Source organism: Pectinophora gossypiella, chromosome 2, assembly GCF_024362695.1.
Source record: "Pectinophora gossypiella chromosome 2, ilPecGoss1.1, whole genome shotgun sequence".
Taxonomy (NCBI): domain Eukaryota; kingdom Metazoa; phylum Arthropoda; class Insecta; order Lepidoptera; family Gelechiidae; genus Pectinophora; species Pectinophora gossypiella.
Genome location: NC_065405.1, coordinates 6715172 through 7277003, shown reverse-complemented (window position 1 = coordinate 7277003; position 561832 = coordinate 6715172). Strand labels below are relative to the sequence as shown.

The window sequence follows — 561832 nt, the reverse complement described above, 5'->3', positions numbered from 1 at the left end:
ACTTTTATTTACATTTTTATTTTATTTCGCTGGGCCATTCATATTTCACTCTTATTTAAATAAATATAAGTACAATAAATAACGTGTGATTTTTTCTCTCGAACAAAATAAAAATCAGCGCGCGTTGAAGTCTTTTCAATCAAAAAATTAACTTATAAAAATGAATAGGTCTGTATCGAAATGTGATTACTTATTGATCAAATTGGTATTTATGGTTTAAACGTTTTAATTTAACTAAATTGTTACTGACAATAAATTTATTTTATTATTATTATTTGTATGTCTTTTTCATACTTTTGGAAGGCGTGCGTGGGGCCGAAGCCAACACGTAGAGGCCCCTTAAGACAATTTAATCTAAATGTTGTGTGACACCAACCGACGATTATCCCTGTATGCACTATGGGAGTGCACCCAAAGACAATCCCCGGATCGTGTAGGACTATTGCAGATTATGGGAACAAAGGGAACTGGGCTATTGGGTTGGGGGTTAGTGGACCGGGATACTGGAGCTATGGGGACTATGGCGCCTGCTCTACCAATGTTATTACTATTATTATTATTAACTACTACGTGTAATTTTATAACATAATCCACCACAAACAAGGGGGAAAAATGCATTAGGTAGAAACTACAGAAATTAGAAAAGTGTATTATAAGTAGATATTTAATACATATCCGTTGACCTCGCGATAGCTTTTACCCTTAAAGTAGTACTTAGCCACTAACAGTGATAGGTAGTGCCTACGGGACAGTCATTATTTAATTGTGATAAATAGCCCGCAATTGACCGATATTGTTAAGAACACGAATAAACAACATAAAATTTATTGTTGTTTACACAGCTACAGTGAGTAAATGGAATGTTTTTTAATGCACTTTCGTTACTTGATATTTCAATTGGACTGATTCCAAAGTACATAAAAAAGGAATAAAAAATCAATTCCAGAAATCTTAGGAAGATTTTTACATTAATAAAAGTATTCTTGTTTTATTACAATTTGCCAAGATTTCATTCAAGTTCAAATTCAAAAATATATTTTTTCAGTAGGTAACATGGTATAACGAACGTCTCATCCACCTAAAACTACTGCAGCTTCTCACAACCTGTATAGCCGAGGAAAAGAAACTCCAAGAAAAACCTCGGCACAGGGCCCTAGACGTTCTTAAAAAAAAAAACATAAAATACTGTTATACAATTTAGTAATTTGGCTGCCTAATATCAGTTCCCAGACTCAATTTTGATTGTATAAAGGGTCACTCGGCTTTCAAATTTAAAAAAAATCTAAAGTTTTTTTCAGATAAATTAATTTCAAATGTGTATCATAAAATGTAAAAAAAGCGATCATATAAAATGCACTTTTTTACCTATTCTGCAGCATATATTTGATATAATGTACGAGTTACTAAAAAATATGCTTCTTCCCTTTTCATGAAGAAGCCGTTATAGTGCTGTTCGGAAAACGCGTGATTTATATCCTAGGGTCACGGGTTTGAATCCCGGCTCGAGCTCTGAACCGCTGAACTCGATTTTATGAGTGTATATTCGTGTTTAGTAACGTGATAACGTGGTTTCCAGGATTTGTGGTTGGTTTTGTGACTGGTTAATGGAAATAGGCTCGCCCTCTATTGTATGGGTGTGGGCGAGAAGTGGGTATATTGTATATTCTATACACCTCATATTCTACCCTACTTCTATTGGCTTATATAGTCATGAAAAAAGGGCCACTGTATAAAACATTTAGAAACAAAGAGCTACACGGACTTCGCGGACCTGGAAAAGATGTATGATCCTTGATGGACACCTCTACCTACCTCTTCTGGGATGCAGGCGTGATGCTTCGATATGTTATCACAAAATGTCCTTTCCAAAATGATGAACATATTTTCACTAATAACCTTATCACCATACGATTTAACATTCCATCTTGGAATGAATATCAGTAGCGGCTGCCTGCGGGTAGTCTTGTTGATGCCTTAAGGCTAGAGATGTCCTATTCTCCGGACTGCTACCTAAGTGGGAATGTTCCTGTGGTAAAAACTGTAACAGGAAAGATACTGGCTATTTTTTTTCAAATTGTTCTTTGTTATACTTTGATCCTATCTGCCTAAAGACTAGGTAATAAGGCTCTCTTTACACAACTTGTGGATCATTCTCGTGACCGACACATCACTGCTTATGAATCTGCTCACTCAGATTGGGATGCAGGTCACCTTATGAATTTTCTGGATTTCAGGTCACATTTTGTGTTGTTTCGGTGTGAGCTTATAAATAACGCTTGGCGTGGGCGCAATGGGCAGTAAGTGAAAATTTCTGTTGCGTTTTGATGATAAAGTCTAAATAAAATTTCTTTGTTCGAGTATTAAATAAATGCAGATAGAATCGAAAACTCCTATATTATGCTATTTTAGTCTCCCGTGTACTCAACGAACCCAGTAACTTTCATTTTCCAATTTGATTATATTTTTTACCCTCCAAAAACAGGGTATTAGTGAAAAAATTCCATTGAAATTTACTGTCTTTGGGCATACATTTATACAATACCTGTGTGTAAGTTTAGTTATTACTTAAAATATACATTTAATACTTACATCGTAATTTCACCTTGTGATACTGGCATACCGTCATTAAATCAAATAAATAAAATTGAACTCTTACAATAGAATATCGATAAGTGATATTGCCTCACTTTTCACTTACTTTTCCTTATTTATGGTTACCTAAACTGGTTTTTAAGGCTGAGGGGAAACCCATGCAGCATAATAAGTAAAACATACCATTATGCTCTTACCTGACCACTTTCTTAGAAGTCTTCGACCGACTCTACTACACCTACTCCTAAGTAGTTTTCCAAATACGCTGCGAATAAACTCTCATATTTATGTGTGTCTTATAGGAGTCACTTTATACTCATATAAATAGCACTATAACATTTCTGTATCGTTTGTCCTTTTTCATTTATAAATTTAAATGAACGCTTTTTTTTTTGACGTGACTTATTGTAGATTTGCCGCAGATGGCATTAACTACTTGGCCGGACAAATGGGGAGCGCTGAAGGCTCTCACCCGGTACAACGTTTAAGACAACAGGCCTGAGGATGCCCAGTTGGGCGCGAACCTCGGCTCAGGGCGTCGTCTGAGAGGAAAAATATTTGAAAGAATTAATCGACCCTAGTGGGTCGATAGCGATAAGCGCTGAATGAGGGAAATCGTCGACCACGCCGGCGGGGTCGGTATCGGGGACCTAAGTGAACGCTTTGTATTTAGAAGATATGAATACATGGGATTAACTGTCTGAGAACTGATATTAGGCAGCTAAATTACTCAATTGTATACCAATATTTTATGTTTATTTTTATTTATTTTTAAAGAACGTCTAGGGCCCTGTGCCGAGGTTTTTCTTGCAGCTTCTTTTCCCCGGCTATACAGGTTGTGAGAAGCTGCAGTAGTTTTAGGCGGATGAGACGTTCGTTATGAAAAAAATGACGATTCAAAGTGTAACTATGTTACCTACTGAATAAAGATATTTTTGAATTTGAGTTTGAATTTATCATAAATTAATATTATATAATTAATATTAAAAAAAAACAAAGCACATAATAACGGGTTCTTACCGCGCTTAAATGGGGATATGAGACTCCCGATATTTGGACACTGTTGCAAGTGCCATGATCACGGGATGACTGATGAGATTGGAGTGGAGTAGGTAGATCCATAATTTTCTACGGGCAGACATCTGTCTACCCTCTTTCTTTGCCGCTTGTTTATGTTTTTGATATCGAAATGTTCGGAACCATCTGAACTCGCACCAAACTCACTACGACAAACCGCACTCACTGTGTCCTCACGTTTTTTCACCACATTAGGCCGTTTCATACTTTTTACAATGCCTACTATGTTTATTATGTGCTTTAATTATGATAATAACCGCGTAAACTTAAAACAATGTGTAAAAAAACAGCTTGAAAGATTACTTGATTATTTAACATGATCGCTTTGGATATAACAAGGTTTGCAGGTTTTAGCGTTCGTGATAACCAAGAAACTTTTGACCCTTCGCAATCGACAGTCGATAGCGGGAAGTTGGAGTAATTGAGTTCGTAAATTAAGTTGCAGTTAAATTACTTCCTTGTTTAATTTACTGTACTGAAACTGCTTCCTATTAGTACGTAAGCGCAATGTTCATGAAAAACCCAATACCAATACACTACAAATTAAAAAAATAAAATATATCGTTCTTGTTTGTATTATAAAATATTTCACGGATTTTTGCGTCACACAGAAGAGTTGTGCTCTTTCTATTATTTCAATTTTTTCAGAAAATAAAATTAAAAATGCATGCGAGTGGGTATGAAATCATAGATGACAATAAAATTAATTGAATAACTACTACTCATTTGGGACATTAAGCGACGGAAATTCACGGAATAGAAGAAAGAGGTTGGAAAGAGGCTTCTATCTGTGGTAGCTTGTAATTAGCCTTTATTTATTATTAAGGTTTTGATTGTGTAAATAATGCTGTAAGCTCCCCGAATAAAATAAAAATAAAAAAAAAGGTCCTAACGAACATTTTGTATGAGAACCGCTGTCGCCGGCTCAACCTCACTCTCTTTTACTATATGTTAGTGACATGGTAACAAAAACTTTGAGCGATGATTTAGGCCATGATTCTTAGTTATTATCAAGTGGAATTTTCCATAGCAGAAGTATGGAACTGAAAATAATTAAAAAACACAAACATTTTCATGAGTTTTCCGACAGGAAATTCTACTTGATATCAACTCAGAATCATGGTCTGAATCATCCCCCTCACTTATATTAGTTATATTCGTTACGGTGTAACTAACATCCATACGTAATCTACCAGTACGTACTTGTACGGTCACTTACAGTGACATTGTAACGAATACTGAGGGGATGGTTCAGCTCATTATTCTGAGTTAATATCAAGTGGACTTTTCCATCGCTATTTTCCCTAAGTATTCGTTACGATGTCACTAACATCCTGTATATTTTATGTGATAGGCAGTAATTTTATTATTACTTATCGCAAAATACTATATACAAAAGTACTTTTTGATAAATAGCCGATTAAAGGTTTTTAGCCTTCCTGTGGTAATGAAGGATCTCCTTGCATGATAGTCGATATTTGACTTCTTTCCCTGAAGGGTATATAATTAACTTTTATGCATAAGATTACTGATATTAGCTTATCGCGCTCCCTTGGTCATTCCTTTCTTCTATTCCTTGCATTAAACTCTTCTTAACTCCTAACATACGTATGGAGATTCGTTTAGCTATTCATAGACTTCTTCTTTGGCGTACCGAATATTAAATGGTCTTTTTTTGTTTACGAATTCAGACGGTTGGTTTCAAAGATTTATGCATGCAAAGTTTGCAAAGTTACCGAAGAAGATGGATGAGGCGATTAATTTATTTGTAACTATTACACATAATATATTAGGACGTAATGCAATTGAAACTCATCCTTCTTAATTTAAAGAGGTACCTTTAAAATACATTGGTCGATTTATCACCATTATATAGGTATATTTTATTTTTTATTCATATCCTCCGAAAAGCTACTGGGATTTTAGGAAGTTGTTACATTGTTTGCCAGCTGAAAGGGTATTCATTACTGGCTCTAGGATTAAATTAGTTTCATGGACGGGATAAAATTAAATCTAGTTGGTGATACGTAAAACTGTTCTCATGGAGGTGCGATTAAAATGTGAACTGTACGGTCTTTATTACTTTCATTCGTTTGGTGAACCAACTGTTTATATTTTTATCGTTTATCTCAGTCCATAATTTTGATTAACTTTGAAATAAATTGTCCATTGTTTCTTGTTCTCGAATAAAATGGAAAGCCATAATATTATAATTCTATATCGCTAAATCGCGTGTTTTTTCTATCTATTTGTGTTTAGTTATGTTATTGGCACATATTGAATTTCACGCTTTTTTTTAACTCATGACTTGTCGAGGACGTCACAATTGTGTGCAGATACTATTTTCTATATGTTATATTTTATTGATAGATAACATCATGAAAATAGTGACTGATCATTTAATAATAATCAAGTCACGAATTCGTTGAAAAGGCAGACTTCAACGTATTTTATTTAATTTTCAGTTTTGAATATAGACTTAAAAAAGCTCTTCAGTGTTTTGTGTAGTGTAGGTTCTACAGGCATCAAATAAATACTTATTATAGATATGCACTTGCATATGGTGTAGACAGTCGTGTATTGTGTGTAAATCGCGTTTTGTCTCGTCCACTACGAAATTTTATAATAAGGCTTTGGATTCGCTTTGTTACTCGTAGGTACCTATCTGTTTTAGAAACAATAGCAGTGAAGGAATGCTGGTTCTAATATTATGATATACATATGTGTGTATTCCAATAATAGAAGTCTTTTAATTATTAAAAAAGCAAATGCTTATTGCTCTGGTAAGCCCTTGGCTTTTGGATTCTTTATGATTGAAGCGTTTTATCTTAAAATACTATTTATTCATTTTTTAACATTTTAGACCTATGATGTATTATTATGGAATGGAACCTTGTGACGTTCGATGCAATCCGTACCCATTCGTAGTAGGTAAATGTCCATTGCACGCGCATGCGTATCCTTTCACGTAAGGTACGTTAGTAAAATATAAAAAAAATATAATTGGTCATGTCATGACACTAAGAACTAGTAAAGGTGGTACAGCACGCTGACCTTTAAAGTAGTATAATTTTCATTATTTTTTCAACAGCAATGAGAAGGAGAGTTATGGCGAGTATGAACTCGGAACTCGTAATTTTCTCGGTTACCTAATGAGATATTGTTATAAAACCAAAGATGCCACTTATCTTAGCACTTAGTACAATAGGTATGATTACTAAAGTGCTGCTTGATGCTGTATTTAGTGTTCCTAAGTACGCAATATTCAATCAAAGTAACAGCCAAGTATATTTTGACTGGCTTATTGTTAGCACATAGTACCAAATACTTGATAAAGACACAGTCAGGAGCTATTACCATGGTGTTAGCATGTATGGTCTAATCGATAAATCTCGTATGCAGCCCAGGGATCGTCAATCGCCGTTTAGCAGACAACGACTACCTAACACATACTAATAAAGCTATAATATAATCGTAATACCGCTTGCAATAAATTACAATGGTTTATAGTAGATGCAGGTTCAAGGAGATATAAACGTCGGCAGTCGTTGCGAGTAAAATTTATTTCCATTCAATTAAATCAAAGGAACAATACAATCCATTGAATTACGTAAAAAAAAAACTTATAAATAAATAATTATTAAGTACGTTTATAAATTATTTTTAAATAGAAATACTGATGATTTATCCAGCAACGAATTCTATAAATAAAAGACTAGCATTTGAGGGATTCTCGTTTCTGTCTTAATTCTAACTTAAATTATAAATTATTTATATAATTATAAAGTACTATTGAGCCGCCGTAGGTCTCGACATGACCCAATAACCCATTATTATAAATAGTAGCCGGATCCGTCTGCTTAACGTGCTATCCGAAACACGGATCATATTTCTTTCGAATAATCTTATGATCACACCCTTCCCCCCGGTATCAACCATGGTTGATGAGGTCGATCGTTGATCTCACAACCCCCACGAGAGTAGAAGATTATATATATTTTTTAATAAATATTTAAATTAAAAAAAGAAAACGTAAAAATAATTAAGATAAGTAACGCCAACATAGTTATGCATTTGTTGGCATAAATGCGTGTTGTTTCTAAAGAAAGATTGCTCTAATTCGCTTCACCTATAATACTGTCATCTTAAACACTACTAAATGCAATTCTTCTTAGTTCTTTACCTAAACTTACATATACCGTAAATAGAAACCTAAGACATTGGAATATAAAGAAAATAGGCTAATTACCCCAGATAACTTTTTGAACTAGGATTAATGAGACGGCTTCATTTACAATAACATTTATAACTTGGCAAGATAAAATTGTAAATACAAGTTGAATACGAAAACATTGATAAAATAGTGACTTTCATATTATACTAGACGTAGACCTATATATTGCTATTAATGTGGAATGGAACTCTTCATATTATATCAAATAAGGCATTGAAGTATCAAATCTTACGACAAGGTTAATCCGTGGCTGCCGCCGAGCGGCAGATGAACGTGGTATAGATGTATATTATAATATATATACCTAGGTACTTATTATTTTACAAACGGAGAATTACTTTAAGATTCTTCGGTTTGGATCCCAGATAACTTTTGCTGTGCAGTTAAAAAGTAGCAATGAAGATCGTCTACGGACACTCATGCTTCTAATGGGACGTTTTTCTTTCTTTCTTCTATTTCAACATAGTCGGTGACCTCCCAATTCTGTTCTGGTTCGTCTTCAATATACGGGGGAAGCGCAGCTCTAGTCAGTGGCGTTCCGCCCTCGTCCAGGGAGAAGTAGCGGCGGATGGCTGCCGCCATGTCGGAGTCGTCAGGCGCCGAGCGCGCGCGCGCATTGAACGAACCGCTAATGTCCTCGCTGGGAAGCTCCCAAATGTGCCACTGCGCTGTCATCTTGAAATTCTGTGAAATAAACAGAAAGCAACATTAATAATGTAGCTATTTAGTAACAGGCAGGAACTTACGCTTTCATAATACTACTCATTAAGTATCATGCATACGCCGAGTTTCCTTTGACTAAAAATAATTCTGAATCTCTGGTTCGTTCATTACTCTACTCGTTATGCTATAACCTGTGTTTGTATGGATAGATATTTTATGTCTTGCACAACCGGCGCGAATTGTTCATTCTAATGGCAGCTTTTGTTCTGAAAGTGCTTATTCTTTATGACTTCATTTGACTGGTATCTAAGTATGACATAATAAAGTCTATTGTATATAATACCTGTTTATATGTTTTATGTTTGAAATGGGTCATAAATGATAGTATCACGTTTCAGGCTATAATTAAAGTAGGTGCAGGAACAGCATTATGCAAAGTGCAGTAATTTATACATCACAGTGGCAGTGAGCTAGCCGCAAACCTTGATAACTGTATAAATGTGATCCTCAGTGCCCTTGCTTCCATCCGTTATTGGAAACCATTTAAAAAAGACCCTTGAAAATGGCACCACATCCGGGGTTTTTTGAAATTCTTACACAGGTGTCAGAGCTCTAGTTAAAGTTGTACTTCATATGTGAGTACATTATAATGAGTAGGTACGTAGGACGAAGATAATACCTTCCACGCGTACGTTGTACAACGTACAGTAATTAGATGTGCATTATACCACGGTTGGTACGTTTAAATATGATAGATACCATTTACAAGTAACTTTTTTTTAAACATGGAAGTCGCTTGACACAAATTATAATATGTAGATAAGTGTAAGTATTTGGTTTACAGGTCCAGACAAAAACATCTTGTGATACGAGTGGACATGTTTATAATTCACATTATCAAGGCAAACATTTCTGCATACGTCAGGTCAAAAAGAAATTTACCATGGCATAGTTTAAACGTCCTGATAAACAGTGACAGATTAGCGACTAATTTACGGCAAATCGGCAAATATGACGCACAGACAGCCATAAAATGTGCCCCTGTGTTGATGACAAACAAACTAGACGAACTGTCTCATCAATAACTACGGAAACTTTATTGACAATAAATCATCAGCATCTATATTCATACGCATATTTTGGAAAATTATGTAATCTGTTGAGTAACGAAGCCACGCATACGTAAGCGCAAAACTTCGAAGCTGTTCAATATATTTCAGTTCTTTCAGGCTTTTTTTAGCTACGTGTTCTATGCTGCTATTGTATTCTAACGAATTAATTCCACCCTACAAACAAAAGTTATTTTTGCTTTTATTTATTAAATTACCTTCGGTGAAGTCGGTAGTGATGAAAATTTACAAAAATCTCCGTAGCCACAAATAAGAAAAAAAGGTAGGCCACTCTTAATATCTACTACTTCAGTCTCCTTGCAGTAAAGGGCGGAAAATGAAAAATGTCTGGAAATTGCAAACTATTTACTTATCTCGCAAACGATCTGATTTGGCAGAAATATGCAATTCACTTGGTTTAGTTTGTCTAAATCCCAAAGTACATACTAATGAGTAATGTTATTCGGCGAGTAGGCAGTCGATAAGATAAGAGCATGGTACATAAAGAGGCTGTTACGGAGGCGTCGTCCCGAGGTGTGCGATGTATCAGAGCACGTGACAATGACGCAGCGATGTTGACAAACAATGGCATTAAACCACACGTCTTTTGCTCACTGATATATGTTGCCATTGTACTCAAAGGGACAAACGACACTGGCGATTACAGATTGTGATGGTTTCTGAACAAATGCAGTACAATTATTTAGGAGCGCGACACAATCTCGTGGCTTAACGCTACTTATGCAAAGACCATGAAATTGGGTATTTGACTGGCTCAAAGATAAATCATAAAAAGCTAATCTAGAAATAGAAGCCAGTCTTAGATGATCAAAAATCAATCTCATTTTAATTTTCGACTTATTTTCGTTTTTTATATGTGAATTAGTAACATTAAGTACGACGTTTGAGCGCTTTTATTGATGACGTCCCTGGACAGTATTTCCATACAAACTCCGAAGAAAACTTTCTTTTTGACGTTTCGTAGAGTCTCATTTGACTAGGTTGTCAAGTAGCCTATTATTTAGTCATGTCTCACAAATGTACACGCTAATTAACTAATGGTAATGTCATTGAAATTTAATCATTAGTCAATTTACCTGATCCATGAAGGTAGCCCCTTAAAAATATGGTTGTTTCCGATGTGTAAGGTAAAGTAAATTAGCTACTAGTGTAGGAAGACCACACTGCTAAAAGTCGAGTATACAGTGTTTTCACAAGTATCTTTCTGACACACGCCAGTGTGATAGAGCCCTCATAGACATACGACAAAGACAATAATATTAATCTCGTTTATTTCGTAGTCTAAGTAGTGTAACTACTTTTCACGTGATTGTTGAATACCTTTATTATGTCCACGTATATTAATTTTTATTATGTTTTCAGTACCACTTTCAGTAAAACTAAGCTTATTTATATAATAATATTATTTTTATATTAGTTCTCAATTAAAATCTGTCTTTCTAAAATAACTAAATATAGTTAATGGGCTTTTTTATTTATAAAACAACCAATTGATGCGGCATAGGTATGTTAATTAAGCGTCTACATTTTGTGATTAGGTAAGTAGAGAGTCTTTACAGTATTTAAATGAAGACCTACTTGGTAAATGACATATTTATTTTATTTTAAGCTACTTAAATATATTAGAGATACCTAGAACTTTTCCTACAACAAAAGATACGAAAACAAATCAAAATAGCTGTTATGTAAGTATTAACTCTGTAAACCATCTATTTAAGTGATTACGTCTTTATAATATAAGGCTTAACTATTTCTCGGTAGATAAGGGCATTATGCAGCAAAGAAACCACACAGTCTTATTCTCTACCAACGTCACTGTAGAGGCTTTCAACATCTATTTGACAAACGTGTCTAAATATTAAACTCTACGTAGGTACCTACATCTTGCATCGTAAAACCAATAGATTAGTTTATTACTTTGTCTCCGTACCTTGTTTAGATTACGTTATATTTCAAGATGTTAGTTTATTGTATATACAGGGTGTTAGTGACATCGTAACGAAAACTTTGAGGGATGATTCAGACCATGACTCTGAGTAGATGTCAAGTGGAATTTTCGTCGCAAAAGTATGGAACTGAAAATAATTAAAAAAAAAGAAATTATATGTATGTATATACATATCGTATCGTATTGTATCGTGTCGTATGTTTATGTCCTTTGTTTATGTTGTTGTGCAATAAGTATTATTGATTGATTGAAATTTTCATGAATTTTCCGTCAGGAAATTCCATTTGATATCAACTCAGAAACGTGGTCTGAACCATCCCCCTCAGTATTCATTACGTTGTCACTAACACTCATACCTACTTGTATGGCTACCTGTATGTACTTGAACGTGGTGTAAGTAACATCGTAACGAATACTGAGAGGGATGATTCAGCTCATTATTCTGAGTTAATATCAAGTGGAATTTTCCAGCGCAAAAGTATCGAATTGATAATAATTAAAAAAAAACTAAAAAGGAACATTAATTTTGCGACGAAAAATTCCACTTGATATTTGGTCTGAATCATCCCCTTCAGTATTCGTTACGATGTCACTAACACCTGTATAGGTATGTAATGAATTACCATTTAGAAACAGTTTTAAGATATTGATTAAACAGAAACTTTGTAAAAAAAATTACTGAAATGTATTACAGTTCTTTTGTATTTGTTAAGAACGTCTAGTTCCCTAGTTCTCCAAGAAGAAGAAGTATGAATGCCACATGGCATGGTTTATATACAGGTTGTTAGTGACGAAATCCCACTTGATATCAACTCAGAATTATCGTCTGAATCATCCCCCCAGTATTCGTTACGGAGTCACTAACACCCATACGTACTTGTATGGCTACCTGTACGTACTTATAAACGGAAATGATGGAAAATTCCACTTGATATTAACTCAGAATCATGGTCTGAATTATCCCCTTAAGTATTCATTACGATGCCACTAACACTCTGTATACGTATACGTAAATATGTAATACAGTTAGGTGTCCTGCCACATAACACCTGATTTTACATAACATAGGCTCACAAGTATATTAATTAATCGGGCTTTTCAGAAGCTAGTATATCCATCGCAAAATATACTGAGTACGCACGCTTCACTGAGTTCTGTGTTTTTTTTTTAGAATTTACCAAATATTTAATATTTATAAACGTACTTACTTAAGTATCAAGTTTTTAGATATTTCCAAGACACTAATACTTAACAAAACCTATTTGTAATGTATTTTAAATAGGTTTGTGTCAGTTTATATAGGTTTATACTGCAGAACTATACTATTTTATTATCAATGCAAATAGTAGCAATCGTAGTAAATACCGGAAGTACTTTTGCATTATAAATTATATTAAATCTATTCTGCTTACAATCAAATATGATCGCATTATACAATGTAACGACCGGACAATTCTTTTGTCTAGGTAACAATTTATTTTATTACTATAGTGATGTGTGTGAAACGGTTGACAGAATGTGTATCAAACAATACAAAGCTAATAGTTATATTATTACTTCTGTATAAGGAAAATGCTTTGTGAAAATAATTAGATCTATGCATTAGCTAGTATTATTACAGTTTACAAATTTGATACTGGACTTTAAAAATAGGCAAATAATAATATAAAATCACACAAATAGTCGTACAGTAAATATACCTAATTCCTTATTTATCCTAAATAGTCTACATTTGCTGGTATATAGGGCGTAGGTGTAGCAATTACCTAGTGACATGATTAGCCATTGTTAAGGTGTAATATCGGTATAGACGCTTTTGGTTATTCATTCTAAAAGCTAGAATGAATAGGCATTTACCTACTCCACATAAGAACACATCGTCACTAAGTATCAGGTGAGATTGTGGTTAGATGATGGCCTATTTCTGTTAAAAAAATGCTGGTTTTCCGTAGCGGTTTGTTTTTTTTGCTGACTGTTTGAACTTATTTCAGAATTATGTATTTATCTAAATGCCCTTATTCGGTCTTTTTACATAACAAAGATCTCTACGACGATCATAAAAGCTAGAAAGCTGAATTCCAGAAAATCGCGCTTCCCTTCCTTCGCCTTCGTTATCGCCGGATAGCAACTCCTCCATACTCACTTGGATGGCCAGTGTTGTTTTGTGATTTATAAATATAAGGACCATGAGGAGCTCGGTGGCGCAGCGGTAAACGCGCTCGGTCTGCGATTGTTGAAGTTAAGTAACTTTCGCAAAGGCCGGTCATAGGATGGATGACCACAAAAAAAAGTTTTATCTCGAGCTCCTCCGTGCTTCGGAAGGCACGTTAAGCCGTTGGTCCCGGCTGCATTAGCAGTCGTTAATAACCATCAATCCGCACTGGGCCCGCGTGATGGTTTAAGGCCCGATCTCCCTATCCATCCATAGGGAAGGCCCGTGCCCCAGCAGTGGGGACGTTAATGGACTGATGATGATAAGGACCATGTTACCTCTGGCAAGCAGTGATGCTGTAGGCAGTAGTAGTCCTGCGAGCCGTCGTGGTGGCACCAGGTGCCGTCGGGGAAGTAGGGGTCGAGGCCGGCGTCGTTGAGCTCCACACGTGGCGCGTAGAAACCACCGCCCGATGCGCGCCGGCAGAAGATCGCGCACCCCATCCACATACGAGCTGCAAGAAAGCAGAAATGTATTACATACCTACACATATTTACGTAGACATGCTACGCCCGTATCCCTAATCTTCTTCTCCTGTCGTGTGGGTTGTGAGGTGGATTACCAACCTCATCAACCCTGGTGTCAGGGTTACTATTGCCGCCAAAGGCCTCTGCAATGACTCATGTAACGACTACGTACATACATCAGTAAGTAGTAACCGGAACCAACGGTTGACGTGCCTTCCGAAGCACGGATCGTTTTACATTCGGACAATGAGGTACCAACCTGTAATGTCCTAACCAAACTAGGGATCCCTAATGGGCAGAGCCAAAGGTCATCAATAAGACAATCCACAGTCACTACTGATATTCGTGTCAATAGATATGGTGGACCGTTCAGTGACAGACATGTTATCAACTCATCGCCCAAATAGATAACAGTTCATCATTTAATTTAACTGCTTGTCTGTTTATGATGAACAAGCCGTGAACGGCCAAAAACAAAAGAAAATCTAAAAACGGCAAACGGTAAATGTTTACTCTAAGGGACCACTCACGTCCCATTGATGTTAATACCTTATATATTAAATTATACTATACTACAATACTCGTTGAACAAAATATCTTTAGCCTAAGAGGCTAAGAGCCCCGACAGTATACAACTCTGCCGGTTAGCCACGCGATGTTGGTTTGGCAGTCTAATTAAAAGAAGGCAGAATAATATGAAATGATCGTATCAGGAAAACCAGCAGTTAAGTACACCTGTGTGACGACTTACTAGAGTCATGCGGTGCCTGCAGGCCGCCCCCTCGAGGGTCCAGCTCCGGTAGCATGGCGGCGTACTCGGCGCACTTCCTCGACGCCAGCTCGCTCGCACTCACGCGCCGCTTCTTGCCGCACACCTGGGAAACGATACGTCATCAGCTTCGTTAACACATGAGGAAATTTTACGATAATTGCATTTGACGTAGCTACGATAAACCGTTTTGCGGCGAGAGTGTCGAGTATTTCTATGCAACTTGGTGTGACAAACACTCAAGTTTCAAGAATAGTTCAACATTTTAGTTTTAAACTATTCTGGTTTCAAAATTTTGCTAACAAAGGTCTCGTCCACCAAATATGAAAGGACTCTGAGGAGGTACCCTGTAAAGTAGTTGCGTTAGAGTTTATTTTTCGACGTGATTATTACTTACGTTCGAATTTTTCTTATGAGCGGTTGAAAGTTTCACAAAATTGAAATAGACATAAGTTCATAATATAGTCAAAGGTACTTCCATCGCAAGATGAACTGAGTATCCACGCTAATAAAGCTCCAATTTACCTTAGTATCATCACACAGCACGACGTCATACGACGCGCCTTCACAGACAGCTGCTGCCGGGCAGGATCGTCTTCTTTCTCGGAATCCTCGAGCTCTTGAAGTACAGCCCGATCGACAGGTGCCCGAAGACCAGCCGCTCCAACCCCCATTACCGCTGCCATCAGTGTTACTGCCCCCAGTGTTACTATCCCCAGTAGAACCGCTCCCGCTCCCGGTCCCGCCAGACCCAGGCTTGGCAGCCCCCGGGGCCTGCGAGCTGACCTCAGGCCCCACTCCAGACGCGACGCACTCCCCACCTTGACACCACTGACAACGTGATTTATTAGTTGGATCCGTAGTACTCCTTTCTTTCTCAAACACTGATTGTTTTAGTTTCATGTATACAGGTGTTAGTGACATCGAAACGAATACTGAGGGCGATGATTCAGACCATGATTCTGAGTTAATATCAAGTGGAATTTTTCAGTCAGTTACACCCTGTCCAAGTACGTACAGGTAGCCATACAAATAGGTATGGGTGTTAGTGATACCGTAACGAATACTGAGCGGGATGGTTCAGACCCTGATTCTGAATTGATATCAAGTGGAATTTCCGGTCAGAAAATTCATGAAAATTTTTGATTTCTTAAGTTTCTGTTCCATACATTTGCGACGGACAATTCCACTTGATATCAACACAGAATCATGGTCTGAATCATCCCTCAAAGTTTTCGTAACGATGTCACTAACACCCTATATTATTATCATATTCTTCGTCACAATTTTTCCGAAGCTAAATTGTTTGTAATAATCGGTCGTAAACATAGAACAATCCTGGGGGATCGTCGGAAATTAGGCTGTTACAAAAATTTTCATTTTCGGCAAGGAATGTGGCAATTAGCTTAAGTACCTATTTAATCTTTGTAACCCACTCGAGACTTCAATGACAAAGCTAGCATTATGTACAGCTACAGACATTGCTATCGCGTGATGCAAGTAGTCTGACCAAACTATTTAACTGGCAAACGGTACGCTTCCGGTAAGTCCATTGTTGCCGGTTATAATCGGGTCACTAACATTTTGCTATTCTGAATTCCTTGACCACGTATAGTCTTAAATGTACGTATAGATGTGATGAACTGTATTATGACAGATTTCCTTATATGTTCTTAAATTATTTCAAAATGTAGAGTCTACTACATACTAGTGATATGCCGGATCGTTAAAAATGTATATCCGCGGATACGGATCTGAATACGGATATTTAGTGTAAAGATCCGCGGATACGGATACGGATCTTTATTTTCTTATTCGATATTATTCGATTGGTGTCGGCGCCCGCGACCTTGAAACGATAGTTGACGTCTTCGCTCGCCGCAACGTCAGGCAGGACACGTTTCATTGTTATAAAACTCAGCATAACGTTGGTGTAACTATTCCCATATTAAGTGTAAAACTAACCATGTGCTTGCCTCAGAGTGTGCTTGGCAGAGTGTATTTTGATTTCGCTTACAATTCTTTATTATAAATATATTAATTTTATTATATTAGAAGCAATAAACAACGTGTAGAACTGACCATATGGGTGCCGCAGGGCGTGCCGGGCAGCGCGGGCCCGGCGTAATAGAACCCGGCGCGGTGTGGCGAGCGGCACGCCAGCTGAGCGCAGTGCCCCGCCGTCGGGGCCCCAGGTGACGGCGCCGCGTCCGAGTCGCGCAGCAGAATCTGAAGTTTTAGAATACAGGGTTTCATGATATTTGTATAGTAAATCTGAAATTAGTTGCACCCGCTCCTATTGAGCTATCCTACAGTCAATATTTCTATTCTATCATTATAGAATCTGCATTGCGTTTGGTAAAGGATTTCTGCAATTAGTTGCATTATTTTCCGTATTCTTCTTCTTGTCATTTCGATGGCATTCAGATTTTTTCAGCCCAGTATTTTGGCACCCAGACAGAATTTTTATAAGTCATAAATGCTCAGAAGGACATGAAGGCCTTAAAGCAAATAATGTTTGCAGGCGAGGACAGAGGAAAGATGCTGAAAGCAAATACAGATTCTTCCTACAAAAATCCACCTTATCCGTTGTGTTTACAATTCCATAACTAAACATTCTGACCGTGCGAAAGTATTACGCGTTTCTATGGTATTAGGTAAAGGTTCGATCTTTCAACTTTAGAAGAGGAACTTAACGACTATTGCATTATACGGACCTCGCACTGTTTTTTAGCACCCCAGATGACCCCGGGTGCTCCTCCGAACCGCTCGTGGCGCAATTCCTCAGGAGTCTCATCGTCGCCGCCGTCCAGTAGACATGTCGCCCACCTGTAATGTCACGTGGCGCTTCCTCATCTTTACAGGTTTTAGTGTTATGGCACAGAATAGGATAGAGTAAAAAAGTAGTTAAATGTACCATGCAAGTGCTCGAATTGGAGAGGCTTGTAACCAAATCGTTTATAGTAAAATAACACGTTGTTTTTATTATAAACAGCCTATTTCCGTCCCACTGCTGGCATCAATTAAACGCAAAGGGTATGTGGAATAATGAAGTTGTTTGGGGCTAGTAGCCGGGAAAGTGACTCAGCCTGCAATGTCCTAATCGACCAAAGGATTTATAACTTTGTGGTATAATGGGAAAAGCTTACTGTAAGTCAGCCACGACTTTGGCGCTACACGTGGACCAGGTGGCTTCACCGTTGGTACCGCGAGAGGGAGACATGATGTAGCCGTCGCGCGCGCAAGCGTTACCGGTGCCGTCGTGGTGCATGCCCAAACTGAAATAAAAATTATCATAATCATGAAACGCTTGCAATGCTATACTGCATAGTCTTTCATGCATTTTGCAATGTAATTAAGAGATTCTTACTATTCTAACTATATTATATTATTCTTACTTTCACGTAAGCTCAAATAGAGCTTTTGAAACGACTTTTCTCCTTTTCAATATATTAATTAAGTGCGTTGCTTAAATATAGTAGTAACAGACTTGTGTCCAATTTCGTGTGCGAGGATGTAGACTGAAGTGAAGCCGGCTGAAGGGTAGGGTCGGCCGAGGACGTCTGTGGTGCCGAACTCTGAGACCACGCAGGCGTGTGCGGGCAGGCACACGCCGCCCACCGGCGCCAGGCCCATCGTCACGCCGTTGCGCCGACCACCCTCCTCCGAGTAGAAGTCCAGCCTGCAATAAACCGCCAGCCACGTAGTTGTCTCATGACATCATCATTTTATTATAAAAAAGAGAAAAAAAGTATCTTAGCGGGCTGGAAATTGCAAGTCATTGAAGTCGTCGTTAATGTTTTGAGACTGTTTGAATAGTTTTCCAATAGATCTAACGTCAAGTTTAGGATTTGATCACGATGAATCTTTTCCATATTTTAACTCTATAAATTTACTGAAAGGAACTAAAGTTTAAACGTGTATTGGACAGGCATTCAATTGTGCTACTAGAGCAGTTCAAACATCAGTATAATATATGTTGATTGACTCTGCCTGTTTTAAAAATTACTTGAAAATATTTATTTGCGCTGGCTTAAGCAAGTTGTAGGTACATTCTTAAACATAATAATAGTCGACTAACCCAGAGAGCAACAGCGCCATGTCCCAATGCTGCGGATCATCGTCGTCCTCCACGTTCAACGAGCGTTGGTACGCACAGAAGGAGTCGAGCAGGCGCCCGCGCTCTGCGTGCGGCGGCAGCGACGGCGGCTGAGCTCTTAGCAGCGTCAGCCGCACCAGGGAGAGCTGGATGTGGGTGCCCAGCGACGAGTGCTGATATAGAGCTTGCACCTGGAATGCAATGAGAGATACAGATAGAAGATTATGCATAATCGAAATGATGCCGCCAAAAACAAGCCGATGGTCTAAAACTGGCTTGTAGGAATTAATTCTTCGTTCTGCAGTGAATATCGTCCGAAACAAATCTTGTTAAGTAGTCAAGAAATACTTACGCCATTTATGTACGCAAGAAGCATGTCTCGCAAATCCGCTTCGTTATAATTGAGGAAGGGATAGAATATCTTGTAGGCGGCTTCGTCGAGAAACAGGGCGATCTCGATGGTGTAGCTGGCGGGGCCGAGTTTGGGCGGCCGTGGGAGGGAGAAGGGCGTGCGTGGACGCCGCGCACGGGGCCGCAGCGGGCGCGCGTCGTCCATGGGTGCAGGGGGCGGGGGCGCGCGCCGAATCACGTGTGCCGTGCGGTCGTCGCCATTGTCCGCGCGACCAGCGCCAAGCGGCAGCGGACGGACTTCGTAAGTGGAGTTGTCCATCACAATGAGGCCGTGCTGAAACATCATTAAAAAGGTTGGTCACAGGCGGTCTTTGTTTACCCCGGTGGGAAATAGGCGTGAATTTATGTATTGTAATCTATGTAATGTGTTAATATGGGTGCTCTCTTAGTAACCCTCAAGTTTTTCAGGAGTATATTTCCCTAAGACGAATACTTATTGTGTCAGTTTAACGGGAAAAAAATCTTGAACCCGCTATCTGGATCTTAAAAAAATTCAGTTGTCGTCTTTAGAAAACTATATATCTAGCTATACCTACATAAGGTACACAATTCGTTTTCATATTTACTTAAACTTGTTTATTCGATATCAGAACAATAAATACTTATTTAATATAGCTGATCCGAATGTTTCGCATAGTTTCAAAACACGCGCTTTATATTACAGTGCCTTACGAAAGTATGTTAGAAAAGAACGAATAAAATTATTTACTATTTTAAAAAAGCAGGTAAGGTGGTGAATGGTATATCAACTGGATATTATGGCCTATAATCAAGTTTATGTAAATATACTAACGAATTTCCGACCTATACAGATATAGAAATTTAATATATTATACAATTTCAATAAAAGGAAGCGGAGACACGGCCACGCAGTACCTATTGTATCGAAATTGTTAGGATCGGCGTGGCGCGTCGGCGGCCCGTCGAGGCATTGTATGAACGCACTACGCGTTACCGGTGCGCACATTCGTGTGGACAGCAAGACTCAGTTGGCGTGTTGGTAGCACATTCGTTGGTACAGCTTTCGTGATAGCTACGCGTGTGCGTAGCGCACGCCCCGAGGTTCCAAATGCTTATATTTGTCACATGGGTCTAGCAGATAAAGTGATAAAGCCTGTATAGGTCTCACTGCTAGGCACATAGGGCCTCCTCTCAATCAGCTGGAGGGGTATGGAGCATACTTCACCACGCTTCCCTACTGCGGGTTACTGGAGGTGTTTTACGGCTAGTATAGCCGGGACCTATAAATTACTTCTCGTTTCTATTTTTAGTTCGGAGACAAAATTAGCTGTTTTGAACTGAGAAGTGGGTAGTAGCGGCTACGTTCCCCAAAAAAATATAATATAGATGGCGCTGTACAGATTTTCCTTCGTTTTACCTTCTAATTTCATAGATAACAGATATAATTATTATGCATCTTTTATCATTGTTTGTTTTTATCATTCACCGACCCGCAGTGGAGCAGCGTGGTGGAGTATGCTCCATACCCCCTCCGGTTGATTGAGGTGAGGCCTGTGTCCAGCAGTGGGACGTATATAGTTGTTGGACGTATGTTTTTGGGTATAAATGATGACTCTTGTTATTACACCCAGGTACAACACCCTTCCACCCATTATTATTCTGATCAAAATGAAGAGGAGCAATATAGGTAGCAAATTCTATAACATATTATATGATCCTAATATCATTGTTGGGGAACGTAGCCTAGAAAGTCTCTCATTGCGATAGCAAGAAGTATTGGCTGGTAAAAGTCTGTTTTTTCGATATTAGTGAAATTTAAAACCACTTACAAGAGTATGGTCCCGGCAGGCGGAAAGCGCAGCGACGGCGCCCGGCCCCGCGTGCAGGAAGTGGCAGGAGGCGTCGGCCCCCGACAGCGGGGCTTCCTGACCGCGCTCCGACCATACCCGGAACTGCGGCGACACCAGCCTCCGGTTCGGTACTAGTTCTAGCTCAAAATTCCTGGAATTATTAAAGAAATTTAAGTAAATATGCATTAAGAGTTTAACCGCATTTATATACTAGTAGCTAACTCGTTATCGTAAGTAAATGAGGAGCGCTGAAATCGTATTATGATAATATTATACATAGTTCCGTAAGAACAAACAAAAAACAATATTATTTTGCAAAATACTACATATAAATTATCCAAAGTAATATATTTGTTCATAGACTGATTAAAATCTATTTCTGTAAACAGCGCAAGTTATGTTCTCACTCTGTTTTCCCCAAACAACGTTAATAAGCGTGATTCTTTATAATTCAATTTATTTTATAATAATTGGAATAAAGTTTTGTTTTCACTCACCGTCCAAAAGCGTCGAAGCTGTAATGTACGGGCACGTCTTGTTGCCGGTCGGCGGCCGACTGCGCCTCGCGCGGCAGCAGCGCCGGCAGGTACACCACCTGCACGTCCTCGCCGTCCGCCCGCGCTGACCCCGCCGACTCTGCCTCCGGCCCGCGAGGCTGTTCGTCCCACCAGCTCTGCAGGAACAGTTCCTGGATTTTAGAGGTAAGTAGGTGTAATATTTTTTTACAGCTTGAGATTGAAAACTGACGCGAATCAATCAATGCATTTTGATCTCACTAGTAGTCGGCGTTAGTGATTTTCTTTACGGAATTTTCACTCTCTGGCGCCGACGACATGAGATGAACTACCTTAGTTTCCTTCCGACAGTAGGCCTTCTTCTTATCGTGTGGGTTGTGAAGTGGAATACCAACCTCATCAACCCTGGTGTCAAGGTTATTACTGAGCCGCCAAAGGCCCCACAGACAGTAGGTAAGTAACGTGTATTGGTAGGTATTTAGTCCCATTTGTCCGACCAAGTAGTTAATGCCATCTGCGGCAAATCTACAATAAGTCACGTTAAAAAAAAGGTAGGTATTTAGCACGAGTATTAGCCGAGAATAAGAAAGTATTAGCTGAAAACAGTCTATCGATATCAACTGGATGTACATTTGAAGCATGTTTTAATTTAAAGAAGACTCACCAAAGTAGACACAACTTTGGTGAAAAAGACACTTGCTTCTTTATTTATAACCTTGAAGTTGCTGGACTACATATATATGGCAGCTATGTATAAAATATGTACATATAAATATAGTAAGTACATACCTTATGTCGCTGTAAACAACTACCTATACCTACCCGTATACAAAAAAATTGTTGGCAAACTCCGTCAATACCAATCGCATCTGCGAACCTGTCACTTTGTGATACGTATCTACTTATTTAATTATGTATTAATAAAGAGAAAAATAATGTCTCTAGGTACTTAATAGAATAAAATTTCTTCTCGTACATCTTTATTAGATATTTAATGCACCCTACTTTGTATTCATTACATGAGCGCTACTTGCTGCGTTCGTCTGACGCATTTCATTAGTTTCCTTTATAAGAGCTTTCCATCATCTCCGTAATACTTGCCCGTTTTTCTTTTGGGATCCACTTACTAAACCTGAAGCTATTGATAAGTCCTGATTTTTTACAGAAGCAGCTATTCATTTCAATCCGTAGAGACACACCAACAGTAAAAAAAAAAGGAAACTTGAAGGATGTGTACGCCTTTGCCTTTAGTTAGTATGGTTTGAAATGGTTCAGTAGTTGAGCTTTGGGCTCACGATCCGGAGGTACCGGGTTCGAATCCCGGTGGGAACATACCACTAAAATTACTTTGTGACCCCTAGTTTGGTTAAGACATTACATGCTGATCACCTGATTGTCCGAAAGTAAGATGATCCATGCTTCGGAAGGCACGTTAAGCCGTTAGTCCCGGTTGCTACTTAGTGATGTAGGTATGTAGTCGTTGCATGAGCCATGTTAGGGGCCTTTGGCGGCTCAGTAATAACCCTGACACCAGGGTTGATGAGGTTGGTCATCCACCTCACACAGAACCCACACGATAGATGACTTTAATATTGAATTTAGGTAAGTATAGAGATCTCTGCCCCGACTATGCGCAATCCAGAAAACTATTAGATTAGGCCCAATTAGATAATAACTAACCATTTTTATGAAACATGGAAGTATAAATAACTTTATTTAGAATACCTATAGTTATACTTATGACTTATTAAAATGACTATGTTTAACACAATTACAAAAATAATAAAATTAATCTTACGACATTCTATAAGCATTGAACGTCGTGGTTAGCAGATAGATAGGTAGTATTTTACCTACTACTGGCTAGTAATTAATTATATCCATCGGGATCATCTTATATTATTCACTATAAAAACATAGGTACTTAATAATTTCTTTAAAGAAGTCAGATTTAATTCAACACACTTAAAAACTAGCTTCCTTTCCTACACCTACTACTACTACTACTACTACAGCGCGCGTTGATGTCTTCTAAATGAAAAAAAAAAAGGTGTCCATTTTTAAGACGCCTAACTTAATCAACACCTCTTTATGTGGGTTTAACATACTAATGAAGGAAAGGTCAGTCGTGACAAACGCGATTTCTACAGTACCGAGAATATGATGGGTGCTGCGGCAGATCAAGTCATCTGAGAGTTGTACAATATAATCGATGTGGGTATCAGGGCCGCGACATATCGCCTGCTACTCATGCTCGCGGTGACTAACGAGGTCGCGGCGACAACGTGCCCGCCCAGTTAACGACCATGTGCGAATACCAACACTGCGTACTATCGCCACATCAGAAATTGTATAGAAAATATTATCAAAATAGAAATCTTTATTTGGTTATCCAACACACGAGCCTTACTTGGAACATAGACTCTATTTTTGAATGTGACTTAGATGGATATGCATATTAAAGCGATTTATTTAACGCGGAATTATTATATTATGTAGGTTTCAAAACAGTATTTTCAAATGATAGGTATTTTGGAGTAGGTATGCAAATCAGCCGGGGTGGCCAACGGTAGTAAAACATCTGGTTAACGCTTTCGCACTATTGACGCGCTGCGGAGCAATGTTCCCACACTCGTTTTTATCTCTCCAATTGTCGAATGCGCCTATATTAAACATCTTAATTAACCGTCGACAAATTGAATTCAATTCGGAGTAGTCTGAATAGATACAGTGACTATACATTATTCTCTCCAAATAAGTAAACAGTAGTCATGTAGGTATACCTACCTATAAAATACATGACGTAATGTTTTCCCATACATAGATTTCACGACGTTAAGCTTCATTCATTCCCTTTTACAGTCATAAATCTTATGATTGATGGTACCTGTCTAAGTAACAAAACCATCATTCAATAGGAGTTGTTTGTCGAGTTAATTTGTGAGTGTGCAAGTAGGTAGGTACGTATCGCTTTTTGGCAAGTCAGTCAAACTGATGGAGGTGAGTGAAACCGAAATCTATAACCACCACGTGAGTCAGCTGTAGGTTCGACATTAGCGGATGCGAGCGAAGTAAAGGGGAAAGTAAAACTATTTGTTTTTCCTTTTCAACGCGAGACAATGGAGTACAGTGAATTATCCACTCCCGACAAGTGCAGCGCAATAGCACTAAAAGTAATTACTTTAATTTTGGAATTCCATTGTGCAGTGTTACGTTTTTAGCTGATGGCGGATGATGAAAGTTACTCGCATCGATCTCAATTACGTCGCAGCCGGGCACGTCCCGCGCCGCCGCCGCCGCCGCGCCGCGCCGCGCCGGCCGTAATGTAATGGCGCCCGTGATTCATCCGATCAGCCGCCGATTGAAAAACTCTACGTGACGTTACCGCTTGTGTAACTCACTACGTGATCCAGTGCGGCAAACACCTAAACTCAATTTTATTATGTAATATAATTGCTAAAATAAAAACTTACGCCCGAATAACAGAATTCAGTGAAAGTCTCCGTAATATTAGGTTTTGGGAAGAAGTATGCAGCACGATGCAAAGTTATATAACAGTACGGTATTACCGGCTGGCACAATTGCCCGCTTCTCATTTTCCCATATACCACCAACTTAGGTATGGAGTTTCATTTATTTAAGTATTCTACTACTATTTTCCTTATTCGCGTAGGTTTTTGCCGTATTGCGAATGATGAGTAATTTCGTACATATCTACCTACCTAATGTAATATTTAGAGTATTATTCGAATGTAGTACGTTTCATGGACGACCAGAGAGGGCAAAAAAACTTAGCTAAACTTACACCGCCCTATTTGAGCGTCAAAAACGCACAATTCTAGGGGTCCTGTAGCTCTCCTGTTGGTACCAAAGTCGTCGTTAATGTGATGGTATTTTTAATTTGAATCATTATTACTTATGCCTTCATCATTCATGCAGTTGTTCCGAAATATTGGAAGTCTAGTGTTCTATGCAATTGACTAGGTTTAGGTTAACTAGGTTGGGAATGATTTTTGTTATTACGAACGTGCGAAAGGCGCCTATTGTGCTTATTTTTATTCGTATATATCCTTTGTATAAGTATGTCGTTGTGCAATACTTAGGGTGGTATTAATAAACGAATCTCAACTGAGACTGCCCTCAAGATCATGCTCAAGTCTCTGTTTTTATATGAGAACTGTCACATTGACACGATCTTGAGTGCAGTCTCGAAGCTGAGATTAGTTTATTAATACCGCCCTTAAAGTATTATTGATTGATTGTTTGGAAAATGCATTAGTCAACTACTGCTGAATTCCAACCTAGTCCTCATAATAATAGAATATGGAGCATTTGAATTTGAAAAGCTGTAAGTGGTCGTTGTGTTTCGTTTACAACACGCGTTGTTGTTATTGTTACCGCAGGTGGCGTTACCGGACGCTGTAAATATTGAGAATCCGTGTTTCACGTACCTACTTATACACCTATTAGATGTTTTGTTCAAAATTAATATAGTATAGAATCTAGATTAGGCTACCTCAACAATTATTGCAAAAAAATACGTATCAAAACACAATCCGACACAGGCATTATTATACCGCTTGAATTGAGGATCTCTTTATTTAAAACTTAGTATTTACTGCCATAATTACAACAGTGAATTATATTTTTACAATCACTGATTTACTTACATTTCATGATGGATGGCTTGAAAATTATATTTTAAGAATAGGATGAAATTACTATTTTATGAATGGATAGTGCACATAAATAAGTAATCATTTACAGTTCTAACAGACAGTTCCATAACATTTTTTTTTACATTTGATGTCATTATTAAATACTTAGGTAGACGAAAGAAAAAATGAAATTGAAATATTAAATATTCAAATGACTGATGAATAGGTAAATAAGTAGTATGCGGTGGAGCGGCCGCCCGCCCTCGTAGCTTACTTACAGGAAAGCGCGCGGGCGCCGCGGCCCGCAGCACGCACAACAGCGCCACCATCACGATGTCAAGCCGAGCCCCCATGGCTGCCCTCTGGCATCGCACCCCTGCGCCCTGCCTGCACTGACTGTATGCACCAAGACTTTGCAACACTTCTTTATAAACTCCGACTCGGAAAGGCATGCAGGTGCTTTGAATATCTCCCGCGCGATGCACCGACAACTGACAAGCGATCACCGACCCGATCGTTGCTGCGCTGCGATTAGAACGCGTACACTTATGCGGCGCCAGCTACCGAATAAGCATTGCGAGTATTTGCGAGCCCCCGAGTGAACACCTTTCGCACCTCGGAGAGAAAGTCGGAGGAAAGTGCAGAATTTGGCTGTCAAGACACCGCCCACACGCGTCCCCGGAGGAGCATTGTCGCGAGTCATCCATCACCCGGGCCGCGCCGCCAATCAAAACAAATGAACAGTATCGACTCCTTAGTGGTCCGCGGCCCGCCCGCCAGTTCAACGCGAACATGCATGTGTCTGCGTCCCACATTTGAACAAACATCGTGCGATGACATGATCTTTCTCATTAATTAACGATTTTTTTAAATAATCTACTTATATTCATAATCTGACAATTAGATTCGTCCGTATAAAACCTATGTGTAGTGTGCTTGCGATGTAGAGACAGACAATAATTAGTTCTCTACACTACGTATATATTTGCAGGCGTGTATTGTCACAATGTATGAATCTAATTAGGTATGTACGTATTTCGATTTAGGATAGGAACATTAAAGTAAGTATAGGTACTAGATGATCGAGGAAAATATATTTCATGACTGGGGTATGTTCCTAACAACATTCTTGTGTCAATGACTTTCATGCCCACTTTTTCCACAATCACACATAACACTTATGTCACTCCTATCTTAATGTGGAAGATAAGAGGAAAGCACAACAGTCTACTACCCGCATTTCTTTATCGAGTTTAATTACCAAGAGCTCGTTTGTATTGTCGTTTTAAGTACAACTCATCTAAAGCACGCGATGTCGCAAAACAAAGCGAAATACATACCCAGTAAACCAAATATCTGCCGATGGTATGTGGGTCACTTGCTAATCATAATAATTCTTTGCTTATAAGAAATGCGCCATACTTTCTGAGTGGCTCGATAACGGAATGAGATCCCTTCCGACATTTGCTTTCTTCGGGTTGCGGTTTCATGACTAATGTGTGCACTCGTTGTTTGAAATTTGTAAGGATGTTAACGTTTTGATAAATATAATTAGGCATCCAACCTAACGGCGTCGCTAACGGTAACTAATGTCCTTAAATAAGTCCTTCCGGGCGAATATTACTTTTACTCGCAAATTCAGAGATTTTATAGGTAGGCATACTTAAATATATACTTATGGTACTTAGAAAATATAAATCAAAGAACATGTAGATATCTTGCGACAAAAGTAGTATTTTTCGCTGTTGGCAATTTGTTTTGAATATATTTTTATACAAGATAGATATATTTGCATATTTTTGATGTGACTTATTGTATGTACTTTCATTTAGCGCAAATGACATTAACTACTGGCCGGACAAATGGGGAGCGCTGAGGGCTCTCACACGGATTTATCTATGAAAACGCACCACTACTACTTTATAACCTGATGCTTATTTTAATGATCTTTCCAATATGAATGGTATACCTACCTTAGTATAGATAATCATTCTATAACTACGTTAGGTATATGCTTTTGCCACGTATATCTAATTATTTTTTATTAATAAGTAGGTAGGTATAGGTACCTACCTTTTTAATTTGTCTACAGTGTAACCTAGTGCAGTGTTTAGTTAGGTTATGGTATGATAGGTAGGCTATCCTACCTATGCTCCCCTGCCGCCCATGTCCAAAGCATGAGTAGAGTAGTCTAGATCCAGTTAGAGAATCCTCATTATTATCCTACAAATCACATAGGTAATAACTTAATTATGAATAGAAAAGCAACTAAATGAATCATCATCTCCATAGCATTATCCTGTTTTTAACAAGGCCCGTTTACCTAACCTGAAGATTTGACAGGTCCGGCTTTTTATAGAAGCGACTGCCTGTTTGACCTTCCAACCCTCGAAGGGAAAACCAGCCCAATACAGGTTAGGCACATCACATACCTCGAAAAATTCATTTCTCGAGAATGAGGATTTCCTCACGATGTTTTCCTTCACCGCTGAGCTGAGCATGTGATAATCATCTATGATTCAAACATGAATTTGAAAACAAATTCGACAATCATTGGTTTAGGCCTGTGCTGGATTCGAACCTGCGACCTCAAAGTGAGAGGCAAGCGTTCTACCAACTGGGCTACCACGGCTCCAACTAAATGAATGCTACTTGGATATTCGTCGTCATAGCGGCAAGCGGCAGTAAGTTGCGAACATGGAATATTAATGAACGAAACACCTACCAGCCCTTCATTTTATAGCGAAGACTATATTCGCACACGGCCGCGGAGTTCCACGTCAAACTTGTCACAATTCTCTTTAACATTAATATTATAATTTATAATAATATATTTTGTAACTTACTAGTCTGAAAGTTATTTACTTCCCATCGTACGCACATGTTCGTGCCGTCGATATCGTGGTGATTCACTGCTGGAAAAAAAGAACAGTAAAGGACGGCGGAGCACGCGGGTGACGCGGAGCTCGAGTCATTGATCCCGGTACGTTCCTGGACGGTCGACGCCATGTCGGAGCTCGCGCCCAGCCCGCCGCCGACGGTCGCGCCGTTCGCGCTAGCCGCCTGTGTCGCGTGCGTCGCCGGCGCCGCTGCCCTCGCAGACTGCGCCGTACTGGCCGCGCTTCTCAAACGCTCGAGAACCGGTATTTCAATTCAATTATTTATTGAAGATGTCCCACCTACAATATACTAGCTTTTGACATAAGTCCTTACAGAAATGTTTTAATTACAGGCTTATATTCTATCATCATGCAACTGGCTATGACAGACATTATTCTCCTTGGCACTGTTATTGGACCAGAATTATGGTCACTAAACTCAAGGACATGGCAATTTGGAAACATTGCTTGCACTGCTCATCAAGGTTTGAGCGTCTTCACTACGACGTTAACCACTTATTTAGTTTCTGCAATGGCTCTACATACGCTTACTACGATTCGACTGGAAGAAAAATCAACAGACCGAAAAATAAAACGTAGTAGAGATGATGACGAGGAAATCAGATCATCACAACACAGTTTAGTAGCAAACAGTGATTCATCCACACCACCGCGAACCATGAACTTGGATTACCGCGTGGCCGATACCGGCATACCGGTTACTCTGCCGACTGTTTTTGTGTGGATTCTGGCGATTTCATTAAGCATACCGGAATTCGCACTAGCTACGACGGTCCATGCGGGGAAAAATGTTATTATATGCACTTTGGATTCCAGTCATCAATTCAATATGCACATAATGCTTGCTGCTTTCAATTTATTCTTACCTTTGTTTATTATGAGCTCAGCCGCTGTTCTCATAATTGTTAAATTATTTTCAAAGAGAAGACCGTCTGGGGTAGATAACAACGAATCGGTAGCGGCATTGAAGCTGTCGTTGTGGTTGATATCTGTGCACGTTATACTGTGCACCCCTCGCGCGGTTCTCACTGGCTATCGTGTTTATTCGACGTCAATTAGTGGATATGATTCCGCGCCGGACCTATATTTGCAGAGCAATACGATCACTGTTATAAACTTAGCGTTAAGTAGTGCTTATTTAAGTGCATCATTAATACGGCCCATTTTGTGTATTATTGTTATACAACCTCTAAAAGTATTTTTTTCCTTCGGTGCCAAAATTCCTGAAAATGTGTGACTATTTTATGTATAATATGATGATACTTAGATATGTAAAAACAAATAAAATTATAATATTAAATTAAGATAGATGAAACATTTGTGCCTAATATTAAAATAAGCACTTGTATGTAAAATGATACAATAGGTACCTATTTCTATTTTAGTAACTATTGGGCTACTTGTTCAGGAAATAAACCCTATTTTGCTTTTTATCTTTTTTTTTTTCAATAAATGGAATGCGGTACTTACCTAATATTGTGAAATATTTTGCCAATAATTTAAAAGTAAAAACACTATAAGTACATTTACCTATCCTATTAACTTTATTGCATAACGAAACAAACAAAATTATTATGTAACTTTCTTTTTTACTGTTATCTACAGGGTGTTAGTGACATCGTAACGAGTAGGTACTGAGGGGGATGATTCAGACCATGATTCTGAGTTAATATCAAGTAGAATTTTCCGTCGCAAAAGTATGGAAACAATAACTGAAAACAAAATTTAAAATGCGTTCAGTTGATTTATAATTCTAAGTAGGTAGGTATGCTAATAGAACTGATAACCCTCATCACTCCATACGGTTCATCATATCTTAGGACTTCTGAAAAGTAGTTGCAAGTTTCGTGGCAGAATTGCTTTTTAATATGAAAGGCTGATTGATTATTGTAGTCTTTTTAGCATAAAATAGATATCAAGATTTTTAACGCCCTTGAACTTCGGGTGAAATATTGGCGGTGGTTTATATCCGGCTCGAAGGACCAAAATGACATTTTAAAAATGGTAAGTACATTTTAGTTACCTACTTAAAATTTAACGTTAATTATTAAATGTAAAAAACAAGCTATTATTGATTGTGCAATAGGAAGTTTGTCTTTGACCTATAATAAATGTTAAGCTTCTGAGTGATGTGATGATTTCAGTGGGAATTGAGTACCCAATTACGTATCCTAGAGTCGCACTGGTTATTGAGACATTTGCTTCTATATGACCTAGAATAATAAAAAAACATAAGAGCGTGTTCAGATGCATGTCGACACATTGTCTTCTCTGAGGTGTCATTAAAATCAACGGATTTGGACGGTCTTTTACACACTGGGCTGATCCCGTCTCCCTATTCATTAACTTCGTATCAAGTGGCTGCAAGATGCCTTCAGACTACTTGTAGCTCTGCCCACCTCATTAGCAGTTACGAGGGTGAGTTTATGTATGTATTTGAGAGGATTGCTTTTCTATGATTCACACTAAGTAGGTGCTAGTCTCAAAAGTATTACTGGGAAAACTTACAGATGCATTCTTGTTTTCGGGGCTGCAGATGACCGACGAGGTCCCTCGGGATGTGACCAAATAGCTACTTTTTTAATACTTTCAGATTACTTTATAAACTGACAGGCGCTCCACATTTGACGGGAAACAAAGTAGAAATTAATGATACTTGAACATTCTTCCTTTGTTAGCTTATTACATATCATCTCTCGCACTCTAGTTGACATACCTATCGAGATCACATTGTCTAATGTATGTTTTCGGCAAGTAATGTATGTATACTAGGAACATCAATGACAAGGTGATCAACATGAAAATGCGATGTGATTCAATTATTAACTTGCAAATGGCCGCTCACCCCCGCTAGGAGCGACTAGCAGTTCAAATGGACTAATCGATAGTTGTGCGGCGTAGAAAAAACGCTATTAACTAATCCAAATTCCTTATAACCATTGACAAAATGCATGCTTGAAGTGGCGAAAAGTATGCATTCTGTTTAGAATTAATAATGATTCCGTCGATCCAGCTCGCAGATATTTTAGGAAAATATGAACCTACGATCATAGTGGCTGCATACATACTACTTGGATTAAAATGAATAGGGTGATTTGTGAGGGTTGAAGAGTTCAAGGGCAGGATGCTTCAACTATGTAGAGTATCAAGACTTTGTGTATCCCCGTCAAAACTACCGCTTTTCTTCAGATGGAAATTCTTTGATTTTTTTGTACGGAATGTGAAATGTTTTTCTGACTGAATTTTATATTTGCGATCTTGTAATGCAATTGGGCAAAGACCAAGTAAAACGTAGTGATTATATTCTTAGACTTTCAGTACAAAATAAGGTTAACCATTAAATTTAAATGCTCAGTTTTAGATAAACATCCTTTTGGGTTAATAGGTGGCGGTTTATTTAAATATTGATTCTAAAACTAAAAATTGTATTTAATACAAAAGTTTATTGGTGAAAACATGAAAAATATAATAGATTAATGGCTGATAAAATGCAGCAGAATGTTACAATATTTTGTCCATCACAAAAACTATTTCGCTAATAAATGCCTGAAAATTCAGAATGCTATTATTATTATTTAGTGATGGGCACAACAAAATGGTTAATGTCGACATTAGTTTTCCTTTGGTAATATTCAAAATTTAAGAGGACATCACAAAAACCACATATAAAGACACTAACAAGTTTTTTGTGCCCTAATTTAATACAGCCATTACTTACACAGATTGTGGGTTTTATTAATTCATGAATATCTAGATTGGGTCATTGGGCGAAATTAACAAATTTTAATTACCTAATTGCATAAATTTAAAACAACATTCATCATGATCTCCATTTCACTGCGGACATGCGGCGAAAGGAATGTTACTTCAGGGGCCGACCAGGCTGTTAATAAATCTAATTGAAAGGAAAACACTTTTAACTTAAGAAACCGTAATTTTAATAACTTAAGTTATAAATATTTATATTCATCAGGTCAGCTCGATATCTGTAATCCAGTGTAAATACAGAAATACAAAACCGTCAAAGATGACACATAACATTTAATTTTAGACGGAACGTGAAGGTCCGCTGCGAACGACATTTTTAACATTTTTTTACAAGCGACGGCTCGCAACAGCGGCAGGGGACGCGCGCCGCGCGGCGTTCTCGAATGTTACTCGTTTTCTTATAAAACACCGATGAGAACAAATGCGTGTGCTGGGGTGATGGCGGCGCGCGGTTAGTTGTCGCCGCCCTCCGCGGGCTCGTCGCCGTCGCCCTGCGTGTCCGACGTCCACAGCGTCAGGTTGTCTCGCAGCAGCTGCATGATCAGCGTCGAGTCCTTGTACGAATCCTCATTCAATGTGTCCAGTTCGGCGATCGCGTCATCGAACGCCTGCAAGCCACAACATCGCATTGTACAAGTGCCGTATGTTCATCAACTCAAATAAAAAAATTTCAAATTATTACTACTAAAGTTAAGACAAACACTCTTATACTGGCTGGATCGAAGATTAAAATGTTAATTACTTTTAAATGGCCATGCTAACGACACGATTAGTGAATTCAGTCAAAATTACTATTTTGAAACTACTCTCATTGCTCCATGCAACAGTTAAATGCGTAAGTGCATTTTCGTTCTGTAGTTAGTATGGATGACATTATGTTATGAAATTGATGTCGGCACACCGCATATCAACGTAACGTTGCAATTTCTATAAACCTGTTTAGCTAAGTGGCACGCTCGCGCAGGGGAGTTGATAATCTCATAATAAAAGACGGAAAAGTTGAGCGCGAGACCGAGCCGGATGGGGTGGGTTGGTTGCATTTTGGCCTTAGCAATGTCGAACGCCTCCTGGTAGGCCTTCTGCGAGTCCTCCACGACGGCTGGGGACAAGCGAGCACGTTAGTATCGAGCCTACACCAGCGCGCCGCGCGCCGCGACCTCGTGCCAGCCAGCAAAGAGATGTCTAACTGACACTAAATAATGACCTGTTTGGCGAGCTGACACGCTTTGTCTGGTGAATTTAATATCTCATAATAGAAGACGGAGAAATTTAATGCCAAGCCCAGTCTTATTGGATGTGTGGGCTGCATTTTCGCCTTGCTGATCTCGAAAGCGTCTTGGTAGGCTTTCTGTGAGTCCTCTACAACAGCTGTAATATGGAAGGACAGTTTAGAAAAATGAATGTTTTCTTTGTTAAAGTTAACCATCTCAGGCTAAGTCAATATAATTTTGTTCAGCAGACCAAAAACTTACAATTTCTGGTTTCTCCTGTGGCCACTTCTGCGAGGTACCTGTAGTAATCACCCTTCATTTTTAGGTAAAATACTTTACTTTCTGGATTACTAGCTTTAGGAATTAGGTGCTTGTCAAGTAAACCCTGAAAAAAATCGAAATAATCTTTGTGAATTGAAATAATTAACAAATTAAATGTAATAATGTTGTATACTACTTGTTCCTTCGCATTCATGAATAATAAAAGTGACTACTAGCAACCAAATAAGCTAATGTATGAAATAAACTGACGAAAAATATTTTATTCTAATTATATGACTGTTATTAATGTTATTATTGTAATAAATGTTCAATGCGACGTCTAATAAAAAGATAGGGCAATGAACGAAATCGGGATAGCAGCGCGCGCAGTGACGCGGCGCAATACGTCACCCCTCCCTCCCACCCCCGCGCGGAAAAGCCGCACCGCGCCCTGGAAGCTCTCAAATAATGTATTCACGTTACTACGTTATAACGCCCATGAACATATCAAGAAGGAAATGGCCACGAGAACTGGTTGCTTGCATCATCCGTCGAATTAGCGACGCGAAAATATTATGACGTCATACGCGTAGGATGGTGACAACCGACAGTAATCCTGCTTAATGCAGCGCAGAATATTTTTCATCAGTTTCAAAGATTGAAATTGAGATAATGTTAAAACTCAATTAAATTCAAATGAAAATCCCTATGTGAAAATTGTATTTTTTCAAGGATTCAAGTTTGACATGGAAACTTACCAGAACATCGTAGCAGATTTCTCTGAGCTCCTTTTCTACTTTTACCCTATATTCTTTTGCCATCTGTTGTTTTCTTTCCGAACCTTCGGTTTTCTGTTCAATGGAGGAGATAACACGCCATGACGATCGTCGGGCGCCCACCACATTTTTGTATGCAACGGAAAGCAGGTTCCTTTCCTCATTGCTGAGTTCGACGCCGGTTTCCGTCACTTCCTTCATCGCGGCCGCCATGTCGTCATATCGCTCAGCCTGCTCCGCGAGCTTGGCGCGCTGCACCAGTTCCTCTTTGTCGACCGACATCGTTGACGATGGGTGAGGACTATTTCACTGATGCCCCTGCAACGAAGTACGAATCACGCGTGAAATAAACGTCTCTCTTAGCGATGACGGGCCTATGCAAGATGGAGATTTTCAGAAAGACTAATCGTTAGGCGTCACTTTCGCTATGTTGCGAATCGCACTTGGGTAAATGAGTCATCACGTGACACGGCGCACCTTAAAAACGAGGCCTACAAGCGCACTGGCGCAATGTGGAAATCCAAAGTGGCTCTAAGCAGCCTTCACGCACAACGCGACATCGAATTAGCGTCCGCTCGGTTTGACAGCATCTCACAGACTCAAGGCACGCGCCGTCGCCGCGCCGCCCTGGCCACCGCCACTGCGCCACCGGTATTGATCCGCCGACGCGGGATAAACACTCCAGACGAAATACGACTAGCGCGACGCTTGCACACACCCCTCACCCTCATACACACCCCTCATGCACCGCGCCCGGCCGCCTGGCGCCTCACCTCATGCCGTACTACTACCCTTATCTATCTATTCTACTATAATCCTGTTGCTACGCAATCGAGATGCACTATGTTAAAGTTAGGTAGGAAGGTATATATAAAATTAATTGTATAAATACAACAAGAACAGTAAGAGTTACAACAAAGGTGGTGTTTTCTCTGAACAAGATCTACAATTCTGCATAGAAGCTCTAAGCACTGGACTGACTAGCACCTTACACAAACAATAACAAACCTGATAGGTAATTAATTAGGTAAGGTACCTATGAAATGAGTAGGTACACAGATAGCCATTTCATTGAGTTCTACTCACCAACATGTTGAGAGCCAATGGCTAAAATTGCTTTTGATCGATCCAAAAGAATAAAGTGCCACATATATTAAGCAAGGGGTCAAAGTAATCTTTATTATAATACTACTTGACACTATAATGTAGGTAGGTAGGTATATTAAAAAAAACCAAAGTTCACTTGTCCTGTGATTGGGATGGTGTATATAGGTACAGAAACTCACGCCTGTTTCCCACCAAAGTAGAGATTTTGGAACGGGATTAGGATGTTGTAACGGAACAAAGGGGCGCAGAACAGCAGTATGATGTTCTGTAATTACTTATGGTTATAGCAGTCCATTTAAAAATAATGGACAAGCATTCACATAAGTAGCTACATTAGCATTTGGTAAGTTGCCCAGACATAGTTCCTAGAGATAGGCTGACTAAATTCTGGTCTGAAATCAGCCATAGATAGGTAGATTAAAAAATAATACAATATGTAATAACCATAAATAACATCTTATAGCACAGTAAAAAAGTGGCATTTCTTTGGACTTAATAATGTCCACCAATTCTCAGGAATGGTCATGAGAATTATTAGTGCCACACCCTAATGATTGTTTTAATTTAACATTTGCTGTTATTACATTTTGATAGTTTGTAGCATTGTGAATAATTGATATGGGTTATTCTATTAATCATGTAGGTGTCCAAAATAATACCACATTTTTATTTTTTTACAAAATGACGAAGAGAAGCATATCTTAGATTATGTGTTTATAAACAGATTCATAAGACATTTCAAAGTTAGGAAATAGGTTTACCATAATCATTTTACATTGTGGTATTTTGTTCAACAAGCACTAGAAATTTCCAGAGTGTAGTTGCTTACTATGATCATCTAAGCATTTGTGTGCCTAACTCAATGTCACGCACGTGCCTATCGCGATGAAAGGCGTTGCACGTTGGGGCTACGCCACACCAACGCCAATGTACTATTTAACTACCTACCTCGACAAATTACACAACGGAAATTCTGTCATGATTCATAGCTAGAGTAGAGATCAATGAAAGAACAAAGACTAATTTGGAAGATTTTAAATTTTTACGTTACATTCACACATAGCAACTCCAATGACATTCTATCGTCCGTTATCGACCAAGATAACGGCGTGACTACGCACGGCAAAATTACGACGCACTAGTATGGTCGGTGGTTTTACGTAGAATTCGTCGAAAGCTCAATAAGCCCACGCATTTTAAACAGAGCCAAGTGAAATAAGCTTTAGTTGTACAATCTAGGAATAACTATAGTCAAGAAAACAACTGATTTGTAACAATCCCAAAATATAAAGCAGGAATGTACCTGGCATGTAAAAGAGCCCAAAAATGTAACTTACTGGATAGATTTCCTCGCAAGTGAAGACTATATTTTGGTAATCAAATTATTATACAATAATTTGGAGGAATGAACACAATTTTGATAACATTTATCTCAGATTACAAAAATTTGGAATGATGGCTAACCGCGCCGCGAATCGTGTCGCCGGTTCGGGCAAAATGGCTGCTGCAAGGGGCACTCCTAACTATGCGTCACAGTCACAGAGAATAAGACATCTATACTTGGACACTTTCAATAAACACAAAATTAAAACCACTGAATATAATTTTAATTCACTTACTTGTTGGAAGGGAAAAAAAGTAATTAAACTAGCAAATTGCTACACAATTTCAGTTTTTCTCTTGCTGTGAACGATACACTACACTGACGGCAGCGGGGCCAGAGGGGAAACAAAAAACGGAAGAGGGTTCTCATGTAAATCAGCCATCTTGATTTTCGTATTGAGTGACGGCAAAAGTGGAACTACGAGAAAAGAATTCACGGCATTCTCGAATCTCAGTATTAGTCTGTCCTGCTCTAATACTTGTAAAAAAAAGAGACAGAATACTATTTCAAAACGAATAGAAAATGAGAAGAGAAGCACTTTTGTTCAAGTAGTTATGACAGGAAATTCACAAATTACGCGCGTATTTCAAATGGTAAGCAATAACATTAATAGGTTGGAAACACGTCGTTATCGTGAGACCTCGATTTATATTAAAAATTTTTAGCTGTATTGGCAAATTAAACTACATACGGTCAAACAAAAAACTACGTAATGATATTCTCATTAACGTAACAAGATTAGAGTGACATATTTGACATCTCTTTCACACTAGGCCCTAAACTAATATCTCTGTCCTGTTATCATTTTAATAAGGGACTTTTCAGGCTACGTTGACCAAAAACAATATAAATGGCATTGTACAGCTTCGACGTTCTTGAGGAACGTAGCTTGGGAAGTTGGAAAGTTCCTCATTATATGACTCCTATGACTCTCTCTGATGGAACAAAAGAATTGATTCTACAATATCTATCTATATTATCGTTCGAGGACATGTTGTAGGTTGTTATAGTAAATTTTGTGAAAACAACAAAATGGCCTTCATTTATTTAAATGTACGAATTGTGTGTGGATCGTTTTTAATACAATGCTTAGGTACAGCTAGGGTACAGCATGATACTTGGTCCTTGGGGTTGCAGTTGGGTACTCGACGGACGTATGACATATTCCCCGTTGCCTATGCCTATACGCCAAACCAAAAACTTTTTGAATGTAAGTAGGGATGGCTTTTTGGCGGGAAACGGGAATGGGACAGTTTTGGGACAGTTGCTTTCTTCATTGAATAATCTAAATAATTATTACGAAGTGGTGTTTTGTGGTTAATGATCGCATTAAGTTAGTCGGAAGACATTCGCGAGTGTTATTATATCGGAGTATTCAATAAACAAAGTGTATCTGCCTATTTTCGCTTCGTGCCAGGAAGCCGCTTCATAACTCGAAAGTTTATGCGGACTTTTGAGTTAATTCGTTTGGGGTTCGGAGTAGGAGTCTACTCCGAGGGTGGGGGCTTAGGTTTCATCATCATCACCTTTCATCATTTCATTAATCATCAAGAAAAAAAATACGTAAAACATGGCTGTATGGGCATAGTTCCCTTTGCCTTACCCTTTGGGGAAAGGAAAACCTAAACAAAAAAAAAATGTAAGTAGGGATGTCAGATTTTTATTCATGCAATATTAATCGATTCCTCAATAATCGATTTAAATAATAGATTTTTGCGAAAAATCATTTTTTTTCTATTATTATATAAAATTCTACAAGTCTCCTATCTTTAAGTTAAACAATAACAAAATTTAAAATAATAATTGTCACAAATGTCCAGTCCCATTTTACATTTGACTATAAAATGAAATACTTAAAATGACAATTGAAAAAACCAAATGGTGACGGTACGGTTCTAAAAACAAAAATATAAAACAACTCTGAGATGCTACCAACAAACAAACAACTTACTAGTGTTGCCACAACCTGCAGAAAAGTTGTCCACTAGTTCTAGTCTGAAATTTCACAAAATTTAGGGAAATTTTGACAATTTTTTTTGAACATACTACCTACAGATGGCGCGGTTTTCATATAATCAATTTGTAAGTAATAATGAACTTATTCGAGTTTTTTCATGCAGCGTATATTTTTTTTGATATTTTTGAAAATAGATTTAATCGCGTAATTTATTTAATCGATTTGTTAAAAATCGAGTAATATGACATTGATTATAAAAATCGATTAAATGAAAAATCGATTATTTTTTAACATCCCTACGAGAGTGAATCAGCTGTCACTGTCACAAATGTGCGCGGTGCGTTGTGCGTTGATTCTGCGGGAAACTGTAATGCACGACCATGATAAAGCCCAACCGAGTATTGTACATCCAAATATTCCGTGACCATATGTACACGGATTATCATCGCGTACATTCCGTGGCTGCGAATTAACACCTTGGACAAAAGCGACACAAGGTGATAAAGCCCATCCAAATATTCCGTGTACACTTCCTCCTATTGGTCGATCGCGCTCGTCGCCTATTGGTTAATTGATCAATCTATTATTTGTGGTTGTGCTACGTTTACACGCAGTAGGAATGTACTCTATTAAGATATAGCGAGAGAAACGGTGTCAAACAGGCTTGTTAGTAACCTCGTTTGTTTTTTTATTCTATTTTTATACGTTTAAATAAATGTACGAACAAACGAAGAGCCGTTAACTTTTATCACAGTATGTTAGTATATCCTAATAAACAGTTTATAAAAAAAGTCTGGAGGTTTGAAAGTTGTTTTATCAAAATTTTGTCAGGACTTAAAAGTTTGTGGACAGGAGCCATGCTTACCAGCTGTTCACGTTTACAATAATACATAAACTCAGTCCCGTGCACAATCCTTTGTGGGGTAATTAAATTAGAACCATTTGTTATAAGACAATTTTTGATACAAATCTTAAGTCAGATATGGTTGCCCAATCCGTAAGCCAGGAAAATACCCGAGAAGACAGGCAATTGAAGATATTCTACATTTTTGTATAAATTGACCGGTAGATTAACAAGGATTGATTATGTAGATAATGGATTGGTTAACAAACCATTCCCTCATACTAGACTCTTTTTGTCAGAAAGAACCCAAAATCATAATTGCCCAGTCCATATGACCCAAAGTCAGGAATAACACAATTTCGCTGTCTATTTTTACAATATGCCAGTGCAGCGAAGACAAGCAACTGAAAATATTCTATATTATTTTTACAAGACTAATAAGGATTTTGTAAGGATTGGTTATGTGATAATAATAGATTGGTTAATAAACCATCACCCGACATGGGTTAAGTCTTGAAACCTGGCCATATAATATAATAAAAAATAAAATGAAAGTCCAGTCATTTCAGTAGGTAATTAAATTTACGCATTGGATACAGTTTATTTTAATATTTTATAATTACTTTTATAAGAGCATATTTATATATTTATACCACAGACCAAGTAGAGATGCTACGCACTAGACGGTAATGTTCCATAGTAAAAAAATTGCTCTGTGGAAACTGCTCTTATAGAACATGACAGCTCTTTTTTTAAATTGAATTATATGCCTTGGAAGTTAGTAGCTTTGGTTGGTAGCAATTTTAGCCTTTTTCAGCCTAAATCGCCTCCCCTTTTCACCCTATAAAATTTATTTATTTTCAATTGGAAGGGGAATTTGAATATGATGAGTAGTGCTATTTATTATTTTATTATGGGCAATTATTTTGATGTTGTTTCACTTTCCATATTTATCTACAGATAGAACACAAAAAAAAATAATTCCCTCAACAGAATGGACTAGGTATGGGTGTGGCGTTGTAGGATGTTTATTTGTTTCTGTCAATTTAGAGCTGTTGTGAGGTTATTATTATTTTTTTATTTTGTGTTTCTTATTTCAGATGCACCCATTTACTCCATTCCTCGACGCCCTAGATATAGAAAGCGGGTGATTGTCACGAAAAAAATCTGACATCAATTTGTGCAAGAATTTACTCTGATTACATTAGATCCAAAAAACAATCCATTAAAAAATAAAATAATAAATAGCACTACTCATCATATTCAAATTCCCCTTCCAATTGAAAATAAATAAATTTTATAGGGTGAAAAGGGGAGGCGATTTAGGCTGAAAAAGGCTAAAATTGCTACAAAGCTACTATTTTTTTATTTTGGTTTTCCCCGAAGGGTAAGGCAAAGGGAACTATGCCCATACAGCCATGTCAAATTGAAAAATAGATTAATGAAATGATGAAAGGTGATGATGATGAAACCTAAGCCCCCACCCTCGAAGTAGACTCCTACTCCGAACCCCAAACGAATTAACTCAAAAGTCCGGATAAACTTTCGAGTTATGAAACGGTTTCCTGGCACGAAGCGAAAATAGGCAGATACACTTTGTTTATTGAATACTCCGATATAATAACACTCGCGAATGTCTTCCGACTAACTTAATGCGACCATTAAACACCATTTCGTATTAATTATTTAGATTATTCAATGTAGAAAGCAGCCGTACCGTTTCCGTTCCCGCCAAAAAGCCATATAATGTGGTCGGTTTCAACAAATAAAGCTGAGGGCACTATTGGGCCTATATTTTGTCCTTGTCTAACATTATGATAATAAAAAATTGCCTAATGTAGCTACACGGTTAACTAATTAAAACGACGCATAGCAATGGAGTTTTGTGTCTATGATACTGACCCCTGATTGGCTGATAGAATAGGTGGCCGCCATCTTGGCTTCCAATTATTTGGATGTACATTACACGGATGGGCAATCCGTGTACGGACTGATAATTCGCAGCCAATATTTCCCGACCATGGATTGTACACGCACGTATTCCGTGTACATTGTTATGTACACGGATTATCAGGTCGTACATTACGTGGATGTACATTAACCGGACTCGATTCTGCTCTACTCACATGTCTTTATTTTCCACGTGTTCTTTAGTTAGAGGTTTCTACATATTTTCCGATAATTTTGAACCACTCAATTGTTGAATTAGTTATAAAGTCAGGGAATAAAAATGCCGAAATCAAAAAGAGACAAGAAAGGTAATATTTATCTTTATGTATAAGTTAACCTAATTGTAAAGCTAACATACATTTTCTTTAATTCATCTTTTGATTTTAGTTTCCCTCACAAAAAAAAATAAGAAAGGTCTTATTCTAAAACAGAAAACAATAGAGGATATCCGAAAATCTTTATCTAAATATGAACACATTTTTCTGTTTACTGTGGACAATATGCGCAATACGAAGTTGAAAGATTTGCGAAGTGAATGGAAGGACTCCAGATTTTTTTTTGGAAAAAACAAAGTTATGGCCGTAGCATTAGGCAGAACTAAAAGCGATGAAGTTGAAGACCAATTAAACCTTGTAAGAACACTCATTAATTGTTATTATTTATTCTTATTTTAATTTCACAGTTTAAAACTAGTGCCGCCCTTTGCATATGATAGATAAGTGTAAGAAAGAAATAGCTAGTGTTAGAACTGTCAAGTAAAGTTACGGTCTGCCAGAATCTGCACCATTATTCTACTTTACATTGCATAATAGTTGTTTAAAGATAATAAAATAAATATAATATAATAATAAATATTTCAGTTGTCAAAAAGATTGAAAGGCCAATGTGGATTGCTTATGACAAATAGAGATGTTCCTGATGTCTTAAAATGGTTTGAAGATTATGAAGATACGGAATTTGCACGGTCAGGATTCAAAGCAACTCGTGATGTAATACTACCACAAGGACCTCTTGAAGACTTTTCACATACAATAGAACCTCACCTCAGACGTCTTGGCCTTCCCACATCACTTGAACGAGGTGTAATACATCTAATTAAGGAGTACCAGGTAATACATTTTATCTAATTATAGTTGGTTAGTTTAAGCAATTAGTGTTTGTCAAGTGTCTTTTTTACATTGGACTGGAAACAAAACATACAACGACATAAACAGAATGCTTTCAGTAATAAGTAATTCCACATTTTCTAAATACATTGTGAAGGTCAAGGGCTTTTGTCCAGTCTCACTTGAAAGCCTATCTAGACATTGCTTGGTAATGTGTGTGCGTTATGTTTTAATTCATTCCAGGTATGCAAAGAAGGTGTTCCATTAACACCAGAACAAGCAAGTATATTAAAACTTCTTGGTATTCAAATGGCGAACTTCAAAGTGACGATGAAATGTCATTGGACAAAGGGTAAAGGTTTCCACAAGGATCAGGATGTGCAGAGTGATCAAGAAGATGGAAATGACAGTGAAGATGATGATAATGAAGCAATGGAAGAAGATGAAACATAGCTTATAAGATAGTTTAGTAATAAAATAAGTCTTAAACATGTGGTTTAAATTATATAAAAAGTGGCCAACAACCCGTTTAAACAGGAAATTCCAGATTTATTCCTTATACAAGTGATAATCCTAACATGCCATATCATTTGTGCCCTACCAAGTGGGGACCAGTTTTGTTGCAATAATGATTAACAATAATATATAGTGCCAAACCACATCAGTCATAATACTATGGAAATTCAATACTGTCACAACACTACTGTTGCACCAATGCTGGTGGGTGTTGGTGCTGCACTGGTTGTTAATAATTATGTTATGTGACTACTTAAGAAAATAATAAGAACTTTAAGAAAATAATACACAATAGTCAGCTATATTTAAAATTTTATTAAAATAATCACAGAGAATAAATAATTTTATAAAAAATACCAATTCTACTAAGGAAAACCAATAATCCATATTATATAAAACAAAATGTAATGAACTTAATTGATATTATTACAAAGGAATAATATTTCTCTAATTAATCTTTTAAAAATTTAATACAAAGTAACAATTACAGAAGCTGTGCTTCTGTTCAGTTCAATGAATGTCTATTTTAACACAAAGATAACTTAGCATAACATACCATTACGTAATCACAGTACAAAAATAAAGCATTGCTTCATCAGTCGACGACATCACAGCTTACACGATCGGCAAAACCAAAACTCAGACTCGAGACTTAAATCCACAAATACAAAACTTAAATCTAGCAGTTTTATCGTCCTTGCATCTATGGAACATGCAGTCTTATTACATCAAACATTATAATACGCTAACAACGACTACTACGTTCGCTCACGTGCTACTATTACAAAATAAACATATCAGCGTGCCTATGCGACGCGAAAAGAGCTTGGTAACTCACTTTCGTTTAGCAGTTTATCGAGGATTTCTAGGTCTAGGTCTTTTTAACAAACACATAAATCCTCAATGTAATAAATAATAGGTACACTTATAAAGTAGCTGCTAAAGCCATAATTGCGTGCAGTAGCATTGTAATCATTATTATTTGGTGAAAAATCGGTAGGCAAACTCGCTGCAAGACGACTAATTATATGCTAACTCCAATAATGTGAAAATTACGACATCAATTTTACCAATACATTTCCATCAATGTTTTTCTTAGATTATAAATTTTTGATTAGTAATTTAATTAGATTTCAACTAAGCACGTTTGGGTGCAGGTATTGTAGCGAAGCGTCAGCCTCTCGAGGCGCGAGGGTCGGCTCAGTGTTTAGGCGCTGGCAGCGCGGCCGATGGAAGTTCGACGAGTGGCAGCGGCTCGCGCCAGTACACTGTGTGCGAGTACTCGTCTGTGGGCTCGCACAGCGCCGGCGGGAACACCTGGTCCACCAGCACCGACATGTGCGAGTACCTGCGCACACCATAAACACAAATTTAACACCAAATACAATTTACTACTACATCCCTCTATAAATTTGAAAAATTCAACAATACAAACAGTTGTTGATGGCTGTTTGAATTGTGTAAGATACAGTAGCATTTTATTATAATAAATAGGTCGCAATCGAGTCAGATTGTGCGACTAGAAGTACAGATAGAAATAAGAAACTAATAGACTAACAACACAAATTGTTAGACTTGAGAAATCATACCAATATCGAAGGTGACGTTGATTGTATCACAAGTAAACCGTACGCAATCTCATTATAGCTATTTATAGCCGACACACAGTAGCACGTGTTATTAAATGATTATTGTTTTTGAAGCTTAGTCTGGACAGATATTATTATAATCAAAATAAGATAGCACCCAATACCGAGTAAAGAAATCCAACACCGCAAATGTTTTTTATGGGAAAAAACAATCACAATGGAAGAGTCATGGAACTAAACACAGAACTATGACAGTTACAAACATGATTGAAACGACAACAGTCGAAACAGATGACAAGTCGATGATTACAAGAAGTTATCGGTAGTCATTAGCTGTTATGAAATTACGCGGCTGCATTAGGTATGATATTAAAGAAAATTAGTTTTCCGCTGATGAATGATTGTGCAATTTCGAACTTAGCCAAGACAAATCATGCCATATGGCTTACCAGAAAGGTCACGTGCTCGTTAATTTTCTGTCACTATTTATGTATATTAAACCTAATTTGAGCTAGCTTTTATTATCACACTTTTGAAGTGGTGGGAAGAAATCATCGACACTGTCACTTTGCACGTGGTAACTGAAATAAAAATATAGTACCTTTAATACAGATGTTAGTACATAGCGTGACGAAGTCGAGTTAGAGAACATACAGAACCACCAAGCTATTTCAAATAAAGACCTTCCGAAAGAACTCTGTGGCTGCTTAGTAAGAAAGAATATAAGTAAAGATAATGAACACTTACGTTGATTGGAATGTCTGAGTCAGTTCATGTTTTAGTTCTCCTTTGTAGTTTATGGTGAATATTCTCACGATAGGAATGCCGACAGCTTGGTACGCGCATACATCCTGTTAATAACAAATATGACCTTTGGTTACTTTGCACTAGGAAAAAACATTGTCTTCTGTTCGAAACCTGCAATATATCTCATGAATTCGTTTAAACGATAAACATTGTGAGGGTAACATCTTTAACTGTACATCAAGTTTCTCCATCTACTACCGATGGAATACCGTGATGGAGGGGAGGTACGGGCCCAGTGATGGGTTGCTACTTACAAACATTCACGCCTATATTTTCCCAGAGTAGGCAACAATATACGTATGACTGTTCATTGCTTACATTAACTCTATTGCCATATCCGGCATAGAAGGGGTTGGAGCCGGCGGGGAAGAGTGCCTTGATGTCGGCGAGGCACTGTATTTTGAACTCCTCGGGCTTTTTCTCGATAACCTCGCGGTGGAAGGCGCGCAGTAGCGACGTGGGATTCAATAGTAGCGGCCCGTCCGGCAGGCACACCTCGCCCTGCTTGATCGAGCGTAGGTATTCGCGGGTCACCTGTGCCGGGAATTACAAGACCATAAATAACAAAGTTTTTTCAGAATTGGAATAATAGTAAGTGGAGTTCCGTGGTCTCTGCTTACCCCATGAAATAACCATGATCTTCTGTATGCGTGTAGAAGAATGAGCCTTCTAGAATGACGTATTGACCTTTGGGTAATCTGCGGTAACATCCAACGCAGACATGCGCACTTTATACCACAATGTTCTAAAGGTTATGACATGTTACATGACATAATTATGGACATGAAAAAAAGTAAGATAAGGCATTTGCTCGACTGTTTGTCTAGTGGACTACGGACAGCATGAAAGTCACCATTTTGATAAGATATTCGCAATAAAATCTTTTAAGTAAATACATTTGCTTTATCGAACATCCTCATTGAACGCAAACCGTCATAATGTCACGCCATTTTCGATTAGTTTATCTATAGATTTAGAAGTAATCCGTGTCGACACTTACCCTCGCTTGGCCGATAGCCCTCGCCGACAGATAAAGCAACTGGTATCCATTGTTCTTTATCTTAGTGAAGAGTTGCGCTACACCAGACTGCGCCCAATCCTTGCCCACCAGGGGGAAGATATGACCCAGGACATCCGACCTTAAAAATATATGGTTATAAATCTCTAAATCAGAACACACTACAATAAGAAACCCACAATAAGCAGGTGTCGATTCTGATAGCTAAAAACATAATTTGAGTTCTGAAATAGCTTTGTCTCGCTCTTTTACTTATTGTAAACGAAGGACGGCGGCACTAGTTTTAGAGTTGCCAGGCTAAAATAATAAGTTTGTGCCTACCGAAATCGGTGTCGTTGGGTTTTTAAACTAAACAGAAAAATAACTGTAGCAAGATATGTATGGTCCGATGGAATTTAAAACAGTATTGGTTACTGTTTTATAAGAATAATGTTCATCAATAAATAACCTACTTGGTGATAGTGCCGTCGATGTCTGAGATGACAATTTTATCATCATAACGCCAGCGGAACACGTTGCACTTGCACTTGGTGGTGCCCTGGTACGCCGTCGTCACGCTGAACACCATCTCGTTCATGCCCTCGCGCAGGTTCAAGTTTTTCTGCCAATTACAAAATTATCTTAGTAAAAAAAAACTTGCTTTTCAGAAAGACTGTCTTTTTTACGCTAGTCTGTCTGTTTTGAGACGCGTGACAATGAAACGAAAGTACTGCATTTATACATTTGCGAATACTCATATAATTATGTTTGTTTGAATGCAATTTCCCAATGAAATATGTTCACATTTCAGACATTTTTAAGAAAATACTTACAATTTGTTCAGAAGAGAGCCTCAGTGTTTTTCTAAAGGTGGAGTGTCTCCGTGAAGGTCTTGAAGGGTGAGCATCTTGGTCCGAATCAGAAGAACTGTGGTCATGTCTATCGCCTGGAAAACAATGAATTTAAATGAAATTCGATTGATAGGTAGTAAAGTAACGTAGTTGCACAAGCAATATAACTTACATCACACTTTTAATAATATTTTAGAGATATATTCGGTCGCGTTCCTATTGAATTATAATTTGGAATAAAACGTTCCTTTGTCAAAAGAGAGTCCTTATCATTATATTTCTAGTTTTTGGTGCTGGCAACTTCATAAAGCAACTCACCCTGGTCGCGAATAAGTTTTGGGCTACCGATCGCATCTATTTCCTCTTTGATTGTGTCTTGAAGCAGCGGCTCTATGATCTCATCCGCGCTGGTGATCTCCTGCGATTCTTCTACATTCTCGCTGGGCTGGGCGAGCGACTCCTCCGTCTTTGGCTCCGCAGCTAACTCTATTGGCGATAGACCTTCCTTGGGTGGAGAAGACGACTCTTTAGGTGGTTCTTCTTCCTTCGTAGGTGAAGATTCCGTGCTGCAAGTAAATTGTTTATTTACACATTGCCATATCTCAATTATTCTGTCTGACGTCTGCAGTCCGTATAACGCGAGAGTTTTGTAGGATATCATGGGAATACGGTAAGATGGATTAAGTCCTTAAAGAGTTTGGGTTTCAATTATCATCATTCCATATTTATTCACTGCAGTACTACGTCACGATTTAAGTTACGGTTAAGATTTTTTCATATTGTTTAATAGCTGAAATAATTTAGCAAGTGTAGAAAAATCCAAATAATGATTTTGGCAGTGGGCTGGGTGTATTAATAGTGGGACTGACCGCTTGGCTTCCGCGTTGGAGCGGCGCCAGCTCCACCACGAGTAGCCGCGGGGCTTGGCGTTGTCCGGCGGCCGCGTCTGCGACTCCGAGTGCTCCTTGTCCGACGAGCCCTTCTCTAACTCTTCTAGTACTCGCTGTAATACAAATATTCACGCGTTATACACTATGGGCTGTTACTTTGGCACACGAGCGACTGTATGTAGGTACGTCAATAAGCTACTTGACAACATAGTCAAATGAAATTTAACAATAAGTCGAAAAGTAAAATGTCTTGTTAAACTGGCTTCTATTTCTAGATTAGCATTGTATAATTTAGCTTTCAAATATCGGATTATGTTGACCATCTTCTAATGATCCATAAATATTGGTACAGTTTGGCAACTCTTAGAAACTTCCACTCCGCACCAGCAAGGTATGAGAGTGATAGTATAGTTACAGTGGGCAGCGGGCGGCGGTAGGCGAGCAGCGACAGCAGCAGCGGGCCGGCGCTGCGCCAGGGCAGCCAGCGGTCCCCGAGCCGCACCAGCAGCCGCCCGTCCGCTGCTAGGGCAGCGCCGCGTGCGCAGAACTCCTCATACTCCAACGCGCGCGATACCACCTCCTCGCGAGCGTATACGCCCACTTGACCCCTGATAAATACAAAAGTACATGTAGAGCGGTTAAGCGCTGTGTCCGATCCGAATCCGTGAAAACACGTTTCGAGATAGTCGTAGAACACTATTTGGGTACTTTACGCACTAGACCGATTCGCGATTTCTCTATATCCGTATTTTCCCAGATTCGAATCGGATGGAGTGCGGAACCTCTCTTATTAGTAAATAATATATCGATTAAGGTTTTGGTAATAAGTTTTCATAAATACAAAGTAAAACTTCTCACCTAAAACTGCAATGCCATGCAACACAAAACAAAGGTTAAAGTGAGATTTGATGGGGAAAAGGTACATCTAAGTTCTACTAGCCTGTATCACGGCTGAGTAAGCGTTAAGATCGATTGTGATGGAACTATATTGATTAACTTTTGATTTTACCTGCATCGATTGAATGTTGTCGTTTAGAAGTGTGAACGTTTTGAAACTATTTACGAGTCTAAATACGATAGAGGGAAATGTATTTGCAGTGAGCCACAGTATTTCTTTCACGCACTGTTACCTTCACGGCTTTTTATTCTGTAACATACACTGCTTTAAAAGTTTTCGATTCACTGATTTGGAAAATTAAATACGTTTTCAGATCCTCAGCGCACGCGCCCCTCGAGTGATGGAGTCGCGGGTGAATCATTGTTAAATCATAATGACTGTCTCTAACTACTTTGTCCCAATTTCCAGTTTGTTTTCCGTTATGCTCATGACCACGAATACATTTCCAATTGGGGTAGTCAGAGGTACATCCATCGCATGATGAACTGACCCACGTTTCACGTTATTGTTAAGACCACCGGGGTTCAAATAAAACTAATTTAGATGAGTTTATTATTAGCCACAATAACATTACTGATAATTCGAGTTTATTACCTAGGAAATGGAGTAGGTCATTTCGTTATATTAGACAGAGTTCTTTGGCGTTTTTCCTCTGAGATGCACAGAACCGATTTTTGAGGAAGGAAAGCGAACATCAAGTGTGGCCGGGGATGTCGACGACTTGTGGCTTGGCCTACATCGTTAAGTATTGCGGGCGCGGTATTACGAAGAAGATGTAACTTACTTGGCTAGCAGTTTGTCGTCGTCATCGGAGTCCAATGGCGGCGGCTCGAGGGACGCCGGCGACTGCGGCAGGGAGGGCCCGTTGCCTGACTCGTACTCCTCCTCCGTGGGGCCCGCGGCCGCGTGCGTCGGGGCAACGCCTCCTGAACATAACCGACCTTATAATAACACACAAAAATATATACTTTTTAAATAGCATCCATAGACCGTTTAGAGTAAAATTGGATGAACAGTCTACTGTCCTAATTGTTGTTATGGGTGAGAGAAAATCATGTTCTGTAAATTTATTATCAAGGAATCTCAAAAGTGGACTTCGTCAGAAATTACAGGTACAACGTGTACTAAGACAATATTGGTACAATTTCCAGTAGCAAGGGGACTGAGTGACATCATCGGGAGTCCAAAATGATGACGTCAAGATAAACAAGACAAAGACTCGGCCATAATGTCGCGACAACACAATGTTCGCAATTCAGGTCGAGTGGGGGCGACAAACTGGCATATTTCAGCACGGAACAATATTATTCATGAGATATTATTTATTAGTTCAAGAGTAAAGCCACTGAGTTGTATTTATCTCGGGTCATTGACCCCACCCAGACTAAGACAACATAACATTACGAACTAGGAAGGCGATTATATAGACGTTGTAAATTATTTCATGAGTGAAATTCCAGTTACGTTTAAATTGTCGCCACTCAAACTGACAGAAATTGTATGTCTACGTACAATAGTCACTCTAAAAATCATTCTAGAAGACGTGCACAATTTTACTTAAATTATATTATAGCAGAATAAACTTAGTGGTCATGAAAGGCAGCATGACCAAGTTGGGTAACAAGACAGTTTACTAACCGGAGCGGTATCGTTCGGTGTGATGTTTGGGGAAGTAGAGATCAGGGTCGACCTGCCCGCGGTCCAGGTCGTCAAGGTACACGCCCTCCACGGCGGCGCCGGCGTCCCGCGCCGACATGAAACGGAACATGCCGCTGAGCACACCGCGCCGCCCGGGTCGTTCCTCGTCCGAGCTCAGTGGCTCCGTGGGCGAAGCAGGCTCAGCGGGCGAAGCAGGCTCCGTGGGAGAAGCCCCGGACTCCCCCGCAGACTCCGCGGCGCGCACCGGCGGCTCCGGCAGCTCGCCCCAGCGCCACGACTGCGAGGACTTGTCCCCCACCACCGCGCGCGCGAGCTCCACCTCCGTGTCCGACACCACGGGCGTGCCGCCGCGAGAACCTCTGGCGAACACCAATATAAACCTCAGCAAATGAGAAACCCAATTCAATTATGTTTCTACAGCTTGTTGTCAAGAATAAGCAATATTATTGTACACAGTGTAAGCGTTCATGCCGCTCGTATCCGATTAGATTCATCGATTGATTGAAATGTAAATTCAGGCTTGTGTTTCTTAGACATTTTTCTGTCAATACGCCAGCATAAGAAATATTTATTTTTTTAATATAACACTGCTGCAATTCATCATAAGTACGATTCTCAAATATTTATGAAGCTACATCTATATAATAACAATCTATATAATACCTACAATGAGAAACGTACTTATGAGCTAGAGGCAGACGATCAAATAAGCGTACAATTAGATGTCTGCATTTATGTAAGTAAACGAACTAATAACAATTCAATTTTCAACGTTAATAAAACTATACAATTACATTATTATTGTGTGGTCAATACGGGCTATGTAAGCCTAAGAATTACAAGGAAACTGGATCTACTTGGCTGCTTATATTATGTGAAATTTACAATTAGAAAGGATATCCCCTGTGCGCTACACTCTAACGTATCTTACTATTAAAAAAGCGTGATTATAATACGTACAGTATAAGGTACATGGCTTGTGGTGTATTATGTTATTATCCGATGATTGTGAGTACTGCAAGCGAGGTGTAATGATTTAATGATTAGGGTTAATAGTTTACGCGTTTCTGGAGGCGGCGTGCACCTCGAACGCTGTGTCGGACAACGCCAGGGGGATGCGGTTGTCTCCGTTCAGCTTCAGGTTGGACATCTCTTCACTGTAACCACGCGACTCGCTCACACATACATACATCAAAATCGACCCTACATATGTGAAGATGCTATACTTATTCAAATAAAAAAGTTGCAAGATTTTTAATCACAATCGCGCGTTTAGACCGCTATAAATATAAAAGAGTAAATTCGAAATCGGTATCTAATCTAAAATGCAAACACATGCTTACATATACAATAGAAAGTCAAAGTGACTTACCTAAGTGCGGCGGTGTTTACTTCAGAGTCGCTAAAGAAGTTGATGTCTGTAGTGTTAGGAATAGGAACTTGCGTCGCCCTTTGCTCGGAACCCGCACGGTCCGACTGGCTGGAGATCGAACTGGTAGAAGATTTTCTCTGATGCTTCTTCTTAGAACTAACTTTCCGCGTCTTCTTCTTCTTCTTTCCGTTACCGTTATTTTTAATGTCATCTTGAGAAGGTGCCGCTTCTATTGGTCTAAAGTCGTTATGTGCACTAATCTTCTGCACTGTTTGACTAGCTTCACTCTCTCCTTCGCCTAATTGCGTCGCAGCAAAGGTCTTAGGCTTGGAGTCAGTCCAGTCCGTCTGCTCGTCCAGACCTTCCATCTCAAACAAAGCCTCGTGGTCATGTTCCTCATTCTTTGGTTTCTCTTGCTTCGGACTTTTTGTTAGTTTACTCAAGTCCGGTTTCTGCATTGTTTGTCCATCAGCAGTGTATCTGTAAGCATAAATTGACAGATATGAAATTAACGGCAAACACGCAAGCGATAAAAAGTACTGTCGAAAGGATTAGCTGCTTGAATTAATTGGTGTAGAATAAGTCAAGTGCAATCTGCGTAAACACAATTGTGAATGTAAATAATAAACATTCGCTTTCAAATGTTACACGCGAATGAAAATGCTTTAATTATTCCATGTAACCAACCATCGCTTTCCAATTGTTTCGTATTTTACAAGGCTGGGTTTCAAAATTTCAGGTGCTTGGTTTCATTATTTATATCATACATAACTGTGTGCGGTTGCTTAGTAATTAAATTGGTCCGGTCAGTTGTTTTATTGTTGTCTTAACAGAGACCAGTGAGTCATCCTTGCAATTATCGAACGGAGCTCTCGGGGTTTTTACCCTGCATCATGTCAATGTATTCGCGGAATACAATGGAATATGCATGTAAAAAACTGCTTTAAATAACTATATGTACTAATTTTCACAAATGCAACTACCTTAGTCTGTTAGCTTCGTGAAAAGAAAACAATTTACTGATAGGTAATCTTTGTTTTCCTTTACATCTTAATTGCAAATTGTCATGGTAATTATAAGGTGCGGTTATGTTGGAAAGTATGAATATTAATTACGTGAATGTAATCTTTATAATAATAATTCAGATAAGATTTTGACTATTGCGTTATAATTACTGCTTACGTATATCATATCATCGTCATAAGCAGGCATGTCTTCGTCATGTTTATGTCATCATGTGACTATTGATTGATTAGGTACATGCATGTTGTTACAATATCCTGTCTGGCGTAGATATTTAGCTGTGTACATTTCTTGGCTGTAAATGGATCTATCAATCAATAATTCTTTATTGCACAAAACTTTTTCTTGCTAAACAGCAATTTCTGCCAGACAACCTTATGGTGAAAGGAGATAAGATATACGTCATTAGTCATTACCTATATCAAATAAAGTGTGGTGTATTCTATATTCGTATCATTTATGTCTCCCGCAGTGAACATTCTAATTAAAATGGACTTATAATAAAGGTCGTAAATAACTCGTGCCTACTAGGTTTTTGCAATTATTATAGAAAACTACCGGCCGCCCGCGACTGCGTCTGTGTATACATCTTCATCAATTATACGTATATAGCCTGAGTTATTCTGATGGATAAGCTATATTTGCGCGAAAGAGGAACAAACATCCTTACAACATTTCGCAGTTTTGATGTAATGGCGATTACTCCACCGACAAGAGCGCAGCTCTTAAATAAAGAGAGAGCGAGAGAGAGAGAGAGAGAGAGAGAGAGAGAGAGAGACGTAAATAGGATAGTGATAGATAAATAGCTCACCTCCGCTTGGTGTAATCTGAGGCTTGTCCGTGGTCGGGCTCGACAGCTGAGAGCGAGTTCCTGCGCCGCGGCTCGTAGAGGTCCTCGAACCTCGCGGCGGGGATGGGCGAGGTGGCCAGGTGAGCTGCGCACTCCGCCTCATCCTCCCCCACTTCCTCTACGAAGAACGCCTCCCCTGACTCCCCCAGTTTCATGTGAATGTTCAGAGGCTCTCCATTCAATTCCAAGTCCACCTGATAATGGGAAATTAAACTATACATTATAATTATCATCATAATTGTAGTGCACTTTGGGCGTGACAAAAGGTATTCAAATACAGATATTATATGAACCACTCTTTAGGTAAATTCAAGTTTTTTTTGCCATCTCAGTGACTCTACAGGTAATAGATAAGGACATATCTACATATATATCGCGTAACTAGTTATAGATGCAGTGGACTTTGGACTCGGCAATATCCGTTATGAAGAAACATGGTATTATTTGTTTGTTATATTTACAAGGAGCGTTTAGGACTTCGTACCACGTAATATATAATAAATATGATAGTACAAAGTGCGGCTTCGCTATTTAAAGAAACAGACATGGCTGTACGTATCATTGCGGCTAATATATTATGAAATAGTTTTACAAAAACTTCACTGTTTTCGATAAAACAACACTTAATGTGTTTTATGGCGTTAAAGTACTAAAACGAGAATTATGATTAGAAAGCTAACAGAATATTCCTATTTGTATTCGACGTATATCCTATGATAACCTAATCTAACGTAGTTATGTATGATGTATCCCTGTAGATTATTATTGAAATTTATAATAGACTGTATTGTACACCAAACCGTATATTAATAATAGGTATTATTTACATTCGAAGTTTTATCGTAGATCTATCGAAGCAATGAAAGTATAAAACGACCTTTGACCACTTAACGAAACAATTACAAACAGGTGGCAGGCCGGATGGAAGCGAATATTTGTGCCAATTTTTTTTTTACATTACAAGTCTTGGGTGGAATCCTATCCCACTTTTGGCGTTATTCCAATTTACAGTGATTCAGACGTAGAACCCACGGTTGACGTTCAGCTTCAGTGTTTTGGCAGTGTTTGGTTTTTGCTGTAAAACCTAATTGGGTGTATGGAGAGGGGCGCTCCCAAGATGACGGATAGCTCTTAAAATAGCATGCCACTTCTGAGAACAAGCAGTGCCAAATGTATTTAAGAAATAGGTAGGTATGTGGACAATATGAAAGCGTATACTAGTAAATGTAGGCTATTTTAGGCTAGGCGACAAGATAATGCTAATATTTCGCGCTCTCCCTCCAGAATGTTCTCGTTACACGTGCCTCCGGCCTTCGAGAGCAGCGTCCGCCGCACGGTACACCGCCGCCGGCTCACGATCACATCATCACACATTCACCCGCCTGATAATACCAATTTATTTAATTGAATAACCTTTAAGTATTCACAAAGAAAACGTAATGGCGGCAAACGTAAAATTGTTGTCACCAAGCGATTCGACCTAAATTGACTAATTTTAACATCTATTGAAACAAGTGTGTTAGATGCCTTGCATTGTCGAATATTAACGTAGGTTTGTGAGTGTTATTTTAAAGTCTTATTTGTACAAATGTATACATACATACAATGCGTTTGCATTTAATTCGCGCTTGTATGTTTGTCATGATTCGTGACGTCACGTCTGCGCTAAGTGTTTATAACATGTTTATATCCAAGCTTTCCTTTGTATTTATGAACTCGATAAATTTTGTTATTTTATTCATTTCGCATGACAATGTATTGTTGTTTACATCGTCGGTGTTGCTAAGATATGTAATACAAAAACTATACGTATATTGAAAACGTTGATAAACAGTGATCTTAATATGGCGTTTTTCAAATGTTAAAGGTTTATTGGAACAAGGAAACCGGTTTTAGGTTACTATTATCACTTAGTGTTATTCAAATTATTACGTAAAAAACTGCCTTCTAATGACCATGACGTTATACTACCATAACTGCCTGTTACTATGTCCGATGGATATATAGATTGGTATATTATGTATGTGACTAATGTTCCTTGTTATCTGACCTTTGCGACGGAAAATGCCGCATGTTTTCCCTTGTACTTATATACCTACTTAGGTAAGCCTTATTTAGCCTTTACTCAACTCACGTAGTATTGGACAACGAGTCCTTCAACTTCTCGCTTCGTTTCATTCTCTTAATCCACATTCTTAATTAGATAAAGAAGATTTGATTAGACTCTCCCCGAGCAGTAACTTGTTTATGTTTATTTCGAGCGTTCAATTCAACTGGTTTTAACTAGAATAAGTACCTAAACAATATGCAACAGCCTCCGTGGTCTAGTGGTTAGAGCGTTAGGCTCACGATCTGGAGGTCCGGGTTCGATTCCCGATGGGGACATTGTCGAAATCACTTTGTGAGACTGTCCTTTGTTTATACATTGTTTTAAGTTTACGCGGTTATTATCATCCCGGTTCGGTCCCGCTTCGCGGTTTGTGGTCCTTTGTTTGGTAAGGACTTTTCAGCTGATTGTCCGAAAAAAGTAAGATGATTCCGTGCTTCGGAGGGCACGTTAAGCCGTTGGTCCCGACTATTAGCCGTATAAACACCTCCACCAACCCGCATTGGAGCAGCGTGGTGGAGTATGCTCCATACCCCCTCCGGTTGATTGAGGGGAGGCCTGTACCCAGCAGTGGGACGTATATAGGCTGTTTATGTATGTATGTACGATCTTTCATTTATACTTACTTAAAGGTGTAGGTACCTATGAGGCAAAAACTTGGCTATTTCAAAGCATGATGGTGCAACTTTTGAATGAAGTAATCTGGGAGTGGACACGCCTCGAAAGGTGAATATTTTATATAGTTTGCGAAGTGACTGTAACGTAACTTAAGATAACAAGCGACCCACACTGACAGAAGGCTGTGTATTCATCTGCACCTACTTACATGATGGACACCAATTACGCGTGCGTCAATGACATTTCATCTCATCTTAATGATAAGACAATTTAGTAAAACGCACGCGTTATTTTGAAATAATTTTATCAACAATCTTCATTGTACCTACCTACGTAGATACGCCGAAGAATTTTGATAAAATATCTGACTACCGGTAGGTTAGTAGTGCCGACTGGCGCGAAGAAAAGGTATACTACTTAAGGTAATAAATAGAGTCAGCACTTAAATGGGCCGTAAGTGTCCATTAACAAAATGGATTTACAATGTTTTATAAAATAATGTAAAACTTCCAATTCAATTTTTTTTTCCAATTTTATTTTTGCATTAAAAGGTAAATTGCAATATCTATAGGAATTTAAATATGAGTTGTTTGTTCTTATAGCGTTGCCATTAGAGGCATCTCATATAAACTTTCTTTCCAGGTTTATAAATCGATTCGCTTACTCTAATCTCGGCATAGTTTCTTATTTTTAAACTTCAGAGTAAATCATAATTAAAACACATAATAACGGGTTCTTACCGCGTTTAAATGGGGATATGAGACTCCCGATACGATGTGTTTTAATTATGATAATAACCGCGTAAACTTAAAACAATGTTCAGAGTAAATTCCTTATAGTACTAGTGAATACGTAGCACAAGTACAACATACCACTTTGAACCTGGATCGCAGCACGCCGAGCTTGCCGAAGCGCACGTGGAAGGGCGAGCAGGTGAAGCTACCGTCGGGCTGCTCCACCACCACCACGTCGATGGCGCCCGTCAGCGTCGCACCGTTGATCTCGTTGTAGAACTCGCGGAAGTTCGCGATGAACTTCCCGATGTAGTTCATAGAATACATGGCTGCGATTTCTTCTCACTCCTCGCACTAAATGTCACTATATCACACACAACGCTTTCTCAAAATAAACTACAATTACTCTAACACTACCCCATCTTGAGGGTCACTGAAACGCGACATACGATGTGTTCCTGCAACAAAACAAACAAAATTTCAGTAAATCTGTGACGAAGACACTTTTGGCACTCTGCCACTACAGACCAAAATCGGTGGAAATCTAGGTTCGATTCATGGTCGCGCTAGAAATGCAATTTGCTCCAAGATCAATAAGACTAGCAGGTTTATTACGATGAAGATTACCATAATAAAGATAGCAAAAAAATATAATATGAATTGAATACGCACGAGGAAAGTCACTGATTGGACAATGATACATACATCCGGCTGCCACGTGTAATCGACTTCACACCAAAATCACCTCTATCCGTCGCAGTGATAAGCGCAACGTGGTTGAGTAATCGCTTATTTATTAGTAGTATGTTTATGATGAAATGCATTACGTGAACATATTTAAATTTGGAATTACTTATAACAAACAGTTGAGAATCATGAAGAAGGAGAATCAAGACTGTCCTTCAATAATAAATAATAACGTATTAAGGTTTCTTTTTTAAATAAGGCTTGAAATGAATAAATTCCTTGTATGTTTCATAGGAAAGGATAAAGCGAGTAGGAATAGCGGTGATATCAGTTAATTTATTGGGTCGGTGCACTGCCAGGCACCAGGCGCAGGATGTTGCCCAACGTTGCATCGTCGAGATATAAATACTGGTGCAGGCACCGCGCAGGCAGTTTCCAATGAATTGAGAAACCGATGTACGTACTTAACCACCGCACACAAAACCACCGAGGTCACGCCGACTGACATCGCTGTACGCTTGTTGGACTCATCATTTCGCAAATGGTGTATGATTTATTGACAATGGAACGGCGAAAGTTGAACCCGGATAATGCCGATGTCGAAAAGACAATCATTTATATTTTTTTCATTCTCAAACAGGATGTCACTAGTTTTCTTTCGATAAGAATTACGGACATTTAATAAAGATAGTTGTACTAGCGCGTACTCATTACTACACGGCTGGTCAAGTGGGTACATAAGGAGGTAATAATAGCCGGCAAATTCATTCACCCCAGACGAGCGAGCCAGTTCGTAGACCATGACATTGGTGCGGACGAGATCGTTCGAAAGCACGCGGCATCAGCGTGCGTGACGAACTGTCGAGTGTCGGGGACTCTGTCCTCCTTAATGACTAATGCGTGTGAATAGCTGCCTAGATACAAATTGCAAACGCATTTCCAACCTAGGAACTGGAAATCAGCAGAATCACGAAAGCGGACGCGACTGATAAAGCAACAATACAGTGTTACAATTACTAAGTAGGTCCTTCTCTTATCAAAAACATCACTTAAAAGAAATTGTTTTTTTGTTTATCATCACATTCGTTATCTACTAGGTATGGTTCGTAAACATGTCTAGAGTAATGAAAAATAATTGGTATTATTTGACCTTATACGCAACATTCAAGCTTGTTTAGTTAACAAGATCAATTATTAAGATAATTAAACTGCATTGCAAGTTAACGGATGTTTGATCTACCTCTAGTTGTTTACAGTTATCATTATCATGTTGGTGTATTTTTAATGTATTTCTCCAGTAATATCCGATCACAGGGGGAACGATAGCAGGTGCCCATGGATGACGTGTGAAACCTGAATGTCAGCTGGTGCCAGCGTCTATTTTAAATTAGCAACATCCAAGGCTTCAGTCTAGCTTTTGCAAGGTTAATGACCTAGCTAAAGTGAATATTCCATGTATCAGAAAGGTGCTAACTAATAATAGTAATAATTGTATATTACAATATAAGTAGTACCTACTTGATTGTTTTGTAGTCGTGACATAGGAAAATTTCAGTACAAACAAAAACGATTATTTTTACCGACAACTATTATGACCAAGACCGGTAGGCATGAATAATTTTATTATGTTGCACTTTTATCGTGTTAAAATTGTTGGCCCATATTTTATTGGGTTGCGGCCAACCGCGACTATCACAATCAGCGTCAAAATAATCAGCACTGTCGTCTCTTTGAAAAGCAGTAAACTGGGAGTCAATTAGTATGTCTACATTATAATGTTATGAAATGGAAACCTTATCGATCTGTTCGTCACGTTGTCTCTATGTGGCGTGAGACTGCGTACGTAGGTACCTCAGCCCTGGATAACACGTGCGTGCAATGTAACTATAACTTACAGTACCTTAAAAACATGATAGTTGCATTGTGTTTACAAAACAACATACATATAAGTTACTAAATAAAACCACTATTACGATTGCATGACGCATCCCAATAAAATTCAAAATAAAAACTAAAAAAAATAACTATTTTGTCTTAAAAGTCTACTAGGGACAAACCTAATAAGTAAAATGAGATTTTTGTAAATGTGTAAATTAGTGATAGATGTACGATTATAAGTAAGTTTTATACTGTTATCGGCTTAACATAATCACAGGTGACGTCACAAATTATCCGATGTTTCACACGTGTAAAATAAAAACATTCAAAGCTGTGTTATTTAGGTTATTATTTTTTAGAGTAGTTTTCATGTTTTTAACGGTGAGACCACTTTCATTTGTGTTTGTTGGCCTGCGTAACTAAATGACTGATGAAAGTAAATGGCATATAGATAAACGAGATTGTTATTGAAATAAAAAGCGATTACTTGTTTGTAAACGAGTGTCTGTGCACGCGATTAGCTTACTTACATCGACAGTAAATGTATATATGTCTATTTTATGATAGGGTGAGGGCAACATATACCTACTTCTATCTACAGAGGTCACAATATCCTGCGTGTGAAGCTCCCGTGTATTTATATTTAGAAACATTTCATGTGCGTGACAAGACAACCAATAGGACCATTTGGTGTAATTTCCCTGTTTACTCAATAGGACGGGATTAATTCCCGAGCTATATAATTTTATTTACAGATAGAGCAAGAAATTTTCCTTCACAGTTTGATTTGATTGCCTTCGTAGAAGATTTCATTCCACCGCAATTATGAGTTGGAAAGTTACATGTGGTGTGTTCAAAAATTCAAGCGAGATAGGATGGTCTAGTGTCTATTCTGGATATGGAGTATACCATTATGAAGGGATTTGCATCAATAAATAGCTGCTAGGATTGTAAGATAAGCTTCAAAGTCGTTGTGGTTGTGGTAATAAGGCTGCATTGATTCAGTTCCACGTTACAGTGAGGAAACAGTCTTGCGCACGTCCAAGGTGAAGATCGTGTGGTGTCCGCGTAACGACCTACAATATCAGGCTGGAAACATGCTGTCCGGTGATTCACCGTCAATACAGAAAATGCCAACGTTAACCTAAACGTGATGTTTTAAAAACTTCACTTCGTTTTATTTCCTTAATTTTCTCTTTGTCGCGTTCGGTCGTTCCGTATACGTCACTCATTGTTCGAGCACTGAACTCCAACATGTATCTATAGTTTATTGAAAGACTTATGGTTTATGAATTAAATATTGTTATCAACAACATAGACGATATATTTATTGATAGATTTAAAAGGTATGCCTAGCTGAACTACATAAAAAACACGTTTTAGTTTATTTGTACCTATCTCTACAAAATGATAAAGTTGTTATGTTTATGTTGATTTTTATACATAAACAGCCTACCTATATAAGTCCCACTGTTGGACACACGCCGCCCCTCAATCAACCGGAGAGGGAATGGAGCATTCCACCACACTGCTCTAGTGCGTGTTGATGGAGGTTTTATTATAAAGTTTAAATAACTTTAACCTAAATAATATAGATATCATTCATGCTTAGTAATCAACTTACGCACCCAACCGGATAAAAAAGTGAAAACAAACAATGAAAACAATAAGGCAAAATTATACCTACTTCATATAAAAAGAAACACCCAAACCAAAACAGCAACAATATTCTGTTCAAGAACAGTAGATCAAAGTGCGATGTCATTGATAATTCTCATAGGAAACTATGAGCAAATGGACATACCAAAAACATACCTACTTGGTAGAAGTGTTATAAATAACAATTACAATTTAAAAAATGTGATTAGCATTACCTTTTTTATTATTGTATTGATACGATTAGATGCAGAAGAGAATCTTCTTTCGTCTTCAGAGAATTTCCAGTTGCACAAACGCTTGTCGACACAGTAAATTCTTTGTCAACAAGTAACCGGACGTGTAACAGCTGAGAATTCGCACACGATATAAAACACTGCGGTAAGACTTCGGCGCGTGAAGTACGCGTCGACTCTACCACTATACTGAACTGACTGACAGTTGTGTGGGCGAGTGCCGAGCGCGGGCTGACGCTGCGTGACGTCGCATCATGTAGATCGGCCGATATGCGGCGTACCTTGGTACATAAAACGGCCACATACCGCCATGTGCTCAGCGCTCGTCACGTCAGTCCGAGCCCACCCCGCGACCGCAGACCGGCCTATCGATCGCGCGGTGTGGCGTGATGCTGTCGCACCATGTTCTTGCGAAACTCACTTTTACCAATTATGCATTACTCCCGCCGAAAGTTAAAAAACGACATTCGAGTATGCGCTTACAGAGCCAGCACACTCTTCCTCGAGGCAGATTTTAAGCAAACGACGTTTGTGGTGGCCTCGATGTAACTATTTTATTCACTTGTAAAAGTGTGTCAATGTTGCTTGTGTAGATACCAATGAGGATTGGACCCAATTGAATGTAACAAATTTAGTCGATATAGTAAGACCCATAAAGCGTAGCCTGTGAGTAGCCTACGTATATTAAATTAACAGTGTTCAGTGTTTCCAAAAATCAGGAGAAGAGAAGGAAAGTTTGATAGAAGTAGAGATTTTATAGACAATGTTATTAAATACGAGCGTACGGCGAAACTGTAGTGGCATTTAGATAAACAACAGATATATGCGTAACAAACACAACCTGTAAGAGGAATTGGCACAGTGTCATACCTATACATATATTCGTCATTCAAGAGATACTTAGAAGTAAACAATAACACGACGTAGCTTATAAAATGTTGTTTTTCAATTATATCATTATTTACTTACATACACGTACCTAGATATAGCTATACAGTCTGCTAAACAAACAACGTATTTTCAGGGTACGGTATTCAAAGTGAAAATCTGTCTATTGCTATCACTCTACTGTTCGTCACGCACGGGTAGTGATGGGCAGGGAAAGAAAAAATTGGGTGGGAAAGATAAAATATCGGGAAAATATGGGAAAATAAAATAAACACCCGAAAAATTCCCGAATCATGGGAAAATATTTTTTATTTAATTATTTTTAATCTTATTATTATTTGTATGTCGTTTCCATGTCTCGGGTCGGGTCTGTCATGGAGTCCCGGACTTTTGGAAGGCGTGCGTGGGGCCGAAGCCAACACGTAGAGGCCCCTTAAGACAATTTACTCTAAATGTGTTGTGACACCAACCGGCGATTATCCCTGTATGCACTATGGGAGTGCACCCAAAGACAATCCCTGGTTCGCGTAGGACTATGGCAGATTATGGGAACAAAATTAACTGGGCTATTGGGTTGGGGGTTAGTGAACCGGGATACTGGGGCTATGGGGGACTATGGCGCCTGCTCGACCAATGTTAATAACAGAGATACATTGGGCAGGCGGTGACTCGTCACTCACTGGTTGGGCCACCTATCTAGCCGACGCGACTGGACGGCAAGGCAGCAACATAGTTGTGAGCATCTCAGGGTGTCAGGGTGTGCGGTTTCTGCGAGGCGGTTTACCCGCCTTACCAACTCGCGACTTATGCATCTTTCACTTCCACCCTGCGAGCGTATAGCTCTAACGCCCCACTCTGGCTGGCCAATGATGGCAAGCCAGAGGTGAGAGTCCTGCGGCCCCCGCTAAGGTCCACTCCGGCCAGCCAGTACTGTCACCTTCTTTGTTGCTCTTCTTTGGACTCTCTCTAGTAGTGCAATGTCCTTCCGATAGTAAAGTCTCCATATTTGAAACCCATGTTCTAACAGCGGTCTGACGTAAGTAAGTTTTGTAAAGCCTAAGAAACAATTCCGTATCTATATGATAAAAAGCTTTTCTAATTATGTATAAGAGGGAGTTATCCTTCTTAGTGATTCCAATAATGTGATCGTCCCACTTTAGATTATGTGTTATCGTTATGCCAAGGTCCTTTTGTTTTTTAACACACTCGAGAGGTTTTGAGTCAATGGTGTAACTCAACGTGGGGTGATTACTGCCAACATGCAACACAGTGCATTTGTCTACGTTTAATGTGATTAGCCAATCTCGGGTCCAAGCAATTACCCTATCAAGATCATCTTGGATTATATTATGGCTAATAAGTGGATTCCCCGTTATTGTCGTGTCATCTGCAAAGAGTGATATATCAGACATGATACCATGTTTAAGATCTGTAAGGTAGATACTGAATAACATAGGTCCTAACACCGATCCCTGCGGCACACCGCTGAGGACTTTTCTGGGAACAGAGTATGATTCTCCGATGCGCACAGAGAATGTGCGATTTGACAGGAAGTCCACTTCACGACATTGCCTCTGATTCCAAAGGGCTCTAATTTAGCAATCAATGGTGTGACAGGAACTTGATCAAAAGCTTTTTCATAGTCCAAGTAAATAATATCTGTAGGTATTCGTGCCTCCCAATTTCTTACACAAAACCATGTTGCTCCTCGATGATGACATTCTCTCGTGCCAAAAGCATCCTATATATCCTATAATATGTAGATATCTTTGCATGGAATTATTAAAATCGACCATTCCATTCAAAATATATTACAAAGGAGATCATCGGCTTTCCATACTTTGGCCGGCCCAAATTTGAAAGTGCCGGTCAGAGAAAAAAAATGTGTCAAACCTTTCGAATAGATTGTTCTGAACATTTTTTACTATGACACCAGACGTGTATGACCATTAGTTTGGCTTTAATTGGATTTTAAAAATCTCGACTTTTCATACATTTTGTAAAAAATAATATTATGTCCGTTGGGAAAAAGAGGTATACAGGCGTATTACAAAGGACCGTTAGAACATTTATTAGTATGGCGCCAAACTTCTATGACCATTATTTGGACTTTCAGTTTTGGTTAATATGTTAAAATGCCGGCCATCGAAAAAAATACGTCGAATCTGTCTAATAGTTGCTTCTCAATATTTTTTAATAACACCAAACATCTATGACCATTATTTTGACTTTTATTGGAATTTACGTTTTTGTTTAAATATGAAAAATGCCGACCAGCAAAAATATCATGTTGAGAGTATCGAGTAGATGTCTGTTAACATTTTTTTCTATAGCGCCAAACTTGTATAACCATTAGTTTGGCTTTTAGTCTATTTTAAAAATCTTGATTTCTTATTTATTTTGTATGAAAATAAAGTGCTTTGGGTAAAAAATGCGGTACGGCGGATTACAAAGGACCTTTAGAACATTTAATAATCTGGCGCAAAACATTTTTGACCGTTATCTTGACTTTTTATTCGTCTCTCTTTCCGTTTTGGTTCAAATGGGAAAATGTCAGCCAGCGAAACAAAAGTCAAATCTTTTGGTAAACGACTTGAACGACGTATTTTTACTATACTACCAAATGTCGACTTTGGCTTTTATTGGACTTTTAAAAAAAAACTTTTTTTTATACATTTTAACAATGACAACAAGCAGAGCTTTCCCAATGACTAGTTATTATTCAGATAAATACTTTGTGTTTTTGTTTTGTGTGTTGTTAGGTGAACTTCTATATTAATACTATCTGATTTTAGATATGACGTTGGCTGTAGTTTTTGCATTCGACTCAACGTTACGGCCTAAGTTTAGGTTGAATTATGGTATTGATTCACCTTGACCGTAAATGGTTACCACCCTCCAAAGATAAGCTTGCCATCTAGTGACGAAACTCGTATATTGGCATGACGTCTGAAGTATCTGTTAGGGAAAACAGGAGTCGGGTAGTTGTACTTTGCATGTATGCCTATTACAATGTCCTGGAGCTACTCGGTCGATAACATAGTAGGTACCTCTATCACCCCACTGTTTATTCCTTGTATACACTTTTCTTTAAAAAAAGTAGTTTCTTAAGCGTGTATCACCATCAGGTAAGGTAGTGGTCAAACGCAAACCTATTTTTCAAAAGACGACCACCATATTACGCCTTTAGCAAGATAGTTCCATTATCACTAGATAAAACTTTTTTTGATTTTTGGAAAATCGAATTAAGTTCAAAATATTGGTCATAGTCGTTTAATGCCATAGTAATAAACATTCTGACGATCTTTTAAATAACGCGTCGGTTATATTTTATTTTTATACAAAATGAATCAAAAATCAAGTTTTTTTTTAAATCCAACAAAAGCCAAACTAATTAATGGTCATACACGTTTTTGTCATAGTGAATAATGTTTACAGGTATCTTCTCGATAGCTTTGACATGTGTTTTTTGCTGACCGGCACTTTTCACACAGAAACTATAACGTAAAGTCCAACAAAAGTCAAAATAATGGTCATAGACGTTTGGTGCCCTAATAATAAATGGTCAAATGGATAAGTTCTAACGGGATATACAAATATTGTTTCATGGCCGGCACTTCACATTTTCACCAAAAATGTATGATAATTCCGTTTTTTTTTAATTCGAATAAAACCGAAAATATTGAACCTACAGCTTTGGTGCCATAGTAATAAATGCTCAGACGGATAAGTTCTAAGGATAATACCATTATTGTTACTTGGCCGGCACTTTACATTTTCACCAAAAATGTATGAAAAATACAGTTTTTTAAAATCGAATAAAACCGAAGATATTGACCCTACAGCTTTGGTGCCATAGTAATAAATGCTCATAAGGATAAGATCTAACGGAATATAGCAAAATTATTTTTTGGCCGGCACTTTGACTTCTGGGCCGAAATCCGATGATCTCCTTTAAGTTTTTTAAGAGTTCATACGACACTACGACAGAAGATAAATTGGGCATAAGTAGGCATACATTATATTTAAATGGTCTTTGTTGGAAATCCTTACTTTTAATACAAATATATGCGATAAAAAATATTTTCCCTTGAAATGGGAATTTTTCGGGTTTTTTCCCTCAGAATTGGGAAAATTCCCAAAACGCGGGAATTTTCCGGGTAAGAACCCAACACTACGCACGGGTGTCTTAACTCTTAAACGAATGAAGTTACTTATTTACTTGTGTTAGGTACGTAAAGCGTTTAACCAAGATTTACCCAGAACAAAACCCAAAATTGTATTAGAAATACCGATATCAGCGAAGCCCCATAGATGTAAAGGCAGTAGCATTTTTAAGCATAGTACATACCTACAGGGAATAAAGGAAAACGTATGTTTTGTTAAATATCTGTATAGCGCATTTTTATATTATGTAGGGCGCATTATTATATTATGTCATTTTTGATACGAAACCTTCCTTTGAGCTAGTCCGGAATTTGCTTCGCGTACGTATACCTGATCATAATTAGGTCGGTAATATTTAAAAAAAAAACAGTTGGGTATTGAAGTTACAGTAAGATTTCAAACAAAGAACACGATATTTATCTTGGAAAGAAGGATATATTATCGACATTTACCAGTATACCGACAAGGTGAATTCAAAACTTTTAACGTCCCCTTGAAGAAGACGTGATGTATCGAACAAAACGACACGCTTGGATTGGAACTGACAACTCTTTTATATTAAAGAAAAAACCTAACAAGGGTAACAAGCCCAGATCGTAGTCGCATTACTTTGAAGAGCACGTGAAGCTGTCGTTTCACTGTTGTCCAATAATTGTTGACTGACACTTCCCACCGTCTCTGCACTAAGGTGCACACAACTTTTAGCGAATTGCCTGTGATGTGTATCGAAGATCGTCATGTTAACTTTTTTCGTAGTTTATCTTGTTTTGCTATATACGTCCTAAGGTGACTCTGGGTCACCACTAGCCCATCGCTCTTGGCTCATTACGGCTTATATGACTCAGTTATTTTAGATAAGACTAGCGTGAAGCACCTTAGTAAACCCTGCGACTGTGAGGCAAACTTATACACCTTTCATACAAGAACAAAAATCTATTTAGTTTCAACAAACAATATTGCTTAAAATTATTCTCGACATTTGACCTATTGATTCAAATTTTCAAGGAAAATATGTCGAGATACAAGCCGCCTTATTTGTGTAAAGAATGGGTGTGTCATGACGTCGTGTTTACGATGTAGTTCGTCGTGGTGGGGCGACGCATGTGCTTGTTGCGTTTTATTTAACTCCGCAAGGCCACTCTTTAACTCTCCGAATTAAATAACAATGTACCTGCGGCCTATTTTCAACCATATGCATAGTTGTTTAAACACCAGAATGCTAGTCAACCCAGGATGTACGCGTGTGCGCAAAATATTGTTATCGTTCACATGACCTTCTTCACATTCTTATGCGATTGGATACCGGAAAACACAAACATGTTTTTGAATCCTATCAATTACTAATCACTAAGACAAAATGCGCAATTTTCATATTATATAACACTTATGCAAGACAGATAAGAAAACGCGAATTTAGTTAAAAACATGGGCATCATTGGGGGAAGTCAAACCGCCAGCGCCAGCTCACGAATCATGCAGCACACATATCGCGTGCGTTGCGATAAATGTGCCAAACAAACCCATTGGTTACGCATTACCTCGATTGGCTCAATTATTGCGTCGTGCGCGCTATGCGTTTGCCATGTTACAGCTGCTGGTTGAATGTCCAGCCAGAGGGATCAGGGAGAGAGGCTACAAGGAAAATGACGATAATTTACTTTCCAGTGAGTGAGATACATAAGTCGTAAGATAAGAAAAAAGAGCATTAGGTATTCTGAATGGTCGAAAAAATAAACAAATCACGACTGTGATTCATCATGGGGTAGGTAGAGCCACGAGTAGTTGGAATTAATCAGAAAACTTTAAAAGAATAAACTTATTTGCACTTGATAAACTAATCGCAACCTACGTTGATGTATGGTTCCTAAGTGAGGTTTTGATCGCATGAGATAGACTGGTAGGTACTGACCAGGTATTTTGAGAGACAACCTTATTGATGAATACTTGCTTTATGATATAAATAAAAATACCTGTGAACAGTTTTTACAAGGTTTATAGGTATACCTAATATAATATGCTAATAGAAAAAGGAGGGTCATTTCAGAAAATGGTTAGTCTGTCTGGCTATTTTCAACTTTATTGTTTTGAAATAAACAAGAATTACAATTTAGATCAGTCAATGAACACTGTAAGTATTATAGTTAGTTGTATTTCTGTAAATATTTTTATAATTTCATCAAAATAGATAGGATTCTTATAACAGTGAATAATTATATACTATGTTAGTAGCTATTAGTCCAAGCTTCTATCCCTAACACCTTCACTAACCCGCACTGGTAACTCCCCAGGTATGCCCCTTCTATACCTGGGGAGGGGAGGCCTGTGCCCAGCAGTGCAATTCATACAGGCTGATTATGTTATGTATTATTTTATATACTCCTTTTAACAGCCACTTGTTGCCAAGTTTTGGGCCGATACTATTTAGTTTGCCATCGACACGATATAAAGAACAGCCATTTATTTTATTTTTTTGTATCTATTCTACATTTATAATTATGTTATATTAAATAATCTTAAGAAATTGAGAAGTTTAGAAATTAAAAAGAACATAATTCACTGAAAATTAAATCTTCGAAAGGTTTATGTTTGTACCTATTATCCTTTACTTATCTATCAAATCAGTATGTAGTGAAAAATAAACCATGACCCAACATTGCTACTGAATTACCTACTTTAATTTTAATAGGTAACTTGTTTTCACTTCCATACTTTCGTAGCATTTTGTAGGGTTTTATGAAGGTTAAGTGTGATAACAAATAGGTAAGGTGCTATCATAATTTAGAATGTTAGAATACTACTGTAAGAATATGTTTGAAACACCACCACAACTTATCATTTTGGTGAAACAAAAAGCACAGGTGAAGTGTGGTTACTCAGTTCATCTTGTGTAGAATGTATGTCTAACTAGCCCAATTGGGAATACAGTCATGAGCTTATGTTACATTAACATTCCCCTCATACACAGTAGACTATCACTTTGATACATTTTCTATTTCTTTGTTCTAAGGAAGAATTTATCCTATTAGATCAGCCAACTTTCAAGTCCAAATTGAATTGTAATGATCAAAAATAAGACTAAGAACCACTAGAAAATGTTGTTATTAGATTATGTTTTTAGTATCATTAGAAATACGATAAATAGTCGTGAGAATACTACCTACCTTGGGTAACATCATCTGTATGGATGGAATCAATTAAAAGTATATCAACATATCTGGTACTCACTTGTTATGAAGCTTGTCCCCGTGCAGGTAATACAGACCAGCTATTTTAATGGAATAAATTGTTTTATGAAAAATATTTTATAAATCACAATTCAACAAACAAAAGTTGTTGTTTTTTCTATACGTCCAATTTGAACAGGCAAAGACTTGTCATATTACCCACTATACAGCCCTCAGAACAATAACTAAAGCATAGAAGGAAGGCTAAAATAAGAATTCAGAAACTATAAACCGGCTCTCTTCTAGCTTACGACACAAACTATGAGTGAGAAAAGGACAAATGATTCGCTCTTTGCTTCATTTTTTCCGAGGTTGTCACAAGTTGTCACAACATGAAATGTCATTTGGACCTATTGGACTCATTTTAACTCGGCCAAATACATAGTAACATACATAAGAAGATTTTACTTATATTTACCGAACTATTTGACACGGTCGCGTCAACTTTGTTTACGAGTGTCTTGTGTTCAGATTGTTTTAAGTGATAATTTAACAATATTTTTCCAAATAAATGGAAAGAAACTTTTATTTATATCAAATAATTGAGTGTCTCGAGTCTGTGACATTATGTCTTGTGTGGTTTGGGGCTGCAGCTCACATTCAGGAAGAAAAGAAAATAGACAACAACTTCTGTCGTTTCATCGGTAAGTTTTTTGTAATTTTCTAGTGAAATGTGAACTGCTGAACAATTTTAGGAAAGTAATATGTTTTGCTGAATAGATTTGTATAAAATATTTGAGATATCCATTATATTATACGTTTCATCGATGAATACGGAATTGATTTGAGGTTATGTTGATTGTCCATAGTGATGTACTAAAATTATCGATACTTTTAATTTTTAGATTTCCTGTAGACGATAACAAAGAGAAAGAATGAATAATTCGCATTAATAGACGAAATTGGATTCCAAATAAGTACAGCCGTATTTGTTAGAAACATTTTACTGCGGATTCATTTATGTGTGTTCCTAATTCGAAGTGGAGACGTCTTCGAGACGATGCTATTCCTACATTGAACATTATAGATCAGACAGATGAAATGGTAATTACGGCCGAGCACCACACACCCGAATTCTCGACGGCAAAAGGGATAAAATTGTGGGTCCGCGTTAAATTCCCATATTTCCCCAGTTTTTGGCTAGCGGCCCACTCGGCAGCCGGCCCTGCGGTTCGATTAGTACGGGGCGGGTGCGTTGCTGCAAACCTGCAAGCGCAGGTCGCGTCCCACTATAAAGCACGCCCCCTCTCCTAGGGTATGAGCGTGAGCCCATCGGGCCTCTTACCGTCTGTGCGGCTTAGACCCGGCGTTTCCAATTTGCACGGCACGTCGATCAACACCAGTGCACGGCGGATGACATCATAAATAAATTCGAATATTACAAAATACTTACCGATGAAACGATAACAGTTGGCTATTTTCTTTCCTTCCTGAATGTGAGCTGCAGCTCCAAACTAATATAAACCAGACAATGGTGCTAATTCCTGTAAATACCATCTAATTTTATTTTAGGTTATATCTGTCATTTTCTTATCCGCCGAAAAGGAAAGGGACGGGTAATCGACAAGCATAAAATTTATGGAACACACGTCAATTTTAAGCACAAATCTAAAACAACCGTCTAAAAATTCGCCCGGGTTATTCATTTATTTACTCATTCTTCCTAAAATTAAGAGCTGTCAATCATCCGTCCCTTTCCTTTTCGGCGGATAAGAAAATGACAGGTATAACTTAAAGTAAAATTAAGAGATGTCTGCAGGAATCGGGGCCATTATAATCCAAAAATGGTTAGATACTTACCTATCAGAGACAGAGTCTCCTTTCATCAAGAAGAAGATAATTGCGTCCTACAAAAAGAAATCTTGTAAAAAAAATTATCGACATTAATTGTAAATTTAATTTTATCGACATATTACTAAAGTGAAACCCAACACTAGGCAATGAAAAACTTGTGACAACCTACGAAATTACGAAACAATTTTTGTATATGCGTCTTTGTCTAACATTACGCCGGTTCCGTAAGATAAAGTAGAGCAGAATTATAGAGTTCTGTTGCTATTTTAGCCTTCCTTCTATGCTTTAGTTATTGTTCTGAGATACAGCCCTCAGAACAATAACATACAGCCTCTTACAAAGAAAAAAAAATAAGCTGTTTATTTTGGTTTTGCCCTGTTTACCTGTTTTCAATGATTAATTTAGATTTAATATTAGACTTATAAAAATCTGAGGTTCTAAAAATTCATTTATCTTTATGCTGACTATAATACAGACATTTCATACTAAAGTAAGCAAAAGTAAGTGACTATATAACGAACGTATGTTATAGGGTTGTTATAGGCTAATTAAAACACGCGATATACATACTCTGTCTGCCAAAAAGGCATATACGGACCTCAATAAAGTCCAAGTATAGACCTCAAGGGCATGTACAGTCTGGTCAGCAACATGGTATAAGAAGACCTTCTTCTTATTTTATATCATGGTCAACACTGTGGAGGCTAGTGTTGCACTATGGTGGTCAATATTCAGATAAACAGCCTATGACTCTACAAATAACGATCACAGTTCAGTAATAATAAGGTTGATTTTTTAAGTCGTGATTGAAAGATGGTATTATAACATCGTTCACGCTTCACACTCATAGTGCGCAAACCCAAACCACATAGAGTAGTAAGACGGGCTTGCAAGCTACTCCATACAAATAGTTCAATGACCACTTCGTATCCCCATCATCATTTGACGGACTCGTATCGGATAACAATGGGTGTAGTAAAGATAATTATTATACCTTATCACTAGGTGTCACTTATTCTGGCACTGACACCATAACGGATCGCGATCGGGACAGAATCGCTATTTACGGAGTAGTACGAAAACGACCGAACCGGCGTGCGTGTATGAAGCGATTGATGAATGTGGAGGAAGCAAGAGAAGTGTGTCAGGATCGAAGCAAATGGAATTCTATAGTCTCTGCTTACCCCGGTGGGAAATAGGCGTGAGTTTATGTATGTATGTGTACGAAAACGACCTAGGTCTCAGTCTCACTTGCAAGCAAACAAAAAGTTATAAATAAATAATGGAAAAGTAGAAAACATATCTTTAATATATATTATTCACATTATAAATCTATTTCAATTATCTTAACATACATGAAACTGAATATATATATTATATAGAGTATGGAGTCTATTAGACAGAGGGATATGGAAATAGCATATTATGTTGTGCTATGGCTGCGGATCTGATGCGCTCTCATTTGAGTCCACGGCGCCATTAGAGAGTGGTTCTGGGGTACCAGATTGTGTCCTTTCTGTTGAATTAGCATTTTGACATTTATTGCGAAGCTCAAACACCTGGGTAATGGCGTCTCGGAAGCACAGGAAATTGTAGTCAATTACACCTGAAACATCATAAGTAATTTGCAAAATGAGCTAGATTTGTTACATTATGTTTTTTTTAATGTCTGTATTCTACTGTGACTGTCTAGAATAAGCAGTGAATAAAAAATCGAATCTTATATAATTAATTATGAAGGAAAAGTTTACCAGCTATCTAATTATTTAATACACAGAAATATAATTGATATGAGAGTGTTTTTTAGTAATTGAGCAGAAATTACTTAAAAACACTACAATGGAATAAAGGAATACAAATATTATAAAACATTTTCTTAATATATACACTTCTCATCAAAAAAATCGAAACACTTCCGTTTTCATTGTTTCTGTCCGAATTTAACACAAAAAAGAATTCATACGATGAAAAAAAATACATAAATGTATAGCTGGCAGTTTGGCCATTACAGTAATAAGCGAAAATTCTAAATTCAAAATTAGAATTTCATTTGTTTATCTTATAAACGAAATGAATCACTGTTTTGAGACAAATGTGTGTTTAGGGTTGGAGTACATTTAGCGTTTAAAAACTAAAAATTGGCGCCTATCCTTAAACTTTTTGTTTTTTATTTCAATACTGTGACTTTGGGACGTCTGAAAAAAGGTTTTTTTTCTAAAACGTATGGATACTTCGCCCACAGAAGCCGCCCAAGTTGTGGCATTGCTGGATTCTGGCCTTAGTCAGCGTGTTGTGGCTGCAAGACTGCATCTAAGCCTGTCATCTGTTCATAGAGTCTATAAACGTTATCGGGAGACTGGTTTGTTCACGCGCCGTTCAGGATCTGGCAGGAATCGGGTCACTTCTGAGCGAGATGATCGATTTATTGTAACAACTTCTTTAAGAAATCGACGCCTTAACGCTTTTCAACTGCAGCAGCGGCTTCGTGTTGTACGAAGGGTGGCTGTAAGTGACTCTACAATTAGAAGAAGGTTGAAGGATCGTGGACTGGTACCGCATAAGCCAGCAAATGGGCCGAAATTAACTGCAGACCATCGAAGAGCGCGCCTTAACTTTGCACGTGAGCACCTAAATTGGTCATACCTACAGAACCGCCACCATAGCTGACCTTTTCTTCAATGCAGCATTGTGCATAGCGTTCTCCGTCTCTTCTGTAGACCTTGTTCCTTCCGTCGTTACCATACAGCATAATTTTACACTCATCAGAAAAGAGAACTTTGCTCCACTGTAGGTATGACCAATTTAGGTGCTCACGTGCAAAGTTAAGGCGCGCTCTTCGATGGTCTGCAGTTAATTTCGGCCCATTTGCTGGCTTATGCGGTACCAGTCCACGATCCTTCAACCTTCTTCTAATTGTAGAGTCACTTACAGCCACCCTTCGTACAACACGAAGCCGCTGCTGCAGTTGAAAAGCGTTAAGGCGTCGATTTCTTAAAGAAGTTGTTACAATAAATCGATCATCTCGCTCAGAAGTGACCCGATTCCTGCCAGATCCTGAACGGCGCGTGAACAAACCAGTCTCCCGATAACGTTTATAGACTCTATGAACAGATGACAGGCTTAGATGCAGTCTTGCAGCCACAACACGCTGACTAAGGCCAGAATCCAGCAATGCCACAACTTGGGCGGCTTCTGTGGGCGAAGTATCCATACGTTTTAGAAAAAAAACCTTTTTTCAGACGTCCCAAAGTCACAGTATTGAAATAAAAAACAAAAAGTTTAAGGATAGGCGCCAATTTTTAGTTTTTAAACGCTAAATGTACTCCAACCCTAAACACACATTTGTCTCAAAACAGTGATTCATTTCGTTTATAAGATAAACAAATGAAATTCTAATTTTGAATTTAGAATTTTCGCTTATTACTGTAATGGCCAAACTGCCAGCTATACATTTATGTATTTTTTTTCATCGTATGAATTCTTTTTTGTGTTAAATTCGGACAGAAACAATGAAAGCGGAAGTGTTTCGATTTTTTTGATGAGAAGTGTATTTTATTTATTTATTTTTACAGGCTATTAGTGATATCTTAAATCGTAACTGATAATGCAGGGGATGATTTAGCTCATGATTCTGTTTTTTTTTTGCTATGGATGGAATCACCCTCGAAGTTTTCATTACAACGTCACTAACATCTTGTATGTATTATATATTTTTATTTTAAACAGTATAAAATATTTATATTCCTTTACACATGATTCACTTCACTTTTCTGCATGTGCATCATATTTGAATCAAAGGGTTGTATTACCTTGTTTCTGGAAGTTCTCCTCACGTAATATGCAAACAAGAGCAAGGAATTTATTAACCTCTCGAAGATATAAGACAGTTCCATTGTTTAATTTTATGAGACTAGAGCTTTGGTTGTTGAATGTATTAACCTCGGTTTCATCAACCATTCTGAAACAGATAATGATTTTAAAACAAAAATGGTATTCTGTAACAAAATAATGCAAGATCTAATATATCTGCTGGACATCCAAATCCAATACAAGGAAGATCAGTTCATGACATTTTGCTATTTAGCATTCAACACTACAGGACTTAAAAACATAAGTTAACAAACAATGAAATATGAAAGTACAAAATTAATATAATAATGTACATACCCATAAATACAAGATATATCAATGACCACATCAATCATATCACAGCACAACTCATAACTCTGCATGTCTACAGGAGAGCTGTCTGTGGCTATATATATTTTGGACACAACATCAAATAAAAATGCCTTCTCTATGCCAGAATTCTGTAAACAGCAAGGGATAACATCATACATACATATACATATCAAGTACAGGTCAGAATTATTTATAAACAAAAGCAAAATAACTTACTGATATGAGTATATTCAAAAGATTTTCCAGTGTAGGGAGTTGAGGAATCAGCTTTTGTACAACTTTGCTGAATGCTTCAAATATAGAGTGGTCATAAATGGAAGTTAAATGGAATGATAGGTGAACATGCTCTAGGCCAGCTTCCGCCAAGTCTTCTGTAGCTCTATGGTGAATGTCTCTTTGAGACTCCATTTTATAATCATCATTGAGACCGTCAACCTAAAATCAAGTAATATTTTTAAATAATTTGTTTTGTATGTTTCTACTAAGAGCAGTCTTTATAAACTTACCTTATGAATGAATACTTCAAACTTTATATTACTGTTTACTCTGTAGGCTTTTGTTACAGTAAGTTGTAATTTCTCCAAAGCATCTTGATAATCATCCTGTAATTCATATAAAAAGAAATTAATATTATTGTAGGTATACTTTCACCAGTAGAAGTAATTGTGTGATCAGAATACATATATCTGAGATTGTTTTTTGTACTAGGATCTTAAATACTACCATTATGACAATTTCTTACTTAACAAGTTAAAGATGTGTTATATTCACCCTCCACCACCGTTACATATTATTATGAGTTACAGAAAGTGATTTGAATTCACAAATAGATATATTTAAAGTAAAATAAAATTACCTGAGCATCAATAACAAAAACCAAAGCTCCACATCCTCCAAATATGGTATCCGAGTCAAATGTTGGGTCAAAAAAGTCAATTTGTCCAGGAAAATCCCATATTTGGAACTGAACAAAACTGCTGTTATTTATATCATCCTTCACGATCTTGTTTGTTGATTCTAAGAATAGGGTTTCATTTGGAGACATCTTGTGAAACACAACTTTCTGAATTGATGACTTTCCAGATCTGAAATATAATAAAATACACATCTCAGTTGCTTATTGTATTACTAGTATTACATATTCTTAATAGGCAATATATTTACATTATTAATTGCGCAGTTATTAAAATATAAACAATTTAATTAGAAGAGTAAGATGTAAGTGAGTCCAATAGTCCAAATTGAATAAATTATTTCTATACATTTTTTCATGTGTTTTAACACCTGATTTGTGTTAATATCTTCACTGATATATGATAAAAAATATATATATATTTAGAATCTTACCTCCTGAGACCCATAAGGAGTATCCTAGGCTTGTGATCTTCTTGCAATGATGTGCTATCCCCATCCCCATTCTGTTCGAATGGTCCGTAGCTAAAATCTTTCGGGAAAGATCCCACGTAACAATTGGCCTCATCCTGATAACTCTATCAAACAAATTAATAATGAGTAAATAAGTTAGGGGAGGTACCTAAGACAAATAGTTGATTATCTTACCATAATGGAGTATGATTTAAACAAAACCAGAATTATATTCTTCAGCTCGATGTTACCTGAAACATTATAATAAAATGCAAAGGATTTAATCTAACAAAACGGAAAATTATATTTTCATTGTAATTGTGAAACTACACAAAAGACAGGACACATTCAAATGACATTAGTGACACTTGGGTGACAGTTGGCTATATATTTTTAATTAAGTTTACACTTTGGATACTCGAATTTTACACCAAGATGGCCATTACACGATCAATACATGTAAAATATTCTTTACTATCTTAATAACAAGATTAGTTCTCCGGGACTTAAAGAAAACCAGAAAACATCATATTTAGCTACAAACTTTTACAATTGCGCGTGCGAGTCGTGATTGTAAAGTAAGCACTAGAACACTGAGGACAAACTGAGGCTGTTATAAGAACTAAATAAAATTGGTTTATTTAACGCGGTTCTAATAGCGTTTAGAAGTTAGCACCTTCTTTTAGACAGTAGATACATATCAAAATGTTGCAGCAATTATGCTTATTAATTATGTTAATTATTATTGCTTAATAGCAATAATTAATATTTGGGAACAGTCTAAGAGCCAGCGGTCCATAAACCATCGTTATCGTTATAATAGTCTACCCAGTAATTAAGCATAGTGTACCAGTAATAACGTGATGCTTGGATTCGCTACTATGAGCAGACAATGTTTCAGCTTTTATAAAGTAACGAAAGTCATCCCCAGACCGGCTCTTCATAAGCTTTAGTTGATCTTGCATGTTCTAAAAGCCAGTAACTCGTGACGATGATGCCGTAGATAAAATAAAACTTTTTTTTTTATAAAATTAAGGGTCTATGTATTAATTCTAATAACAATTCATCACATCACATTTATCAATCTTAAGACCTTGTAATAAACTGACTACATCTGCCCACCTCATTGGATTTGGGGTCATGTCATCGGCGTATTTTTTAGTAGATAAGTATGAACAGTGATGTGCCATTCTCGGGCATTTTTCTTTTTCAAATTGTTCTCTCTTGTACTCTGGTCTTATTTGCTTAAAAGTTACGTAATAAAGCTCTTTTTACATAAGCTTAAGGGAACGTCCCAAAGTGGGAACATTCCCGGGAATGACACATTACTGGGTATGCATTTAAATACAATAATAATAATATAAAAGCAACAAATAAAAATATAAGTTATTAAAGCCTACCTTACAAAATAAAAATATTACATTAGACGAGTACCAATCATAGTACCTATAGGGTGTTTATAGATTTTTTATGTGTACAAGAACAAGGTTCTCTGGCTCTTATATCAGCAGTTGAGGGAAGGACCTGAAGCGGAGGTCGCAGCGGCCGAGATGTTGCGGCCACCAGCCGGTCCACACTGGCTGCGGCCGGCTGCGGTCGCAGGCGACGCTCGCGCTCCGTCTGCGAGCGGACCATGTGCTTCGCCATAGCCATATTGCGTTGTAGCTCAGCCATACTATCTGTTTTGGCTGGAAGTCTATCTAGATCAGTGGGCACTTCCCCTAACTCAGCGTTGTCTGTATCTACTATTTCTTGGTGATCTAATATCATTCCTAAATTCAGTTTTAAATTCGTCGAACCGTCCCGAAATAACAAATATATTGACGACTGGTCCAATACCCTCAGAGAAAAATGTTCATTTATCTTTACAGCCTTCATTTTGATTTTAAATGGTTTATATTTTTGTGATGATTTTTGACTTTTTTCTTTAATGAAGTTGTCAAATTCTATCGCAAGCATTTCTTCGTTTTCTTGTCGTATTCTGACGTCTTCGGGATCTCCAAGATTTATAATATCAGGATCTTTGTATGCCATGTGTGTATCAATCATTACTTGTTGCAGTACTGGAGGATCATTTAGGCTATGCCACTTCCAGTGAGTCATAGGGCCTAATTCTCTATCTAACACTACTCCCTCAGACTGATTGTATTTAAGCCTAGAAAAAGATAAAGGATGAAAATGATTAGTAAAATGTCAATAAGAAGGACGTGATGGATGCACGGCGCAAAAGTATTATTAGGTAGTGTCGGTACTTACTAGATAAATATAAACTGTTTTGGTTTCAGCCAATTTAGAAATAAAATAAAGGTAGGTCTGAAAACTTCTATATTTAATCATAGAGCAACACGATACTCCGGTGGACCGGAGGGGTGTTAGCTACTCCATAGCGTTATTTCTCAATACAACATTTTCTGCCACATTTTTTTGGGGTGAACTATTATTACAATAAGTCATTATCATTTAATTTAATATTTTTCTTTAAAAGTGCTTGTTCGCTATTGCTAACTAAAATAGCCACTTTTTGAGAAGCCACAAATCCTCACCTTATTTTACCAGCGTGATCGAATACGATGCCGTTTCCAAGATAGTCAAACATCCCTAAAACTGTAACTGGTCGGGAACGCCCTCTATCGTCAGGTTCTCCGCTACTGTACACCACAAATCTCTGTTGAGAATTGGGATCTAAAAGATAAACAATCAAATCAATGGACCGACTTAACTTACCAGATTATATTATGGGATAGCATAATAGGGCTCGCATACATACATTCTATGTTTTCTTTATTACATACATACATAAGATCACGCCTAATTCCCGTTGGGGTAAGCTGAAAACACGGAATTCCACTTACTACGATCCTGCCATACCATTATCATGTCTACCACGGTTTGGAGTATTCGTGACCTGACGTTTCTTTAAATAAGTACATTTTGGATTTGATCGCGATATGTACCTACACTTAAGCCTCCCTTCTCCAACTCTACCACTTACACCCGCATCATAAATTTTCCCAGAACAAATTTTGCTCATTGAAGCGCAATAAAATTGAATACAACCTTCAGCCTCGTAGTAATCCAGCGCCAGTTTACCGTTCCGGTAGTACCAGCGCCCCCGCCCTTCGTCATCAAAATCGGCCAACTTCTGGCCGCTGTCATATTTCATGAGACCCTTCTTCCTGTTGTGCTGGAACCAGTCGAACTCTGGTCGGGCTGGCCGCATACGGTACACGTTCATCTGAAATAAGTGAAGAAGACTACGAACTAAGACGAAAACGTTATAAGGTTATGTACTCATGGAGTACATAACTTACTAAACAAACAATTGCCTCTTTTAAAACATCTCAACTAGTTTTCTGGCACACGGTACTAAGTACAGTTCCTCCAGCTATAGCGCTCTGTACTGTAATGACCCTTTGAGCTCGGTTACTATTTGATTTTCAAAGTTTGGTATAACCAACGTAATATTACCTTACGAACTACTTTTTCAGTTGGCAGCATTGTCCATCCCTTATCAATAAAAGTACGATCTGACAATGCGTATCTCATTATTCCTGTGGAGTCTTCTTCCTGAAAGGCACGTAAGTACCTAAGTGATTAACTAGCGCAAAAGAACGAACGAATTAATTACATCGAGGTTCAATATTTAATAAAATAGGCTTGTGGATTATAGAAACTTCTTTAGTAGGTATGCATAAGTACCTAAGTACATATCTAGGACACATGTGAAAACGCAGATTATCTAGTAACTGCTTCTAGAGTTAGTTAATTATCGCAGAATAACATTATTTTTCTTACATTTAGGTTTTCTTTGTTATATTTATGAAATCCGCCATATATTTTAATATAACTTCGCTTATCCCGAGATTTATTCAGACATTCAATAGGTACCTAGGTCTAGTTGTTACGATAATAATGATATACTTATCATCGATTTTAAAAACTCCTGGAAACCAGCCTACCTAATTACGACCAAATGCCTCAACAGTCAACAGTAATAAAAAAAAACTAGTAGGTAACGGTGCAAAAACTAGCAACATGCAACGCAACGTATGGCAAGAAATCTGTGTCCGGATAATAAAGTGCAATAACGTGGATAAGTCATGTCATAAAAAAGAAAATCTTCGGCCAAGTAGCTAATGCCATCTGCGGCAAATCTACAATAGGTAAGTCACGTCGACAAAAAAAAAACAATCAAAGCACGTTATTCAATAAAAACATTTTCGTTCTGTCATATACGTATACACTTAGGTAGAGCGTTTTTTTCTAAGGATACGATATACAAGGCATGAATGAAACCTTACAGTAGGTACTTTACTTACATTTACAAAGATAAGTGCTTACTTAGGTAATGAGTAATGAAGTGAACGACTAATATTTTTTTTGTTTTAAGGATTGCGCAAATCTCGGTTCTAATGTATAACGATTGTTCGTTAGATACTTAAGTATAAAAAAGGCACGACTCATGTCAGTTTACAACAATACGTTTAAGAAAGCAGCTCAAGTGTCTAGCCTAGCTAATTATGGAAAAATAATAATTACTTAAGCCGTATGTTCGACAACGCTTTCGCTGTACCCTTCTAAAAAGTTGTCTAAAATAATTTAGAATACGTACTATCGTTGGTTTGGCTGGTTTGAACTGCGGTAGTTCGATTGGTGTATCTACCCCAGGTGCTATGGATAAAGTAAATTCAAATAACGCAGGTTCTACTTTTTCTGGTGGTTTAATTGGCATATCTGTTTTAGGACAAATCTCTTTACGCACAATTATTTCTTCTTCTTCACCACTTTCTTTCATCCTTAATAAACTTTCTTTATTTAAATCTATGTCTGACAGTGAAGGTTCTTCTGATATTTTTGATTTCCTCCTGCGTATTTTTTTAGGAATTACAGGCGGTAACGCTACAAGAGGTGCTGTTACAGGTAACGCTTTTGGTTCCCTTTTTACTTGAACTAGTTTTAGGATAAGATCATCATGGTCCGCCTTTACTGCTTTCACATCTTTTAAAGCCAAGTCTTTACGACTACGTTCTCGTTCTCTACGACCGGCATCATCGCCCTCTTTATGACTAGTATCACCACCTTTACGAATAGCATCACCATCCTTGCGGCTGGCAACAGCACCTTTCCGACTGGGATCTTTATCACCACCAGCGGTCAAACTTCGACGACTCGCTTGTTTAAGTTTTGAACCTTTAGACTGCAGTTCTTTCATTTTTTCTTTGGCATCTTTGAATGGCTTTTCCTCTCCGGGGGTCGTTCTCTTTTCAGCCTGCTCTTGAGCTTTTTTGTGCGTTTCTTCTTGCGCTTTCCGGCTTTTTGAATATCCCTCTTCTACTTTTGCTTGTCTATCAAGTTCTTTGCCTAACCGTTGCACATTCATATCTTTTACTTGTTTCTTATCTTTTTCACTTTCAGTTGCATCCCTATCTCTCCCTTTTCCATCCTTGTCTTTTCCTTTTGCTTTTAATAAATCTTCCTTTTTCAGCTTTTCCCTGTCATCGCTTGACATTTTCTCAATTTTCTTGCCAGTTTTGGGATCAATTTCATGTTTTTTTTCAATTTTCTTGCCTGTTTTTGGATCTATTTCGTGTTTATCGCCTGCAGTAGATTCCTTTTTTATTTTCTTGCCTGTTTTAGGATCTATTTCATATTTATCGCTTGCAGCAGATTCTTTTTTTATTTTCTTTCCTGTTTTGGGATCCGTCTCATAGGATGCATCGTCAACTCCAGACACTTTTTGTATTCTCTTTCCAGTTTTAGGATCTATTTTGTATTCATCGTCTGTTAAACTCTTTCCTGATTTTTCTGCTGTTTTCCTTTCTTTTTCCTTTAATAGGTCTTCCTCTTGCTTCTTTTTCTGGTCAGCCTCACTCTTAAGTCTAGAATGTGTATCTTTGAATAATGTAGTAGAACTTTTTCCTGAAACGTGCTCACCCTCGCCGGCCTTCTTGTGTTTTTGTGGGAAGAAGTATTTTAATTTTTTTTTGTAATCATCTTCATGTATATCCGAAAACGATGTGACTAAGGATTCTTGAGAATGATATTTCCGTGAAGGCGGCTTCACAGCAGAAGGAACTGGTTGTATTAAAGTAGAAGGCGTCCTGCCTGGAACCCGCTGACGCAGTACATCTTCATCAGCGTATGGTCTCTTTCCCTTTAATTGATCAAATTGTTCCAGATCATCATCGGTGTAATGTTTCACTTTATTTTTTAAATCAGCTTCCCACAATTTATGTACTTTTCCTAGAAATGCTTCCAGGCGTTTTCTCATAATTTCTTCGCGGTCCAACTTTTCTTTAGTAGCAGTAAATTTTTTTACAATTTTTTCGCATATATAACACATACCACGCGTGGTTTTCTTCATCCGGCAAAGGTCACATATCCCTCGCACATCATTTTTCTGAATGACCTGTACACTTTGCAGTAAGGCTTGTGCATGTGACATGATGTGTTCACAACGAGGACAATTAACTTTATTTCTTTCTAAAACAATGAGTTTTGAGTCAAAATATCAATGTAACCAATCATAGATATGACAATAAAACATAATGGAACTCTCTCTGCTCTCTGAGTATCTCCTTAACCTCGGTGGGAAATAGGCGTGAGCTTATGCAAGCACGCATCATAATTACACTTATTATTACTTACCTACTTTACACCTGGAGAAAAAGTACCTAATTAACTCACCAAATTCAGGAACGAAATCTGCAGAAGTTATTTCAACATCTTTGGTATTTTGCAGGATAAAAACTTCTTTTGCAGTTTCGCTTGTTGTCGGTAGTTGGCTAATATCTGCTTCAACTTTGCTTTCTCGTCTTGATTGTAAGCCATCCTTTAACATTATTATATTAATACAATTATTTAGGTAATCCGCCACTTGGTGATATTAACAGTAGATATCTACTACATTAATGTTTAGATATTTACGACTAATGACGGGCTGGGAATATATTAAGTACTTACTTACTGAATAAGTTTAAGTAAGAATCATTTATTATTAAAGGACGCCACATAAATTTAAAATAAAAATATTAGAACGGTGAAATGGTGGCGAAGTTCTATTGGAAATAAGTTGTGCCGTTTGTCTCTCTTCTTCATAAATAATTAACTGCGAACTTCGTTAAATTTTGCAGTATAATGCGACAACGCTGCTTGCGTAATGGGCACCAGATACCATTCAATTAATTACAAGGAGCTTAGTAAATATATGAATGGACGGAAAAATAATGGAATACATACGGAACCACTTTTCTCTGATAAACCTTTCTGTGAAACACGCGTGCCTGGCCCGGCGCTGCCAGGTCCAACATGACGATATATAACTAAGCCGATGTCCTTAAGCTCTGCTACTTTTTGGAAACCAGAGCATTCTTTACAGAATGTACAACATGGACAATTAAAACAATCCGCCCTGAAATTAAACACAAACATTGAAAATAAGTAGGTAGTATATTTGGATGCGGTTTAGAATCCTGCCTCCAGATTTTCTGTAGAATCTGAAGATAAATGGCAAGTGGTGAAACACGCTCTTACCATAATAATAATATTACATAAATACTACGTGGTCTCTAAATATTTAAACTCTTAGACATTTTCAAATGTATCGACAAAGTATAGTAATTCAATACCTAAAATAAAAAAACTTACTTATCTTCTGACACCATTTTTAAAGTCCGGAAATAAAGATAAAATATAATAAAATACAACAAAAATAATGTAAACACTTATAGAAAACAGGATCACGACGTCCAGCTTCAACAAAATAGAAATTGATTAAATAATTATACGATTACTGTTTTCAACTGTTGACAAGAAGGAATAAAAAATAAAAGTTTAAAAATGAAACCCGACTACGGAAAAAACATGCTCTAAAAAGTATGAAACAAGAAAATAGGTAGGTAATCTTCCGAATAGTGATGTTTGGCAGACAGCCATGGTCGTATGTCGTGCTAAGAAAACTTTTAGGACAGATTAGCATATGACCACGGCTATATCTTCTAAACATCACTATTCGGAAGAATTTCAGAAAAATATACGAATCGTAGGCCTAGACGTATGAAAATACTTTCAGGAGTTGAACCAACAATGCCAATTTGATACGTATAGGTCTACCAGCAACATGCTATGTTCGGCAGAAAGGCCGTTCGTTCACCTACGTTATATACTGCAAAAGGAAATAAATCTAAATTACCTGATCCTTAGTTGTTTGTTCGAGGGAAATTGACCGCTTCTTGAGTGACGGCGCGCGAGATGGTGTGCGCGTAGACACAGGCGTCACCGTGAGCGTGTCGCGAGGCTCCGTCGACATGGCTCTGAAAATAACATTTATTTGTTTACTTATTGCTTATTGAACACAGGACCACAGATTTATTTATTATTAATAATTATGACAGGACAGTATTATTATCACTATGCCTCTGAAAGATCCCATGTATACCACTTTATACCACCATAAATATGAAGATGATTGGAAACAGTAGAAATAAGGTGATGAATTATTACCGCCTAGCAGTGGCTTGTTGTCTTCGTTGGCGTTCAGCAATCCGTGAAGCACGTAGTTCGTCGGTAAGACGGCGTAGACGTGAAGCAGTATTTGCTGCCTCAATTCCCGCCGCTTCCGCTGACTCGGGCGTCGCTGAACGAGATCGCGACTTTGACGACTGAAATCATTTTAAAAAGTTACTATTGTAGCTCTGATAGCTATTTACTAGTATAAGCTATAGGTCTACCAGCATCTGATGGCATAAAAAAAGTAAAAAAAATATTGATTTTCCTATGGTAATATTAAACTGTCTCCTGTCATGTCGAAGTACATGTTTTGTCAACAATACTGAGATTTTCCAAAGATTCCTTGAAACTATTCTGAATTTCATAAGAATATCGAAAAAAACCACTTCGATCACAAGCAAGAAAGATTGTTTACATTGTTTATTGTAAAATTAGTGAAGAAGCAGTTGGAGATCAACCGCAATCTTCGATTTTAAATCGCGTCCAAAGTTGACCGGTAAGTAGGACTAACTAGTCTTAATACTTGAATATATTTTTCCTATATTATTAGTTACTAACCTGTGACCTGTTTATAGGAGTTCCTAGCACTACCATACGACGAATAATTGCTGAAGGTAGACCGAATGGAAGTGTATTTAGTGCACCCGGTAAAAAGAAGAGAGGTGGAAAGAAAACAAATAACCAGGAGAGTTTTGATTTGGAAATAGCATAATATAAGTGATCTTTTCATAAATATTTTGTTTTTTTTATATATACCTACCTACACTAGCTAGATTTTGCCCGCAGCTTCGCTAGCGACATCTATCGCTTCAAGCAACTGTTGGAATCTAGAGGTTTTTCAGAAATCCCGCAATTATTTTCCCGGGATAAAAAATAGCGTATGTTCCATTCCATTTATCTCCATACAAAATCTCAAGTCGATCCGTTGCTTAGTTTTGACGTGATGAGTGGATAAACAGACAAACTCACATTCAGGCGTTAGCGTTCACAAGACGACCGGGCGGACAATACTGGACACGACAGGGCAAAAAATAGAACGAAAGCAATACTGTATTGCATACAATAAGTACTTTATATAATGTCCATATTGTCCGTCAATAGGTAAAAAATAAAAAGTATCAAGACGTTTTCATCCAATTACCCGAGTGTTGCTTACTATAGAAATTTTATTTCCCCATTTGCCATCAGATTCTGGTACACCTATACTTTACCGATTTATGAATAAGGCTTTCATTACAGGGATAATGGTTATTTTTATAAAACAAGGTAAGACCGGCATGTCTTTGGTGACAGTGGTTGTAAACATTTCGTCATATTGTTTACCCGACTGCGGTGAAACAAAAGGAGGGTTATGCGCTTTGTATGTATGTATGTGTGTATACACGTTTGTTCCCTCCTAACCCCTACAGCACCCCTAAAGCACTTATCAGAGTTAAACAAATAAGGTGTCACTAAAAAGCGTCTTGATTGTCTGGTGGTAGACTCTGTGACGTACATATTACTTAATATATTAGGTATAAGTCAGTAATTTATAATGTGAACACACACAAATACAAAATATTAACAGAATGGAACACAAAATACTATCTCACTAGTCTTGCATAAAATACGCTCTGCTGTAGTAGTTGACAATATCTGGATTGAGGCAAGATCGGCATATGACGGACTTCCCTCTCTTAATGTAGACGGTCTTCCCAACTATTATATTTTCTAATTTAAAATTTCACACGGGTATAAATTCTAAATAAAAGCTATATTCTTGCATTATGTTTAACGAATACATTAATGGATCAATAAATAACCTAAGTGATCAGAAAAACTTCTGAAAATCCTCCGACTTGCCACTTATTTGATCAAAAATCCGCCACTGGCCACTGCATTATGAAGCGCGAAATGGTAAAAAAAATTGCAGGACCGATATTGTCCAAACTAATCATACTAGCGCCATCCACGGTTTTTAGTTCGGACTGGCTCTTTATGGAGTGTTTTATCGACAGAGACGTAAGGCGCTAGTTATTCAAATTTAGAAGTTATTGGCAATAGACGGTCTTTTAGCCCAGACGGTCTTCACCACATTGACTTAATTATCGAAATACAAGGAAATCCGCAAATAGAAGCTAGTTAATATGTACATATTTGAAAGGTGCAAATTAAGCCCTTTACCCAACATACTAACATTCGAAAAAAATCCTTTGGTCCTCAGTATAGGTCCTCTAAAGGGCGCCATACTGAATTTAGCGTGACGTCAAATAGCCTATAAGTAACAAAGATAACCGGATAATCAAGACGCTTCAAGTGACACCTTATTAGATGAATTCTGAGAGGTGGTGTAAAATAAAAAAAAACTCAAGCATGTGAATAATAACATAAGTATTTAATTATGAATACTAGACAATACGGGTGTTATAATACAGATTACTTGTAACAGCTTTACGTTTACATACACAATTTGCGCCGGATTTAGTTGTTTGTAACGGCGGCCGCAGCGGCCGTGACGTGGCGGCCACCAGCTGGTCCGCGCTGGCGACGGCAGGCGTAGGACGTAGCCACTGGTCGCGCTGCGTACGCCCGCGATCCAATTTCTGAGCATTAGCAAGGCTGAGATGCAACTGTGCCACGCTGTCAGTCTCAGCCGGGTACCGTACTACACTACTCGTAGCAATATTTCCCACTTCATCAATATTCGTATCTATAACTTCTCTATGATCCAGTACCATACCTAAGTTCAATTTTAGGTTTGTCGATCCGTCTTTGTATGTTAGATATATATTGGTCTGATCCGCTACTCTCAGTGAAAAGTATTTGTTGATCTTTAGTGCTTTCATTTTGATTTGATATGGTTTAAATGCGTTATTACTTCGCTTTACCGTATTGCTTCTTTCTTTAACGTAATTCTCAAATTCTATTGCTAACATATCTTCCTGGTCTGTCGCTATATACTCTTTGTCGTTCTCCATTTCCATTATTGCAGGATCTTTATATTTTCTCTTTGTATCAATCATGACTTGCCGCAGCTCAGGAGGATCGTTGAGAGAATGCCATTTCCAGTGTGTTACGGGGCCTATGCCTCGATCTAAGAGAATCCCTTCTGTTTGATTATACTTAAGTCTGAAATAGGTAATTACTTATAGTAGCTATTATTAATGGCAGAAATATTTCTTTAAGTATGTGCTTTATGGATTTTAAGATCTCAATATTTCGTCAAACTATCGATGCCTAGTTCCCTAGGCTGATATTTAATTTGCAAATAATGTAATGAGTAAGTAATGAGAAATTAAACGTTACTTCATCATCAGCCGTATGACGCCCACTGCTGGGCATAGGCCTCCTTGAGGGACCAAGGATCTCCACGACGATCGGTCCTGCGCTGCCCGCATCCAGCAGCTTACTTATGTTGTAAAAAAAAATCATCATTCACCGTATTTTCCCAGAGTGATCAAACACAACGCCGTTTCCTAAATAGTCGAATGTGGCTAGTATAGTAAGCGGCTGTGATCTGCCCCGAGCATCTGGCTCTCCACTACTGTGTACTACGTATCTTTGCTGAGCATTAAGTTCTGAAAAAAATATTACTTACATTTTATTTTTCCCCTTACCTAAACTTAATTGAATATTAAATCTAAATCTATTATTAGTTTGAGAACTGAAGACAAGGCTTAGGCTTAATTTGAACGTTTACATTAAGGATTAAATTACTGAAATCAATTATAAGATGTTCACGGACTCTTTCTCCACTCGCCACATTCATTTAAGTTGACATTTACGTAATACATAAAATAAAATATGCCATAATAATAGGTAAATTAAACTCGAGTTAAGGTTGACGCGCCCTCTTAGAATACTGATTTTGTGCTGAGTTTGAGGAAGGCCTTGAGGTGGTCTCGGTGTCCTCAACTGAGGACAGAGTCGAGTTCGGATGTGAGGTTGCTTCTGTATGGTCTCAGACCCTTGCCTGGCTTAGTTAAGGCGAATTGAAATAATAAGTGCTATCTTACAGTAAGCGATATTTGTCGAAAGGTCGAGCGATATGCATGGGTCGAACATTCGTCTCCGACTTAGGTCCCCGACGATGAATTACTTTGACAATGACAGATGAATAAAATAGAAAGAATTCTATTTTGTATATAATGAGGTTAACATTAGTAACAACACATTTATAAGTACATCAATGTATTTAGGTAAGAATATGTATTTCCTTATGAGAATGTCCAACTGTAGTCCGTTTACTGAATAGTTATAATGAACTGAAGCTAGCGATCTTGACAATATTCTTTGCAAATAGGGGGGTTAAAATGGCTACATCGAGTTATTAATTAAAAAAACAATTGCTATTTGATATTATTTTGCGCATATAAAAATAAATGCGTAATGTCAACGAAATGTCAAATAGCAATATTGTTTTTTAGATGATTTGCTTCGGTGTGGCCTCTTTAACCCCATTCTGTTGAAGTGTAAAATTTACCTTCAGCATTGTAGTAGTCGAGGGCCAGCCTGCCATTGCGGTAGTACCAGCGACCGCGGCCGTTATCGTCAAATTCTGCTAACTTATGACCGTCGTCGTATCGCATGAAGCCCTTCTTCTTATTGTGGGCGAACCAGTCGAACTCTGGTCGGGCAGGCCGCATGCGGTAAATGTTCATCTACATATGCATATTATTAAAAGATGTTTCAGGAGGTATTTTTTATTTTGCATTTGCTTTTAATAATTACATGAAAATTGCATTTGGTTTTGGTTTCATACAAGACCATTAACTCGGCCCCAAGGGAGACAGACAAAGTCATCTTCTCTCCTTCCGTTGGGGCAATTCCTGTTCGACGTGTCCTTGCCGCGGGGATGGGCTCCTCTTACTTGAGTAGGCCGGAGTGAGATGAGTTCGAATAGGGACGAAGACCTACGTGAAGACCTCAACGGTTACAGATGCAGGGATGGGAGCCATCGGTACAGTAATGCACGACGGTAGAGGCGAGTCACAGGGAGTGTAACCTGAAACCTGACAGAGGGCGGCAGTAACCTGTCAGTACTATTGAGAGTCGGAGAACAGGAGTCCTAGTGGGGCTTTGAAATAGACTACTCTGGGCGCCATTCCACTCGAATCAGACAGAGTACTGCGGGGTGGAAGGCAAGAGGGAAAGCACGGCCCTATTTTTCCCTAAAAAGTAGCATGGAGAGGGCTACATCGACAAGAGAGTGAATCTTAAATTCGTGATTTAGAAATTCATGAGACAGCTTCCAGAGATGATCCCATTATAGCGTTTATCTCCAAATTTATTTTATACAATGTGCAAGTTAATGTACCTTACGAACTACTTTTTCAGTAGGTAGCATAGTCCATCCTTTGTCTATAAATGTTCTATCAGATAATGCATATCGTATGATTCCTTTAGGAGGAAATGTTTCCTAAAAAATAAACAATATTAAAGCAACTATCTATGTAGTAACTACTATTCATAAAATAAATAAGCGAAGATTGAAGTAAGTAGTTTTTAAATCTACCTCGTCTGCTACATGGTGTTTCTTAGCTTCATAGTTGCTATCTATCTACGACCTGCCTATCTTGGTTTACACTTTAGGTTGCTTTTGTGCTCTAAGGGAAAATATCTTTTGGAACAATACACATTATTTCATAATTGTGGCGCATTGTTCGCGTGATTTTTTTAAAGCTATCGACAAAATTGTGGGTTTGTTAAGAATAGTCAACGCCTAAACTATGAAATAAACTATTTAAATATGGTCAATTGGTCAGCCTACGCTTAATATTATCTATCTGACTGCACTTTAAGAATTTTGAACTACTTATAGATGATTAAGCTGTCTCACAAAATGATGCCGTTCTGCAAAGTATTATAATAAAGCTTACTTCTTTCATTGACTTCGCTTTTGATGACTTTGATATAACTTGTTCTTCCAATTGGATCCCAGTAAGCTCATCTGGTGAAGCCTTTGCTTTGAAAATAGACTTAAAAACAAGGGGCACTAATCCCTTATCTTCTTCCATTTTGATAATGGGTATAGTTGCTCTATTAACTGGCAGGACTTCGTTGCCTATTATTACTTCAGGTTCGGTTAGTTCTTCCATTTCTTTAGCTAATTCTAGAAGTTCCAGTTCCAAATCTGAATGAGAGCAAATTAAACAAGTAGAAGTTTTTCCATGATCATGTTCGAAGTGTTTTAGGGCAATTAGGGATAAGATTGCGGCGGCGGTTGGGATATCTATTCCCTGTTGCTTACTAACACCTTGTTTTACACTAACTAATTTATGAATCAGGTGGTCAAGAGATGTTGCACGCAATCGAATTGATTTGAAAGGTAGTTCCACGTACTGTCCGTCAGATTTTGACACAATTGATGCTTTACGTATTTGTTCTGCCTTAATTGCTCCTGGTTTCACCATATCAGTTATTGATTTATAGGCCAATTTAATAGGTGTTTCTGTTTTAATGTCTTGAAATTTATTATGAACAAGTTGACGAACTTTATGTGTATATTCATCCTCCTCTTTCCTCAGTTTAAGTCCAACAGCCAATTCTTTCTGTTCTTTGCGGAGATAATTATCTAGAGCTTTTAAATCATATGCTTGCTTTTCTTTCAGCGCCTTTTTCGGTTTGGTGTCTTTGGATAGATCTATTTGACCTTCTTTTTTTTGACTTTTTAGTTCTGTTGCTGTTTCAAGTTTGGCCGCTTTATCACGCTTTTTCTGTAGCATATCCTCTTTTTCTTTTTTCCGTTTATCTTCTAATAAAGCTTTTTGTTTCTCAGCCTCTTGTTTTTCTAATACTTTTTTAACTTGAAGCAATTCTTTCTGTTTTTCTTCTTCTTTCAGTTTTTCTTGTCTCTCTAAGTACTCTTTCATCATTTTTTGTTGTTCTTCTTGTTCTGTCTCAGGATCTTGTAAATCTCTGCTATATTGAGTTCCATGGTCTGTTTTTCCTATTCCTTGTTCCTTAGACTTTCTTGCATTCATTTTGTCTGCCTTTATTTTTTCCTCTAGTGTTTTCGCTTCTTGCGTTTTCATTTCTTGTGATTTCTCTTCTTTTGTTTGCGCTTCTTTAATTTTGCCTTCTTCTGTTATATCTTCGATTATTTTTTCATCAACTGTTTTATGTTCTTTTATTTTACCTTCTTTTGTTTTTTCCTCTTTTGCGTTCTGTTCTCTAATTTTCTGTTCTTTTGACTTATCTTCTTTTGTTTTCTCGTCTCTCGTCTTCGCTTCTTTTTTGGCATCTTTCATCTCATCGCTCGTTTTATCTCCTCTTATTTTATCTTGTTTTAGTTTTACTTCCATTTGCGTTTCACGTCCTGGTAAGTTCTTTGCCTGTTCTTCTACTTCTTTTTTTGTTTTATTGATTTCTCGTTGTTCAGCTTTCATTTCATTTATACGTTTTTGTTGTTCCTGTCTCTTTAACTCTAATTCCTTTTCTTGTGCGCGTTGAAGTTCAACTTTGTGTTTATCAACAATCACTTCGTCTCCTTTATTTTTTTTTCTTTTCCTTCCTTCTTCTAGCGCTCTTTCAAACATTAATTTAGCTTCTTCTTCTTTTGAAAGTTCTTCTTTTTCTTTTTTCTTTCCTAGAGATTCCCGACGTTTCGCTTTTTCTCTCAGTCTCGATGGTAATTTATCTTTTATATCACCGAGCAATTCAGTCGAACTTATATGCCGAGCAAGATTCCTTTTAGATTTTTTGTAAAATTCGTATTTAAAAACCGATTTTACAACAGCGGGACGTGGACCTATACTTGATTGTTTTGAAGCCAGTGTTCTAACACTTTTTCGACTTAACTTCATTATTCCCGGAGCCGTTTTATTTTGAACAGATAATGTTGCATCATGAGCTGGCAAGTCTAATCTAGGTTTCTTTAAAGTGGCTTTGCTTTCTCTGAAACTCAATTTTCTCTCTTTTCTTTTTAAATCGATATGTTTACGTACAAATGATTTTGACACTAAATGTCGTTGGTATTGTTCGGTTGTTACAGTAGATGAAGATTTAGAAACAAATGGTGTCATTTTCGATTTCGGCTTTAGAACAGGTTGATGTTTTTCTGGTTGAAAATAATCTGGCGTAGATTTAAATTTCACTGTGTCTGTTTTGTGTACACTTGATCTAAGTTTTTTAATCTTCTGTAATGAAAAATCTTCACTTTTGTAAACATGTTGGTCTTCTGTATCAGGAAACCCACTTTTTTGTGGTCTTTGTGGGCTAGTCTTTTTACTTACTAATAATACAGGCTCTTCACGTACCGACAAAGTATCAAAAAAGTCTTTAGTGTGAGTTTTATGTTTTTTTCTTATTAAAAACATTGGTTCTATATCACGTTCAGGTCCCGCTGTAGATGTGCTTGCTATCTCTCGACCTAAGTCTGCTTCAGACGAAATTCGCGTAGTAATTAGTTTAGATTGTTTATCCCTAGTCGGCCAGTCAAATAGACTGGTAACAAGTCTGAGCTTTCCGGCGTGAATATCTTTTTTTGTTACTGTTCGAGGAGACAATTCGTCACGATCTGTTTGCATCCCTACACTAGCAACAAATTCACTACGATCTTGATTTCGGCCCGTGGCAAATTTGTCGAAATGTTGTCTCCTATAGATACCGGTGACGAACTCATCAAGATCTTGTCTAATGCCTGTATCGGGCGAAAATCTATTCAATTGTCTTTTCGTTTTGTAAAAAATATATGCATCGGTGGCCAAAGCATCGAGATCCTGTTGTATTCCAGTTCTGGGAGTAAATCTATCGACATGTGTTTTATAAACACCGGTACCTATTACATCATGATCCTTAATTATGCCAGTACCTGGGACAAATCTATCGAGGTATTTTTTGTAGGTGCCGGTCGTCAAGTCATCAAGTTCTTGTCTCGTACTGGTACCTACGGCAACCTTACCTGACCTTTTATGTGTAGTAGCAATGGTGGGTTCACCATGACCTTGTCGACCGCTAGTACCTGGGACATATTGGTCAAGTTGTCTTTTATAAACACCGCTGGCTAATTCACCTAGATCTTGCTTTTTGCCAGCGCCAACAATTTTTTCCTGATCACGTTTTTCGCTCAAAGTAATTTTTTCCACTTTTGAGGTCGCATATTTATGGAGATCTTTTTTAATACCCTTGCTAGTGGCTAATTCGTCCAGTCTATGAGTTTTGTCTATAAATTTTTCAAGTCTTTGTTTCATAGCGGGACTACCAGCAAATTGTGCCGCGATTTTTTGACATTCATAACAAGGACGGCGAGATCGAAGCATCGTCATGCAATGATGACATACACCTCTGATGGTCTTTTTATCCACGACATGGACTCCTTGTAATAGATTTTGTATATTTTTTGCTATATGTCGACACCGTAAACAGTTGATATTGTTAATATCTGAAAAAGAAAACATACTTAAATTAAGTACATAAGTTTGCTTTTAATTACAGTTGATGTAATATAATGTGATGTTACCAAACGCCGAAACGAAATCAGCTGGTACGATATTCGCGTCACTCGTATTATGTAAAATGAAAACATCCTTCTTAATATGACTGTCAGGTGGACCTGCAGTAGTACGGTCAGTCTGCAACCAAAAGTCGAACTTTTTGAATAAGTACTTAATAGTCGAACTTTCAACCCAACCTAAGTCCCTGAGCCTTTCTGAGTACGAGACCTGCAGAGTTTTACAACTGAATCGTATCCTCGTGCAATATCGTTATTTTGACGTAACTTTTGTACTTAGATTTGCCACATATGACATTAAACGCGGCAGGGAGCGCTGAGGGTTATCGAAAAAATGTAAATATCGAAAAAAATTGAAAGGTATTATTTTAAGTAAGGTTAGTAGTAAGTAAAAATAGAAAATATACTTTATTCCACCTAAATAAAAGAAAACAAAGGTACTTAAAGTAGTTTTCAAACTAATTATTTCACGCCAGTGAGTACCTACGCTACGATTATCGTAATGAGTACAATAAAAATCATGATTCGCAGCAGCACCTCTATTCCTTTGAACATAATATGTAGGTACATGTTCGTATTGCTATCGTCCTACGCGAGTATTACGTACGATTCGTGTAGGATACGATGCCTCTGCATGTGTCTGCTAGTTCGTGATTTAAACTGGGCACATAAAACATAACATTACTCACTTGTTCAGCAAATAACTATCTACTTCTAATTGAATCTTATGACTTAGATTTTATCTATTTGCTAAAACCTGTATTATAAATTCACGTACCTGATCATCAGAGGAATGTTTGTTGTGTAAATAAACATCAAGACCAACTTTTTTAAATTCCGCCACTTTTTTAAATTCTGGACAATCTTTGTAACATTTGCATTTAGCACAGTCATAGCATTCGGCCCTAGAATTTGCAATGATTTGTTAGGTACTTATTCTATATTTTTACCGAATATAACTGTACAACTTACTTATTGGCCACAGACCACATTGCTCCTTCACTACCTACTCCCACACACGTAACAGTAAGTGTAAGTTTATAAGTTACCTAATTAAGTAGGTAATTATAACATTTTACAATAAATAAGAAATGATTAAATAAAATCAAAATGTAAGAAGAAATTTCTAAAATGACGTTTCAGCACGAATATGAAGAATCAAACGAAATCGTTGACAGCATGAAGAATGAAGATTCAATGACCAGATAATGAACAGCGCCTCAGGTCCTCAGAGGTCTGTGTTGCTCTATGGCGCCTCAACCTCCAGCACACCCACAGACATTTAACACGTAAATGGCTGTGAGCACACCCTGGACCTGGACACTTCATATAAAAAATCCTGGTTTTAAAGACATTACACATTGACGTTATCGTACACGCGCATCTGTGTGTGGTGTGTGACGCTGACGCCATAGAGCAACACGGACCTATGTCTGACGCTGACGCCTATACGATCAAAGATTGAAACAGAAGTACCTAATACACACATAGAGCATGGATTTGGAGAAAATTCAGACATTTAATAATCTTAAAGTATGAAATAAAACACAACATAAACAGCCTATATTCGTCCCACTGCTGGGCACAGGCCTCCCCTTATGGAGCATACCTACTCTACCACGCTGCTCCAATGCGGGTTGTTGTTGGTGGTTTTTATGGTTAATAGCCGGGACCGGGGGCTTAACGTGGCCTCCGAAGCGCAGAATCATCTTACTTTTTCGGACAATCAGGTGATTCAGGCCTGAAAAGTCCTTACCAAACAAAGGTTTCACAAAGTAATTTCGACAATGTCCCCATCGGGAATCGAACCCGGACCTCCGGATCGTGAGCCTAACGCTGTAACCACTTAATTATAAATCGTAGAATAGGGCCGTAGGAATGACAGAATGAAAGATGATGGATAAAAGTGCGAGAGGCATAAATGCGAGAACTGGTATGATAATAGAGACTCGGAATGAAAGTGTAGCGCAGTGTAGGGCCCTATTGCGGGCAAACTAGATAATATTACATAGAAGCGTAAGATATGTCTGCCTTGATAAGGACCCTGCCTATCTTGTGCGGCAGGGGTACTAGGAATAAAAAAAAAAAAACGCTGTAACCACTAGAACTCGGAGGCTGTTAAAGTATGAAATATCTGTGAAAATCTCAAACAAAACAACAACATAAGCTATGAAGTAAGACCGAACAGTTTTCTGTTAGACCAACGAATTCTGCTTATATCTCAACTTTATTTCTTCTCTACAACCATTTTGTCTTTCGAGAATCATTTAACGAATCTGCTGAAAAACATATATCATAACGAGATAATAAGTAAGCCTCAATTATTTAAGCAGATTCTTTTCTATACTTAACCCAAGGGATGCTTCTTGACCGCATGGCGGTGGTTCTGCGGCTCAGATTTTCAGACACAATAGTTGAACAATGGTGTTTGGACTTTAAAAAGACCATAAATGAAGTAATTAGTGATTGCATTTGCATAGAAAGTAACTGAAATAAGAACCAATTTTGATAATATAGTTTTATTTATAAGTTTTATATGAGTCGTGTGTCGTAATACATATTCAGGGGCGGCTTCCGGTGTTTGTAACATTCCCGTGCGCTGGATGCAGGGGACAGAACATGAACCTGTGGCCGCGGGTGCGAGACGCCCGCGATCAGCCGGTCAACGCTAGCGACGGGTACCTGCGGGCGTAGCCGTCGCTCGCGCTCCGCGCACACGCGATCAAAATTCCTGGCGATTGCAAGTTTGCGCTGTATATCTGCTAAACTATCCGTCGCAGGCGGACGAAAATTTGTACTATGTACTTCACCTATTTCAGTTTTAACAGTATCCAATACTTCGTCTTGATCCAATACCATTCCCAAGTTTAGCTTTAAATGCGTTGTGCCATCTCTAAATATTAGATATATTGTTTTTTGATCTAAGATTCTTAGAGAGAATTGGTCGTTTATTTTTAAAGCTTTCATTTTTATTTGGTATGGCTGATATTGTGTGGATGATTGCATATCTGTTTCTTTTACTAAGTTCTGCAACTCGATTTCTAACATTTCCTCATTAATTGGTTTCTCTTTCTTCTCATCTTCGTGTCCAAGCGAGCGTATGCTCTTATCTTTGGGATACAAACTGGTGTCCATCATGACTTGTTGCAGGATTGGCGGATCGTTTAGCGAGTGCCATTTCCAATGTGACACGGGCCCTATTCCTCGATCGAGGACAATGCCTTCAGCCTGGTTATATTTGAGACTGAAACAGTATTAAATATTTTTGTCAAAAACATCTTCTGTAGACAGACCTTGACAAACTAAATTGTGATTTTTACCGTATTTTTCCACTGTGATCAAACACAATGCCGTTTCCAAGGTAATCGAACGTTGCTAACACAGTAATTGGATAGGAACGGCCTCTCTGATCTTTTTCACCGCTGCTGTAAATGACAAAACGTCGTTCAGCATTCATTTCTGTAAGTGAAAATTCAAGAATAATTAAGATAACCGACAATGAATGTTGTGGTAGATTCAACATGTAGGTACTTTGTCACACGGCCGTAGATAGATACGAACTTTTTCGAGTGCTGTATCTTTCCGAACAAAATGTAGAGCGATTAAGGCGCTCAGAGCCTAAATTACACAGAATTCTCTACAATATTAAACACCTTCAGCGCCATAATAGTCAAGTGCCAGCCTGCCGCTGCGGTAGTACCAGGTTCCGTGGCCGTTATCATTAATTTCTGCCAGTTTCTCGCCAGTGTCATAAGTCATGTAACCCTTGCTCTTGTTATGTTCAAACCAGTCGAATTCTGGGTTCACAGGCCGCATACGGTACACATTCATCTAATAAAATCATATAACGAAATAAGTAGTTATATAGGGTGTTAGTGACATCGTAACGAAAACTCTTGAGGGAAGATTCAGACCATGATTCTGAGTTGATATCAAATGGTATTTTCCGTCGCAAAAGTATGGAACTAAAAATAATTAAAAAACACTACAATTTTCATGAATGTTCCGATAGGAAATTCCACTTGATATTAACTCAGAATCACAGTCTGAATCATCCCCCTCAGTATTCCTTACGGAGTCACTAACACCCGTGCGTACTTGTATTTGGCTACCTGTACGGGGTGTAAGTGACATCGTAACGAATACCGAGGGTCATGATGCAGCTCGTTATTCGTTACGATGTCACTAACACTTTTTATATCTACTGTGTGAAGTAAAAATTTAAACTAGAGGTATATTCTATATAATAGATTCAATATTCTAGAGAAATTCAGTTACTACTTAATAAGAAGACAATCGGTATCAGTCGCTAGTTAGGGCGGGTAAGATAGTGAGTATTAGAACGAGACGGACATAGTCGCACGACCGTGGTACACCACTACAAAAGGAAAAAAAAACCCTGGAGAAACAAAAAGACATTTCTCTATGAAATATGATTTTGACTTTATTCTTTCTACAAACGTTAACGTATGTGGCCGCGCCGCGCTGCTGTCGCTTTCAATAGAAGGTGATGGAAGGCTGTAGCTGTGCTAAACCAAACGCTTGAAAAATATTACTCACTCGACGGATCACTTTTTCGACTGGAAGTACCGTCCAGCCGTTTTCAATGAACGTACGATCCGACAGAGCGTACCTCAATATGCCTTTCCCACCAATATAGGGTTCCTGAAATTATAATCAGTTAATTGTCGACATAATGTTCAAAGAAAGTAACTCGATTGTATTTATAATTTTAAGATTTGGAGCAACCCTACTCTGTTACTTTTGGCGGGCCACCTTAGTTCTGTTTTCATTTACTGAACGGTATTATCAAAAAGAAACTTGTCAAAGGTTAATTTTACAATATTATAAAAAAACCCTCTTTTTATAATTGGCTTTCTATAAGTTTCTTTTGACAGAACTTTTAAGGAGTTGTTCTCCACCGATTCCGACAAGGTTACAGAATAATAATGCCAGTTACAGAACACGAGCAAAGTTAAAGTTCGATATTTATATGCTGACTGCAAGCTATGCAAACATTATATTTAAAAAGCTGCTATGCGAGCTATGCGAAATGCGAGCTAAACCGAAAATAACTTAGCTCGCGGTCTGCACCGAAAAGCCTTATGCTTTCAGAACTTACTCCTGAACTATCATATGATATTCGTGGTTCGTTAGTTGCCATTTCCGTAATAATTAATATTAAATAAAGATATATAAAATTGTAAAAAAACTCAAAAATTGTAAAAAAATATAAAAGTTGTAAAATTGTAAAAAAATATTTCTAAATATACAAAATGTACTTGCAAAATGCACATACTGTCATAGTGACAAATGTCGAAAACTGAGTCACTTACTCCATAAGACTTATTTAAGGAGTTTTGTTACATTATAGTAAAAAATCAACAAGTAGTAATTAAATAATATGTAATACGTATATTTAATATGAGCATAGTGCATATTATTGCGATCATACTTATGCGATGCGACAAGATGACCTATGTCGACTATAAGCCCAATGCACAATATTCATATACAGGCGGCGGTACCGCGACTCGTTGATGTCTTTTGTATGAAGGAAGCCCTTATCGCTAGTAGTAAATTCATATTTGACAGATTGTGAAGTCGGAATGAGATAAAACTGACTAAAATAAAAATATACTATTACCGGTGCTTTTTTTTTACGGTTTTTTACTTCAGGTTTTTTCTCCACTGGTTCCAGGCTTTTAAATTCGAAAATGTGATCCTCTCCTTCGTCTGTTTGTTGTATATAATTGTTAGCTTGCTTTACTTTTAAACACTTTATGTATTTATTTAAAGCAGCTTTATTATTTCTTCCCTTTCTCCAACTATCAAGATCAAGTTCGACATCTGATGCATGACAAACAATACAATCTGATGCAAGACTTTTATGACTATGATCTCTGTGTTTTGAAACAATAGGTAAATGATTGATAATTCCAGCCAATAGGTTACTAACAATTTTCTTTTCTTTGTCTTGGTTCCGAAAAGAGTTTTGTCCTCGTAATACGGGTGTCTTCAGTTTCATGTCTTGACCAAGAGAATCTTTTAATATCTCAAGTTGTTGTAATTCTGCAACAGTAAATTGTTTTTCTCTTATTCTCTTTTTTTCTTTTTCGGAGTAATCGCCTTGTTTCTTAGTCCCTATTTCATTGAACAAGTCTGGTAATTCAAATATTGTGTTTGGTGGAAATCGTTTCTTTTTTCCGCCTTTCTCTTTAGTTGATACATCTTTATCTTTCTTATATTTTAACAATTTGGAGGTGTCCATATTCTCATCTCCATTAGCGTCATTTTTTTCTTTCTTCCCTTTTTTACCTTTCTTTGTAGTTTCTTTATTAACTTCACCGATACTTTCTTTTTGCCTAGATTTGTCACCAGCCTTCAAGTTTTTAACTTTATCACTTTTATGTCCTGGGAGTTCGGCAGAAATATTTCTTCCTTCTCTTTCAGATGGCTCTAGTGTGTTTTCGTCCCTCTTTGATATCTCTGAAACTTGTTTGCCGGCTTTAGTTACGTTATCTTTTTGTGGTAAATTTTGTACATCTTTACCTTTTACACTTTTATCTATTTCGTTATCTTTCACGCCTGACTTTGAAACTTTCCCGCCTTTATCGGACAAATCATTTACGCCTTGTTCTCTCTTTGTACCGCTTTTTCTTATTTCCTCATTGGTTCTTTTTTGTCCAAATTTGTCGTCTGTGTTCTGTCCCGTTTGCGCCATATTATTTTGTACCTTTTCAGCGTCCAGTTTACTTTCTTTAGCAAACATTTCTTGTATTTTATTTCTTGCTTTTGATTTCTCTTTTTTTAGGATTTGTTCGCTTTGACTTTTTCCTTTTATTTGATTATGTTTCTGTGATATTCCAGAAGGACCTTTTATTTTCTCTAGTGACCCTTTTTCTTCTGGCTGTCTTTTCATATTTCCTTTATCTTTATGAATGTTTCCTTTTCTTTCTCCATATGTTGTTTTGTCGTCGTTATCTTTATTACTTTTTCCTTTTTTTTCTTCAGATTTATCTCTCCTTTTTATATCTATTTGTATATCACTTTTATGTTTGATAACATTGTCTCCCTTTTCCTTGGAAGTTTGTTCAGATTTACCACTACTACGTAGTTTGGCATCAGACAATATTTTTGACGTTTGTTTTTCTTTTGATTCTGTTTCTCCTTTAACCAGTTTCTTTTTATTTTTTTCATCTATTTTCTTTTCTCCTTCAAAGGTTTCAGGTATATATTCCCCTTTATATTTTTTTGCCGTAAGTAATGAAGTATACTGAAATTGCTCATCTTCAGTTTTCTTTGCTTTTAATTTTAAATTATTATTCTCGTCTTCTTTGATCTTTTCAATCTTATAATTTTTTTCTTTTTCTTTGTTATCTTTATGTGATTTATCAAGCATATCTTTTACTAAAGCGGATGAGCTAACACGTTTCAAATCCGGAACCACTATTGATTTTTTGCTGCTTTTCGGGAACACAAATTCAAATTTCTTTTTTGTTTCAGGTTGTACAGGTTTTTTCAAAGAATCAACTAACAAGTCATCTGACCGATATTTTTTCATTTTAGAGTCAAATTCCAAGTCGTGTTCAAATCTAGATTTACTTAACTTGGACTCTAACTTTGAAGAGCGGTAATGAGGTGGAGCTGTTCTGGCTGATAGGTCGTCAGCGTACAACTGTCTAGTACAACTGGGATGAAGACATTTCGGATAGCAAAGATGTCCCATATCCAGAAAACTAATGGGTGGTGGTGAATGATCGCCTAGATAGTTTGCAGTGTCTTTACTCGATTTACGGTCCATAACAGTAATTACAGTTCGAGAATTAGGTGGAACTTTGTTTAAACATATGACTACGCGTTTATTAATTCTACACCTTTCTTGATCTTCTTTCTTTGCTGCGTTAAATCTCCGTAATATCTCTTGACATCGAGGACATTGTGTTTCAGGCCTAGATCTACAATGAGCACAAATACTTCTGGTATCTCTATTTTTAATGACCTGTATACTTTTTAATAATCTTTCTATGTGTTCTACGATGTTTTTGCAATGTTGACAGCTTATTTTATTTTGCTCTGCGGACAAAGTTCATAACAAAATTACCGTCACATACCTAAGCTAAAATTATGCTTTTTCTTTTTTTACTTCTATACATAGCTTACCAAATGCAAGAACAAAGTCTTCTGGCATTATATCTAAATTGCTAGAATTCTCTAAAACAAAATTTTCATCAGCCATGACATCCATCACAAGTGTAGTTTCTTGTGCCTGCAAAAATGCTTAGGTATAAGTAGGTATCATTAAGGCAGTCTAGACGGAGAGACGTGCTGGACAGTGTCTCACATCTAACGTACCGAGGTGCGAGGAAGAATGGAAAAAAAACAAAAATAGTAGTAAGTAACTTATAATATACGCTAATAATGCTCGCGCCCAACTGGGCACCCTCAGGCATGTTATCTAAAACGTTGTACCGGGTGAGAGCCTTCAGCGCTCCCCATTTGTCCGGCCAAGTAGTTAAAAAAAAGCCATCTGCGGCAAATCTACAATAAGTCACATAAAAAAAAGCTAATATGCTTTAGTAGAGATAGTGGCAAAGAAAGAGGAAGTTTGGTATTAAAATTTCTGACTCTGTAGCATACTGACATACATGACTCGATATTTCATCGCCAGCCCATTAACGTCCCCACTGCTGGGGCACGGGCCTTCCCTATGGATGGATAGGGAGATCGGGCCTTAAACTACCACACGGGCCTAGTGCGGATTGGTGGTTATTAACGACTGCTAATGCAGCCGGGACCAACGGCTTAACGTGCCTTCCGAAGCACGGAGGAGCTCGAGATGAAAACGAAAGTTGCTTAATTTCAACAATCGCAGACCGAGCGCGTTTACCGCTGCGCCACCGAGCTCCTCACTCGATATTTAGCTACGTTAAATTTTAATAGGTAGCAAAGTGTTTACTTCTACTTACATTTGTTTTACCTCCTATGTGTCGATAGATGGTAAGACCAACATCTTCCAAGGTTGTTATCTTCTGAAAATCTTGATTTGCCTTGTAATAGTTGCATGGGCATTTTAAATTTCTTTGACTGTAAGTTGAAAATGAAGCGTGAGAGCGAAACATGCAAAATGAATCATAATTTCCATCCGTAAACATCCGAGAAGGCTATTCTAGTCGCTACACAGCTAATGAGTCCTTGTAAGTTTAAGTACTTATACGTTTTCATTTGGAATATCACACTTAAGCCCACCCACTCGCTTATAGAGGTAGAAAACCGCATCTCTTGGATTTCAAATCTCGCTGATCGAATACCTATCAGTCAAGATTATTTATTTTTCGTACTTTTTTATATACCTACCTAATAACGGCCTCTGTGGTCCAGTGGTTGAGCATTGGACTCACTATCCGGTGGCCCCGGGTTCGAATCCCGGTGGGGTCATATCACAAAAATCACTTTGTGATCCCTAGTTTGGTTAGGACATTACAGGCTGATCACCTGATTGTCCGAAAGTAAGATGATCCGTGCTTCGGAACGCACGTTAAGCCGTTGGTCCCGGTTACTGATGTAAGTGAGTAATCGTTATATGAGCTCTGTCAGGGGCCTTTGGTGGCTCAATCATAACCCTGACACCAGGGTTGAGGCTGGTATTCTACCTCGCAACTCACACGATAAAAAGACATACCTAATTATTTATTTATTTTTCAGATAGGTATTGAAAGCGTCACACGCGTCGGCGTATCATGGAATAAAACAAGTGAGGGTTTTTGCCTACCTGTTGCGCTTTATTAGTGTAAATAACAAACAAATAACTTATCTACCGACTCTCACGTTCGTAATCCGTATCGGAGTAGGCAGAATTACAAGTCACACACAGACATCTTGCAGGTACCTACCTAATGTAAAAGTTCTTAGACGAATTATGATGACTTGAATCAACGGTGACTGCTTACTACCCTGTCTCTGATAACAAAACTTTACAACAGAACTAGTGGGACTAAAGGCGTCTTCCCTGTCTGCCTATTAGTAAATAATAGGATAATTAACATTAAAGTACTTACCCGTAGTCGATACCCATGTTTAAGTACCTATTATACAAAATTATAAAAATATACTCAATAAACAAATAACATTAACAAAATAAATAATAAAAATAAATATCAAACGCTAAACATTAATAACAAAAACCCGTAAATATAACTCAGCAAAAATGCTTTTAAAGCATAATAAATAGGTAAACATAAAACAATGCTTCAAAATCAAAATAATTAATGACAGTGAAAAAGCCACAAAGTTATGCTATGAAGTCCAAATAAGTAAATAATATGCGAAGAAGTTTGTAATAATCTTCTACCTAAGGTCACGCTATAGTAGAGCAACCCCACCGTAACCCACCGCAGCGACGCCTTGTATTATGTTTATTTCTAAAACGTAAGCTATAACCAGGCTAACTAACAATAAAATAAGTATAAAATGTTATTTGCAAATACCTAATCGTGTCAATTGCAATTTGCTTATGGCATTTCACAAAAATCTATTGGGTTTCGTACAGGGCTTCAAATGGGTCGTGTATCTCTCTCTCTCTCTTTTTATTTAAGAGCTGTGCTCTTGTCGGTGGAGTAATCGCCTTCATTACTCCATTACATAGGACGTGTAGAACCCATTCGTCGTGTATCTACTAAGTTCAAAATGAATTTTATATAATTCTGATGACGAAATAAAGACAAATTTAAAAGTAACGAAAAACATTTTCTTTATTATATATAACTTCAAGAAAAACGTAATAAGTCCAAGATTTTATCACGTTTTTCTATGAAGTCACAGTCTGCTATTCCATAGTTCTTCCATTTCGTGTTTTCACATTAAGTAAAAAGTAACTGATTTTGGAAATTACTAAGGTACTACAGATAAAAAAATAACGATACCCACGCCGTTACTTTTCATCCATGAATTCATGATACTTGGTAACGTTAACAAGGTCTGCCGGTCTGCTCCTGTAGTATGCAGCACACATATCGCGCGCGTTGGTATAAATGAACCAACTCTATTGGCTACGCGTTACCTCTATTGGATAAAATAATCGCGTCGCACCCGCTACGTGTTTGCCTGATTTCATAATGTTACTACCGTGCAATATAGTAACATATTATTATACATCAATGCAATAATCAATGTAAAAAAGTGTAGTGTAACTCACCTCATTTATGCGTTTACGGGTTTCAGGGTCAAAAGCTGAACTTTAATAATGGCGCTTGGAAAGCACAGTGGCGGTATTCATTCTATGATTGTACCTATTTTTAAAGACAATAGAAAGTTAAAGAATGTAGATTTAAATACTAATACTTTTTATTGTTGTAACAACAAAATTATAATTTATTCAGTCAGCAATTTGTTCTCATTTTTGGTAACAAAAATAATGCAGGGTAGACAAATAAATTAGTCCTTCTTCCTTTTAAATAAATTCAATATCTTTTGTGTTAAGGATACTGGTGTGCCTGCTGGTTTCAGCACTAGTTCCTTAGTGCAGATGTTGTGGAGAGGGCCGAATGCCAATGCAACTACAGTGCAGGCGAGACAAATCACATTGTAGGGCATGCTGAAGTCTGGAGTTGGTAGAGACACCATAGCACCATTAGATCTGAACAGAACTGGATACCCTAAAAAGATAAATAAATGTTATTAACAACAATATGTCTAAGGGCTTACACAACATCTATTCTGATAATTAAATCACCCTAATAGATAGCTAATAATATCAATGATACCTCATCAGAACCTCACTAGATATAAGAAAATGTTTATAACCACTGTTGTATCTAAAAAGTTATTGTATTTTATCTAAAAAGCTATTTAAGACTAAAGGACTGAGAACATGGTGAATAAATGATACTTACATAATTGAGAAGCATTTATGACAGAATCAAATGTGCTGCCAGTAATTGGCAAACTAGTAAGATTTTTTCCAGTTGGCAAGTTAGCAGCAATTAATGCAGACCCAATGTAAAATCCATGATTGGCATCAGGGGGATACTCTTGCCATTTTAAAAATACAAATTCAAAATCAATTGTTATTGTAGTAGTGGACCTGGGTGGCAATTTCAAGAGTAACTCCAAGTGATATGGCTTCTGTCTGCTACGGCCCGGAGAGTAATACTGTGACAATACAATTTTACTCTCTGCTTCCCCATTTATTCTTAGAGAGCTCAGTTGAATTGGCAACCACCATGGGGCATTCTCTAGTACAACAACATTTATAGAAGTAAAACAGTTATTTATCAGCTCTGTAACAATGCCACCAAACTCTTTCCCATAACCTAGGACATAGCGATTGAAATGCAGTGGTGGAGGGATGGTGACAGCTACTTTGTTCTTGCTTTCATGTTTTGCTCCGATATTTATCATTTGGCCATCAGGCTCAACATCATATACAGCCAGTTGAATATCACCATAGCCTCTTTTAGAAGTAAGAATTCTCTCTGGAGGTGGAACCAATTTAAAAGGCTGTGTGTCATTTGATGAGATTTCAACATATATTCTACTAGCAGATGACAAAGGGCAAGCTCCTGGTAAACCTTGACCAAATAGCTTCCTGAATGACCAGTCATAGCTATTAATTATTTTATAATCATAAACAAGTGCCACAGTTTGCTTTATTTCCAGTTCAGTTTCAGTACATTGCTTTGACATACACTTCTTCCGTACATGCACTCCAATGGAATGATAGTTTGTATTGTGTATCATTCTAGAGTTCAGCAATGCTGAGAACCCTCTGCTTGACTCACATGGGAGGAGTTTCTTCCACGGTGTTAAGTTCTCTGTGCAGACAATCTCTCTTGGTAATGATGCATATCTCAGCTGAGCAGTTACATTCTCACTATTTTTAAATGCTCCTGTTGGCCAGAGGGCCATCTGGGGGGTGACTGTGTTGAAATTGTCTATAAAGTTTAATGAGGCACAAAAAAGTCCAGAAAGCGTAGCACTTAATTTCCTCCACTGGGTGTCTATATTAGTGACCTCTGGTGAGAACCAAGCATACAGTTCAGCCCCAGGGGCAGCATCCAATACTGGATACCCCCACTGATGATGTCTCCACTGTCCTTCTGTTAATGTTAGATGCAGTTCTTCTACTTGAAATCTTGATATTATTTCGCCTAATGATCGTGGTGAGAGGTGGGAATGTTCAACTAAAACCAGAAGTATACATTATAAGGTAATACTGGAGAATTAAACCAAAATTGCGGGATACAAGTTGAATAGATTTACTACTTACAATAGGAATCGGTGGTCACTGAAGTTATAAACTGAAAGTCGACATAGAGATGAGTAGGTGGTAAAGGCTTGATAAACATCTCTTCTTTGAAATCATCACCATGAACACAAAGGGCCTTAAGCGTCATACAAAAAAAGAAAATTAAATGACGTAGCCTCTCCATTTTAATAATTTATCAAAACAAGTTGTTTTATAATTTGTTTCTGCGCATAAAATAACTTTTATACATTATTAACAGCAAAATCCTTTTCCGATAACAATAATATAACCTAACCCCGGCTGTTGACGTTTAGTTTTTTTCAAAACTGCAAGTATTTTTGAGTTTTGGACTGTAAAGAAAGTATTTATTTTTTGCTTTTCAAAATTATACCACAGACATTTATACTTATTATTACGATTATAAAAATCATATTTACAAATGGGCAATCTTTTTTGGTGAATTCACATTAATTTATTTCCCTCTCTGCCATACAGAGCATACAGCAAACACGAACCTGCGGCCCGGAGCTCATTCCTATGCCTATTAGGCAATATACCCAATTTTTTTCAAAATGGGATTTTTTTCAAAATACCGGGTAGAGTAAAACTTTACCCTGGTAGTCGACATTCAAACGCACCAAATCTTCTCGTTGGTATAGTCTAGTAACTGTCAATACACGATATTTTTCATATGGTCATATTTTATATTCTGTCAGTGTCACTCTCTTGCGTTCATTCATTCCATGCGGCGCTCATTTACTTTACGTTACGTTTTGTGGGTGGAAAATAATAGTAATATTTATAATACAGGTTGTTTTGCAGAAATTAAAAACATTTTTATGAACCAAGTAGCACCTTTTTAATAGAACCAAAAGACTCTTGTATGTTCCTTCAATGTATTCATAGCAAGTTACATTCTTATCGGTTTGTCATAACTTTTTGTTTTGTAAGTTTTATGTTGACAAACTTCAGGTAAATTAAAATGGATAATGAATTTGTGGATATATCTACTAGCTTAAAATTACAACTTGGCTACGGAATTGGTCATATATTAAACGATGTGTGTGCTAGTCTGTGGTTTACATATTTTTTGGTGTTTTTTCATTTAGTCTTAGAATTTAGTGCTTCACAAGCAGGTAATTTAATGTTGATAGGGCAAGTGGTCGACGCATTATCGACCCCATTCGTAGGATATAATTCAGATCGTACTGACAACTCTGTAAGTGTAAGATATGGCAGAAGAAAATTATGGCACTTATTTGGTAAGTTTCATTGCCATATAAAACACAGTAATAACAACCCATTTTCCATGAGTAATACATTCTATAACACCTTTTTATTCTTTGTTCATAACTTTCCAGGAAGTGCATGCACTTTGGCATCATTCCCATTCATATTCTCAGAATGTTTGGGGTGCTCAGTGGCTCACAAATGGGCGCAAATGTTTTATTATGCTGCATTCATCATGATATTTCAAATTGGGTGGGCAGCTGTGCAAATATCTCATCTGAGTTTAATACCAGAGCTGTCTGAAGATGACCATACAAGAAAACAACTTACTGCTGTCAGGTAATGCTCAGATGTACCAGCCTTCTTATTTTTTTAAAATCTGTCTTTCTTTTTGTATATCTTTAGAAATTAATTTTAATTTAATTGAACAGGAAATTCATGTTTTAGTGTAATTTCTTTAATTAGTATTGAAATATGTTTCAAACTTTTTTCTTTATGAACTCTGTGTAAAATAAATGCCTTTTATTTTAAAAAAAGCAATACTTCTAATATACAAGTATTTTAAATTTAGGCAACATTAGTAATAGGCAGAACCTGAGGTCAGAACAGTGTTGTGTGGGGTTAAAAAGTAATCAGTTATTTTATTTTCCAGGTTCGGGTTCACAGTATTTTCAAACCTATTTGTTTATATCATCACATGGATTGTTCTGCGCGTCACTGGAGAATGTGATAAGGAGGTATAGTAATATTTTATAAGTCATTAAATATTATTATACTGTTTTGTGTCATGTCTCAAGTAATAATTGACTTTGTGTAAATAAAACTTAGATAAAAACAAATATTGAAACACTTGAACCAGAATACTACTATGGTAATATTTGAGTAGATGGTTAAAAAAAACACATTTTTCTATTAGAGAACTGACTGCTAGTTCGACTTGGATAATTTCACTTATTCTCATAAATACCTATAGATGAAATTAATAAACACATAAAAAGTAAAAGTATCATGTCTTAGGTACCTACTTTGCATTATGAAACACGATTTTAAATCGTTAAAACAATTTATAAATTACTGATGTTGTGATGTAGGGGCCACCCCCTATGTTGTGTGAGATGATTGATGATGATGTGATGTAGGAGAATGAAATTGTAGATGTGGCTCTACCTGCCAAGTTCCTAGTGATATCATTGTTTGAACTAAAATAAAATATATAATATTTTATTGCAGCAAGTAGGACCAACGGACGCTTGGAAGTTTAAGAACATAGTTTACATTGTAATGGGAACGGGTACCGTTGCAGTGATTTTGTTCCACTTAATTGTACATGAAAAACCTTACAGACGAAATGAGCAACTAGTAGAGAGTACAAGCAACAGGACCCATTGTGGCTTCCTCCGTCAACCGTTGATGTACCAGGTGATTATTATAACAATATTTTATTGTAAATCGCTGTTGTGTATAAAATGTTATGAATTTATAAGTAATGTAACCTAGTGGTTTCTGTTAATAATAGAAGTTGAAATTGTGAACTTTTACAGACAAATATGAATGAGTAATAAAAATATTTGAAAAAGTATGTCTACACAAACTCAAGTTTCAAAAATCATACATATTTTTCTGAATTTCTATAACCAAATTTAGTTGTTTGAGATTGACTTCTTAGTCGAAATTACTGTTATTTCACTAATATTTTCTTTTGTGCGCATAATTTTTTGGATCTTGAGCATTCTCTATAATCTTGTCAAAATGAGACAAAAGAAATACAGTTGGTGATTGTTGATAATGAACTTAGTCACTCCTACTGACTATATGGATCATATAAATGTTAGAAACAATAGTAGGTATTGTAATTTGGGTCAATATGTAGTAGTTATCTCTAACTGTGTGTTTTTTGTCTAATGTATGAACGACTTGCAGGTGGCAGGAGTATACATGACAACGAGACTCGTAGTAAACGTGTCTCAGGTACTCATACCGCTATATCTTCACCGGACATTGGGCCTAGCGGCGCGCGCGTTGGCCGTGGTGCCGCTGGCAATGTACCTGGGAAGCCTGGCAGCAGCTGGTGTTCAGAGACTGACCCCAAGGTCTATAACACGCAAGCTCAGTTACCTGACAGGATCTGCATGTGCTTTGACTGGTTTCATGTGGGTCTATTTCGGATCCGATCATGTGTACAAACATGACTTAATCTATGTAGTAGCAGTATTAATTGGTAAGTCAATATTGTTGTTAGGTATTAGGTACCTATATATGTATTTATGAAAGCCTTTTTTATATGATTTCTTAGGTTTTGGTGGTGCTGTAATGTTAGTGACAAGCCTGGCTTTGACGGCGGACCTAGTTGGCGCTAGAACAGAAGCATCCGCCTTTGTATACGGTCTCATGAGCTTCACTGATAAGTTGGCGTGCGGCGTTGCTATCGCGCTAATACAGCTCTAGTAAGTATACAATACACTTACATCCTAGATAAGGGTCATTGAATATAAGACGGGCGAATTCACACTTACGCTTAGTTGTAAGAGTCACAAATTGAATTACGTATTCACATCAGTTACCTCCGTATATGCAAAGAAAAAATTGCGCGAAGTGAGGTAAAAGTCATGTATGTATTTTACATGGAGCCGCGGTGGAGTTGACGTTTTTCCGCCAATGCACAATGTGAATGCACCTTAAAACTGTTTAGATAAGACACTAATAATATATCAGCTTTATGGCAATCCAGTACCTTTCCAGTGCGGAAGTTATCCAAGATATAACTGTTTTTTCTATTAGACAATTGATAGTCTCGTAATTTATAACTGTACAGTCTCTTGCTAGACTTGTATGATCTTTTGATGATAAGATGATAATCTTGATAAACTGATGTGGAGGCAAAATGAGAACAATCTTGATAGCGTAAAAAGTGCGTTTTATTGATTACTTTCTTGTTAAAGTTAATTACACTAATACGCGAGTACACACTACCTTGATGAGTCGTGAACTAATTATACAATTGCGTAAAAGGTAAAATAGCTGACGCGGGACATGTGCGGTTGCAAACCGTACATATTCCCGGGCCAGAAGATTATGATGAGATGAATTACTTGCTATGTTAGTAAATTATATAAAACTTGAATGTAAGTATACAATTGAATTGAAATTAAACAAAAGTATCTTAAACAGGATGTTCATTAAAAGAATCATTAAATTTTCGCAAAACGGGACTTGTAGACTTGGTGTCGTATTTTCTACGCACGCTGCTTGTCCGTCGCGCGCTCCCCGCGGCCCGCGCCGCGGCCGTCGGTGCCGGCTCTGGCGCCGGTGGTGCTGCTGGCAACCCTGATGCGCTTGCAGTCGTTGCTCCGTGTTGGCTTCGAATTCTTCTTGTTAAGAATATAATTGCTGCAAGTGCTATTATGCCAAATATCACGTAAATCATGGCATAATGGTGTACATCATGATAAGTAACACCATCACTCAAAACAGGTTCGCTTGTTTTGAGAGTTTTTATCTTGTTGCCAATGTCGGAAGCTTCTTGTTCTAGCTCCGAATAAGATGCATTTGGTAAGCTGAGGTGAGGTATGGTGAGATTAATTAAATTGTTAATCGGAGAGATTGTTGGAGTGTACAAGTTCGGTGATATTCTAATCTCACTTGTATGAGGCTTGTGTGGATAAATCATGAATTCATCCGTCTTGATAATGCAGCCATGACCTACACTTATGAGTCCAGCGCCTGTCAGCTGTTGTGTGGTTACTTGATCCTCGCACATTGTTCTAACTTGACAGGGCTCACAACAAAAATACATGTACATGTTGATTGAATAACTGTCTAGCCACTTGTTGTTACAAGTACTTGTTGTTGTTTTGCAGTCTTGTTTCTGCATCTCACATAGATTCTTGTCAATCTTCATATGAAATTCTGGCTTCTGGCTGTGACAATAATATACTTCTAATTGTACGATACATGCTCTGACATCAATCTCACTCATAGGTATAAAAGTGTCTTTCTTCAAGTTCATGGCTATGTAATCTGACACTGGTATCAGACTAATGATGTTCTCTCCTTGTAGTTTAGGTATTGGAACCAATTTTAAAATCTCAAATGTTTCTCTGCTGACGAGGGGTATTCTGATCTCAAAAAGTAGATAGTCTTGTAACATCCTTGCTTTAATCTTCATTAAACTGTATAACTTTCGCAGATCAGAATGGATGTTGTCAACTGGTAAAGTCACATCTTTGGTTAACTTGCTTGATATAGTGCTGAGTTCATTGATTAGTTGTTCCGGTGTCAATAAGTGTAAGTTGAAGCGGCCTTGATAAATATCCGTGATTGTATCCAGTAATGTGTCCTGTAGGCCTTTTAAATTATGGAGCACGTTGCTTGCTATAATGGCTCCTAATGCGAAGTCATTAAGGACGTTATTTGTGCGTTCCACGTTTTTCAGCTCTTGTACGGAGTTTTCTAATGTATTCATATGTCTATGTATGAGTTTATGTTGCTCGTTCATCACTCTTTCAGTGCGTTTTAATAGGTTGTTTTCTGATTCGACAATTAAAGTTTGATTTTTCCATAGGCTTGCGATGTGGTTTTGATTCTGACGTAGGAGGGCAATGTCTTTCTGATATTGTTCGGCGAATTTCTCATCTAGTACTCCGAACAGCGTGTTAGCGAGATATCCGACACCGTTGATAAGCCCCCGCTTGAGGCGCCGGCGCACGCGCTGCTCGCCTTGCTGACTGAGCAACAGCTGATTGTAGTGTTCGAGTTCGTCGTAGCCATGACGTAACTGGAGTAGTATCGCTTTGCAGTGAGCTTGTTCTCGTATTGTTGTGCATGCGTTCTCCATTGTATTCACGTATGTTTCGAGGGCCTTATTACCTTGCCAATAAGGATCCATTTGATAGTACACGACGAGCTTCCATTCATCTTTGATTAAGAGCATATTTGAGACTTTGTCAAAGTACATACTTTGATTCTCTCTGAACTTGGTAACATTGACTTTGCTCTCAACTTCTGATATGACGATCATAAACAGCATGAATGCAGTAAGAATTGAAGTAAGGCAAAACTTCTTGCCTTTTGCGTTACTTGTTCTCTGTGGCTTGCCTTCTTGTTCGGCGTGTTTACCATAGTACGCTTGTTGTACAGGTAAATTGCTTGCTTGGTTGTCATCATGTTCTGTTAGTACAGACAACTTTATTACAGGCCGTTTCATGAAGCCTCCCTTTGTTTTTAAGGTGATGACACGGGTGTAGCCGTCCTTTCCTGGATGTAGCTGCACTACTCTGCCCATAATCCACTTGCCTGGAGGCAGATTATCTTCATGCACGAGAACTACATCGTTTAGCTTGATATTCTCTTGCGGACGTTTCCATTTTGACCTTGCTGTCAACTGAGACAAATATTCGGCACGCCATCTCTTCCAAATATCTTGTAATATTTTTTGAGTAAGCTGCCAGCGTGTTCGTAGATCTCTTTCAGTCTCGACAAGTGTCAGTGTTGGACCACCTGTGAGAAAATGTGACGGTGTCAAAAAGGCAAGGTCATCTGGATCTTCGGATAAAGCACACAGAGGCCTAGAGTTTAGGCACGCCTCAATCTGGGTAAGCAATGTTGAATACTCTTCGTAAGTGAGTCTTTGCTCGCCAATGACTCTTTTCAAATGGAATTTGAAGCTCTTGACAGCCGCTTCCCAGAGGCCCCCTGCTGATGGCCATGAGGGTGCATTAAAATGAAACTTGATTTCCATCTCAGTTAGCACCTTTTGCAACTCGTCATTGTCGCTGAATGTTTGCATAAGCTCTTGATATTCTTGTTGAAGGACTCTACTTGTGCCTACAAAATTGCGTCCATTGTCACAGTAAATATGACGCGGTGTCCCTCTGCGCGCAGACATTCTTCGCAGTGCTGCTATGAACGCAGAAGTAGTTAGATCGGAGACCAACTCAAGATGGACGGCTTTCGTTACCATGCACACGAAAACTGCCACATATCCCTTTGTGGTTTTTATCCCGCGGCCCTTGTTGGCTTTTAACAGGATGTGACCAGTGAAGTCTACACCGGTGTGCATGAAAGGACGAGAAGGATTCACTCTCGATCCAGGTAAGTCAGCCATTAATTGTACTTGCTTATTAGGCTTTTGCTTCTTACAGGTCACGCATCGATGTAAGTATTTTTTCGTTGTTCGATTACCACTCAGTATCCAATACTTTTGGCGCGTGAGCGCTAGTGTAACTCTAGCCCCGCCGTGAAATGTGAGCTTGTGTGCATGATTTATTATTAGCTCGGTAAGTCGATGATTTTGAGGTAAAATTATTGGATTCTTCATTGCAGGGCTGATACGAGCGTTTTGTAGTCTCCCACCAACGCGCAGAATCCCATGATCATCTAAGAACGGGTTCAGGCTTAATAACTTGCTTTTTCCTGATATAACTTTCTTGTCTTTCAGATTCCCAATTTCGTCATGAAAAATTTGTTCTTGTACTTGTTTTACAAGAATTGAAGTGGCTTCTCTTATTTCAGATAGCGTGAGCCATGTTGTATGCTGACGATCTTGCTTTTTCGTGGAAAATCTGCGCACCCATGATAGCACGCGAACTACCTTGTTGTAGGAGCTATACTTGTTTATAAGCTCGTTTACTAGATTTTCCTGACTTGCCGTACCTTGTGTTACGACGTTAACTTGTTGAGCTTGTTTCTCATCTTCTCTTGTTGTATATACTGTTGGTTCCTCTTGCTTTCTACTGTTGTAAGTAGATAGCCATGCCGGTCCCTGCCACCACAGGGAATGTTGCTGCAACCTTGTCGCTGTCAGCCCTCGACTGGCGCAGTCTGCGGGGTTGTCTGCAGACTTCACATAACGCCAGCAATCAGGTGGCATTACTTCGGTGATTTTGTGAACTCTGTTGGATACGAATGGTTTCCAACGATTAGGATTGCCTTGTAACCATCCTAATACTGCCGTAGAATCTATCCATCCGTAGATCTTGATGTCTTGAAGTGATGATAAAGCTTGTAAGACTTTCATCATAAGTTTGGAAAGAAGCAAAGCTCCACTCAGCTCCAGTCTTGGTAGAGTAATTTCCTTGTTAATCGGAACTAGCCTTGATTTGCCAACTACCAAAACGATTTTGACTTGATTCGATGTCACAATCTTGCTGTATATAGAGCACGCGTACGCTTTCTGCGACGCGTCACAAAAGCCGTGTAATTCGACTCTGCACGTGACGTCGGTGCCCAACCATCTAGGTATTTGAATATTATTGATGTTTTCAATATCTTGTTTGATTTCTTGCCATTCCGTATTGATGTGATCGGGCAGTTTATCATCCCAAGCCATGTTCGTTTCCCATACTTGCTGGAACAGTAGCTTCATTTTTGTAGATAGTGGAGTTAGCCACCCTAACGGGTCAAACAGCTTGGATATGTCCGACAATAGCGTTCGTTTTGTATTTTCACCATTTTCGTTAGGGATTTTTGATTGGAAAATGAAAATATCTTGATCTGGGTTCCAAATTAAACCGAGGGTCTTTGTTGATTCCGCTTGCTTGAAATTATAGTTATTTTGACCTTGTTTGTCTCCCTCTTGTTTTAGTTCTTGATAATTAGAATTCCATTTTCTTAAATGAAACCCTCCAGATTTCATAAGCTCCATAAGATCTTGTTTCAGTTGTAATGCGGTTTCTAAGGAGTGGGTTCCATGGAGTAAATCATCCATGTAGAAACAATTCTCCACCACTTGAGAAGCTTCTGGGTAGTGTACTTTTTCATCCGCGGCCAGCTGACGCAGTGTCATCATTGCGAGGAAAGGAGCGGCCTTGGTGCCGTAGGTGACTGTCGTCAGTTGGTACTCACGTAAGAGGTCACGTGGGCTATCTCTCCACACGATCTTCTGCAAACCTTGATCAGCTTTGTGAATCCATATCTGTCTGAACATTTTCTCGATATCTGCGGTGAAGGCGACCTTGTATTGTCTCCACCCTAAAATCAAAGTTAAAAGGTCCTTTTGTAAATTAGGCCCTTTACACATGCAGTCATTGAGACTTTGTCCACTTGTTGTAGTTTGCGAAGCATTGAATACTACGCGGTGCGATGTTGTAGTAGATTGCTCGCGTAGCACGCAATGGTGTGGTAAATAATAGTCCAGCTTCGTGTTGCCGTCAGCTAGTCTCATATGATACAAATTTTGGTATTCGTGTATAAACAGCTTATATTCTTGTTCTAAAGTTTTATTCTTGCTAAACTTTCTTTCAAGCTGATGAAACTGTGCTATAGCCTTGTGTTTCGATTGTCCTAGTTGATCTATGTTTGATTTTAGAGGCAGTCTGACTTGATATTTTCCATCCTCCGACCTTGTTGTCGTTGTCTTATAAAACTCAACACATTGGCTCTCCTCCGTCGAAAATGAAGTGTCCTCTTGTATATCTTCAATTTCCCAAAATCGATGTAATTCCTCAATATTATTTAAAACCACGTTGCATTGTAGAGTTTGTACCTTGCCGCACAAAATCCACCCAAGCCTTGTTTGTTGTGCAACTGGTGTCATGTTGCCGACGTTGCATATGCCACCTTGAATGATATGCGAATATACGTCAGCACCAAATAAAATATCAATTTGTTTACTTAAATTGAAATCTGGGTCAGCCAATTGAATATTTTCTAAAAAGTCCCATGATGGCTTCTCAAATGACTTACTTGGCAAGTTTCTTGTTAAACTTTTCATTATGTAAACATCAGCGTTGAAAATAAACTCTTCAGTTAGTGAGTTACAGCTGATGGTTAACATTCCAGTGCAGGTGTTGTCCTTGGCGCCAACCCCTGTTATGATGCCTTTACATTTGCGTCTTGGCAAACGAAGCAATTGTGCGGCATGCCCTGTGATCAATGACACTTGTGAGCCTTGATCAATGAGAGCTCGTAATGTATACGACTCTCCACTGGCTCCTGTTACGTTTACCAAAGCTGTCGATAAAAGTGTCTCGGGTGTGTTTCCTTGTTGAGCCACGTGCGAGATACCACTCGCCCGTTCACCCCGATGTGACGATTCCGCGTGAGTCGGTGTCGTGTTGTTTTTACAAGCTTCATGTAAAATTGTATTATGACAGCCATTGCATTCACGGCATCGCCTGTTTGAAGTGCAAAGTTTACCATTATGGCTGAATAAACAATTGCAGCAAATGTTAAATTTTGATATGATTTGACGTTTTTGAGTCGGAGACATTTCCAAGAATTGCTTGCAGTAATAAATTCCATGTTCCATATTACATACCGGACATTTCAATTTGTTATTTTTATTAAATCTTGATGATTGCGATGTAGCCTTGTTGCTTGAAAAGTATCGCTTGTAATGATACTGTTTTTCTTGTTTGTCCGATGTAATTGTAGAGTTTGTATTCGACTTTTGTTCTTGCTTGCGGCGGGCACTTTCCATGGAAGTAAATCTCTTCTCTAAGAATTCTAGAAATTCTTTTAGATTAGGCAGCTGTTTCGAATCCTTCAATGAGTCATTGTAGTCATTGTTGGTATCTGTGTCGAGTTTTTGTGCTAAAATATACACAAGGATCGGGTCCCAGGTGTCTATGTTAACACCTATGTTTTTTATGGCATTTAGACACTCGGTAGTGACGTCGTGTAGGCGCTTGAGATTTTGAACAGTAGCTTGAGGCATAACTGGAAGGTTCATTAACGCACCAATATGCGAATTGAAGATACGTTTCTTGTTTTCGTATCTGTTGTTGAGAATCTCCCAGGCACCGACATAGTTGTCTGAACTGATCGGAAGATGTTGGATTAGGCGCTCTGGTTCTCCCCTAAGCTTGCTTTTAAGGTATTGTAACTTTTGGGCGTTAGACAGAGAAGGATTATTATGTATCGCCTCGCAAAATAAGTCCTTGAATGATACCCATTGTTGGTAGTTCCCGATAAAAACAGGTATATCAAGCTGCGGAGTTGACTTTTCTCGATGTGATACGGACCATAGCTTGGTATTAATGGCCTTCTTGACTGCTAAATACTTAGCTTCGTGTTCGGTGAACCTGCTCTCGTACTGCTGATTAGATCCTTGCAGCTCACTGTCTAACTCCCAATGAAGAGCGTCTATAGCCTGCCAACGCGATTGAAGGGTATGCAGACTATCTACGAACTCCCACTTTTCATTCATGTTTTCTATATTGATGTTAACTACTGTTCTAGCAAAAGCCTTGAAATTGCTTAATTGCTTTTTTATCATGTCATCAAGCTTGCTGCTACTTCCGGTATTGATTTTATTCTCCCGCACGAACTCATTATCTTTAGAAGTGGAAGCACCTTGTTGGCTAACACTTTCTTGGAAATCATCCACTGGATTGTTGTCCTTGTCGACCACCGTGACCGGGTTTATAGTTACGCTTGATTTTTCTATAAATTCCCTTGTTTCTAAGTAAGCACTCTTTGCGTTTTCGTAATAACGACCGGAGAAGTATTCGTGGTCTTGAGGCAAAAGCTCCTTAAGCTTACCGTGGTTAGAGATATAATCCTCCCAGTACAAGTCCAAGGTCGTGAGACGTCTCTTGATGTTCTCAGGGGTCTTGCGACTTGCACCATCCTTTTTAAAGTTTATTAAAACTTTCTTGATACCATCTTCTAAAATTGCTTGATTTTCAAGTATGTTTTCCATGGTGAAAACTTGTTTTCCTTGATTAAGCTTGATATACACTCACTTGATTGAGTGTTATTATTCACTTGTTTGAATTGTACTTGAATATTCACTTGATTGAATCTCGATTAATATTTCAATTTTTACTAATCCCTGGCGTTGGGTATTAGTCTTGATCACTTGATAGTATAGGTACCTACTTGATAGCTTTGATGCTTTTACGTGCTTGATAAGCCTTGATGCTTTTACGTGCTTGATAAGCCTTGATGCTCTTAATAAACTTGATACTTGATGTACTTGTTATCACTTGCACTGATTCTTGATAATTTGCGAGTTCTTTTCTTATATCACAAACTTCACAAAACTTGATAAAGTGGATATAATCCTCTTGTCTTGCTGATTACTATGTCCACTGTGTCCTGGGATGATATTTGCGCCTTCTCAATCCAGCCGGTGAGACCCGCTGGTGGGAGGCCGGCTGAACCGATTCGCTATCACTCTGCACACGCGAACACCTCGTGTTTGCTCGAAGGACCAAAAAGATGTACAGTCTCTTGCTAGACTTGTATGATCTTTTGATGATAAGATGATAATCTTGATAAACTGATGTGGAGGCAAAATGAGAACAATCTTGATAGCGTAAAAAGTGCGTTTTATTGATTACTTTCTTGTTAAAGTTAATTACACTAATACGCGAGTACACACTACCTTGATGAGTCGTGAACTAATTATACAATTGCGTAAAAGGTAAAATAGCTGACGCGGGACATGTGCGGTTGCAAACCGTACATATTCCCGGGCCAGAAGATTATGATGAGATGAATTACTTGCTATGTTAGTAAATTATATAAAACTTGAATGTAAGTATACAATTGAATTGAAATTAAACAAAAGTATCTTAAACAGGATGTTCATTAAAAGAATCATTAAATTTTCGCAAAACGGGACTTGTAGACTTGGTGTCGTATTTTCTACGCACGCTGCTTGTCCGTCGCGCGCTCCCCGCGGCCCGCGCCGCGGCCGTCGGTGCCGGCTCTGGCGCCGGTGGTGCTGCTGGCAACCCTGATGCGCTTGCAGTCGTTGCTCCGTGTTGGCTTCGAATTCTTCTTGTTAAGAATATAATTGCTGCAAGTGCTATTATGCCAAATATCACGTAAATCATGGCATAATGGTGTACATCATGATAAGTAACACCATCACTCAAAACAGGTTCGCTTGTTTTGAGAGTTTTTATCTTGTTGCCAATGTCGGAAGCTTCTTGTTCTAGCTCCGAATAAGATGCATTTGGTAAGCTGAGGTGAGGTATGGTGAGATTAATTAAATTGTTAATCGGAGAGATTGTTGGAGTGTACAAGTTCGGTGATATTCTAATCTCACTTGTATGAGGCTTGTGTGGATAAATCATGAATTCATCCGTCTTGATAATGCAGCCATGACCTACACTTATGAGTCCAGCGCCTGTCAGCTGTTGTGTGGTTACTTGATCCTCGCACATTGTTCTAACTTGACAGGGCTCACAACAAAAATACATGTACATGTTGATTGAATAACTGTCTAGCCACTTGTTGTTACAAGTACTTGTTGTTGTTTTGCAGTCTTGTTTCTGCATCTCACATAGATTCTTGTCAATCTTCATATGAAATTCTGGCTTCTGGCTGTGACAATAATATACTTCTAATTGTACGATACATGCTCTGACATCAATCTCACTCATAGGTATAAAAGTGTCTTTCTTCAAGTTCATGGCTATGTAATCTGACACTGGTATCAGACTAATGATGTTCTCTCCTTGTAGTTTAGGTATTGGAACCAATTTTAAAATCTCAAATGTTTCTCTGCTGACGAGGGGTATTCTGATCTCAAAAAGTAGATAGTCTTGTAACATCCTTGCTTTAATCTTCATTAAACTGTATAACTTTCGCAGATCAGAATGGATGTTGTCAACTGGTAAAGTCACATCTTTGGTTAACTTGCTTGATATAGTGCTGAGTTCATTGATTAGTTGTTCCGGTGTCAATAAGTGTAAGTTGAAGCGGCCTTGATAAATATCCGTGATTGTATCCAGTAATGTGTCCTGTAGGCCTTTTAAATTATGGAGCACGTTGCTTGCTATAATGGCTCCTAATGCGAAGTCATTAAGGACGTTATTTGTGCGTTCCACGTTTTTCAGCTCTTGTACGGAGTTTTCTAATGTATTCATATGTCTATGTATGAGTTTATGTTGCTCGTTCATCACTCTTTCAGTGCGTTTTAATAGGTTGTTTTCTGATTCGACAATTAAAGTTTGATTTTTCCATAGGCTTGCGATGTGGTTTTGATTCTGACGTAGGAGGGCAATGTCTTTCTGATATTGTTCGGCGAATTTCTCATCTAGTACTCCGAACAGCGTGTTAGCGAGATATCCGACACCGTTGATAAGCCCCCGCTTGAGGCGCCGGCGCACGCGCTGCTCGCCTTGCTGACTGAGCAACAGCTGATTGTAGTGTTCGAGTTCGTCGTAGCCATGACGTAACTGGAGTAGTATCGCTTTGCAGTGAGCTTGTTCTCGTATTGTTGTGCATGCGTTCTCCATTGTATTCACGTATGTTTCGAGGGCCTTATTACCTTGCCAATAAGGATCCATTTGATAGTACACGACGAGCTTCCATTCATCTTTGATTAAGAGCATATTTGAGACTTTGTCAAAGTACATACTTTGATTCTCTCTGAACTTGGTAACATTGACTTTGCTCTCAACTTCTGATATGACGATCATAAACAGCATGAATGCAGTAAGAATTGAAGTAAGGCAAAACTTCTTGCCTTTTGCGTTACTTGTTCTCTGTGGCTTGCCTTCTTGTTCGGCGTGTTTACCATAGTACGCTTGTTGTACAGGTAAATTGCTTGCTTGGTTGTCATCATGTTCTGTTAGTACAGACAACTTTATTACAGGCCGTTTCATGAAGCCTCCCTTTGTTTTTAAGGTGATGACACGGGTGTAGCCGTCCTTTCCTGGATGTAGCTGCACTACTCTGCCCATAATCCACTTGCCTGGAGGCAGATTATCTTCATGCACGAGAACTACATCGTTTAGCTTGATATTCTCTTGCGGACGTTTCCATTTTGACCTTGCTGTCAACTGAGACAAATATTCGGCACGCCATCTCTTCCAAATATCTTGTAATATTTTTTGAGTAAGCTGCCAGCGTGTTCGTAGATCTCTTTCAGTCTCGACAAGTGTCAGTGTTGGACCACCTGTGAGAAAATGTGACGGTGTCAAAAAGGCAAGGTCATCTGGATCTTCGGATAAAGCACACAGAGGCCTAGAGTTTAGGCACGCCTCAATCTGGGTAAGCAATGTTGAATACTCTTCGTAAGTGAGTCTTTGCTCGCCAATGACTCTTTTCAAATGGAATTTGAAGCTCTTGACAGCCGCTTCCCAGAGGCCCCCTGCTGATGGCCATGAGGGTGCATTAAAATGAAACTTGATTTCCATCTCAGTTAGCACCTTTTGCAACTCGTCATTGTCGCTGAATGTTTGCATAAGCTCTTGATATTCTTGTTGAAGGACTCTACTTGTGCCTACAAAATTGCGTCCATTGTCACAGTAAATATGACGCGGTGTCCCTCTGCGCGCAGACATTCTTCGCAGTGCTGCTATGAACGCAGAAGTAGTTAGATCGGAGACCAACTCAAGATGGACGGCTTTCGTTACCATGCACACGAAAACTGCCACATATCCCTTTGTGGTTTTTATCCCGCGGCCCTTGTTGGCTTTTAACAGGATGTGACCAGTGAAGTCTACACCGGTGTGCATGAAAGGACGAGAAGGATTCACTCTCGATCCAGGTAAGTCAGCCATTAATTGTACTTGCTTATTAGGCTTTTGCTTCTTACAGGTCACGCATCGATGTAAGTATTTTTTCGTTGTTCGATTACCACTCAGTATCCAATACTTTTGGCGCGTGAGCGCTAGTGTAACTCTAGCCCCGCCGTGAAATGTGAGCTTGTGTGCATGATTTATTATTAGCTCGGTAAGTCGATGATTTTGAGGTAAAATTATTGGATTCTTCATTGCAGGGCTGATACGAGCGTTTTGTAGTCTCCCACCAACGCGCAGAATCCCATGATCATCTAAGAACGGGTTCAGGCTTAATAACTTGCTTTTTCCTGATATAACTTTCTTGTCTTTCAGATTCCCAATTTCGTCATGAAAAATTTGTTCTTGTACTTGTTTTACAAGAATTGAAGTGGCTTCTCTTATTTCAGATAGCGTGAGCCATGTTGTATGCTGACGATCTTGCTTTTTCGTGGAAAATCTGCGCACCCATGATAGCACGCGAACTACCTTGTTGTAGGAGCTATACTTGTTTATAAGCTCGTTTACTAGATTTTCCTGACTTGCCGTACCTTGTGTTACGACGTTAACTTGTTGAGCTTGTTTCTCATCTTCTCTTGTTGTATATACTGTTGGTTCCTCTTGCTTTCTACTGTTGTAAGTAGATAGCCATGCCGGTCCCTGCCACCACAGGGAATGTTGCTGCAACCTTGTCGCTGTCAGCCCTCGACTGGCGCAGTCTGCGGGGTTGTCTGCAGACTTCACATAACGCCAGCAATCAGGTGGCATTACTTCGGTGATTTTGTGAACTCTGTTGGATACGAATGGTTTCCAACGATTAGGATTGCCTTGTAACCATCCTAATACTGCCGTAGAATCTATCCATCCGTAGATCTTGATGTCTTGAAGTGATGATAAAGCTTGTAAGACTTTCATCATAAGTTTGGAAAGAAGCAAAGCTCCACTCAGCTCCAGTCTTGGTAGAGTAATTTCCTTGTTAATCGGAACTAGCCTTGATTTGCCAACTACCAAAACGATTTTGACTTGATTCGATGTCACAATCTTGCTGTATATAGAGCACGCGTACGCTTTCTGCGACGCGTCACAAAAGCCGTGTAATTCGACTCTGCACGTGACGTCGGTGCCCAACCATCTAGGTATTTGAATATTATTGATGTTTTCAATATCTTGTTTGATTTCTTGCCATTCCGTATTGATGTGATCGGGCAGTTTATCATCCCAAGCCATGTTCGTTTCCCATACTTGCTGGAACAGTAGCTTCATTTTTGTAGATAGTGGAGTTAGCCACCCTAACGGGTCAAACAGCTTGGATATGTCCGACAATAGCGTTCGTTTTGTATTTTCACCATTTTCGTTAGGGATTTTTGATTGGAAAATGAAAATATCTTGATCTGGGTTCCAAATTAAACCGAGGGTCTTTGTTGATTCCGCTTGCTTGAAATTATAGTTATTTTGACCTTGTTTGTCTCCCTCTTGTTTTAGTTCTTGATAATTAGAATTCCATTTTCTTAAATGAAACCCTCCAGATTTCATAAGCTCCATAAGATCTTGTTTCAGTTGTAATGCGGTTTCTAAGGAGTGGGTTCCATGGAGTAAATCATCCATGTAGAAACAATTCTCCACCACTTGAGAAGCTTCTGGGTAGTGTACTTTTTCATCCGCGGCCAGCTGACGCAGTGTCATCATTGCGAGGAAAGGAGCGGCCTTGGTGCCGTAGGTGACTGTCGTCAGTTGGTACTCACGTAAGAGGTCACGTGGGCTATCTCTCCACACGATCTTCTGCAAACCTTGATCAGCTTTGTGAATCCATATCTGTCTGAACATTTTCTCGATATCTGCGGTGAAGGCGACCTTGTATTGTCTCCACCCTAAAATCAAAGTTAAAAGGTCCTTTTGTAAATTAGGCCCTTTACACATGCAGTCATTGAGACTTTGTCCACTTGTTGTAGTTTGCGAAGCATTGAATACTACGCGGTGCGATGTTGTAGTAGATTGCTCGCGTAGCACGCAATGGTGTGGTAAATAATAGTCCAGCTTCGTGTTGCCGTCAGCTAGTCTCATATGATACAAATTTTGGTATTCGTGTATAAACAGCTTATATTCTTGTTCTAAAGTTTTATTCTTGCTAAACTTTCTTTCAAGCTGATGAAACTGTGCTATAGCCTTGTGTTTCGATTGTCCTAGTTGATCTATGTTTGATTTTAGAGGCAGTCTGACTTGATATTTTCCATCCTCCGACCTTGTTGTCGTTGTCTTATAAAACTCAACACATTGGCTCTCCTCCGTCGAAAATGAAGTGTCCTCTTGTATATCTTCAATTTCCCAAAATCGATGTAATTCCTCAATATTATTTAAAACCACGTTGCATTGTAGAGTTTGTACCTTGCCGCACAAAATCCACCCAAGCCTTGTTTGTTGTGCAACTGGTGTCATGTTGCCGACGTTGCATATGCCACCTTGAATGATATGCGAATATACGTCAGCACCAAATAAAATATCAATTTGTTTACTTAAATTGAAATCTGGGTCAGCCAATTGAATATTTTCTAAAAAGTCCCATGATGGCTTCTCAAATGACTTACTTGGCAAGTTTCTTGTTAAACTTTTCATTATGTAAACATCAGCGTTGAAAATAAACTCTTCAGTTAGTGAGTTACAGCTGATGGTTAACATTCCAGTGCAGGTGTTGTCCTTGGCGCCAACCCCTGTTATGATGCCTTTACATTTGCGTCTTGGCAAACGAAGCAATTGTGCGGCATGCCCTGTGATCAATGACACTTGTGAGCCTTGATCAATGAGAGCTCGTAATGTATACGACTCTCCACTGGCTCCTGTTACGTTTACCAAAGCTGTCGATAAAAGTGTCTCGGGTGTGTTTCCTTGTTGAGCCACGTGCGAGATACCACTCGCCCGTTCACCCCGATGTGACGATTCCGCGTGAGTCGGTGTCGTGTTGTTTTTACAAGCTTCATGTAAAATTGTATTATGACAGCCATTGCATTCACGGCATCGCCTGTTTGAAGTGCAAAGTTTACCATTATGGCTGAATAAACAATTGCAGCAAATGTTAAATTTTGATATGATTTGACGTTTTTGAGTCGGAGACATTTCCAAGAATTGCTTGCAGTAATAAATTCCATGTTCCATATTACATACCGGACATTTCAATTTGTTATTTTTATTAAATCTTGATGATTGCGATGTAGCCTTGTTGCTTGAAAAGTATCGCTTGTAATGATACTGTTTTTCTTGTTTGTCCGATGTAATTGTAGAGTTTGTATTCGACTTTTGTTCTTGCTTGCGGCGGGCACTTTCCATGGAAGTAAATCTCTTCTCTAAGAATTCTAGAAATTCTTTTAGATTAGGCAGCTGTTTCGAATCCTTCAATGAGTCATTGTAGTCATTGTTGGTATCTGTGTCGAGTTTTTGTGCTAAAATATACACAAGGATCGGGTCCCAGGTGTCTATGTTAACACCTATGTTTTTTATGGCATTTAGACACTCGGTAGTGACGTCGTGTAGGCGCTTGAGATTTTGAACAGTAGCTTGAGGCATAACTGGAAGGTTCATTAACGCACCAATATGCGAATTGAAGATACGTTTCTTGTTTTCGTATCTGTTGTTGAGAATCTCCCAGGCACCGACATAGTTGTCTGAACTGATCGGAAGATGTTGGATTAGGCGCTCTGGTTCTCCCCTAAGCTTGCTTTTAAGGTATTGTAACTTTTGGGCGTTAGACAGAGAAGGATTATTATGTATCGCCTCGCAAAATAAGTCCTTGAATGATACCCATTGTTGGTAGTTCCCGATAAAAACAGGTATATCAAGCTGCGGAGTTGACTTTTCTCGATGTGATACGGACCATAGCTTGGTATTAATGGCCTTCTTGACTGCTAAATACTTAGCTTCGTGTTCGGTGAACCTGCTCTCGTACTGCTGATTAGATCCTTGCAGCTCACTGTCTAACTCCCAATGAAGAGCGTCTATAGCCTGCCAACGCGATTGAAGGGTATGCAGACTATCTACGAACTCCCACTTTTCATTCATGTTTTCTATATTGATGTTAACTACTGTTCTAGCAAAAGCCTTGAAATTGCTTAATTGCTTTTTTATCATGTCATCAAGCTTGCTGCTACTTCCGGTATTGATTTTATTCTCCCGCACGAACTCATTATCTTTAGAAGTGGAAGCACCTTGTTGGCTAACACTTTCTTGGAAATCATCCACTGGATTGTTGTCCTTGTCGACCACCGTGACCGGGTTTATAGTTACGCTTGATTTTTCTATAAATTCCCTTGTTTCTAAGTAAGCACTCTTTGCGTTTTCGTAATAACGACCGGAGAAGTATTCGTGGTCTTGAGGCAAAAGCTCCTTAAGCTTACCGTGGTTAGAGATATAATCCTCCCAGTACAAGTCCAAGGTCGTGAGACGTCTCTTGATGTTCTCAGGGGTCTTGCGACTTGCACCATCCTTTTTAAAGTTTATTAAAACTTTCTTGATACCATCTTCTAAAATTGCTTGATTTTCAAGTATGTTTTCCATGGTGAAAACTTGTTTTCCTTGATTAAGCTTGATATACACTCACTTGATTGAGTGTTATTATTCACTTGTTTGAATTGTACTTGAATATTCACTTGATTGAATCTCGATTAATATTTCAATTTTTACTAATCCCTGGCGTTGGGTATTAGTCTTGATCACTTGATAGTATAGGTACCTACTTGATAGCTTTGATGCTTTTACGTGCTTGATAAGCCTTGATGCTTTTACGTGCTTGATAAGCCTTGATGCTCTTAATAAACTTGATACTTGATGTACTTGTTATCACTTGCACTGATTCTTGATAATTTGCGAGTTCTTTTCTTATATCACAAACTTCACAAAACTTGATAAAGTGGATATAATCCTCTTGTCTTGCTGATTACTATGTCCACTGTGTCCTGGGATGATATTTGCGCCTTCTCAATCCAGCCGGTGAGACCCGCTGGTGGGAGGCCGGCTGAACCGATTCGCTATCACTCTGCACACGCGAACACCTCGTGTTTGCTCGAAGGACCAAAAAGATGTACAGTCTCTTGCTAGACTTGTATGATCTTTTGATGATAAGATGATAATCTTGATAAACTGATGTGGAGGCAAAATGAGAACAATCTTGATAGCGTAAAAAGTGCGTTTTATTGATTACTTTCTTGTTAAAGTTAATTACACTAATACGCGAGTACACACTACCTTGATGAGTCGTGAACTAATTATACAATTGCGTAAAAGGTAAAATAGCTGACGCGGGACATGTGCGGTTGCAAACCGTACAATAACATTGTTATAAAGTCATGGTATAGACATAATTCGACCTAATAACAGACATAAATAAGTAGGTATTTCGCACATAGTGACTAATCAACTGTAGCTAGCTACCTACATTACAACATTAAAGTTTGATTATTATACCTACATAGTTTGAAATATTAAACATTTTGTGTCATCAATACTTATTATGACTATGAGTCACATTGAAATCCCACATATCGTCTGTTGACATAGTTACTTTGTGATGTTGCAGTGCGGACGGCGCGGATGCTACTTACTACCGCGATGCGTTGTCCTGGGTTTGCGGCGGCGCTTGTACTTTAGGCCTCGTACTTACTTTGTTATTGCCCAAGTTTAACCAGGAGAATCTCATTAATGGTAAGATTATGATCATTCTATATTAACATGTTCACTGTGTATGAATTACATATGACGCAATTAATTTGTAACTCAAATGTGCATGGCCCATATATGGGGCACATTTTTTCTCGCCATAGTGTGACACACTATGTGTTGTGCGAAAAATAACATTGTGGGGTTATCCAATTTTCCGTTACACAGTGAATGTGTTAAATAACACTCACCATGATCATTCGCCTGTAATTTATTCATGGTTTGTTATTTTTTTTTTTTTTTTTCCTTTTAAATATCTACAATCAGTCGCAAGACTTTAATCAGATTTGGTGTGTGAATTGATTAGTTAGAAGTAAAGCAACCAATGCCACCATCTTCCATAGTACTCAGCGCCCAAGAACATCCTTCCTTTTGAGCCTCTTCACCCTGTTGCTAGCTTCCAACAGCATAGTTGCTAAGGGATTTGGATGGTTACTCAACCGTTCCTTATGCCTTTTGTTGTACTTTTCAATTTCTTCTGTGATCGTTGGCATGTCTAGGTATTGATGTACCTCTGAGTTTCGAATAAACCAGGGCGCCGCGCATATAGTCTTCAAGATATTGTTCTGAACCCTCTGCAGACTTAGTATATTGGATTTGCTGGCGGTAGACCATAGGGCGATTCCATAGAGCCAGATTGGTTTCAATATTGCAGTGTAAATCATTAGTTTATTGTTCAAAGATAAAGCTGACTGCCGCCCCAGCAACCACAGCAAGCTACGGAATTTGTTGTTAACTGCGTCTCTTTTGGCTTTGATATGCATTTTCCAAGTAAGCCGCCTGTTATTTTGTATTTATTTTTTCTGAGCATTTCATTGTAATACTGCTTCGTTGCAGTTCTCCTAGCTGACTGATGTAATGCTTAGATCTATGGATCGCCTGTAATGTTATGACATTACAGACGAATGCTCACGGTGAGAGAGCACCTTTATAGGTACAATCTCCAGAAATAATCAAAGCTTGGTACTACAGTATTTCGAAGAGTTGTTGCCTGGGTTGGCTCTGCCCACTCCTATAGGATTTACGAATATTTAACTTAGATATTTCTTTTATTTGCAGACAATTCTTCAGTGAATTCAACAGAAGATGTTGCTGCTCCTCTAGATATATGAAACATTTGATAGTACTTAGTAAAATGATATTTATTAGTTAATGTAAAAGCACAAAGTGATAATCATTACCCCTACATGTATATAATAAAAACGTATTACGAGATTTAATATATTTTGACAAATCTTTCAACTTTACTTTTGTGATATAATTGTATTTCATCTTAAATAGAATATACTTATTATCAAAAATAAGCCTTTTATTACAGTCTTAGTAAAGTGGGGGTGTGTCTCATTTATAAAATCTTGTGCAGCTTTTTACTGGGGACCCAAATTAAATTGAAGATATTCGTATGAATTTCATCACAGTGGTGTTGCTCTATGCTTGCTTAAAGACTACAAAAAAATATAACTGATTTAGATCTCAAAATGTTGATCTTAATTTTCATTCTACAAATGGGCCAGATTGAAATTTATTTTTCTATTTTGGGTATAATTTTTTAAAAATTAATTTACGAAATAAAAATGCCAATTCAAAATAAATTAATTTGTAATATCACAAAAGCTTGCCCTGCATTGCATTGCACAAGTTATATCAAATATGAGAATACATTATAAGCTTGACAGTGACTCAGCTTGCTACTACAGCTCTGCAATAATAATGTTGCCATAGTGCTAATACTACTTGGTAACTTTAATCAGCTGCAGCTAAAGCCAACACAGTGAAGCGCACATCAGATGGATCACGAGCCATAAACTCCTTGCAAACTTTAGCAGAATCCTCTAGTAATGAATCCGGAGTAGTTGGTCCATGGTTTATTGGAAAAGCTTTACGCCCATCCAATTCATACAGAGCACCATCTTTGTGTACAAATGCAATGAAGTGATGGACCACTTCATCATCAGCACCAGGAGTGTTAGTTTGCCCTTCAAGAGCCAACTCTTTATGAGCATTGATAATGCCCTCATTCTTTTCCATCAATATTCCACGAGCTGCAGCATCCAATCCTTTGGCTTCATCGAGGAACTTCTTCATGTGGCCTTCAGTCAATTTAATTCTGTCAGTGTTATTAGCTACACTGTGCACAAGGGCCACAGTGCCACAGCTATTGCTGAGATTTTGCTTCATATAAAATATATCACTAGTAATTTCTTGGCCTTTAGATAAAATCTCAGCCTCTTCTTTGTCCTTGTGTTCCTTATAGTTGTCAGAAATGGGGAACAATAGCAATACAGCGAGAACAGGTCGAGGAACCCACGACAGCATTTCAGTATCTAAACCCATTACATCCACAACGGCCCAATCTGAAGGCACTCCCAGCTTTTGAAGAAACTTATTCAAAACTTCGGGATTTGACTCCAACGGGATGAGACTTTCAGTCGCCATTTCGAGCAAGTAAGGTTTCGTCGAACTCCAAATCTGAAAACAGTAAAATTGAGGTTACCGGTTTCACTCATTTTTGGGATCTCATAGATATTTTCTTCTGATCTTAATTAATGGATGTATACTTACCTCGTCCCAAAGAAAGGAACAAATTAATAATCAGTCAAGAAAATAAGAATACTCGATCAATACTTCAGAAAACAACCAATATGCTGAATAACTGTGCCTCGTTTAGATGGTTAGACAGTTTAAAAAGAAAATCAGTTTGATTTTGAAAGTGACATTTTGTCAACAAAAGTAAAGTCATAATGAACAAGTCCAGTACCAAATTCGCCCGTCTACAGCAGTTGGCTGAATATGGTTTCAGACCTTTACTCTATTTTTTGCACTGGACATAATAAAAAATAAATTGCCAGATGTCAGAGGCTTTTTGGCGGGAAACGGGAACGGGACAGTTGCTTTCTTCATTGAATAATCTAAATAATTAATACGAAGTGGTGTTTTGTGGTTGATGATCGCATTAAGTTAGTCGGAAGACATTCGCGAGTGTTATTATATTGGAGTATTCAATAAACAAAGTGTATCTGCCTATTTTCGCTTCGTGTCAGGAAGCCGCTTCATAACTCGAAAGTTTATGCGGACTTTCGAGTTAATTCGTTTGGGGTTCGGAGTAGGAGTCTACTCCGAGGGTGGGGGCTTAGGTTTCATCATCATCACCTTTCATCATTTCATCATTCATCAAGAAAAAAAATACGTAAGACATGGCTGTATGGGCATAGTTCCCTTTGCCTTACCCTTCGGGGAAAACCTAAACAAAAAAAAAAAAAAATTGCCAGATGTCATTTTTTTTTTCTGTGAAAAACGACTTTTGTCCTTAATATTATGCTATATTTTTACAGTTTTATAAATTAAATCATGTATGTTTGTGATTTAAAACTATTATGTTGCACCAACAAATGCGAAAAATAACTGTGAAATATTATTTTCCCTATCGAAATGGCAGTCTGCGGACTTCGAACGTTGTTGTTGATCGTTTGTGTTGTTGAACTGGTGAGTATCAACTTTTACCTTCTAATATGAATCACCTGCACATCTTATAAGTTCACGTGGATATTCAATGTGAGTGAAACTGGGTGTGTTATAGGACCACCATTATATGGTATGATGTACTACTATATGGAATATTAACGATTATTGCATTAGTAAAAGTTTACTGTCATGTGATGAAAACTTTACCTTACCCTAATTCAACTATATCGGCATCATCAAGAACCTAGGGTACAATAATTATTTGACTTCTATTGTCAGTACCTTTAATCTTTTAGCATTTAAAGTGCCTACTTTGGTTGTAAGTATAATTATCATGCATAATCCTTTTATGATGTTACAAATCTCTTAACTGTTTACTATTTACAGATTGTGACTGTCCAGCGACAAGTGTTTGACTTCCTTGGTTATATGTGGCTACCTATCATAGCCAACTTTGTTAACATTTTGTTGATAATATTTGGTTCATTTGGAGCGGTTCAATACATTACTAAATATCTTTTAGCGGTGAGTTATTTTATTGTTCTATCTTTTTTTGGCTTATGTATATTGTTTTGTTTGTGTTTTTTGAATTTGAGCAAATAATATAAAACTATTGATAAATACAAATATGTATTGATAAAAAATAACTTGGTTAAATGTAGGAATTGTAGTCCTGTTACAGGTATATAGAAAGAAAGCCTAAGTAGGTATATTAAATTAATAAACCATTCTGTATTTAATATATTCAATGCATTTTATAAGTCTTAGGGCAGTATTAATAAATATGAATACCACCCTGTCTTAGTTTTTATCTGTAGGTAATTAATTTTGAAGTGTTTAGTAATTAGTTTAATTTAATTTTAGTATGCAATATGGAGTTTCATGTGGCTGACTTGGAATGTCTTCTTGATATGCTATTACATGAACTTGGGCTCTCTCAACAGGGTAAGTAAAAAGATCCATAAGTAATCAAAAGAAAATGTTTATTATCATAAATAGAATATCAACAACTAAAATTACAAATAATTTAGAAGATTATTGTTCTTTTGATAATTGACATACTGATATATAAAAAAATATCAAGAAATGTGTGTCAAGTAGGAATCACTACTTATTAGTTGTATATCATTGTATTAAACTTTCCAGGAGAGTGGGCTTCTCTCCTTGGGTACTGGAAGTGTCAGTTGGTGGGAAGGAAACGGCTGGGGTTGCCAGCCAGTGTGGGGGGAGGTGGACGGCCCCGGGACCTGGAGACCAACACGGGTGGACGGCTGCTTCCTCCAGTGGCATCATGTGGAACTTGGACAGTCTGCTGTTGCTGCCATACTGACAGCAACCGCCTTACCATTAGCCATTCTCCTGGCATACCGCTCCTTTAAGAAACGTAAACCAGAATCAAGTTAGTATTAAAAATAAATAATATTTCAAGTTGTAAATTGTAACATTTGATAAAAAATATCACATTTTTATTAACCTTAATGTGCTAATTGCCGATTACAATTATTTTCCAGATAAGGGCACTTTGCCGCGTCGTCCCGTCTACACAATAGAACTAAGCCCGACAGAAACAAACATAAGTGAAAGTTCATTGAAGCCAATGACGCCGCGGCGGGTGAAACGCCGCTCAGGATCGCGAGGAAACGGTTCATCAGTGCGAAGGTCGCGGCGGTCGTATAGAAACGCCGGATACTTAGCGTCGAATGCGTCGCTACCGCGAGAATCGAGGCCGTCCAGGCCTACATCAGCACATTCGTCATACTCAAACTTCCACCCTGCACGCCCCGCATCCTACCACGCACCAGAGAGAGATACAATGTCAAGGTCTCAGGACGTATACGATCCCCCACCGCCTACTGAATCTGTTCCAATCATAACAAATAGATACGACACCGTGCGAAGGACCGTTAAAGGTTCCGGTTACGACGTCGCCGGGCCTTACAACGAGCCACCGCGCGGTTACGAACAAACGAGAAACTACGACCAGAATGTTCCAACATATGATAATATGAATCGTGGATACGAAGGTGCAACGGCAAGTTACGACGCGAGAATGGACACGGTTACGCCTTGCGAGTCTCCGCCGTACGGAGCGAGTGCGTACGGCGCGGCGGCCAGCTACGGCGGCGACAGCGGCTGGGAGGCGCCGCCGCCGCCCGCGCCGCCCTACAGCGCGCGCGCCACGCCGCAGGCGCCCGGCCCGCCGGCCTACCAGCCGGTAAACGATGCTTATTAGTGCTGTAACATTGCCACGTTAGTGCCTAACTCCAGTGACTCAGTCTTATTTTCTATTTGATTTTTAATTTCGTTCCTAGGGTGTTATTGGGTTGTACTTAAAAATCTCAGTCAACATGTTGTTTGTTATTGTATAAAATACATTCCTTTTTACATTCTTTTACGATACGATTTTAGCTTTAACTATATAGTTGTAAACACTAGCTTGTATGTGCAGGTTGACAGTAAGTAAAGATGTTGCACATCACAAATTTTATGACAATCTACAAAATGTGGTAACATTTTGACTGTAAGCTCACTCATGTACTTTTTATTATAGATTAAGTAAAAGAAATGTGTAACATTCCTGTTCAATTTATAGATCTGATGAATTAAGTTATGAAAATGGCTCGGATGTTACAGTAATCAAGTACGAATTTATAATGATTTAATTATTGTGATTGTAACGAGGAATTGTATAGATTTAGTATAAGATGTCTCAGGAACTTTCCGTCCACAAGTGACTTATTTTTGTGAAATTTAGAATCAAATTGCACAAATGCACCGGCAATTTGTGAACTTTCTGTGTATCAATCATGGACCAATATTTATAGTAATTAGAAAACAAGCTTTATTAGACTAAGATATTGAATAATATTGGTTATATTTGAGCCGATAAGGCAATTTTTATACCAAATATACATACACTTAACACGTTATTGTCTTTTGTTTGAAAACTTTCTAAAATAAAACAAAGAAATATCGAGCATTTCAATTATATTGATAACTAATAACAAATGCTTAAAACTACATGAGATGCTTACAATAAAGGTTGCAAAAATATCACATAATAATAATATGTTTATAGATATTAGTTCAAACACAACAAAATGCAAATAGAAGGGTAGTGTAAAGGGGCATTAAACAACTATTAAGCTATAAACAATCACTCTTCACATATACTGGGGGGTTAAAAAGTCCACGTAAAAGCAATTCATGTGAAAAAGCAATATTGTTATTTGACATTTGTGTGCATTGCGCACTTACTTTTATATGCGCAAATGTCAAATTGCAATATTGCTTTTTAGATGAATTGCTTCGATGTGGTCTTTTTAACCCCCTGTACACTTGCATTTTCGCTCACATATTTACAATGACGACGTTGGTAACATTCACAATCCCGGCGGCAATACTGTCTTTTATTTTAGGTCTGAGATTCTATTACCAACGATTTAATCCTAATCGACATGTTCCAAAAATAATTGACGTTCATAAACGTTATACTCCCCGGGCCAGAAGTAAAAATCGTCAGTCATTTCCTCCCGGACGAAAACTTGTAGAATCGTTCATAGAGCTGTAGACATGACACCCCGCGAACGTTAGCTCTCGAACCGTTGGTGGGTTGAGCATAGGCAGCCTACATAATTTACAAAAAAATCAATCCTCTTGATTAAAAAGTGCATCAAATTATTATACCTACCCCAAAATCTCATCTCAGAAAACTAAACGTCAGCTGGCTATAGCGTGTGGAAAAGGCCGCAACTGGTCACATGAAGGTCACAATCAGGAGTCGATAACAGAAAATTATTTATTGCTAGTTTGGGAGGCTGCTGCTTTTGAACGCACTAATGGATCCGATGTTTACGCACGGGGCTCATGGTACAACTTTGCGAACCACCCTACAAATTTTCTTCTGGAAGGAAATCACTGACGAGTTTGGCGCTTGGCCCAGGGACTATAATTAGTTTTGCACAATTATTAGTGACTTTGGAAATTATTTCGAAGTTTAAAACGTGTGCAAGATGGCGGCGGCGTTGGCGCGCGTCAAATGGCGGGAAGCGAGCGTCGCTCGGCGGCTGTGAGGTCGGGGTGCCACACGTCGACGATCAGCACTAGCCGCTTGCCCGTGCCGTTGTGCCACACTTCGTGCTCGAAACTGTCGTCGAATAACAGCACCTTGCCTTCTTGCCATTGCCTGGAACCACATTGACCAGTTAGTAAAATAAGTCAATCACATTATTGTAGACTACGATAGAATATCATGTAGATTGCTAAGAGTAGCCAAATAACATGTAAACGCACCTCGTTTCCTGATCGACTCTTATGTAAGTATCTTTGGTGTTGCTTAGGCCCAAGTGCATTCTCAGTCTACAGTTGGTAGGGCCGACGTGCGGTCTCACGTGCGTACCTGGCTCCATAGCGCTAAACTTGATCTGCCCTCGTCTACAACCCGCCGCTGCAGGCTCCGCCCGTATTATAGAACAAGTCACCGGGGCCCTTTTACAGCGCCCAGGTATTTCCTGCCCACGAACAAAAAGATCCATCTGCGACCACTCCCCGCGCTCCTTCAGACCTTCCTTCTCTTGCTCATAGAGAGTCTTGGCGGCTTGTCCTTCCATGAGTATATCCTTCCAAGCCTTCTCTAATGCTTTGGCTAATTTCGTGTATGGAGTGTCGGCGACGTTCCACCACGGTCGACCTCTCAGTCGTGCTACGTTATACAGAGACCGCTGTGCTGGTGATAAGAAGTGTCCATACTTAGCTCCTCGCTTGTGCACTTCGTGTGCTTCTTTGTAGCGGCCTAGCAGCAACAATGCGTCGCCATAGTGATAATAGAATCGGGGTTCGCAAGCCGGACCTTTGTCACCTTTCAATGCTTTTTGGAACATTTCAACGGCTTCTTCCAGCTTGTTCTGTTGAGTTTTCAGTACAAACGCGTAATGAGCTAAAGCCACGCGATCATTCGGCCATCGGGCGAGAGTCTCTTTCAGCACATCTTCCGCCAAGTCAACTCTGTAATAAAATACTTGATATTTTCAAATGTAATAAGATACGAAACAATTAAAATACTTAAAGCACTTTATAGTGAGATAGGAATATTCACCTGTTAGCCATTAGGAAGGAAATGGTCAAGTTGTTCCGGTAAGCTGGTTCGTTGGGAAACCGACGGATTAGTAGGCGATAGACAGGTTCCGCATTCAAGTAATTACCTGAAAGAATAAGTGCATGTATTAATATTTTCGTTTCGGGCCGTTGGATACCTATTACAGGAATATGCGGAAACGATCGAATTCCTCGTTTCTGTTAATGAAAGAGAAAGCCAATAACTCGGGTAACAAAAGTTGCTAGATTCGGCCTTCTTGTATTATTTGAAGTGGTTGTCCAAACGTTTCGCAAATTAGGTACGTACCTCTGAACTGTATTCTGTCGAGGGCTCTTTGCGCGACTTGGAGGAGCTTCTTATCGGGGAGGTGTTCGTTCATCTTGAGCACGTCGAGGTAGGCGACGATGGCCCGCGATAGCAGGCCGTTGTCGCGTTTCGCTTCAGCCATGCGGTCGAGGGCCGTGGCGACCAGGTACCGCGCGCGCCCGCTCGGCCGCAGCTCGGCCACGCTCAGCCGCTCCAACGCCGCCGTCCACTCGCCCTCCACGTTAGTTACACGTTACACACACTCACACACTCGTGCGTACGCTCACCATTACCCGATACGACTGCAGAGAAATCGACTACACTAGGACATCCCTTAGACCTACATATTTCGAAGATTTCAAGCGGTGCAACTTGAAATTCAAGGAAATTTATCGATATTCTCTAGCCGTATTGCGGGAGTGGTCAGCGTCAGAACAATCCTTAGTATATAATATGTAATGCTAGGGTTAGTCAGGGTGCGGTAGCCCCCGCGCGGGTGCGGGCGCGGGGACCGCTGGCAGCCGCTGACGTAGGGGGAAATGGCACAACGAGCAAAGGATGATATTGTTTTAAAAAATTAAATTCGAAAACTGTTAGTCCAGCCAATCCTGGAATACAATAAGGTTGTTTCATCAATAGATAGTCATTATAGGACACGTAATCGTCTGATTTGGGTTTGACACATTTAAAATATTGGTGTATTCTTCTCCAAACAATGAGGAAATGAGATCATGCAAAGCGAAAGCACTTTCGTAGACATTTTCAAACTAAATCAAAAAGTTTATTATCTAACGTATACACCACAAATAATAACACAAAAAAAAGTAAAAGTAGAATACACCAATAACATTATCTAAAGGGTTGCAAGTTGAACAGATTATACAAATGGACTTTAATACCAGAGTCTCTACAAACTTGTAGGGACTTTCTTACATAAATAATGACTAGGCACTATGGGTAGTTAGGTGTTAGTGTGTGTGTGTGTGTGTGTGTGTGGGAATAAATCAGTGGGACTAAAATGCCACATCGAAGCAATTCATCTAAAAAAGCAATATTGCAATTTGACATTTGAGCATTTATAAAAGTAAATGTCAATTAGCAATATTGCTTTTTTAGACGAATTGCTTCGATGTGGCATTTTTAACCCCCCAGGTCTAAATTACAACTACATACATATTTACGTGTCGTGGTCGAGCATGATACCTGGGACATTATTTTCGGAGAACAGTCCGGTAAGTCTTACTATTCATTGAGTACCATCTCGCTCTACTGCTGTCTCCCTGCCTATTCACCCAAAAACGCGTTTTAAGCATTTTTAGTAAGCATGTTATACACCTTAAGACCGCATCGTCACTTTCCATCAGGAGATTGCATGTTTTTTTTTGTAATTATTAAAGGGTTTATTATCAAAAAGCTACCTGGCGGAGGTTTTGTTCAGCAGAGTCCAACTGTTGGCGCCAGAACGCATCACTCGGCTCGCCCGGCCAATCGTCGTCTATGCTGTTACCTCCGTCCTCTGTAAGACATCCATGATACTTTTAACCTCTGTCCAAATTAAAATATGCGTCAGAAGAGTACGTACGTACACGTATATGGAATGTTTTCTACTAAGAAATTGTAACATTTGGCAGAAAGAACGCGGATCTAAAATCAAATGTAACACCGAAATGAGCAAATCAATTTTATGGACGACTGCAAAATATCTAATTCTGATTATAATGTAATTTCGAAATCTATGCGTGATAAAAATGTTACCAAGTCTACCGAATAGTAAAATCGCCAAGCTAAAATTGTACATTTGTCATAGAATAATGTTAAAACTAATAGTTACTGAAAACATGAGTACAAACTCACATCAGGTTAGTAAGGCCGGGAGTGTTAATAAGTTAGCTTCATGCCAGCAACAGAACACAGACACACGGTGTTTACTATGTTTGGGGGCGGGACGGTCCGGTTCCGGCAGCCGGCCGTATTTGGCCTCCAGTCTGCTGAGCAGTTCCGCGTCATCAACATCCGATACGTCATCTTCTTCTTCTTCCAATTCTTCTTCGAGTTGTTCATCGTCTATGATCTCAACATCATCGGGGTCTTCGTCTTCTGGTTCTGGTTCCGGTATTGGTTTTGGTTGTGGTTTTTGAACAGTCGGTTTAGGCGCTTCTTTCTTCTGCACTACCTCTTCTTCTTCTTCCTCCTCGTCGCTGTAAAGCTCTTTATCTTTTTCGTCTTTCTTTGGATCTTCCATTTCCTCTACTTCGATTTCCTAAAAAGTAAAGCAAACTGTTGTTTATTTGAAACTTACAACATGTGAGGTTTATTTTTGGGTCAATATAATAATAGTCATGGAATTTATAGATGTACGATAAACGACTGTACTTACTTCTGGTTCTTCAACCTCCTCCTCTTCGCTTTCTTCTTTGGCTGGCGCTGCTTGCACGACCGGCGTTGCCTTTCTCACTATTTCTTCAACTGCTTTCTTACTCTGTTGTACCTTTTTTTGGATAACTGTAGCGCAAATAAATGCTTAAATTTCGAATAGCATTGTAAGAGAAATAATTATATTGTAATATTTAAAATATAAACTCTACCAGGTATGGGCGTTTCTTCCGGTATAAGGGTCATTCTCCTATCAACTGGAGTTTCTTCGCGAATCTCGCGTTCCTCTTCAGGCTCATCTGTTTGCAGTAAATGATTTTAACGAACCAGCGCGAGATATAACGAAAATGACGACTGACGACGACACTGAGAAAACTATTAGCAAAGCGTCATAACTTTTCCGATTATCTAAATTCATTGAAATGTATAGTGTAGCGAAGTTGATGTAGTATTTCATGTAAGCTGGTAAACAAAGAAAACAAATAAATAGCAATTTAAAGCGTGCAAGAATGATAAATTCAATCTAAGAAATGTGAAATGAAACGTAAGCGTTCCAGTTGGCGAAAGCATCAGACATATTAATCTGTTATATTAATCTGTTGATCCCCTTTGATCGTTTTGTAATACACGTGCCAAGTTTTAATGAACTAGGGTCTTGTTTCATTAACGTAGCAACGACGCATGCACGAATTTTACTAATAAGTTAAAATATTATAAATTCTGATTTTGAAATGATCGAACTTTGAAACAATTTAAATTATCCATACTTTTTATCTTTACTTTATTTGTCGCGATTATGAAATACGACCCAGTACAGCGCATCAATTACAAATTGTAAGGTCAGGGGTTCAGATGGGCATAAGTTATAAGAATTGTCAACAAAATACTTGACTAACATAATAGGAAGTTGTCTTAGGATCAATTCACTGATTAGCAAAAAATATCTTTTACACATAATATTCTCGGCTCATCTACACCCCTATAAGCTTGGCAAGTTATAGTTGACGAGCTATGAACGCGTGTTTAACCCTTTGATGGCCATGGACGCTTTAAAGACTTATTTCTGATATTGGCTGATCAGGGTTGACTTGAGTTTAACAGGGTAATCGCCAGTCAAAGGGTTAGTAGGTGGGTACGCACCCCGCGGCGCGGTGGCGCGGCTCATGACGGCGTGCGTGGCGGCGAGCAGCGCGCCGCCTATCACCAGCTTCAGCCATACTGCAACACACGCGCCACACGCGTTAGCCAAAGAGGACAGGTTATTTTAATTAAGTGCGTGAGCGGGACGGCCTGCTTTTTGTACTCTTCTTTTTTTCTTTTCCTTCCTCCGGTAGTCTGTTGCTAACTACTACTGCCCATATCGAATGAGAGAACGCAGAAATCACACAATCACACCAACATTTAAGGGCAGTTTAGTTCATAAGAATCATATATTGGTTCGTAAACGAATTGATAAGCTGTCAGTCCGCGTTTTAAAATGGTAAGTAGGTACAATAACCCAAGAGTAATCAGGATTTCTCGAATCAATAGGATTAATAATTATTCATACATACACAATTGCCTAAACTGAAGAAACCACATCACGAAAATCATACAAACAAATAAATATAATGAATGAAGTGTAATGAACACAGCGCAAGATTTAGACCGGGATAGAAGTCAAATTGCACATTCTACCAAAGGAAAGCTACACATATTTGACGAAAATAAGTATGGAAAATTTTTACTGGAAAATGTTTTCAAGTTTTATTTATCATAAGTGCTAAGCGCGCAAGAGTGCTTAGTGCGTTTAAAATCGAAAGCCCAGAAATATTTCAGTATCAAGTTCTCGAGAACAGCATTATCAAGATACAACATTGAACAATTTGAGGGTCAGAAAGCAATAGGATCGAAATAAAAGATACTTTACTGATAGTCCAAAAAAACATTTATTTTTTACACATTTATCCATATTAAACGGTTAATGCCATTCAAATTCAGTTGGACAGTCTGTGATAGTTGGTTGTGTTCTATGCTTACATTTGTTATGGGCAAATTAAATAAGCGAGTAGTCAAATTATTTTAGTGTTACTGCTACTTAATGCAAGCATGCATGCATACTAATACCTATTTTTTTACCTTTGATGGGTTTGCTCTTGGCCCCAGACTTGCCCGAAGTCATTGACCAGGCCTAAGATGGAGCGAGCTCGCCCAGAAGGTGCCTGTGTGTATTGTGCTTGGTGGAGCCACAATCGTTATTTCTTTGAAAGGTTGTGATGAATTTTATAGTGTGATTCTCTAACAGCAACTCCGACGCTGTCCGTTCGTTGATGAACCGTGACTGTGGAATCGTGTGAATCGTGCGGTGGCGTGATTACAATGATAACAGGATAGAGACAGTACATCGCCTAGGGCAAAAAATACGAAACATGTCTCTTTAAACGGTATAGAGCTTACTGCGAAAGGGACGAGCGACGTCATTATTATCATGTCATGTCATGTTATAAGGGGTTTCATTTGTAAGTTTTCTTCAGAATAGTCAAGAGTCCGTCGTTGTTGATTTGTCGACGAAGTTTGGTAGGTGACAAAACCGTAGAGAATCACACTGCAGATTACTAACCGTTATGAGCCCACCACGTTAGAAATGGCGGCATCTCTTAGTCAAGTTATGTTATGCTATGACATGCACGAGGTGGTGAGTAGCATGGAATAATATGAAGCCATTCTTCTGATCACACATGGAATAAAGCAGAAAATAAATAAATGTGACTTACTGTGGGAGGAAGACTGTTCCTCTTCGCGTCGCAAATCCTCCTGTTGTTTCTCGTATTCCTCTTCCTCTTCCAGCGTCTGCGGAGGTTGTTCTGACGACGTTTCGTCCTCTTCCACCTGTGATATCATATTTATATAGTCATGTATAAATGTCAATGCGTGAAGATGCGATGCAGAAGGTACTTTGTATTGTTCGTATGCATTGATTCATACAAAAATATGTCGTGTATTCGTGCAGTCGCAATTTTCACCCTGGAACGTTTTCTGTCTGTGTGAGTGGCCTTCACTGTAGTGAATGAGGGACTTTCCAGGCTTCATTCCTCGGAAAAAGAAGATTTAAGAGGCCTAAATCAACAGCTAACATTTTTGACCCTTCTGTGGTTCTACCATGATAGACGATTTGAAGATCACCTGTTACCACATGGCTCATATCATTTTACAACTTCGTATGGAAAGTGGATACTAATTATTTTGGCATAATTTATGGCGCTTAAGCATTAACATACCAACATCGCTTATGTAAATGAAAGTAACCAATTTAATGGTCTCGAACATCCTAGTAAGGGTAGGGGAAAAAGACAAATATTGGGAGTTATTGAAGACAGAATAGGTAAGATGATTTGACACTTGAATAAGACTCGACGAACTTATTAAAAACATCATAGAAGGGAAGCTAGAAGAAAAGCGAGTAAGGGGAAGACCAAGGAGAGCTTACATGGAACAAATTAAGGAGAAGGCGAACGCCGTGTCCTATAAGGATGGCAAAGATGCCCTGATAGACAAGAATAGATAATGCTACACCGACGAATCGTTTGCCTGCCTTGAAAACTACTTTCGTCCAATTTTACTGTAACTGAGTGCTTACCTCAACGAAGGGTTTCCCAGCGGGCGCAGTGATGCGTTCCACGACGGGCTCATCGTCTGCCTCTAAGAAGTCATCGTCTACTGCGTCTTCGCCTTCAGCCTCGTTCTCGTCTTCGTCCTCATGACTGTCGTTGTCAGCCTCAGCTTGATAAAGAAATTGCATAAAATTCTTAATATTTTCAGAATATTTATTATCTTTTAATACAAGTAAAGCCTAAATTAGTTCTGGAAAATTTGCCACACACGGCGCTTTCCTGTTCAAAAATAGCGCAAAACATTTAAAACAGGTGATATCTCACTAAAATATTGTGGGGAGCCAAGTAACCTGTTTTTATCAAAAAGTCAAGAGCGGCACACCTGTACCTGACCTGATTTTGGCCCGAAGCCATTATGATTATTTCAGGGATTACATTAGAGTTGGGTGTTACCCTCTAGTGAGTTAGAGTTGCCTCAGTTGCCGTACGACATGTGACACCTTCCTCCTATTCTTTGCGTCGTTCAAGTTCACAAATTATCATGGCTTACCATCATCATCATCATTATCTTCTTTATGATCGTCATCATCGTCGTCGTCTTCCTCGGGAAGCGCGGGCAGCTCTGTAGATATAGGCTCTTCCTCCGACGCTTCCTTTTCGATCCTTTCCACTTCTATTTCTTCATCATCAGCCTCATCTTCTTCATGCTCTTCCTCATCCTGTGATGAAACAAAAATAAACCATTGATGATTAAAATGTAGATTGATATTTTGGAAGGTAACACTTTTAGTTTGATTAATTTTTATCTACGCGTTATTTTTTCACCTGTGTAATGTCTGCACAAAATGAGACACTTGTGTAAATTTTACAAACAATGTTAGTTTAGACAAAATATAATAATCTTGCAAAACGTTACATTTTTAATCAATTTTGTTTCATTTTAGAATTGTCAAGGTAGAAAAACGAGATAAGCTTTTGAAACATTGTTAGTGCCAATAATACGCGGGTTTAGTTTTAGTACGCAAAGTAACTACATAATTCGTGCAAAGCGTCACTCTTTCACGCTATTGCACCTCGTCATTGTCGTTATGTTCACCATCATCTTCGTTAGAAAAAATTTCTTCATCGTCATTGTCATTTTCTTCACCTTGTTCATTTCGATCTTCATCATCTTGATCTCCATCATCTTGATCTTCATCATCTTGTTCTTCATCTTGCTCATTATTGTCAAATTCATTGCTCAGATTATCATTATCCTGGTTATCATCTTGGTCATCTTCATTATCTTCCTCATTATCTTCCTCATCATCTTCATTTCCAGGTTCTTCTTCTTCATCATTATTAGGTCTTTCATCTTCATCGTCGTCATCATTTCCGGGTTCATCATCTTTTTCTTCTTCATCATCATCATCATCATCAGCGAAATATTTGTATGGACGTCGGTCATCTTCATCCTGTCACATTTTAATTTTGAATAAATACTCTACCTAGAATTATTAGTATAACTCAATAATTGAAATCTAAACAAGTATAGATTTGTGATTTTCATGCTTAAGCCAAAACACAACTACCACACCTCGTCATCTGGAGCTTCTAAGTTCCGTTCTTCACTATCTTGTTGTTCATCTTCATCATTTTCCTCTTCTTCATCATCTTCATTGGTTTCATCATCATGGCCCTCTTCTTCTTCATCATCTCCATCGCCACGATCTTCATCATGATCATCATGGGCGACATCATGATCGTCTTCGTCATCAGCCTATTATCCAAGCGTATGTCATCCATGAAAATTTAATAGTTTTTGGAAATAGATTTTATGTAGGATTGTTATTATCATATAAACTAAACTAATGACATTCATATCCTTGTGAAAAGTAGATATTCTTCTTTCTTCTTCTTCTCAATTATCAACCTCATCAACCTTGCTGTCAGGATTATTATTGAGCCGCCAAAGGCCCCTGACATGACTCATGTAACAACTATGTACTTACAGTAAGTAATAACAGGGATCAACGGATTAATATGCCTTCCGAAGCATGAATCATATTACTTTTCGACAGTCAGGTGATCAGCCTGTAATATCCTAACCAAACTAAGGATCACAAAGTGATTTGTCCTCACCGGGATTCGAACCCGGGACCTCCAGATCGTGAGCACAATGCTCAATCAATGCACCACAGAGGCTGTATAAAAAAATTGGTGACTAATTAATTTATAAAAATATGATAATGAAAGGTATAAAAGAAAAAAAATAAAAATATTTGTAGATCAATACATAACACATTTGGATAGATTGACATTATCGTTATTGACTATACATATACTTACATGATGTTTTAGTTCTAGAGTATGTTCATCATGGTGGTCGTCATCAGGAGCATCTTCAAGCCATCCCTCCAGAATACCGGAGTATCGAGACTCCACTGCATTTGCTTCCACTATAATTATAAAAAAAAACATGAATTTTAATAGAGAAGATTATATTAAGTAACTTTCATTATGTAATATTCATTTAATATGTATACAGTAAACTTTTTTAACTCCAACAGCCAGAAATCTGTCAAATATTGACACTGATTTAGATACTTGACAGGGATTTAGTGAGTATACTATTTTAATCACTGTTGTTAAGGCTTAAATATTTAATTTAGAAACACTTGTTACATTCTATTTTTTATTATCAGATAATTATTAATTTCTATCTACCTTCAATAACCACTATCCAGTTACAATAAGTACTTACATTCAGAAAGTCCTCTGTTTTCCAATATTATCAGTCCAATTAGTGTGATAAGTACAGCCAGGAGGGAGAAGAAAATGATCTTTGCACACCAGTGGCCCCCGGTGCCATGGTCGTGCTGCGAATGCATAAACACATCGCCTTCGCCTAGCGCCGCCGCCGTTCCACGAGGCTCTTCTAAACTTAACTCATCTAAAATAAAACAAAAAGTTTCAAAGGAAACAATTTTTAACTTTCAATCAATTAATCACTAATGTGCTAAGCCTTACCTTTTTTCTTTTTCTTATCCTTACGTTTTCTTGGCTGAACGTCGCCTGACATGGTTCACTTTCTGGCGCTCCGTAGGCGACAGATACCCACTTTATTGTTTCATAACCCTGAGTAAACAAAGGAAAGACAATGAACTTGCAATAAGATGAGGGCACGAGACTTAAAATGATCCAAATGCGCAAATATCATGAATAAAGTATGCTGCAGCGCACGTTGAAATTTTAAAATAACCTACATAACAAAGTGAGTATCTCCTGCTTCTTGAATTTATTTTAGAATTAACCTAAAAATAACCGGCAAAGACAGCTGAGGAGGGAGACGGAAAGAGGACGGAGGACTCAGTCAGTCAGCAGAGAGCCGTTCAAAATATTTTTCTTTTGACTGATTTTAAACTTTAAATTCTTGTGATTTTAAAATTTTTTCAACCTTGTTACTATGATTTTGATAAAATATATTAAAAAATTAGGTATCTCTCTATTTGCATAACTAATTATTTTTTTAGTTTTATTCCACAAAACCGCCATCTAGCTAGTGATAGCAATATCGTTTTAGGAATTGTATAATTTGCTATTTCATTTCCTCTTTGCTAATGTAAACCGAGATAGAATGCGGAAATGACGATTTTATTTTGCTTTTTTCTATTCGATAACAGAGGGCGCTTATTATAAAGCATCATACATCTAATAATACAAACAGTGTTGCCAGGGACTGACTGGTTGTGATTTTCAGTGGTTTTTTGGTTGGTTTGTTTGACCTGTCTGTATGACATTTCACATTTTCCTCAATTTCCGTTCCTTGTCCAGTCCCCTCCTCTTTTTGCCCTCCTCCTTGATTGATTGATATATTGTTTGGATTAAATTAATACATTTATTCAAAGAATTTCCATCTTTTCAGTTTTGTTGCTAATAGTAAAATGAGTGAAATAAATGTATTGTTCGATGGCTATTCAATTATGAGTGCAAACGAAGAAGAAATGACTGCTAATTGCAGTTGTACTTTGTTGAAAGGCAGTCACAATATTATTGTAGATACGATGACGGCCTGGGATGGTGAAAAAATTATAACTGGTCAGTTACAAGACTAACTAAATCATCTCTGTCCTGAACTTAGTTCCCTATTATATACTAATTATTACATATTTTGTAATTTTCAGCATTAAAAGAACACGATTTAAATCCAGAAGATATACATTATGTTGTATCAACTCATGGACATTCTGATCACATAGGAAATAACAATTTATTCCTTAATGCTAAACATATAGTTGGATTCAGCATCTCATTTAGAAACAAGTATTACATGCATCCATTTGACAAGGGTAAAGAGAAAAATATCTTGTAGCTTTTATGGCTTGTACATCACTCAATACTTACCATTTTTTTTCTGCTTTAAGTATTATTAAGTAATTTTGAGACTAATTTGTGCATTATTTTCTTCAGGAGAGCCATACATCATAAATGAAAGTGTGAAAGTAATTCCTACTCCAGGGCATACACTGTCAGATGTGACTGTACTTGCTACTTCACTTCAAGGGGAGATGGTAGCTATGACTGGTAGGTTTTGATAAATGTATAATCAAGAACTTTTTATTTACTTATCTCAATTTTGGGAGAGCTCTTGTTCAAATTTCAAATGTTTTGTATTTCAATTCATAAAATTTCCAACAAAATACTAAAACCAAAAAAGCCAAAACTTCAACAATTTCCAAAAATATCAATTTTAAATAAAAAAAATATACTTTTTTTATATTTCAGGTGATTTATTTGAAAAGTTTGGAGATGTTGAAAATCCAAAAATCTGGCTGGAAGCAGGCAGTGAAGATCCTGTTAAACAGCTAAAAAACAGGCTGAAAGTTGTAGAAGTGGCAGACTGGATAGTGCCTGGTCATGGTTCCAAGTTTCAAGTCACTCCAGAAATACGACAGTGTTTGATAAATCAAGTAGGGGATTCTCCCACATGAACAAGAAACTACAGATATTCAGATTGAATGGAAGATGTTAACACCCATATTTGGTTACCCATATTAGGGCTAATATGTGTGTTTAAAGTTTTTAAACAGATATAATTAAATGTAGGTATACCTATGTATAAAAAAAATACTGCATTAAGGAAAAATAAAAGACATCTACTATTTTCAGTCAATTTTATTACACATAATTATGTCTTCCATATTTTTCAGTTTACATCACAAACTTCAAAAATAATAATTCATAAGTTAAAAACAATCAAGAGCGTAACTATAGGTAACCCTGTTAAACACACAGATCTTTATGTTGACACCAGGATAAACATGTAAACAGGCAAATGTAAAAAATATTAATAGAACTTACACAAAACACTCGGATTACCAAGAAATGTCATGTAAATCAAAAGTAAAACTACAATAAACTGTTAAAAACCAGCTTTGGAAACTAAACTTGTATAAAAAAGTAGATTTCAGATTAAAAATTCATGAAAAAATAGTTCATGGATTTTACATGCAATACACATTTAGTGTGATTATATCTAAATGTAAAACTATGGTTTCAAAAACCAGAAAAAGGACGAGTAGAATAACAATTTTTTACAGAATTCATGATCAAAAATAGTGTTTTTTATACTTGAATCGAATTAAAACTATAAACCCTAAACCTTTTAAGAAATTAGTACCTAACCCATTAAATGGATAATTTCAACAACATAAAACTAGGACCGATATTGTTCTACAATTTATACTGGATAGCTATGTAGACTAGATTGCCAGAAAACTATTTCTGCTTTAGATAAGATCGATATAGAAGGAACACGAAAGAAAACTATAAGTAGTAAGCTTACAGGGCCTGAAACTATAACATTTTTATACATGTAAGAAAACAGTACATAGTAGTTTGCACATACACGCAGGTCTAGTTACAAAATGGTGTACTAAATGCTAGTCGTGGAAGTACAGTATCCAGGCCCCCCATTTACAACTAAAAGTTAACAAATTATCCACTAATCAGAGTGCTCATTACATGACTCCTGCCTTACATAATCCTAATTGCATTGTAGCTAATGATTTGTAAATATCGTATATTTGTCACAATTATTTATCACAAACTGCAAAAAATATTTAGCAAACTTATAAAGAAAACATTGCATATTGTGTTCAATTTGGATATTTACAAAATTGGCGAATGTTTAGCTTATAATGATCGCAAATCACATCAAGTTTATCAAATTGTGGCACTCTTTTGTTTGCCTATCTAAGTGTCTAGATGTTACTTCCAGTGATACCTTCTACTGAGATCCGCGTGTCCACTAATCCAGGCCATAATTGCTGCGTGCATTTAAAAAACAATTTCCTATTAATTTACAATTTCACTATAATACGTCTAAATCTTTTGTATCACAGCCGATAGTCACTAATGTTATAAAGCTTAGACATGCCCATATCCGTTCCGAGAATTTATTGATAGCTGCAACGAAAAAAGAAATACATGTATAAAAGTAAAAGCGTTAACGTAAAATAATATATAAGGTATCACTTTGTAAAATAAAACAAAATAATAAACAGTCCGTGCTAAATTGGTTGGTAGGTACAAATTAAGAAAGGTATTGGCCCCGATTTCTGCAGACACCATCTATTTTTATTTTAAGTGATATCTATCATTTTCTTATCCGCCGAAAAAGAAAGGGACGGATGATTGACAGCTGTTAATTTTAAAATTAATAAATAACTTGGACAAATCAAACACGTATCTCGCTGGTATGCAAACCGTTTCACTGTCAACTTAATTCTGTCGGGTTTTTGGCCGATGTAAAATTTTTCAAGGATTGTTTTATATTTGTGCCTAAAATTGACGTGTGTTCCATAAATTTTACGCCTGTCGATTACCCGACCCTTTTCTTTTAGCGGTTAAGAATATGACTTAAAATAAAATTAGATGATGTCTATAGAAATTAGCATCATTGTAATGTAAATTTATACTAAATTATGTCACCTTACGAGTAGTGAAAACCGTTTCGAAGTTTTGTTGACAAAAATCTCAGATAAATTACTTTCTGAGATTCGAAAATAAGAGGTTTTCACCATCAGGCGACGTTACCGATATCTTCTAGAGTGGTGAGCTGCGCAAGTTTACGATAGCGTAAAACTATTTATTGTTTGTATAATTGGGTAGTTTCCTAGGTTGAAGATAAATTATGAAATTTTGATCACTAAATAAATACAGATCGAAAGGTGACAAAAAACGTAATATTTTTTCTATTTAACTTATTTATCAATTTCAATAAAGATAAATGTAATAATAAGAGCGACATTTTGTCACGTTTTCCCATAGGACGTCATAACGTCCCAGGTTACTTTTTCATACAAATTCCATAGTAATTTCGTGTTTTGACGTTTAGTAAAAAAGTAACTGATTTGACTAGTTGGAAACTAATCTATTACGCGTGCGCGTAAAACAAAGAAAGAACCTTATTGAGAAGAGACATTGAACTTTGGTTGTCAGCTTTTAGGACTAGACCAACGCCAAATCACACGATAGACACTGACTTTCATTAAATTACGTAATAATTAATGTATCAATAAATTAAGAAAAAAAGTACAGTCAGTGCACTAAACCTGATGACTAGGCAGGCAGCACGGCTTCAAGATCATGGCCTGTCATTTGAATGGGCGAAGGGAAAAAACAATAGTGCACTAATACAGTGAGTGGGTTCCGCAGACGTACCATGGTTCCGCGAAGTTATTTATTTTTGAGCAAGTATTGATAAAACAGTGAAACAATTTCACATTTAGAGTTGAAGTAGAGAGTTTCACCTTAGGTAACATGTTATGTTTATATTATGAAACACTTTATCTAAAGTGAAATTATTTCTAATAAAACTTTTTGTTTTTATTTAAAGTGTCCTTAAATTGTGATAATTTGATATGGGGTTACATAAGACAAAACGTATTCGACGGGAGTACCGTTATCTTAATAGTTTGGGGATCTTATATAATATAATAAAAACATATAATAACGGGTTCTTACCGCGTTTAAAGCAGGGACATAATTTACCAGTGACATAATATGTCAGTGTAGGGGTCCCCAAACTTTATGTATACACGCTTATCAGGGCACTATTAGGGCAAATGATTACTTAAGTTAGGGCACTGACAGTACGAAGATAAGCGTAAACTAACTACCCGAGTTGCAGAGTACTAAAAGAACACGTTTACCTGAGGATCTATAGTTGTGGGCACTGGGTTCTCATCGATGCAGAGATCCGAATCAGAGTCCGTTCGGCGTAGTGTGCTATCCTGTAATCGCAATAAAAAGTTGAGTATCCAATTGTAAATGTGATAATACTGCTGCTCTCAGGTGGGGAGGTGCTCGTCGTAATCAAACAATTCAGCAATTCTCTTGAATAATGTTATATTTTCATAAACAATGTTAACTCTCCAACTCTTCATAACAGATTACCGCAACCGAACAAAATTCCACGTCACCGCCTTTTAAAAAGGCGGGAAAGCGTTCCCGTTCGAAAAAGAAGAAATCAAAATAAAAAACAAATGAAATAATATGCCAGTTCCAAATTAAAAATAATAAAGTCGTGACACAGATTCACGACTTTATTCCGTCTGTTATTAAGTTATATAATCTAATAATAATTAAATAATAAAATAAACATTACAAACTCTAACATAAATAAATACCATGATAATCTACTGAGCATTGTGGTTGGGCTCACGATCGCGAGGTCCTAGGATTCCCGTGAGCGACGTCTTACGAGATATCACTTTGCGAGACTGTCCCCAGTTTGGCCAGTACATTGCTGATTGCAACCACCTGATTGTCTCAGAAGTTAGTTGATTCCATGCTTGGCACGTTAAGCCGTTGGTCCCGGTTACTACTTAAGTACTGATGTAAGTGCGTAGTCGTTAATGAGCCATGTCACGAGCCTTTGGCGGTTTCATAATAATCCTGACATCAAGTTCGCTGAGGTTGGTTGTTCACCTCACAACCCACACCATAGAAGATCTACTGGAAGTGACATATATTTCACTTAATTCGCCCAATACGAATAAAAAAAGTCATAGTAGTACAATAGTAGTTATTAGTCAAAGCCCGCTATAAGTATACCGCCTGCGTAACGTAGCGTAACCGTGCCCACATAACTGAGAAAGTTAAGAAGATTCACGCAGACAAAGTTACGAGCGAGAAGCTTGTAAATGATAAAATCTCGATTCATCCAAGGAGCATAACTTCAATTACTTACAGCTTGCGTGTACTGATGCGTGGTGGTGAGCACCCGAGCGATGGGCCTCATGAAAGCAGGGAGGGTCTCCGTGAGCGGCGGCCGGGCGTGGGTAAGTAGGGGCTTCAGCAATCTTGAGTCTACTGCACCCCATAGCCGCGCGAGGCGGGCCTTCTCCCCGCTACTACCGTCGCCTGAGCCTCGCGGCGTTTCCTACACGAGAAGAAAGTTAAGTTCATGCGAAAAATTTTTAGAGAGTTTGAATTTGGAACAATCATAAATTAAATAATATATTTTTTTACTCTAGTCTTTATTTATTAAATCTCGAAAACCGGGTCCTACGAGGTCCTAAGATATATTATTAGTAGTCTCATTTTCAGTGACTTCAAAAAATAATGAATAATGCGATAAGGGAAATTTTCAATCAGATTTATAACTTTATTTTAGTGCAGCATTTTAATGGTTTATGCTCCAAATGCTATCGGTGGAATGAGTATATACCCAGCGGTATACATAAATAAATAGTATGACTATTTGTAATTTATGCTTGTCATTTGATTTAGTACAAAACTTAATTTTATTTTAGTCTAGCCAGCAGCTGTAAAAATAGTGCCGTCCTTCACTTATGACGAGTGCAAGACCGAGGTAGAACTAGGTTCAGAACTGTCTAACTAAATTAAAATTAAGTTGGTGCGTGTCAGAATGAGGACTAGTTTTATTATAAAGCATTTATAAACACGTTGAACGCCAGAAAAAAACATGGTCTAGTCGAGTGAGTTGCGAGACAGAGATATCCCGACCCGAGAGATGGCAGACACCAGTGTCCATTCGATACCCATTTGACATCTCGGAAAATAATGAGTAAATCGCTTTTCCTTAAGCAGTCTGTTACTTTTTTTGTTATTTCCAGACCATTTTCGAAAAAAAAGAGTCTCTACGATTTTTGGACAATTCTCACATTTTTGGTGTGACCCCAGGGGAAAGTGCATCGTCGGACCCATGGTGTCTGTCATGGCGTTCAACCTGTCAACTTAAAGGGACAATTATTATTGGCTATTGCAAATATAATACTTATTATTTTTATAACTCGACAGTAAATGTTGTAGGTAGCTAGTACCCAATAAAAAAGAACTTTAACCAATAACCAACAAGAAAAATATCGTAACATAATTGTACAGTAAACGATACATCAGGCATACAAACTAGATTATTTACTTGTAGTTGATAAGAATTTTCAAAGGTAAATAATGCTCAAAAATATATTTAAAATATATTATTGCAAACAGACTACAATCTAGAACCGTTCGAGGTTCTGTTACGAATAAATGACTGTTTGACACTAGTTTGTATACACCATAGTACGTAACACCACGAACCGTGCAGTAACTTACACTTCTCATCAAAAAATGGAAACTCTTATGAATTTAATTACTACAATAAAATTACGTTATTTTTTATTCCTAATAGGAGGTACTTCGAGAGTACTCGTATTTAATAGATTTCGGATAATCTATATGAAACATGAATGCGAGGTGTTTCAATTATATTGATGAGAATTGTACTTAGGTACATAATTATTTAGAAACATTTTCTAATACTCCGTTAAATATAGCTAGATTAATTTGACAGCTGTTAGAACGGTACATTTTTTTAATACCTTTACCTCTTTCGCACTAGACTATAAGTAAACTATAACTGCTACATTTCTGTTTTTTTTTAATAATTATTAAAGCTATAAATAACGAAGTATAATGAACCATGCAGTGACGTGTCGTTGACTGCACCAGTGTTGCCATACCAAAAAAGTGCAAAAATAAGAAATAAGTGGAAAGTATATGTACATACTGCCAAATGGTTTAGTTGCCAAGGCATTATCACTCCATTGTCGCCTTTGTCCCATTTAACTACCATGCGGCCAGTCTAGACATCAAGGAAACCAAACAAACCGAAAAGTCAAAATAAAATCACATGCGTATTAATAGAAAACAATTAGTTATTGATCGAAACAAAATCAGTTATATCAAAATATTAAAATGTTATTATTCTTCTCTCGTGTGGGTTGTGAGGTCAATGACCTACCTCATCAACCTTGGTATCGCTATTTGGTATGCTGCTATTTAAATTTTGTGTCGATCAATAGAAATAAGTAGAGTACCTAATACAGATTATTTCACATTTTTAGTGACATTTTTTATGTTGAAAATTAGTATAAAATAATCTGTATTGTATCTTTTTTAAATTATCCACTCCGTTAGTAAGTTAGTTGCATTACACAGTTAAGTACGTGCAAGCTTTAAAAAATGATGCATTCAAATCGGCATTAGAGTGAGTGCACACCTAGGGACCCCGCTTGAGAACCGATTGATTTTTAGTCAATGAGGCTAGGCTACGTTCCCCCCAAAAAATACAGATGGCGCTGTACAGATTTGTATTAGCTTAACCTTCTAATTTCATCGACAAAAGACATATGCATCTTTTCTCTTTGATTTTGGGTATAAATGATGACTCTTGTTATTATACCGAGGCACAACACATCTTCCACCCATTATTATTCTGATCATAATGAAGTGAAGCAATATAGGTAGCAACATAATTCTATATGTATCTGACCCAAGTATCAAGCAACAATTTCATTTATATATGCCTCTGCTATTACATTATATTTTTGAATAATTATGGTGTATCAATTAGCCACACCTCAAGGAGATGCGTTAAAATCACGTTTAACTTATATAAACAAGTCACTTTTCCACCATTCCATAGGATGTGCACAGACCCTAACATGCTTTAAGATTGGTGTTCAAATCTGCATTAATGGAATAAGATAAGTCATGCAGTAATGAAGCGCCCTTACTGCTGCCCTGTCGCAACTCGTTTGCGCCGGGTCCAAATTTCTGAGGCCCAACCCTATGTCAGCCGGCTAAACAACAAATAACATTTAGTTTGAAACTGTTATTTGTAATCTATTCGGGAGAATTCGAAAATATTTCAGGTAGTGTTCAACAGTAAAGATAAAACATTTATTCGTCACTGGAAAGGCAAAATTACATAAGCGCCAAAATATCCTAAATTAGTAGTCCATCTTATGATATCTATTGCTAGACATAGAAATTGAAAAAACAATGTAAACTTACGTTGACGTCATCTAAATTGGATAAATGGGTAAAAAGTTATGATAAGAAACGAATAAAATACTTTAAACGGCTTTTTCTTGAAATGGCATTTTGGCGCTTACGTAATTTTGCCTTTTCAGTGACTATATTTAGAACATATTCATTATCCGTCAAATTAAATTTCACTTTACGCCATTTCCTGTCTTGCCGATTGAGACCCGCGCGTACCTTACGCGTACGCAATAACTCATTTATATACCAGTGTCATTATAGTGCGGATGCGTGTTATCCGCACGTAACTGATCCGCATGATAGGAAACAGGTCATGATGGGAAGAAATACTATCAGCACGATATTCATTAAGTTGTTGAACACTACCCCGTATCTCATATTATCAAATTCAACTTGTATAATATATGGTGGTAAGACAGAGTAAAGGATTTCGCTGCTACGAGCTAAGAATATAAATAATTATATATTAAATAGTAGCTACTTACATAATTATGACAACATGAAAATTAATATAGATACTAATTTACTATGACAAATACCGGTTCACAAACTTTCCTATATGCTAACATAATTAAATTCGTTAACCTTTCTGCGTTCATTCTTAATTTTAAAATTATTTTATAAACAATGAGTAAAACATTAAAATTTGTAACAGAGAATTAAGAAGAAGACATCTACTTCGCGTTGGAAGTGGAAGTTTCGAATTCGAGCTTGGTTACCGCGTATTATGCACAGAAACGAAATAAAGCTAGTCTCTTTTAAAGACGTGAAGAGTAGGAAAGTGGGTATAATCACGGACCACTCCGTGGTATAGTTTTGAAATAAGCATACTTTTCACAATTTGCAGAACGATATACTGTGAACAGCTTAATACTAACAAATCCCTTTATTTCTAAAAATACCAGTGAATTAGCACTCAAAAAGAATGAACACAGATTTGTGTATGGACAAAAGCACCGAGTGACATGTTACATACAAAGCGCCATTGATGTGCGTACACGCATACGTACCGCTCCGCCAGTGTCCGTGGCCTGGTACAGCTGCCAGAAGAAGGTCTTATTAATGTCATGCGCACGTCGCGCCGATGCGTAACGTAACATGACGTCACTCAATGACCGAATGAAATTGCCGAGTGAATGATACAGGCTAACGTACTTCTGTTAACTTTATTTTTCGTACAATCTCAAGTTATTGACGGTTGAAACTTTTTCCTGTTTTTTTTCAATAGTAATCTCAGATAAAATAAGTACTCATTCATTCGTTCAATGATGGCACAGCTTAAATTGTAATAAAAATATTCTTTTATTTTGTATAAATGCCAAAACCGACTCCAGTAGCGTGAGGTGATATGCGTTTCATTATATGATTCACAGTGATTGATCTGATATGTTTACTAATACTAAAGGGCAAGCGATAATACGCAACACAGGGGACACAACTGTTAAAATATTATGTGAACACAAACATTAGAAAGCATAGATAATTAAAAATTTTACACACAATCTATTAAATAATATAAAAACTTGAAGTACAGAATTCTGGTAATTTAATTGTTTTAAGAAGATGTCATTAACACTACCGCAGTCTTGTCGTCAAGTTTGTGGTGGTAATCATGGCTACGGTATAGTCACGGTGACGTCATATTATATTGATAACACGTTTTATTATGGGCGTGCCAATAAGAAGCAAGGAGTCGGCGTATGAATGTACGAACTATCCAGTTCAAAGGGGCTGAGTATTTTTACTATCTCCCCAGCCTTCCCCTCGGCTTGTACTCCGGCCGTTAGAAATTTCCTAAAAAAAATATCGCCAAACTCTTTTCTCATTGCTCCAAGGTTGGAATACCACCATACCACCGCAAACTTGACAGACAAAGGTGCTAGTGTGGATTGGCATCTTCATAAACTATTCTTATGATTTTACTGTTATATAAGGCCAATAGTAACTAATAAATTACTTACTGGTGAGCTAAGTCTTTAAGTGCATTGGACTAAAGTCTAAAATTAAATAATAATTTGGAAAGATACACACTTTTGCAAGGGACCGTAGTGTAGGTAGTGTAGAATTGTGTACTTTTTCTTATAATGTATACTTACACTTCTCACGTCGCGGTACGGCAATGCCTCGTTTTCATCGTTTTGTCCTTGTCTACAAAATATGAAAATGAATTAAAATGTGATCCAGGCAAAAGCTATTTAAGTAGATCTGACAAATAAATCACGTACATTTATTGGTCGAAACCTGCAATTCAGATCAGCTATAAACTATGCAGGTCGTGTCGTATCAGGAGGTGGAAGAATTTTGCGGGAAGAAGAGAGGAATGGCGATTACTCCACCGATAAGAGCGCAGTTCTTAAATAAAGAGAGATATAATTTATGCAGTCGTTGAAGTATTCTTTCAATGAAGGGACCATGAGGCAAAATATAATTTTACTCTGGGATTGAGCATAGCCTCTTTGGTATTAACCATCAAAATGTATATCTCTCCTCCTAGATTTCGGCTACAGCGACTGCTCTTTCTTATGGGAACTCAATTCTTAGGGTTAGGAACTTTGCTGGTCGGCTCTTAAGTGTGTTCTTATATGGCATCAAGAGCCACTCTTGTTGACAAACTGACAGAATACACGTTAGAACACCGCTGACGTAGTTAAACAGATGGCCGGTCTAGTTTTCTCATTGGCCGAGAATGCTCACCCAGTAGGTATACGCAGGTAGGCGAGAGCGTGTGTCGCGGCCCCGCCTTGCAGCACGACAGTCGCGATGACGATGAGAGAGGTGGTCGTCAACATGGCTTGTCTGGACTCGGACACTGTGTTGCGGATGGCTAGGGCGAACGACATCGCGCCGCGGAGACCTGAAATACAATACATGTACTAGGAATATTGGCACTTGATTATGTTCATAATCCAGTGGGGTCTGCATGGGTCATGTCGTCGCACGCGACGCGATAAATAGACTCCGACCAAAAGATACGTCGAGTTTTACCTAAAATATAATCCTTGTATACGTTCGATGCACGCTATATAGCACAACCATTCTACTGAGTTATTAGCGTACAGAATTATGGCCTGAATCATCCCTCAAAGATTTTGTTACGATGTCGATAACACTCTGTATACACATCAACCGCACCGCGCGCGATTTATATCTACGGCTTCGACCAATAGGCACGGTTGTCATGCAGGTGAGGGCTGGTAATATCTTTGCGGTTAAAGTTTACTTACCTGAGAAGAAAAGCATGTGTTGGAAGTTCATCGGGATGGGTGGCTTCCGTCCGAGATTGAGCAGAAACGATAGCGGGTAGATGTTCACCGCTCGACCCAAGAATGAAGTTACCTATTTTCTTGGTTAAGGAATATTCATAGAGTTTAAAATAATAGGGTATTTGACTGGGTCAAAGATAAATTACAAAATGCCAATCTAGAAAGTCAAAAGCCAGTTTTCGGCTTATTTTCGAATTTTATTTATAAATTAAGTAACAATGAGTACGTTTGACCGCTTTTGTTGATGTCCTAGGACAGTATTTCCATACAAACTCAAAAGAAAACTATCGTTTTGACGTTTCATAAAAAGTATCTCATTTGACTAGGAAGTCAAGAAGCCTATCTTTCTCTGTTGTACAGAGGAGAGCGAGGAAGTGGATAAAATGCTGAATGAGTGCGTTGCGACCTGTACGCCACCTTCGAGTCTTTTGACCACTTTTATTGATGACGTCACATGATATTATTTCGATACAAACTCCGAAGAAAAATTTCGTTTTGACGTTACGTAAAAAGTATCTCATTTGAATAGTTTGAAACTAGGCTATTATACTTTTTTCAAAAGGATACAAATCCAGCGAAGATGAACCAGGGGTCGAAGTGGTGTTTTGGGAATGTGAACATGGAGACGCCGATGTATGTGAATATGAAGTTCTCTGCCAGGAAGTTGAGCAGCTCGAACAGCTGTTTGGTGCGGTTGCGGGAGTCAGACGACAAGTTGTTGTATGTATAGTGCGCTTGGCATATGCCGCAGAATAATACTGCTACTACACCTGGAAGTATAACAATAATAAATGACAATTATATTTTCATTAATAAAATCTTAGTTTTTCTTAGTGGTCCCGTGGTTGTGCTTTAGACTCACTTGCCAACAGTGGCAGACCAACTAGAATTGAGAAGAGTGGGGCCACAACATCAAGCAGGATCGGACTCTCACCTCACTGGCATGGCATTTTTTTAAATCAAGGAGATATTCTTTGATGGTAATATTGAAAGTACTAGTGGTCAACTGTATGGTTTGGGGACCCCTTTTGCAACAAATGTAAATAACTTCCAGGACAATGGTGATAATAGTAACTCTTCCTGATCAGATCAGATAATCATTACTACATTCACATTACAGCATAATGCGTTGCTCAATGAAAGTGTGGTGTGTGTGTTATGTGTGACTGTGTATTATTGTATATATTAAAATGTAAATCAAAGGTCCCAGTTTGGAATCCCGGTCGAGACATATTACGAAATTCACTTGATGCCTAGTTTGGTTAGGACATTACAGGCTGATCAACCGAGTGTCCGTAAGTAAGTTGTGCCACGGATGGCACGTTAAGCCTTTGGGTCCGGTTACTACTTAGTACTTATTGGTGTAAGTACGTAGTCGTTATATGAGCCATGTTAGAGCTTTTAGCGGCTCAGTAATAACCCGGACTAGGGTTGATGAGGTTGGTCACAATCTCGCAACCCACACGAAAAAAACTTTCTTATAAGGTCCCACAGCTAGGCAAAGGCGTCCCTATCTTTCTTTTTTTCGAATTCATGTTTGGATCATAAATGATTGTGACGTGCTCAACCGTGAAGAAAAACATCGCGAGGAAACCCACATTCCCGAGAAACGCATTTTCGGAGATATGTGATCTAACCTGTATTAGGCTGGTTTTCCCTTCGCGGGTTGGATGGTCAGACAGGCAGTCGTTTCTGTAAAATCGGACCTGTCAAGTCTTCAGGTTACGTAAACGGACCCTGAAAGCGGTATAACGCTAAGGAGATGATACCTATTAATAGATTACAATACCTGTAAGTTCACAGACTTCAGCGATGAGGAACGCGGCGTACGACATCAATACGAAGAGTGCTGACTCCAGCAGCGGCCACTCCCGCACGTGGGTGAACTTCGTCATGTGCAGGGGAGTTAAGGCTTTTTTATTTATATTCTTTTTGTAGTTCACCGGCTTACTTTTCAAGCGGAGAGCGCAGGTCCGCGCCAAGGCACAGGACTTGCACCAATGAGTTATTCATTGACCTTAAGAACAGTTTTCATTAACACCATAGACTAAGGCATAATACTGCGTATAGAACGGCAACTCTCCGCTGCCCACCAGCGGCTGAGCTATATATGTGTAAAATGTACGGGGTGTGCTAGCACAGGGAAGTTGAGGATGAGGTTGGTAATCCACCTTATAACCCACACGTTAGAAGAAGACTAACACAGAAGACTCGAGCATTATAGACGGCGATACGGCTCACTACCTATCACGTTGGTCTAACAGAAAGCTCGGGTAAGGTGTGGGTACTTAGCCAACTGTAAGTTGGCTTCAGATTATGTCTGGCTCTGCCAAGGGATTGCGGGAGTGACTTTATATATTATATTGTATGTATTTATATATTAAAGGATATCAATGCAGTGAAGCAGCCCATCAGGGCTCCAACGAGGAGCGACAGGCTGAATATCCCGATGAAGTCTCCGATGGCGCCGAGAAACGCTGTGATCTCGAACCCGCCGTCATTTGAGTACCTCTTCTCATAGTTCTGGATGGCTCTGGAATTAAATGTGTAACACTATGGTGTAGTCTACTGTCGTGTGTAATCGTATACCCATTTCGTTAGCTCTACTACGCTAGCTATCCAGTTTATTCCCGAACGTCGATCTCCTTCGCAAAGCTCTTGGCCGGCCAATACTACGCCTACCGCCGCTTGCCAATTCGCCCGGTGCCGTCTTCAGGATCAGCCGCCCTCGCGTACATTATTCTTTGTAAACCTAGAGTAGCCCATTTATGTTATACCGTTTTCTTATATTGTTTTTTTGCCTTTTAATGATCAATATTTCCGTATCGAAAGTGTATAGGAACGTTTTAATTCATCGCAAACCAGACGCCCCTTACAAATGTTTTCTAAATATTTTTTGCTTTTAAATGATTTACGAAGAGTGCAACACCGACAATATGATGAAATTATATACAATTTATTTAAAACCATAATGTAGTGTGAACGGAGCCTTAATATACAGTCAGACATGCAATCATTATCGTATGTAGACAGGGTGTTAGTGACATCGTAACGAATACTGAGGGCGATGATTCTGGGTTAATATCAAGTGGATATTTCCGTCGGAAAATTCATGTATTTTTTTGTTTTTTTAAATTATTTTAAATTCTATACTTTTACTATGGAAAAATTCCACTTGACATCAACTCAGAATCATGGCCTGAATCATCCCTCAAAGTTTTCGTTACGACTGCGTTACTAATACGTATAATATTAGTATGTTGTATAATTACCCGCTGAGTACTAAAGCCACCGCGTCGTTGAGGACACTCTCGCCGAATATCATAGCGTATAGGTTGACGTCCACCTGAAAAAACATATAATTCAACGTTCACGTGACCGCTTCATGAAACCGATCCCTTTGACGCTAACAACTGCGACTTATACATCTTGATAAATGAGGCACGTTGTAAACGAACAATGTTATCCGTCGCATTTTTAATAGAGCAAATTAACAACTACTTTACTGAAAAAAAAAAAAAAAAAACTACACCGGTAGGTGTATATTTTTATAAGTTTTCACTAGCCTTCTTTTAGACCTAAAATGGTGTTGATTTTATTTTAGAGAATGTGTAAATGTAAACTATGTGTCAGAACTAATAAATAAATAAATAAACATACATACAAAATTGTAACATGCACAAAATGAAAATATAAGCTAGATCAGAGGTAGTAGGTACTTTAGTTATTAATAAAATTAACAAATATATATAATTGAGGTATTAACACGCTATCAAATTTTATCTCACAAATGAGATGAATAACAGAACATATTGTGCGTGTTATCGTGTTTGGATCACTTGTGTAATCTAGCAGTATTTGCCATTAATTGCCTGCAATTAGACCAGACATAATGCTGGCTTAGGGCGTTTTCGCACTACATTCGATCCGTATCCGAGTCCAACTACGACGGAAAGTAGAAATTTACTTAGAGACGTAAACAAGAACTGCACGTTGGAAGATATGATGAAGGCTACTCATCTTCCTCTAGCATTACTTTCTCACAGGGTCCGCTTACCTAACCTGAATATTTGACAGGTCAGAAGCGACTGCCTGCCCAATACAGGTTAGGTCACATACTTCCGAAAATGCGTTTCTCGGGAATATGGGTTTCCTCACGATGTTTTCCTTCACCGTTGAGCACGTGATAATCATTTATGATCTAAACATGAATTCGAAAACAAATTCGACAATCATTGGTTTAGGCATGTGCTGGATTCGAACCTGCGACCTGAAAGTGAGAGGCAAGCTTTCTACCAACTGGGCTACCACTCTCATACGATGAAGGCTACTAACGATGCTATATTCGTAGCGGAATTTTGGGTCGATACTATTTATGATGATTACTTGACAACCTAGTCAAATTATCTCATTTTTATGAAACGTCAAAACAAATTTTCTTTGGAGTTTGTGTGGAAACACTGTCTTGTGCACAATGATTGTCATCAATAAAAGTGGTCAAGCGTCGTACTCATTGTTACTTAATTCATAAATAAGTCGAAAAGTAAAATAAGATTGATTTTTGATGTTAGACGAGCTTCTATTTCTAGAGCTTCTATGTCAAATACCCTATTGCATCAGCTACCACGCATAGTCCTACGACCATTTCGAAGCCGTCACTTCATGAACTCGGATCGGATGTAGTGGAAAAATACCCTTAGGTTCACTGGCTTGCATAATTATAGGTAGGTATGAAATGAATTAAATGTTTGTAGGGCGTCTGTAGAAAACGTCAAAGTCAATTCGCACAAATCATCAAAATCAAAATTTGTTTCAAAATGAAATAAATAGTTACGCTGTATCTTTAAATGCGTTTCCGTTTTGGTCTGGTTAACCAAACACATAACGCGGTTGCCTACAAAAAACCTGTTACAATCAAAATAAGGATTTTTTTGGTACCTAAAGCAAAATCTTTATAAGACGAGTGGCACGATATTTCACTTTTTTACTACTGTAATTGTAGTTTTGAATAAAATATTCAACATTAATAAGCATCGCACACAGCGTCTTATTATTAGGTCTTATTCACACCAACAACGGAGAAAATAGCATACCTACCTTAAATAATGGACTAGGTACTGAAGAACTTACCTTTAACTGGGAGAATATGGCAAGAATAGTGAGCGGGTCGGTAGGCGAAATGAGAGCCCCGAAGTATAAAGTGTCGAGGAAGGTAAAACTGGCTGCTAAGGACTTCGGCATCAACTGTACACAACCATACATTATAGCACCGATCACCAGCGCCGACAGAGCCGTACCGACCATTGCGAACGTCAATATGGCGCCTAAGTTGCGGAAGAAGTATTTCTGAAAAACAATAATCCGTTTTAGTTCATTTGGATAACATAATTATTTAATCATAGAATAAAGAATAGTACTAGGTATGGAGCGGACACACTTCACTCCGTGTCAATTCGCATCGGTGCAGACCTAGATTTACCTCATTCAACACTTGTCTTACTTTAGTCTAGTCTCTTACTAATGAGTAAAAGAGTGCACATAGCATAAGAATAGTTTCCTGTCCGAATATAGCCCAGTTTGGTTATTTAAAAAAGAAATTAACTGCTAATTAATTAATATTTCTGTCAAGAAATAATGTAAATATAAGAGATATTTTTGTTCCTTTGTAGGTACCATCAAGGAAAATAGCGATAATATATACGGTAAGAACATATTTGTTTCGTTAGTATTGTAAGGTACTTACTCTTTTGAGGCAATATCCCGCGTGGAATATTATAGGAGGTAAAATGATGTTGAAAAATATTTCAGGATCAAATGTAGCTTTCAGATCTATCTCATTTTGCTCCAAGTTGTGAATTTCACCTCTGAAGCTATAAGCGTATGTCTTATTTGGTACTGGGATTTCTGAATGAGAAAGGAAGAAGATTAAGCAAATTCACTGTTAGTCCTAACAGCGCTACATCCGATTCTTATCCGATAAGTAGTACAAAATGACTTAGAGATATCGGATGACGGATACCAGATGTAGTGTAGTGTATCAGGTGTAGTGATGTGGTGTAGTGTAGTGTATCAGGTGTAGTGTAGTGTAGGGTATCAGGTGTAGATGTAATTTGTGGAATAAGTTACCACATATGGTAAAAGACAACATGTACCATGACGTATTAATTATTACACCTCCCGAACCCGTCCCATCGTGCCCGCCTCGTAATGTAATAAGGTCTCTTTGTACGACGCTTGGCCATCGATCGGGAGTGTAGGTACGTAATTATAGCTTTGAAAAGATTAGCACAAACAATCAATTACGTTGCACTACAGTGGCCTCTCCTTATCAATAGGAGATTTCTTTATTTGCCATTAATGCAGCGTAAAAGATGTTACAAACAATAACGACTTAGCATTGAAATTATAAAATAATGCAAAAATAAAAATTTTAATTCAATTTAAACAATAATCCTGGCATAAATAAAAAAGTTAATTGCATTCTCATTATTTTGTCCAAATTTAAAATACATGTCGTATGTAGATATCATAAAGAAATAAATTTATAATTTAAGTTAGGTAATAAATTCATAGTAATAAATTAATAAGTTAGTTAACCAAAATAATTGTCAATATTAAAATACTTTTTATATTGTTACAGTTGAGGAGGTGTAGTCTAAAAAATGCTACAAGTTATTCTAGTCTTATTCTGATCAAATAACAGAAAGAAAGAAGATGGGAAAAAATGTTTTTCGATCTATTTTGAATTTAATAAAATTTATTAATAATTCTTAAAAAGAATAAATAAATAATATCTGAATTACCCTTATTATAGGAAAATAGTGGATGTAGAACTATATTACTATCGTTTTCCTCATGGTTTAACTATTTGCACAAATTATTATTACATCATGTCTAACAACAAACAATACTTCATTCATTCAAAGAACTGTTACAAATGCTTAAGGTCTAAAGTAGGTATTATGGGAAAGTATCATGATAATTTTATGAATAATGTAGTTCAATTCAATTCATTTATTCAATTTTATAACCTGACAGAATATACACCAAAAATAGTAGTGAATGAATTCAATAATTATAAGATTATGGAAGTCAAGGAAGATCTACTTTGTATGATTTTAGCAAGCCACTAGATGTAATTAGCTACCTAAGTTCTATGATGATATGTAAGAGGCTTTTAATAAAGTATTATTTTTTTAATTAAGTAAAAACCTTCCTTTACCATGGCAAAGAAGTCTTATTAGCTATATCTTATTTTACAATCTGATTAATCAAAGAACAATTAAAGATAATATATGTATCTACCTAACTATATAATCTTTAAAATGTGCCAGTAAATTGTTTCATTTAGTATTATGTATTATAAGATTCTTATTTTTATTTAATTATTTAGATACAGGTGACATTTAAGCAGGCATTTTGCCTTAAATAATTGGTTACTGTACTTTTTAAACCCTACCTATATTTTTTTTACCCTACAATTTATCATAAGGTTCTTTCTTCAGGACCCTCGAAAGAATCAGAAAATATGTAGAAATTGATTAGAAAAAGCAGCACTTATAAAAGTAAATTTAAGAAAAAATCCCTCTCACATAACATATTGTAGTTTTGTTTCAGCATACTTCAACAAAATTTAATAAAGACACAGCAACTATTTACGTACCTCCGGAAGAGATCTGTATTTTGTCTGGGAAATGGAACCGTAGCACATCCGGTGGTACGGACAGGTTGTATTTCGTGTCGGGGTCTGGATGTGCATCAATGTATGTGACTTGGTTCGTACTGCCTGCATAGCGAATGATTGCACCTACTATCAGTCCTGTTAAAAGATTAAAATTATAGTTTATCAACAAATTTGTTTACTATTTCATCCCAATATAAATTTCAGGTCAGAAGGAGAGTTTACTTCTACTTTCTTACATCATTTTATCTCTCTTGCTTATTTCATAAGTAATATGGCTAATATACTGAATAATTCTGTCTTATTCAACAATTTGTTAATAAGAAGATAGTTATCTTCTTGATATTTAAATAAAATAGGTACCTAGGTAGTGAGTCTCTTTTATTATTAGTTAAGGAAAACAGTCAGTTATAAACTGTAATAACAAGCATATAAATAGAAATATCTCATTTACACAAATCCCTTAAATCTGTAGGGCATCTGTTCATAAACCAAAGTTAATTGGTTCAGTTATTATCAGACAGCAGTATTGAATTGCAGCCTTTATCATGCTTGAAAAGACCTCCAAATTCATAAAGTTCTGTTAATACAAACTTTTTAAACTAAATGTAGTAACACGTAATTGTACAAAACTATGAAAGAGTCAATAATTTAGTAAACACGTCGAAAAAACCAAGGTCTTTAGTCGTCGTCATGTGACTATAATTACTTAAGGAAGATACTTCAGAAAATGTTGATTATAGTTGGCGAATGCTTACCATATATCACAGCTAGTCCTGTTTCGTTCAGCCAGCTCACCCGACGGTGTTTGAATACCCAAATCGTCAGCACAGTTAGGGTCAGGAGGCAAGTATAAATCAGGAGATTTAAGCTGTCGATACGATGTAATAACGTCGCTTTCGCGTCCAGTGCGATGTCCGTCCCTGAAGCCCGACATACCGCCAAATAATACAAAACAAAACTCAAACCAATGAAGATTTTCATATTGCTTCCAGCAATTACTTATTTCGCATTACATAAATCGATTTAATCCCAACACACAACTGGAGGAACTACGACATTAGGTCGTTACGGACTTAATCTTATCACTTCCTCCGTAAAAATACAACGAGAAGATCAAAAATCAATTAAAAAGACACAAAATCTACTGTGTATATTCGTCCTTTCAATCAATTCACTGGAAAACTTGAAAAATGAAAATAGTAATGAAAAAGTGACATTCCGTTATTATGCGACCGAAAATTTACACTATCACTGAATGTTCTCTCTCTGTTGCGCTTCAACACGTTCAATTGAGCAAACTGAGATAACTCACTTCAGGTAATATGCATTGTAATTTAGTCGACTTATACAAACTGTCAAACTCAGTTTTAAAATACTGTGTGCAAAGGAAGTCACCTACACAGCTTCTAAAAGCAAATTAAAGTATGAATGAGAATGATTCTAGTAAAATATATCATAACTTTTTAGTGGCATTTAAATAATATTTTTGAAATATCATTTACGTTCGGTTTTTTAATTTTCCATGTATGGATAAAGCTCGGTGAGGTGTGCGGTGTGGGTATTAAGTTCATCTTGCAATGAATGTGATGAAAACCTCTGACTACTCTTATGAGAGATTTTCCAGGCTACGTTCCTCAAGATGGCGCTGTAAAGATATATTGAAGTAATAAATGATTGATGATCCATCTTCAACACAAGGCTTTTGTCCGTTTCTATAACGGTATTTCTGGTAGGTAGCTAGGTAGGTACCTATTTACATTTATATGCAGTTTATTCTTTATTCTATAAATACTTTTGATCCTTATGTTCGAAGCCATTCGAAGGTGTTCGATGACTCTTGGTCTCCAGTAAAAATACCTAACTTCTTTAAATTATAGCCTGTGTAGAGATTATAAATAATTAATTATAATTTTAGAAGTCAATGTAAGTAATTAAACTAGTACCTGCTGGAATAGGAAAGAATTAGAAAACATAGAACGCGTTCCGATGCTTACCTTCGAGTGCATGTCGTAAAAGTTAGAATGGACTAAAGATTAAGCGATGACGTACCTACACTCCAAGATGAGGGATTGTCATGGACGAGGGGCTAGCTGGTCTGTGTTTATCCATCTTTGGACTACTTACAATTTCAAGTGTCGCCGTAGTATTATTCCTTATTCTATGATGTGGCTGCAAAAGTCACCTTCGAAGTTATGGAGTAGGTATTTAACTAACAATATGGGCGACGAGTTGGTGGCTTGTCACCAATCACCATTATGATTTATTACAGGGCTAATTGATTACTTGTGCGACACAAAAACGTGCGGAAAAGGGATTACGGATGGACTATTTTATATAGGGTGAGTAACATGTACCGAATACTGACACCTGAGAGGGATAATTCAGACCGTGATTGAGTTTATATCAAGTGGTATTTTCCGTCGCAAAGTTATGTTTTTTTTAAGATTTTCATTTTATTTTCAAATCTTAACTTTTGCGATGGAAAATTCCACTTGATATTAACTCGGATACGTATGGGTGTTAGTGACAACCCGTAATAAAATCTTTGGAGGATAATTCAGACCACGATTCTGAGTTGATATCAAGTGAAATTTCTTGTCGGAAAAATAATGAAAATTTCGGTGTTATTTAATTACCTTCAACTCAGAATCATGGTGTGAGTCATCACTAACACCTGTATATTATGTATGTATGTGATTAAACTGGTATAGTCTCCAGTCTTTTTTTTTTTTTTTTTTGACGTGACTTATTGTAGATTTGCCGCAGATGGCATTAACTACTTGGCCGGAATAGTCTCCAGTCAAAAGTTACCCCTGGATATAGCAACATAAGCGTTATGTATTTTTACCTAAGTAGTTAAGTATAATTTTTACCTTCAGAAACGCTTTTTACCACGTCTTTTTACAGCAATCGATACAAGTTCGATATGCATTAACCGGTAGGTACTTTGCATACATTAAAATAATTAAAAAACATTAAAACACGCAGTAGACACTTTTTATCAGTAATTTAATAGATCAAGGCCAGATCCCTGAACAACCTTGACTGTTGCAAAGATGTCTAATAAGTTTATAAAATACTTTACTTGAACATTTGCTTGATAATGATGGTTGTTAATTTCAACCAAGGTTAAAGTGAAACTTACGCATGTTTGTCAAAAATAGCCTTTATTACGTGCTATTTTTAACCGACTCCAAAAAAGGAGGTTATCAATTCGACCCGTATGCAAGTTTCATCTAAATTAAAATAAAGAAAAAGAATGAGCTCGTTGATGTCTTTTATATGAAGGAATACCTTATCATAGTGTTAGTAGTTTTTTGACGTGACTTATCGTAGATTATCCTCACATGGCATTAACTACTTCGCGAACCAATTGGGAGCCCGGCACTCACTCGTGTAGGGGTCTTCTTCTTCTTATCGTGTGGGTTGTGAGGTGGAATACCAGCCTCATTAAACCTGGTGTCAGGGTTATTATTGAACCGCCAAAGGCCTCCGACATGGCTCATGTTTTGAACGATTGCTCACTAACAGCAGTAAGTAGTAACCGGGACTAACGGGGTAACGTGCCTTCCGAAGCTCGGATCATCATCTTACTTTCGGACAATTAGGTGATCAGCCTGTAATGTCCTAACCAAACTAGGGATCACGATGTGATTTTTCGGGTAGGGGTGTATAGCAGGCGACATGCAACTGGGTTTTATAATAAATCATTAAAGAAACATTTCGCGCACGATGATTATCCGTGCTTCGGAAGGCACGTTAAGCCGTTGGTCCCGGTTACTACTTACTGATGTAAATATGTAGTCGTTACTTGAGCCATATCATTTGGCGGCTCAGTAATAACCCCGACACCAGGGTTGATGAAGTTGGTATTCCACCTCACAACCCACACGATAAGAAGAAGAAGAGAAGAAGCGCGCGATAACCGAAATCCAAGCGGGCGGTGTCGCGAGTGGAAAGCAGTTATAAAATAAATTAAGTAGTCTTATTTAGTTCTCAACCGGAGGGGGTATGGAGCATACTCCACCACGCTGCTCCAATGCGGGTTGGTGGAGGTTTTTTTACGGCTAATAGCCGGGACCAACGGTTTAAAGTGCCCTCCGAAGCACGGAATCATCTTACTTTTTTGGACAATCAGGTAATTCAAGCCTGAAAAGTCCTTACCAAACAAGGGACAGACTCACAAAGTGATTTCGACAATGTCCCCATCGGGAGTCGAACCCGGACCTCCAGATCGTGAGCCTAACGCTCTAACCACTAGACCATGGAGGCTGTTACCCCCTCCGGTTGATTGAGGGGCGGCCTGTGTCCAGCAGTGGGACGTATATAGGCTGTTTATGTATGTATGTAAGTATGTATATATTTAGTTCTCAGGAGTTATCGAAGTCGTCATTTGAATCAATAACGTCACGCTGGACGATACCGATTGACACACATATTGCTGTAGGTACCTATTTAGTTTTATCTAATTCTTGATCAAGGTTCTTTATAATGACTACTGTAAAAACACTCGTACCATTCTTTGTAAGTCGTTTTATTACGTAATTTTATATTGTAATTGAATCATTTCTTTTTTAATAGATATAATTAGTGGCCTTTTATTTATTAAAATAATTTGAACTGTTCAAATCACCAAAATCGCTTTGTGATCCCTAGTTTGGTTATACGACATTACATGTTAATCACCTGATTGTCCGAAAGAAAGATGATCCGTGCTTCGGAAGGCACGTTAAGCCGTTGGTCCCGGTTACTACTTACTGAAGTTAGTAGTCGTTACACGAGCCATGTCAGGGGCCTTTGGCGACTCAATAGTAACCCTGACACCAGGGTTGATGGGATTGGTAATCCACCTCACAACCCACACGATAGAAGAAGAAGACTGTTCAAATAATGCACTATATGGATACATGCCCGCTAGGGATCCCTGATATGGCTCATGAACAAGAACAAATCAGTAACAACCCCGATACCAGTTGATGAGGTCGGTCGTGGATCTTACTCCCCAGACGAGAAGATAAGAGAGAGATGTGGTGGTGGTGGTTCGGGTGAGAGCCTTTAGCGCTCCCCATTTGTCCGGCCAAGTAGTTAATGCCATCTGCGGCAAATATACAATAAGTCACGTAAAAAAAAAAAGTGGTTCAGCCACGGACCTGGTAACAGGAGGCGCGGGACGGGCGCCGCGCGCGCTCCTACCAGTAAACCAGTCGGTTTCAGTCGGAGCTAACAGTGGTTTCAAAGACTAAGATTGAGAAGGGAATGTTAAGTTGGTTTGGACACATATAGCGGATGAAGGATAATAGGATCACGAATGCAGCATATAAAGCGAAGGTTGGTGATATGGCTGGCAGAGGATGATCTAGAAGGACGTCATTGAAAAAGTTGGAGATTTCCTCAGAACAGGTTCAGTAAGATCTACTCTGAACCGGCGAGCTTGTGTGAAACGATTGATGAATGTAGAAGAAGCAAAGAGAAGTATGTCGGGATCGAAGAAAAGAATTCCATAGTCTCTGCTTGGCCTGGTGGGCAATAGGCGTAAGTCTATGTATGTATGTAGGTATGTGTGAGCTATCCAGACGAAGTAGAGAAGAAACTCTTCTCACAATAAATCATTACGACTGTATCCTGAAGGGGTATGCAGAGGTACACCTCAAGGTGTACCCATATGCATAGCATACCTTATTTTGACGTGACTTATTGTAGATATGCCGCAAATGGCATTAGCTACTTGACCGGAGATACCCGGGGCGGATATAGCATACTACAATGAATAACTTTACATAACATATCCGCATTATGTAAGTAATTGAATAGTCAATACGACACGACTACATAAAAGATCGATCACAGGATTCAGTAGGTACATAATTACAAGTACAAATTAACGTATCCTAGTTGCTTTATGAACCATAAACTGAGACTGAATGGCCACAGCAACAGATAAAGTTATATCAATCGTTCCATGGTTATCAATTAAATCGCGTAGCATCGTGACTCACGCCAAGATCACCAATTATGCCAATAACAAATCGCAAAGCAAATAATTCAAATAACGTAACAACATGTAATCCATTCCATTACTGGCCTTTATTAACATTCTGTAGTATTAAAAATCTCGGTCAAATATGATTACTTATTACTTGAGGACATAATCTTAACATCTAAGATTAGAGGCTCAAGACCAATAATTAAAGGCTCATCTTAATTATAGTTCAGCTTTTCAATTAAACTACACTGGCCTGCAAAACTAAGCACTACACTTTAAAAAAAAACAAAAGTATAGAAGTTAGAGATTTTAAATCATCATCATCTTATCATCATCATCATCTTACGTTATCCCGGTTTTCACTTACCTAACCTGAAGACTGGTCCGGTTTTTTACAGAAGCGACTGCCTGCCTGACCTTCCAACTGCAGGGAAAAGCAGCCCAGTCATACAGGTTAGCTCACATACTTACCTCCGAAATACATTTCTCGGGATCATGTCGGGTTTCCTCACGATGTTTTCCTTCACCGCTGAGCACGGTCTAGTCATTTATGAGCCAAACATGAATTCGAAAACAAAATCGAAAATCATTGGTTTAAGCATATGCCTATAAGAAGCTGCGACCTCAAATTAAGGGTCAAGCGTTTTGCAAACTGAGTTACCACGGTTACAAACTAGAGAGAGATTTAAAACAAAAACGTTTTATAGATCATTTTATCAGCTTTCTTTGAGTAACATGTCGACTCTTTTATTTCTAAAGTTTTTTTTGACGTGACTTATTATATATTTGCCGCAGATGGCATTAACTATTTGGCCGGACAAATGGGGAGCGCTGAGGGTAAATTTGACAAGTTTAGAACCTGCTTAGTTTTGCAGGCCAGTGTAGTTGCAGCTACTCACCACTCCGCCTAATAGGACATCATGTTTATTCAAGTCGTTCGTGCTGTGGTGTCTTAAGATCAGCCCCACTCTATGTTTAAAATAATTACTTACTTAGAATAGATTTTCTACTCATAAATTAACGTTGTAACTAAAACTCAAGTCATAAACACAGAGTCCCACCGATAAGGATAAAAACCCATAATTCGTCCGAAGAAAATTGTTTATTTTTAATATTTATTTTAAGTGTAATAAAGAGTTTTTGTATTGTATTGTATTGTAAAACTTTAACAGAACATAGCATCACGCCTGTACCCCCAAAAGGGGTAGGCAGAGGTGGACGGTACATAATATGCACTCACTTTTCACCAGCTATGCTCAAATCCCATGTCATAGAGTTAGAGCATATTACCATTAACCGGGTTTCCGGCCGAGTAGTTAATGCCATCTGCGGCAAATCTACAATAAGTCACGTCAAAAAAAAAAACAAAAAAAAAAACCATTAACCGGGCACGGACCCTGGAAACCACATGATATAAATTATTTATGATCGAATTACAGTTATGGACACATGGTCTGAAATAAAATTATTGATTTGATTTGATTTGATTTGAATTTAGTGGTTTAGAGCCCAATCCGGGACAGCCCTAACCTAACCTAACCTAACCCGTGACATTACGAAGTAAGTTACGCGTTCTCGGAACAGGGCGGTTAAAAAGGCCATTGAACAATTGCAACATAAAAATACCTTTTTTTTTCAATTTAAAGAAATAAATATACTGACGGTCGCAAGTCAATATATATATGAAAACATTATGTATCTACGTAAAAATGTATCTCTCCTTCCGAGAAACTGTGAAAGGCATACTTACAATACAAGAAATAAACATAAAATTGCTATTCAAAATTCTAGATTAACTAAATTAAATTCATCTTTTTTGGGGTTATGTATACGTTTTTACAATAAAATACCAGATAATATTTTAAATTTGTCAGAAAATAAATTTAAAGCTCATGTGAAGCTTACTTTATGTAAAAAAGCTTATTATAAGATTAATGACTACCTAAATGATAAAAATGTCTGGTATTGAATGTGTTCCTCTAGTTATTAAATAACTTGTAATGTATATCCTCATTGGTTTTTAAAAGATGTGTTGCTGTTGCAGTTTCTTGTCATTTCTTCTCCTCAGCCATAACACCTTGCGAAATGACGTAAATTCAAAAATGTTACATTGACCTTCAACAAGTTTATCCATGATAATTACGTTGAATAAATGATTCTGATTTCCTTTTTTAAAAAAAGGTTATAAAAATATTAATTCTTTACTTTTTTTAATTACTTTTTATATTCATCGATCTATCTCTTATTGTCGGACGTGTTTGTAAACTTTGTAATTACCTACCCACTAAAACTGAATTATTATGCGAAGTGACAAAACAATCAGCGTTTCTTTAATACGGTCTACGAGTTGTGAAATAATCAATCCACACTCATGGTTGATACCATGTGGTCTATATAATTAGATAATTTGCTTCGATGTGGACTTTTAACCCCCATGACTATCGCGGATTTTAATTACTTATGATAAACTCTTATTTATTACCAGTTTCTATTATTTTATTATTATACTTATAAAAAAGCCAGTACCTAACAGAACATAGAATCAAGTAGTTACCTATATGCGGATTTCTTTCTACTTAAGACCTACGCTCTCAGGTATGTTTTTGTGAATGGACTTGCGAATCTAAAGCGATAAAAAAGCAATATTGCTATTTGACATTTGTTTGCATTGCGCACTTACTTTTACATGCGCAAATATCAAATTGCAATATTGCTTTTTTAGATGAATTGCTTCGATGTGGCCTTTGTAACCCCCCTGTACTCCCTAATGTGGAGGGCAGAATCACAAGTAATCAGAAGACAACTTGCAGTCACTGCTTTTACGAAATCCTAAGATAGATATAATGAACTTTAACCAGCCGGGTCTGCGTGATAATCGCGCCGCGCGTATATCGTATATCGAGGGCTTCGACCAATAAACGAATGCTATCTACGAAGATGGAAGTCAAATGGCTATTGGTCGAAGGCTTCGATATAATTCGCACCACGCTCGGCGCGGTTGTCGTGCAGAGCCTACTGAACATTGTATAACTTATTGTATAGGTACTTACAGTATTCAATTGTTGAAGTTCTACGAAATAGTACATACAGATAACAAAACAATTATATGAACGGTAACGTTTTGTTATTTGTTAGAACCTGACTACAGGATTCTAGGCTACGTTCACCAAAAGCAATACAGATTGCGTTGTACAGCTTTAACGTGATAATTACCTATTTTCTCATTACTCAGGTACTTACATAATATTCCAAAATACAATGTAATGGCAGAAGCATACATAAAAATAATTGTTGCTTCATATTTGGATCACATTATGTATTGAATTACGTTGCTACCTACCTATATTGCTTCTCTTTATTTTGTTCAGAATAATAACAGGGTAGAAGATGTAATTGTGGCAGGGTGTAATAGCAATGGTCGTCATTTATACCCAAAAACAAAGATACAAGATGCATATCGACGGGGAAGAAGCAAATCCTCCTATCTTACACAGACCTAACTGTAAGATAGGAGTATTTGCTTCTTCCCCGTCGATATTACGTCTGTTATCCATGAAATGAGAAGGTCAATCGAAGGAAAATCTGTACAGCGCCATCTATATCCTTTTTGGTGAACGTAGCTTGGAAAGTCCCTCATTCCTGTATAAATCTACGTTAAATGTTTTATGTTTGTAAAGAGATAATACTCCACTATTTACAGATCTTACACGAAGTGCTATATTAAAGTGGAAAATAAACATAACGTCCTCATAGATGAAGAGGTTAGTGATGGATGGAAAGTCCCACGCGAATCGTATTTGTACTACACACTCTTTTGAATTTACCTATTTTGATTTAATTCAACAGAGTCTTTGAACAGAGTTGTTAATCAAGATTGGACGAGTGGACAGACACAACCGGAAGGGTCAGTAATCTGTGTAATAACAAACCGTTTCTTATTCCAAGTTTGATATTGACTCCGTGACTGGGCGACCTTAAATAATGACAGGACAGGTTTAGGACTTGGCTATTTCAGTAATGCAGCTGGTAACAGTCTAGTGAGGTGTGCGGAAATTCCGTTAATGGCGGCGCGGCGTAGTCACAAGACCCGGGTAGGTATGTTTTTGTCTCTTCTGACGTCACACGGTCCGTAGGCCTCCTTCAACGTGGCATGGCAACATTGATTTGTTTGAGTTCTCGATAAAAATTGTGCTTCCATACTTCTGCGCATGTGTGTACGTGTATATTATGCTATATACATCGTCATCGACAAAAACCTTCTTAAACATAGATGTTTATTTATTTTCTATAGACAGTAAGAATATAGTGGTGAGGTTTCATACTCTTTTGTGATGATATAATATACCTACCTAATAACGTGTTTTACGTCAGCTATTAGGATATAAATTACTCTGTTTGTTTGATCGTTTGTAAATAAGAAACTTCTCGGTGCATTATGATGCGGTTTTCAATCCTTGCTAGTAGTTTTCCAATTATTTGTTTGGTTCTATATATAATATTATATATACCTACTGTACAATACCTACCTATATGTAGAAGAAAGAACTAGATAAGGCTATCCCACATGCAATTAGTAATGAATAGATCTACTTACCTATAATATATCCGTATGAAAATATAAATATCTTAATATATAATAAAAATATACTTAAGTCCTTCTTTCATGCACTAGACGACGCATTGGAAATGTCGCAATACACACTTACTTTACAAAAGAGATGTAAAATTACAGCTCAAACTTTGTAGAGTACGAATATTGTTTACACAGCTTCTACCAGTTTACTTATTTATTTAAAGTACATTGTCATATAAATAATGTACCAATTTGCGATATCCAAGTTACTTGTTCTATATATATAATACCTAGGTGGGTAGGTAGGTATGTAAGTTATATTTAGATCAAGGGAAAGAGAAGTGTGACCGAGGACCGTAAACTTTTGGACAACCTACGCTACCAACCTAATTACTAGAATTCCACGTAAGTATAGTCGTAGTTCAGTTGTTTATTTTATTCCGTTTCTATATTATTTAGATCATAATAATATGTGGGCGGCGTGGGGCAGCTTGCTTAATTTTTCTTCTGGTTGATTGAGGGGAGGTAGACTTCAGATCTAGATCCAGGGCTCGAATTAACACATTGCAGATCTTTGAGGAAATGAGCGTTTTTAACATGTTTCTTTTTGTGGATATAATGTATTCATATCCAAAACCGCCATCTAGATTGTTAAGTATGTAAATTAAAAGACATTATTACAAGTCTGTTATTTAAGGAATACATTGGTGCTAATTCCTGTAAATACCATCTAATTTTATTTTAAGTTATATCTGTCATTTTCTTATCCGCCGAAAAGGAAAGGGACGGGTAATCGACAAGCATAAAATTTATGGAACACACGTCAATTTTAAGCACAAATCTAAACCAACCGTCTAAAAATTTTACATCAGTCAATAACCTGACACGTTCATTTACTCATTCTTCCTAAAATTAAGAGCTGTGAATCATCCGTCCCTTTCCTTTTCGACGGATATGAAAATGACGGATATAACTTAAAATAAAATTAGGCGGTGTCTGCAGGAATCGGGGCCAATATTGTGCCTATTTTTAGGCTATAGGTATTTGCACTTGTCTCGCAGGTAAAACAGAAACCGGTCTAGACTCTAGACACATATTTGCATGGTAAAGGTTCGCAAAGTTATTAATCGCTTTCTTTTTTGTTTTACCGGTTTACGATTTACGTATATTACATATCCGTGTTAGGTAGCTAGGTATAATTATAAATGCCAAATATTACTGACATTGTAACGAAAACTTTGAGAGATGATTCAGACCATAATTATGAGTTGATATCAAGTAGAATTTTCCGTCGCTAAAGTATGTTGTCATGAATTTTTCGACTCGAAAATTCATTTGATATCAACATTATCAACTCAGAATCATGGTTATAATGTCACTAACAGCTGTATACACGGTAATATGTTCGATGTTAGATGACGAAGTACGCGTAGTTCTTTTCCTTCACAAAACACAAAAAACGTAATTTACATTTCTTTACTACCTTATTACCTACTCATGGGTTTTAGCAGGCTTTTTTGTGTTATCATTTTTTAGGAGAACAATGATGAAACAAATTAAAGAAAAGGTGCAGGTCGTGTCGAATCAGGAGGTGAAGGATTTGGCAGGAAGAAGAGAGAGAGGAATGGCGATTACTCCACCGACAAGAGCGCAGCTCTTAACTAAAGCGAGAGAGAGTTGAAATTTTACAATTTCCGTCTTTTTGAGTCTGTCGTTATGAAAATTTGTCGCGTGAATAAAATCTAAATCTATGCACTTACTTATATTAATTACACTACGTACATTACCGTGCCCCGCAAAGAAAATAAATTCACTACGTATTAGTTCCCCGCCTCTGAATTGAATAGGAATAATATTCCATTGTTATATTTATTTGAGTCTCGGTTGACTGATAGGAGGTTTTCATCATCTCTTTTTTAGGCGTTTTTACCGATTTCAAAAAAGGAGGAGGTTCTCAATTCGACCGTATTTTTTTTTTGTTGTCAAGTAAATGTTAGTCAACTTGTACGTACTGTGATACTACATGCGCTAAATATAATTTACTTGTCTGTCCAAGTAGCGGCAAATCAACTAAAAGTCAAGTCAAAAAAGAACAAGTATACATACTTGCTTAACTTTTTCTATTTGTCTGTGATCGAATACTTTAATACTAGGTGTAAAAAGTACAAGAATTGATCAGTAAGTATAGTATCAAATACTAAAATAAGAGGAAAACTTTGGTAACCTGTGATTACCTGCATGCCACAGGATAATTTCCAACATGCGTACCATGGCTGTGACTAGTGTTGGGTTCTTACCCGGAAAATTCCCGCGTTTTGGGAATTTTCCCAATTCTGAGGGAAAAAACCCGAAAAATTCCCATTTCAAGGGAAAATATTTTTTATCGCATATATTTGTATTAAAAGTAAGGATTTCCAACAAAGACCATTTAAATATAATGTATGCCTACTTATGCCCAATTTATCTTCTGTCGTAGTGTCGTATGAACTCTTAAAAAATGTAAAGGAGATCATCGGATTTCGGCCCAGAAGTTAAAGTGCCGGCCAAAAAATAATTTTGCTATATTCCGTTAGATCTTATCCATATGAGCATTTATTACTATGGCACCAAAGCTGTAGGGACAATATCTTCGGTTTTATTCGATTTTAAAAAACTGTATTTTTCATACATTTTTGGTGAAAATGTAAAGTGCCGGCCAAGTAACAATAATGATATTATACTTAGAACTTATCCGTCTGAGCATTTATTACTATGGCACCAAAGCTGTAGGGTCAATAATTAATAAAAAAAACTGAATTTTCATACATTTTTGGTGAAAATGTGAAGTGCCGGCCATGAAACAATATTTGTATATCCCGTTAGAACTTATCCATTTGACCATTTATTATTAGGGCACCAAACGTCATTGACCATTATTTTGACTTTTGTTGGACTTTACGTTATAGTTTCTGTGTGAAAAGTGCTGGTCAGCAAAAAACACATGTCAAAGCTATCGAGAAGATACCTGTAAACATTATTCACTATGACAAAAACATGTATTTTGACCATTAATTGTTTGGCTTTTGTTGGATTTAAAAAAAACTTGATTTTTGATTCATTTTGTATAAAAATAAAATATAACAGGCGCGTTATTTAAAGGATCGTCAGAATGTTTATTACTATGGCATTAAACGACTATGACCAATATTATGAACTTAATTCGATTTTCCAAAAATCAAAAAAAAAGTTTTATCTAGTGATAATGGAACTGTCTTGCTAAAGGCGTAATATGGTGGTCGTCTTTTGAAAAATAGGTTTGCGTTTGACCACTACCTTACCTGATGGTGATACACGCTTAAGAAACTACTTTTTTAAAAGAAAAGTGTATACAAGGAATAAACAGTGGGGTGATAGAGGTACCTACTATGTTATCGGCCGAGTAGCACCAGGACATTGTGATAGGCATACTTGCAAAGTACAACTACCCGACTCCTGTTTTCCCTAACAGATACTTCAGACGTCATGCCAAAATACGAGTTTCGTCACTAGATGGCAAGCTTATCTTTGGAGGGTGGTAATCATTTACGGTCAAGGTGAATCAATACCATAATTCAACCTAAACTTAGGCCGTAACGTTGAGTCGAATGCAAAAACTACAGCCAACTTCATATCTAAAATCAGATAGTATTAATATAGAAGTTCACCTAACAACACACAAAACAAAAACACAAAGTATTTGTCTGACTAATAACTAGTCATTGGGAAAGCTCTGCTTGTTGTCATTGTTAAAATGTATAAAAAAAAGTTTTTTTAAAAAGTCCAATAAAAGCCAAAGTCGACATTTGGTAGTATAGTAAAAATACGTCGTTCAAGTCGTTTACCAAAAGATTTGACTTATTTTGTTTCGCTGGCTGACATTTTCCCATTTGAACCAAAACGGAAAGAGAGACGAATAAAAAGTCAAGATAACGGTCAAAAATGTTTTGCGCCAGAATATTAAATGTTCTAAAGGTCCTTTGTAATCCGCCGTACCGCATTTTTTACCCAAAGCACTTTATTTTCATACAAAATAAATAAGAAATCAAGATTTTTAAAATACACTAAAAGCCAAACTAATGGTCATACAAGTTTGGCGCTATAGAAAAAAATGTTAACAGACATCTACTCGATACTCTCAACATGATATTTTTGCTGGTCGGCATTTTTCATATTTAAACTAAAACGTAAATTCCAATAAAAGTCAAAATAATGGTCATAGATGTTTGGTGTTATTAAAAAATATTGAGAAGCAACTATTAGACAGATTCGACGTATTTTTTTCGATGGCCGGCATTTTAACATATTAACCAAAACTGAAAGTCCAAATAATGGTCATAGAAGTTTGGCGCCATACTAATAAATGTTCTAACGGTCCTTTGTAATACGCCTGTATACCTCTTTTTCCCAACGGACATAATATTATTTTTTACATAATGTATGAAAAGTCGAGATTTTTAAAATCCAATTAAAGCCAAACTAATGGTCATACACGTCTGGTGTCATAGTAAAAAATGTTCAGAACAATCTACTCGAAAGGTTTGACACATTTTTTTTCTCTGACCGGCACTTTCAAATTTGGGCCGGCCAAAGTATGGAAAGCAGATGATCTCCTTTGTAATATATTTTGAATGGAATTTTCGATTTTAATAATTCCATGCAAAGATATCTACATATTATAGGATATATAGGATGCTTTTGGCACGAGAGAATGTCATCATCGAGGAGCAACATGGTTTTGTGCAAGAAATTGGGAGGCACGAATACCTACAGATATTATTTACTTGGACTATGAAAAAGCTTTTGATCGAGTTCCTGTCACACCATTGATTGCTAAATTAGAGCCCTTTGGAATCAGAGGCAATGTCGTGAAGTGTATTGAAGACTTCCTGTCAAATCGCACATTCTCTGTGCGCATCGGAGAATCATACTCTGTTCCCAGAAAAGTCCTCAGCGGTGTGCCGCAGGGATCGGTGTTAGGACCTATTTTATTCAGTATCTACCTTACAGATCTTAAACATGGTATCATGTCTGATATATCACTCTTTGCAGATGACACGAAAATAACGGGGAATCCACTTATTAGCCATAATATAATCCAAGATGATCTTGATAGAGTAATTGCTTGGACCCGAGATTGGCTAATCACATTAAACGTAGACAAATGCACTGTGTTGCATGTTGGCAGTAACCACCCCACGTTGAGTTACACCATTGACTCAAAACCTCTCGAGTGTGTTAAAAAACAAAAGGACCTTGGCATAACGATAACACATAATCTAAAGTGGGACGAACACATTATTGGAATCACTAAGAAGGAGAACTCCCTCTTATACATAAATAGAAAAGCTTTTTATCATATAGATACGGAATTGTTTCTTAGGCTTTACAAAACTTACTTACGTCAGACCGCTGTTAGAACGCCTCCGTGGTCCAGTGGTTGAGCGTTGGACTCACGATCCGGAGGTCCTGGGTTCGATTCCCAGTGGGGACATATCACAAAAATTACTTTGTGGTCCCTAGTTTGGTTAGGACATTACAGGCTGATCACCTGATTGTCCGAAAGTAAGACGATCCGTGCTTCGGAAGGCACGTTAAGCCGTTGGTCCCGGTTACTACTTACTGTGTAAGTACGTAGTCGTTATAAATGAGTCATGTCAGGGGCCTTTGGCGGCTCAATAGTAACCCTGACACCAGGGTTGATGAGGTTAGTAATTCGCCTCAAAACCCACACGATAGAAGAAGAAGAAGCTGTTAGAACATGGGTTTCAAATATGGAGACTTTACTATCTGAAGGACATTGCACTACTAGAGAGAGTCCAAAGAAGAACAACAAAGATGGTGACAGTACTGGCTGGCCGGAATGGACCTTAGCGGGGGCCGCAGGACTCTCACCTCTGGCTTGCCTTCATTGGCCAGCCAGAGTGGGGCGTTAGAGCTATACGCTCGCAGGGTGGAAGTGAAAGATGCATAAGTCGCGAGTTGGTAAGGCGGGTGAACCGCCTCGCAGAAAGCGGTGTACACCTCTTGACACGCTGAGATGCTCACAACCATGTTGCTGCCTTGCCGTCCAGTCGCGTCGGCGTCGGCTAGATAGGTGGCCCAACCAGTGAGTGACGAGTCACCGCCTGCCCAATGTATCTCTGTTATTAACATTGGTCGAGCAGGCGCCATAGTCCCCCATAGCCCCAGTATATAGGTTCACTAACCCCCAACCCAATAGCCCAGTTCCTTTTGTTCCCAAAATCTGCAATAGTCCTACAGGAACCAGGGATTGTCTTTGGGTGCACTCCCATAGTGCATACAGGGATAATCGCCGGTTGGTGTCACAACACATTTACAGTAAATTGTCTTAAGGGGCCTCTACGTGTTGGCTTCGGCCCCACGCACGCCTTCCAAAAGTCCGGGACTCCATGACAGACCCGACCCGAGACATGGAAACGACATACGAATAATAATAAGATTAAAAATAATTAAATAAAAAATATTTTCCCATGATTCGGGAATTTTTCGGGTGTTTATTTTATTTTCCCATATTTTCCCGATATTTTTTCTTTCCCACCCAATTTTTTCTTTCCCTGCCCATCACTAGCTGTGACCAATTTGTGACACAACGTGCACTCGTTAAGACACTTTCTGTGGTGCTCGGGTAAATCCCTGACGTCATTCCGTTACGCAAGTTTGTGGGGAAAATGTTTTATGTTACTTATTTAATTTATTATTATTAGGTGCAACAATTTTCATAAATTATGGCAAAATTTATTCAGAGAATCGATCTTGTTGACTCAACAGGCAATCGTTTGAAAAACAAATATTTAAGTTTAATGTTTTCCTAATTAACATCATTTTGAAGAACCAGTTAGTATTATATTTTGATAATGGTTTCATATCTTGACTAATTTATGATGCCTAAGTTTATTGTATATTAACGACTTTTAATTGAGTTCTAAATACGAAATAATTAACAAACAACGGAATGCACGTGCAGGTTATGTGTTAGATATACCTCTAAGTACAATTCGTGTATAATAACAGTGGATTGAGGAAAAAAGTGCCAGGATCGCGACAATAGGCGATTGGTCTTTTTTGACGGCCTTCTTCTTCATGTGGCATCTCCATCCCGGAGGTCAGCAACCATTTGTCCCTGTTACGCCCATTAGTTGATCTATGCTGTCGAATGAAGTTCTTGTTACCTTTTCTCTTTTCCTTCAATTTTGCCCTCGATAATGACTTTAATAAGTTGTATTTACACTATTCCTGAAGATATGTCCAAAACAATTTGTTTCCCTTCTTGTAATTGTTGGTATAAGTCTAACTTTTTATTCATAATTTCCAAACTTGTTGGTTTCTGACAGCCTGTGGGAAAGTAAACAAAGAAATGAAATAAATTCGCTCTAGAGTGCTACAAAATATCTTAAATAATATATTGTGTTACACAAAAAATCCATCGCTTGACTATATCTATATAGCGTACGAATATTAAATAATTATGTAGTATACGAATATAAAATAACAATAATAATAAATAGCTGCCCACGACACAAAGATTTCCTATGACTCGACACATACAAGTGAGTGTGTGCAGAGACAGAATTTAGACCAATGAAGGGTTCAAGCAGGTTTTTTTTATAAATTAAGTAACACGGTACATTCGAAAATTCATCTACATACCTAATCTAGGCATCTTCTCCTTTGCAGGTGGTAGGCTGCAGGTGCAATATAGACAAAATTCCCAGTGAGTAGTTCAACTTGTAAGACTACACGGTAAGACTACTGGGGCTCTCCAAGAGGCTCTCCAGCATATTCCCCTAGCTATTCTAGGGGAATATGCTAGAGAGCCTCATCACAAACAATGCCCCAACTGCTAACGTGCATTCATACACGCTTCACGACCACAAAGCCATGGACGACACAGTGTGCACGGTCGAGTAGTTGTTGAAATATATTTGATTTGATTTTGAACTATCAATGCGAAAAAATAATATGTTTCCGAATGCCCATCAGAGTTTGTATTGTAGTGTAGAGCCAGACCTCTTGGTCTTGCTGCCTTTTAATGTGCTGTGGCAGTCATTAATTATATTTTTATAATTAATTCATTAAAACAGCATACATAAATGTTACCTATAAAGTCACATAATAGCAGCCTGACGTCAATAATGAATGAATAAGTGATAGTTAAAGGCTATGGTAATATTCATTTTTGACGTGACTTATTGGAGATAGGTACCTATGCCTTGGGGGTTAGAGCTCACTCAATAGGTAACAGGCTTGAGGGAGATGTTGGAGATAAAAGGCTAGGAGCGATATCGTCAACCGTGCAGCGGGGTCGGTAACGGGGTTCTGAAAGCTGAAGCAAGCTGTTCTATCTATCTATCGTGTGGGTTGTGAGGTGAATTACCAACCCCTTCAATCCTGGTGTCAGGGTTATTATTGAGCCGCCAACGTCCCCTGACATGGCTCATGTAAAGACTACTAACTTACATCAGTAAGTAGTAACCGGGACCAACGCAAAGCAAGCTGATTCCCTCAATAGATAGAGTTGAGGGTGGTAATCATCACAGCGGTCATGTCATATCTAGTTTAGGCCGAATACCACGAGGAGTCTGGAACGGTGGCTGCAAGTTGTCTTCAGACAACTTGCGACTCTATCAACCCAACTGGCATCATAGGCGTTAAATATAATATGTGTATAATTCATTATCTTATCCATACAGCCGCGCAGATATTAACAAGCTCTAACAATACTACTTTATCAATTTTGATAATTTATCATTCTTTGTATTTAAACAAAAGATAACTCACGTCTGTAATCTAGATATAGGATTTTATTAAATTGTACCTAATTACTTGCAACAATGTTTATATTTGATATAAGTAATAACAGAATACATCTCGTAATAATAATGACGATAGTTTGGGCAATTTACGACATAACTATCCATAAATTGCGTGAACAGTATAATAATAATCATTGATTTGACCACTATCGTTTTAGGCCTTGAAATGCAGCGGTGTGGGTTGGACGTCGATATAATTTGGTTCCTTGTTTAATTTGCTCGACTAGTTTGGAAAGGAGATTACGAATTTGGGGATAGCCTTTGTCGTGCGCGACAATTTCTTTTGCAATACTTGACCTGACTTGCTATCAGCCACTTTGGAGACTGGTGGGGTGACACTGAGGCTTATCAGCGACAATTGGCTGCACTGCTCCTTTGTAGAGTCATTGTAGACTTGTGTTGTGTTGAGCGTCGCAGACGCACAGTGCGCGGTGGTTGCCCGCGCGAGCTACACGTATTCAAAACAGACCTTCAACTCTTGCGCAAGTCTCGCTCAATGATCCTTTTCCTCCACTCTAACATTGTAGCCATGCACAGAACTTTAGTTAAACTGTATTAAATATATTTAAATTACCATTCCACAGTGATATAAAAAGTGATATTATTATTAAAATATTAGTAAGTAGTGTTAAATCCTGAAAAATGGAGGCGAAGAATTCTTTATTTATGCTGTTATTATTAGTTATTATTTGTAATGGGTAAGTAAACATTTATGTAATTAATTTTAGTTTTAGTGTTAGTTAATTTATTTCTCAAAATTTTCAATTATCCTGAAAAACAGGTAAGTACATAAACAAAAATATAATTTAATTGGTGCGATAAGTTACCTGATCTTGGAATAAAGTTAGGTTCGTATAATATATTCAATTAAACCACCTATAATATTCTTTTTATCAAAGACTTTAAACAACATAATTGTATTTAATTGTTGCAAGGAGGTTTAATTATTTAAGTTTACGGTAAAAACACGGCTATAATGGGAAGTCCATGATCGTTATTATCAAACGCCAAGCATTCACATTAGGGACCACGTCGGCGTGGTCGACGAATTCCCTCATTCAGCGCTTATCGCCATCGACCCTCTATTTTCAGATGGCACTTTCAGGCCTGTTGTCCTAAATGTTGTACCGGGTGAGAGTCCTCAGTGCCCCCATTTGTCCGGCCAAGTAGTTAATGTCATTTACGGCAAATCTCCAATAAGTCAGTAAAATAAAAACGTTAGGACCCGCGACACAGGTTCGCGCGCGGCTCGAATGATAGTTAGGGTTTCGATTACTAACCGTACGACGTTTATAGACAGCATAGGCATTTTTGCTACGTCAATTATTGATATAAGTCGCGCGGCGAACGACGCGGAACCCATGTCGCCCCACTTGAGTTCAAAGAGGGTTGAAAGCACGTGACGACAATATTCTTACCAAAACCAAAGCAATTCATCTAAAAAAGCAATATTGAAATTTAGACCTTTGCGCATATAAAAGTTAGCGATAAAGCTGCCTTTGCCCACCTTAAAATAAGTTTATCCTGTAAATGTATTGTGAATTTGTGTGTAACAAAGTGTTTTATTATTATTATTATTACTTAATAAATGCAATGTCAACAAATGTCAAATGGCAGTACTTAATGTTTTTTCAAATGTTTAATAAAAAATAATAGCACAGATTAGGTAACAGTTACTACGTAACATGTTATTATTGGGTTACAACTAGCGCACATAAATATTTTGATTTGGATTTGGAATGAAATAAAAGTGACACGTAATAAAAATATTCTAAAGGCTTATAAAGCCACTGGAAGCAAATAAAGGCTTTATAATTTGACCCAGACAGAGCCCAGACCAATGAGATGAAAAAAGTTAACGGATCTTGATTGTTGAATATTATTTTCGCAACGTAATAATACTACTAGTTTTAGCCAAAGTGTCCGCCTTAGTACGTAATTTACGATCATCACTATATTTGTCTTATTTTTTGACGATTTTGTTGATAATATGAATAAAAAAAGTAAATATATTATACACATACATACATAAACTCACGCCCGTAATCCCTAATGGGGTGGGCAGAGCCACAAGCAATCAAAGACAACTTGCAGCCACTGTTGATACGTTATCGTAAGCTGGATACGATGAACCTTATGGTGATAAGGGATCAGCCTATCGCCCATAACATTAGTCCATCATGTAAATATATTATAAATTACCTGAATACTTAATTTGCAAAATTGCGTCGCATTGTTATTAAAATTAGGATACATCTTCATTCTGGGAAGGTTTTTTGTGCTACGGTCGATCTTTTTGTGATGAATTATTATCTTGGTTTGACGGAGGATCTTCTCATGTTTTTTTTAACCCAGTCAATGTACTAAAACTACATGACTTTGTAGGATTATTCTGAATGTCATTACGGCTAGTATTTTATGTGTCAGGAATATCTTCAGTAAACACGAAAAAAAATTGCTTGATTGTCACATAGTGTACTCAAATTACCCCATCGCCTTACTTTTTGACCGCGACATTATTGCCAAACTTTGGTGATTGTTTCTAAGACTATTACGAGTTTTATTTATTACATCAATAGCCAACCACAAACAAATGTCTGCAACTGTCAAACGACTTCTCTATCTGCGTTTGATCGAAGTTTTTGTGAAGTTGATTACTGCAACAAAAACTATTAAGAATGGTGAAAACGTATTCATAATTTTTGACTGCGTAATAAGACAGCAAAAAACTGTCTACTAACAAAAAATAAACACGTGGAGTAGAAAAGATTGGAGATATACTTACAAAACTTGTGGTTGGTTGACAGGAGGTGGGTGAGACGGCCGTGTTTCACTCTCACACACATATATAGGTACTTAAATTAAAAAAAAAAAACTCTACTTATGTCGCTAAAATAGGCTAGTTTCCAATTACCTAGTCAAATCAGTTACTTTTTAGTAAACGTCAAAACACAAAATTACTATGGAATTTCTATGTAAAAGCATTCGAAAACGTGATAAAATGTCGGACTTATTGTTACTTTTTCTTGATTAAAATTCATAAATAAGTTAAATAGAAAAAAGAAAACGTTTTTCGCAACTTTTACATCTGTACATTGTTTTAAGTTTACGCCGTTATTATCATAATTAAAACACATAATAACATTCGGGAGTCTCATATCCCCATTTAAACGCGGTAAGAACCCGTTATTATGTGTTTTAATTTTACATCTGTCTTTATTTAGTAATCAGATTTTCATAATTTATCTAGAAACTAGGACACGACTCAATTCGGCTTCTGCACTGAACCCAGTGGTAGTTGCGGCTTCGGAATACATCCCACTTGGTGACGGTATTGAAAAGCTTCGACGCCCGAAGGACGTACTCTAGCCAATAAACCAATCTACAGCCAATCAACTTGCGACAGCAAACACTTCTGGACCCCTCATTTCCCCTCATTCAGTGCTTATCGCTATCGCCCCACTAGGGTCGATTAATCCTTTCAAATATAATCCTCTCAGATGCCACCCTGGGCCGAAGTTCGCACCCAACTGGGCATCCTCAGGCATATTGTCTTAAGGGTGACAGCCCTTAGCGCTCTCCATTTGTCATAAGTCTCGTAAATAAATCTGGACCTAATTATTTGTACTCTTAACATTTTATCCACATTGACAGAAGAGTGTGGTTAAATATGTAAAATAAGTACGTTGTTTGAAGTTTTATCTACGATTTTATCATCACTAACCACGTGAGCTCTTCTATTCTAACCGGTAACTATTGTTTCTAAAAACAATTGTAAGACAAAGTTCTTCTTCACGGTATGACTCCATATTAATATTAATTTGTTTACAACTTCTCATGAAGACTACAAACTTATAAGTACCTATATTACATTTTGTTACATAAAATCGAGGCTCTAGTAACTTCTGGTACTAATTGTAGTTATTATCAATTCTAAAAACTGTCTTACCTGCTAATAAGTGATATTGGATGAGGTAGAGAACGCTAATCAGTCTGCAGAATAGCCGGCAGGGTGAACGTAACAAGGTTTCGTGATGACGTTGATACCTAAGAAAACAAAATATTCCTTTCATGCGGAAGACATTCCTTTTTCAATTTGGATTCAAACAGAAGAAGGAGAGACAAGAAGTTTAAGAACTTCTACGGTCCTGTTGCGAGGTTTTTCCTGCAGATACTTTTCCTAGGCTATACAGGTACTAAGATACTGCAGTAATTTTAGACGGATAACGCATTCGACAAAAAATATATTCACTTATAAACTGTAACTATGTTGCCGGAGCATCATCATTGAGGGGTTTCCTCCATGTTGCTGAAAACCTCCGTAGAGAATCCAAACCTGTCGCCTATTTCATGACCCCCATCTGAAACCGCCCTTCATCATTATAGATGAATGGCTACCGGTACTACACAACCAAGTAGCCTCTGTTATTAATTTACATTTTAGTGATGTATTTAGAAGTGCAACAATCATGTGCAAGATAATAAAATACTAAATAAATAATACCAATCGTAAAATTTATCTTTAGGGTTATATCATGTATTTATTATGTTGTTAGAACAATAATAATGGCTTGTTATAATCTCTCTACATGCTCATACTCTAAACATACGTCTCTTGTTTATTATGATGACCTACAAATGAAATAAAAATTACATTAACAATACATGGATCTTCTTACCTGAATAAAAAAAATATTATTGTTAAGTTACAACACTTTTGGTTTTTGATGTTTTAAGATCTCTATATATTATCTTTCAGTAGTTGTTGATGGAGATTCTAATGATTAAAAGTCACTAATATTTTAAGAAAATTCACGAAAAGCTAAAAATATACGCTGTTGCTCTATGTATAAGATAAATATACTTTATTGTGCATAAAAAACACAACAGGCAGCCTTATTGTAACAGTAAGTATATCTTAATAATCAAAAAGCAATGTAGATTGTGAGCTTGTGGAGTTAATAAAGAAATTAGGTTAACTCTATTCAGTTTTATGTAAACTAGACTTCGGGGAATATTAAACGGGAATTTTAATGGTCGGTTAGGAATTTAAATATAAGGTTTGTTAATGTTTATAATTGTTATTGATATGACAATTTACTTCTAGTATTTTTACTAGGTCGAAACGTAAACAAAAAATAAATTTGCATTATCAGCTCAAGAATAGGGTACTGGACAATATAGTCAAATGAAATACTTTTAACGAAACGTCAAAACGAAAGTTTTCTTTTGAGTTGGTAGGGAAATACTGTCCTGTGGCGCCATCAATAAAAACGGTCAAACGTCGTACTCATCGTTACTTAATTCATAAATAAAATTCGAAAATAATTCGAAAAGTAAAATGCGATTGATTTTTGGTCATCGTAGACTGGCTTTTATTTCTAGATTAGCATTTTATAATTTATCTTCGATCCGATTTTCTCTCTATTAACAAACTGTATACGACGATAAAACTTGGTAAGTAGGTATATAAAACGTTATTGCCCGTAATTTTCTTTCACCTTATCAACTCTATCAATTAAGAACTTCCCTGCAAAATCATAAGGTACTATTGTTGGTAGCTTGTAATTGGCCTTTACTTGTTCTTGTGTAAATAATGCCGTAAGCTCCCTTAACAAAAGAAAAAAAAATAGCACTATCAACCTTGCTTCTTTCATTATGCAACTTATTAACTTCAAGTCCTTATACTTAACCAATTCTCCCAAATTTTTTCACATAATTAGTATCTACAAAGTTAACCTACAAGTAATTCGCTTTCCGTTGTCTCAATAAGGCGCCCGTACTTTCTGAAGGTTTTCCTTGCGGAAATATCTTGGTGCCGACAATGACATAGTTTTGCGATATTGTTGACTGCGTGCCGATATAATTGCTGACTTGAACGCACTAAAACAAGTGTTCAAGTATATAAATATAGGTAGAATAGTACACATACATAAATAAACATAAACAGCCTATATACGTCCCGCTACTGGGCACAGGCGTCCTCTCAACCGACCGGAGGAGGTATGGAGCATACTCCACCACGCTGCTCCACTGCAGGTTGGTGGAGGTGTTTTAACGGTTAATAGCCGGGACAACGGAGTACCGTGCCCTCCGAAGCACGGAATCATCTTATTTTTTTTCGACAATCACGTGATTCAAGCCTGTAAAGTCTTTACCAAACAAAGGGCAGTCTAACAAAGTGATTTTGACAATGTCCCCACCAGGAATCAAACCCGGACCTCCAGATCGCTGTAGGAGAATAGTACACAGTAAATAAACAGTTACAGGAATTATTCTCAGTACTCTTGTATACATGCTTGTAATAACCGGCTCTAAACCGGTGAGCTTGCATGGAGTCGCAAAAGGGTGGAAATGAGAGCGGAAGAAACGAAAGTGGTGTATCCGAATAGTAGTAAATGATATTCCATGGTCTCTGCCTACTCCGATGAGAAATAGACATGATCTTATATATGTTATGCATGTGTATGCCTCTAATCTCTACTAAGGTCGTCAGTCATTAACTCTTTAATTACAAAATGCAGCATTAGCCTTCTAAGATGTGACAGGTTGTCAGTTGTCAAAATGCCCGTCATTTACTTTATGCCTATAATTCAATCAATTAAAACATAGTTATAAAGTAAAGGTTGCTGGTACGGCTGCCAGAGGAAGACCTAGTAGGACGTTCATTGACCAAATTGGAGATATTTTTAGAAAAGGTTCAGTACGATCTACTCTGAATCGGCGTGCGTGTATGAAACGATTGATGAATGTGGAGGAAGCAAGAGAAGTGTGTCAGGAATCAGGATCGAAGCAAATTGAATTCTATAATATCTACTTACTCGGTGGGAAATAGGCATTAGTTTATGTATGCAAAATGTAATTATTACGTTGACATATGCAGATTAGCAATGTTATCGAATGCTAACGATTTAATTGTTTAAAAAACAGTTTACTTATATGTAATTATAAATGTAAATCGTATCCTATAATTTTACATTTATAAGTAAGTACCTAACAAAACAATGGTATCTACCTATGAAACTAAATTCATCTTTCTTTCATCTCTATCTTTCATTGTCACTTAATAACTACTGTATAATCCACGGAATGGAAGAAAGAGGTTGGAAAGGCCCAATAGTTTCATACTTTAACTTTACACTCCACTCGTCCGCAAACTTTACGACACACGGAGCTCTACGATAGTATATTAAAAGGTCGTCTTTTGCATTATATAACCCGCAGGGAAAATATCAAATATAACTATCATTCACGGAGATGCCTCCTTATCACGGAAGGCTAAAAACCTTAGTATGGTCGACTATTTCCCAAAAAATACTTTTGTATGTAGTATTTTACGTAAAGTAATCATATAATTGCAGCGTATCATATAAAATATACATTGCCGCTAAAGTGGCTATGGAATTTGAGAAGCAGTAGAGCTATTGTTCTTATTTGTTTGCAGGATTAGTAAGTAGTAAAAGAGAGTGGGGTTGAATCGGCGACAGCGGTTCTCATACAAAATGCGCGTTAGAACCTTTTCAACCTTCTTCTATTCCGTCGTATAATCGATATTTAAAAATGTGTGTAACATTGGATATTATTGATATTTTTGAAAGTTTGCATTGTGGTGTGGTGTAGTCAAAATACATCGACGCGGTCTGAAAATATTGTGAAATAATGATTGTTATCTACTTACGAAATTAAACGAACTTACCTGTAAATGAAGTTCTGTCTCAATTATACGAAGCTCCTTATTGACGATGCTGGAGCATAAGACGTAGACTACACTGTAAACCGTCTCGAACAAGGAGCAAGTATAATTTTAATTTACTTACAGGTGTACCTGTAGCGTTTAGTTTAACAATGGTTTAGTATTGAATACCATAAGTATATTATTTAACGATGTGAATGTCCGTTACACAATAGAGTTAGGAACCTTTATTAAAAAAAGTAATTAAAATTGGGAAAGTTGCCTTTGTGCTTGGTTTGAACACTATTATTTGTTCAGTACAATTAAATACTTGATTAGACTTTCTCTTGCTTATTATTTGCAATTCTTATTTGACTGACAGGAGTAGTCATCTATTTTTGCAGTCTAAGTAGTACTATTATTTATTCTGTGGTCTAAGTCTTAACGGTTTTTTTGCACTTTCTCTATTAGCCAGACTGTATTGCTCAATTCGCAAGGTTGAAATTTGTGAGACAATTTTTGAAAGAGACTGGCTCGCGATTTCTATGGGCACTAAATGATTCTGTATTACAAACGGCTAAACAAATAGCTCCATGTAAATTGTATAACGTGACATTAGGCAAGCTATTCACATATATTAGGTAGGTATTCACATTTATGAGTTAAATAACTTCCAAGTAATTATTTTTAAATTGTTACATATACCTATTAGTCTGCTCGGTGGCATTATTTATTACAAGAGACTTATATTAAGCTTAATCTTTGCTTAATTAAGCTTGATTTTATTTCGGCGAAGTAGTCCAGGATTGCCTAAGCTAGAATTATGCATAACGTCGCCTTATACTGAAAACTACGTAAAAGTATTTTTGCCGTTCTATACGTAGTATTATTCTGTATTCTATGATTTGTTTGAAAAACTTACGCCCGTAATCCCTAACAGGCTGGGCAGAGCTACAAATATTCAGAAAAGACCTCGCTACCACTTTTGATATCGAAGTACTAAAGTGGATATGGCGAATCGTACGGTGGCGCTGATCAGCCCAATTTACTTTTGTTTTTTATTTATTCATTCGTCTCATTTTTTTAACTTATAAGTGATCCATCATGTTGGAAGCGAGATCCCTCTGTCGTTTTTATTTTCCGGTGCGAGTATATATCTGATTTAGGTACAGACAGATACGGGAAGTCTAAATTACGATCTAGAGATAAGTAAAGTCGCCGTTAACACCAGTAATTTTCTACTTGTGGAAATTGTTTGGTATACATAGCAACGCCATTTATCATTTCGTGTATTTGTTTAGTTATCACTACATAGTATAAAACAAAGTCGCTTTTTCTGTCCCTATATCCCTATGTACGCTTAAATCTTTAAAACTACGCAACGGATTTTGATGCGGTTTTTTAATAGATAGAGTGATTCAAGAGGAAGGTTTATACGTATAATAACATGCATTAAATAGTGGAGAAATACTGTTAATTTTGTGGTTTTTAAAGTGATGTCGTAAATAATTTCATTTTTTCCTCAGCATTGCACCCGAGCGTAGCCGGGGCGGGTCGCTAGTGTTATTATATCTCTTGAAGGTGACCTGTAGTCTGTTTAATTTTCCGACAATAAAGTTACGATACTTTAAAATACCCTAAACGACAGGTGTCAAAATCAATGATAACGTTCTACCGCAATCGCAAGCCATCCGTCAATGGCGAAGGTAGGCAGTGGTGTATAGTATATACAGGGTGTTAGTGACATCGTAACGAAAACTTTGAGGGATGATTCAGGCCATGATTCTGAGTTGATATCAAGTGGAATTTTCCGTCGCAAAAGTATGGAACGGAAAATAATTTAAATAAGCTCTAAAATTTTCATGAATTCTCCGACAGGAAATTCCACTTGATATCGACTCAGAATCATGGTCTGAATCACCCCCTTCAGTATTCGTTACAGTGTCACTAACACCCATACCTACTTGTATGGTTACTGTATGTACTTGTATGGGGTGTAAGTGACATCGTAACGAATACTGAGAGGGATGATTCAGCTGATTATTCTGAGTTAATATCAAGTGGAATTTTCCATCGCAAAAGTATAGAATTGAAAATAATTTAAAAAAACTAAAAAAATAACGTGAATTTTGCGACGGAAAATTCCACTTGATATTAACTCAGAATCATGGTCTGAATCATCCCTCTGAGTATTCGTTACGATGTCACTAACACCCTGTACATATACCTACTGCTCGCCAGCAATTCTAATTTAATTTAATAATTTTATACTATAATACCTTTAATTAAAACACATAATAACGGGTTCTTACCGCGTTTAAAGCAGGGATATGAGACTCACAGTCCCATATCCCTGGGGGGGAGTCTCATATCCCTGCTTTAAATACGGTAAGAACCCGTTATTATGTGTTTTAATTATGATAGTAACCGCCTAAACTTAAAACAATGTATATAATGCCTTTTTTATCATTATGATTATCAACACCTAGTTGCCCAGTTGGTACAACGCCTGTCTGTCTTTAGGTCGCAGGTTCGAATTTAGCACAGACCTAAACCAATAATTGTCGAATTTGTTTTCGAATTTATGTTTGGATCATAAATTATTATCACATGATTACCACATCCCCGAGAAATGCATTTTCGGAGGTATGTTATCTAACCTGTATTGGGCTAGTTTTCCCTTCGCAGGTTGGGAGGTCAGACAGGCAGTTGCTTCTGGAAAAAACCGGACCTGTCAAATAAGGTTAGATAGGTAAGCGGACCCGGTGAAAGAACGGGATAATGCTAGGGAGATGATGATGAAATTTATCAACGCCTAATTTGAACCTCACATGGTTTATATTACAAGCTACTAAAAAACTTACAAATGTTCATGAAGAAGTCAAATGAAGGATGGTGAGGGTGAATGGACGTGTTTTAGGCACTATACATAAAATAAAAACATACAAAAACCAAAAGTCTTTTAGTTTGTTTTCTTACGACTACTCTGTCCTGTTGTCTGCAACAGAGGTCATGGGCATAACCATTATCTATGTACTTACAAGAACACTACCTATACAGGTTCTATGACCACATGATCATAATATTCATAATACAAGGTAGCAATAGGATGAATATGGCAACAAATCACCTGTCGGTTGCTATGCCGTCACATCACATGTCTCCTCAAATACACCGCCGGATGCTATTATTCACACTGAGCTTGCGAAATGGGCCTAGTTCAATGGTCTGTCACTTGCTGCTCTGACCTTGCTTGCGACCTTAGTTGACAACTTAATACTGGTTTAAAAGTAGTCTTAATTACTTATTGACTATGCTATTTAAATAAATACACAGCGATTACGACATTTTTTGTGAAGCTTTATGTAGGTAGATGTTTAATTATAATTATAAGTATTCCTTGGATGTATTATTATTGTATGACACCTAAACTTTACGTTACTGCAGTAACGTACAAAGAGAATTAACTCACTATATTATTTTAGTAACTTAAAACTGTGCTGCCGCCTGTATAATATAGTTAGGCAGGTTTAAATGCTACCACTTTTAAAATTAGAACAAACTAATAAAAAATACTAAAAGTACAGACTTATAAAATAAAATAAGTCGATAATTTAATTACGAGTGTATTGAATCGATTAACATTGAAGCGTCGTTTAACACATTTGACCGTCACTTCCACTAATAAAATTATCTACTTACTTCGTTATTAATGGACGTCGAATTTTTGCGTTTCACATGCGTCTATGAGATAAAAATCAGCATATAAGGTAAACGTGAAAAATAAACTACAAATACTTTAGATATCAATTCGTAAAATTGGCATCGATACCTACTGTACAATCTAGATTGAAACACTCGAAGATATCTGGTATCTATGATATTCAAGCCGCAGACAGCACGTGGTGAATATGTCGTGGCCAGATCTTAGAATTAATAATTTCATGATGTGCTCGATCATTTCATGAAATGGTTTTATTTCATGAAGTAGAATATTACTCGTTGCCCAAATCATCATGTAATCTAGCCAGATCAATGAACACAAAACGTCATGAGCAACTGCATGATTGATTACTTCATGATATGGTGAAACGGTGGCAATCATATCGTAAAATTTGTAACATTATCCACCGTTAGTGGCGCTGGCGTTTTATTATATTTAAAACTTTGACATTATAATCGATGAATCCAATTGTATAATTTTCCATATCGATAGTATTGATTAGGTAAATAATTTTGAACCTAAGAAATTAATCGACTATTCGCATTGTTTTTACTAATGCATGCATGGTGTCCATGGATGCTATGTGGACACCATATAGCATGGACACCGCCTACATGAATGAAATGATACACATTATACGCGCTAAATGAGTGAAGCAAAAATAGTAATTAGAGTTAGTTTTTGCTATGCTACTGACAACTAATTCAAGATATATTTTTTCCGCAGAAATGCCCAATTATATTTGTCAGGAGGGCCGAAAAGCAATTACACGTTCCCAAAAGACTTCCTCTTCGGCGTGTCGACGGCAGCTGCACAGATTGAGGGAGCCTGGAACGAGGATGGTACGCCTCCAACTTTACACATTAATTAAGTTTGCTTGAAAAATGTTTAAAGAATATTTTTCATCCTTTAAACTACAAACTATTACTACTATACTTATACTTTTGATTAAACTTACAATTTGATTTGCTTTTTCAGGTAAATCGGAGAGTATATGGGACCACTTAGTCCACAACAACCCGAATTTCGTCAAAGATCATTCGAATGCGGACGTCGCTGCCGACTCATACCATCTCTACAAGAGAGACGTTGAAATGATCCGCGAACTAGGAGTCGACATCTACAGGTTCTCCGTATCCTGGCCGAGGGTACTACCAACTGGGTTTGCGAACGAGGTCAACCCATTAGGAATACAGTATTATAGAAATCTTATAGATGAACTTGTCAAGTACAACATTACGCCAATGGTGACGATATACCATTGGGACCTTCCCCAGAAGCTACAAGATATTGGTGGTTGGACGAACGCTCATATAGTCGATTACTACACAGACTACGCTAATGTTTTGTTTAAAAACTTTGCTGATAAGGTGAAGTACTGGATAACGTTTAATGAACCGATGCAAACGTGCTTGGAAGGTTATGGCGGTACTTACCGCGCGCCTGCTCTCAACCGGCACGGCATTGCCGAGTATCTATGCACCCATAACCTTTTGAAGGCTCATGCTAACGTCTATCATCTCTTCGATAAACAATATCGCCCATTGTATGGAGGTAACTATCGCTCTTTATTGAATGTTTTTACATTAACAAATTTTCTGTGACCATGCAAGATTTTTATAATTGTTATAGGTAAAATCGGTATGTCCTTGGATTCTAACTGGGCTGAGCCTAAAACGAATTCTACAAAAGACATTGAAGCTGCTCGTTTGTATTTGACAACCCATGTAAGTGTCTCAATCGATAAACATACGCAGATAAGATTTCCAAATTATAATACAAGTTGTCAGAGTTACTAAAGATGTCCATAAATATTTCGAAATTGCGTTAAATTTTTGAAATAATATCTATCTAGCTGAGAAGCGGTTACCTTGACATCCATAGCAAGTGGGACGAATGAAGAGTAATTTTTTACAATGAGGGAGGCGTGTCCTTTCCTCATGCGATACTTGATGTTCAACCTTTTGCTGATTATTGTATGACCTTGCTTAATCTTTGTGTTCATCATCCTTTTAAGTGACAACGATTTTTGTTTCCAGTTGGGCTGGTACGCACATCCTGTATATTCGACTGAAGGGAACTACCCTCCGGAACTGATTAAGTTGGTTGGCCAGAAGAGCCAAAAGCAGAACTACAGTCGATCTCGTCTGCCAGAGTTTACTCCAAGCGAGGTTGATTTCATTAGAGGCACTGCTGACTTCTTTGGTCTTAATCATTACACTACGTATTTACTCAGCATGGCCGATAAAGAAGTTGGTGCTATTCCATCGCATGCTAATGATGTCGGCATCATTAGGGTTCAAGATCCTAACTGGCCTTCAAAGTCCTCTTCTGACTGGCTTAAGGTATGTTATAAAGATAATAGAAATAATGTTTATTAAGATCTTCGGGCTCTATTGTTGTCCCAGAGATAATGAAGTAAGAACATTGCCAACGGCGACAACTATAATGTGGTATTAAACTCTGCAATTATTCATTTTATGACGGTATTATTGTTGAGTGCTTATTATTATTTGGTTTTACTTGACATATTTTTTATCTTTTCTAGGTATATGAAATTGGGCTCACGTGATATTTAATTAGGATGCACAGATATTGTTGGCTTGAGGACATTTTCAATAAGTAATATTCATAGAGTGATCTATCTACATTAAAATTTTGTAGGATATAAATATTTTGATCCTTCGTTCAGTATCATGTTTAAAGTTACAAACTTAGTTAAATTTACAAATGAAGCAATAAATTGATCGGAATAACTTTGTTATAACCTTCGCTTTTACAAATTCCAGGTGGTGCCATTTGGCTTTAGGCGTCTGCTGCAGTACATAACGAAGACATACAACAACATACCCATCATAGTCACGGAGAATGGATATGCAGACTTTAGTGGAGTAGACGATAAAGCCAGAGTGTCATACTATGGACATTACTTGAATGCTTTATTGCACGCCATTCACGTAGACAAAAGCAATGTCCACGGGTACTTCGCGTGGAGTCTTATGGACAACTTCGAATGGGATGACGGTTATGTGTAAGTACACTTTTGTTTCTTTCTACGTTTTTTTTTGGCCATTCCTGATGCAATTTCATTGATGAAACAAACCCTTCTGTAGTAAGTAGATAGCGTATAAGAAACCGGGATGTTTTTAACCAGGAACCTTTTAAAATTCAAATCGAATGGGATGACCGTTATGTTTAAGTACACTTTTGTTTCTTTCTACGTTTTTTGGCCATTCCTAATGCAATTTCATAGATCAAACAAACCCTTCTGTAATTAGTAAGTAGATAACGGATAAGAAACCGGGATGTTTTTAAACAGGAACCTTTTAAAGTTCAAATAGAGTTATAAGGTCGTACAAGTACAAACATCGTTCACGATTCCCCTGTACGTAGGTACATACCTATCTTTAGCGCAAGAAACAGATGAAAATCGCGGTAATAAGGTCCTTGACAGAATCTATTATTTCTTCATGTGGTACAAGTTTAGTCACGTGTCTAAAATCAATTTACGAAAAAGATAATTTTATCCGTCTTGGTATAAAAAAATACTTTATTCTAGGTTCAAACAAGGACTAGTACTCCAGGTTTCTTACGGTACTAACGTTAGTACTAGGATTAAAACCCATCAATGAAGATGTGACTAATCCGAAGATAGACCGTGGTTAAAATCGTCATTTATTAATTCATTCAGCTTTCGATATGCAGTTATTTAATTTATTATTATCAAGCGCAGTTTGTTTGAAAAGTAGTGCCATCTATTGTAATGTTTAAGAACTCGTTTAGAGGAATGCTGGCGAATTTTTGTATGATTTAGTATGCATGATTTTAACATAGATGGCAGTAGGATATACTTTTTGTACATGAAAAATGTTTTTATAGGAAACGCGTTCTAAAAATATTTCAAGAGATACTTACCTAGGTACCTGTATTCTTTGTAAGTAATCATTATAAGGATCTGAACTAAATTAAAATAACAAGATATATTACGGTATGCTAAATTCACGTGGCATTTATGTAGGTAGATACTTACATATTGCGTTTAAAGCACGTATATAGCAACATTGTAACATACCCCTATGATTAAATACCTACTCGATTATTCCTATAATAAAATTATAGTAGATAAGTACGTAGATCTATTTCTGTACCACACACTACCCATTATTGTTAGCTAAAGTTCCCTTCAACATACATACATAAACTCACAATTTTTTTTCTACATAATGGCATCGAATTTTTTTTTATCATTGAAAATAGGTACCACCTATATATTTTTTACTATCGTGGATCTTCTTCGATTGATACTGTGATGGATAAAATTCTCATAAATGTAAATTAAGTTCATTTCATTTTTTTTTAAATTGAACTCGTCACAAAATTGGAACTGGCAGTTAGAAGTAGAGCACGAAGGTATGAATAATTCAGTTAGGTACCTACTGAATTAAATGGATGGTAATTACATTTTTTAATTACGACCAAGGAAGTAAAGTAGGTACATTTTTTACAGTCGTATTTATAGGATGGAACGTACTTTTTTGCCTAGTAAATAAAATCCTTTTGATTTTTGCAATAGGTACTTATAAAAAAAGGAGGCTCGATGTCGGTAGAGTTTACAGGTGAACATTATACCTACCTACATTCTAGTTTATTTACCTTGAAACTCTAAAGTGCATTTGTAAAAAGACCCACGATCTGTTCTTATTTTGCTTGGCTCCGGAAATATTTTTCTTTCTGACTCACACTATAATATATACTATTATGTATTCTTTGACTATATTATACGTATTATTATAATAGCAAATTGAAAGCTGAATAAACACGTATACACATATGTAATAATTCGCAGTGTTCCTTAAAATTTACGAGTTCAGGGGGATTAAAAATGCTACATCAAAGTAATTCATCTAAAAAAGCAATATTGCTATTTGACATTTGTGTGCATTGCGCATTTACGTTTTTATGTGCAAATGTCAAATTGCTTCGATGTGGCGACATTTTAAGACATTCTTAATTTGATCGCTACCGACTCTACAACGAGAACACGTCCTGTAAATCATTAGCGTTTATTATCTCTTCACTCAAAATGCCTACAATTTAATGAGGAACTATGCAGGCTGCGTTCTTCAAAAACAATATAGATGGCGCTGTACAGATGTTCCTTTGTTTAATCTTCTAATATCATGGATATTGGACATATGCATTTTTTATCTTTGTTTTTGGGTATAATATGATGAAATTTTTATTACACTTAAGCACAATTACATCTTCCACCCATTATTATTGTGATCTATATATAGATAAACAATATAGGTAGCAACATAATTCTATACTTGCCGCTGCTGGTTTCTGCCATTATATTGTTTTTTGGAATAATTATATACCCGAGTAATAAGAAAATAGGTAATTATCACGTTAAAGCTGAACACCGCCGTCTATATTGTTTTTTTTCTTTTTGGGGAACATAGTCTGGATTCTGGATAGTCCTTATTTCAACTTAATAAATATAAAAAAAAAAAAATATTTCACAACTATTTCTTTCACATCTCAAAATAAAAGTTGAGATATACGGAAGTACATACTTACGTACGTACAGTCATGAGCAATATAATGTACCCACTTTAGGGCTCTGTCGCACTAACATATTTGACATTTAGTGAGACTTACAGTTCAATTTGTCAAAAAAGTTAATGTGACATGGTCGTAGCAATATCACAGAATTTATATGGTAAGTAATCAATAGTTAAGGTATGCCCCGTGTAGTCAAATACGCTTTTAACTAAGTTAGTTAATGTAATCAAAAGTGTTAACATGCCAACATAACCATAGCTAACCCTCACGGAAGAGTTATGTATGGCTCTGAAACGGATTAGGTATCTACCTACTATATTCCCTGTCATAATTAACACGCTAACTAGTCCTTTGATATCTATAAATGATTTAGCTGCTGATTAATTACCGCCGCTGTCTTGCTTTAAGTGGTACAGATGTCGTGGCCAGACTTTAGAATTGATCATTTCATGATGTGTTCCACCCAATCGATCATTTCATGAAATGGTCATATTTCATGACATAGCCAACTTAAGTTGACCATATCGTTGAAACGTCAACGTTTAATGATCCATCCATCCATATCGTTAATGTAGGCGGTGACTATGTTATGTGGTGTAACAAAAATGCGAATAGTCGTTTAATTTCTTAGGTCAAAAATTATTTACCTAATCGATACTATCGACATGGAAACTTGTACAATTAAATTGATTCATCGATTATAATATCAATCAAGTTTTAAATATAATCGACACCAGCGCCGCTACCGTTGGATAATGTTACTAATTTTACGATATGATTGCCAACGTTTGGCCATATCATGAAGTAATCATGCATTTAAGTGCTCATATCGTTTAACGTTTTGTGTCCATTGATCTGGCCAAACTAAATCATGATGTGGTCAACGAATGATATTCTATTTCATGAAATGATCAATTCTAAGATCTGGCCACGACACAGACATAACTAGGGGTACATCGTACAAATAGCTAGGAGTTACGGCAGCACTTGAAGTCTTCTGAAGACAACTTGCGACTTCAATTGGAGTTGAACAAATAGTAAGTAATACAGCACTCTGTCGTATTGAACTACTGAAGTCCTAAGACATTATGAGAAGTCGCCTGTCAAACGCTGTTGATTAATATGATATACAATCAACGAGCAAAAGTGTAGTCACTGAGCCCAACGAATTATTTGTAAACAGTGGTGAAATTATGAACCATTAGTTGTCATGTTGTTGTTTTTGTAGGTGTTTTTCGCCTATTACAGAAACGACATGTAACCACGAGGTCTTAAGTGCAACCAGTTAATTTATTACTTTGCAAGAAACTGATTGGATTTTTGCACCCTATCGTACCTAGTCAATCAATGATCAGGTATTCAGAAATTAGAATACCTAATAATTTCAAGAGCGTCTGTATGTTATTTTCTGCCAATTTGGGCCTCTGCTCACCGCGATAGCTACAGGCGCGTTTCCTACTTTTCGTCCTATGTCAATAAAATAGAGTTTAAACTCGTCTATAATTATTTGATGTTTTACCCTTTTACCGCAACGCCCAAACATTTTTGAATTAAGCACCCTATCGTCATTGAAAGGCGATAGTTTGAAATTCAAATTATCACGTTTCTCAAGCACGTGACGTTACGAGTGTAACCCTCTATCTCGGGTATAGGGTTCTTAATTTATTCAATCGGTTTCCTTGTATCCTTAAATCAAAGTCCTCTCATTGAGTATCAGAGTACCTACTCGTTTACGACTCGAGTAAATTGATCTTCTAAAACTTAAAAGGAAATTCGGTAATTGTTTACATGTTTATGAAATAAAGCGTAGGCGGTGATGATACTACTTTAGACGACTTTTCGTGAAAGTATCTACTTACTTACTTACTTTTAATGTAGCTTTGAGTTTTCGAATAAAGGCATAAACATAGATGCACGTGTTTAACCTGAGGGCCTAGCCACAGTGCTTTTCGCTTCCGTTAGAATATACAGAATGTTCCTATGAATTGACAAAAGTTAACGAAATTTCACGTGATTCACTAATATCAATATATTCTCTTATCAGTTAAAACGATGATAATGTTGGCAATGGCGCACATATTATTCGCAGAAATCGTTTTTTAGTTTACAATTATTGCGAAGTACCTACATATTCCTATTTCTTACATTTTACAATGCAATATAACTTATTAACTAACACTTTCTAAAGTTTCTTACGAATACAGCAGAAACGTACTGTTCCCAAGGGTAACACTGAATGGGTTTTTGTTTCACTAAGATAATTGTATGAGGAGTGGCCATTTCCTACGACAAATTGCTCTCATTGTGTAGGGTGGTCTCTATTGAATGACTCTTCTTACAAGAGGCTCTTAGAGAGCAAATTAGACTTATAGTTGGCTTAGGACTGATTCCTGATCAGTTCTTTCGTTCTCTAAAACGTTTTGAGATTGATTGGCTGTTATATTGTGGCCAAGGTTAAAATAGTTGGTGTGATGCTAGCCTGCTAAAAGTATCTACTGGGTTTGAATCCATACTGAACAACATTGTGTTTATTCTAGCTACACACAATGTCTTTCTGAATATTGTTTGTTTATTTTTCAAATATTGATAAAATGAAACACATCGTCAGTCAAACTTCCAAGATATAATTTCACTCGTCATGTTTGTAAATGCATATGCAGGTCCCGCTTCGGTCTGTACTTGGTCGACTTCAAGAGCCCCAACAAGACAAGGACGGCGAAGCACTCGGCCAAGCTGTACTCCAGCGTGGTGGCCACCCGAGGCCTCCCCGCGGACTACGACCCCGCAGACTTCACCGCCTTCTCCTCGGCGCCCATCCTCGTCTCAACCATGCTACCTTTACTAGCCCTCTACAGGCTACTCTAAAGGCCCTCGTTTACAATACTTTTGTATATAAAACTGTACGTCTTAATGTTAAACTACCATTAAAAGTTAAGTAACATTAAGTTTTTCTTCAACTTGATCCCTTAAATTAAACTTAAGCTATGAGAAGAGTTCTGGGTTTAATACTCGACGGTCATGAGTTTGGAGGAGGTGGACCGCGCGACGTCCTCGCGAAGGCCAGCCTGGATGCACGCGAACGACTTGCCCTTAGTCTCGGGCAGGATGATGATCATGTACACCAGCCCAAGCAACGAGAACGCCGAGAAGCCCCAAAATACTGTGTAAATGCCGTAGAGGTCCATCACCACCTGGAAATAAAGAATAATAAAACTTAAATACCAAAATAGGCATCTAAATCCTACAATCAAATAGCTAGAAATAATATGTTTTTCTTAATAATATGTTTTTTGCGAAAAAAAAATCAGAATTAGTTTCATTAGGTCAAATTTCAAATAAACTAATATTTCGTGTTAAAACTTTCATCAGACTTTAAGTGCAAACTATTAAAACAAACTCGCCAGTTTTATATTTCAGTTCTGAAATTTGTGCATTAGTGGAATATAGTGTTCTACTAACCTGGAAGAGCTTTTGAACTGCGAACATGAATATGCCAGTGTAGATGTGAGCAATACAGGAGGCATATAATTTCACGTTAGTGGGGAACATTTCTCCAATGATGACGTAGGGGACCGTCGAGAGACCGATGGCATAGCACACGATGTATACCATCAGCGCAGCCATGGGCAACCAGTGGAGTGCTGCCACGGCATCGGTATTTGCATGGAACTTGTAGAAGTAGTAGTATGTTCCGACTGTGCCGTTCATCAGACCCACGCCCAACGCAGATAGAATCAGAAGAGGTTTCCTTCCCACCCGATCGACGAGGACGACAGACAGCATACACGTGGCGACCTGCATGCATCCCAGGATCATAGACTGATGGTGCGGGGCGATAGTACTGGAATTCTGCTTGAATATAGTCTGAGCGTACGCCACGACGGCAGCACTGCCACACAGCTGCTGAATCGTGAACACCCCCAAACTTATCCACATAGCTTTTCTATTAGTAGCTTCAGTGACTAAATCGGACCACGTCCCTCTGTTCTTCATGTCTTCCTGGACATTAATCTCTATATTTTTAAGTTCTGTTCTGATATCGCCATTCCGCAAATTTCTAAGAGACCGTTCTGCTCTCTCACTTCTCTCAAATTTTAAGTAGTAGTATGGTGACTCCGGTAGGAAAATGAAGGTGATTACGAAGCTTATAGGCAGGATCAAGTTGATGGCAGCTAACGTCCGCATCGACACGTAGGGACCGATGCAGTACTGGGCAAGAATACCGACCTGAAACGGACAAAGTAGAGTCTTAACATTGTATACTGTGTTACTGACATTTGTCCGTCAGAGATAAACTCTCTATCTTTAGAAGATATACGTCATTTTATGGAAGGTATGTAAACAGTTTATACGCGCCAGAGCGTGTAACGCGTGTTATAAACTATAGATAAAGAAAATTTAGTAGAGTTGTCACGTTGATAGACTGGAAGTCATCTATCAGATAAGCCTTTGTAAAGGTCTCACTATATTGTGCAACAAGTACCGTGAAACTACTACGTTGGTCCTCAAGAACAGGGAGTTCATTGATACTTATATATTATGCTGTCAATGTTTCCATGAGTCGTAATATTCACTGTGCGACTAACAGTACTTTGATACTAGTTGAATGGTTCAGTAGAATTTAGTCACGTTTAGTGAATATTTAAATGGACCTACACGCGATATCAAGATATAAGGTTACTGCGAACATAAAATATCGCCGCGTGGTGAATACTGACACCCAGGCATTTCATCTGTTTGATGTACAGGCGTTGTACACTGTGTGTAGAGGTGAAGCCATGCGCAATGTGTAATTAAGGCAATGAGTCACGTTTACACGTACGTACTGTAATTCTCGCAATAAATTATTCAAACAAACCATAATGCGACATAAAATTAATGTTATTTTAAGGAAATACTGAAGACACTCCGATGATAGTAAGAATTTACGTTATCTTGTGGGAGTGTCCATTGTGAACACGCTTTATTACAGATAAGCTTGGAATAAGATTAGTTTGGATCGTAAATAAGGTGCAAAGTTTATGATAATTATTCTAATGTACGTCATTTATATCTATTGTACATATTGTGTGCAATTAATCAATCAGATAGGTAAAATAAAGTAATGACAGACTTTCGCGTTGGATGCTAATGTAATTGAAATTCAGTTCAGCTAGCTTGTTTAAATTCACGTACAAAAATTAACTCTCAGACAGAAATATCGACTTTTAAATCACATGAATAATTTAATAGTTTGACTGGTTGACTCATGCATTTTAATCCGCGTCCAGATCTCGAATTGACAATGCGAAAAAAGTCGTTTTACTATTGCCAATTATAAAAAGTCCCAAACGTCATCTATTGTGATATTGTACAAATTTAAGTGATAGCAATGCAAATCCTTCTGCAGTAGATTCCTGTCTACCTACCCGGGACATATAGATATACAATACAAGCTCATCTTTTCGAAATAGTCCAAGCACTCGTCTGCGTTTTGCTTAGACAAGTATAGAACGAAAGACTTACTTTATTCATTAGCGTGATGAGGGTAGAGAGTGCTCCTCTGACTTCATTCGTAGCAATCTCGCCCGTGTACATGGGCGCTACGGTGTAGACGATGCCGTAGCCGAGCCCCGAGAACATTCGGGACACGTACAGGAGCGTCGCGGACTTGGCGACGATGACCAGAATCCACCCGATGATGAAGGGCAGCGCTCCGAGGAGTAGCGTTGTTTTTCTCCCGAACCGGTCGGCGGCATACGCAGAGGGGATCGGCGTAAACGCCGAACAGAGGATCATGATTGATGCAATCCATGATCCCTCCGCTGAGGTGATAGGTATGTGACTTTCAGGAGACTGGAGATATTCCAAGGTCGGTGACGGCCAACCATAGCAGGTACCCGCTGTCGCGGTGATTAGCGTTGCTGGAAATTAGAAAAGTATACGTAAGTAACTACGAATTTTGAAATTTTGAATTTAGAAATGTCACAGTCGCATCCGATGTTTAGATAGGTAATGTGATCGACGAATATGTTATGCGGTTACGAGTTGTGTTTAGCGTAAACATGGCTATGATGAAATATGACGAATTCCACAAACGGTGTGTTTTGCGAATTTATTATCATTATTATTACGTTTTAGAATATGTGCTAAAAGTAATAGGTAGGTAAGTATAATTTGCATGTATTGGCGAGTCTTAGAAAACTTACTACTACTAATCGACGATTTATTGGTATGTTTACCTTTTTTACTTGTTTCCCATAGGTGCTATATAATAACAGTACATTTTATTTATTCCTTCAACGGATGCGGGAAAACTTCCGTGGTTGAGAATTAAGGGGTGGTAATGTTTACTCTGATAAAAGTATCGACTTTAAGAACGAGATAAAAAATATTTAAGGATATAAATGTGTCGCCGGATATACCTATGGAAAGTTACGATTTACTTATTAGTGGGTAATCAATATTTATTCGATTAGAACTTTACACATTAAGTACATGTATCTATCTATATGTGCAAACATAGATAAATGGGAAGGTGTAGCTGTAAATAACTATCATGATCATGTTTGAGAAAGGCAGATTATGCGTATCGGAGAAAGGGCCTTGAAAATATACCGTAAGCGGAAAATTTAAAGACTGATTTGGTACGTTAATACATTATCTTGTTTTAATTAAAGAAACATGTTTAGAAGCGGTCGCGGCGCGTGCGTACCAGCGTATGTTCAGCTTATCGTTCACCTCCTTATCGCCACTTATGGAAACTTCTGACCACACTAGGTTTAAATCATTCCAGTCTGTTATTGGATTATTAATATATATCATGAAATCTCATTATCACATGAAATGCTATACAATTCATGACCGCATTGTTGCCATGGCGACGTGGATCGTAAAGTAGAGGGCATCGACTTTTGATTTAATGTCTGCGTAACGATACTGAATAGGTATTGAAATGAATGAGATGAAGTTCGTTGATCTTTATTTCATAATTAGTCATTATCGAGCTAATTTAGGAGTATGCTATATGTACATGGTGATTTCGTAGCTAAAGATGTCTGTATAGTACTTATGAGTATGTGATTTAAAAACACGACAGATAGAGGCATGTTCGGGGACGCTCACGAATGCCAGTTGGCACAATCGCAGGTTCCTAATTTATAGTTGCGACAATTTACATGTCGACTGTGTCCGTACGTTCAAAATAAACATTATTTTTGCTTCGTCAGCATAAATTTAGTCTGCGAGCAATATTAAGAACTACTTTATGAGGCAGTTTCAAAGAGTTATGCCCATTTTCTTCATTAAGAGTCTGTATAATGATTATGGTAGTATAACAGCCTGTAAACAGTCCTAGGTATTTTATTAGAAGTTTCATAGAAGATTCGTCTTGTCTAGACATCGTCTGTATTTTTCAATTTCCATTTGTAAACCGAAATTAAATCCCAAACGGTTGAAAAAACAGACAAATAAAACAATTGATCTATGCACAGGTTTATGGACGTTGTGAAATATCTCACACAAACGGTGTCTGGATGTTTTTGAATTGTTTAGTTAGAAAAACGAAATGGAATAGAAATTGTGGTGACGTGTGCGGCCTAGAGTTGATGGCATCCATATGACATCAGTTCAAACGTTGAGGCCAGTGGAGAGAGGCCAACACGGGCCAGACTTTGTTCCGCGTTAACATTTTACTGTAAGTAATTTGGTGGAAAATACAGCACGTGATTATAGTTCAAGGACCACTTACTTCAATATGCGGCCAACAAAAAGTTATCTAATGTCCATGCCGAACCGACGTGGTTTCTTTTTTTTTTCTTATTCGTGTAACAGAACGTAGAAAAACACAATCTACCGCATAATTGAAATAAGGAGCGAATTATTTGGATCATAAATGATTTTGTGCTTAGCGGTGAAGAAAAACATCATGAGCAAACCCATATTCCCACGAAATGCGTTTCGAAGGTATGTGACCTAACCTGTATAGAGCTGGTTTTCTCTTCGCGGGTTGAAAGGTCAGACAGGCCGAAGCTTCCGTAAAAAACGGATGTTTTTCTTGCAGCTTCTTTTCCCCGGCTATACAGGTTGTGAGAAGCTGCAGTAGTTTTAGGGGGATGAGACGTTCGTTATGTAAAAATTGACGATTCAAAGTGTTACCAACTGAATAAAGATATTTTTGAATTTTGAATTTGAATTTTGAAACCCGACCAAGTTAACGCTGAAACGGAGTAAAGGAATTTCCTAAAATCATCTTTTGATAATTTGAAAAAAGTAGTGCAAGAAAAGTAGTGCAAGTTGTGTTTTCTAGAACGAGTAAAGAAATGTACGTATATAAATTATAAAAGTATTCCACACATCTGTGATCGAATACAATGGTGATAATTAATTGTAAACGACAGGAAAACTATGACACGACTGATAAGATTAATTGAGCTCTTTTGAGTTTCAGTTGTTACGAACAAATATTATATTGGTATTAAATTGATACATGGAAATGTGGTGTATGTGTGTAATGCGTGTGTGATATTATGTGTGTGTGACCCCAGTGCGAGGTCGGCGCGGGCGCGGCGGCGGGGTGCGGGCTCGGGCGGTGGTGACGCAAGCCACCGCTTACAAAAGTAAGGATACGTTTACATTCGCATAATACCATTAATAAATGAGAAAAAGGAACACCACACGCAACATCTTCCATGTTGCATAATAAGTATATCATACAATACGTTTATCGTATTTGTACCTACTTACTTAAAAGTTGATAGACTCTATAAAATCTACGTACTTATAGTTAAATTAGTGGAAGAAATCTTTCAGCGACGGCCAAGTAACTAGAACTTAATTTATCCAAGGCCGATGACAAGTATTCAATATAAAAAGTAGGTAGGTATGCACTGCCTGCGTCAAGTTTCTGTAACTTTTAAACAAAGAAAGCTAAAGAGTCGATTATGTAACAAAAATTTGGCTAGAACAAAGTATGGGAAGCTATCCAAAAGTCACAATTCAAAAGTTACATGTGATGTAAAACTTATTGTCGATGTAGAGAGTGAATAGTTGTAAGTATGAAGGCGTAATGCCAGAATATGAAATGAAACTGACGTTTTGGCTCCCGAGAAAGGAAATTTGCGCAAGGTTTAGAACTTGAAGATATTAATATGTTTTCCACGATGTATAATAATTATAAACTTATTTGTTTTCTTGGTAAATGTCATAATTATGAGGATAAACAACTGATTTCCTCCTCGGAAAAACATTTACCATTTTTGCTCAAAATTAATGTGATGCTTTTTAAAGTGATGATCAATTTCATAAATTGGCCTTATAAGTCCTGAACGTCCGTTAACATCTCTTAATAGTCGATAACAATGCAGAATAAAGTATTTAATTTTGCGTCAATGAATGAAAATTAAGTAGCTCGGATATGTTGCAACCAATAGTCAGCCGTTATTCGCTTCGTTAAAGATGTGGATTTTGGCTCATTTTACTGACGTACTTAGGAAAATATGCGATTTTCTCATTAGTCTGGTTTTTAAAGAGGACAAAGACGAAAGAAATGTCCATCGCGGTGGGAGCGCGCGCGGCCGCGGGTGGCGCTATAAATAACTCCAGTTCACGTGATTGGCGCACGTGGCGCTCAGCTCTCGTCAGGAGTGTTACGTTAGTCCAACTCGTCTGATCTTTCGTCTACTTTTTTGTTTCATTCCAGACTTAAAATTGGCGTATTTCCCAAACATTTAGGACTACGTTGCCGTAAGTACGTTCCATACTCGTCTAATGGATGTAAGAACGTTTCAGTTCTGTAGTCTCGCGTAACATAATACAATATACAAGACTTTAACGCACAGCACAGAAGGAACATTCAACACATAGGAATACAAATTAAACAAACGTACAAAATCTTTGGATGATAGAATATAATTAATTATATAACAATTGCGGGGCGGAAAATTACTTATTAAGTTATTTATATAAGAAAGAATAATCGTAGAAAAGTAGTTCCATTCCAGAAAATTTCTCTTAGATAATGCTATCAACATTTCCGTATGTTCTAAATAGATACTGTAATGTGATAGGCTTATCATGTATTGTATTTGATAGACTTATCTATATCTCGCAGACAAAAACTATCTACTTATAGAACTAAAACCCACATAAATAAACATCGTAAAAATACCGCATCTATTGACAGTTTAAGTAGATAGAAAATCTAATATATTGTCAGTAAATCAATGCCTATTGACGCAGCAGATTTACTCATATAGTCCATTTTCGATTTTAAATTTTAATAGAAAACAGTTTTTTTCGATTACTGGCTCACAAAACATAAAAAAACAAAATCTTCCATGTGAAAAAAAATAAATAAAAAAATGTCGACGAAAGAATGAAAAAGAGCGGGTTAGAGTGGGCGCTTTCCAATGTAAGGATAGTTTATAAACAGTTTCTTCCCAGAACTAGTTGTGAGAGCAGCTGTCATAATGGGGTTTTCTGTGAAGACAATTAGTTTCCGTATATAAAGGGATATATGGTATATTGAATGATTCCTATTGTGTCACGATTTGTTCATTTCTCCGAACGATCCTTCGAAGCAGAACGAGCTATTGTATCGGCATTGTTTATAAACAGCATACGTGCTGACAGTACTCTCTCTTCACCACTCGAGCGGGCGAATCACAGAAAATCTACGACGTATATTTTAATGTCATTGACATGTATACAGTCAGTGTCTTCACATATTATCTAGCTCAGTAAATAGGGTCTCCTCAAGTTTATATTTATATGGTGTAAATAAATACACTTCAGATAATATATACGTACAGCGCAACTTCGTTTTAATCTCGTCAACGCGGCGACGTTGACTCAGGATTTGTATTGGTTTTTTATATACGCAGAATCGATAGATTTAGACTGTGATTGACGGTATCTTACAACATAAATATGATTTTGTATATCTGAGTTAGTAGTATACTGTCTGATTCAACAGTACAGACGAATCATGTCTAGGTGTGTAACCATAAAATCAGATAAACGGATTTGGCGGGTGTGACACAGATTAAAGTCGATTGAAAATGTGGTGTCATCGCCGTGATAATCACGTTTAGCTTAAAGGAATGATTCATTTGCGTAATGATATTAGTCCGGTCCGTAAAGGGGTTGTAGACGCGTGAGAGAACAGAATTGTAGGAAATTTAATAAGCTTCCATTTAGTGCTAAAACTTTTTTCTCTAGGACGCACCGTTTCTGAGATATTAACGAAAAGACTAAAAATGGGACCTTTCCCCCTTCTCCCTACTCCGGCTTGCCTCCTAGAAGTCGGGACTTTTAGTATGTTAACTCTCTGAACACATTTCTGAAAGAATCGCTTAGGTCCTCTCTCACGCATCTACACCTGTACAATTTGTTGACCGAACTATCTTAAAATTTCTAATATTTTACCTACCCATAATTGCGAGTCTTTCCCAACACAAGTAAATTATTTTACTTACTGGCAAGGCTTATTTTAAGTTTTACAATGTAATTAAGCAAATAAATGCCTTTTTCATTTTCATTTTTTCATTTTCCATAATATTTTAAGATATTTTTGTGGCTGATTAAGTGTAATTGTTTCTCAACTGGGGTTTGGTAGCGGACAACATGATATGATATCATTCAGGGTAAGTACATGTTAACGAGAGCTTTAGATATAATCTCAACTGATAAACACGCACAATTGCCTAATAACACGGAATTGGCTTTGTTACGAACATAATCGATCGATTCCATAACAATGTGACATTACTGTGCTTGATCTTTCTAAACGTATCAAAGAAGGCTGTTATCGGATAACGAAACCTTGACCTAAAATTCGTGTCTGATGTTACAAGGAGAATTGTAAGGGAAATTTTGTATACTTATGTATAGCGGCGCCACCACGGTGTCCTAGTGAGATAGGAACCTTTGAATTAGATGACTCCAATGACGTTGCCGGCAACGGCATCTTTTAATTTTTAGGTGAAAGTGTAGGTCTTTTCATTCCACACAGAAGTACACTGTTGTCGGTTTTTTCACCATCCTTAAATTGTGTGTATATGTATGTGCATATATATAAAATTCATATATATTTTTTTGTGTTTTTTAAAATTATTTTCAGTTCTATACTTTTGCGACGGAAAATTCCACTTGATATTACTCAGAATAATGAGCTGAATCTTCCCCCTCAGTATTCGTTACGATGTCACTTACACATCGTACAAGTACGTACAGGTAGCCGTACAAGTAGGTACGGGTGTTAGCGACACCTTAATGAATATTGAAGTCAGAAAATTCATGAACATTTTCAATTAACCCTCAAAGTTTTCGTTACGACGTCACTAACACCCGTACATACTTGTACGAAATGTAAGTGACAACACCTACTTGTACTACTACTATTATATTTGTAATTTTTTTCCTGTACCCAAAGTTCGCCTAGAAGAAATTGCTGCATGGCCGCGTGTGGTGCCTTTCTGTATCCGTTGTCTTTATTTCTGTATCTTGTGTCCATTGTGCTCAATAAAGTATTTTATCTATCTATCAATCTAAAATAATTCTATGTTATGTGGTATGAGGCGCCCTTTTTATGACGAGCGGGTCATTTAATCTATCACGCACGGATAAGGATTCTCATTACAAGTGTAATTGTCGGATATTGTTATTTCTCAAGGTTATTCTATTGTATATGACATTGCTCATAATTCTACACAACAATGGTTATATGGACAATAGCTGCAGTGTATGTAAACTTTATCGCAATAACCGTTAAAGCGTTCGTTCCAATGGTTTCCGTGTGTTTATTCTTTTATAATGGTATCCATATTGTGTTAATTTGAGTGAGATAACGTTACGTTGCCACAAATTATTTGTAACATTCTAATTTTCGGCAGTTTGTAATTCCGATAATTCCTGATGTAGATAATCACTGATTTGTATTTTAGAAAGCCATAACATGTCGGCTAATATTATGTTGTTATTTCAAATATTTATATAATGAATGGAAAAAGAAAAAGCACCATTAAGCTTTTTGAGTGACGACCTTAAAACGATTACCATGTAACCTCCTTAATCTAGCAAGGAATGATAATAACCTACAGCTGCGTCCCTTTTTATACCTGGACTTCGGAGTTCCAGGAATCAATGGGTTTTGCCCCGCAGATAAAACTAGCAGCCACAACTGTTAAAACAACAATAAAAAGTCGAAGGAATTTGTAAGACCATGTGAGCTATTTGACCGACAAAGTTTACATTGTATGAAGGTTTCGCGTGGCGTAGGTATGTTTACAACGCGGATTCAGGGAATTATGCCACCAGCCGGAAGTATACGACGAAATGTTATATGTACTTTATTTGTTTTAAAAAATTGATATAGCTATTTAACATTGTTTGTGATTATAAATAATAATTCATAGGCATTAGCGGTAAAGTTGATACTATGAGGTTATAAAAATTATTAGTAAGTAGGTTGGTAGGTATGTAGAGGCTGGTTTAAAGCAAATTTAAAATAGTTTGAGAGAGTGGACTATTACTACTAGGTAAAACTCGATTTTACTAAGCTAAGCGACTTTCACAATTTCACACAGTCGTTATGATGATATCAAACATTGTACATGTTTGAGGTGAGCTATATGAGAGATTTTATAAATTCGAACTAGTAGGTTTATAGGGATGTGCCACCCCGTAGTTGGGATAGAACCAAAGTTCATTAGTGGTCGAACTGGTCGGGTGTCCAGTATTAAGTATATTGTCAAATATTACATTTTGTAATATAATCAAGACAGTTATAATGTTCATCATATCCAGCTTACATCGTATCAACAGTGGCTGCAAGTTGTCTTTGATTACTTGTGGCTCTGCCCACCCCATTAGGGATTACGGGCGTGAGTTTATGTATGTATGTGTTATAATGTTCATTTACAGGAAAATGTAAACAACTTACTCCGTCTTAGGCGTATTTTGATAACCTTTATAACCTACTTTGCGATGAAACTACTTACCTACGTAGTTTTTAAAGATTTCTCAATAATTATTTCTAAATAACTCTATCTTGTTTAATTGGTTCAATGGGAATACCATCATGAGTTGAATCAAATGTTCTTATTACTCTAATGACTTTATCATTAAAATTATACATATCATTAGGAAATATTTGTTAGTTGTATGGATGAGGAAATAATAATAATTATTGTGAAACGTAATTTTTTAGGATTACCATATTTATATCATAATCAGTACTTATTTGAACACTTTAGAGTGATTTTTCCTGTTATACCTACCTACCTATTAATAATTTGTGTAAATTTCGCAAATAAGACAGAAGCATGAAAGTATATTAATGTGTGTTAGTTTTTATGAAGCATAAGGTTTAATTCGTCTAATATGAATAGCGAAAAAAATTTATTTAGTTAATAATATTATGTTAATAATTAATATATTTATGTTGAAATATGAGGTGCATTTTAGTGACGTACCAATTAATCAAATTAGGGATGTGCCTAAAGAATGACTCAGTCAGGATTTACGATTCTTAAACATGCAACCGGGAGGTAATGCGTGTTATGAATGTGGAAATTCGGAATATTGATTACCCGCTTCTAACCAGGGAGTTAAACGAAGAAGAACCATGTTGTAATATGAAATAAACTTTCCATAGGACTCTAAAGTGATTGATAGAAAGTAGAGAGGTATGAGAAAAACGTTATCTTTGAAAAAGATGCGTTGTAAATGACAATATGAGACAGTAATTATGTGCTATGATTCTTTATTAAGTGCTTGGTGCAAAGTAACGTGCACATAGAGCGAATGAGGTCGACACATGGTAGCGTATAGGTTAGAAATGAACTCACCACATAGTGCTGTTCCATATTCCTTCCAATGTGAGCGAGTTTTGGCTGTCATCGTAACTGATTCTAGTTTAACTTTTCAGACTAATTTCAATTACTGGGAGTTTTGGAATGAGATTATCTTGAGCACTGATTTGTTAATATAAAAATATACTACGTACTATAATTCGAAGCCATTATAGATAATAAATAATAACAATATAATAGAAGAACTAACTAAATATCACAATATAATATATTCGATCTAAAATTAAAAGAATTTATATACGAAACGTTATAACCGATGGGGCTTCATTTTGGAAGGTTTATGTGTTGTTGGCTTGCAGGCTCATGATGCGAAAAGTAAACGCGAGGAGAGTCGTGGCGACGCGACGGCAACGAGTGAGCAACTGAACGAGTGTGCGGCGGGGGCGAACGAACTGATCGCAACGCGCTGAGCGGAATGGAATGAGGCAAATCGGCGCGGGCGCACGCTTTTGCTTCTTGTTTATCGGCTGGCTTCGTTTGCCGGCGCTCGAGTAGCTCTTGTTGAGATAAGAAGAAGGTCGATAACGCGTCGCGTACACGCAGCTGACGTCGGCGTGCGCGATGCATCCACAGCCGCCGACCGTGCCTCCCAATATTTGTAGAGACACATTTATTTATAGACTTTAATAGTCCCAAAATAACACTGACAATAGTTTGAACTGTGCTCTACACTGTAACATGCATAATTGCTTCATTTGGCATACATTTGAAGTTTATTAACGCAACAAGGACCGAACCGCCGAACACTGCTAAAGTTACATTGATGACCGTGCCAACATTAATATCAATAAATACACCTACCAATTTTTCCATCATAATCTTACTTCATGCTGAACTTTCCCCTATTTATCCGCCCAAGTAGTTAATGCTATTTGCGGCAAATCTAGGCAAAGCCGAATTTATGAAGAAAAATAGGAATGTTTAAAAAAGAATAGGAATGTAGTAATTGAAATATAGAGTCGTCCAAACTACCTATGTAGTGTTCCAAAGTTTCAAGTGGATACTTTCAAGTAATATAAATTATTAGTATTTTATTTATGAAAAGTTTATTTATTGCGAATTTTTACGGTACTTACTTTTCTTTTACAGTACAAATAAGTACAAGAAATTAAATAGAAACTTATTTACTTACAAGTCCGTGGAATCACGAGTATTCCATGCGCTATGGGTGTGGGTACATATCCGCTGTTTATATCTAATCAGAAGTGTTATACTGCACATAAAATGCAGGTTTCAAAGTTAAATACACATGGAGATGCCTAGACCGATAAAAGAACTATCGAGACTGGCTTATGGGAATACCTATACGCAATAAAAGTGGAAAGCCATTTTACATTTCAAATAAGAAGAATAATGTCTGTCGAGTGTACGCGAAGAGTGACTGAAAGGAATTCTATTGCTTTTCTTATATTTATTAACTTTACATACATAAACTCATGACTATATCCCAATTGGGGTAGTCAGAGGTACATCCATCGCAAGATGAACTAAGTAGGTACCCCTCACTGGGCTTTCTGTTAGACCGAATACCGTATCGCCATTTATACAGGGTGTTAGTGACACCGTAACTTTGAAGGATGATTTGGGCCATGATTCTGAGTTGATATCAAGTGGAATTTTCCGTCGTAAGAGTATGGAACTGAAAATAATTAGGAAAAGAAACTGAGATTTTCTTGAATTTTCCATAATATTCAAAAATATATTCAAATAATACAATAAAACAATATGAATTTCGCAACGGAAGATTTCATTTGATATTAACTCAGAATTGTGATCTGAATCATCCCCCACAGTATTTGGTACGATGTTACTAGCGCCCTATATTATTATTTTATTTTATTGATTTTTAGTCCTTTAATAATATTGCATATTATTTTGATGATATTGGTATTGATTAGGTAGTTATTTATATTAAACATTTGATACTTACAAGAATGATTAAAACGAAAATCCTATATAAGTATAAATACTTAAATGTAATTCTAGGCTAGTAACGAATATAATAAAAAGAAATATATTTATAAAAAAAAAACTTTACACTTTGACATAAGTACATATATAATGTAAACATATTTGAAAGAAAATGTTTTAGTGTCCACACGTTAATTTTTATATAAGTAATCAACAACAACTATTATACGAGTACTTTTTGAAGTGATGTGTCAGTTTCATACGTTTCTATTGTTGTGCAGAAGTATATTCGAATTGAATTTACTATACCTACATATTCACGTCGTTCGCATTATAAGGTAAGGTTGTTAGAATTATCTTGCGTCACTGACTGCTAAAATACATCACCTACACAGTACTTATAAGTAAATTATTTATCGATAATGTTACGCAAATAGGCCGGCATTGGAAATATTGATTGTGAATTCATTATCTATTTTAAGGAACCCAACCGGAAATAATTTAAATGAATTCGTTTTTTTCGATTTACATAACCGTTATTTTACGCGTGTTTGAAAGTGTTCGAGGGAAATGAACAGAGTAACATTTGGCTCAACAGCCAGCTTACAAATAAGATTTCATTGAACTCAATCCTTTCAATATCATTTGCCGAGTGATTTGGCACTCGCGATTAATTATACAAGTTACAATATCATAACAAGTGATGTTTTGGTTCAGGGAATTTAAACTGCAACCTACATAGATAGTGCGTGTATTGGTTTTAGAAAGTAAATAGGCAGTGGAATAATTTATTGAACTAGACAAATGGAAATTAAAATATTATTTATAACGTGTGTTTTATTAATTTCAAGATTTCATAAAGAAATAAGCAAGCGATACAAAATCAATTACAACATACAATCAAGTACTACTGAGAATAGACTGATTGAACTGGCGTCAATAAAAGTTGGACCGAAATGATTTGATAAGCAATGCATGGAAATTGCACGTGATGTCGAGATGAAATCATTTTCACATGTTATTCTTACAGAGATATGAAGGAAGTGGACAATTTGTAGGCAATTGGTTGAGTGGAGAAAAGAGCTTTATCACGTGTTTGGTGGTTATTATGTTGCCATCCTGAGTCGGAGTGGGATAATACCGGCACGAGGCAGTACGTAACGTACGGGGGTGGCAATTTAGTCGCCAAATCCAAACAGGCGGCGGTACAGTTTGCGTTGTGTTTTTGTTCTTTTTGATGCGACTTATTGTATGTTTGCTTCAAATGGCATTAACTACTTGGCTGAAGAACAAGTACAAGAGTACAAAATTTAATACACAGACCTGAGGATGCCCAGTAGGGCGCGAACCTTCGCGCAAGGTCTCTGAGAGGATCATATTTGAAAGAATCAATCGATTCTAGTGGGCCGATAGCGATAAGCGTTGAAAGAGGGAAAACGTCGACCACGCCGGCGGGGCCAGTATCGGGGTCCCGTTTGTTGTGGCGCTTGGCCATCTCTATGGCTGGAGTAATTGGGTCACCAGGATCGTCCTTCGGCGTTGTGGCGCGCGTCAGTTTGTATGAAACAGAGCCTTGTCCCAGCAGATTTCTATGTGAAGGTACAAAGATACATAGTCGAGCATTACAAAAAGTTTCGGGCCCAAATTGTCCTGTGAGTGTAAAAGTCTGAAACGATAACAAACAACACTTTAAACAACAATACGATAGCTTTATGGAGATTGGCAATATTCTTCGACGTTTGGCACACCAGTACAAAGAAAATTTAAAATAGTGTACTTAATGCTGAAAATAGGACGACTTTTTGAACACAGAAAAGGTCAGATAATGCTCATAACTACATAAACTGCAGTGCCATTACCGGTCAATAGCTCTAAAAGTAAATTATTTTAAATTTTTGTGTCGTAAAGTATAAAAATATTAGTGAAATTTGCCCGTAATTCTATTACGGACGCCAGAGCCATATTATCAGAAATTTCCGCAACTTTGGTTTTCCCGACTTCGAATTTCCCTAAAACCATCACTTTTAGAATTTGCTTCAGTTTGTTAATGGATCTTGTTAGACGGAGAAGGTCATGACCTACTGAAATATATACCAAAATGACCATCACCAAGTTACATTTAGTATTGAAGTTTGAAGATGGACAATGAGGTAAAATTAAAAATCATATAACGTTAGTGACATCGTAACAAAAATTTTGAAGGACGGGAAATTCCACTTGATATTAACTCAGCATCATGGACTGAATTATCGTCCTCAGTATTCGTTACGATATCACTAACACCCTGTATATGGAGACAGTGGAAAATATTGTAAAAACATCAATATATCTACTTAACAACTAAATACAATACCACATCGCATTACACGGGATACAATTACATTGTTTATTAAGACGTTATAAATATAGAATTAATGAATAAATAAATACAATACTCACGTAAGTTAGGCAACTAATTACAATATGAATGCCGTCAGTCAAATTATATGACATGCTGTTACGGAGAAAAATAGAAAATGTACCATACATTTTCTATTTTTTTGTTGTTAGACCATAAGTTAATCTTTTTATACCTATACATAAAATGCAAGGCTAAACTTGTCATTTTATGAACAGCAGGAGCATAATTTCATTGCGCTATTTAGAATATGAATTTATAATTAGTCTAAGTTTTACTATATAAATAAAAAACATTATTGCCGGAACAAATTTCTCTTTCGTCAACAATGTAGGTGTTATTCAAATGACATAGATGGAGTTCTAATCTTTGTTATGAATTTTATCTTTTTAGGAAGACAGTTCCAGCAATTGTTTATTGTTTTTGTTAGAATGGAATATTTATTTATCATACTATTGCAATTGGGGAAATGTCGCATTTGTTTTTTTATCACAGTGCCCTAAAATAATACTATTGAGGAAAAGGCAGGGAAAGTGATACTATGAAAGGATGTTTATTAATTGTGATGAGTAAGGTTTTCTCGCGTTTTCGTCATGATTCTGTAAACACGAGGCTCTATCTCGGCACCTGTCACGTCACTGTCTATCAGAACATTTTATCTTTTATGTTCGTAGCGCAATATCATAACATGTAACACCTACAATAGTAATGTAAAATATAATTGGTACTACAATGTACAATCGAATCATTTGTATTATGAAAATATCAGTGATAAAAGTTTATTGTTGGCTTACTGAATGAGTAGAGTAACATATTATCATTATTAAAAAGAAAAGTACAGTAGGTAAATTTTGAAAATGTACAGACACGTATTTTGAAAATGAATACACTTCTACGTAGAAGTGCAAATTTGCATAAATTAAAAGAGAAAGTAGCAACTCTATATATACAATCTTCCAAGTTTTAATCACTATTCAAGTAATTTCAATAAGTCTGTGCAATTTTGCGGATTATTATAATCCTAAATCAGACTTCGTGATTGGCCAATATTATCAGTTATCTAATTTATACTTTGGACAAAGACTTCTCTCTCTTTCATTACATGATATTAGCATTGCATTTAGGGTCTGTGGGCCCGTGGCGGGGGCCTGAAAATAGATTTGTCATTTACTTGTTTACTCACTTTTACAAATGGCGGTATATGATAAGATATCCCATTCGTTCATTCCTGTTTTTGTTTCCAGCTGGCAGGTACCATGCGTTACTTTGAATATGGATAGTACCCAGCCATGGCCACAGTGGCGCTCCGGTTGTTAGTAACATTTCAGCACACATTGTTAGATAAATACGTTTCCACATTACCATTTAATTTTATTGATCTTTGGATCTTTTGTTTTGGAGGCCCCTAGGCCATAAGCCTATGTATACTTACCTCAATGCTGCCCTGTGTAATTGCTTCTCATCGTTATTCTTATAAATATTTTATCATTCGAATCTATCTGTAATTATTGTGTAAGAGGTTTATCATGCTAACAATATTGGATTAGTATAAAGCCATTGAAAATATAAATGGACACATCGATAAGTTGGTAAGTATACTTATATGTATGTAGTATCGAATGAAAGAGAAATAGGGATGTAGTAATTATTAATAGAAATATAATGACATGTTATTGTGGAGTTTCTTTTGTCGTTTCTCCGCAGCCATAACATATTCCAGCTTGCTCGTAGATACAACAATATTTTATAATAAAATACTTGTAACTTGTATTTTGAAATTTATCCAGATAGTTCTGGCAGACATAAGATGGTACGTTTTGGGTTTCCCTTTTTGTACTAAAAAGAGCCCCCAGCGCTCGCCAAATCACAATAAGGCGCGCGTGACTTACGTTGTAGTGTCCCTGGGTCGAATCCCGGGTCGGATCCCGGGTCGGGCTTTAAACCACTGAAGTCGACTTATGAGTTTGAATTCATGTTGAAGATCATAGATAAATGATATCACGTGATTTCCAGGATTTGTGTCGCAATAGTAATTAGCGTTGTCTTTTTTTTTTTTTTGACGTGACTTATTGTAGATTTGCCGCAGATGGCATTAACTACTTGGCCGGACAAATGGGGAGCGCTGAAGGCTCTCACCCGGTACAACGTTTAAGACAACAGGCCTGAGGGTGCCCAGTTGGGCGCGAACCTCGGCTCAGGGCGTCGTCTGAGAGGAAAAATATTTGAAAGAATTAATCGACCCTAGTGGGTCGATAGCGATAAGCGCTGAATGAGGGAAATCGTCGACCACGCCGGCGGGGTCGGTATCGGGGATTAGCGTTGTCATCCCCTATTACTATCTATCTATCTATATCAGCCTAAATTGATATGTAATTTTGGATGTAGGCCTCTTCCATGTTTTTCCACTTCCGACGATCTTACAGAAAACCCCAAGATCGCCCCCTATTATATGGGCTTGAAACATGGCTGGCAAAGAGTGGGTGTTTATACTTACTATACGCCTCTGCCTACCGCTTTGGGGATACAGGCGTGATGTTATGCGTTACAATAAGACAATTTAAAAAAGTGGAGATAATATTATTGTTTCGTTTCGGTACTTCGCTATGTACTTGCAAGACAAGTGCGTGATGCGTCGTAAGATTTCCATTCCATCGTAAACATGTTCCAGTTTAACAGATTGGTTATGGTATATATTGGCCGTGAACTTCATCCTTCAATTTATTACAAGTTGGTAACAATTTAATTGGCAGAGCAACCGCTTCATTACTCAGGGGACCTGTTACTGAAACTTGCTACTTGTTTTAGTTTTTGCCTCGAGTTTGGTTCCAATGGATTTTATATAATTATTCTTGGTTACCTATCTGAAATAATTCTCTGTTCAGCTACAGCCTTGAAAAGATACAATGAACTTACAATAAACTAGTAACGAATTGTTACCTCGTTAATTAAATACTTTTGTACATAGGTAAATACTTACTACAATATGGCGCAGACTCATGTAACTTATTACGTGTTTCAAGAATACACTGTAATTGAGTGACATTATCGACTATTTTTTAATTTCCATTGTAATTCTTTCCACAACCAATATCTCCTAGAAAATTCGGGGAACAAGTCAAATCCCGTTCCTCATTTGTTTCGTTCACCGCGTAATTTTCACACCCGTTCCCGCCTTTTCTATTTACTTACTTTTTAAATTAATGAATTCGTTTTATAACATTTTCAATTATAAATAATTTATATTAATTCTATTTAATCATATTTTAAATTATAGGTCTATTTGCTTGGACGATAAAAGCGCCGGTAAATTAATAGTCCATATAAATTCCATCGTTTCGTAACTTTTAACTTTTACCTAGATATTGGCCCCGATTCCTGCAGACACCGCCTAATTTTATTTTAGGTTATATCCGTCATTTTCGTATCCGTCGAAAAGGAAAGGGACGGATGATTCACAGCTCTTAATTTTAGGAAGAATGAGTAAATTAATGTGTCGGGTTATTGACTGACGTAAAATTTTTAGACGGTTGGTTTAGATTTGTGCTTAAAATTGACGTGTGTTCCATAAATTTTATGCTTGTTGATTACCCGTCCCTTTCCTTTTCGGCGGATAAGAAAAGGACAGATATAACTTAAAATAAAATTAGATGGTATTTACAGGAATTAGCACCATTGAGATATCTACTTGCAGATTATAAAACTTCTTTTAAAATATGCGTGATCATGACACATAGGACTTCAATATATCTGACGAGGAGTGATGTACACCACTACCTTTAGGGGTACAGGGGTCTTCTTCTATCGTGTGGGTTATAAGGTGAATTACCAACCTCATCAACCCTGGTGTCAGCCGGTGTGGCGGTGTGAGCCGCCAAAGGCCCCTGACATGACTCATATAACGACTACGTACTTACATCAGTAAGTAGTAACCGGGACCAATGGCTTAACGTGCCTTCCGAAGCACGGATCGTCTTACTTTCGGACAATCAGGTGATCAGCCTGTAATGTCCTAACCTAACCACAAAGTAATTTTTGTGATATGTCCCCACCGCGAATCGAACCCAGGACCTCCGGATCGTGAGCCCAACGCTCAACCACTAGACCACGGAGGCAGCGGCCTCCGGGCTAGGGGTGATGCTATGTTTATGTTTTATATTAACTATATATTAGAAAAATAATCACGGCATCTTAAATATGAATAGAACCCACAGAATGATGATGATGATTATCTCCGACCGATTTCGGCCATGGCGACCACTTCGACTCCTAGTCGGCACGACGAGCCTATCTTTACAGTGAACTCCCGCGCACAGTATGACTTGACACTTGAATTTTTAAGTATAATTACTTCTAATAAACACTTTTTACGAGCAATAAGCTAATTAAGCAAATTTTCCCATAATTCTCTAGTTTCCTAGGTCAAAAATAAATTATGAAATTCTGATTACTAAATAAAGACAGATCTAAAGGTGACAAAATCTTATTTAAGTACTTAATTATTATAAATAAAGAAAAATTTAATAAGTGCGATATTTTGTCACGTTTTTCTATTACCTCTTAGGTTGCTTTTGCATACAAATTCCGTAGTAATTTTGATGTTTAGTAAAAAATAACTGATTTGACTAGTTGGAAACTATCCTATTTACCCGCGCATGTTTCAACACGTGCGAGATAAAAATTGTTATTTACGAATATTTTTCCGCTTTGCGGAAACAATCATTATTAAATAAACATACATAGACTACCTGTAATACCGTTTCTGCTTAGTAGACACATAAAACATGTAATAAAAGGTCTTATGTCCTTTAAAGAGATCTCTTCTTGCAAGCCTATATATGTCTAAAGTTACATGACTCATCTTTCCTCTCAGACGACGCCCTGAGCCGAGATTCGCGCCCAACTTGGCACCCTCAGGCCTGTTGTCTTTAACGTTGTACCGGATAAGAGCCTTCAGCGCTCCCCATTTGTCCGGCCAAATAGTTAAAACCATCTGCGGTAAATCTACAAAAAGTCATGTAAAAAAATACTCATAAAGTAGACACACATTCGCAGAAAATCAAGACTGTTAACTCTTAAAGTGTTAGGTAAAGCCAACCAATCTGCAGCCACTTTTGATACGAAGTTACGAGGTGGCTAGATTGTAAAAAAGACAAAAAAAAAAAAAACTAATAATGTGTTGTAGGTATAATTGTAGTAAGACCACGGTAACATGATCATTAACTAACATACGGATACCTGGATATACATAAAGCTGCCTCAGGTACATGCTCTATAAATAAAACAACCATTGAAATAATAAATAATAAGTATATTGGTTACTTACTCTAAATTTCCAAAACGCACGCGTGCTCAAACACAAGTGTACACGTGTTCAAAATGGTACGTCTGCCTTCGATGCGTGCTCGAATCAAAAAGCCCCAATGAAAGACAAACACGCCTTTTTATACCCTTTCTCCTAGTGTTGCCATATGAAGGCAACACAAATTCGCACAAAATTACAGAAAACCTAACATTCGACCATCCTGACGTCGTGCATGTCCTCATGCACGTAGACAAAACGTCTAATGTTCAAACCTAACATTCGGCGGGCCAAGTGATTCCACACTCATCGAGAACAGTTACAAAGCTTCACTTAAAATATAATCACATTTACGGGGTGAAACATCAGCTCTTCTTTCTAATCATAATATAAAGCTATTCAAGTTGTCAATAGTTCGCAAACCCTTCCTTCTCACGAACTATTGCAAAGCAATTGAGTGTGAACCTTCTTTCTCACACTTGTAATTATCGTATACAAACCTTCCTTCTTATATACGATAATTAAAATAATCATAATATAAAGCTACTCAAGTTGTCAATAGTTCGCAAACCCTTCCTTCTCACGAACCATTGCAAAGCAATTGAGTGTGAACCTTCTTTCTCACACTTGTAACTATCGTATACAAACCTTTCCTTCTTATATACGATAATTAAAATAATCATAATATTACAAAGCTATTCAAGTTGGCAATAGTTCGCAAACCTTTCTTTCTCACGAACTATTGCAAAGCAATTGAGTGTGAACCTTCTTTCTCACACTTGTAACTATCGTATACAAACCCTTCCTTCTTATATACGATAATTAAAATAATCATAATATTATAAAGCTATTCAAGTTGGCAATAGTTCGCAAACCCTTCTTTCTCACGAACTATTGCAAAGCAATTGAGTGTGAACCTTCTTTCTCACACTTGTAACTATCGTATACAAACCCTTCCTTCTTATATACGATAATTAAAATAATTGTGAACCCTCCTCACAAAATTGAAAGTTACCTTAACTAAATAGCTATGAGCCCTCCTTCTCAAGCTATTACTAAATACACATCTTACAGTTTCATCCAACAAACAGTACCTCTACTTACTTTCTTTTGATTGTATATAATAATGACACAATCAGTCATCTTCATCACTACTTTCTTTATCATCATTAACGTGAATCCAGGGTGACATTCGATTTGTTAAATGAAGTAGTCATCAATCCCAACAAATTCAAACTCAAAAATATGTTTATTCAGTAGGTAACATTGTTACACTTTGAATCGTCAATTTTTACATCTTTAAGGGATTCCCGAACTGACAATAAAGTATAATTTTGCGTTTCGCATACTATTTCGTTCAACATAGGATTAATTTCCGCATCCATCTGAAGTCCAAACATTACCTCAGTCCGTCCCGTTGTCTTCCGACGGGTGTTGTTCATGCCCCATTGGACTCTACCTATCTTGTCATCCCAGACGTTCTTGTCAAAATTAAGATTTTGCGCAGTTAACGACCCTAACATCGTGCGATTAGACTGCTCTACTTGTCCATTAGACCTAGGACTTGCAACTGCGTTCAACACGTGTCTAATACCTTTATCCGAGCAAAACGTTTGAACACGTACGATGTGAAGAAAGTACCGCGGTCGCTAATAATTCGATCTGGGTTTCTGAACGTATAGAAAATATCTTCTAATTCTCGCGTTGTTGTAACTGTTTTTGGTATTTCTGACTGGCCTGATAAATTTAAATTTCGTAAAGGCATCTACGACTACCAATAGGTAAGAGTTTTCCTCTCTTTGATCGCACAAAAAGGTCCAAGGTGATTGATGTACAGGGTGTGAAAAGGCACCTCGACTTTTCGTTTACGTGGAATAGGCCCTCATTTGAATTAGTTTTCTGTTATGTACTTTAACCCATCTGCATCAATATCAGTGGTAAGAAATTCCCGAATGCGACCCAGTTCACTATCACCTAATTGAAGAGTCTACAACCTGTCCCCCTCATTGATTGACATAACCGTCGGGTAAAGACCAGCGTCAATTTCCATTGAACTAAGATCCTCAATTGGGTTCCGAAATAGAAGGTCCACGTGCGACACTTTCGTGCCAGCACGATATTCAAAAAGCAAAAACAGCCACCAGCGGGCAATACGTCTAACCAAATCGCGTTTGGAAAGCATGGAGCGCAACGCACTACAATCGGTCATGATTTTGAAATTCTGACCCAGAAGATAAACCCGAAACTTTTGAGCGAACTTACTACCTATAGCAAGAGTCTCAAGTTTATAAACCTTTTCTCTTCTGAAGATGTCTGGCGACTATAGTACGCTACGGGATGGTAGGTGTCGTTTCCATTACGTCGCTGCATCAATATTCCACTGACGCCCACTTCACTGGCGTCAGTGTGCAACTGTGTTTCGGCGGTCGGGTCGTAAATGGCTAAGATTGGACTATCTATCAGACTACTCTTGAGATCAACAAATGCGGCTTCTTGTTCCTCAGTCCAACACCATTCCACATCCTTCTTGAGCAACTTATTCAACGGATGTGATAAAGACGCGTAACTCCTTATAAATTTTCCGAAAATATCCTACTAGTCCCAGAAATTGGCGGACGGAATGTGGACTGGTGGGACGAGGAACATCAAACACTGACTGTGTCTTTTTGTCAGCCGGCCGCACCCCAGCAGCGCTAATATCATAACCCAAATAGTTAATAATTCTGCTGTAAGAAATTACATTTTGCCAAATTCAGAGTTAGGCTTGCCTTTTCTATCAACTGTAAAGCCCTTTCTTACCTATCCAAACACTCTTCTACATCCTTTTCGTAAGTTAATACGTCATCGATGTAAGCAGTAGCTTCTGAGAACCTAGCGGAAACCAATACCTTATTCATCAGCCTTTGAAATACAGCTGGTTCGTTAGCCAACCCAAACGGCATACGATTAAATTCATATTGGTCGTCTGGGGTGATAAAGGAAGTTAAGGGTTTCGATTCTTCTGCAATAGCCACCTGGTAGTATCCAGATGCCAGATCCAAAGTTATAAAGTAGGCCTGCCCCACTAATCGAGCAATCTCGTCTTCAATCACTGCCATCAGGTACCTTATCTTAACTGTCATTGAATTCAGAAACCTATAATCAACACAGAGCCTTTGTTTACCGTCCTTCTTACGAACCAACATAATTGGACTCGCATATTCCGATACAATTTCTCGTACAATCCCCGCATTCATCATCTCACCAACCATTTCTCTTACTTGTTGTCGTTCCTTGTGCGACAATATGTAAGGCCGGTAAACCACAGGACGCTCAATATTCAATTCAATTTTCATTTCAGTCATATTTGTACATCCCAACTCCTCTAATGATTGCGCGAAGCAATGCTTGTATTCGTTCAAAATGTTAAAATAGACGTCGTTTATGTGGCTCTTCAAGCGTTTTTGCTAAAGTTAACATCTTTAGGCTCTATACCTAAATGCTCGCCAACGAGGTCTGTGGGTGATGTACAAATATGATTGACAATCTGAACTCTATTTCATCTACCTATAATATCACCTTCATCAATATAACAAAAGCTGACAATGGGGTAATATGAACAAAGAGCTGACCTTCCTCTACTTTGTATAACCCGCCGGCTATCGTGAATTCTCGGTTTGGCTTCCCCACGACTCTTCCGCTAAGCCTAACATATCAATTAATCACAACATCAGTACGAGCTCTGATAATCGCCTCTCCACTCAATCTTGCGCATGAAGCGGAGACGACCTTTACACTCGCAGTATCACCACTACCACCGTTAGCAAAAGGGAATTCATCATCATAATAAAACCTCAATTCGTTGGCATTCTTGAATACCAGCACCTGCTTCTGTTCGGTGAAGGACTGTCCTACTAATATCGGACAATTGAGCAGATTACTGTCAACCACGTGACACAAAACATCCGCACTAACACCGTCGATGCATAAATTAACCTGTGTCCTGCCCATGGACAAAATAAAATTACTACCAAAACTTTTAATGGAGTCGGGGGTTGATCACAAGTCTACCCCAAAATCAGTGTCGTTGTTTGTTTTATGAGCGAAACTTCGCTACCGAAATCTATAAACGATATCATAGAGGTGTCATTTACCCTAACTGTATTGAAATATTTTGAGCCCGACTTAGAGGTAAGTATGCGCATGATTTTAGGAATGTTACCTAGATTATCACGGTTTTCAAAAAAAAAAGGGACTCTGCAAGTTTCCATTTTATGACCGAACCTACGACATCCTGTACATTGGACCAGAGGTTTGGGGCATTTAAGATACGGGTAACCTTTTTCCCTACAGTTAAAACAAAATAATTTGTAACTTGAATTTTTTTTGAAGTCTTAACTGATTTATCCCTATTGTCATTATTACTTCCCGCTGTGGATTCAGTCGACTACTTTGTTTTATTAAAATGAAAGCGATCGGGCGGCGGTTGGTTCTCCTTATTACTCATCAGAAAATGGAGTTGATCAGGCTGCGTACATCGTAACGCTTATCGCTGGATCTAATTGTCTTGTCACTTAATCCGTGGATAATGCAGTCCACGGCTCGTTTCCCTTCGATGTCACACCGGTTCACGATGGCTAATTCTTCATAATAATAAACCTCTAGCGGTTCACCAAACCTACTCTTTCGCCTAAGCGTATCCTCCAGGGATTGGCCATAATCATGTTCAAAAGGAAATGCGTCTAACCACTTTTGCTGCCATTCTGCCCAGCTGTACAAAATAGAATTGAAGCTTTCATACCAAACTTTGGCCAACTCCTGCAGTTTCTGCATTGCGAAGTGGATAACGGTTGTTCTCATCCCATCCGTAAACAGTGGCACACTCATTAACTTTCTTTAACCAAGTATCAATCTTTTGAATTTTCGATGAGGGTCCAAATTCGGGTAACATGGTTCATAATACTACTGGAAGGATGTGATGTGGCGACTGCTGTCGGATTAGGTTAAGATCTTAAGTTAACTAATGATTCAACAATATTAAGAACATCTTTAGATGAAAATGTAGGGCTATCTGACCTTTCTATTCCCTTAGCTGCCGACGAACGTCGCACCTCCTGCCCTTCGCCGCGACGTCGTTGGCTGTGTCGCTCGTTGTGCCGACGCGTGAAGCGACGTCTCTCTCCGGCTGCACTCCCGGCTCTCTCTCCGGCTGCGCTCCCGGCTTGTATCGGCTCGGCTCGGCTGCGCTCCCGGCTTGTATCGGCTCGGCTCGGCTGCGCTCCCGGCTTGTATCGGCTCGGCTCGGCTCGGCTCGGCTCGTCTCGGCTCGGCTCGGCTCGTCTCGGCTCGTCTCGGCTCATCTCGGCACGTCTCGGCTCGTCTCGGCTCGGCTCGGCTCGTCTCGGCTCGTCTCGGCTCGTCTCGGCTCGTCTCGGCTCGGCTCGGCTCGTCTTCGTGGAACGATCTCGTCTTCAAGAGGCATAATCTGGAACTCGAAAACATTGGAACATGTAAATATTCTTCAGATAACCCTATAATATTTTGGAATGTGATGAATATATATGTATGTATATATTTATACAGATATATTTCCAAAGTAAAATATCTCAAAAACGGTGTATCCTGATTAACACATATGGATACGATCCCACTTCTGAAATGTAGTAAGACCACGGTAACATGATCATTAACTAACATACGGATACCTGGATATACATAAAGCTGCCTCAGGTACATGCTCTATAAATAAAACAACCATTGAAATAATAAATAATAAGTATATTGGTTACTTACTCTAAATTTCCAAAACGCACGCGTGCTCAAACACAAGTGTACACGTGTTCAAAATGGTACGTCTGCCTTCGATGCGTGCTCGAATCAAAAAGCCCCAATGAAAGACAAACACGCCTTTTTATACCCTTTCTCCTAGTGTTGCCATATGAAGGCAACACAAATTCGCACAAAATTACAGAAAACCTAACATAATAATAAGTATTACTAATAAAACATAAGTATTTATGCAATAGGAATGATGGTGATGGCAGTATAAAGTTCAGTATAGATATAATATTTCGTAATTTATGAGCATGAGGCGACATAATTTATTACATCAATGAAAACGAGGATACGATCATTAGAAAATATTGTATTATACTATCATTTATCATTATTATGTACTTGCAATTTTTGTCTTCTTATAAATATCAATTTCTACTTCAAACACTTATTGCATTGCTAACTACTTAGTTCATTGTTCATAGTAGTTACTGTTTAGACAGACTGATACTGTTTGGACTAACTGATCGTTTAAAATAACATACTTATTACAATAACACTATTATAACCAATGTAAAAGTAGGTAAGTAGGTACATACCTATATTCACGTAATCTGATACGGAATATTGGCAGTTTTTTCTATCGAATTGAGATCGTATGTAGTTATTTTCTTCGTAACACGGAAGCGACGGTGAAAAGTGCGATGCAATCGTAGAATATTCGCCTAGAAAATGCCTGTTCATTCTTGCCTTGAGCAATGTCTATCTTCATGATCGTTGATGATAGGAGAGCTCATATTTCTCGGGAAATCGAAAAGCCGACTTGTGATCGAATTTTGTGAGGACATAATTTATGATTTTAAGGATAAAGATTTTGCAGCCAGGTAAAAATGATATGAGTTTCAGGGAAAAGAAATCAATGAATATGTATTTCGTGATACAAAAATATAACAACCTGTCTGAGTGACAACTAAATGACGTTCGAAAATAAACGAAATCACATAAAAACATCGTAATATAGCTAAAACAAAGTCGCGAGTGAGTCATTCTCAAACGACTTTGGATTTGATTAACAGCCAATAACGGGACTCTGTGAAAGATACATCATGTAACACATCAGATATGAGACAAAAAGACAGTATTCGTTTGCAAGTCGGTTACAGCACGTTTGGAATGTGGACGAGCGATCAGCTACCGACCGCGTGAGGAGCACACACAGCCAAATGACGCGTGTGCCAAATGTCAATGTACATGACGCGGTGTACGTGTGTTGTGTAAAATTTATGTCACGTATATGTGTGTGAGAATGACGTCTTCGTGTAGGTGTGGTGCTTGTATGTGCGCCTGATGTTCGCATGTGGACCTTATGTACAGGGCGGTTGTTTCATGATTTTTATATTGTAACAAATAATAAATATTTACTTTAAAAATTACGTATCTTATTAAAAATAATACGCTATTTCATATCCATCTTGATTATTCCAATTCAGTAAATAGGTATTGGAAATTCGTTAAGGAAATTCTAGTTCAATGGCCAGCATTAATAATCACAAAATTTTATAATGAGTTTCAAGTTTTGAAAGTCAACAGTGAAATTGTGTTTGGCTGAATAATTATCAAATAATGTTTAAGTAATTATTATCTATAAAGAATTACGCGAAAGTATGCCTGACGTCGTCCGGCAGACGTGGAGATAGACCCCGAAGCAGATTATCTCAACGTCTATCGTAAGTATTAACCGCCTTCCACTTCCAGTTAAGAGAATGCCTTTGCCCTGCAGTGAAATGTTTGTTCTACATGAAAGAGCAAATTATTTGAACCTCGTAGTCATTATTTTAGTACGCCCAGTGAACAAAAGATCTTCCTTCCACTCTTGTTTTTGCAATGACAATGATGCCATCACGTTTCAGAACCAATCTCCATATTTCGAAATATTTTTGTGTTGAACTACAATTAAGAATAAAATTAAAAATGCTTAAGCATAAAAAGGACTATTTTTTTTATTTATTTTAAACAAGCATACCTGAAGTTGATGTTGTTGAATCATCCATAGTAGTCGTTTGACGTTGTCACGAAAAAAATAAACACTCTTCACGGCTAACAGAGAGCGTCTACGCATGAAGGGAGTAAAATCTAAGGGTTCGTTTTCACTGAAGCGAAGCGGAGCGAGGGCGTGCGAAAATCGATCAATCACAGCGAGCTAAAAAGCGATAGAGCGTCTGATGTCTCGCTCACTCGTTTGCTGTGATTTGTAAATTTCGCACGTCTCCGCTCCGCTTCAGTGGAAACGCAAGTCGAGGAGCATCTATTTTTATGATCAAAGCTATGCCGCATATCGAAAGGATTGGACGGAGTTTGCATATGACCGCAAAAGGATCAAGTGGATGCTATTGCCCAGCAGTGGGATCCGTTATTAGCCTAACTAAACTGACGGCGATAGTCTGCCTGTTATAAAATAAAAGAAATAGGTTTTTTTAAGCCCAAGACTCATCATAAGGGATACGTTTCATTCTTGTTTAGAAATAAGCGGGTGACGACCCGTAGCAAAAGTTAGTAAAGTCGTCTTTATAATTGACGAAGGCGTTTATAATGTAAATGAATGTGTTTAAGTAGATAAAAGTTCCCATTTTGTTTCGTCGCTACGGCAAACCAAACTCTATTTGTTTTCGTTTACTTTTTAGCCGCACTCTGTATTGTGTAAAGATCTTTGTGTGTGTATTTGGACAGGTGATACACACACCACCACAGTTTAAGAACACGATGATGTACTGTTGGTTATTTTCATAAATAAATTGAGTTTTCTTTATGTATGGACGTTGAATTTCGTTGCTCTGTATAGGTACGCATTGCGATTTAGGCGATATCTATGTTGTATTGAATAGTTAGTTCCAGTGAGAGACGACTCAGAGATCACGCCCTGTCTCACGTGAATATAGGCATTGGGCTGGTAACTTTCACTATACAGTTTATCAAATCAAATATACACCTTATTGCACATAACATAATTTTAAGAATCAGACATAACACATGGGTACAGTACAACTTGGGCGGCCTTATTGCTCTAGAGCCATTACTTACAGGCAACTACTCATGATATCCATCTTGGCCACCAACGCCAAGAGCGGACGCAACACCTAGTCTATTGAACTATATCTATGTCTATCCTAATGAGAGAAATAAGGCGCCATAGAAATAACTGAAAAAATAACGAACAAGATAAGGAAATTGAAAAAAAAATTAGAAAATAGAGGCCTTTGCCCTGCCGCAGTAAGTTCTCTATTTTTATGATTTTTAAATGTCTATCTGTCATCTCATCTTGCAATATGTCAGTCTTTCACGTTTATGAAACAAATAGCAAAAAAAAGAAAAGTAGAGCAAGCACGTGTTTAAAAGTAGATACTTAGTATATACAGAGTGTTAGTGACATCGTAACGAATACTGAGGGGGAGGATTCAGATCATGATTCTGAGTTAATATCAAATAGGATTTTGCGTTGCAAAATTCATGATTATTGTGTATAAAAAATATTTTCAGTTCTATAATTTTGCGATGGAAAAATCCACTTGATATTCACAACGGAAAATTCATGAAAATGTTTGTGTTTTTTAATTGTTTTTAGTTCCATACTTTTGCGACGAAAATTCCACTTGATATCAACTCAGAATCCTGGTCTGAATCATCCCTCAAAGTTTTCATTACTTGTCTATAACATCCTGTATATTTATGTATTTATAAGATCTAGCGTTTTTTGCGTTGTCGAGTTTTTGAATTATTTAGTGCATTTTCAAGTAAACATAAGTTTCCCATTTCATTGGAATGATCTTCGGTTGATCTAAACGTTATAAATATGCGTATGTATAACTTATATTTGCAAAAGACAAAATATTCTAAAATAGTTTTCCGTGACACGAATGATGTTGTCTATTATATATCTTTGCATTACCTAGTATATACTTTGGATTGATTTATTCAATGTATTTGTCAAAATTGTTTATATATAAATTAATAGTTCGAATCTTCACATGTAATAATATGGCAACACTAGATTTTTTAGTTTTTTCATTCGACCGCAAGATGGCGCGTCTTGCACTTGTTACTCCAACTCTCAAAATGTAAACTATAATAGAATGTGAATTTAGAAATACAGGCTAAATTAAACTTTATATGCGATTTCATTTAAATTCATACGAGTTATGCACATTAATATAAACTACTTGTGAGCGCTTGCAAATCACTAAGTTATATGACGTGAGACTGAACGCCGACGAATCTACGGCCCTTTGTACTTTCCATATCTTAAGGTTGAATTCTTGCGTTCATGTACTTTGTCAAAATTGTTATTACCTATGTTTGATGATTGTGATAAATTTTGCAAGTCACTAAGTATGACGTAAGTATACACGCCCACGTTGATAATTTTAATAGTGTAATGGTAGGCGTCATATTCGTTCGCGAAGCTACTTTCATCTCCCTAGCATTATCTCGTTTTTCACAAGGTCCGCTTACCCAACCTGAAGACTTGACAGGTCCCGTTTTTTTTACAATAGCGACTGCCTGTCTGACTTTCCAACCCGCGAAGGGAAAACCAGCCCAATACAGGTTAGGTCACATACCTCGGAAAATGCATTTCTCGGGAATGTAGGTTTCCTCACGATATTTTCCTTCACCGCTGAGCACGTGATTTACGATCCAAACATGAATTCGAAAACAAATTCGACAATCATTGGTTTAGGCCTGTTCTAAATTCGAACCTGCGACCTGAAAGTTAAAGGCAAGCATTCTACCAACTGGGCTACCTCATCATCAGCCGTATGACGCCCACTGCTGGGCATAGGCCTCCCCCAAGGATCTCCACGACGATCGGTCCTGCGCTGCCCGCATCCAGCGGCTTCCCGCGACCTTCACCAGATCGTCGGTCCACCTTGTAGCGGGCCTACCCACTGAGCGTCGTCCGACACGTGGTCGCCACTCCAGAACCTGCTGGGCCTACTGGGCTACCTACCACGGCTCATTTGCGAAGCTACTTTTAAATCTCGAAATATACGTTCTAAAAATTCAAAGAAAGAACAGTTTTACAAAAACACAGAGACTACTGACTGACGTATTAAACATTAAACACTTCAAATTCTTCATAAATGGGTACCTACCTAAAAGGGATGGTGCCTAGGGAAAATTAAACAAAAAAGTCTCGGACTCGGGACGGAATTTGGATAGGTATGGAAGTCTAAATTTAATAAGTTAAATTTAATAGGGAAGTGGACCCTGTGATAAACCGGATTACATTATGGAGATGAGGAAGGAAATCAAAATTTTTATCACTAGCTTTTAAAACATAATAATATTGGACTGACCCAGTGAGAACCCAGTCAAGTCAGATTCGACTTATGATTCGGTTGGCAGCATTTTCTCTCAACTCGAGTTAATAGTGTCAAGAGGCAATTTGACTCATAAAATCACTGTACTGTACTACTTCTACATAATTGATGTAGACGGACAGCAATGACCAACGATTCAATGAATTTAGATGCCCGGTTATTTATGTCTTGTAGGGTACTAATTCAAAATGACTGTCGCGATATCATAAACTGGTAACAAAATAAGAGTAGTTTTAGGAAATTATACCATGTAAAGATTAACTTATCCCAGGAGTAGAGTTAATAAATTATTTTGAAAATAGAATCCTGCTTATTACCATTATTAATTTATAGTGATAAACAGAAGACCAACAAAAATGATAGAATAATAATATCTAACGGGCTAAAAGTAAAGAGTCTGATCCTATAGTCAAACGGTCTAGACGGTTAGATTATTTCTTTTAAATAGAGTAAATGTCGTATATACAAACAATAGACGTGATCTCATACTATATACATAATAATATGTATGTATTGACGAATAAAACTAAGAAAGTTATAAAAAATAACAAAGTTGTTTGAATTAGCACTCATAAATACCATATATCATTCGTTTAATATAGTTATTCGCATTTGGTTCAATCAATTTGAATGCTTTTATTTGGTGGTCGCGTTTGAATTTTTTTAAAATCGTTTTTATGAATAGACCGATACAAGTACGTAGGACATTGTTAAATATGAATCATCGATCTAAAATGTAATATACGGCTATTTTCCAATCTTAAGTTTATTGAGGTTATCGCCAGGGGACATTTCCAGATGAGAGATAAGAGGAAAACAGAAAATTTGTTTTGACACAAACACCTTGAGTAGTTATTTAATAAGAGGTACAAAGTTGTAGATGATGTACAGACAAGATGTTGTTATACCGCGTAACTAACTATTCTACGTGAGTAAATATTTGTAGAAAAATAAAACTGCTTAATTAAGTTGAATTATATACAGAAATAATAATGTAAGTTTTTATTCGATTAGGTCTTAAACCGAAACGGGTTTGTTTTTGAAATAAAATTGTTTTACTTTCATGTATATTAGTTTCGGTGTTTTCATTACATTATTAGATTCATAGATACTTATTTTTTTGGGCTGGTTCTCAGACAGTCGCTTCTGTGAAAATGGACCTGCTAAATATACAAGTTAAGTAAGGGCCATTTGGAAAACGAGATAACGCTTGGGTGATAGATGGTAGATGTTACCAAATTTTCAGGAGATGACGTCAGGTTAAATTAGTTAGTAGTGATAATTTGCATTGATCGTTAAATATTCTTCTAAATATATATTTTTTGTAGACATATCCGATTAAAACACATAATAACGGGTTCTTAACGCGTTTATATCAGGGATATGAGACTCCCCATATCCGATTGTTGCGCTGGCTTCATTTCGACTTAATCCATACAAAAATCTAATTGCGATAATCTGACACCAAGTAGTTAATGCCATCTGAGGCAAATCTACAATAAGACACGTCAAAAAAAAAAGATTGTCTGACAATTCAGTTGAAAACTTTCAAGGACCTAAAATATATTTGCCTAGTTTACCTGCTGTACGTACAAATTCTAGCTCACTTATTATTTTGTCTGAACCTTTGTCATGCTTTTGTGTGATGTAGGTATACTGTAATTTATCAACAGGGTGTTAGTGATGTCACTAACGTAACGAAGACTTTGAGGGATGATTCAGACCATGACTCGAATTGATATCAAGTGGAATTTTCCGTTGCAAACGTATGCAAATAAATATAATAAAAAGACACCAAAGTTTCGACAGGAACGACAAAATCCAGTTGATATCAACTCAGAATTATTCCCCTCAGTATTCGTTAGGGTGTCACTAACACCCAAACATACGTATGTTCTTGAACGGAGTGTAAGTGACATCGTAACGAATACTGAGAGGGATGATTCAGCTCATTATTTTGAGTAAGTAATATCAAGTGGAATTTTCCATCATTAAAGTATAAAATTGAAAATAATTAAGAAATAAAAATATAAAAATCAGGAACTTTGCGACGGAAAATTCCACTTGGTATTATCTCAGAAACATGAGCTGAATCATCCCCTTCAGTATACGTTACGATGTCACGTTAGTGTCATTTTTATGTCTCCTGTATACATACATACAGGATGTGAACCCTGTTTAGTACAAGAGACATAAAACGATTACATAATTGATCTACGGCTGTAAAAATAACTGTAATCATTATGGTAATCACATTCTTAAACAAAAATAACCTTGGACAGCAAAATCTACTAATTAAACAACAGACAACAATGATTAGGGCTGACAATGCTGACATAAAGGCCGTGACGGTGACCGAACCATTTGGAATCGGAGAATTCAAAAATAACGTAGGTGACTCGACAAATGTTAGAACTGGATAATAAATAAATGCAAACGTGAGTTTGTTGGCCTTTACGCCTCAGGTCATTTAAGATGTGGCTTCTTTTGACATGTCTTATTGTAGGTTTGCCTCAGGTGGTATTAACCAAGAAATTAGGAGCACTGAGGACTCTCATCCGATGTAGCATCCGATACAAAAATTTAAGACAATAGGCCTTAGGGTGCGAACTTCAGCTCAGGCTATCATCCGAGAGGGTTTACATTAGTCAGGAGTACAGAAAAGGAAATATGGTAACTTTCAGAAACAAACGTAATTTATTTGCCCATTTGACGCGGGTCGAATAGCTAGTTATGTATAGCATATACTTATTACGATTTTCTGTTTTTACCAGGACAGGTCAATGAATAGGATTCTGGAAATGGTATCTATGATTGATACTTTACCGGGAAATCTTCCCGTGTACATCCGTCTCTCGGGGACATACATAATATACATAAACAGCCTATATACGTCCCACTTCTGGGCACAGGCATCTCCTCAATCAACCGGAGGGGTTGTGGGGCATACTCCACCAAGCTGCTTCACTGCGGGTTGATGGACGTGTTTTAACGGCTAATAGCCGGGACCAACAGCCGAAGCACGGATTATCTTAACTTTTCAGACAATCAGATGATTCAAGCCTGTAAAGTCCTTACCAAACATAGGACAGTCTCACAAAGTGATTTCGACAATGTCCCCATCGGGAATCGGACCCAGATCTCCAGATCGTGAGCCTAACGCTCTAACCACTAGACCACGGAGACTGTTCGGTTACAACCCTAGCATAAATATATACGGCGCTTATACTTTTATGTAGTTATATTTATACGTAGTTATATTTCTATTGTGTTTGTTTAATAACCGTTTCGTTGCATTACTCAAAGTAAATAGTAAACACGTGATAATCTTATCTGTATCGAATAATTTTCCACAGTCTTTGGGAATATTTTTACTTCGATATACGATGCTCCTTGATAAAATAATAAATAAGGAAAAACGGACCTTTTTATATTTTAGGTCTTCTTCTTCTATCGTGTGGGTTGTGATGACCAACCTCATCAACCCTGGTGTCAGGTTTATTATTGAGCCGCTAATGGCCCCTGACATGACTCATATAACGACTACGCACTTACATCAGTAATTAGTAACCGTGAACAACGGCTTAACGTGCCTTCCAAAGCACGGGTCATCTTTTGGACAATCAGGTGATCAGTCTGTAATGTCCTAACCAAACTAGATATCACAAAGTGATTTGTCCCCACCGGGATTCGAACCCGGATCCTCTTGATCGTGAGCAGAACGTTCAACCACTGGACGACCGAGGTCGTTTTTCTAATCATGATAGTCTATGTTTAGCTAACAGGTAACTTTGTCATTATAACGCTCGTCTTCTCTCACGTGGGTTGTGAGATCAATGACCGAATCCATCAACCCTGGTGTTACATATAGAGTCGCCAAAGACCCCTGACATGGCTCATGTAACGACTACATACTTACCTACTTAAATAAATGGTAGCAGGGGCTGACGGCTTGACGTGCTTTTCGAAGCATGCGTGATCTGCCTGCAATGGCCAAACGAAGGACAGTCTCACCTATTTTTTGTTAGACGTGTCCCCATCGGGATCGAACCTAGTACCACCGGATCGTGACTCTGATTCTCAACCACTGAACCACAGTGGCCGTTTTAGTCATAAAGTTAACTATTTCTATATATGTAATCGGTCATGTCAGGGGCCTTTGGCGGCTCAATCATAACCCTGACACCAGGGTTGATGAGGTTGGTATTCTACCTCACAACCCACACGATAAGAAGAAGAACTATTGATATACAGGTTCTGCCCAGTGGCGGCCCTAGCAAAATATTTAGGTGGGGCGAGACCTCAAAGTGGCACCCCTCAGCCCCTTAAAATAAAAATTTGAGCAATCTAACCCGATGAAGTTATCTTGCGGCCAGGGTGAACCAGTCTTGGTTGATTTTGGCGCGTCGCCTATTTCGGCGCGGTGCGATGGCACACGTCGCACCGCCCTAGGGCCACCACTGGTTTTGCCCACGTCTATCGGGATTGCAGACTTGAGTTTTCATAAGAAAAAGTATTTTTTACAAATGTAATGAGGTTCATCATCATCAGCCCATTAACGTCTCCACTGTTGGGGCACGGGCCTTCCCTATGGATGGATAGGGAGATCGGGCCTAAAACCATCACGCGGACCCAGTGCGGATTGATGGTTATTAACGACTGCTAATGCAGCCGGGACCAACGGCTTAACGTGCCTTCCGAAGCACGGAGGAGCTCGAGATGAAAACTTTTTTTTTGTGGTCATCCATCCTATGACCGGCCTTTGCGAAAGTTGCTTAACTTCAACAATCGCAGACCGAGCGCGTTTACCGCTGCGCCACCGAGCGCCAGTAATGAGGTTATATACAGACATTTATATGGATAACTAGTACTTAGTTATGCAAACTTGTTATTAGTTGTTTACGAAGGCAATTTAATGTACCTAAAGCCGAATTCACGTATCACTTACATAATATTTATTTATTCTAAACGGATTTCAGATTACATCGCTTATTAATATTATTGTCAACAACAAAATTGGATATACCTATTTGCTTATGCTTCATTTACTTACTTCAAATGTATTATAATAAATTCAATAATAACTGAACTACAAAAATGAAAGAGCGCGCTCGTTGATGTCTTTTGTATGTACCAAAAAAGAGTTATATAAAATCTAAGTATAGTTATAACAAAAAATTATACAATTTGTATCTTTTATACTGAAATAAATATATATTATTATTTATTATAATTCATCTAGGCTATTTTATGATGCTGTTTATGATTATTTAGGTTACAGTAGTAACTAACTAACTAAAGTAACGGCATGCTATGATGGTCGTTTTGAAGTTTGTCCCGCTCATCAAGTTTCGTATCAATTAATTACTTCCTCAAAGGAGTAAATTGCTGTATTTTATCGTGTTCAAGAAGTTTTGTATTAATTTATATCTACTTTGAAGGAGAAAATTGCTGTACTTTATTATTATCAATACGGCCATCATAGCGTGGCATTAACTCTTGTATACTTACAAGACGGCATTAATTATTTGCCTTATTTGTTTGATTTCTCAGTCCACTGCTAGATAAAGGACTATCCCAACGTACTACTTAAAAACCTACCTACTAATTAAACCTACTTACCTACCACCTACGTACTTGCAACCTATCTACCTAACTCCCCAAACCACCTACCTACCTACCCACTTACCTACACCTATTGATTAAAGCTGGTATTTATTAGCTACTTTATTATCATTATTATTATCCCACTCTTCCGAAAAACTCAACCCGTGACCCTTCACTTATTATTAATGTGGGTTTCCTGTAATATGACTTTCAACACTTTGGACGGGACCCAGCCTGGCTAAGAGCGTCATCATCAACAGATACTTAGCTGAAATTCGCCGTATCCGCTCAGAAACAGTCAAGGTAGGAAAGGTTAGAAGCAAATGAAAAATAAATATAACTCAATAGCATTTTATTTGAAACAATTGTTAATGATTTAAAACAAAATGAAGTTAAAATCGTATTTCAATATTGGCACAATACATTTTAAGTTGTGTTACTTTGAATGCGCATTTTGTGAAAGGGTATTACCGAGAATACTCGTCCACGTGGTATTTTATGTACTTAGAGTTCATTCTTGGAATTTTGTTTATGAATCAAAAATACCACATTAGGGTTTCAAATCACCTATAATCGTCGTCGAAGTGAAAAAGAGACAGTGGAAAGAGTATATTGATATTAAAATGTACTTGAAGAAATAATTATGTTCAAGAACTTTTTCGATCTACTCATAGGAACGATATACGAAGACGTCAATTTTAAGTAAAATTAGAAACCATCGGATACGGAAGATTAATAAACCTTACAAACTTTCAAAAACAATTTGAACGGAATGTTACTCATCACAATAATAATATAAATATAGACATATTTAAAATGTTATAAAATTAATTGAAATATATTTTTACAGTAGCTTTTAGTAAGTAAAATAGTTTGGTAACAAAATACTTATATATTTAGAGATTCTGAAGAAGTTGTGGTATTGTGATAATCTGTATTTAACATAATATTCAGTAGTTCACGATTATATTCCTAATTGGAATAGTTGGACTATGAACTAAGCACCCACGCCTCACCAAGCTTTCTCTTAGACCAACTTCACAGTAAATATATAAGAAAGCTTAGTGAACCATCCTAGCAAGCCGTTTTTGATGCCGCGTTTTATGATGGTCGAAACAATTAATACATACATGTTTATATATTATATTATATACAATTTGATCAAGAGCAGGCTCTTGATCAAATTGTATATAATTTTTGCTATTGCTATTTGTATGTATCAGGATACATACAAATAGCAATCGAAACGAAACAACAAAAAGCCTGGTAATTTTTTATCACAACCGTTTTTTGCTAACACGCCTCATTAGTTTTTTATTATATACATTTCTTATTCCTTTCCTTAGATAAAAAGCTAAATTCAAATTCATATAATTTAACAGGATATAATTATATATATAAATACTACAAATGATGCTGCATATTGGTTAAAATACTACCTATATTAATATAAAACACTAAAAATAAAATATTCGTATTGTATTTTTAAACAAGATGTTAAAAATTACTTATTGTAAGTTATTGTTGCAGCTTTTGCATAACATTCATGTAGACTTAATTCTACTATTGTACTTAAACTGTTCATCATATTTAAGTATATTACATAATAAGTTATAATTAAGGCACAATCGAGATGTAAATATTAAATTATCATTTCATGGATGGTAATATTTGGACTTACAATGTAACTTGTCATTATAAGTAATAGATTAAAAAAATAATACAAAATATTCAGGGATTTACATATTTTACTAGGCCCCTTAGTATCACTGGTATTATCACGTATATTATTTCTAATAATTATTCGATATAGTGTTAACTATTGTACCTATTGTAGGTAATCGTAATAATAAATAATAATTGGACCCCACCAGCTGCATGATTTCGAAATTTTTGGTCTAACCTGTTGATACGTGTTTTATTAGTAAATTATTACAAATGATTATATATACCAAATTGGAAGCCGTTTCAAAGCAATATTATTGTTTTATAGTAAATATTATTATAGTATTGAAGTAAATAATTACAATATAATAATTGTTTAGAAAACGTTTAGTATTGATGACGAAGAGGGTTTCAAACGCCGGCAGGATATTATAATTAACATGCATTGCTGTAAAATTAAGTACCTACCGTGTTACTATAAATGTATCGTAGATCACAGAAATGTCTCGAACTTGAGGAGGACGGTAACTTTAAGTGCTTCCTATGTTTATGCATTGATACAGTAGTGTTTATAAATAGAGCTACTGAAGCTCTGCATTCTACCATTAAGCGGAAACGTTTTATTTGTTTAAATACTTAAGTAAACAATCTGCCGAGATCCTATAATACTAGGCATTTCAAATATTAATTCTAACCGCTGCCCCGTTGTGATCATCTCGTTTCTCATATACAACTTCTCTCTCACTCCTATACAATTTCTCCTGTATCGCCGCAAACGATTGTCCTTTCGTTTCTGGCAGCATTACCAGTATAAACACGACACCCGCAACGGACAGTCCCCCAAAACACCAAAATGCTGTATAGTTCCCTAAACTGTCAGCTACCACTTGGTACAACTTAGTAACAGCAAATGTCATCAAAGCCACGGATATCTGTATAACGCACGTGGCTTTAGATTTTATGTGCGTCGGGAAGATCTCAGATGTAATAGCGAAAGGCACTGTGGCCAAACCTATCGTGTATGAAAATATAAATATAGGAATCACAACAATAGGAATGAATCTGACACTGACGATGTACTCATCGCTTTCATGCTTCATGAAGAAGTATGCCCCTATAATAATGTTGGCTAAGGCAACGCCGCAGGAAGATATGAGGAGCAGCGGCTTTCTTCCGAGTCTGTCGACTAACTGCGAAGATATTGCCGAGGTCATCAGCTGCACGGATCCGAGGAGGATGCAGGATTCTTCAGCGCCCATGCCACCGTCAGCTGCTCCAAATATCTGCTGCGCGTATGATATGATCGCCGTGCTGCCACAGAATTGCTGAGTGAAATATATCCCCATGAGGATTATGAGACCCTTCTTGTTTCCGCCGACGGTGATCAAATCTTTCCAGTTGCCGTTTTCTTTCATATTCTCGTTGACTAAATGGGTCATGCTGTCCAATTCCTCTCTCACGTAACCTTTGCCTCGTAACCTCTTCAATGACCTCTCTGCTTGGTCGGGTTGTCCCGACTTGAGGAAGTAGTATGGAGACTCCGGCATGGTAGTGAATGTTACCACGAATAGAATCGGTATTGTGATGTTGAAGCTTGCCAAAGCCAGCATGGATACATATGGTCCGATGCAGTACTGTGACAGGATCCCAAACTGAAAATTAAAAAAGGAAATTCAATTTTAAAAGCAAAAATCTGTTAAATTAATATGATCTACCTACCTAATTAATTTAATGTTTGTTTTTGGAATTTACTTTGTTCATCAAGTCCTTTACTAAATAAACCCTTTTCAAATAGAAGCTAATGTGAAAATAATTCGTAAGCATGTTTTTAAACATTAATGAGATTGCCCAAATAACACTCCTTGGAATGTACATACATTCATCGTCATAATCGTACTCGGGAAAGTAGACTAATGAAATAAGACTGAATAAGTACGAAGCTCCAGCAACGATGGTACTACCAGAAAATAACATGATTTTTTTTCCCTGAAAGTGCACGAATCGAATCGACTAATTCAGTTCGGCAATGTTCGTCGCGTTAGACCAACGCTACTAATTAATGCTAATCGCATAACCTACTGGTTAGTCACCGTTTAGTACTATTAGTAATGCTCTTCCGAGTTTCCAAAGGTGGGTGGAACCGTCCGCCATTGATACGCAATCGGTACTTACTTAAATCTATAGCCGATAATCACAACATAATTCACCAAATAGCTGAGGTATTTGAATGGTAGCCCTGACATGACACTTCTACTATTTTTTGTTTTTTTTTTTTTGTTTTTGTGCAGGTTAAAAGTGTAGATTGACCTCAGATCACATTTAGTAGCGGGCCGGACATAAAGGGGTCCCTGAGGGCTCTCATCCAGTAAACCTGCGAGGCTCACCGTGTTGTCGGATCGAATCAATATGTTTTTGTGCAATGCATCTGAATTCATTTCAGAACTGGAACTTTAAACCTGTCCGAATAAGGATTAATGTCAGGTATTTTTGTAATTTTTTTTGTGCGATTTCGTCACCGAATATTAACGTGAATAAATAAAACTATTCCATACGTAAATACATGAAAGAGCATTTCAAATTCTGATTGAATCGAATATTGTATTGTATGCGTCGTTATCGAGATAATGAATGCGTACACGTGTAAAATACGCTCGTGACAAAATGTGCTCCATCTTTTCTTTTTATTCATTTCCGGTTCGGTTAACTTGTATAACATGGTGACAATCATGCGGCGTGAGAGCCTTTGCCTCTCATAATTATGTTATCTGTGCAAAATAACATGTGACGTCATTGTATCGTAAAATATTTAGAAAGTTTCATGTACTGCCTTAGCATAGCGTTGAAGCTTTGCGGAGACACTTAGTCACATTAACAATAAATTTATTTTGTACCTAGTCATTATATTAACTTCAGTAATAACTGTTGAAGGATGGTGAGGTCCTACATGAGTTAAGATGTACCTACAAGTTATTGTTTAAGCCTTGTTACATCGATAATGTCGCTTCGTTACAATTATCCGAGTTGTAAAATTTTGCTTTTGTGCCAAAACCGTATGACAATATTTAAAATGTGAATACATATTTCATAAAATTCATGAGGTATTGACTATTATTTCCGTATGAGCAGTGTTCGTATTCATCCTTTTATAGCATAATAGACGTTAAGGTACTAGGTACAGACTACCTTATCCGTTTGCACATAAATCAAGGACCAGATAAAAACATGAGATAGGCATAGTAATCTCAGCCTTACGATATATCAGTTAAACAAGATCTTGACATTAACATCTTGAAGACTATTCCTGCATCATTTATTTTATAATCTATTACTTTGCACCTTCTCATGTGCGAAAATATGTATTTAAGTTGTTATTGTGTGTGTTTGTTGTTTATTATGAAGCAATTTGGATCTAGTTAGTACGTAATTAGCGCGACAATATAAATGACAGTTTTTTTTATTCACCTAGTTGTATAAATAATATCATATAACTTAAAGCAAACTCGAAAGTTCTACCTTGGACATAACAGTAATGAGCGTTGCCATGGCACCTCTGCACTCATCCGAAGCTATCTCCCCTAAGTACATGGGCGCGGTGGTGTAAGCGATGCCGTAGCCCAGGCCTGAGATGAGTCTTGACACGTAGATGGTTGGCACGTTGCCTGCTAGCATAACCAGGATCCAGCCGATAATGTATGGAACAGCTGCCAGGAGTAAGGTCTTCTTTGTACCGATTCTGTCGGCGAGGTATGACGCGGGGATGGGGCTGACGGCTGAAATTCCAATTTGAATAGTTTTAGATATCTTTCCTAATTCAAAAATAGGTATGTGACATTTCTAATATTTTCTCTAATTCAACAGTAATAAGAATAAGTAGGTATTCAAGAATAGTGGGGAGATTTTCCAATAAGTGTAGGGTGTAGATATCCATGTGCATAAAAGTTTATTGACTTTTTAGTCCAAATGGTTTTGACTAGAGTTTCACGTGGCGGCTTATTCTACTGTTTTAATATAGAGTACTTTATGAATGTCAATGTCATTCACACTAGCTTTAACAAATAGTAAATATAGGTAGGGAGAAAGCAAAGAGTGCGGTAACGCAATAGAAATGAATACCACAATTGATTCCTTGAAACCGCCAATAGGCGGCGCTAGTGGTATTTTAGAACGCGGTATCGAAGTTATCTGTACGTTTATACAAGTAATCGGCTATTGGAATCATCAACATACATACATACATATCTTTACGATATTGTTTTTTGATTGTCTGAGTAGCTGTTTCCGGCATCGTCAGACATAAAAGAAATAGTTAAAACCGATTGGAATTGGTCGTCTAATTGTATATCCTATAAGTGTCAAATGTCAATAATTACTTATTTGGGAGGGTGTTTTTTATTTTTTTCTGCTTGAAATTGATGAGTGTTCCATATAATAGGTATGCCTCTTGATTACCTGTCCCTTTTCTTTACGGCGGATAAGAAAATGACAATTTAAAATAAAACTAGATGGTCAAGATGGTGTGTACTGGAATCAGCACCACTTATTTGCTTATTCCTGCCTCACCTATCCTAAACTGAATATGGTATATACATAGAGAAAGAACGCTTCTACTAAAAATAAGATTTATCTTCTAAGTTACTAATTAAGTTATTATGATCTATCGATAGATGGGGTTGAATTAGAACCAAACAAAACTTATTGGATCAGAAGAGAATATAAGCATATTCTATCTGTAGTCTGATTGATGATCGAAATTTTAGACATCAGGGGGGTTAAAAAGGCCAAATCAAAGCAATTCATCTAATAGAGCAATATTACGATTTGACATTTGCGCATGTAAAAGGTGCTCAATGCAAACAAAATGTCAAATATCAATATTATTTTATTAGATGAATTGCAACTTAATGTGTGCACCCGAATGGGCACCAATGTATTTTATTTCATTTTTATTAATAATATTAATTTTATTTGATTTTATATAATTTAATTTTAATAATGGAATCTAATCTAATGTACTTATAATTATGGATATTAATCTGAAATAAATAATTTGAATTTGAATTGAATGACCTTATTGGACCCCCAGTTCAGATCTCTTGTCAACCGGTTCCCTGCAGATGAGTTAATTTAATTTTGGTTCTGAGCTAGTGTATTAGTATTGATAAAGGGGGAAGACTTACGGCGTTTGTCGGTGGTCCTACTAGAATGAGAGGAATAGGAATAATTATTATTGATAGTCCCACTTGCAGGTAATTATGTTAATCATTTACATCTGAATACTTCAATCTAGCTCTATATTAAATGAGCAATAATTAGGTAGTCCATGCGAATATTGCTAACGTCATAGCTAGAGCGCAGTCTTACTTAGTCGAAAAGCTCAAGTCAAAACCCCCTGTTCCACATATCCCCAGTCTGGTTTGTCCCTACTGGTAGGGAAGAATGGAATATTTTTCCACATATTGCTACTAGGGGGCATAGAATAATATTTTGCTTCCACCTATTTCTACTAAGATACAGTACAAGCAAATAGAAAAATAATTTATTGCAGATACCTAAAAAACCATACTCGACATTACTCAAATTAATAATTAAATTTCTTAAACAAATCAACATAAAATAATCATCGTAGCATTTCTAAAAAATGTCCAACTGTTATATCCCCTGTAGTCACGGATCACATAAATTTGCTCCCTCTTTTTCGGGATAGGGATAGACGAGTAGGGATATGTGGAACAAGGGTATCAAAACGACAATTATACAAACAAAAAATCACTAAGCTGACATTTTTAACTGTTTTTCAAATATAATAATTGAGTAAACAGTCAAATTGTCTGTGTCTAAATTAAAAACAAGAGGTGTTATTTTTAAATATAAATATCATTTTACGGGATAATTACGAACCATGACTCAGGATTATTGCTATTCGTGAAAATGTGTCCTATTTATAATAGACGGGTCAAAGTTCAAGGGGGTGTGGGCGATACCGTACATGTATCGAGGTGTTACGCATTTGTTATCTCAACATTGTAAATTACAAATAGGATATTTTATACCCCACCGACATTGTTGACTTTAATTAGTGAAGAAAATTCGAGTTGTTTATTAACATAATTATCTTTTTGTTTTATATTTCAGACGTGATAATGAGAAATATTGAACGAAAGAGGAATAATTACACAGTCACACCTTATAAAGGTTAAATAGGTACATATTACGTTATAGTTATGTATAGTATAATAAATCAACATATTTTATATCAAATATATAAGTAATTAAATAAAAGTAGAGGAACTATATCATAGAGTTCTAGCAAATTCTAGAGATATCATCATCAAGAGTAGCAACAAGCAATAAAGATAAGTTTTTTATACTATGTAAAACCAATTGTCGTCTATTAGTCTCGCAAAAACTTGAAAATGGCCCGATCGAATTTGAATACTTTTTGTATGTGTTTGCGTGGTTTCATGGACGACTTTGCCCAGCATTGGGACAATTTAAGCTAGGAAAAGTTCCCTTACCCGAGCATAGTATCATGAGCGAGACTATCCATGAGCTCTGGTCGGCAGTGGTCTGTATAGGCGAGTCTGGAGCTAGGAGTATTGGTAGCGTTGGTGACGTCCAGCCTACGGTGGTCCCCGCCGCCGCCGTGATCAGAGTCGCTGGAAAATACACGTTTAATTGATTAGCTCAACTGGTAATCTTTATTGATTTGACACTGTTAGGTAAATGCCCGATCTTACCAACCTTGGAGGCAAGTTTATTCTTATTATTGAGCCGACAGAGGATCGTTATATTGATCATGTAACGACTAAAAACCCTCAGTACTCCTTAATAGTAAATTGTAAGCTAAGTAGTGAATTTTGTTACGTAATACTGTACGTGAGTGTTAAAAATATTAGTTTCATTCCCTTACTAATACTATTGATAGAAGGAGGATTCAGTTCTTAGAATGAACATAAGTACGTATGGTTTAAATGAATAAGATTGATTGAGAACATACAACTGATGAGAGATGAGACTGTTTGAGTATAAGAAGAAAATAAATACATTATCATTAACCTAAAAAAGGAAAAAAATAAGATTTATAGTATTATTTTTTTTTGGATAAAAAATTCTACGTAAAGAGACCACATTGTACATAATACATGAATTAAATCTAGTAATATTTTTGCTGATCGTGAAATGGCATTTTTACTCCTGCAAGCAATCATTTTATATTGAATCAACATCTCATTGTAATACGAGTTATTAACGCCAAACACGTCAATGTTAAAGAACCTCCAAGTATTTTTATTTTCCTGTGTTATTTTTATACACAGGAAAAGTGCGTCTAAAACAGTAGATATAAGTCTACAAACATAATGTATAAGTAGGCACAATCCCATGCATGCACACAACTGTCTACATGGATTGGCAGGCAAATGTCATCAGGTTTGGTGTGTGTATGTGGTCCTAAGATAAATAAGATGACAGTCGACAGGTCAACAACCTATCGTTTAGAATATCCATCCATCATGATATTCATTATATCTAGTCACGACGTGATCCCTTTGTAACTTTTTTACTTCGGGTGATCATATCTCAAATGCTTGCAAAAAAAACTAAAGACTTTTGAGAAAAATATACTTTTATTATTTATTTCATAAGGTAAAATAACTTGTGCACTAGTTACATCTTATTTTTAAAATATTTTTTGTGCAATAAAAGGCTAATATGTTTTAATTGTTGTTATTATAATTATATGTATTTATCAGCTGGGCAAACGCTGAAACCGTATCGAAACACACGAGTAATGACGACAATCAGTACTTTTGGTTCTAATTTGAACCTTATTTATGTCAGTCTTCAGCCCATAAGCCAGCTGGTATGACTATTAAGAAGAGTTACGTCATTCGCATTGTTCCGAGCAGACATTATGGTAAGCCGTAGTGACATCTGATTATTGCGGGCACGCAACAGCGATCACCATAACAACTTGTTACGTGTTCGCGGAAATGATAGGCAGATACACAGCTAAGAAAAGAATGAGAATAACACTGAAAAAATGAAAAAAGTAAACCATAATGTGTGCGTTTAAGACGGTGAGTGACAGAAATAGTCTTATAAAACCAAATCAAGTTAAATATACTTTATTGCACACAATATATGAAACATTATTAAAAAGATCCATCCCAATTGCATCTGGAAAGTCAGTAAAGAAATACCATATAATTAATAATATAATTTAACTCATTATCATCATCACATCTGGTTGATGAAGTTGGTCTCCTGCACTCGCTCAAACAATTGTAAGGGATCACATAGATACGTCCAAAGTAGATAATCTAATATTTACGCAAGCGAGTCCTAGGGACGTCTTGAGAGTAGTTGAGAGCTGTTAATTCTTTAGAAATCAAAAAGACTGCAGTTCTTAGTCTTTCTGTTAAAGTCATTAATCCGTTATTGAATGCATAGCTCCTTATCTATCATGTATTATATTATATATTTAATACATGTGTAGCCAATGGCTTGTTTCCTGATTTAATGAAGCACAGTAAAGTCATTCCATTGTTTAAGCTGGTAGTACTTCAGACCTTACTAATTAAAGGCCAATATCTATACAACCAACTCTTAGTAAAACATTTTAATTTAAACAACTTAATAAATAAGTTTAAAGAACACATTTATGAAAACTTAATCATCATTGGCCTTATTGGCCTTATACGTCTGTTTCAGACGATTTATGACGTCATTGCCTCGAAGAAATGCACTTTCTTTCATGGCTTACTATACTTAATATACTTATGTAAAAAAACATATGGAATTGTTTGGAAAAAGTAGTGATTGGCACATTGTTAATACCCGAAACAAAAATAAACTTGCTTACATGTCAGTCAACTGCATAAAATCACTAAATCTTTTAAGGGGCAATGTATACGTTTTTACAATAAGATTTCCATTGACATTAAAAATTTACCTATGAACAGTTTTAGGACAGTAGGTAACTTAACATAAATTTATAATAAATGGTTATTATCTGTCTGGGAACTAATATTAGGCAGCCAAATTACTAAATTATCTAATAATATTCTGTTTTTTTTTTTTAAATAAAGAACGTCTAGGGCCCTGTGCCGGGGTGTTTCTTGCAGCTTCTTGTCCCCGGCGTTTCTTATGTAAAATTGACGATTCAAAGTGTAACTATGTTACCTACTAAATGAAGATATTTTTGAATTTTGGTTTTTGATCTAACAAAACTACCTACACAAGAGAAGTCCAGCAGAAAAGTATAATAATACTGATTTAGGTAGATATTTTATTAGAAATTGATACGCATGTTATCTAGCATTCTCGTATTATCAGTGAGATTGGTATCACATATTTGAGGTAGGTATAAGTAGGTATATTCCGTTGAAATGAAATAGTGACGAAACTTCGATTTACATTCAAGATTGAAATGTAATCAAAGGTGTAATTTGTATGGTGTTGATAAGTTTTGCTATGCAAAGTGATTATACAAGTCGAGATTTTTTTTTTTGTTCGTAATTTATACGATGTTGGAAATGACTTGCCAGTATTTATAATTTCTTTTAGTAGTAGTGTTACATAATATGACTTTGACCTTACAGGTTAATTGCGGCATTATTTACCTACATGCGTAATTTATTTAATTAAATGCAAGGAAAACATACATACATAAATAAACTCACGCCTATTTCCCACCGGGGTAAATTTCTGCTTCGATCCTGATATATTTTTCTTGGTCCCTTCACGTTTATCAATCGTTTCACGCGCGCCGGTTTAGAACAGATCTTCCTAAACCTTTTTAAGGAAAAATATCGTGATTATTTGCATTTTGGAAAAAATAAGAAAATAAATTGAAAAGAAAAAAGGAAAAAAGAGAAGAATAATGTGTGAAATAAATTGTATTGTTCATTATAGAATTTAGCGGTTTCCCGCCAGTATTTTTAAATTATGTTGACATTATGGTATTCTGACGATTTGCAACTCGGCCCACCACAATAGGGACTTTGGGTTACTTTATGTATGAATGGGTATAATTTCCAAATTCTCTCATCATCATCAATTTAAGAGCCACGCTCTTGTCGGTGTAGCATTTTCCATTCCAGTCTATCAAAGGCCAATTCCTTGACTTCCCTATAAGACACGACGTTAACCTTTTCTTTAATCTGTTCCATGTAAGCTCTTCTTGGTCTTCCCCTTCCTCTCTTTCCTTCTAGCTTTCCTTCTATGATGTTTTTAATGAATTCGTCGTGTCTTATTAGGTGTCCAATCATCTTGCCTCTTCTGTCCTCAATAATTCTCAGTATTTGTCTCTTTTCCCTTACTCTTACTAGCACTTCCTCATTTGTAACCCTTTCTGTCCAACTTATTCTTTCCATCCTCCTCCAACACCACATTTCAAAGGCCTCGAGTCTCTCTCTGTCCTTATGTGTCAGTGTCCAAGTTTCACATCCATAGAGGGCTATACTCCATACGAAGGTTTTGACACATCTTTTTCTGATAGATTTGGCAATCCTAGCCTTGAATATGCACCCTTTGTTATGGAAAGCTTGTTTTGCCATTGCTATTCTGGTTTTAACGTCTAAAGTACATCTTGAGTCATTCGTTATTATGCTGCCTAGATACTTAAAGTTCTTTACATTTTCAATCGGGATATTATTTAACTTAATTATTTGGCTGTCTATTTTTGGAGTTTTGGAAATTGTTAGAATTTTGGTTTTACTTATATTAATTTTAAGGTCGTATTTTTCAAAAACTGTGTTCATTGTGTTAAGTAGGGTTTCTAGGTCTTCTTTATTACTGGCCAGTGCCGCAATATCGTCTGCAAATCTGATACTAATTATATTCTGTCCATTTATTGTTATTCCGTTACTGATTTTAGCTATTTCCTTCATGGCACCCTCTATGAAAATGTTAAATATTAGTGGAGATAAGGAACAGCCCTGTCTTACACCTTGCCGTACTCTAGCTTTTCTCTTCACTTCTCCTATTTCTACGACAGTTTCCTGGTGTTTATATAGTTCGTATATTATCCTTCGGTCTCTATAATCCATTCCTACTTCCTTCAACCCCCTCATCATTTTCCTCCAGTTTACCTTGTCAAAAGCCTTTTCAAGGTCTATAAAAGCCACGCTGGTATCCATGCTTAAATCCAATCTCCTGTCAATTATCAGTCTTAAAGCTAATATTGCTTCTCTTGTACCTTTCTTTTCCCTGAACCCATACTGGTCATCTCCCAGACATCCCTCAGCTTTAGGTGTCAGTCGGTTTTGAATGATTTTAAGTAAAATTTTTGAAGCCTGTGATATTATGCTCAGTGTCCGGTGTTCTTCGCATTTCAAAGTATTTGGTTTTTTTGGTAATGCCAAAGTTTTACTAACTTGAAAGTCTGTTGGTATTTTGCCAGTTGTATACATTAGATTGATTAATTCGTAAATTTCGTTCACAAATTCTCTATAAGTAGTAAATACAAAACATCAACATTCTTTAGTCATTTATTCCGTTCATGTATATTATCTACGTGAATTAAATTCTAGGAATTGTGTGAGAAAACAGTTCATCGAGCTCAGGTAAACGTTGAACCTAGATAAAAGACTAAACAAAGAAACAAACGCTGTGTTTGTTGAAAACAAAACTATTGTCGTGTTATCTATTGAGGTAGAAGAGCTACACGCTACGAGGGTTTTCCTTTGCTGTAAAGTGAAAGACTGTAGGTATAGACTGAAATCGAGGGTTTAATATCTAGTTTGATTTTTATCTAACATTATTATTTCACAGGGTTGTTTTTAGCGCCCAACTGGGCATCCTCAGGCCTGTTGTCTTAAACGTTGTACCGCGTGAGAGCCTTCAGCGCTCTCCATTTGTCCGGCCAGTTAATGCCATCTGCGATAAACCTACAATAAGTCACGTCAAAAAAAAGGTTGTTTGAAGTTCAATGTCCCAATGATTCTGAAGCTATTAAGTAAGTACGTATATAAAAATAGAAATATTTTGCCGATATCGTGTTTCAGTTTGTATTTATATTCCCACTTTGAGACGGTAGTAACCGTTGTAAAAATTGTTTAATAGTAAGGACAGTGGCTTTCTTTTTAAAATCGTTATTTCTTGTACTCTATGGTCTTAGCTGCCTAAAAGTTAGGTAATAAAGTTCTTTTCTCATAAGTTTTGCGCCTTTTTACTGCGGTCTGGGAACGTCGATATATGGGAACGTTCTCAAAGTGGGAATGGTTTCGGTAAAACAGTATATCACTGATTCCATATTTATCCGGGAGAGTACTAGTTGTCAATAAAAACCTTTGTTGTAATGATGGAATTATTTTCTTTCTACGGCTACAAAATTGGGTCTAAAATGACATTCAACCTTAAACTATCTTATTAGGTATGGAACTTCAAAATGCTTTTAATCGCATACACTCTTTTAAGAACTTACATTAGACTCTTCCTAGAAGATAATATTATGGGCTATCTTTACAAAATTTACATACCCTTAATCCCTGTCGAGGCAGCGAGAGACATAAAGTTACCAGATGAAACATGCAGAACACTTAAAACACTAATAGCAAAAGAGATTGCCAACTATGCTTGAAGTTTGGGACTATGCCTACTTCAATAAGGAATGCAGGTGCGAATTAATTGTATATACATGTATGTAAATATTGATTGCTGTATTTGGAAGTGATGAATATTATAATTATTATCTTCCACGCGGAATTGACGTCTTCGTAAGTTCACAGAAATCACAGATACTAACTAAGTAACATAACATAGCTATTTATCAGACAAATATATAAAAATCCCAGACAAAAGTTTGAAATATACAATAGTTACTTTTGGGTCGTCGACAAAGAATCAGACACGATTTTTGTAAACTCCCAGGAGACTGGATAAGAATAGAAAGATCTACTCGAAAAAGGTTTTGCATTTTCGCAGCGGAGCCGCGGGCATTGGCTAGCTAGTGGATTTTGAAAAGAAAATAACGTTTCACTTTGGTGGAATATGCAACTAGTTTTGAAAGAACTTGACGATTTCTTATTTCTTATCGTACCTTTGGTGGCCCTCTTATTTAGTTAAGTACCTAAGTATTGTGGGCGAAAGTGAAAGTGGGCGGAGGGCTGTAATGTCAGGGGTTTCGTTACGGTTGTTGAGTAATACTGACGGGGGCTGTTCTAATGAGCTGGCGTGACAGGGGCGTCAGCTTTTTCGAGGGGAAAACCATTATCCGTGCCCGGGCCGGGTGTGACAGGCGGCTGGCGTGCTAATAGCGCTGTGTTGGCGCCATTGCGATGACAGCCCGATTATTGCCATTTTACTGGAAAACTAAGTATACAACGAAAATAAGACCGAAAAAATGTAACATGATTAAATTGAGGTAAACATTCATTAAATAATTTTATGCGACATTGAAATTCATTGCTATTTAAACGAATTTTCAGTCATTATAGTCTTTTTCTATCGTGTGGGTTGTGAAGTGAATTACCAACCTCATCAACCCTGGTGTCAGGGTTATTATTGAGCAAAGGCCCCTGACATGGCTCATGTAACCATTACTCACTGACAATAGTAAGTAGTAACCGGGACCAATCATTTTGCTTTCGGACACCGAGGTGATCAGCCTAATCAGTCATTAGTATAGTAATTCTATAGATGTATTTGATTTTCCTGAAACCACAGATACCTAAGTAGTGTATGCTACATGTTACAGAATCAGGTTTATGATGTATAAATGAAATATACTGTGACACATTTGATAAGATTTATTCACATTTAAATCTGGAATCATATCAGTGTAACATCTTAAATGTTGCGAATTGATTATAAAAATCAAATCTAAGAAAGTATTTTATAGCGCTTTACAGTAGGTATTGAGGTGTTCATAAACTGATGTAAATCTGACAAATACGAGTACAGTTGTGTCAGGTTTCAAATCCAAAACTCAACATTTGTTTGTGTAACTAATATGTATTATATCTAAGTCTAGTCTAAGTATATATAAATACACAAGGCTGCATGTAATTATGGGTTACTATTAAGCAATTCATTCGTATGTCGTTGTATAGAATCAATTATGTTTAAAATATTACGTAGGTAAGTATATGAAAACAAAGTTGTGGCATCAATGAAGCTCTTATATGCTCTAAATATATACTCCGTTAGATTAATGCCATGTTATATTATGCCATAAAGAACAACCATTCATTGTGTTATCGCGTTTGATAAGACCGCATCTTAATGATTTATGTTGGAATCATTACACACATGATGAATCAATTGAGAACATTCGAAACATTCATGAGGGACAATGAACTCTCATACAAAATTGTAATAATGATAACATAGATAGATGATCAATACAAAAAGTGTATGTAATTACCTAGATTTATACACTAGGTATACGGAATATATATATTTCCATCCCGTTGCTACGTGAGTCCTCTTCTTGGGAGTACTTATCCGATTATGAATGTTCTACTTATTTATTAGGGAGGTTTCTATTTACTTTTCTAGGGATCCCGATGGTTTATACAAATATTTATAACTGAATCGTAGTGATCGATATTTCGAGAGAATTGCTGAAATATTATTAATCAAATTGACAAGCAATAGTACCGATATACGTATATTCTCTGAGCTATTTACTTTTGCACTAAAATTTAGTAATATCATAAAAAGTCATCATCATCAATTTAAGAGCCACGCTCTTGTCGGTGTAGCATTTTCCATTCCAGTCTATCAAAGGCCAATTCCTTGACTTCCCTATAAGACACGACGTTAACCTTTTCTTTAATCTGTTCCATGTAAGCTCTTCTTGGTCTTCCCCTTCCTCTCTTTCCTTCTAGCTTTCCTTCTATGATGTTTTTAATGAATTCGTCGTGTCTTATTAGGTGTCCAATCATCTTGCCGCTTCTGTCCTCAATAATTCTAAGTATTTGTCTCTTTTCCCTTACTCTTACAAAAAAAAAAAAAAAAAAACATCATAAAAAGTATATATAACATATTTATTTATGTATTGCTAATCATTAATAATATGTATTAATAATCAATGGCACGAATGCCAATAAAATGAGCTTTTAAGGGTAACGGTATTTTTACAAATCTTGTAATTATGTTCAATATTTTGGACATTCAAATAAAACATGTCTATTGCTTAAGGCAGAAATAAACAAAAGCAATAAAAAACATAAGCATTTCATTAGAGAAAATCAATTCAATCGAATAAAATAAAGAAATTACTTCTATTAAATGTGTTATGCAAAAAATACCCATCACATGAAACTAAATTTATGTTAATTATTCAGAATTTTTAAGGTCAAATCATAATGTAAACAAAGAAACAATAGGATCCCAATGCCTACTATATTTATTTCTTTTATAAGAAGACGTCTATTGTATGTAAAAGTGTACACGATATCCTATCGATTGAGAATCGTAAACGCAAAAGTAAATGTTTAACCTAACCCAACACACTAATTTCTTAGAACGAATGATCTAATGTGTGTTATTTAAACGTTGGAAAAAATACCTTATATTGCATTACCTTATTTTATATTGTAGGAGTAGCATTTTTTGTGACTAATATGGTATTCACGAAATATTAATTGAAATAGCTTAGTTTTAGTTGATTTTGTTTCAATCATTATTATCTCTAAATAACCTGCAAGTACATATCTTATGCGAACTAAATTCCTCAAGAACTGTACAACATAATAATATAAAATGTGTTTATTTTTCTGAAATAAATATTTAATCAACTGGCGTTTGAAACTTTTAATTATTTATGGTTTATAGAATTCATATTTATGAAACACGTTGTGTTATGCATGTATTGTACTTCAGTATGGTGAATAATAATAATATTTTAATTTTTATTTCTTATCATAAATTGACTTATCTATTTATTTATTTATAATCTCGAATATAATAATATTAATAATATGATCATGTACAACCGTAAAGATTGTTGATATAAATCTTTTTAATACAATCATAAGAATAACGGCCTCTGTGGTCCAGTGGTTGAGCGTTGGGCTCACGATCCGGACGTCCCGGGTTCGAATCCCGGTGGGGATATATCACAAAAATCACTATGTGATCCCTAGTTTGGTTAGGACATTACAGGCTGACCACCTAATTGTTCAAAAAGTAAGATGATCCGTGCTTCGGAAGGCACGTTAAGCCGTTGGTCCAGGTTACTACTTACTGATGTAAGTAAGTAGTCGTTAAATGAGCCATGTCAGGGGCCTTTGGCGGTTCAATAATAACCCTGACACCAGGGCTGATGAGGTTGGTAATTCACCTCACAACTCACACTATAAAAAAATTATAATAAGAATAACTTTACTGAGATTTATTCGGATTTGGCCAAAACATCAAGCATAGCAATAGTATATGGAACCAATGAAGAACTACTAATTCAGTATCTACATAAGATTGAGTTTGGCAATGAACAAGATTACTAGAAACTGCTTTTGGAGATGTTGTTATAATGACATTTTTTTATATTTGTAAGAGGTTTGGAGAGGGCAAGTCCGGAATAGATGGCCTTAAGGGAGAAATGGCCAAGCGAAAAAACAGAACCGTTGACCAGATCTTGCTTGAAACTGTTTATTTCGCTTCGGGTCGTGTGTGGGAGCTGAGGTAAGAACATTTTTTTTACAAATAAATAACAAAAAACAAGTAAAAACCATGTTGATTGTTTTGACTAGTATAAAATTGGTTTAGAGGGTTCGTGTTCTACATGATTGTGATGGCTTTTAAAATAATGGTAATTATTGTATTTATTTTGAAGCACGTCTAACCTCAAAATAGGTCACCTTTGTCTTGATTTGTTTGAATTTTTGGGTGCGGTCATCTCCTCGGGAAGAAAAGGAGAGATGATGCTGATCATCTCTCCTTGATAACAGCTGTGTTATCAATGTATGTGATGGCTAAGAAGTGACGACATACATTTTACAGGGTATTAAGATTACGCAGAGAAACTTTAACTAAAAGTTATCACACTGTCGCGGGGGTGGAGAAAATTACTACGAAACACTTCTCGTCAAATAATGCAGTGTATGCCAGTTTTTGGTACACGAAATGTGGACTGAATTTAAAGACATTCTATATGCGGTCTGGAAAATAAAGACTGATATAGAATAAAAGATAAAATCAAAAACTATTGGCAAATTTAGAATTAAGTTATGACTATCAAACCCGAACACCCGAGGTTTGGCAAAATAAGTTTTTTTTTTAATATTTGTTTTGGCGTTCTCGTTACATATAGTTAATTTTGTGTTTAATATCGCAAAGTTAATTAATTAACGTTTATATAGAATTAAATATTTTTGCAGTAATGCTTTAATAGTGTCTAAAAAAGTCTATGGCCAACTTTCCCTGACTTACCCTATTAATTTGCGGAAGAGGAAAACGTATTTCATTATTCGATGTGTACCTTCGTCAAATTCGCTAGAAATATATTAGAATTACCTTTCTGTCCGTATTTTTTTTTTACCAAAAAAAACCAAGTAGGACAATATACTACAGTAGGTAAACATGCGACGTATATCAATTTTCGAAACAATTTAACATGGCGATGTCGTAAAAATGGATTTTAATGAAAACTTTCAATAATAGTGGCAAAGGTACTGATTAGATACGCTCAATAAAACACGATAGTACACATACGACACTTTTCACACGTTTTTTTACAGGAAACGTTTTGTATGTAACATTCAACATAACATGTCCATTACAATTGCTTTGTTCGATTAGCAAGTAAACAAATGGTGTAAAAGTGACCATGTTTAGAACTGGCCCATTTTTGTTTTTGCCATTGGCGAAAAGGTAAACTAGTTAGGTGTCTTTTATCATCATCATCATCACTTATTTGATAGACACACAATCTTACATGATTCCCCCATTACACACACTCAAACAGACCCTCATATTTTAGTATTCTGCGTTAGTAAATTGTCGTTATTATAAATTTAGAGCCTTCATAATAATTGCTTAGGTGTGTAAAATAATAGATTTATATCTCTTGAAATTATTTTGGTTATACGTTATTATTTTTCCTTGAATTTATTATTATTTAAAAATAATGAAGCTATGCGTGAAATATCTTGCAAATTGATTACTCCGCATTTATTGGAATAGAAATGTACATTTTGTAAGCTTGCGCGAATAATGAGTAAGCAGTCATTTCATTTTGTTTGTCATGTTTAGTATATTTAATAGACATAGTTGTTTAAATCACCCGCATAAACTGTAAGAGAAAGTATATTTTTAGACAAGGTTGAAAAGAAGTCACTTGGCAACTGTTTCATACATATTACCTTTTATATGTAGGTAATATATTTGAGTAAAATAATTCAACTGAATTAACATTAACGAATAAAAATCGACGTTAAAAATATTTCATGACGTGATTATAATACAGTATAAACTAGGCATGTATAATGATAAGAAATTATCTGTTTGGTTAGATCACTTTTATGAGCCGAGTTCGATGAAACTTCAGCGAGAATGTGCAACGAACTTTTTGTAATTAAATATGCATATCGTATTTATTTATGTTAGTATACGCGATGAAAACAACGTTATCAGTCAAAACACCTGTTGGCACCTTCTAATTAACTTTAACATTTCCACAATCATATTAGCCGAGGTGCAACTTCAACAGACATGAAAACAAAACAAGCATGACATAACAAAACACAAGCGACTGAGTTTCAGATTGATGTTATTACATATTCAATCAAAAATGCCCAGACAGTCATGTCGGATGCAACTGACGTGGACATTTTTCGAGAGTTATCACAGGCACTACACTCGACCCAATAAATAAGAGATGTCGTCTGCAGATAAAAAAGCCGGGCTCCACCAGTCAGTGTTGCCAACATTCGAAAAATCACACGCACAAAAACAATTCCATACTACTGAACGTGTGTGTGAATAATTTAAAAATAAAACAAACAAACACTAACCACTGAGTGCTGCTACATATTCTCTCCAGTTGCGGCTGATGCTCATTGCTGGTATTCACACGGACTTTTGAAATAAACATTTATGCTCTGTGATGGCAATTTCAGTTCATGTGGGCGTTACACAGTACCGGGCGTGCAATGTACGGAAAACAAGCGTTTGTTCAGGCGCTCTAATATTAGGAAGCCACGTGTTGACCGCGATTCGTCGTAAGCGTGAATGGGTAGAGGTTAGCTGAGCGTGCAGACAATATTCCCGTCGGCGGCGGCGGTCGGCTTCAGCTGTCACAAGTGACACTGACAGTAGGCGGCCGCAGCGGCGCGACGGCAGCTTGCGTCTGTTCCTACAGTCACCAGTCGCGTAGATAACGCCATGCCCGCTTAGCTTATGATTATTTGATTTATCACTCAGCGACGCGACGCCCGCTAGATAACGTCATCGTCATGCAAATCGTTTTACGCAGAGTACTATAGTTTACTTTTACAATTGTTGATATTGAACTTATCGCGGGAAAGGGCACAGTTGTTTGTACTGTTGCTGTGTGGAGTTTCTGGTACACTGACCTACCTTACTCGAAGGTGCGCCAAGTGACGGCGAGACAGCTCCATAGTTTTAAAAAAGAACGGCAAAACATACCATTGAGTTAGTGACTTCCTATTTTAATTTCTTCTCAAAGAACCAGTGTATTCAAAGCAATACCTTGATATTTATACATACTTACTTAAATACTTTTAAAAAGATAATCGTGCAATATCTGAATTAATGAAAATTTTGAGCGTAGCAAATCTACATATTTAATACACAAATCAAATAAAATAGTGTTTATTAAAATACACAAATAAAATAAACGGTATTTCTTCAGCAACAATAATAAATTCCCGAAAGAAAAATATCTCTGGAACTAGAGTTTATAAAACAAAATAGGAACATTGACAGACAGAAAAAGACGAGACAAAATTGTGCTATAAAATGTTTGATATATTGATAATGTTATTTTTTTCCGATGAAATTATTAAGACACAACCAGCTTTTTATGCGAGGTTGCTATAAAAAGAATATCAGGCGATAAAAAATTAGAGCGAGTTTGCATTGGAAACTTCAATGACGTGCAAGTAGCCTTTTTAGATTTTGTAGATTGGGGTTTCCGTTGATTATAATTAAAAAAAAAGCTGCCGGCTAAATATAGTACGGAATATTCGGTATTTAAATTTGCTAATTGCGTCACGTTGTGGTATTACCAATACCTTTAAATCCGACATGATAAAAGAAAACCTCAACAAAACTAAACTAACCAAATAATACCAAGTTTGTCACAATTCAGAGCAAATAAAGTAATGTCCAATGTCTAAGGTTTAACCTGCGTAAGATTTGTTATCTAACCATAAAATTGATTTACATATATATTGATAAGTAAGCAGCGACAATACCTAAGATTATGACCCAATATAGATTACAGCATATATTTCTTTAAATAGTATGGTCACGACAATTATTATTAATACCATGTCACACTTTTATTTGACAAATTGAACAGCTTCCCTCCCCAGTACTTCAAAGGGATCATCACATCGGAGCAATTCATCTAAAAAAGCAATATACCTTTATATAACATAGAATGGCGCCTGTATCCCATTAGGGGTAGGCATAGGTGTACACCCAATCGTCGCCAGCTACGGTTAGGTAATAGTGGGCTATATTGGTAATAATCGGGCATTGGAAACCACGTGATGGTGATATATGATCCAAACATGAATCCAAACACATAAAGTTGAATTCAGTGGTTTAGAATAGAGCCCGAAATGGTATTCAAACTTGTGACATTACGATTTAAGTGACGCGTTCTCTGAACACGATCATCACGAATTTTTAATAAGTAATTATTTTTTTAAGAATATATTAGGTATGTTAGTAGATATTAAAGTATTTGCGCATGATAACGAAATGGCCAGTACTTGACAATTGGTTTTGATTTTAAGCGTGATCATATGATATGATTATGAAAGCATTCAAGCTCTAATCCCTATTGACAAATAGCACGCAATCGTGATGAATCATCATCACGACAAATACAATTTAACCACAATTCTGATTATGCAGTCATGTGCAAAATTGGTTTCTGAATCATATTTTCCTAGATTTACTGTCCTAAATGCTACAATGCATACTAATCAATGCTGTATTGCGAATAACAACATAAATGTTTTTAAGTATCACATACTGCCTGCAGCTCGGTTAATGAGGTTACTGTGGTTAGAAAATGGGTTATGTGACTGGAAACTCGATAAGGTATCGGTATTAATAAAGCTTTGTTTTTATAACAACAGTCATGGAAATTATACGGGTCATAATACGGCTGTCATACGCCTATACGCTGTCACCAAGCCACTAAAGGCTCACTCTACCTGTTGACCTGATATCAATATTAGCCCTGAGTAGGTATATTAAAAGCATAAAAACAATTAGCACACAATTGTAGGAAGGAAGTAACATATTGCCAAGTAGGAAATACACTTGACGGTATAACAAGTTCATGAGGTTGCATAATTTTATAGTTTTCCTCATTTTAAAGTGCGTTAAGTAAGCAATTGCACAATTTTTATCATCAAAAAAAAAAATACTTTGTGATCCCTAGTTTGGTTAGGACATTACAGGATGATTACCTGATTGTCCAAAAAGTAAAAAGATCCGTGCTTCGGAAGGCACGTCAAGCCGTTGGTCCCGGTTATTACTTACCTACTGATGTAAGTACGTAGTCGTTACATGAGTCATGTCAGGGGCCTATGGCGGCTCAGTAATAACCCTGACACTAGGGTTGATGGGATCGGTAATTCTCCTCACAATCCACACGATAGAAGAAGAAGATTTTTTATCATTAGTAATTACGGAATATTTCGTTGGAAATGCAGAGTGCATTAATTGAACGTGTGTGGTGCATCGACGTAGCTTTCTCGTGTGCTCCGATTTGAAGGTGATATGCATTTCGTTTCAATCACTATGCTCCAAGTAAGCCAAATACATTCCGAACTTTCTCTCGCTTCAGTTACTCGAAAGCTGTTCGCTGATTGCAAAGTTTGAATCTGATTGCAATGCCTTCTACATTCGAATGTGTTTGTAATCGTGTAGGTAATAAGTATGGTACGGTCACGAGCATTAATATGTATACACTTTGGTACCATGTCACATTAACTTTTTGACAAATTGAACTGTAAGTCTCACTAAATGTCAAATATGTTAGTGCGACAGAGTCCTAAAGTGGGTATATTATATTGCTCATGACTGTACTTATATAAAGCTTAAAATTAACCTAACAAAAAGCTACTGCTTTTGGTCTTTACTACCTTGTCATAGAATAAGGAATAATACTGCATATAGAACAGCAACTCTCCGCTCCCCACCGGCGGTTGAGCTAGGTGTACCTCACTCCCTTCGAACATAATATAGATTTGAAACGTGAAGGCAGGGCGCGTACCGTTGTTTTTATTTTTTATCAGTTTAGTTTATATATTCGAATTTTGAAATTGGACGCCGACGTTTTTCCATCTGACTCGATTATTTGATCTCACAGTAATTGCCTGTGCGGTGCTTATAAATATTTATTTTTCATGTGATGAGATTGATCATCAACACATGCTAATAATTTCTAATAAAATTCATACCTAGGCTAAGTGCTTAATGTAAAAATAATGTGAATGCAATGAATACGTTCAGTGATTTTTTTAAGTCAAGTGTAAAGCTTATTTATTTAAATTGTGAACTTTCATTGTTAAAAATATCTTGTTTGAGATTTAAGCTAAGCTCAATACTGATTCTAGCTTTGACCTGAAGTAGTACTCAAAGTTTAAAAACCTTGCTAAACAAGGAACCTTATTTAATTTTAGGTTAGGTAACTGAGCCCGTTTGACATGTAAATGTTTTAGGTTCACCTGTGGTAGCTTTGTAATTGGCGTTTGTTTACACATATAAATATCTACTTTGTAAAAGAGGCTGTAAGCTACCCGAATAAAATAAAATAAAATAAATATTAACTGATTATTGTATAAGCATTTTTCGTAAGTAGTGCCTACCTACCTATGTTAATAATGACGGTTAAATTAGGTATTATAATTGGCAGCCCTCAGACGTCACACATGCGCGCAAGTACGATAACATCAATGTGTGGTGTCTGTGTAAAACGTGGTTGTTTGTATGATGTGTCCGGGGTGTGTCCGTGTTTCTAGTTTAATATGGATCGGGTATAAGATGACAAAAAATAAACGTTTTATTCCTGTTTTTATTAATAATACTAAGTGGCTAGACTAACAATACATTTGTATTCATTTTTGTTCTGGTCGGTTTCGCGGGTAATCCGCGCGTGTAGGGAATACTAAGTCTATGCTCTAATTACCGACAAAGAAAGAATACTAATGGCCCATGAGAATTTGTTGAGATTAGCCGAGGGCCGCCGGCACTGTTTGCGGCTTAAATTCTTTTCCTAGATCTTCAGATTATCTGTCTTCCTTTATTGATCGGATCAGGATTCGACCAACTGAACGAATTGTTCTTTAACCTTTTGTTACAGTAAACAAAGGCCGTATAGTCAGATTATTTTAAAATTTAAATTACACTTGCTAGAAAATAAAAGCTGCACTCATGCATTAATTATGAATGGGATTTCGCTTCAAAATTTTGAAAACATTAAAGTCTTTATAACATTTTGTTGGAGATTAAAAAATATTTTATACCTCTAGACTACGAATAAATAATAAATAAACAATCAATTTTAGTATATTGTTAAGCGATTTTTCAGGAATTAACGTGAGATAAGAGTTTGTTGTCGCAAATTGATTGGCTTCTACGGCTAGAAGCATTGGGTGCATTTTTATTACATTTTTCTACTTCAAAACAATGCAAAAATATTGTAGCCAAAATAATGCAAAAAGTAGTTTTAGAATAGGCTAGTTTCCAACTAGTCAAATCAGTTACTTTATACTAAACGTCAAACCACAAATTTACTATGGAATTTGTATCAAAAAGCACATTGTAACGTCATAGAAAACGTGATAAAATGTCGGACTTATTACGTTTTCCTTGATTAAAATTCATGTCTTTATTCAGTAATCAGAATTTCATAATTTATCTAGAACCTAATACACGACCTAATTATAGAACCTCATATAATGAGCCAGTCAGCTATATTATGTTGGTACGACTATCCACCACGGATATCTGTGACCGATATTTCCGCAGCATATGCGATTGTATTTATAATTCACTCAGTTGGTTTATCAGACTGTTAGTCACCAAAATTGTCGTAATGGAAATACCCAGATTCAGTGTCTGGTTTATCGACCAAACTTTATTGTTTCAAGGACCAAACTATTCCGGCATTCAATACACGTTTTGAGATATCTGTATTGTGTCAACAACATATAGGAACTTTGGAAACATTTGTGAAAAATAAATAATTATTATTTCTGTCTTGTTCGTTAAAAATTTTGAAAAGTTTTAACGTGAGTCATTAAATAAATTACCTAGTGAAGGTAAACTTAAAATTAGTGAAGTAGCTACAATCCACTTCAGAGGACATGTGACTGGCTCGTAAGGTCAGCGGGTTAGAATCCCGGGACGGGTTTATATATTATTTGTTTTCGAATTCACGTTTAGATTGCAAATAGTTGACATCATTTACTTAACGATGAAAGAAAACATCGTAAGATATCCCGAGAAAATGCATAAGATGCATATTTATGATGGGCTGGTTTTCTCTTCAGGCTGAAAAGTTAGAGGGCTGGTCGTCGCTTCTATACGAAAAAACAACCGACCTATCAAAACCGTATCTTATATAACCGCTGGAGAAAGAGTCCTGGGGGATAAATGCTAGGAGATACATGTTTGGAAAATAACTTACTACCAATAAGCGTATCTTTTAGCTACTAGGTATTTATTATGTTTTTTTAGTGCTATTAAATTGTATTATTCGTCGTTGGAATTGTAAAACAGTACGGATAATTTTCGTAAGCGAATTCTGAGGACAATTTTACATTTAACGACCTATTTTCTGGAACAATGGGTTCTTATGTTTCGAACCCCATAAATTTTAGGAAGGTCGAAATGGGCCATTTATAGTTTTTATTGGATGGAATACTCCATGTAACACGATACTCATAAAGATTGAATAAGATTTTATCGAATATTACTTTTTATTTGTGAAATAATGTGTTTCCATATTAGCGAAAACTAAAATGCTCTTCGTTTCTGAAATTGAGAATATCAATTAGCAAACTAAGTATCTGATAATGGCATCTGTGACTAATTTATACCAGATATGGAGGATAATTATTTTATTGACTTCTATCATCCTAAGATTGCCTGGCATAAACTGCTGTTTAGCAATAAGGCCGCCTATTGTGCTTATTTTACCCGTTTGTTACTGTGTTGTAGTTATATGTATATGCAATAAAGAATGATTGATTGATTGATTATCTAGCTATAATAATAAAGTATGACTATTTCAGGAAAACCTAGTTATTTCACTAGCTTTTAAATTGTTTATATTTCTTAATTTAATCTTTGAAAATTAAATAAAAACACTTTTAAAGTTCTTGCGAATTATCGCACTTTCACATTAGTTTCTCACTAGCAAATAAATAGTAAAAAACTAAGGGCACACAGGTAAAAGATAGGCACGACCATTGTCCTAGTTTCTGCTTAGTTTATGTTCTATTCGTAACCTGGTAAGTGCCGAGGCGACCCAAGGGAACTACCCTGAATATTCCAAATTCAAGAAACATGTCCGTTTTGAATGGGTATCCCGGTACTGTCGACCCCTACTTTCCATACGGACAAAATGAGATGTATCTTTAAGAAAATCCAATTGCAAGACACGGTACGTAATCCCAATTCTATCTGAAGAATACACTTCTTTGTCCTTTCGTTTTGACCGTGGCAATAATTGGACTCGGAGAAAGGGATGAGAAAGCCTTCTTTACCTCATGCTAATACACATGCCCTTAATCCCTTTCGGGGTAGGCAACCGTCTGAAGACAACTTGTACAGTCATGAGCAATACAATGTACCCACTTTAGGACTCTGTCGCACTAACATATTTGACATTTAGTGAGACTTACAGTTCAATTTGTCAAAAAAGTTAATGTGACATGGTACCAAAGAGTATACATATTAATGCTCGTGACCGTACTTACACATAAATACATGTACACAATCTCACGGGGTTGGTCTCAGGTTGTCTAGGTAGCAATTGCTTAACTACATTAAAGACGCATAGCGACTAGACATAATATCACCTGGGTCTTATACAGGGTGTTAGTGACATCGTAACGAAAACTTTGAAGCATGATTCAGACCGTGATTCTGAGTTGATATTAAGTGGAATTTCCGTCGCAAAAGTGTTGAAGTTTGAAATGAAAATTATATAAAAAAACAGAAATAACGCACATACTACTTGTAGGTATGGCTACGGGTACGTATTTGTATGGGGTAAGCGGCATCGTAACGAACACTGAGATCATTATTCTGAGTTAATATCAAGTGGAATCGTAAACGTATAGGATTTAAAATAATTTAAAAAGAATCTGAATATTTCACCTGATATTAACACAGAATCATCCCCCTCACTGTTTGTTACGATGTCACTAACACCGTGTATTGTCCTCGTCGCAAATTTACTAGATCGCAAACTGACTATACATATAGTTTACCCGCCTGTAATATTACTTTTAATACGAAGTCCGAAGACGATGATGGGTGACAGGTGATCAGCTTTGTAAGTATAAGTTTATACTTAAGTATTATCCAAGTAATAAACAGGAATAATATTCCCGTTCAACTAGGTTTAGACAACGTTTGTGTCGAACTAACTTGTCCTAGGTAACTCTTTGTAGCAGAGAGATTACTTGTAGGATTTCCCTAGCAGCTGTTAGAGCAACGAGCGTCGGAAGCCGCGACGTTTGCTTCGCATTGGTTTCGACCTTATTTTTCTTATTTTGCTCTTTCTATTGCGCTTTTGTACCCATTCTCTCTGTGTTAAATTGATGTTGTATTGTAAGTACATAAAATGGAAAATAACTTAAAAGAAGTGGCTCGTAATCATATCAGGATTGTTATTAAACACAACAGCTCAGTCCCTTAAGGATTATGCGAAAGGACGAATACCTAATGTGATGGCATTTTGAACGGAAAAATACAAACGAATTTTACGTGGATTTAAAACAAAGGAAAAAAAAATGACGTTGTAATGCAATAGCTGTTTCGTAATAGCCACTACGGGTTATGTGAATGTTTTGAGAAAAGCAAAAACATGGTTGTCTGGAACAAATTGCTGCATGAGCAATAAGGCCGCCTGTTGTGCATTTCTTCTATTGTCTTATTTTCTGTACCTTGTGTTTTTTGTACAATAAAGTACATTTATCTTATGCACTCGACAGAAAGCTCGCTGAGGTGTGGGTACTTAGTTCATTTTGCAATGGATGCACCTCAGACTACCCCGATTGGGATAAAGTTGTAAGTTTATGTTATGTTATTTTAAACACTGCACGGCTCATCCATTTTATGTATTTAGTGGTGGTGAAGATGAGACGCCTAGTGTGGTAACCAACTCAACTCATGAAGCAGACTCGTGCTGCTCATGTGAATCCACGTTAGGGGTCTATGGCGGCTCAATAGTAACCCTGACACCAGGACTGATAAGGTCGGTCATTGATCTCACAAATAGAAGAATGTACCGGCAATTCGCTTCGACGAAATCCGAGCATACATAGCTGTTATTAACGTGACTTATTGGAGATTTGCAGCACATGGCATTAACTACTTGGCGTACAAAGCATACGCAGTGGAATTATTACATAGTATTGATTCCTAAAGAACAGATTCCAGTAAGTCGACATAGAAATTCGTAAATGCTGACAGTCTGTACGCTTCGACAACGTACAAGTGGACGCGCAGCTTAATGACTACTGCACCTGCCAGGTGCCAATAGTTGGAACCGACAGCAACAGAATGTGCTCGAAACGTAAGCTAATAAGCACCCTTTCAATGACAGACCACACGTTCTAATTGGGAAACATCACTGTTTCCCGGGTTAGTAGAGTTTGAAAATTACAGTTGGGAACTCACCCTCTTTATTGATTTTGAACAGGATTATGAAGTTCCTAATTTAAAAAAGACTATGAACCTCCTAATTTAAAAAGAAAATACTGTAGTAACATAATCGGAAAGGTGCTGGTTTTTTTTGACGTGACTTATTGTAACTACTTGGCCGGACGGTGCTCCATTTTGTGTTCATCTAAGAATATCAAAAAGTACGAATGAGGGAAAACTACGCAATCATCCTGCGAAATGTTGACGCAGACATAATAGATGTAGTACTTATTTCAGTTAGTTACTTATCCCAGAAATTTATGATTTTTGCGGCCGTGCCCGCACGTAGTTGGCTTAATTAAAGTGCTAACCGCTCGCTATATCTTCCGTGGAATATTTGACCTATTCTATTACTTTATTCACGTTGGTGGTCACAACTTAATTAAATTACCTTCCTATAGCTCGCCGTGTGCACCCCAGTGAGCGAGAATGAAATTTTAATGCGAAACTACTGAATATTATGTTGCAAAATATACTTGCCTCCTAGAACGTTACTAACTAGAGTTTATAGAGTAACACATGCAGGCTTCTAGGTAGAGAACGTTCGTAAGTTGATAGTAAACTGTAGTCTATATTGTATTCTGTTCTCGTACAATTTGTTACATAATACTAAATTATCACTTCCCATAATTATTATTTTTAATATACCTATAGGATTGACATTTCACCTAAACGTCAATCCCAAAGGTATATTTTAATCGATTACACTGTCGCTTTTCTTCTCGTCTCAGGACAGATGACCCTAGCGATATTGAGAAGAGTAGATTGAAAGCGAATTGCAATTTAGTATTGACGCTTTATTACATGGATGTTATGTGCGCATTCTATGAATTAAATATTTTATTTGAAAAGAAAGAAAATGTACGCAAAGCCGCACTTAACCCTAATTCTCTGAGCTCCGAATTTATCTTCGGCTACAGCCCTCATGCAGGTTTTTTACTTCCATTAAGCCAAAATTGCATTCAGAGGAAATTAAACGGGTAAAATCCCAAGCGTTGTTGTTTTAGATGCTTTTTTTCAGGCAATAATGGAGCTCGAATAACAACGGGATAGGGGAAACGAGAAATAGCAAGGTCTGACGTGACACTTAATTTTGCCGCTAGTGTTCTGTACGGAGGTACACGAAAGAATGTTTTACCTCAAGTTCTTTACTGAAATAACTGGTTATTTCGCGTGTGTCGCAGAGAATGAAGGCTCGCTTCAAGTGTGGATTTAAAATTGCAATTGAAAGTGGAAAAGTGTCGTTGTGATTTTATAAAAATAACGCACCTTTTCCATTGCAAAATATGACATTTGCACCATGAATATGTTAATGTAATGTACTTATAGGTGTAAGTATATTCAATGAGGTTAACCAAAGTAACATATTTACATCAAAAATATTAATAAGAATATGTCTGGATAGTAATTTCTTCTCGAAAATCGGAATCTTAAAAGATGTGCTCTTGGGAGACAGGAATTTTATGACTATGAATGATGATAGACATTATTATTTATTTGCGAATAAGATACAATTATTACTAGCATAAAATTGATATATTTTAATACATTAAACATAGTAAGATCGGAGTCAACATCGACTGGCTTTTCAAAATTTTACCATAAATAAAACAAATAGTGGGATGAAGTGAAGCCTACGCTAAATCACACCCAATCGCCCACCGCGGTAAATTCTCGCTATCTATTGACATTTTATGTGCCACTGTCCCAAACATAGTGGACTGTGTAATGCCTATTGGAAACTAAAATTATGAGTCTAGAGAACTATCGCCCGTTTTATTTTTCCAGTGGATTTGCAGCAGTAAATGAATTACGTTACTCCACATTGAGACACAGATTACACGAGCAAATCGAACTTTTATGCATAGAACTTCGTGTAAGATTATTCATTATTATTACCTACGAGATTAAAACAAATAAGTAATTTTCCACGTGGACAACACTTCACTTTATCAAACGAAATGAGACCCGGCAAAAAGTTTTTGTTCCACAAACGAGTTTCACGAACCGGCAGTCTTGAATCTGAAATTGGTAGATCTGTAGAATCCGTTTCCGAATCTAATATTCGGGAATAAACGCGGGACGCTTCGCATGGATATGTTGGAGACGAAGCCCCGAGCCCCGGCCCCACTACATCGCTTTCGGCAACTAACTTCGTTTCAGCAAACACTCCACTCGAGAGTTCTTTGCCCACTTGGCTCCGGCTTCCACTTGGTTTGTTGAACCTCCAAGTTCGTTATAAGAATATTTTGCTGCCGTTTGCATTCTTGAGCTTAATTAAAAAGTTCTTTTCCAATTACACAATTTAATCTTTTCAAGGAATGCTAAGTTTTAACTTTTTGCTGCTTTTCTAACTTTATAAGAACTGTCTGTATTTATTCTTTATCTGTAAATAAGTTCAAAGAGATGCTGTTATCTTGTTATTGTGTTTATTGAGGCTAAATTTATTAAGCATTTTTTTGTTGATAAATTCCATCGGGATAGAGGTTTTAGGTATTACAAGTGATTCCCTGTAATTTAATTGCAACAGCATAGATTGTTCCATGCTTTGACCCTGACGTGGGTTGTTTTGGTACTAAGTAAACTTAACACTTATATGTTGACGCGAATAATTATTTACCGATCTAAGATATATTATTTCGTTTTACATATTACTTAATAAATATATGCTAAATAATAAATGCTCAGTAGAGAAGAAAAACATCGTGAGGAAACCCACATTCCTAGAAATGCATTTTCGGAGGCATAACTCCGCATGGCCTAACCTGTATTGGGTTGGTTTTTCCGTCGCAGGTTGGAAGGTCAGACAGGCAGTCGCTTCTGTAAAAAACAGATCCTCAGGTTAAGTAAGCGGACCCAGTGAAAAATGGGATAATGCTAGGGAGATGATACTTTATAAATACAAAACAGGAAATTAAAAAATTATCCACAAAACGCTTTTTTTAACGTGTTTACTGCGACTACGAACTCCAGTTCTGTTGCGAGATTTATAGATTGCAGTAGGATTACGAACGATGGTATCAGTATCAGATTCATTAGTACAGTTAGTGCTGTACCATATGTAAGTACAAACTTGTTATTGTTAGGGGTGTTATAGCTCGTTGAATAGTGAATAAAGATACCTTGTCTAAGCACTATATAACTTGTGTGTGTGTTCACTTCTCGTATCTATGGTTACCAGAAAAATATACAAATATTTTCAATTTTTAAAAGGTATTTTCTAATCAGCCCGGCAGAGGTCCATTTCTGATATTCATCCCATACCCATTGAGTGACAATAATATTGGCTGGGCTTTTGGTACATATATGGCTTACATGGCCCGCTCAGCTCCATATAAGACGAACGATTGTGTGGCCCACATCAGCTATGCCCGTCTGGGAACGTAGGGTGGAATTTCGCAGATTGGTGGCAGTTCGCCGAAAACCGTAAAGGGTGGATGGATAAAGGGAATGCCTTTGCCCTGCTGTGGGACAATAAAGGTTAAAAGTAAAAGGTATGCTAAAGTTGAAATCATTATTGTTAACAGTTGCGTATACTGACCGTACTACGATCTAAAGGTTTGGAATTATTAAGTAAGTATACTTTAGAGTTGAAAGTTGCAGGCAGGTTATGTCTACCACAATTCAACCATTTTCGTATGCAATGGATGGTAGCTATTTGCAGGAGAGGCGGCAATGATTCATTGAAAAGAAGTTGCAGCCGGTGCTGCCACATCCAAGAGTAAGTAGGTATAATCTCTCGTAACTGGTTAGGTAAATCTAGTTACCAACAACGTGGTCGAAGGGTAAGAAATTAAAGGACGATGAAATTGACGGACAGTATTGTCCTTCTTTGTCGTTCGTAGCCGCATCTGTGGAAATGTGAGAAATAATTTCTTATCTTATTAAGGTTTTTTGTTTATTTTCCACCACTTACTCGTGCTTAGGGAAATCTTATCAAAATATAGGATATATCAGAAAATTCTGGCGACTTGTGGATTTGCTTAATCCAATAAAGGATAACACGTGTGAGTCAAAATTTTACAAGTATTTTTGCTTGTTGTAAGTCTATTATCACATGACGGGGAAGACTGGTATGTAATCCGCTGATGGCTAACACACATCTACCGTGCAGCGCGTCGCACCGCCACAAAATCCGCAGCGTGACACGAATCGCATATTGCCATATTTATGAGCACACTTCTCCATAAAATTATTGATATTATATAGACTTACTTTTGGTTAGCTTACAATTCCTGTTGGCGAGTCCCAAAACACATCTTAATTATTCGGGCCATCCACAGCCCATGGTGGCGAACCATGATCTATACAACCTGCCGTCGCGTCTGCAGAACAATACAAATTCTTAATCCTGGCCAGACTTCGCGATAGATGAGCGCACTGATTACTTGTAAGATATACATATACATATCATGAGAAGTATGCATAAGAACAGGAGTCCTAAGGACATTTCAAATAAGTTTTTTCAGTTGACTTATATCGTAGACACAGGTAAATTGAGAATGCTGAAGCTGCCCCTGTAATACCTATATTGAGAACAGAATGCCTGAGAATGAACGCGAATCTCGCTTTATGGACGGCATGCCAGCGACTTATCTAGCACTAACATTATTATGTATGCTTACTAGGGCATTGATAGTCGTGTGAGAAACTCACTTGGTCTGCTGCATCGTTGTGTTTTCCACAGCAAGAATTGGTCTTTCCATTTGACGTAATCTGCATAACTACCACCCAGAGTAGTCGGCCAGTACCTGAAGACACGAATAATTATCAGCGTTAATCGGCACGTGTAAGCAACACAGTAACGAATACTGAGGGGGATGATTTAAAACATGATTCTGAGTTGATAACAAGTGAAATTTCCTGTCGGAAAATTCATGAAAATTTTAGTGTTTTGTTTTAATTATTTTCAGTTCCATCCTTTTGCGACGGAAAATTCCACTTGATATCTACTTACAATCATGGTCTGAATTATTCCTCAAAGATTTCGTTACGATGTCACTAAGATCTGCATAAAATAAGACTTAATTAGTTAAGAGAAGTGGCAGTACCAATAAATAAATAAATAAGTTCCACTTCTAGACATTGTGTTATCATAAAAAGAAAAATAATAAAAAATAGTACCTAATAGAATTGCGTTCTAGAACAACCAAATTATTGTTACCATTATGTTATTACATACAAACTCACGCCTATTTCTTACTGGGGTAAGCAGATACTATGGAATTTCATTTGCTTCGATCCTGAAATACTTCTCTTGCTTCCTTCACATTCATCAATCGTTTCATACACACATGCCGGTTCAGAGTAGATCTTACTGAACCTTTTCTATGAACCTCGTCTATTCAATGTACGTCCTTCTAGGTCTTCCTCTGCCAGCCATATATAATATAATATATTATATTCTTATAGTTTATTATATAAAGTAAAAAAATATTCACTAGTTTTAAAAAATATGTCGTAGTCGATTATACCTGCCATTCTCTGTCGATTGTCGATGATGGCCAAAACAGGCAAAAGTAACCCTAACCATTGTTATAAACACTATCACACTTCGTAACTTCATTGTGAGTGAAAATTGTGGCTATTTGTGCACTCTCTGTATAAAATTATGGCTTTTGGTTAGGGCGAGCACAGATTAACTATTATTGAATCTGTTATTAGTGTATCGCAGTCAACTGTTAGAGTAAGTTTCTATTTAGTTTTTTTTTTTCCCAAAATAAAAAAAAAATAGTTTCCCAAAATCACATCCACATTGACATTTAGCGAAAAGGACAATGATGCTGATTCTAGTACACACCATCTAATTATATTTAAAGTTATATGTCATTTTCTTACCCAGCGAAAAGGAAAGGGATGGGTAATCAACAGGCATAAAATAAATGGGTCGCACGTCAATTTTAGGCATACATTTAATCTAAAAATTTTACATTGGCCGTTAACCCGGCAGAATTATGTTGACAGCACATGTTAAACGGTTTGCATACCAGCGAGATACCTATTAAATTCACCCGGGCTATAAATTAACTCAATCATTATTTTTAAAATTAACAGCTGTCAATCGTCCATCCCTTTTCTTTTCGGTGGATAAGAAAATGACAGGTATAACTTAAAATCAAATTAAAAGGTTGATGGAATCGGAGTCAATTTTCGACTGAAGGTTTCTTCAACGCCAGGTGATTTTTAATCGTGGTAAATTTATATGTATATAATATATAACATAACATAGAACCATGTCTGTCTTCAAAGATGTAGATAGGGGCATATAACATATAGATAGACCAACTCCACCTTGACTTACTCCTCTTTATCTATTTCATGTTTATCCTTTTTGTAGTGTGTATAAGTCTCATGTGGAAATTGTCTAATTAAAACGGTCGTTGTCGTAGAAACGACGTGAAAATTCATCAATTGTGAAAATTCATTATTACGAATGAAAATTAAAGTTAGCTAAGGGAAAATCATTCTCTGTTGTGGAAATGAACTTTAAAATTACAATTACTAGAAGTCTTTTCACTTTTTATGGGGTCGTTGCACAACAGCGATGGGTGAGATTTGATGTGATTTGTATTCCCCACGTAAAGCTTACAAGTCGGGGCAGACCTGGAAAAATCTATAAAAGACATTGTCACATGTGCTTACTTCAATTGTCCATATATCATCAAAAAACAAAAAACAAATTAGTAGTAAGTAAGTAGTATTGAGGAGCTCGGTGGCGCAGCGGTAAACGCGCTCGGTCTGCGATTGTTGACGTAAAGCAACTTTCGCAGAGGCCGGTCATAGGATGGGTGACCACAAAAAAAAAAAGTTTTCATCTCGAGCTCCTCCGTGCTTCGGAAGGCACGTTAAGCCGTTGGTCCCGGCTGCATTAGCAGTCGTTAATAACCACCAATCCTCACTGGGCCCGCGTGGTGGTTTAAGGCCCGATCTCCCTATCCATCTATAGAGAAGGCCCGTGCCCCAGCAGTGGGGACGATAATGGGCTGATGATGATGATGAAGTAGTATTGAATACCACTTTTAACGAACTCACGGACCTTTATTTATTGTTACCATTTTTTTTTGACTGTTGTTGCTAACGTTACTATACGTATTTATGTTATTTATTATAAATTTGATATTGTATATCAAACAAGGGTTCAAAAGTTGTGAAATTTCCTAAATATTTTGGCGATCCGTTTTGTGTCAGAGCAAAAGTTAATTCTGCGGTCCGCTGGGAACTAAAGTGTGGGATCCAGTTTATGAACGAAGCACAATTTATATGCAATCCAGCGTTACGCCTCAACTTCATACCACCAAAGGACCCGCAGCTTCTAAGTTTGTTAATTTCATACAGTTGCTGGTGTGCAACAAACTTTATCTATTTGTGTGCAACAAACTTTATAATACCCGTAGAATAAGCTTCCTAGTTATAAAGTTGCATGAGAGATTGCTTATAAATAAAATATTAAGGTATTCCTTGCTCACTTCAGGACCCCGATACCGACCCCGCCGGCGTGGTCAACGATTTCCCTCAATCAGCGCTTATCGCTATCGACCCCCTAGGGTCGATTAATTCTTTCAAATATTTTTCCTCTCAGACGATGCCCTGAGCCGAGGTTCCCGCCCAACTGGGCACCCTCAGGTCTGTTGTCTTAAACATTGTATCGGGTGAGAGCCTTCAGCGCTCCCCATTTTTTTCGTTGTTAATGCCATCTATAGCAAATCTATAATAAGTCACGTCAAAAAAAAAAAAAAATCTTTGCTGTAGGAAAGATCCATCGCGTTATTTAAAATATTCTTTTGACAATATCTTGGACTTCCATCTTGGAGCTAGTTTTCCATCAGAGCAGAGCAATCAAAAGGCAAACCGCTTCAAGAAAGCGCCTTGAGACTGCATTTGAATGAAATATTATGTCGCTCGACAACTATTGCATGTTTATAAATTTCTAATGGAATAAATACTTTTCTTTGGCCGTTAATCAGAAGATAAAATTTGTTTATCTATACATTTATTTTACCCACTGAAAATAAATTTAATATGGCCTTAATTTTTTGTGAAGGCTACTAAATGTAAAACTAATATTATAACTATTAGTATAAACTTGTTGATGTTTTGGATTCTATGTCTCAACAGACAACATGTTTCAACGGACAAACATGAATTCGAAAATCATTGGTTTTGCCCGTGTTGGGATTTGAACCGGCGACCTCGAAGTCAGAGACTAGTGTTCTACTAACTGGGCTACCTCGGCTCTTCATACACATAGAAACTTAAAAATATTCACTTACGTCTTCTAAGTACGAAAACTTATTTAGCATAGAGACAAGAAGTAATTGTCAGAACACTGACCAAAAAACCTTGAAGTTAAAGTTTTACCGCAAGAGTGTGCTTTGTGAGTACCTAATATTGAAGGTCGTCATATTACATCAGAGAGTAAACAAATTCATTAGAGCAGAAAAGCTTTCCCACGCGTCGGTAATTCAGGAAACATAATTTGGCTTCCCATCTGAAGAAATGTCATTTACCTACCTTGTAAGCACGGTTTATGAGCAACAAAAATCGAACATAATAATATCAAACTATTGCAACTAAATATTATTGATTTTCTATTTTATTGCGTTACCTTATCAGGCGCTCGTTGAAAAATTTAAGACCACTATTGTTTGTCTAAGACGCAGGGAACGCAAAAAATATACGAGTTATTATGGTTATTACAATCTGTGTTTATTAAAGTTTGGGCTAAACACCGAAATTTTGGTATTATATTGTAACACAAGTACTATGTATTATGTGTTGTAGCAGTGTGTAAAGAAGTGTTTAGAAGAATGCAGAAGCGCCACATCAGCGGTCTCCGGCGTCACGTATCTGTGCACTGGGCGGCCCACGGGAGCATTCCCACAATCTATTTCTGTGACAGCGACACTTTCATTCTGAATATTCGCGTCGCCAATCCCGCTTCGATCTCGAGAACCATAAACTTTATTTCCAAGCCCTAAACATGTGGTAGTCACTCAACGAAATGTGAAAAGATTTCAAACTTTTTCCTTATTACAAAAGCGTCGTTTCAGAATCATTTATTGAAATTCTGTGCCGACGAGACTCGCGCCTAGTTACTTAAATTTTTGTTACTTTTGATAGTTGACATTAACTTTGAATGCTGAGAATTACTATACTTCTTGGTTATACTGTTAGGTACTAGGTAAATTTCATCTAGGTTTAACCATATCTGACATAAACAAAGTTACAGTGAATGAAAGAGCGTACGGAATATATTTTTTATTTATTCACTACTTAGAAATTGAGCTCATAATAAAATGATAACTGAATACCATCAACATCATCTTCCCTGAGTCATTCCTTGTTCATAGGGCCGGCTTATCTAACTTGAAGATTATTAAATCTATTAAAGGTAACTGAACCACTGATTTATTTATCACGAAATTTCAGAAACTACAAGTGTAGGAGTCATTTAATTTTTTTTTGCAATATATTAATGTAAGTCCTCACTAAGAGGGGATTTTGCAAAATTTATCTCTTGAGGGGCTTAAAAAGGGCGTGAAGATTGTATTAAGCATTTTCATCTTTTTAAGTTCGAAGCATGAAATTTCACGGATGAAGTATATTGAACAGCTAGTATATTATTATGCTAATTATACACGAAGTATGCCAATTATGAGTCAGGAATTTTCGGTAAGTCGTTCCATTCTAAGTATTTCGGCAAGTCACGAACATCAGGTTGTTTATCTTTGCAAGTGGGCTCAGATGCTCCTTTACATACTTGTTCGCAACGTTTTAACGTTAGAAACCTGTTATTGTTGCCCCCACATCCATTGTATATAAATCTTTGACATTCGCCTACGTCTGGGTTAAAGGCATATCTGAAATTGCAAACACTTATTACTTCGATTTCAGGGGCCTTTGGGGGCTCAATTATTATTGTAACCTTGACACCAGGGTCCTTGAGGTTGGTCTTGGACATCAACTTCACAATCCACACGATAGGAGATTGTTTCGAGCGTTTAGAGTTTCGTGTCATCATACTTACACATATTGAACTAAATATATAATGTTACCATTGACAAAATATCCGTACTTGAAACTGTAGATTGGCTTTTGGTTTTGAAACACACTGTAGAACTGCATTACATAATCTCTTACACAGACTGGCCCAGAAGTTTGATTGCAGCTGGATTTTAGTTACAGTCTGTAGTAGTCCTTAGTTGACTTCTACGTTTACATCCATTTTCATTAGTAGCAGGTTCCACAAGAACTTACCTGTATTCATATCGTCCACAAAATATTCCTCTTGCTGGTGGTTCAAAACATATCTCATTTTTGAATCTATTTCCTGGAAATATTGCCCATGGTGGTGGGCCGTCACCCATAGACAGACTCCCCGGACCTACATAATATAGAAATACGTCAAAGTCATCATTGAGAAAATAGGGCTAGTATGAGAGTCTATTACAACGTTACATTACAATACAAAGAATTTCTTGCAGTACAGTGGGAACATACGAGAAAAATATTACAATTAAACACAATTGGCTTAGGTACGAGCACAACCAGGTCACTTCATACAAATAACTTCGTTTTACATAGACACCACACATTGACGTTATCATACACGCGCACTTGTGTGTGTGCCGTCTCATGCCATACATTCAAGTCTAAACTGAGTTGAAATGTTAAAATGATTCTGAGTTGATATTAAGTGGAATTTTATGTCGGAAATTCATGAAATTTTTTGTGATTTTTTTAATTATTTTCCGTTCTATACTTTTGCGACGGAAAATTCCACTTGATATTAACTCAGAATCATGGTCTGAATCATCCCCCTCAGTATTCGTTACGATGTCACTAACACCCTGTATAGCTTATATACTACCGGTATAACGATATCGTCACCTGTGTAGTTGTACCGCTTCTTTAAATCTTTTAAGTATTTATCCCTCCACGAGTTATAATCCGCTTTAGACAGGCCTGGTGCAGGCGGCCAGTGGTCGGACTCTCCGGGCCCCTTTGGTCTGTAAAAATCATCTGTGGTCCAATGGTTGAGCGTTGTGCTCACGATTCACGGTTCGAATCCCGGTGGGGACATATCACAAAAATCACCTTGTGATCCCATAGTTTGGTTAGGACATTACAGGCTGATCACCCGATTGTCCGAAAGTAAAATGATCCGTGCTTCGGAAGGCACGTTAAGCCGTTGGTCCCGGTAAATATTTTGATGTAAGTACGTGGTTGTTACATGAGCAATGTCAGGGGCCTTTGGCGGCTCAATAATAACCCTGACATCAGAGTTGCTGAGGTTAGTGATCCACCTCTTAACCCACACTATATAAGAAGATAGAAAATATTAATCGCTTCTATGCTGGATTGCTACCGAGCCAAACTCAGAACGTGTTTAGCTGCTATGCTTCCCGGCATATCATAAAAAACCGTTGTTTACCAGTCTTCTGCAGTTGGCATTTATGTCTATAAGCATTTTATTCTGATTATTCAGTCGAAGGTTATATGGCAACGGATTTTAATATCCAGTTTGTGGCATTAAGCATTTCTCTAAAATTTATTATTTTAGACTATTTGTTTATACAAGAGGTTAGACTATGATTTAATCTGCTAACGTGTGAATTATTTAATGGATTGATTAAATGGGGATATATTTTGACGGAATTGAATTGTGACAAAATATTAATATGTTATCTTACATTTCATCTGTTCCTCCCCACCAGAAGCAGGCAAGGGAAATTCCAACCAAACTTAAACTTATGAACACTTGCAATCCGTACTTCATTGTAAATGAGGAAGTACCTCTCTTTCGGCTTTACCAACATACGTGTTAATTGCAAAGTAATGCATTCGTTGTCCTTGTTACTTTTATGAGGAAAAATGAAATATTGAATTTCTGGTGAAAATGTTTTCATTTTGCGTATAGTGAGGTTGAAATATGACGTAAATTCAACTTGGATTTTTTAGAAATGCTTCATGATATTTTTCGGTAGGTTGAGGGTGCCCAGTTGGACGCAAACCTCGGCTCAGGGCGTCGTCTGAGAGGACAAATATTTGAAAGAATTAATCGACCCTAGTGGGAACACGATTTTAAGAGACTGACACTGTAAAGTAAGTATTTGTAGAATATTACAAAACCACACCGTCCTAAGTACACACCACCCGCATTCTCTTTCCAGACTAATAAATGTTTACACTTTTGTTAACAAAATAATCCTCATTTCAGTTTATATAAATAACACGTCAGTACATCGTTCATTGAATATTCCTGTTGCAAGAATTATTGCTGACGTTTTGATAAGTTAATTTGCCGTTCTGTTAAAGGCAGGCGACTGAGCCACGAGTACGTGAAAAGCAGAAAGTATATCTCTTTATTCAAAATTTGGGGTCCGGACCGCACTCGACCCGTTCTCCTGGGTCCGCAACTGTAAGTTATCTCAGTGAGATGGAAGTTAGTTGGCAGTGAGTTACGGGGAGCGAAACATAGTTGTATGATTATCAAGCGAGGTGAGACTACACTGGAACAAAGGCGCCACCTGCCCGCAAACTGCTTTAAACTTATATAACTCGAAATGCGGTATCGCATAAAGTTTTGACTTCTGAGTATCCATTTTGGCGGTTATTTTGCCGAGTATCAGTTCCAGTTGTTATTAAATTTTGCGTTGGATTAGGGCGCAAAAAGTTTACGACTGTGCGGTATTGTTAATTTGAGCAGATTTCTGAGTTCGACTGGTTTTTGATATAAACCCATTTATATGTATTCAGCAATATAATTTTTTATGATGTTTATAATTTCTGGAATACAAATATTTACATTTGAAAACTAGTTCTGCTCATTAATCAAGCAGCCGAGATAGAAACACAAATAATGTTGCTATACCTAGGTACTGAGTTTGTAACCCCAATTATTCTTCCTGTATCCTTTATTTACATAAAGTACACGCAAAATTTTGCAAACAACAATAATCAGCTACATTTTTCTTCTGTTGCACGGGTTATTGTTCTTTCGATCAGATAAGTGGGAGCCGTAGCCGGGTGGGCAGGGGAGTCATAAATTTCGCCTTTTATGACCCATTATATTGCCGATAATTTCGCGCGCGGTCGTTATATAAAGAAACGTTTTAAGTGTAGAGAGAATCCATTGTTGTGGATATAGTACCAACATCTGTAAGTGGTTATCTACCTTAGAATAAACGCGCTCCTTTGTCAAAATATTCGTTTGTACACGCGCACAATTACCAGCCTAAAGCAACATGTGGGAAATTAGTCTAAATTAAAACACAAAGCGACAAAGTGCAATTTAAATTAAATAAACTGAGCGTAAATTTAATACGGGGATTAAAATAATAACGCATTTTATAAAAACTAAATACTTTTGAAAGAAAAAAGTTGAAGCATCGGTGGTTGGAAAGAATAAATTAAAGTGGCAAGCAAAGCTCCTGAAAATTATTTTCTCGTTATGTTCCGCGGAGGACTTTGCGCAGAGGCAAGGAAGAGGCTAATAAATTGTGTTGTTGCGAGTCTCGTACGATGGTTTAGTTTCTATAGTTCCTAACTCGAGGATGTGCATGGAACAATGTAGTGAGAAATGGGGATTGCACGTCGGGTACGCTCATTCGCTTACTAAATAGAACACACTGGAAAGTTTGTCGACGTCACTGTAAGCTTTCATCTCGTAATTAATTTTCAACTGATGAAAACACGTGGTATGGTACTGGTATAATTATCACTAATTTAAGAGCCACGCTCTTGTTGGTGTAGCTTCTCCATGCTAGGTACTTAACTGCCATGTACTTTTTAGGGATTATAGGGCGGTGGTTTCCCTCTTGCCTTCCGCCCGGTACAATTATTTATTTATTTATTTATTTATAAAAAGGTACACCAACAGCTTATATAATAAAACATTAAATAAAATAAAAGTTACATCAGGAATTAGACTGTTACATAAGCCAATTATAGGTGCACACAACATTTGCAGTGTAAGACAACGTAATCGTTTAGGTAGATAACTAAATTATACAGATATAATAAGGCCCCGATTCCTGCAGACACCGTCTAATTTTATTTTAAGTTATATCCGTCATTTTCATATCCGTCGAAACGGAAAGGGACGGATGATTCACAGCTCTTAATTTTAGGAAGACTGAGTAAATGAATGAATAACCCGGGCGAATCAAAAAGGTATGTCGCTGGTATGCAATCCGTTTGACGTGCTGTCTACTTAACTGTGTCGGGTTATTGACTGATGTTAAATTTTTAGACGGTTGTTTTAGATTTGTGCTTAAAATTGACGTGTGTTCCATAAATTTTATGCTTGTCGATTACCCGTCCCTTTCCTTTTCGGCGGATAAGAAAATGACAGATATAACTTAAAATAAAATTAGATGGTATTTACAGGAATTAGCACCAATTTGTATTATAATTTAAAATACAAATAATTTTAAAAAAATACATAAGAAATAATTTAGAACGTAAAATTTTAGAAATCTATATTTAAATACTCGTATTTTTAGCTCACTCTTTCATTATCTTCTAAGTTGTTTCTACTACTGGTAGGTGCAGTTACGTTACTCTAGAGGAAAATGATAATTAATAAATCATCATAACGGAATAACACTAATATCTTTCAGTAATTATATTTGGTTCTGAATGCGTATTGCTAAAATTAATTAATCAATCTACATGTTTATAGAACAGCTGTTAATATTCAGTGCTTCGGTATACCCAAGGAAAATCAAAAGCAGCGCGGGGTCATTCTTTTTTTTCGACGAAGGTGTTCTTTATTTTATGACGGGTATCTGCGTTGCAAACTTACCTGCCACCTAACCTAACTTAGCTGCCAACGCGCTGTCACTGCGTAGGTAAGTAGTAATACTTATTCCTTATTATATGGCGTAGCCCTGCGTTCAAACTGCGCCCGCGCCGTTGTGTCTGCGCTGCTACAACATGCGTCGACCCGCACTTAAACTGCGCTGCTCCTGACCTGCTTTTGGTGTGCTGAAGCTCATTCAATATAATTTTGTAATAAATTGAATTACTTACTATCAATGTGGAAAAATGGAACATGTCAGAGCAGTTATGTTATCGATTCAACATAATTATCAAGTAAATACAAGAAAACCCGCTAGTAAAAGCTAGTAATATGTATATATTTGAAGTGTACAAATTAAGCCCTTTCATTTAATAGTAGTGTGTTACTACCATTAGAAAAAAAAATCCGTCATCATTTTATGTCCTATAGAGGGCGCCACTTCAAACTTAGCGTGACGTAACATAGCCTATAACCACCGGATAATCAAACTGCTTCTTGTGACATCTCATTTGTCAAATTCTGACAGTTAGTTTAGAAGTTAGGTTAGAACAAACGTGCATACACACACATGCATATATACATACATTCTATACATACATACAAAGCGGTCAAACACATATCCCTCCATTTTGCTACGCTGCAATCGGGTAACAATTCTTGGCATAATTTTTCTTAACCAAAATGTTATTATGCAAAAATGTTTTAATTTTCAATTTTCCCTGTACATTTTCTGTACAAAATGTAACAAAGATTTTCTTATCTCTCAGACGTTGAATGGATAAGAAAGGTTTATATTCGGTCTCCTTCAGGACGACATAGCGACATGCAATCTTACGGAAGCAATCGGAATGCCATTCATTGCTGACTCCTAAAAGGAAAGTCTTTTATGAGCCATTAAGAGAAATAAATCGTGATATAAATTATGGCAGTTTCAGAAAAATGTCTTATAGAAATTTATACGTGACGTGATTCTTTTGCTTATTAGGGATCAAAGACCATGGTTATATCTATCTATGAAGAAACTATTTAGGTAAGTAATATGAATTATGACATGCTATTATTTAACACGAATTGTCTTACATATTCGCTAAATTCTCTTCAACACACAGAGAACACAAACAAGAGCGAAATTTCCTGAGACTTAATAAGTAATTCACAAACATTAAAAAGTCATTATTAAGCTAAGTGGACCACGGTTTCAAAGTTGCGGGCACCAGATGCTATCGTAAAGAATTGAGAGCCAAAACAATGTAACCGCAGTAATCTGAGACCGGAATGAGTTTGCAGATGAGAAAACATTCGCAGTAGCGACGATTACTTCCCTAAGAGCCGATAATGCGGTCGTTTTTCTTCGATAATCCTGAAAAACTGATTCAGACCGCGTTACTTGAGCCTGGCTAAACACCCCCTGCCCAAGTAATATAAATAAAGCTATTTAGAGCCTATAAAATATGTTATATAAGCAACACAGTAATTCGAAACTCCTTGCTTTCATGTACGAATATTCCAATTATGTTCTGATTTATTATCATTAGGCCTGACATAAGACTTATTTTGGTCCAAAAGTTTGAGGATGTTTAATTGGGTATATTATTTTGCAGTGGGCGTCGTACGGCTGATAATGATGATGATTATTTTGTATATTATTATTTGCGGTATATACTCGGATAAATTGAGGGGAAATAATTGCCTTCATCTAGAAGAGAGTCTACAACACGAAGTTAATCTAGTAAGGGAGTAAATATAGACTGTGATTGAGTTACTAAAATTTGTTGCTGGTCTGGATTAGGGTCAATCCCAAACTACCTCACCTTTTGTATTTATTCACCTTATCACCGTACCGTGGTTTGAATATTGTTTGAATTTCAAACAAGTTGGGCAGTAAATTTTGAAAAGACAATATTTTGTTTATCCCGCATCCACTGAGAGCTTACACGCGTGGCTAATTCGAAACACAGATTTTATTTATATGTTTCCTAATTGTTTTAATAAAGTTTTAAACAACAGGCTCAATTTATTACAACCGTATTAAAAGTTAAGTAAGGATTTTCTTTTTAGAGTGGTTACTCCATGTTTTTGTTTTTTTTTGACGTGACGTATTGTAGATTTGCCGCAGATGGCAATAACTACTTGGCCGGACAAATGAGGAGCGCTGAAGGCTCTCACCCGGTTCAACGTTTAAGACAACAGGCTTGAGGGTGCCCAGTTGGGCGCGAACTTCGGCTCAAGGCGTCGTCTGAGAGGAAAATATTTGAAAGAATTAATCGACCCTAGCGGGTCGATAGCCATAAGCGCTGAATGAGGGAAATCGTCGACCACGCCAGCGGGGTAGGTATCGGGGTTCTGAAGCTACTCCATGTATTATTATACTGGAACAGGGCTTAAGTTTGTAATCTGCTGGTGATGCTGATAAAATAGACTCATTTGGTACAATATGTGGCGTTTTCGAATATGAAATCGACACTAGCGCTTTTGGCGCATGAGCTAAAACGTTTTAGTTTGGGAGTTGCAGAATTGAACTACATATACCTAAACTAAATGTGCCCACTCTTTAGCATAAATCAAAATCACATAGGTAGTCTCGCAGAATGACCCCGATATATCAGTAAATTTTACATGAATTCTAAGGCAAAATAGTTCAGAATATATTAACCCTAAACAATATTCTCGTAGATCAATATTAAATTGCGACTGCCATGTGACCTTTGCGGTTTGGATGGGTGTGAATAGAATAAGGCTATTTTAAATAAATGTATAACATACTAAGTGTAGATTATATACTTAAGTAGAAATAGGTCAGTGAGTTCAACTAAAACATATTGGAAATCTTCAGCATTAATAACTTTCTCAGACGACCCCCTGAACCGAGGCCAGTTTTCTAAAATTTTATACTTGTGAGAGCCCTCGGAGCTCCCCACTTGTTCGGCTAAGAAGTTTATGCCATTTGCGGCAAATACACCTACTTATACAATAAGTCACGGCAAAAAAAGCATTCTTGACAGTTGGTGAGGTCGGTTGTCCACGCCAGACGACGCGCTAAAATTGAATAAATTCATGGGCAACGGTTGGGACTGTAAAATCCAGTATACCATTCAGCGTATGAGGTAAAGGTCCCCAAAGGCGGACCACTTTAAATTATATAATTTAAGTGGTCGAAACGAATTAACGATGCAATTTGTTGGCCCCATGCTGTGGTTTACCTAATGGTCGAACTGCGTTCCGGGTCAGTGTTTGACCGCAAACCAATTTATGTCCCCCTGATAAATACAACCTGGCTAATTCTGGTTATTTGTAAATGTAGTTAATTCCATGGGAATAGTTTCAATCATTCGTTTGGGTGGATAGTTCGTGTATGGAGTTCGATTGTGGCAGATGGTTGGATTAGGAATGGTGATTGCTACAGAAATGAGCTCACTTCTCTTTACAATTAATTTAATTTGGGGTCTGAACTGAAAATAAAGTTCTCAATTTAGACCCGTATATTTTGAAATTATCATCTTTATCGTGACATATTTGAATTTGAGTTATTTCGAGTATACACGATCCACATAATTATACCACACAAATTCTTTCTCTTAAACATAATTATACTATATGTATATCTATTATACATTCAGATGCCTAGAGCTGTATAGAATTACAAAACAAAGTAAGGAAAAATATATTTTTATCTTCCTACATAACATCTACCGTATTGCATACAAGAACTACAAAGTAAATGAACTTTCCATGTACAGAATATGACTTTCAGAAAGAAAGGAAAATAACCGATGACTTCCGTGTCCCAATTTATTACGTATGAAATAGTAATTAATGTGATAACCTTTCAGTGGCCCTTATTATTGTCACAACGAGAGGAAGATAGGATAAAAGGATGGGAAATAGGGTTGATACACATCCGGATTTGGCACGTTATAATTGTATTTCTTTTATGTTTTATGATACCATTATGTTTTGTTCTGTGATAAGCATTATTAGTAAGTAGGTAGAAACTTGCCGAAGGATTCGCCAAAGAGCAAACATCTCATTTCCTTCCCATTAAACTCATACTGTTCATACAAGAGTGCTAAGTGTAAACGTATTTACAATACAGTGTATTTTAAAAGTTGTCTTTGATTATTTGTGAATGGGCATCCATTCTCATTATAGATTTATTTTTGACGTGCATTATTGTAGATTTTCCGCAAATGGAGTTAACTACTTGGCCGGACAAATGGGGAGCGCTGAGGGCTCTCACCCGGTACAAAATTTAAGACAACAGGCCTGAGAGTGCCCAGTTGGGCACGAACATCGGCTCAGGGCGGCGTCTGAGACAAAAATAATTGAACGAATTAATCGACCCTAGTTAGTTGATAGCGATAAGCGCTGAATGAGGGAAATCTTCGACCACGCCGGCGTGTCGGGGTTCAGAAGTGTTTCATTGTACGTATGAGTAATAAAAATATGTATAATGTTTTTTTTTTTCAAACCCATTGTCCTGGGGGCAAACGATTATGACGATCTGTCGCTGACATAAGGTGACATATCAATCCCATATGCCTATTATTATCACTATAGTCACTGTCGATTGTCAAAATAGTTTGCAATCTGATTACACCCCCCCCCCCTTGAACCGCGTCTAAATAACAATATTATCAATGAGTAATTGCATAATTAACACTAAACTCCAAAACGCGGTATAATACTAATATGATAACTGGAAAACAAGTTGTAAATCACACGCACAGTAACCCTAGATAGTATTCACATCGTAAATCTGGCTAGCGGCCGGACAGGGGTTTCCTTCCGCTGCTGGCGCGTGTGCAGTTATGTACCACCTCCGGACGCCGCGACTTTTCATCACGTGTTTATTACCCGTGCATACAAACTCTAAAATGTGAATCTAAATATTACGTAGATAGGAATATTGAAAATAGAATGCGTTCAGCTGCTTTTCATCCTGGACCTGTTGTAAAAACAAATAGGGCTTATTACACCTACCTGTCAGACAGGTTAGATGCGTCAAGGTCACAGGTGGTTACCATGGTTACTCCCCACCAACTCGCTCGAGATCAATCAATCAATCAATCAATAATACTTTATTGCACAACAACATATACAAAGGACATAAACATACGAATAAAACATAAGCACAATAGGCGGCCTTATTGCTAAACAGCAATTTCTGCCAGGCAACCTTAGGGTGAAAGAAGATTATTCATTGGAGCACGGGCTGGTGCAACAAACATTATTATAATGATACATAACAAAAAAAATAAAAAAAAATAAAAATATGAATAATAAATAATATATCATCAGATCGAGATCGTGATATGAGATCGTGGTTTCCATGGTTACGACCCGATCTGACCGGGAAACGGAAGTTGGTGGGAGTAACGATGGCAACCATCGTTCCCTTGACGCATCTAGCCCTGTAATAAGCCCTTACATAAGATCCCACCTATTTACCTGTCGTAAATGTAGACTAAGTAATTAAATGTTTTCACATTTGCCGCAACCGTGGAACTAGGTATACAAGGGTTGGACTAAATACATATAATGGTGCGTGGTTTGTACTCGAGTCAATAAAAGCAGTAAAATAAGCGCAGGGACAAGTGCGATTTTGATAAATTGTAATGTGCGAATTTGATAACTGCAAGAAGAAGACAGACTGTTTGATTATTACCAGCCATTATATGTTTTATTTTCATCGACAAAATCCCTAGATAAAACCGTTCAGTAATAATATTACAAAGAACACTTTTGTAAAAGGATTTATAACATATTACCACACCACCGTATGGGTAAACTCCGTACATAATACCTCTTCCGCTATGAATTACAGTTTTAAAAGAAATCGTTCTTTGAAAGAGGATCTTATAAAACTTGAATGGCTTGAAAGGAAACAAGTAATAACGATATTGCTTCGTTGCTAAAAGGCTGTTGCGTTTCCATTACGGCTTATGGCTCAAGTAATAGAGTGGGAACTAACAACGTTGTCTGGTGATCGAGACTGTGTGCTCTATGTATAACGCAGGTGAAGCTAGTTAGTAACTAAAGCCTATTCAGGAAAGCTTGTTCAGTCAATCCAGTTAACAACTTTGTAAGTGTACAACGTTTTGCGCTAAAATTGTGGAGATCCGGAGCACGCGTTATTCAGAAATTAGCTTTACTTTCATCTGCTAGTGGAAATGAAATGTATTTTAGTATCTACCTATACGGTAGTTGATTTTTTGCATACTTAGGTACCTATTTATTTATATATGTAATCCGTGTCTGTGGTGTCCTAAATAATAAATGTTTCTTTCTTTCTTTTTCTTTCTATTTAACTACAGTAGGGTTGCGTACCGCACACGTCGCTAATGAGGGACTTTCCATGCTACGTTCCTTAAAAACAATATAGAGGCGCTGTACATATTTTTCTTCGTTTAACCTTCTAATTACATGGATAACAGACATATGCATCTTTTATCTTTGTTTTTGGGTTTAAATAATGACCCTTCCCTTCGGACGCCATCGCAACCACGTTTCGCAACCAGTTGTAAAGGAAGAATTTAACTCCTTTGTTGGCAACTAGTTGTTACTTCTTCCACCCATTATTATTCTGATTAAAATAAAGAGAAGCAATATAGCTAGCAACATAATTATATTCATAAAGTGATCCAAATATCAAACGACAATGATATTTGTCTATTAGGAAACGATAAACGTCGTCCACGTTTCGTAATTTGGAGACTTGTAACGGATAGCGTCCAGAAAGAAGTCGGAAACAGTCAACAATCCGAAAGAATTGATGAAGCTTACATTGATTAGTTTTAAACCAAATTCTTTTTCTATTTTATATTTAAGAAATAAATCTACTTTTTTAATTTAACTACTACTATGATGACTTTGTAGAGGTATAGTCGGATCATCGGGATTTATAAATTGAACACTTCGCTGTCTAAGGATAAAACTTGAAAACAGGTCACAGTAATGACTAAAAACAAAGTAAAATCCTATTGAGGTCTCAACTTGTTTGCATGCACTTAAAACTTGCAATCGACTTGATGTGCCCGTGGAGTTAAGATTAGTTTCGTGCACTTAAATCATTAATCTTTGAGCATCCTTACTTTGCGAGTTCCAAGTTTAAGCTGTTGCTTATTACTTGAAACAGAATTTCTAATATGGTGGTCAATTATTATGGGCGATAGGCTGTTCGCTAGTTACCATACCATAAGGTTCACGATATCTATCTTCGGACTTCGTTTCAACAGTGGCTACAAGTTGTCATTGATTACATCTTGTGTCTTTGATAACTTATTAGGGATTACTTACTGGTGTTAGTTTATGTATAAGATACTTAATATTTATAGAGAAGTAATCCGAAAAGGAAAGGACTCCAATACAGGCATGTTCTCCTGGATAGATACGGAGATGTTTTCGATTCGTTGGACTGAAAAAATACAGGACTAATGATGTTACATTTGAGCGAATTCGAAAGATAAGCATCGCTAGATAGATGTCACGTGGTGGAGCGACGCTTCTTGTCTCGTATACCTACGAGTGGGTATAATGACGCCTACTTAATATTTTCGATATTAAGTAGGCGAATATATTCGAATTGTCATGAGCTCTTTGGGGTGTTACCTTGCGTAGCGATGTCTCGTCGGATGGCCCCATATCCTCAGCGAAGTATGCACCGCTACCTCTCAGAATTTTTCAGAAAGAGGTGATTGTTTAGTATATTATAATATTCATCATCGCGTCCAAGCCCTGTCCGTTGACGGCGACTCCTAAATGTCTATCCCAGGTTGTTATAATATAGTAATATAGTGTCAAGAAAATACATCTGAATTTATTTATACATAAAAGTTACATAATAAAGCATCAAACGACGACTTTAATGGGTTTAGTCTGTGGTATAATAATGAGGCGACACGATAGTAAGTCTTGGGTTATCATCGCCCACTTGGTTCTCTTGAAAAACCTAACCACATTAATATTCACTAGGCAGAAGTAAAAAACTTAAAGCAGAAGGTTTAAAAGTCTTTTCAAAAAGGAAAAGTTCTAGAAAAAAAGGAAAAATTCTAGAAAAAGTAGGCTGTTTTACTAATGTAGGTTAATATTTGCATTTAAAAGGCCATTCGCACGCGTTGGAGTTAACATAAGTAGGTACTTATGGTAAAATTATCTGTAAAAAAAGTAGAATACTATCAGGTTGTTTAAAAGGCCACATTGAAACGGTTTATTTAAAAATAAATTTGACATTTGCTCATATAAAAGTGTGCAAAATGTTATCAAATGTCAAACAGAAATATTTAGTTACTTAGATGAATTGTTCCAATTGGCCTTTTTAAGCCTCCAGGTCTGTAGTCACCCACAAGTTATTAGTTTAGACAAACAGCGGCCGCTTCAGATGCTCAGCCTGTACATCTTCTTCTTCTGTCGTGTGGGTTGTGAGGTGGATTACCAACCCTATCAACCCTGGTGTCCGGGTTACAATTGAGCCGCCATAGGCCCCTAACATGACTTATGTAACGACTATGTGCTTACATCAGTAAGTAGTAACCGAGACCAACGGCTTAACGTGCCTTCCCAAGCACGGATCATCTTACTTTTGAACAATCAGGTGGTCAGTGTAATGTGCTAACCAAACTAGGGATAACAAAGTGATTTTTGTGATTTGTCCCCACCGGGACTCGAACCCGGGCCCTGTACCTGTACTTGAACCTACAGATTCGTTATGCTTACATTTCATGAACTTTTATTGAGGTGCTAGGGTTTAAAAAGTGTTATTAACAGGAAGGATGGAAAAAATTAAGGAACAAGGGATCAAATGAACAGAGTTCCTAGTTCGTATGCCTGCTTACTGTGTAGTGGTCTTTATTTTGATGGTCGTGTTGTTTATTGTCAGACTCACGACGCCGGAAAAATTCTAGAGAGGGTCATAAAGTGACTATAAACTTTACTGTCACGAAAGTACTAGCTTCTACCCGCGGCTTCGCTCGTATTAAATTCGGGGTAAGTAACACGGTTCCCCTTTCCTGATTTAGAACAGAAGAAAACTCGGAACAGAATATTATTTTGATACGTTTCTGTAGACAATATTATGACTTTTCGTTTGAAGATAGAATGTGAAGTTTTTAGCTTCCTACCTTGAACACTGTGAAAAGTCTCATATAAAATTTCACCTCCTCTTTTAAGGGTTTGGGGGCAGATTTCGAAATAGTCCGCATACCAATTTTTAGCTTTCTACCTTGAAATTGCGGAATGCTCCATACAAACTTTCACCACGCATTTTAGGGAAGTGAGGGGTTAAAAAGAGAACGAAGGTAGCTTATGACACTTCCCGTCCCTTCAACTATCTCCACTTGAAAAATCACGTCAATTCGTTGCTCCGTTTCGCCGGACGAACAAACAGTCAGACACACACATACACTTTCCCATTTATAACATTAGTATGGATGCATATAAGATCTTTGCTCTTCGTGTTAAAGTGAGCTTGGCCTACATTGTATAAAATCCTCGCTTTCTTCTTTAAGTGATATAATTAAGTAATTACATTGATGTTAAATGCTACCTTCTAGAAATTCTATTCTTTTCTCTTTTTAATTGTATTATATCTCTCTCTCTTTATTTAAGAGCTGCGCTCTTGTCGGTGGAGTAATCGCCATTCCTCTCTTCTTCCCGCCAAAACCTTCACCTCCTGATACGACACGACCTGCACCTTCTCTTTTGTTTGTGTCATAAATTTTATCCTAGGTCTACCCCTTCCTCTCTTCCCTTAAATTTTTCCTTCTATGATGTTTGTTATAAATGAGTCGTGTCGTATCAGGTGGCCAATCATATTTCTTCTCCGGTTCTCTATAGTCTATTATTTAAATGATTTACAGAAATTTAGAAAGGTACGCAATTCATCATTACTATCCGCATTCGAATTTCAATTCAAAAGCACCCAAGTACTTTTGTGACTCTGCTCACCCCTCAGGATTATGGATTGACATAGGTACCTAACGTATGTAATATAATAATTTTGGCTTATTATGTGTGATATAGCCACATACTTACTTTTTAGACAAACACAAAAAGACAAATCTTTTTCGCAGACATTTAGCTCTGGCATTAGGACGAAATAAAACACATTTAAATCGAAGCTAAATGGGGGACAGAAAGGCTTTGGAGCGCGGGTTGTTGGACTTTTTACACCAGTCTCTTTTGGACTTACAGAACGAAACTCATTTGGATAATACACCCGTAGAAGTGACGCAGTCGGATCCTCTTTCCTTTGTGAATATTTTTTGCTCTAAGTCACATTGCGGATTTGCCTCAAGGCTTTTGGCTCTTTTGAATAAGGATAATGAATGAGTATGAGGAATTAGTTGATAAAGTTGTTTATTGGAGAAAGTGGGTTCGATGTTTGAATAGTTTGCGACACGGAACAATGTAATTTCGTTTTATTAAGTTATATTAGTTCGGCTAATAATACCAACTTTTTTCATCCACTTTAGTATAATCAGATTATTTTCTTGTTAATCTGTACACTTAGCTCAAGTACAAGATGTACCTCTTTGTAGTCATCAGGACAAACTCGAAAAATATTGATCTTATTATTTATGCAGTCGCATCGTTTCGAGGATAAAAATAAGGTCGTAAATCAAAACTTTGGGAAAGGTTAGGTGGCGATTCCTCGATACCTTCGCCCTGCCGACGCGTGGCTCGCATAGTAATGTAAAAGTAGAATATCTTCCCTTTGATCTACCTGATGTTGGCCTCTACTCATCGATATTCTATAAAAGGATACTATCCAGACATACGGGGAGAAAAATCGACATCAAATTGGATAAGTAAGAGGGGCTTAAGGCACTTGAATTCATAAATAACTTGAACAGTAATGAATCAATAGTCCCTCCAAAAGGCAACTGTCTTGAAATACAAGCAATTAATTGTGTCAACATTTCCTTGGAACAATTTATTTGAAATATTTACATCAATGCTAAAAACATTTTGAATTTTCATTGCTATACTTACAGGAGAAAACAACTTCATGATCGATGGCCTCTGTCACAAACTGATATTATCGGAAATTGGCATCGCCGAGGTCCATAAATAATAAAAGCTTCCGGAATTTACGAAGCATGATTTAACTTTTAACAATTTCTGCTTCAATCGGTGCCTTTTCTTGAAAATTGATTTGATTTGATTCGTTTGCCTTCCGCGCGGGTCGGCAACGTGGAGAGCACTAGATTTTAACGAGTTTTGCTTCAAGTGTCTTCAACAGCAATTATTATTATTCGTGTCTGACTTCCGAGCGAGTTTTCAGCAAGTTTAAATAGTTCTTTTCAAGAGCCATCTACCTTCACACATTTGCGGGGATTAGGTTATAGGGGCGCTTTTACCACCTCCTAATAAAGAAAAGCGCGAAGAATACTTAACTATTTTCGACTTGGCCGTTGCTACGAGTAGTTTCCGCGAGTTTATAGGGGAACTTTCTCGATGCGCTGGCTAGTGAAATATTTAACTAGTTAGATAACCACAAGGAAAGACTGAAATGAAAGAATCTGTAAGTAACTCTAAAAGTGTGGGCACGAGTAACCTCAAATAATAAATTTATAAAGGCCGCAAAGCAGGAAACTACTTTTATTTACGTGTTAGCATTACTGTACCTTTACCTTTTTATTTACACACCATAGGCAAAATTCGACGTATGTGGTTTTTGACTACATAGAAGAAAAACGATTCGATAAATTTGCGTTTGACCTATATAAATCGGTGGAATTGTCACACTTCCGAAGGGTAACCTTTTTATATCCAAGTTATATGATTGAACTCATTTTGTATTCTACCGGGGGGCTGCCAACTTTTGTACTTCATAAAACGAAGTAAGTACCAAAAGGAAGGGACATTTCGCGCTTAATTTAAATGGGGCTTTTATTCAAGAATTTCATTAAGCTTAGACTTAGGTTTTAAATGAATGTCACGTAATAACTCGAGGAGGCTTATTCACAGACGTAAAGCACCGGAAAATTAATTCTAAGTGAATGTAAGACACGCCTACTTACCTCTTTTCAATACGAGCCATCATTATCCCGGCAACAGATTGACGAGTTCACTCAAAGGGTAACTTATTGCTTAGTTTATGTTGTTTTATACTTATTATGTTTATAGATTTGTGGCGAACGACTTCGATTCGGAAGCCACAGTTTTCCTATTTCTTAGCAAAGTATATATAATTGGAATAAGACTTATGGCACAAGTACGTACGAACGTACTTTTATACTTTATTTTATACGTATAGTAAACATGTCATAATGTAGACCCGTGGTAGCTCAGTTGGTAGAACGGTTGTCTCTCACTTTGAGGTCGCAGGTTCGAATCCAGCATAAGCCTACACCAATGATTGTTGAATTTGTTTTCGAATTAATTTTTGGATCATAAATGATTATCACGTGATAAATGGTGAAGGAAAACATCGTGAGCAAACCCACATTCCCGAAAACTGCATTTTCGGAGGTATGTGACCTGTATTCGGCTGGTTTTCCCTACGCGGCCGCGGGTTGGAAGGACAGACAGGCAGTCGCTTCTGTAAAAAACCGGACCTGTCAAATCTTCAGCATAGGTAAGCGGACCCTGTAAAAAAAGGCATGGAGATGATAATGAGATCCATCCTCATCAACCATCATCTTTTTATAATATTTTCTTTTCACTTAACTACAATATCGTGCCTTCATAGCAATTTTCCAGGGACATTAAAACTTAAAATGAGCGCCTTCGGCTGTAAGCAACTAATTTCCCAATCCAATTTCCCTATTTTCTTTTCTTTTTTACATCCACGTTCGGTCGTCATCTCATCTTGTAACGATGTCTTAAAACGGAACGTTTTTTCCTACAAAATACCTTATTTCAGTATAAAACATTACCTTTTTAAAGACATAAAATTTTATCATAGTCTCTAGAGTCAAGTGTTCAAAGTCAAACTGAAAAGAAAGACCAACGTATGAGACGTCAAAATACCATTCAAAATGGTATAACAAACATTGAAATTCAATGCAAACGTTGCATTTCACATTTGTTTCCTTTCATGCTTGCGTTAGCATGGTTCCCTTTCTGCCACTGTCAGAGGAAAAGGCGTAAAAAGGAATTACATAGTAAAACGATGCTTACGCTTTTACAGCCAGAGATCGGAATAATAAAGTTCTTTTATTACCCTCAGTTTTACAGTCCCAGTAATAGGTGAATTCGGTGAGTTTGGCGGGTATTTTTCAACGTAGACTTAAATTGGCGGAAGAATTTTACTCAATCGAAAATATGAATATTCATGTGTTATGTTTAATTGTTAAAATTTAGTTCTGTAAATGAAGTGTGTTTGAATTTACATAATTTTTAAAATGAATATTAATAAAAATAAAAATTTAATTAAAAATTATTAATTTTTATTATAATTTTTTAATAATTTTTTATTCTTATAGAGATCTTCTATTCACGCTCTACTGAGATTTTTAGCACAAACAAGCTATTCCGTTTAATTGCTTTATGTGTATTTATCATGAGTAAATTATACTATGAAATAAGTATGAGTAAATAATAATATGGTCTCAAGTTTAAATATCTACGTATATTCGATTTTACGTCAAAGACTTATGACATAGGTTTTGAAGCCGTTTGAGTCTAAACCTGAACCCAAAGACCCAAAGGGGTGTTTTCTATACCTCAGGTTGATATGGAAAGTTCTGTACTCATTAGTAACACAACCTGCAAATACAGATCGCTTAGAAAATTTGAAAATTTGATGAAATATTTCGATATAGTTCTTTGTTTTCCAAGTTTAATACCTATAGCCAGCCGCACCGGGCCACCCGCAAAACATTTTGTACCCCAAATTGGTAGAAGTACAGTGAATTACCCATTACAATGTTACTTTACGACTTACTACCTGGCAGCCTTGCCTAGATTTACCTCCATTAGGTGACTAAATAAAACTAGACTCGCGAAGAGAATTTCTAGAATTAATATTAGTAATGGGTACTTAATTAAAAAGCAAAGTTACATTGTTATTACCTACAATATGGGTCGGAATTGGCTGCTTGACAGTAATAGTAATAAAGTATGAAATATGGTAGTTCATCATTTAACAATAATTATTCAACACTTTTTTATTAAGATTTTTTTTTAATTTTTAAAAAATATGAATGCGTTTTTTAATCTGTCTATTCCAAGATCCAAAACATGGGCCGCCATGATTGAGCTATATGTGACGTCACATGTCATAAAATAAACGAAAACTATTTGTCAGGTTTCAAGTTATACTGTATGACAGTTTCTTTAAATGTGACGTCTTTGGGCAAAATATCACGTGGCCAACCGTTTTCGCGTGAAAATTAAAATAATTGAAGAAAAATTGTTTTTTTTTTTCATTTATAATAAAGCTTTTTCGTTTAAATGAAATATGTTAAGAGGTATGAAAATAAGTGTCTCTATTTTTTAAATATTTATCTGAAAGCTGTCAAGTAGTCAATTATAGAACATCCAGCCAGTGAAGCAGCATGGCTGAGCTTACTCGTTTGATCGAAGAAGAGAGGCCTGTGAGAGAACAAGATATATAATAACATAGGTTGTTTGTTATGTTGTATTGAACTGATAACTTTTTTACAAATCTCTTATTTCTATTCTTTAACATGAAAGGAACTTTTGAATGAAAAGAAATGAATTATTTTATTTCAGACCTAAATCCATATTAAAAACGTTTTGCGTGTTTTTATTAATTAATCATTGTAATTTGTTGTTATTTGTTCGAACATTTCCAAATCTATGAAATGTCAATAGCGATAGCACTGACATCAACAAGGTCATTTTATTATTTATTAAAATAATTATAATAATATCAAAATACATTTATTAAAAAACGACGAGTATATAATATATTGGGTACATTTCAAATCAAATCAAATCAAATCAAATATACTTTATTGCACACAACATACAAAACAAATTAACACAGATGATGATAGATACAGTACAATCTGGCGGCCTTATTGATAAGCACACATTAAGCATACATTTCTGATCGATTGTCGGAAAAGTTCGGACTTCACATTGGTCCCGGCTATAAGCCGTATAACATCTGCAGCGCAGCGTGGAATATGCTCCATACCTCCTCCGATTGATTGAGAGGAGGCCTGTACCCAGCAGTGGGACATGTATAGGCTGGTTATGATATATTATATGGGTACATTTTCGCAGTGGAATAGCGCGTCGAGCATCGATGAGGAGAGGTCTTTGACCAACTGGGTCGTGTACTAAGACAAAGACACATCTAAAACTAAAAAAAATATTTAATTTTTTTATTTAATTTATTTATGAATTTTAATCAGGAAAAACGTAATAATAAGTCCGACATTTTATCACGTTTTTCTATGACATCACAGTGTGCTTTTTCATACAATTTCCTTAGTAATTTCGTGTTTTGACGTTTAGTAAAGAGTAACTAAATTGACTAGTTGGAAACTAGCTTACTGTAAGATATAGGTATTAGAATGTGTCATATTTTATATTGCTCAATATCATAATTATGCTGAATGAGGAAAGGAGTTAATATTATTATAAATAACAACAATTTATCCAAGATCTTATTATTCTTTTTTCCTGTTTATCAGACATTTGTTTCGGGAAAGAAATATATCATAACGACATTGACCGATCAGTTATGAGTATTGTTCAAACAACAAAAAATGTATGTTATGTTATTTTGTGTATTGTGCAGTTTTTTAAAGTATCTTATAATGGTGGCGAAATTATTTTAATGATAACGACGGTGATAAAGACATCTTTTTGTCGACTAAGGTTCATAGCTCACCAAGACGTCAAGTTAGCCAGCAACGTCGCCAAGCAGTGTACATTTAAATGGCTTCGTTGCCATACGACACCAAGTTGCCGAAGCGTCGCTAGATGAGAGACCTGCCTACATTTAAATATGAATTATTTGACGACCTTCCGCGGCGACATGGTCATGGCGTCTTGGTGAGCTATGGTCTATGAGGCCCTTATTTTTTGCAACCACTTAATTATATAATAATTCAAACAACGTGTCCAAAATCATTTTACTGTTGTATCAGATCCGCCATCAGATGATACATAGCTGGCGAGAAGTTTACCATAAATGCACCTGTCTACCCCTTTTGGGATACAGGCTTGATGCTAGAACACACTTTCCAAACATCAAGTCACACACAAGACGTGTAACTCATACGAAAATATGATATACGCAATTTACAAGAGAAAATGCGCTCATGTGGAAACGGAGTGAATTTCTGAAGGAGTTACAAGTTTGACGCGATCTTCCCATTTGCTTTTGCTATTAAATCAACTGGAAAACGTGTTAGGGTCAGAAATTCGTGACTTTGCCTACGAACACGTCACTAGAATGTAAATAACGTATTATCAAACGGGATGTTTGGAAACAGAATTTGATTTTTTACTCACCTTTCATCACAACCTCACAGTTCTCTTGACCATCAAGAAGAAGAGTAGAAGTCGACTAAAGTACTAGTTCTAGACTAGTTTAGATTAGTACTTCCCTTCCAGTGAATACCCACGTTAATAAATGTATGGGCGCCAGACCCCATCCAACAAATGCTATACTTTGTCGATCAATCATAAAAGGGCTAGGGTATCCTTCCTCGGGTATCTAGTCATTATGATACCTTACATGTTTATTTAAGGATCAAGAAAAAAAAAATATATCATCAGTTACGGTAGAGAATAGGGTATTTGACTGCGTCAAATATAACTTATAAAATGCTAATCTAGAAATAGAAGCCTGTCGAAGATGATCAAAACTCAATGCCATTTTACTTTTCGAATTATTTTCGAATTTTATTTATGAATTAAGTGACAATGAGTACGACGTTTGACTACTTTTATTGATGACGTCACATGACAGTATTTCGATACAAACTCCAAATAAAATTTTCGTTTTGACATTTCGTAAAAAGTATCTCATTTAACTAGGTTGCCAAGTAGCCTATACAATTTGAGTATGATGAACGGGTTGAAATAAAATCCTCTCTGGATTAAAGAATTCGAAATTCAAATATTTACGAATAACAAATGAAAATCAAGAGCTGAATAATGCTGTCTGCTACCAAAAAGAGGATTTTTATAAATATACTTTTAAATTATGGAGTAATAAAAATAAGAGGAGTCAAATATTACTTACTTCTGCCCTTCAAATTATTTTGGCGCAATTACAATACTAATTACCTAAAGTAGACTCAATAATTTCACAGCCCTACAAAGACGTAGGCAAACACTGGAATAGGCTTTAATCTGCCGTCTACGGTCATTTTAAATCTTAAGTAAATACAAATCTCTTAATTCCCAGGGAGTTTGTCTTCTCTAATCTCTCAGAACGAATTTTGGTTCAAACAATTTTCTTAAGTAGGAACTTAGTTAAGGGCCAACGTCCAACATTAAAAGGGTTTACCTTCTCCGTGATTTCGCACTGTGGTGAATGGGTTTATTAATAAAATATTCATTAATCTCAATGGGAAGGTCGTAAGTGAATTTACTGAAGAAAAATGTAATCTGAGGGTTGCTTGTTCAGACAAACTTTGCTGGTAATCTTTAAACGATATTAAGAGCAAAAGTCGTGACGTTAAAGATTATTTTTTCTAAGATTTTCTGCTACATTTAAGCTGTTAAAGGGCAGAGTAAGATTTTCGGTATATGTAAAATCTTATAGGTCTTATGTCTTATTATTAAATACCTATATGTGCCCACATTTACAATTATATCTGAGATATTAAATTTATCTGTTTGCCACACGTTTAGAGAAGTATTTGTTCTTTTTATTATTGAAGCAATAAACGTCTGGAGTCTTGAACTTCATATAACTAAAGCGTTGCTATACTTTAGAAAGCAAAGTCCTACGTCTGTTCGCCAGCCTTCTTTGATTTCCCAGAGCGCGAAGTTGAGAAAACCTGTCGGTTTGTTATGAACTTCTGCCTACACGGCCATGAGTAATACGTCATTGTGGAACTGTTTTATTCTCAATCTACTTGCTATATTATTGCGAATGAAACTCTATAGGGAATTTGTATAGCATGAATACATTTTACCTCGAAAATGTTGTAACTGGTACATAAATTCAGATGTATAGCAATATTTGTACCGGATATATTTGCCATATATGTATTTTATAACGATTTACACACAGTTGTACGATTTTGCATGATGTGTATGAAACTTATACATGCTTGCAGCTTGATTTGGCTGCAGTAAATGCTATTCGAGGCTAATCTTAATTAAGCCTATGTTTAAAAAAATGCATGTTGCAGAATCATGTACGATCCATGGGATATCATTATATTTCTGCTTACATCTATTATATCTTTACCGCCTTAACAATAAAAATAAACAAGCGGTGAACGTGTGTATTTGACAGCCAAGCAAAATTGAATAATCTGAACATTGAACTTTGCTTGGCTGTCATAAAACTAACACTCACGGTCACCGCTTTCAATGAGTATATTTACAGAGAATTTGACAACTGACTCGGAATAGTAATATTTCCTTTATTTTGGGGCCTAAGAAAATTCCTCTCTGAGTGTAATGCTATATTGCACCATTATGTCAGCTCTGGGCAATGTCCGAAACGGAAAACGGCGGACTCTCAATAGCGAATCAATTTCGAAAAGATATGTCATCAACTAGACAAAAATAAAAAAATTGGCTATTCAATTACCTTTGAATAGCTTTTAAAACGCTTATATATATATATATAAAAAATAAGTATCCAAATAGCACGAGACTAGTCCAATTTAACCGCGATCCCAGGAGGTGCCGTAAGTACTCAAAGAGGTACTTAGAAGAAAAACAGAATAAATGCTTTTCCAGTCAAGTTGGTTGGTATTAAGGTCAGGTGGGTCAAATAAGTGTTTTCCTTACTCTTTACCCGGTTTCGAAGGTGCTTTCAGTAAAACGCTATTAAGTTATCTCACGTGAAATAATAACGCCTTCATGTTAACTTGCCAGGGGCTTTTAGGTAGGGTCTGTTGACATTATTAAATAATATTTACATTTTATATTACGTCGCATAGTAACAAATCGTAATCCTTGAGTTTTACATACATACATACATATATAAACTCACGCCTATTTCCCACCGCCGTAAGCAGAGACTATATAATTCCATTTGCTTCGATCCTGACACACTTCTCTTGCTTCCTCCACATTCATCAATCGCTTCATACACGCACGCCGGTTCAGAGTAGATCGTACTAAACCTTTCAATGTCAATGTAATTTCAAGGTCAATGTAAGTCCTTCTAGGTCTTCCTCTGCCAGCCCTACCATAAACTTTCGCCTTATATACCGCTATCGCAATTCTATTATCCTTCATCCGCTCTACGTGTCCAAACCAACCTAACATTCCCTTCTCAATCTTAGTCACTATATCGTCTTTTACCCCACATCTCTGTCTTATCACACTGTTTCTCACTCGAGTTTTAAATATACGTATAGTTGCGAATTGCTTGTCAAAAATGTAAGATAGTCACTTGAACAATTCCAGGCTTGCCTACAGTCATGTGTATTCTGGACGAATGCAAACGATAGTCTCAAACACGGGTCTCCAACAGACCGGAGATGATAGCAATTTTTTAGTTAAAGTGTTATAGTTTTAGTATATTATTTATAAACAATAACGTTTCCTTTGAATAATCAAGAATTATAACACACATATATTACCTTATTTAAGAGAGATATTTCAAAGTCGTCGTTCCGAATACATTCAATTCAATTCCAAGAAAATCGAAAATCAATTTGTAAAACGAACGTCATCTTTCTCCAGACAAATAAATCTTAGCCTCGACTGTGCCTGCAGAATTGAAATCTTGTAATTGCTGGGGAAAGATAGTTGTAGAATCGGTAAGAGTGAGGCCACACCATACGTTGTGGGTGCGTGACGTTGCGACGGCGACGCCTGTGCGGTGAGGCTGCATCGTTCGTCATATAACAAAATGATTTGCCATACTATACGTTGTGAGGTGTCGGAACTCAGTACGTTGATGTAGGGTTGCTACGACGCCACGGACCAGCAACGCTCGTGTGGGCTCTCTCTAATGCTGCAAGCGACCGCGCGGCCGCTAGCCTCTTTGTGCTAAGGTGACAATTACGCGGTGCCGCTGCAATCAGCTGTAATTGCAGCTGCTGCTGGCGCGACCACACCTGCTAGGTCTGCACACCTGGGAGATTCGTTTACTTAATTTACTGGTCATTTTTTAGCATTTGGTTTTTAACGTGTAATTTTTATGTAGGTTTCATTGCAAAGATTCACAAACTTACCTTTTATCTTAACCGCCCCAGTAGTAGGTCAATGTAAATTTAAAGAAGCCATGTCAAATACATTTCTTTTTTCATATAAATACGGTTTTAATCTATACTTATAATAAATCTGTAGAGAGGTCAATTCTGTACATTAAATATTTTTTCAAAATAACTATCAGGGGGTGATAAGTGATCGATACTGATGCCAAAAATGCAATCAGTAAAATTTTTGTCTGTCTGTCTGTCTGTCTGTCTGTCTGTCTGTATGTTCCTTATAGAAACAAAAACTACTGGACGGATTTTAATGAAACTTGGTACAATTATTCTTCACACTCCTGGACAAGTTATAGTATACTTTTCATCACGCTACAATCAATAGGAGCAGAGTAGTGAAGGGAAATCCTTTTGTATGAAAAATCTAAACCACTCAAGTTAGACGTTTGAAATTTGGCATGCAGATACCTTAGATACCGTAGAGGTGCACTAAGAAAGGAATTCCCGAAATTCCTACGGGAACGGGAATTAGCGGGAAAATCCTTTTGTATGAAAAATCTAAACTACTCAAGTTAGACGTTTGAAATTTGGCATGCAGGTACCTTAGGTACCGTGGAGGTATACTAAGAAAGGAATTCCCGAAATTCCCGCGGGAACGGGAATTAGCGGGAAAATCCTTTTGTATGAAAAATCTAAACCACTCAAGTTAGACGTTTGAAATTTGTTATGCAGGTACCATAGGTACCGTAGAGGTGCATTAAGAAAGGAATTCCCGAAATTCCCACGAGAACGGGAATTAGCGGGAAAATCCTTTTGTATGAAAAATCTAAACCATTCAAGTTAGATGTTTGAAATTTGTCATGCAGGTACCTTAGATACCGTACAGGTGTACTAAGAAAGGAATTCCCGAAATTCCTACGGGAACGGGAATTAGCGGGAAAATCCTTTTGTATGAAAAATCCAAACCACTCAAGTTAGACGTTTGAAATTTGGCATGCAGGTACCATAGATACCGTAGAGGTATACTAAGAAAGGAATTCCCGAAATTCCCACGGGAATGGGAATTAGCGGGAAAATCCTTTTGTATGAAAAATCCAAACCATTCAAGTTATACTTTTGAAATTTGGCATGCAGATACCTTAGGTACTGTAGAAGTGCACTAAAAAAGGAATTCCCGAAATTCCCACGAGAACGGGAATTAGCGGGAAAATCCTTTTGTATGAAACATCTAAACCACTCAAGTTAGACGTTTGAAATTTGTCATGCAGGTACCTTAGATACCGTAGAGGTGCACTAAGAAAGGAATTCCCGAAATTCCCACGGGAACGGGAATTAACGGGAAAATCCTTTTGTATGAAAAATCTAAACCATTCAAGTTAGATGTTTAAAATTTGGCAGCAGGTACCTTAGATACCGTAGAGGTGTACTAAGAAAGGAATTCCCGAAATTCCCACGGGAACGGGAATTAGCGGGAAAATCCTTTTGTATGAAAAATCTAAACCACTCAAGTTAGACGTTTGAAATTTGGCATGCAGGTACTTTAGTAAACTTAAAGCTTAGTTGCAAAAGGATATTACAAAAATCCCACGGGAACGGTAGTTAGCGGGAAAAAAACATTTGTATGAAAAAATCAAATCTAAATAAAAGGAGAAACTGACTGACTCAGTGACTGACATATCAACGCATAGCCTGAACGGCTAAACGTAGGCATTTGAAATTTGGAAGGGACATAGCTTTGGTACCGTAGAGGTGCACTAAGAAAGGAATTCCCGGAATTCCCACGGGAACGGAAATTAGCGGGAAAATCCTTTTGTATGAAAAATCTAAACCGCTTAAGTTAGACGCTTGAAATTTGGCATGCAGGTACCTTAGTTAACTTAAAGCTTAGTTGCAACAGGATATTGCAAAATTCCCACGGAAACGGGAGTTAGCGGGAAAAAAACATTTATATGAAAAAATCGAAACCGCGTAAGATAGATGTTTTCAATTCAATTCAATTAAATTATTTATTGCATTCCATGTAGTACAATGGAGTGTTACATAGGCATAGGAACTAAAACATGGACCCTGTAGGGCACAGCAACGTTGAAGGGAAGAGAGGAAGTGTGTATTAAAATTAAAACTCAATGAACAATCAATTAAAAAAAAACAATTCAATCAATTGATTCAATCTAGCATGCATGCATACCTTAGTAAATATAAAGTTTATTTTTGGCTGTATTTTGAAAAATGGGAGTTATTGGGAAAAAAATGTATGAAAAAATCTAAACTGCATAAGTTAGATGCTTGAAATTTGATATGCACTCCCACACACACAAAGATCTCTCTCTTATATAACACGCCACGCGGACGAAGTCGCGGGCAAAAGCTAGTTAATAATAAAGTTATTAAATGTCATGTAAAATCATTGTTAATTTGCAATACAGTATACTTTATATGTATATTGTATTTTGTTGTCTATACATATATAAAGCAGTGGCAAAAGCTGGTGGTAAATGAGTCTTTTGATTAAAGTTCTGAAATTCAAAGGCAGCATTCATTTGGAAGCAAAAGGTGTAGGTAAAACATCAATATGATTGAAAATTTTAGTGGAATGGTATTGGAAATGCTCAAACAAACCTTCAGCTTTGAAAACCGTATTAAATCTGGTTCTGGTTTCTACTGTAATAATTACAACTTCGAATTCACCTGTGATTGCAGTCTGTATGAACTGCTAATGTATTCTGTTTTTATGTTACGTTTTTGGCGTTTCTTTAAGAAATTTTTAACTACGAATGAATACTTTCAACACGGCACAATGACGAACGGATGTCGACGGGGCAAATTTCTGTAAACACTAGTTAAGAAAGTAATAAGTAGGAAAGTAGTTTATATTTTACTTTAGGTCCACATTGACGCTATAAAGAGAAAAGAAAATGCAAAAAGTAAATACTTGTCCTTCTCTTTTCTTTTTGTTATAAAATGGATAGTGTTTTTTTTTATTGGAATTCCATAGTCTTTGCTTACCCCGGCGGGATATAGGCGTGAGTTTATGTATGTATGTTTTTTTAAAAATTATTGTAGAATCTTCAATAAGACTGGCTGTAGGAGACTGCAATTTGATCACTAACATACGTGATATAGAGCTCTGACATGTTATCAAGCTTAGGTGACAATTACCTGGGTGATTGCTCTGCAATCACTTGGAATTGGAGCAGCCAGCTTACGTGACGTCAGCTGCTAGACCGCGCCTTGAGGTTTCCGAATACCTGAGGTTATTACTTTGTGAAAATGATGAAAATGTAACAGTAAATCTATTTTTTTTGCTTTTGGATAAATTACTTAATGATGCTAATTCCTGTACACACCATCTACCTAACCTAAAATTTATGGAACACACGTCAATTATATGCAGAAAAAAAGGCCTTCCAAAATTTTATGTTGAACAATAACTAAACGGCATAAAACTTAAACGGCACACGTCAAATGGGTTGCATTGCATCTGAGCGAGATGCCTATTTTATTCGCCCGGGTTGTTAATTAATTCACTCATTCATTTTAAAATTAACAGTTGTCAATCATCCGTCCCTTTCCTTTTCGGCGGATAAGAAAATGACAGGTATAACTTTAAAATTAGGATGTGTCTGCAGAAATCGGGGCGAATAACAACGAAGCAGACAGTAATTTCAAGCTTCACTTTATTCAGAAAAAGGTTATAATAAAGTTTTATTTACTTATTTCTTCACCACACCATTTTTGCACGTTTGTGATTAAATTATAAAAAGTCATTGAAAGTGAAATGAAATCACGCTTTTATTCAGATCTTTGTCAAATCAAATCAAATCAAATATACTTTATTGCACAAAACTAAAATTTCAACAATCAGACAAAACACATGAATACAGTACAATTTGGGCGGCCTTATCGTATATCCAAATGGCTTGCTGATTTTACGATTGTTTGCAATCTACAGGGTGTTAGTGACATCGTACCAAATACTAAGGGGGATTTCTTTTCAATTCTATACTTTTGCGATGAAAAAACCACTTGATATTAATTCAGAATAATGAGCTGAATTATTCCGCTTAGTACTTGTTACGATTTCACGTACACCCCGTCCAAGTACTTATAGGTTGCCATACAAGTGCATAGGGGTTTAAGTGACCCCGTAACGAATACTGAGGGGGATGATTCAGACCATGATTCTGAGTTGATATCAAGTGTAATTTCTTCTTGGATCATTTTTTGTGATTGTTTTAATTATTTGCCGTTCCTTACTTTTGCGACGGAAAATTCCGCCCCTGTATATAGCAATTATAAGCTCTGCATTTTGTCCCAGTAGAAAAACAATATAATTTAGTTTCCCAGCGTAACTATCCTCGGGTATAAAATCTTCTCTAGTTTATGAGGTAGCCACATCGTAAATGCACTTTAACGACCAGGAACATGCAGTCACCCGCCCACAAACTAGATACCTACAAATTGATATTATTCTCGAGGTTAAAGTTACTATTAATTTACCCGACTGCGGTGAAGCAAAAAGAAGGGTTATGCGAACTCTGGTGAAACCGTGGCAGACACGAGTGAAGAATACAGCGAATGGCTAGCGATATGATTTGAGTGTTTCTACCAAGAGTCGCTGTTTGTTGGGAAAAGGTTTCCATATTTTCGATGACTCTCGCTCGCAAGAAACCGTCTAAGTTATTCGGTTCACTATCTCCTCCGCGACTTTGTAGTACTTATATTCGGGGTACAAGAGGGTGTACACTCAGAATATTCCTTTCGATTTGATAACTGAGTGGCATCCTAGTCAGTCACTTTACTGGAGTGGTGCGTATTGGCTATTTATAAATTAACGGTTCACGCAAATTCCCTCACAAAACTGTCTTCGTGAACAGATTACTACCTATAGATGTGCTTACAGCGTTCATCGTTGCTCAAATTTGCTTTATTGAATAGTTTCCAAACCGATAACGTAATAATCATCATCATCATCAGCCCATTAACGTCCCCACTCCTGAAGCACGGGCCTTCCCTATGGATGGATAGGGAGATCGGGCCTAAACCATCACGCGGGCCCAGTGCGGATTGATGGTTATTAACGACTGCTAATGCAGCCGGGACCAACAGCTTAACGTGCCTTCCGAAGCACGGAGGAGCTCGAGATGAAAACTTATTTTTTGTGGTCACCCATCCTATGACCGGCCTTTGCGAAAGTTGCTTAACTTCAACAATCGCAGACCGACCGCGTCGAACTTAATATTAACGTAGTAATATTTATATTACACCATCATCATCATCAATTTAAGAGCCACGCTCTTGTCGTTGCAGCATTTTCCATGCTACTTTTTCAGGAAAAAATAGGGCAGTGGTTTCCCTCTTGCCTTCCGCCCCGCAGTACTCGTGTCTGACGCAAGTAGGATGGCGCCCAGAGTAGTCTATTACAAAGCCATACTAGGACTCCTGTCCTCCGCCTCTGAATAGTACTGACAGTTACTGCTGCCCTCTGTCAGGTACAACGGGCCCTCTGTCGGGTAGGGTCGGGTGTAGGATTTATATTACAACTGGTTTTAATTAGTGTATTATTTAATTGTTATATTATATTATAAAATAATTAGTATATTATAAAATATTATTTCGTTCGACTAGCAGTCGCACTACCAACTTAATCACTTATTAAATTATGTTCCATTAAAGCTGAAATAAAATCAAAAACAAGTATACGTAAAAAGTTTCAACAGACTAAACAATTTATTAAAAAAAACTTGCAAAACAATTTGGTTATCTAAGTGAATGTTGGCTCTTATCAAGTTAGGTAGAATTGTGAGTAATTAGGGTCATAAGGTTATATATAACGTATAATACATAAAATGAGCAGTTATTATGGCAACATAATAAATATATTTTTTGTTAAATTGAAATAAAAGGTGACCTTATAATAATAATAGTGTATCGTATAAAAACAAGTGAAAAAGTTACAATACATTTAAAATATTCCGTATTCTATTTTTAAAACGGAACCGTATCCTGTCAAGGCAAACACGCAACAAATATTTCAGGGCTCTATCTTCTATCTATTCAAGTATAACCCGTTTGATTTCGGTTAGACCCCGCGTGAAGGAAATTGGCTAGAAGTGTAACGTCTAGCTAAATCGGTCGGTTATCGCGTTATCTCCGTTGCGTAGTGGACGTGCGTAACGGCGCCACGCCCCCCGGTATCTCCCGAGGAGGCTGCGCGCGCACTCCTGTTCCCATAAAGGCGAGACCACATTAATATAATATCGTTGATCACTTCTTTTGTATTTTTTTATTGTCGCCTGTTTTTCCAACTCGTTACAAACTAGGAGTCTTTAAGGCTAGAGTGTATAGGCTTGCTAGGTAAGCGTGACACACCCTAGGCCACATCGTCACTTGTCTTATCTAATAATATTATATAAATCCGATGTAGGTAACTAGTTAATTTAAAGTAATATAATTTATTGTATATCAGAATATGACTGAATATGCTGAGCCATAATACTTACTTCCTTCACAATGTATGACTAAATTTACTACAATTTTCATTTTATTTCATACCATGAGGTAAGATTCTGCGGGATTAGCACCGTAAGCGCACGACTCTTTCTCGCCTCGACATATGTCACCCGTCACTCTCTCACAGTACTGCACAGAAAGAGACAGACGATCTCTGTCGCGGCGAGAAAGATTCGCGTGCTTACGGTGCTAAGCCAGCTGGTCAACCGCGAGCCTATATTATAAAAAATAATATATGTGTCTAATTCTAATTATATGTCAAATTTTTTCGTGTGCTGGTTAACGTGATGGGCTAATTACAGCTGATAGGGTTGTAATCTGTCAAAATCATAATTTCATTTATCATCTTTAGATGCTTGTGAATTTATACCAAGGTCATATTTAGGCTAGCCGCATTTTGACTTCTTTTATATTATTTTTTAATACTGGACATGAAACATTTCTAATGTAAGTAACGTTATTAACAAAATTGTCATTAAATTGAAATTGTATGAATCAATGCCATTAGTGATCCAAATTTAACATGCACAAACTAAAATAAAATTAAAACATAAAAAAGCTACCATAAAGAGGCAAATAAATTAATAGATTCGCATACAATACTACATTTTAATGATATGAACCAAAGGACATTCATAAAGACCTGAGTTTCTGATTACGATCCTTGGCGCCGCGTTGTTGATTGGTTACATTTATTACTCGCGTCTGTTTTCATCACGGTTAATCTAGTTTGATTGAGCGAACATGTGACCGCGTCCCAACACTGTGACGTTCGGGAGATGCGTTGGAAAAATCTCTAGCTAGAATCAGCAGCGCAGCGCTGTGGCTCGGTCGCCGAAGCTAAACAAACGTGACGCTAGTACGACCCGCCATCTAGCGGTGAATTCGGTTACGCGCACCTGCCCGCTTCGCATCGCATAGACTCGCTCGCGACATTCTCCGTCGCGCTCGCACCACAGGCACGTAAAAATAACCTCAAAACGCCTGATCCCGAAACGACCAATCACCAAAATATTGTTCTTCCTCACCATTCTACCTGTGACATCGACTGTTAACACAAACACGAGTGTAGTGAACGTGACGTAACTGCAGACGACGATACTTGGATTGCACAGTGTTCCTTCACAGTGATATTGTCAAAATCGAAAGTTACCAAAGGACAAATGTTCTGTTTGGTGGGCTGTCATCGGGCAGCCCCCAAATTCGGTGGAATTATGTGGTGGTGTTTATTTTTATGTGTGCTAAGCGCTAAGACGTTTGGAGTTCTTGGTTCTAATAGCACCGAAGTAAAATACGGCGGTAAGTAAACAGTTAATATAGTTTTCCTTATTTTATAAGTTGCAAGTTTAACTTAAAAATAAAGAGATCATATAAAACAACAATCACATTAAAATATATTTTTATTTGAATAATTTTAACAATAGTATGTTAACAATGCGATCGTGTCTGGTTCGTATTTATCACGTCTGGAAACACCTTTTACCTCAAGGTATTAATTGCTTTAGTTTTATTTACCACAAGAACTGGTTTGTTACGTACAAATATAGCGATGCACACGTGTTCTCCTTCACTATAGGTGGATTCGTAGGTGTATATTGCAGTTGTTTACAATGTTTAGGAAATGACATGTGATTGAAAATCTGATAGACTAAGATAAGATAACGGTTAGAATAGGTATCACGCCATACGGCGTCTGATAAGTCTTAGAAAAACAGCTATAGTCATGTAAAAACAAGAGAGCAATGTGAACAGAATTAAAAATATTTCTCCTTGCTGTGAAGACACGCTTATTTTATTGTTATGTCTACTTATTAACTTACTTACATTAAATTTATTGCACGAGGTGATTCTACAACAACTTCAATGAAATAAATAATACCATAGTAGGCTGACGTTCATAACTTTATTATACTTACCTTCTTCAGATATTTCTGTCAGAAATAGGAAGGTAAAAACACAAGTATTATTATTACGTAATTTATTCATTTACATTAGTTGCCTACCTAGTAATTTATTAACAGATAACATGCAGTAAATATCGGATAATACTCGTTAGTGGACAAAAACTGTAAATAGTTTCGTAAGGTGTTAAAATATCTATTCGAATACGTACCTAACCTGCACTGTTACGTCATTACTCAATGTAAGTAGGTAATTTGTAGTTAACAGTGAATCATAATGAACAAATTCAATAAATTGTTTCCATCATAGATTAATTTGCGTGAGTCAAAATCATCGCTAATGTACAAATTAATTTTACCTCACTGAACAACAATGTTCGTAATAATAAAACGTGTGTACGTACACTGAGGAATTGTTCAAGCAACTTAAAGTAAATATTGGAGCATTAAATACTTACGTAAACAATATTTTTGCGCGTGTAGAAGAGCCTTTTGCAAATATAAATTTATGCAAACATAACCTTGATCACTATACTTGTTACAATGATTATATCCATGGTGCCGCGTCATGTGCCAAGATACCAAAATAAACACAAGATGAAAACAAACCAAAGGGAACTTATATTTTCACGAATCAGTACAAAGTTCAATAATTATTGTGGCTGGAAGCCAATAGCGTAAAGTGTTATTTGTGCAAATCTGTTTATAAACGAGAAGTATGTAAATAATGCCGTGAAATGAGAACGAATGCGGATAGGAAATATAACAACATTACACAACAACATTATACTACCGTAGAGTAAAAAAGTAATAAATTAAGATTTTAAACATAATAGATCTGATGTGAGATTTTGATAAGTCAAATGGACTGAGTCGAAAGTTTTATTAGACAAAGAACTGCAATAACAAAATCGGGGACCGAAAGAAAGTACTTAGTTATGACTGTCTCAATTTTGGCGTCCCACAGCTGACGCGTCGACTATAAAAGTCCGTTGATGAAAAGAGCACAATCCCATTGTGATGGCCATAAAACGGGCTTTGTGCTGAAGGAGGCGTCATTATATGAAAAATGAAAAACGAATCGCACTTGTCATATTAAGCCCAATTTTTATGAGAATCAGACGTCGACATGCCGTTGGCTTTGTTAATTTGTTGATTGATTTTTGATATTCTATGGAAGGAATATTTTTTATCTTCAAGACGAACCACTTTTCAGGTAAGAATTTCTTATTAGATGTAAGAAGGTAAGTAAACTAGAAACTGATGACATAAGCAAACAAAGAGCAAGCTGGCATTTAAACGTAATGAAGGAAGAAAGTGCCACAGTTAGCGAAAATGTTAGAGTAAAAACGTCGCGGAGACAGAGGCACCAGCTGCAAAACTCTAGGCAAAGGGACAACTGCAGATTAGATAAGGGTGTTTGACTTTTTGCTCTCGATTTTAATAAACGACAAAAAGTGCTGAGTTTCCAGCTGTGTTTACTGAAGTCGCCTGTTAGTCAGCTGTAACGAGAGGCTGACTCAGGTTTTTTGTAAAAATGTTTATCGGCGAATTTAGAGATTTGTCCAGTAATTACACAAGGCGGCTGTTTGCGACGGGATGATTTGTTTTTATGGCATATTTCGGGCCCTACAGTCAAACGAATTCGTAGAGCAGGAGCAATTTTTTTCCCTTTCCCGGCGGCATCCAATATCATCGCAGCAGTCAGCCACCGCCATCCATTACTAAGGTGACATTGCTAAGATGAGGGTTTCTAAATTGGTTATTCTAGGAAAATCGTAATAACATTTCACCCATGTAAACTGAATACCCCATACAGTCAATACAATTATCCATTTTCGGTTATATAGCATCGATTAAAAACGTATGAATTAGAAACTCGTGGAATCCGATGGAGGGATGTTACTAATTAAAACAATTTCAATAACATGTTGTCCTTTCCGAAGTAACTTCTGCATCTAACTCATGTCCTGGTTGAACTCGAACTAGGCATAGTTATAATTGCATCTAGGTCTTCAATTAATTGCATGCAAGTTGTACACCAACTTTGGTTTGTAGTTATAAACGTGCATAGCATACAATACAGTTCACCAGTTGCTAACTGCACTTGAGAAGCAAATTTCTCTTCAATGCTCGGTCCAATAGCACAACTAATTTGCTTTACATTCTGACTTTATTCTTGTATTTGAATGAAATAAATTTCTACCATTTTATCCATTTCCATAGAGTACAAAAATTGTGTTACTGGCTTCTTTTTTAATTGACGAGCCATGCTTCTCCATGCATTCTCCATTTTTCTCTATCTTCGCTTACCTTAATGTTTGTAACGAGTTCGATGTGCCCTATTAAGCCTATCAACTTGCTTCGTCTGATTTCTATAAAATTTTGTGTTTGAGAAGTCCATAAACGATCATACATTAACCATTTAAAGCAGAGCATAAAATGTAAGATCATTTTTGAGTTTGTTTATTCCAACGCGTATTTATGTCATCGACGACGATAATAGTTCAATTAGGATCCGCTAGCAACCCGAAAGGGACACTTGGCGTCGACCTCTATTCTGTATTAGACCGTTGTCATTAAGCCTTACTACTGTCCTATGCCCACGATGTAGATAGTCGTTCGATAAACGAGGGTTATACCGGGAGCACTGGAAGCTCCCCGTCTGATACTCGATTTTAAGCTCCTCATACTTAGTACGCATTTCGTTTGTGTCCAGATTCCCCATAAGCTACTTGCGTTTTCGATTGGCAATTGGTTTCGAGCGTGTATTAATTGTGAGTGCTCCGGATATTGAAGTGACCACATCCCAATCATCGTACATATTGGTGTTTTGTCAATGACAGCCTTTGTAGTGCGAATTTCATAGCCTCGGGCGTTAGTTTAAAAATATAGCAATCACATGCAACTGTCGAACTTGTTACCTTTTTTAGAACCGCTATTTTGTTCGCGTCTAACAAAATGGAAACGCTGCTGAGTTTATACTACAGTTACTAGCATTAACTAATTAAGTGGAGGATTTCATAGTACATTTCTCTCTACTCATTGTAGTTAATTATAACGATATAATTGTGATAACGCCTAAGTTTTCCGTTTCCAACCCTAAATTGTCGTAGTTCAACAATTTCAGCAACGCGGCGAGTGAGATATGCCATATTATATTTTACAACATTACTTCCATTGTAACTTTTAGCGTTTATCGTTGTTGAAGCACCTGTTTTGAAATTATTGTTTACTTTATCGTGTACATGAACAACCAATGTTATTGTTAGTTAGACGTATGAGTAGAATAAGGAAAATATTTTAAGAAAAATGTAGTAGCTATTATTAGTCATATTACTTCAAAACCACGAGCTAAAGTTAAAATATGTCGACACCAGGCCGTGCTCTTAGCAGAACTTTCCACAACTTTTCCATTTACAGGTTATAAATGGTGGTTTGGTTTCGATCTTTGTAACTTATCCTAATCTTAATTTAGCAGTGAAAGTAAAATAACTGAAACTGTTGAATAAATAATAAAGGACGTACATTGACCAAAGAGGAGTCCTTTAAAAAGTTTTAATCTCGTACCTACGATCTACTCTGACCCGGTGCGCTTGTTGAAACGATTGATGAATGTGGAATAAGCAAGAGAACTAAGTATGTCAGGATTTGAGTAAATGGAATTCCATAGTATCTGCTTACTCCGGTGGAAAATTGGCGTGAGTATCTAAAAATGTGGAATTTAAATTCTTACTTGTTTGTCACATAACATTGCTATTTAGATTTTAATAAATCATCGGCTAGTTGCAATGTAACCAAACGTTGCGCCTTCCGATACTTCTGTGACGTAAGTACGTTATGGCTCTCATTTATGAACTATTTATATGGACGACGACCTGGTATCCTGTCACTACTAGGTAACTATGACTCAATTTCATATTATGAACATATATTATTCATCCTCAGGACTTCATTACATACTCTCAATTTCAGTTTTAGTACCTTTGCAGCTTGTTGGTAAGTTACGAATCAGTTCGTGGGTAGTTGTCTGATGTTTTTAATATTTTTACTTTGTCTGACGGATTCCTGTTGAATTTCCAGCACGTTCTGCTCACGGCTGTTCGTAAATCTGGCGTGAAAAGTTACCGCATTAGCGCCGCTGGAAAAAGTCTGAGATGAGAAAAGTTGACGTGGACTTTGCCGTCTAATATTAATTGTATAACATCGAGTTGCGATCCCATTTATTGGTAGGATTTCATTAAACGAAGAAACCACTACTGATATTGACGCAAATTAAACGTATAAAACAAATGATATTAATAAAGTAATGAGGAGTTTTAATGATATTGAAATATGTGCGAAGATTCATTGTTTTTCAAAATTTCATCATCGTATCATTGCATTGTATTTAGCATATTTAATTGCCAGAAGATATGATGGTACCGATTATTCCTACTTTGACGTAAGATATATTATCTAAGGTGGGACTGAGGAACTGAAAATGTAGACGTTTTGAAAATGAGCAACTAACGAGAATAGTTAAACGGACCTGTAATTTGCATACAAATTGGCTTTCAGGGATAAACGCTCCATTTGTATTCAAACATAGGATCCCGGCTCAGTGGCTGAAGAGCATTTATCCAGTCCTGGATTTGAGTCAGCCGCACTATCGTCAGCTTATTGGTATTACCTTTATGAGCACTGATTCGTCCAATAAATACTTTGAGATATAACTCTCATAATGATCTGCTTCTCATTGAAATTGTTTTTACGTTTTCTTGTTACCGGGTGGCTATCCTTCTAAGTAACTGCTTGTTTTTTTCTGAAGTCACCTCGATCCATGACGCAATAAAAATACAGTTCTCTTCACCGTCATCAAGAATAACTATTAGACCTTATACCAGTATTAGAACATGCTGTAGTTTCGTAACGTCTCCTATATCAAGCCACATAATAGTGCCATTGTCACGTGGTTTTGTTGGTCGCAAAAACACAATGCCCGTTTGAGGTGAATGACCCTACAGAGTCATACAGCGGTCAGAGCCTAGGCTAAAAAATTTATCATACGCTATAATAGCACCAAACCCTTGCCAAAATAATTTCGATTAAGTACGTTAATGGTACGCTAACGAATATTATTAAAATATATAAGAGATTGAGGTAAGGTAACCATTGTAAACATGATTCGCTTATGTCAATGCCGTAATACGTACAGCCTATTTAATTCTGAGCAGGCTTCCTCACATACGATGCAATCGGACATCGGATTTTAAGGTTACCAGTAATTGACGTTGACAACGTCACAAGTCACTCTCATTATTAAAACACATAATAACGGGTACTTACCGCGTTTAAATGGGGATATGAGACTCCCGATATTTTTCACTCTCATTAGACATGTTTTAACAATTTGTAAAAAGGACATCTCGGTTGTCGTATCTACCCAGTTCTCAAATCGTAATTTCTTCTGATATCGCAAGAATTGCATCGCGTCATGAGGAAGCTCGCTATAAGCTGATATACAGGGTGTTGATGACATCGTAACGAAAACTTTGAGTCGGAAAATTCTCGAAAATTTTTTAAATTATTTTCTATTCCATACTGCACGTTCGTGGAATTGTCGTGGAAAATTCCACTTGATTAAACACAAAATAAAGAATGGGAGAAAGACGTTTGACGACCTCGTTAATATACAGGGTATTAGTGACATCGTAACGAATACTCAGGGGGATGATTCAGACCATGATTCTAAGTTAATATCAAGTGGAATTTTCCGTCGCCAGAGTATGGAACTGAAAAAATTTAAAAAATCTTAAAAAATGACATGAATTCACACTCTGTATTTTATATTACCTACGTAGGTTATAATGACAGAATAATAAATGTCATGCATTTTAGCTTTATCAATGTGGGCTGCGTCATACATAAGTCACCAAATGACGTATGCGACTAAGTATTAGGTCATATTACTACACTGAATCCTCTAAAATTCAAGGAAGCCCCAATTAAAATTAACTCTAATCCAGTTAAAACAGTGTTAAACTCTCATCATCCCTCCTTATATTGTAAATGCGAAATTGTGTTTGTTGGTTTATCCTTCTTTTACGCAGAGAAAGGGAGTAATAGAGATCGGATGGAGGAAGGCCGAAACGTATATAAACTTACGCCTATTTCCTATCGGGGTATGCAGAGACAATGGAATTCATATTTTTCGATCCTGACATACTTCTCTTGCTTCGTCTACATTCATTAATCGTTTCAAACACGCATCCCGGTTCAGAGTAGATCGAAGTGATTTTTATAAAATATAGTTTATGGGCCCTAACATAAGCTACTATTAAACAAAACGAGTAGATCAGTATAATTAGTGATTATATTTCAATATAGATAACATTTTACAATAGCGCTCATTGTAAAATGAGCGGCAAGAATTGCATCTGTCAAAATACGGAAGCCTGTGTCCTGACATTAATTAGTATAGTGATGTATCTTGGTCGAAATTAGGTCGATCGATTCTTTTTTATATATAACACTACTATATTCCTGTAAAATGCCACGTTCCTATGGGATAGAATAACACTCCCACAGTGCATTTTCCTTAGAACCATGAGAGTAAAGTCGTGGATAAAAACTAGTCCATAATTCTACTTAGAATGTATTCATCCATGGGTGCTATTAAAATAAAAATTTGCTTAATTGTACAGTAACGTAATATTAGCAGTTTTGTCTTGAGTTTGAGAATAATTTGATTACACCTCGGCCAAATAATTAAGAATGGCTGCCTCTCTGGCTTAGTTTTTAATTAAAATAATTTCGGCTCGTCCCAGATTCTTGGACCGGTAAAGAATTATTTTGAAGGGCACCACTTTGCTTGAATTTACTTATTACGCTAAGTGAATATTATTCTATAATTAGACAAATATTTGAGTGTGCGAAAAAATATTCAACTAATTTAATTGACGTGCCCAATCATGATCAATCAGAGAGCAAAAGAAAAACTTATAGTTTTTCATGCTGCTTATCATCACGGGCAGGTAGGTATATCGCGTATCGTAGAATTCGTAGAAATCAACTAAGTGCAAGATCGCTTTCATTAGATATAAAGATATCTATCTTTCAATTCTCTCCAATCTATCCTTTCAAGGTCAATTTTAAATTCTAATTAATGTAAAATTTACCTCCGACAAGTTTATCGTTGGTAATGATATATAAATACAATGTTTCTAAATTAGGTACATACACACAGATAGTACATATTTAATAAGAGAAAAATTGTAATTTTGCCGCGTGGAAGAAATTGGTTTAAGCCATAAATGCCGTCCTTTGTACTCCTTTTACTTTAAATATGTGTTTGTTTTTATGTTTTGTAGGTAGGTAATTGTGTAATGAAATAGATATAAGTATTTGATTTGAAATTCATTCTATAGAATCGGGTATTAGGGTTTGAGAATACCCAGTATAGGCTTAAGCCAGTAAGTAGGTTGGTAAACCAAATACTAGCTATTTATATTTTTGTATTTCTTTGGTTTCAATTATTTTTGATCAGTACATTGCAGCAATCACTAATTAACAATATTGTAAATTATAATCGCGTGAATTTAATAAGTATTGATAGGGAATATTAAACAAATTATTCGGAATATGCACAATATTAAGTAATTAATGCGAATCAGAGACCTAATTATCTTCATTTTATATGAAAAGATAATAATGCATGTATATGCACCTAGCATAATATATTACTTATTCAACACTACAGTATACGAGGGAGTTTCGGTAATAATCAGAATTAAGGTTATATATAATAAATATCTAAATCAAATATGAAAAAGCCGAACCACGAATATAACTACTATATTATTTACTATTGATAACACGCATCATTACATGCGTATGTACTATTGAATGTAAAACAACATCCTTAAGAATATTCTCCCATAAACCGCGTCATGTTTGAAGCTGATCATAATCGGCTGTACATGCAAATGTGATCGGATCCGAACGGAATTTAAGGCCCATCAGGATAGCGGAGCACTGACATAATACACCAATTTACCGGGAGTCCCCTAGCTCGAGCGATTTGCACTCAATGGGACAGGCAGGAGGGTTCTCTACCAGATTGGATGTCAGCACCCGTCGGCCGTCAGTCACCACACGGCAGAGCCGGTTTACAAACAAGGACCCTCCTAATGTAATGAAATTAAATTAGTGTCCCTTTCAGTGAAGCCACTCGGTTCAAGCATCAAACCAAGATGTAAGAGGGTGACGTGTGCTCGCTGGCAGCCGTGATTGGCACATTAGTTCACGTGACAGTTTGGTGTGCTCTTGTTACCTTGCTATTGATACATTTACTTTGATATTACACGGCGCAATTGAGAAGGGTGATGTTTTGTTTCGAACAGGTAGTTACTGTGGTGGCGCATTACTTTCGTCTAGTAGTTGACATAGATTACATGAATACTTATCCGCATAAATATCCACAGACGCAGTAACATTATGTTTAACAATATCATAGTAAATATTAAAATCCAATTAACCGTTGGTAGTCTACTTTTAATGAACTGTGGTTCGGTTGAGTGTCACAAAAACTCGTCATTCAAAATGACCTCGTTTTGTATTTGGATAAAATTAATCAAGCGAGGCACCATCGCATTTTCATGCAAATTGGATCACCATTTGTATCAATATGAATTATACAGCTTTTGTTTGTTGTTTCCTTGTGTAATAATAGTAAATGAAATGTCAACTTATTTTTGGCGAGTCAGAAGTTGCAGAATTAAATAGCTACCAAATTGGAGTTTGCTGCTTTGGTAAAATCGTTACTTATGAGCTAATTATAGCATCAATGAGAAAGATGTACGTAAACACTAGGTATACATTAGCATCAATGAGAAAGATGTACGTAAACACTAGGTATACATTCTTTGGCACCGATATTAGTTTTATTTGCGCCACAATTCGCCTGCAGCACCGGGCATTCAGTCTATCGGTCCTATAGACATGAAAACTACATTTCTCAGAATTTCCCCGAGTGTAAATCATTGCTATAGCCCAAGTTCCATATAGAATTGGATCTTCGAAAGTATTGGCGCATAAATCAAAGTGGACTGGAAAGATAGACTTGGATTGTATTGACCATTCGAACTCCTGTGTCGATTGCGTAATGGACATATACTCGTAAAGGCAGTTTAGGATCAACATAATGTAGGCTGAATGGTATTCTTTGTCGATGGGGGCCATCCGAGTTATGCGTAAAGTTTTGATCGGCGATTTCCCTTTATTGTGTTTATATTTCGAATAGGGGATGTGCCCTTTTCACTCCTGTCAATATTTACAGACATGTATTTTGTTTTTTGTGTTGCGTTATTTGTTTTTTTTTATTGAATTATTCTAATGCGGCGTATTTACGTACCTTTTAATATTGTGACATAAGCATAATGACGATATTGATCAAAATTTCTGTTGGAGAGGAGCTGCGGGTTCAAGTCGCTTGCGAGTCTGATTTCTTCGATTTAATTTTCTCTTTAAAGTAGTAAAATATTATATACGTAAATTATAAAGTTACTTCATATAATTATATACTTACATTACAAGACCGTATTATTTGAAATAAACCATATATTTTATAAGCTCGTACATTAGTAGTTTTTTTAATTAAGTACAGCATTATCATTGCTTGCAGATGCATCCTGTGACATAATGTATGTATGGCCTCACCAGATATGAAAAAATTGCAACATCCAAAATGTTTACCAAAATAATGGTGATGCATTTGCAAGCGATAGATAATGACGGCGAGATAGCGAATGTGAATATATGAATGTAGTCAACTTATACCTACATACGTTTGAAATTGTGGACAATTAGTTTTATTGATACCTTATCGGCAACAATTGTATATTCATGGTAGGTCCTTGAGCAACAAGCCAGCATGTGAGCGACCTTAATAATAAATTACTCGTACTCGGACAGTAATGTCTTAGTAAGTGGGTATGGTACTGATAGCAATATTATATACGTAACATTACGTGAACCGGCCCATGCGCGCACTTGCGACAATATGACACATTACTATACCTTGCTTGATTGGATTAACAGCTTTCAACAATAGATACATTTTTCTGATTACATCTCTTTCGCGTTAGAAGAGCCTTGGTAGCCTAATTGGAAGAATGCTCAACTCTCACTGCAAGGTCGCAGGTTCGAATCAATCACAGGCCTACAATAATATTTGAATTGGTATTCGAATTCATGTTTGGATCACAAATTATTATAATGCGCTCAGTGTTGGCTTGTGGCTCTGCCTACCCCATTAGGGATTACGGGCGTGAGACTTACATTACCGCGAAATGGGTTTCGTCGGTATTTGATCTAACCTGAATTTGTCTGGTTTTCCCTTCTCGGGTTGGTAGGTCAGACAGGCAGTCGCTTCTGTAAAAAACCAGACCTGTCAATCCTATTGGTTAGGTTAGCGAACCCCGTCAAAACAGGATAATACTATGGATGTCTTTTTCACATTAGGAATATCTTTATCCTTTTGTCATTCTGATCAAGCTATAAGGATATAATGAAGGAAGGACATTTTTAAACACTGATCATCTGCCACCATAGGTAACAATACAAGTAATAACCACTTTATTTTACACACAAACATAATATGACTTAATACGTGGCAGTGAGTGAGCGAAATTCATCTTAGAATTTCGTATCAAAAGTAGATGCAAGTTGTTGTGCCCATAATCCCTATGGGGTGGGAAAAGTTACAAGCGGTCAGAAGACAACTAATCTTTGGGGAACCTTGTAACTGAAGTTAGTCCATGCCTGGAGAGTATACGTCATATTTTCTATTTGTGTTCTTCATTTGCTGTTATTTACTTTACTTAACTTTTGCAGATGTATGTTCGGTGAAGCAGTTCCAGTGTGCGAACGGGAAGTGTATACCGCTGTCGTGGGTGTGCGAGGGAGAGAACGACTGCGGTGACAACTCCGATGAAAACATTGAAGAATGCAAAAAAGGTAAGTGTCCTCTTATGGGAACTACTGCTTATTACGCGTATTATTATTTTGTTATGCGTCCACCAATCCACCAATTACATACGTCTATTTTGCTGGATCCCTCAACATTATTTGGTAAGTAGGTGTAGTTTTCAAACGGGGAATCTTGAATCTACTTAAATGTAGGGTCCCAAATAAAATAATATATGATCCTTTGAAGGACATAGCTTAGGTCGAAAAAAGTGTAAAGGTTAGAAGCATAACAGAGAAATTAATGTACCTACTATTTTTGATACGACCGTGCTCTGTTGCCCTTAGTACTTAAAGGAAAAAAATATCTCAGAGAGCTCAAAGACTTTACTCTGTACTGCATATTAGTATATATTAAATGTACCTGTATATTAGTATATATCCACAAGCGAAATGGATTTTACACGCTTAGTTTGTTTTGTGGGCTAAATCCGGTTATAGCACTGAACGTGAGGAATTCTTACACCTTACATTTGCGTATGAAAATTGTTTATTTATTCCTCCGAGATTTGGAAATGTAAGTAAGTAAATAAGTCATAAAAGTGTATCCGATTGTGAGAGACGTATACAAAACTGATAAATTTAGATGGGAATGGACTGAAACACTCACGTTTTAAATTGAGCCATATCGCCAGAGCATAATTTAAACGACAGAATATGATCGATAATGTTTACAGAGTCTTCAATATACTTTTAAAATATTGTGCCACGTATAAAGCCGGGAATGATGATATAGTCTTACAGAGGGTTCTTCTGAAGGCAAGCTTATTATTGAGAAGGTTGGTCACAATCTTCGAAAACACAAGGGACATTTGGAGCAAGGCGCATATAGAAACTAGCATTCCACGATCTGTCTTCCCAAGAAAGGTTTGCGTGCAGAGTATCTAAATAACCTAATAACGGTTAAATAACCTAGTAACTAAATACAACCATATTCATTTTTTAGGACAAGTTGACTTATGATTAGGCTTTGCGTACCCCTCAGCGACAGCCGTAGTATGTATGTATGTAAGTTTGTATTTAAATATTTGCCTGAAATTCCTACAAAGTTTTGCAGATACACAAATCGCTCTTGAATCAAATTATGTTACAGGTAACATAACTTTCATATGATCCATCAAAATGTGTTCAAGCATTGTTGTAAAAAATAATTCTACGTGCCAGCCACTTGCGTAGATATTCTGTATCGGTCGCCTATTAATATTTATGGACACAAATAGCTCCAGAACTCAACGAGGCCTCTAATTGTACGACAGTTGGACTTTCGCGAGTTAGTCCAATTGAATTTCAAGAACCGTTTGTGCCGAGTACCATGACCGTGTCATTGATGCGTATTTTATGGAAGTTTGATACGCTGTGATTCAATTTGTTCTATGCTCTTGCCAGCAGTTATTTTATGATTTTGTTACCTTTCTATAAAATCGTACTAGTCAAGCAAAGCGATGAAAAATACTATACTTTAGCTACTAGGTATAAAAAGTTATAAAAGCACAAATAGCTGGGGGTTGAAAACGCCACATCGAAGCAATTATTCTAAAAAAGCTATATTGCTATTTGATATTTATTAATATTTACATAAACTGCCTATATACGTCCCACTGCTGGGCACAGGCCTCCCCTCAATCTACCGGAGGGGGTATGGAGCATACTCCACCACGCTGCTCCACTGCGGGTTGGTGGAGGTGTTTTTACGGCTAATAGCCGGGACCAACGGCTTAGCGTGCCCTCCGAAGCACGGAATCATCTTACTTTTTCGGACAATCAGGTGATTCAAGCCTGAAAAGTCCTTACCAAACAAAGGACAGTCTCACAAAGTGATTTCGACAATGTGTTGGCAACATCAAGGTCTATATTATTTTTACTGTAATATTTTGTCCTATGGCAATATTACAGGACTTTACGCCACGGACTTTGCCGACGAGGCACGTTTTCTTGTATCTCCTAACTTTATGTAAATATTTCCTAGTTTTAATATAATACAGTCCACTTTTTAACATCTCGAAGAGTTTTATTTACCGGAGCGACCATCGCCTCCAACATTGGTCCATACGAGACCGGGAAAAATCAGTGACTTTGAAGACAAAGAAAGCAGCGCGGCGGCGGGAAAGTGTCGTCAACATAAAGTCAACGATAGCATTTTTCCTACGACGGGTGGCAGCGATTTACGTCGAATTATTAATGGACGAGCCATCTATCGCAACAAAATAGGAATTTGCGGCGATTCTATACATTCTTCACTTCAACTTCAACTTCAAACGCTTCGCGCCTACGAGGTTTGGCGGCAAAATTTTTCCTAGTCATTCCATCGCTACATAATAGGCTGCAGAAACAGCGATAAGAAGATTATAGAAGAAGGAAGAAACCTACATGTTTTCACGCTACATAATCGTGAGCATCAATTCTGTTTCATATTTTCAAGCTACACGCAAAATTTATCGTGAGCGGCAATTTTTTATTTTTTTTTAAAGTGACTTCAATTTTTTCACTTCAATCCACTTCAATATTGACTGGGTATCATTGATCGGTGTCTTCGTCGCACATATTTACCGCAAGAGGGCAACATCTATACCACTCACTCACTCCGTGTGCCGTGTGCGTGCGGCCTATAATACAACGGCGGCACAGCATTTCAGCCAATCACGGACGAGCGGGAAATTTGACGCAGAGCGGCAACCAATCACAGCAAGGTGACGCAGTGAAGCTCTACCGGCGCGACGAGGAACGAATCTCCGAACAATTTTTTGAATTTTTTACTCATTCAACCATTTTAATTTTTTCGTTAAATCATAATTTCATTTTTTACATTTTATATTTATACAAGTTTTATTCGTTTGTTATATACTATTGTAATTGTTATTAACGGCAATGGCAGACGACGAGCGTTTTCATCATTTAATTGCAGCAAGAGGATACGTAAAGGGCACGTTGACACGGATTTTTAATTTTGTGGCTAGTGAACAATTCAACAAGGCGACTATGGACACCTTAAACATTCGCAAGTCGCGGCTCGAGACTTCGTTCAAGGAGTACGAGCAGTTTAATGTGGAAATAATACAGCTTAGTGATGACGACAAGGAGGATGTAGAGTCCATGGAGGACAAGTATTACTCGGCCCTTAGTTCCCTGAGCAGCCAACTGTCTTTGCTCTCTGGTACGGCTATGCGTACCGAGAAGCCTAACACGCCGTCAACGTCGTCTGCCACGGCTGCCAAAATCAATCTGCCTCAAATTCAAATTAAACCTTTCACTGGTAAGTACGGTGACTTTAAACCGTTTATTCAACTGTATAACAGTATGATTCATAACAACAGTTCGTTAGACAATATCCAACGCATGTACTATTTAAGGACTTTGTTAAAAGATGAGCCTTATGACTTAATTAAGAACTTACCTTTGTTAGATGAGAGCTATGAAGAGGCATTGCAATTAATTAACAGTAGATATGACAATCGTCACTTGATTATTTGTGATCATATTAACACAATCTTGGATATGCCCTCTGTATCAAAATCAACCTCAGTGCAACTGCGCGAGTTTATATCGACAGTTAGGCAGGAAATTGTGGCTTTAAAGAACTTAGACGACTCAGTTAAATCGTGGGATGCCATATTATTGTGTCTTTTGTTTCGCAAACTAGATACCTACACGGCACGAGCATATCAGATGGAACGAGACCTGAAGGCTGACCCGTCCCTCAAGGAGTTCCTTGAGTACCTAGAACGACGAGCCATGGCTCTGGAAACTGCAGACCAGGGTATGGTAAGGAAGAAACTGGCTGTCAACATCGCAACCGACTCAGGAGCCTCCGGATGTCTGAAATGTAAGTCCACAACCCACAAATTATTTAACTGCCCGCATTTTAAATGTATGGCTGTCGCTGACAGAATAAAGTTTGTTAGGGCTAACAAGTTGTGTGAGATATGCTTAAATTCACACACTAAAAAATGCAGATACCATTTCCGATGCGCTACATGCAGGCAAGCACATAATACATTACTGCACGCTGAGGAAGTGGTCAATAAAATACAGTCATGCAATTTTTCTTGTGACAATGCACATGTGATCCTTCCCACTTGCCGTGTCAAGGTTGTTGCTAAGGATGGCACGGAGCACACCATAAAGGCCTTATTAGACAGTGGCTCACAGGCTTCGTTTGTTACCAGCAAGCTTGTCAATGTGCTAGGCATGACTCCTAAGCGGAATGCGGCTGATATAGTTGGTATTTCCAATGCAAAGACCAAAATATCCTATTCCCTTCCGTTGCATGTCTATTCATTGAAGTCTGACTATTCAACTACGGTCAACTGCCATGTCATTGACACAATCACATGCAAACTCCCACAAAACAAGATTGACTTGTCGTGTATGTTTATCCCACCTGCCTTACCACTTGCAGATGATAACTTTAATGTGCCTGGGGAAATTGATATGCTTATGGGTGCGGACATATTTTTTCAGGTGATACTGCCATCCACGGAGCCAGAGCGCCTCTCATCGCAGAATGAGCTGCCCACACCGCGCTTCATAAACACCAAGTTCGGCTATGTAGTGGGAGGTAGTGTTGCAGACCAGCATGCGTCTGATAAGGTTGTATCTTTGTATTGTCAAAGCTGTGTTAACGGTCTTAATAATGCTGTAAGTTCATTTTGGGAAGCTGAAAGTGTACCACATGTATACAATGAAAAATCTACAGAGCACAGGCTCTGCGAAAGTGTATTCCTAAACTCTGTGAAGTTGCAGGACAATCATAATTTAGAAAAACGATTGCATAAAGATGAGAGGTCTTTCTCTGAATATCAGAGCTTTAATACTATTGGTAGCCCTGCCGATTTAATAAGCAGAGGCACCCTAAGTGACCCCAGTGATCTTCCACACTCCAAGGTACGGTGGCACGGCCCAGACTTTCAACGAAACAGTGAGTACTTAGTCCATGAATATATAGACTTACCTGTCAATTTACCTGAGCAGAAGTCTGCTACACCCGGGTCACCTGTAGACCTACCTGAAGCCCCGACCACCAGCGCCGTGATCTCCCTGGTCGCGCAATCGCAGTCGGAGGTATTTGATTATATTTACAAGTATTCATCTATACAAAAAATGACACGAGTTTTAGCTTATGTACTGAGATTCTGTCGCAACATTAAATCTAAAAACGATAAGAATAAAAATAATTATTTGTCTAGTGCCGAGTTAAATAATGCATTGAGACTGATTTTGAAACATGATCAATCCCTTCACTTCAAAGAGGAATTTCACTCTATAGGAAATGGTACTTGTTTAAAAGGTAGTTTAAAGCCATTGCATCCGTTTGTAGATGAAGAGGGTTTATTAAGAGTAGGGGGCAGGCTTGACCATGCTAATCTTACCTATGTTAGGAAACACCCTTTGATATTAGCTAAAAATTCTCATGTTACACAACTTATTATTCTGAATGAGCATTATAGGCTGCTTCATGCAGGACCTAAACTTTTGTTATCTAGCTTAAACGAAAGATACTGGATAATTAATGGTATACGAGAGATTAAAAAAGTCACTCACAAATGTATTATGTGTTTCAGACTGAAAGCGGCGGCTGCAAAACAGTTAATGGGTTCATTACCTGCGGACCGTGTCACCCCTTCGCGTCCCTTCGAGAAGGTTGGAATAGACTTCGCTGGGCCCGTCAATGTTAAGCTTTCGCGTATACGAAAGTCAGTAGTAGGTAAAGGCTATATTTGTGTTTTCGTCTGCTTTTCAACAAAGGCAATTCATCTTGAGTTGGCCTCAGACTTGACCACCGATACCTTTCTCGCTTGTTTCAAACGACTAATATCGCGACGCGGTTTGCCCACCGATGTTTATTGTGACAACGCAGCGACGTTTAAGGGCGCAGACAACCAATTAGCTGATTTGCACAAGCTGCTCGCGTCTCGAGACCATCAAACACAGGTGCAAGATTATTCAACTATTAGAGGAGTGCGATTTAACTTCATTCCATGCTACTCACCGGTGTTTGGTGGCCTCTGGGAGGCCGCAGTCAAAAGTACAAAGTACCATTTAAAACGTATTGTACACAACACTCTGCTAACTTATGAGCAGCTTCAAACTGTTTTGTGTGAGATCGAAGCCGTACTAAATTCGAGGCCTTTAGTTCCCATGTCAACTTCAGACATCGATGACTTTTCATACCTCACGCCGGGACATTTTCTCATTGGGGTGGCTCCGACCTCATATCCAGAACAAAATGTGTCAGATGTACCTAACAATAGGTTAAGGTTTTGGGACCATTGTATAAAGCTAAAACAAATGTTTTGGAAAGTATGGTACAAACATTATCTTACCGTGTTACAAACTCGTCCTAAATGGCGAGATGATGTACCAAATATTGATGTAGGTTCTCTAGTGATACTTAGGGAACAAGACACCCCACCATTGTCATGGCCCATGGCCCGGGTAACCAAAGTTTTCCCTGGAGCTGACCAGAAAGTTAGGGCTTTAGAAGTAAAGACGCCTAATGGCAAAACTCACATTAGGTCTGTGACGAAGGTGAGCGTCTTGCCTATAGATAAGTAAATATATTTAGAATAAGATTAAAGGTTATTTTATTTTATATGTGCTTATGTATTTACTTACCTGAAGATACATTGTTATGTTTTACTTACATACCTATTATAGGATATTTTTATATAGAATAAGTTACATAAAATTATTATTTTAATGTTTTCATTTTGCAAACAGTTTTCTTACAAATATTGTTATGAGATGTAATGTTTTTCTCTTTTAATAATAACAATTCTTAAAACTGTTGTACATCTATACTCTGGTCGATAGTTTTTTTTTAACTTATATAAAGGCATTGTATCAGATGTAAAAGGTTACTATTTGTACTTATGTGTCTAAAGTTTTCACTAGATTGTTTTTCACTTAACTTAAAAGAAATGTTATTCATGTGCTTCATAGAATACATTAAAATGAATGTTTTACATTGAATTGATTAGCTTCACTTCAGTAGTATGTCTTTAATAGTTTGATATTCTACTCTATAAGTTGTGCTTTAAAAGGTTAATTGCTTCAATTTAAAAATAAGTCATATTCTGTGAGGCCGCAGCATGTTGGCAACATCAAGGTCTATATTATTTTTACTGTAATATTTTGTCCTATGGCAATATTACAGGACTTTACGCCACGGACTTTGCCGACGAGGCACGTTTTCTTATATCTCCTAACTTTATGTAAATATTTCCTAGTTCTTAATTCTAATACAGTCCACTTTAACATCTCGAAGGGTTTTATTTACCGGAGCGACCATCGCCTCCAACACAATGTCCCCATCGGGAATCGAACCCGGACCTCCAGATCGTGAGCCTAACGCTCTAACCACTAGACCACGGAGGCTGTTATTAATATTTATATAATTATTATTATTAATGATAAATACTTTTACAAACCATTCGCCACATCGAAGCAATTATTCTAAAAAAGCTATATTGCTATTTGACATTTATTAATATTTATATAATTATTATTATTAATGATAAATACTTTTACAAACCATTCCTGGTTTAGCGATGCTATGCGTCAAAACTGTATACCTACTCAGTTTATCAAATAAAAAAAAAAAATATGCGCAAATGTCAAATTGCAATGTTCCTTTTTTTAGATGAATTGCTTTGATGTGGCGTATTTAACCCCCGTGCTTTGTGCTTTTATAACTTTTGGGGAGGTTCTTTTACCTACAAAAGCTGTGCTTAAATATGAAAAACACGCTCCAAATGAAATAAATATTACTTATATAATTTATATTCACACACACAACAGGCTTTCTATTCATATTATCAAAGGTGTCCCAGTAAATCTCTTTAAGTTTCTATTAAATTCAATGCCTACAAGTATATACGTACGTATACCCTTCATTGCTTAAATTCCTACCTAGTGATAATGTTGACTATTGAATACTTAGGTTTCACCTTTCTCAATACTCATATGGTGCGAAGGATACCCTCTTATATAATGATAGTTAACGAGCTATAACTGGTCCTATGGAGGTTGATTGAATGCGTTTGTCTTGATTGGTATTTGAATCACTTTATTGATGCGAGATGACTCGCCGCGACTTGTCGGCGCCATCACGACGCGTTTTGCGCATGCGTCGCTGTTTATGTATGTATTAAAACAGAAATTAGTTATACCCTCTATTTGTTCATTTTCTATAGTTGACCCTATTTACTCAGAAGTGCGTGTATCACTACATAGTATAAAACAAAGTCGCTTTTCTGTCCATATATCCCTATGTACGCTTAAATTTTTAAAACTATACAATGGATTTGCGGTTTTTTTTAAATAGTCAGAGTGATTCAAGAGGCAGGTTTATATGTATAATAACATCCTTTAAATAGTGAAGAAATATTGTTATTATTGAGGTTTTTAATGTGATGTTGTAAATAATTTCATTTTTTCCTCGGCATTGCACCCGAGCGAAGCCGGGGCGGGTCGCTGATTACTCATATAAACTGACGTTAAGCTCGAAATCGTATTAATATAAACTCTAGAAGAAGGCATTCAAATTTCTTGTAAGATGTTTATTTTTCATCAAATAGTTTACCTTCGACGATGCTCCAATAACCAAATTAATTAATATAGAGCTACTGCGGTACTTATGTAAATATCAGAACGCAGGAATTCGCGAGGTTTCGCGTTGGTGTAATACAAGTAGCCTCCTGTTTATTAGACATTTTGGAAACAAATAATATTGTATTTCAATCAAAACATTAAACAATTCATTGTTCACCGTTCCTAGGTGAGCTTTTGAGTCATCGTGTAACATTAACCCTCTCTCTCTCTCCTTGGCATTTATTATTCCCATCTGATGATGGGGTCTGCCTTCTTCGTACTTCTCTTCCACTTCGCTCTATCGGACGTGTCGTTCTCGGAGACCTTGCACATACACAGGTCCTTTTTGACCACATCCGCCCATCTTGTTTTTGGTCGTCCTCTTGGTCTAAACCCTGGTATGTTTAGATTGGCTGTAACGTTACCCACGTAATATGGAGGTCTTCTTTTTACGTGTCCAAACCAACGGAGCCTGCTTTCTTGTAGCTACTTGTGTAACATTAAGCCAACAAAAACATTTTCATGTAAAACTTTGCCAAGACGAGAGATCATATCTATCGCAATGTCAAAAAGTTATTCTATATACGTAGCGGTCAAACACATTCCTTCATTCGCCACAGTCGGGTAAAAAGTTATTTTAATCACTTTCAGGTCACAGAGTAGCAACGTTCTACCAACGGGAGCTGTGGTAGCTCAGTTGGTAGAACGCTTGCCTCTCACTTTGAGGTCGCAAGTTCGACTCATAGGTCTAAACCAATGATTATCGAATTTGTTTTCGAATTTATATTTCGATCATAAATGATTATCACGTGCTCAGCGGTGAAGGAAAACGGCGTGAGGAAACCCACATTCCCGAGAAATGAATTTTCGGAGGTATGTGACCTAACATGTATTGGGCTGGTTTTTCCGTCGCGGGTTGGAAGATCAGACAGGCAGTCGCTTGTGTAAAAAACCCGACTTGTCAAATCTTCAGGTTAGGTTAGGTAGGGAGATGATGATGATGAGGTCACAAAGTAGCAACAGTTAGAAGTACCGAACAATGAAAGCTTTATTTCCAGATCAGTAATCAATTTAAAATTGATATAATTAATTGAATGTATATGTAATTTATAGGAGATTTTCTGACGCTATAAAATTAGTGCGCATGAGTTGTCCACGTGCCGGTCTACCTCTTTCATTTCACACCGACCCTCAGGGCCACAACCCTCTTGCCTTCGGGCAAGATTATTTTCAACTTTGAATGTAAAACAGTTCAATTTTATTATATAAAAGTTTCAGCAACAATTCATAGTCAATTTTATACATATTAATTTTATAAACAGAATATAATAACTTATTGTGTATACCTACTTTACTATTAATAATTACAGCGAGAAAGTTTAGGAAATTAAATTACTACGTTGTTGCCCTGAGTTACGCTATTTTTTATTTTTTCAACTTAGTTACCTAATTTTTCGCTTCGCTTCAGCCTTGCAAGTGTGTTTAATAGTTCTTATAAGTAACTATTTTAATTAATATTTATCTAAATCCATGTAGTATGTCTGTTTCATACTTATGAAATTGGCAAGCCTAGGTCATGTTGTACTCGTAATTTACTATGTGGACCTAGAACTAAAAATTATTGCATTAAAAATAATTATTTGAGGGAGCGCAGATTTATAACAGCTTGCCAAAAGAGATTAAAAATATTGGAACTATGACTTCTTATCTTATGAACTTAAAATCTATACAGGGTGTTAGTGACATCGTAACGAATACTTTGAGTGATGATTCAGACCATGATTCTGAGTTAATATCAAGTGGAATTTTCCGTCGCAAAATTCATGTTATTTTTTTAGTTTTTTTAAATTATTTTCAATTCTATACTTTTGCGATGCAAAATTCCACTTGATATTAACTCAGAATAATCAGCTGAATCATCCCTCTTAGTATTCGTTACGATGTCACTTACACCCAATACAAGAACATACAGTAGCCATACAAGTAGGTATGGGTGTTAGTGACACTGTAACGAATACTGAAGGGGATGATTCAGACCATGATTCTGAGTCGATATCAAGTGGGATTTCCTGTCGGAGAAGTCATGAAAATTTTAGAGCTTATTTAAATTATTTTCCGTTCCATACTTTTGCGACGGAAAATTCCGCTTGATATCAACTCAGAATCATGGCCTGAATCATCCCTCAAAGTTTTCGTTACGATGTCACTAACACCCTGTATAGCAGCAATATCATCAGCCGTACGACGCACACTGCTGGGCATAGGCTTCCCCCAAGGATCTCCAGCAGCAATATAACAAAATATATATTTTTTTAAATACTAATAGCATGTTTGTACATTATTTAATGTCTTGGATGACCTATACTAAGCTAATAATAACTATTTTTATTGTTTTTCGTATTACGTGAATTTGTAATTCTTTTTTGAGAAATAAATATCTTTAACCTGATTTATATTAAAAAATAAATTAGCTGCGTTCGTTTACTGTCTAGATTCTATTTCATGCATTCCATCGGTCTATTCTATGGGTCTATTAGTGCTTGCACCAGTGCATTCTTTAGCAACTTTATTATTATCAGATCATGTTGTCTCTTTGTCACGGCTTTGGCATCTAAGCATCGTATTACCAAAGTACGTGTGATGTCGACGACAGAAATGACTAGGCTTCTTGTTACATTGTTACCGTAAAGGATCTTCGCGACTTTGAACCGACTTTAAGTTGAAACAGAAGTTACATTTTGGGATTTGATTTCCGGAGAGACATATATCCTTTTCAAGTACCGAGATTTTTTTGTCGAGGAAAATATAATTATGTTACTAAGTATATTATGTTACTGTCGTGGCCAGATCTTAGAATTAATCATTTCATGAAGTATTCGATCATTTCATGAAATGGTCATATTTCATGAAGTAACCGACTTAAGTTGACGATATCTTTGAAACGTCAGCGTTTAATGATATTTCAATCAATGTTTGGCCATATCGTTAATGTAGGCGGTGTCCATGCTATGTGGTGTAATAAAATTGCGAATAGTCGATTAATTTCTTAGATTCAAATATATTTACCGAATCGATACTATCGATATGGAAAATTGTAAAATTACATTGATTCGTGGATTATAATATCAATCAAGTTTTAAATATAATCGACACCAGCGCCACTACCGGTGAATAATGTTACTAATTTTACGATATGATTACCAACGTTTGGTAATCATACATTTAGTTGCTCATATCGTTAAACGTTCCGTGTTCATTGATCTGGCCAAACTACATTATGGTGTGGCCAACGAATGATATTCTATTTAATGAAATATGACCATTTCATGAAATGATCGAGCACAATATGAAATGATCAATTCTAAGATCTGGCCACGACATATCCATTGTGTGCGAGTACTAAGCATTGGAGATTAATATAATAAACAAGCGTTTGTTACCTAATTATTTAATTCACCCAAGCAGAGAAACCACGATCTTTAAACCCCCTTGCGACAAGCGTGTTCAATGAACGATATTAACGAGCGATTATCAGGAATAAATTGTTCTGAACAAAACCATACTAGTGAGAAAATGTTATAGTTGAAATATCTCGTAAATTTTCAGTGTGGATGTTAGATCTTTCGTAATGACCCTAAGTCAAGTAAGTAAGGAAAGAGTTTCAAGAACTCTGCAAAGCGTTACTTGATAGCCGGTTTCTGCAAGTAACGCAGCATAAGAGAATGTTTGGTTTGTAAAATATTTGGCAGAACCTACCGTGATTTCGTGTACGGAAGCTATTTGCGATGTCAGGAATAATGTTGTTGATGTTTGCTCCAACCCTATACTGCGAGCTTATGCAGGTGTGTTCCCTCGTCTGTTTGTTTAGGCATCCCTAATTTACTGTTATGGCTGCTGTGATATATGAAATTATACTATCCTCCAAATATTATTTTTAATACTTCAATATAAACAGACTGCTACTAATAAGCACTTTTATGCTCATTTCAACTAAGGTGGTTATGCAGTATAACTGTTTCAAGCTATTTTACTGATTGTCTGCTTGGACAGTTCAGCGCTTCATTTTATACCTAACCAATGTAAAAGCTTATAAGATTTATGGCGTTGAGTTTTGAAATATCCCATGTGATATTAATTGCTATGTACGTGCTCGATTTTTTATAGATTTGGATTTACTGTTTCATTTATTCCGCTGCATTTTCAGTGATCTTTCTATATTCTTCTATATTCCACTTCAAGTGGAATGAAACAAGGAAAAAATATTGATTTAGGACAGTTGTTCCGCTTGTTCATAATATTTTAACTCTTACTATACAATCTAATATATTGAATCAATGCCAATCATGCTTAATGTTATCTCTAGATAATCTCAATAATAATATGATGCGACGTTTTACCAGTTAGGCAATAATAAAGAATTAGCAGTGATATTCATTGACCACATTGATTCATTTGCATGACAAAACACATATGTTAATCAGCATTAATCATTTGATAATTGGTCAATATTTATTGCGCTGTGTAGATAATTTTGCAATGGCGCTTGGCGTAGTTTGCCGATTTGGAAATGTGAATTGTGGTTTATCATAATTAATCATGGTTTTCTTTGGAAAGATTTGCTTAAATGTGGGTGTATACTTATAAATGAAAAGCTTTATTACCAAGTAATCTTTAGTTTCATCATCATTATGTGTCACTGACGTAGTTCAATAGGATGAAACCCTCATTGTACTGCATTTGACTGATCATTTTCGTAATAACCATTTACATTTAAGAAATTATAGTTCGTCAAGTGGCGTGCTGTTAGTAAATGGAAATTTAGTCAGAGTTTTTCGTTGCATTAGGAACGTTATTACCATTTATCTCTGATTCCCTAAAGTAATCTTCAACTTGCCAAACAAAGGGAAACGGAGAAAGTCTGATTAAATTACAGCGGCACTTAAATTCATTTCCTCGTGAATTGTGTGCACTTTACTTTAACTTTGGAACTTGTTGGTGCTGTAAACTCCCTTTATTTTTCGCTTTAGTAGTTTTCTGGGTCCGTTTTTTTTCCTTTTGACCGAATCATGTTTCACAATATTGAGGAAAAGTTTATTGTTGGGTACAACTTCGATTTTATCTTTTATATACTGTAATTGTAGTAAAATTTTATTTTGAATTACATAATAATAAAAAACTACATAAAGCTCAGTCTTTTGTAATTTATTTAATCTGTTGGGGACTGTCTAAGTTATCTATCGAGTCGCGAGATTGGAAAATAAAACAATTATTGGTTTTTTTAATATGAAACTATTAAGCTTATCGTTAATGCTTACGGAGCGATACGATATATCGTCAATACTACGGAATAGAAGAAAGACGATGGAAAGGTCTTAACGCGCATTTTTATCATCACTTTTCGTAAGATACCGCATATAAAAGTATTTTTTTGATAAATAGCCAATCATACTAAGGTATTTGCTTTCTTTTGATAAGGAGGGATCTCTTTGCATGATAGTCGATATTTGAGTCGGCAAGTTATAATGCACAAGACGATCTTTTAAATATACTATCGCGGAGCTCCGTGTGTCGTAAAGTTTGCGGAGTGTAAAGTTGAAGTATGAACGATTTGCTCATACTTGTATGGCCCGCGTTACGTGAGCACTTGGCCCTTCCAACCACTTTCTTTTATTCCGTGGTGTATTTAAGTTATTTATTTAATCCGAAGATTTTTACCGCTATTTAATAGAAAAGAATTAGGAACTAAATGTCAAATAAAGACTAGTAAACTTTGTGTTAAGAAAAATTTGCCTTCATCCCTTCCAAATTAAATTTGCTGAGTTTTCATTAGGCTCGAGCTTTCTTAATTCCCGTATTTTTTTCGTTTGAATTTTATCACAACGCATAATTCAATTTGCGCAAAATTGATCTAATTAGTTTGTGAAGATTTCAGATCCCACAGTAGTCTATAGTAACACCGTTGAGTGCCCACAAAAGCCTAAGAAAACACATAGGTACTTAAAGAGAAAAAAACAAATAGTACGCATATTCTATAAAATCGTCCTAAATGTGTCTTTTCTAAAAATGACTATGAGCAATGGGCTGAGTGGCTACTGCTTGTTTTGTTAATGACATGGTGGCTCTACCCACCCTGATAAGGATATACCCGTATCTTGACTTTATATTACGTACGCGTATCTGTCTACTATATAGGTATATAATACTATATATTTTGAGCAAATAATATTACAAGTTGCGATTAATAACAATTTCTACCAGAAAAAAATAGTTAGAATTTGCGTAAAACACAAATGCGAATTGGACTCTTTATTTTTCCGGCGAGGAGATAAATTTTCACAAAAATTGTTTCAGCTTAATCCTACTCTTTTGAACAGAAGTCTGATTAAACTTTTGCTACTTTCATCGACAATGTTTCGCTTGCTTATTTTCTTCTGCTTTTTTGTTGAACAGGTTGTTTACCTGAGATGGTTTTACTTGAAGAATGTATATTATAGGAAAGCTCACTTTCTCTTCTCCTATGAACAAATAGAGAAAAATTATCAAAAGAAAATACAATCTCGAATCATGAGTAATGATGTGTGGCGAATTCAAAGTTCCTCCTAAATATTGCACCAGTAAGTAGCTTACGAAGTTTAATTCATTAAATGTTGATATAGGTACACGAAAACGAAAAACAAGGCCCTAAAATAATTGAATCCCCCTAAAGTTACATTTGGAACACACGTACGGATACAATTGAAATTAGCGACACCTTTTCCCTGATGAAATCATAGTTTCTACGTGTCGGCTGGTAGTATAAACTGAATTTGTACTAACACAAACGCAATATCAGCTTCTAGACCCTGGTAATCTTGTCACGTAGATACAAGGCCTCCCATGTCGCAAAATTGCGCGTTATATCAAGATAAATTCGTAAATGATGACAGTATGTACCGGTAAACGAAAAATTGGTTCTGACAATAATTTGAATTTTTTACAAGGACAGTCTTCATTTAACTTGTTCGTGGAAATGATATTTTTTTTAAAACGAGAAAAAAATCAAATATATCTTTTGTATTTATATATTCTTTCGCAATCAGTTAATAGTGAAGAAGAAATACTTCTAACATACGTAACAATGAAAATACAAGAAGTGAATTTGGGTTTATTGTACAAAAATCGTCTTAATCTTTACGAAAAATATGTGAATGATCAAGACTCAGCATGTTGAGAATGTTTTTTGTTTGTTATGTATATTGTGCTTGAAGTCACACGTTGTGGCTTCCTTGTGAATAATTTAAGTAGGTAGGTGCATAGTCAAATATTTTCGTTAAAGTAAACATTTGTTGTCTTTGGCTCATTTTTGAATATTCAATAAGTAATGTATCCTAACCATCATCTCCTATTATTGTTTTTCACAGGGTCCTCTTACCTAACCTAAAGATTTGACAGGCCCGATTTTTTGCAGAAGCGACTGTCTGTCTGACCTTCCAACCCGCGAAGGGAAAACCAGCCCAATGCAGGTTAGGTCACATACCTTTGAAAATGCATTTCTCGGAAATGTGGGTTTCCTCACGATATTTCCATCACCGCTGAGCACGTGATAATCATTTATGATGCAAACATTAATTCGAAAAAAAAAATTCGACAATCTTTGGTTTAGGCCTGTGCTGGATTCGAACTTGCGACCTCTAAGTGAGAGGCAAGCGTTCTACCAACTAGGTCTTAGCCTTGTTTTCCTTTTTAATAATGATTTAAGTAAATACGTTTTCCTTTCTCTACTACGTGCCCGGATGTACCTAATAGGCGATTTGAGTTTGAGTTTAAACTCGATACAGCTCTGTGTTTACTCATATTATTGAAAACATCCTCTTCGCGCAAATTTGTTTTCGATAAATTTTCAATTTGGCTGTTACTCAATATTGGAGTATGTATGAGTGATAAACGTGCGTTCAGTTACGATATACTTACTCATGGATTTGTTTGTTAAGCCATTATTGCGTCGTCTACACGCTCTCTAGTAAATACGAACAAATAAAACTCTACTTAGCCGCATTATATGAAACGGAATAGAGAAAGGAGACCAAATATTTGTTGCAAACTCTGTAAATACTAGAAAGATGAAATTAAATACACAAAATGTCTGCCTTCCTGTGCTGTTTGGCAAGGATACTCGCGACGATTTGCATTGAAACCTGTTTATATTTGCAAGTTCTACTTTTCTAACGAGAATATTATGTAAATAAGAATGTAGTAGGAGCATTCCATGGTCACGTAACCGACATTCGTACTCCTTTTTTAAAGTTTACCAGTCTGTAAAACTTTAACAGTAACCTATAGAGAGTAATGAATGATATTTCCTTATAGCTAAATGGTTGGTTCATAAAGGTATACCACATACTTTTATTATATATCACTATGTGCTGAGTTACCAGTACAATAAAAAGCGTCACGTAAGCGACATCAAATCTACCGCGTTTTGAAAGCTGACTGTAAGTTTGAAAATTTCAGCGAAATTATTAATAATATGGAAAGGGTTTAATAACATAATACAAGAATAAGGTACACATTTTTATTTTCAACAAAAAATATACTTCTTACGATTATCATCTCCAAAAAAATCTAACAAAAATGCTGCGTCACGTAATCGACAAGTTTGTCACGTAAGCGACACGTACGAATTTAAAATGTAAATCTCGTAATTTTTGGCAGGGAAACTGTTTCTTGTGTGTCCAGTTCATGTTTTTGGCCTTTAATAACTTCTCCATCACATTTCAAAACATGGAACTGCGATATCCCAGCAATGGGGTCTACCTTTTCCCATGGACGTTTTTCTGCTATTTCTAATTCAATCTCTGCTTGTGAAATGTATATAATTTTTGTGTTTGGGACTAAATTTGAAGCCAGAGTCGCAAATTCTTCAGCTGTTTGTAATGTAACAGTATTGTTCGCCGTTGTGACATTGTATTTTGTCGCACCAAACGTTTCACATTGCCACCTACCCCATCGATCACTCCTTTCCATGTGAAGTCGCAGAAAATTTCCAGGAAAACTGTTTGCCGTGCTTTTTTAGGTAGCAGAGGAATGCCATAAAATTTTACACATAAATTTATTTTATATATTTTACAAAATCTTGAAAAACCAATTTTACATTCGGGGTAAATTGAAGAATTGTTTGAAGTTGATGCTTTCGAAAGATCAGACCTGTTCAAGTCTATTTGTTGGAGTTTTCTTCTTACTCTTTCCTGTCTCTTTTCATTTCGCTTTCGTTCCCGAAATTCTTCCAATTCCATTTTCATCATATGTTCCCCTTTTTTCTTTTGAAGCTCCTTAATCCTCTCATTTTCCTTCTTTTTATAATCAAGATCTTCTTTTTTTTCTCGCGAAATTTGCGCATTCTTGAAGCACTTTTGTTTGGCGAATCCGTTTCAAGAATATATCAACACTTTTCTAAGCTGCTTTCCTACGCGTCACGTAACCGACAACACACAAAAACCCTGATAGTTTTAAACAGGAACGATTTTTTTCAAGTAAACCAATTTCACACTGAGGCTGACTAATAACTGTGTTTATAAATTAACATTTACAACACAACAACCCTCAAGTTTATTTTTTTACGATACTTTATGTGTTTTGCGTCACGTAACCGACACCATCGATACGCGATGTCTATTTTGCAAATACTTTTACGAAATAACTCCCAGGATATAAAATTTGTAAGTAAATGATTAAACGATAGTATAAACTATGTTTTTAAAATGTATGATGATCCGTATATTTCTCCAAAAAGTTTATAATTAACATAGAACTATGAGTAATTTTCATACTTTACGCAACTGCTATATTGTCCTCGGAATCGACCTTATTTTTATAACGATTTTAAAAGTTATTGTTTAATTATGTTTGGATACACAATGGTTATACCATAAGCTTCTAAATTAACATTTACAAAATAGTCATTAGAGCCAAAAGTATAGTTCAACATTGTTACCGATTTCCATGGAATGCTCCAGTAGCTCAGCTTCGGTGAGAATTTTATGCGCCATTAACTGTCGTTTGCGGCGACGTCAGCGTTATACAAAGTGACAACCCTTTCCGAGAATAACCATGAAAAGATAGCGGTGAACATTGGCCCTTCAAGCAGTCCTCATAAAATTGGTTTTCGCATGAAAATATTTTTATTTAAATGTATGAATCCTTTTTCCAATAGGGTTTGGTGAATAAAGTAAGGTTCAAGTAATGAGGCAGAAGGTAGACACTCCTGTTAATGATAAAGCGGGCGTTTGAATAGAATCCGCCCTAATGGTCGTCAGAAACGAAATAACGATGACGATTTTATTTGTTTCATTAAAAAAATATTGGTTCTCAGAGAAAAAAATTGGTTGCTTCTTCCAAAATACAGCGATCTTTTCCCAGTCCATGTCAAGTAGGCAAATGAATGTCGCTGTAATAGGTAATTTCACCTTAAGTAGTTGTAAACTAAATTGATGGCTGCAACTTCTCACAGGCCCGCATCTAAGACCACTAAACCTGCCCTTAATAAGAATGAAAGGGCTTCAAGTTTTCGAGTTAAGAGAAAAATCACCTGACTGCCAAGTTCTTGGCACGAGGAAAGTCATTACTTTAACTTATAAAACATTTCCAATCTCAACCGTCCTACACGACAAATTGGAAATCTAAAGATAACTTTAAAATTATTTCTCGAAGAAGTGAAAGTAACGACTGTAATATCCACGATTTACGAAAACCTATAAAAGGCAAAACCAATCTTCCGTATTCCCCGATGAAGGGTAGTAATTGCTGCTATAAACTGTGGTGTCCTTTGAACTGGCGTCCGTTATTAAATTTTAGTGCTTCCCAAAGTTTCGGCCTTAAATACTTATCGATTCCGTTGTCCTCATTTATTTATTTTTTAAATCCAATTTCTTTAAGTGCTTTAGGCTATTAAAAAGATTAACGGTGGTGAATCGGAGATCCTTCCAGATGATTGTGCCCTAGGCATCCTAAATTAAATTTGTGAAAATAATTGGTCGATTTTCCACGATCAATGTTGGTACATACTTACTTATTTTTTTTGTGTAAATACCTTAAGTTTTTCATCGGGAATCATCTCAACGAAAATGAGCAATGAATCAAAATGTAAAATATTATTATGTTTCATTTGACAAAGTGAACAAGATGTATAAATTCAAGTATTCTCCTCAAAACCAAAGCGGGCGATCTCTAAGCACCCAAGTTTTCAAAGCTAAGTCGAAGGATGAAAACCACTTCCCTGAAATGTACGAAAATTCTCTTTCATTTGTGCCATAGTTAGATCATTAGAGTGTAAAATGTGTTTAGGTAGAAAGTACCGAGATTTAAAGTTAGGTGAGGAAATAAAACTAGTTATCCAGGAAAGTTTGCTTGATGTGAGTTTGCTAAAACTGATCAAAGTTGGAGGAGTAGTGTAAACAACCCAAGAACTGTAATCTAACACGACTTAAAAACACAAGGGCTGAAGATGTATTATTTATATTTGCGGAAACTCATCAACTCCTCTCTACTGATTAAGGATCTACTTAAGCATGAAATCATGGTTATATCGCCACAAGCAATCTCTTTTAGGCAACCTCAATTTTAATTTCAGAGAGGAAATTTCAAATTCTTTCAAGTACATCAGATGGGTAACTAATTTTGCAATCGGTGTAAAACTTCCAACCTCTTCATTTTACACGTTGTATTTCATTAATTTCGTACCCTCAAGGGCTTAAAACAAATTTCAAGTCGGGAAGCCTAACTGTAAGAGCAATTCAGCTATTGAGAAAATTGAATCAACTTGTAAGTAAATTAATGTTTCTAAATATTGTAAGCTTTATAAATTAATCATTAATTTATCAAAAGATATACTGCTTTTGATTACTCGTGACGGATCTTTTGTGCACAACTATAGGGTTCCTTTGTTAACAAGACGGATAAAACTAGCGAAGAGAGATATTAGTTTGTAAGTAAAACACTTGATGATACAAGTGTATGTGGTTGTTGGACCGCGAGGGTTGTAACAAGCCAGCCCGGGCATTGTCATTCCAGTCACGTTCGCCCGGAGGGTTGCCGCGCTGTAAAATTGTACGCAGCTGGGTGAATGCGCGATAGCGACCCAATTTCTCACACAAACATACCTACAACATGTCTTATTGCAACAATTAGGAAACGGCCGAGCGTGCCCCCGTAGACGTGTACTAGCTAAATTATTTTTATCGTTCTCAAATTTCCTTGTGAACTGGAGGCCGTGGAAAGAATTTCAAATTCTATTACTTACCGAAACTCGAAAACATTTCGCCCGAGAGCAACACCGAATTAGCTTTATTTTGAAGATAAATTGTAGTGAAGGCAATAACAATAGCGTTGTGCTACAACATCTCGCTACAACCGAGTTTTAAGAAAGCAAGAGTCGCATACTTCACCTAATTTACATGAAATTTCCGCAATGGAGAATTTTTCTCTTCTCTGCGCCTTTAAATGGTAATGAGGGTCGGTTGGAAAATTCAGGATCAGATTAGATTTTCTCGTTGCAAAGTATATTGTCGATTCAAATGAACGGCAGTCGCACTTAGTAATACAGCTCTTTGCCTAGTTATAGCTAGATAGAGCACAATAGTTGAATTAGTAGATGCATTCAAAAATTACTTAAAAAAATCTTTTCAGCGGTTTTCTACTGGGAATAGTGACTAGTATGGAGTTCAACAAACTACTCCACTATCGGTTGACTAACCGGACAAATTTGTCGTTTTCAAGCTTGAAAGCGTCTGAATAGGCCCTTTGACAATCTAGTCAAATGAGATACTTTTTACGAAACGTCAAAACGAAAGTTTTCTTTGGAGTCTGTATAAAAAAACAGTTTTGTGACTTTATCAATAAAGGCCGTCAAACGTACTCATTGTTACTTAATTCATAAATAAAATTCGAAAATAAGTCTCAGGCTGGATTTCTATGTCTAGATTAGCATTTTATAATTTATCTTTGACCCAGTCAAATACCCTATTAGTTGAAGATTAGGTACTAACAAGCGTCAATATCTCTGAGCGTCAAATCTGAGATAACGATTCGAAAATGGGTCGGGTCAGGTTACGAAACGATCTTTTCACGAGCGTGATTCTGTCTCTCTGTATCTAGACTTATTTATGTAAAGGCTATACAGAAAGGCACTCATTTAACATTCGTTATGACGCAACATTCCATTCCCGTCAAGAACTGCGGGGTCTCGTAATAATGTTACGCTGCATAATCCCGTGTTTTGGTAACCGCTAGTCCGGGAGTTGTGTAGAATTTTCCGCGTCATTTACCGTCGTTGGATCTGACCAGTGAAACAAAGCCTGGATTTATATCGCAGCGGGTAATACACCTGTGAGTGATAGGAGTACTGGTGAAGCGAGTTGGTCTAAACGTTTTATATTAATGGTTGATGTGACTTTGACTCCTCCTAAGTATTACTATTTGTAATACGTTACATAACAGCCTCCGTGGTCCAGTGGTTTGACCGTTGGGCTTACGATTCGAAGGTCCCGGGTTCAAATCCCGGTGGGGACACATCACGAAAATTACTTTGTGATCCCTAGTTTGGTTATAGGACATTACAGGCGGATGCCGTGCTTCGGAAGGTACGTTAGGTCGTTGGTCCCGGTTACTACTTACTGATGTAAGTTAGTAGTCGTTATATGGTAAAGCCATGCCAGGGGCCTTTGGCGGGTCAATAGTAACCCTGACACCAAGGTTGATGGGGTTGGTAATCCACCTCACAACCCACACGATAGAAGAAGAAGATACGTTACATAAAAAAAAGACCTATGATCTAAATCTGATGGTATCATAATAGCCCCTACTTGCGCTCTTAGTTTCATTACCTCAAGGTTTCGGCACACCAAAACTAAATTAGAAGCAGTACAGATCAAACTGCGATGCGGTTTAACACTTATTATAGCTACTTGTATCACAACACTTACTACTTCTTCTACAACATGCGTCGACTCCTACATCCAGACTGCGTTGCTTCCGACCAGTTTTTGGTATGTCGAGTCTTTAATCATACTTATATAATTTAATCAACTATATAAAGGCAGGTTACCAGCCCATAGTATTTGTGAGACTGTCCTTTAGTAAGGACTTTTCAGGCTAGAATCACCTGATTGTCCGAAAAAGTAAGATGATTCCGTGCTTCGGAGGGCACGTTAAGCCGTTGGTCCCGGCTATTAGCCGTAAAAACACCTCCACCAACCCGCATTGGAGCAGCGTGGTGGAGTATGCTCCATAGCCCCTCCGGTTGATTGAGGGGAGACCTGTGCCCAGCAGTGGGACGTATATAGGCTGTTTATGTATGTATGTATGTACCAGCCTAACACTTATAATTAAATCATTATGTTAAATAGGAGACACGGCCGTATCTTAGTCTATTGCCAGGACATGTCTGGGGTAGATGATAAGTTTGGTCCGTGACTATACATGAAACATCCGTAACTATTCATAGGCATGTCATGTGTCGTGTAGCTTCCTACAGAAGTCCAAAATCAAAGTACCAAAACAGTGAAAAAGGCGTGCACTCTAAACATCGAGTTCTATCAACTTAATTTCCCCGAAGTCTCGAGACATCTGCCAAAGATAGTATTTCGGGTACCCAATTAAAATTGTTACCCAAAGAACGTTGTTTTCGTCTAAAACAAATTCTCAAAATAGACATCTAATTGACTTAAAAATAGGTACGTAAGTAAGAAGTTTCTAAAAACGAATTAAAGGGGACTTGTCACATTTTTATCAGGCCACTAGCTGTCGCTCTCGACTTCGTCTGCGTGGATTTCGGTTATCGTGGTAAGTACACGTCCTTTTTGCACGTTTGCTACACATTTTTCAGACAAATTTTTAGACTTACCTATCGTATGTTCTTTTCTGTACTCTTGACGTGTTTGCAAAATTTCTTGATGATCGATTGAGCATCGAATGGTAAAGATTACATGAGAACGTTATGTCTTTTTTTGTAAGTTCTATTTTCGCCAATGGTAAATTGTGTTATCAAAGTTTGCTAAGATAAGACTTTGAAAGTGTTATATCTACCTATCCTTCTTTACTCGTGTGGGTTGTGAGGTGGATTACCAACTTCATCCACCCTAGTGTTAGGATTACTATTGAGCCGCCGAAGGCCCCTGATATGGTTCATGTAACGACTACTTACTTACGTAAGACTACTACTTACTTACTTACGTAAGTATTAACCGTAACATAAGTAGTAATCTTACTTTCCGACAATCAGGTGATCAGCCTGTAATCTCCTAACCAAACTAGGGATCACAAAAAAAAATTGTGATATTTCCCCACCGGGATTCGAACCTGGGACCACCGGATCGCGAGTCTAACGCTCAACTATTGGCCCACGGAGGCCGTTAACTAAATCTACCTATTTATTATTGTTTATTTCTGTGACGTGGCTCCTTAGGAATAAAGTGAGAAACTAATCTCAGGGGGTTTTAAAGTCAACTCTAGATCTAATTACATAAACTACTTATTACTTATAGCATAATTTGTCTGTGTACATTACTGATTTATCAATATAACATGTGGAACTGGCAATATCAATATAACAGTGTTGCGAACCGTATTAATTGCAAATAAACCGCCTAATAATATACATGTTATCCGCACGAAGCCACCTGCATTAGAGAGATGCCAGATAATGTTACAATAACCTTCATGCGAGATTTACCTTTGGTGTAGCACCGAATAATTCTGTGTTAGTGAACGTATTATGTGCTATTAGTTTATTAATTTACGCTATATCTCTCTCTCTCTATTTAAGAGCTGCGATCTTGTCGGTGGAGTAACCGCCATTCCTCTCTTCTTCCCGCCAAAACCTTCACCTCCCGATACGACACGACCTGCACCTTTTCTTTTATTTGTTTCATAAATGTTATCCTAGGTCTACCCCTTCCTCTCTTCCCTTAAATTCTTCCTTCTATAATGTTTGTTATAAATGAATCGTGTCGTATCAGGTGGCCAATCATATTGCTACGCTATATCTGGACTAATAATATTCAAACAAGCATAAGCGGTAAAAAAGTCGGACCTGTCAACTTTCCAGGTGCGGTAAGCGGAAACGGATGACACTGAGATGATGACGAGTTTTACAGTCTGACTAGCTTTTGCCCGCGACTTCGTCCGCGTGGCGTGTTATAAAAGAGAAATATTCTTCATACAAAAGGATTTTCCCGCTAATTCCCGTTCCCGTGGGAATTTCGGGAATTCCTTTCTTAGTGTACCTCTACGGTACCTAAGCTACGTCCCATCAAGTGCCTTCAAGTGCCTACGTTTAGCCGTTTAGGCTGTGCGTTGATATGTCAGTCAGTCAGTTTCTCCTTTTATATAGGTACTTATTTAGATGATTTTTCTTTGTCTACAGTTGCAATACAACTTATTCAATCACTTATTGAAATGAGATTTCATAAGATTAGATTGAACAGCTAAAAGATAAATAGAAATCTAAATACATTTTAAAAATGTCGATCCCGCTGTTTTAACAAAACAGCAATTATAAATCAGGTTTTTGTTCAAATGAAGATTCGTTTGAACTATAGCATAATTAGCAATTCAGCCAATTTTCTGATAAAAGTAGCTTCTGTAATAATTGTTCACAAGTAGAAATTACTTAATCGCAAAACTCAAATCGAAGTATCAGCTATAACGAACACTTAATTAAACAGTGTAAACTTTATCTCCCCCTTGAGGTTGAGGAGAAGTAAACATCTGTATAGGCAAGTCTTTAGTGTGCGCCGCAGCTAAGCATCTTGATGATTTTCGACTCACGTCCCAAAACCCCCCGGCGCTAAAAAATCGCTTGTCTCCGAACAAATTTCCGCAAATACCTTCCGCGATTGGCTCCGACGCCGCCCGTATAAATTAAGTTATATCTACCGGTCGAAAACTCAACTTTATTTTATAGAAAGTGCTTATTGGAAGAACCTACAGTCAATGTGTGACCTAAATAGGGATTGTCGAGAATTTTGAAAAGCTTATAAGTACTTCGTACATTTGACGATCGCATGAACTTTCCGAAAAGAAAAACGTTTTTCAGACGGTTTTCCTTCCTTTACCTGTAATTCATTATGTTTTGAATTATGTAAGGTAAAAATAATGTAATTTCAAAGATCCTTTCGCAGAAAACTGACTTTTGGGATGCCTTATCACTTCTTTGATCGCATTTAATACATCACTCTTTAGCCTACAAGTATCCTGTCAATATAAAGTCCATAGTATTTATCTCTTCAGACACAAATGGCGAAATTAGATTTAGGTTTATGCTTGTTATTCATGCTTGTTATTTTGTGGGTGCTTTTTTATGTTGTAGGCATCTACTACCTGTCCACCCGCGACTTTGTACGCGCAGACTTCGGTTATTGTGGCACCATCATCTTTTCATCCCCTTAGAAGGTGATTCGTACTCATAATATTATGTGGTGTTAGTGACATCATAACGAAAACTTTGAGGGGTGATTCAGGTCATGCTTCTGAGTTGATGTCAAGTGGAATATTCCGTCGCAAAAGTATGAAACTGAATATAATGTAAAAAAATACTAAAATATTCATGCATTTTTCGACAGGAAATTCCACTTCGTTACGGTGTCACTACCACCCATACATAATCGTATGGCTACCTAAACGTACTTGTACGGGGTATACGTTACGACATCGTAACAGATACTGAGTGGGATGATTTAGCTCATTATTCAAGTGGAATTTTTCATCGATCGAGGATTGTCCTATAAGACGGAATGCGCTTAGGATCGTTTGAACATAAAATTACGCTCATTTGCCATCGGGGCATTAAGCATATTTAATTACTTAGGATAATATGGATTTCCACTTGTTTCGACTACCTAGTAAATGCCTGTCGAATCTTGTCAATATTTGAATGTTGTCTTAATACAAATTGTAGGTGACCCAGATTGTAAATTGTTGTAATTGTATTGGTATAAGATTACGTTACAAAACCGTGTGTATTTTCGGATTCGGTTACGTATTCCCTACATAATTTATAAGAGGATGAACTGAACTCGTGTTTTAGCGGACAGCCCCCGTTCTTTTTACGATCCGTATTTTTCAGCTTTCAGCAACGATCGTATGCTAATAAGACCCTCGGCGAGCCAACGTTACCATAGACTATACTATTACCTCCTTCCCTGAACCAGTTACCTACTTTCTTCATTATTTTATTTATTAAAAATTACCATCCCTGTTATAATTTTGAACACGAAAGTAGAACTATTTAAGTATAGTAATGTATGTGTATTGTACCATATTTCATTAGATACGAAACAAATGAAGCAATAGAAGTTAGAGTTTTCATTGTTAAATATGAACTAAGATACAACGTAAATTTTCAGTTCTAATACCCATGAAAGTATCCTTGTGTAGTAGGTACTTAGATAATTATAGTTTCCGACACTTTCGTCAACCGGAGCATAGCCTTGTATCAAGAATGGCATAGACTATTTATCATCTTGCCTTTGAGACAGTAAAAAATGTTTATTTTAAGCTCCAGACAAGGGATAAGTCGGGTTTGTGGAATTTGCCCTTAGAGATGAAAAACCGGTCGACTATGAATTATTTTCGTCGTGTTTACCTTTGGCTTCGTGGGGATAATAGCGGTCAAAAACTTTTAAATTGAAATAGTTCGTGATCCACGTGTCCCCAAATACCTACCTGCTAGTTAACACCTGGTTAATTTGAAACTGTATATTACATGGATTCCAAATTAACGCTAAAATATAATTACATTGCTGCAGGAACACGCTCTTGTGTGAAACTTAGTTTTAGTATACATTACCTAACCAGAGACAGGTAGGTGGAGTTTGCAGACACCCGCGTTATTGGAATAATGATCATCGAGATGCATCGCGGGAAGTTGATAACATTATTATTGTTGGCAGCAAAATGCGACACTGCGCGAGCGGTCTAACTCAATTGGGTGTAAAATTACCCATCTCAATGACATTAAGAGCTCGAGCGGAGTAAGGATCGCATTCAGCCGGCAGTAGAGCGATTCAGCGATGTTTGTCGTGTAATGCCGCTTATTTTGTCACATTCGTGTCGCATAAACGTGACGGAGCGTATACAATAACGCGGGGGCAACGCAGTAATGGTCGCCACCACTGATTTATACTTATTTCTTTTATGTACCAACCGAATGGCTTTCTTTATAAATAGAATGCCCCATTTGAGGCTGAACCAGGAGTCAGGGGTGCGGACTCCTTAGTGAGTTACGAGGGCAGCTTTGGATTGAATTAAGTGTAACCTTAATGCACGTTTACGTCGCGTGGTTTATTCGGAGATAAACGTAATTGTCGCGAGACGGGAAACTGAGTATTCACAGTGTATTCACGTCGTGTTTACATGTGGGCGTGTATTGTAGAGGCAGCTGTTGATATAGCTATTGTTTGTCGCGTCTATTGATGACTGGTCGCACACCGCCTCGTCACAACGGCGACGAGGATCACATAGAAGCGTCATGTTCTTTCTTTCGACCCCTGACATTGTGGCATCGTAAATCAAGCGTGAATAGCACACAGGACGGAGATAAGAGACGTGGAACAAAAGGGTTCCATAAATCGTTATTAACTACTGCTTCCTAGTCCCTTGTTCAAGTTGAGTGCGCGCAAATATGTCGATAGTATATTTAGGATTATTAAACCGGCAGGCGCTTTGGTGTGCTCGTTCAATGAGCGCGTTATTTTGATGCTTTGATGTTGCTTACAAACCATACCTTATATCATTACATTAACGTACAAAATTATATTCGTTAGTTGTCCCATTAGCTACACTACGAATATGTTGTCATTACGCATGACTTACGAGCTAGTTAATAATGATAAAACTATTCCCAAGTTTTAGTTCTGGCGCACTGATGAATTAAATATGTTTTATAACGAATCTAGTTTGCAGCTTTGACAATAACATTAAATAAAGAGCGTCATTGTTTTACTTTATAATTAGCAATGAGCACAAATCCTCTTGATCTGCTGATTTGCAACAGTCTCATAAACCCCGTAAATGTCCCGAAAATGAGTGTACGGCATAATTCTGGGGTCCATTTAAAATATTGCATGAAATCATGATTTTTTATGCATATTATGTGTGTAAAATCAACTTGCAGATAAAGATAACGTTTTATATTCAGGAATAAATGACGTAAAAAGGAGATGGGGGCGCGTAACATAATTTGCTGTGTTCCGAGGCTGCGGCTGATAAATCAAATGTAAACAACACTCGCGGGGGGAGATAAGGAATTTGGGACAAAAGAGTGGAATAAATCACTATCATTACCGGCATTTTTAACACGGCAAACAGTATGAGTGAGGGCAAATGTTGTTAAAGTGACGGAAGTTTTGAAATCGACACGGGCGTATGTACATTTAATTATGACAGTGAAAGTGTGCTTAATTAGATCGGCTTGTTTGTAATAATTTAGGAATGTACGGCAAGTCAGTGAAAGACTTTGTGATTCCTAGTTTGGTTAGGATTGCAGGCTGATCACCTTATTGGCTGAAAGTAAGATGGTCAGTGCTTCGGAAGGCACGTTAAGCTGTTGGTTCTTGTTACTACTTACTGGTGGAAGTCCGTAGCCCTTACATGAGTCAAGTCTTGCTTATGGCAGCTCAATAATAACCCTGTAACCAGGATTGATGGGATCGGTCTATTTTCACCTCTTAATCCATACTAAAGAAGAAGAATCCTAGCGATTAGGGTCTTCAAGTATACCTGTTACAAATTGAAATGACAATTAGAATGTAAAGCACATACCCTCACCCGTGGCTTTATCTACTGGAAGGTAACATGAGCATATCAAACCTTCTGTCAAGGGAAAGATTATACGTACCCGGATCTTTCTCAAGATCAAATGGTAGGATAGTTACTTTGTGTTTAATATCTTCTAAGTTATCGTAGGTATGAGTGGGATTTTTGCCATGAAAAGTCGATGTCATTATCAACTATTAGGTACTAAGAATGTTTAAAAACAGTATATTATTCTCTTTCTGGAGCAGCCGGGTAAAATAATGCAACAGCGTTTATTTATTTTTAGAACATAGCCAGCACACACAATGTAATAAAGAACCAGTTAGGTTTTTACTTGAACACACAAAAAATAATTTCGAAAAGATTCTGTGTTACCACAGAATAAATACTTGTTTTATTTGTACATCGATCCTCAGCAGTGAGGGAATGACGAAGGAGAAGATTATTGTTCCTACCTACTTAAAAATCAATTAGCATTTCGTATAACATTTCGAATAGGTACTGAAAAACGGCCCGATGCAAAAGTAAACACGAATACCCGTTTGACTGAAAAATCAAACTTCTACATAGCTTTAGAATCCCTCGAGTAGTAAAACTCCGAAAAACGTAATTAACCTACAAAGTGGGTGCTTAATCCTACCGCAGTTTCTATGTAAATTGAAGAAAGGCCCACAGTCAGGTTTAGCAACCGGCATAATCAGTCCCTGGCAGGTTGTTATTATGGTTAATGACCCATGCTGACTTCCCCGTTGGTTGTTTGTTATGGGTTGATTAAGGAAATGTTTACGGAATTATTATTTTTATGGGAGCCGTGTCAAACAACACGGAAGAAAATGTTACGAAGTGGACGTCATTTTTCACGAGATATTGTTCTTGTGTTATATATTATGTATAATTAGTATATGTAAGGAGCGGTGGTTTAATATAATAAAACCCTACACAAATATTTGAATGATCTGTATTTATTACATAGGATATTATATATTAAATTACAAGATCCATACGTTGAGACGCGTTGGTTTGCTCGCGCTAGAGATGGGACTGACCATAAATGGTAGACTATTAGACTGAGATACTAGGTATGTCTACAGAGTGTTAGTGACATCGTAGCGAATACTGAGGGCGATGATTCATCTCATGATTCTGACTTAATCATCATCATCACCCCATTAACGTCCCCACTGCTGGAGCACGGGCCTTCCCTATGGATGGATAGGGAGATCGGGTCTTAAACCATCACGCTGGCCCATTGCGGATTGACCAACGGCTTAACGTGCCTTTCGAAGCACGGAGGACTTCCTCTGACTTAATATCAAGTGGAATTTTCTGTCACAACTTGGATTCATGGTCTGAATCCCTCGAAGTTTTCGTTACGATGTCACTAACACCCTTTTTAATATTATTTTGTCTTAATTTAGATAATAAGAATCACGTATAGACTGTTACAAATTATCTATTAAAAAAGGTAAATAGTAAAACATAAAGTTCGAATGTTCGGGCAGATAAGTAAGTATATTTAAAACAATAGCTTAGCGTGCTTTCCGAAGCATGAAAGAGCCAAAAAAATCAAACAGGCACCAAAAACTCGTCGTACCAAACTTTGTTTATTGACGATTCCCATTCAAAGAAGACTTCGAGTTATTTAAACAAGTATAATTTATCAGTTCAGCATTTAAGAACCGCCTGCTTTATATTTTAGTTCCATTAATTTCCACTGACAAATGGAACTCCCGTTGCGATAACCTTTCCTTTGAAGGCCTGTTAATTTTATTTGCCCTTTCCACTCGGCTCGCCGCGGCTCGTTTTATTCTAATTTCATAGCAGTAGCAAAACATATTTCATGCCGAAACTGAGATCTAGGTCAGACGCTATCAGATCACGGCGCTTTGCTTTTGCTATGCTTAGATGAAATTAAACGAATGAAGGTTACTCGCTAGAGAAAGTTTTAAATAAGATGCAAATACACAAAACACAGACGTTGAATAAAATATGAGCATTAACCTCTGCAGGTTGCTTGGGTTAGTTCAAAAATTAAAGCGTGTTGGGCGAACTGTATTTATATTCAAAGTGTCATTGTCTTTCATACACCTATGCGGCTGTACTTATTTTTACTACATTTATTTTTTATATATCCTACCCAAGTTTATTACCAATATGACGCTGAAATAACCTAAATATACGTAAATCTTCGAACTACGTCCTCGATGGAAATGAGTTTTTGTACACAACGATTATTCCATCGTTTTGCTCGATAGACTGAATCCCGAATTGGGGTCTCTCAAAGTCTCGAGGTTAAGATCAGGATTTCACAGCGTAATCCCCGAGATTGAGTCGCGAGACAAAAAGTCATCATCCGTATTTTTCATACAAATTATAGCAAGACGAGTGTTTTCCTTATATACTAATGTCGCAAGCAAGTAATCGTTTGATAATTTGTTTCCTTTTACAAGGTTGCTTTTCCTATCATTTCGTTTTTCTTTTCTAGACAGCACTTGCCTTTGCGGAGTAAATGCGTCAACCGCGATCTAAACCGTCTCGAGGGGTAGATTTAAATCATTCGCGAGAAATACGATCCGAGAAAATAGGTAGCTACGTGTAATAGCAAGTTAAACTGCCTTTGTATCCAGCAAAGTTAATGGTCTGTAAAATTTGTAGCGTTTCCGAGATACTGCTACGGTTTAGGTTTGCGTTACACTCACTGCTACGGCGTAGCAGCGCACCGTAGGCATAACGTAGCGCTACCTCGAACCTGATTTGAAACCGCTTCCCAACTTTGCATTGCACGCCTGTTAACTGGAATTTAGTGTTTGATTGGAGCTAACGAGTTCGCCACAGGTATTCCACACAAAAAGACTTATTTGAAAATATCAAAGTTGATTTTTTAAAATAATTGGTTTGTATATCAAGTGAACAAATATTTTGAAACTTTGAGTTACTTATGTCAGTTAGTACTGTAATTCAACTTTGAAATATAAAGATAAAATATAATATATAAAAAGGTTATTACTCTCACGTGAGTTTACTTCAACACATAAACAGCAACAGAAGAAATTGGATTGGAAGCTTTTAGACCAGATCTAAGCACACCTGCGAAATGTTGTTGTCACATACTGGAAGCTGGTCTTTATATGGTCCCTGATTTAACATGACATCTGGAGTGGTGTTAAGTACTAAAATTAACTGTTTAAATGTCTATTAATCTCCAATCAATTATTCCAAGTTTAACAAACAAATCTACCCCGCGTTCTGGCTGTAAAACAAGAAATCAAATTCTCATTTTGAATTTATAATGATGATTGAGTTAATAAACAATGTTATTTTACTGTGCCATTTGTTATTAGGTAGATGTCAAACGGATCAAATCCTATGGCATAAAAATGATGTATTGGTTGGAATCGCAAAATAGGAGACAAAGTCACGAGATTAAAGTCCGTCGGGAGCAGGTTGGTACCAGTGTTTTCGCAGAATTGAGTCGTTCTGTGCCCGATATTACTCAAGGGAGACTTCCGGGCCACCACCCCACCTGAGGAGATTTTTTTCTTACAATTCTCTTCAATCAGATCATAATTTGGCCGCCCTCGTAAACGCTTCTCGATACAGGTCACGCTCCACACCCACGTAGATACATTATGCGTCTTTGTTGACCCTGTCTAGTCCATAAAAGAATTTTCGGAAAAACGTGATATGCCAGACGTAAAGAACCTTGCGGTTGTTGTGTTTTATTTACTGAAGCTGTAAAGAAAAGGTCGATTCACCTTCGCTTGCTCTTAGGGTTGTTCAGAGGGCAATGTTTGTCCTTTCACTGTTACAATAATTTATCACAGTAATTATGCAATGCTTTGTCGCCTGACAACAAACAATCTGTTCACATTTCCGAGGTGACGTAATGAATGAATGGGATTGTTATTCTAACGAACTCTAGGCTTCCAACTAACCGTAGTTACCTACAGCTAATTCAGCACGTTTTTTGTGGACTAAATAATATGGTCGTAAGAGTTTTGACATTGTTACGGAAAATGACACTGAACCGTGAATTTACGGGGCTCGTTCCACCCTCGTACAAACGAGAAATGAGTTTTCCGACTTTAAACATTTCTTGCAAACTGCGTTCTTGTTTAACTTACATTATAAACATTTGCGCGTAGAAGAACGGCTGACGATTACACTTTTTCTTATCTATTTTTAAGTTGAAATGTTGTTTAGAGAAAGTTTGTTAATCTACGTGAATAATCTCTTCGCGGGTGGACAGTATGTTAATTGGGCAGACTGGTAGTGGAAGCGTGTGGGTTCTTCATCGTAATTAGTGGCGGTCAGCATTGTTTGGCGATATGGGCGCGCAGCGATAGGCAGCGCTATCTCTCGCCTGCTGGATTAGACGTCCACCCGCATCACAAATTATAATGACACCCTATCTTCAGCGGCTTATCCTCAGTTTGTTTATTTTGGACCTCAATCTATTATCTCGGCCGCGACGCAATCCTTTATCAAAGCTTCTGTCAAAGTTAGTTCTAAAAATGAAGCCTCGGTTTAGCTCTGGGATATGGATTACATTACGTGTCAGGGCCACTGTTCAAAAAGTAAAAGAACCAAGTTATTTATGTACCGTCTCGAAGAAGGTTGTAGTGTGTAAAAAACGAGACGATGAAAAAGTTTATTTTAACCTGCTTACGTTCCGTGCCGCTGTTCCCGAGGGACAAAGACGAAGTTTTTCCTAAAGGTTTCGGTGGATTTTATTTCGAATACTCTGCTTGGTGTGAGCGCTTCACTGCGAATACATTTGAATATATTGTGCGTCTTCTTTAGTACTCGCTTAGTCTGGTCATCAATATCTGTTGTAAACTGAAACGGGCTCTCGATAGTGTTGTTCCATTGTTTATTTAGCGCTGTAATAATATCAGTCGTACAGTTGGCATCATTTAATGTGCAAATGCTGCGTTAATATTCATGTTTGCTCCGCTTATTTAACTATTTGTGCTGTTAAAATGTATTGTTAAATATATTTCTGGAATTACAATTTTAATCAGTCGTGTCTGCGGTGTGCGATCACATTTGTTACTGCTTGAAATGTTTTTTTTTTTATACGAGTATTAAAGGAGAGCCGTCGAACTTACGTGACGTCGTAATGTGGGACTATAAAGGGCCACGGGTGCGTGGTCGTGCGGTGTTCTTTGAAGTATAAATATATTTACCAATTCTCGTATAAGCTATTCTCCAAAAGATTGTACATACATTTTCTTGAAGTATTTTATAAAAGAAAATGGTTTTTGATATATGTAGTACATAGAATAAATAACCACAACGTTCATATTTCTGTGTACGTAAATCTTTTAATTGTTAATGAGGTAGATGGATTCATTATCCGCCAAAATTAAAGTCCCTAACTTTAATGTGAACAGTCTTCGTACTTGTCATCGCATGGGCAAAGTCACAAATAATAGTGGTAAGCCTCGACCTATAGTTTTAAAATTCACGGATATGGCTATGCGGGATAGTATCTGGAACACCAAGACTGCACTGAAGGGGTCAAAGATCACCATCTCCGAGTTCCTAACCAAGCCTCGGCACAGTGTCTTCATGGCGGCGAGAGATAAGTACGGCATCTCTAATTGCTGGACGCGGGATGGATTCATTTTTATCAAGACTCCTGATAGTGCCAAGCAGAGGGTGGAATCTATGGCCGAACTTTTAGTTTTACCCGTGCCGACTGCAAATGTTGTGTAGACTTCATTTCTTTTTAAGATGTTGTTATTTTCACCCTCTATTACTTCTATTACTTTTGTTTGTTTTCTCATAACCGCTTTTATTCTTTATTAGTTTTGTGTTTTGTTTTATGTTAGGTTATAATCACTGACATGTATTTGTTAGTTTTTTTTTTTTTTTTTCTAATGTCAATGTCATTATGATCTATGCGTTTCGTTTTTGCTATTTTTTCTTTTTGTATTCAGTCCTATTGGCATCTGAACTTATTTTTATTTTCTTGTTGTTTTGTCGTAACGTGTGTGTTGTTGTTTAGTCGTCCTTTAGAGCGTTCTTCTTCACACTGCCGGCGAGTGGAATATTTGTTAATTTACTTATTAATATTCTTACATATCTATTAGTTGTTCTATTTTATTATTTTATTAATATTTTTAATTTTTTGTATATATTTTAATTATTATTATTTTTTTATATTTATATAATATTTATTATGTTGCGTATGTTGCAAAATGATGATAACGATGAAAGCGTATTGACGGATAGCTCTGATTTCTATTCTCTCTCCTCTTTGTCAGATAATTCGGAGGGCACCTTCCACAGTGTCTCGGAGTCCTTGGAATCGTTGCTGGAGTCTACCTTTTCAGCCTTGGCCAAAAATTTTAATGTGGTGCACATTAATGCACAGAGCATTCCTGCACACTACCCTGACTTGCTAGCCTCTTTTGCTAGTAATAAGAACATTCAGGCTATTCTGGTGTCGGAAACGTTTCTTAAACCCTGCCTGCCCTCTACTTCCTACTCCCTTCCTGGTTATCATCTTATCCGTAACGACAGGACTGGTAGGCGATGTGGAGGAGTTGCCATCTATCTTAGAAGTCACATACCTTTTAATATTCTAAGCAAATCTCCAGCTGAATATTCAGAATCCTCGGAACATATTTTTGTTGAGGTATTATTTGGTCACCTCAAGGTACTTCTTGGTGCATTTTATAGTCCTTCTCTCCACATCGACTACTTTTCTAAGCTCGAATCCCTTCTAGAGGTTCTGGTGCCCGCTGCTGATCACACTATTATCATGGGTGACTTTAATACATGCCTTTTAAAGCAAGACTCTCGTTCTGCCCGGCTGTGCTCAGTTGTGAACTCCATGAACCTCAATATTCTTCCTTTATCCGCTACTCACCATTCGCCTGGTTGTATCCCTTCCCTTTTAGATCTTGCCATTGTTTCCTCCCCTGACCATGTCATCGCCCACGGACAGTTCCCTGCTGAAGCCTTCTCCTACCACGATCTCATTTTCCTCTCCTATAAAATCCGGTGTCCGAAACCCAAGCCCCGAGTCGTTATGCAGCGCAGTTTTAAAAATATGGATTCTGTTCGGTTTCTGTCTGACCTTAGCAGCATTCACTGGGATGCTGTGTATGGTGCTGCGACTGTTGACGAGAAGTTGGAGATATTCAATTCTCTCCTTATCCAATTATATGATCTTCATGCTCCTCTTCGTCCAGTTAAGCTCAAACATCTTCCAGCTCCGTGGTTGACTGACGAGATCAGAGTGCTGATGGGGAGACGCAATGCTGCTAAGGTTAAGTACAGAAATGATCCGTCAGATGGGAACAGTTCCAGGTATAGGGAGTTGCGCAATCGATGCAGTAGAATGTGCAGGGATGCGCAGCGTCGTCACATACACTCATCTGTTGAGAATGGGGATCCAGCCAAGGTGTGGTCATTTTTGAACTCACTTGGCATAGGGAAGACCAAATCAACTGCATCACCTACTGTTGACCTGAACTCCCTGAGCACTCACTTTGTCTCCACTTCCCCTATTTCTTGCTCTGTCAAACAAGCGACATTAAAGTCGATCTCTGATTTACCCACTCCTTCACATGTTCCTTTTGTTTTTAGATTGGTATCTGAGCGTGAGGTTGAAAATAATATCACTGCTATTAAATCCAATGCTGAGGGCGTCGATGGCGTTAGTCGCAGGATGATCCTTCTCAGTGCGGAGGTGATAGTTCCGGTGCTCTGTCACATTTTTAACTTCTCGCTCAGTACCGGCACTTTTCCACGCTGTTGGCGTCAAGCTTCGGTTATTCCAGTTCCTAAAATTAGTAATCCTACATCTTTATCCCACTATCGTCCCATATCTATCCTGCCTTTCCTGTCCAAAGTCCTTGAGCGACTAGTTCACCATCAATTGAGTGTGTTTGTGAACGTCCATGATTTACTGAGTCCTCTCCAGTCCGGTTTCCGCCCGGGGCATAGTACTGTGACGGCGCTCACCAAAGTCTCCGATGACATACGGTTGGGGATGTCGAATCAAAAGCTTACTGTTATCGCATTGCTCGATTTTAGTAATGCTTTTAATACTGTAGATTTCGACATCCTTTTAGCAATGCTAAAGTCTCTGTCTGTCTCAGATTCGGTGGTTGGGTGGTTTCGCAGCTACTTGGTGGGTCGGCGGCAGCGCGTTCGAGCTGATGACAGAGTCTCTGCCTTTAGCGATGTTGTTGCTGGTGTGCCTCAGGGTGGTGTCCTCTCCCCTCTCCTCTTTTCCATATTTATTAATTTCCTTACCCCTATCCTCTCCTGTCACTATCACCTGTATGCTGACGACCTGCAGATTTATGCACAGGCTACTGTCGAAGAGCTGGACGGAGCCATTGCTCAGCTCAATGCAGACCTTGCAGCTGTGCACTGTTGGAGCCGTAGTCATGGCCTTACGGTCAATCGTGATAAGTCGCAAGTTATCGTTGTAGGGGGCTCGCGACAGATCTCGCGTTTAAACATGGCTGACATTCCAGCTATTACCTTTAATGGTGTCATCTTGCCCTATAGCAAATCTGTCAAAAATCTAGGTGTCCTTTTTGATAGTACACTTTCTTGGTCTGACCATATTGCCGAAACCAGTCGGAAGATTTTTGCTGCTACAGGATCACTTAGAAGATGGAAAAATCTACTCCCCGTGAAGACCAAGGTTGAACTTGCGCAATCGCTCCTTATACCTATCCTGGACTACGCCGATGTCTGTCTGATTGACCTCAATGAAGAGCTTTTAAACAAGCTTCAACGGCTTCAGAACCTGTGCATCCGGTTTGTTTTTGGGTTGCGTAAGTTTGATCACGTGTCTGAATACAGGAGTAGACTTAAATGGCTTCCAATTAGACTGCGGCGAGATGAGCATGTCTTGGTTCTGCTCTATAATGTGCTGTATGACCCTCGTTCCCCTCCCTACTTAAAGGAACGTTTCCAGTTCCTGGGTAGCGACTGTTCTCGTGAACTTCGTTCGCGGACGGACAATGTGCTGAAGGCTCCTTTCTCAAGGTCTGGATATTACAAAGATTCCTTTACCGTAAAGTCCACGCACTTGTGGAATGATTTGCCTGCTGATATCAGGCATTCGAAGTCATTAGCTATATTCAAAACTAAACTTCACCATTTTTTCTTGGCTAAATCATCGTCCTGTAACTAATATTTTATTTTTACTTAAGTATATGTATCATTGTATGTATATATCTATAGTATGTGTATAATATATATATTTAGTATATAAGATTGTGTATGTATATATAAAATGTGTCTATTGTTTTATTTTACGTATTTGCGCGCTACACTGCAGCTGTACAAATGTACCATATCCTTTGCCGAAGGTTGTCTGGAAGAGATCGCTCTTAGCGATAAGGCCGCCTTTGCCCACCTTAGAATAAGTTTATCCTGTAAATGTTTTGTGTATTTGTGTGCAATAAAGTGTTTTTATTATTATTATTATTAGATGGAGCAAACGATAAGACGATAAGTTGAGAAAAACGTACTGACAGCAAATTGGTTTATATGATTTATAACTCAAATTTTTCAGTGATTGAATTCGAGTTATTGTTTATACTACCTATTCATTATTTCAATCAATCAATCATGGTGAAATCCAGCATGAGGGTACATTCCTCGGTTTCGTTTTATCCCTGACCACGCTTCCGGCGAAATCCATTTAAACGCAATATAGATTACGTCACACTTTGAAAAGGATGCGGATTGTTCAAAAAACTGTAGGTAATGTTAAATGCGGATGGTGGCAAAGAATCGGCGGGGAAGACAAATGATTTTTCCAGCTTGCCAGTGCACATATGCCAGTATTATAAATGTTCTATATTGTTCCAAGCTGGTGACGCAAAGCCCGACCCGGTTTAAAGCCCGACACTGATAAATGTTTCATTTATTCTCAGTGTGCTCGCGACCTTACAAAATCTGCTTCACGAATTTTATTGTTTAATTATTTGTAGGCGTCCGCTTTTCAGGGGATTTCTTTTTAGACCCAGATTAGGTCTGAGCTCACTTGTTTGTGTAAAGTGCATATTACTATTTTGCCATTGTTCGTTATGATTTGAATATTTTTATGAATATTTTAAATTTGTCAGAAAATAAATTTAACGCTTATGTGAAGCTAACTTTATGTAAAAAAGCTTATTTTGAAATTAATGATTACCTAAATGATAAAAATGGTATTGAATGTGACGACGAAAACATAATACCTAATAATCTACATTGAACAGGCCCGAGTTACCGATGCCGCGGGCAGCTATGTGACTGCTTGCAATCGAACCCAGCTGCTCAGCAGCGGCGAGTCGTACCGGTCCACCAATGCGTTCATGATGGTGTTGGGGCTTGCGCGCGCACGGCGCAACAGAGACGCACAGCGCTTACGCATGATCGCATGGAAGTCGTCTACACGCGCCTTGCAGAACATACTGGAGGCGCTACAGCGTCACGGCTGTAGCGCCTCCATGCAATTGGAGTGCAAATACTATAATATCTGCCTGCCTCCTCGGGGATGCAGGCGTGATGCTATATTGTTGTAGATACTGATAAGGATTATGAACGGGAGACTATATTATAGAGTCCAATCCAAAAGCGCCCCTAGGTAACATATTCCTAGCTTTTCCCGACGACCCGATTACTTTAGCCACTTTAGATTACTTTAGGCGGTCAATCAGCTCGCGACACCAAACACTTCAGAACCCCCGCCGGCGTGGTCGCCGATTTCCCTCATTCAGCGATTATCGCTATCGATCCGCTAGGGTCGATTAATTCTTTCAAATATTCTTCCTCTCAGACGACGCCCTGTGCCGAGGTTCGCTCCCAACTGGACACCTTCAGGCCTGTTGTCTTAAATTTTGTACCGGGTGAGAGCCCTCAGCGCTCCCCATTTGTCCGGCCAAGTAATTAATGCCATTTGCGGCAAATCTACAATAAGTCACGTCAAAAAAAGTAAGTTATAGTGCGCTAAAAAAGAGCTTTTAGCGCACTATCATTTATTTTCACTCGATTTTAAGGTTTCCAATTTTACGCTTTACCATTGAATGTTTAATGGAGCTGTATCAGATTAGCTCGTCCATTATTTCGCACTGTGAAAGTAATTCGATTCTTTGAAACTTTTATTGTTTTTATACGTGTAAAACGTACACAAAATGTACTTTGAGGTCACGGTTCTAATCCAGCACAGACAAACCAATGATTGTCGAATTTGTTTTCGAATTCATGTTTGGATCGTAAATGATTATCACGTTATCACGTGCTCAGCGGTAAAGGAAAACATCTTGAGGAAACCCACATTCCCGAGAAATGCATTTTCGGAGGTATGTGACCTAACCTGTATTGGGCTGGTTTTCCCTTCGCGGGTTGGAAGGTCAGACAGGCAGTTGCTACTGTAAAAAAACCGGACCTGTCAAATCTTCAGCTTAGGTAAGCGGACCCTGAGAAAAATATGATAATGCTAGGGAGATGATGATGATACGTGTAAAATATACAGTACGTATCGCAAAGCAAAATAACTGTTTGCCCATAATGTATCGCTGTTATAGTCTCGTATAATAGGGTGCTTCTATGCTGTTCTGGGAGCATATAAAAAACATAGAACACGTTCAGCTGCTTCTCTTCCCGGGCATGTCGTAAAAACCGACAGAGGGATTGTGTCCTCTAACATGATGGACTAATGTTATGGGCGATAGGCTGATCCCTTATCACCATAAGGTTCATCATATCCATCTTTGGACTTCGTATCAACAGTGGCTGCAAGTTGTCTTTGATTACTTGTGGCTCTGCCCACCCCATTAGGGATTACGGGCGTGAGTTTATGTATGTATGTATGTATAATAGGGCAATTTTTAACGCAAATTTGATTTCGTAAACATAATTTTAATAAGTACACAGTACAGAGGATCGATTATAATTAATTTATGCCTCATATCCATTTTTTGTTTTTTTACGGAGGGATCAAATTTTATTTACCTACATGATGAAACAGTTTATAATTATAATATTAAGAAAAAAAAAAACACAAAACACGCGCCTCACCACCTCACACAGCGCAAAGGTGCCCATGACACTCTTACGTGGCATCAGGTATGAACCTCGTAACCGACATCCAATCTCCTTCATAAGGTAAAGTGCCTCTGATCCCCAACAACCCGTGGTCTCGAAGGCTAAAGGGACAAAGTGGTACTTAGCCCCCAGGGCAGCATACTTGTCCCGCTTTCTGTCTGCTGCAGCTTCAGCAGGGGCCCAGTGTTCCGCACCGTGCCCTTGAGATGGGACGTAGCGAAAGTGGTTACGCCAGTTGCGTCCCACAATAGGCTTTTCCCCTCTGCTACAGCACCACAAAGACCTGGGGGTCTGGCGAGAAAAGGGGTAAGGGGAAGGTCTTTGTTCCCATGTTGGTATCTGGGGGGTTCGTAGACCCCCAGGTTTTTGTCGTTCGAGTCCCTAGGCTCCAACATTAATTAGTTAACATAATTTAAAATTAAGAGGTACATGTAATCTGTTGATACGCAGTCCTAAGAATTATCTTTCATTCACTCATTATAATATGATAATTAAATTTAATTAATATTACATTTCGTGACTTAAAATATCACTGTACTTACAGAGATATATTTCAAAAATGAGAACATTTTTTACTCGCAGTCCAGCAATAACGAAATATAACTAGGTATTGTGTTTTACCTATTAATTGTTTTTATTTTGTTTCAGGTAAAGTATTTTTGGAGCACAGGCAAGGTGGAGCATGGAATTAGCATCTTATATTCTAATCAAATCAGTAGGTTAACTAAGTATGAATTGACTATAATATCGAATAGTATGAGAAATGATGTTTGGGAATTGAAATAACCCTCCACTGGCGCGAAGGGAAATAAGGAAGCAAAAAACTCGGTTGTTATTCAAAATAAAAAAGTACAAAATACCCATAATCAAATACCGGCATTTCCCGTTTCATTGATAATGTTCATTTGAAGTTTATCCTTTACTCTCTAATCTACTGCCGAACGATTTATGGGCCAGTGAATCAATTGCGAATGAAAAATGTTGGCAAAAAGACTGTAAAACAAACGCTGACACGGTAAAATATGTGCGAACAGTCCGAATAACTAACATGGCGGTATGAAAGCTCCCTGGGGGCGAATTTAAAAGAAAACGTAGCCCTTTTATTTGTTTCTATCGGTATTTTTACCGTAAGCCTTGTTTTATTTATAACCAAACTGTGCCAGAGACGAATCAAACTCTGCGTATGATGTGCGAACATAGTTCACAGCCAAATAAACAATAATATGTACCTACTAAGTTTTTCTGGCGTATGTAAGTGGCGCAATATTGTTAAGTCGCCGTTTTAAAAAAAATGGATTCCGATTACAGCGAGAGCGCGCAGAATTTTATTACACGTGCGGGTTTTAATCAAAGTACAACGGCAATCCCGGGGCTGTCCCATATTTTTGCGGCGAACATAATGGTTTTCCATTTAATTTAATAATTTAAGAGTCCGAATAAAGGCCTCTACTGCATATTTCCATGGTAATTATTTACCGGTGACATCACATCATTCACGTCGCATTTTCTTCTCTGTAATGGAAATTAATTTGGCGGCAAACACTATTACGTATATCCGCTTTGGGATTAGCTCACGCCATAAATAAGGATAAATGAGGTTTAATTACGTGGCCTTTTGCCTTTAGCTAGATCTGGGTTTCAGGGCACGTCCGCGACTGAGTGTTCGCTAGTCGCACAATGAATAAACCTCCAGTCTGATCTACCCTTTGTTCATCAAGTATCACATAATGTATGACATTTTGTTGTGACGAGGGCTTTATGAATAAGAAAATAAAATAGACAAAAATGAAAAAGATGTAGGTATCTTCTTAAAATAAATATTTAGAAAGCATTCAGGTTATTTATATGAATATTCGTAGGTTTGCTTCGGATATTTTTATATTAAGAAAACAATAAATGTGTGGGCAAACTAAGGATGCCGAGAAGCGAACCGAAGTAGGCCGATGTTGACGACGACGATTATTTAGAAGATATGAATGCATGGGATTAACTGTCTGAGAACTGATATTAGGTAGCTAAATTACTCAATTGTATACTAATATTTTATGTTTTTTTTTTTAAAGAACGTCTAGGGCCCTGTGCCGAGGTTTTTCTTGCAGCTTCTTTTCCCCGGCTATACAGGTTGTGAGAAGCTGCAGTAGTTTTAGGCGAATGAGACGTTCGTTATGTAAAAATTGATGATTTAAAGTGTAACTATTTTACCTACTGAATAAGATATTTTTGAATTTGAATTTGTTGATTCTTTAACTTAAAAAAGAGACAGTAAAATAATTTACACGTGAAAGTGCAATCTTCTGTCACAATTGTCTGCCAAATTACAGTGGTGTCAAATGAACAAACTTCACGAAGAAACAAACTTTTCCTGTTCGTAATTCTATCACATGAAGACAAATAGAAGAATGCATTTTGGAACACTTGCTTTACTTTAACTTAAGACTAAGCTTGCCTTACTCAAATGGACTGCGCTTGTAAAGTTGCTACGTACTTAATTAATATTGAAGTAGTGTTACTTTAGTAAGAAGAAGGCTTGGCAAAACTTAATACTTAGCCGTCGTTCATTCTGCGCAAATATTATAATAGCGCAACTTTGTATGAGCAAAATTGTTTGGGACGAGAGTTCCGTATGACAACGTGTACTGAATTCGACTTCAACTTAGAACCCCAGTTGATCTCAGGGTTGTCTAGAGAGCAGTTTGACTAACTATATTAAAGACAATTAACAGTAAGATTTATTATTTTATTTTATTAAATAAATTTTTATTTCATTAAATAAAAAAATATTATTTTTTTTTAAATTATTTTTAAGATGTCTTCCGACAACCAAATAAATCCTTCAGGTCACTTATCCAACTGAAGTGAGTAGTTTTTTTAATTCGTTAAACTTACGCACCAGTTCACGATTCGTCGAATGCCCCGGGTTCTAATCCCGGTGGGGACATATCATAAAAATCGCTTTGTCATCCCTAGGACTTTGCAGGCTGATCATCCGATTGTCCAAAAGTAAGACGATCCGTTATTCGTAAGGCACGTTAAGCTGTTGGTCCCGGTTACTACTTACTGATAATTAAAACACATAATAACGGGTTCTTACCGCGTTTAAATGGGGATATGAGACTCCCGATATTTCGACACTGTTGCTGTTGTTGTTTTAATTATGATAATAACCGCGTAAACTAAAACAATGTACTTACTGATGTAAGTAAGTACTCGTTACATGATTCATGTCAGGGGCGTTAGGCGGCTCAATAATAACCCTGACACCAGCGTTGATGAGGTTGGTAATCCACCTCACAGCCCACACGAAGCAGAAGAAGACGTGGGTTGTTTATTCATACAAATTCCTTAGTAATTTCATGTTTTGACGTTTAGTAAAAACTTAAAAGTAACTAATTTGACTAGTTGGAAACTAGCCTATTCTGATGATGTCTGTCATTGATTTCACAACCAACACTAGGCTGATAAGAAAAGAAGTAGTATGGTCAGAAATTGATTTTATATATTATTCACACCTACATAACTTTTATTACTTGACGCGCGCGAACAAGATTCTTTATGTATAAGTAATGTGAAATCTTCCTTGGAGGAAAACGAGGTGAATTCCAGGTATGGGTATCCGTTCATATAAATTACTTACCGGTGAACATGTGTAACAAATTCAATTCGTTATATATTCCACTGTGAGGGATCGCTTCTATAGGATAATCAAAAGGCATAAAATTTATGGAATACACGTCAATTTTAAGCAGAATCTAAAACAACCGACAGATTAAGTTACCAGCGAGATACCTTTTTGATTCGACCGGGTTATTCATTCATTTACTCATAGGAATCAGGGCCATTATCTACCTAAAACAGTTGAAACAGTAAATAATTGTATTCTTTGTTGTCATTAGAATAACTAACAACCAACTAACACAACCAACACAGATTAGGTAATTAGTTACCTACTATGTCAACCATCCACCAACTTAGTATGTAAGTACCTACGCAAAACCTCGCTACACAAAAATCGAAAATAAATAAATAAATAAATCTTTTAGATCAATACCCATTATTGTTACAAAGCAAGACCTATCGGTACTATCGTTAGTATCGATCTAAATGTACTATCACTACTTTCGATAGTTTAGACAATTTTCAAGTTCAACAATTGATAATCTACCTATCGATAGTTCGGCAACTCCGCCGCGTAGGCAATGTCGGCATGTTCAAAGAAAAAATTGTCCGAGTGGAGTGATCTTATTTTTCTTGTTACATGTTGGTACCGTACCGAGGTACTAAGTTATTCGTAGTTTTAAATCTCATTGTTAAATCATCAGTAAAGAACTAATTAAACCTATCCTGTTCTGTGTACAATATTCATGTAACGGCTACGTGCTTACATAAGTACCTAGTAGACGGGAGCAACGACTTAACGTACCTTCCGAAGCACGGATCATTTTACTTTCGGACAATCAGGTGATCAGCCGGTAACGTCCCAACCAAAGGCCTTATAAAACAGATTTTTGTGATATGTCCCCACCGGAATACGAACCCGGACCCTCCGCATCCCATCGCTCAACCACTGGACCACATAGGCCAAGAAGGTTCTAAGACATAATTAATGGATCCTGGGACGCAAGACCTCCGAGTTAGGGCTTGTTTGATCTGTCTTGATGCAACGCAACGCGCGCCAATAAAGTAGGCATTACGAACAGATACTAGGTATTTCTTTGAGTTGATAGGTATCAAGTGAAGTTTCCTGTCGCCAAATTCATAAAAAAAATAGTTTTTTTTCAGTCCCATATTGTGTTTTAAGCTGCATAGAACGCACATTTAAAATAAACAAATAAAAATTACTAATTATTAAATTTTATCAATGTCATCAATAATAATAATAACGTATCTTACAACTTCAGCTATGCGCAGGTGAATAGCCGGCGCACGGGTCAAGGGCAACGCTCGCCAATAACTAGGCATACGAACAGATACTATTTCTTTCTCTGTCACTTGCACCATAAACATACTTCTCTCTCTCTCTCTAGTCGTCGGCTCGACTCGGCCGCGGCCGGTGCGTCGTCGGCGCCCTTAGTCGGCGCCTTTGATGCTTTGCGCTAACGCCGCCGCCGCGCGCTTTCCGCTCAGTCGAATACTAAGCTTGACCCGAATCGCGTGATGTTTTTCGAGGATATTTTTTTCGTGTTTGTGAGTGTTTGTTTCATTCTGTAAATGAGTAGTGTCGACTATGATGATAGATCATAGACCATTTACTGCGCAAAAGTATGGAAGTTGTTGATGTTTATTAAAGAGCAAGGTGTTGTGTTTGTGAGTGCGTGTGATACCTACCTACCGCGGAGGAAACGCGATGTAGCATACCTACGTGACGTGACATGTTCTAGGGTACCTACCTAGGTACTTCATCCGAAGGAATAACAATTAAGGTAAGGCAAGAGTAGAGTTTTTATTGTTAATAAGTAGGAACGTTTTAATAACTGGTAGGTAGGTACCGTGCGTGAAAAATTGTGGCAGTAGGTGTTCTACTTCAACAAACAACATTTTTAAACGTTGAACCACTACTAAGCATCTAAATACAAGAGAATGAAAACTCCTACCTAGATATCAACATCGTATCTCACACGCGTAACGTAGCCGCGCGTAAGTTTAGCGTCTGTGTGGCGCGTTGTTCGACTTACATTGCGGCACAGTAAAAATTGAAAATCTTAATTAAACATTTGCGACAAGAAAAACACCCACCATCGTTTTTAGTACAATAAAATAGGCGTTCCATTTTTTTTCGTTACGATGTCACTAACACCCTGTATAATGTATGAAATCCTATTGTGGCTCGAAAAGTTACTTCGAATTCGTGTTATTATTAACTGTAGATATTTTGTATTTTTGTTATATTCGCATTCTTTCGATATAATCGACACGCGTACGCATACCATGTTTTAAGATTGGAACCCTGTCGCATTATCATAATTTGAGTAGTGAGTGACTTTAAGATGATAAAAAAGCACAGTAAATAAGACTGCGTGCTCTTCCGAACCGTACGAATTCTTTCAAGTCGACCATAACTGTTATCTGTGTGAGAATTCTTTAAATAAGAAGGAATTCGTAATGTATAAAGAACGTCTGACTAGTGGTTCATAACTTCCGGAGAATAATTGATTTCAATTTCTTCATATTTTGAGTAGGCGCAAATTACTATAAAGCTGTATTCGTAACTAAATTGCAACTTGATTGAAATACTCTTCAATAATGGAAAATTTTATAAAAGATAATAAGTAATAATAATAAGTTGCTACAATTAAGATCCATTGACTGTGACACAACGCACAGTCGTGTGATCGAAGTGGCATCTTCGTTTTCTTGACGAATAAATGGCACACACAAACTTCGCTTTGTAAATAGGGTTTACCATGCTGTTTCACTGTGGGTTGAACACTCAGACCCGAGTCTATCTAAAAAGTTTTGTTTCCAAACATCTAACTGGGAGTCGAAACCGTAACGCCATTGCGCCGTAAAAGAAATGTAGAAATAACTATAACTTTGACCAGAGTAGTGCGTATATTTTCGAAATACAGGCATATTGTTATTCTTAGAATGTATCGTCAGACGGAAGAAGGATTCGTAAGAGAAAAGAAACAAAAGTGAGCGAACACGCACGTTTTAGCATACATTCGTTGCTGATGTGTGTCGTAGACTACAAATAAAAACATTTGCAATAGTTTTCTGTACCGAAATGTTTGGCGTACGTCACATAGTCGGTGTAAATTAAGCGACAGCTGCTACCATAACGCGCAGAATAGAGATGAGTGTCCCAAAACAGTTGGTTTGTTTGAATAAAACTTCGTCCTTTATCGCGCGACCGGGAGCCGTTCGCGCAACTATTCACTTTTTCTTATTCGATCTAAAATAACGCCTATTTGCTTCCATGAAGGATGTTTACTGTTTCAAACTCCAGCCGCCGTGGGGCATTGGGCTTTTGCTTTTTAAACATTTATTCACGTATTTTTACACGAACAAAGAATTCGTCATTTATATTTTATAAATCGGTTCAAACAGCAATGCTTTTTGAGTCTAATGTAAAATATCTAAGTGAAAAAACGTATTTTTTCATAGAGACCAATTAGCTTGACGCATTCATGCTTCAAAAATATCAAAAAAGAATTTGAAGTGTGTTCTGCTCAGAATTTGGAATGATTATCCAAACGGTCATTATGACCGATGGGTGCGGTTAGCCACTCGCATTGATGGAATTGTTCGGCTACTTCGGTATAGGTACCACAACTATGTTAAACTTTGCGGCCAGTTAATCAAAATACATTACACAAATCTAGGTCTGCTGATAAGTTGATTTCAAACCTAAACACTTAAAATATAATAACTTAGTTGAAATATTACTCAGTACTTATTACCGCAAAAGTTCAAAACAAAACAGGCTTCATTCAAATAAATGACGCCTCAACAGCCCAGTCTTATCTTGCTGATAAAACAATAATATTTGATTTGATCCTCAAAAATTTACGCGCCAAAGCAAATTTCGGAGAAAAAGAACAGGTTTTTTTCACAGATGATAGGACCTTTGTAAAGATTTGCTGAGTGGAATGTTTTTACTCGAATCAGATATCAAAATTAGACAAATAAAGTCCCACTCGTCTCTTGAAGTAGTTATAGCTACTTGAAAAACATAATTTAGCATTAATATTTAATAATAATTTTTAAACTCTCTGCGCAAAGAAGAGTTAAATCAGTAAAAAATACTTTGGACAAAACATACTAATTAGTAGCTAGGTAACAAAGAAGCTTTTGCTTGTAGAAATAAAACGTTAGTAATATAATTATGTATACCTAACACTGAGATTATGTAGATATACAGGGTGTTAGTGACATCGTAACGAAAACTTTTAGGGATGATTCAGACCATGATTTCGTGTTGATATCAAGTGGGATTTTTGGTCGCATAAGTATGGAAGTGAAAATAATTAAAAAACACAATAAAATTTTCATGACATTCCCGAGAGGAAATTCCACTTGATGCCAACTCAGAATCATGGTCTGAATCATCCCCCTCTTTGTTCGTAGGTACGTGTGAGGGGCGTAAGTGACATGGTAACGAATACTGAGGCGGATAATTCAGCTTATTATTATGAGTTAATAGCAAGTGGTATCTTTCATCGCAAAAGTATAGAATTGAAAATAATTCAAATAAAATATAATCATGAATTTTGCGACGAAAAATTCCACTTGATATTAACTCAAAATCATGATTTGAATCATTCCCCTTAATATTCGTTACGATGTCACTAACACCCTGTATACACACATACATATATATAGCACTAGATAGCGATCGCAAAACAGCGTATCTACGTTATGACTACTTATCTTTACAATAAAGACAGCCCCTCACAATACTTAGCTGGCTTGAAATGCGCTAAAGAAGTTTCCTAGATCGGTAAAGTAAATAGAAGTTCCGAATGAGTATTATAGAGATGCGGTCCCTCGATGCCCTGAGGAATATGCTTTCTCTACCAACTTCGCAAAAATATTGCTAAAGACACAGGTCAATACATATTACACCTACAGATAATATGTATTTCTATAGAAAAGAAGATGATATAAAGACGTACTGCCTACCAAAAGAAGATTTTTTAGCGAGTACATGTTTATGGAACTCATTACGCGCTACGTCGATTTCTACATAGCCTTAGGCTTTAAGAAAATTTGGAGTTGGTAGGCAAGGTAATCCGATTATCCGTGGGTAGCCTAAAATCCGATAACTCTCGGAAGGGTTCCTTTCCTGCCGTCGTCCTTTGTTTTAAAAATAATTAGTACATTAGATATTATATTAAAGTACCTTCCTCAACAGCCTCTGTGGTGTAGTGGTTAGAGCGTTAGGCTCACGATCTAAAGGTCCGAGTTCGATTCCCGACGGGGACATTGTCGAAATCACTTTGTGAGTCTGTCCTTTGTTAGGTAAGGACATTGCTAGCTTGAATCACATGATTGTCCGAAAAAGTAAGATGATTCCGTGCTTCGAAGTGCACGTTAATCAGTTGGCCTCGGCTATTTGCCATAAAAACATCTCCACCAACCCGCAGTGGAGTATGCCCCTTCCAGTTAATTGAGGGGAGGCCTGTGCCCAGCAGTGGGAAGTATATAAGCTGTTTACGTTATATGTTAACCTACCTTTCTTAAATCTAAATAAAATAAAATATAATTTTAAGCTTCCTATTTTGAATTACACTATTCATATTTTTGTTCAACATTGAACCATTAGTGTCGTTAGATAAGTAATATAATACTTAGTATAATTATCTAAACTGCATAATGTTGTGGCTGAATGCTGAGTAGTACCTACCACTAACCTACCGACTACTTATAAGTCGTCGATTGACAGGAACTGCTAAGCTGAAACGTTTACCAAATAAATATTTTGGTTTACAAAGTTTATGAACTCAACCCTTTATTTGACAAAAAAAAGTTCTAGTATAATGATATAATTTTAAATACAGGTTTATGGGTTGTTTAGGAGCACCTAAAATTGTTTAAAAAAAAATTGAACCTTTCAGATTTCAGGAAAATACATGTTCGCTGCGGCGAACTTTGCCAATATATGAACGGAAAATTAGGAAATAATAGATTATATTATTTAAAGATAAACTAATTTCTAATTTTGTAATCAATTTTACTGAAGACAAAAAATTTTTGGAGGTTTTGTTAATTGGAGTGATTTTTAATGTTACAAAATTTTGTTAGAAGTCCTTATAGGTAGATTAATTAGGTAGCTGTATGTAGTCCGACCACGGAATTTGTTGAGTCTTCTCGAAATTGGGTGGTTGGTGGTGGGTTGGTTGTGTGTCCCGCCACACATCTGTGGTTAGGTTACTGGTAACAACACACTTATTAATGTCTGAATTCTTGCATAAATATATAATTAATGATTCAAATAATTAAAAAAATAGAAGTTATTTTTATCTATTAGGTAATAAATAAAGCTTAGGTACAGTTTCTATGACAGCGTGGTCGCGTCTACTCGATATTATTTATAATAATAATAATTATTATTAATAACCCCCAATGTCAAACTGCAGGGCAAAGGCCTCTCTTCCGTTCTTCCACTCTTCCCTGAAATAAAAAAAAAACATACACACAACAAACAACATATTTTTTCATGTAATAAATGTAACTAAATATTAATTGTGATCAAATATGTGGTAAATTATCCAGAGAAAATAAGCGACTTTCCAGGCTACGTTCACCAAAAAAATATTGATGGCGTTGTAGAATAACGTAATGCCAGAAGCATATATACAAATAATTGCTGCTTGATATTTGGATCAATTATGTAAAGAATTACGTTGCTACCTATATTGCTTCTCTCTATTTTGATCAAAATATCATGGTTGGAAGATGTAGTTGAGCCTGGGTACATGTAATAAAAAGGGTCATCATTTCTACCCAAAAACAAAGATAAAAGATGTATATGTCTGTTATCTATGAAATTAGAAGGTTAAACGAAGAAAAATATGTTAGGCGCCATTTATATTGTGTTTAAGGAACATAGTCTAGAAAGTTCCTCATTGAATCTATAGTTCTAAAATTACAGATCATATTCAAAAGTAACTTCTATGGTTCCAAAGAAACTTGTCTGGGTACAAATTATCTAAGGATCAGTTATTTTTGGCAACAACCAAAAAGGTATATTATATTTCCTTTGTGATACAATTTAGACAAGAAATTACGTATTTTATTTGTATTTCTCGTTTGTGTACGGTAAGGGTAATCTAATTTTAATATAATATCAATTTTGCAAGTAATATATACCTTTGAAATTCTTCAAAAATATAAAAAGTAATAAATAAAAGATTAATTTTATTTAAAAACTGTTTTTAATGATATCCCTCTCGATGAGGTAAATGAATTACTTAATATTTTTCTGGCGTTTTCCTTTTGGTTATTATATATATTTATGAAGTATAAATATGATTACTTAAATTCGTTACCTTTTTGATTTTAATTTGTCTACGTCTATGCATAATAATAATACGAGTTTTGGGATAAAAATACGTTTTTAAAACATAACATATAATATATGACTGTCATGATTAGTCGAGAGATTTCACGACTATATTCCTATTGGGGTAGACAGAGGTACATTGATACGTCTTTAGATACTACCGGTACCAAAAGTAGTTGTAGTATGTTGCTTTTGAGATACTGACTAAACTTCATAAATATTATACATGAAAGTTGAATAGCGTATATCTTCGAAGTATTTCGTACTAAAATGGTATCCCTAGATAATCGTATAAGTACATAGTAACAAATTAATTCTGCTATCGTGTGGGTTGTGAGGTAGGTACCCTACCTCATCAACCCTGGTGTCAGGATTATTTTCCCGTCAAAACCCCCTGACATGATTCATGTAACGACTAAGTACTTACATTAGTAAGTAGTAAACGTGACTAACAGCTTAACGTGGCTTACGAAGCGCGGATTATCTTACATTCGGACATTCCGGTGATCAGCATGCAATGTCCTAAACAAAGTGTTTTTTTTTTGTGATATGTTCCAGAGAGTTATGTGACAGTGAGAGATTGGAAGCGTTTGAGATGTGGTGTTGGCGAAAGATGGAGGGTATAAGCTGAACCATAATGAAGACTATAGAGAAACGGAGAGGAAATATGATTGGCCACTTAATATGACACGATTTATTTATAACAAACATCATAGAAGGAAAAATTGAAGGGAAGAGAGGAAGGGGTAGACCTAGGAGAACATTTATGAAACAAATCAAAGAAAAGGTGCAGGTCGTATCAGGAGGTAGGTGAAGGTTTTGGCGGGAAGAAGAGGAATGGCGATTACTCCACCGACAAGAGCGCAGCTCTTAAATAAAGAGAGGGACAGAGATGTGTTCCCACCGGGGTTTGGTCCCGGGACCTCCAGGTGAGACCAACGCTCAACCACTGGACCACAAAAGCCGTACCAATCAATAAAATATATTTAAACTAAGGCCAATCTGTCAACTTTAACATTGATACGGTCGGAATATTCTAGTAGTTATGCCGAAATTAATCCCCAGTGTTTCAGTCTAGATCTAGTACGTACATTAATCCGTCTATACCTACTATCCATCTGTGTAACCAGAACGTCCTGCGAACATAGGCATATTGAGTTGCCAGTACACCTAGGCAAATATTAGGCATCTGCAATAACGAGCAGATGGCATAACCATCAAGATAGGATAACGTATGGATATGCATGGTCGACTCTCAAGAGCGCTCCTATCTCTGTTAGGTTTCTTGATTACCAGTGCACAACACAACTAAGCCACTTAACGTGCGATATTTTCGATAAATATGGAGTAAGTGAAACTTGATCCACAAGATTGATTGAGCCAGAGTTGATAAGGTTGGTCATCCACCTCGCAACCCACACGATAGAAGAAGAAGAGTGAAACTAGTCGTTTAAATAGCAATTATGTAGTTAAAACAACTGTATTTTGTTTGTATTAGTACAACATATATTAGTACGGCCTTTATGGTCCAGTGGTTGAGCGTTGAGCTGACGATCCGGAGGTCCCGGGTTCGAATCCCTTGAGATGGGACGCAGCGAAAGTGGTTACGCCAGTTGCGTCCCACAATAGGCTTTTCCCCTCTGCTACAGCACCAGTGTTAAGCCGTCTGGCCTTTTCTCACCAGTACGACAAAGACCTGGGGGTCTGGCGAGAAAAGGGGTAAGGGATGGGGTATTTCTCCCCGTGTTGGAGTCGCATGCATGTTGTCGTACGAGTCCCTAGGCTCCAACATTAATTAGTTAACATAATTTAAAATTAAGAGCTACATGTAATCGAAGATAATTTGCAGCCGCTGTTGATACGGAGTCCTAAGATATGAATATGATAATTAAATTAAATTGATATTAAATTTCGTTACTTAAAATATCACTGTACAAAGATATATTTGAAAAATGAGAACATAATCCATTGCTTTATCATGGATTAACTCTTTTTACCCGCAGTTCACCAATAACCATATCGTCACTGGAAAGGCAAAATTACGTAAGCGCCAAAAGGCCATTTCGAGAAAAAGCCGTTTAAAGTTTCATTTTTTCGTTTTTTTATCATAACTTTTTACCCAATTATCCAATTTAAATGATGTCAAGGTAAGGTTACATTGTTTTTTAATTTTCTATGTCCAGCAATACATATCATAACAGTTGGATTGCTATTTTAGGATATAGTGGCGCTTACGTAAAAATGACTTCAGTTTTCAGTAAAGCAAATTTACTTAACCGCCATCTGGTTAAAATATTATTTGGAAGCAAAATTACTTACAGCTCTTACGACAATGCATACGAGAACGACAATATTTCTTTAAATATAACAATACTGTAATGTTAGTGGAGTAAAAGTTACTGTAACGACTTTTACACATCTGCTCTCATTATGTAAAAATTGCCTAAAAAGTGATCGATTGACTATGTCAGTTCACCAAAAATTCTTTAAAGTAAGTTTTTGTAATATCTTACATGGGTAAAAAGACGTAAGAGACAAATTATTATTCTTAATACCTCCTTAAACTACTTATTACTTTAATTGATTTATAAAAATGGCTATTAAAATACTAAAGTGCCAGAAATAAAGTTACATAAAGTATAAATAATAGCGTATAAACCGTTAGATGTATGTAAAAGTTTCTTTTTAATCGGTTTTATTTATCTCAACCCGTACGGTATTTATTTGGGTCAAAAATAGAAATAGAAAAAGTACCCTAGTCAAGTCTCTGGAAGGGCTATGTATTTAGGAATAAGTTTGTAATAAATTATCTATAGTTAAACAGTTTTATTTTATGTGCAGTGAAAACTAGAAAATAAATAAATAGTTACTTACCTATCAACCTACGTAGGTGGTCCCGGTCATTACTATCTCTGATGATAGTGGTCGTCATAACATGAACCATGTCAGCGGCCGAAAGGCGGTTCATAAAAGAACGCTAACACCAGGGTTTGCTTGGTAGGTAAACTAAGCAGCCCAAACCACAACAAGTAGGTATTTTGAACTTCTAGTTCAGGAATATTTTAGTACTAGGCAGAATAGCTTTTAAGCATATTAGACTTTGGTATCTTTATACTTTGGTAGATCATGAGATCGGCGTTCGTTGGTGAAGCTCCCACGGCTGGTTATTGACTGTCAAAATCTCCAGTTACGATTATAGTAAGTCAATGCAATCGAAACTTAGTATAGTAGAAAGAAATACAGGAATAGATAATGGGCCCCACGTTTTTATTCTATTAGCTAGCTGTTCTGCCTAGTACTAAAATATTTCTTAACTAAAAATTAAAAATACCTACTTGCGCTATTAAAATATCGGTTATGAAAGTATTTAATCAATACATATTTTAGAAAAGCTTCTACTTTTTACGCAAACGACGTTACTACATAGTATAAGGCACGCCTTTTAAGTTTTGTCGTTTGAAGGAAAAAAAACAAACAATCAATCAATCCTTATAGTAAGTACATTTTATTGTTTTTCAAAGTATTCACCACGAATTTTAATATACTTTTCCATTCGCTCGAACCAGTTATTATAACATTTATTCCACTCCAAAGTAGAGGTGTTCAAAATGGCTGACTTGAAAGCGTTGGCCGCTTCTTCACCGCACAGGAACCTTCCACCGCGAAGAGTCTTCTTAATTTTAGGAAATGTAAAGAAATCATTGGAGTTTAGGTCAGGACTGTATGGAGGATGGTCAAGAATTTCTACGTTTTCCTGTTTCAAACACTCAATCGTTTGACGAGCGGTGTGTGAGCTTGCGTTATCATGGTGCAGGATGATGCATCGCTTTGGGTTAGATTTTTGAAGTTCGGCGATGACTTGTGGTAAACAAATTGTGGTATACCAATCCGCATTAACCGTCCTACGATCTTCAAGTGCAATTGTCACAACATGACCGATTTTCGCCACGAAGGTAGCCACCATCTTATTTGAAGTGCTTCGAGAGCGAACAATTTTAGTCGGCTTTGACTCGTCTTGGAAGGCCCAAACTGTAGATTGTTGTTTGGAATCAGGATCGTAGGCATAAATCCAAGATTCGTCACCACTGTTAATGTCGTACACGTGATTTGACTCTCCTCGGTTGCACCTCTGAAGAGTTTTCTTACACCATCTGATGCGGGCCGCCTTATGATCGTCAGAAAGCAAATGCGGGATCCAACGGAAAACTAGTTTTCTCACACCAAGTGCCTCATACAATATCTTTTGAATGGTTGTCTCTGAAATGCCTAATAACGCCTCCATTTCTCGGTATGTCACATGACGATTTTCGAGGATAAGTTGTCTCACAGCAACGATACTATCTTCAGTGAAGGCGGATTTTGGACGTCCTTCACGAGATTTGTGACTGATTGTGGTATGTCCATGCTCGAATTCTAAATACCAGCGTTCGATGGTCCGCAGACATGGCACTTCATCGCAGAATACAGATGTTAACTCTTCGAATCACTGAAGTCGCGTTAGGCCTCTTCGAAAGTTATAGAAAGTTATTGCACGGACATTTTCCTTTTTAAGATTCATTTTCGGACGTGACCTGACAGATTCTAACCAACGCTGTGATTAAACAATTGCATAAATTCTAATGCTTTGAATTGTTATGATATTCTAAATTCCAACAAATTTTAATTTTGAGTTCTAAATTCAAAATTGGCGCCAAATATGCAAACGATAGAACTTAAAATGCATAACAAAGTCGCTTTGTTGTCCCTATATCCCTATGTACGCTTAAATCTTTAAAATTACGCAACTGATGTTGATGCGATTTTCTGTAATAGATAGAGTGATTCAAGAGAAAGGTTGATATGCATAATTAACATCCAATAAATAGTGGAGAAATACTATTATTTTTGAGTTTTTTAATGTGATGTCGTAAATAATTTCATTTTTTTCCTCAGCATTGCACCCGAGCGAAGCCGGGCGGGTCGCTAATCAATTCTAAAATAGTTTTACTTTTAGAACTATTGTTAAAAAAATACTTCATGGGAAACTTACTGCTAGCCTACAAACTTGCTTAATAACAGCATAAAAATGCGAAGTAAAATTTACGTATACGCCTTACTTATTTTAAATACTGTAAGTCAAAATTACTTATACGCCATTCACTGCATAAACATGCTAAGACATTTTTTCTTATACGCCTTACTTATTTTAAAAGCTGTAGATAAAAATGACTTATACATAGTTTAATTTTTATTTTCAGTAGTCCAAAATTACTAATAAAATGACACTTTTCAAACTATAGAATGGCAAATTTACTTAAAGTTAATATGTAGTTATTATATAGGAACACAATATTACTTATACACCAGCCACGAAAAATACACCAAAATCTTGTCGTTTAAGAAACTGGAACTGAAAAAAATCAACTATTTTTAAATTTACGTAAGCGCCAAAAAAGTGCTCGTATCGCAATGCTACCCAGACAGATCGACGCAGCATGAAACGCTGATTCCGAATATATAAAAAACCCAAAATACCTATTTTGGCGCTTACGTAATTTTGCCTTTCCAGTGACGATATGTAACTAGGTATTGCGTGTTACCTATTCATTGTTTTTATTTTGTTTCAGGTAAAGTATTTTTGGAGCACAGGCAAGGTGGAGCATGGAATTAGCATCTTATATTCTAATCGAATCAGTAGGTTACCTAAGTATGAATTGACTCGAATGAGAAATGATGTCGAATCGAATAGTATGAGAAATGATGTTTGGGAATTGAAGTAACCCTCCACTGGCGCGAAGGGAAATAAGGAAGCAAAAAACTCGGTTGTTATTCAACATAAAAAAGTACAAAATACCCATAATCAAATACCGGTATTTCCCGTTTCATTGATAATGTTCATTTGAAGTTTATCCTTTACTCTCTAATCTACTGCCGAACGATTTATGGGCCAGTGAATCAATTGCGAATGAAAAATGTCGGCAAAAAGACTGTAAAACAAACGCTGACACGGTAAAATATGTGCGAACAGTCCGAATAACTAACATGGCGGTATGAAAGCTCCCTGGGGGCGAATTTAAAAGAAAACGTAGACCTTTTATTTGTTTCTATCGGTATTTTTACCGTAAGCCTTGTTTTATTTATAACCAAACTGTGCCAGAGACGAATCAAACTCTGCGTATGATGTGCGAACATAGTTCACAGCCAAATAAACAATAATATGTACCTACTAAGTTTTTCTGGCGTATGTAAGTGGCGCAATATTGTTAAGTCGCCGTTTTAAAAAAAATGGATTCCGATTACAGCGAGAGCGCGCAGAATTTTATTACACGTGCGGGTTTTAATCAAAGTACAACGGCAATCCCGGGGCTGTCCCATATTTTTGCGGCGAACATAATGGTTTTCCATTTAATTTAATAATTTAAGAGTCCGAATAAAGGCCTCTACTGCATATTTCCATGGTAATTATTTACCGGTGACATCACATCATTCACGTCGCATTTTCTTCTCTGTAATGGAAATTAATTTGGCGGCAAACACTATTACGTATATCCGCTTTGGGATTAGCTCACGCCATAAATAAGGATAAATGAGGTTTAATTACGTGGCCTTTTGCCTTTAGCTAGATCTGGGTTTCAGGGCACGTCCGCGACTGAGTGTTCGCTAGTCGCACAATGAATAAACCTCCAGTCTGATCTACCCTTTGTTCATCAAGTATCACATAATGTATGACATTTTGTTCTGACGAGGGCTTTATGAATAAGAAAATAAAATAGACAAAAATGAAAAAGATGTAGGTATCTTCCTAAAATAAATATTTAGAAAGCATTCAGTTATTTATATGAATATTCGTAGGTTTGCTTCGGATATTTTTATATTAAGACAACAATACATGTGTGGGCAAACTAAGGATGCCGAGAAGCGAACCGAAGTAGGCCGATGTTGACGACGACGATTATTTAGAAGATATGAATGCATGGGATTAACTGTCTGAGAACTGATATTAGGTAGCTAAATTACTCAATTGTATACTAATATTATATGTTTTTTTTTTAAAGAACGTCTAGGGCCCTGTGCCGAGGTTTTTCTTGCAGCTTCTTTTCCCCGGCTATACAGGTTGTGAGAAGCTGCAGTAGTTTTAGGCGAATGAGACGTTCGTTATGTAAAAATTGATGATTCAAAGTGTAACTATTTTACCTACTGAATAAGATATTTTTGAATTTGAATTTGTTGATTCTTTAACTTAAAAAAGAGACAGTAAAATAATTTACACGTGAAAGTGCAATCTTCTGTCACAATTGTCTGCCAAATTACAGTGGTGTCAAATGAACAAACTTCACGAAGAAACAAACTTTTCCTGTTCGTAATTCTATCACATGAAGACAAATAGAAGAATGCATTTTGGAACACTTGCTTTACTTTAACTTAAGACTAAGCTTGCCTTACTCAAATGGACTGCGCTTGTAAAGTTGCTACGTACTTAATTAATATTGAAGTAGTGTTACTTTAGTAAGAAGAAGGCTTGGCAAAACTTAATACTTAGCCGTCGTTCATTCTGCGCAAATATTATAATAGCGCAACTTTGTATGAGCAAAATTGTTTGGGACGAGAGTTCCGTATGACAACGTGTACTGAATTCGACTTCAACTTAGAACCCCAGTTGATCTCAGGGTTGTCTAGAGAGCAGTTTGACTAACTATATTAAAGACAATTAACAGTAAGATTTATTATTTTATTTTATTAAATAAATTTTTATTTCATTAAATAAAAAAATATTATTATTTTTTAAATTATTTTTAAGATGTCTTCCGACAACCAAATAAATCCTTCAGGTCACTTATCTAACTGACGTGAGTAGATCATTTTTTTAAGTTAAACTTACGCACCAGTTCACGATTCGTCGAATGCCCCAGGTTCTAATGCCGGTGGGGACATATCATAAAAATCGCCTTGTCATCCCTAGGACTTTGCAGGCTGATCATCCGATTGTCCAAAAGTAAGACGATCCGTTATTCGTAAGGCACGTTAAGCTGTTGGTCCCGGTTACTACTTACTGATAATTAAAACACATAATAACGGGTTCTTACCGCGTTTAAATGGGATATGAGACTCCCGATATTTCGACACTGTTGCTGTTGTTGTTTTAATTATGATAATAACCGCGTAAACTTAAAACAATGTACTTACTGATGTAAGTAAGTACTCGTTACATAAATCATGTCAGGGGCGTTAGGCGGCTCAATAATAACCCTGACACCAGGGTTGATGAGGTTAGTAATCCACCTCACAACCCACACGATAGAAGAAGACGTGGGTTGTTTTTTCATACAAATTCCTTAGTTATTTCATGTTTTGACGTTTAGTAAAAACTTAAAAGTAACTAATTTGACTAGTTGGAAACTAGCCTATTCTGATGATGTCTGTCATTGATTTCACAACCAACACTAGGCTGATAAGAAAAGAAGTAGTATGGTCAGAAATTGATTTTATATATTATTCACACCTACATAACTTTTATTACTTGACGCGCGCGAACAAGATTCTTTATGTATAAGTAATGTGAAATCTTCCTTAGAGGAAAACGAGGTGAATTCCAGGTATGGGTACTCGTTCATATAAATATACTTACCGGTGAACATGTGTAACAAATTCAATTCCGTTATATATTCCACTGTGAGGGATCGCTTCCATACCGGGTGTTAGTGACATCGTAACGAATACTGAAAGGGATGATTCAGACCATGATTCTGAGTTAATATCTAGTGGAATTTTCCGTCGCAAAATTCATGAAATTTTGAGTTTTGTTTTTAATTATTTTCAATTCCATATTGTGCTTTTAGCTGCATAGAACCCAAATTTCAATAAAAAAAACAATAATGACAAATTATCGAAAATTTTCGATGTAATGGAGACAACAGCTGCTCGAACGGGTCAACGGCCACACGCACCGCGCCGCGCGCCCCGCTCCGCACGCCCCGCTCCGCGCGCCCCGCGCCGCACGCCGGCAGCGGCGCGGCCTACAAAGTAGGCACTACGAACCGATCCTATTTCTTTCTCTGTCTATCGTAAATTATAAATTTATTTTATTCTTATTCTTAAATGGACGGATAATCAAAAGGCATAAAATTTATGGAATACACGTCAATTTTAAAGCAGAAATCTAAAACAACCGACAGAATTAAGTTACCAGCGAGATACCTTTTTGATTCGACCGGGTTATTCATTCATTTACTCATAGGAATCAGGGCCATTATCTACCTAAAACAGTTGAAACAGTAAATAATTGTATTCTTTGTTGTCATTAGAATAACTAACAACCAACTAACACAACCACCACAGATTAGGTAATTAGTTACCTACTATGTCAACCATCCACCAACTTAGTATGTAAGTACCTACGCAAAACCTCGCTACACAAAAATCGAAAATAAATAAATAAATAAATCTTTTAGATCAATACCCATTATTGTTACAAAGCAAGACCTATCGGTACTATCGTTAGTATCGATCTAAATGTACTATCACTACTTTCGATAGTTTAGACAATTTTCAAGTTCAACAATTGATAATCTACCTATCGATAGTTCGGCAACTCCGCCGCGTAGGCAATGTCGGCATGTTCAAAGAAAAAAATTGTCCGAGTGGAGTGATCTTATTTTTCTTGTTACATGTTGGTACCGTACCGAGGTACTAAGTTATTCGTAGTTTTAAATCTCATTGTTAAATCATCAGTAAAGAACTAATTAAACCTATCCTGTTCTGTGTACAATATTCATGTAACGGCTACGTGCTTACATAAGTACCTAGTAGACGGGAGCAACGACTTAACGTACCTTCCGAAGCACGGATCATTTTACTTTCGGACAATCAGGTGATCAGCCGGTAACGTCCCAACCAAAGGCCTTATAAACAGATTTTTGTGATATGTCCCCACCGGAATACGAACCCGGACCCTCCGCATCCCATCGCTCAACCACTGGACCACATAGGCCAAGAAGGTTCTAAGACATAATTAAAGGATCCTGGGACGCAAGACCTCCGAGTTAGGGCTTGTTTGATCTGTCTTGATGCAACGCAACGCGCGCCAATAAAGTAGGCATTACGAACAGATACTAGGTATTTCTTTGAGTTGATAGGTATCAAGTGAAGTTTCCTGTCGCCAAATTCATAAAAAAAATAGTTTTTTTTCAGTCCCATATTGTGTTTTAAGCTGCATAGAACGCACATTTAAAATAAACAAATAAAAATTACTAATTATTAAATTTTATCAATGTCATCAATAATAATAATAACGTATCTACAACTTCAGCTATGCGCAGGTGAATAGCCGGCGCACGGGTCAAGGGCAACGCTCGCCAATAAACTAGGCATACGAACAGATACTATTTCTTTCTCTGTCACTTGCACCATAAACATACTTCTCTCTCTCTCTCTAGTCGTCGGCTCGACTCGGCCGCGGCCGGTGCGTCGTCGGCGCCCTTAGTCGGCGCCTTTGATGCTTTGCGCTAACGCCGCCGCCGCGCGCTTCCGCTCAGTCGAATACTAAGCTTGACCCGAATCGCGTGATGTTTTTCGAGGATATTTTTTTCGTGTTTGTGAGTGTTTGTTTCATTCTGTAAATGAGTAGTGTCGACTATGATGATAGATCATAGACCATTTACTGCGCAAAAGTATGGAAGATTGTTGATGTTTATTAAAGAGCAAGGTGTTGTGTTTGTGAGTGCGTGTGATACCTACCTACCGCGGAGGAAACGCGATGTTGCATACCTACGTGACGTGACATGTTCTAGGGTACCTACCTAGGTACTTCATCCGAAGGAATAACAATTAAGGTAAGGCAAGAGTAGAGTTTTTATTGTTAATAAGTTAGGAACGTTTTAATAACTGGTAGGTAGGTACCGTGCGTGAAAAATTGTGGCAGTAGGTGTTCTACTTCAACAAACAACATTTTTAAACGTTGAACCACTACTAAGCATCTAAATACAAGAGAATGAAAACTCCTACCTAGATATCAACATCGTATCTCACACGCGTAACGTAGCCGCGCGTAAGTTTAGCGTCTGTGTGGCGCGTTGTTCGACTTACATTGCGGCACAGTAAAAATTGAAAATCTTAATTAAACATTTGCGACAAGAAAAACACCCACCATCGTTTTTAGTACAATAAAATAGGCGTTCCATTTTTTTTTTCGTTACGATGTCACTAACACCCTGTATAATGTATGAAATCCTATTGTGGCTCGAAAAGTTACTTCGAATTCGTGTTATTATTAACTGTAGATATTTTGTATTTTTGTTATATTCGCATTCTTTCGATATAATCGACACGCGTACGCATACCATGTTTTAAGATTGGAACCCTGTCGCATTATCATAATTTGAGTAGTGAGTGACTTTAAGATGATAAAAAAGCACAGTAAATAAGACTGCGTGCTCTTCCGAACCGTACGAATTCTTTCAAGTCGACCATAACTGTTATCTGTGTGAGAATTCTTTAAATAAGAAGGAATTCGTAATGTATAAAGAACGTCTGACTAGTGGTTCATAACTTCCGGAGAATAATTGATTTCAATTTCTTCATATTTTGAGTAGGCGCAAATTACTATAAAGCTGTATTCGTAACTAAATTGCAACTTGATTGAAATACTCTTCAATAATGGAAAATTTTATAAAAGATAATAAGTAATAATAATAAGTTGCTACAATTAAGATCCATTGACTGTGACACAACGCACAGTCGTGTGATCGAAGTGGCATCTTCGTTTTCTTGACGAATAAATGGCACACACAAACTTCGCTTTGTAAATAGGGTTTACCATGCTGTTTCACTGTGGGTTGAACACTCAGACCCGAGTCTATCTAAAAAGTTTTGTTTCCAAACATCTAACTGGGAGTCGAAACCGTAACGCCATTGCGCCGTAAAAGAAATGTAGAAATAACTATAACTTTGACCAGAGTAGTGCGTATATTTTCGAAATACAGGCATATTGTTATTCTTAGAATGTATCGTCAGACGGAAGAAGGATTCGTAAGAGAAAAGAAACAAAAGTGAGCGAACACGCACGTTTTAGCATACATTCGTTGCTGATGTGTGTCGTAGACTACAAATAAAAACATTTGCAATAGTTTTCTGTACCGAAATGTTTGGCGTACGTCACATAGTCGGTGTAAATTAAGCGACAGCTGCTACCATAACGCGCAGAATAGAGATGAGTGTCCCAAAACAGTTGGTTTGTTTGAATAAAACTTCGTCCTTTATCGCGCGACCGGGAGCCGTTCGCGCAACTATTCACTTTTTCTTATTCGATCTAAAATAACGCCTATTTGCTTCCATGAAGGATGTTTACTGTTTCAAACTCCAGCCGCCGTGGGGCATTGGGCTTTTGCTTTTTAAACATTTATTCACGTATTTTTACACGAACAAAGAATTCGTCATTTATATTTTATAAATCGGTTCAAACAGCAATGCTTTTTGAGTCTAATGTAAAATATCTAAGTGAAAAAACGTATTTTTTCATAGAGACCAATTAGCTTGACGCATTCATGCTTCAAAAATATCAAAAAAGAATTTGAAGTGTGTTCTGCTCAGAATTTGGAATGATTATCCAAACGGTCATTATGACCGATGGGTGCGGTTAGCCACTCGCATTGATGGAATTGTTCGGCTACTTCGGTATAGGTACCACAACTATGTTAAACTTTGCGGCCAGTTAATCAAAATACATTACACAAATCTAGGTCTGCTGATAAGTTGATTTCAAACCTAAACACTTAAAATATAATAACTTAGTTGAAATATTACTCAGTACTTATTACCGCAAAAGTTCAAAACAAAACAGGCTTCATTCAAATAAATGACGCCTCAACAGCCCAGTCTTATCTTGCTGATAAAACAATAATATTTGATTTGATCCTCAAAAATTTACGCGCCAAAGCAAATTTCGGAGAAAAAGAACAGGTTTTTTTCACAGATGATAGGACCTTTGTAAAGATTTGCTGAGTGGAATGTTTTTACTCGAATCAGATATCAAAATTAGACAAATAAAGTCCCACTCGTCTCTTAAAGTGCTTATAGCTACTTGAAAAACATAATTTAGCATTAATATTTAATAATAATATTTTAAACTCTCTGCGCAAAGAAGAGTTAAATCAGTAAAAAATACTTTGGACAAAACATACTAATTAGTAGCTAGGTAACAAAGAAGCTTTTGCTTGTAGAAATAAAACGTTAGTAATATAATTATGTATACCTAACACTGAGATTATGTAGATATACAGGGTGTTAGTGACATCGTAACGAAAACTTTTAGGGATGATTCAGACCATGATTTCGTGTTGATATCAAGTGGGATTTTTGGTCGCATAAGTATGGAAGTGAAAATAATTAAAAAACACAATAAAATTTTCATGACATTCCCGAGAGGAAATTCCACTTGATGCCAACTCAGAATCATGGTCTGAATCATCCCCCTCTTTGTTCGTAGGTACGTGTGAGGGGCGTAAGTGACATGGTAACGAATACTGAGGCGGATAATTCAGCTTATTATTATGAGTTAATAGCAAGTGGTATCTTTCATCGCAAAAGTATAGAATTGAAAATAATTCAAATAAAATATAATCATGAATTTTGCGACGAAAAATTCCACTTGATATTAACTCAAAATCATGATTTGAATCATTCCCCTTAATATTCGTTACGATGTCACTAACACCCTGTATACACACATACATATATATAGCACTAGATAGCGATCGCAAAACAGCGTATCTACGTTATGACTACTTATCTTTACAATAAAGACAGCCCCTCACAATACTTAGCTGGCTTGAAATGCGCTAAAGAAGTTTCCTAGATCGGTAAAGTAAATAGAAGTTCCGAATGAGTATTATAGAGATGCGGTCCCTCGATGCCCTGAGGAATATGCTTTCTCTACCAACTTCGCAAAAATATTGCTAAAGACACAGGTCAATACATATTACACCTACAGATAATATGTATTTCTATAGAAAAGAAGATGATATAAAGACGTACTGCCTACCAAAAGAAGATTTTTTAGCGAGTACATGTTTATGGAACTCATTACGCGCTACGTCGATTTCTACATAGCCTTAGGCTTTAAGAAAATTTGGAGTTGGTAGGCAAGGTAATCCGATTATCCGTGGGTAGCCTAAAATCCGATAACTCTCGGAAGGGTTCCTTTCCTGCCGTCGTCCTTTGTTTTAAAAATAATTAGTACATTAGATATTATATTAAAGTACCTTCCTCAACAGCCTCTGTGGTGTAGTGGTTAGAGCGTTAGGCTCACGATCTAAAGGTCCGAGTTCGATTCCCGACGGGGACATTGTCGAAATCACTTTGTGAGTCTGTCCTTTGTTAGGTAAGGACATTGCTAGCTTGAATCACATGATTGTCCGAAAAAGTAAGATGATTCCGTGCTTCGAAGTGCACGTTAATCAGTTGGCCTCGGCTATTTGCCATAAAAACATCTCCACCAACCCGCAGTGGAGTATGCCCCTTCCAGTTAATTGAGGGGAGGCCTGTGCCCAGCAGTGGGAAGTATATAAGCTGTTTACGTTATATGTTAACCTACCTTTCTTAAATCTAAATAAAATAAAATATAATTTTAAGCTTCCTATTTTGAATTACACTATTCATATTTTTGTTCAACATTGAACCATTAGTGTCGTTAGATAAGTAATATAATATACTTAGTATAATTATCTAAACTGCATAATGTTGTGGCTGAATGCTGAGTAGTACCTACCACTAACCTACCGACTACTTATAAGTCGTCGATTGACAGGAACTGCTAAGCTGAAACGTTTACCAAATAAATATTTTGGTTTACAAAGTTTATGAACTCAACCCTTTATTTGACAAAAAAAAGTTCTAGTATAATGATATAATTTTAAATACAGGTTTATGGGTTGTTTAGGAGCACCTAAAATTGTTTAAAAAAAAATTGAACCTTTCAGATTTCAGGAAAATACATGTTCGCTGCGGCGAACTTTGCCAATATATGAACGGAAAATTAGGAAATAATAGATTATATTATTTAAAGATAAACTAATTTCTAATTTTGTAATCAATTTTACTGAAGACAAAAAATTTTTGGAGGTTTTGTTAATTGGAGTGATTTTTAATGTTACAAAATTTTGTTAGAAGTCCTTATAGGTAGATTAATTAGGTAGCTGTATGTAGTCCGACCACGGAATTTGTTGAGTCTTCTCGAAATTGGGTGGTTGGTGGTGGGTTGGTTGTGTGTCCCGCCACACATCTGTGGTTAGGTTACTGGTAACAACACACTTATTAATGTCTGAATTCTTGCATAAATATATAATTAATGATTCAAATAATTAAAAAAATAGAAGTTATTTTTATCTATTAGGTAATAAATAAAGCTTAGGTACAGTTTCTATGACAGCGTGGTCGCGTCTACTCGATATTATTTATAATAATAATAATTATTATTAATAACCCCCAATGTCAAACTGCAGGGCAAAGGCCTCTCTTCCGTTCTTCCACTCTTCCCTGAAATAAAAAAAAAACATACACACAACAAACAACATATTTTTTCATGTAATAAATGTAACTAAATATTAATTGTGATCAAATATGTGGTAAATTATCCAGAGAAAATAAGCGACTTTCCAGGCTACGTTCACCAAAAAAAATATTGATGGCGTTGTAGAATAACGTAATGCCAGAAGCATATATACAAATAATTGCTGCTTGATATTTGGATCAATTATGTAAAGAATTACGTTGCTACCTATATTGCTTCTCTCTATTTTGATCAAAATATCATGGTTGGAAGATGTAGTTGAGCCTGGGTACATGTAATAAAAAGGGTCATCATTTCTACCCAAAAACAAAGATAAAAGATGTATATGTCTGTTATCTATGAAATTAGAAGGTTAAACGAAGAAAAATATGTTAGGCGCCATTTATATTGTGTTTAAGGAACATAGTCTAGAAAGTTCCTCATTGAATCTATAGTTCTAAAATTACAGATCATATTCAAAAGTAACTTCTATGGTTCCAAAGAAACTTGTCTGGGTACAAATTATCTAAGGATCAGTTATTTTTGGCAACAACCAAAAAGGTATATTATATTTCCTTTGTGATACAATTTAGACAAGAAATTACGTATTTTATTTGTATTTCTCGTTTGTGTACGGTAAGGGTAATCTAATTTTAATATAATATCAATTTTGCAAGTAATATATACCTTTGAAATTCTTCAAAAATATAAAAAGTAATAAATAAAAGATTAATTTTATTTAAAAACTGTTTTTAATGATATCCCTCTCGATGAGGTAAATGAATTACTTAATATTTTTCTGGCGTTTTCCTTTTGGTTATTATATATATTTATGAAGTATAAATATGATTACTTAAATTCGTTACCTTTTTGATTTTAATTTGTCTACGTCTATGCATAATAATAATACGAGTTTTGGGATAAAAATACGTTTTTAAAACATAACATATAATATATGACTGTCATGATTAGTCGAGAGATTTCACGACTATATTCCTATTGGGGTAGACAGAGGTACATTGATACGTCTTTAGATACTACCGGTACCAAAAGTAGTTGTAGTATGTTGCTTTTGAGATACTGACTAAACTTCATAAATATTATACATGAAAGTTGAATAGCGTATATCTTCGAAGTATTTCGTACTAAAATGGTATCCCTAGATAATCGTATAAGTACATAGTAACAAATTAATTCTGCTATCGTGTGGGTTGTGAGGTAGGTACCCTACCTCATCAACCCTGGTGTCAGGATTATTTTCCCGTCAAAACCCCCTGACATGATTCATGTAACGACTAAGTACTTACATTAGTAAGTAGTAAACGTGACTAACAGCTTAACGTGGCTTACGAAGCGCGGATTATCTTACATTCGGACATTCCGGTGATCAGCATGCAATGTCCTAAACAAAGTGTTTTTTTTTTGTGATATGTTCCAGAGAGTTATGTGACAGTGAGAGATTGGAAGCGTTTGAGATGTGGTGTTGGCGAAAGATGGAGGGTATAAGCTGAACCATAATGAAGACTATAGAGAAACGGAGAGGAAATATGATTGGCCACTTAATATGACACGATTTATTTATAACAAACATCATAGAAGGAAAAATTGAAGGGAAGAGAGGAAGGGGTAGACCTAGGAGAACATTTATGAAACAAATCAAAGAAAAGGTGCAGGTCGTATCAGGAGGTAGGTGAAGGTTTTGGCGGGAAGAAGAGGAATGGCGATTACTCCACCGACAAGAGCGCAGCTCTTAAATAAAGAGAGGGACAGAGATGTGTTCCCACCGGGGTTTGGTCCCGGGACCTCCAGGTGAGACCAACGCTCAACCACTGGACCACAAAAGCCGTACCAATCAATAAAATATATTTAAACTAAGGCCAATCTGTCAACTTTAACATTGATACGGTCGGAATATTCTAGTAGTTATGCCGAAATTAATCCCCAGTGTTTCAGTCTAGATCTAGTACGTACATTAATCCGTCTATACCTACTATCCATCTGTGTAACCAGAACGTCCTGCGAACATAGGCATATTGAGTTGCCAGTACACCTAGGCAAATATTAGGCATCTGCAATAACGAGCAGATGGCATAACCATCAAGATAGGATAACGTATGGATATGCATGGTCGACTCTCAAGAGCGCTCCTATCTCTGTTAGGTTTCTTGATTACCAGTGCACAACACAACTAAGCCACTTAACGTGCGATATTTTCGATAAATATGGAGTAAGTGAAACTTGATCCACAAGATTGATTGAGCCAGAGTTGATAAGGTTGGTCATCCACCTCGCAACCCACACGATAGAAGAAGAAGAGTGAAACTAGTCGTTTAAATAGCAATTATGTAGTTAAAACAACTGTATTTTGTTTGTATTAGTACAACATATATTAGTACGGCCTTTATGGTCCAGTGGTTGAGCGTTGAGCTGACGATCCGGAGGTCCCGGGTTCGAATCCCTTGAGATGGGACGCAGCGAAAGTGGTTACGCCAGTTGCGTCCCACAATAGGCTTTTCCCCTCTGCTACAGCACCAGTGTTAAGCCGTCTGGCCTTTTCTCACCAGTACGACAAAGACCTGGGGGTCTGGCGAGAAAAGGGGTAAGGGATGGGGTATTTCTCCCCGTGTTGGAGTCGCATGCATGTTGTCGTACGAGTCCCTAGGCTCCAACATTAATTAGTTAACATAATTTAAAATTAAGAGCTACATGTAATCGAAGATAATTTGCAGCCGCTGTTGATACGGAGTCCTAAGATATGAATATGATAATTAAATTAAATTGATATTAAATTTCGTTACTTAAAATATCACTGTACAAAGATATATTTGAAAAATGAGAACATAATCCATTGCTTTATCATGGATTAACTCTTTTTACCCGCAGTTCACCAATAACCATATCGTCACTGGAAAGGCAAAATTACGTAAGCGCCAAAAGGCCATTTCGAGAAAAAGCCGTTTAAAGTTTCATTTTTTCGTTTTTTTATCATAACTTTTTACCCAATTATCCAATTTAAATGATGTCAAGGTAAGGTTACATTGTTTTTTAATTTTCTATGTCCAGCAATACATATCATAACAGTTGGATTGCTATTTTAGGATATAGTGGCGCTTACGTAAAAATGACTTCAGTTTTCAGTAAAGCAAATTTACTTAACCGCCATCTGGTTAAAATATTATTTGGAAGCAAAATTACTTACAGCTCTTACGACAATGCATACGAGAACGACAATATTTCTTTAAATATAACAATACTGTAATGTTAGTGGAGTAAAAGTTACTGTAACGACTTTTACACATCTGCTCTCATTATGTAAAAATTGCCTAAAAAGTGATCGATTGACTATGTCAGTTCACCAAAAATTCTTTAAAGTAAGTTTTTGTAATATCTTACATGGGTAAAAAGACGTAAGAGACAAATTATTATTCTTAATACCTCCTTAAACTACTTATTACTTTAATTGATTTATAAAAATGGCTATTAAAATACTAAAGTGCCAGAAATAAAGTTACATAAAGTATAAATAATAGCGTATAAACCGTTAGATGTATGTAAAAGTTTCTTTTTAATCGGTTTTATTTATCTCAACCCGTACGGTATTTATTTGGGTCAAAAATAGAAATAGAAAAAGTACCCTAGTCAAGTCTCTGGAAGGGCTATGTATTTAGGAATAAGTTTGTAATAAATTATCTATAGTTAAACAGTTTTATTTTATGTGCAGTGAAAACTAGAAAATAAATAAATAGTTACTTACCTATCAACCTACGTAGGTGGTCCCGGTCATTACTATCTCTGATGATAGTGGTCGTCATAACATGAACCATGTCAGCGGCCGAAAGGCGGTTCATAAAAGAACGCTAACACCAGGGTTTGCTTGGTAGGTAAACTAAGCAGCCCAAACCACAACAAGTAGGTATTTTGAACTTCTAGTTCAGGAATATTTTAGTACTAGGCAGAATAGCTTTTAAGCATATTAGACTTTGGTATCTTTATACTTTGGTAGATCATGAGATCGGCGTTCGTTGGTGAAGCTCCCACGGCTGGTTATTGACTGTCAAAATCTCCAGTTACGATTATAGTAAGTCAATGCAATCGAAACTTAGTATAGTAGAAAGAAATACAGGAATAGATAATGGGCCCCACGTTTTTATTCTATTAGCTAGCTGTTCTGCCTAGTACTAAAATATTTCTTAACTAAAAATTAAAAATACCTACTTGCGCTATTAAAATATCGGTTATGAAAGTATTTAATCAATACATATTTTAGAAAAGCTTCTACTTTTTACGCAAACGACGTTACTACATAGTATAAGGCACGCCTTTTAAGTTTTGTCGTTTGAAGGAAAAAAAACAAACAATCAATCAATCCTTATAGTAAGTACATTTTATTGTTTTTCAAAGTATTCACCACGAATTTTAATATACTTTTCCATTCGCTCGAACCAGTTATTATAACATTTATTCCACTCCAAAGTAGAGGTGTTCAAAATGGCTGACTTGAAAGCGTTGGCCGCTTCTTCACCGCACAGGAACCTTCCACCGCGAAGAGTCTTCTTAATTTTAGGAAATGTAAAGAAATCATTGGAGTTTAGGTCAGGACTGTATGGAGGATGGTCAAGAATTTCTACGTTTTCCTGTTTCAAACACTCAATCGTTTGACGAGCGGTGTGTGAGCTTGCGTTATCATGGTGCAGGATGATGCATCGCTTTGGGTTAGATTTTTGAAGTTCGGCGATGACTTGTGGTAAACAAATTGTGGTATACCAATCCGCATTAACCGTCCTACGATCTTCAAGTGCAATTGTCACAACATGACCGATTTTCGCCACGAAGGTAGCCACCATCTTATTTGAAGTGCTTCGAGAGCGAACAATTTTAGTCGGCTTTGACTCGTCTTGGAAGGCCCAAACTGTAGATTGTTGTTTGGAATCAGGATCGTAGGCATAAATCCAAGATTCGTCACCACTGTTAATGTCGTACACGTGATTTGACTCTCCTCGGTTGCACCTCTGAAGAGTTTTCTTACACCATCTGATGCGGGCCGCCTTATGATCGTCAGAAAGCAAATGCGGGATCCAACGGAAAACTAGTTTTCTCACACCAAGTGCCTCATACAATATCTTTTGAATGGTTGTCTCTGAAATGCCTAATAACGCCTCCATTTCTCGGTATGTCACATGACGATTTTCGAGGATAAGTTGTCTCACAGCAACGATACTATCTTCAGTGAAGGCGGATTTTGGACGTCCTTCACGAGATTTGTGACTGATTGTGGTATGTCCATGCTCGAATTCTAAATACCAGCGTTCGATGGTCCGCAGACATGGCACTTCATCGCAGAATACAGATGTTAACTCTTCGAATCACTGAAGTCGCGTTAGGCCTCTTCGAAAGTTATAGAAAGTTATTGCACGGACATTTTCCTTTTTAAGATTCATTTTCGGACGTGACCTGACAGATTCTAACCAACGCTGTGATTAAACAATTGCATAAATTCTAATGCTTTGAATTGTTATGATATTCTAAATTCCAACAAATTTTAATTTTGAGTTCTAAATTCAAAATTGGCGCCAAATATGCAAACGATAGAACTTAAAATGCATAACAAAGTCGCTTTGTTGTCCCTATATCCCTATGTACGCTTAAATCTTTAAAATTACGCAACTGATGTTGATGCGATTTTCTGTAATAGATAGAGTGATTCAAGAGAAAGGTTGATATGCATAATTAACATCCAATAAATAGTGGAGAAATACTATTATTTTTGAGTTTTTTAATGTGATGTCGTAAATAATTTCATTTTTTCCTCAGCATTGCACCCGAGCGAAGCCGGGCGGGTCGCTAATCAATTCTAAAATAGTTTTACTTTTAGAACTATTGTTAAAAAAATACTTCATGGGAAACTTACTGCTAGCCTACAAACTTGCTTAATAACAGCATAAAAATGCGAAGTAAAATTTACGTATACGCCTTACTTATTTTAAATACTGTAAGTCAAAATTACTTATACGCCATTCACTGCATAAACATGCTAAGACATTTTTTCTTATACGCCTTACTTATTTTAAAAGCTGTAGATAAAAATGACTTATACATAGTTTAATTTTTATTTTCAGTAGTCCAAAATTACTAATAAAATGACACTTTTCAAACTATAGAATGGCAAATTTACTTAAAGTTAATATGTAGTTATTATATAGGAACACAATATTACTTATACACCAGCCACGAAAAATACACCAAAATCTTGTCGTTTAAGAAACTGGAACTGAAAAAAATCAACTATTTTTAAATTTACGTAAGCGCCAAAAAAGTGCTCGTATCGCAATGCTACCCAGACAGATCGACGCAGCATGAAACGCTGATTCCGAATATATAAAAAACCCAAAATACCTATTTTGGCGCTTACGTAATTTTGCCTTTCCAGTGACGATATGTAACTAGGTATTGCGTGTTACCTATTCATTGTTTTTATTTTGTTTCAGGTAAAGTATTTTTGGAGCACAGGCAAGGTGGAGCATGGAATTAGCATCTTATATTCTAATCGAATCAGTAGGTTACCTAAGTATGAATTGACTCGAATGAGAAATGATGTCGAATCGAATAGTATGAGAAATGATGTTTGGGAATTGAAGTAACCCTCCACTGGCGCGAAGGGAAATAAGGAAGCAAAAAACTCGGTTGTTATTCAACATAAAAAAGTACAAAATACCCATAATCAAATACCGGTATTTCCCGTTTCATTGATAATGTTCATTTGAAGTTTATCCTTTACTCTCTAATCTACTGCCGAACGATTTATGGGCCAGTGAATCAATTGCGAATGAAAAATGTCGGCAAAAAGACTGTAAAACAAACGCTGACACGGTAAAATATGTGCGAACAGTCCGAATAACTAACATGGCGGTATGAAAGCTCCCTGGGGGCGAATTTAAAAGAAAACGTAGACCTTTTATTTGTTTCTATCGGTATTTTTACCGTAAGCCTTGTTTTATTTATAACCAAACTGTGCCAGAGACGAATCAAACTCTGCGTATGATGTGCGAACATAGTTCACAGCCAAATAAACAATAATATGTACCTACTAAGTTTTTCTGGCGTATGTAAGTGGCGCAATATTGTTAAGTCGCCGTTTTAAAAAAAATGGATTCCGATTACAGCGAGAGCGCGCAGAATTTTATTACACGTGCGGGTTTTAATCAAAGTACAACGGCAATCCCGGGGCTGTCCCATATTTTTGCGGCGAACATAATGGTTTTCCATTTAATTTAATAATTTAAGAGTCCGAATAAAGGCCTCTACTGCATATTTCCATGGTAATTATTTACCGGTGACATCACATCATTCACGTCGCATTTTCTTCTCTGTAATGGAAATTAATTTGGCGGCAAACACTATTACGTATATCCGCTTTGGGATTAGCTCACGCCATAAATAAGGATAAATGAGGTTTAATTACGTGGCCTTTTGCCTTTAGCTAGATCTGGGTTTCAGGGCACGTCCGCGACTGAGTGTTCGCTAGTCGCACAATGAATAAACCTCCAGTCTGATCTACCCTTTGTTCATCAAGTATCACATAATGTATGACATTTTGTTCTGACGAGGGCTTTATGAATAAGAAAATAAAATAGACAAAAATGAAAAAGATGTAGGTATCTTCCTAAAATAAATATTTAGAAAGCATTCAGTTATTTATATGAATATTCGTAGGTTTGCTTCGGATATTTTTATATTAAGACAACAATACATGTGTGGGCAAACTAAGGATGCCGAGAAGCGAACCGAAGTAGGCCGATGTTGACGACGACGATTATTTAGAAGATATGAATGCATGGGATTAACTGTCTGAGAACTGATATTAGGTAGCTAAATTACTCAATTGTATACTAATATTATATGTTTTTTTTTTTAAAGAACGTCTAGGGCCCTGTGCCGAGGTTTTTCTTGCAGCTTCTTTTCCCCGGCTATACAGGTTGTGAGAAGCTGCAGTAGTTTTAGGCGAATGAGACGTTCGTTATGTAAAAATTGATGATTCAAAGTGTAACTATTTTACCTACTGAATAAGATATTTTTGAATTTGAATTTGTTGATTCTTTAACTTAAAAAAGAGACAGTAAAATAATTTACACGTGAAAGTGCAATCTTCTGTCACAATTGTCTGCCAAATTACAGTGGTGTCAAATGAACAAACTTCACGAAGAAACAAACTTTTCCTGTTCGTAATTCTATCACATGAAGACAAATAGAAGAATGCATTTTGGAACACTTGCTTTACTTTAACTTAAGACTAAGCTTGCCTTACTCAAATGGACTGCGCTTGTAAAGTTGCTACGTACTTAATTAATATTGAAGTAGTGTTACTTTAGTAAGAAGAAGGCTTGGCAAAACTTAATACTTAGCCGTCGTTCATTCTGCGCAAATATTATAATAGCGCAACTTTGTATGAGCAAAATTGTTTGGGACGAGAGTTCCGTATGACAACGTGTACTGAATTCGACTTCAACTTAGAACCCCAGTTGATCTCAGGGTTGTCTAGAGAGCAGTTTGACTAACTATATTAAAGACAATTAACAGTAAGATTTATTATTTTATTTTATTAAATAAATTTTTATTTCATTAAATAAAAAAATATTATTATTTTTTAAATTATTTTTAAGATGTCTTCCGACAACCAAATAAATCCTTCAGGTCACTTATCTAACTGACGTGAGTAGATCATTTTTTTAAGTTAAACTTACGCACCAGTTCACGATTCGTCGAATGCCCCAGGTTCTAATGCCGGTGGGGACATATCATAAAAATCGCCTTGTCATCCCTAGGACTTTGCAGGCTGATCATCCGATTGTCCAAAAGTAAGACGATCCGTTATTCGTAAGGCACGTTAAGCTGTTGGTCCCGGTTACTACTTACTGATAATTAAAACACATAATAACGGGTTCTTACCGCGTTTAAATGGGGATATGAGACTCCCGATATTTCGACACTGTTGCTGTTGTTGTTTTAATTATGATAATAACCGCGTAAACTTAAAACAATGTACTTACTGATGTAAGTAAGTACTCGTTACATAAATCATGTCAGGGGCGTTAGGCGGCTCAATAATAACCCTGACACCAGGGTTGATGAGGTTAGTAATCCACCTCACAACCCACACGATAGAAGAAGACGTGGGTTGTTTTTTCATACAAATTCCTTAGTTATTTCATGTTTTGACGTTTAGTAAAAACTTAAAAGTAACTAATTTGACTAGTTGGAAACTAGCCTATTCTGATGATGTCTGTCATTGATTTCACAACCAACACTAGGCTGATAAGAAAAGAAGTAGTATGGTCAGAAATTGATTTTATATATTATTCACACCTACATAACTTTTATTACTTGACGCGCGCGAACAAGATTCTTTATGTATAAGTAATGTGAAATCTTCCTTAGAGGAAAACGAGGTGAATTCCAGGTATGGGTACTCGTTCATATAAATATACTTACCGGTGAACATGTGTAACAAATTCAATTCCGTTATATATTCCACTGTGAGGGATCGCTTCCATACCGGGTGTTAGTGACATCGTAACGAATACTGAAAGGGATGATTCAGACCATGATTCTGAGTTAATATCTAGTGGAATTTTCCGTCGCAAAATTCATGAAATTTTGAGTTTTGTTTTTAATTATTTTCAATTCCATATTGTGCTTTTAGCTGCATAGAACCCAAATTTCAATAAAAAAAACAATAATGACAAATTATCGAAAATTTTCGATGTAATGGAGACAACAGCTGCTCGAACGGGTCAACGGCCACACGCACCGCGCCGCGCGCCCCGCTCCGCACGCCCCGCTCCGCGCGCCCCGCGCCGCACGCCGGCAGCGGCGCGGCCTACAAAGTAGGCACTACGAACCGATCCTATTTCTTTCTCTGTCTATCGTAAATTATAAATTTATTTTATTCTTATTCTTAAATGGACGGATAATCAAAAGGCATAAAATTTATGGAATACACGTCAATTTTAAGCAGAAATCTAAAACAACCGACAGAATTAAGTTACCAGCGAGATACCTTTTTGATTCGACCGGGTTATTCATTCATTTACTCATAGGAATCAGGGCCATTATCTACCTAAAACAGTTGAAACAGTAAATAATTGTATTCTTTGTTGTCATTAGAATAACTAACAACCAACTAACACAACCACCACAGATTAGGTAATTAGTTACCTACTATGTCAACCATCCACCAACTTAGTATGTAAGTACCTACGCAAAACCTCGCTACACAAAAATCGAAAATAAATAAATAAATAAATCTTTTAGATCAATACCCATTATTGTTACAAAGCAAGACCTATCGGTACTATCGTTAGTATCGATCTAAATGTACTATCACTACTTTCGATAGTTTAGACAATTTTCAAGTTCAACAATTGATAATCTACCTATCGATAGTTCGGCAACTCCGCCGCGTAGGCAATGTCGGCATGTTCAAAGAAAAAAATTGTCCGAGTGGAGTGATCTTATTTTTCTTGTTACATGTTGGTACCGTACCGAGGTACTAAGTTATTCGTAGTTTTAAATCTCATTGTTAAATCATCAGTAAAGAACTAATTAAACCTATCCTGTTCTGTGTACAATATTCATGTAACGGCTACGTGCTTACATAAGTACCTAGTAGACGGGAGCAACGACTTAACGTACCTTCCGAAGCACGGATCATTTTACTTTCGGACAATCAGGTGATCAGCCGGTAACGTCCCAACCAAAGGCCTTATAAACAGATTTTTGTGATATGTCCCCACCGGAATACGAACCCGGACCCTCCGCATCCCATCGCTCAACCACTGGACCACATAGGCCAAGAAGGTTCTAAGACATAATTAAAGGATCCTGGGACGCAAGACCTCCGAGTTAGGGCTTGTTTGATCTGTCTTGATGCAACGCAACGCGCGCCAATAAAGTAGGCATTACGAACAGATACTAGGTATTTCTTTGAGTTGATAGGTATCAAGTGAAGTTTCCTGTCGCCAAATTCATAAAAAAAATAGTTTTTTTTCAGTCCCATATTGTGTTTTAAGCTGCATAGAACGCACATTTAAAATAAACAAATAAAAATTACTAATTATTAAATTTTATCAATGTCATCAATAATAATAATAACGTATCTACAACTTCAGCTATGCGCAGGTGAATAGCCGGCGCACGGGTCAAGGGCAACGCTCGCCAATAAACTAGGCATACGAACAGATACTATTTCTTTCTCTGTCACTTGCACCATAAACATACTTCTCTCTCTCTCTCTAGTCGTCGGCTCGACTCGGCCGCGGCCGGTGCGTCGTCGGCGCCCTTAGTCGGCGCCTTTGATGCTTTGCGCTAACGCCGCCGCCGCGCGCTTCCGCTCAGTCGAATACTAAGCTTGACCCGAATCGCGTGATGTTTTTCGAGGATATTTTTTTCGTGTTTGTGAGTGTTTGTTTCATTCTGTAAATGAGTAGTGTCGACTATGATGATAGATCATAGACCATTTACTGCGCAAAAGTATGGAAGATTGTTGATGTTTATTAAAGAGCAAGGTGTTGTGTTTGTGAGTGCGTGTGATACCTACCTACCGCGGAGGAAACGCGATGTTGCATACCTACGTGACGTGACATGTTCTAGGGTACCTACCTAGGTACTTCATCCGAAGGAATAACAATTAAGGTAAGGCAAGAGTAGAGTTTTTATTGTTAATAAGTTAGGAACGTTTTAATAACTGGTAGGTAGGTACCGTGCGTGAAAAATTGTGGCAGTAGGTGTTCTACTTCAACAAACAACATTTTTAAACGTTGAACCACTACTAAGCATCTAAATACAAGAGAATGAAAACTCCTACCTAGATATCAACATCGTATCTCACACGCGTAACGTAGCCGCGCGTAAGTTTAGCGTCTGTGTGGCGCGTTGTTCGACTTACATTGCGGCACAGTAAAAATTGAAAATCTTAATTAAACATTTGCGACAAGAAAAACACCCACCATCGTTTTTAGTACAATAAAATAGGCGTTCCATTTTTTTTTTCGTTACGATGTCACTAACACCCTGTATAATGTATGAAATCCTATTGTGGCTCGAAAAGTTACTTCGAATTCGTGTTATTATTAACTGTAGATATTTTGTATTTTTGTTATATTCGCATTCTTTCGATATAATCGACACGCGTACGCATACCATGTTTTAAGATTGGAACCCTGTCGCATTATCATAATTTGAGTAGTGAGTGACTTTAAGATGATAAAAAAGCACAGTAAATAAGACTGCGTGCTCTTCCGAACCGTACGAATTCTTTCAAGTCGACCATAACTGTTATCTGTGTGAGAATTCTTTAAATAAGAAGGAATTCGTAATGTATAAAGAACGTCAGACTAGTGGTTCATAACTTCCGGAGAATAATTGATTTCAATTTCTTCATATTTTGAGTAGGCGCAAATTACTATAAAGCTGTATTCGTAACTAAATTGCAACTTGATTGAAATACTCTTCAATAATGGAAAATTTTATAAAAGATAATAAGTAATAATAATGAGTTGCTACAATTAAGATCCATTGACTGTGACACAACGCACAGTCGTGTGATCGAAGTGGCATCTTCGTTTTCTTGACGAATAAATGGCACACACAAACTTCGCTTTGTAAATAGGGTTTACCATGCTGTTTCACTGTGGGTTGAACACTCAGACCCGAGTCTATCTAAAAAGTTTTGTTTCCAAACATCTAACTGGGAGTCGAAACCGTAACGCCATTGCGCCGTAAAAGAAATGTAGAAATAACTATAACTTTGACCAGAGTAGTGCGTATATTTTCGAAATACAGGCATATTGTTATTCTTAGAATGTATCGTCAGACGGAAGAAGGATTCGTAAGAGAAAAGAAACAAAAGTGAGCGAACACGCACGTTTTAGCATACATTCGTTGCTGATGTGTGTCGTAGACTACAAATAAAAACATTTGCAATAGTTTTCTGTACCGAAATGTTTGGCGTACGTCACATAGTCGGTGTAAATTAAGCGACAGCTGCTACCATAACGCGCAGAATAGAGATGAGTGTCCCAAAACAGTTGGTTTGTTTGAATAAAACTTCGTCCTTTATCGCGCGACCGGGAGCCGTTCGCGCAACTATTCACTTTTTCTTATTCGATCTAAAATAACGCCTATTTGCTTCCATGAAGGATGTTTACTGTTTCAAACTCCAGCCGCCGTGGGGCAGTGGGCTTTTGCTTTTTAAACATTTATTCACGTATTTTTACACGAACAAAGAGTTCGTCATTTATATTTTATAAATCGGTTCAAACAGCAATGCTTTTTGAGTCTAATGTAAAATATCTAAGTGAAAAAACGTATTTTTTCATAGAGACCAATTAGCTTGACGCATTCATGCTTCAAAAATATCAAAAAAGAATTTGAAGTGTGTTCTGCTCAGAATTTGGAATGATTATCCAAACGGTCATTATGACCGATGGGTGCGGTTAGCCACTCGCATTGATGGAATTGTTCGGCTACTTCGGTATAGGTACCACAACTATGTTAAACTTTGCGGCCAGTTAATCAAAATACATTACACAAATCTAGGTCTGCTGATAAGTTGATTTCAAACCTAAACACTTAAAATATAATAACTTAGTTGAAATATTACTCAGTACTTATTACCGCAAAAGTTCAAAACAAAACAGGCTTCATTCAAATAAATGACGCCTCAACAGCCCAGTCTTATCTTGCTGATAAAACAATAATATTTGATTTGATCCTCAAAAATTTACGCGCCAAAGCAAATTTCGGAGAAAAAGAACAGGTTTTTTTCACAGATGATAGGACCTTTGTAAAGATTTGCTGAGTGGAATGTTTTTACTCGAATCAGATATCAAAATTAGACAAATAAAGTCCCACTCGTCTCTTAAAGTGCTTATAGCTACTTGAAAAACATAATTTAGCATTAATATTTAATAATAATATTTTAAACTCTCTGCGCAAAGAAGAGTTAAATCAGTAAAAAATACTTTGGACAAAACATACTAATTAGTAGCTAGGTAACAAAGAAGCTTTTGCTTGTAGAAATAAAACGTTAGTAATATAATTATGTATACCTAACACTGAGATTATGTAGATATACAGGCTGTTAGTGACATCGTAACGAAAACTTTTAGAGATGATTCAGACCATGATTTCGTGTTGATATCAAGTGGGATTTTTGGTCGCATAAGTATGGAACTGAAAATAATTAAAAAATACACTAAAATTTTCATGACATTTCCGAGAGGAAATTCCACTTGATGCCAACTCAGAATCATGGTCTGAATCATCCCCCTCTTTGTTCGTTACGGTGTCCCCAACACCTACACGTACTTGTATGGCTACCTGTAGGTAGCCATCGTACCTGTACGTGGACATCGTAACGAATACTGAGGCGGATAATTCAGCAGTGGTATCTTTCATCGCAAAAGTATAGAATTGAAAATAATTTAAATATGTTAAAATATAAGTAATCATGAATTTTGCGACGAAAAATTCCACTTAATATTAACTCAAAATCATGATTTGAATCATTCCCCTTAATATTCGTTACGATGTCACTAACACCCTGTATGCATACATACATATATACGTATAGCACTAGATAGCGATCGCAAGACAGCGTTCGTTATGACTACTTATCTTAACAATAAAGACAGCCCCTCACAATACTTAGCTGGCTTGAAATGCGCTCAAGAAGTTTCCTAGATCGGTAAAGTAAATAGAAGTTCCGAATGAGTATTATAGAGATGCGGTCCCTCGATGCCCTGAGGAATATGCTTTCTCTACCAACTTCGCAAAAATATTGCTAAAGACACAGGTCAATACATATTACACCTACAGATAATATGTATTTCTATAGAAAAGAAGATGATATAAAGACGTACTGCCTACCAAAAGAAGATTTTTTAGCGAGTACATGTTTATGGAACTCATTACGCGCTACGTCGATTTCTACATAGCCTTAGGCTTTAAGAAAATTTGGAGTTGGTAGGCAAGGTAATCCGATTATCCGTGGGTAGCCTAAAATCCGATAACTCTCGGAAGGGTTCCTTTCCTGCCGTCGTCCTTTGTTTTAAAAATAATTAGTACATTAGATATTATATTAAAGTACCTTCCTCAACAGCCTCTGTGGTGTAGTGGTTAGAGCGTTAGGCTCACGATCTAAAGGTCCGAGTTCGATTCCCGACGGGGACATTGTCGAAATCACTTTGTGAGTCTGTCCTTTGTTAGGTAAGGACATTGCTAGCTTGAATCACATGATTGTCCGAAAAAGTAAGATGATTCCGTGCTTCGAAGTGCACGTTAATCAGTTGGCCTCGGCTATTTGCCATAAAAACATCTCCACCAACCCGCAGTGGAGTATGCCCCTTCCAGTTAATTGAGGGGAGGCCTGTGCCCAGCAGTGGGAAGTATATAAGCTGTTTACGTTATATGTTAACCTACCTTTCTTAAATCTAAATAAAATAAAATATAATTTTAAGCTTCCTATTTTGAATTACACTATTCATATTTTTGTTCAACATTGAACCATTAGTGTCGTTAGATAAGTAATATAATATACTTAGTATAATTATCTAAACTGCATAATGTTGTGGCTGAATGCTGAGTAGTACCTACCACTAACCTACCGACTACTTATAAGTCGTCGATTGACAGGAACTGCTAAGCTGAAACGTTTACCAAATAAATATTTTGGTTTACAAAGTTTATGAACTCAACCCTTTATTTGACAAAAAAAAGTTCTAGTATAATGATATAATTTTAAATACAGGTTTATGGGTTGTTTAGGAGCACCTAAAATTGTTTAAAAAAAAATTGAACCTTTCAGATTTCAGGAAAATACATGTTCGCTGCGGCGAACTTTGCCAATATATGAACGGAAAATTAGGAAATAATAGATTATATTATTTAAAGATAAACTAATTTCTAATTTTGTAATCAATTTTACTGAAGACAAAAAATTTTTGGAGGTTTTGTTAATTGGAGTGATTTTTAATGTTACAAAATTTTGTTAGAAGTCCTTATAGGTAGATTAATTAGGTAGCTGTATGTAGTCCGACCACGGAATTTGTTGAGTCTTCTCGAAATTGGGTGGTTGGTGGTGGGTTGGTTGTGTGTCCCGCCACACATCTGTGGTTAGGTTACTGGTAACAACACACTTATTAATGTCTGAATTCTTGCATAAATATATAATTAATGATTCAAATAATTAAAAAAATAGAAGTTATTTTTATCTATTAGGTAATAAATAAAGCTTAGGTACAGTTTCTATGACAGCGTGGTCGCGTCTACTCGATATTATTTATAATAATAATAATTATTATTAATAACCCCCAATGTCAAACTGCAGGGCAAAGGCCTCTCTTCCGTTCTTCCACTCTTCCCTGAAATAAAAAAAAAACATACACACAACAAACAACATATTTTTTCATGTAATAAATGTAACTAAATATTAATTGTGATCAAATATGTGGTAAATTATCCAGAGAAAATAAGCGACTTTCCAGGCTACGTTCACCAAAAAAAATATTGATGGCGTTGTAGAATAACGTAATGCCAGAAGCATATATACAAATAATTGCTGCTTGATATTTGGATCAATTATGTAAAGAATTACGTTGCTACCTATATTGCTTCTCTCTATTTTGATCAAAATATCATGGTTGGAAGATGTAGTTGAGCCTGGGTACATGTAATAAAAAGGGTCATCATTTCTACCCAAAAACAAAGATAAAAGATGTATATGTCTGTTATCTATGAAATTAGAAGGTTAAACGAAGAAAAATATGTTAGGCGCCATTTATATTGTGTTTAAGGAACATAGTCTAGAAAGTTCCTCATTGAATCTATAGTTCTAAAATTACAGATCATATTCAAAAGTAACTTCTATGGTTCCAAAGAAACTTGTCTGGGTACAAATTATCTAAGGATCAGTTATTTTTGGCAACAACCAAAAAGGTATATTATATTTCCTTTGTGATACAATTTAGACAAGAAATTACGTATTTTATTTGTATTTCTCGTTTGTGTACGGTAAGGGTAATCTAATTTTAATATAATATCAATTTTGCAAGTAATATATACCTTTGAAATTCTTCAAAAATATAAAAAGTAATAAATAAAAGATTAATTTTATTTAAAAACTGTTTTTAATGATATCCCTCTCGATGAGGTAAATGAATTACTTAATATTTTTCTGGCGTTTTCCTTTTGGTTATTATATATATTTATGAAGTATAAATATGATTACTTAAATTCGTTACCTTTTTGATTTTAATTTGTCTACGTCTATGCATAATAATAATACGAGTTTTGGGATAAAAATACGTTTTTAAAACATAACATATAATATATGACTGTCATGATTAGTCGAGAGATTTCACGACTATATTCCTATTGGGGTAGACAGAGGTACATTGATACGTCTTTAGATACTACCGGTACCAAAAGTAGTTGTAGTATGTTGCTTTTGAGATACTGACTAAACTTCATAAATATTATACATGAAAGTTGAATAGCGTATATCTTCGAAGTATTTCGTACTAAAATGGTATCCCTAGATAATCGTATAAGTACATAGTAACAAATTAATTCTGCTATCGTGTGGGTTGTGAGGTAGGTACCCTACCTCATCAACCCTGGTGTCAGGATTATTTTCCCGTCAAAACCCCCTGACATGATTCATGTAACGACTAAGTACTTACATTAGTAAGTAGTAAACGTGACTAACAGCTTAACGTGGCTTACGAAGCGCGGATTATCTTACATTCGGACATTCCGGTGATCAGCATGCAATGTCCTAAACAAAGTGTTTTTTTTTTGTGATATGTTCCAGAGAGTTATGTGACAGTGAGAGATTGGAAGCGTTTGAGATGTGGTGTTGGCGAAAGATGGAGGGTATAAGCTGAACCATAATGAAGACTATAGAGAAACGGAGAGGAAATATGATTGGCCACTTAATATGACACGATTTATTTATAACAAACATCATAGAAGGAAAAATTGAAGGGAAGAGAGGAAGGGGTAGACCTAGGAGAACATTTATGAAACAAATCAAAGAAAAGGTGCAGGTCGTATCAGGAGGTAGGTGAAGGTTTTGGCGGGAAGAAGAGGAATGGCGATTACTCCACCGACAAGAGCGCAGCTCTTAAATAAAGAGAGGGACAGAGATGTGTTCCCACCGGGGTTTGGTCCCGGGACCTCCAGGTGAGACCAACGCTCAACCACTGGACCACAAAAGCCGTACCAATCAATAAAATATATTTAAACTAAGGCCAATCTGTCAACTTTAACATTGATACGGTCGGAATATTCTAGTAGTTATGCCGAAATTAATCCCCAGTGTTTCAGTCTAGATCTAGTACGTACATTAATCCGTCTATACCTACTATCCATCTGTGTAACCAGAACGTCCTGCGAACATAGGCATATTGAGTTGCCAGTACACCTAGGCAAATATTAGGCATCTGCAATAACGAGCAGATGGCATAACCATCAAGATAGGATAACGTATGGATATGCATGGTCGACTCTCAAGAGCGCTCCTATCTCTGTTAGGTTTCTTGATTACCAGTGCACAACACAACTAAGCCACTTAACGTGCGATATTTTCGATAAATATGGAGTAAGTGAAACTTGATCCACAAGATTGATTGAGCCAGAGTTGATAAGGTTGGTCATCCACCTCGCAACCCACACGATAGAAGAAGAAGAGTGAAACTAGTCGTTTAAATAGCAATTATGTAGTTAAAACAACTGTATTTTGTTTGTATTAGTACAACATATATTAGTACGGCCTTTATGGTCCAGTGGTTGAGCGTTGAGCTGACGATCCGGAGGTCCCGGGTTCGAATCCCGGTGGGGAAATATCACAAAAATCATCTTTGTGATTCCCAGTTTGGTTAGGACATTACAGGCTCATCATCTGTCATCTCTCATCATCATTATCACGTAAAGTCGGTTGTCTTGGTTACTACTTACTGATGTAAGTGAGTAATCGTTACATGAGCCACGTCAGGGACCTTTGGTGGCTCAATATTAACCCTGACATCAGGGTTGATGAGGTTGGTAATTTACCTGCCAACCCATACGATAGAAGAAGAAGTACAACATGAAATAGGCACCAAATAATTGCATATAAATTTAGCCTACCGGAATCTAAATAGTTTCAAAATGGTGGTGAAATTCACATAGCGCCGCGTTATGTGTATTTGCTTGAAATATTTATACTTACAAATAAAATATTTCGCTTGATAGACATCCAAAATGTTACCGGAAATATAACATACACTCACGACGATATTCCCAATTCTAATCAGAGGTACATACATCGTAAGATGAACTGAGTACCTACCCACACTTACTGAGCCGCTGGATACAGGATACTATATTATTTATTTAATACTTTATTGTACACAGAACAGGATATAAAACAATTAGACTAACACAAGACAAACAAACGGTTCAGCTCATTCCTAGTAGAAATCTTTACAAGCAGACCCGGAAAGAGATAAACTTAAAAACTAAGAGAGGGCAGATAGGTCTGTACATCACTAACAAATACTATAAATACTGCAAAAACATGAATGCAAAGACGTAAATTGCTAAAAGTCTGTACATAATTCAATGTGACGAGGCCAAAACATTTTACAAACATGGAAAATAAAATGCTTAACTTAAATTAAAATATCTTATGGAAGGAAAACATCAGGTAAATGATGTTTCAACTCCACTCCTTATTACCTCCGCGACCTGTTATTGTTTTAATTCGTCGCTCGTCGAGGGCTTTTTACGCGTCTAATTGAATATTTCCCGGTAGCTGACTCTCACTACCAAGCGGAGTGCCCGCTGAATAATTAAAAAGTCATTTTCTACACAAATCCATTCTCAGAAGTGATTTATATTTTTCACTTTTCCAACATTTCACGTAAAAACAAGCATAACAAAGGAATTTAGAAACACTTGTTGTATTTTTCACGGTGACGTGCGTGTCAAAAGTTCTCCTGCCCTTAAAGGAAATAATTACTTTTGAGCGGACTCAACTGTTAGTACGAGTACCGCGACTTGGCTCCATACAATAGCTTACCAGAAACGACCTAACAAACGCCCCAGTTTCACGTATTTGGGTAATTTGGCGCTTCTCTTTACGACGTCGAATCAAAGGTCGACAATTTCCATACTGCCATTCAATTCATAGGTGGGAAGCTATCTCGGATCGTTCCCTCGCTCGATATTCGGCAGCTTCTGGACCTTACGACCTCCCTTTGCATGCATAATACGTAAATTCTCTGAATATCTTTCTCAGCGAATATAAAGTTACGACACAAGCCAAGTCGCAGCCTTAAAGTCTGATTGAGCGCTTGGTGGATATAGACTCGCATTTGTTTAGATTATCCCTCCGTAACGGTAGTATATACTTACCATCGCCCCTGCATTATCCTCAAGTTTTATTTATTTATTCAAATAATGATAGCTTTTGGATTTCGTATAAACTTGCACATAATCGGTTCTAATATTCCGTAGGATGTAGGATGCGTGGGGTCACCCAAGCACACACAAAGAAAGAGGCCTTTTAAAAATGATTTCCAAAATTTCAAACGCTGATGTTGGCGGTATTGAAAGGGTCTGAAAGTATCCTAAGCTATCAATAGTGATGTAAGCTAAAAGCCTGGGAACATTATCACGCCATTATAGCCAAATGCCGGGCGTACGAGAACGTGTGAAATGGCGGGTACACTTCATAAATCAAAAAGTTCAGGAAGCGACGACTTTTAACATCAGTTCAGAAACAGACGCGGCTGCTTAGAGAATAACAAAGAAAAAAGAAATTTGATATTTCTTGCCCTCAAGCTACACGTGTCTCGTTGTTATTTTGACATATTTTTGGTTATTCTACTCTCACTAAATTGAAAACTCGCTGTTACAATACAATATGTTTGATATAAAAGGAAAACGGAGTTTTCATATGAAATTAACAAGGATTTTCCTTCAGGGATAATATAATCGTTAGCAATGTTATGAAACTGACAATAGGATTCACATTGACATTCAGAATTTACCTTTGAACAGTTTTAAGACAGTAATCAAAAAGCAAACAGAAGCTTTGTAAAAAAGGTCATTATCAGATTAGTGATTATCTAGTTCTAGAAGATATGAATGCATGGGATTAGGTGTCTGGGAACATTAGGCAGCCAAATTACTAAACTGTATAACAGTATTTTTTTTAAAGAACGTCTAGGGCCCTGTTCCGAAGTTTTTCTTGCAACTTCTTTTCCCCGGCTATACAGGTTGTGAGAGATTGCAGTAGTTTTAGGCGGATGAGACGTTCGTTATGTAAAAAAATGACGATTCAATGTGTAACTATGTACTGAACAAGGATATTACTTGAATTTGAATTTGACAGGCTTGTGAATTCGATTGGCCGAAAAGCGCTACAGATGACGTTTTGATTTACGTCAAGTCGAATTCAGTGGTTTAGAGCCTCGCCAGTAAGCATTCCGTCAAATTACCTCGGAGCGTCCAAAATCCTCATATCATGTTAGTCTCTTGGCGAGCTCGATGTTTGAGTAAGCGCTCTATGTCGCTGTTTGCTTGCGCGGTTGCCAGCTGGGCGCAGGTAAACCTACCGTCAGTCACTGTCGATGTTTGTCCACAAGTGCTGCAAACTCCAAAGCCCCTGCCTAAGAATTTTTAATATCAAAACCCTTGTTAAAACATACTGGATGTGGGTACTTAGTTCATCTTGCGATGGATGTACCCAAATTGCGATACAGTCGTGAGCTTATGCTTTGTTAAAACATTTACACGTACACAACATAACACTCATACCATAACCGTTAAGAGTACAATTCTTTATTTTTATTACACAGTTACAATACTTTGTACGGTGATTACGTAATAAATACAAGGGTCAGCCGAAATGCAAATACCTATGAGGGGAAATCATACAATATAAATGATCCTACGGTTATTAATAATCGTTATGTTAATTAGCTGTGGCAAACAAACATTTATCAACACAGTGATAATAATAAAATGCAGGTAAAATGTTTTAAGAGGCGTAGAGCGTAAACAAAGGGGTAGCTCAACAATTTGTCTTATCTTCTGAGGTATGCAGTATAGCTTGCCGTGGCTCTGGCAACGTAGTACTGAGATAAATCTTGCTTTGTCCGAGCACATTATGTATGCTAACGTCGACCATTCCTTTACGCGCTGAGCTGAAACATTACTCGCCATCATTGTTTCCTAAGAGGACTAAATCCGCAGCTAGTTTAATGTTAACTTCGTGGCTGGAGTTCACCTCTTTGTAGTTTAATTTAAAGCTTCTCGACGACAAAACGCGCGACAAAAAGCATAGTATCACTTCACGCCGGCTTAAAAGGCAAAGTACCTTTAGATGCAGATCCTTTCGAATCCGGAACGCGAGAACATTCATTATTAAAGTTAAAAGAACTTCGCTGCCGAGCCGGATGCTATCGGAACTGAATTATTCGGCTGGAGCACTAAGTTGGCGCCTATCTTAAAGCAATTATCTGCTGGGATTTAAACCCTTCCCTTAATATTTCAATGGTGATAATCTTGCATAGAGGCGGGATTTTATCACTCCACTGAACATAATAATATATTTGTTTAGCTGTTATCTGCCATCGGAGGGTTTGGTAACTATTTTACCAAATTGAAATTGACTGTTAATTAACTCTACAACTTTATATTTTCTCACCCTATGTGAATGCTGACTGAAGTTTTTGGCTTAACTTTCACAGTATAACAATGTGAATTATATATAAGGTGTCTCTCTATGTCCACAATCTTCATCGAAATTTGTGCAGATTCCAAAAAGTCTTTTTGAAACGAAACTACTTCGTATGAATATAACAACTGTAATAGAAGTCAGTGTGGTTAAAAGCTAAGACATTTTTCTGGGCAATTTCCTCGAGCAGCCACGGCTAATGTGGTAATAGTGGCGTGCGCGACTTGTCAGGTCGCTGTCGTGGTGTCGGGCGACATTATTGGCTGCGACCGACGTCGGCCCTCCGACATTGACGGACGATCGCGCTGAATGCGAAACGAAACTTATTGGCGACGATTTTTCAGTGTCACCCGATGCACGCTTAATACGGATACTTTTCTCATTTAACTTACTTTGTATCTCTTCATTGGGCGTTTATTAGTACCGCTAGACACCCTATTTGTTACGTTGTTAGGCGTGCTAAAACAAAGCGCTTGTGGATACCGATCGATATTATGATTTGTCTCAGAGCACCATACGTTTGGTACACATAAATAGTACACGTTACACAAGGACAAATATATTTCCTTTCCAACCACTGGGGAAAGAAATTATCTTTATTCGAATAATCCACCTAGAAAGCAATTTATCGTATCTATTATTAGGTACAAGTTTGTTCATTGTTTAGTAGACCCAAGGGACGTGGTTGCAGGGTATTATGTTTAATCTCCCGTGGGCAGGACTAAAGGTCATTATGAGGTATTTGTTCCTTTAAATTAAATATGTACGGAAATTGCTTATTTATGTAACGGTTTACCATCATTATTGATATACGCGTAAACGAGTTCGTGTCTTTCAATTTGTTAATTTTATACAGGAAATAAGATATTGGTTATACCTACCAAAGAACAGGAATTAACACTACCATTCAATGAGCTACCATCATTATAGATTTATACACGAGTTCGTGTATTTCAATTTGATATTTTTATAAAGCAAATAATATGTAAGTAAGTATATCCAATGAACAAAAAGTAACCCATCCATTGAATGAGAACTGTCTGTTTCAACGAACGAACTCAAACATAACGTATTGTTATGATTCGTGACATGTGAGCTTTTACGAACCGACGCATTTTCTGTGACCTTCATGCCAGTTTAAATTATCGATAAACTTCTCTATGTTCGCTTCCTTAAACTTGTTAGTTATCTAAGGACGCGTAACGCACAAATTGAACGGACCACCCCCTCCTACGGCGAGTGCCAGTAATTAAACTGTAAATTACCGCTAAGTGCAGACCCGGCCCGAAGGTCGTATCGGTACACTCTCCAAAGAATACCAATGAACCGGAGACCGTAATCAAAAATTTATTCCTTGCCCAGAGAGCAGGTCGAAATATATACCCAAATTGCTGTTCGCAAGTTTATCTCTGTCATTCAGTCAGTTCAATCTCTCTAAGACAAATTTTAGTATTTTCAGGGCATATTTAAAATGTTCTCCGTTGCTCTTAAATTCACGTTTAATTGTTACATTGGATTAAGTCTGATTACGACAATGAATGCTCTTGTATTTTGAGACTGTTATTATCATTACTTTCATTCATTTCAATTTTCTCTTATCTTGCTTTTTGCCGTAGCAAGTGGCTTCGTGCGTACAGTCGTTTGTTTATACCCTGTTCTGTGACGTTGATGGACGAGTCTCATCCGGCAGAGAGCCAATTCTATGTCACGATTTGTCATCTATCGTGTAAATTGTTCTTCATTTCGCTACACGAATTACTCTTGTAATGTGGTTATGGATTTGTTAAGCCCTGAAGGTAAACGAGAGGCTATGGGTTGTAGTTACTCATTACTCGTGAACTGTTGTATTCGCTACTCATTAAACATTTTCTGGGCATTTCAACTCGCATATATGAAACACAATACTGTTTTGCTCGTTGCACGATAACGTGAATATTGTAATGAAAAATTGAAAAAAATATCTGCATAATTATGAGTGACTTTGAGACTGTATTAATTATTCAAAATTTAAAATGTATTTTGGCAGACACTGATCCTTGTCTACTTGATGAGGAGGGTACTAAAAGTTTCCAAAGGACTGCCGGCAGATTGGGTGCGTCTGTTGTCAATGATCAATTAAGTCGTATCAGATATTCTTAAAGATATTAGCGAAGTTGCGACAAGGAACAGCGAAATGATACGGCCACCAGAGTTCGCCGTTGCCATTAAGCTCGTAAAAGAACGTAACTGCTGTTGTGAATAGATAATAAGGATTTTATTAAAATTCCTTGCCCTTGTTTTGCTATTGGTAGGGCTCGCCTTGGTGAACGTCCTTTGTTCTGGTGGCATGCGAACCTAAAGCCTTCCCAAATTCTCTCATCGTCGTCTCCAATGAAATTTCAGTGCCTCGTTTTACAGTCCCCCTTTTGTTGTTGTATTTATATAAACATTTATACTCCAAGTTCGTTCATAACAAAATATTTGTTTAGCTTCGTAGTTGATAAAATAAGCCCAACAAAAACATTTTCATGTAAAATGTTGCCAAGATGTCGATCGCAATGTCAAAAAGTTATCTGTTCTCATGTAGAGCCAAGCTTCTAACTTTACACGCCCTAACTATACATACCCTAAGTTTACAAACACTACATATTAGGTAAATAAAATATGGCCATCTCCGTTTCGTTACTACAAGAACTATTTAATAGAATGGCAAACAGTCAACAATTATTTTGTCCATGGTGTCGGCATGAAATAGTTTTTTCACCTTACGCTCGTGTTATGGTAGCGAAATTAATTGTCGACATTTGATATGTTGATAAAAAGGTATGTTGAGCATTCGAAATTGGAATTTCAGAATTTAAAACTGCAAGCACGGAGTCGAATTTACTTGTATTGAGCAATAAGAATTCTGGTTGATTTGAAGATTCAAATATCGTTATGTTTTTATGATCCTGTGGAGATAAAAGAAAGCGAATACAACCGAACAATCTGAACACGAATACTGGAATAAGCTGGTGTTACAAATAAAAAAGGTCACGATAAAAAATAACCTGTAGCGAGATTTATTACGTCAAAAATACACATTATAAAATACATTTCCAACTAATTCAACTAAAATGTTATCTGTTTTATTGTTTTACTAACTGCGCTAAGTGATGCTAGAATTTGTTTCTGAATGTGTCAGCGTTGTGCGGATGATACTCTTTTTGTTTGTTCGTCATATAAATTGCAGCGTCCGACATCACCATTTTAATTAATCTCTCTCTACGCGAAATAACAACGGGAATTCAATTTTCTGGCCAAATGGATTGCCAGTGCTAACCGTGCGGCTGCTATGTGGCTCAGCTATTCAATTTTTCCCTTCCCCTAGCCTTGTTACATCCAATTTATGTGAGAGACTAACGATCAACCGCGCGACGGCTACATTTCTAATTTAAAAGTCCAATTGTTATGAAAACCGGTACAAAATTTCATTCATCAGGAGTATCATAGGCGCGCCGTAGGTAAGCTGAATATTACTTACGGCTTACCTATATGAAATTATTTCTCTTACTTATTTATTATTTGTTAGGATGTACGCGGTATTAAGTGTTTGTACCAAATAAGTTAAATGCTTTGAATAAAATATAATTCTATACACGTGTTCCTTCTCGTCGTTTTAGGTTCTAACCCAATCACAGCACCGGCTGTTTCTAAACCAGAACTGCTGTGCTCAATAAAATTATTAAGTATGATGTTAATATTAATAATTGTATATTTTGGAAGGTATTGTCATTTCAAATATTTTACAGACGTAAAATATTTGAACGCTAACAACCATTGCGAACTTCAAATTGGGTTTTGGATCTCAATGGTTGGTTTCCGTTTCATCTTTCAGCGGAGCGGACCGACAGTTAAAAACTTTTTAAGTCTCGATGTTATTATTGTAAACACATTTAGTTTTCTTTTCTTCTATCTACTATGAACAAAGTTACATAGATGAACACAAAACGCGCATATTTACAAAAAATTCTTCTGTCTTCAACTAGAAACAGCTAATTAGTGCTAAAGAAAATATACTGTAAGTACTATAGTAGGTAACCGTGTACTTCAACGGCTTCAGTATTATGTTAGTAGTCCCAGAGTAGCCATATTCAAACACGAGCCAAAGGTTCTTGCAGCAGACAAGCTCTAAAACGGTTCTTTCGCCACGTGAATTGGTATTGGCATTGAGTATTCAGCCAGTACTCAGCAGCGGCGCAATTTGAATGAGTGCCTCCGGCGGCGCTCGTCACCTGTCACATCCGGTGCCGGGTTGATGGGACTACGTACCCTTCCCTCGCGTTTATCTAGAACCATCTACTAACCAATTCCAACGACTATTCATCGAAGATTTTCGAAAGGAACCTTCTAATTGATTTTTAATCGTTTCGGTTTGTTAGACTAGGTCAAACATTCTTGTGAACAAAATTGAACGAGAACTTGAAGCAATATTGGTTCCAGCGAATAGGTGGACGACCTTTTGAGATACATGATTACTTTGATGGCCGGACCCTTTCATTTCACGAGTAGAATAGTTTCCCAATCTGAATATGAATTCCATGCCCTTTACTCTAACCCTTTTGTAATAGTTCGACTGATTTGTCAGAATCTAACATCTGAGCCTTCGAAGAGTATATTTTGAATGCCGTTAAACGGGAGAACGTCATGTTGAAAGCTTGCTAAGTTTCAGATTAATCGATTACTGTGCGGTAAGATTGGGTAAGTTTAACTAGCTCTTGGACGAAGCAAGTTCCCCCATTTGTCAGTTTACATGCCCAACTTTAGCACGACAAGAAAGATTTGACAGCAGCTGTACCCATGAATGTAGCATGAAATATAGGTGGCTAGTGCTAATATTATGGTTCAAGAAATCGTGTTAGACAGGTTGGCTACATACTTACTTGCCAATATCAAGTTGCACACCATTTATCAAACAGCACACTAGGGAAATGAATCCTCTTCTTTTTTATTCACTTACGTGTTCAGCCATATTTTATTTCTGCCTAGAAAATTTTCGTCAAATGTTTAATATCAAGATGTTTCCTTCCGATGAGGTTATTGCTCCAAATAGTAGGTCGAATTCTGAAACGTGTATATCTTTTTTCTTCCTACAATGATTTTTCTTTACCAAACTGTGATGACGTAGACGAACATCCGAAAATTCTATTATCTTTTCCACGAAATCGGAAATGAATCGAAACGGGAATGACATCATTAATCTTCATAAATGGAAATGATATGTGCTGCAGGAAATCAATTTTCCAGTCGGCTTCATTCATCGAGTGTTCGCTGGGCCGCATTCGCATCTGCCATTTGACTTTTTAAAATATTCCAACGAATGAGCTGCGATCCTGCGATGTGCAGTCTACATTCAGGTAGCTGCAAAATTTCATTGGCGGTATGGAAATTGCTTTTATCTCTCATTTTTCAGTCAACGTTTTAAATAGGATGCACTGTATATTGCTCTTATTGCGATATATGTTGTCTAATTTGGGGGACAAAAGAGTAATAAATTACACGCGTACGTTTATGATATACGTATCATAAATGTACTTCACTTACAGGATTAAAATGAAATGTTGTATTCAAATATTTATTATATTTCACTTTATAGCAAGCATATAGTGGAAATCATACAATAGATATTTCTTGTGCTGAAGTTGTTGTCAGGACAAAATGTGCCATTAAAAGCCACATTGAAGCTAATTAACTAAAAAACAATTTGACATATTGCAATTTGACATTTACATGCGCAAATATTGTTTTCAATAAAGTTATGAAATATTTTATTTGGGTCCAAGTAATATGTCTATATGTTAGCTGCCAGCACCTCCAGGTAAAGCCTTTAAGTAGGTCGGTATTATCGGCGTCACGCAATAAGCGATATTTAACATTTATTTAAGCTTCACACGTCTTGAACGGTCTTGAGAAGGGTTATAAATGACAAGGCAAGGGGTCGCCGTGTATTCATACACACAAAACCTTTCGTCTTCACTTCACCTTCACAGAACATTCTAAGTGCGTCCCTTTTATTGGAGGTGAGCTTAAATTTCAGTCGGCAGTGCCGATTAAAGCAATTTTGGAAAAATAGAGCATATTTTGCTGACGACAATTTCTCTTGCTCATTCATACTCAGTATATTAATAAACGGTATTTTATTTGATATAATACTATACAACGATAAATAATTGTATGGTTTATGCAAGCTTCTATAGAAAAAAATATCTTCATTCAAGCTTAAGGTCAGCAAGCACTAAACATTACGAGCATCAAAATGATCATAGCTCAGTGGTTTCGCGGAAATCCAGCTTTCACGTAACTCCTGCTTCATACAACTACAGTTCTTGGTATAGTGTGGTTGTAGGTGAAACTCTGTTGAAACTAGTTTCAGGATTGAAGACAGTTTATAAGTAAGGTAACAAACGGTACAAGTACATTCCGAAGTCATTTGGAACTCGACTCTCTTGGCACGTTAGAGCCGGAAGTTCCGAGCATCTTTACAACAATTTCCTTTTATATCACAATGTGAAATGTGTCTACTTATAAAACGAGCGTTTAGGGCGAATGCCTCAGTAATTAAATAAATAAATAAATAAATAATTGTGAAACTGTTTTTAGTTATAGGAAAGTATGTTTGAGAACTCAACGATTCTGGTGCGCTGAAACGAAATTGTACGGTTATTGCTTTCATATCATACTCAGCGTACTCAGTTCCATCTTCGCTAATATGGGTGGTCTTTTTTTTATTTTTACGATACACCTGTGTTGCATACATGTTGCCTTTTGAAGATGATGATGTGAGTTTGAATATCAAATGTTACGTAAGTATATATTTATTCTTATAAGTTTCGTATCAAAGACATCGTTGGTGGGTTAGTTAGAGCAAAGTTTGATTGCGGGTTTGTTCTTGACAAGTGTGTCTGACAGCAAATGTTCCGGAACTCGGAAGCGTAATTACAATAATTAATAGACTTGGTGTAGTATAGTATAAATTATACTCGCTCCTTGTTCGAGAGGTTTTTAACAGTGTAGTCTACGTCTTATGGTCCAGCATCGTCACAATTTTCAAAGCTCATATCCAAAGCTAAAAAAAAAAGTTAGTTTCCCGCTTCCTGAACGCAGCTGTCAACTAATGTCATTACGGTTTTTGTGCACCGGCGCGTCACTTCGCCTCCGTAAATAAACTAATATTTAATACAAAAACATGATTGATATAGTGCGAAAAATCTGTTACTTACATAATCAAGTGCTTTTTTCTCTAAAAAAGCTAGAAACAGTACCAAAGAAAAAATGTGGATGACGACGAGCGTAAGTTCTTTTTGATAAAACAAAATGTGGATTAAACTGGTAAGTCTTAACATTATCCATCTAGTAAAACAAGAGAAGATATAATTATGATCAATTCAATTTAATTCCTTTTATTGTCGAAAACAAATTACTTTTTTTGAGGTTATAATTTTATAATCCTAACATTCGAAGAAGTAACTTAAGTTGGTACTTATTACTAATAAAAGTAACTAGTTTTATTAACAGAAATAATAATAATATTAAAATTGTATCGTGTTCGTGTTATAACATGATTTAAAAGTTATACTTTATTCCGATGTTGATGTTGTTTAAATTCGCCTTATATAAGGCAGGCAAAGATCTGAGGACTATACAGTCTTGACTTTAGTAATTTAATATTCGAAAATCACGATCAAAATAGGCCTAAGCCTTGTCTTTGCCCTGATTGCCGCGTTTTTATTTTCATCTGTCAAAAAAAAAAAAAATTTTTGTTTCTTTTTGTAATTCGTGTTCTTGGCTTATGTTGCGGTTGATAACTTACTATCAGCGAATGAAATGAGCAGTTTTATTATAAAACAAAGAGAACCAGTGAAATATAACCGCAGAATGGCATAGAAAAGTAAATAATTAACTCGGAAATAATTTGACAAGTTCAGATAATTATACGTAGATGACAGAAGCACTTCATGTTTACCCTGTTCATCAAGAAGTACCTACGACACAGTAGTACTCGATATCACAGAGGTCATCTACACCATTGGTAGACAAGATACATAACTTATTCAAGATAACACATAAAACATTTAGAGGATTATAATTGGTTTACTACAAGATAACCATACTTAAAAATGATATTATATATATTATAACAGTACATAATCCCTTCTCACAGTCTCTGTTAAGTGGTGTTAATAATGTTATCTTCTCCGAATGATACTTACAATATAAGATGATGATAATATACCCTAACAATAAAAACAGAAAGAGTGTTAAGAGAGTACAGGCAAAAGATAGCCTTATTATAGTAAGCAATTTCTTCCAAATTACTCTAATCTTATTATAATTCAAGCTTCCAACGTATGGGTGATGATTATTGGTACCAACCTAACCAACAAGAGAACACCACTTGGAGAGTCACCTAGTTAAGCACTAGTAGTGAACTGTCTGACTAGAGAATAGACAGACTATTTGTTTCCCTTTAGAGCTATCACAATAGAGGATAGACAATGGACTTGATGTATCAACCCTATTAACATAAAAATCAACCACTAAGACTGTTGCAAAGCGCAAATATACCTATGCCTTATTTTAATACCTAGAGCTATCATTTAGCGGATGGACAGTGGACTTGATGGTACCAACTTAATGTACATAAGAGCTATCACTAGGAAGTTTGCAATTGCTAAGCGCTTATATACCTATTTTACATTTCCATACTTAGAGCTATCACTTAGAGGATAGACAATGGACTCGAAGGTATCAACACAATGAATGTAAGAGCTACCACTAAGAAAGTCGCCATTGACAAGCGCTAACATACCTATTTCTCATTTCCATACTTAGAGCTATCACTTATAGGATAGACAATGGACTTGATGGTATGAACCATATTAACATAAGAGCTACCACGATTATGGTCGGCATTGGCAAGCACTATATACCTATTTCTCATTTCCATACTTAGAGCTATCACGTAGAGGATAGACAATGGACTTGATGGTATCAACCCTATTAATATAAGAGCTACCACGATTATGGTCGGCATTGGCAAGCGCTATATACCTATTTCTCATTTCCATACTTAGAGCTATCACGTAGAGGATAGACAATGGACTTTATGGTAGGAACCCTATTAATATAAGAGCTACCACGATTATGGTCGGCATTGGCAAGCGCTATATACCTATTTCTCATTTCCATACCTAGAGCTATCACTTAGAGGATAGACAATGGACTTGATGGTATCAACTCAAATAACATAAAGCTACCACTACAAGTATCGCCTTTTGCTAAACGCTAGTAGATAGCTAGAACATAGACCAACTATTTTTTATACTTTTATTTCCATGTTTGGTTTGTCACTTGAGGAATCGAAGATAAACCATTGAATTGTAGGGGCTTACCTACCCATGTTGAAACTCAAGATTAGACTAATGCTGAGAAACAATAGACTATTATGTCAAATTGATTATTATTAATAATGAGAGTACAAATTCTGAAGAAATAACCGACAATTCAAAACCTAAAAGCCTCTGTTCTATTAATCAACCTCAACTGTGCTAGAAATCAAAGTATTAATAGTATGTAATGTCAGAGATTACTTTCAAAAGAGATAACTGTACACAAGACATGGTTAGAGAATACTGCTATTAAATTCTTTCAACCAACATCATAAAATTCAAATAGCACATAAATAATAATGAATAACATTGCCCGAAGAGTGAGTAAACGAGATAGCAACAGGATCTGTGGAACAGAGACAACAGTATTAGCAGGCAGCCCCACAGCCAACAGCATGAACAGAAAGCCCACAAGGAACAGAATCAGCAGGCCGCCCCACAGCCAGCAATAAAAGCAGTGATGCAACCAGTCATGATCAGCAGTGCCATAACCAGCAGTACCAGCAGCCCTACAGCCAGCAGTAGTAGCAGAGCTACAACCAGATGTATTAACAGTCATACAGCCATTAGTATCAACAGTGGCCCAGGCAGCAAGGCCGTTTAAGAATAGTACCTCATGAGGAGGAAGAATTCCCTATAAAGTTATAATGGGAAAATTTGCACAAGCAAATATATTTTTCAAAATTCTGGTAAAATTAATTCCGAATGTCTATCACTAAAAGTTTTAGCATTATCATTAAGACATGGGATTCAAATCCTGTCTTTGTTAATCAGGAATAACAATACTAATCTCAGTATAAATTGAGGTACCTACCTGATAATATTATAACTTCAATGAAAATTTCCTTCAAGTATTACATTCGAAATTGTAAAATATTGATACCTAGTTCGGTTAGATAGAATAGTTGCCCTTTTTCGGTTAGTGTTGTAACGTAAATCAGGCAGGTCCCTTCACTAAATAACCTGACATATTAAATCTTCAGGATGGGTACGAGAAGTGAATCCCTGTGCAAACAACAGGATCATGTTAAGTTAGGTTAAAGGAAAGGATGATTTTTACGAACGATGATAATATACCTACACGACCGATAATTAATAAATTAATGTTATCCTTATATGTAACTGCATACGTAAGGGTAAAATATGTTTTATTCATTTTTTCCAGTAAATAATAGGACGTTACTATTACTGTCCTAAAAACAAATTCAATAATTATTACACAAAGAGATAGCTGCGTAAACAATGTTACGTGTGTTAATGTGTTGTGTGTACGTTGTTCTATCATCTGATTGGTGGGTGAAAGGTTGCATAGAGGAATAGGAAAAAATTCCACAACAAGTTATATTTATTATTACCACATAAAAAATCATACTAAATATTATTACCAAGCCCATAAGGTCGATATTAGGTAATACACAATAACTTGGGCTCAGGTAATCTATTTTAATAAAAACAAAATCTTAATTATTACGAAGATAATTATCACACAAGTACATAATGTAAATGCACTTCCCCTCTTTATACTTTCAGCCTCATTTAACAATATCTTATAATAAAGAGGAAAGTCTAGTTCAGTGGTTCTGAATATTTTAATGAAAAAGGTCATTTGAATAAATGTATCGAAATTCTTACTTGCACTTATATTTGTATTTTCTCCAGTCAATTTGACATGTTGTCTTAGGATTCATTTAACTACTCAATGTCGACAACAATTGCCAACTTAGCACAGGATGTTACAATCAATCTTGTGTCTGGGTGCCCTCGTCATTACCCGTTCTTCTTTATGTATTTCTTCTTCTTTTATGTATGTAAACAAATAATGTGTAACTTTGATAATTATTGTAGCCCTTGGTGTGCCAATGAAAAATGAGTGTATGATGAAGTCTCACAGTCCTTTCGACTATAACTATCGTTGTTGTTCAAGAGCTTCCGAAATGTGCTCTATGGTGAGGTCCCTGTGAGGCTCTTATAGCCAAATCTTGATGTTGAGCTTATTCAGAAATTTGTTCTTGTGTAGTTCTTTTGTTGTGAAATTGATAGTAATGTGAAATAGGTATTTAATGTACTTGCTCAACTTCAACTTTATTATTTAGAACTATGTATCTATTCTAGTACAGTATAGTATAACCATATATAACATACATAATATCGATTCCATTCTTGAGAACTGGTGAAACTTGTTTAGCGAACAGTTATTATTCTTATTGTTTTTTACATGATAATATCAAAACGTTTGGTGGAACGCCGCGCTGAGTTTATCAGGCGACGGCTGTGCCTCTGACTGCCTTTATTGGGATTAAAGTCATGGGCAGCTTAATTAGCTTTCGTGATAACAATGTACTTTATTCATTAATGAATAATCATATTATTGGTACTCGTTTCAATTTAAATGTTTCATTCCCAACTAAACTTTGAACATCTACACTGTTAAAAACCTCTCGAACAAGGAGCGAGTATAATTATGAGATTAAACGAACTTACCTGTAAGTGAAGTTCTATCTCAATTATACGAAGCTCCTTGTTCGAGAGGACTCCCTCCCTTCAATTTTAATATCCCGCCCTAAAGCTTCCACAGGTGATGGAGTTGTCCATGAAACATGCTTTAAACATAATGACATTAGTTGACAGCTGCGTTCAGGAAGCGGGAAACTAACTTTTTTTTTTAGCTTTGGATATGAGCTTTGAAAATTGTGACGATGCTGGAGCATAAGACGTAGACTGCACTGTTAAAAACCTCTCGAACAAGGAGCTTCGTATAATTGAGATAGAACTTCACTTACAGGTAAGTTCGTTTAATCTCATAATATTCCATAGTTTACAGATCACTCGCGATCTGCGTTCACTTGCCCCATTCATTAATGTGACGCGTTCATGTTTTAGCAAACAATTTTCCCGCTCACATTTTGTTTACATACGCGAAATGTTTGTGTTTACCTCAATTATGAGTACATGCTGATCCTAACAGACACGTGGAAACTCCGTTTTGATCGTTCGTTCACTCAGGTGTGTGTTTATTAGTCCACAGTTTGTATAAAATAACCATGCGAAATGTAATTTGAGGGCGATAGGTTGACTTGATTCTTTGTAGATATGCAAACAATTTGTACTTATTTGTCTAGTTCCTGAAGTAAATAGGTTACCTATATAAAGCGTCGTCAATCCTTTGATATAAACATTTTTATATTTTCTGATTGGTTTTGTTTGAAAATAAATTCTAAGCGATAGGAAGAGTGCTCCAAATTTACCACGGGCAGGTTGTACCGAGACTTGTCTAACTTTCTTGAACGTTTTTCGTCTAAAGCGGTGAAAGACGTAAAAGTCTATTTTATCCGAAGGATTATATGAAACAGTTTGCTTTTGTCATCTAACACTTTGTGAAAAGGCAGTTGTTTCCTTACAATTTTCTTTTCCTAAGCTAAATGAGTGACAGTAGGATATTACTGTCATCGCCTAAGAGCTTTGTCTGTGGTGGTTTCGTGAAAAATATTGTTATAATAAAATACAAGGAACGGCACGAGTAAGTTTTGGTTAACAAGCGTTTCGGAGAACTAAGAACAACTATCGGTTGCATTATTAAGTTTTCTTTACGATTTTCATTAATTTATTTCAGAATTTCGACATCAAATCCTTTCTCTTTGAAATCCTACTGAAACGGAAAATTAATCATCAATAAGTATACATCGTATAAAATATATATATAAAAGAGAAAGGAAATCTATCCTGTATATCTGTGTTTGGGCTTTCTCAGAACTATTTACTGTACGGGTTTCCATCGGTTTTTGAAATTCAATCAATCAATCAAAGTATTATTGATTGATTGATTATTATTGATTGTTGTACAATAAAGTATTATTGTACAACAACATATACAAAGGACATAAACATACGAATAAAAACATAAGCAACTTCTCTCTACTCTTCTGCCAGGCAACCTTAGGGTGAAAGAAGATTGTGCATTGGAGCACGGGCTGGTGTAATAAACATATAATGATACCAACATAACTAAAAAAGAATAATAAATTCTATTCATATTAAATTCTAATAAGAAATTCTTCAATTTGCATTCCTTTAAGCAAACTAAAAGGTAAAAGCCGTGTCGTGATGTAAGTTTTTTTTTAATAATCGTGCTCGCGTTTGGCCACAATCTCACCTGATGGTAAATGACGATGTGGTCTGAGGTGAATTACGCATACCTAGCATATGCCTATTCACTCTAACCTTGAAGACTCTCAGTTTATAACGAAGTAACTTACAAAGAGATTCAACATTTTCAGACTAGACTATGCCGCTAATGAATTTATTGTGGTGCTTTCACTTTACAACTTGCTATCGAAGTTGTGTTAGCATCAACAACGTTTTAGGTAGACACTCGAACAAATAACTTTGTTGTGGAGGATAAACGGACGCCGCAAACTTGGAGCCCCCGAGGCCACTTAAAACTTATGTGGCTTCGTTAACCATAGTCCTATATTCCTACTGTTGTTAAGACCCTTCGGACTATGTATTGCATTAGATATGCTCTAATATCACTTTAACTGTTTAGGATATTGCTTTGAGTGCTCCATGTGCGTATAGACTATTCAAGTTGATTACTATTAAGATTATCAGTAGGAAGAATACCTTCTTAACTGATTATGAAAATACTTGCCGTGTCTTGTCTGTACCTTTAGTTACAACTATTGGCTTTTGTTTTGTCAATTGAAAGAGATAGATTATTATCTCTTTTTTTCCACACCCATGCAGAGATATGCTGGACGTAGGATCTCTGTGTAGGTGTAGCATTCTCCATGCTACTTTTTTAGGGAAAAAATAAGGCAGTGGTTTCCCTCTTGCCGTCCGCCCCTGTCTCACGCGATTGAGATGGCGCCCAGAGTAGTCTATTTAAGCCGTACTAGGACTCTTGTCCTCCACCTCTGAATATATACGTAGGTGTATACGTAGAGTTAAAAACAGTTGTGTTTATCAATGTAGATACATACATTATACGTATATTGCCGATCCAAAATAAAGCGTAAAAATGAATCAAATGTTAAAAAAGTGAAGATCAACACACTCGATCTTGTAACGAGTAAATAATACCTACCTTTATGATATGTGTACGAAGTTGCAAACTCATTTAAAAGAATGGGGAGTCTATGGGATGAAACAAATTTCAACTTCCTTTTTGTACTCGTAAAGAAAGATTTTTTGCAATATGAACAAAGCTTGACTCGAGTTTATTCTACGGGCGTTTAGATAATTTCTTTTTATACTCTGTCGTCTGAGAATGTTGATGTCGCTCTTTACCCTAATTAGCATAGACGATTCAGTGGTATAGCGCGAACCTATTATAATATACAAAAAAAGCCAGTGCATATTCGACTGGCGCACCGAGGGTTCCGTAAATCGACATTGGTCGCGATTAGTTTACCAACTGCATATAAGTTTGTAAAAACTAAAAAAAAAATTATGGCGGTACAACAAATTTTCTATTTTCTTTACTTACGCTGTGAGTCTTTCATTTTTGCCTTTCACGAATCTAGGTCTATAGAAAATTCCCCACAGGTTGATTCCTCTAGGAAATGTATGAAAATAAGACTAAAAAGGAAGTTTGTTTTTTTAAATTTTCAAGGGATCCTAGACAGGAGTATTAAATGTTATTTTCAACGTTATATCTCCACGCATTGCCGAGAAAGGGTCTTGACAGACGGACGGACAACAAAGTCCGATAAGGGTTCCGTTTTTCTTTTGTAGGTTCGGAACCCTAAGTATAATACTCAGCGGAAGTTATTTGCATTTTTGGTTGAAGATACGTCTTTAGGTATGTACGTACGTAAGTACGTAATTACTGGACGTTTTAAATAATTTCAGCTTCCAGTTTAGTCGAACAATGTAGAACGTAAAACTGATATTAGGCAGCTAAATTACGCAACTGTATAAAAATATTTTATGTTTATTTTATTAAAGAACGTCTAGGGCCCTGTGCCGATGTTTTTCTTGCAGCTTCTTTTCCGCTGTTACAGGTTGTGAGAAGCGGCAGTAGTTTTAGGTGGATGAAACGTTAGTTATGTAAAAATTGACGATTCAAAGTGTAACTATGTTACCTACTGAATAAAGATATTTTTGAATTTGAATTTCAGATACCTAAGATATATTTCACATAGCACCACAGCAACCAATAACCTAAAAATAACATCTTTATCAATCTATTTTTGGTAGCTCTGCATTGTGTGGTACAGTCATAAGTAATATCATGTACCCACTTTAGAACCCTGTCGCACTGTCATATTCGACATTTAATGAGACTTACGGTTTAACAGGTTGGCGCGCGGTACTTTTTCGGAAATTAGCAGTAGCAATTATCGATCCCGTACTGTTAAATTTATAGTAACATCTATGACAGTAATCTGCATATACCGTACTGATGAGGGTAATATAGAAAAAATATTTACTTAGGATCAGTACATCTAAAACCGTAGTCGCAATAACCGTACTGTGTCTACCTAGCATAATATAGGATCCAGGTGAATCAAAGTACGGCTTCAACCGCAGTGCTGTCATGACCGTATTTACACTGTTGAGAAACTCATCTCTCCAATCTAAGATTCAGTACAGCTTCAGCCGAATTATGGCGAACTATTTGCTGAAGTGACCGTACCGTGCTATTTTGTGAGTCCAAATTAACGGTTATAGCCGGCACCGCACGCCAACGTGTTAATTTGTGAAAAAAGTTAATGTGACATGGTTTCAAAGTGTGTATATATTACTACTCGTGACCGTACCTATCGATATTTTACATAGAGACAGGAGTACCTAATAGGTAATCTTCTATGCCAGACCACAGAGCAACCTGTTACTTCCATAAACATATTGATGAGTCTCGTCTACTTACCAGTAAATTACATGGAAATTCCTAAATGGTACAAAGAAGTACTTATATCGCTCGTATAGGCACAAAGAAAAACATATCGTCAGAATACGTTACACAACGCTTATAGAAACGATATCAATTAACTCTTATGATACCTAATTGGTTATAACAAGCCGTATTGATTTGTTATTCTCGTGTAATAGAAAACAAGCTGAGTGAAATGCGTCCTACCAAGAATTCTAGGTAGATTTTTACGTAAATACAGGGTGTTAGTGACATCGTAACGAAAACTTTGAGGGATGATTCAGACCATGATTTTGAGTTGATATCAAGTGGAGTTTGCTGCCGGAAAATTCATGAAAAGTCGTTACGATGTCACTACCTAACATCCATATGTACTTGTATGGGGCGTAACGTGTAAGTGACATCATAACGAATAATGAGAGGGATGATATTGATTCAGCTCATTATTCATCAAGTGGAATTTTTCATCGCATAAGTATAGAATTGAAAATAATTTTAAAAAACTAAGAATAAACATGAATTTTGTGACGGAAAATTCCACTTGATATCAACTCAGAATCATGGTCTGAATCATCCCCCTCAGTATTCGTTACGATGTCACTAACACTCTGTATAAAAGTTCTAAGCACTTTTACAATTTACGTAAGTTTCAATTCAAGCTCTGTACTTTATACTATACAAAACAGAAAATTATTAATACCTAAACAAAGCAGGGCACTTATGTATTGTGAATTTGTGATGTGTGCGACTGGCCATCAAGATATTTATGCCTAATTTTGAATTATGAATATTCGATTTTTTTTTGGAAAGTGTTTGCTGTCGTTTAGTACTTATGAGAAGTCTAGTGGAGAGCTTCGGGGCCGCACACACGGTAAACATCACATTAGATTCTTCGCAGGCTCCTCCAGACTCTGAGTAAAGTTTGAACGTTTATTCTTTGTACTGATTAATCTTGACTATCATTAAAAAGCCTGTAAAAAACCGGTGCCGGTTCTTAATTAGGGATTACTCCCTTTAAACACTCACGCACTATAATCGCCCATCACAGTACCTAAAAAAGGGAATCATCGCAAATAATCAATTTATTAACAATAGAGGCGTAGAGACAGGTCTGACAGCATTGACCGTCTATTTAATTTATTTACCTACAATTTGTCACACTACAGTATATTTTACTAAACAGCGTACTGTGTGCCACCCTTTTCTATTCCACCTAGTAATTCAATTTCAGAGTGAATTAGGGACTTTCCGGATGAAGTTCTTTAAAAATCACACAGATGGCGTTGTTGAGTTTAGTAGTTTTTACAGTATGGCTAGCGGACCAAAAAATATTCTCTTTGGTCATAAAGTATTTGGTTTTTATGGACTTTGAAGTTTTAAACTTTATTTACCGCTCCAAATGAAGATCTGGCAAGTTTTTTACTATGATTCATTTTTAGGCTATGGTTTACTGGCTGGTTGGGCTATGTTCCCTTTGCCTGTCGGACGGACACAATAAGAAAAAAAAAGCTATGGTTTATAACAATTCATCTTCCTAAACTGAACGACGCCATCAATGTGATTTTTAAAGAACGTAAGCTCGAAAGTCCCTCATTGTGGTACCTATTCAATGAATTATTGTTTACACGTCACGCAGTAACTATGTCTATCTTTATATTATGATGAAATTCTCGGTTCAACGGAAAGGACAACAAGCGCCTGATGCACGCTGACCGCCGTATTTGCCTCGGGGAAAACTGCTATGCAAGAACCTACAGGCGTTCACTTTGTGCACTGATATTTGCGTTGCACTACTATTCTCCGTGTAAATACGTAACCCGGCCAGTAGTGCCATCGGAAAACTAACGAAGGAAAGGTTCCACTGTGCTTTTGTTATTGCCAAGAGCTTCGATTGTAGTTTCATGGAAATTAAATGGAAAAGCTGTTATCTTTATGAACTTTTAGAATTATCGTTATGGCTGGTAAAAATACAATATAGCATAAGCAACCCATATAAGTCAGAATTCACAATGCGCATTTATTTGATAAAGAGTTTATTTGCAAACCGAATACTATTATACCTACTAGATAAGTGAAACATTACCATAAAACTCTCACCAACTGATAAGCTGACTACCTAGTCACCTGATATACCTAGGTTCGTTGTCAATTAGTAATTTAGCCGTCAAAACAATGAACAATACGATATGTGAATTCATAAATATTCCAGTTTGATTTCCCGAGCGATATAGACAATTCAATAAATCCGAATAGATAGAGGGAACAAAGTACGTGGATAGGTAATATAAGTGGGACCCGCGTTGCATAAACTAAGACGAGTTAGTTCATGTCGATAACTCCTGCTCTGTGTTGGAAATTTCAACGTTCCTCCGTAAATTCAATTTTCAAATAGATTTTCCGTAATTAGCAAATATTACGGGTTCGCCTCTCGTTGTTTCCTCTCCACGCCTTTAATAAGGAACCAGACTAATTTTGAAATCTATATCTATCTAGAAAAGACACAATTAAAAAAAATATATATTAAAAGACTTAGAAGGTAGAAATAGTGGAGACGCTTTAATTCTTTATTCTCTTAATCTACAATATAGCTACTGAGTGCATAGGTAAGCTTCCTTGAACTAAGTAATTTTTAAATCTTTTAATGGCAAAGTGAAGCTGTATTTAGTGAATTTTCTTCTTTTATGCGCACGCGTTTTTAATACTTATATAATGCACTTTTATTCTGACCTGTATTTGTGTGCAGAATAAAGGAAACAAAGGAAAGTAAGACCTATAGGTATACGTATAAAGATTGCTAAGGTTTTGTCTATACTTTTCTCAATTACGGAACCATGTTGTAACATGTGTGTACCATACATTTCCTAGTAATAGTAGTAATTTACTTTTTCTTCTATCGTGTGGGTTGTGAGGTGAATTTACCAACTCCATCAACCCTGGTGTCAGGGTTATCATTGAGCCGCCAAAGGCCCCTGACTTGGCTCATGTAACGACTACTTACTTACATCAATAAGTAGTAACCGGGACTAACGGCTTAACGTGCCTTCCGAAACACGGATCATCTTACTTTTTGGATAATCAGGTGATCAGCCTATAATGTCCTAACCAAACTAGGGATCACAAAATGATTTTTGTGATATGTCTTCACCGGAATTTGAACCTGGGACCTCCGGATCGTGAGCCCAACGCTCAACCACTGGACCACGGAGGCCGTTATATATGGTAAAACAAAATATTGTTTTACAATAGTAAAGGGCTGAACATTTGAACCGTTTTAGAGCTACAAGGTAACGGCATCCCGTCTATAGCTGGGATGCCATTAATATCTCAGACTGGGGAATTCTGAACCCACGGCCTCGGTCCGGGGATGCCTCCTCGAAATATTATAGCCCACGTTTGTATTTCACCTAAATTCTTGCCTAATGGTGAATCAAATTTTTATACATACAGGAAAACATAAAAGACAAGAAAGATATAGAGGAAAACAATATTTACATGATCCGCGATAGACTTTATGCTGCCCTGAAATTGTAACTATTCCAATCTTTTTTAATTTCTGAATATTCTGGGTTCCTCCAAGAAGCCGCAGTGGAGAAGCATAGTGGCTCCCTCCCCTTCGGGTGACTGAGGCCTGTTTCGAACAGTAGTACGTATATAGACTGTTTATGTAATGTAGATAATATTCATGGTTGTTAGAGCTTCCAAAAATTACTGCAAATCAAACATCTTCTACTCATTAAGCTCACTAACAATTAGTGGGACACTCCTAATTGTTTCAGATGTTAAAATATGCCTTTTTTAGGCGTCCCGTTTATCAACGGTGGTATGGAGCATACATCACCACGCTGCTCCACTGCTGTTGGTGGAGGTGTTTGGGTTAGTAACACGGGTCCAACGGATTAACGTGCCGAACCACGGCATCATTTCACTTTTTCTGACAATCAGTTGATTCAGCCTGCAATGTCTTAGCCAAACAAATGACAGTCTCACGAAGTGATTTACACAATGTCCCCGTAGGGAAACCGGCCCTGACTGCCAAATCGTTAGCCCAACGCTCTAACCACTATACCATGGAGGCTGTTTGAAGAATCTAGAGTTAAACATGCGAAATTTTAACGATAATAAACATCTCAACTACACGTACTAATAATGGACCGATAAGAAAACTTCTAAGACAAGAAGCTATCCTAAAGCAATCGATTTGCCTAACTAAAAGTTTCGGCCCATAAAAGATGTAGTTAGCTGGAATTGCCTTAATTCGGGGGCGTAACTTTTAATTTATGTTCCCAACATGACCACGCAACCAAACTCAATGGGTTGGAAACTACCACGGATTTACCACAGTAAGCTATAAATGCATGCCGGATTTTAGTGTAAATTACTTCATAAAGTATACTAAAAAGGCAAAATTTAGCCTGTTGAAATCAAGCAGAGATGCAACCAAATTGGGCAGTTCAGGCAAAAGTTAAGTTTGAAAACAAATAATTTCAATTTCATTTAGATTAAACCCCGCAAATGGAGCTCCCTACATAAACTATTTAAAGTCGACTTTTAAATATCTCTACGATGTAGAATTAGAGTTTAAAAAAACGCAGTCTTGTAATTGTACAAGACTGCGTTTTACGTGCACTCCTTTGAATGTTGCTCAGTGAGAAAAAATAACAAATGTGTATTTCATTCACCCAACTATGAATGTAATAGAACTGAAAAATGACTTTTACGTAGAAGTTCTACGAAATCAAACGTTTTCAGTGTAATTTCAGGGCGAATTTCAGAGTAACTGGAACCTTAGTAATTGCATGTTAGTTAGCGTAAGCGTACGAACGAACAGATTCATATTGTGTGCCTTTCCTAGCTTTGATAGTTAACTATGTTGAAAATCAAGAGGACGGAACAGTAGGTAAAGCTAATATTAACCGTACGGTTTCGGCTAACTTATCTTAGTTTACAACATGGACCCAAGTGAGCAAACTCATAACATCGTGTGTAGGTAATGCAGCCGGAATACGTAGGTATTTGTAGGTGCATGTTGCCTTTGTGTAATATTTCAGTTGGATTGGGAGTAAAACCAATTTAGTTGCTTTTCATATAAAAAATAAAAGTTTAAATACTAAATCCGGTGCCGTGATAAGCAAACTTTTAGGGTAGATTGGCATACGACCACGGCTATCTTCTAAACATCACTATTCGGAATAATTTCTGAGAAATATACATATTTTCTTGTTTCACACTTTTTAGAGTGTGATTTTTCTGTAGTCGAGTTTTAGTTTTTAAACTTTTCATGCATGTTTTATGTATGATATGGAGATGAAACCTATCCGGTACATATCTGAAGCAGTCATGTTAACAATTTAACGTAATTATCGAGTAAATACAAGGAACCCCGCAAATAAAAGCTAGTTGTTATCTACATATTTGAAATGTGAAAATTAAGCCCTTTGATACCCACCCAACACACCACCATTTGAAAAATAGTAATAATAATATGTTTTCGTCATCAGTATATGTCCTCTAGAGGGCGCCACATTGTATTTAGTTTGACGTCACATAGACTAGAACTCATTTGCTAAATTCTGAGAGGTGGTTTAGAAGTTAGGTTGGAGCAGAAGTGCAAACATAGCGGTTAAACACATAACCCCCCTTTTTTTGCTTCGCTGAAGTCGGATAAAAATTGATCTATCTTACAGAGCAAAGCAATTGGCAACTGTCGCTATGAGTGTCGCTATAATTTCTTTTGCTGCTACTAAATTAAATAACTGCAGATGCATCAAAGCAAATTACTTCGTAGTCATTTTCCAGGAATTTAATATAAATCTACATGAAAAGTGTAATTGACGATAGCTGGTACAAAAGCTAGTACATATTTGAAACATAATGTAATATGTTCACGATGAAGGCACAAAGACTCGCGTTATCATAGTGATATCACATCCACTTGCATGGGGCGAGGACAATATGCAGGTTTAACTCATGCTGGAATTTTGAACAGCTTTCCACAGTCTCCAAAGGATTTAGTACAAAATAGAAATTTGTTTCCACAACGAGACACCGTTGAAGTACGTGGACAGGTTTCATCTAAAATACTTAAATCCAGTCTCAAGTTTTACCACAAATTTTACTTTCCTTCACACTTTTGTTTGTAAAATTTTTGCGCGTCGCTACAATTTTATAAAAATCTTAGGTTGGAGTGTTGTTTGTTTATATTCATAAGTATTTCCATTAGGGACGGTTACATTTTCGCTTTTACCTTCTTACGACAGCTTATCCATACGTATTTTCTGGGAAGGTAAATATTCGGCAAAGTTACATTTGAGCGTCGTCTTTACAATTAGCGGTATTCATGAACTGCGTACTGTATGGAGACTGCACAGACTGACTGCACGCCAGACGTTAGCTCTTTCAAAAGACTTTGAAGGTATTATTTCGTCTTCCTTACAAAATGTTTAAGCATTAACTTACCTATCTTAATAATACCTAATTACCAAGCTCTTGTTGCTTGGGTTTTCAGCTTGTAAATAAAGTCTGCCTGCCAACTTTTTCCGACCTCATTCCGCAGCACAAAACGTGATTGCTAAGGGTCATTCAGAGCCTTGACTAGGGATGGCTTCAACAATGCCTAGTTAATTAGACTGTAATGATGTCATCCAATAAGCAGAGGCGAGTACAACGGCCAACGAATAATAACTTTGTTACGACTTCAACTCAACGGCATAAACAGCGAACAAACAACGTCAGATAAATAAAGTTTTGTTTTTTATTGAGTAACTCGTTGTTTATTAAAGCTTGTAGATTGGATTGACACAAGCTGTGGAGTGGTCAGCTTTGTTGAATAATAGTTCATCAGATTTCGTTTCAAGTTTCATTGTGCTATATGGAAGGTACGTTGAACTGAAACATGTAAAACTGTCACTGGTCTTCAAGCAGTTTCGATATTCTTCAAAGAACTACATAGTTGAAGCATACCTTATAACCTATTCAGCAGAAAACTCGAGATTTGTGCCTAAAAGTTTAATACCTACTATTATCAAAATTATGATTTTATCAGCTTAAAAGAAAAAGCCTCACCAACAATTACTAACTCTAATGTTTATACAAACAGGGTTTAGAATGAAAGTCTTAATGCATGTGATTACTTTGGCTTGACGAGTTTTCTCGTGTTTGTTTGAATCCGTGGCTGGCGAGTACTTACAATCTGAGGATTTTAATTTTATTGTATACGTACTTTCGATGGATGTTACTAATTAATAATTATACGCTATACTATGGAAAGGCTTTGTGATATATTTCTGGTTGTATTTATAAACATTTAAGAAAACTAGTGAATTTATATTCAGATACAGAGAAAGAGAAAGAATATAATGTGATGGGTACGGCCCCGAATCCTGAGAAAAATCTGCTGCAGAAGACAGCAGACTTCTTCCAAAAATCAAATAAAAGTAACAAAAATTAAAATGGACATGGAAAAAATCACAGTAACTATCCAAACCAACCCCCCTTTGACTCTGTTTTAGCATAAAGGATATATAGTATACTCTGTGGTAGAAAGATATGTATGAATGAATGTTCACGTCCGTATCGCCCCTATATGAATGGGCTTTTCGTATTATACTGGCGTGATACATTGTACTTTCATAAATCTTAGTTGTTACGTAGGTATTATAAATAAAGGTCCAAAGTACAGTCTGTCGACAAGTCTTTTTGCGGAAGCTGGAACGTCGCCAACCTCTGAACAATGCTGTTATGAGATTGTACGGCGTAGTCACCGCTACACACTCCATATTTATTGGTAGATTTCTATGATAGTTCACTACTTTTGAATGCAGGAGATAGTTATTCGAGTTGTTAAAGTTCTGCGAGGTTTGAAAAGGAAATCTTTTTGCGGAATTTCTCTTTGTGCGTCGGGGTGAAGTTGGAAATTGACATGAGGAGTCCTTTAAGGAATTTGATATTCCATTTAGCCCCGTTCAACTTTAACCACAGTATTTAGTCAATGAAATTTAAAAAATCAGACCACAACACTAGTTGTTGTACAAAGTTTCTTTATTATAACAAAAAAAATCGTTAGTTATAAATACCGAAACAGTTTTAAAAACTGTTTCGTTCCCCGAACTTTTAATCAAAGTATTATCTTTTATTTTTAAATTTCAGTTCTTCAATAATTGAAATTGTATTTCGTCTGCATTTCTCTAATTCTTACATTCCCGCAAACAACTCCCAGTGTCGTCGGAAAGTAATATATTTAAATACTTACATGATATCTCATAATTTTCGCCAGGCACATTCATGAAAGCGACGCCATTTTTTCCTCTACTTTTTTTGATAATACGTTGGCTTTGCCGACCAATTCGAATCCAATTTACATTTCAATCGCTGGCTTCATGTAAAAACATGAGGCTTACAGAGCGGGCTTCGCTCTGAGAGCTTATGAAATAATGTTACACCGGGCCAGCAAATACTCATACATATACCCAGCCTTCCTGCAGACCTCCTCAGACTCTTTCATGTGCATATTAGGGGTAATCGTGGAGGTAAAATATACAGCAGCCCGTATTTTTGACCAAAATATATTTATCTCTAAAATATGAGATGCAAAACCTTCTCGCTCTGATTCCTACAAAAATTGTCGCAGTTAAACACTGCATTTTCCGTCGCAAGCTCTAAGTTGCAAACAAAGGAGCAAAAATGCTAAGTCGGCTGAAATTTTGTGTTTCCATTACATTTACTTACTACAATTTGGAAACCTGAGATTCTCGGTTCGCTGTTTATTTTGGAGGGTATGCACTAAAAATTCTCATAATTTATATAAAAGATGCGAGTTGAGTGCTATAAATATTTCACCTGAAATGCTCTGAACATTGTCGCTGGAGCACGATGCTTACCTACGCTTATTTGAGAATTAGCGCTGCAAGACTCTTTGAAAGTAGTGTACGCTTCCGAGTAAGCTGGCTGAAACTTGGTGTTTACTTTTGTTTTTGTGTTAGCATCCGTGTCCCTGGCTTTGTAGAATATAGCCTTAACTAATGGTCTTATTTTAGTAATGAGTATTTATTACTTACCTGTTTTTATGAGCTCAACAAGAGTTACTCCTATTTATGGATACGTTTTTACATGTATAAAAATCAGTTTGCTGGAATTCCAGATATTAATAGAAGCGTAAAACTAGATCGCAAAATAATATTAAGTACCCCTGATTCACTCACGCACGCCAGGTATTATCCTTTTGTTCATGGTTCTTATCAGGATTTACAAATAGTCCTCTTGCTTTATCCTCGTCTCAACGTATCAGCATCTATATCAGCGTGCTCCATTTATTCATCGAGAATTCCGTTCAACCCTAACTATGCCACGAACTACGAGTTCGTGTTCTCACAAATTTACTAGAACATCGCAGCTGAACTGTTTACTTAACATGCACCAAGAAAATACGTCGCGGCTTCTTTCAAAATGCATTTGCAGCGTATGCGAGCCGTTGCATCGAGCAGATAAAGTTGCTAAGCGCGAGCCCCGAGTGTACGCTGTAAACTAGTTTTATTTGGCCATAACAATAGTCTCTGGGGTGAGACATGTTCCAACATGTCTTGCATCCCGCTTTATCCCTGCTTCCTCACTTTCGTGTAAGCAATGCCTTTTACGAGAATTTAATGTGCTGTCTTGATGGCAACGTTATCGTTTATGTGCGAACGATATTTATATATTGGTTTTCCCCTGTTCGAAGCATTAGCCGTGATGTCTCATTATCGTAAGCTTGTAACATTTTTATGCTATAATAAAATTACATGTTTATGTCGAATCTCATATTCTGAAACAGTAAATATGATTATAACCTCTGAGATTATTTAGTCTTCTTGTAAAATGTAAGATTTCCGTCCTTGTAATCGGTGAACCGATTCATATATATATAGATACCAATACAATACATATTCTCTATAAACATTGTAGGGCATTTTATTTCAGTCAGTATACATCTTCTTTAGATACCAATACAATACATATTCTCTATAAACATTGTAGGGCATTTTATTTCAGTCAGTATACATAATTTCAAAAGCTTCATATAGAAACGGCGACGTAGAACTTGAACGTTCATTAGATGGAAATTCTGACATACCTATATCTACGTAAAGTTGACCAATCTAATGTGATTAAATTAGAAAAAAATATTATGCTAGTAAATATCGAATTTTTCCTTATAGGCAGAAGGTAAAAATCGCAATATTACTTATTAAAACAATCTAAAGTTACTTTAATTGGTTTCTGTGTTTCAAGTTAACAATTTCCTCGAGAGCTCTTACTTGAATGGCTATCTATACCTTTTGACGTGTGTCAATTTGCAAGATCGAGAGCTTTACGTAAGTACCCTTCAAAGCATGCTCGAGCAAATGTCATTAAGCAGTCACCTACGAGTTGACCGCTATGATAAACTGAGTAACTCCTGTTTTGCTGTCATGCCCTAAGTATTTACTAGTTAGATACGATGTCTCTCTCTCCCTATTTAAGAGCTGCGCTCTTGTCGGTGGAGTAATCGCCATTCCTCTCTTCTTCCCGCCAAAACCTTCACCTCCCGATACGACACGACCTGCAGATACGATGTAAATGTTTCTATTTTGAACTGGGAGCAAAATACAAACCTGGAACAAATACGAAATATTGCACACACTCTGCTTGACAACGACGACGACATAGAAGATTTAATAGAAGAATGCTCTGTCTAAACGTTGAAAATCCAATATTTACAACTCATAGGAGACTTGCTTTGTTTTCGTGTCAAGAGATCTTGAGAAGTTATTGTTTTACGGTGACACGGGAAAGATATATCGTTTCGGCTAAGAAATGAAACTGCTCTACTCAAATGTCACGTTGTTTACATGCTTCGTCTTTGTGACTGTTTCAGTGACGCATTACTTTCTTCCGCAAACAACGGGAAGGGTTTTCACACTGATATTGCTCTTGTTACATAACATAAACTGCCTATATACGTCCCACTGCTGGGCACAGGCCTCCCCTCAATTAACCGGAGGGGGTATGGAGCATACTCCACCACGCTGCTCCACTGCGGGTTGGTGGAGGATTGCTCTTGTTATTTGAATAAAAAGCAATGTAATGTAAATAGATAATATTTAAATTGAGAACGTAAAAGCCGCAAAGTCATTCTGTAGCGGTAAAGATTACCTAAGCCACGACTTAGAGTAGAATAATATTTTGCAAATCAGCTAAGTTCCTTCCATTTCAAGTATGCTAGTAAATGAGAAAGCTGAGTGCTTGTGATGCAGAGTAGACATGAGTGCTACATGAGTAGTTGCAAAATAGCATTTGCATGTGCTTAACTTCGCTTAGGATTTGAGTCAGTTCATATATTTGTATCCAAAAGGTGAATTAACATCTTCAAGATTTATTTCATTTTTATCTTCGTTAGACTTTCTTTGTTTCTTATTATTGTTACACGGTGTTGTCTTTTATGCTCATCGAATGTAATGTATTCATTACATTAACTGGTACGCAAATATAATTCATGAACGACCGAATGAATCAAAGTTCACATGCAAAATGTCGTGCTCGAGAAACTTATCTTTGGTTGCGTGCTGTAGTAATCCGAACCGATGCATGTAAATCACATTCCGAAATATTCATTGGATATCGTGGAACGATACTTCCCCCCGCAAAATTGGATTGGCGTGTGGGGAGTTCAAGTGATACACGCTGGGTTCGCCACGCCATAACTCGACTACACTAATTTGGACGGTTGATCAACAAGCCGTTACTCGGGTGACTAGCTCCGGTATTTAGATGGTTGGATTGTCAGATTTTGGAGGGTCTAATAGATTTTAAATTCAATCGTTGTTTTTATTTGATAAGTTATTACAACTGATTTTATATTGCAGTGCAGGTTACAATAAAGTCGTAAGACCGAATGTCCTTTTAAAATCCAAACCCATTGTTTAACTATTGTGTCTGGAAATCTCGGCCGCAAGAGGATAATTCGCTAGGGTACGAGTATTTACAAAGTTCTCGCTAAACAAGTACCTAACGATGTTCGTTCTTCTTATACGTACCTATATCTGCTAGTCACTCTTGTGTTTTTATTGGTTCACAACTATTCGAACAGTTTCAAACTTACCTGTCGGTCGTTTACGCTAACTACTCACACGGTTAACCGTAGGAAATACTGGGTAAATAAAGTTCAGTTCAGTAGTTGTTTGGGTAAGGTCTCATTAGTGCTGTCAGGTAATGGTTCCTTCTTTCAGAGGTGCTTTGGTTGAAGTACGCTCGTAGCGTGTTATTGCTTGTAGTTTTTTGTATTATGTTTTGCTCAGGGTACGTTCCTAAGTTCCGTATACATATTACTTTCATACGTTTGAAGGTTATACATGAATAAATGAAGCAATAACATAATTTTATTATTAATATAAATATCTTCGAAATAGAAGGTTCATTACCTTAGAAGATCGTATGCATAACTAGTCCGAAATTATGTGCTTTATATTCAAAGCCGTATCAATTCATCTTTACAGCAAGTTGTTTACTTCGTATTTTATTCCTCGGCCTTTATAGATGCCTTCGCGTTTGAAATTAAATTTTGTTATTAGGCTCCACAAAATTTTTCACCGTCACGGAACACGGGGCGTTCGTTTCGAATACTAAATATGTTCCGTTATTGCTATAGAACTCCCTGTTTACGTCTTAGTGAACAACCGCCTCATAAATTTTACGAACTTGGGGTAATATTGTTTGCTTATTATGACGCGTCGTTTGCGAAAACACTCGCTTCTAACCGCTTACTACTACCACTCACTGTGCGATGTTTTGCATAATTTTCATTTCTTTGTTGTTACGTGGAACAATTCATTGTTTATACGAATAACGTTGGTGCAACTAAGACGGTGTTTTGGTTACTTACATAATTGTACAAAATAAATTACACAAGATCGACCTCTGTGGTCCAGTGGTTGAGCGTTTGGGCTCACGATCCGGAGGTCCCGGGTCCGAATACCGGTGGGGACATATCACAAAAATCACTTCGTGATCCCTAGTTTGGTTAGGGCATTACAGGCTGATCAAATCAAATTAAATATACTTTATTGCACAAAACTAAAATTTCAACAATCAGACATAACACATGAATACAGTACAATTTGGGCGGCCTTATTGCTCTAGAGAAATTTCTTCTAGGCAACCACCAAAAGGAAACAAACATTTACAAACAACTTGGATGCGGGATGGTGCAATAAAAAAAAATACCTAAAAGTAAAACTAAAGTTAATATAATAAATACTCTGATCTGATCTGAGCTGATCACCTGATTGTCCAAAAAGTACGATGATCCGTGCTTCGGAAGGCACGTTAAGCCGTTGCTCCCGGTTACTACTTACTGATGTAAGTAAGTAGTCGTTACATGAGCCATGTTAGGGGCCTTTGGCGGCTCAATAATAAACCTGAGACCCCGGTTAATGAGGTTGGTAATTCACCTCACAACCCACACAATAAGAAGAAGAAGAATTACACAAGGTTTTATTATTTTTGCAGTTGACTTTGGTTTAATGTGATGCACTAGGAAAAGACAAATAATGCATTTCTGACATAGGTAAAGATATCTTACGCAAAGATTTATTACTAAAATCAATACATTCTATTCTACGTAGTTCAACGTTTGATTATGCACCTTATTTATAGTTACAGTGTAGTCTCTCGTACCTAACTTTTGCATTAGGTTAAGATTTCCAACACGGTTTACGACTTTAGGTCTGTGTCAAAAAAATCAGAATATTTCCATCGCAAACTAGAATGGAGGCGCTGTTGCCCTACAAATGTCTCCACGATACCAATAAACAAATTCAAAAGTTACGTAGGCTCTGGATACCGGTGAGTTAACTGGTGCTGTCGGAAACTGGCGAAATGCCAAGACTCTCGACGTTGTGGCTATGTTCGCGCAATCAACCTGCATTTCGGTTTCAGAAATACCTTCGAGCGTCCTAACCACCTTTTTGAAGCGTCGATTGAATTAATTGGATCTAATTTACCCGCTTGCGCCCAGCGAACCCACTACCATTGCCATTTTCCTTTGTTCATCTTATCTAAGTTCGATGACTCCACTTAATCCTTAGAGAAAAATGAAGTAGTACTAGATTTAATGGAAAAAAATCTGAAAATAATGATTACGTGGAATTTAGCAGAATGTGCTCATTCAAGCCTATTGTCGTAGTTTTTTGTACCCAGTGAGAGGCCTCAGCCCTCCCCATTTGTTCGGCCAAGTAGTTAATGCCATCTGAGGCGAAACTACAATTAGTGACAACATAAAAAAAACTCTTAGTAGAGAGGAGACATTGATTAATAAATGTTTTTTGTTTTTCAGAAATCAATCTCCTAAAAATAAGTTTGTCTATGAATATTGTTCTTCACAATTAAAAAGGAAATCCTTTTTCCTAAATACCTACACGTGGAGAGGTAATCTCTTATGAATACGGTCAGCGAAACGGATAATACTTAGCTATTTATAACTCAAGCTTTGCTTTTCGACGGATCCTCTCTTGAACTCGGTGCAGTGATTCAGACTAAAATTCGCTTTAGCTAAAGCCAATTTTACTCGCAAATATTAGTTTAGTTTCAAAATTTAGGAGTGTTTATTGTTTACGTTTATAATAACTATGCTATATTCGCCCAGAGGTTAATTTAATTGACAACGAGTTTAGTATAAAATCTATTTATTCATAGCATCACGCCTGTATACCCGAAGGGGTAGGCAGGGTGTATATTATAAACACCCACAAAGAATATTGAGAAGATGAGATGATATGAGAAGAGTTATAACTAGAGTGAATGCTTATTCCAACATGTAACTTATATTTTTTTTAATCTAACATGGCCTAAGGCTGACAATACCAAGAGTACCTATTCGCCCACTACACTTATTTGTACCATTTACTTCTAAACCCAGGATATTGGACTGAGTCGGTTAATACGTTTTCCCGAACAGAGTTGACACGTGTCACGATGAGAGTAGTTGTTGAACCTCCAGACGGTCCAGTTTCCGAATCACTTGAATACCTACTTCAAGAATGGAGCTTCAACCTAGTTTACCCTTTTTTATCCCACTTCCAAGTTTCCCAAGTCTCGAGATCTGGATTGTTTATTTTTTGTCCGTTCCCTTTCAGCAATATAGCAGCGCGTGACGTAGGTCGACAGACAATTTCCTGCCTACAGGCCGACTGACCGCTGCTCTTTCCCGCGAGATTTAGCACACTGCCAACCTGGAAATGCTAGCGGAAATAGGATGTCAAGGCGGGCAACCTTCCCTCCCCGGCCACAACGAAATTGCTTCCGATGCATGCTTGTCATACAACATAAAAATCAATAAAGATATACGAGGGTTCAAGTTTGTCGGGTCAAGTTTGACGACATCATCACTTCGATGTTATTGTAGCCGCACTTAATAGGGATTATGTTTATAGATATAATCTTCTGGATAACAGTCAAGATAATAATAGAAATACAAATAAGGAAAATGATACGAACAAAGTGGCTGCAAGGACTCAGAAGTATAGTTCGAGAATGGTGCTAATCCCTGTAAACACTAAACACCATCTAATTTTATTTTAAGTTATACCTGTCATTTTCTTATCCGCCGGAAAGGAAAGGGACGGGTAATCGACAAGCATAAAATTTATGGAATGCACGTCAATTTTAAGCAGAAATCTAAAACAACCGTCTAAAAATTTTGCATTGGCTAATAACCCGACAGATTTAAGTTGACAGCACACGTCAAACGGTTTTTGATTCGCCCTGGTTATTCATTCATTTACTCATTCTTCCTAAAATTAAGAGCTCTCAATCATCCGTACCTTTCCTTTTTGGCATGTGAGAAAATGACGGGTATAACTTAAAATAAAATTAGGAAGTGTCTGCAGGAATCGGGGCCAATACCTAGATAAGGTAAAAAATAGAGCTAAAAGAATAGAGTGTTCTTAAGTTACTTGCAGAAATAATTATAACAAACTGAAATATGAACATATCTATGAAGTTTATGTCAACAAGTAAACTAATATTCTAACCTAATGGAAACTTTCTAATTCAAAGCGTGTTTACAGTTTGACTGATAAATAACAAATAGCTGTAGGCTAATTAATTTCTCCCCAAGGAATATGGAATAATACGACTTCAATCACAGTCAAAATCTAATTTAAAATATTATAATTGAAAATGTGAGAGAGTCTTGCCTAGAGAATTATATGAAACCTGCTCGAGTAAAGAGATTTTTCATGTATCGTACCTTTTCTGAGCATTCAAGTTCCGATAGATGAACGCATCAGTGAAAATGGGACATAAATAATTCACGAAGTGCGATCAGATTCTGATATCGAGCTTAGAAGCGATGGAGTCTGCTTAGACAGGTATACTTCTATCGTGTGGGTTGTAAGGTGGGTTACTATTGAGCCTCCAAAGGCCCCTGACATGGCTCATGTATTGACTACTTACTTACATCAGTAAGTAGTAACCGGGACCAACGGCTTAACGTGCCTTCCAAAGCATGGATCATCTTACTTTTTGGACAATCAGGTGATCAGGCTGTAATGTCCTAACTAAACTAGGGATCACAAAGTGATTTTTGTGATATGTCCCCACCGGGATTCGAACCCGGGACCGGATCGTGAGCCCAACGCTCAACTACTGGACCACGGAGGCCGTTACAGGTATACTTAACTCCCTACCTTACGAGCTCATTCATTTTGAATATTTCTACCGGGACTTCATTATTTAGACGCAACCCAACATGAATTCGAGCATCTACTGGGAACGTTCGTTCCAGCTCTTACAATATTGTACCTAACTTCTGTGGTGGAAAAAGAAAATTGGCGCTCCATTATACGAAAGTGTAATGTAGTAATAGGTTTTGTTTTATTGGGTAAACGTGGTAATATTTTTTTGCAACGTTTTTCCCGAAAACTTCACTCCATTTTCCTTAATATATAGAAGGCGAAGTAAGGTGGTTGTGTCAGTTTTACATTAACGATTTGTAATAATTTAATATATAATTAAGCGAAAGTTGATGGTAGGGCTAGCAGAAGAAGACCTAGAAGGACTTACATTGACTAAATTGGAGATGTCCTTAGAAAAGGTTTAGTACGATATAGTATCTACTTTGAACCGGCGTGCGTGTATGAAGCGATTGATGAATGTGGAGGAAGCAAGAGAAGTGTGTCAGGATCGAAGCAAATGGAATTCTATAGTCTCTGCTTACCCCAAGGAGGAAATATGCGTGAATTTATGTATGTATATATGTAATATATAATTATATCATTAGTTGATTGAGTTTTGAATGGCTGGTAATTAGCTCTGAATATTTGATCATATTTATTTCTTTGACTGTAAGCTAAGAAAGATGTCTATCGACGACTTGTGGTTCTGCCTAGGCTATAATTAGGACGTGAAATATTTTTTTTTTAACGCAGAGGTCAAAAGTAGCATGGAAAATGCTGCAACGACAAGAGCGTGGCTCTTAAATTGATGATTTGAATGACAACGTATTTCTGCCAGTATAAATGTATCACTGGGTCTTTCGAGTTTAAGCGTACATTATAAAACTGAAACCAAAGTATTATATTGCAAGTCATTATTTGTATCCCATTAAAAAAACCGTAGAACATTCATTATTCAATGTTCTGGTTTCATAATTATGGGCTTCGTGGTCCAGTGGTTGAGCGTTGGGCACACGATCCGGAGGCCCCGGGTTCGAATCCCGGTGGGGACATCACAAAAATCACTTTGTGATCCCTAGTTTGTTTAGGACATTACAGGCTGATCACTGATTGTCCGAAAGTAAGATGATCCGTGCTTCGGAAGGCACTTTGAGCCGTTGGTCCGGTTACTACTTACTGATGTATGTAGTCGTTACATGAGCCACGTCAGGGGCATTTGGCGGCTCAATAGTAACCTTGACATTAGGGTTGATGAGGTTGGTATTCCACCTCACAACCCACACAATAAGAAGAAGATAATTAAGGGAACGTGTTCTCGATACGTACAGTTCTCATAAACAGTACGTATTATAATGCTATGCATACAGAACTCTATATTATGTTGAATAGTTGCTGCTCGATTTAGTACAGATACCAGAAACGTCATAACGTATTCATACCTATAAATATTTGTACCTGGCCCAAGTACTCCGGATTAGCTACGTCCGTATTTCTGGGAAGGAGAAAACGAGGGTAACAGCGGTCCGGAAGCACCGCAAATGCATTTTAGATGTGGCTGCAGCGGAAGAATGAAAGGAGCTATGATTTTTAAAAATAGATTTCTCTTTGTGTAAGTAGGTATTAAGCTTCGTACACTCCGAGTGCCACATTCCCGTATTTCCTTTACAAGTTATAAAGCAATTTTTAAACAATTTGAAATGTCTATGTTTCTTATCTTTGCAAATTTTTAGACGGGAAACTTTAAAGTTCCTCATCCTTTCAAACGCGTGCAAAAACGCTTCTCTGTGAATGCTCCGCGAACCGCGAAAATGAGAAAAGAAAATTCCCAATCGTACGGATAGGTAGTGCATCTTACCAATGCTAATATGGTAAGTATAGAAATCACATTTTACATTAAGATTTCAGAAAAAGAATTGACGACACACTTCTAGAAGAAAATTAGTTTTCGTGATTTATTGAGCAATCTAAATTCTTGAAAGCCAAAAAAGCCCCCGCGTAGATATCAACTTTGTAAAACCTTTTGTAAAAGATCAGTCGATAAAGGTGATTGTAGAAAATGATGACAATTCGGATTTCGGACTAAGATGAATGCTTGTCTAGTAAACAATACGTCTAAATGACACGAGACCGTATACAAGCGAAAATAATCGATAGCATTAGCCAATTATTTCATTAGCGTATTTGACAAGATAATAAATACAAACAATGAACAGCAACATCGTTAGAGGACAAAACCCAGACAGGTCATCGTACTAATCAAGCTATAGATTGTATCAAGTGAAATTAAACGTTGATTACGAGTTCAAAACACTCCAGCAATGCAATTAAAATCAAATAATGGACTATAAATATTAATGTTTCTTCTGGATTCATTAAATATGAGATGTCACATAATTCACGCAATCAAGTGATAATGTGACAAAAATAATAGTTTGTATTCCTGTTTTTCCGTTCGCTGTCACGCGCAAGAGAGATGAGCCTGTTTATGCCTGAAGCTGATTCCTGTTTGTTTTGTTATTGTGTAACAGAATGGACGATCATTTTGTTTTTAAATGAGTCTCTAAAACTTGCTGCTGGCGTGCAAATCAATACAGAAGTCAAACTTTTACCTTCTAGTTATGAGAATACTATGAAGGCTTCGCCACACCATAGGAGCGCGGGGCACGAAACAGCGCGGTGCAGTTTCAACACGGGTCCGCATTAGAATCACGTTCAGTTGTCATATTTAATTCTCTATGTGTGGGTTCTCCCACGACGCCGACGTTGTGTTTCTGTAATATTTGTCTTTAGAACCATTATAAATATTTATTTGTCATGTCACTCAACCTGTCGCCGCGCCGCGCCTTGGTTACTAATACTTTTGGTGTGCTGAAACCTTAATTTACGCTAAATTAAACATGTAAGGTAAGTAGTAGTATCTACTGAAGCTTTATTCTTGTTTTCATATTTTCCTGTGAGCTCAACAAAAACCTTATACATTTACCATAAAAACCAAGGAAAAACGTTGTGACATCATAAAAGGTTTAGGGATTTAGTTTCTCCAAATGAACAGGCTATTCGCAACGGATATCATAAAAGCAAACATGGAGAAATCCAGTTCGATCCCTTTATGCTAGTATATGTTTGGTAACATGACTGCGATCGTCCGCTGAACACGCGCCAGTTAATCTCACCAGCTTTGATGCGAAGCTGGCCAAAATACATAAATGATAGTGCCTGACATCTATGACAAACGTATTCACTAGTCTATTGCTACTTAACTAGCGCATTACTTTATCTACCCATATTTTAGCGACACCAAACACTTCAGGACCCCAATACCGACCCCGCCGGCGTGGTCGACGACTTCCCTCAATCAGCGCTTTTTATTTAACTCTTTCAAATATTTTTCCTCTTAGACGACGCCCTGAGCCGAGGTTCGCGCTCGACTGGGCACCCTCAGGCCTGTTGTCTTAAACGTTGTACCGCGTGAGAGCCTTCAACGCTCCCCATTTGTCCGGCCAAGCAGTTAATGCCACCTGCGGCAAATCTACAACAAGTCACGTCAAAAAAAGGACTGAGAGAGTGCGATTGAGTAAGCTTGAATTTGTATTTGAGTAAACAGGACCTGGATTGAGGGTTAGTCTGTTCCCAGTACTGGAATGTAAGCACTTAGTGAGTTATTTATAATAATGTATGTCTGAGCAGAAGTAGAAGACAGTGCTCATCCAAAATACATCAGAAAACTATGTATACAAATTTAAACGATATAACTAGAAAGTTGCTTGTTAATAACAGTATATGGACTAAGTTGTTTTAATTATATTTTTATTTATTTTATTAAAATGCTTAAAATCTTAGTAAAGGTCACAATTGCTGGTATCTAAAATAGGTATTTTTTATTCAAGTGAGATTAATTCAAGTACAATTGTGTTATTGTATTTGCAGAGCTAACAAACCAAAGTAGGAATAACAAAAAAGCCCTGGGCATCTGTTTTTCTGATGCTTGCTTCTTATAAAAAGTATTTGCAGAGGAAACTTGTGTAAATATTAATTTACTTTTATAACCTTTGTTATGCTATTTTCATAAAAACTTGAGTTTTTGAATCACCAAAGCAAATTAGGTTGTTATAGGAATATACACGGTGTTAGTGACATCGCATCGTAACGAAAACACCCATATGTACTAGTATGGCTACCTGTATGTACTTGTATGGCGTGTAAGTGACAGTGTATATAGTTGCCTTTTTATTATTCCCATACAAAATTTTGCAATCCTCATTGGATGTTTTTTGTTAAATGTTACACACAATAAGCTCGCCCCGACCCTCGCTGTTAAATCCGTCAATTATTCCCATAAAATACTCGGATGTCAAAGTAACAAATTTTGATTGAGATGCGGCTTTGCGATCCACATGTGCTACCAATTGTTAACTTTGGGATATGAAATATTACGTGAGTTGCTGCAACTGAGTGTTTAAGCCTCTTCATTAATACGGGTTTGGAGTGCAATCTAATGGAAATAATAGAGCCAGTCCGGAACAATTGGAGCGGCGATAAATCAAAATGCTGAAAGCTGATTTATTCACTATTAGCACTCCGTACGGCGGCTCCTGAGTATTGGAACATCGTGTTCGTGGCACTTAAAAAGTCATAAATTAAGGTGGTCGGCCGCAGGCACCTACCGTGGGCAGCTTTTATGTGAATAATGGCTATGAAATAGACGGCATTAGCGTGCTCCTTATATACTTACATTTTCAACTTATACATTAATTACAGCTGATTCTTTCTCTTTTATAGTAAAATCTGTCTTCTTCTAAATATATTTTTTAAGTAGAACACTTCTGTAGTTGGTTGTAAGTTTTTGAATAATGTGAAAACTTCATGGTACTTGCTTGAAAGTTTGAGAGTGAATTCGTTAGCAGCTTGATATAATTAACAAGTAGAATACCTTACGTCTTTGAATCAGAAACTATCGTATAAGTTAAACTGCGGCACATCGATACATAGTAGGTAATTGTTAAAGGAGTCACCTACGTTGAAACTTTCAAGTTACTTAACGTAAGTTCAGCTAGGCAACAGCATTTAGGTTTATAGAGTTGAAGATGTGCGTAAATACGCACCGTTATCATTTTGATGTAGGGCCGCTACGTTTCTAGCTTTTGACCAAATTGCCGCGGCAGTTCGTGTTGGAAGCACTTAAAGGGCAATAAATTAGTGGTAGCTGCCCACAAACGGCGAGGTGGGTGGTTTGCCCCGTGAATAATGGCCTCCGGGAGGCCCACTGAAGCTCGTAATGTTAAAAATTCTTCCATACCCTGGAATTATATACGTACGTAAATAAATATTGTCGGGGTTAAGCTCGTGCTTAATTTGGCTCGAGTGTCGTTGTTCATTGATAGCACTTTGTTCGCTTCCACTTGACATGAAATATCATTACTATTTTGACATTAATTCGAGCTGTCTGTTTTCATGTTCTGTTTTTCTTGTTACAGGTAAATATTTGCTGTGGGATTATTTACGAGACCACAATTCTGGTAACTATAAGTATTTAGTTTTTCAGGCTCATTGACTCGAATTGCGTCCTGTCCTCTGACATCAAAACAGGCAACTTTCCCTATTTATTAACATAATACTTGAATCTAATTTTCGGTAGTGTAGTAGATACTTACAGTCGAAACCTTTTCGTAATGGACAATAAAACGGACATGGCGCATATAAAAAAGTATTTGAAAAGATAAAAACCCATGGAAATACGCTTTGATTAGCGCACCTACTTCGTGTAACTTATCTTCAAAAGAGAGTATTAGGCCAAGGTCGCTCTTAAAAGCTCGAACTATTATCTCCAGCCAAAACAAAGAGTGGAAATGAAGTATGACGGCGAAGATAGCTAATTGGGTCACTCGAGGGTCAGGTTTGGTCACGGGGATCGTCTGATAACCTCGCACGCGTTGCGACGTCACATCTTGATAACATCCGAGTGACGCCGAACTTGTTAATCCGGACAGAACCAGCAACGGTAGGTATAATTCACTTTACGTGAAATGAGATATTTCCTGAACGTATAATGTCACAGTTTGCTTATTACGATTAGGGGTTTTAAAAGAATTTGTATATTCATCTTAGAACTTTGAATCAGAACTAGCTATACTATACATTTTGATATTAATTTTGTACAAAGTCTTCTTCTTATCGAGTGATAAGAATTCTTTTGAGGTGGAATACCAGCCTCATCAACCCTAGTGTCAGGGTTATGATGGAGCCGACAAAGGCCCCTAACGTAGCTCAGGTAACGATTACTCACTTACATCAGTAAATAGTGTACAAAGTCTAAAGTTGTTATTCTCCGAGGAAGCGCGGGTATGTTTATTTAAAAGGCGGCCCCAAAATATAACATTATATTTTGACAATAAATCTGATGAAATAAGATATTTTTATTGTTATATGCATCGTGGATGTGACATGAAATCGACGAATGACGCGCAAAATAATTAAACTTCCTGGGACGTTACGCTTGATAATTCTATCAGGTCAATAAACGACGTAATTTAACATTAAACGCAAAAAGTACAAACCTCCACCAAGAGAAAACATGCTTACAAAAATATATAGTCCTCCCATAGTCCCCCACGGAGTGGGCAGAGCCAAAGGTAATCAAAGACAAGTTGCAGCACTGTTGATACGAATCTAAAGATATATATAATTAACCTTATGGAGACAAAGGATAGTAGGTCGTTTATAACAATTGTAGGTACAGCGGCATACAAATCATATTTGAATATCAAATCCAGAAATACCTTAAATTGATAAATAGGAAGTTGCAAATAGCTTTCGTGTAAAATAATAGGTAATGGAAGAGATTCGACATTTTGAGATATAAACAATAGCACGTTGGAGGACTTATCGATAATAATATTATATACGGAAATGACAGATAATTATTACAAGATGATGTCAAAAGATCATTTCGAAATTGTCTTTGTTGTCTAGAGAGACGACGCAATAAGATGACTTTTGAACGTGGCGTGTCTGTCTATCGATAACTTGATACAATAGGTATCTTTGTAAGACTTTCGTAATATTCCATTATATAATAGTTTCCTAATAATTTCCGGCGTAATAATAATGTAAGATGACATACTTTGCGGATTCGTCTTCAAAGTCGAAGGTTCGACCGAGAATACTTAATTAAGTTATAAATTAAAGACCCCAGACATATTAAGTTTCCTTGTCACGTTTGACATGTACGCGAGCCCTTACATTAGTTGCCCAGTGATAATCAAGTTATATCACTAGATTTTGTTTCTTTTCACTTCAATCCCGAATATAAAGTGAAGCAGCTATGCACTGAAGCGTGGCTCCATTATATTTTACATTATCCAGTTTCGTATAGGAAATTCTAATCTGTTAAAAGCTACAAACAAAGTCGGGAGATCAAAACCTTTTGCTTGCTTTTCTGTCGGTGGAAACATTAGTTCCCCACTGAAGGTGTTGAGCGCCGTACGTCTAAACACTACGTGCACTCTCTTCAAGGATTTATCGGGAATCTAAAGCATTGCGCTCTTGACTTTCTATTTCCGGTGGATTGCGTCGAGTTATCCTGTGGGATCTCAGCTCGATAAATGAGGGAACTCGCTTCCTTTTGGCTTTGTCTAACCCGAGTGGGATGCTCTGAAGCCATTCTGTGCTTTCAGATAGAGAGAACAAAGCTACGGATTTCTGCAAGGCTTCGTGATGCAAATGTTAATACAACGAGCGGCTAGAAACGTGACTTAGACTAGGATAATACAAGCGCGTATTATAAAAAGACAAGACCGAATGAATTTATTAAATAAAAATATGTCATTAAAAATAGAATCACTAAGAAAAATATTTATACACATCTACGTAAATTATACCCATGTAGGTAATAGGTAAAATGTTACTCTGTGCAGATACCAGAGAGCTTACGTTATATTATAATATTAATAATAGTGTACTAAGTGGTCGTGCAAGCAGGTAGAAATTCCGATTTCGGAATTTGAAGCTATAAATTTGAAATGGGGATCAATATATGTTTTTTATTTACCTTGAATACATGTGAAAAACTCGAAGATCTTCAATGGTATTTAAAACCTGGCGCCGACTCGCAATTGAGTAGTATGATGTCCAACAAAAATATTACTTATTTATTGAAGGTAAAATATTTTTTTACATTCATAATCTATTTAAAAATATATATAAATGTTCCTCATTCATCAGAATATGTATTAAGCAAATACCCACTTGCATGTATTTGAATATTCTCTCATTCTTCATTTTTATTCGTGTAACTATGCGTCGAGAGAAACAGAAAAATATTGTGTTGAGTTCAAAGGAAAATATTGCAATCCGGGTACCGTGCAATTTTGCTAGAATTGCTACCAATTGCTATTTTATGTGGCTCTATGCGGTTGGTAGGGTTCCGTTATTTCATGACATTCATTCATTGCTCGTATAAAAAGAATTTAAATGAATCCATAAATAATTTTCTGCCGCCAACCACTGGGAATGATTCCAGTAGTTTCTTAATTCGAATATTAAAGTTACGCGAGCTTGAGCGGCATTAATCTTTAATATTCTAGCTCTTAACTAATTACTTATTCCCACTTAAAATGTAGTAAAGGAACGTAAAATTGCTATCAAATTGAAACTGAGTTGCAGCATAAGTTGGAAGCTCCGAAACGCGGCGCAAAGCCAACAGTAACTCTATCAAGGCACCTGCGTCCAAGATGCGCGAATTTAGATTAGCGCATCAAGTCTTGAGAGTTCGCTGCACACTGACTTTCTGAGACTCAAAGTTTTCTCTCGTGGAAACCGTATAAATGTTAATGAAAGCCAGACGTCTCTAATGAGATTACAGCTCCCGTGAAATTGGATTCTCGTGGGACTTCTTTAATTTTCAGTCATCGCGAAAATTAGGTTGATCTCCGCGAAACGCTTACTCGGATGATTTACATTAGGAGCGAGAAAACGTTTGTAGATTATTCAGTACTTTTTTGGTGTAGACTAAAAAAGAAGCTTAATTTAATGAGGGCATGGTATACGTCTAGGTACACAATACAATTTGTTTATCGATATTTATTTTGATTCAATCTAATAGAACATAATTCATAAATGTACTTGCACCGTATAAGGACCATCTTTAATAGAATCGTTATAAATTGAAACTGTAAATATTTTTTACTTAAAATCTATATATTAATTAATATAATTTTATGAAGAATGTAACCATGCCAAATATAGTACACAAATTAGTATATTTAGCTATCGAAAAGCATTTCAAAGAAAAATCTATGTTTGACCAAATTGGGAACCCGATCGCTAATAGGAGCCGTTTCAAAATGTATTGTATTTTAATTATTTTACATGTTATGCATTATTAATTTTACAGAATTATTTGTTATAACTAATTGGTATTATATTACATACGAATATTCATCAAAAGAGCAGAAATTATAAAATGGGATTAATTGGGTATATGAAACTGAAATTTAAGAATTAATCGAATTTTATTGTGATAATCAAAATACGTTATTCTTTTTAAATAATAATTAATCTTGTTTTAGTCATTTATCACAATATTAAAAAAACACCCATAAATTTTCAGTCAGTAGTATTAATGCCAATGATGAACCGTATTAAAAGTATTAAAGATGCATTTTTAATTGTTCAGTCTTGATTCATAAACCAACAATACACTAATATTTTCCACCCATTAATATTAGCCCTATATTTTACCTGTAGAGTTTGTGAACTTAGTGGTTGTATAGTTAGGGCGTGTAGAGTTAGAAGTTTGGCTCTACATGAGATCTGATAACTTTTTGACATTGCGATCGATATTATCTCTTCTTGGCAACATTTTTTAAACTAACAAAAGAAGGCGCATTAATTTTCTAGAACGGTCTTTCAATCAACTGCTTGACACAAATTCAGAGCTACTGTCAAATTGGAGATGCTCAACCAAAATATCAAGCCTGCATTTTGCCTTAGGGTGGTGTGGATATTACGAGAGAAATGATGCAATTTTCAAAATCGTAAGTGTGAGTTTTCGTTCATGGTCATTCAAGTACCTTATATCATCACGAGTTTTAAGAGTGTAATACTTAGAGTAATCGACCATGGCTGAAAACTTTGTATTTTCATCTACTTATCAGTCCGGGCATGTCGTAAAAGTTGACCGCACCCGATATTGCTTAAGTTTGTTGGTCAAATTCAATCAACTAAGCAAAGGCCTCGTACTTATAAAATATGAATTCAAAAATAAATAGCTTTCACCGTTTGACTTTACTTACAATAATTTGAGTGGTTGGTTACAGAATTCTATAAATATGTAACTTATTCAATTCGAAGAAGTGTTTGCGTTGGAAGATTAGGTTGGCTCTAGCCCAGATTCGGAGGCCGGGAGTTCTGCGCCCACAGGTAATACAATACATAAGCGAGAATTAGACTTCATTTGCATAATTGCATAGATTGGGTCGTTCCCACGGCCTCCTTCCGTATACCTAGATAAGGGTATTTGGTACAATGGGGAGATAAAACCTACAATCCACTGTACGGGTGCGATAAGAAACATTTAGTTTTCTCGGCGGCTGTCTTCCATTTAATCTTTGTATACAGAAGTCAACGTACATCCAGGTTCAATCAGTCAGAAGCTCGGCACACGTCATGAATTTCACAGTAGGCGTGCTCGGCAATATTCACCCTTATTCGCCGCCTACATACCTACGGTTTATGAAGTCATATGTGAATATACATAAAGCATACTTGGATGAGTTTTCCACATAAGAATGTTATGTTCCCTCGTAACTTTGGTACAATTCTTCTCGTGTTTTTCTTTTACATAATAAAACAATGTTTTCCTAAACTTTAGATAGGTACTGTCTAATCTTCGTGTGCGTTGCCAAAATACTAATACTAGTGAATACCCAGTGTAATCAGGATTCAAATTGAGAGCTTTAGGGACGTTCTATTCGAAATTCGATGTGAAGCGTGGATCAATTAAGTAGGACGTTGATGTCGAAATCAATTGGTGATACTCGTACACAGAGTGCTGTCAGATTAACAAATATTTTTGTAGAGGCGCGGTGACAGGCGTGAGTGGCGCGGGACCCGCCATGGAATAGCCCAAGCGCCACAAATTGAGAGGCCACTGGTCCAGTGCAAATTGAAAGCACTCCCAAATTGCTAGCAGACCTTTGTATTTGTAACCAGGGCCGGCCGAGAATCAATCAGGGTAATGGGGGTTTGTCCAAATCTGCTTGGATTAGTCGCGGTAAACTGCTCCCAGCACGCTACGGACTTTCCAATCTCTGTTGAAACTGCCTTTGTTGCACTGATTGAATTGCCGTACTATCAATTGTACGTAATTTTGTTTTATATTTTACTTTATATTCCAGTTTGGAAGTCAACTTACGAATAATTTTCTATCGAACGGGATGATTAGGTATATGTGCAATGTTCATGGTTATGCAAAAGTTCATCATAAAATTTTTGGGAATCGATAAAACATGGTTTCAGGTTGTTTTATAAGGACTTTTGACTCAGTCTACCCATATAACTGAGTGTGTCTATAAAAGTTCTATCTATTTTATTTTCTAAAGAAAGCTCCGAACACGTCGATACTGTTCACATATGCAGCTTCAAAGCTCTGCTATGTTCGATATAAAAGAATTATAAATAACTCGAAGGAAATATGGAAGTCTTTTCAATCGTTGTTGAAATAAGTTTTCCAATCTTCGATATTCGATTCAGGGGTGTTGTTGTCAGATCGAACTAGAATTTCGTTAAAGGCAACTGATACAGTAGAGGAGATTTTCGTATGCAGGAGAGAAAATACGGTTTCGTCTATAGGTCGCCGGTGCCTGTTTAAATATTCATTGTACCAGGTGCGAATCTCCTAAATCTGAATGCTAATATCTTTGAGACAACTAACCTTGTGATATATGTGATACATTTATAAGCTATGGAATTCATTATAGAAACTAGTTAGCATCTAAGTCCAGTCAAAGTAATGATAGTTTTGTGGAAATGTATTCAGTTTTGAGATTCAGAGAACTGTTCCAGTTTGAACGTCTCTATTGTTTGTAAACTAGCTCAGTGTGGGTTTAGTTTCTGTGATATTCAACACATCGTTTATAGACTCAATTTTCAAGCAACCTATCCCACATACATACAGCTTTTAAGAAAATGTCTAGAATTTATAAAATAATAAACAAATATATTCAGTCAAGTCACATGAAATCACCTGAGCATGTGAACAACAGCCGAAACAAAATCTTGTCACATACCAATTCGTAAACAAAGTTTGAACAAAGTTTCAAATGTAGGTGTACTCTGTAAGCCCCATAACGTGACCTGCACAAAGCATTCACAGATTGCGAGAGCTAGCGGGCTGCGGTATGCCACTGGGAGGCACAAAGCCTCCGGCAATGTCTGTGCTCACCAGCCTCGACAATTAGCGTAATAGACGTTTGACCGACCACCACTCGCTATTTCTCCCCTTTACAAATAGTAAACCACTGCACGCGCATCGTGTAGAATTTATTTATTACCCATTCTCATACAAAGCCCTTTACTACTTCAGAACTTACAGACAACAGAAAAGATCAAAACAACAAATAGCCACGAAGTCAATGACCTCGTAATGAACAAACAAGCGCGAAGTTGTTTGATTAACATGGCGGACTTCGGGAACTACAGCGTCTTTGGCATACAAATTTCTCGAACAAGTTTCTGATCAAGAAAATTCTCCTAGACTTGTAAGAAAATGACACAAACGGTGAAGTAATATTCTTGTAACTCGGTACCCAATTACACGGTGAGAACCTCCCTTTGTCTGAAACAATGAGTTTCAGTGAGGCAACTCGCGTTTTGTACTAGGAACAGGCGGCGAGTTGGAATAAGCTTCGGCATACGAATGAATCTCGGACACCGGGCGCCCGGACATACCACTTTGTCACATCATGTAGCTGTTAGAGGACACGACGGAAACATCCTCGGTTGTTGAATGTGAAATGTGCACGTCGCTACCAAGCTATTCGACAACCTTAACAAATTCAAACGAAATGACTGAAAATTCTGAAGTGTTCGCGTTTCTAAAGATCAGGTTAGCAGCAGCATTTACTTAAGAATGTAACGAACGTGTTACAACATGTTTTTACAAGAAAGCATTCGACACGGCTCATACGTTAAGTTTAATAGGACACGTACCACTTAGAGCTTTCATTGTGCAAACTGGACACACTCCTTTGAACCGGCAACCCTACGGTGAGGGTCGTTTTAAATTCCATGATAGTGCTAATTAAGTGTGAAGTGTTGGACTAATTACCCTCCCAGACGAATAAAGACCGCGTGTGTGTACTCCTTTATTAAACACGTCGAGCCAGATTGCACCTGGCTTGTTGGTCCAGGAGGTAATTTATTCCGAGAACACTGATTTATTAGAGACTTTGTTTAAATAACAAATTGCAGGGGATTGCCGCTGCAACTTGAATTACATTATAATCCGTAACATAAAGCTTTTTCCACAATAGAGCAGACACGGCTTTATCTCGGCTATAATATCCAAATTACTATAACTGACAATGTTCTGCTAGTAACCCTGACACCAGGATTGATGAGGTTGGTACTCCATCTCACAACTACGATACGAGATAGAAGCACACGATAGAAGAAGAATGTTCTGCGTCCTAATCTAGGCTTGTTACAGACATCAACGCAACTTATTTAGTGTAGGTATATGGCGTCATACAATATTTTCAGTGAGCATTTTTTAGTATCATTAACATAAGTAACGTAAGAGACACGCTCTTGTCGTTCAGCATTCTCCAACCTAGTCGATCGATCCATGGCCAATTCTTCATGGTATTCGTAGTTTTTCTCGGTAAACAACTTTGAAATATTCAAGAAAACTGTGCAACGTAGAGGTAGAAGAAATCTCATGCAGTCAGCAGCAGATAAAGTTTATAATCAATTCAATCCTGTGTCGTTACGTGTGCGTCGAACGTGTTGTTTGAAAACAAGAAAAGTTTACTGGATATTTTCCCTTTCCGACCCGATTCAGGAAGCGCTTTTTTAATCAAATAAATGAAAATATATAGGGCCTTCATTTCACCCATTTGTTACCATTAATATTTGTTGTATGTGATGTTGGTTGAGTTAAAAACGACGCGAATATGGGATCGGCTGTGGACTGGCGGTTTATTCATATTCTCTTTGCGCGTTTATAGGTTGCGCTGACATTTTTTTGCGGTAGCAGGTTTATTGATTGAGTGAATTCGAATTCACCCAAACTAAACTCAATTTGCCGATCGTAGTTTTATTTCCTGTCTATTTTATTATTAATCCTGCCTTCCACTAACACTTTGTTGTGTTATTTTTGTCCGGTTTGGCCATTTAAATAATTAAGAATAAAGTTTTAAATTGGGGTACTTATTTTTGTTAGGTTGATGTTCAAGAGTATATTTTTTCCAGAACATCAAGCCATGTAAGGCGGGTCTAGCGAGCGCCAGATTGACCGTAAATTTTTGCTGAAATCCGTTGTCATGAACAAAAGACCGTCTCAACAACAATGTGGCTCGTCCTTAGTTTTTATGCAGCCAGTATCAAATTCCAATTGTATAGAGGACACCCGGTAAAAAATTGTTGGCGCGTTAGACAAGTGGCGTTGATTAATGGAAAGATCCTGTGGTATCATGCGACCTAGTCATTTTTATTAATTCTTGTTAATAAGAGTTTTGTCCGTTAACAGCTACCCGCAGTTAATATTGCTGAATAATTTAATTACCAAAACCCTTTGAAGGCGTATAACGTAAAATGAACTTAAGATTTATTGCGAGTAAATCTATCTTGCTTTTCGTCGTTAGCAAAATCTTGACAGCGCATTGCGAAATCAGCATCGTCAATGACACTAATCACATTCAGGTCTGTTGAATGTAGGTAGTTGTTTTTTTATCTTACTTTACTGATAAAAAATAAAAAAAAAAATCGTAAAAATATCCAAATTCATTCAAAAGTAAAAGTTACTCAGATATGAACCTTACCTACGTGAACTTTACAATATGCACTTCCTCTACCGATCCGTTTGTAAAACCATCGCGTAGAAGCTTAGAAATTCCCGGACCAAATGTGTCATGCATTGGTATACAACGTGGCATGTCGCACTTGCCGGAAGCGTATTTCGACTTTTGTTATTATTTTTTGGACGTTAAACCGTTGGGCCCGGTTACTACTTACATCGTTACATGAGCCATGTCATGGTCCTTTGGCGGTTCAATAGTAACCCTGACACCAGGGTTGATGGGGTTGGTAATCCACCTCACAACCCACACGATAGATGCTTTTTTTGGAAATTCGCTTGTAAATAAAACTTATGCTTTAAAGGTGTGCTTGTTAAGTGCAAACGTGGCAGACGAGCGGTACACGCGGCGGGGAATGGACCGAACGGTTCACGTGGCTCTGGCCAATTTATTTGTGGCTAAGTGCGCACAATAAATTTCTCAAATGGCCCGTGCTTACGTCGACGAAGCCTGTCTGCTATTTATCCCCTAAGTCCGAGGTTTATCGTCGAACCTGCGGACTTATTGTAGACAATGAGGCTTAGATTTGTCGCGTGATGCGACAATAAAAGCAGCGTGAACCGCGCTATTTGTAGCTTCAATATGCCTTTTTATAGCATTCCTTTATGGGCGCGTAAACTTGAGCTACTATACGATTGCCTGAACCATCGACCCTTTAAATGGCGCGATAAAATGTGATCAAAATATTGTTTTCTTTTACGATTAATTGTAAAAGAAAAATGATGGAGAGTAAAAAACAGGTTCATTAGAGAATCTTAACTGTGTTGACGACGGGACAACTTTGCGAAAACAACTTGAGGGTTTGTAGTAAAAATAAACAGCGCAGTTGCTTGCCTGGGACCTTCTGTCTCGTTAGTAGCATTGAATGTTTCCTGAAAAGAAAGCAGCGGTCCAATCAAGCAATTGTCTGGCAAACACCAGATTTCCTGAACCGTATGGCTGCAGATAAACTGAGCTAAACGTAGTTCTGCATCAGTCGAAGTTTGTGTTTTTATTTAGTTTAAGTAACGAGGTTAACTTAAAACTGTACCGTGTGTTCTTTGTGCTATCTTATCTTAAAAGTAAAACAAAATAGTACACTACTAACATAGATATTGCTACATACTTAGCGTAATCAAAATCAGACAATTCAATTCAATCATTTAATCTGTCAATTTACCAGTATGTAGAAATGTTCTGTATACTGTTTAATCAAGATTAATTAGAGCTTTATAAATTAAGCACACCCTCGATCTATACATAGTACATCAACAAAAACATAGACACGAATTCTCAACGTTAATAACAATTTATAATAAGAATAACACAATATCCATACCATAGCATACCAGAGTACCGACTTTTAGGACATTATGTATATTATGCTCGTATAGGTAGGGCTCAAAACTTTTAGCTTTAGTCTTGAGAACAATATTAGAAGTAAAGTAAGTTAGGCTTATCTTAACATAAACGACGTCTTTAAGTTTCTCTATATAATTAAACAACGAATAAGGCACTCGAGTATAAAGATTAAGCTGCTAATTTAAACGGTATACATACTTAAAACTCTAGCCTTTTGTTGCGTACTTAATCATAATTATATAAAAATATCTTGTATACACGTTTAGTTTTTATGTGTTAATAGTGACGTGCACTTAAACAGTTCGAGCTTTCGTTAAAGACGACGAAAATAGCGAAATTCATAGCAAGTTGTGTTCTTACGACTTACCGTTTTGTCAACTTTAATGGGAATTACGCGTGTGAGAGGTCATGCGCGTGGGTGTTTTAGAACTCGTAAAAGATTCCAGAACACTTCTCCACGAAACTTTTTTAAAGAATTCACAGAAGAATACTTTTGCAGTGGAATTTAACGAGAGACACATTCGTTGTTTAGTGGGGGCACATTAACTTTCATAGCACCGTTTCTCCTTGGACCTGTTTGTAATAAAAATAAGGCGTTTGCAAAACGTTAATGGTGGTTGTTAACGTCCATAGTTATGCAGGAGCACGCTAACAAGACAACATTACACTGCAGTGCACGCGTGTCTCAAACTTTTTAATGAATGCCTGCCTTTATAAATAACCCACGCCCGCTGATGCTACTAACATTGTTAACCCATGATGTTTACTGCACCTACATAAACAACCTATAATCTTTCGTTTCTGGTCACAAGCATCCCCTTATCAACTGGAAGACTTTAAAACATAAGTATCCAAAATTCACAATTCAATTCACCACAACGCTATGGATTTCGTAGAGGCGTCTAAAGTAGTAGCCAAGCCTAAGTCATCAAGACGCTCGAAGATGGCCGTCTGCATTTTACGACTAGCGGATTGTCATTGACGATCTCTGGGGTGAAATGGCTGAACATCTTGACCATCAAAACAAAAGGTGAAGTAGGGTACAAGAGTATGCTATGTACCCCCGCCGACCAACGAGATCGTACTTGTGCCCAACAATGGGACGTGAGTAGGCTGTTTATGTCATGTTTGCTCTGTAAATACAGGACGAACTTGAGACGGTTACGAGTACGTACCTATCTAATGACTGACTGCGCCCGAGGTTGCTTATTTGTTTAACTTTGTTGATTACTTCCAAAGTACAACCTTTACTAAACAACGAGGTTCATATTTACCTTTGACGGTACAAATAACCCTCACACATTTCCTTGTGCTTCAGTAGACTATGTCGAAGTTGTTTAATCTTTTTAGTTCAAAGTTCAGACCTCCATGCATTATGGATTCAACACTTTTATTATTCTTTTACAGGTACGTTGGCGAAACATTTTCCGAGCGACTGAGGTGAAGTAGGTTTCCAGTTTGAAAATAAAGTTTTATTTAGCATTCTACTAATTTAATTCACCCGCAGAATGTTATTAGGTTGGTAAAGCATACGCGAAAATTTAATTAACATTTAGACAGTTCCAAAATTTAGAAATTTGCGGATATTTTAGAATTCCCTAGGTTTATATGAACCGGGCTGCTCACCGCATTTTATTGTTGGTCATGCATCATGAAAAACTGCAATAACATGCCAACCATTACAGTATTATCACAATGCAAACCGGATACAAATAAATTATGTTGGCAATAAAAGAATCAATAGCCTTGATTAATAATTTATAGGTAGTTATTAGTAATCAATACATACTGCTTTATCGCTTCCTTTGTTCTTATTGCAGTAGTTACTGCAGTTGTGTACTTGTGTTTATTTTCAATCTTGGTTAAAGAATGAACTCTTGTCTGGAAAAGGAACGCTTCCCACGCAGAACCTCGCAATTCACAAATTATATTGATCCAGCGAATATAATAAAAACAGTGACGTCATGTACGACCGCACTCTACCCGCTCAGAGGATCAAGGGTCCGCTATACAAGCCCCCGGGGACTCCTTGGGGCAGCAAATTGCTCTGGAATGACTATTCAATGCGGCCTGCCCTCGGCTTGGAACTGCCTGTCAAGAGCTCACATAAAGCTTCACTCCACCTATGTAACTTTAACTAGTAAGCAAGTTTCAAGGGTTTAATCCAAAGTTACATTGTTCGCAACTAGCGCCGATGTGACTTCGATTTAATATGCGCGGCAATGCAATATGCTCCTTGTGACTTTCAAGTGTTTCAAGTGCGGCGCGGGTCTTCGCGTCATTAAGCCCAGAAAGTTCTGAAACATTCAAAGTCACTTACAATGCGAAGTCAGTCGTATTAACTCAGACGCGCAAGACTCAAAGGCCATAATAAGATTTAGCATTGTAAAAATAGATGATGAATAAGTATCGAAATTAAATTATGTTCAAGTAAATAAAATCAGAAGCAAAAGTAAGTAAACATTAACCTTTAGAGCGTCAATTCATTAAGTCTCTCAGGTTGCTAAGCAAACACCGAGTTTTGTTTGACTCGCTTTATTGTTTTCTAATTTGCGCGTTTTGTAGAATCCATTAATTGGTCTAAGTTCGGGCTCGCTTCAACCGCAACATTTCGAAAATTTCTCTCGGGTACATGAAATACGCGATAAAGTTTTTGGATCCTAATTGAAAATCAACTATGTAGAGCCGGTACTTTGCACCGCCTCGGAGTTTCTACCAACTCCTATTTATAAAGCGAAACAACATTAATAATTTTTCACTTATGCCTTATTTTTCATTAAACTTCCATTATAAGATATTATTATTTACGTAAACAATAGTTTCCATTCTCTGAACTCGACATTTTAATTCTCATAACTACCTACTCTAATTTCAAGTTTCGGTATAAAGATGGCCGTTATTTCGCTGTTGTAAAACTATAGTAAAGGTACTAATGTTTATTACTACATTTTGTAATTTGATAATTATGATTATCATAATTTTTAACTGCCTCCGTGGATCAGTAGATGAGCGATAGGCTCTCGATGCGTAGGTCCTGGGTTCGATCCCCGGATGGGAGACGTCTAACAAAAAATCCTTTGTGAGACACTCCCTGGATTGCTTAGGGTATTGCAGACGGAAATCACCTGATTGTCAAAATATAACATAATTCCGTGCTTCAGAGAGCACGTTAAACAGTCGGCCCCGGTTGTTATTCGAGCCATGTCATGTCATGGGCTTAACAGTAACCGTAACGTCCGACACGGCAGAGGAACATCATAACTTTTGTTGCTGCGGGGAATTAGATCCATTATCATCCGTCACGATTGATGAAAGTGAATATTTTCCTCAACTTGTACGGAATAGGAAATTGATTGGAAACATGAAAATGCTTTTTCGTAGAAGTCGCACTTGGAAAAAAAATGTAAGTTCAATGACTTTCAAAATAATATATTTTTAAGTTAAACGAGACATTATAAATGCCTGAAGCTAACTGACCCCGGTCTTTGGCCTTTTCAGCTTTAATGCTAACAGGCCAGACGTAATATAAATATCACAGTACCGAGCCTTACGTTTTTTCTTTCTCTATTGGCTAGTAAAACAAAAAATGTAGGTATCCAACCAAATCCGAACGATCGATACAAAACGATAAAATACACTTTGACGAAATCGAAAAGTTTATCATTCAACTTTTAAAAACATTTTAACCTGTCACATCAATGACAGCACAGGAAACAAGTCTGAATATTGCTTTTCACTATTTCACTGTTCGATCGTTCCTATTTTTGCTTTTCCTTTCTCACTCACTCATAAATCCCTCATGGATTTCAATTTTCTCGTGTTTTATAGCTCTAACGTGCCACAATTGAAGAGTGCATGCTATTTAATGTTAAAATTTCACGAATCTTCGCATTTAGATTTTTATTCTAAAGACATATTTTTGATTACCTGTTTTTATTGAAGTCACTGTGGTCCTCTGGTACGGCTTGCTTCTCAAACGGGGAGCGGCGGTTTGAACCCCGGTACCGGACTTGTACCAATGGGTAATCAATTTAAGTGCAGTATTCATTAACACATTTGGCTCGACCATTATCGACGGTGATACGGCTTACCACCTATCACGTTTGTCTAACAGAAAGCTCGGAGACGTGCGGGTACTTAGATCACCTTACGATGTATGTACTACAATTGGGATATAGTCCATCAAACGTAACAGTTTGGCGGGTTAATATTGTAACAAATAAAATTGTACTTACCAATTTAACAATAAATTAAAAAATAAAAATAATAATGTTATGTTGGTAAATTGTCGACTATTTTGCGAAGAGAATAATTAATGAAAAGTAATATCTCAGTAATCTCTTATTAAAGATGTCTTTAGAGCATGTATTAGTCATGCCTGCGATAGTCACATCTCTGAGGTGCAGAAAATCTGAATATCGTCGTTGCCAATTTAAAAAACTCTTGTGTCGCCCTCACTAAATTTCTTTTTTGTCAGGATCGAATCGATCGATCGATCGAGTATTTTGCTCCTAAAACATTCAGTACAAACTCTTATGTACGTAAATATCAATTCTCTTTTAATATTTTTAACACAAAGTCATATGAAAAATATTCAGGCGGAAGTATATTTAATTTCTGTAAAATTTACCCGATTGCACATAATAGATTTTAAATTGGCAACGACGTTATGAATCTTAATATACAACCCAATTCCATTTGGGGATCTAAACGATAATGGAAATGCCTACACATTTAATCCGATGGAAATTCTCGTTCTGCATTTGCAAAAGGAAGATTTTTGTCGGGAAAAATACCTAGGTAACTTGTAAGTATAAGAAAAAGGCATTGGAATACACTGTATTTGTTCCATCCCAATAAGTAAGTTGTTAATTGTCTACGAGTTTATTTTTTTGCGCAATCGATCAATCCTTTAAGGGACTGTTAAACATAGGTAAACACTGATAAAGTAAAAGAGATAAACTTCCAATTTTGCAATCATTACCGTGGCTGGTTAGACAAACCGTTTGGAAATCTAATGGAGCGTATCGGGTCCCGCTCGGTCTCGCCTGCACCTCTGATGGAATTACACAAATGCTAATGAGATTCGGGCAGAATTCGAAGCATTTTCCCGGACTCATTATAAGCTTATTTCGCAGCGATCGGCACTTATTTATTTTCAGTTCTGGTATGTCATCAGTTCATCACACAATAAGCTGACATGGCTTTTATTAACGTGGCTTATTGTAGATTTTCCGCAAATGACATTGACTACTTGGCCGGACAAATGGGGAGCGCTGAGGGCTCTCACTCGGCACAACTGTGCCCACTAGGGTGCGAACCTTGGCCCAGGGTCGTCTGAGAGGAAATTATTCGAAATAATTAATCGACTTCAGTGGGGATAAGCGTTGAATGAGGGAAATTGTGGACCAAGCCGGCGGGGTCGGTATTGGCGTTCTGAAATGATTGTGGTCGCGAGCTGATTAGTCGCCTCTATGGCTAGTGCCGCAGAAACTAAGGTTGCTATATTTTTACTGCTTATTACTTCAAATATACCTTATTATTATGTGTAAAGCATTAGGTATATGTACAATGAGATATAACACTGCCAATAATACACGCACCGTATGTTGATAATGGTCGCCATTTTAACAGTAAGGCTCCAGAGGAACATTAATATAGAAAATTAGGAAAATAAATAAGTACCTAGGAGTACGCAGAAGCAACAGAAAGAGGGTAAATGAAAATATAGCATTTATTAAACTTCACTCGTTAATCTCCAAACATCTGAGTGAAATTCTTATAAGTAGGTAGTCACCTAGGATACCTAGGTCATGAGAAAAATCTTATGAGTAGAGTCACCTAGGTTACGAGAAAAAATCTCATAAGTAGAGTCACCTAGGTTATCTAGGTTAAGTATGAGGAAAATTTGTATGAGTAATGTCATCTAGGTTACCTAGGTGACGAGAAAAAAATCTTATGAGTAGAGTCACCTAGGTTACAAGAAAAAATCTCATAAGTAGTCACCGAGGTTATCTAGGTTAGGTATGAGGAAAATCTTATGAGTAGAGTCACCTAGGTTACCTAGGTTAAGTATGAGGAAAATTTGTATGAGTAATGTCACCTAGGTTACCTAGGTGACGAGAAAAAAATCTTATGAGTAGAGTCACCTAGGTTACAAGAAAAAATCTCATAAGTAGTCACCGAGGTTATCTAGGTTAGGTATGAGGAAAATCTTATGAGTAGAGTGACGTAGGTTACCTAGGAAAATTTGTATGAGTAGTATCACCTACGTTATGAGGAAAATTCTTATGACTAGAGTCACCTAGGTTACGAATAAAATTTGTATGAGTAGAGTTTTACATTATCTTAGTCTCTTCCTGTTGCTTCTACATAGTAATGAGAATAGACATGCGGTAATTAAGTTTCTTTTGACTTATACAATCTTGTGAACCCAACTCGTAATTATACGCTAAAATAAATTATCCTTAATGCGATAATCTCGTATATTACAGATATTACACGAATAAAGACGACTTATCTTTGTATATACGCAGAGTTTCAACTACGGTATTCCAAGTTCGTAATAAACAGGACACATTAACTGTGACCCTGCTTTATTACAGGGTTGCCACATCCTTAAAGAAAGTTGATTATTTCAAGACAAAGCTCCGTGAAGCATGGGTACATTACCTACTCAGTATATCTCGCCCAAGTCGTGGGCTAATGTTATATTTTTAAAAGAGATGCATACCTATTATTGATATTAGGTAACCAATTACTTCCACTAGTCCATTTTGTTCCACAGTTCGGAAATTGCCTTTCAATGTATTATCTAACCAATAACAAACAACACCTGTTACATCAAATTTAAATGTTGCCTGATAGAAGCTGCTACTTAGAAAATAAAGTTGCCGTTGGTATTTGTTCGGCCACGTATTTAAGGCCACCTTAGGCAAACCTACAACCTACCTATAAGTGACGTCAAAAAAATACTATTGAAGTACTTACGTACTGTAATTATTATCGACTTAAAGCTTAATTTCTCCCTATGAAACCGAAAGGTTTATTTGTAGACGGAAGCATCGATATCCACCCTTCTACAACAAACTTGCGACACCCTGCCCCAGTATCCGGGTCACACACCCTAATCCCGGCTCTATGAGTGTTTATTTCATATTTATCTCGGTTACTGCCCCTCCCTTAATGAAACTCTCCCCTTTGTCCTCCTTAATCGCACCTATATCTGCTGCGTTGACGCTTATTATTACCACACAGATGTGATTGCCGCAATAAAAGTTACAGGAATATAATAAATATACTTTCATATATGAACTTAATATGTTTATCTGTAAGTAGTCACAAGACACACTAGTGTAACGTGTGTTAGGTATTTAAGATAAATTATATAATTGATAAGAACTATTTAAGGGAAGGTTATTTTATCAACTTAATTCGACTATCCTTACAGAGTGTAATTTCATCGTCAACAGAATTTGTTGCGGAGGTTCTTCTTATTTTCACCCACCTCTGATTGCCTTAATAAAAGCAACAGGACCATCTCACCCTTCATACCTCAGCTATAAACAAAGATACATCTTTTTTACAACGTTTGTTGAAAACAAATTAAAGTTCGACGACCTAAGACAAATGAAAGTTTGTATTTGCAAGACAATATTCTTTGGAACATTACTTTCAGACAATCTGTTTCTATTGTTCTTCTGTTGAATTCAACAGCGTATTCTTGGTTACACGTTTCTTGGAATTATTTTCTTTATAGTATTCTGTATTATACGCATACAAAGTAGGGAACTTTTGGGAAAATTGCGGTTGTTATGATAGAATATTGTTCCGTGGTTTAGAGTTATCGTAGAAAACAGTAAGTAATTAAAGTATATGCAGAGTAAACATATCCTTTGTCTTTATATGAAGATATATACACAGTGATTTAAGTTTTGTGACTTCATAACCAGATACAGTGCTTACATGTTGGTACGTACCTCCACTCATCTATTGGACGGTACGGAGCATACTTCATCACGCTACTTTACTACACGCGAGTGAATTTCAGTAATTACTGCAGTAACTTCAGAAATATATATCAATAACTTTCTGTCTAGTTCTAATACATTTAATGATGAAACCTTGTGTATGCAAAGATGTTTATTTGTAAGGAATAGATGATGCATATTCCATCCATTAAATAACTTACGTCCGACCTTTAAATACAACGTAACATAAGTTCACGACTTTATCTCAACTGGGGTAGTCAGAGGTACAATCAAAGAGCAGAAGTACAGTCAGTGAGCCCAGCGAATTATTTGTAAACAGTGGTGAATTTATGATCCATTACTTGTCATAAATATAAAATTTATGTTTTTGTAGGTGTTTTTGGTCTATTACAGTAACGACATGTAACCAAGAGGTCTTAAGTGCAACCAGTTAATTTATCACTTTGCAAGAAACTGACTGGACTTTTGCACCTTATCGTACATCCATCGCAATATGAACTAAGTACCCACACGTTGAGCTTTCTGTTAGGCCAACGTGATAGGTGGTGAGCCGTACCGCCATCTATAATGGTCGTGCCAAGTGTATTAGTGAAAACTGCACTTAAGATAAATTAATAATTCATTGGTGCCAGTTCGGTACCGGGATTCGAACCGGCGCTCCCTGTTTGAGAAGCAAGCCGGTGTACCACCGGACCACAGTCACTTCAATAACAACAATCCAAGAATAAAACTCTAAATATGACGAAGATTCGTGAAATTCTCACATTTAATAGCATGCACTCTTCAGTTGTACCACGTTTGAGCTATCTTCTTCTTCTTTGCGAGTCGATGGCGATCGAAGCTAAATTTTTGCTGACCAATAATTGGCCACGCTTACGGCATTGTCAGTGGCTTCGTACAGGTCTTCAATAGTGCAGGTGTTAGGGCACTTAGGACAACACAAAAGGTGAGCCATAGTTTGTGGTGATACTCCACACTCGCAATCATCGCAACCATCAACCAGGTATCCCCACCTGCAGAGATTATCCTTGCAGCGGCCAACCTGTGTCCGGAGCCTATTTAAAGACTTCCATGTGGGCCACGCTAGATTACTTCCAGGCGGAAGACCCTCCGATGGCGCGATAAAAGGGGTGGGAGAACACTTCCGCCGCCAAAGATTTAAGCGGGCTTGGCTAGGTTCAGAATCCAATGGAGCCACCTCTTTAAGGAAGCTGTGACGACTTTTAAGCCTTTGAGGCACCGAAAAGTTGAGCTATAAAACATGAGAAAATTTAAATCCATGAGGGATTTATGAGTGAGTGAGAAAGGAAAAGCAAAAATAGGAATAAAACAAAACAAAACGAATGTTTCCAAACATCAAAGTAAGTATATTGTAGTTTTTTAGTTTATAATGTAGTCCCTAGTTTAGTTAGGACATTACAGGCTGATCACCTGATTGTCCAAAAGTAAGATGATCCGTGCTTCGGAAGGCACGTTAAGCCGTTGGTCCCGGTTACTACTTACTGATGTAAGTATGTAGTCGTTACATGAGTCATGTCAGGGGCCTTTGGCGGCTCAATAATAACCCTGACACCAGGGTTGATGAGGCTGGTATTCCACCTCACAATCCACACGATAAGAAGAAGATGTAGTTTATCCAAGTTAGAACAACACCAGTATTGGCTGAATCTAATTTAGATACAAAAGTTTAAGAAATGACGTGGTTTAGCATTATTTATGCCACATAAACAGTAGCACATATTACTACTAGGGTTTGAAAATGTTAAGGTTAAAGATACCTCAAAGGCTACCGTTATCATACCGGTATAAAATTACGGTACCGATTTTACCGACCAATAGAAAATCGGCCCTCGAACCCTTCTATTTATCTACATACATGATATTGTTTCGAATAAGAAGTTAGACACATTTCTGCGAAATAAGGTGATTCTACTTACTGACTGGTAGGTAATAACAGTTGAATATATCAACATGTGTGGGTAGGTACATGATAATCAATAGCCATAGTTGTGGTAGTACGTAGTATGTGTCAATTAACGAGTTCCACGATTAAATTTAGGGTATATCTAGTGTAAATATATACATATATCGTGGCAAGATCGTAGAATTGATCATTTCATGATGTGATCGACCATATCATGAAATGGTCATATTTCATGAAATGGCCAACTTAAGTAGACCATATCGTTGAAACGTCAACGTTTAATGATATTTCAATCAACGTTTGGCCACATCGTTAATGTAGGCGGTGTCCATGCTATGTGGTGTAATAGAAATGCGAATAGTAGATTCATTTCTTAGGTTCAACATTATGTACCTATTCGATATGGAAAATTGAACAATTACATTGATTCATCGATTATAATATTAATCAAGTTTTAAATATAATAAACACCAGCGCCAGTACCGATGGATAATGTTACTAATTTTACCATAATGATTGCCAACGTTTGTAATCATGCATTTAGTTGCTCATATAGTTAAACGCTTTGTGTACATTGATTTGGCCTAATATGTGATATTCTATTTCATGAAATATGACAATTTTATGAAATGATCGAGCACATCATGAAATGATCAAGCACATCATGAAATGATCAAGACATATACATATAACGTATAAACCAGATAGTGCAAAATTAATTGCTTTCAAGAATTCGAATATCAAACAACAACAGTTCTTTAATAAATAAAGTAGCATGATGTTATCATTTACCAGAAAGACAATTAAATAAGGTTTTCCAACTAATTCAAATACTAAATTCTATGAAAACAACAGTTAATCGGATTACGCGTTTTAATATTTGGACCAGTTTTACAAAAATCGCACTGACATAAATATTTCAATAAATTGTTTGAAATTATAAAATTGATCTGCATTTGTTCATTTTATTCTTATCGCACTTTTCCATATATCCTTTCATTTAAAAAACATAATATTGGGTAGTTATAGTAGGTACGTAGTAGGTAAGTATACGGGTATTTTTTATATCGTAATCTGCGAACAAACACGATTACATTTCACAACCATTTTTCTCTACCCTATTCTATTTTGAATAGTGCGCAAACAAGCAATTTAAGTTTTAGCAGAAACATGTTTGATCTATTTTCATCCGAAAAAAATATTGGACTTTTTTCTCGGAAATAAGCCTATTTTTATTTTTTAAAAGTACTATTTACAAAGGGTAGGTAAATATTGGGTCCAAAAATGCAATTTTAAATGGTTCGGTACCTTAAAATGTATACAGAGTGTAACAGGTGTAGGTATTTTTTGTTAAATTATATTCCGTGTGCGTAAATGAATTAAGTCGGCGAGCACGCGCTTCATTGCGGGTCGGAGTCGAGATTATGACCTCCGACACAAATTCGTGTCGTGTCATCATGTCATGATACGTCCTGTATATTCGTATACCGCGATCTAATTATCTCCCAAAATACGAAATGATGTAATTCTTAGAATTATTGCGTGGGCCTTAATAGTATCATATTTCTCAGAAGAATTATTCCTATGATTATGAACGTTAACTCCCGTATTCACTCGTAACTAACTAGGTACAACAACGAGTTGTTAGACATCATCGCAAGTTTTAGTATAGGTATAAACCTTTTACTAACTAATATTTAAAGCAAAGACCTGTACGAAGCCACTGACAATGCCGTAAGCGTGGCCAATTATTGGTCAGCAAAAATTTAGCTTCGATCGCCATCGACTCGCAAAGAAGAAGAATGCAAATGTGAGATTTGTTTTATTAAATTATTTGTTTTTAATCGCTAGAGAGGCTTGCCCAAAACATAGACGACGATTTAGATGTATTTGAAACTCGCTTGAAAAATATCTGCTTTGATAAGACAGAGGAATAAAAGAGAACTTTACCCACAAGTGGGTTATGCTACGAAACATTAAATTATTTGACCTCATCATATTATGGAATCATTTATAAAGCAACGATTAAGTACCGTTAAATATATCAACTATGTACGGTTCTCCACATACTAGCAGCAATAATAAAAAACTCATAAAATAAACGTGTAATTAAAAAGCAGCCATTTTGTTTTTGAACCATTCGTGTTATTTGCGAAATTCACAGGAAAACTACAGGGCAGATATTACTACGTATGCAGATTTTTAGTTACATAGGTATCTAGAGAGTTTATGGGAACAATACCAATTGAATTTTAGGTGTATTTACTATATACACATGCCTACCCCTTTAGAGATACCGGCGTAATGTTATGCTATCAGTTGTCCTAATGATTTCACTCTCCGTAATATAAAACAAAAGAACCTCCCTCAGCAACGTCGTGTCAGAAACATAGTAAATGAAACAGTAATTTTCATGAGGAAACCCAACAGTAACACTTAGGCACGTAAAGGATTTTTACCCATTCGTACCGCAGTTGCTCTCAGGAACAAAAGTGGAGCGGGGACGCGGGCGCGCCTGCAAACGCCCTGCAATTGCTCCTGACATGCGAAATAAAACAACGCAACACAAGACAAATGTGTGCTTCCTCCCAGGGTTGCGATAGGAACCGAACGGCACGGGAATATTTGCAAGTCTCAAACGGAAACAGGAAACCGCTCCTTCTGGCATCCGATGCGGAACAGATGAACTTCCGAACTAATTAATTCTGTGTCCTGAATTGATTATTTTACCAATTTTCATAGTAAGATAACAGCCGAAGGTATAAGTACCTATTTAAAATATATTTTCATCAATCCATATTTTTAGAATAGGACGATACAATTAGAAACAAGAGTCTTATAGTACTTATACATACCCCCTCCTTGCCTGCTATGTTTGAGTTCTAAATAAATGAAATAATATATAGGTATGTGGTAATGCTACGTCGAATAAGTACTGGCTGCTAGACATACTTTATATTGATTTGACGATGTTATAAAAACCAATTAATTTAATTATTTTCTCATAAATCACAATTATTACACCAACTCTTTACGCTGTGAGATAAAAACGAAATAATGATGACGTTAATAGTTCTTTTGCCCGCGACATGTCATAACTTTATCATTAAAAGCGATTATAAATGAGCCGTGATATATTAATTCCTTTACAAAGGATAAAATGGTAGCAATGTTCGGTTATTAATAATTATTAATGGGAATAAATCAATATAATGTCTGTTTATGTATCGCGCTGAGCTTTGAACAAATAAGATCATTTCATTATACGATTATGGAAGGAAAATAAATTTCACGCACTGTTTTGTGTAATTCAGAGCAATCGAGTGAAGGTTCTCGACCGTTTATAACACAATATTGGATTCAATATTAAATATTTAAAGGATTGGACTCACCAGTGCTATGTATGATAGATGACTGCCACTGGCATAATGACGAAAAAAATCGCATGGACAGGCCGAGGACCCGGTCGTGTACTGGTTAACAAGTTTGTACCCTCGTAGTCACACTTTTTCGACTTAATTTTCTCTGTATTAAATATTTAATAAGAAGAAGATTATTAATTAATAAGAAGGTTTAGTACGATCTACTCTGAACTGGCGTGCGTGTATGAAGCGATTGATGAATGTGGAGGAAGCAAAATAATTGTGTAGGCGTGAGTTTATGTATGTATGTGTTAATTTTTAATGAATTGAGAAGTTACCACTTTTCTGTTTGTGTACCTTTCAATGTATCTACACCTACCATTTTTCTTACGATGAACGTATGGGACGACCACAGATTGAAATTCTATCATAGTGCAATCGTGAACTCCTCCAAATCCATTTAGCATTTCGAATGCTTATTGGATGGCTGCAGGTGGTCTGCCTTTAGGTTAATCCTATTTAGGTTCTATAATGGTTCTGAATTCTGCTTTGAAATCGCCTTTACTTTACTGTAAAATCCACATTTTGCTTTAGATTAGGCAGTCAGTGACCCCTTGTGTATATAACTAACGTTAGGTACGACATTTCAAAGCTTTCTATATAATATATAGGTACATTACACATATATAGTTTGACAAAAATACACCCATGAATATCAAATTGCGGAATGAGATGCAGTAATTTAGTAGGTATACTTACTAAGTTTAGGTAGGTTGAGATAAATATGGTAAACTAAACATTTGTGAAGATTCATCATTATAATTCCGTGTTTGTGTCCAAGTAACTATAGATAAATGCTTAAGGAACCAACCAAAAATTATGTACAGTTATATTGCAAAACAACCGGACTTGAACCAATGAGTTATTAATTTATCTTGAGTGCAGTTTTCACTTACGTAGATGGCTCGACCATTATAGACGGCGATACCGCTTCCCACTTATCACGTTGGTCTAACAGAAAGCTCGTTGAGGCGTGGCCCGGGTACTTAGTTCATCTTGTGATAGATGCACCTCTGACTCCCCCAATTGGCATATAGTCTTGAGCAAATGTTATGTTATGTTAAGCAAGATAAAAAATAGACAAAAACGTGTATGTCGTAAAACATTAATTCTAACCAAGTAGATTAAATTAGGCACAAAAGGAGGTTCACTTAGTTTCATAATGGCGCTCATGGACGGCCACTGAAAGAAAATTAATTTATACGTCGACCCGCTTAGTAGAAAAATTACAAAAGGTAATTAAACAAGACGTCCTTCTTCATTAGCCGAGCTTGGACGCCTTTGTTGTCTCTAATGAATTTATATTCATTCTTCCCAGCAGTGGGTTTCGTCAGTGTTATATCACTAATATATTATATTTTTCATTAAAAACAAAGACTAGGAGTTATCATATTGCACATTACTCCTTCATGAGTACGAAAATAATGTACTTTACATGTCGTATAATTGGATCACTAATTGTATCATCATGTGCGTAGTGAAGTCGACAGGCTGGTTACTCACTGTATGCTACGCATTTTCAATACCCGGAGACCTTGCTACTTCAGGCTTGTGCTTATTTATGAATGTATGTATCTAATACTTTACTCATTTATAAACAGTAAGCATTGTTTAACCCCACACATTCTAGAGAGGAAAGTTAAGCGGTGTTTCATAATATGGCTTCTATTCAAAGCACTTCATTTCTTTTCCATCACGTATCCTCGTTACAAAATAATCTGTCACGAGATCTTTCCGAACTAAGTAACTAACCTATAAGATCCCACTGCTGGGCAAAAGGCTCCCTTTCCTCTTTCCATTTTCCGCAGTCCTGCGTGGCTGCGGAGTACGCCAGCCAGACTTTTCCGAAATATGATCGAAAATATTTCAGTAGCATCGCAATGACCTATGGACTAATAGATAACGTTATCAAAAAGGGAACTCGGCCATTCGTGGTGTATTTATAACCTATGTGACACACGTATTGTTATTATCGGAATAAATAATAGCTTTGTGACATTACACTTGCATTGTTTTGAGGTAATTAATGTAATCTTTATTGAGATACTTGTGGCGTAACAAGTTACATATAGAAGAATTTGACAATAACGCAAGTACTTACGCATACATAATAGAGTTTTGAACCGAAAAGAGGGCTAAGTCATAAGTGACGCACTTAAAAGCCTCTTAGGACCAAAGTTTACGTAAAGGATACGACTCATTCATTTAAATATTTATGCTGCATAATAAAGGTATGTAACCTCATCAGGTGGAAGATTTGGAGAGATGTAGACATCTTTTGTCAGAAAACATTACCTTAGCATCAACCTTTGAACTCTTGTGAAACTTTTGTATAATTTCCAGTGTTTCTAAACAAATAGGTACATGTTAAAAATTGGTTGTTAATATTCGGAATTACGGATCGTCGTCAGCGTTCCGTCGTTCCCGCTTGTAGGTAAGCTCGGTCGCCGTCCCCTTTAAACACCTCGTCTCGGAAACTTTTCCAATATTTTTTTCATCACGTTTGTCAACTTCCACGGGCGGATCACGTCGACAAACAAACAATATTTCCCCCGCCAACGCGAGTTTTTCAAACTCATTTCCATTCGGAGGCGCGTCTCCTACAATTTATTGACTCCTAAACCTGACAGGAGATATCAGAGTTAATCTTTGATAGAATTGGGCCTACCTATTTAATTGTGCCGAGGCGACGTTCCGTCTTCGTTAGCAGAGCATCGCTTTTCATTAGTCCCGTCTTGACAGTCCAAGTTCTAGTATCTATGTCACATGCGGAACTTCTTTTAGGTAACTTCGTCGACAAGTTCTAACGAATGTGTGAGTTAACTACTTTTCCATACGTACAATTATATCTTTGTAATGTCTCAAGGGAACTAACGAACTAGCGCTCCAATTTCGTTATAATAATTAAGGAAATAAACCCAAATGAATTATATATGTAGGTAATTATTTTACTTTTGCTTGTATTTTTATATTACACGGTTATTGTTTCGATGACGTATTAAGAAGTAAGTAAGTATACCGAAATAGAACGAAATATTGATAAGCAGAATGAAATCATAAAAGAAATCGATTTGCCAGGACTTTAGAAATGTATTCCCCGGCTATATAGGTTGTGAGAAGCTGCAGTAGGTTTAGGCGGATGAGACGTTCGTTATGTAAAAATTGACGATTCCAAGTGTAACTATGTTACCTACTGAATAAAGATATTTTTGAATTTTGAATTCGTTTCAAGTTTTTGATTAGAGTTTTGCGACGGGTTGTCATGGAAACGGATTTGACCACAGATTAATTACTTGACTGGATGATGGAGAGAGCTATCGGTACTAAATTTTTAAATGGAAACTGACCCTGCCCTTGGCGAATGATCTGTAAACAGAATAATTTATGAGGTCGAATGGAATCTTTACAAAATTAAGGTTGAAAACGATTTTATAAATTGGTTTTCTGCACCAACCAATCCAATAAACTGCCAATAATTAGATTCATGTTTGAGAAAGAATTAGTTTGGTAATAGGATCAGTCAAGACAATTTGTAATTTTGTTTTTTTTTGTATACTTACTTTTTAAGTACCTATCTCTACTTTTATAAGCGAAAAAACGAGAAACAGTGTAAAATACCTACCATAACCATTTTCTCATGAAATAAACTATCAAGATTTCACTTAATACTACCATAGAATAAGGAATAATACTATGGTTACTACACCGCTGCAGTGCTGGAGTCAGTGTGTTGCATGGTGGTAACTTCACTTTTTTTTTCTTCAAATTTACTAATTTATTTTATAACCATCATTTTGTATTACAATTTCATAAACTGCACCTAGCAATATTTAAAAAAATCTATACCAAACAGAGTTCAACATAATGTGTTTGTTATCCAATCCAAAGATGTTATATTTGCTCCATAAGCTTTATAGGTAAGTTTACTTTAGCATACTTAAGTTTAGTCGGTCAACTGTCCACTTGTAGACTGCGGAACAAGTGTTCACTATCGGAGCAAACTAGAACGTTAGATAGGTAGGTATATCAGTAAGTAGGTCGTGCGTATCCGGACACTTACTATCGGTTGACTATTGTCGCTGTTATAACATTAATGTCATCCCATCGCATCATATTTGCATTATGTAACATAAATTCAGGTGGATGAGGTTGGTAATCCACGTCTGAGACCACATGATAGAATTCAGGCGCGTTTTTCCCCGCGGCACGTGTTTCGCGCCACGCGCAGCGCGAATTATATTGAAGGCTCCGACCAATAGCCGTACGACGTTTATCCACGTCGATAGAATTCGCTACGTCTATTGGACAAAACTCTTTCTTTTTCTGTCTATTTGCCCTCCGTAGCCGTGCATAGGTAGGCCAAGTTAGAAATTGTTTTAAAGATGTTCGTCGATTTAGTATTTGAATGTTAACATAGTTGTCAAGAAATAACTGTATAATTAGCAACAGTTTCCCAAATCAAACTACGATACATCAGTAGATTGCAACGATAAGCAATCAAAAATATTTTAAAAATGAATTTATTCTGACTCTATTAATGTTCTATGTGTGCATTATTACGACAAAAAAAAAACTTAGGGTTCGTAGACGGTATTGGCAGTATTAGCGTATTAACGTTATTGCATCGCATTCTATTAGCACTTTACACCTACAAACGTTCCTAGAACGATACGGATTAAAGATTATCCCAGCGGTTTAGGACAGTTTAGGCTGGAGATAGCATAGTGCGACACTGCTGGGTATTTTAACGCGGCGATTTCCGAGTGTAAGGATTGTAATACACGTTAGGTTTTTCGTCACGTTCCGAGATCCGAAGGCACGACATAACCATCGAAAGGTGTTCGTGTCATGTACATAAGTTGCTGTTTAGAATTGTGATAGTCAAATCGCGCTTCCCTAACTGCCCACTTCAGGCCTGTAGTCTTAAATTTTGCACCGCTCAAGAGCCCTCAGCGCTCCCCACTTGTCCGGCCACGTAGTTAAAACCATCTGAGGCAAACCTACAATAAGTCATGTCAAATAAAGAACTGATAAAAGTGCTTACGTGTAATGTCGCCCTTAATTTTTAAGTGTCCAGACTTTTGTCTGTTTGTTTTTGTTTACATTGTAATATGGAAATGACTAGTGAGAACACGGAAAAATAATGACATTTTATAACGGTAATGAAAAGGAAGCGTAGCTTGCTAAGTGACATTGATAACTAGTCATAATATTTTCATTATATTGGAAGTCGCGACGCAATTTTAGATGTTTTCTATCTCCGGTCCGAGATAAAGGTCTATTTTTGTTGTTGTCACGTGTAACATAACTTAAATACAACAAGCTAATACTCCACATTATTTCTTGTGATAACACGCCACTAAGCCAGTACACGAGGTTCGTACAATTTGATCCTTTAGCTAGCTAAGAACTCAAATCTTTCCTATTTAGGTACTATTAGTATTGCAGTCATGACGTAATAATCCGTTTCTAGAATACTACGACATCCGCATTCAAAAAAAATTGCGGACTTATCAGAAAGTTAAAGGTCGATGCCGTCAGTAACTTCAAACATGGATTTTGAACTTTTTTAATAAATAAAGGATAAAGTGTTACGACACGAAGTTGGGTTCGCTGTCATAAAAGTCTTATTCGAAATAAAAGTGGGGGATTATCAGTAAGGGTTGTTGGGGCGTTCCTTAATAGTTTTCAATCTTGAAGCGCTGAACAAATCTGGGGAGACATTTACTGTAGTATACGAGAATGGTTTGTACATAAAATATCCCTGGAAGAGACATCGTCGGCCCTCGTTGAACCCATTACTGAGGTGACACTATCGGATAGACGTCAGCCGCCTACCTATAATGGCAAGTGTCTTATGCCTATTAGAGTATATACTTAAATATATAATATGTTTCATTTAAATTATCTCTAGTTATTATAAGTAATTACGGACGGATCTGTCCTTTATAGAGATAAAGTATGTCGTGAAATTCTAAAAAACGTTGTCATCATGCTACAAATTCGATTTTACATAATGTCAACAACGTCTCTAATACTAAAGTAAAATAATTATAAATACATTACAGATCTTCTTTGCTAAAATCTACTTTAGATTAAGCTATACATCCCACAGACTACTTCAGTAAATGGAGTAAGAAGTCGTGAGCGTCAATAAGCAACTTCACGGCGACGTAATTTAGCCACACTAGACATTTTTATCTGAAATGTAAACTCGAGGCAATACCGTTTCTTGGGCGAATTTTATCCCCCCAGTGCGTCAAGATTAAGGATTAAGGTTTAGATTCGCCTGCGGACGGATGTAGGATTTCAGTTACAAATTAACGAGGGAGTCAGTCATGTGTCAGGGTGAGAAGCCTCATTGCTCAGAGTGACGTAACATGTGTGTGCGGCTGACACCAACGTCTGACACTCTGCTTTTGATAAGTGTGAACATCATGTGACGTCGCAAGCGATTAGGTAAGATTCGGATTACAATTTACACACTTGAACGGAGCCAGAAAATACTTCGCACTTCATTAAATTTGTATACTTAGGTAAACATTCCTGGAATCGCGTAGGCGGATCATCTGGCTTTTGTTCTTAGTTTCTAGTTAATATATAGTTTGTATATCAAAGGGAACTTACTGAAAATAAGCCATTTAATTGGCAGTTAAACATCAAAAGTTCAGACGGTTGAAGCTTAAGATTCACATACGTAACATAAACAGTTTATATACTTACGTCCTACTGCTGAGCACTGGCCTCCCCTCAATCAACCCAAATTAAGATTCAGGGAACAAAAAAACGATTCCGAACAATACCTTGAATGTGTGCTTTTAAAGTCGAATCTGCTCTTTTTGTAGGGTTTAAATGGGCACATTGAGCGTCCAGTTCGAACGGGCAATTATCTTCCTGATGCAATTCCGTGCTGACTCCGATAAGAGACCAGTTACCGAGACGCAGTAAGCCCCGACGATTTAGATAAATAAATTGGTACTTAAATACAGACATTTGCATCATTTATCGGTACAATTCCATTATTCGAGGAATTAATGAACCTAATATTTGTATTAATGTAATGTATCGCTGTGAACAATAATATTTTATGAAAATACACTTTTGAGTACAGAAAATAGTACTTGAATTGCATTTCGCTTTAATGACCCCAACGGCGAGTCAACGCAAAAATAACATTTGATATGTACGTGTAATTTTTTATAAGCTTTATTTAGTCAACGACCTAAATGAAAGTGTAATGACTTCAAATGGCTGGCTGTGTATTTAATATGTCAGGTTAATAATAAGCAGTTACCATTAAGGTACATTGCAAGACCAGTCTAGTATTAGATTTTTGCATAATTCACTGGAGCCTACTTGGCAGGTATGCTACCTGTCTGATGCAATTGCTACGCTATCGCGGTAAGAAAACTCAGATCGAGCTTTCGACTTGCGTGCACGCTTATGTGTGAGTGCGTGTTCTGGAATAATTGCACTGACGCAATAAATCATGATGGCGGCATCATAAACAAAGAACAATTTCACCGGAATTTACAACTTTTTTGCCGATCTTATAACAAGTTAATAATTAAGTATGTTGTCCTCTACCAGTTGCAGTGCCCTTACCGGGTCCATGTTAACTTACTTCTGTATTTTTATAACACCACAAATTGTACGAACACATGGTCGCAATAAAACATTTATATTTCTATTTCTAAAAGTTTTAACGGAATGGTAACCTTGTACAAGTAATTGCATTTTGTTTAAGTAGTGCATGTTCTCAGTCCTTTCAATCTAATACCTAATGCAACAACAAATTGTTAGTTCAAAATATAGCTAGACTTTTTAGTTGAGTACTTTCATTGTTTTTGTCATCGGGTCAAGTTATTCAAAAATGGCACGTCAGGTATAAACCCACGAAAAAATATCGCACGCGCGTTTTTCACATTCCATTAAAGTTACCATGTTGTGGCTTTGGATTGAATACTAAAAACCCGCTTCAATCAAATCGTCCAAAAGCTAAATGAATTTCCCAACAATATTCAATTTTATTTCTGTCGTGCATTCGTGAAAATTAAAGTTATTACGGGAATTTCAACAGATCCGACGGAACTTGCAGTCAGATATTTGACAGACAAGAATAAGCATTTTAACTTTGTGCAAACAGCATACATATGCACTTTGAACCACCGCGATACAGGTGATCCCTAGTGCAGGGCTCGCTGTTCATCATCATCTCCCTAGCGTTAACTCGTTTTTCACAGGGTCCGCTTACCTAACCTGAAGATTTGACAGGTCTGGTTTTTACAGAAGCGACTGCCTGTCTGACCTTCCAACCCGCAGAGGGAAAACCAGCCCAATACAGTTTAAATCACATACGTCTGAAAATGCATTTCTCGGAAATGTGGGTTTCCTCACGATGTTTTCCTTCACCGCTAAGCACGTGATAATCATTTACGATCCAAACATGAATTCGAAAACAAGCGTTCTACCAACTGGGCTACGGCGGCTCGCTGTTAACAGTTTAAATTGTACTTTGTCTGATTAATAAATTACCTACAGCACAAAGAAAATATTTTTCATACAGAAACAGCATAGGTATTCCCACAAATAGCTACCGGTCTTCGTCGTTACGTAACCATTGATTTTAGAACTTTGAACTATGTAGATAATAAATGCACTAAGTATCAGGTACTACGTTCTATCACGTGTTGCGTGCGAAAATTGACCGACAAGTATTCGAATTTAGCACAAGTGAGTTTAGGAACGAGTTAGACCAAATAAATTATATGGTAAAGTATGAAGATACGATTTGAAGACTTGAAAACATGTGTCCATTTTCACTAACTTACTTATTTGAAAGTCTTAAATTGTTTCGAGGCTTCCAAGAATTTCAGGAGCCAATACAATCTTATTATATAACATGCATTGTGTCTCCAAAGTTGATTGGTCTATGAACAACTAGAAGCCCTAACGTAGGTAACTTTGTTGGTAGATAGATAGATAGAAGCTTAAAAGTAAATAAATAATTCTATGTGTTCTCGCAAATAAATTGATTTGATTTGATTTGATTTAAAACCTATATTGAAGCCTTTTGGCCTTTTTCTTGTATATTGATCAAATCAGATAGATATATAATAATAAGGGTAATTTTTAAATAAAATGCGACAGGAATTAATTACGGGACTTAAACATATCTGGTGAAGAGTACTACTACTACGAGTGATACCTACTATACGTATGGGTACCAATGTCTACCCGTTCGGGGATACAGGCATGCTATGTAACGTTGCTGTGTGTTAAATATAATTAGGTAGGTACTAGTTATCCAAACAGTACTGCGTAGAAAATTAAAGCCGTGTGTCGAAGTAGGTATAATTAATCCCGAATCGAAAGGCGTCTTGTGCGACATGGACTGATTCCATGGGATTTTATCGATTCCAACACGCGAACTATAGTGGCGGTAACGATAGCGACCCTTTTCAATAAAAATCACATTTTCTTTCACAAGTCGGGTGTTGGTACCTCGGTGACATTCATGGCGGAGTTTAGTGACTTCCGAAGTAGCAGGTTATCAGACGTGAGGAGAGAGCTGGGGGGTGGGGGGAAAAGCTGGATGCTGGTGGTGGATCGCGCCCCCGCATTCGCGTCCCGACTCCCGGCGCGCTCGATCGCGCCCCGCGGCCTTCCATTCACGATTTATTTACGTGCCATCATTTTATTTACAAACGCGACAGCTTATTCGTATTCTAACACTCCGAGTGCCGAACGAAGGTTTGTTGTGATACTTAAAAGTGACTCAGTGATTTTTGCGGTTCTCTTTTACTAAACGTGTATATAACTGTCATTGTATTTTCTCGCTTTTGTATTTATTAGTAGAGCTTTTTTTTGTAGGTTGATTTATACAAAATAAATAATCTTCCTTACTAAATAAAATGTAACTTTTAATAATAAAACATTCTGAAAAGTAGGCATTGCCTGTAACGAAAACAACGTTTTTGTATGTTTAAAGAAAACAAAATTTCATGTACGTATACATTCAGCAAATCAAATAATATCGAAGCATAAGTACGGCAATAACAGTGTGAAATGAAACCCCTACACAATTCGTGGCGTACATACTTATTTTGAGCGCAATGCTTACCAATTGTTTCATTTCTGGTATTCTTGCGAAGAATAATAAGAGTAAGCAATAAACTTGACACTATGGAATGTTCAAACTTCAAAATGAGTTGAACCAATTCGTCTTTATTATTATAAAGTAACATAGAACAAAAGGTGTTAACAGGTCCTGAGCTAAAATACCGTAGAAGGTGGAACAATTAAATTAGAACTGGTAATAAACAAGAACCCCACGGCATCTTAACGGTTTATCACATAAATCCAGGCGGGTCAGTCCTTAATCGATCGTTGTCTATTTATAAAGTGATCCACCTTATAGCCCGTTTAAATACATCAATTCAGCCTTCCATCACAGTCAGATGTCGCCTCCATAATTTTTCACGCGGCAAGCAATTTATTTTGATTTACGGTGTTGGAGAAAATTGATGTTCAAGTCTAGACTGAGACAGTTTGAATATTTTCTAATATCACCCCTCATGTCGATCCGCGTCATCGTGAAGTATTTGACGAGAATAAAATGGGGTGTTCACCTTGGGTCCGAGTACTTCTTAATATCTTCTCCTCTAGCAACTCTCTAGAGTGGTATTCGATGATACCTGACAAGCGCGGCAATCGCGTGTTATTTGATTGAGCCGTACGCCTCGTACGAGTGTCGTTGGAGTGGCGGGTTGAAGGGATGATTTTTTTCTCAGTTTTTTTTTACCTACCATACGACACCTATACTACCTACTATATACGAGTAGGTATAAAGAAAAGGGCAAAAGAAAGTACGTTTAAAAAGACTTACCTACATTCGATATCTTCTGCAATGTTTTGGAAGCTTCTTTGTTACCCTTTCTTCAGCTACCTTGGTACTTACTCTAGGCACTCAATTACAGTACCCACTATTCATGAGAATCTGTATTATATCTGAATAGTCATTGTTGCGGGTAACTGTAGTTAGATAATACCTACCGACCGTCTTGCATTGGGATTCACGGCATACGGTCTAATCATGATTCCATCTCCAATATATACCTTCGTAGATTAGTTCCGATTCTCTTGCATGAAATTTCGTAGCAGCAAATTCAGTTTCGACGTCCATCAATTTGCATTATTAGTCAGCGAAATTGTTAGAAAGCGGTGAGGTACGAAATTTGATTATTTATGGTTGAGGATTATCCATTAATGATAGCAAAGTGTCTGTCGCCCTTTCGTTCTACTTGAAGGCAGCCGAGCAATGTGGCCTGCGCGCACGCGCCGTAAAAACTATAAAACCGCGCTTTCGATCCGGACTCCTGAGCAAGTTTCTATCTCAGATGTTAGCGGGGTACACTCGCGTACTAAATATGTCGCATAATTAAGATAATTACGAGATTACCCCATTTAAATAATTGCTCTGGAAAACAAATAAGTAGATGAATGTGATCTCTGTCCAAATGACAGATCTCATCAAACATTCTACAAGAAAATTAATTAGATAATCGCTTAACCTTACTCCAGAATTCAACTATGTACTAAGTGGCGGACATCAAAGATTCTTGTGAAATTTGAAGAAGCTTCCAAAGTTTCCCCTCAATTTCTTATTAAATAGCGGCGTTTGGTGTAACGAGAAATTCCAAAATGGAAATTGAGTTTAGCGGTCGAGTGTACCGATCAATCATACTGCTAGTACATGATATTACAAGAAAAGTGCTTCTATGAAATACGCGATCCATCCAAGCAGGATCTACAGCTTTCTTTATACGTCAACGACCTTAGAACCCTTAGACGTGAAAACGAAACTAATTTGCCCTCAGGCTGATTTCGGAGATGGATATCATATTTTTTGTTCAGTTCTGTAGAAAATTTATAGCTTTACTCTGGTAGAAACCTTTGAAGTCAGTGTTGAAAGTAAAAAAATATTAACAGGCTTGTTTGTGATAAAATGCGAATGTTTAAAACAACTCTCGGAGGTCCATTTCGGTATCGCTAAAATTAATTACACCGTTATTGCAATTAATTACCCTATTAATTATCGGAATGTTTTTAATTTATTTTATGTTTACACATAACGCTATGTTGCATTATCATGCATACAATGTTGTTATTAGCAATTCAATATTTATAGGTAATCTGTGTACTTTATTTATATACACTTTGACTTACATGGTACATCGCAAACCTATTCAGAATATAAATAAACTAATAGTCCACTCAGTGTAATAGGTCACGGTCTGGCAGGAATGTCGCGTCCATAATTCACTTAAACTAGTTCTTGCTTGTGAACTAAGTTTTGGATCCCAGTGGATTTTCTATTTGGATAAAAAGTAGGTACTTTTCTAAGCTAGACACGAAGTTTTAATCTTAACGACCTAGGTCAAAGCATGTTGAATTATTTTTTGAAATCTGCAAAGATATTAAGGTGTTATTAAGGTTCTAAATATAAGAATACAAATAAGTCATCAATTTATATCGTACTTATAAACGCAGCAAATACTATCTACGTAGATAAACATCGGACGGCTGTTGGTCGAAGTCCTAGATATAATTCGCGACGCGCGCGGCGCGGGTGCTGTGCAGTCCCTGCTGGACGTTGTGTATCGCTGACTTGTCTATCAAAAATTTTATGTCAGCACAAATAGAAACTTCAGAGTAGTACTGGTTAGGGACAGGGTGTAAATGCTTCTAGGAACATCGGTCGTTATCTCAGGAATCACCAGTGCACTGCCCGTTTGAGCTCCAGACTTTTAACATCTAGATATCCCTGGCCATTTCAACTGAATAGTATAGAAGGAATCGATAGAATAATTTACGAGAACCCCGCTCTCTTTTGAAGTTTATACCAGCTTTGTTGTGTACTGAATATCTAAAGCTATTCGGCTAGTATGTGTTGTACGAGACTAACAAAGTTTTAGGTAATACCTGCCCCAGTTAGGTAAACGCATTGAATTTAGTTTACGTACAATGCAATGAGCAAATACGCAATTTGCTCATTGCGCAGCACAAGTATCTAATTCACTTAATACTAATAGAAGGAACTTTATGTACAAAGGTTTAAATGTGAAGGAACTGATCTAGTGGTCGCTACCGACAGCCACAAACGACTTTTTTAATTAGCGCACAAAGGTAAAAAAACGTGCGGCAGCAATATCGGATGCAAATGAAATGCATGAAGTAATTTCCATAGTGTAAAAGCATTGAATAGTGTCTAGCCCACTGACCCCTGGTCTACATACGTGTTTTTATCTATTCAAACTAAAACTACATTTTACGTTCGAAAATAAAAAAATGTTGCCAATAGTTTAAAATGAGAAGCTTGTATTTATAAAAACTCAAAACGCCTACAAAGCCGCGCGCTTGGAATTATTATGGGAGAGAACGGAATGAGAGCTAAAAATACCTGTAATTTTTGTTAAACCTCCGGAGGTTTTATCTCAATTATTCCAGTTCCCTATGTGCCTGTACAGTGATTAATGTTGTTCCTTAGATCCATTTAAACTTTCGATTTGCACAATGTTAATTAGGTTCGATGTGAATTTCGGGAATTGCATCGCGGTGGTAGATAGGTAGGTACTTTGGGTTTTATGAAAACAGAGTGGGTTGATATTTCCGAAGACATAGCCGCCTTTTAATGGCAGCTTCCGTTTGACATTGAAGGGGAGTTTGCAGAAAAGAAGGCGTGGCGTGGCTGGGGAGAGTGATGGGTGTGAATTTGACAGAGGTTGTTAATTATATGCCTGTCGGTCTTGCGATCCGCAGCGCCTTGCGGTCCCGGCGAAAATTACGACTCATGCCTCGTTTAACGCACGCAAGCGGTTTGATGACGCCGTAAAGGAAAATTTAAGGTTGATTGAAAGATATTTCCTTATCCTGTTTAATTTTCCCTCGGGTGCGTCTTAAAGTAGAGATAAAGTCGACGTCACGCCCTTGATAGTAAACGAATAGATAAGTGACCTAAATTCGAATAAAAAGCATCGATTTGCGCATTCTGATCACGTGACGCTGGAATCTAGGCTTGAATAATAATTGTTTCGTATACTAGCACTTTATCAATATTGTTTATCGTTTACGGTAAATAAATGAATTGTGATTAATTAGACAATCTATCTTATTCTAAGTTCCTGGAATATAGTACAAGTCCGAGTAGAATAATAGGTAGGATGCTGTAATTGACGACTTCTTGAAGTTGCCAGTAATTAATATTCGAGTCAGCCCGATCCATCGGATCGTACACAGAAATAGCCAAAAGTTGGAAACGACAACTGGGTGATCCGAAACTGTGGTAGGCAGCTGTCAATCTCTAGACCTTTCAATCAATAGAGAGGGCGACGTGAGACAGTGTACTGACAAGAAAGGCGTGTTTATCTAGTTTGAAGAAATGTCGGGACATGCGGTCCCATTTTAGCTTTTACTCACGGTATATATATTACACGGTCTTTATTTTTGGGAATAAATCCCCAGACACCAGGGACGAATTTTATTCAAATGGCATCAGAAAAGCATTGGCTAAGTTCAACGATAAATCTTAATCCAAAACAGTTCGGAACTCCGTAGCTAGGATCTCGTGGGCACCGTGACAAAGTTCAGCGATTAAAAATATGAAAGAGACCTGGTAACCGCATCCAGTTTTCATGGATCTGGAGGGACGGTATGGCTACAGCTCTTCTCAATAGGAAACTTCGCTCATTTGACGCTTAACGAAGACCTACTTTGTGAAACAAGTTTTTCGCGTACACTCGAGAACTTTCCATTCAATGGCGTTAAGCTTTATAGGGTCAGGTTAGATGTAAGGGTGGGAGCAGGAAAAGATTACGATGTTTTTAAAAGGATAAGGAAAGTTCGAATCAAAAATATGAAATTGTGAATTTGCTTTACGATTGATTCTACTTTAACTCTCACATAATAACATTTTCAAGTTGTATTAATCGAACCCACTGAAATCGATTTTCGCAAATTACAATAACTTCTTAGAAATTGACACATTATCTGGATCTCTATCTAAATTGAACTAGTACAAGCCTGTATAAACAAGTTAACAGGGACTAGAATACAAGTTTGCAGTATCGGCATAATTATACCAGTTTCCACGCGAAGGACCGACCTACAAAAGGAATTAATTTAGGTACCTAATTGTGTGACCCGTATTCACACCTTGATTACAAGTGGCTCAAAATGTTACTTATTTAAGTCTGCAATTATTACAGAAATAACTAGTTTCCAAAGTTTTGTAATTGTACTGAACACAGCTTGTAATGTGTTATTTTCAAATAGCTTACCTAGGTACCTATCTACTTATTTTTACAATTAACTTACCGGTCATAATATATCTGATTAGATACGAGTTTAGACCAAAGACAAAATGTAATAACTGACAGTTTGAAAAAATAAGCGTCCATCGGAAATTATTCATATAATTACGTGCCTACGTATGTTATTCATTATTATTGATATCTATAACAAATATTTCTTTATCTGTGACCTTTTTTTCACCAAAGTATTGTTATTTGCATCCATTTAAAGTAACCTGTGACGTTATTTCATTCAACATATGGGATTACAATGTCGTGACCTTTTTTCACTGTGGCCTTACTATATTAACATTCGGACCGTGACTTTCATAATCTATACATAGGTATTCAATGGAAGTCATACGTTGTTGCTATCAAAGGTCGATCTTTGTCTTTGTATGGGCAGGTGAACCGACAAAAACACGAGTTAATTAATCATAACAAATCCTCACATAAACACCGACCTTTGACCTTACCCTCGTCGCAGTCAATTTAGCCACGAAAGGTAATAGTAGGTACCCCATCGCGAAAAAAAAAATACATACGACCATGATATAAGAAAATAACATGCATACTACATTCGAAATTTTCAAAATGAAAGTCTGTTTTGTTCTATTCTCAAAATGTTCGAAATAAAGTGTTAATAAATTGTCACCTCATTTAATGAACATTTTATAATTTGCGATTTTAATTAAGCAAAAGTAATTTGACCCTGTTGTGTGTAACGAAACGTTACTGTCTTTGGTGACGTATTGTCTGTGGTCTCTTGAGCCATCCCCTTTGCTGCATGTAAATGGCTGTCTTGCTTTGTGTCTATAATTAAAACATACTGCTAAATATCACAACCATTTTATTTAAATCCGACCTATGTAAACCAACAGGTTATGGGCCCAGCGCCATAATCCTGTTTCAGGTCGGAGTTGGAGAGGATATTATATGACGTGTGGTGGAGCGCGTCAGTCGGAAGGTTGTGAGAAGGAAGGAGCGAGGACGCCATTTTATTTCGTTTTCATGTGAAGTGCATGCGGTTGTGAAGCGAAATTTTATTATACGCTGTAACAATGGAGCGGTCGGCCTGTGGTGGCAACGGTATTAAACTACGAGGTTCAGACAACTGGACGGTATGGAAGTTTCAAACGGAGATATTGATACGTGCGAAAGGGAACTACGCATTACTTTCACGTGAACCAACCGAGAAGGAATTCGACGAAGACGCCAAGACTCAAGCTTTAATAGTTCACAAAATAGAGGAACAAGTGTTGTCAAATTTAACCACATGCAAGTCTGCACACCAATTGTGGCAAAAGCTTAAGACCATTTTTGAACAGGAATCGACAGTGAATAAACACTTATTACATACACAGTTTTATAACCTGAAATATGAAGGAAACCTTACAAGATTTTTATCTCAAATTGAAGAAATAGTTGCAAAATTGAAAGCTCAAGATGAAAAATTATCTGAAAGCATGATCATGACTAAAGTGTTAATGAGTTTACCACCTGAATACAGACATATAGTATCTGCTTGGGAATCTGTACCTGAAGACAAACAGACGTTTAATGAACTCTCTGCAAGACTTTACATTGAAGAATCAAGATTGTCGTCACATACTACATCAGAAGATGCTTTAGTTACCAGAACTAATAAATTTGTTTATAATCGGCTGTATTTCGTTAAAGATTCAATGTTACCTTACCTACCTACAGGAATTTTCGATTTTGCAATGACATGTATTGGCAACATAACATCAAAGTTTGAGAGAAAAATCGATTAGTAAATAGAGCCAATTAGCGTATGGTTTAAGCAATTCATCTAATGAGCACCCATAGGCACTTCTACCCACTATGTAAACAGAAAATCCAATCTGAGTAATATTTTATGGTCATAAAACTTTTGGAAAGCGACCTTCACGGGAGATAAAGGGTAGGGGAGGCTTATCCCTAGTTACCTGCTTTTAATTCGGCCACCTCCCAGTAGATTCATAATTTAAACTTGTAATATAGTTAGCCCATTAGTTGTTAGTCGAATTCATTACAGTGATCGTTTATTATACTAACCTTTTTTTGTTTCTGATTATTTTTCTTCAGAGAAATTTCTTTAAGGACTTCAGAGAAAAAAACTCAAAAGGACGTCGTTTCTAGTGAAATGGCTTTCTTTAAAAAAAGTTTTAAAATGAGTGAATACAAATTAGTTTTTTTCATTTGTAAGACCTTTTACATTAAAATGAAATCGGTTAAAATACCTACAAGAGCCCGCATAGTTCATTATGTTGCTTCGACAAATATCTTTTATTATTTTCGAATGCAATCAGATTTCTGAACAAGCTTGCCTAAGGACAAAAGAGAACCGTAAAAATCATCTAGCTTTTATGAATTCGATTCCAATCTTGTTCAATTCTTTTGCCAGCTGGAAAGACGCTGATGTAGTAAGTGTGTGAAGAAAATTGTGATCAGTGAATTCGATTAGACTGGAAGTGGCAAAATGGCGGCGTGGTGGGTTCTTTGGCTCACTATGTGCCTTCTGCTGGTGAATACCGAGGCATCGATCTACGATGACGACTACGACACGTACACCAAGGCTTACGACTACAAAAGCGCAGGTAAATAAACATATACATCTAAGGAATTTCCTGCTAATAGTCACTGGCTCGTTTCGTTATACGGAGTTAGGGCGGGCATATGATACTTTACTACGCTGTTCTATCTACGACTAGTACGCAAAGGTGATAGAGCTAGTAACAGCAACAACTATCAGTTTCACGCGTCCCAGAGGCTTCCGACCCTCTCTAACGACTATTGGTGTTACTTACCGGGCTCAACTTAACGTGCCCGCTGAATCCCGTAGAGTCACAGATCCACTGACCTCGTCGAACAACCAGCGTAACCAGATTAAGAGCTTCTCTCCTCACAAGGTAGGTAAATAAAGACAAGTTTAAAGCAAGAAAACTTCTGAAGATTAAGTTTAAAGAGAGTTCATCAAATTTTCACTGCAATGCAATAGTGAGTTTTCAAATTGAATTTCTTAACAAAACCAAAAGGTCAGTCGTCGTCTTCAGAACTAGATTTCCAATAGTTTTCAGTTCTTACTTATTCAATGGATTGTTCGAAGCGTTAACTCTGCTCTTCGCTGATGGTTGAACTTTTCAGTTAGTGTCTTATGTACTGGTAGGATGCCGTCGTTTTAAGTTGTGCAAGTTTAACGCCTATTATTGATCTGCTTGTATAGACAGGTTGTATATTATTGTTAGGTATTTCATTAATTCATCAATTGATCAATTCATGTCTTATAAATAATATTTTATTCAATCAAAATACAGTCGTTTCAAGATTAAAGAGACAGATCTGATTTACTTTGAAAGAGGGACTTTCCAGGATACGTTTACCGAAAACAATATAGATGGCGTTGTACAGCTTTAATGAGATAATTAAATATCTATTTTCTCATTGCTATTTTCGAATTATTTAAAACAAATAATGTAATGGCAAAAGGATATATAAAACTATTTGTAGCTTGATATTTGGATCACATAATTTGTAGAATGATGTTGATACCTATATTGCTGCTCTTTATTTCGATCAGAATAATAACGGGGGGAAGTTGTATTTGTACTTTGATGTAATAAAAAGGTTCAACATTTATATCCAAAAATAAAGATAAAAGATGCATATGTCTGTTATCTATGAAATTAAAAGTTTAAACAAAGAAATAGCTTAACAACGCCATCTATCGTGTTTTTGGGGAACGCCGATTGGAAAGACCCTCATTGGAAATCCTTCTCCATGAAGACTGCATCCATTCTCAAAAGAGAATTTATCGTCATGCATGTTTTCAATACATGTCGACTCAGTAACTGATACCTAACTGGGCTGAATCATACATTATTGGTAGTGATACGTACGTAGGTATGGCAGATTAATGTACCGCAAATCCGAATGTATCATCATCAGTTCATGTGTACTGGTTGAAGTATACTACTCCAAATAGGGAAATCCACATCCACATTGGGTAAAATTAAATGATGAATGAGTTTTTTGTGTAATTGAGTACTTTAAATCGATATTTTGAATCCATTTAGACAACTTTAAAGACTTCGATTGGATACTTAGTATTAATTGTATGTGGATATCGGAAGATGATCTCGATAGCTACTAAATGACCATACTGCACTATTCTCTACAACATATTAATAATAAACCAGATATAATTATAAAACTGTTGGAAGGTTATTCCGACGCCCTGTAGATCCGGCCAGCCTAAAATACATGCGCGAATTGTATGTAGTTTGGTGTTATGTCTAGGACGTACTATTGAGGTCAACCCTTTAAATAAAGACCCAAATAACACTCAAGAAAGGTAACATCAATGTAAGTCCCATTCTATTAAAAATCTTGCTTTGGAAGTGAAGTACCTAGGTATTCAACTACGCAGAGGTATTCCCTAGAGAAGGTACTTATATTTATAAAACTGTAATAATGCAACTTAACATATAAATTATTGCTTTATAGATAGCATTTGTATATTCGTGAAATGTAAATAAATAAATAAATATTATAGTTTTTTTTTTTGAGGTTTTAGTGGTTTCAAGTGGTGTCATTATACAACCACTAAAACATCTTTTTTTTTTGACGCGACTTATTTTAGATTTGCCGCAAATGGCATTACTACTTGGCCGGAAACTAAAACCTCAAAAACATTGGTAAACATTAAACATTGGTATTGTTAACCTAACCAACCACCAATACCAATAATAAGTACCAGTTCTTCTCTTAGAAGAAGAAGACCAGTTTATAATGCACTTCACTCATCACTTTAGACACCACCTCATCCCCTTGTCCAGGTATGGTAAGATACTCCTAACGATGATAAAATAATCATTGAATATTTACTCCAATTCTGAATACAAATTGCTTAAAAATGCAAACTAAAAACTTTACCTGCATCACAGACGCTATACATTTGAAATTGAATTCCCATGCGAAGAGCCCTAGACGGCCATTTCCTCAAAATGGGTTGAACAACGCCTGGCTTGGTGCATCGTTGCACAGCATTAGACCAAATTGTCCCCAAGATGGCAATAGCGTCAGGACGGGAAATTGTATTACAGCAGACAGTACGGAGGCGATGAGTGCATTCGTTACCGACTAAGTGGGAGCTTTCCAGCTTGCATACGTTACTTGTATTGTGTGCTGTTTGTGCTCCAGTTGCGTAAAGTATGTTTTATAACATCTGGGAACTTGTTATAGGTATGTCGTACTAGTGTTCTGTATTGAAACTCAATTTGTGTGTCTTAGAAGTTTAAACCTGTTGTCTAAGTTGGGCGTTTGGCGGTTGTGTCCATAACCGACATTACAACTGAAACAACTTTACAAATATATATATCTACATTTTCTATAAAGGTGTCGTCAACATTTGTGGCAAGTAGGTATAACAGTCAATAGTTCGTTGAATTACGTCTACATCTTTTACATTATGCATCTATTACATTTGAATCTCTATCAGTCCCAGCATTATGCTTTTTTTTTTGACGTGACTTATTGTAGATTTGCTGCAGAGGGCATGAAGGCTCTCACCCGGTACAACGTTTAAGACGAAGAAGAAGAGGGTGCCCAGTTGGGCGTTTTCCATGAAGAGATTATTATATGACTTATAAATCTATGGAAGGATTTTTTTTTTATTTAACTTAAGCTCACGACTATATTCCCAACTGGGTGAGGCAGAGGTACAATTAACGCATGATGAACTACGTACTCAGGCCTCATCCAGCTTTCTGTTAGACCAACGTGATCGGTGGTGAGCCGTATCGTTGTCGTTATATTTTATCCCTGCATTTTAATGTCTGTTTAAACGAGATTAACGTTAACTGCGCCCGGCACCCTTAACTGTATTTAGCTTGTCTTTTTCTTCTAACATCGCTTCAAGCCAATTAGGTTACCCTACCATCTCCCTACTCTATTAAGTGCCTATAAGAAGCGTTTACATTATATCTGCTCGGTTGGGGTATATACAGAGTGTTAGTGACATCGTAACGAATACTGAGGAGGATGATTCAGACCATGATTCTGAGTTAATATCAAGTGAAATATTCCGTCAAAAAATTATTGCTTTTTTTTTAGATTTTTAAAATTCCATACTTTTGCGACCGAAAATTCCACTAGATATCAACTCAGCATCATGGTCTGGATGAATCATCCCTCAAAGTTTTCGTTACGATGTTACAACACCCTGTATATCTTGTGTGGTCAGTTGTCTACGATGTTGTTTAAAAATCAAATGTAAATGTTAACGAAGTCGGTCAGCGAATAATTTGAACATTTAGAACTATGTATTGCAAGCTTTTCTCAGCTACCGAAAGTACCTAGGTACCTACCTATATTGTACGGTACAGAACTGTTTACCTGTATCGGTATTTAGCTAATAAAATAAGTTTAAGAGGCCTCCTAGCGGCTTGAAAACTGACGATTGAATTGAATAGTAACAGCGACGTGTTTATCAAATCAAATATTCTGTGTCATAGGAAATTTTGCACTGAAAGAATTGAGTGAAAGGACGAGTCTGAAATTAACTCAATATTCCTCGGAAAAGAGGGAAAGAACATGAGGATACAGATATAATAAAAACCCTTAAGCTCAAGCTATGAAAGAGAATGACGGGCGCAATTTTTATGGGAAGTTTATAACATGTTTCGTGACTTGATTTCTGAAATATTGTGCAAAATCATGAACTTCGCGCGCACAAAGAGTGATCCAAACAAGAAAAATGTGCGTTGGTTTTCAATACAGGTTGCATATAGTTTGTTACAAAGCTCTTTTGAAACACAAAATCCTTAGTTCCTTACTTACAAAAATTCTGACACATTCGATGTAGAGAAATTAAAGAAAGTTGGTAGGTACGCGTACCACGTTTTTCGGGAACCTAGGTTTAACCTTTTCCTGATAAGTACCGACAAGACCTACATATCATTATAATAATGAGGAATATATAAATAATATGAGTAGACATAAGTTGTCTAGTGTGGTGTATATAACGCGATCCTAATATCACTATATTTAGTCGAAACTTACATGAAAATATTACCATTAAGTATCCCCTTCACAAATTAAAACACAAATATCTGAGTCATCATCATCACTTTAATAGGTACGCTCTTGTCGGTGCAGCATTTTCCATGCTACTTTTTTATAGAAAAAAAGTGGTTTCCCTCTTGCCTTCCGCCCTGCAGCACTCTGTCTGACGCAAGTGGGATGGCGCCCAGAGTAGTCTATTACAAAGCCATACTAGGACTCCTGTCCTCCGCCTCTAAATAGTACTGACAGTTACTGCTGCCCTTTGTCAGGTTCCAGGTTACAGTCCCTGTGACTTGCCCTTTCCGTCCGAAATATCTGAGTAATAATTATAGATAGGTAGCGTATCGCATTTATATCCAATTATGAGGTTGTACCTAGACACGAGTAGAGTAGTTTCGTAACTCATGTTAAAATGCTCAGTAAGTATATTCTCTCGAGCCGGGAGCATTAAGTGTAACTTGATACTTATTGATGAGCGTACAACCATCTCATGTTCAAGTAAAGCCGTTTACTTTCTTAATAGACATGGTACATATTTGTTGTAATAAACTAAATTGAGTGTTCCTGATTGAATCAAACAAACTCAATACCAACAACATCGAAAACCGGGGATCGAAAGGCTTCTGAGGCAATTTCGCGTTGGGCAATTTTTGTTACCAACCATTTTACGTTAGAGTGATTTTGTCCCACGGATAGACATCTCTAGCGAATGGGCTTATCGGGTAGGCGACGCGACATTTCTTCGATTTACCCACTCCTGCGATGTTGCTTCGGACACTAAGACAGCCGTTTATAGCTTTTTCCTGCGACCTCTTCCTCCTTCGATCTTGTCTCACTTGATTAGTGATTCCAAGTTATCGGTCCTAACAACAAAGTAGGTAGTCGTCCAGAACCCAATTTTCCTAATGGAGCCGTTTCCAAAGGATTAATTAACTGTACAGTACTGAATAATCTATTCCATAGACATAAATACGTGTAGAGCTCTCATGGACTTAACCGCGATTAATGTGCCGATTAGGGTAGCAGTGACTTCTAATTCCACGGTATGTTAGGTAGAATCACAGATCCCACTCGCATTATGATCCATTTTGTTAAGCTCTTGTTTCCTTGTTTATGTAACCGGTTGAATTTATGTAATACTTATGACATTTTTTTAAGTAGGTACCTGGTGTACCTAGTTGTAGGTTTGAACGAGTTCTTTAGTCTAGATACCGGCTAAGCTACATACACTTACCACAAAGCTACATAAGAAGCTCACGTAAAACATTAATGAGCGAGTAAACGCGATAAGCGCTAACTCGTACAAGGATTGAAGCATGATACCTGCGCGTTGAAGGAGTTCGCATTAACATTCCAGTGCAGGGCACGCAATAATGTGGGTATTACATAGCTAACGCTTCACTCGAGCAAATGGGTTCACCCCGCGAGGGAATACTGGGGCCCACTACCTTTTAGCCCACCCGGCCGGTACCGTCGTAAGTAGCAGATTTGTGGACATTAGCAGTCGACGGCCCACAATCCAAAGGAAAACGACGACCTCGAAAACACATAAGTAAAGCATTTTAGAAAACCGTGGTTTTCCATAATATAATACTTAGGTACCGTCTATGTTCCGGAAAGGAAAACAAATTCTGTGTCATAAATGGTTATTAACGAAATCGGCAGTTTATAAAACACTCGAGAACACACCTTGAGAATCATTGAGGCTTAATTTTTTAGAAACACGGGCTTGTAGAACGCCACAATCTCTGATGGTACTTGAATTTATAGCTGAAACTCCAGCGAACGGCCACGCATTCAGCAGTAGGGTGATATTATTCGGCGGGTGCGTTTTGTTTACAAATTGCTCGGCGGCGCGTGCCTCGCCTCGCCTCGAATCACCTCAAGATAAAGCGGCTGCTGGTACCCACCGATAATTTTCTTCAACCTTGTTTTATACGCACGTTGCGCGGTGATTTCAGCCGTAAATGGATTGATCCAGTTTACGACTCCCCTGTAGGCTAAAACAAGAACACTCGCGTAAAATACAAGAATTTTACAAAAACAACATTGTTAAAGTACACAATAACAACATTGTTACTGACTGGAGCCTCTGAAGCCAACTCATTTTAAAAAACTGTAAAGTGTTAAGTGCTGACTTGAAAATATTATAAAACATTTCAAAAATATACTGACTTATAAGTGATGTTCCCATTAATCTTGCAGAAGTAAGCGGATGAAAAAAAATATTTTATATTAGGTACCTACGTACTTATACATTTTGCCGTTCAGTTGCAAACTGTGTTCTCTAAATCAAGTTTTCCATTTTTACGAGAACATTTGGAAAGGAAAGTTCGAAGTGAGTTATTATTGTACGAAAGTGCTAATACCTACGCTACGTTTGAGAAGCCCAAGGAATACTTAATACATTGTAACAATCTACGAGGGGAGGTCAAAAAGTTCGCGGAATGGAGGGGTTGGAGGGGGTTGGTTTGCTCGTACAGGTAGCCGCTAGTTGCACACCTCATTAACAGTATATGTACCAAGTTTGAAGCAAATCGGGTCATTAACGTTTGAACTATCGACCAGCAAACAAGTGAATCGGGAAGAACTCAGCGAATATGGAGAAAATTGAACACCGCGCCGTCATTAAGTTCCTCACCAAGCAAGGAAAATCCGCTCAGACGATTTTTCAAGAGCTGTTAGCAGTTACAGCGGGCTCTGCCCCTGGTAAAACCATGGTTTACAAGTGGCATAGTCTTTTCAAGCAAGGAAGAGAGTCGATTGAAGATGACCCCCGCTCCGGACGGCCCATTGAGGCCACCACACCGGAAATCATCGAAAAAGTGGAGAAACTTGTATTAGAAGATACCCGCTTGAAGAAGAAGCAGCTTGCAGCAATGGTCGGTGTATCCGAAACAAGTATTTTAAATATCCTACATCAACATCTTGGGATGACTAAGGTCAGCGCAAGATGGGTTCCAAGAATGTTCACGCCACTTCAAAAAAGCGAGCGTGTCGAGTGTTCTCGCCGGTTTTTAGAGCTCTGTGGAGAGAATAAGGAAGAAGTTATGGCCCGGATTGTTACTGGAGATGAAACCTGGGTTCACCACTATGAACCTGAGTCGAAGCAAGAGTCGATGCAGTGGCATAAAAAAGGCACACCTCCTCCAAAGAAGTTTAAGGTGTCACAATCGGCCGGAAAGATCATGGCCACTATTTTTTGGGATACAGAAGGCATTTTGCTGATTGATTATAAAGATCGTGGTGTGACTATAACGGGACATTACTACGCTTCTTTACTGGATAGATTGAAAGAGGCTATCAAGGAAAAAAGAAGAGGAAAGCTGTCAAGAGGTGTGCTCCTTTTGCACGACAACGCACCCGTCCACACGTGCCATGTTGCGACGGCTGCCATTCACCGATGCGGGTTCGAAAAATTAAACCACCCGTCTTACAGTCCAGACTTGGCCCCCAGCGATTATTATTTGTTCCCAAAAATGAAAAAGGAACTGCGTGGACGAAAATTTGGCGATGATGAAGAAGTCAAATCTGCAATTTCGGCCTATTTTGACAGCAAAGAGAAATCTTTTTTTTATGATGGAATAAACAAATTATTTGATAGATCCGGAAAATGTGTTAAGGTTAAGGGAGAATATATTGAAAAGGAAAAATAGTTTCGTGTTTAATTTCGACCCCCTTCCCCCTCATTCCGCGAACTTTTTGATCTCCCCTCGTACTTAGGCCCATGAATGAAATCGTATAACTCAATGGAGTTAGGTCTACTTTGATTGACATCGATACTTGGCGGTAATTTCAAAGTTCGAAAACATTTTTGCTTTATAAAGCCGAGCTTGGTAAATAAGCCTGGAACACTGAAAGTCTGAAACCGACAATGAATCATGGCCCTCTGACATGACGTAATAATACGTACATGCCGCTACATAATCTTGTTGCTTAGTAAAGATTAAAGACCCCTGAACGCGTCAACGTGTGCGTCGTCACATCTTTCATGTAAATTAAAAGAAATAAGCGCAAGTTCGCGGTCTAACGATTCTGACATCTAAAGCAACAAACTTTTCAGGCGGTTTTCCCGTAATATTATTTGCCGTAAGAAAAATATTTATCTACGAAATGACTTCGAGAGTAATAAAAATGTGGCAGTACCCTGGACTGACCCACATAAACCTGTAACAATATTACGTTTGTATGTATAAATATATAGAATGGTATTGACATTTTAATTTATTTTACGACAGAGGTGGTAAACTCATTCAATTTGCGATGTTTGAGTAATCGATTGTCTTTGTTAGGTGTTAGCGTAATCAGCTGTACCTACTTACTTACCTATTGCGAGGTTTACATTAGGTTTACCATTGTGTTTCTTATTTACTCGAGTAGGTGACAATTAGTGCAGACGTTCGCGAAATTTAGTTTTCAGCCATTGCTTACCTATTGCTGTCGGTCCACTAGGGGCCGATTCTCCCAAATTTAATTCTCTTGGATATATGGAGCCGAGGTTCGCACCAACCTGGGTGCCTTCAGGCTCATTTATGTTAAATTTTGTACCGAGTGAAAGCCCTCAGCGCTCCCTATTTGTTCGGCCAAGTATTTAATAATATCTAAGGTACATCTATAATTGTATAACTTTCTGCAGATGAGAGTTGTCAGAATATCAAAGTTAGGTCCTAGCTGTAGTATCTGTACTGTATACTTGCAAAACAACCAAAAAATTGAGTAATCGTCTGTAAATGCTTATTTGAACGCATTCTCAAATAGAGCGTAGCACTTGCCAGACCAATCACTCAAACTTTGGCAGGTCAAAACTCTACAGGGTATTCTGGACTCTTGTAATTTTATTATTAGCTGAAAATATTTAAGTAAGTATAGTCATGAACATCTTGAAAACATTACAACAATATCAACCACCAACTAACATTTTGACATAATTACATATTGAATACACACACACACACAGAAATATTGACACCTTGGAAAGAGAAAGCCCAAGATCGGAAGGAGTGGAAGAAAGGGTGAGAGACCTTTGCTCTGCAGTGGGATGGTGTAGCTAGAAATAAGTTTCTGGATTCATGTGTATATCCTCAAACAGCATGGGTACAATACAATACAAAAACTCTTTATTTAAATTATGTAATATACAAACTGGATTAAAAAAAAGAAAAGAAAGGAAAACATGAAACAGTAGGACTAGGGCCCTGTGCTGGGAGGTTTTCTGGCCACGTTTTTCCCTTAGCGTTACAGATTCTGATGTGGACTACCACATCAGAATCTAAAAAAAAACTACTAAGTTTTACAGCTATGTATGTAATTTAATTTATGACGTTCAAAAAGCGCTAACTTTGTAAACCAATTTAGAAAAATAAATATTTTTGATTTTTTTTAATTATTGCATTTAAAATAAATATCCTACTTACCTACCTACACGGGGTACCTATTGCGGTCGGCATTTGTCAGTCTTGTGTGTAATCTATTCGTCTTTATATATTTTCTGTCCTGTATAAAATAATCTGTTACTAAATAACATATTATTAACTTTTTTTTTAATTGTCCACAGAAAGTCGCACGTGCACAGCATCAGAGTTCCGTTGCAAGACGGGACGATGTGTGCCGATGTCGTGGCGATGTGACAACGAGAAGGATTGCTCCGATGGGTCCGACGAAGAACCGGGAACTTGTAGTCAGTATCCATCATATCCGTTATTCACATCTTATTCATCATTGAGTATTAAGTATTAAGGTTTACAATCTCTCTTATTAGAAGAAAGAAAAATATAATTGAATGAGGGTCGGCTATAACCAACGCGGTGACCTTAATAGGTAAAAATATTTGTTACATCGAAAAGACGAATCATTTGAAATATTTTTCCGCGTTAAATTCACTGGAAGCATTCGTTCGACAATGGGTACCAAACATTTCCACCGCCCGCCGTGAGCTTTTACAGCTATTCAACTTTATTATTTTTTGCATATTATAGCTTTATAGATACCAAAATAAACTCACCTTCCTTAGACTAAGAAATAACCAGAACGACAGACGTACATATTGATCGCTGAAATAACCAGCAACAAAATCTTAGGTAGGAGGAATAAGGTCACATTTCTTAGTAGGTAGTTGGATACGACGAATAATGATATAACGACAAATAATCAGTCTGGACTTCAAGTAAGTACCTGAATAGATTGGATTCTTAACGGAGAGATATCTGAAGAAAATTAGTTAATTTCCCTTTGTAAATAGATTAAATAGATAAGTAACTTACTAAATTATTTAATCAACTATTGCGTACCTATTACCTTTAGATGTATCGTCGTAGTCCACTAAGTGATTATGATTGATGTACCTAATACCTAAAAGGGACGGACTTCACATTATTAAGACAAATACCGAAAGAGACAAAATACACAAGGTTGTTTATTTGGCGAGTTGTAAATTGTGCCGCCCGGAGGATTGGTGAGAGTTAAGGGTTATACAAGCGTGGACACGTTTACTTTCCCGAAAAACAGGAAATATCAGAAAAAAAAAACCATTAAATTTTAGTACCTATACGTGACCTATAAGTACCTATTATATTTTTGACATTATTATAAAATGTTTAAGATGTGTTTTTTGACTAAGTATTATTAGTTTTATTAAGTGTAAGTATAATAATGTAGGTACCTAAATACTCTTTAGTCATACCTAGCAACAAACGAAATAGAAAAAAATATATAAAGCGACAATTTTTCTCGAGTTGTACCTATCGAGTGTTTCACACCGATGCCGACCCCAACCCGAGGGATGTCCAATTACTTCTCGCAAACAAAATTGCATCGCGAAACGGGCACATAATTTTGAAGATTTACGACTTATCCACTAGATTGCTCCTGAGTTTCTCTGTGCGTAGACACACTACGAAAAAGAAATAATTATCTTACAATTTATGAGTAAAGTTTTGAGGTAGAGTAGGCAGTGCTTCGTTCTTAGCGAGACTTCCAACGTGGATTAAAATCTTAATTACGTCTCCCAGTTATCAGGATTAATTTTATAATCTTTGCCCCTTCTCAGCCTGTTTTCCATTATGAATTGCGAATTATAATCCCATTTTAAACCTTCGATTACCATTTAGTAGCAGTAATTAAGTGCCTAAACAAACATTTTCTACTAAACCACTGACTCGAAAAGAAATATTTAAAAACAAATAACGCTTTTATGAAGATTGCCCTTCATAAACAATACATTCACCGCGAAACCCCCTTGTAATAAATACTCAGTAAGTAGGTATTATTTGTATTATTACAAGGTATAAGGTAAAGGTAGGTATAAGGTAGGTAGGTAGGTAAGGTTAGGTTAAGGTAGGTAGGTAGGTTGTAGGTAGGTATTTGGTATTATTGTTTTTTTGGTATTATTTTTGCAAATTAAAATGACATGTAATCATTCTTTATGAGCGACATAATATAACAGCGAGTGATTAGGAATGTTTTCATCAACATTACTCCCCTCTGACGAACAAATTTCAGCTCAGGTGTTGTGGTATTTAAAACACGCGGGAAGGCTCAATTTTAAGCGCTGTAAAGGTGCGTAGGGTCTCGTGTTAATTTATTTATTGTTCACACATGAGATAATGGGGCGAATAGATAGCAGTGCCTCCGCAGGGATTCTGATACAATCAAGACGGCTGAACCGAGAAATTAAGTTCGCAAACAAACAGCACGTCCTAACTCGATATATCATTCGGGAAACCGCTCACATCTATTACACATACAAGTAATCAAATCTGTAGTCAAAACGGTGACTGAACATATAAGGTTGCTGAATGATTTCAGTACGAGCAACATTGTGTTTTCATGAAAGGTCCCGCAATAAATTGCTATTATTATCGACATCCTACTCTTCAATATAAGTGACCCGAAAAATTGAGATATAAGTATTTATTGGCTACCGCGGAGAATAAATAAGGTATACGATCAACAAATATTCGTTGCCAAAGTAGTTAAGTAGGTACGTCGAAAAAAACAGATATGTCAAAGAAACCTAAGACACCTACAACGTAGCAATAAATACCTACTCTGTGCCAAAGAGAACATAAGCAGCTACTTAAGTAGGTAGCCAATGATTACTAGTACAACATAATCTTATTACTTAGCTTAGGATTAAAAGGCTCTTAAGAAGTTCTTGCAAGGAGCGCCTCTGACTTTTAATTCCTTATTTTTCTCAAACTGTGCAAGAATGTGTATAAAAAGCTTGCGGAAGTTGGTGGTGGTTTTATTTCATGGAGGGGGTTATGGCAACCGCGACCCGCAACTTTGTACACTTACTGCCACTGCGAAAGTCGACCTCACATAATGGGAAAGCCTTTTTATTTGGCAGGAGCACGAAATGTTTCTAGTAGAGAGAAAATTAAGTCGGAAAAAATCTGACTCGGACACGACTTGAACCCGCAGCTCTTGTCAAGCTAGGACGAGCGTGTTAACCATTACACCACCGGGTCCTCCTCCTGTCCATGTGAAATTCTTTCGATCTATGTATCGTCATTAAGCCGACGTCATCTATCTAGAATATTACTTAGACCGTATAAGTCCACAGTTAGTACATGTAGATTTCAACTTATCGTAAAATTAAATGATTTTTGTGTGTTTTATCACTTATCTGTGCTTAGGGAAACTCACAGAGCGCTGCGGGTTCGTTCCATCCGAGTCAGATAAAAAATAATCGATTTCATTCTCTCTTTGTGAGTTTCCCGAAGCACGGGTACGTGAGCCGTACTTATGTAAACACTTACGAAACGACATTTCAAAATGTCTGTTTCCACGGCAATCCGTCATGAAACAAAAATGATCTAAGTATTTACCTACTAGGTACTTAATTCAAAATAAACTATTATGAAGGCTTAGCAATATTAATAATAGTAATACCTAAATACTTATCAGATTATAAACAAGACTACAAAATAAGCAAAGTTTCTAAAATGTTGGCTGTAAATACTGCTGCGATAAAAGTGTTTAACTTTTTGCAAAACGTTGCTTATAGTTGAGATGATAAGCCTCTTGTTGAATGACTTTAAATCTCTAGTAATATGAGTAACATTGACTACATAAGTATCTAAGTCAGACTTTTCCATAAATTACCATTATTTTAGTAGTAAATACCTAACAGTACAGACTTTGTACTCATGGACATCGCGCGTCAGTAGAGTTCATAAATGCGTATATTGATCTTGAACTTGAATTCTATATTTGCCTATCAAAAGTTGATAACTATAAAGTAATGTTTTCTAACATTACAGACTAAATATACACGTTGTATACGCGTAATGATACTATTGTAATCTTGTAATGTATTAAACAAACATAGTACCATTAGACGAACATGTTCCCTTTGTCAACGTATTAGTTTTCAACTGCGAGGTAAACCGTGTAATTCCAGTATACTTGCTGCGTCTAACAAAACATTACGGTATAATAAGGATAGCTCGGCAGCATTAATTACGCTCCCAGTTTAGCATTAGCATTTATTGTGCTCTCGTCTAGAATTTAAAACGAGCATCCTTCTCCCCGCACCTGATTGGTGGTTTGAAAACGTTTGTTTAGTAACTAAATTACTAGCACGTTTCATGAATACGCTACGAGTACTGCAATGTTTGTTAATTCGTACTCCTATACGTAAATCTAATTACCTATGTAGGTACTTATCTATAAATAGATATGAATCGAATCGAAGTTCAGGCTCCAGAAGATTAACCGATGGCTAATTCAATTAGAAGTCGTACCATTGTGGTAACTTTGGATTGTTCAGATTTAATTAGATAATGGGAACACAAACGAGGCATCTTTGTTTGTATTTAAAGAGTTGCGAAATCAATGTAAATTTCACACGCAGCGATGCAACAATTGCGCTGTCCTGAACACAAATTCGTATGCGCCACTGGCCAGTGCATACCTGCATCGTGGCACTGCGATGATGCAGCTGACTGTCCCGACGGCTCTGACGAACACGATTGTGGTAAGAGCATGACGAAAACAAAAAGGGAACTAGCAAAACAGGGTAGCATGAGAATCACCAACCTATTGGCATGACAAAATTCGTCTTCCCAAAAACCATCGCCACCACATAGGGGCATGCAACCGCACGATCAAAGGGTATTCGAAATTAATTACAATAATTGGCTCACAAAAAGTCGTGTAAAAAAGTTGGTGTAGAACTCACTTTAGATTATTTTCTGAGTCGTATAAAAGCGGCGGTAGCGGTAATAAATAAAAATAAATAAATTAGCAGTTCTATAATTTGAAAAAAAAAATACGCAAATCCATGTTGAAAACAAATCGCACTTATCGTTTGATGAACGTCATACAGAGAAAATTTACATAAACAAACAAAAAATAAGAAAAACGAAGAAATAAACGTCAAAGAAGATCAAACGAGTGTTTCTTAAACTCCGGAATTTGCTATAAAACGCGAAATCGAATAAAAAAGACTGTAGATAATTGATGTGTAACTCATTAGAGAAAAGGACTTTTCAATTTTCGTCAATTATTTTGTTCCATTTAGGCCTAGTGATTTTTTATTGCTACTGTTGGAATCCTGGGCATTGGGGCCTCCAGTAATGGTATAAACATACGGGCCAATGCTCGTAAAAGATTTGTTTTATTTAGCATTTATCATCATATTTAGCATGTGCATGACCTTGGGTTGACAGAAGTGGAGCCATGCGGTCCAGAAGAATTCACCTGCCGAGGAAAACTAGGCGAATGTGTACCACTTACCTGGATGTGCGACGACAATCCTGACTGTTCAGATGGCTCCGATGAGAAAGCATGCAGTAAGGGCACGTGTTTATTTTAAGGCATTATTATCACACTAGCAGGTTATGTCTTTGATCTTCTCAAACCAGGAAAAAAATGTTACATCGATAAAACCTGCTAAGGATTTTTCTGTTTCCATAAGGTCTGCATCTTCCATAGCAATTATGCATTAAAGAACATCTTCCATAGCAATCACTGAAATGATCTTCATCGCACACATAGATATTATATTTTTAATGTAAAACGTTTCATCATTAAAATCATGTAGGGAATTGGCTACTTGAACCATAACAATTATACGCAAATTGCATGACGCTGACCTACATTGTTTATCTATGCCCAGTTAGTACCAAGAGCATTTCTCAAAATTAGGTTGTTGTTTTGCGCACAATATGCATTAATATTATTTTTTAATTACAAGGAAATCGAGTAAATCGTCGATATACCGACTTTGCTCCGATCGCTCAATCACGGTCGTGTATTTTCTGAAAACAAAAGAACAATGTTTACCCTCTGTAGAGTCGACGTTTAACTATTCCTCTTCGGTTGTGGCGGTATCAATCAATCATTGGTCTCGCAACACCCACCCCCGGCCAAACACTCTGTATTCTATCAACGCCCGGCTCATCCGTCTATAAATTCTTATCTACCCGCACCGGACCCGCCTTGAAGCGTGAGCGATGACGTTGCGTGTGTGCTTCAATGCCCTCAGGCTTTTCTTACGCCCCTAAAAGCTTTGCCATGATTATGTCATCGTTTATCTCATTATTTGCTGCTGTCAGATTTTATAGAAAACTTTTTGCTCAAGATATGTATGTGGTGGATGGAAAATGGAATCCTCCCAACAGTCTTGAAACTAGAACAGAACTTTTGCTTCTATGCTGTTCTGGGAGCATATAAAAAACATAGAACACGTTCAGCTGCTTCTCTTCCCGGGCATGTCGTAAAAACCGACAGAGGGATTGTGTCCTCTAACATGATGGACTAATGTTATGGGCGATAGGCTGATCCCTTATCACCATAAGGTTCATCATATCCATCTTTGGACTTCGTATCAACAGTGGCTGCAAGTTGTCTTTGATTACTTGTGGCTCTGCCCACCCCATTAGGGATTACGGGCGTGAGTTTATGTATGTATGTATGTATGTATGTATGTAGAACAGAACTTACAAATAATTGTCTAAGAAAGAAAGGAAACACTACTATTAAGTAACTACGTGTCTTTTCTACAAAGGAATTTAATTAAATATAACCGAGACGGGTGAAGCTAATTTTTCCTCCGAGAGAAACGTCCAAGAATAACGAGATTTTCTGGAAATGCATGTCTGAAACATATTTTCTTCCTTGTCTAAGTCCTTTTTTCAAGGATTTTTCATTACTTAGTACTACCATTTTTTTTATGAATGAGCTTTCGGAATATTTCGGGTGAAATGTTTACTTATTCGTGCAAACTGTTGTTTGTTAAATTTCAAGAGGTAGTGCTCTTCGTACTAATCAAAATTTCGTGCACATTTTGAAACAAGGTTGCTTCCCGACGAAAATGTAGATCTAGGATGTGCGAAATAACTTTTATAAAGCGATTTATGGATATTCGTTGAAATAATCTTCCGTAGAGTTCAAACATTATAGGAAGAGTAACTGTCGTTTTTCATCGAGTTCTGGCTCTACCTTTTACGTCGGAATACGAAAAGACAGACGTTTTAGAATATTAACATCCTATTTCGACTGACCTGGTTATACTGAGAATGAAGTTAAATTCCCTTAGAATCTTCTTCTTTTCGCGTGAGTTATGGTTATGAGGTGGATTACCTAGTTCATGAACCTTGGTGCGCTTATAATAATATTGCCTTAAAATTTGGGCGAAACTTAAATAAAAAATTAACATTTTTATTCACATGATTAGATGAAACGTGTCGTTCGGACGAGTTTACCTGTGGGAACGGCAAGTGTATCCAGCAGCGATGGGTGTGCGACGGTGACGACGACTGCGGAGATGGCAGCGATGAGGTGAAATGTGCAGCACCAACATGCCAGCCCCATACACACTTCTCTTGCGCTGACGGACACTGCGTCTCAGCCCGGTGGCGTTGCGACGGAGACATTGACTGCCCAGATGGCAGCGATGAAATGGTAAATACAAAAATCCTGTGTATATTACCTATGTGAAGGAAATATTTCTCGAGTTCTAACTTTTCAATTTTATCAAAACTAATCAAATACACCCGGTCGGTATCTAGTCACGCGAAGAGATAGAGACTAGCGATCGTATTTTATAGATGTCAGAAATAAGAAGATAAATTGCAGGAACTAGCGTTAACTTATGGAATACGCTAGTTTTTTCACAGCCCCAACTTATTACGTTCGTATCGAAGTGAATTATTGATGTTGTGAGAAGATATTGCGAACCTACGTTTCTCATTTCGTTTTGTAGTTTATAAGAGTACCTGAATCAGATTTTCATGAATTTTTTAGGTAATAATAACGGTAACGAATTCTTTAGGTTTCGAGCAAATACACTTGAAAAGATGAGTTCGTTTTTATGCTACATTAGTAAGAAAAGATCTATTCTAAGCTTTGTGCGAAATACGTAGGATGAGTAACTTGAAGCTCGGCAAAGCCCTCATAATACATAATTTTCACTAAAGTAGTAGTAAAATTTAAATGATAATATGACGAGTACCACAGAGGCTGCATGAGATCGCGAGGAGTGGAAATCTGTTATTCGAGCCCTACATCGCAACAGGGGATAAAAGGATTAGAAGAAGAAAATGACGAGTACCTACCTGAAATACGAGTACTTTTTTGTAGGGATGCGCGACAACACCGAAGGTAACATCACCTTGTATATCTACGGAGTTCGAGTGCCGGGACAGAATGACATGTGTGCATAAAGCTTGGGTGTGCGATGGTGATAAGGACTGCCCGGGTGGCGACGACGAAGCACAAGAGCTCTGCCGAGGAAACGTCACCTGCAGACTCGATCAGTTCCAATGTAAAGACCACACTTGTATACCTGGAGCTCTCTACTGCAATGGCAATAAGGACTGTCCGGATGGTAGCGATGAGCTGAATTGCAGTAAGTATTGTTTAAGTAACATAATCTCACGTCTATATTCCCAATTAACTATATTATCCATCGCAAGATGAATTGAGTACCCACGCATCCCAAGCTCTCAGTTAAAGTGATAGGTGGTGACGATGCCGTGAGTTTTGCCGTCTACAGTGGTCAAACCCACTGTGTTCGTAAAAGTTGGGCATTCATTGGTGCAAGTCAGATACTGGGGATCGATCCGGCGCTTCCTGTGTGAGCAGCAAGCCGATAACATACAGAAACACACACTTGTCTTGACTTCATAATATTGTACTTTAGCTCACTAAATTACTTTTCGATATATATTAACGATACTAGTACATATTTATAGAAGCAAAAGTAAATAAACCCTATTGGGTTTGGGATTCTATTGTCTAAACTAACAAGTTGTAACTAATAAGTTTAGACAATAGAATCTCATTCGAGTCATTAATCTATTTTCAGCTCGGCCGAAACCGCCATGCGACAAGAAAACAGAATTCGATTGCGGCGGTGGCATGTGCATTCCACTCAGCAAAGTCTGCGATAAGAAACCCGACTGTCCCAATTTCGAAGATGAACCTCGCGATCGTTGTGGTGAAAACGAATGTGCCAAGAACAATGGTGGGTGCACGCAACGCTGCGTTGACACACCTGTTGGATACTACTGCGACTGCGAAAAAGGCTACAAGCTCGTCGATAACAGGACCTGCGAAGGTAACTTATAATATATTTTTCCTTTATTGAAAAGTAAATTGAAAATAAAATAACCTAAAGGGAAAGTTTATTCAAAGAACACCTCCAAAAGATTTGTATACTTCATTACTTATCCACGTGTAGACTAGGCTAAACCTTGATACGATTTTCGAGAATGTTGTTCCACTTATATGAATTGAGATACCATTTTGTAAGATTACTTATTATTCTCTTTTTTGCAATTTCAGACATCGATGAATGTGCGGATCCGGGGGCGTGCTCACAGATGTGTATCAATGAGAAAGGAACTTTCAAATGCGAGTGTCATGCTGGTTACGCAAGAGATCCTCGTGACAGAACCCGTTGCAAAGCAACTGAAGGCCACCCATCATTACTTTTCGCTAGACGCTTCGACATCCGCAAGATCAGCCTAGATCACCATGAAATGGTTGCAATCGTTAACGATACCAAGTCGGCAACGGCATTAGATTACGTGTTCAGAACCGGAATGATCTTCTGGAGCGATGTTACGGATGAGAAGATTTACAAGTGAGTATTACCACGGAGAACATCTAAATCACGAAGGATTTGAGAAGTCTTTGATAAGTCGAAACAGAATGTTGAATTGGTACCAGTAACGCCATCTGTTAGCAGTCGAAGGTATCGTTAGACTTGATTCTATGGTACTGGCTGTACTTCATGTATCACTCGCTAGATGGCGTTGAGTAAAACTGAACACAAGTCCTTATTTGAATATCCTAATAAATATAATGATTAATGAGTATTTTATCTGATAAAATTGTAATGATTCTAAATCACAGCCTTAAAGCCACAATATACAATATAACGCAATAAAATGATATGATTATGATTATTCTAATTCTATTTTTAACTACTTTTCCAGGGCTCCAATCGACGAAGGTAGCCAACGTACTGTGGTTATAGGCGACCAATTGATCACTTCAGATGGTCTCGCAGTAGACTGGATTTACAACCATTTATACTGGACAGATACTGGCAAGAACCATATTGAACTCTCAGATCTGCAAGGCAACATGAGGAAGATTGTCATCAGGGACCAGTTGGAGGAGCCTAGGGCGATTGCACTGAATCCTTTGGACGGGTATGTATTTAGTATAGTTTATTTGTCCGGCCAAGTAGTTAATGCTATCTTCGGCAAATCTACAATAAGTCACGTAAAGAAAAAGTATAGTTTATAAAGGTTTTTGTACTTTATAGTGATGGAAATTATTGTCATACGTAAGATCATTAAATAGGTAAGTACACTGATTCGATCCCTGAAGGGCAGGACGAAATAAATGTAATGGTACCAAATTAGACAAAATAATGATAACTTATACTTAATACTTACTAACACTATATACAGGGCGTTAGTGACATTGTAACGAATACTGACTTGGAAGATTCAGACCATGATTCTGACATAATATCAAGTGGAATTTTCCTGTCGGAATATTCATGAATTTTTTTGTGTTTTTTCTTTTTAAATTATTTTCCACTTGATATAAACTCAGAATCATGGCCTAACTCATACCTCAAAGTTTTCTTTACGATGTCACTAACACCTTGTATAATGCTGTTGTACTACATCCAAAATAAGTTCCTATTATATTTCACGCATATCGTAGGTATATTGAAGTAAACGTACTAAGAAGTATCAAAGAAGACATTTGCCAAATAATCATTGTGAAATATATAATAAATCAGAATAATTGCGATGAAATCGTTGATATTAACCTGTTTGTGTTGACAAGACATAGGTTATCTTTAATGAAGCAAATGCGCCACCTGTTGTAAATGTCGATATAATCTTAAATCATTATTATTAATAATACCAACCACTATCAAATAATCACTTGATGTATATAGCTTTTAGCTTAATTGACTTGATAGCTATATTTATTGTCTGTTTATACATATTAATTTTATCAAGCTAGGCCTATCAATGCGATGAACAGTGATTGAAAATATTGAAATGAAATGCATTATTTTATTATCTGTGACGTAGGTTATTAATACCCGTGTTATAGTTTTGTTGTGGATATACTATGACATAAAATGAAATTTGTTCTAAGTAGGTACTCATTATTTAACCCTCAGTATTTAATTATAAACTTTCACGATATTTCTTGATTTACGATATAAGAAATGACAAACCCGTCATTGTTTACCATTGGTCAAGGTCCTCGTAGTTGATATACCGTGGCCTTGCATAATCTAAACACAATAAACTAGGTAACAACCGGCAATAAGTCCACTGATCGAATGAAGAATGATATAAGTACTATATTTCTAGTTGGACTTGATATTCCAATGATTGCATACTTTCAACTGGATAGGAGGCAATAAGATCTATTATTAAGCATAACAACTCAATTAGGTACTCTTTATCGACATGCAGAGGAGCAGTCTGTCCGAGAACGCTGAATGGGTACCCCACGCGATTAGCCAATATTTTACCTGGGTGGTATATACTTTATTCTGCAGCCTAAATAGGTCCTATTTTCTTCTGTCCAGTTTAAAGCTAACAAACAATTAGTAAATGCTGACGCAAGACGTCCGGAAATTAACAAAGAATTGAAGAATACTTTTACATACCTTACGGTAAATTACTACAAATAGCTTTGACAAATAGAGTTATTATAGTCTTCATTCATAAAAACGCTTAATTTTGGGATAACAATTTTTTGCTCATTTTTCAAACAAAAAATACATTTTCGAGTTTTGAATAGAACAGCAAACCTAATAATTAATATACGCTTTTCTTTAGTAATCTTTCGATCTAACGTAATCTAATCAACGAATCTTCTTAAAAAAAGAACGTAAACAATTGATGACGCTACTTACATACATTTTTAAATATGTAGTATGAAAATAGCTTAAATATACCTACTTAAAAAATAATCCTGAAGTGGAAATACATTTTGACGTGGACTTTTCAGCTGTTTTACACAATTAGTCCGACAAGGATGTTTTGGCGCACGCCCGAAATCGGAACTAGCCGTTCTACATAAACGTCATTTTTGAAGAAAATGGAGAATATATGGACATGTTGCACACGAGCGCTCCACTGTCGAAAGTCATCCATGTGCCAATAGATCATTGTCGATCTATACTTATAAATTATAATTTGATTATCTACGGTCACTATAAAATATAGAACAACACGGACCTCCTTTGCTATAAAAAGACAAACAATAAAACAACTGAAGGCCGCATGAAGGCTACCCTTATTGCCTAGATGGTATCTAGTACGCATTTCCACACCACGTTTAAAGGTCAAATAACATAAAACATAAAAGTCTCGATGTACGTCAGACTACTGGACAAAGTAGGTATAGGAATCTCGGGTAGGCGGAGAATTTGAACCTTTGAAGATCTTGGGTATGTCCAGCGACATGTTTTCAAAAGGAATCTTTAGAGGTACAAGATCCAAAATAACGATCTGAAGAATCTGAACCTTGAAACTTCCAATGCGTATTTTTAACAAAGGTTTTCGAATGCTACAAAAATGTTTATTCTTTCACAGTTGGATGTACTGGACCGACTGGGGTCAAACTCCAAAGATCGAACGCGCTGGCATGGACGGCTCTCATAGGCAGACCATCGTATCATACGACGTCAAATGGCCCAATGGTCTCACGCTTGACCTTGTTCGCAAACGAGTCTATTGGGTAAGTTGTTTACATTTGTACTAATGGAAAATATAAGGTAAATTATAAGGAAACATTCATATGGCCAAGAAGTTCCAAGACTTCCAACACACGTGGGAATTTCTCTACTTAAATGCGTATTGAAACTGACGAAAACAAAGTTTTTAATTTAGGTATCATATTGCCATTCCGGGAATGCTTTTGCCTTTGTATCCAAAACCACAGGGATTAGTTGTTAGGCAATTTAATGGTAATCTTTCATTGTACTTACGTAAAATAAAATCAAAAAAATTGTAGATGTTCATTTAAACAAAGATACGTGCAAATTCCTCAATTCTGTTATCAAAGATGATTATGTATTAAACATGCAACATATAAAGTTTAAATTATTAATTCAAGTATTTAAAACATTTTATAAATCGATAGCAAAACCCAATGATTCCAAACTAGATACTGAATACGTGTTGTTAAAACATTACTAAGTATAATTGCAATAAAAAATATGTTTTTCTAAGCAAGTACTAAAAAGGAACAATGGATCAAAATTTCCTGGTTAGTGATCTCTCACATAGGGTCAAACACGTAGCGTATGTAATTGTATATTAGTGTTACTTATGAGTTATGACGCACTAACAAAGTACCGTCAATTTCTCAGGTGGATGCGAAACTGAATACAATTTCGTCTTGCAACTACGATGGTTCAGCGCGACGAGTGATCCTGTACTCTACTGATGTCCTTCGTCATCCCTTCTCCATCACCACATTCGAAGACTGGGTCTACTGGACTGACTGGGACAAAACAGCTGTTTACCGCGCCAACAAGTTCAACGGAAAGGATGTTGAGGCTATCACTTCTACTCACACGGTAAGAAAAAAATGAGAATTTTTCTTATTAAAGTTGGGTGTTAAATTCGGAAGATAAAACAATTATTGTTGGGCCTATTTATAAGAATACCTATCGCATAGTGCAGGTGTACTGTAACGTATTTGTAACGATGTGTATAATTTAAATCTTAGTCATTACCATGATAATGAGTGGAAGAAACCGAAGTGGCGTTTTTATTAAGTTCCTGGATGTCATTAAAACGACGAACGTAGGTCTTATTTTACGAAAGAATCAAGCCACGGTAACGACAGAAACTTACGATCAAAACAAGACCAATATATTTAATACTTTGATATATATAAGTATGACAGACAAGCACAACGGTGCAACTCATGTTCCAGCGAATAAACCCTTATTAGGAACAGAACGACGAGTCACCAAAAGGCAACTTGAAGTATTCAAGAAGATGGATGCGATGAGCCTGGAATTTTAATTTCCTGATTTTCTTGCAGCTGCAAAATCCTATGGTGATTCACGTCTACCACCCGTACCGGCAACCAGACGGCGTCAACCACTGCGCTGCTGTCAACGGCCACTGTTCTCACCTCTGCCTCCCCGCGCCCAGGATAGGTGCCCATTCCCCTCGAGTCTCCTGCGCCTGCCCCAACGGTCTTAGGCTACTGCCTGATAACCAGATGTGCGTCGAAGACAGTAAGTACCATTTTATTTGTATCATTCACCTTGGCGTCTAAAATATAAGTCTGAGGGTTTTAAAAATTGTATGTGAATATTTTTGAATTTTGAAAAGTTGCATTGATCATTGGAGCAAAATCAGTTCTTCGGACACGTTTCGAGGTTGCAACTGTTGTTCCAATATTATTTTATGAAATACTCGTAGACATCGAGACGTCTACTGATGACAATTCAAGCAGAGTCAGCGAAGCACTTTCGTTGGAGGCTGTAAAGTCCGACATGGGAGCTGATCCACTGCAAATATAGTCAATTAATTATGTAGGACACGGTACAGTTGGATGACCAGTTTGTCATCTACCTCTTTTGTAATAATTATTTAATGACGTACACACGTGTAAGCACGTGTATTGTGGCAATGACTACGTGGAAGGTGAACCCGTTTATATTTCAGATTCGTACGGATCATGACGATGATGTGTAAGGTAAAAAGTGTAAGGCGAAATCTAGACTCTGAAAAGATCTAATAAAAAAATATCTCTCAAAGAAACAAAAAAAAAAGGAGGAGGAGGTCTGGATAAAAGTTCAGAACTAAATCTTATGCGAAAATAATTACGGTAATTTACATTGAAAACTTGATTACACAGTGGAAAATTTCGTTACCAAAGTTGTTTGGACAATCTGATGTAGGTTTAGATTACATACATCGTGAATAAACTACGACTTAATTCATCGCGAACAGATTATTCCAGAATGCAAAATAGCATCGATTTACTTTGTTTTTGTTCTCACATGTGGAAATCTAAAGAACAAAAAAGAATACTTAATTTGATTTAATTTAATACACCTTATAATATTTTATAATGTTTGTTATGTTATGTACTATCTCAGTGGGAAATGTGGTATTTTTTTGGTGGAACGCGTTACTTTGTAAGTGCTTCAGACATAATTATTTGTTTTTATTTCTGATGAGCGTAGTGACACATGTTCTGGGAACTACGTGCGGATTTTCCAGGATGCTTATAATACACATATCAGTAGCATACGCATATTTAGATCTATTACGGGGAAGAGCGTATAATATGAAACCACGGCACGAGTCCTCTTATACATTGCAGTCACACAGACAATACAAAATTGTTACGTACTTAATATGCACTTACGTTGTTATGTGTTTTTCGATTGACGGAAGAGTTGTGAACATTTCACAAATCTCACAAAGAGAAAACAAAAATAATTTCATAAATCTGTTAACATCTATGGTACCTAATGCTACTAAATCTTTATGACAAACAATGCGTCCTTGTTGTATTATTACAAATATAAAGTAATTATGAAAAATTACATAAGCGCAAATAAATGATGAGAGAATGAGCCTCCTTGTCTAATGCCTGTGGGTCAAGACCGTGATACAGAGATCACGATCGAGCATGCTTTAATATTTTCTTCAGTATAAAGAGTCCGTTGATATAGTTGGTAACTATATCCGCAATGAAAGAATTATTGCTCGACAATACCGCAATTGTCAGAGGTCAATAAAAAGTCACTTATCATAATTGACATCGATTCATCTGACTGAAGTGACAGAGACTCAACAAGTCCATTTTTGGTTGGCGTTGCTACTTTTTTTGAGATGGTTGTTATTCTGGAAGAATTCGCGTGTGCCGTAGGTCTTAGCTTGATTGAATTGGTACGTCGTAAACAGGTTTCTTTACGCGCGAAACAGACTGAAAAACTGGCCTCCGACTGGTGTAGGCTGGATGCGATTGGAATTAATTGGCTGGCGGATTGAGCAGTCGAAGGCCGTCACAGAGTCTGTTCCACAACCAGTACTCCTTTGATTGCGTAGGTACTAATACTGTTACAGTATAATTTGTTATCGACTTTTCGGTTCAGTCTTTATCTACTTATCAGTTCGAGTGTAATACAATAGGTATCTAAGAATGCACTGTTTATTTTCTATGACACAAGATCATTAAAACAGGGTGGGCAAACTGACACAGTCCACAAAATCAATCGTTCGAATGAATCTATATTTAGAAGCTGAATTAACATCATCAGCGGTAACTTAAATCAAGAAACTAAAAATAATCATATCGACTTCTAGTAGGAAAATTATCAAGCGTGTGTGAGTTTTTTATTAGAACAGAATGAAGTAATGTTGTAAAAACTAAGGTATATTTTGCGCAAACATGTTTTGAGGCATTTGTTTGTTTTTGTTTCGTTCTTTTGTTTGTTTATAATGAAATGGAATATTTCGATTTTGCAGTTCAACATGTTCAATAGATGATAGAAGTAAATAAACTTTTACCGACTATGTAGGTAGTAGGTACCTACCAACGAACCGATACTATATACAAAATTAAATCAATATTGTCAATTCGTAACGTAATACGAATTCTTACGATATGATTTGTTATTGTACTCCGTGGGAATGTTTATGAATAGTGTCTTTATTCTTGTAATTTACGAGTATTGATCAGGGAAGCGATAATTGGTATCGATCTTTGGAATATTCCGTATTTTGAAATCTACTCTACCGTTGACGGTGTATCATGATGTGTATTTTTTGACGTGTTTAAAACAAGAAAGAGGCTTATTTTATAAACGTACTTTTCCAAATTTAAAGGATAATATCCGTTTTTATTACCTATCCTCGTATACATAGTTGTTGGTACTGTTACATTTTCCCTTTATTGTACAAGTTTAAAAGCTAATTCTTTCCGTAAACTGATTTAAAATTCAACTACAAATTATAGAGTAAATTCGCTCAGTAAATGGGGTTTTATATTAACAGCGTGACATCGAGAATGAACGGGTTAGTGAATCTGAAATACTTAGGAACAAACTTATTTTTGTAAGAGTAAATAGTAATTGCAACACCTGCCAAAAAGTAGATAAATCGTGGACGTATTGCGATGTGCAATCTCATTCCTGTACACGCGTCGGTCAGCTGGTTGGTGTCTGCCTCGACCGCCACGCGAGCCACGTAATCCTTACGTCATTGTATGATGATAGATCGTACGATGTTTTTTTATCTCCGTATTCGCCTGAATTGTAACGTTGCGAATTATAAATACCTATCTGTGGAAGATACCACGCCTCCGCACACATGATTAGATAGGCCTCCCGATCAATAACAATTACTCATCGTCATCGGACTTGGAAAAATTGCGAATAAATCACCGTCTTGTCTGTTATCGCATTCATTAAAAAGATAACGTGCTTTCTGATTATATTATCTTTATTTCCTCAATCATAGCGGTTTCGATTGTTTATTTATAATACTTATAAGCTCCAGACGCTTTATCAGCTTTTTTAATGAATACGTAGCCATAACAATTCTATGTTCATTCGCATCAAAACACACGTTTACCGTTTACCGCAGGTTGTATTTGTACCTTATCTGTAATACCTACACGAATCATAAAACGCCTACTACAACTCATCCGGCGCTGATTCATACACATACAGTGATTAAATTTGGTTAAAATTTAAATCAGGTATCTTCTGTCATTTTGAATGACCTCACACGTGCGGCGCTTGCAATGGAAAGGGACAGCAGATACTACTCTCCCCAAAACGAACAGCGGTCGACCAATAACCAATGGCAGCTGAATAAGGTGACGTGACGTCAGGATCACGCCACCTTTTGTTAGTCAATTCATAGCACGATTCGGCCGCCGCGTAGGCAACAAGCACGAAACGGGTTTCCCTATGGTGTTCCGCATGTTGGAATGGCGTCGTTTATTCAGATATTATGCATGATATTCAAAATTATAGAAATGGAGAATTGGAATTGTCCAATTCAATGAATAACAGATCAATATAGTAATGGTTATGGATTGTAATCGTTCAATATTTATAAAAACAAAAATGATTTGTGCTCGTAAAGCATGTCTTATGTTAACATCTTCACAAACATCGCAGGACGGAAAAAATAAAATATTGTACATAATATAGTAGGTCGATTTTGAACTTGTTGTATAGGTTGGATGAGTTTTCATGAAGTATAGCGGATCCCTAACAGTTAAATTGACGGAACGAACGGTCTTGGTAAGCGATTCAATTTGCCGGTATAGCGCCAGCCGCGAGAGCGCATGCTGTCGCTGTTTCATTCGTTCGCTCGTCTGACATTTCTCATTCCGTTCCGTGATTCCGTACGGGCTGTGTGTGAGCGACCCAACATTCCAATTTTACGCTCATAAGTTCAAAAATAACAACAAGGTTAACTTGTTATCAAAGAAAACCCTACCTGAAGACAAATTATAAAGGATATTTTATACTAAAATCTACAGATACAGTTATACCGGATGAGGAGCTTCAAAAACAGACTATTCATCCAAACGAAACTAAAATTATTCAGGCTACACCTGCAACCAGTGAGTACTTTCGAGAGCTTTACTTCCGTTTTGTTTTTTGTTAAACCTGAAATCCTATCCTAATTATTCAATCTATTTTGTTGGATCAAGTTTGTGGTGTTGAGGTTATGTTTCAAAACTGAAAATGAAAGTGCATACTAGAAAGACCTTGCTGTAGACAACCTCTACGTCAACATTACATTCTTTAACTTGTAAATTGTAAAATTCTTCATGAAACTAGTTGTTTGTTTACTAAATGCCACAAATTTGAACCAAAGCGTAGCTACTGCATCATGAGTGGGTTGAATCATCTTCATTTTATAAGATAAGATAAGGGCATCTTTTATAATTGGGAGATTGGACACTTACCTGTCATTACTAACAAATTATCGTAGGATATACATTAACAGTGGAGTTCATAGTGAATGCTAAATAAATATCTGTGTGTCTTCAATTTAGGATCGTTTGACTGATTTTCAGGGCATGCCAAAAATTCAAAACTGATGCGTTACGGTTTTGAAAGCGAATTATTAAAGGGAATACCAACCACATATGGTGAATTTACAAAGAGAAGGGTTAAGCCTTCTCTTGAAGTTGGGACGAGCTATTGCGGAGAGTGAAGATACGACTGAAGTACCTGAAGAGGTAAACACCTTGAAACCTGCTGAAACAAAAGTTGAGCCAATGAAGGCGTACTGGGAGAGTGACAAGGAAGAGCTCGAAAAGAAGAAGGCCCCTTTTATTGATCTCTTTATTAAAAATCTTGCCCTTGAGCGGATACCAGACTCAACCCCCAAGCCCATTGCTGAATCTCACTATGACTTTGAAAAACTAAGTTTAGTGTATTTACCAGAGTTTACTAGTAAAGTGAATGAAAAGTTAAAAGAGCCCTCGAGTACGCCTTTTGTACCACCTTTAGCACCAGGTACAGTATATTAGTTTGACGTAAAAAAATTATTAGAATATTCGATTTTTTTTAAGGGAGACACACAGATTCATTCATTGAACTGGGTGCATGTTGCAAATTAATATTTGTGTAAAAAGCTAATTAGTGTAAAATACTAATACTAACTGTTTTAAAATCGGAATTATTGCTATTAACGATTCTCCATACGATCAAATATAATATTATTTATACTCCTGCTAAATATAAGTTTATAGAAAATCTTCGTAGTGGTTCTATACAATGCTTCTTGTTATGTAAATTTAAAATTGCGTTTCGTGTTAGATAATTATAATAACAAAGGGACGACAATCAGTAGAATCGTAATGCAATTCATTCTACTAAAAAATATTCGGGTTTATCACAACATGCCACATACCATTATTATGGTTTTCCTGTTATATTGTTTGTAATGTCTTTTATTTTGAATTATTTTTATTATTAGTTTTTCATGTTGTCAGTAGAAGCTCGAAGAAGCAACCTAGAATAATGTTACACGGAAAGTAGGCTAAGACATTCGAGTAACCAGTAACAGTTTGGCACGTTTCATTGACAGTAGCCGTAAATAGAATGTCTGTGCAGGCCGGTTAGAATACCCACGCGAAATCATTAGTTCTAATATTTAAACTTTCATAATTATTGTCGCACTAAACGAGAGAATAAATCATATTACGTAAGAAAATGCACTTTGTTAACCTTTTGATTTTGTGAATTGTAATTTTTACGCACGCTGTTAACTGAATGGCGTCAATAGTATTGTCAATATTTGTGTTCTTAACAGGGACACTTGTGTTGACAATGAACTTGCTAACAAGAATTACGAATCAGCAAATATTCCCTAGCAAAGTGATTTAAAAAAAGCGGAAATATTTACTTAAAATGTTATGCTAAGTAATCAATATTAAACAGTTAGGTTTCGTTTGCTAATTTAGGTTTCAACATGCTTACTTCATCCGACGTCGCTTTTTGTTTCTAATAATCGAATTTCCTGTGACCTTAACAGCCCTGGTGGAGGAACAAGTTTTGAATCGTCATTGTGTATAATAACATGTTTGTGTTAACAAGTACTTAAACCTGCAAACAATATTTGATCTTTGCAACAATTTTACCTAATTCGTTCATGCTTTACATTTCTCTTGCTAAGCAGTCAGCAGACCGTTGCACATTACAGTTTCGTCATTCCATTAAGGCAAATAAGAAATGTTGTTGCGAAGATGAAATAGACGCGCTTGAAACAATTTTAGTTGCTAATGTAATTTTGTTTTGCTAATTTCAGGTGTAACGGAAGGTGCACCTAAAGCAGGGTCTGGAATCTCAACTAGTGGAAGAGACGCTGGCGTGGTCGCCGGAATAGTTGTTGCTGTAATTTCTGGTGTTATTATATTAGCAGCTTTGGTAAGTTTATATTCAACAAAATTGTTATGACATTTATTTACATCACATACAACCAACTTACACAACGTACGACAACAAAATAATAAGAATTTACTAAGAAAACTATTGCCTATAATAAAATACTAATCAAAATCTGTAATCTCAGTAGTAAAACCTCTCAATGTGGCTCATGTAACTCAAAATTATTTGCTTGTTTACGATTAGCGTTCATCAAATCTCTATTGTCCTTGCGATTGTGTTTCGCATTTGAATGTCCGCTCTTACTGTCGTATCGAGTGTCACCATGTACCTAATAGTGCCGAGAAATGAGGTCACATTGTTATGGTTACCACGAAAGGTTTCTGTGATGTGTTACTCGGCTATGTTTTAAAAAAATAAATCGTTTCTTATATACTTTAATTGTGACTAGTGCTGATATAAAGTTACTAGTCATGCATTGATTTGCAGTTTCAGTGAATGAATAATTCAAATCTACGATATACTTTATGTAAACTAAAGTGGCAGTAGGTCGAATTATAAATGACGGAAAAAATTTTCTTTAGAAAGTAAACATGTAAAGACTCAATGTTAATAAAGTATGAAAAAAGTACCTACATACAAAATTTTCTCAGTCGTGAAACCTTGAGATAATGGCGCTATGTTGAGATTGATTATGATGATTAACTAAATTAGGAAGAGCACCTGCGTATTCGTCGATCAAGTCGATACCAGGGAAGATAGAATACTCTAGATAGCACCACCAATTGATAAATTGCTTTCGTCAATGCCTTAATTGTATTAAATTACGTCAATGATCAGAACTACCACTTTAATTGACATCAATTGATGGAAATTACTATTGCTTCTGTCACATTTGAGAACTATTAAAACATACCAGCGCGTTAAGAATAGATTTGATGTCAAAAATACATCCTTAGTTAAATATAGACCTTGTGCCCGTTATTTATAATTTAGGTGATCACACTAATCGACTGGTTAATACAGTATGACGTCTTTGTACTTCCTGATATTAAAAACTTTACATCACGTAACCGACAGTTTAGAGAGAAAGAAAAACATGATATTGGAGTATTTCAATTTTATTTTCTTCTAGATTGCGGTGGTTATGTACCGACATTACGTCCATCGCAACGTGACGTCGATGAACTTCGATAATCCTGTGTACCGCAAGACCACGGAAGACCAATTCGCGCTCGAGAAGAATGGATACGCGCCGGGCAGCAAACTATACCCCAGCACCGTGGGCGAGGAGGTGAGAGCACTTACTGCCATGGAGTGTACGCTTAACATACAAAATAGCCTAAGATAAGTCGTGCAAACCCTGCACAGCCCTCCACAAAGGAGCCAATTAACATAAGCAAGTTTTAGGTAACTGATCCCAACAACATCAACATAGTAAACTATAAACAATTGGAGACTACACTTCAATTTTATGTACAATGAATAACAGACCCCAAAACCAAATGGCCAAAATTATAAAATTGTAAATAGCAAATTTATATTAGGCATCTTAAGATAGCAAAACTATTTAAGGTCTGCCTAAGACATTTTAAAACTTGATGTATTTAGAATTATGTTTACTTATAGGACTAGGATTTGTTTTAAGAAATTATATAGAAAATATTTTCGTTTAGACTTAAGGTTCGGGCAATTTCAATGTGCCAACATTTTTACCGCATCAGTATTAAATAATAGTTGCCAAATTATTGGTTATAAATGGTAGGTGTATAATGCTGTAAATAGTCCCTTTGAATTAGAAGAGTAACGTTATTTTATATTCTGCCTCATGCTTAACGTTACTAATAATTTACTGCCAAAAATATTTATTTTTCATGCATTAACATGCGAGGGCTAATCATGGTAAGTTTCGGTAATAATCTTAGAAATAGTACGTGTATCTAAGTAGTTTCTTTACGTAATAGCGATTTTACTTTGCTTAGGTGTACCTTACTCTTCCTGTAGCGTCGTAGCAATGAGGAAAATGTTCTTACATTTGTCTAGTTAGAATAATATACCATGTCTTTATCAGATTGGTGAACTAACTTATTTCTATTTGTTTACAGGCTCAAGAACCTCTCAACACACCCGGTACAAATGACTTTGTATAGTGCACATGCTGGCAGTAAATACGTTAGTATGTCATTAAATGTGAAAAGAAAAAGAAGGACATGTGATACTAAAAAATAATGTGAACCAGTGAAAGGGATGCGCTGACGTTTTACTAGTGAACCCAACATGGTTAGAATTAGTGCAGTGGCAAGTGTGAAGCTCCGCGGAACGTAGTTCTGTCCGCTCATACCTCGCGCCGATATGGATCTCAAAATTATGACCGTGTCATTGACTCCATCATATCACATCACAAGTTGATCAATCAACTCTTTTGTACGGAAATGGGATCTTGGCAAAAGTTTTGTACTGCATAGTCGTATCACATTATATTATGTGTAGAGATTAGAAGGGACATGTTCGCTATTATTTCCTTTTTAGACTGTGAATAGCATTAATTAGAGATTCCAATTGCTTTACCGAGCAAATGCCTGGTGCATTATTATTTATAACGAGTTTACAAATTTTTATACTATTTTAATTAAGAAATTTTAATGCTATGATTTTGTATACTTAACCGTCTTTTTTATCAAATTGGCATCTGTCTGTGGCCTCTGACAACAAAGCTCATATTTTATAGTGATATGTACTTATTCAGATTTGCAATGGATTTCTATTTCTATAATAACTATAGCATTGTCATAACATTTTTGATCTGTACATAAAATAATAATATCTTTTCTTGTAGATCCGACAAGTAATGATTATGTGTACAAAATGTAAAAGTTTAAAATGTATACCTATTAATACATTGTGTGAACATTGTATTGAACACGTTTTTATTACCTAGATATGCATGATCCAATAATCATCCTGGTAATTTATTTTATTTATGTGTATCATATACTTATATAGAGCCTTAAGAAATTTTATTTATTCGGTATCATACTTAGACAAAGTTAGGTCATTGAAGCAAACAGCTGTTGTGTGCCAATGATAGGAAAATTTGTTGCCAAATTCGTTTTAGTAAAATTCACCGACAGCTGAATTTAATAGCAAAATAATTTCCAGTCACGTTTGTTAGGTATATCTATTTACTTAAATTTATTACTTATATTATGAAAATTGTTATACATTAGTACAGTTTATATTTATATTATATTTTAATATAAAGGTTGTGTTGTACCAGCCAATGTAACTGTGTATTAATCGCTATTTGGAATGTGACTTTGTCAAGCAAAATCCTGCCAAATCCTAATCTAATTAACCTATTTGTAATGTAATTCAATTACATTGAAAATATACTTGATGCACATTTCATACAATATGGCTAGCTCAATAAGTGTGGTCACTAAAATTATTGTGTAAATATTGTCAGTAAAATATATGTAAAATGTGTTAATTTACTTTTTGATTTACTTTTCCCCCTTACGTACATACATAAACTGACGCCTATTTTCCACCGGGGTAAGCAGAAACTATGAAAATCCATTTGCTCCGCTCCTGACACACTTCTCTTGCTTCCTCCACATTCATCAATCGTTTCATACACGCACTTCTAGGTGTTCCAATGCCAGTCCCTCCCCCACCCATTCATTCCCCCTTCATAATAGTAATTATAACCATAAAATGGACCGAGAAATATATTTTGAATACTATCGGTCCACTGCTGGACCCGGTTGGATCCCGGCTGGTGTGGCGAAATATAAGCCAGTAAAAGATGATTAAAAATCAATCTCATTTTTCATTTTAAATTATTTTTTCGAATTCTAATAATGAATCGTACCCCCTATGCTCCATACCCCCTCCGGTTGATTGAGGGGAGGCCTGTGCCCAGCAGTGGGACGTTATATAGGCTGTTTATGTTATGTAATAATTAATCTCTGTATCAATGAGTACGTTAGTCCGATTTTATTGATGGCGTTACCTCCGCGTAAGTGGTTAAAACAATCTAATTACAGTCAACAGCCGACTGAACGGTATTTATAAAGGACACTTAAAAACTATTCGGCGTCTGTGGTCTAGCGGTTAGGCTTGATCTCTCGATCCGGAGGCCCTGGGTTCGATTCCCGGTGGGGAAATTTCACAAAAGTCACTTTGTGACGCTAGTTTTGGTTTAGTTTGGACGTTGCTGGCTGATCACCCCATTGTCTTAGAGTAAGTTGATCCGTGCTTCGGAGTATACATTAAGTTGTCGATACCGGCTACTATTTAAGTATTTACTTATATCAGGGACCTTTGGCGACTCAAAAGTAACTCTGACACCAAGGTTGGTGAGTTCGGTCATCGACATGACAACCTACACGAGAGAAGAAGGGAGGTACCACTCATTTCTACACTGTTCTTTCTGAGTTGGACCTTAGCAAAATTGATTTATAAGTCACGGCAGAAATGCACTAGTGTCATACTTAGACATTAAACGATGGAACTCAATTCTAACGGCCTCCGTGGTCCAGTGGTTGAGCGTTCTGCTCACGATCCTGAGGTCCCGGGTTCGAATCCCGGTGGGGACAAATTACTAGTTTAGTTAGGACATTGCAGGCTGATCACCTGATTGTCCAGAAGTAAGATGATCCGTGCTTCGGGAGGCACGTGAAGCCGTTGGTCCCGGTTACTACTTACTGATGTATGTACGTAGTCGTTACTTGAGTCACGTCAGGGGATTTTGGCGGCTCAATAATAACCTTGGCACCAGGGTTAATGAGGTTGGTTATCCACCTCACAACCCACACGATAGCACGAATAACCTACTAAATTCATGTAGGTACATAGTAGTAATAAGGTAGACACCAATTCCAATACTCGTAACAATCGAAAAGCAATCTGGAAGCCACTTTATGGTAAGTATAAGAATGATTTATGATACACTGTGCCCTGAGCTAAAATTGTATAAGTCTGCGTGTATACTTGTAGCATGAAATAGTGCATAATAAAACGTTTATAGTATTTTGCGAATACGCCTCAACTTCGGCTAGGCTCATGCTAGAGCCGTTGAAGTGTAGAAAACTGGGGGATTAAAATGGCCACATCCAAGCAATTTATCTAAGAAAGCAATATAGATATTTGACATTTGTTTGCGTTGCGCACTTACTTTTATATGCGCAAATGTCAAATTACAATATTGCTTTTTTAAATGAATTGCTTCGGTGTGGCCTTTTTAACCTTCAAGCGGGCGCGCGTAGTCGAATCGACCGCGCTTAGTACATTTTCGTTCATATTATTATTATCACCTATTAAATTTATTTGTCACTTGTAAAAACAAAGAATAAACCGTGCCTCGAGGCGCTCCCACCACTCCACAGATCGCAACTGTTTTAGTCCCGGTGCAGACAGATGCGGTGGAAATCCAAGTAATTTTCGGATTATTATACATAGCGGGATTCTTGAAGACATCACACGCCAATTTTAATTAGGTTACTGATTTTTTTTTTTGACAAATTATACTTTAAGAACAATGATATTATATGTAAGTACAAATAAATAAATAATAATTGAATAATTAGTGCTTTATTTCCTTTACCTATACATCCCAAACGTCTTTTCGGTTACGCGCGCCCGCTCCCGTTACAAAAGACCACGCGCCCGCTTGAAGGTTAACCCCCCTGATGTACCTAGAGTAGATGTGTAGTGTTTACATAAGTACATAAACACATCTTATTTTAATACACGTAGGTATAATTAAATATATAAATAAATATGTAATTATTATTATTATTATTAGTAACACTCAGTGTCCCACTGCAGGCATATGTAATATATTATAAAATACTTGAATCGATATAATCGATTCACATATATATTCTGTCGTCTCGGGCAATGCACTACGCGGTGGCCACAATTAAAAAGTAAACTGTACGGGTATGTACGGGGGTGGAGTGAAGACGTAGTGTGTGGCAACGAGCCGATATTTATTTATATAATTATATTGAGACCAATACACTACAAGATGCTTAGCAGATATAAACATAGCACAAACAGCTTATGTACAGTGCTCTCCACAATTAATCGGAAAGGGTGTGGAGTATACTCCACCAGTAGGGTGTTTGGGCTAGGAGCCAACTTAATGAGGGACTCTCCAGGCTACGTTCCTTAAAAACAATATAGATGGCTCTGTACAGTTGTTCCTTCGTTCCTTCTAATTTCATGGATAACAGACATGTGCATCTTTTATCTTTGTTTTTGGGTATAAATGATGACCCTTTTTATTACACCCAGGCACAACTACATCTTCCACCCATTATTATTCTGATCAAAATATAGAGAAGCAATATAGGTAGCAACATAATTCTATACATAATATGAGCCAAATACCAAGCAACAATTAATTTTATATACATTATGCTTTTGTCATTACATTGTATTTTGGAATAGTTATGTACCCGAGTAACGAGAAAATAGGTAATTACCACCATTAAACCTGTACAACGCCACCTATATTGTTTTTTGGTGACCGCAGCGTGGAAGGTCCCTCAATTCTCAAGCTACCAAAAGCCTCCGTCTTAGCTAGGTAGATATAAATCAACCAATGTATAAAGTTGTTTTAAAGTACGACCGTAAGAATAGTTCTTAGCATAGTTATCTTGTCATGAATATAATATACTATATTAATTAATATTAGAAACTGCTAAATATTTAATATAAGAAAAACAACGTAAGTAATTTGAAGGTTTGTACTTGTAATAGTGCAGTTTACATTTACAAAACATTCACAGATAAGGAGAACGCTATCAATCATGCCACTCGATATCATTGATGAACTGGACGATTGAAAATCATAGTCTCGGAAGTATTAGAACATAAAAAAGTAAAATAAAAAAAACAAAAGTTAATATGAGAATTACGATTAACAGTATGCGAAAAGTAGTCGTCAGCACAATTAGCAATGCCAATTCAAATAAAGGCTTAACCTGCAAAAAACAATATAAACACGTAAGTATATACGTGAATCGATATTTAAAAAACTATCATGGCAACCGACTCGCAAATGGACTACTTTTCATTATGGCAACTTCTCATTTTGGCTACTTCTCACTTGGGCTTCTTCTCATTAGGGCTACTTCTCATACTCGTATATTGGATAGTTCGTGGTACATAAAAACGTATTTATGAGGAATATTTTTAATTTAAAAAACCTTATATAAATAGCTAAACTTAAAAAACATTATGCTAAATGCCCGCGAGGTACAACTTCTTATTCTAGGTAAGTAAAAGCACATGGAATATATCTTCTTAATGTAAGTAGGTAGACAATGACGAACTCGGAACTACGCGGTGTCTATAGAAATACTAATAAGTACTAATATTTGATAAAAACTACAACTCGTATCTAGATGAGACAAACATAAACATAATCAAGGTCAAAAGTAGGCTAATCGAAACACTGAGTAGTGAACTTGTAAAAACAAAACAAATGAAGTCTATTTGATACGTCACCACAATTTAATGACTGATATTATGAGTCATACTTGACATTTTACGAATGAAAACATTAGGATTCGTCATGTATGCGTTGGCTAAAGATTTCGTCATGTCCCTGCGGCAAATACGTTTGCATTTTTGTGGTCCTAAAATGGCGCCTCTACTGAACTATTCAAGCAATGCAGTCGAACGCCGTGTGTGCAACAAATATTTTGCAATGTTTTCCATTTTTAAAAGCAATGAGTTTTTATAGTGTTATTGCGACGGAATGCATTAAAGATATATTAAAATTTTCTTGAGAATTAAATCCCTTCGACATGGAGAAGGAATATGATAACCACGACATGATCCATTTAATTAGGGAAATTAATAATTATAATAGTATTGACTGTTATAATAATATATGTATATACAGGGTGTTAGAGACAACGTAAGGAAAACTTTGAGGGATGATTGAAACCGAAATTACCGTCGCAAAAGTATGGAACAGAAAATAATTAAAAAAAAAAACACCCATACATACGTCCTGTATTCGTATCCGGTGTATATACCTACGGTGTCACTGACACCCATACGTATTGGTATGGCTACCTGTACACTACTTGTACGGGGTGTAAGTGACATCATAACGAATCATGAGGGGGATGATTCAGCTCACTATCCTGAGTTAATGTGAAGTGGAATTTTCCATCGGAAAAGGATAAAATCGAAAATAATTAAAAACAATAAAAGTCGTGAATTTTGCGACGGAAAATTCCACTTGATATTAACTCGGACTCATGAGCTGAATCATCCTCCTCAGTATTCGTTACGACGTCACTAACACCCTGTATTTCCTTATATATTATGATATTATAATATGACAATCAACTGATCATTTTTAAGGCCACTATTTATTGCTTACATAAATACAACATTAATAAAAAAACTGAAATAGATTACCATACTAAAGTTATTTGTATCTCCTCAAAATTTTTGGTCATAATAATACTTTATTAGTATAAATAATTACCTAGTTCGGATTTAGAATTTCGCAATTTTGACAATATTAATAATAAAGCTAAATTACTTACTTACTTTACTACCTAACTAGCTAAATCACAAATCAAATCACTGTAATCTAAAATTATTATAGGTACCTACTTACCATGAATATAATTTAGAAACTAACTAAAACAACCATCTATCGATTTTCAGAATGATTTGAACCATACAATCATAATTTCATTAAATGCACTTGAACATTTATTTGTAATGGCAGCAGTATTATTTAGCCTGCAAATTCGAGAAAAATGTTGCCATTTCAAACTCTGTTTGGGCGAATCACTTATTTTTTGACACTGTATCAACAGTATTCAACTTTGGCAATCTTGAATACAAAATACAAAAATAGCCTTGAATACAAAATTCTAAACTATACCAATGTCTACACTACACTACATTCACTCTGTCCACTATCTACACTACATTCGAGGTACTTTACTCACACATATCTTCTTTTTCTGGTTCGTAGGACCAACTTCTGCATCTTCAACACTTCCTTCGGTGCTAGTCATATCAATATCAACTTGGCATTCTTGTTCGCTGGGTCCAATGGGTAATTGTGAAGCCTTATAGAGGTCGTACTGGTGAGTGATGAGTTGTTTGAATACGTTAAATGTATTTGCGGAGATATGTTGACGGCAATGGTGGAATAGCTGGTCAAAGTGGTGCAGGTTATGTCTGTAAATTGAAGAGATTTGGTTTGGTAGCATCGAATACCGTTAGCTTCCTATGAGATTAAAGAAAATACTAAGTATAATGATGTTGTATGAATAACCAAACCACCATGTCTGTATCTATTCGTGGTGCGTGAGTTGTACAGTCATGAGCAATATCATGTACCCACTTTAGGACTCTGTCGCACTAACATATTTGACATTTTGTGAGACTTACAGTTCAATTTGTCAAAAAAGTTAATGTGACATGGTACCAAAGTGTATACATATTAATCCTCGTGACCGTACAGTACATCCACTCTTCGCCAGCTATATTTATTAAAAAGAAAATCTTATACTATCCAGATATGTAGTAGAACATTGCAGTAAAAGAAGTGATCATGTTGAATATGTTCTAGGCAGAGGCCCAACTTGCCTTTCAAACAATAGGTGCAATCTATAGCAGTGCATATTTTTTTTTACAAAATATAGTATTCACTTACATGCTTAGCAAAACATTAGATAACATTTCCCGTGTGTTCAAAAGATGTCGTATATAAGACCGAGTATGCTTTTTGCACGTTAGACATTCACAGCCTTCCAGAATTGGTTTAAATTCATCTTTATATCTGAAAACAGAAAATTCACAGCATAACAATAAATGCTATTTAAAGTTCCATGTTTTTTTTTGCCGATTTGAATAAGAAAAATAATATGAATATTCAGAAACTAATCATAAAGGGTTTTCTATTGAAAAATAGCTAGATGGAGGAGAGAATGGGTATGCCAAATCTCAGGCAAACAAATTCAAAGGTCTGAAGGAATATAGTACGCTAATTGGACCACTGACATTAGGTACATATAAAACTACACGTCTTACCGTTCATCATTAAGGTCCAAAATACAGAGTTCATCACTATTTTGATGACCATCAAAATTCAATTTCAGTGCTTGACCAGCATTCGTCAACTTCAACGGATATGAACCGTCGAACATGTCCCAGCCATGTTCAATAGCAGCCACGACAACTGCGGGGTTCCAACAGCCTTCTATAATACGTAGTAAGTCCTTGGGTATTGCTTCCTGGAATTAAAAAATATTTATTTAACTTCTCTGTTATAAAAACAGAATGTGGTCTGTTGTTTTTCATCTAAAATGAAGCCTAACTGTGCTCTCTCTAAAATGAAGAACTATTTAGGATAAAGTGCCTCATCGTTTTAGAGACTTTGTTGGCAACATCCAACAAATTATATTTTTTTATCTTTTAATGCATAAAATGGCAATACTTTTCTCTCTTCTTCTACTACGATCAACTGCAAGAAACATATAATTGTGTGTGCTTAATTTATAATATAACGTGGTCAACTCAAAGTCGCTGTATTCTTTACCATCATCTACTCTATACACCAGGCAGAACATCTGTATGTGACAGATTTCCATACCAAGATGGCTTCCAAACTGTCTTATGCTCAACCCAATAGTGTTAACATGTTTGACTAAGCGTGGTATACCTTGCTGTCTATTCAAATGTGGACGAGAGCCCTTATTTACGTCACTGCAGTGGGGTACGAGCGCCTTATAATGCATTTGGCATTATAAGTTTTTGATATTGTTCTTTTTATTTTATACTAACACTTATGACTTATTTCTAATAAGTCATTTACTAACACATATAAGTAATGTTTGTTTCCTGGAAGAAATTGCACTAGAGCAATAAGGCCGCCCAAATTGTACTGTATTCATGTGTTATGTCTGTCTGATTGTTGAAATTTAGTTCTGTGCAATAAAGTATATTTGACTTGATTTGATGAGTCAATGGTTACTTGCAGTAAAGATTTTCTCATTAAGAGAGAAATTTTATATTTAACTTACATCAACTTTTTTCAAAATATTGTCTAAATTGTCAGTAGCTATCTTCATGGACTCTTCAGTTCCATCAGTTAATCCGGATAGGGCAATACCACCTAGAATTTCCTTATGTTTCAATGTGTGTTGGATGCTTTCATAGCCTTTTTTGTCTTGTCCAACCCCTACTATGACACCTGAAATTGTTATGAATAAAAAATCATTACAAATGTTTAATTGCTCTTATAAGAAAGAAGTAATCAATAATTATAATACTAAAACATTAGTGTTTTAAAAAACTTAATGATGATATTAAATATTGAATAAGTATCAAATTTTAAATAGATTGGATTGGGATTTTAAAATGACCAAGACAGAAGATTACAAAGAAATTAAGTTGACAGTGTTTTCTACTAGCAATTCTCATTAATCTCTCCAACACCATTTAAATGTAAGAACAAAAACCACAGTACATACCTATCAAAGAACTTTCTTGCAATTTTTCAGAAGCCTTGTATCTATTGACACAAACATCCAGCATCTTATTTGACCTCTCCACAGATTTCAATACTCTTTTAGTGGCTTCAGTAATTGATGTGCGACCATCTGCAATGGCCAAAATTATGTCTGGTTTGAATACTTCCATTATTTCCATATATCTGTAAGTTACATAAAAGTTTTGTAATAAAATCATTGTAACAAGAATTGTGAAACATGTTTTATAAACTTTTTCAAGATGAGTAATGTGAAAACTTCTTTAACAAACCAAATAAAATCACCTATCAGCAGTAATCATTTTCTTTCCATTCTTTGTCCACAGAGGTACTTTGTCAGATTCGAAATGACCTGCCGGTGTCACATCACTTGCGTTGTGCAGTGTGACACAGGAGAGGTGTTGGGGTAAGCCGGCAAACTTGGCTACACCTTCACCCTGGGCTTTCACACCTGCTTCAAGAGATAGAGATGTGGACAATGGTACCCATAGGAGTTGTGGGTTTGTAAATACTCTTGCTAATACATCTGCTGTGAGGTGCACAACACTGCCACCCTGAAATTGTTATAGACATACATTAAAATATTTGAACAAAATAAAAATTGAATGTGTTACCACAGGATTACAAGAAGCAGTGTAAAAAGCAAGTCTGTAGGAATCTTCGTAATGCAGATGTAGGTAACCAATTCATTTCTAACTTTCATACATAACATAAACATATAATATAGCTGTGCACAGGCATATCTGAAAGTTTTTTTCTAACTTTCATGGCCAAGAATTATATTATGATTTCGACTTCAAGTTAATAATTATGTATTATTATCTGACAAATAATTTAGCTCGAAGGTTGAATAACACGTTTTATAGAATATTGGCACCTAAGTATTATTGTTATTTTACCTGGGTTAGAAGAGCAGAAGTAGGGGTTTCGATAACAGTGCCAGGACATTTCAGGAATCCAGTTATACACCCAACTCGTTCACTACCACATCCGGCTTGTTTAATAGTAAAACGCATTGTTAAATTTTAAATTTATTATGATTTAAATTTATATTTGTTGTGTATCAACTCGCGCCGAACATAACCTAAAAAGTAAACGTCAAAATCACTGGGTAGACTACGCGCCACGAACGAAGTCCCGCGGATTTCAATGGAACTAAATGACAAGTCATAATAATTCTGTGCAGATACAGCGACGCTAGCGCTACGCCTGCGAGACTTCTGTACTAGCACGGATTCTATTTACCATTTTTTAGCACAATCCATAAATAGGGCACAAGTCTTAAGATAATCAGCCATATTTCAAAGCAATTTTTCATCTAAAAAACAATACTTAATGCAACACTTATTTTTATATGCGCAATTTGACAAAATTGTTTTTTTAAGCTTAAATTTAGTTGCAAAATTGTTTTTTTTAATGAGGGATTTTCCACGCAATGTTGTACAGGTTTAACGTAATAATTACCTATTCTCTTATTGCTCGGGTACATAAATTATTCAAAATAATATTGTAAATTTAATTGCAAAATTGATTTTTTTTTTATGAATGTTGGCAATTTCAAAAAAGGAACGTCACGTCACTTTTTAAGAGAAAAACGTTTTGGCGGGTGTTCCGTCTGCGACTTCGAGGAAAGAAAAACAAGTGAAGACGATTATTGTCGAGAGAAGCGAAAACTGAAAGACTATTTTGTTGTATTCTTTTGTATTAATATTTCTTATTATAATTTGTAGTAATAATATTTGGTTTCCGTATTAAGGGTGATATTTGAGCTACTTAACATTTACTGATTAAAACTGGGTATGTTACTAATATTTACGTTTTATTGTAGAGTTAGCTAACATCAGAAGTGTTTCGGATCCATTGCCGTAATGGACGAGCGAAAGTCCAGATCGAAGCGGAGGCCTTCCCGTTCACGCTCTAAGTAGGGGGCTGAGCAGGTCAAGGACGCCGCTACCTTTGCCGCGAAGAAAATCGCCGGTAGCGGGGAGCACCAGGTATGGTGATGTGTTTACCATCGATTGCAGATCACGATCAAAACGAAAGCGCGTTCATCTGCTAGGTATGAACTCATTAAGAAGAGGAAGTCGAAGAGCAGCCGAAAATAGAAACGTGAACCAGTGAGTACGTCTACGAGTACGGTTACTTTACATAATTGGTGATTTGGTACTTGTAATAATTATAAATCAATCAAATGACGGCCGGAGTAAAACTTGTTGCCTACATATAAGGGCCCTTATAAGGGTATACAAGTCCTGGGCCATGACACATACTTGTGAACGTCCTGACAAACGCTACACAGGAACAGTTGTCGTGGAAAACATGACGCCCTGGTTACGGTTAGACAACTGGAGTCAATTGTAAGCTCATGTTGGCAATTATAGGTGATTGTTTACTAATAATATTTATTTATTTTATTATTCATCTATATATTTATATGTACCTTGACGCACGCACACGCTCCTCTCTCTCTCTCGCTATCTCACACACACAAACACACGCGCGCACACACACACACACACACACACACACATACACATGTTTGCAATCCACACTCATGTTTACGAAACTCGAGATTGGTACAGGTTTACCTAAGCCTAAAGGTAAATTGCCTAAACCAATCAATCAGTATGTTGCCTAAGTCTAAAGGAACAAGACTGATTTGGTATTGCATGAGTGGGGAAATTGTAAATATCACACTCACACTCACACAAACACCAACACACTCTCATGTTTACCAAACTGGAGATTGGTACAGGGTTACCTAAGTCTAAAGGTAAATTGCCTAAACCAATCAATCGGGATGTTGCCTAAGTCTAAAGGAACAAGACTGATTTGGCAGTGCATGAGTTAACACTCACACACACACACTCATGTTTACCAAACTGGAGATTGGTACAGGGTTACCTAAGTCTAAAGGTAAATTGCCTAAACCAATCAATCGGGATGTTGCCTAAGTCTAAAGGAACAAAACTGATTTGGTAGTGCATGAGTTAACACTCACACACACACACACACTCATGTTTACCAAACTGGAGATTGGTACAGGGTTACCTAAGTCTAAAGGTAAATTGCCTAAACCAATCAATCGGGATGTTGCCTAAGTCTAAAGGAACAAGACTGATTTGGTAGTGCATGAGTTAACATTCACACGTACACCAACATTCCACTCATGTTTACCAAACTGGAGAATGGTACAGGGTTACCTAAGTCTAAAGGTAAATTGCCTAAACCAATCAATCGGGCGGGATGTTGCCTAAGTCTAATGGATCAAGCCTGATTTGGTAGTACATGAGTAGAGAATTGTAAATATAACACTCTCACGTATACCAACCTTCTACTCATGATTACTAAACTGAAAATTGGTACGGGTATATTATACTATATATAATAGATAATATAAGACATGAGAGAGTCGCCTAAGACTAAAGGGACGCAGTTAGATTAAAATATCATTCGAAAATGATGTCAAGATTGGCCGAACGGAATGATAATTAATTAATCTTTGAATGATTTTATGTTACAGTTATTTGAGCAGCGCCTGAGGGCATGCGCTTTGCAGAATGGCCGTGTTGGCAATTTCAAAAAAGGAACGTCACGTCACTTTTTAAGAGAAAAACGTTTTGGCGGGTGTTCCGTCTGCGACTTCGAGGAAAGAAAAACAAGTGAAGACGATTATTGTCGAGAGAAGCGAAAACTGAAAGACTATTTTGTTGTATTCTTTTGTATTAATATTTCTTATTATAATTTGTAGTAATAATATTTGGTTTCCGTATTAAGGGTGATATTTGAGCTACTTAACATTTACTGATTAAAACTGGGTATGTTACTAATATTTACGTTTTATTGTAGAGTTAGCTAACATGAATAATAATTGCTTCGATGATGTGGGCTTTTTAGCTCGTCAGATCTATGACAGGGTCAGGGCCCAATCACACTAGGACACCATGGTACGTCACGAACTGGTAGGTAATGAGGGATTTTCCACGCAATGTTGTACAGGTTTAACGTAATAATTATTTTTATTATTCTCTTATTGCTCGGGTACACAAATTATTCAAAATTATAATGTTCTGGCAGAGGAGGCATAATATAAAAATCATTGTTGCGTGATATTTGGAACTGTTTGGAACAGATATGTACCTATACATACTTATATTATTTATGTTGCTGCCTATTATATTGCACCTGTATTGTATCTCTTTATTTTGATCAGAATAATAATGGGTGGAAGATGTGTTGTGCTTGAATGTAATAACAAGTGTCATTTACAACAACCTACCCAAGAACAAAGATGAAAGATAGATAATTATGTTTGTTACCCATGAAATTAGAAGGTTAAACAAAGGCAACTCTGTACAGCGCCATCTATATTTTATTTGGGGAACGTAGCCTGGAAAGTCCCTCATTCGGAATTCGGTTACCGGCAACAAATTCGTTATTCATTTTATTGGTAGCACAAGCACAACCGTGGTAGCGCCCACCAGGTGACCTAGCGAGATAGGGCCCTAGTCTAGAAACAAACTGGAGATTCATAATAATGAGGTGGTAAGTAATCTTTACACTTATTACTTATAAGGTATTTTATAGTAACGATCTAAAGAGCACCTTGGTCCACATCAATATTGCAGCTATGCGATATGATAGGTAGGTAGTACGCATTAATACTTTAATAAATAAAACAAAAGGTAGGTTGTTGGTGGCTGTATCTTACTTCTTACCAAATTTCATGAAGGGTTGCACCCCTTTAGGTTTTATTGTTTCAACGAATATTACCCGACTTAATGAAGATATTAATTAACTTGACTTATTTACTGCACTGAGTGCTTTCAAACATTATATTAACAGACTTTCTTGAATGCACAAATTTAAATGCGAGTAATTGTGACTACGTCATACAGCTTTCTCTTACTGCAGGCATTTTCATTAGATATTAATTTTCATAATATTACAGTCCCCATTTTGAATGGGGAAAGGGTGGCTAACTTTTGACGCCTAAGGGAAAAGAATAATTAGCAATTCAGAGGGGTGACTGTGTGCTATTTCTAGGACCCTCTAGTGCCTCTGTCCCTATTATGTTTTAATATCAATGTAGGTAGATAGTTAAGTAGGCATTCCTGCATTATGAAATTCGCCTAAAGCGCAAAACAAAAGGGTTCTGCCTGATGGAGTTCTTAATGGAACATTAAACGAAACAAGTTTAAAAACTAAGTAGTGAGTAGGCAGGTAAAATTTTACTTTAATTTATCTAATGAGGGGCTTTCCAATCGACGTTTCCCAAACACACGATAGATGGCGTTGTTCATTTTTAACGTGATAATGACCTATTTTCTCATTGCTGGGGTACATAATTACCTATTCAAAAACTAATTGTTGCTTGATATTTGGATCACATTATGTATAGAATGATGTTGCTAGACCTATATTGCTTCTCTTTTTTGATCAGAATGATAATGGGTGGAAGTTGTAATTGTACCTTGGCGTAATAAAAAGGGTCATCATCTCTACCCAAAAACAAAGATAAGATGCATATTAAATTTCTGTCATCCATGAAATTAGAAGTTTAAACGAAGAAAAACTTAACAACGCCATCTATCGTGTTTTTTGGGGAGCGCCGATTGAAAAGTCCCTCATTGATGTAAGCATAAGTTCATATTCACTACAGATCACTTGTCAAAAGTTGTAGCTGGTCCTTTAAGTTCCCAATTACCTATCTAATTATATACCTACAACTTGCGGGTTCAGCAAACACCAATAGGTACCAGTATCAATTATAAGTGTGAGCATAAACTAAAGAACTTAAACAAAGGAATAGTCAGGCTTTTATGTTTTATGAGTGCACTGAATGTTGTAAAGTTTATGTAAGTTAGGTGGTCACATAATAATAAGCATTTCTCAGGAAGTTGCAACGTGAATTTTCATAATCCTACAGTGGCATTGTATGCTAGCTAATTTGTATGAAAGAGCCTCATATTTTTAAAGCTCAGACAGGCTTGTTGCGTACTTTATATCACGTTACAAAGGCTAGGAAAAACTTAACATTATGCTTGAAGTTTTTCATATGGGAAGGCGTGGTCATGCCTCTACGCTTTGGTGCATTAATGCCTTGCAACTTAATGCAAGCTTGCACGCGGACCTCTCGTGTTTGTAACGAGTCTTGGCAAAGAATATTCTTTACAGAGACTGTACATGAAGTATTATAATTGTGTTATAGTTACTGAAATAAAGTAAACCTAATGACATAAGCAACAAAATACGAAAAAGAACTTGCAGTCTTTGCTGCAGTCTTGTATCAGTATAGTCTTGAATATAAGTATGTAGATATATTTAATTTCGCTATCGGTAACTTATCGTCTTACCTAATTACTTATGCAGTAACCTAAGTAACTGAGATCAGGCTTCTTTTCGTAGGGTTAGGCAGTGTTTGTTACCACATAATTTTTCACTTTCACTTGCTACGATCTTGACACTACTCTCCTTTCACCTACTATTCTGTCAAAGTCATAATCTAATAGATAGATATTTATTTATAGACAGATATTTTATATTTCAACTAGGCTATTTCAAGAGACTTTAACGTCGTAAGTGTGTCACTAATGCATCGATAATTACGTACCAAATGTTATCAATCACTGACGATGTGTATTCGTGCTGAAATACATTTATTTTTTATAAAATGTCGCGTCTATTTATCACCAAATCTATGAATGCAACTTGCTCCATCTGGTACCTAAAAGTCTGAAAGCCTTTGTGTTCTGCGAATATCTAGGGCCACTATCAAGTACTTACGAGCATGCGAGCGCGTAGGTATTATGAAGTCGTGGACTTAATTCTGTATATCCTTAGTAATTATACACGGTGTATGTATATAATTATGATAATTAGACTTACACGTATAGCTTACGTTATTTACATAAATTAAAGAACACTTAGAACATGTCTTTGCATATGTTTGTTGGCGTAAAAACGTGAGAGTTAAGTTGCAACAAAAGGGTATACAAAAAAAAAACTCAAATTGCATAGCTGGTGTAACTGATGCAGCCTTCAGCTCTGAGAATCGGGGTTTGGAAGCATTAAATAGGTGGTAGGTGTAGTGTTTATAGGAAAGAGGAGTGTCGAGTGATAAACAAATGGCTTGAAGAAAAGGATGGCACGGCGTGCCGTTGCTTTTGCTCAACTTGGAAGAAAACAAACAGATTATAAGTACGTAAATACTTACTAGTATTTTTTCACCGAAGTACTTAGGTAGTGTCGACGTAGAGTCACAAAGAAATAGAAGAAAAGTTCCATTTCACTTTTAATACGAAGTTCTAAGGTGGATTATGATGAAGCGAATGGTGAAAAGGGATCAGCCCCTCACTCATTGTAATGACCTACCTAACACGTTGGTATGGACACAACCCCTTGGTCGGTTTCGCTTTTATGACATTCCGGTTTTTATGACATCAGAACAACAGTAGGTACCATATTATTTTTACCCAGCGACGACTTTGAAGCATAAATGAGGGTTATGTGTTTTACCGCTATAACATAATATACCAAATACTTTATTGCACAAACAGGAAAATACAAAACAATAGAGAAATAGAAATAATACAATAGGCGGTCTTATTGCTAAGTAACAATCTCTTCGAGGCAACCTTTAAGTATACGATATATTTAATATTATAATGTTATATGTATACTTATAGCGGGATAGTGCAGCATGGAAATACTTGTAGGTATAATAATAATACATATATAAATGTTATATTAAATGAATATCAATTCTATGTTCGCTATGTGTGTGTATTTATAATTATAAAACACACAATGAGGTATTATACAAAAAAAAATCGCGCGACGTCAAGCCATTCGCTGTAAAGAGACTCGCCGTAGCGGGAATCGCCGTTCGGGGAGTCGCTGTCAACGCAATAATTCGTTTCGTATAAAACTTTTAAAAGCATTAACAAAGATCCCGAGAATGAACCGCTATTATATTCTGGTAACGAAGTCGCATGAACCGTAATGTACTTAACTTTATCAACGTGTTAACTTTCCTTCTTATTTACAAATGTAATTCCCGACGTCTCCCTCGGGATAGCAACGCATTTTGAACAGGTATAACTTGAGTAAGCTTTTATTTTTTAACATAATATATAACATAAAATAAGCTCACGACTATATTCCCCAATGGGGTAGTCAGATGTACGATCAGCTGCAAAAGTCAAATCAATTTAATGAAAGTAATAAATTAATTGGTTGCACTTAAGATCTCCTGGTTACGAGTATATGTCGTTTCTGTAATAGACCAAAAACACCTACAAAAACAAAAAAATATATAATTATGACAACTAACGGTTAATAATTTCACCACTGTTTATAAATAATTCGCTGGGCTCAGTGACTAATCTTTTGCTCCTTGATTGTAGGTACATCATCGCAAGATGAACTAGTATCGATTTGATAGGTGATTTAACTACAACTATCGGTAGTCGTCCAAAACACAATAGTATCGATTGGCTATCGATAATATCGATACTTTTGAAGTTAGCGAGCAGCAATACTCTCTATAGTAGGTAAAACTGTCTGACGATAGTACCTATTGAACTAATTGAGCTGAATAGCTCGCCTATTGCTATCGATAGAGGTACTAGTTATCAAAAATCTTCAAGTCAACTATCGACAGTGAGGCAACTCAAATCCAGATGCACTATTAGATACTTACCTCCACAATGATGTTGTTAATAATACAGGTTCAATTTAATCGCCTTTTATGACACGCTCAGGGTATTTTTTTTCATGATACGAGAAATTTAAATGTAAGATGTGGGCCAACCGAATCAACGTTCCCTCATCGACGCCATATTTAAATTACTCCTCTCAAAGCCAGATTACGTTCAACCGAGGTTAGGAGACGAATTTCACTTATATTTCGTAATTTCTTTAACTCCTCAGACGTATGCTGATCTAACTGTATTAAGGATTGCTTAGGTATGTATGACACGCGAATTTTATTTCAATTTAGAATTTGGAACTCCATCACTTTACTAATGCGAAAATTGTATCTGGTCTACACGTTCTGAGAGATCGTCGAAAGGAAAAAGAGGCCGTAAATAGTCTAAAATGACAAATGTTTTTTTTTTCCAAACATTTTTATATTTTTACCATTTGAGACTACTTGGAATTTGAAAATATTTTTCCTCAAACGGAAGTTACTAACAGTCAATCATTCAAGTTCAGTAACTGGGCTACCGTAGGTAGGCATCGCAAAAGGAGAAATAAGTACGTATAAGTACGCACGGTGATAGCTTCAAAAATATTTTTAAATATTTCGAAGAGTGTGTTATACAGCCAAACAGATGCATATTAGTAGATGCATAAAATAAAGATCGTGGATAATAAAATAAAGGTAGTTTGGCAAGTAATAAATAGTGAAACCAAGGCTTCGAAACCGCGTGAATTAGAATAGGTATAATATAGAATCGATCATATTTTTACCAAGGGTCAGTATACAACAGAGACGCGAGTATGTATGAGTACGTTATCTAAGATTGTCTGCAACAAATATTCAGGTTCGTTGTATTTGAAACTTGTTTATTTTAATAAAACAGGATCACGCCTGTGTGTGCAGTTTGGCTAAAAGCTAGCGAAGTGGCTAATTAAAACTAAACATAGTTCTGTCTAGACGTAAGACCATCCAAAGTATTATGGCGAACCACTAACTAAACTATAGAACTTTTACTTAGTTTCTCATATAACGCATACACGAAAGTACAATAACACTTGTATTGTATCTAAGTACAATTATGTATCATTATATATCACTAAATCCTAAATGAACCCTTTGGGAAGTAGCGAGTCATTCCACATAAGTTTAGTGTCCTAGAACTAGTTACTGGGAAGACTCCGCCACATAGGTATCACGATCCGGAGGCCCCAGGTTCGAATCCCGGTGGGGACATATCACAAAAATCACTTTGTGATTCCTAGTCTGGCTATGACATTACAGGCTGGTCACCAGATTGTTCGAAAGTATGATAATCCGTGCTTCGGAAGGCACGTTAAGCCGTTGGTCCCGGTTACTGTTTACTGATGTAAGTGAACAATCGTTACATGAGTTGTCAGGGGCCTTTGGCAGCTCAATCAAAACCCTCACACCAGGGTTGATGAGGCTGGTATTCCACCTCACAACCCTCACTATAGAAGGAGATAGGTATTTGTAAAAAAATACTTAGAAAACGATATCTCCTCATTCTCATAACCTCCCAAGCGTAGCGTAGCATTAAAAATAATAAAATTATATTAGTACCTACTTACTTGCTACTTACTAATATAATTTACTACTTGTGTACTTAGTACTTATACCTAGTAATATAATTTTATTCTATTTAATGTTTAATGAATCATCTTATTTTATCGGACTATCAGGTACCTAAAATTGAATAAATAAAATAAGATTTACTAAAATATTACTAGGAAAGCAGAAGATAAGGAGCAATAACCTACACCAATTTCCTTAAGAGGCGTCGAATACAATCTCAATAATTTATTCTTTATGTAAGTATACCTACCTACTTGACGCCCGGAAGCTTGCCAAATTCTCTCTCTCTAATTTTGCTGACTTCTTGTAACTATGGCACTGCGTAGTAATATCATATTACTACAATATTCTTATACATTTTACGTTATTTTATGTTAAAGCATCAAAGATTTTACTTTTTCGTAGAAGTAAAACGAATCATCTCTACACACCACATCCCATATCCGTAATTCATTTTAAGGTCGTCTGAATGTCAATTTATAGAATTAAATAACACTTCTAATAATAAATTGAATTACATGGAATTGAATTAAACTCACAAGGTCGCGGGAAGCCGCTGGATGCGGGCAGCGCAGGACCGATCGTCGTGGAGATCCTTGGGGTAGGCCTATGCCCAGCAGTGGGCGTCGTACGGCTGATGATGATGAATTAAACTACATACCAGGTTATTTGTTTCGATTTTTGATGTACTTATATAATTACAGTCTAAAAACACAGAAACAGTTCATAAGCTGATAAAGTACTTAATAGGTACTTGAACCCGCAGTTCGGGTAGACCGTGTTAACCATGAAGTACCTACACCACCGGGTCCTCTTCCTATGATTTTTCTTTCCTACACGGATGAGTGCTATAAAAACAAAAATCAACATTGATTTGCTTCGGTTTTTCATTTTGGTAAGTAACAGAAAGAGCTTAAACGTTGTTAAAGTAATACGTACTGTTTAATAGATAAAAGGCCACGTAAAATCATACCTACCTATTAAATAGAAAGACTAGTTCAGTAACTACAATAATAATAATAATAATAATAATAAAAACACTTTATTGCACACAAATTCACAAAACATTTACAGGATAAACTTATTCTAAGGTGGGCAAAGGCGGCCTTATCGCTAAGAGCGATCTCTTCCAGACAACCTTCGGCAAAGGATATGGTACATTTGTACAGCTGCAGTGTAGCGCGCAGATACGTAAAATAAAACAATAGACACATTTTATATATACATCAATCTTATATTATATTACTAGATGTCGCGTGGTTCGCTCGCAGCAAGCTGCTCGCGTGTCCTGTATTAGTTCGAAGCTTTGTATGGCGGCCATCTTGTTTTCGTGAAATCAAAAAAGTTCTAGGTGCTATAGTTTTGCCAGGCCGTAGCGTGTCTCCCTGATGCGGAGCAGTTTTCCAAGATGACGTTCCGATCACACCCCTGTACATCATTTTTACACCCGAGACATTTTTATGAAAAACAAAAATTTATATGGCGGCCATCTTGTTTTTCGGCCATTTTGTTTTTTTTTCACCGGCAATAAAATTTGACCAAGATTTAAATAGGTTTCGTGAAAACAAAAAAGTTCCAGGTGCGATAGATTTGCCAGGCCGTAGGGTGTCTCCCTGATGCAGAGCAGTTTTTGAAGGTCGGGAAGTATTTCCATACTCAACATGACATTTTGATCACATCCCTCATACATCATATTCACCCCCGAGGCATTTTCGAGAAAAACGAAAATTTTGTATGGCGGCCATCTTAGTTTTCCGCCATTTTGTTTTTTTTTTACCGGCGATAAAATTTGACCAAGATTTAAATAGGTTTTGTGAAAAAAATATTGCTCCAGGTTTTATAGTTTTGCCAGGCCGTAGGGTGTCTCCCTGATGCGGAGCAGTTTTTCAAGATCGAGCAGTATTAAAATACTCAACATGACGATCCGATCACATCCCTATACATAATTTTTACCTTCGAGGCATTTTCGGGAAAAACGAAAATTTTGTATGGCAGCCATCTTGTTTTTCCGCCATTTTGATTTTTTTTCAACGGTGATTGAATTTGACCAAGATTTAAATAGATTTCGTGAAAACAAAAAAGTTCCACGTGCGATAGTTTTGCCAGGCCGTAGGGTGTCTCTCTGATGCGGAGCAGGTTTTCAAGATCGAGAAGTATTTCCATACTTACCAATACGTTCCGATTACATCACCATACACAGTTTTTACCCACGAGACATTTTGTGGAAAAATAAAATGTTGTATGGCGGCCATCTTGTTTTTCCGCCATTTTGATTTTTTTTCAACAGTGATTGAATTTGACCAGGAATTAAGTAGGTTTTGTGGAAAAAGAATCGTTCTAGGTGCGATAGTTGCGCCAGGCCGTAGGGTGTCTCCCTGATGCGGAGCAGTTTTCCATGATCTGGAAGTTTTCCCATACTCACCGGGTGGTCTCGATCACATCCCCCATACATCATTTTTACCCCCCGACGCTCCTTCTGGGAGAACAATTATGTCAGTGAGTGAGTGAGTGAGTCAGTCAGTCAGTCAGTCAGTCAGTGGGTTTGCAGCTATATATAGTATACTAGATGTCGCGTGGTTCGCTCGCAGCAAGCTGCTCGCGTGTCCTGTATTAGTTCGAAGCTTTGTATGACGGCCAACTTGTTTTTAAACAAGTCTCGTGAAATCAAAAAAGTTCTAGGTGCTATAGTTTTGCCAGGCCGTAGGGCGCCCCCTGATGCGGAGCAGTTTTCAAATATGACGTTCCGATCACACACCTATACATCATTTTTACACCCGAGACATTTTCTGGAAAAACCAATGTTTTTATATGGCGGCCATCTTGTTTTTCCGCCATTTTGTTTTCTTTTCACCGGCGATAAATTTTGACCAAGATTTAAATAGGTTTCGTGAAAACAAAAAGTTCCAGGTGCGATAGTTTTGCCAGGCCGTAGGGTGTCTCCCTGATGCGGAGCAGTTTTCCAAGATGACGTTCCGATCACACCCCTATACATCAATTTTACCTCTGAGACATTTTCTGGAAAAACAAAATTTTGTATGGCGGCCATCTTGATTTTAAGCCATTTTGATTTTTTTTCACCGGTGACTGAATTTGATCAAGACTTTAATAGGCTTCGTGAAAACAAAAAAGTTCCTGGTGCGATAGTTTTGCCAGGCCGTAGGGTGTCTCCCTGATGCGGAGCAGATTTCAAAGATCTGGAAGTTTTCTCATACTCAACAATACGTTCCGATTACAACCCCATACACACTTTTTACCCCCGAGGCATTTTCTGGAAAAACGAAAAATTTGTATGGCGGCCATCTTGTTTTTCCGCCATTTTGGTTTTTTTTCACCGGGGATTGGATTTGACCAAGATTTAAATAGGTTTCGTGAAAACAGAAAAGTTCCAGGTGCGATAGTTTTGCCAGGCCGTAGGGTGTCTCTCTGATGCGGAGCAGATTTAAAAGATAGAGAAGTGTTTTCATACTCCAAAAGACGTTCCGATTACATCTCCATACACAGTTTTTACTCCCGATGCATTTTCTGAAAAAACAAAATTTTGTATGGCGGCCATCTTGTTTTTCCGCCATTTTGATTTTTTTTCACCGGCCATAGGATTTGACTAAGAATTAAATAGGTTTTGTGAAAAAAGAATCGATCCAGGTGCGATAGTTTTGCCAGGCCGTAGGATGTCTCCCTGATGCGGAGCAGTTTTTGAAGATCGAGAAGTATTTCCATACTCAACATGACATTCCGATTACGTCCCCATGCATCGTTTTTACCCCCGAAACATTTTCTGGAAAAATAAAATTTTGTATGGCGGCCATCTTGTTTTTCCGCCATTTTGATTTTTTTTCACCGACAATAGAATTTGACCAAGATTTAAATAGGTTTTGCGAAAAAAAATTTGATCCAGGTATAATAGTTGCGCCAGACTGTAGGGTGTCTCCCTGATGCGGAGCAGTTTTCCAGGATCTGGAAGTTTTCCCATACTCACCGGGAGGTCCCGATCACTTTTCTCATACATTATTTTTACCCCCCGACGCTCCTTCTGGGAGAACAATTATGTCAGTGAGTCAGTCAGTACATGGGTTTGTAGCTATATATAATATAACTAGATGTCGCGTGGTTCGCTCGCAGCAAGCTGCTCGCGTGTCCTGTATTAGTTCGAAGCTTTGTATGGCGGCCATCTTGTTTTCGTGAAATCAAAAAAGTTCTAGGTGCTATAGTTTTGCCAGGCCGTAGGGTGTCTCCCTGATGCGGAGCAGTTTTTCAAGATCGAGCAGTATTGAAATACTCAACATGACAATCCGATCACATCCCTATTCATAATTTTTACCCACGAGGCATTTTCGGGATAAACGAAAATTTTGTATGGCGGCCATCTTGTTTTTCCGCCATTTTGTTTTTTTTTCACCGGCGATAAAATTTGACCAAGATTTAAATAGGTTTCGTGAAAAAAATATTGCTCCAGGTATTATAGTTTTGCCAGGCCGTTGGGTGTCTCCCTGATGCGGAGCAGTTTTTCAAGATCGAGCAGTATTGAAATACTCAACATGACGATCCGATCACATCCCTATACATAATTTTTACCCCCGAGACATTTTCTGGAAAAACAAAATTTTGTATAGCGGCCATCTTGTTTTTCCACCATTTTGTTTTTTTTTCATCGGCGATAAAATTTGACCAAGATTTAGAAAGGTCTAGTGGAAAAAGAATAGTTCCAGGTGTGATAGTTTTTCCAGGCCGTAGAGTGTCTCCCTGATGCGGAGCAGTTTTTCAAGATCGAGCAGTATTGAAATACTCAACATGACGATCCGATCACATTCCTATACATCATTTTCACGTCCGAGGCATTTTCAGGAAAAAAGAAAAATTTGTATGGCGGCCATCTTGAATTTCCGCCATTTTGATTTTTTTTCAAATGCAATTAAATTTGACCAAGATTATAATAGGCCTGGTGGAAAAAATAATGTTCTAGGTGCGATAGTTTGGCCAGGCCGTAGGGTGTCTCCCTGATGCGGAGCAGTTTTTCAAGATCAAGCAGTTGTTTCATATTAAGCTTGACGTTCCGATCACACCTCCCATACATCATTTTTACCTCCGAGACATTTTCTGGAAAAACGAAATTTTGTATGGCGGCCATCTTGTTTTTCCGCCATTTTGTTTTTTTTTCACCGGGGATTGGATTTGACTAAGATTTAAATAGGTATCGTGAAAAAAGAATCGTTCTAGGTGCGATAGTTGCGCCAGGCCGTAGGGTGTCTCCCTGATGCGGAGCAGTTTTCCAAGATCTGGAAGTTTTCCCATACTCATCGGAAGATCTTGATCACACCCCCCATACACCATTTTTACCCCCCGACACTCCTTCTGGGAGAACAACTCTGTCAGTGAGTGAGTCAGTCAGTCAATACATGGGTTTGTAGCTATATATTATATTATAATTATAACTAGATGTCGCGTGGTTCGCTCGCAGCAAGCTGCTCGCGTGTCTTGTTTTCCCGCCATTTTTTTACCGCGATAGAATTTGACCAAGACTTGAATAGGTCTCGTGAAATCAATAAAGTTCTAGGTGCTATAGTTTTGCCAGGCCGTAGGGTGACCCCTGATGCGGAACAGTTTTCCAAGAATTTCAAAGATCAAGAAAAATTTCCATACTCAACATGACGTTCCGATCACACCCCTATACATATTTTTTACCCCCGAGGCATTTTCAGGAAAAACAAAAAAAATGTATGGCGGCCATCTTGATTTTCCGCCATTTTGATTTTTTTCACCGGCGATTGGATTCGCCCAAAATTTAAATAGGTTTTGCGAAAAAAAAATTAATCCAGGTTTTATAGTTTTGCCAGGCCGTAGGGTGTCTCCCTGATGCGGAGCAGATTTGAAGAAAGAGAAGTGTCTCCATACTCAACAAGACGTTCCGATTACACTCCCATATACAGTTTTTACCCCCGAGATATTTTCTGGAAAAACAAAATTTTGTATGGCGGCCATCTTGTTTTTCAGCCATTTTGTTTTTTTTTCACTGGCGATAAAATTTGACCAAGACTTAAATAGGTCTCGTGAAAACAAAAAAGTTCCAGGTGCGATAGTTTCGCCAGGCTGTAGGGTGTCTCCCTGATGCGGAGCAGCTTTCGAAGATCGAAAAGTATTTCCATACTCAACATGATGTTTCGATCACATTCCTCATACATAATTTTTACCCCCGAGGCATTTTCGGGAAAAACGAAAATTTTGTATGGCGGCCATCTTGTTTTTCCGCCATTTTGGTTTTTTTTCAGCGGGTATTGGATTTGACCAAGATTTAAATATGTTTCGCGAAAGAAAAATTGTTCCAGGTTTTATAGTTTTGCCAGGCCGTAGGGTGTCT

At 37.0% G+C, this 561832-nt stretch overlaps 22 protein-coding genes and 2 long non-coding RNA genes across 53 annotated transcripts; 9 read left to right on the top strand and 15 right to left on the bottom strand.

The window, feature by feature from the left end:
* Positions 1-7336: 7336 nt before the first annotated feature.
* On the bottom strand, positions 7337-29374 carry LOC126376982 (A disintegrin and metalloproteinase with thrombospondin motifs adt-2-like). Its single transcript, XM_050024546.1, has 13 exons — positions 26865-29374; positions 21911-22086; positions 21393-21564; positions 19544-19876; positions 19174-19382; positions 18583-18774; positions 18242-18370; positions 17810-17921; positions 17175-17321; positions 15618-15923; positions 15075-15198; positions 14135-14310; positions 7337-8587 (listed from the first exon to the last, which is right to left on the bottom strand). Exons 1-13 carry the CDS (start codon positions 27036-27038, stop codon positions 8321-8323), a joined length of 2517 nt encoding a protein of 838 aa, XP_049880503.1. The 5' UTR covers positions 27039-29374; the 3' UTR covers positions 7337-8320.
* Positions 29375-29442: 68 nt separating this feature from the next.
* On the top strand, positions 29443-30883 carry LOC126377172 (uncharacterized). Its single transcript, XM_050024868.1, has 2 exons — positions 29443-29729; positions 29819-30883. Exons 1-2 carry the CDS (start codon positions 29594-29596, stop codon positions 30721-30723), a joined length of 1041 nt encoding a protein of 346 aa, XP_049880825.1. The 5' UTR covers positions 29443-29593; the 3' UTR covers positions 30724-30883.
* A 2517-nt stretch (positions 30884-33400) lies between these two features.
* On the bottom strand, positions 33401-38386 carry LOC126377317 (14-3-3 protein zeta). 4 transcript variants are annotated; one of them, XM_050025003.1, is made up of 5 exons: positions 38229-38386; positions 35485-35820; positions 34727-34850; positions 34190-34353; positions 33401-33862 (listed from the first exon to the last, which is right to left on the bottom strand). In XM_050025003.1, the coding sequence occupies exons 2-5, from the start codon at positions 35782-35784 to the stop codon at positions 33707-33709; spliced, it is 744 nt and encodes a 247-aa protein (XP_049880960.1). In that variant the 5' UTR covers positions 35785-35820; positions 38229-38386; the 3' UTR covers positions 33401-33706. The 4 variants fall into 4 exon arrangements, with proteins under 4 accessions (XP_049880960.1, XP_049880952.1, XP_049880970.1 ...); XM_050024995.1 differs by lacking the exon at positions 34190-34353 and adding an exon at positions 34459-34622 and having other exon boundaries at positions 38229-38385; XM_050025013.1 differs by lacking the exons at positions 34190-34353; positions 38229-38386 and adding exons at positions 34459-34622; positions 37947-38114.
* A 1905-nt stretch (positions 38387-40291) lies between these two features.
* Positions 40292-44339, top strand: LOC126377333 (mRNA turnover protein 4 homolog). Of its 2 annotated transcripts, XM_050025041.1 has the most exons (5): positions 40292-40309; positions 42912-43052; positions 43132-43376; positions 43605-43853; positions 44094-44339. In XM_050025041.1, exons 2-5 carry the CDS (start codon positions 43025-43027, stop codon positions 44301-44303), a joined length of 732 nt encoding a protein of 243 aa, XP_049880998.1. In that variant the 5' UTR covers positions 40292-40309; positions 42912-43024; the 3' UTR covers positions 44304-44339. The 2 variants fall into 2 exon arrangements, with proteins under 2 accessions (XP_049880998.1, XP_049880989.1); XM_050025032.1 differs by lacking the exon at positions 40292-40309 and having other exon boundaries at positions 42877-43052.
* Positions 44340-44661: 322 nt separating this feature from the next.
* LOC126376890 (phosphatidate phosphatase LPIN2) lies at positions 44662-71643 on the bottom strand. Of its 5 annotated transcripts, XR_007567777.1 has the most exons (17): positions 63201-63415; positions 58900-59219; positions 55264-55496; positions 53430-53909; positions 53119-53214; positions 52037-52416; positions 51183-51324; positions 49916-50108; positions 49480-49613; positions 48929-49176; positions 48593-48705; positions 48233-48381; positions 47763-47901; positions 47081-47296; positions 46703-46806; positions 46405-46536; positions 45575-45714 (listed from the first exon to the last, which is right to left on the bottom strand). XR_007567777.1 is itself a non-coding variant. In XM_050024460.1 (16 exons), the coding sequence occupies exons 2-16, from the start codon at positions 59086-59088 to the stop codon at positions 45567-45569; spliced, it is 2964 nt and encodes a 987-aa protein (XP_049880417.1). In that variant the 5' UTR covers positions 59089-59219; positions 71499-71643; the 3' UTR covers positions 44662-45566. The 5 variants fall into 5 exon arrangements, 4 of the variants coding, with proteins under 4 accessions (XP_049880417.1, XP_049880409.1, XP_049880423.1 ...); XM_050024460.1 differs by lacking the exons at positions 46405-46536; positions 63201-63415 and adding an exon at positions 71499-71643 and having other exon boundaries at positions 44662-45714; XM_050024452.1 differs by lacking the exon at positions 46405-46536 and having other exon boundaries at positions 44662-45714.
* Positions 71644-74582: 2939 nt separating this feature from the next.
* Positions 74583-79208, bottom strand: LOC126377153 (ras-related GTP-binding protein C). Its single transcript, XM_050024846.1, has 8 exons — positions 79034-79208; positions 78821-78963; positions 78330-78558; positions 77980-78075; positions 77690-77908; positions 77459-77601; positions 77101-77249; positions 74583-74897 (listed from the first exon to the last, which is right to left on the bottom strand). The coding sequence occupies exons 1-8, from the start codon at positions 79034-79036 to the stop codon at positions 74725-74727; spliced, it is 1155 nt and encodes a 384-aa protein (XP_049880803.1). The 5' UTR covers positions 79037-79208; the 3' UTR covers positions 74583-74724.
* Positions 79209-87618: 8410 nt separating this feature from the next.
* On the top strand, positions 87619-88081 carry LOC126377473 (uncharacterized). Its single transcript, XR_007567860.1, has 2 exons — positions 87619-87842; positions 87922-88081. It is a non-coding gene; the product is annotated as an uncharacterized LOC126377473 (long non-coding RNA).
* An 11198-nt stretch (positions 88082-99279) lies between these two features.
* On the bottom strand, positions 99280-108085 carry LOC126376784 (uncharacterized). Of its 2 annotated transcripts, none has more exons than XM_050024343.1 (8): positions 107971-108085; positions 105746-105863; positions 104940-105045; positions 102424-104852; positions 101337-101441; positions 100430-100607; positions 100097-100235; positions 99280-100020 (listed from the first exon to the last, which is right to left on the bottom strand). In XM_050024343.1, the coding sequence occupies exons 1-8, from the start codon at positions 107973-107975 to the stop codon at positions 99309-99311; spliced, it is 3792 nt and encodes a 1263-aa protein (XP_049880300.1). In that variant the 5' UTR covers positions 107976-108085; the 3' UTR covers positions 99280-99308. The 2 variants fall into 2 exon arrangements, with proteins under 2 accessions (XP_049880300.1, XP_049880292.1); XM_050024335.1 differs by lacking the exon at positions 107971-108085 and adding an exon at positions 106134-106369.
* Positions 108086-108101: 16 nt separating this feature from the next.
* Positions 108102-110407, bottom strand: LOC126377056 (GPI transamidase component PIG-T). The gene is made up of 3 exons (XM_050024688.1): positions 110044-110407; positions 108668-109957; positions 108102-108430 (listed from the first exon to the last, which is right to left on the bottom strand). Exons 1-3 carry the CDS (start codon positions 110204-110206, stop codon positions 108210-108212), a joined length of 1674 nt encoding a protein of 557 aa, XP_049880645.1. The 5' UTR covers positions 110207-110407; the 3' UTR covers positions 108102-108209.
* A 342-nt stretch (positions 110408-110749) lies between these two features.
* On the top strand, positions 110750-132681 carry LOC126377112 (major facilitator superfamily domain-containing protein 12-like). Its single transcript, XM_050024778.1, has 8 exons — positions 110750-111284; positions 111384-111591; positions 111905-111989; positions 112483-112671; positions 113173-113470; positions 113546-113696; positions 131272-131396; positions 132471-132681. The coding sequence occupies exons 1-8, from the start codon at positions 111005-111007 to the stop codon at positions 132521-132523; spliced, it is 1389 nt and encodes a 462-aa protein (XP_049880735.1). The 5' UTR covers positions 110750-111004; the 3' UTR covers positions 132524-132681.
* LOC126376714 (uncharacterized) lies at positions 114059-122241 on the bottom strand. The gene is made up of 2 exons (XM_050024273.1): positions 119935-122241; positions 114059-119808 (listed from the first exon to the last, which is right to left on the bottom strand). Exons 1-2 carry the CDS (start codon positions 121892-121894, stop codon positions 114413-114415), a joined length of 7356 nt encoding a protein of 2451 aa, XP_049880230.1. The 5' UTR covers positions 121895-122241; the 3' UTR covers positions 114059-114412.
* LOC126376705 (uncharacterized) lies at positions 122258-131019 on the bottom strand. The gene is made up of 2 exons (XM_050024263.1): positions 128294-131019; positions 122258-128167 (listed from the first exon to the last, which is right to left on the bottom strand). The coding sequence occupies exons 1-2, from the start codon at positions 130251-130253 to the stop codon at positions 122772-122774; spliced, it is 7356 nt and encodes a 2451-aa protein (XP_049880220.1). The 5' UTR covers positions 130254-131019; the 3' UTR covers positions 122258-122771.
* Positions 132682-132992: 311 nt separating the features above from the next.
* LOC126377374 (ubiquitin carboxyl-terminal hydrolase isozyme L3) lies at positions 132993-134112 on the bottom strand. The gene is made up of 2 exons (XM_050025105.1): positions 133974-134112; positions 132993-133880 (listed from the first exon to the last, which is right to left on the bottom strand). The coding sequence occupies exon 2, from the start codon at positions 133845-133847 to the stop codon at positions 133155-133157; it is 693 nt and encodes a 230-aa protein (XP_049881062.1). The 5' UTR covers positions 133848-133880; positions 133974-134112; the 3' UTR covers positions 132993-133154.
* Positions 134113-134692: 580 nt separating this feature from the next.
* LOC126377134 (DNA-directed RNA polymerase II subunit RPB1) lies at positions 134693-137801 on the top strand. Of its 3 annotated transcripts, none has more exons than XM_050024816.1 (5): positions 134693-134894; positions 135261-135398; positions 135738-135818; positions 136020-136272; positions 136385-137801. In XM_050024816.1, the coding sequence occupies exons 1-5, from the start codon at positions 134841-134843 to the stop codon at positions 137104-137106; spliced, it is 1248 nt and encodes a 415-aa protein (XP_049880773.1). In that variant the 5' UTR covers positions 134693-134840; the 3' UTR covers positions 137107-137801. The 3 variants fall into 3 exon arrangements, with proteins under 3 accessions (XP_049880773.1, XP_049880781.1, XP_049880791.1); XM_050024824.1 differs by lacking the exon at positions 134693-134894 and adding an exon at positions 134930-135003; XM_050024834.1 differs by lacking the exon at positions 134693-134894 and adding an exon at positions 135020-135192.
* A 43-nt stretch (positions 137802-137844) lies between these two features.
* LOC126376859 (aspartyl/asparaginyl beta-hydroxylase) lies at positions 137845-149604 on the bottom strand. Of its 3 annotated transcripts, XM_050024412.1 has the most exons (18): positions 149483-149604; positions 149247-149354; positions 148981-149169; positions 148566-148675; positions 147814-147996; positions 147311-147691; positions 146788-146956; positions 146264-146406; positions 145401-145515; positions 143788-143865; positions 142860-142946; positions 142652-142776; positions 142204-142534; positions 141693-141790; positions 140275-140509; positions 139969-140074; positions 139167-139877; positions 137845-139059 (listed from the first exon to the last, which is right to left on the bottom strand). In XM_050024412.1, exons 2-18 carry the CDS (start codon positions 149296-149298, stop codon positions 138909-138911), a joined length of 3264 nt encoding a protein of 1087 aa, XP_049880369.1. In that variant the 5' UTR covers positions 149299-149354; positions 149483-149604; the 3' UTR covers positions 137845-138908. The 3 variants fall into 3 exon arrangements, with proteins under 3 accessions (XP_049880369.1, XP_049880377.1, XP_049880385.1); XM_050024420.1 differs by lacking the exons at positions 147311-147691; positions 147814-147996; XM_050024428.1 differs by lacking the exons at positions 142204-142534; positions 142652-142776; positions 142860-142946; positions 143788-143865.
* A 429-nt stretch (positions 149605-150033) lies between these two features.
* Positions 150034-151380, top strand: LOC126377385 (metallo-beta-lactamase domain-containing protein 1). Its single transcript, XM_050025116.1, has 4 exons — positions 150034-150314; positions 150401-150565; positions 150687-150800; positions 151002-151380. Exons 1-4 carry the CDS (start codon positions 150161-150163, stop codon positions 151205-151207), a joined length of 639 nt encoding a protein of 212 aa, XP_049881073.1. The 5' UTR covers positions 150034-150160; the 3' UTR covers positions 151208-151380.
* Positions 151377-170734, bottom strand: LOC126377009 (sodium/hydrogen exchanger 6). Of its 6 annotated transcripts, none has more exons than XM_050024604.1 (16): positions 170279-170734; positions 169503-169658; positions 167583-167743; positions 166970-167185; positions 165112-165185; positions 164226-164372; positions 163629-163729; positions 162407-162609; positions 161801-161912; positions 161271-161430; positions 160673-160724; positions 159587-159616; positions 158306-158371; positions 155473-155664; positions 154433-154513; positions 151377-152684 (listed from the first exon to the last, which is right to left on the bottom strand). In XM_050024604.1, the coding sequence occupies exons 1-16, from the start codon at positions 170502-170504 to the stop codon at positions 152646-152648; spliced, it is 2016 nt and encodes a 671-aa protein (XP_049880561.1). In that variant the 5' UTR covers positions 170505-170734; the 3' UTR covers positions 151377-152645. The 6 variants fall into 6 exon arrangements, with proteins under 6 accessions (XP_049880561.1, XP_049880551.1, XP_049880589.1 ...); XM_050024594.1 differs by lacking the exon at positions 158306-158371 and adding an exon at positions 157297-157371; XM_050024632.1 differs by lacking the exon at positions 158306-158371.
* An 18592-nt stretch (positions 170735-189326) lies between these two features.
* On the top strand, positions 189327-208840 carry LOC126377064 (myrosinase 1-like). Its single transcript, XM_050024701.1, has 7 exons — positions 189327-189629; positions 201054-201169; positions 201306-201881; positions 201960-202054; positions 202367-202672; positions 203117-203358; positions 208556-208840. Exons 1-7 carry the CDS (start codon positions 189574-189576, stop codon positions 208758-208760), a joined length of 1596 nt encoding a protein of 531 aa, XP_049880658.1. The 5' UTR covers positions 189327-189573; the 3' UTR covers positions 208761-208840.
* LOC126377104 (facilitated trehalose transporter Tret1-like) lies at positions 208500-221158 on the bottom strand. The gene is made up of 4 exons (XM_050024767.1): positions 220724-221158; positions 211401-211798; positions 209355-210122; positions 208500-209086 (listed from the first exon to the last, which is right to left on the bottom strand). Exons 1-4 carry the CDS (start codon positions 220773-220775, stop codon positions 208898-208900), a joined length of 1407 nt encoding a protein of 468 aa, XP_049880724.1. The 5' UTR covers positions 220776-221158; the 3' UTR covers positions 208500-208897.
* A 26270-nt stretch (positions 221159-247428) lies between these two features.
* LOC126377094 (facilitated trehalose transporter Tret1-like) lies at positions 247429-268070 on the bottom strand. The gene is made up of 4 exons (XM_050024755.1): positions 267719-268070; positions 255272-255412; positions 252270-252526; positions 247429-250408 (listed from the first exon to the last, which is right to left on the bottom strand). Exons 1-4 carry the CDS (start codon positions 267762-267764, stop codon positions 249434-249436), a joined length of 1419 nt encoding a protein of 472 aa, XP_049880712.1. The 5' UTR covers positions 267765-268070; the 3' UTR covers positions 247429-249433.
* A 51199-nt stretch (positions 268071-319269) lies between these two features.
* On the top strand, positions 319270-537128 carry LOC126376923 (low-density lipoprotein receptor). 10 transcript variants are annotated; one of them, XM_050024481.1, is made up of 16 exons: positions 319273-319745; positions 331223-331345; positions 512801-512923; positions 517103-517225; positions 519929-520155; positions 520834-521101; positions 521561-521812; positions 522040-522340; positions 522696-522914; positions 525342-525486; positions 526121-526330; positions 526804-527002; positions 531280-531363; positions 533562-533680; positions 534774-534932; positions 535744-537128. In XM_050024481.1, exons 1-16 carry the CDS (start codon positions 319610-319612, stop codon positions 535786-535788), a joined length of 2733 nt encoding a protein of 910 aa, XP_049880438.1. In that variant the 5' UTR covers positions 319273-319609; the 3' UTR covers positions 535789-537128. The 10 variants fall into 10 exon arrangements, with proteins under 10 accessions (XP_049880492.1, XP_049880438.1, XP_049880452.1 ...); XM_050024488.1 differs by lacking the exon at positions 517103-517225 and adding an exon at positions 517920-518042 and having other exon boundaries at positions 319274-319745; XM_050024473.1 differs by lacking the exon at positions 517103-517225 and adding an exon at positions 517920-518048 and having other exon boundaries at positions 319274-319745.
* LOC126377071 (uncharacterized) lies at positions 333188-338612 on the top strand. 3 transcript variants are annotated; one of them, XM_050024723.1, is made up of 3 exons: positions 333339-334604; positions 334992-335174; positions 335813-338612. In XM_050024723.1, exon 3 carries the CDS (start codon positions 336452-336454, stop codon positions 337904-337906), a length of 1455 nt encoding a protein of 484 aa, XP_049880680.1. In that variant the 5' UTR covers positions 333339-334604; positions 334992-335174; positions 335813-336451; the 3' UTR covers positions 337907-338612. The 3 variants fall into 3 exon arrangements, with proteins under 3 accessions (XP_049880689.1, XP_049880680.1, XP_049880670.1); XM_050024732.1 differs by having other exon boundaries at positions 333188-335174; XM_050024713.1 differs by having other exon boundaries at positions 333339-335174.
* Positions 393856-411096, bottom strand: LOC126377480 (uncharacterized). Its single transcript, XR_007567861.1, has 2 exons — positions 410991-411096; positions 393856-394578 (listed from the first exon to the last, which is right to left on the bottom strand). It is a non-coding gene; the product is annotated as an uncharacterized LOC126377480 (long non-coding RNA).
* Positions 537129-540382: 3254 nt separating the features above from the next.
* On the bottom strand, positions 540383-546302 carry LOC126377115 (queuine tRNA-ribosyltransferase accessory subunit 2). The gene is made up of 7 exons (XM_050024792.1): positions 546080-546302; positions 545466-545734; positions 545164-545345; positions 544714-544883; positions 543722-543924; positions 543345-543470; positions 540383-542866 (listed from the first exon to the last, which is right to left on the bottom strand). The coding sequence occupies exons 1-7, from the start codon at positions 546194-546196 to the stop codon at positions 542608-542610; spliced, it is 1326 nt and encodes a 441-aa protein (XP_049880749.1). The 5' UTR covers positions 546197-546302; the 3' UTR covers positions 540383-542607.
* Positions 546303-561832: the final 15530 nt, after the last annotated feature.

What these genes read in the sequence shown, in the direction of transcription:
- LOC126377172 (XM_050024868.1), top strand. Translation starts at nt 29,594, where the DNA reads ATGTCGGAGCTCGCGCCCAGCCCGCCGCCGACGGTCGCGCCGTTCGCG. An exon ending in TCTCAAACGCTCGAGAACCG is followed by an intron (nt 29,730 to 29,818) that starts GTATTTCAATTC and finishes TTTTAATTACAG; the next exon opens with GCTTATATTCTATCATCATG.
- LOC126376923 (XM_050024473.1), top strand. Translation starts at nt 319,610, where the DNA reads ATGTTCTGTTTGGTGGGCTGTCATCGGGCAGCCCCCAAATTCGGTGGA. An exon ending in CAGATGGCAGCGATGAAATG is followed by an intron (nt 520,156 to 520,833) that starts GTAAATACAAAA and finishes ACTTTTTTGTAG; the next exon opens with GGATGCGCGACAACACCGAA. An exon ending in TCAGGCTACACCTGCAACCA is followed by an intron (nt 531,364 to 533,561) that starts GTGAGTACTTTC and finishes TGCTAATTTCAG; the next exon opens with GTGTAACGGAAGGTGCACCT.
- LOC126377071 (XM_050024723.1), top strand. Translation starts at nt 336,452, where the DNA reads ATGACACGAGTTTTAGCTTATGTACTGAGATTCTGTCGCAACATTAAA.
- LOC126377094 (XM_050024755.1), bottom strand. Translation starts at nt 267,764, where the DNA reads ATGAGCATCAGCCGCAACTGGAGAGAATATGTAGCAGCACTCAGTG. An exon ending in ATATGTAGCAGCACTCAGTG is followed by an intron (nt 255,413 to 267,718) that starts GTTAGTGTTTGT and finishes TGTATTTTCCAG; the next exon opens with CGACTCTGATCACGGCGGCG. An exon ending in GCTCATGATACTATGCTCGG is followed by an intron (nt 252,527 to 255,271) that starts GTAAGGGAACTT and finishes TTGGAATTTCAG; the next exon opens with CCGTCAGCCCCATCCCCGCG.
- LOC126377317 (XM_050025003.1), bottom strand. Translation starts at nt 35,784, where the DNA reads ATGTCGGTCGACAAAGAGGAACTGGTGCAGCGCGCCAAGCTCGCGGAG. An exon ending in AAATCTGCTACGATGTTCTG is followed by an intron (nt 34,851 to 35,484) that starts GTAAGTTTCCAT and finishes GATTTTTTTCAG; the next exon opens with GGTTTACTTGACAAGCACCT. An exon ending in CGTGCCACTTAGCTAAACAG is followed by an intron (nt 33,863 to 34,189) that starts GTTTATAGAAAT and finishes TGTGGCTTGCAG; the next exon opens with GCGTTCGATGACGCGATCGC.
- LOC126376784 (XM_050024335.1), bottom strand. Translation starts at nt 106,168, where the DNA reads ATGCTCAACCACTGGACCACAGAGGCCGTTATTAG. An exon ending in ACCACAGAGGCCGTTATTAG is followed by an intron (nt 105,864 to 106,133) that starts GTAGGTATATAA and finishes TTCAACTTACAG; the next exon opens with TCAAAGAAATTTAAAATGCC. An exon ending in ACATAGGAGGTAAAACAAAT is followed by an intron (nt 105,046 to 105,745) that starts GTAAGTAGAAGT and finishes GCATTTTTGCAG; the next exon opens with GCACAAGAAACTACACTTGT.
- LOC126377104 (XM_050024767.1), bottom strand. Translation starts at nt 220,775, where the DNA reads ATGACAGCCAAAACTCGCTCACATTGGAAGGAATATGGAACAGCACTA. An exon ending in TCATCACGCTAATGAATAAA is followed by an intron (nt 210,123 to 211,400) that starts GTAAGTCTTTCG and finishes TGTCCGTTTCAG; the next exon opens with GTCGGTATTCTTGCCCAGTA. An exon ending in CAGTTCAAAAGCTCTTCCAG is followed by an intron (nt 209,087 to 209,354) that starts GTTAGTAGAACA and finishes CTTTATTTCCAG; the next exon opens with GTGGTGATGGACCTCTACGG.
- LOC126377333 (XM_050025041.1), top strand. Translation starts at nt 43,025, where the DNA reads ATGCCGAAATCAAAAAGAGACAAGAAAG. An exon ending in ATCAAAAAGAGACAAGAAAG is followed by an intron (nt 43,053 to 43,131) that starts GTAATATTTATC and finishes TTTTGATTTTAG; the next exon opens with TTTCCCTCACAAAAAAAAAT. An exon ending in ATCTAATTAAGGAGTACCAG is followed by an intron (nt 43,854 to 44,093) that starts GTAATACATTTT and finishes AATTCATTCCAG; the next exon opens with GTATGCAAAGAAGGTGTTCC.
- LOC126376714 (XM_050024273.1), bottom strand. Translation starts at nt 121,894, where the DNA reads ATGGAAAACATACTTGAAAATCAAGCAATTTTAGAAGATGGTATCAAG. An exon ending in TTTAACAAGAAACTTGCCAA is followed by an intron (nt 119,809 to 119,934) that starts GTAAGTCATTTG and finishes ATATCATTCAAG; the next exon opens with GTGGCATATGCAACGTCGGC.
- LOC126376859 (XM_050024412.1), bottom strand. Translation starts at nt 149,298, where the DNA reads ATGTCAGGCGACGTTCAGCCAAGAAAACGTAAGGATAAGAAAAAGAAA. An exon ending in CCGCGCCACCGCGCCGCGGG is followed by an intron (nt 142,947 to 143,787) that starts GTGCGTACCCAC and finishes TACTGCAAACAG; the next exon opens with ATGAGCCTGAAGAGGAACGC. An exon ending in AGGAGGTTGAAGAACCAGAA is followed by an intron (nt 142,535 to 142,651) that starts GTAAGTACAGTC and finishes TTTACTTTTTAG; the next exon opens with GAAATCGAAGTAGAGGAAAT.
- LOC126377385 (XM_050025116.1), top strand. Translation starts at nt 150,161, where the DNA reads ATGAGTGAAATAAATGTATTGTTCGATGGCTATTCAATTATGAGTGCA. An exon ending in TGGTGAAAAAATTATAACTG is followed by an intron (nt 150,315 to 150,400) that starts GTCAGTTACAAG and finishes TGTAATTTTCAG; the next exon opens with CATTAAAAGAACACGATTTA. An exon ending in GGAGATGGTAGCTATGACTG is followed by an intron (nt 150,801 to 151,001) that starts GTAGGTTTTGAT and finishes TTTATATTTCAG; the next exon opens with GTGATTTATTTGAAAAGTTT.
- LOC126377112 (XM_050024778.1), top strand. Translation starts at nt 111,005, where the DNA reads ATGGATAATGAATTTGTGGATATATCTACTAGCTTAAAATTACAACTT. An exon ending in AAAATTATGGCACTTATTTG is followed by an intron (nt 111,285 to 111,383) that starts GTAAGTTTCATT and finishes ATAACTTTCCAG; the next exon opens with GAAGTGCATGCACTTTGGCA. An exon ending in AAACAACTTACTGCTGTCAG is followed by an intron (nt 111,592 to 111,904) that starts GTAATGCTCAGA and finishes TTTATTTTCCAG; the next exon opens with GTTCGGGTTCACAGTATTTT.
- LOC126377009 (XM_050024594.1), bottom strand. Translation starts at nt 170,504, where the DNA reads ATGAAAATCTTCATTGGTTTGAGTTTTGTTTTGTATTATTTGGCGGTA. An exon ending in TACCTGCGTATACCTACTGG is followed by an intron (nt 160,725 to 161,270) that starts GTGAGCATTCTC and finishes CATATTTTGTAG; the next exon opens with ACAAGGACAAAACGATGAAA. An exon ending in CCACAACTATAGATCCTCAG is followed by an intron (nt 152,685 to 154,432) that starts GTAAACGTGTTC and finishes TTTTCGTTGCAG; the next exon opens with CTATCAATAAATTCTCGGAA.
- LOC126377134 (XM_050024816.1), top strand. Translation starts at nt 134,841, where the DNA reads ATGGCAGTCTGCGGACTTCGAACGTTGTTGTTGATCGTTTGTGTTGTT. An exon ending in TCGTTTGTGTTGTTGAACTG is followed by an intron (nt 134,895 to 135,260) that starts GTGAGTATCAAC and finishes TACTATTTACAG; the next exon opens with ATTGTGACTGTCCAGCGACA. An exon ending in TTACTAAATATCTTTTAGCG is followed by an intron (nt 135,399 to 135,737) that starts GTGAGTTATTTT and finishes ATTTAATTTTAG; the next exon opens with TATGCAATATGGAGTTTCAT.
- LOC126376890 (XM_050024460.1), bottom strand. Translation starts at nt 59,088, where the DNA reads ATGTATTCTATGAACTACATCGGGAAGTTCATCGCGAACTTCCGCGAG. An exon ending in AAAACTTATTCGCGACCAGG is followed by an intron (nt 48,706 to 48,928) that starts GTGAGTTGCTTT and finishes ATTGTTTTCCAG; the next exon opens with GCGATAGACATGACCACAGT. An exon ending in ACTCAGACATTCCAATCAAC is followed by an intron (nt 45,715 to 46,702) that starts GTAAGTGTTCAT and finishes TGGTGTGCGCAG; the next exon opens with GTACTCGCACATGTCGGTGC.
- LOC126376705 (XM_050024263.1), bottom strand. Translation starts at nt 130,253, where the DNA reads ATGGAAAACATACTTGAAAATCAAGCAATTTTAGAAGATGGTATCAAG. An exon ending in TTTAACAAGAAACTTGCCAA is followed by an intron (nt 128,168 to 128,293) that starts GTAAGTCATTTG and finishes ATATCATTCAAG; the next exon opens with GTGGCATATGCAACGTCGGC.
- LOC126377064 (XM_050024701.1), top strand. Translation starts at nt 189,574, where the DNA reads ATGGAGGCGAAGAATTCTTTATTTATGCTGTTATTATTAGTTATTATT. An exon ending in GTTTGTATTTGACAACCCAT is followed by an intron (nt 202,055 to 202,366) that starts GTAAGTGTCTCA and finishes TTTTGTTTCCAG; the next exon opens with TTGGGCTGGTACGCACATCC. An exon ending in CCTCTTCTGACTGGCTTAAG is followed by an intron (nt 202,673 to 203,116) that starts GTATGTTATAAA and finishes TACAAATTCCAG; the next exon opens with GTGGTGCCATTTGGCTTTAG.
- LOC126377153 (XM_050024846.1), bottom strand. An exon ending in TTGAAGTATTCATTCATAAG is followed by an intron (nt 77,909 to 77,979) that starts GTAAGTTTATAA and finishes ACTTGATTTTAG; the next exon opens with GTTGACGGTCTCAATGATGA. An exon ending in GGAGAACTTCCAGAAACAAG is followed by an intron (nt 74,898 to 77,100) that starts GTAATACAACCC and finishes ATGATGTTTCAG; the next exon opens with GTGTAATTGACTACAATTTC.
- LOC126376982 (XM_050024546.1), bottom strand. Translation starts at nt 27,038, where the DNA reads ATGCCTTTCCGAGTCGGAGTTTATAAAGAAGTGTTGCAAAGTCTTGGT. An exon ending in GTGCTAAAAAACAGTGCGAG is followed by an intron (nt 17,322 to 17,809) that starts GTCCGTATAATG and finishes CTAAAACTTCAG; the next exon opens with ATTCTGCTGCGCGACTCGGA. An exon ending in AGCATCACTGCTTGCCAGAG is followed by an intron (nt 8,588 to 14,134) that starts GTAACATGGTCC and finishes TTTATTTCACAG; the next exon opens with AATTTCAAGATGACAGCGCA.
- LOC126377056 (XM_050024688.1), bottom strand. Translation starts at nt 110,206, where the DNA reads ATGGAGAGGCTACGTCATTTAATTTTCTTTTTTTGTATGACGCTTAAG. An exon ending in AGTGACCACCGATTCCTATT is followed by an intron (nt 109,958 to 110,043) that starts GTAAGTAGTAAA and finishes TTCTGGTTTTAG; the next exon opens with TTGAACATTCCCACCTCTCA. An exon ending in CATAAATGCTTCTCAATTAT is followed by an intron (nt 108,431 to 108,667) that starts GTAAGTATCATT and finishes TTATCTTTTTAG; the next exon opens with GGTATCCAGTTCTGTTCAGA.
- LOC126377374 (XM_050025105.1), bottom strand. Translation starts at nt 133,847, where the DNA reads ATGGCGACTGAAAGTCTCATCCCGTTGGAGTCAAATCCCGAAGTTTTG.
- LOC126377115 (XM_050024792.1), bottom strand. Translation starts at nt 546,196, where the DNA reads ATGCGTTTTACTATTAAACAAGCCGGATGTGGTAGTGAACGAGTTGGG. An exon ending in AAAATGATTACTGCTGATAG is followed by an intron (nt 545,346 to 545,465) that starts GTGATTTTATTT and finishes TGTAACTTACAG; the next exon opens with ATATATGGAAATAATGGAAG. An exon ending in ATATTTTGAAAAAAGTTGAT is followed by an intron (nt 543,925 to 544,713) that starts GTAAGTTAAATA and finishes TTTTAATTCCAG; the next exon opens with GAAGCAATACCCAAGGACTT.